The 505507-nt window shown below is 41.3% G+C and overlaps 10 protein-coding genes and 3 long non-coding RNA genes across 37 annotated transcripts; 9 read left to right on the plus strand and 4 right to left on the minus strand.

Moving 5' to 3' along the window:
• Positions 1-4466: 4466 nt before the first annotated feature.
• vstm2lb (V-set and transmembrane domain containing 2 like b) lies at positions 4467-98260 on the plus strand. Its single transcript, XM_078947737.1, has 5 exons — positions 4467-4720; positions 95014-95177; positions 97042-97086; positions 97286-97512; positions 97607-98260. Exons 1-5 carry the CDS (start codon positions 4606-4608, stop codon positions 97677-97679), a joined length of 624 nt encoding a protein of 207 aa, XP_078803863.1. The 5' UTR covers positions 4467-4605; the 3' UTR covers positions 97680-98260.
• On the minus strand, positions 14207-15674 carry LOC144992221 (uncharacterized). The gene is made up of 3 exons (XR_013656100.1): positions 15469-15674; positions 14465-14581; positions 14207-14346 (listed from the first exon to the last, which is right to left on the minus strand). It is a non-coding gene; the product is annotated as an uncharacterized LOC144992221 (long non-coding RNA).
• A 2972-nt stretch (positions 98261-101232) lies between the features above and the next one.
• Positions 101233-117866, minus strand: tgm2b (transglutaminase 2b). 2 transcript variants are annotated; one of them, XM_023955253.2, is made up of 13 exons: positions 117706-117866; positions 115739-115918; positions 112994-113209; positions 112647-112765; positions 112200-112328; positions 111926-112103; positions 110925-111057; positions 110379-110482; positions 110053-110292; positions 107356-107631; positions 107106-107266; positions 104871-105007; positions 101233-103619 (listed from the first exon to the last, which is right to left on the minus strand). In XM_023955253.2, exons 1-13 carry the CDS (start codon positions 117713-117715, stop codon positions 103469-103471), a joined length of 2034 nt encoding a protein of 677 aa, XP_023811021.1. In that variant the 5' UTR covers positions 117716-117866; the 3' UTR covers positions 101233-103468. The 2 variants fall into 2 exon arrangements, with proteins under 2 accessions (XP_023811021.1, XP_078803862.1); XM_078947736.1 differs by lacking the exon at positions 117706-117866 and adding an exon at positions 116642-116687.
• A 3186-nt stretch (positions 117867-121052) lies between these two features.
• quob (quattro b) lies at positions 121053-154735 on the minus strand. 2 transcript variants are annotated; one of them, XM_023955258.2, is made up of 24 exons: positions 154392-154735; positions 138931-139128; positions 135839-137345; positions 133756-133902; positions 133438-133561; positions 132311-132404; positions 131984-132070; positions 131789-131905; positions 130422-130520; positions 130201-130349; positions 129486-129624; positions 129295-129411; positions 128977-129174; positions 126979-127907; positions 126561-126807; positions 125870-125959; positions 124767-124991; positions 124304-124474; positions 123826-124003; positions 123567-123683; positions 123257-123496; positions 122760-123019; positions 121739-121803; positions 121053-121652 (listed from the first exon to the last, which is right to left on the minus strand). In XM_023955258.2, exons 1-23 carry the CDS (start codon positions 154392-154394, stop codon positions 121765-121767), a joined length of 5475 nt encoding a protein of 1824 aa, XP_023811026.1. In that variant the 5' UTR covers positions 154395-154735; the 3' UTR covers positions 121053-121652; positions 121739-121764. The 2 variants fall into 2 exon arrangements, with proteins under 2 accessions (XP_023811026.1, XP_023811025.1); XM_023955257.2 differs by having other exon boundaries at positions 126561-126810.
• Positions 154736-168096: 13361 nt separating this feature from the next.
• Positions 168097-178032, plus strand: LOC144992223 (uncharacterized). Its single transcript, XR_013656104.1, has 3 exons — positions 168097-168270; positions 176572-176681; positions 176765-178032. It is a non-coding gene; the product is annotated as an uncharacterized LOC144992223 (long non-coding RNA).
• A 4145-nt stretch (positions 178033-182177) lies between these two features.
• LOC144992222 (uncharacterized) lies at positions 182178-184843 on the plus strand. 7 transcript variants are annotated; one of them, XR_013656101.1, is made up of 5 exons: positions 182178-182467; positions 183268-183336; positions 183856-183930; positions 184240-184293; positions 184371-184843. XR_013656101.1 is itself a non-coding variant. In XM_078947738.1 (5 exons), exons 2-5 carry the CDS (start codon positions 183321-183323, stop codon positions 184593-184595), a joined length of 438 nt encoding a protein of 145 aa, XP_078803864.1. In that variant the 5' UTR covers positions 182211-182467; positions 183268-183320; the 3' UTR covers positions 184596-184843. The 7 variants fall into 7 exon arrangements, 4 of the variants coding, with proteins under 4 accessions (XP_078803864.1, XP_078803867.1, XP_078803866.1 ...); XM_078947738.1 differs by having other exon boundaries at positions 182211-182467; positions 183856-183998; XM_078947741.1 differs by lacking the exon at positions 182178-182467 and adding an exon at positions 182517-182648 and having other exon boundaries at positions 183856-183998.
• Positions 184844-205770: 20927 nt separating this feature from the next.
• dlgap4b (discs, large (Drosophila) homolog-associated protein 4b) lies at positions 205771-357562 on the plus strand. 7 transcript variants are annotated; one of them, XM_020703568.3, is made up of 16 exons: positions 205771-206272; positions 240337-240401; positions 289097-289143; positions 295002-295189; positions 317070-318322; positions 318952-319166; positions 320250-320351; positions 320924-321071; positions 322738-322993; positions 323296-323448; positions 327525-327964; positions 329584-329672; positions 330912-331399; positions 332331-332422; positions 353924-354094; positions 354746-357562. In XM_020703568.3, exons 5-16 carry the CDS (start codon positions 317135-317137, stop codon positions 354983-354985), a joined length of 3582 nt encoding a protein of 1193 aa, XP_020559227.2. In that variant the 5' UTR covers positions 205771-206272; positions 240337-240401; positions 289097-289143; positions 295002-295189; positions 317070-317134; the 3' UTR covers positions 354986-357562. The 7 variants fall into 7 exon arrangements, with proteins under 7 accessions (XP_020559227.2, XP_020559231.2, XP_020559230.1 ...); XM_020703572.3 differs by having other exon boundaries at positions 353924-354131; positions 354746-355701; XM_020703571.3 differs by lacking the exon at positions 323296-323448.
• Positions 357563-359395: 1833 nt separating this feature from the next.
• tgif2 (TGFB-induced factor homeobox 2) lies at positions 359396-364587 on the plus strand. The gene is made up of 3 exons (XM_004069289.5): positions 359396-359741; positions 361035-361276; positions 361754-364587. Exons 1-3 carry the CDS (start codon positions 359723-359725, stop codon positions 363089-363091), a joined length of 1599 nt encoding a protein of 532 aa, XP_004069337.1. The 5' UTR covers positions 359396-359722; the 3' UTR covers positions 363092-364587.
• A 1105-nt stretch (positions 364588-365692) lies between these two features.
• Positions 365693-372142, minus strand: myl9b (myosin, light chain 9b, regulatory). Its single transcript, XM_004069181.4, has 4 exons — positions 371759-372142; positions 368700-368903; positions 366651-366812; positions 365693-366569 (listed from the first exon to the last, which is right to left on the minus strand). The coding sequence occupies exons 2-4, from the start codon at positions 368881-368883 to the stop codon at positions 366394-366396; spliced, it is 522 nt and encodes a 173-aa protein (XP_004069229.1). The 5' UTR covers positions 368884-368903; positions 371759-372142; the 3' UTR covers positions 365693-366393.
• A 1188-nt stretch (positions 372143-373330) lies between these two features.
• On the plus strand, positions 373331-389536 carry zgc:123305. Its single transcript, XM_011475592.4, has 20 exons — positions 373331-373465; positions 377001-377201; positions 377275-377370; positions 377446-377681; positions 379332-379433; positions 379520-379625; positions 380319-381039; positions 381125-381218; positions 381291-381478; positions 381560-381653; positions 381736-381805; positions 382076-382168; positions 382318-382376; positions 384909-385059; positions 385136-385284; positions 385364-385450; positions 385527-385679; positions 387103-387217; positions 387334-387437; positions 388764-389536. The coding sequence occupies exons 2-20, from the start codon at positions 377010-377012 to the stop codon at positions 388912-388914; spliced, it is 2961 nt and encodes a 986-aa protein (XP_011473894.1). The 5' UTR covers positions 373331-373465; positions 377001-377009; the 3' UTR covers positions 388915-389536.
• A 1999-nt stretch (positions 389537-391535) lies between these two features.
• Positions 391536-408711, plus strand: LOC101167448 (transmembrane protein, adipocyte asscociated 1). Of its 6 annotated transcripts, XM_011475596.3 has the most exons (12): positions 391536-391768; positions 399209-399344; positions 400939-401113; positions 401930-402062; positions 402372-402458; positions 403310-403382; positions 403532-403611; positions 404187-404297; positions 404380-404440; positions 404598-404700; positions 405706-405786; positions 407260-408711. In XM_011475596.3, the coding sequence occupies exons 2-12, from the start codon at positions 399287-399289 to the stop codon at positions 407531-407533; spliced, it is 1236 nt and encodes a 411-aa protein (XP_011473898.2). In that variant the 5' UTR covers positions 391536-391768; positions 399209-399286; the 3' UTR covers positions 407534-408711. The 6 variants fall into 6 exon arrangements, with proteins under 6 accessions (XP_011473898.2, XP_011473895.2, XP_011473896.1 ...); XM_078947744.1 differs by lacking the exon at positions 399209-399344 and having other exon boundaries at positions 391705-391768; XM_011475597.4 differs by lacking the exons at positions 391536-391768; positions 399209-399344 and adding an exon at positions 400409-400549 and having other exon boundaries at positions 400938-401113.
• Positions 408712-411028: 2317 nt separating this feature from the next.
• On the plus strand, positions 411029-467410 carry LOC101174907 (MICOS complex subunit mic25a). Of its 6 annotated transcripts, none has more exons than XM_011475600.4 (9): positions 411029-411282; positions 412789-412879; positions 413270-413324; positions 413845-414001; positions 427467-427487; positions 432292-432375; positions 444626-444696; positions 458604-458736; positions 467160-467410. In XM_011475600.4, the coding sequence occupies exons 1-9, from the start codon at positions 411199-411201 to the stop codon at positions 467181-467183; spliced, it is 720 nt and encodes a 239-aa protein (XP_011473902.2). In that variant the 5' UTR covers positions 411029-411198; the 3' UTR covers positions 467184-467410. The 6 variants fall into 6 exon arrangements, with proteins under 6 accessions (XP_011473902.2, XP_011473903.2, XP_011473904.2 ...); XM_011475601.4 differs by having other exon boundaries at positions 413845-413995; XM_011475602.4 differs by lacking the exon at positions 427467-427487.
• Positions 450912-455165, plus strand: LOC144992225 (uncharacterized). The gene is made up of 2 exons (XR_013656106.1): positions 450912-453573; positions 453813-455165. It is a non-coding gene; the product is annotated as an uncharacterized LOC144992225 (long non-coding RNA).
• Positions 467411-505507: the final 38097 nt, after the last annotated feature.

The raw sequence follows: 505507 nt of genomic DNA on the forward strand, positions 1-505507 counted from the left end.
TTGTATTTCTGAGTATTTCTTTATTCAAATCATTGTAAATCTTGAGTAGATGGAAAAAACTATTAGGAAAAGATCCTATTTGTGATGTAGAAAACACATTTTCCTTGGCAGAGTTAGTATTTGGATCAGAACTGTACCGCGAGATAGCTTTAATATTGCTCGCCATTTTTGTTTTGGGTGTGAGGAGCTTTAAGCTAACGGGAGAGCTTGTAAACAAAGAGCTCTCAGCAGCGGGGAGGGAAGAAGGGTGGGGGGCCCGCACCAACAGTCCCCCCCACAACTCGGGGGCAAATTTCTACTGAACTCCTGTTGAAACTATGTCATCAAAAATGATACAGGTTTTTAAAACTTTGGCTAAAAACGGCATAATCATCATTAAAAGACCATTGGGCACGTTTTGAAAATGGATCAAAAAATGATCGCGGTGGGACTTTAATCCACCGTCATTTCTTGCCAGCGTCAAGGTCGATCTCTCGATCAGAGTGAACAGTTTCTTCAGAGTTCTGTGATAAAGTTTCCAACCCCCCTGCTGCCTTGCCTTATGCTTGACGTGGTGCAGCGAGGTTCACCCCAGTCAGATTTACAAACATAGGAACAGAGTAGTTTGTTCGCCATTTGATAGGCAACAGTTAAAGAGTGTTGTCTCAAACTAAATTTCAACATTTTTCTTCCAGTTATAACTTGTAGCATTTAAAAAAAAAACACACAAAAATTGTTATTATTGACTTACTTTTACAATAAATGAAGTCCATGTGCAACTCCTGAAGAATCACATGGATAACCTGTTTGTAGAAGTGTTCCTTTTCTGCACTTTGACTTGCAACCACTAATTCTATTGTTCTTTAGCCGCGGTATCACATACTATGGGATCACCAGTGCCCTCTGCCTTGAGGCACGGGTACTGCAGGCCTCAGCTAGTGTATTTCTAATGCACATTTTTAGCCGATAAAAAAAAAGACTAAATGGATCACAAACTGCCACCAATGTAATCAGACAGTTGGCGGGAAACAGAAAAATCCGGTTTTACTCTGTTTTAGTCTGCTCCAGTCAAACACATCACGCCATTCTCACAATCAATAAGATTACTCATCAGCTTCTACTGCTCGTTCTGATACTCAGCAGTCTTTCCTCCTCTGATCATCACAGTCTATGGTTTAGAAAGCTGGTTTGTGGTGAATCCACAAAACATCTTCATATTTGTCCATAAAAAGTAAAATGCTTGTGTGTGCATGTTTAAATAAACATTCATATACTCAGAAGTCCTTTACACACAGCTAAAGCTTGTTGGAAAAAAACAAAGTTGTGTTAATTTTGCACAGCACATCAAAGCCACTTGACTGTCCCTTGTAAAATGTAAAGGAAATTACTTTTAGCCTGCTTTGGTTATTAAAGTATGAGATACTCTTACATCTGGGGTTCTGATTATCCTCAGGAAGAAGAGTCAAGTCAGGCTTTGGTGAAATAGAGACAGGATTTGAAAATGATTGAAAAGAAACTGAGCTTAATTGAGAAACTGAGCTTAATTTTGACCTTTAGAACATTTTAGCGTTGATAAGTAACAAAAAGGAAAGAAATATTGCATGACAGGTGTCCTTGAAATGTTACTTATATAAAAAGTTCACAACAATGGTTGATCTAAACTACTGTTTATTTTGCTAACCAGTAAAGATCTTTCTGATAAAAACAAAAAGCGGTGGACTACGATTACTTTGCACAGTGCACCTTGCCATATCGCCAACGGCTGCTAAGAATAAGAGCGCAGACAACTCCATCACTGCCTGCATGAAGAGCCAGCTCTAATGAACAAACACAGCACACTTTAATTGCCAGAATTGATTCAGCTTTCACAGCTCAACAAAGACTGGGAGGCATTGTGTCCACAGAAGCAGCAGTGATTGAAAAGCTTCATAAACATCTGTGAGGAGGAGTTATTAAAAATAAAAATGTGTTTCATTTAAAATCTAATCATAAAAATGTTTATTTTTTCCCAATCCCCACTTATGTCAATTCTCTAAGGCAGGCGTGTCCAAACCTTTTGCAAAGATTTGGTGATTTGTTGACGGCAAACCATTTGGCCTGCATTCTTTGAATCCTCAAAACATTAAATGAACTATGTAATGATTTTTGATACTGACTTCTCCCAATCTTTATAGTTTGACATATTTAGGGAATGGCAGGACAAAATAAGCACCTTTTCACAACATTTCTATTTCTTATCACCAGCAAATTTTGTTTTTTTTCTCAGTTTATTTCATGCATCTTTAAAAATCAACAATGGATAAATTGAGAATATTAATTGAAAACCATATTCGTTCAGTCATTTTCAGTCTTGGAAATAAAAGGAATTAAAAAATCTCCATTTGATGGAATTTAAGAAAAGTTTTTGTCCACCTTCAGTTTTTTCCAAATAAAGTAGCCGTGGAAATTCTAATCACCACTAAATGAACAGAATCATGTCTATTTTCCTCTAATTGTTTATTTTTTCAATCACTCGCTGTTTGAATTGACTTCCTCTTTTACTGCAAATACCGCATTCAATTTTCCTTACCTCAAACATCCGACTTCAGCTGTGCTCGCATTTCTTATCGAAGCAGCAGAAAACAGAAGTTGAAAGTTCATTATGAATTCTTAAAGCACATTTCGATTTCTTCAGCTTTTGAGTGACATTAAGTACAAGTCACAAATCAGAAGCATGCAAATGAAACCAGCAGGCACCAGAAAAGAACCCTCAGGAGAAACAGCTGGCAGGGTTCCTTGCAGTGAACGCTGCCTGCAGCATGTGAGGGTAATCACACCAAAAAGTGATAGGGAGGTAGAAAACTTGTTATTCTTCAAAGGTGTTGCACTCAATTCTGTGCAGTACTTCAAAGAAGTAGACGCTTAAATGGAAAATGTTCAAAAATATTCCTTAGAAAAAAACATCTATGGTGTGATATTGTTTTTACAGCATAGATATGATCAGAAAAAAACTGTTCTCTGCTTTCACAACAATAAAAGAGGCGTCTGAATGCGTCAAAGAGTACTCAATAAATAATAGATGTCTCAAAGCTCTGTGGAGCCTGTCAGCTTTGAAATCCACTGTCTAGTTGAGGTTCACTTCCAATTCATTCCCTTAAATATTTAACTCTCCCTATAGGCTGTATAAATGTATAAAAAATGCACTTGCAATATAAACCAGCTATAATTTAGCTCTGAAAGGCTTTGAACTGCAGGGAGACCAGTCCTACCATCCGTGTGTTGCGTCTATCTAAAGATGTGTAAAGATCTTTGCATGCCCGTTGTCTTCAATTCAGGTTACGCTTGCAAGCCTGACTGCTGAAATCAATCTGATTGAGTAGGTCATCTGATGACAACAGGCACAAATAGAGTTGTTATGATTCCAACTGTACATGTGAATAACTATAATGTCTATAGAATCACAATACTGCTGAATGAATGGAGAATAGAAACCTGCGAACACACAAGCAAATGCATTATTCTGTAAAATATTATCTCTGAGTTCAAATGAGGTTTATATCTATTCGGTCATCTCCTGCTTAAATTAACCATATTCTTTAAACAAACTGCATATAAATTGAAAATAGCTTATGCGAGTTTGAAAAATGTCATCTGAAAGCAGCCTGCAGATGCTTCTCAGCTTCACAGCATGCCTCCCTACAAAAGGGCACTCCTGAAAACATCAAGTGCACTTAAAGTTCCAAGTTAACACTTTCATAAACCTAACATGCCTTGCAAATAAAAAATATCTTTGAGGGCAACACACATAATAGGAACAAATAAAAAAAAATACTCACATTTAGATCCGAACCCAAAATTAAAAAAATCCTGATGTTTGATTCCTTTACACTAAATGTTGCAGTTCCCTAAAAGACCACTAGAGGTTGGTGGCAGAAGGTAGTATATTTCCATTGACTCCTATGTTGAAGTCAGACGTTCTTTGCTTCCTTTTTATTTATGACAATTGTATGGTGGTAAAAGATTTTAATGAGACATTTTGATTATATTAAACTTAAATATGGCATTTATGGAATGGGTGTCTTTTTGATTGGCGGTTCATTTACACATTGCAAAGGTGGGCGGAGCAAATACTCCTATTCGCCCCTCCCACTGATATTGTAATCATCATTAACCATCAGCCTGGAATTTATATGTCTGTGGTTTAGACATATAGATGATGAAATTATTCTAAAATAGCCTATGTTTAATGCATCATTAGAACAAAACCATATACATATATATATATATATATATATATATATATATATATATATATATATATATATATATATATATATATATATATATATATATATATATATATATATATATATATATATATATATATATATATATATATATATATATATATATATATATATATATACACGTTATCAAAATTCCCTTAAATCCATCCGCCTCCTGACTCGTATGTCGCACCTGTTTCCTCCGCCTCTGACCGCATCACCGCCTGCCCAGCAGGCGAGAGAGACCGCGTCGGCAGTAGTCCGGGTCCGCCTGCGTTCCCGCCGTGGCTGCTCTGCGCTGCTCATGCTCTTCGTCTGAGGAGACTGTTCCACGGCGCCGCATCAAACACGGACTGAGGCAATGGGCGCTTCGGGGCTGATAGTGGGGATTTTAAAATATGCGGGACTTTACCTTCAACTTCATGCGGCTCTGAGCCACGGATACTCTGAGGTGGACAACCGTTTATCAGCAAACGGTGAGTTGATGTGTCCAATCAAGATCCTCAAATTCAGTTTCATTATGTACTGTTTTTGATTATTCATAAATTAATGCACATTTTTGCATTTTGTGGTTGGCCAAATAATTAGTCCTGCAGAATAACAGTACAAAAACTTTTATATATATATATATATATATATATATATATATATATATATATATATATATATATATATATAGTGCCGTTTATTTTAAATACATAAATAATTCTACCTGGTTGTCACGAACTGGTGGTGGAGGACCCAAGCTTGGTGACAGGAACTAAAACATTTAATAGACAAACTGAAACATGACAAAACTATGAGGAGAAACAAAACTGTGACACAACAGAGCAGATGACCTGACAAGGAAGAACAGAAACCAAGACACTTAAATAGGCTGAGGGTAATTAACTGAACTGAAGACAGCTGTGGATCATGAACCTGAAGGTGGAGTGACTGACAAAGAAAACCAAAAACACGACCAAGAACAAAACCACTGAATCCTTACACTGGTTTGGAGAGTTTTTTTTAATTCTACTTAAAACAAATGCTTTTATTTTTACTGTTTCACACAGAGAACCACATTTCCTGTTAATTTAAATGTTTTGTTCTGTCCTCCTAGTTTGACATGAAATTATGAAATGTGAACAAAAATAAGCAGTGGAGAGTTTGTGAGTTTTAGTTCTCGAGACAAATTACAGCTGCTGGGAACACCAGAGGCAGGGAGGTGGTCTTTGCTTTTTATGGAGGTGGGATCCAGCAGGTTTGATTGCCTTGTTACTATTCTGAAACAACCTTTTTTTTTTAAATATTAATTACTAGAATTCTCTTATCACTGTGATCCTTCAGAATGAATCATGGACTAAATCCTAACAGAATCTCTTCAACTACTGATTTCTAGAATCCTTTTTTTTTATTTTTATTTTTTATTTTTATTTTATAAAACCTTGCTAATCTTTCGGCAAATACCTTCAGGGGTCGCCACAGCAAATCAGCGTTCACCGATTCGCACAGGGGCTTTGGCAGAGATTTTGTTGCCGGATGCCCTTCCTGACACAACCCTATATTTTTTCCGGGCTGGGGACCGGCACAGGGGTACCCAGATTTGGGTCTACATAGGCTCTGTCCAAATTCGAGGGGTGAATGTGTTGTCGCCTAGCAACCGTGAGTCCCAAACAGAGAGGAGTAGTGACCCGGCCAGGCATGTAGCTCAAAAAATTCTTTGCTTATTTGATCCCATTTTTAATCTTAGAGGTGTAATTATAAAAAGGTGTAAATATCTTGAACTCCGCATCCCATCACAGTCCTCCATTGTTGTCAGAAAATCTCCGGGTTCGGCCGCAATGCATGTTGGGATATGGACAGCATAGAAGGATATCTGTTGGCCGCATTTGAAGGAGTCGTTGAATTTGGACAGCGCTGGTCGCAGCGCTGTGACGTGAGCGGCCTACAAATGCAGCCCAGGAAGAACGCAACCTCGGATTCAGACACAGCTTTAGTTAGGCAGTAGCAAGAAGGGTCTTACCTGGATGAAGCTCATTGCACCCCCTTAGACATGATATGGTAATAAAATCTAGCTGTTTCAAATGAAAGAAAAAGTCCTCCTTTAAAATTGACACTTTTATTAGATCTTTAAATAAAACTAGGATAAAATAAGAGGCATTGTGTTAGAAAACAGGAACATTCAATGATTTGTTTGCTTGTAGAACTACTTTAGACAGAAAAAAAAACATTATTTTAATCACAGAAGTTTGTGAGTTGTTTTTAAGGTTTAAGCACTCTTAGGATATTTTTTTTTTTCCGAGCTACTGTGGGCTTTACTCTCCTCTGGTCCTTAAACAAAGATGTTTGATTGTCAGCCTTGAATTGACCGCAGGAGTGCAGAACGGTTGATTTCTGTGTGACCATGTGACCAGTGCAGTGCTGAGTCTTTGGTGCTACGTTTTATTCCCACAGATTCAAAAGAAAAGCAACATTTAAAAACTGCGTATTCAGTATTCATTATCCATGTTGTTGTGACCAGAACATAATTACAGCCTTGCAATTAAAACATTTTTATTACTGCAGTTATGTCACAGATTCAATGAATCATTTGGAGCTAATAAAGATGCAGAATCCATAAAAGATCCAGGTTATAAACTTTACCTTACACATCTGGATCGCATATCCTTGCAGAACACTTAAACAATAGATGAGCTGGGATTTGGGACTTTAAGATGTGTCTTATTCATGTTGAGACATTTTAAATTGTCGACCAGATGATCAGTTTTACTTTAGACTGTAAAAAATTCAAGGTGCTGCAGAAAAAAACCCCCATAATTTATTAAACAGAACAGCAGCAGCTCAGTAAACTGATTTGTGTTTTTTCTTTTAAAGAATACCTTTATTTTGGTTCCCTTTTTGGAAAGCCCCCTGATGCATTTTCTTGGAAAACAAAGAGCTGAACCTTCATGCAGAGCAGGGAAGCTGTTTGCTTCTGGAGGCTGCTCGTTAGACGCCGCACTGACTCATTTGTTTCAGATATGTACGTCTGGCCTCTGCACCTCTCATTCCACCTGAGCTGAAGTGCAGATCGAATCACTTGCAACTAAAAATTCATTGTTGCGAGTGAAGATTGATGGGCCTGTTAGATGGATTAGCAGCTGCGGCTCTTTTTTTTGTTTTTTTTTGCCAGACCTGTCAGATTATGACTCTAACCTTCATGCACATGTAGCATCCATGAAGGTTACGTCTCAGCTGGGAGATCTTTGTTCTCCTATATGTTTGTGGTCCTTGAGGAAAGGCAAAGTGAAGCCATAAAAGGTGATGATAATTCAGCATGTATATGTGCTGAAGTAAGCTCTCTGATAGGATTCACCTTTCTATCCATTGACACTGTTCCTTTTCCACAGTGTAGGAGCGTGCACCAATTCATTAGGCTTCCACAGTGTCGGGGATCCTCTGCCAGTCTTCCACTTGTTGTCCTCTAAATGAGGACGGCCAGCCCCGTCGCTTTTCATCGACTTTCCCTTTAATTGAGCTCTGACAGTGCAAGTTAGAGGGGCAACAGATTGAACAGCCGTGCTGTCACACAGGAGGTGGCTGGAGGAGACCTGCTGTGAAGGAGATGGACGGTGAAGGGTGCCTGAAACCAAACACACCTTTGGAATACACGGAAGGCAGGATTCATTTTAAGTTGCAGTGACTCCAAGGACAAGGGCTGCACCATATGAGGAAAACTTGTGATATGCGATATTAGTGATCAATATTGCGATGACGCTATAATTTTCGGTATATAAACAAATAGCAAAACAACCAAAAACATAATTTTCATTTCATTGCAATAGTTCAAAAATTATTCTCCAAATGACCCTCGTCTACAGAGGAGGCAAACATCTAACATAAAAGAGCTCTATTGGATTATTAAACAATGTAAGGCGTCCATCTGATTGGTCAAAAGCATATATGGATTTATCTCATTCGTTGTATACTTCAAGCAGCAATAAGATCGTTTTGGCACGTTTAAGGTACCTTTTATTGCAATTTTCGTCGACTTTTGCGATAATTGTATTGCACTGTTACTGATTCACAGTGATTTCAATAAAGGAATACTAAAACACAATTTTAAGCCTAATTTTCTTTCCATATGTCCTCCATCATGAGAAAAATGCCACAAAAATGTGTTAAAAACATCAAAAACATGATTTTTATCAGAGACTACTATAGGCTGGTTCACGCCTGGGTCCCCTGTGCCAGCCCAGATGTAACAGCGTTATGTCATGAAGGGCATCTGAGTTTTAAAAATCTATGCCAAACCACCTGTGTGAATTTCTATAAGCTGATTCGCTGTGATGACCCCTGAAAGAAAAGGTAAACAACTACTACAGACTGGTTAAACGGAAAGTTCCCCAAAAGAGAAAGAGAAAAAAAGAAAGATCTCTGAAAGAAAAAAAAAACGGAGGTTCTTTGCTTTATTTTGTATTTATTACTACAACCTTTTCAATTTTCATATTTTTATTTCATTGACTATTTATTTTAAGCTATTGTTTGTGTATTATTAGTTTTTTTGTTTATTTAATTCAATTCAATTCAATTTTATTTGTATAGCCCAAAATCACAACAACAGTCGTCTCGATGGGCTTCGAAGTAAAACATGAAATCAAAAGGATCACGAATACAAAGAGTTCAATAGAAAAATACTAAAATGAACTAACAAACTGACTAAGCTATACTGGCATCCCTGCCCTTAGACCCCCCTTCGCGGTAAGGAAAAACTCCCAAAAAAACCGGATTCCGGAAAAAACGAAGAAACCTCAGGGGTGTCCACATGAAGGAGGGATCCTCCCCCAGGACGGACAGGCGATTTACCAGAAATCTTAGAGAAGAATTAACTTATCTAAATCTACAACTACATATATAAAAGTCCAGCAGACGAGCTTCATCCAGCCGTGGTTATCGGGACAGTCAAAGGCGCGAGTCGAGCCGGAGACAGGAACCACAGCCAGGTGTAGGAGCAGGAGCAGAGACGAGGTACTCGGTCAGGTACAGAGCAGAGACGAGCCAGAGATGAGCCAGAGGCAGGATCCACAGCCAGAATGCAGTCCTGCATTTTGCGAGCGAAGTGTTCTGATTGGTTGGTAAGGGACTATGAGGTCCTTAATATAGGACGGGGCCATTCCATGTAAGGCCTTATAGGTTAACAGGAGGATCTTGAACTTAATTCTAGAATCAACTGGGAGCCAATGGAGCGAAACTAACACAGGAGTGATGTGATCTCTTCTGCTGGTTCCAGCTAACAATCTAGCAGCTGCGTTCTGAACAAGCTGGAGACTTCTTAAGGAACTCTTAGGACACGCTGCTAACAAGGAGTTACAGTAATCCAGCCTCGACGTAACAAATGCATGGATGAGTTTTTCAGCATCACTCTTAGAAAGTATATTTCTGATCTTAGCAATATTCCGCAGGTGAAAAAAGGCAGTTCTACATGCCTGAGATATGTGAGCCTTAAATGATAAATCCTGGTCAAGTAAAACCCCAAGGTTTCTAACTGTGGAATTGGGGGCTATACTTATACCATCCAGGGAGACTATCTGAGCAGACAGAGCATCTCTGAGGTTTTTAGGACCAAGTATAATGACCTCAGTTTTTTCTGGGTTCAAGAGGAGGTAATTAATTGTCATCCAGGTCTTGATGTCACTGATGCAGGCGTTCAGTTTCTCTATCTGGTCATTCTGGTCAGGCTTCATGGATAAATACAACTGCGTATCGTCGGCATAACAATGAAAATTAATGCTGTGTTTCCTGATTATGCTTCCTAGGGGTAACATATAAAGCGTAAACAGGATCGGTCCCAAGACTGAGCCCTGTGGGACTCCATAGTTGACTCGAGTGCACTGAGAGGAATGGCCATTTACATTAACGAACTGATACCTATCAGACAGATAGGATTTAAACCACTGGAGAGCAGATCCTCTGATCCCTATGTCCTGCTCTAATCTATGGAGTAAAATACCGTGGTCGATAGTGTCAAAGGCAGCACTGAGGTCCAACAGGACCAGAATAGAAAGTAGTCCCTTTTCTGAGGCCAATAACAAGTCATTAGAGACTCTAACTAGTGCAGTTTCCGTACTGTGGTGAGGTCTAAACCCCGACTGAAAGTCTTCAAAGTGGCTGTTGTCCTGTAGGTGGCAGTAAAGCTGCTTAACTACAACTCTTTCTAGGATTTTAGAAATAAAGGGCAGGTTTGATATCGGTCTATAGTTGGCCAAGATGCTAGGATCCAAACTGGGCTTTTTCAGAAGAGGTTTAACAACTGCATATTTAAAAGACTGTGGCACGTAACCCGTTTCCAGAGAGGCATTTATCATTGTTAATATTTATTATTATTATTATTTGTAGTTTTAGCTCAAGCAGCCATTTTTGGAACATTGTTGATCAAGGTGTAGAAAATTCCACTTTAGGCTTTGTTTATATATTTATAGAGTAGCCTGCTAATTCAGTAAACCCACTGTGGAAAAAAGGACAGGAATGATAGTTTATATCAGTTTAATATTGGACTTTTGAGTCCTGTGTTCTACATGGCATCAGTGACAACAAAACAAGTTTGAACTGTGCAAAATTTGCCATTTTGTGCCAATCTCACAGCAAAAGTAGTGTAACTAACTTATATTTCACAGTAGAAACTCTTATAGATTCAAACCCTTATGTGACGGTGTAGAACCGTCAGCTGCCGCTGCAGGCGCACACGCATGCACACACGCTCGCACACATACACACGTGCACATAGACGCGCACGCTCGGACCCGGTAACACGTCATTTACATCAGCTTACCCTTTTCATTCCGTCCCTATCCCTCTGCAGGTAGCCCTGGGTGCACACTAGGTTGCCGACTCACCATCCCCATGCATACATTAACACGAAGCACACACGACGCCAACATTAACGTTGGTTTGTTTACCCGGAAGTAACCCGGTAACCCGGAAGTGGTCATGGACACCCTGGGTCATGTGACGCATCGGTCACTGTTTGTATTTATTTTTATTGATGATTATTGTTATTTTTCTGTACACGACACAGAATGTTTAGTTGAATGAAACTGTTTATTTCTGTATGTTTATTTATGTTGTTGAACAATGCAAACACTTCTCCCTGTTTTCTCTTTGGACTGATGGAGAGCAACGCCCAGGAGGAGGGGCTTACCACTTAAAAGAGAACCAGATACAGCTGTCAGTGTGGGAGTCTGAGTGGAGAAGTTGGAGAGTCTGAGAGGAGAATTTGGAGTGTTGGATTGGAGAAGTCTATGTTGGTTAACCTTTGTGGAGCAATTGGTGTGCTCTATTCTTGCATTAAAGTCAAGAATACTTTCACCTTGGCGCCTCTGCCCAATCATTCCCTGGTGGGACCCACGACAGTTGGTGTCAGAAGTGGGATAAGCAGATGGCTGGCCGCAAAAAGGTGAGACACAGAGGTCTGCGTTCCCAGAAGGAGGAGATGGAACCAACATCGGATGCAGTCCCTCTGTTGTCCAATTCATCCTCTGAGGAGGAGGTGGTAGATCCTGTAGATCCTGGTGCCTCTGGTGGTTCTCCAGGCCTGACCAAAGGCCCAGAAGGTGACTTGGCGGCTATGATGGGAGACTTCCTCCGTGGACAGCAGCAGCGGGAGGACAGATTCATCGCTGCCCTCCAAGGTTTGGAAGCCTCTTTTTCCAGGGCAGAGCACCATTCTGGTCGGCGGCGTAACATCAGTCCCAAAGCCGCTGGACCAAGCTCAGCCGCAGTGAGTAGCCCAAGGTTGGATCTGCCAACACCAGCTGCAACGTCCCGTCGACGGCATCCAGTGGCACAGGAGGACTCCAGCTGGTCAGATCAACCACAGAGCAGAGTCAGTTTACAGCCACCTGATTGGAGACCTTACATGGAGCCAAAGGTCCCTCCATATCAGACAGGTGAGGACATTGAAAATTACCTGCTACGTTTTGAACGGATTGCCAGGACGTGGAGATGGCCAGAGACTGAGTGGGCATGTCGCCTGGTGCCACTGCTGTCCGGAAAGGCGTTGGAGGCCTACACAGCAATGGACGAGCAGCAAGCCCACATCTACAAGGACCTGAAAGACGTACTCCTGGTAAAATTTGACATCTCGCCAGAGACTTACCGTCAGCAGTTCCGGTCTACTGTGGTGCCATCTGGGGAGAATCCGACTGAGACATACCACCGCCTGAAGGGCCTCTACCGTCGCTGGATCCGCCCAGAGCAACACAGCAAGGAGCAGATCGGGGAGATCGTCATCCTGGAGCAGCTGCTGCGTGTGCTTCCAGCTGACGTGAGGACGTGGGTGAAGGAGCACGACCCGGAGGATGGCCTCACCGCTGCCCGGCTTGCGCTGCAGTATCTCAACGCTCGACGAGGAGCGTCTGCACGGCCGTCGGGTGGGGATCAGCGTCTTCCCATTCAAACCGCTCCACTGAGACCTGCACGGAGAGACTTCCATCAGGCAACGCAAGGTACCAACCCAGCACCTAACCAGCGAGCGGCGGGTAAGGACCTTGTGTGTTTCTATTGCCAGCAGATTGGTCACAAAGCCTCCGTATGTCCAATCCGCAAGACTAAATTCACAGGTGCTTGCTACGCACCCAGGCCAGAGACTGTCACAGGAGCAGGGCCTGTGCACATGGACAAAGACACTTTCCAGCCACTTAAACAGGTGACTGTGAACGGACAGCAGGTTACTGCTATGTTGGACACGGGCAGTTTTTTTTCTCTGGTCAAACAGAGTTTAATCCCTTTTGGTGGACTTGATTATAGCAGGCAAACAAGTGTTGTGTGTGTTCATGGCGACCAACATTTGTACCCAAAAGCGGATGTAACAGTGACCATAAATGAACAATCCTATCTTTTGACTGTCGGGGTGGTAGAGAACCTACCTGTTGATTTAATTTTGGGGTATGATTTACCTATGTTGGGGGACTTATTAAATGAGGCTACTGAAACAGCTAAAGCTAATGATGAGCTAGCTGTTACTGTCTCAGCACCTGTGCTAACTAGAGCTCAGGCTAAAGCGGGAATGCAAGGTCTTCCACGTTTGGATGACGATTTCTTTGATGGAGGCAAAGAAATGCCCAGAAAATCCCGTCGTCAAAGACGGTTTGAGAAAAAACTTAAGTTGCTGGATCCTGAGATCACAACAACAGCAGAAACATTTGACATACCAGCTGACATTTCGGCGTTGCAGAAAGAAGACCAAACTTTAAAACCATTGTTTGCCAAGGTGACAACAGAGAGTGACAAATGTTTGGGGAATGTGCGGTTTATTGTTGCTGATGATGTTCTGTATGCAGCTGAAGGTGAACACCTACGGTTAGTTCTTCCAACCACCTGCAGGCCACTCGTCATCCAATTAGCGCACACACTCCCATGGGCGGGTCACCTGGGTCGTCACAAAACCTATCTGCGGGTTAGTTCACGTTTTTTCTGGCCATCAATGTACACTGACATTCAGACGTACTGTGCAACATGTCCTACCTGCCAGAAAACTGCAATAACACACAAGTCTGACAGAGCATTACTACACCCACTTCCTATAATTTCTACTCCATTCAGGAGAATAGCCATGGACATTGTTGGACCTTTACCTAAGAGCAGTAGCGGTCACGAATACATCCTGGTGGTCTGTGATTATGCTACACGGTTCCCAGAAGCTTTTCCCCTGCGCACCATTACAGCTCCTGCAGTCATGAGAGCGTTAATTCAGTTTTTCTCCAGAGTAGGAATACCGGATGAAATTCTGACAGACCAAGGAACCAACTTCACCTCTCGGTTGATGAAACTGTTCCAACAGCAGCTTGGCATCACTGCCATCAAGGCGACACCGTACCACCCACAGACCAATGGCTTGGTGGAACGTTTCAACCAGACCCTGAAGAGGATGCTGCAGAAGTTCGTGAGTGACACAGGGAAGGACTGGGATCGTTGGCTACCATTCCTGTTGTTTGCTTATAGGGAAGTCCCACAAGCTTCAACAGGCTTCTCACCATTCGAACTCCTCTATGGCTGGGATGTCCAAGGCCCACTGGATCTCCTCAAGAAGAGCTGGGAGGCCAAATCCACAAAGACCTCAGAAAGGGGTGTGATCCAGTTTGTCCTGGAGATGAGAGAACGGTTGGCAAAGTACAGGGAAGAGGCAGAAGTCAACCAACGAGAGGCCCAAAGGAGTCGGAAGACGTGGTACGACCAGCAGGCCCGTCACCGTGAACTCCTACCAGGTCAGAAGGTTCTGCTACTTCTTCCCTCTTGTACCAGCAAACTACTGGCAAAGTGGCAAGGGCCATACACCATTCTCCGCAGGATGGGACCTGTCACCTATGAGGTGCACCATCCTGACAAAAAGCAAGAAAAGCAGACATACCACGTGAATCTACTTAAAGAGTGGAAGGAAGGTGCTAACCATCCAACAGAGAAGTCTTTGCTAGTCAGAGCTGTGAAGACTGAGGAAGACTTGGACTCTGATCTGGGAGCACTGACTCACTCAACCCCTCCGTCTCTGTCACATTTACCTCCGGAACAGACTACACAGATAATGGACTTATTTCGTGAAACGCCATCTCTTTTTTCTGCACAGCCAGGAAGAACTACACTCATTAGCCATTCCATACGGCTCAAAGATGGACGACCAATCCGGCAACGGCCTTATCGGGTACCACAGAAGTTGGGGGGAAGGCTGAACGATGAGGTGAGGAAGATGCTGGAGCTAGGTGTCATCGAGCCGTCCAACTCAGAGTGGAGCAGTCCGGTGGTGATCGTTCCCAAAAAAGACGACTCACTGCGGATATGCATCGACTTCAGGAAACTGAACGCCGTTTCGGAGTTCGACGCATATCCAATGCCGAGGATTGACGACCTGCTGGAGAAGATCGGGGCTGCTAATTTCATCACCACTCTTGACCTATGCAAGGGTTACTGGCAAGTACCTCTCAGCAACACCTGTCGACCATACACGGCGTTCAAAACACCTGCTGGACTGTTTCAGTTTACAGTTATGCCTTTTGGTCTGCATGGAGCACCAGCCACGTTCCAACGGCTGATGGACAGGGTGCTGCAGGGATGTAACCACTGTAGTGCAGCCTATTTGGATGACGTGGTGATCTACAGTCACAGCTGGGAGCAACACCTAGATCACCTGCGTCTGGTCCTGAGGAAACTACAAAATGCAGGCCTGACCTTAAACGTGAGCAAGTGTGAGTGGGCCCGGAAGGAAACTCGTTACCTGGGGTACCTGCTGGGAGGTGGTGAGGTGCGTCCGCAGGTGGATAAAGTTGAAGTTATCCGCAATTGCCCTCGACCACGCACCAAGAAAGAGGTACGCTCCTTCCTGGGGTTAGCTGGATGGTACCGGCGGTTTGTCCATCAGTTCGCCACCATGGCACCTCCTCTCACTGCCCTTACTGAGAAGAGGCAGAAAAACCCCGTGACCTGGACAGATGAGTGTGAACAGGCTTTCCAAGCATTGAAAAATAAATTGTGTTCCTGTCCTGTTCTCAAGAGTCCTAACTTTGATCAAAGGTTCCTCGTCCAAGTGGATGCCTCAGCAGTCGGACTTGGTGCTGTCCTGGCTCAGGGAGACCCAGGTGAAGAGCGACCAGTCCTGTACCTCAGTCGGAAACTGCAGCCGAGAGAGACAAGGTACTCCACTGTGGAGAAGGAAGGACTTGCCATTAAGTGGGCGTTGGATAGCTTGAGGTACTACTTACTTGGCAGAGAATTCGACCTTGAGACAGACCACAGGGCCCTGACATGGATAAATACCATGAAGGACCACCACAGCCGGCTTACGCGCTGGTATCTGGCGCTTCAGCCGTACAAATTTAACGTACGTCACCGTCCCGGAAAACAAAACATAGTGGCAGATTTCCTGTCCAGATTGCCGCACATCGCCAATCTCCCAGAGGAGGGGGATGATGTGACGGTGTAGAACCGTCAGCTGCCGCTGCAGGCGCACACGCATGCACACACGCTCGCACACATACACACGTGCGCATAGACGCGCACGCTCGGACCCGGTAACACGTCATTTACATCAGCTTACCCTTTTCATTCCGTCCCTATCCCTCTGCAGGTAGCCCTGGGTGCACACTAGGTTGCCGACTCACCATCCCCATGCATACATTAACACGAAGCACACACGACGCCAACATTAACGTTGGTTTGTTTACCCGGAAGTAACCCGGTAACCCGGAAGTGGTCATGGACACCCTGGGTCATGTGACGCATCGGTCACTGTTTGTATTTATTTTTATTGATGATTATTGTTATTTTTCTGTACACGACACAGAATGTTTAGTTGAATGAAACTGTTTATTTCTGTATGTTTATTTATGTTGTTGAACAATGCAAACACTTCTCCCTGTTTTCTCTTTGGACTGATGGAGAGCAACGCCCAGGAGGAGGGGCTTACCACTTAAAAGAGAACCAGATACAGCTGTCAGTGTGGGAGTCTGAGTGGAGAAGTTGGAGAGTCTGAGAGGAGAATTTGGAGTGTTGGATTGGAGAAGTCTATGTTGGTTAACCTTTGTGGAGCAATTGGTGTGCTCTATTCTTGCATTAAAGTCAAGAATACTTTCACCTTGGCGCCTCTGCCCAATCATTCCCTGGTGGGACCCACGACACCTTAACAGAAACATAAGTTGGTGTCTTCATGGAGGTTATCCCCAGCAGGCTAAGCAAAGGAAGGGTAACCATTTTCCAATTATTCAAACTTTTTTATAAAATATTCAAGAAGTTATAAAAAAATAAAACAATACATTCTGTTTTAAATAAAACATTAACATATTTATGTAGTATGAGTGTTTAAAACCTTCAGCTAAAGGAGAACTTAATTGGCATCCCCCATCTGCTCAGTTTAGGTCTCCTGCAAGCAGCCATCATGGAAAAGTCCTCATGGGCTTCATACTTGGACTGTCATTTTTCATCACTGGTTAGTCCAGGTGGAGTACAGCATTCAGTGAAAAGGCCTCCAAGCGCTGTTATGTGTTATACACAGCATGCGATAAATCAGGATGTCACAGACTGGGAGGAAACACAGGATCCACCTCCCAAGGGCTATGACAAATTCAGCCCACATGGCTGATGTTGTGGCGGCAACAGGCTGTAATGCGCTTGCTTGATCACCTTCATATGTATGATGACATTATTTTTACCTACCACCTAGAACACAGGCTGAAGGTCTTGTAGAAAACCGTTATTTCCCCAAAGAGACGGCTGTCTCTCCATTGCCAGTTCTGAAGCAAATACTGCAATATTGACTTTCTGCAAAATTCCCTGACAGATTACTTGTGTTTATCAATTCTGTTTTCCTCACAAACCATCAATTATTCAGTGGTTGTGTGTCTTACGACACAGTAATTCAAGGTGACACAAGTATTGTTGAATCTGGACTCGTCTCTTCACCCGACAGCTTGATTAAAGGCGCTGTCCGGACGATCCTTGGAGCATCATAAAAATGTATTGATGACTGCTGAATTTGAGCGGGTATAAACCAATAAAGAAATCCTTCTTGCAATGGATGTGGCAAAGAGACTGTTCTTAATTGAGGGGTGTATTGTGGGAATTATGTGGCTTCAGCTGAGGACTATCCTTCCTGCGTCCTGTCATCCTTTTTTTTATTTAACATAGATGATATAACTTTTAAAGTACATATGCCATATTACCATTCTCTAAGTATGAATACTATTAAAAGCATGTTTTCAATATTGCATATGGATTTATACAAGAGGTAAGAATTTTAAAGATGGTGAGATGTACTTTTGGCTCACTATAGTTAAAAATTCCTGTAATTTGAATTCTAACCTTGAGACACTTTGGGTATTTTCAGACTGGACACATTTGGTCCGCTTGAAGTAAACCAGAATTTGTTCCAATAATAATGTAAGAATGCACACCAAAACAAGAAGTTCTGGTCACATTCTGTATCACTAGGCTGGCTTCTTTAAAAGAAACTATAGCTTCATCATCTGGGCAAAAACAAGCGGCAAGAGGTGAAAAGAAAAAACAGACTAAAAGTAACAAAAACGGATCAAACGTTTATTAATATCTAAAACAAGCGTTGGACGGTCCAGGCTTCTATGCCGTGCGTTAAGTAAGGGTTAATGGCCGACAAAGTGTGCATTATCACGCACGCTGTCGCGTCGGACTTTTCAGGCTTCCGCTTATACCATGATCACTTACAAAATAAATAAATATTAACCAGTTTTGAGACCTTTATCCTTGATTTTTTTTTTCCAATTTTGATCGTTTTTTCACGAAAAGTGGACTATTTGTTACATAGTGCGGCGCCTTGTCATGGTAACATGAAAAAGCGATATATATTTATGCTGATCATCCTGATGGGTTAAATAAAGCATCAGTTCAGATAGAAAGTTCACCTCCTACCGGTTGTTTTTGTCCAGATGATAAAGCTAAAGGTTGTCTGAAAGAGGCCGGCGCAGTGATATAGAAGATTTAAGAGAAGTAACCGGAACTTCTTTTTGGGGCTTGTGGTTATTACCGAGTGTTATCACTTTTTAATGCACACCCTGCAGCCAATCAGAGTCGAGTATTCACCTGGACTATGGTATAATTTTTGATAATGCACACTTCGTATGCCATTAACCCCTAACTGGTTTATCCCTGTCGGGGGGGGGTTGTCACTCTTTGTGTCTTGTGTTTTTCTACCAATTTCTATTTACTATCAGGAATTTAGGAGTGGAAAAGGACCAATTTAAAAGTCAAATTTGCACCACTTTTCAATGCACAAGTTCCAAGATGAAGCTTCTTCTACCATTGCTTCCAATTACTGTTGTATTTTGCAAGTTTACTAACCCAGGAGCTCTCATTAGTTTGTCGTGTCCAGTGATAAAGCTGTTCAGAGTCAAGATAAACGTCAGCAGCAAACCTCCTTTTGCTGCAACTTCCTGTTGTTTTATCCAGCAGTCCCTCTGGACCCCCCTGATTATTAAACCCATTCATCAATTTAGAGAAATAAAAAAACCTTCACACAAAGTCATTTTCTTCACAGGCTATTTCCAGTCACCTTGGTTATGATTTAAAGTGCCGTTTTTATGTCCTGATATTTTCGTTTCGTCGTGAATCCTTCCTTCTCTACTCTGTCCTATGGAAGTGACTTCAAGGAAAGCTTTCAGTAAATGAACTTTTTCTTTTACCGCCCGTCGCCTTTGGAAAAGATCTTTTCAGGTGAATAATGTTTGCACTTAACAAGAACAGAGTTCTGAATATATTTTTCCTCCCTGGATGATCATTTTAGAGGCAGCAATATGAAACAGAGCCTGAGATATAAAGCAGCACAGGGGTTTCCCTCCGAGCAGCCGCTGCTGTCTTTGTTTCCATGCTCAGAGAGAGAAACGGCAGATCTGAGGAATAAATCTTTTTTACATATAAAAAAGGATATAACTAACCACTTTGTGATGGAGAATTCGTTTTGGAACAATGTGGGAATGTGCTATTAGATTTTTCTCCTCTTTTTTATTTAGATTAATACTTTAGAATAATAAGAAGACTTCATGCTCAATTTCTGACTTTATAACCTCTCACTCTTTTGTTACTAAAAGCAGTGGAACAGTATCAAGTCAAACTGAACTTTACTGCAGTTTGACTGACAGTCGACCGAATCGTAGAAAAGCGCATTTATTGTATTGTTGACTTTTAAAAGCAGAGCCAATAAAATGCTGACATGACATGTGCGAGTGCATTAAAGATAAAAAAAAATGCTGTGCTGTCTGCACAAAGTGGGACACCTGGGCAGGGCTCCAGACTGCGACCATTTGGTCGCATTTTGCGACCAAAATTTGAGAGTGTGCGACTGAATTTTACATCCAGTCGCACATGTGCTACCAGTAAATTTGCCTGACCCACCCTCCGTATTTTTATACATTAAACGTGGAAGGGGCACGTCAATGAGCAATGAAATAATCAATGAGACGCGAGCGCACACGCACGCAGGCAGACACACACACACTCGCGCACATACTCATGAAACGCGAGCACACACTCGCGTGATGCCCGTCTGTGAGTCGCCCACTGCTTGTGAGAAGAAAGAGAAAGCCACTGTAAGTGGCTAAAATGCGTGGAGGGGGAGGGGCCTATAGATAATCGAGCGCGCGTAAACATCTGTGGGAAGGAAACGGAGACAAATATCATCACAACCTGATATGTGCGTCTGAGCTATGAATAAGCGAACTATTGACTCGTTCTTCCGACCTGCGGCTGGTGTACCAGTGCCAGAGTCTACAGCGGGGGTCTCAAACTCGCGGCCCGCGGGCTATTTGCGGTCTCCAAGATGATATTTTGCGGCCCCCGCCTTAATATGAAAGTTTAATGTTACTGCAGGCCGCCAGTTTTAATGAATGACACTTTTTCATTGTCGTGCACGGAGATGACTAACCAATCAAAGTGGGGTAAATTACTCTTGGGGGTTCCTTACTTTCCTTTTTATCTATTCACTCGTAATTTTCTAAATACATGTAGTCCGTGCTGAACTTTTCTCTGGGTCACACAGAACCGGAGGAAGGTTTAGATTTTGGTTACGGTTACGGCGGCGCATCAAACGGGTTACGGCAGCACACCGCTCCCGTCACGCGGGAGTCGGGTCAGCTGAGGAGAATAAATGTCCCCCACCTACAAGCGTGACAGCTAACGGGGCTTGAACTTTAAACATGCTCGAGCAAAAACAACATTAGTTTTAGACACACTGAAAATACGTGGGGAAAATGCAACGATAGATGTGTTTGAGATGAACCGGCACCTCGCCTGGATCGTTGGGGAGACCGGGGGGGGCAGCAAGACTAAAAGAGAACAGGAAGTTGGAGTTGTCCTTAACATTCAATTTAGTTTTAATATTCCTCTCCTCCTTTGTGTGATCTGTGTTATTATATATTTTATGATTATTTTAAGGTTTTGTGATGGATGTAGCCTTTTTTAATGAATTGGTATTTTAAATTATTTTAATTAATCACTCAACTACAAAAAACATAAGGACACATGTCCCATAATGCATTGTTTTGTAGTCTGTAGGGCAGCTTTCAGTCAGTTCAGTTTTCAGCTGTGTCCGGGTAGGTTTGCCCCTTGCTCCCACCCCTTTCTCTGATATTTTTGTGATGATTGACAGTTGATGTTGGAGCAAAAACAAAAATATATGTCACACACCAGGTGATCTGCGCAGCGTTGAGTTCACCTGGGTGATCTCAAACATGCTTATTGTGCATCCTGGCTGCACCTATTTGGTGTCACCAACATACATTTCCATCCGTTTTCTTTACTAGTTGTACTGTCATGACAGCGATGCTGCTGTCAGTTTACCTTCTTGGTGCATCTTCAAAATTGCAGAATAAAATGTGACACTGAATTTGAAACATCACATTGTAATTTCTGCATCTATTATTAAAGTATTTATTAGTAATACAGTGGAAATTAGTAGATTTGGTTAGCATGTTGATTTACGGCATGCGCCCCTAAATTTTCTGGTTGTGCCCCTAAAATTTTCAGTTAGGGGCCACTGTGCTCCTAGTGAAAAAAGTTAGTCTGGAGCCCTGCTGGGCTTTGCTCTCCATGGTATGACATTTCCCCCAGGCAAGAAACCCCCATTTTTGGCCTGTACATCTCCATAATTCACTCCTTTAAATGCTGCAATATCTTAAAACAGAGGTGGGACTGCAAGAAAATGAAAACAATGGACTCAATTTGTCACATGACTTTCAGGAAGCTATGTGTTCAGCAGCTGAACAGGGATTGTCCGAAAGCATCAAGTCTTGGCCTTTTTCCATCTGGAACATTTACCTGTATAAAAATAATATTACCAATAAATATAATTATGATTAATATAAATAGTATTTGTTTTGCATACATAAAACAAACAGAAATAAAATAGTGTCAGTTAAAGACAAAGAAGCAGTAAAATATACAGTTGAAAATCTTAACATATAAAACGTACAAAAGGGATTCTATGCAAGTAAGAAAATAATAAATATGCTTCAGATAAAGCATACACAGATGTTTTTCAAGCGGCTCAAGTCTGATGAAGTGACTAACAAGTAAAAAAGGATACAGCTCTTCAGAAGTTGAAATTAACTTAAAATAAAATAGATAAATAAAAACACTTAACTTTGTAGCTATTATTCTTTAAAAAACAATTTCTCTTTTTTTACACCATAACACAACTGCCTGAAAGTCAGAATGTTTTTCTTGTTCACTTTTTTAGTTTAGTTATGGATGTGTTTTTGCACTTAAGCATTTTTCACACAAATATGTTTTTTGTTATTGTGCTTTATGGTCAACTTTAATCATTTCTTTCTTTCTTTCTTTATTTTGGCAGTTATTACCCTTTAAGTTTCATTTTCATTCAGCAATAGCATTCTGCCCTGTATTTTCTTCTTGAAATGGAGCTCCTTCTAGTTTAATTCTTAATTTATTCATCTCTATTGTACTGTTTTAATCGGCTGAAGTTACCATATAATTATCAAAAAAGGAATTTGTTCTCATTAATTTAAAGTGCGCCACACTGTTGGTTTAGTTTCAGACACATTCTCTTGTTTTGATTTGAAATGGTTTTTTTCAAGCAATCAAAAAAGAATAATACATTAAAACAATACAATCATCGGTTACACATTCATACAAGGACGTATCAAACTGAGGATAATTAGACATATTAATAAATATGGCTTGAAATCGAGTGGAAGGAAGCAAATTTATATAATCCCACCCCGTTATACCGTAACCATTTTATTACATGATTTATCAATATCCGGTTCATAACTTTTATTAGACAGAATTAAGAATCCTGAAGTATCAATAAAGCACATGACAAAGATGAATTACTTGATTATTATGTAAAAATAACTATTTTAGTAATCAACATGGTAAATGCAGATCAGTTATTCAAAATATATGCAGATTATGTTACTTATAAAAGTCATTTATATGATTAAAAAATAATACTATATCGGTAAAATAGATGTAACGCTGTTTCAAAAATCTTCATAGCAATAAAGACTCAAGTATCAAAGTTAAAATATGTGCAAAATTACATTAGGAAAAATGATGAATCAATTTTTCAATTTTTGTCGTGCTGTAACCCTGAACCGGAAAAAAACAAACATTGATTGATCAGTTTTGTGAATTAACAAATGAAGACCTACAACATGCTTTACTCAAGCGTTTCAGAGTAAACTATATGCATTTATATGATAATATATGGCCCACTAGAACAAAGTTTTTATATAATATGAGTTTTTGTTGAAACTCATTTTCTGATCTGAAAGTAAGACCACTCTATCTCTGAGGCTCCGCCTTTCGCTCCTTCATGACCTCAACCTTGCGCCTGCCTTGGCAGCTCGTCTGTATTTTGTGCACAAAACAAAAAAACATCCAAACTATTGCAAAGATGGATGTGCATAGTGTGCATACAAAATAAAACAACTAGCTTCACTAGCTCCACAGAGAAATTGGGCGTGTGTGTTAGCCTGGGGGCGGAGCTGGGAGCGCAGACTCTTCCTGGAAGGGGCTGTTCCTCATAATGTGACATCACAATGTGAGTCAAGATCAAGATACCACTTTGGGATTGTTTTTGTGAGGAAAAAACATAATAATACACTTAAAAGCTCAAAAAAGTTGATTTTGCATGATATAGGCCCTCTAAAGTTTTAGAAATTCAGGATGTGGTGCTGTCAAAGTGACTTGTAAGCGATGACTTACTGAGATAATAGGAAAAAAATATTTTTTTTGAGAAAAAGTTGACCTTTTTATTTATTCATAATATGAAACAAGAAAAGTGGAGCCTTTTCAGGGTTAAACAACTCCCATCTAATCCTGTAGATGATGACAGGAACAGGTGTCACATTCACTCTTCATCCCGTTAAACCCTCTGGAACTTAGCCATTGTAAAGCAGCTCCAGCTTTCTCCACAGAAAATAGGACAACAGCAAATAAGAGCAGCGATGCACAGACTGCCTCCTCATTCTGCTTAGGGCCTAAACTACTACATTATTTATCATTACTCAAAAAGAAATATCTCTTTTGGACTGGAGACATTTGTTCTAATGTGGTTATTTATTTATGTCCTCCACCACATTCGTCATTCTTCATTTTTAATGGTAAAGTAAACAGTCAATTTGGTGTTCTCATGGACTTGACTCTAACTTTAGAAGAAAAATATTAGGTAGAAGCTTCTTAATCTGAATGGACATATAAATACAATAGTCCGCAACAGCGCCGCCATTATGAAGGCCGTTATGGAGACAGGGCAGGGCCCTACTAACCTTCGTGTTCCCCTGTTTCTTATTACTTGAAATGCAGTGTGCTCGATATTTGTTTGGAAATCAATGTTCTCTGCTCTCCGAGCTGTGAGAATTTTCCAGTGGACTCAGCTTTTGTGCTGATTTTGCAGTCGACCAAGGTTATAAGATTGATTTCTGGAGATTAAAGTCGGGGGAACAGTTGGACGTCCGCTGACCAGGCTCGCTGCACGTCAAGCCTGACAGCACACACCAGCAGACAGCCTGTTTGTCAACAAGTCATGTTGCACTGGCAGGTTGAAGAGCATAGAAACCTGAAAGGAAATCTCACATTGTTTTGTAGAAACGTTGTTAAAGTATTCCAGCAGAATTTTATACACAATGGAACAGATTTGCATACTTTATGCACAGTTGATGCTTAATCCGCACCTCTAAAGCCGCGATTCGTATAATGGAATTTCCCATAGGACGGCTAATGCTAACAGATTGATGTCAGAACTCTGTCTCCCCCTTTGGTCACTGGCCGGAACAGTCTCCAGAGTCCTAAAAGCACTTCATCTTCCAGCACACCCAGTATGCACTTCCTGCTTGCCTCACACCTGACTCTCAATCAGCCACAGCATACTTAAACTCTGAAATTCTTTTTTAAGTACAACAATTTGTGGTCAAAAGCAAAGTTTTTTTTGCTTAAATCTTCTGGAATAAAGTGTAACGCTATTGCGCGAGCTACACCAAGTGACCAAACTAAAACGTCCTCCAGGAGAGGCAGAACATTTATTTTTGTTTTATGAGCCAGATTAGAGATTTACAATGTTGATGATCTGCACATTTTTGTTGGAGTTTCTCCGTTTGAGAAACCATTTAACACTGTATGGTGTTAACAATCTATTTGATTTATTATTTCGCTAATACATTTCAAAGTATGTTAACTGTATCAGATTAATATGAATATCTTCAAAACATATATAGATTATTAATGTATTTCCATACAAATATGTCTCAATGTGTTAACCTTGCACATTTGAAATTGAAAATATTCGAGTTAGCTGGAATAGTTAGGTGTTAGGTTAAAATCTTTAGGGGTACACTAACAATAAATGCTCAAACAGTTTTATTTAGTTTCATATTTGATCCTGACAAACTCACAGATTCACTAAAGGGAAATTGTGAGAGTGAAGGAGATAATTCTGCTCTCTTCTCTCTGCTGTCACTTTTAATGCAGTGGTTTAATGGGATGTTCAAAATTGCAGATGATTAATGCATAAATTGCTTGGCTCTATATCAGGATGTGAAGCCAGTGACAAATTTTCTATAAGTCATCATGTAACTGATTTACCCAGGAGCACAGGCAGATGTAGGAGGTTTTACCTGGGGGGGGGGGGTAAAGAGGAGGAAGGAGGAGCCGCTGGGCAGCACAGAGGATGGACCTTAAGGCCATGTCACACAGCCACTATATATGTACATTTTTCGCATTTGTGTCAATTAAGAATTACGCAGTTTATGCGTATTTTATGTAGTTTATTTACAATTATTACGTAAATTTTATGCAATTGTGTGTGATTTTTGTGAGATGCATACGTAACTTTGTGGCTTTCCACGAGTGTTACATGTATGTCTAACAGACCTTTTACTTATGTATCCAGATGTAGAACTTTTACATCGCGTACACGGCGCAAATATCACGTTTGAATTATTTGAGACACAAGTTACTGATGAAAAAACATTGCAATAATCACGCACAGTTCATGTTCTTCATTGATTGATGTTTTCTTTGCATTGTTTATTCAGACTTCTGTGGTTCTAACTTGGTTCATTCATGATACATTTGTAAAGATTTCACGTTAATACCACAATTTTTCTCACTTTTTCCATCTATATTCCCGTATGACCCATTTTAATTTTGCAAAATGTACTTGGTAGCTGTGTTACATGGCCTTTGTGCAATAGATTATTGCAATAACAAACTTCTGAACATTTTAATCTTAAATTATGCATTTAACTAAACATTTTAGAAGCTATAGAGTTAACATATCACAGAGTTTATATTATATTATTCTGGTTGGCCAGAAGTTAGCAGAAGTTTTAGCCTATCATCTTTAGCAAGTAGTAGAGGTAGAGTGGTAGCCCTAGATCTAAAGGTCCCAGGTTTGGTTTGCATGTGAACGTAAAAGCCCGTTGGAAGTCCAAACAAACCACCCTCTGATTGTCCGATTTCCTCATTTCTAATAGTCCGGCTGCACTCAGGGAGTGCAAACAAAAATAGGAAAGTCCGTACAGCATGGCTGCATCTCACCTGCTTCAACCTTATTTGCATTTTGTATAAATGTTTGCCACAACCTGTTGCTGGCAGTTGCTAATAGAAAAACAATCTTGGCTCCATGAGCTCACCGAGCGGCCGACGTCAATGAGATGTTCAGTTTACCTAATCATGCTGCATTTGTCGTGATGAAGCTCGTCTGCTGGACTTTAAATATGTAGTTTTAGAGTTAGATAAATTAATTCTTCTCTAAGAGTTCTGGTAAATCACCTGTACGTCCTGGGGGAGGATCCCTCCTTCATGTGGATACCGCTGAGGTTTCTTAGCTTCTTTTAGGAGTTTTTGCTTACTGCAAAGGAGGGTCTAAGGGCAGGGATGTCCAGTTTAGTTTAGTCTGTTTGTTAGTTCAATTTAGTATTTTCCTATTGAATTCTATGTATTCATGATCCTTTTGATTTTATGTTTTACTTTTTCAATTACTGATACGAAGCCCATCGAGACAACTGTTGATGTGAATTTGGGCTAAACAAATAAAATTGAATTGAAATCAATTGAATTTGTGTTCAAGGGGAAGTTTGGTTTCTGCTTTTTAGGTAAAATTTCTTTCATTTGGCAGTTCTTGTGTTATAACAGATTATTACCAGAATTAGAAGTCCAAAATGATTGAATGATTCTCAATAACACAAACTATCAGTTTGTAAAAAGTCGTTTTAAAGCCTAAAGGCACAATTAAGTTCAGTTTCTAATGTCTTCCGTCCCTTATATGTGCAGAAAGAGACTCTTATGATAAGAAGAATTGACCTCCCCAGTATTGTTCTTAAAAGATGCTTGGTTCTCCTTGTTGTTATTTTTTCCTTCTTATCCTGTATGCTATCAGTGTGCCATATGAAACCATCTTTTTGTAATAGTTTCTCAGACCTACAACAGAAACTCACACGTCTTCACCTGCAGCTGCCTGTAGAGTGTGGTCAGCTGTCAAAGCAGCACAATCACTGCTTGTGAGATATGGACTCAAGCAGACCTTCTCATTCCTGGAGGATGGGAAGTGGGAGATAAAGGGTTGTGCTATTCTATTCTGTACTGAAGAAGAGAAAATGAGATACAGTCTCTGCAGTGAAATCTCAGTTTATTAAAAAAAAGATACCAAGTACCCCACGTCATCATCTCTACCTCAATTAACCTGACTTTATAGTAGTCTGGACCAACAAAAAAAGGTGTCATTTTAAATCCAAAAATTGTGTTGTTGTTTTTTTACATAACATGTTTAGAAAAAGTCCAAATTCACCCCAGTCTTAGATTACTCCACACACAAAGTCTAGTGTGGATGCTGAAACTCTGCTGGAGCCAACGGGCAAGGCTCCAGAAGCTGTAGTTAGTTTCCACACAAGCATGGATGAAGCCAGACTGCTTATGAGGGGGTTCAGCAAAAGGGGGGAAGTTAAAAACAAAAAGGAAGCAAAAGTATGAAGAAGGAATAGGTAAAAAGTCTCTTTATTATAGATGAAGGTTATAGATGGACAGATAGGATGTGTTTGGCATACATTTGTGATGTTAGAAAGCTGGATGAAGAGACCGAAGAGAGAAGCAGCTAAGGGAAGATTTACAGAAGTGGGAAATTGAGAAAATCTGGCCTCTGCAGAATCAGGGTTTTAGTGGCTGACAGGGGAAATGGAAAAAGTGCAGGAATTACCTTGCAGTGATAAGCCTGTCCAGCTGAAGCTGTTGATTGGGAGGGCTCCCCACGCTGCTCTCTCCTTCACTCGACTTTGACTTCACTTGCTGTGGTTTAAAATAACCGGGGATTTATTTAGCAGCAGTAATTTTCCTTCAGTACTGCAGTTGGATTGCTCTGTACGCTTTTAGAAAATGTCTGTTTGTGTTTACTGCTTTAGACTGAAGGAAAGAGCTTTTCCTCAATACAACTGATGCCGGATGAAAATAATATTAATCAAGGACACGTTCCTTAAATCCACCTATTCAGTTTTCATCACCCATGGGGTTCGGACAACAGCTGTTGCTGTGTCCTTGGGCTAGACGTCATTTCCGGGTGAGCTATTCCCAGTGCTAGCTGTGTGACTGCTGTCCTCTTGTTTGGCATCAGCCTTACTACTATTGCTTACTCTAAGGGTTATCTGGGTTAATATTCACATCTAGTACCTTTTATTAGCGAATTCACCACTGTTAAACCGCTTGCTGTTCACTTTTCTCATTTTGCTAAATAAACCACTTCTCTTTACTTAAACACCGCTAGCCTTAGCTTAGAACCTAGTATGGCCACCACCACTCCTTCCGCCTCTCCTCCTCTCTCCTGCCCCATGTGCCATATGTTTAGTGCTGATCCTGCCTCCTTTAGTGAAGATAGGGGTAGGTGTGTTAAGTGTAGTCTTGTGTTAGACTTGGAGGCCAGGCTGGAGCAGTTAGAAGCGCGGCTCCGCACAGTGGAAGCTAAGCCGGCTAGCCAGGTCGTTACTCGTAGCGCGGGCCGCGCTACCAGGGCTAACTTAGCTAGCACCCCAGCGCCCTCCCAACAGCCGGGAGACAGTCAGGGGTTTGTACCGGTTGGGAGGAAACATAGTGCTAAACGCAAAAACTTAGAGCACCCGAGACTCCACGTTAGTAATAGGTTCTCCCCCCTCAGCGACACACCCGCTGAACACTCAACTCTGGTTATAGGCTCTTCTGAAGTTAGAAACGTGGAGCTCCCAGCGGCTACTGTCAGGTGTTATCCGGGGGCCAGAGTTGGTGACATCGAGGGGAACCTTAGGATGTTAGCTCAGAGTAAGTCCAGGTTCCGTCGAGTCGTGATTCACGCAGGCGGTAATGATGCCCGACGGAGACAGTCAGAGGTGGTTAAGTTAAACGTAACTTCGGTGTGTAAACTGGCTAAGACGATGTCCGACACTGTAATTTTCTCTGGTCCCCTGCCGAACTTAGTCAATGATGAAATGTACAGCCGCTTTTCATCATTTAACCGCTGGCTTTCTAGATGGTGCCCAGAAAACGGCGTTGGTTTTGTGGATAACTGGAGCGCGTTTTGGGGGAAGCCCGGTCTCATGCGGAGAGACGGCGTCCATCCCACCCGGGACGGTGCCGCTCTTCTTTCTAGAAACATTTCTGCTAGCCTTAGTCTGTTAACCTGACAATCCAGAGACGAGACCCGGGCGCAGAGCAGCAGTGTAAAACGCTCCTCTGAGCCTCCCTTAGGGTTAGTGCCGGTGCAAAACCCATGCAGGGAAAGTCAAGCAGGTCCTAGCTTTAGCTTATGTGCTGAAAGACAAATGAAAGGAGCGCGTCATAGAAACCTTAAAGTGACAGACAGCAGTTCTCACAAGCAGAATTATGATGTCATTAAATGCGGTTTATTAAACATTCGATCCATTTCCTCCAAGTCCCTCTTAGTTAACGAGTTAATTACTGATAAAAACCTTGGTCTTTTAGCCTTAACAGAAACTTGGCTCAATCAGGATGACTATGTTAGATTGAATGAAGCAACCCCCCCCACTTATGCTAACTATCAGAAATCCAGGATTTCAGGGAAAGGAGGTGGTTTGGCAGTAATATCCCAGTCTAGCTTACTTCTCAGCCCTAAAGTTAAAAATGCTTATAATTCATTTGAAAGCATCATATTGTCTTTAAGTCACCCAAACAGGAAAACTCGAAAACCTGTTTTACTCATAATTATTTATCGCCCCCCCGGCCCATATTCAGAATTTTTAACTGAGTTTTCCGACTTCCTATCGACTATTGTCTTAGATTCTGATCAAATTATAATATTAGGGGATTTTAATATCCATGTTGATGACCCCAGTGACTGCCTAGGAAAGGCTTTTGCAGCTTTATTAGATGATGTTGGTTTCACCCAAAGTGTGAATGAACCCACTCACTGTCATAAGCACACCCTGGACCTTGTTCTAACCCATGGGATAGAGATCAGCCAGCTGAGTGTCCTTCCTCTTAACCTCATCATTTCTGATCACTTTATGATTACCTTCCAGCTTACACTGGAACATCCTTCTGCCCCAGGGAATAAGAAACAGCTTAGAAGAACCTTAACTGACCGTTCTGTGTCTGAGTTTAAACACACAGTTCAGCCAGTACTTAGTGATATTCTGAGAAAATACTCTGAGACCAGCTCCCATAGTATCAGTCCTAGTATAAATGACCACTTTGTTAATGATGCCTTACAAGCCCTCAGGAGTACACTCGATGTTGTTGCCCCCTTGAAACCTAAGTTCGTCAGACAAAACCGAGTAGCACCGTGGTTTAACGCTGAAACTCGTTCTCTTAAACGAGAAACCCGTAAGTTGGAAAGAGAATGGCGCCGCTCCGGTTCAGAGCAGTCTCTGGATATCTGGAAACATAGCCTTTTAAATTATAAAAAAGCCCTGCGTAGAGCTAGAAGCCAGTACTATTCAACCTTAATATCAGAGAATGGAAACAATCCAAGATTTCTTTTTAGCACTATAGCTAAATTAACTCGCAGTCAGAGCTCAGTAGAACCACATGTTCCTGTTTCTCTCAGCTCTGATGATTTTCTTACATTTTTCGATAGTAAAATCTCAAATATTAGACATAAGTTAAATCAAGTTATTCCTACTATCAGCCCAGAACAGGCTGAAGCGGTAGAAATGGAGGCATCCATAGAAACCTCTGTAACATTAGACTGCTTCACTGCTGTGGATCAAGAGGAAATAACATCAATTATTACGTCCTCCAAATCCTCAACGTGTCTGTTAGACCCAATTCCCACTAGACTTTTTAAAGAAACTTTTCCCCTAATTAATGATCCCATATTAACAATGATAAATGCCTCTCTGGAAACGGGTTACGTGCCACAGTCTTTTAAATATGCAGTTGTTAAACCTCTTCTGAAAAAGCCCAGTTTGGATCCTAGCATCTTGGCCAACTATAGACCGATATCAAACCTGCCCTTTATTTCTAAAATCCTAGAAAGAGTTGTAGTTAAGCAGCTTTACTGCCACCTACAGGACAACAGCAACTTTGAAGACTTTCAGTCGGGGTTTAGACCTCACCACAGTACGGAAACTGCACTAGTTAGAGTCTCTAATGACTTGTTATTGGCCTCAGAAAAGGGACTACTTTCTATTCTGGTCCTGTTGGACCTCAGTGCTGCCTTTGACACTATCGACCACGGTATTTTACTCCATAGATTAGAGCAGGACATAGGGATCAGAGGATCTGCTCTCCAGTGGTTTAAATCCTATCTGTCTGATAGGTATCAGTTCGTTAATGTAAATGGCCATTCCTCTCAGTGCACTCGAGTCAACTATGGAGTCCCACAGGGCTCAGTCTTGGGACCGATTCTGTTTACGCTTTATATGTTACCCCTAGGAAACATAATCAGGAAACACAGCATCAATTTTCATTGTTATGCCGACGATACGCAGTTGTATTTATCCATGAAGCCTGACCAGAATGACCAGATAGAGAAACTGAACGCCTGCATCAGTGACATCAAGACCTGGATGACAATTAATTACCTCCTCTTGAACCCAGAACAAACTGAGGTCATTATACTTGGTCCTAAAAACCTCAGAGATGCTCTGTCTGCTCAGATAGTCTCCCTGGATGGTATAAGTATAGCCCCCAATTCCACAGTTAGAAACCTTGGGGTTTTACTTGACCAGGATTTATCATTTAAGGCTCACATATCTCAGGCATGTAGAACTGCCTTTTTTCACCTGCGGAATATTGCTAAGATCAGAAATATACTTTCTAAGAGTGATGCTGAAAAACTCATCCATGCATTTGTTACGTCGAGGCTGGATTACTGTAACTCCTTGTTAGCAGCGTGTCCTAAGAGTTCCTTAAGAAGTCTCCAGCTTGTTCAGAACGCAGCTGCTAGATTGTTAGCTGGAACCAGCAGAAGAGATCACATCACTCCTGTGTTAGTTTCGCTCCATTGGCTCCCAGTTGATTCTAGAATTAAGTTCAAGATCCTCCTGTTAACCTATAAGGCCTTACATGGAATGGCCCCGTCCTATATTAAGGACCTCATAGTCCCTTACCAACCAATCAGAATACTTCGCTCGCAAAATGCAGGACTGCTTGTGGTTCCTAGAATTAGTAAAAGTACGGTTGGAGGTAGAGCGTTTAGCCACCAAGCCCCTGTCTTATGGAATAAACTCCCAGCTCATGTAAGAGAGGCCGACTCAGTTTCTACATTCAAAGTTAGACTGAAAACATTCCTCTTTGGACAGGCTTATTGTCAGACTAGTTAGTATTCAGAGATTATTTAACTTAATGTTAGTTTGTTTAAAATAAACATAATAATAACTATTTCTTTTAAAAGGCTGCTAGAAGTTGAAGCTGGGGTAACTATGGTACACTGGGGTTCTGTCCTCTTTCCTTTTTTACTTCTACCCTTCCTCTCCTCTATTCTTGATCATAATTTATCATTTAGTTCTCCATGCCTCTGTTTGGTGCAGTGCGATACATGTATTGTCCCTCTTTTCCTCTCCCCTCCTGGGGAGTGGGAGTGCTTCCAGACTCCAGTTGGCTCATCCGTGCTCCAGTTCCTGACCGTTTACCTCGCCTTTGCTCCTGCTCCTACACCTGGCTGTGGATCCTGCCTCTGGCTCATCTCTGGCTCGTCTCTGCTCTGTACCTGACCGAGTACCTCGTCTCTGCTCCTGCTCCTACACCTGGCTGTGGTTCCTGTCTCCGGCTCGACTCGCGCCTTTGACTGTCCCGATAACCACGGCTGGATGAAGCTCGTCTGCTGGACTTTTATATATGTAGTTGTAGATTTAGATAAGTTAATTCTTCTCTAAGATTTCTGGTAAATCGCCTGTCCGTCCTGGGGGAGGATCCCTCCTTCATGTGGGCACCCCTGAGGTTTCTTCGTTTTTTCCGGAATCCGGTTTTTTTGGGAGTTTTTCCTTACCGCGAAGGGGGGTCTAAGGGCAGGGATGCCAGTATAGCTTAGTCAGTTTGTTAGTTCATTTTAGTATTTTTCTATTGAACTCTTTGTATTCGTGATCCTTTTGATTTCATGTTTTACTTCGAAGCCCATCGAGACGACTGTTGTTGTGATTTTGGGCTATACAAATAAAATTGAATTGAATTGAATTGAATTGAAACTAAAGTACAGAGATCATTTGTGCCTTTTTTCCTATCTACCCTCATCGGCCACTTTGTAAGGTTCATCTTGCTAGTACAGGGTTGGACCACCTTTTGCTTTCAGAACTGCCTTAATCCTTGGTGGCATGGATTCAACAAGGTTCTGGAAACACTTCTCAGAGAGTTTGGTCCATATTGACATGACAGCATCACACAGTTGCTGCAGATTTGTCGGCTGCACATCCATGATGCTGATCTCTCGTTCCACCACATTCCAAAGGTGATCTTTTGGGTTCAGATCGGATGACTGTGGAGACCATTGGAGTCCAGTGAACGTATTGTCATACTCAAGAAAGCAGTCTGAGATGATTCCAGCTTTATGATAAGACGCCTTATCCTCCAAGAAGTAGCCATCAGAAGATGGTACACTGTGGTCAGAAAAGGATGGACATGGTCAGGAACAAGTCTCAGGTAGACTGTGGCATTACAACCATGATCAGTCGGTATTAAGGGGCTCGAAGTGTACAAAGAAAATATCCCCCATACCATGACACCACCACCAGCAGCAGCAATTGAAATGCATCAACTTTTTTTGTCAGAAACATTTCTTTCTTTTGCAGATTTTTATAATAGTTAGTTTTTGTGATATTGTGTTAGAAAAAAAGCTTTTATCTCTTTATTTTTACTGTTTGGGTTTATTTTAAAGTCCCACTTTGATCAATATTTGATCTATTTTCAAAGCGTTCCCAGTGGTCTTTTAATCATGATTATGCTGTTTTAAGTCCCCCCCAAAATAGTTGTTTTTCTTGGTCATAGTTTCTGCAGAGCGGCAGGAGTTCATTGGAAATTCGCCTCTGACTTGTTGGCCCAAAACACACCCCTTTGCTGAGCGCTTGGAGCAGGGAGCTTGTTGTCCACTCAGTATATTTTTTGCACCACAAATAAACTTCTTCCAAACTGCATTTTTTCCTCTGCCTTCCGATTCACAACAATTTGAATAAATAAATCTAATGACTTTAATTTTCTTTGTATATGTCCTCTATCATCAGAAAACATTAAAAAGACCAAAAACAAAATTTTCTTTCATAGAGGCTCTTTATCAAGTTGATTATTAACTTATGCTAAAGTTAGATTGAAAAATCTAAAGTGTGGTGGAACCTCCAGAGGGCTGTGCACCGTCCCGCTGTGTAAACCCTTCTTTGCCGGTGGGTAGTCGAGTTCCCACTGACGGTTTTGTGCTCCAAAGACAGCATGGATTAGCTGCCCATCAGTTTTTCTCCTGACAGCTTCCTGCTGAAGCCTTAATAATGGCTAAAGTATTTTCACATCACCTCACTTCAAAAGAGCAAAATCGTCTTTGAAGTTTTGGCTGCACCCTACCCACATTTGTCCATGAAACCTCCCCCGTTTGCGCTCCGGCATGACCTAAAGTCTGTCTGACATCAGCTGTTTTACTGCCGCATTTAGTCATGCCCCTTTGTTTTATTAGTTTTGTTCTTTACTTTTCGATGCAGATTTTTCAGGATAGACGCGGGTCACTTTGGCTCTTCAAGCCATAAGCTATATCACAAAAAAACGAGCGGCAGCTGGAATAAAACTGTCCTTAAGCTACGTACACACCGGGCATTTCATGTGCATTCTAAAATGCGTTTAGCCCATGGTGTTCACACTGGACAAACAGGGAGTGGCTTCCACTTTTTCTCTTTCTACTGTTAAGTAGAGCATGTCTCCCACTTCCAGTTGGAAGAGTCTTGGTGTGAAATGTCAAAGCAATTTGGGCACGAAATGGAAAAGGTTCGGTTCATTAGCGTGCAATGGCTGATATGGATTTCCATCATGTCAGGGGGGTGGCCTTGGTTTGTCTTTAACAAACAGACATCGTCAGGCTCGTCGTCGTGACTGGTCACTACATAAACCAGCTATGCTCTGAGTTTGGTGGGTTTCACTGTGTCACTACCAAATTTGTGTCCCTGATTGAGCCTGAATGTGGTTGTAAACATTTGTGTAGTTACGAATGAATGAAGGCGTTTTCAACGCGAAAGCCCATTGTAACCATATGTTCCTGTTTCTCTCAGCTCTGATGATTTTCTTACATTTTTCGATAGTAAAATCTCAAATATTAGAAATAAGTTAAATCAAGTTATTCCTACTATCAGCCCAGAGCAGGCTGAAGGGGTAGAAGTGGAGGCATCCATAGAAACCTCTGTAACATTAGACTGCTTCACTATTGTGGATCAAGAGGAAATAACATCAATTATTACGTCCTCCAAATCCTCAACTTTTCTGTTAGACCCAATTCCCACTAGACTTTTTAAAGAAACTTTTCCCCTAATTAATGATCCCATATTAACAATGATAAATACCTCTCTGGAAACGGGTTACGTGCCACAGTCTTTTAAATATGCAGTTGTTAAACCTCTTTTGAAAAAGCCCAGTTTGGATCCTAGCATGTTGGCCAACTATAGACCGATATCAAACCTCCCCTTTATTTCTAAAATCCTAGAAAGAGTTGTAGTTAAGCAGCTTTACCGCCACCTACAGGACAACAGCCACTTTGAAGACTTTCAGTCGGGGTTTAGACCCCACCACAGTACGGAAACTGCACTAGTTAGAGTCTCTAATGACTTGTTATTGGCCTCAGAAAAGGGACTACTTTCTATTCTGGTCCTGTTAGACCTCAGTGCAGCCTTTGACACTTTCGACCACGGTATTTTACTCCATAGATTAGAGCATGACATAGGGATCAGAGGATCTGCTCTCCAGTGGTTTAAATCCTATCTGTCCGATAGGTATCAGTTCGTTAATGTAAATGGCCATTCCTCTCAGTGCACTCGAGTCAACTATGGAGTCCCACAGGGCTCAGTCTTAGGACCCATCCTGTTTACGCTTTATATGCTACCCCTAGGAAAAATAATCAGGAAACACAGCATTAATTAGGGCCCGAGCACAGAGTGCAAGGACCCTATTGTAATTCGAATGTTTATTAGGGCCCGAGCACGGAGTGCAAGGACCCTATTGTATCTGTTAGGTTTATTAGGGCCCGAGCACGGAGTGCAAGGACCCTATTGTAATTCGAATGTTTATTATTAGGGCCCGAGCACGGAGTGCAAGGACCCTATTGTATCTGTTAGGTTTATTAGGGCCCGAGCACGGAGTGCAAGGACCCTATTGTATCTGTTAGGTTTATTAGGGCCCGAGCACGGAGTGCAAGGACCCTATTGTATCTGTTAGGTTTATTATTAGGGCCCGAGCACGGAGTGCAAGGACCCTATTGTATCTGTTAGGTTTATTATTATTATTATTATTATTATTCTTCCGACTTTTCCGTCGCCTTTTTGAGGCCTTTAACATACCCCAAAACTCACCAAATTTTGTATACACATCAGGAGTCGCGAAAAATTTCATATTTTATAGGAGAACGGCATAGGTAAACAAAAATGGCTCGATAGCGCCACCTGCAAAATTTGTTTTCGCGAGCACCTCCATATGCTTTATAGTACAAACCTGATTTTAACAGGGCATGTTCATCGGATAGAAACCTACAAAAAAGTCTCTTGGGACCAAGCTGTCAGTCGCACAGGAAGTCTGATATTTGATGACAATATGTCATTTTTGCTGTATTTTGGTCATTCGCAGGCCTCGCTCTAGAACGAACTCCTCCTAGAGATTTGAGAGTAATGACTCCAAACTTTGGTTTTGTAAACTAGACACATGTCCGATGTTAAATTGCAAAGCTTTTAAGTTTTTATGGATGTTTGTGACCATGGCGGCGCGTCAAAATTGGAGGTCGTTTCGAAAACACGCCATGAAAAGAAAAATGGCCATTACTCAGCCATGCATAATCCAATCTGATCCAAAATTGATGTGCATGATTGTAGTCTGACTCTGAACACATCTGCAGTGAAAAAATCTGGAAAAAGTGTAGCGCCACCTGCTGGCAAGAGGAAATGACATGTTTTACTTGGAGCATCACTACTCCGAGTAGGATGAGCCGACACACCTGAAAATGACATCCACCTGTTGAAAAGCCATTGAAGTTTACTCTGACAAAAAACCATAACTTTCAATGCGGGGGTGTGGTCGTGACAGAGCGGCAAAGTTGGGCATCTCGCTATGCACACAAAAGTTGCTCTCACGTGCACATTCCTTGTCCAATCTCACTGAAATTCAATGGATATGATGAAGCTTCTATTCTGAACCCATGGATATGACAATCTTGGACGAGCTCTATAGCGCCACCTAGTTATTGCATTGGGCACATTCTGCCCTGTATTTTCTCTTTGCTTTGTCCGATGTGCATGAAATTAAAACTGGAGATACTCAGAAGGGTCCTCTCTCATCATGTAAAGTTTCATGGGTGTACACCTGACGGTGCCTGCGTAACAGGAAGTGGTCGATTATGTGCACCCAAATAATAGAAATTTATTATAAATCAGCCGTTTGTCTCAGGAAGCTGAGATTTCAGAATTAGATGCCTTTAATAACCTCCAGCTTTGATATGTAACACTATAGGGTCTACGAGAAACTTCATCACTTGATTTTTTTAATGAAATTTTGGACTGAACAAAGATTTTTAGCATAAATTCTGTTTAGGTTATCAGCACCAAGAATTCAACTTTCATAGGCATTTATGTGCTACTGCTTCCTAAAAAAATTCAGAATGATTGAAGTTACAGGTGAACTTTTATTCAACATTTCATCCAAAAAGGTCCGAAAACGTCTTTTTAGGCAAAACTACAAACACCTATTTTTTTTCATAACTTAATCATCATATATCAACACCATTTATTTTTTTAAATGTAGGGATCTGTGTTTGCTGCCTTCCATATTTTTTTCAGAAGTCCAGGTGAAACAGATGATTTTAAAAAAATCCTGATTCATCCCAAAACCTGTGCTTTTTCCGTCTGGACTCCAAACAAGTGTGTTTTAAAATTACTTATGCTTCAAATATCCACACCAAGTTTCACACGCATATAGCTGAACATGTCTAAATGCTTCTTGAATATTCTTTACAGATATAAAATGAACTGGTCAACTGTAGGATGTCATTTCCTCTTACATGCTTCAGTCTTTTCCTCATGCTGCAGCTTGTTCCTCAGCCTGCTCTGTTGCTGGAGTCAAATTTCACCCCCCCCCCCCCCCCACACACACACCAGCTGCCTGTTTATATGCTAACTAACCCAGAAGTGAGGTGACAATAGTTTAGACACAAGAGGGAGGGCAGACTGCTTTTTCATTTGTTTTGTATGTCTTTCATAGATTTTTATGAATAATCATTGCTTTTCTAGTCATGTAAAATGCAATTAACTTAATATTTTATCTTTTTTTTTTTACAAACAAAACATATGAATGTGCTCCAAAACAAAACCCAACTCTCAGTACAGTTCTACAGATGTAACATAAGACTTAGACAGTAAATGTCTCTTTTATCCTTTTTTAATCAATGCTGCAACTTCTTTTCCTTAATATAAATCCAATGAAATTAAACTACAAAACCAAAAAACACAACGTATAGCAAATTTCTCTAAATAAATTATGTGTATATACAATATGTAGCACTTTTAAACAAAATAATAACAAATCCTTCCAATACAAGCACAGAAAAATGGAACACAAAATTTAAAACCCAAATTTGAAATGGCAATTTTAAAAAGATAATTTTTTCAGCCTGCTAAAAGTGCACAATTGTAAAAGCTCTTTTATATAGACAACTGTTTGGTTGCTTAGAGCTCTAAATATAAAAACAATGCATTTATGGACGTGGCACGGATGGCACGGATGTTCAGCAGGGTAAACCCCAGGAAAGCGGCGGGACCTGATGGAGTTCCCGGAAAGGTTCTGCGGGCCTGCGCCGATCAACTCTCCCAGGTCTTCACAAAAATCTTCAACCTGTCGCTAGCTCAGGCTTTCATCCCTGCTTGCCTGAAGTCATCCACTATCATCCCGATACCCAAAAAGTCCTCATCCACAGCCTTCCTCACGGACTTCCGCCCAGTTGCACTCACTGCTGTCATCACAAAGTGTCTGGAGCGGCTGCTCCTGGGACACATCAAAGACTCCCTCCCTCCAATCTTCGTCCCCCACCAGTTTGCTTACAAAGCAAACAGATCAACGGATGATGCCATTTCCATCACCCTCCACACTGCGCTGAGCCACCTGGAACACAGAGACACCTACGCCAGGATGCTCTTTGTGGACTATAGCTCAGCCTTTAACACAATCATTCCTGACATTCTGGTCAACAAACTGTCTGAACTAGGACTCCACCCACTCACCTGCTCGTGGATCAAGGACTTCCTGACAAACAGACCACAGACAGTCAAACTTGACCCCCACCTCTCCTCCACCCGGACGCTGAGCACAGGCTCCACACAGGGATGTGTGCTGAGTCCTCTGCTGTACACACTGTACACAGCAGACTGCAGACCAGCCCACACCAGCAACACCGTGGTGAAGTTTGCAGACGACACTACTGTGGTGGGGCTGATCTCTGGGGACGACGAGACGGCCTACAGAGACGAAGTCCTGAAACTCTCAAGGTGGTGTCAGGCTAATAACCTCATCCTGAACACCACCAAGACCAAGGAGATCATCCTGGACTTCAGAAAAAACAGAACAGATCCACCCCCACTCTACATCGATGGAAACTGTGTGGAGAGGGTCCACAGCTTCACCCTCCTGGGCACCACCATCTCTGCTGACCTCACATGGTCTAACAACACCATGACTGTCATCAGGAAGGCCCAGCAACGCCTGCACTTCCTGAGAAAACTTAGGAGGAACGACGTCAGCCAGGAGCTGCTGGTAACGTTCTACCGCTCAACCATTGAGAGCATTCTGTCCTATGGCATCACAGTGTGGTTTTCCCACTGCACTGAAGCAGAACGGCAGAGTCTCCAGAGAGTGGTAAAGACAGCGCAGAGGATCATCGGCTGCCCCCTCCCCTCACTGAAGGACATTTACCAGTCTCGCTGCATCAGCAGAGTGACTAGCATCACCACTAACTCCACCCATTCTGCTTTCCCTCTGTTTGAACTGCTGCCCTCTGGAAGGAGGTACAGGTCCATCAGAACCAGGACAAACAGACTAAGAAACAGCTTTTTTCCATAGGCAATTATCATACGGAATGCACATACGTCCACCAACCACACCTCACTCTAATTTTACTACAATGCGTGCAATATCCTGACTGTCTAACCGGGTCACTGTGCAATAACTTGATATTTATTAAGCTGTGCTCACAGCAACTCATGTAATTCCATTCTATTTTATTCACAAATATTTAATATTTAACAGTTTCTGTCCATATTGTTCATTTTTTGTTAAGAGTTGTAAATACAGTATTTCTTTTTCTATTCTATTTTTATTTTTATTTTATGTAACTCCTTCACTCCAAGGCTGCTGCAATTTCATTGTATCCCCATGTACAATGACAATAAACGATTCTGATTCTGATTTTATCACTTAGACACAGATGGAGAACCATATCAACTGGATTGGTAACAGCAACAACCACCGACCAAGCCGGCAAGCCCTGGCAGAAAAGATCCCCACAAGAAACACTGCAGGCTGTTCCATAAAAAATATAGTTTTACCATTGCCTTGCAGATCACAGTTGAAGTGGTTTAGTTTTCCTAAAAAAATTCAGAATGATTGAAGTTACAGGTGAACTTTTAGACAACATTTGATCCAAAAAGGTCCGAAAACGTCTTTTTAGGCAAAACTGCAAACACCTATTTTTTTGCATAACTTATCTTTCAAATATCAGCACAAAAAAATTAAAAACGGTAGGGATCTGTGTTTGCTGCCTTCCATATTTTTTTCAGACTTAAAAGTGTAACAGATGATTTATAAAAAATCCTTTTTCATCCAAAAACCTGTGTTAAATCTGTCTAGACTCCAAACAAACATTTTTTTATGGTAACTTATGTTTCAACAATCGACACCAAATTTCACAGACCTATAGCTGAACATGTCCCATAGCCCCCTGAATATTTTCATAGATATAAAATGAACTGGTCATTCTAACATCTGGCATTCTAACATCTAACATCTTACATGTCAAAGCCTCTCTCAGCCTGGCTCTGCTGAAGGAGTCGTGTTACAACCCCGCCCCCTCCTGCTGGGACCCCTGCTATGTAAATTAGCAAGCAGTGAACAGAGAGATGAGGAGTAAGAATGGCCATTACTCAGGCATGCATAATCCAAAGACAGCCAGTTAAACACTGAAAGACATATTTTTTCGGTATGTCTTTCATACATCTTTAGTATTAAAAACTCTCCAAGATGAATGTGCCTGACTCCACCTGCAGGTGGATCACAGACTTCCTGACGGACAGACAGCAGTATGTGAGGCTGGGGAAGCTCGTCTCAGATACTCGGACCACAAGCACCGGATCCCCCCAGGGCTGTGTCCTTTCACCCCTGTTACTCTCCCTGTACACAAACAGCTGCACAGCTGGTCACCTGTCTGTCAAACTCCTGAAGTTTGCTGACGACACCACACTCATCGGCCTCATCTCTGACGGAGATGAGTCGGCCTACAGGAGTGAAATAGCCAGGCTGGTGTCATAGTGCAGCGCTAACAACCTGGAGCTTAATGCTCTGAAGACAGTGGAGATGACAGTGGACTTCAGGAAGGCCCCAGCCCCCCTCCCCCCTGTCATCCTCTGTGACTCCCCGGTGACCTCTGTGGAGTCCTTCTGCTTCCTGGGAACCATCATCAGCCAGGACCTCAAGTGGGAGCAGAACATCAGCTCCATCACTAAGAAGGTCCAGCAGAGGATGTACTTCCTGAGGCAGCTGAAGAAGTTTCACCTCCCTGAAAAGATGCTGGTAGACTTTTACACCGCCATCATCGAATCCACCCTCACGTCCTCCATCACAGTCTGGTTCGCTGCGGCCACGGCCAGAGACAAGGCCAAGCTGCAACGCGTCATCCACTCAGCAGAGAAGGTGATCGGCTGCCACCTCCCGTCTCTCCAGGAGCTGCACATCTCCAGGACCTGGAGGCGGGCAGCCAGGATTGTAGCCAACCCCTCTCATCCAGGACATAATCTATTTCAGCCCCTCCCTTCTGGCAAGAGGCTCCGGTCCATCAGGACCAGGACCTCGCGCCACAAGAACAGCTTCTTCCCCACTGCAGCCAGCCTGCTGAACAGAACCCCAACTCCCCCAGGTGACCCCCCCTCCCCCCCCCCGCCCACCAAAGGACTGTCGGTGCCACTTACAGGCCCCACCTTCCCAGCCCATCTGTGCTCCCACTTTAATTCACCTTACTCTACTGTATATAGTGTGTTGTTGTTGTTAACTTAATTTTTAACTTATTCTTAATTGCACTATACACCAAGTCAAATTCCTCGTTTTGTAAAGTGCGCTCTACTGAACCTGGCAATAAAACTTTTTCTGATTTCTGATTCTGATTCTATTAATCATTGTTTTTTATTCATTCAAAATGCAATTAAATCAATATTTTATCTTTTTTCTTTTCCTTTTTCTTTTTTTTTATCTCTTATATCCTTTTTTATAATCAATGTTTGAACTTCTTTTCCTTTCTATTGTCATGGTTTCAGTTTGTTGTCTTTTTTTTCGCTTTAGTTCTTGTTCTGTCTTGTTTGGTTCTGTTTCCTGTTTTATTTTGAAAGGTTTCCTGTCTTGTCATGTTTCTTGAGTTTTACTTCCTTTGGTCCCCATCTGCCCTAATCGTGTTCACCTGTGTCTTATCTGCCCTGTCTGTATATAAGTCTTGTCTCTGCCTTCCTCCTGTGCTGGTCCATTAACTTCTGCTCATGTTGATCACGTCTTCTTGTCTGGCGTCCATGTCCCTTGCCATGCCACAGTAAGTTTTTGTTTTTAGTTTTGTCATCCTGCTCTGCAGCGCTTTTTGTTAGTTAAATAAACCCACTTGCCCTGAACCCGTTTGCCTCCCGTCTCTGCGCCTGGGTCCTACCTGCTCTCGAGCCTCCCCCCACACGACATCTATACATCCAATGAAATTAAACTACAAATCAACAAACACAACTGATAACAAATGTCTCTAAAAAATGATGTGTATATTTGCAGAACCTTAAAAACACCAAACAAATAACAAATGCTTCCCAATTAAAGCACAAAAAATGGAACACAAAATGTAAAACCCAAGTTAGAAATTGCAATTTGAAAAAGATACTTTTTTCAGCAGCTTTTCAAAATCAATCACCAATTCTACTCTTCTGTGGATGAAACAAAGAACTCCAGAACAATGAAGCCATTTCTCTAAGTCTCTCTCACCTTCAGTTTTAAACAAGGTCTGTGAAAATCCACCATACATTGGTCACATGAACTCAGAGACCTGCTAAAAGTGCACAATTGTAAAAGCTCTTTTATATAGACAACTGTTTGTTTGCTTAGAGCTCTAAATATAAAAAAAATGCTTTTCTATCACCTAGACACAGATGGAGAACCATATCAACTGGATTAATAACAGGGTGGCATGTTTAGACAACATGAAGCTGTCCATCACATTTTTGACCTAAACATGTAAACACATCCTTGGCTCTGCGGTTAGGAAATGGTATTTGGGAATCTCTTTATACCAGGAGCCAGCCTGGCCATTGGAACATCGCCACAGTGCCCATCCAGACTGGGACAGCAACGGGGTCCACTTCAGAGCCGTGAGCTGCTGTGTTTAACTCCAGCTGTCCCAGCAAGGTAGACAACTGCAGCAACATCCACTGACCAAGCTGACAAGCCCTGGCAGAAAAGATCCCCACAAGAAAAACACTGGCTCAGGCAGGCTGGTCAAAAAAAAATAGTTTTGCCATTGTCTTGCAGCTCGCAGATCAAGTGGTTTAGTTTTCCAGTAATGTCAGTCAAGAATGCAAGTTCAGATTCACAATGTTCATATTCACCATATTCAACAGACATCTCCTCCAATAGCACCTTAAAAATCCTGTGCTGTTTTGCTTTGCAGCTGAGGTTGTTTACGATTTTCAGAATAAGAGTCATTATATGTCCAGAGCCAATCACTTCTGCACATAAGGCCTGCTGGTGAATGACGCAGCAGTAATGCAGACATTTTGGAAAGTCTGGGTCAGCTTTACAGTGAGTGATGAAACCTGTTTGTCTATTGATCATAGCAGGAGTCCCATCTGCAGTCACTGCTACCAGCTTTTCTAATTGTACCTTTTTCTGCACAAAAACTCCTTCACCGTGTTATACATTTCAACTCCTCTTGTAGTTGTCTGTTAGGGCAGATGTGTCAGGAGTTCTTCTCTTGTGGAAACCAAAAGCTATGCTGTACTGTTGCCGTCCACAGACTCATCACACTGGACGTTAACCACCTGCACTTTGCAAGATCCCGGTCCAGCTAATTGGCCAAGTTATCAGACATAGCTGACACTCATCTAGACATTGTAGTGGAAATTGAATGAGTTCTATTGTTCTCATCCTTAGGGACAGTGATAGCAATTATCATCATTGCTTGAATTTTTTTCATGCTATATGCAAAAGTCTTTGTCCCTTAAAGCAACAGATTACAGCCCCCCCCCCCCCCCCCCCCCCCCCCCCCCAGGCTGCTATCGTATTAACAATAGCTTGGAGCTCCAGAATGGACAAGAAAAAACGACGAGAATGGCTCGAGCAGGGCGTTGCTCACGGGGCGGTCGCTCGTGCCATGTGGTCGCACGTGCTCGGGCCCGCTAAATGCTACTTGTAGCTTTAATTATTATTATTATTATTATTCTACCGGAAGAGTCGCCTTTTTGAGGCCTTTAACATACCCCAAAACTCACCAAATTTGGCACACACATCAGGAGTCGCGAAAAATTTCGTATTTTATAGGAGATTGGCATGGGCGCACAAAAACGGCTCGATAGCGCCACCTACAGTGACTTTTGTCCCGACGCCCCGCATACGCTTTAACGTACAAGCTTGATTTTTAGAGGGCATGTTCTTCAGATGGAGACTTACAAAAAAGTCTGAAAGGACCCACCTGTCACTCGCACAGGAAGTCTGATATATTGAGGTCAATATGTCATTTTTGCTTCATTTTGGACATTTGCAGGCCTCGCTCTAGAACGAACTCCTCCTAGAGATTTTGGAGTAATGACTTCAAACTTTGGTTGTGTAAACTAGACACATGTCCGATGTTAAATTGCGAAGCTTTTAAGTTTTTACGGATGTTTGTGACCGTGGCGGCGCGTCGAAAATGGAGGTCATTTTGAAAACACGCCATGAAAAGAAAAATGGCCATTACTCAGCCATGCAAAATCCAATCTGATCCAAAATTGATAGGCATGATTGTAGTCTGACTTTGACCACATCAGAAGTGGAAAAATCCAGAACAGGTGTAGCGCCACCTGCTGGCAAAAGGAAATGACATGTTTTACTTGGAGCATCACTGCTCCGAGTAGGATGAGCCGACACACCTCAAAATGATGTCCACCTGTTGAAAAGCCATTGAAGTTTACTCTGATAAAAAGCCATAACTTTCAATGCAGGGGTGTGGTCGTGACAGAGCGGCAAAGTTGGGCGTCTCGCCATGCACACAAATGTTGCTCTCACGTGCACATTCCTTGTCCAATCTCACTGAAATTCAATAGAGGTGATGAGGCTTCCATTCTGAACCAATGGATATGACAATCTTGGACGAACTCCATAGCGCCACCTAGATATTGACAAATATATTTTATGTCACATTCTGACCTATCTTTTCTCTGTGCTTTGTCCGACATTCATAAAATTACAGCAGGAGATACTCATAAGGGTCTTCTCTCATCGTCTAAAGTTTCATGGGTGTACACCTGACGGTGCCTGCGCAAGCCACCACCAAACAGGAAGTGGTTGATTGCGTTGCAGTCAGATAATTAAAAATTCATAAAAAATCAGCTGTTTGTATCACGAGGCTGAGATTTCAGAATGAGATGCCTCATAAATATCTCCAACTTAGATATACAGCACTTGCATGGGTGAACAAAAACGGCTTAATACCGCCACCTACCATGTTTGTTTTTGAGAGCCCCGCCATGTTCTTTAACATACAAGCTTGATTTTTACAGGACATGTTCATCAGATGGAGACCTACAAAAAAGTCTCTTGGTACCAAGCTGTCAGTTGCACAGGAAGTCTCCTATATTGATGTCAATATGTCATTTTTGCTGTATTTTGGTCATTTGCAGGCCTCGTTCTAGAACGAACTCCTCCTAGAGATTTTTGAACAATGACTCCAAACTTTGGTTTTGTAAACTAAACACATGTCCAATATTAAATTGCGAAGCTTTTAAGTTTTTACTGTTGTTTGTGACCGTGGCGGCGCGTCAAAATTTGAGGTCGTTTCGAAATCACGCCATGAAAAGAAAAATGGCCATTACTCAGCCATAAATAATCTAATCTGATCCAAATTTGTTGTGCATGATTGTAGTCTGACTTTGAACACATCTGCAGTCGAAAAATCCGAAACAGGTGTAGCGCCACCTGTTGGCAACAGGAAATGACATGTTTTACTTGGAGCATCACTGCTCCCAGTAGGATGAGCCGACACACCTCAAAATGACGTCCACCTGTTGAAAAACCATTGAAGTTTACTCTGATAAAAAACATATCTTTCAACGCAGGGGTGTGGTCTTGACAGAGCGGCAAAGTTGGGCGTCTCGCCATGCACACAAATGTTGCTCTCATGTGCACATTCCTTGTCCAATCTCACTGAATTTCAATGGATATGATGAAGCTTCCATTCTGAACCCATGGATATGACAACTTTGGACGAGCTCTATAGCGCCACCTAGTTATTGCATGGGGCACATTCTGCCCTGTATTTTCTATGTGCTTTTTCCGATGTGCATGAAATTAAAACTGGAGATACTCAGAAGGCTCTTCTCTCATCATCTCAAGTTTCACGGCTCTACATCTGACGGTGCCTGCGTAAGGCACTGCCAAACAGGAAGTGGTCGATTCCGTTGCAGTCATATAATCAAGCTTTATAGGAAATCAGCCGTTTGTCTCAGGAAGCTGAGATTTCAGAATTAGATGCGTCCTACAAAGCTCCACGTTTGAAAAGCAGCACTATACGTAGGAGAAACATTTAACCACCTTAATCACCCTATTGTGCTAAAAGCAAATTTTTGGACATTTTGACTCAAGCAAATATTTTTATCATAACTTCTGTTTAGTTTATCAGCACCAAAATAAAAAATATTTACATTTATAAAATGAACTGGTCAACTCTAGGATTTTATTTATTCAATCTTACATCCTCAAGCTTTTCATCAGTCTCCCCTGCTGCAGTAGGGGAGTTAGCCCCCCCCCCCCCCCCCCCCCCCCCCCCAACCCCCGGCTGTGTGCTCACATGTAAATTAGCCAGGAGTGGCAGACAGAAAGTAGAACAGTTAGAAAGCCTAGTTCAACACTAAAATACAGCAATTTCCTTTGTTTTGTTTGTCTTTTATACATCCTTAGCACTAATCATTGCTTTTTTATTCATCCAAAATACAATTAACTTTATATTTTATCTTTTTTTTTTTTTACAAACAAAACATATGAATGTGCTCCAAAACAAAACCCAGCCTCAGTACACTCCTACAGATGTAACATCAGACAGTAAATGTCTCTTTTATGCTTTTTTTAATCAATGCTGCAACTTCTTTTCATTTCCTTTCAATACATCCAATAAAATTAAACTACAATGACAACAAACACAACATATAGCAAATGTCTCTAAGAAGATTGTGTATATACAATATGTACCACCTTTAAACACCAAATAAATAACAAATCTTTCTAATAAAATCACAAAAAATGGAACACAAAATGTAAAACCCAAATTAGAAATTGCAATTTTAAAAAGATACATTTTTCAGCAGCTTTTCAAAATCAATCACATATTTTACTCTTCTGTGGATGAAACAAAGAAGTCCAGAATAATGTAGCCACTTCTCCAAAGTATCTGTCACCTTCAGTTTTAAACAAAGTCTGTGAAAATCCATTATACATTGGTCACATGTATTCAGAGACCTGCTAAAAGTGCACAATTGTAAAAGCTCTTTTATATAGACAACTGTTTGTTTGCTTGGAGCTCTAAATATAAAAAAATGCTTTTCTATCACCTAGACACAGATGGAGAACCATATCAACTGGATTAATAACAGGGTGGCATGTTTAGGTTTAAACTTACATCAATAGACAACATGAAGCTGTTCATCACATTTTTGACCTAAACATGTAAACACATCCTTGGCTCTGCGGTTAGGAAATGGTAATTGGGAATCTCTTCATACCAGGAGCCAGCCTGAACATTGGAACATCACCACAGTGCCCATCCAGACTGGGAAAGCAACGGGGTCCACTTCACAGCCGTGAGGCTGCTATGTTTAACTCCAGCTGTCCCAGCAAGGGAGACAACTGCAGCAACATCCACTGACCAAGCTGGCAAGCACTGGCAGAAAAGATCCCCACAAGAAAAACACTGGCTCAGGCAGGCTGGTCAATAAAAAAATATAGTTTTGCCAATGTCTTGCAGCTCGCAGATCAAGTGGTTTAGTTTTCCAGTAATGTCAGTCAAGAATACAAGTTCAGATTCACCATATTCATATTCACCATATTCAGCAGATATCTCCACCAATAGCACCTTAAAAATCCTGTTCTGTTTTGATTTGCAGCTGAGGTTTTTTATGATTTTCACAATAGGAGTCATTATGTGTCCAGAGCCAATCACTTCTGCACATAAGGCCTACTGGTGAATGACGCAGCAGTAATGCAGACATTTTGGAAAGTCTGGGTCAGCTTTACAGCTTACAGTGAGTGATTAAACCTGTTTGTCGGTCAATCATAGCAGGAGCCCCGTCTGAAGGTATGGCTACTAGCTTTTCTAATGGTACCTTTTTCTGCACAAAAACTCCTTCACCATGTTATACATTTCAACTCCTCTTGTAGTTGTCTGTTAGGGCAGATGTGTCAGGAGTTCTTCTCTTGTGGAAACCAAAAGCTATGCTGTACTGTTGCCGTCCACAGACTCATCACACTGGACGTTAACCACCTGCACTTTGCAAGATCCCGGTCCAGCTAATTCGCCAAGTTATCAGACATAGCTGACACTCATCTAGACATTGTAGTGGAAATTGAATGAGTTCTATTGTTCTCATCCTTAGGGACAGTGATAGGAATTATCATTGCTTGTTTCTTAATCTGATAAAACCTTCTTCTACTTGATGAGAAAATGAGCAGGTCTAAACGAGGCTTAGATTTAAGAATTTTTTTCATGCTATATGCATAAGTCTTTGTCCTTTAAGGCAACAGATTGCAGTCTACCCCCCCCCCCCCCACACACACACACACAGGCTGCTGTCATATTAACATTAGCTTGGAGCTCCAGAATGGACAAGAAAAAACAATGAGAATGGCTCGAGCAGGGCGTTGCTCACGGGGCGGTCGCTCGTGCCAGGCGGTGGCACGTGCTCGGGCCCGCTAAATGCTACTTGTAGCTTTAATTATTATTATTATTTTTCTTCTGCCGGAAGAATCGCATTTTTGAGGCCTTTAACATACCCCAAAACTCACCAAATTTGGCACACACATCAGGAGTCGCGAAAAATTTCGTATTTTATGGGAAATTGGCATGGGTGCGCAAAAATGGCTTTACAGCGCCACCTACAGTGACTTTTGTCCCAACGCCCCGCATACGCTTTAACGTACAAGCTTGATTTTTACAGGGCATGTTCTTCAGATGGAGACCTACAAAAAAGTCTGAAAGGACCCACCTGTCACTCGCACAGGAAGTCTGATATATTGAGGTCAATATGTCATTTTTGCTCTATTTTGGACATTTGCAGGCCTCCTTCTAGAACGAACTCCTCCTAGAGATTTGTGAATAATAACTCCAAACTTTGGTTTTGTAAACTAAACACATGTCCGATGTTAAATTGCAAAGCTTTTAAGTTTTTACAGAAGTTTGTGGTCGTGGCGGCGCGTAGAAATTTGACGTTGTTTCGAAAACACGCCATGAAAAGAAAAATGGCCATAACTCAGCCATGCATATTCCAATCTGATCCAAAATTGATATGCATGATTGTAGTCTGACTCTGAACACATCTGCAGTGAAAGAATCCGGAAAAAGTGTAGCGCCACCTGCTGGCAAGATGAAATGACATGTTTTACTTGGAGCATCACTGCTCTGAGTAGGATGAGCCGACACACCTGAAAATGACATCCACCTGTTAAAAAGCCATTGAAGTTTACTCTGACAAAAAACCATAACTTTCAATGCGGGGGTGTGGTCGTGACAGAGCGGCAAAGTTGGGCATCTCGCCATGCACACAAAAGTTGCTCTCACGTGCACATTCCTTGTCCAATCTCACTGAAATTCAATGGATATGATGAAGCTTCTATTCTGAACCCATGGATATGACAATCTTGGACGAGCTCTATAGCGCCACCTAGTTATTGCATTGGGCACATTCTGCCCTGTATTTTCTCTTTGCTTTGTCCGATGTGCATGAAATTAAAACTGGAGATACTCAGAAGGGTCCTCTCTCATAATCTGAAGTTTCATGGGTGTACACCTGACGGTGCCTGCGTAACAGGAAGTGGTCGATTATGTGCACCCAAATAATAGAAATTTATTATAAATCAGCCGTTTGTCTCAGGAAGCTGAGATTTCAGAATTAGATGCCTTTAATAACCTCCAGCTTTGATATGTAACACTATAGGGTCTACGAGAAACTTCATCACATGATTTTTTTAATGAAATTTTGGAGTGAACAAAGATTTTTAGCATAAATTCTGTTTAGGTTATCAGCACCAAGAATTCATTTTTCATAGGCATTTATGTGCTACTGCTTCCTAAAAAAATTCAGAATGATTGAAGTTACAGGTGAACTTTTAGACATCATTTCATCCAAAAAGGTCCGAAAACGTCTTTTTAGGCAAAACTGCAAACACCTATTTTTTTGCATAACTTATCTTTCAAATATCAGCACAAAAAAATTAAAAACGGTAGGGATCTGTGTTTGCTGCCTTCCATATTTTTTTCAGACTCAAAAGTGTAACAGATGATTTATAAAAAATCCTTTTTCATCCAAAAACCTGTGTTAAATCTGTCTAGACTCCAAACAAACATTTTTTTATGGTAACTTATGTTTCAACAATCGACACCAATTTTCACAGACCTATAGCTAAACATGTCCCATAGCTACCTGAATATTTTCATAGATATAAAATGAACTGGTCATTCTAACATCTGGCATTCTAACATCTAACATCTTACATGTCAAAGCCTCTCTCAGCCTGGCTCTGCTGAAGGAGTCGTGTTACAACCCCGCCCCCTCCTGCTGGGACCCCTGCAATGTAAATTAGCAAGCAGTGAACAGAGAGATGAGGAGTAAGAATGGCCATTATTCAGGCATGCATAATCCAAAGACAGCCAGTTAAACACTGAAAGACATATTTTTTCGGTATGTCTTTCATACATCTTTAGTATTAAAAACTCTCCAAGATGAATGTGCCTGACTCCACCTGCAGGTGGATCACAGACTTCCTGACGGACAGACAGCAGTATGTGAGGCTGGGGAAGCTCGTCTCAGATACTCGGACCACAAGCACCGGATCCCCCCAGGGCTGTGTCCTTTCACCCCTGTTACTCTCCCTGTACACAAACAGCTGCACAGCTGGTCACCTGTCTGTCAAACTCCTGAAGTTTGCTGACGACACCACACTCATCGGCCTCATCTCTGACGGAGATGAGTCGGCCTACAGGAGTGAAATAGCCAGGCTGGTGTCATAGTGCAGCGCTAACAACCTAGAGCTTAATGCTCTGAAGACAGTGGAGATGACAGTGGACTTCAGGAAGGCCCCAGCCCCCTCCCCCCTGTCATCCTCTGTGACTCCCCGGTGACCTCTGTGGAGTCCTTCTGCTTCCTGGGAACCATCATCAGCCAGGACCTCAAGTGGGAGCAGAACATCAGCTCCATCACTAAGAAGGTCCAGCAGAGGATGTACTTCCTGAGGCAGCTGAAGAAGTTTCACCTCCCTGAAAAGATGCTGGTAGACTTTTACACCGCCATCATCGAATCCACCCTCACGTCCTCCATCACAGTCTGGTTCGCTGCGGCCACGGCCAGAGACAAGGCCCAGCTGCAACGCGTCATCCACTCAGCAGAGAAGGTGATCGGCTGCCACCTCCCGTCTCTCCAGGAGCTGCACATCTCCAGGACCTGGAGGCGGGCAGCCAGGATTGTAGCCAACCCCTCTCATCCAGGACATAATCTCTTTCGGCCCCTCCCTTCTGGCAAGAGGCTCCGGTCCATCAGGACCAGGACCTCGCGCCACAAAAACAGCTTCTTCCCCACTGCAGTCAGCCTGCTGAACAGTACCCCAACTCCCCCAGGTGACCCCCCCTCCCGCCCACCAAAGGACTGTCGGTGCCACTTACAGGCCCCACCATCCCAGCCCATCTGTGCTCCCACTTTAATTCACCTTACTCTACTATATATAGTGTGTTGTTGTTGTTAACTTAATTTTTAACTTATTCTTAATTGCACTATACACCAAGTCAAATTCCTCGTTTTGTAAAGTGCGCTCTACTGAACCTGGCAATAAAACTTTTTCTGATTTCTGATTCTGATTCTATTAATCATTGTTTTTTATTCATTCAAAATGCAATTAAATCAATATTTTATCTTTTTTCTTTTCCTTTTTCTTTTTTTTTATCTCTTATATCCTTTTTTATAATCAATGTTTGAACTTTTTTTCCTTTCTATTGTCATGGTTTCAGTTTGTTGTCTTGTTTTTCGCTTTAGTTCTTGTTCTGCCTTGTTTGGTTCTGTTTCCTGTTTTATTTTGAAAGGTTTCCTGTCTTGTCATGTTTCTTGAGTTTTACTTCCTTTGGTCCCCATCTGCCCTAATCGTGTTCACCTGTGTCTTGTCTGCCCTGTCTGTATATAAGTCTTGTCTCTGCCTTCCTCCTGTGCTGGTCCATTAACTTCTGCTCATGTTGATCACATCTTCTTGTCTGGCGTCCATGTCCCTTGCCATGCCACAGTAAGTTTTTGTTTTTAGTTTTGTCATCCTGCTCTGCAGCGCTTTTTGTTAGTTAAATAAACCCACTTGCCCTGAACCCGTTTGCCTCCCGTCTCTGCGCCTGGGTCCTACCTGCTCTCGAGCCTCCCCCCCACACGACATCTATACATCCAATGAAATTAAACTACAAATCAACAAACACAACTGATAACAAATGTCTCTAAAAAATGATGTGTATATTTGCAGAACCTTAAAAACACCAAACAAATAACAAATACTTCCCAATTAAAGCACAAAAAATGGAACACAAAATGTAAAACCCAAGTTAGAAATTGCAATTTGAAAAAGATACTTTTTTCAGCAGCTTTTCAAAATCAATCACCAATTCTACTCTTCTGTGGATGAAACAAAGAACTCCAGAACAATGAAGCCATTTCTCTAAGTCTCTCTCACCTTCAGTTTTAAACAAGGTCTGTGAAAATCCACCATACATTGGTCACAGGAACTCAGAGACCTGCTAAAAGTGCACAATTGTAAAAGCTCTTTTATATAGACAACTGTTTGTTTGCTTAGAGCTCTAAATATAAAAAAAAATGCTTTTCTATCACCTAGACACAGATGGAGAACCATATCAACTGGATTAATAACAGGGTGGCATGTTTAGACAACATGAAGCTGTCCATCACATTTTTGACCTAAACATGTAAACACATCCTTGGCTCTGCGGTTAGGAAATGGTATTTGGGAATCTCTTTATACCAGGAGCCAGCCTGGCCATTGGAACATCGCCACAGTGCCCATCCAGACTGGGACAGCAACGGGGTCCACTTCAGAGCCGTGAGCTGCTGTGTTTAACTCCAGCTGTCCCAGCAAGGGAGACAACTGCAGCAACATCCACTGACCAAGCTGACAAGCCCTGGCAGAAAAGATCCCCACAAGAAAAACACTGGCTCAGGCAGGCTGGTCAAAAAAAAATAGTTTTGCCATTGTCTTGCAGCTCGCAGATCAAGTGGTTTAGTTTTCCAGTAATGTCAGTCAAGAATGCAAGTTCAGATTCACAATGTTCATATTCACCATATTCAACAGACATCTCCTCCAATAGCACCTTAAAAATCCTGTGCTGTTTTGCTTTGCAGCTGAGGTTGTTTACAATTTTCAGAATAAGAGTCATTATATGTCCAGAGCCAATCACTTCTGCACATAAGGCCTGCTGGTGAATGACGCAGCAGTAATGCAGACATTTTGGAAAGTCTGGGTCAGCTTTACAGTGAGTGATGAAACCTGTTTGTCTATTGATCATAGCAGGAGCCCCATCTGCAGTCACTGCTACCAGCTTTTCTAATTGTACCTTTTTCTGCACAAAAACTCCTTCACCGTGTAATACATTTCAACTCCTCTTGTAGTTGTCTGTTAGGGCAGATGTGTCAGGAGTTCTTCTCTTGTGGAAACCAAAAGCTATGCTGTACTGTTGCCGTTCACAGACTCATCACACTGGACGTTAACCACCTGCACTTTGCAAGATCCCGGTCCAGCTAATTGGCCAAGTTATCAGACATAGCTGACACTCATCTAGACATTGTAGTGGAAATTGAATGAGTTCTATTGTTCTCATCCTTAGGGACAGTGATAGCAATTATCATCATTGCTTGAATTTTTTTCATGCTATATGCAAAAGTCTTTGTCCCTTAAGGCAACAGATTACAGCCCCCCCCCCCCCCCCCCCAGGCCCAGGCTGCTGTCGTATTAACATTAGCTTGGAGCTCCAGAATGGACAAGAAAAAACGACGAGAATGGCTCGAGCAGGGCGTTGCTCACGGGGCGGTCACTCGTGCCAGGCGGTCGTACGTGCTCGGGCCCGCTAAATGCTACTTGTAGCTTTAATTATTATTATTATTATTATTATTCCGACTTTTCCGTCGCCTTTTTGAGGCCTTTAACATACCCCAAAACTCACCAAATTTTGTATACACATCAGGAGTCGCAAAAAATTTCATATTTTATAGGAGAACGGCATAGGTAAACAAAAATGGCTCGATAGCGCCACCTGCAAAATTTGTTTTCGCGAGCACCTCCATATGCTTTATAGTACAAACCTGATTTTAACAGGGCATGTTCATCGGATAGAAACCTACAAAAAAGTCTCTTGGGACCAAGCTGTCAGTCGCACAGGAAGTCTGATATTTTGATGACAATATGTCATTTTTGCTGTATTTTGGTCATTCGCAGGCCTCGCTCTAGAACGAACTCCTCCTAGAGATTTGAGAGTAATGACTCCAAACTTTGGTTTTGTAAACTAGACACATGTCCGATGTTAAATTGCAAAGCTTTTAAGTTTTTATGGATGTTTGTGACCATGGCGGCGCGTCAAAATTGGAGGTTGTTTCGAAAACACGCCATGAAAAGAAAAATGGCCATTACTCAGCCATGCATAATCCAATCTGATCCAAAATTGATGTGCATGATTGTAGTCTGACTCTGAACACATCTGCAGTGAAAAAATCTGGAAAAAGTGTAGCGCCACCTGCTGGCAAGAGGAAATGACATGTTTTACTTGGAGCATCACTACTCCGAGTAGGATGAGCCGACACACCTGAAAATGACGTCCACCTGTTGAAAAGCCATTGAAGTTTACTCTGACAAAAAACCATAACTTTCAATGCGGGGGTGTGGTCGTGACAGAGCGGCAAAGTTGGGCATCTCGCTATGCACACAAAAGTTGCTCTCACGTGCACATTCATTGTCCAATCTCACTGAAATTCAATGGATATGATGAAGCTTCTATTCTGAACCCATGGATATGACAATCTTGGACGAGCTCTATAGCGCCACCTAGTTATTGCATTGGGCACATTCTGCCCTGTATTTTCTCTTTGCTTTGTCCGATGTGCATGAAATTAAAACTGGAGATACTCAGAAGGGTCCTCTCTCATAATCTGAAGTTTCATGGGTGTACACCTGACGGTGCCTGCGTAACAGGAAGTGGTCGATTATGTGCACCCAAATAATAGAAATTTATTATAAATCAGCCGTTTGTCTCAGGAAGCTGAGATTTCAGAATTAGATGCCTTTAATAACCTCCAGCTTTGATATGTAACACTATAGGGTCTACGAGAAACTTCATCACTTGATTTTTTTAATGAAATTTTGGACTGAACAAAGATTTTTAGCATAAATTCTGTTTAGGTTATCAGCACCAAGAATTCAACTTTCATAGGCATTTATGTGCTACTGCTTCCTAAAAAAATTCAGAATGATTGAAGTTACAGGTGAACTTTTAGACAACATTTCATCCAAAAAGGTCCGAAAACGTCTTTTTAGGCAAAACTGCAAACACCTATTTTTTTGCATAACTTATCTTTCAAATATCAGCACAAAAAAATTAAAAACGGTAGGGATCTGTGTTTGCTGCCTTCCATATTTTTTTCAGACTTAAAAGTGTAACAGATGATTTATAAAAAATCCTTTTTCATCCAAAAACCTGTGTTAAATCTGTCTAGACTCCAAACAAACATTTTTTTATGGTAACTTATGTTTCAACAATCGACACCAATTTTCACAGACCTATAGCTGAACATGTCCCATAGCCCCCTGAATATTTTCATAGATATAAAATGAACTGGTCATTCTAACATCTGGCATTCTAACATCTAACATCTTACATGTCAAAGCCTCTCTCAGCCTGGCTCTGCTGAAGGAGTCGTGTTACAACCCCGCCCCCTCCTGCTGGGACCCCTGCTTCTATGTAAATTAGCAAGCAGTGAACAGAGAGATGAGGAGTAAGAATGGCCATTACTCAGGCATGCATAATCCAAAAACAGCCAGTTAAACACTGAAAGACATATTTTTTCGGTATGTCTTTCATACATCTTTAGTATTAAAAACTCTCCAAGATGAATGTGCCTGACTCCACCTGCAGGTGGATCACAGACTTCCTGACGGACAGACAGCAGTATGTGAGGCCGGGGAAGCTTGTCTCAGATACTCGGACCACAAGCACCGGATCCCCCCAGGGCTGTGTCCTTTCACCCCTGTTACTCTCCCTGTACACAAACAGCTGCACAGCTGGTCACCTGTCTGTCAAACTCCTGAAGTTTGCTGACGACACCACACTCATCGGCCTCATCTCTGACGGAGATGAGTCGGCCTACAGGAGTGAAATAGCCAGGCTGGTGTCATAGTGCAGCGCTAACAACCTGGAGCTTAATGCTCTGAAGACAGTGGAGATGACAGTGGACTTCAGGAAGGCCCCAGCCCCCCTCCCCCCTGTCATCCTCTGTGACTCCCCGGTGACCTCTGTGGAGTCCTTCTGCTTCCTGGGAACCATCATCAGCCAGGACCTCAAGTGGGAGCAGAACATCAGCTCCATCACTAAGAAGGTCCAGCATAGGATGTACTTCCTGAGGCAGCTGAAGAAGTTTCACCTCCCTGAAAAGATGCTGGTAGACTTCTACGATGCCATCATCGAATCCACCCTCACGTCCTCCATCACAGTCTGGTTCGCTGCGGCCACGGCCAGAGACAAGGCCAAGCTGCAACGCGTCATCCACTCAGGAGAGAAGGTGATCGGCTGCCACCTCCCGTCCAGGGGTGAAAGTAGAATTTTTCTTTTGCCGGTACTATGACAAATTATTTCCAAATATATATTTTTTAAAGCAGTTAAAGGAAATAAATGCACTTGATATCAAATTTTATACATAAATAACGTGTGTAGACAAGGTGTTTTTGTGAAAACAATCTTTAATTGAACATTGTGAATTTTTCAGAACATGAAAAATGTGAACATCCGAATTGATCAGAACTTGAGTCATCCTTAATTAGCTGAACTAAGTCATAATGTCCCAAAGAGGCTGGTAATATTCCTCATCAGTTTTAGGGGATCTGCGGGCCATGCCACTTGTTGTGTGCGCTGGTCTCCTGCCTTTTCCTAGCCAGGTTTTGACGTATGGCATTGGATCCCACTTCATAAAGGGAGGTCCAAATGAGCTGATGAACAGGAGGTTTGAGACATTTTTTGTCGTCATGGTGCCTCTGAGGTCAGTCATTATGTTATTCATGGTACTAAACCCTCTTTCACAATCTGCATTACTGGCTGAGAGTGTGTCTACTGCCAGAAGTAATTTTTTTAATGGAGGAGGAATGCTTCTCCCTCCACTAGCCTTGAACTCAACGTACCCAAGATGGGCCTCTTGCTCATTGATGTTGAGACGTTCACACAAAGTTCTGACTTCCTCTTCTCCAAATCGAGGATTGTCTTGATCCCAGTTTTCTGGGTGAAGGACTGCCATCTGATTGATAAGGCTGTTGTAAGCCTCCTTGCGGTCAGCTGTCACGCTACTTTGTGCTTTGTTGGCTGTTGTTGTAAACAGTCTTTCCTTCATGCTCTCCACCACTGCAGTTATGAAGAGAGCAGAGTCAATGGTGGGAGACCTGCCCACCTTTAACTGATGTCCATTAAATTCCATCTTCTGCTCGGCCTGCTCTGCTTCAACAGTGTGTTTTCCTGGGTATGTTTTCAGGCTCTCAATGCACTTCAGGTAGTTGGTCATGAGCTCATGGGCCTTTGGAATAGTAGTTTTTCTGTTCTGGAGAATTTCAGACAAGTTTTTTAGTTCAGTGAGAACATCCACCATCAGTGCCAGACTTTTGAGAAAATGAACAGTGCACAACTTAGATAGCAGACCACTGAACTTGGCTCTCTCTCTGCTGTCTCTGCTGTTGTCCTCTGATGCTTTCTGGAAATGTTGTGCCAAGGCTGAATATGACTGCCACACTGCATTGACTGCCCTCCAGGATGAAGCCACCCAGCGAACGCTGAATACTCTACCAATCTTTTTAAGGGTGATGTGCAGATTGTGCGCACACTCACTGAGCTCTCTCGTGTTCTTGGGTGATTGGCTGTAAAGTGAATAAAGGGAGTCAAGGAAGGCCTGGAAATCTTTTGTCCCCCCTGTTTTATCAAGTGCCTGGTCTACAGCAAGCTCCAGTCTGTGATTCAAACAGTGCCAGAGAACAATAGATGGAAAGTCGTCTTTCAGCAACTTTCCAACTCCTGACTTCACCCCTAACGTCACGCTGGCCCCATCACTGCAAAATCCTATCAGTAGTTCTTGCAGCAACTGCATGGTAAAACCATTTTTTAACAGGCAGTTTATGAGTTTTTCTTTGATGTGGGCAGCACATAGGCTGTCCAGGTCCACAAGGTCCAAGGGAAAAGCAATAGGTTCCATAGCTCCATCTACACTTGCTTTCAAAAAAACAATGAGCGTTGATTTGTTACCAACATTAGTTGATTCATCAGCCAATACTGTTATCTTGCTCCTATTTTGTATAATTTTTGTCATAATTTCTTTCTTCATTTGTGAAGCCACGTGATCCACAATATCAACACACACAGTTTTGCTGTGTAAAACTCTCCCCATGTTGATTGAGTTGGTCTCCTGTAGATCAATCAAACTTTCAAAGTCAGTGAATGGTTTATTGTACTTGGCCACGTAATAGGCTGTCCTGAAGACCCTGGCAGTTGTCTCAAAGGCAAAATCTTGACTCTTGGTATTCATGTTTACAAGAGTGTCTTTTTTCGCTGTCTCTAAAATTTTCACAACTTCTTTGTGAGCTGCTGAGTTTTTGTGCTCATGTATTTTTTTTCTCAATGACGACAGCTGAACATCTCTTGTGTGTCCAGATGGGCATATCTTTCCTGCTACCCAGTTAGGTGCAATATTTACCCCCCGAGATGACGCAACACCGAGATCTTTTACAGTGTGGCATTTTTGGCAACCAAGCATTCCGTTTTTGGCAAATATCCATTCATTTTTCTCTTTACACTGTTCATACTGTTCTTTTGTCCAGATTGAAGGATACTCTGGCAATACAAAAGGGTCACCTGAGCTTGATGGCCCTGGTGTCTCAGTGGGTTCTTCAATGCGATTTGCATTTCGACTTTTCACTTTTTCATCCTCTCCTTCAGAAGTGTTCGTCTGCACATCTTCATCCTCACTTTGGAATTTCCTCTTAAATATCTGATTTATTTTTCTCTGCATGCTCTTCTTTTTTTGCTTTTTCTTTTAAATAACGTGCTGCGTTATTTTTCCATATCAAGATTTCCTTTGTCTATCGTGAACTAAATTTATGTTGAATTTAAACTGACCAATCACAGTGACGTGAAGTTTGATTCATTTATTGTTTTTCGCGTCCCGTTGCTCCTCCGTGTGGCATAAACATTAATGCTCAGTTGGCTGATCGAATTGAATGTCCCCCAACAAAAAATCAAACGTACCACGTTTCCACGCATGCGCATTAGGCTTGTTTACAGAAGCGAGAGCGAAAGCTACGAGGCAGACCGGGAAAGGGATCCAGAGCATTTTATCGGTCGATACGCCAAATAAAAAAATGCTTCTGTCATGTGTTATGAAGTGAAAACAGGAACACAGCGGATCTCCTCCCAACTAGAACGGCGTTCCGTCTCGAAATCTTTTAACGGAACGCCGCTCCGGACCGTTCCGGCTTACTTTCACCTCTGCTCCCGTCTCTCCAGGAGCTGGAGGCGGGCAGCCAGGATTGTAGCGGACCCATCTCATCCAGGACATAATCTCTTTCGGCCCCTCCCTTCTGGCAAGAGGCTCCGGTCCATCAGGACCAGGACCTCGCGCCACAAGAACAGCTTCTTCCCCACTGCAGTCAGCCTGCTGAACAGTACCCCAACTCCCCCAGCTGACCCTCCCCCCGCCCACCAAAGGACTGTCTGTGACACTTACAGGCCCCACCATCCCAGCCCACCTGTGCTCCCACTTTACTTCACCTTACTCTACTGTATATAGTGTGTTGTTGTTGTTAACTTAATTTTTAACTTATTCTTAATTGCACTATACACCAAGTCAAAGAGTTGGGCGTCTCGCCATGCATAAATGTTGCTCTCACGTGCACATTCCTTGTCCAATCTCACTGAAATTCAATGGACATGATGAAGCTTCCATTCTGAACCCATGGATATGACAACTTTGGACGAGCTCTATAGCGCCACCTAGTTATTGCATGGGGCACATTATGCCCTGTTTTTTCTCTGTGCTTTGTCCGATGTTCATAAAATTACAACAGGAGATACTCAGAAGGGTCTTCTCTCATCGTTTAGAGTTTCATGGGTATACACCTGACGGTGCCTGCGCAAGCCACCGCCAAACAGGAAGTGGTTGATTGCGTTGTAGTCAGATAATTAAAAATTCATAAAAAATCAGCCGTTTGTATCACGAGGCTGAGATTTCAGAATGAGATGCCTCCTACATATCTCCAACTTAGTGTCCAGAGCCAATCACTTTTACACTTAAGGCCTACTGGTGAATGAAGCAGCAGTAATGCAGACATTTTGGAAAGTCTGGGTCAGCTTTACAGTGAGTGATGAAACCTGTTTGTCTATTGATCATAGCAGGAGCCCCGTCTGCAGTCACTGCTACCAGCTTTTCTAATGGTACCTTTTTCTGCACAAAAACTTCTTTACCGTGTAATACATTTCAACTCCTCCTATATTTGTTTGTAAGGGCAGTTCTGTCAAGAGTTCTTCTCTTGATGTAAAGAAAAACAAAAAAAACAAACAAACACACACCTGCGCTGCACTGCTGCTGTCTAGAGATTCTTCAAACTGGATGCAAAACAACATGCGCTTTGCAAGATCCCGGTCCACCTGATTGGCCAAGTTATCAAACATAGCTGACACATGTCTAGACATTGTAGTGGAAATTAGATCACTTCTATTTTTCACATCTTTAGGTACAGTGTTAATGATTATCATCATTGCTTGATTGACAACTTTTTAATCTGAAAAGGCCTTCTGGATGAGAAAATGAGCAGGACTAAACAAAGCTTTGTTTGAATTTTTTTTTCACAATATATGCAAAAATATCAGTCCTTAAAGGAAATAGATTACAGCCCCCCCACCCCCACCTTTCGCCGACAGGCTGCTGTCATGTTAAATGTGGCTTGCAGGTCCAGAATGCAGAAGGAAGAACGACACAAAACGGCTCGAGCAGGGCGTTGCTCATTCACTCACTCGTTCATGCTATATGCAAAAGTCTTTGTCCCTTAAGGCAACAGATTACAGTACCCCCCCCCCCCCCCCCCACGCCCCACAGGCTGCTTTCCTATTGACATTAGCTTGAAGCTCCAGAATGGACAAGAAAGAACGACGACAATGGCTCGAGCAGGGCGTTGCTCACGGGGCGGTCGCTCGTGCCAGGCGGTCGCATGTGCTCGGGCCCGCTAAATGCTACTTGTAGCTTTAATTATTATTATTATTTTTCTTCTGCCGGAAGAATCGCATTTTTGAGGCCTTTAACATACCCCAAAACTCACCAAATTTGGCACACACATCAGGAGTCGCGAAAAATTTCGTATTTTATGGGAAATTGGCATGGGTGCGCAAAAATGGCTCGACAGCGCCACCTACAGTGACTTTTGTCCCGACGCCCCGCATACGCTTTAACGTACAAGCTTGATTTTTACAGGGCATGTTCTTCAGATGGAGACCTACAAAAAAGTCTGAAAGGACCCACCTGTCACTCGCACAGGAAGTCTGATATATTGAGGTCAATATGTCATTTTTGCTCTATTTTGGACATTTGCAGGCCTCCTTCTAGAACGAACTCCTCCTAGAGATTTGTGAATAATGACTCCAAACTTTGGTTTTGTAAACTATACACATGTCCGATGTTAAATTGCAAAGCTTTTAAGTTTTTACAGAAGTTTGTGGCCGTGGCGGCGCGTAGAAATTTGACGTTGTTTCGAAAACACGCCATGAAAAGAAAAATGGCCATAACTCAGCCATGCATATTCCAATCTGATCCAAAATTGATATGCATGATTGTAGTCTGACTCTGAACACATCTGCAGTGAAAGAATCCGGAAAAAGTGTAGCGCCACCTGCTGGCAAGATGAAATGACATGTTTTACTTGGAGCATCACTGCTCTGAGTAGGATGAGCCGACACACCTGAAAATGACATCCACCTGTTGAAAAGCCATTGAAGTTTACTCTGACAAAAAACCATAACTTTCAATGCGGGGGTGTGGTCGTGACAGAGCGGCAAAGTTGGGCATCTCGCCATGCACACAAAAGTTGCTCTCACGTGCACATTCATTGTCCAATCTCACTGAAATTCAATGGATATGATGAAGCTTCTATTCAGAACCCATGGATATGACAATCTTGGACGAGCTCTATAGCGCCACCTAGTTATTGCATTGGGCACATTCTGCCCTGTATTTTCTCTTTGCTTTGTCCGATGTGCATGAAATTAAAACTGGAGATACTCAGAAGGGTCCTCTCTCATAATCTGAAGTTTCATGGGTGTACACCTGACGGTGCCTGCGTAACAGGAAGTGGTCGATTATGTGCACCCAAATAATAGAAATTTATTATAAATCAGCCGTTTGTCTCAGGAAGCTGAGATTTCAGAATTAGATGCCTTTAATAACCTCCAGCTTTGATATGTAACACAATAGGGTCTATGAGAAACTTCATACCTCTTTTTTTCCTATGCAATTTTGGACTGAACAAAGATTTTTAGCATAAATTCTGTTTAGGTTATCAGCACCAAAGACTACACTTTAATAGGCATTTATGTGCTACTGCTTCCTAATTTTTTTCAGAATGATTGAAGTTACAGGTGACATCTTAGAGAGCATTACATCCAAAAAGGTCCGAAAACGTCTTTTTAGGCAAAACTGCAAACACCTATTTTTTTGCATAACTTATCTTTCAAATATCAGCACAAAAAAATTAAAAACGGTAGGGATCTGTGTTTGCTGCCTTCCATATTTTTTTCAGACTCAAAAGTGTAACAGATGATTTATAAAAAATCCTTTTTCATCCAAAAACCTGTGTTAAATCTGTCTAGACTCCAAACAAACATTTTTTTATGGTAACTTATGTTTCAACAATCGACACCAATTTTCACAGACCTATAGCTAAACATGTCCCATAGCTACCTGAATATTTTCATAGATATAAAATGAACTGGTCATTCTAACATCTGGCATTCTAACATCTAACATCTTACATGTCAAAGCCTCTCTCAGCCTGGCTCTGCTGAAGGAGTCGTGTTACAACCCCGCCCCCTCCTGCTGGGACCCCTGCAATGTAAATTAGCAAGCAGTGAACAGAGAGATGAGGAGTAAGAATGGCCATTATTCAGGCATGCATAATCCAAAGACAGCCAGTTAAACACTGAAAGACATATTTTTTCGGTATGTCTTTCATACATATTTAGTATTAAAAACTCTCCAAGATGAATGTGCCTGACTCCACCTGCAGGTGGATCACAGACTTCCTGACGGACAGACAGCAGTATGTGAGGCTGGGGAAGCTCGTCTCAGATACTCGGACCACAAGCACCGGATCCCCCCAGGGCTGTGTCCTTTCACCCCTGTTACTCTCCCTGTACACAAACAGCTGCACAGCTGGTCACCTGTCTGTCAAACTCCTGAAGTTTGCTGACGACACCACACTCATCGGCCTCATCTCTGACGGAGATGAGTCGGCCTACAGGAGTGAAATAGCCAGGCTGGTGTCATAGTGCAGCGCTAACAACCTAGAGCTTAATGCTCTGAAGACAGTGGAGATGACAGTGGACTTCAGGAAGGCCCCAGCCCCCTCCCCCCTGTCATCCTCTGTGACTCCCCGGTGACCTCTGTGGAGTCCTTCTGCTTCCTGGGAACCATCATCAGCCAGGACCTCAAGTGGGAGCAGAACATCAGCTCCATCACTAAGAAGGTCCAGCAGAGGATGTACTTCCTGAGGCAGCTGAAGAAGTTTCACCTCCCTGAAAAGATGCTGGTAGACTTTTACACCGCCATCATCGAATCCACCCTCACGTCCTCCATCACAGTCTGGTTCGCTGCGGCCACGGCCAGAGACAAGGCCCAGCTGCAACGCGTCATCCACTCAGCAGAGAAGGTGATCGGCTGCCACCTCCCGTCTCTCCAGGAGCTGCACATCTCCAGGACCTGGAGGCGGGCAGCCAGGATTGTAGCCAACCCCTCTCATCCAGGACATAATTTCTTTCGGCCCCTCCCTTCTGGCAAGAGGCTCCGGTCCATCAGGACCAGGACCTCGCGCCACAAGAACAGCTTCTTCCCCACTGCAGTCAGCCTGCTGAACAGTACCCCAACTCCCCCAGGTGACCCCCCCTCCCGCCCACCAAAGGACTGTCGGTGCCACTTACAGGCCCCACCATCCCAGCCCATCTGTGCTCCCACTTTAATTCACCTTACTCTACTATATATAGTGTGTTGTTGTTGTTAACTTAATTTTTAACTTATTCTTAATTGCACTATACACCAAGTCAAATTCCTCGTTTTGTAAAGTGCGCTCTACTGAACCTGGCAATAAAACTTTTTCTGATTTCTGATTCTGATTCTATTAATCATTGTTTTTTATTCATTCAAAATGCAATTAAATCAATATTTTATCTTTTTTCTTTTCCTTTTTCTTTTTTTTTATCTCTTATATCCTTTTTTATAATCAATGTTTGAACTTCTTTTCCTTTCTATTGTCATGGTTTCAGTTTTTTGTCTTGTTTTTCGCTTTAGTTCTTGTTCTGTCTTGTTTGGTTCTGTTTCCTGTTTTATTTTGAAAGGTTTCCTGTCTTGTCATGTTTTTGAGTTTTACTTCCTTTGGTCCCCATCTGCCCTAATCGTGTTCACCTGTGTCTTGTCTGCCCTGTCTGTATATAAGTCTTGTCTCTGCCTTCCTCCTGTGCTGGTCCATTAACTTCTGCTCATGTTGATCACGTCTTCTTGTCTGGCGTCCATGTCCCTTGCCATGCCACAGTAAGTTTTTGTTTTTAGTTTTGTCATCCTGCTCTGCAGCGCTTTTTGTTAGTTAAATAAACCCACTTGCCCTGAACCCGTTTGCCTCCCGTCTCTGCGCCTGGGTCCTACCTGCTCTCGAGCCTCCCCCCCACACGACATCTATACATCCAATGAAATTAAACTACAAATCAACAAACACAACTGATAACAAATGTCTCTAAAAATTGATGTGTATATTTGCAGAACCTTAAAAACACCAAACAAATAACAAATGCTTCCCAAATAAAGCACAAAAAATGGAACACAAAATGTAAAACCCAAGTTAGAAATTGCAATTTGAAAAGATACTTTTTTCAGCAGCTTTTCAAAATCAATCACCAATTCTACTCTTCTGTGGATGAAACAAAGAACTCCAGAACAATGAAGCCATTTCTCTAAGTCTCTCTCACCTTCAGTTTTAAACAAGGTCTGTGAAAATCCACCATACATTGGTCACATGAACTCAGAGACCTGCTAAAAGTGCACAATTGTAAAAGCTCTTTTATATAGACAACTGTTTGTTTGCTTAGAGCTGTAAATATAAAAAAAAAATGCTTTTCTATCACCTAGACACAGATGGAGAACCATATCAACTGGATTAATAACAGGGTGGCATGTTTAGACAACATGAAGCTGTCCATCACATTTTTGACCTAAACATGTAAACACATCCTTGGCTCTGCGGTTAGGAAATGGTAATTGGGAATCTATTCATACCAGGAGCCAGCCTGAACATTGGAACATCACCACAGTGCCCATCCAGACTGGGAAAGCAACGGGGTCCACTTCACAGCCGTGAGGCTGCTGTGTTTAACTCCAGCTGTCCCAGCAAGGGAGACAACTGCAGCAACATCCACTGACCAAGCTGGCAAGCCCTGGCAGAAAAGATCCCCACAAGAAAAACACTGGCTCAGGCAGGCTGGTCAATAAAAAAATATAGTTTTGCCAATGTTTTGCAGCTCGCAGATCAAGTGGTTTAGTTTTCCAGTAATGTCAGTCAAGAATACAAGTTCAGATTCACCATATTCATATTCACCATATTCAGCAGATATCTCCACCAATAGCACCTTAAAAATCCTGTGCTGTTTTGATTTGCAGCTGAGGTTTTTTATGATTTTCACAATAGGAGTCATTATGTGTCCAGAGCCAATCACTTCTGCACATAAGGCCTACTGGTGAATGACGCAGCAGTAATGCAGACATTTTGGAAAGTCTGGGTCAGCTTTACAGTGAGTGATGAAACCTGTTTGTCTATTGATCATAGCAGGAGTCCCATCTGCAGTCACTGCTACCAGCTTTACTAATGGTACCTTTTTCTGCACAAAAACTCCTTCACCATGTTATACATTTCAACTCCTCTTGTAGTTGTCTGTTAGGGCAGATGTGTCAGGAGTTCTTCTCTTCTGGAAACCAAAAGCTATGCTGTACTGTTGCCGTCCACAGACTCATCACACTGGAAGTTAACCACCTGCACTTTGCAAGATCCCGGTCCAGCTAATTCGCCAAGTTATCAGACATAGCTGACACTCATCTAGACATTGTAGTGGAAATTGAATGAGTTCTATTGTTCTCATCCTTAGGGACAGTGATAGGAATTATCATTGCTTGTTTCTTAATCTGATAAAACCTTCTTCTACTTGATGAGAAAATGAGCAGGTCTAAACGAGGCTTAGATTTAAGAATTTTTTTCATGCTATATGCATAAGTCTTTGTCCTTTAAGGCAACAGATTGCAGTCTACCCCCCCCCCCCCCCCCACACACACACACACACACAGGCTGCTGTCATATTAACATTAGCTTGGAGCTCCAGAATGGACAAGAAAAAACAATGAGAATGGCTCGAGCAGGGCGTTGCTCACGGGGCGGTCGCTCGTGCCAGGCGGTGGCAGGTGCTCGGGCCCGCTAAATGCTACTTGTAGCTTTAATTATTAGGGCCCGAGCACGGAGTGCAAGGACCCTATTGTAATTCGAATGTTTATTATTATTATTATTATTATTATTATTATTATTATTATTCTACCGGAAGAGTCGCCTTTTTGAGGCCTTTAACATACCCCAAAACTCACCAAATTTGGCACACACATCAGGAGTCGCGAAAAATTTCGTATTTTATAGGAGATTGGCATGGGCGCACAAAAACGGCTCGATAGCGCCACCTACAGTGACTTTTGTCCCGACGCCCCGCATACGCTTTAACGTACAAGCTTGATTTTTACAGGGCATGTTCTTCAGATGGAGACCTACAAAAAAGTCTGAAAGGACCCACCTGTCACTCGCACAGGAAGTCTGCTATATTGAGGTCAATATGTCATTTTTGCTTCATTTTGGACAATTGCAGGCCTCGCTCTAGAACGAAATCCTCCTAGAGATTTTGGAGTAATGACTCCAAACTTTGGTTTTGTAAACTAAACACATGTCCGATGTTAAATTGCGAAGCTTTTAAGTTTTTACGGATGTTTGTGACCGTGGCGGCGCGTCGAAAATGGAGGTCATTTTGAAAACACGCCATGAAAAGAAAAATGGCCATTACTCAGCCATGCAAAATCCAATCTGATCCAAAATTGATATGCATGATTGTAGTCTGACCCTGACCACATCAGAAGTGGAAAAATCCAGAACAGGTGTAGCGCCACCTGCTGGCAAAAGGAAATGACATGTTTTACTTGGAGCATCACTGCTCCGAGTAGGATGAGCTGACACACCTCAAAATGATGTCCACCTGTTGAAAAGCCATTGAAGTTTACTCTGATAAAAAGCCATAACTTTCAATGCGGGGGTGTGGTCGTGACAGAGCGGTGAAGTTGGGCGTCTCGCCATGCACACAAAAGTTGCTCTCACGTGCACATTCCTTGTCCAATCTCACTGAAATTCAATAGAGGTGATGAGGCTTCCATTCTGAACCAATGGATATGACAATCTTGGACGAACTCCATAGCGCCACCTAGATATTGACAAATACATTTTATGTCACATTCTGACCTATCTTTTCTCTGTGCTTTGTCCGACATTCATAAAATTACAACAGGAGATACTCATAAGGGTGTTCTCTCATCGTCTAAAGTTTCATGGGTGTACACCTGACGGTGCCTGCGCAAGCCACCACCCAACAGGAAGTGGTTGATTGCGTTGCAGTCAGATAATTAAAAATTCATAAAAAATCAGCCGTTTGTATCACGAGGCTGAGATTTCAGAATGAGATGCCTCATAAATATCTCCAACTTAGATATACAGCACTTGCATGGGTGAACAAAAACGGCTCAATAGCGCCACCTACCATGTTTGTTTTTGAGAGCCCCGCCATGTTCTTTAACATACAAGCTTGATTTTTACAGGACATGTTCATCAGATGGAGACCTACAAAAAAGTCTCTTGGTACCAAGCTGTCAGTTGCACAGGAAGTCTGCTATATTGATGTCAATATGTCATTTTTGCTGTATTTTGGTCATTTGCAGGCCTCGTTCTAGAACGAACTCCTCCTAGAGATTTTTGAACAATGACTCCAAACTTTGGTTTTGTAAACTAAACACATGTCCAATATTAAATTGCGAAGCTTTTAAGTTTTTACGGTTGTTTGTGACCGTGGCGGCGCGTCAAAATTTGAGGTCGTTTCGAAATCACGCCATGAAAAGAAAAATGGCCATTACTCAGCCATAAATAATCTAATCTGATCCAAATTTGTTGTGCATGATTGTAGTCTGACTTTGAACACATCTGCAGTCGAAAAATCCGAAACAGGTGTAGCGCCACCTGTTGGCAACTGGAAATGACATGTTTTACTTGGAGCATCACTGCTCCAAGTAGGATGAGCAAACACACCTCAAAATGACGTCCACCTGTTGAAAAACCATTGAAGTTTACTCTGATAAAAAGCCATAACTTTCAATGCGGGGGTGTGGTCTTGACAGAGCGGCAAAGTTGGGCGTCTCGCCATGCAGACAAAAGTTGCTCTCATGTGCACATTCCTTGTCCAATCTCACTGAATTTCAATGGATATGATGAAGCTTCCATTCTGAACCCATGGATATGACAACTTTGGACGAGCTCTATAGCGCCACTTAGTTATTGCATGGGGCACATTCTGCCCTGTATTTTCTATGTGCTTTTCCCGATGTGCATGAAATTAAAACTGGAGATACTCAGAACGCTCTTCTCTCATCATCTCAAGTTTCATGGCTGCACATCTGACGGTGCCTGCGTAAGGCACTGCCAAACAGGAAGTGGTCGATTCCGTTGCAGTCATATAATCAAGCTTTATAGGAAATCAGCCGTTTGTCTCAGGAAGCTGAGATTTCAGAATTAGATGCGTCCTACAAAGCTCCACGTTTGAAAAGCAGCACTATACGTACGAGAAACATTTAACCACCTCAATCACCCTATTGTGCTAAAAGCAAATTTTGGGACATTTTGACTCAAGCAAATATTTTTATCATAACTTCTGTTTAGTTTATCAGCACCAAAATAAAAAATATTTACATTTATAAAATGAACTGGTCAACTCTAGGATTTTATTTATTCAATCTTCATCAGTCTCCCCTGCTGCAGGAGTGGAGTTAGCCCCCCCCCCCCCCCCCCAACCCCCGGCTGTGTGCTCACATGTAAATTAGCCAGGAGTGGCAGACAGAAAGTAGAACAGTTAGAAAGCCTAGTTCAACCCTAAAATACAGCATTTTCCTTTGTTTTGTTTGTCTTTTATACATCCTTAGCACTAATCATTGCTTTTTTATTCATCCAAAATACAATTAACTTTATATTTTATCTTTTTTTTTTTTTTTTTTTACAAACAAAACATATGAATGTGCTCCAAAACAAAACCCAGCCTCAGTACACTCCTACAGATGTAACATCAGACAGTAAATGTCTCTTTTATGCTTTTTTTAATCAATGCTGCAACTTCTTTTCATTTCCTTTCAATACATCCAATAAAATTAAACTACAATGACAACAAACACAACATATAGCAAATGTCTCTAAGAAGATTGTGTATATACAATATGTACCACCTTTAAACACCAAATAAATAACAAATCTTTCTAATAAAATCACAAAAAATGGAACACAAAATGTAAAACCCAAATTAGAAATTGCAATTTTAAAAAGATAATTTTTTTCAGCACCACCAATTTAACTTTTCTGTGAGTGAAACAAAGAAGTCCAGAACAATGTAGCTACTTCTCCAAAGTCTCTGTCACCTTCAGTTTTAAACAAAGTCTGTGAACATCCACCATACATTGGTCACATGTACTCAGAGTCCTGCTAAAAGTGCACAATTGTAAAAATGTCTTTTGTATAGACAACTGTTTGTTTGCTTAGAGCTCTAAATATAAAAAAATGCTTTTCTATCACCTAGACACAGGTGGAGAACCACATCAACTGGATTAGTAACAGGGTGGCATGTTTAGGTTTAAACTTACATCAATAGACAACATGAAGCTGTTCATCACATTTTTGACCTAAACATGTAAACACATCCTTGGCTCTGCGGTTAGGAAATGGTAATTGGGAATCTCTTCATACCAGGAGCCAGCCTGAACATTGGAACATCACCACAGTGCCCATCCAGACTGGGACAGCAACGGGGTCCACTTCACAGCCGTGAGGCTGCTATGTTTAACTCCAGCTGTCCCAGCAAGGGAGACAACTGCAGCAACATCCACTGACCAAGCCGGAAAGCCCTGGCAGAAAAGATCCCCACAAGAAAAACACTGGCTCAGGCAGGCTGGTCAATAAAAAAATATAGTTTTGCCAATGTCTTGCAGCTCGCAGATCAAGTGGTTTAGTTTTCCAGTAATGTCAGTCAAGAATACAAGTTCAGATTCACCATATTCATATTCACCATATTCAGCAGATATCTCCACCAATAGCACCTTAAAAATCCTGTTCTGTTTTGCTTTGCAGCTGAGGTTTTTTTTTATGATTTTCACAATAGGAGTCATTATGTGTCCAGAGCCAATCACTTCTGCACATAAGGCCTACTGGTGAATGACGCAGCAGTAATGCAGACATTTTGGAAAGTCTGGGTCAGCTTTACAGCTTACAGTGAGTGATGAAACCTGTCTGCAGTCACTGCTACTGGCTTTTCTAATGGTACCTTTTTCTGCACAAAAACTCCTTCACCGTGTTATACATTTCAACTCCTCTTGTAGTTGTCTGTTAGGGCAGATGTGTCAGGAGTTCTTCTCTTGTGGAAACCAAAGGCTATGCTGTACTGTTGCCGTCCACAGACTCATCACACTGGACGTAAACCCTCTGCACTTTGCAAGATCCCGGTCCAGCTAATTGGCAAAGTTATCAGACATAGCTGACACTCATCTAGACATTGTAGTGGAAATTGAATGAGTTCTATTGTTCTCATTCTTAGGAACAGTGATAGCAATTATCATCATTGCTTGTTTCTTAATCTGATAAAAACCTTCTTCTACTTGATGAGAAATTGAGCAGGTCTAAACGAGGCTTAGATTTAAAAAATGTTTTTCATGCTATATGCATAAGTCTTTGTCCTTTAAGGGAACAGAATACAGTCCCCCCCCCCCCCCCCACACACACAGGCTGCTGTCATATTAACATTATCTTGGAGCTCCAGAATGGACAAGAAAAAACAACGAGAATGGCTCGAGCAGGGCGTTGCTCACGGGGCGGTCGCTCGTGCCAGGCGGTGGCACGTGCTCGGGCCCGCTAAATGCTACTTGTAGCTTTAATTATTATTATTTTTCTTCTGCCGGAAGAATCGCATTTTTGAGGCCTTTAACATACCCCAAAACTCACCAAATTTGGCACACACATCAGGAGTCGCGAAAAATTTCGTATTTTATGGGAAATTGGCATGGGTGCGCAAAAATGGCTCGACAGCGCCACCTACAGTGACTTTTGTCCCGACGCCCCGCATACGCTTTAACGTACAAGCTTGATTTTTACAGGGCATGTTCTTCAGATGGAGACCTACAAAAAAGTCTGAAAGGACCCACCTGTCACTCGCACAGGAAGTCTGATATATTGAGGTCAATATGTCATTTTTGCTCTATTTTGGACATTTGCAGGCCTCCTTCTAGAACGAACTCCTCCTAGAGATTTGTGAATAATGACTCCAAACTTTGGTTTTGTAAACTATACACATGTCCGATGTTAAATTGAAAAGCTTTTAAGTTTTTACAGAAGTTTGTGGCCGTGGCGGCGCGTAGAAATTTGACGTTGTTTCGAAAACACGCCATGAAAAGAAAAATGGCCATAACTCAGCCATGCATATTCCAATCTGATCCAAAATTGATATGCATGATTGTAGTCTGACTCTGAACACATCTGCAGTGAAAGAATCCGGAAAAAGTGTAGCGCCACCTGCTGGCAAGATGAAATGACATGTTTTACTTGGAGCATCACTGCTCTGAGTAGGATGAGCCGACACACCTGAAAATGACATCCACCTGTTGAAAAGCCATTGAAGTTTACTCTGACAAAAAACCATAACTTTCAATGCGGGGGTGTGGTCGTGACAGAGCGGCAAAGTTGGGCATCTCGCCATGCACACAAAAGTTGCTCTCACGTGCACATTCATTGTCCAATCTCACTGAAATTCAATGGATATGATGAAGCTTCTATTCTGAACCCATGGATATGACAATCTTGGACGAGCTCTATAGCGCCACCTAGTTATTGCATTGGGCACATTCTGCCCTGTATTTTCTCTTTGCTTTGTCCGATGTGCATGAAATTAAAACTGGAGATACTCAGAAGGGTCCTCTCTCATAATCTGAAGTTTCATGGGTGTACACCTGACGGTGCCTGCGTAACAGGAAGTGGTCGATTATGTGCACCCAAATAATAGAAATTTATTATAAATCAGCCGTTTGTCTCAGGAAGCTGAGATTTCAGAATTAGATGCCTTTAATAACTTCCAGCTTTGATATGTAACACAATAGGGTCTATGAGAAACTTCATACCTCTTTTTTTCCTATGCAATTTTGGACTGAACAAAGATTTTTAGCATAAATTCTGTTTAGGTTATCAGCACCAAAGACTACACTTTAATAGGCATTTATGTGCTACTGCTTCCTAATTTTTTTCAGAATGATTGAAGTTACAGGTGACATCTTAGAGAGCATTACATCCAAAAAGGTCCGAAAACGTCTTTTTAGGCAAAACTACAAACACCTATTTTTTTTCATAACTTAATCATCATATATCAACACCATTTATTTTTTTAAATGTAGGGATCTGTGTTTGCTGCCTTCCATATTTTTTTCAGAAGTCCAGGTGAAACAGATGATTTAAAAAAAATCCTGATTCATCCCAAAACCTGTGCTTTTTCCGTCTGGACTCCAAACAAGTGTGTTTTAAAATTACTTATGCTTCAATTATCCACACCAAGTTTCACACGCATATAGCTGAACATGTCTAAATGCTTCTTGAATATTCTTTACAGATATAAAATGAACTGGTCAACTGTAGGATGTCATTTCCTCTTACATGCTTCAGTCTTTTCCTCATGCTGCAGCCTGCTCCTCAATCTGACCTGTTGCTGGAGTCAAATTTCACCCCCCCCCCCCACACACACACACCAGCTGCCTGTTCATATGCTAACTAACCCAGAGGTGAGGTGACAAGAGTTTAGACACAAGAGGGAGGGCAGACTGCTTTTTCATTTGTTTTGTATGTCTTTCATAGATTTTTATGAATAATCATTGCTTTTCTAGTCATGTAAAATGCAATTAACTTAATATTTTATCTTTTTTTTTTTTACAAACAAAACATATGAATGTGCTCCAAAACAAAACCCAACTCTCAGTACAGTTCTACAGATGTAACATAAGACTTAGACAGTAAATGTCTCTTTTATCCTTTTTTAATCAATGCTGCAACTTCTTTTCCTTAATATAAATCCAATGAAATTAAACTACAAAACCAAAAAACACAACGTATAGCAAATTTCTCTAAATAAATTATGTGTATATACAATATGTAGCACTTTTAAACAAAATAATAACAAATCCTTCCAATACAAGCACAGAAAAATGGAACACAAAATTTAAAACCCAAATTTGAAATGGCAATTTTAAAAAGATAATTTTTTCAGCCTGCTAAAAGTGCACAATTGTAAAAGCTCTTTTATATAGACAACTGTTTGGTTGCTTAGAGCTCTAAATATAAAAACAATGCCTTTATGGACGTGGCACGGATGGCACGGATGTTCAGCAGGGTAAACCCCAGGAAAGCGGCGGGACCTGATGGAGTTCCCGGAAAGGTTCTGCGGGCCTGCGCCGATCAACTCTCCCAGGTCTTCACAAAAATCTTCAACCTGTCGCTAGCTCAGGCTTTCATCCCTGCTTGCCTGAAGTCATCCACTATCATCCCGATACCCAAAAAGTCCTCATCCACAGCCTTCCTCACGGACTTCCGCCCAGTTGCACTCACTGCTGTCATCACAAAGTGTCTGGAGCGGCTGCTCCTGGGACACATCAAAGACTCCCTCCCTCCAATCTTCGTCCCCCACCAGTTTGCTTACAAAGCAAACAGATCAACGGATGATGCCATTTCCATCACCCTCCACACTGCGCTGAGCCACCTGGAACACAGAGACACCTACGCCAGGATGCTCTTTGTGGACTATAGCTCAGCCTTTAACACAATCATTCCTGACATTCTGGTCAACAAACTGTCTGAACTAGGACTCCACCCACTCACCTGCTCGTGGATCAAGGACTTCCTGACAAACAGACCACAGACAGTCAAACTTGACCCCCACCTCTCCTCCACCCGGACGCTGAGCACAGGCTCCACACAGGGATGTGTGCTGAGTCCTCTGCTGTACACACTGTACACAGCAGACTGCAGACCAGCCCACACCAGCAACACCGTGGTGAAGTTTGCAGACGACACTACTGTGGTGGGGCTGATCTCTGGGGACGACGAGACGGCCTACAGAGACGAAGTCCTGAAACTCTCAAGGTGGTGTCAGGCTAATAACCTCATCCTGAACACCACCAAGACCAAGGAGATCATCCTGGACTTCAGAAAAAACAGAACAGATCCACCCCCACTCTACATCGATGGAAACTGTGTGGAGAGGGTCCACAGCTTCACCCTCCTGGGCACCACCATCTCTGCTGACCTCACATGGTCTAACAACACCATGACTGTCATCAGGAAGGCCCAGCAACGCCTGCACTTCCTGAGAAAACTTAGGAGGAACGACGTCAGCCAGGAGCTGCTGGTAACGTTCTACCGTTCAACCATTGAGAGCATTCTGTCCTATGGCATCACAGTGTGGTTTTCCCACTGCACTGAAGCAGAACGGCAGAGTCTCCAGAGAGTGGTAAAGACAGCGCAGAGGATCATCGGCTGCCCCCTCCCCTCACTGAAGGACATTTACCAGTCTCGCTGCCTCAGCAGAGTGACTAGCATCACCACTAACTCCACCCATTCTGCTTTCCCTCTGTTTGAACTGCTGCCCTCTGGAAGGAGGTACAGGTCCATCAGAACCAGGACAAACAGACTAAGAAACAGCTTTTTTCCACAGGCAATTATCATACGGAATGCACATACGTCCACCAACCACACCTCACTCTAATTTTACTACAATGCGTGCAATATCCTGACTGTCTAACCGGGTCACTGTGCAATAACTTGATATTTATTAAGCTGTGCTCACAGCAACTCATGTAATTCCATTCTATTTTATTCACAAATATTTAATATTTAACAGTTTCTGTCCATATTGTTCATTTTTTGTTAAGAGTTGTAAATACAGTATTTCTTTTTCTATTCTATTTTTATTTTTATTTTATGTAACTCCTTCACTCCAAGGCTGCTGCAATTTCATTGTATCCCCATGTACAATGACAATAAACGATTCTGATTCTGATTATATCACTTAGACACAGATGGAGAACCATATCAACTGGATTGGTAACAGCAACAACCACCGACCAAGCCGGCAAGCCCTGGCAGAAAAGATCCCCACAAGAAACACTGCAGGCTGTTCCATAAAAAATATAGTTTTACCATTGCCTTGCAGATCACAGTTGAAGTGGTTTAGTTTTCCTAAAAAAATTCAGAATGATTGAAGTTACAGGTGAACTTTTAGACAACATTTCATCCAAAAAGGTCCGAAAACGTCTTTTTAGGCAAAACTGCAAACACCTATTTTTTTTGCATAACTTATCTTTCAAATATCAGCACAAAAAAATTAAAAACGGTAGGGATCTGTGTTTGCTGCCTTCCATATTTTTTTCAGACTTAAAAGTGTAACAGATGATTTATAAAAAATCCTTTTTCATCCAAAAACCTGTGTTAAATCTGTCTAGACTCCAAACAAACATTTTTTTATGGTAACTTGTGTTTCAACAATCGACACCAATTTTCACACACCTATAGCTGAACATGTCCCATAGCTCCCTGAATTTTTTCATAGATATAAAATGAACTGGTCATTCTAACATCTGGCATTCTAACATCTAACATCTTACATGTCAAAGCCTCTCTCAGCCTGGCTCTGCTGAAGGAGTCGTGTTACAACCCCGCCCCCTCCTGCTGGGACCCCTGCTTCTATGTAAATTAGCAAGCAGTGAACAGAGAGATGAGGAATAAGAATGGCCATTACTCAGGCATGCATAATCCAAAGACAGCCAGTTAAACACTGAAAGACATATTTTTTCGGTATGTCTTTCATACATCTTTAGTATTAAAAACTCTCCAAGATGAATGTGCCTGACTCCACCTGCAGGTGGATCACAGACTTCCTGACGGACAGACAGCAGTATGTGAGGCTGGGGAAGCTTGTCTCAGATACTCGGACTACAAGCACCGGATCCCCCCAGGGCTGTGTCCTTTCACCCCTGTTACTCTCCCTGTACACAAACAGCTGCACAGCTGGTCACCTGTCTGTCAAACTCCTGAAGTTTGCTGACGACACCACACTCATCGGCCTCATCTCTGACGGAGATGAGTCGGCCTACAGGAGTGAAATAGCCAGGCTGGTGTCATAGTGCAGCGCTAACAACCTGGAGCTTAATGCTCTGAAGACAGTGGAGATGACAGTGGACTTGAGGAAGGCCCCAGCCCCCCTCCCCCCTGTCATCCTCTGTGACTCCCTGGTGACCTCTGTGGAGTCCTTCTGCTTCCTGGGAACCATCATCAGCCAGGACCTCAAGTGGGAGCAGAACATCAGCTCCATCACTAAGAAGGTCCAGCATAGGATGTACTTCCTGAGGCAGCTGAAGAAGTTTCACCTCCCTGAAAAGATGCTGGTAGACTTCTACGATGCCATCATCGAATCCACCCTCACGTCCTCCATCACAGTCTGGTTCGCTGCGGCCACGGCCAGAGACAAGGCCAAGCTGCAACGCGTCATCCACTCAGGAGAGAAGGTGATCGGCTGCCACCTCCCGTCCAGGGGTGAAAGTAGAATTTTTCTTTTGCCGGTACTATGACAAATTATTTCCAAATATATATTTTTTAAAGCAGTTAAAGGAAATAAATGCACTTGATATCAAATTTTATACATAAATAACGTGTGTAGACAAGGTGTTTTTGTGAAAACAATCTTTAATTGAACATTGTGAATTTTTCAGAACATGAAAAATGTGAACATCCGAATTGATCAGAACTTGAGTCATCCTTAATTAGCTGAACTAAGTCATAATGTCCCAAAGAGGCTGGTAATATTCCTCATCAGTTTTAGGGGATCTGCGGGCCATGCCACTTGTTGTGTGCGCTGGTCTCCTGCCTTTTCCTAGCCAGGTTTTGACGTATGGCATTGGATCCCACTTCATAAAGGGAGGTCCAAATGAGCTGATGAACAGGAGGTTTGAGACATTTTTTGTCGTCATGGTGCCTCTGAGGTCAGTCATTATGTTATTCATGGTACTAAACCCTCTTTCACAATCTGCATTACTGGCTGAGAGTGTGTCTACTGCCAGAAGTAATTTTTTTAATGGAGGAGGAATGCTTCTCCCTCCACTAGCCTTGAACTCAACGTACCCAAGATGGGCCTCTTGCTCATTGATGTTGAGACGTTCACACAAAGTTCTGACTTCCTCTTCTCCAAATCGAGGATTGTCTTGATCCCAGTTTTCTGGGTGAAGGACTGCCATCTGATTGATAAGGCTGTTGTAAGCCTCCTTGCGGTCAGCTGTCACGCTACTTTGTGCTTTGTTGGCTGTTGTTGTAAACAGTCTTTCCTTCATGCTCTCCACCACTGCAGTTATGAAGAGAGCAGAGTCAATGGTGGGAGACCTGCCCACCTTTAACTGATGTCCATTAAATTCCATCTTCTGCTCGGCCTGCTCTGCTTCAACAGTGTGTTTTCCTGGGTATGTTTTCAGGCTCTCAATGCACTTCAGGTAGTTGGTCATGAGCTCATGGGCCTTTGGAATAGTAGTTTTTCTGTTCTGGAGAATTTCAGACAAGTTTTTTAGTTCAGTGAGAACATCCACCATCAGTGCCAGACTTTTGAGAAAATGAACAGTGCACAACTTAGATAGCAGACCACTGAACTTGGCTCTCTCTCTGCTGTCTCTGCTGTTGTCCTCTGATGCTTTCTGGAAATTGTGTGCCAAGGCTGAATATGACTGCCACACTGCATTGACTGCCCTCCAGGATGAAGCCACCCAGCGAACGCTGAATACTCTACCAATCCTTTTAAGGGTGATGTGCAGATTGTGCGCACACTCACTGAGCTCTCTCGTGTTCTTGGGTGATTGGCTGTAAAGTGAATAAAGGGAGTCAAGGAAGGCCTGGAAATCTTTTGTCCCCCCTGTTTTATCAAGTGCCTGGTCTACAGCAAGCTCCAGTCTGTGATTCAAACAGTGCCAGAGAACAATAGATGGAAAGTCGTCTTTCAGCAACTTTCCAACTCCTGACTTCACCCCTAACGTCACGCTGGCCCCATCACTGCAAAATCCTATCAGTAGTTCTTGCAGCAACTGCATGGTAAAACCATTTTTTAACAGGCAGTTTATGAGTTTTTCTTTGATGTGGGCAGCACATAGGCTGTCCAGGTCCACAAGGTCCAAGGGAAAAGCAATAGGTTCCATAGCTCCATCTACACTTGCTTTCAAAAAAACAATGAGCGTTGATTTGTTACCAACATTAGTTGATTCATCAGCCAATACTGTTATCTTGCTCCTATTTTGTATAATTTTTGTCATAATTTCTTTCTTCATTTGTGAAGCCACGTGATCCACAATATCAACACACACAGTTTTGCTGTGTAAAACTCTCCCCATGTTGATTGAGTTGGTCTCCTGTAGATCAATCAAACTTTCAAAGTCAGTGAATGGTTTATTGTACTTGGCCACGTAATAGGCTGTCCTGAAGACCCTGGCAGTTGTCTCAAAGGCAAAATCTTGACTCTTGGTATTCATGTTTACAAGAGTGTCTTTTTTCGCTGTCTCTAAAATTTTCACAACTTCTTTGTGAGCTGCTGAGTTTTTGTGCTCATGTATTTTTTTTCTCAATGACGACAGCTGAACATCTCTTGTGTGTCCAGATGGGCATATCTTTCCTGCTACCCAGTTAGGTGCAATATTTACCCCCCGAGATGACGCAACACCGAGATCTTTTACAGTGTGGCATTTTTGGCAGCCAAGCATTCCGTTTTTGGCAAATATCCATTCATTTTTCTCTTTACACTGTTCATACTGTTCTTTTGTCCAGATTGAAGGATACTCTGGCAATACAAAAGGGTCACCTGAGCTTGATGGCCCTGGTGTCTCAGTGGGTTCTTCAATGCAATTTGCATTTCGACTTTTCACTTTTTCATCCTCTCCTTCAGAAGTGTTCGTCTGCACATCTTCATCCTCACTTTGGAATTTCCTCTTAAATATCTGATTTATTTTTCTCTGCATGCTCTTCTTTTTTTGCTTTTTCTTTTAAATAACGTGCTGCGTTATTTTTCCATATCAAGATTTCCTTTGTCTATCGTGAACTAAATTTATGTTGAATTTAAACTGACCAATCACAGTGACGTGAAGTTTGATTCATTTATTGTTTTTCGCGTCCCGTTGCTCCTCCGTGTGGCATAAACATTAATGCTCAGTTGGCTGATCGAATTGAATGTCCCCCAACAAAAAATCAAACGTACCACGTTTCCACGCATGCGCATTAGGCTTGTTTACGGAAGCGAGAGCGAAAGCTACGAGGCAGACCGGGAAAGGGATCCAGAGCATTTTATCGGTCGATACGCCAAATAAAAAAATGCTTCTGTCATGTGTTATGAAGTGAAAACAGGAACACAGCGGATCTCCTCCCAACTAGAACGGCGTTCCGTCTCGAAATCTTTTAACGGAACGCCGCTCCGGACCGTTCCGGCTTACTTTCACCTCTGCTCCCGTCTCTCCAGGAGCTGGAGGCAGGCAGCCAGGATTGTAGCGGACCCATCTCATCCAGGACATAATCTCTTTCGGCCCCTCCCTTCTGGCAAGAGGCTCCGGTCCATCAGGACCAGGACCTCGCGCCACAAGAACAGCTTCTTCCCCACTGCAGTCAGCCTGCTGAACAGTACCCCAACTCCCCCAGCTGACCCTCCCCCCGCCCACCAAAGGACTGTCTGTGACACTTACAGGCCCCACCATCCCAGCCCACCTGTGCTCCCACTTTACTTCACCTTACTCTACTGTATATAGTGTGTTGTTGTTGTTAACTTAATTTTTAACTTATTCTTAATTGCACTATACACCAAGTCAAAGAGTTGGGCGTCTCGCCATGCATAAATGTTGCTCTCACGTGCACATTCCTTGTCCAATCTCACTGAAATTCAATGGACATGATGAAGCTTCCATTCTGAACCCATGGATATGACAACTTTGGACGAGCTCTATAGCGCCACCTAGTTATTGCATGGGGCACATTATGCCCTGTTTTTTCTCTGTGCTTTGTCCGATGTTCATAAAATTACAACAGGAGATACTCAGAAGGGTCTTCTCTCATCGTTTAGAGTTTCATGGCTATACACCTGACGGTGCCTGCGCAAGCCACCGCCAAACAGGAAGTGGTTGATTGCGTTGTAGTCAGATAATTAAAAATTCATAAAAAATCAGCCGTTTGTATCACGAGGCTGAGATTTCAGAATGAGATGCCTCCTACATATCTCCAACTTAGTGTCCAGAGCCAATCACTTTTACACTTAAGGCCTACTGGTGAATGAAGCAGCAGTAATGCAGACATTTTGGAAAGTCTGGGTCAGCTTTACAGTGAGTGATGAAACCTGTTTGTCTATTGATCATAGCAGGAGCCCCGTCTGCAGTCACTGCTACCAGCTTTTCTAATGGTACCTTTTTCTGCACAAAAACTTCTTTACCGTGTAATACATTTCAACTCCTCCTATATTTGTTTGTAAGGGCAGTTCTGTCAAGAGTTCTTCTCTTGATGTAAAGAAAAACAAAAAAAACAAACAAACACACACCTGCGCTGCACTGCTGCTGTCTAGAGATTCTTCAAACTGGATGCAAAACAACATGCGCTTTGCAAGATCCCGGTCCACCTGATCGGCCAAGTTATCAAACATCGCTGACACATGTCTAGACATTGTAGTGGAAATTAGATCACTTCTATTTTTCACATCTTTAGGTACAGTGTTAATGATTATCATCATTGCTTGATTGACAACTTTTTAATCTGAAAAGGCCTTCTGGATGAGAAAATGAGCAGGACTAAACAAAGCTTTGTTTGAATTTTTTTTTCACAATATATGCAAAAATATCAGTCCTTAAAGGAAATAGATTACAGCCCCCCCACCCCCCCCACCCCCACCTTTCGCCGACAGGCTGCTGTCATGTTAAATGTGGCTTGCAGGTCCAGAATGCAGAAGGAAGAACGACACAAAACGGCTCGAGCAGGGCGTTGCTCATTCACTCACTCGTTCATGCTATATGCAAAAGTCTTTGTCCCTTAAGGCAACAGATTACAGTACCCCCCCCCCCCCCCCCCCACGCCCCACAGGCTGCTTTCCTATTGACATTAGCTTGAAGCTCCAGAATGGACAAGAAAGAACGACGACAATGGCTCGAGCAGGGCGTTGCTCACGGGGCGGTCGCTCGTGCCAGGCGGTCGCATGTGCTCGGGCCCGCTAAATGCTACTTGTAGCTTTAATTATTATTATTATTATTATTCTACCGGAAGAGTCGCCTTTTTGAGGCCTTTAACATACCCCAAAACTCACCAAATTTGGCACACACATCAGGAGTCGCGAAAAATTTCGTATTTTATAGGAGATTGGCATGGGCGCACAAAAACGGCTCGATAGCGCCACCTACAGTGACTTTTGTCCCGACGCCCCGCATACGCTTTAACGTACAAGCTTGATTTTTACAGGGCATGTTCTTCAGATGGAGACTTACAAAAAAGTCTGAAAGGACCCACCTGTCACTCGCACAGGAAGTCTGATATATTGAGGTCAATATGTCATTTTTGCTTCATTTTGGACATTTGCAGGCCTCGCTCTAGAACGAACTCCTAGAGATTTTGGAGTAATGACTCCAAACTTTGGTTGTGTAAACTAAACACATGTCCGATGTTAAATTGCGAAGCTTTTAAGTTTTTACGGATGTTTGTGACCGTGGCGGCGCGTCGAAAATGGAGGTCATTTTGAAAACACGCCATGAAAAGAAAAATGGCCATTACTCAGCCATGCAAAATCCAATCTGATCCAAAATTGATATGCATGATTGTAGTCTGACTTTGACCACATCAGAAGTGGAAAAATCCAGAACAGGTGTAGCGCCACCTGCTGGCAAAAGGAAATGACATGTTTTACTTGGAGCATCACTGCTCCGAGTAGGATGAGCCGACACACCTCAAAATGATGTCCACCTGTTGAAAAGCCATTGAAGTTTACTCTGATAAAAAGCCATAACTTTCAATGCAGGGGTGTGGTCGTGACAGAGCGGCAAAGTTGGGCGTCTCGCCATGCACACAAATGTTGCTCTCACGTGCACATTCCTTGTCCAATCTCACTGAAATTCAATAGAGGTGATGAGGCTTCCATTCGAAACCAATGGATATGACAATCTTGGACGAACTCCATAGCGCCACCTAGATATTGACAAATATATTTTATGTCACATTCTGACCTATCTTTTCTCTGTGCTTTGTCCGACATTCATAAAATTACAGCAGGAGATACTCATAAGGGTCTTCTCTCATCGTCTAAAGTTTCATGGGTGTACACCTGACGGTGCCTGCGCAAGCCACCACCAAACAGGAAGTGGTTGATTGCGTTGCAGTCAGATAATTAAAAATTCATAAAAAATCAGCCGTTTGTATCACGAGGCTGAAATTTCAGAATGAGATGCCTCATAAATATCTCCAACTTAGATATACAGCACTTGCATGGGTGAACAAAAACGGCTCAATAGCGCCACCTACCATGTTTGTTTTTGAGAGCCCTGCCATGTTCTTTAAAATACAAGCTTGATTTTTACAGGACATGTTCATCAGATGGAGACCTACAAAAAAGTCTCTTGGTACCAAGCTGTCAGTTGCACAGGAAGTCTGCTATATTGATGTCAATATGTCATTTTTGCTGTATTTTGGTCATTTGCAGGCCTCGTTCTAGAACGAACTCCTCCTAGAGATTTTTGAACAATGACTCCAAACTTTGGTTTTGTAAACTAAACACATGTCCAATATTAAATTGCGAAGCTTTTAAGTTTTTACGGTTGTTTGTGACCGTGGCGGCGCGTCAAAATTTGAGGTCGTTTCGAAATCACGCCATGAAAAGAAAAATGGCCATTACTCAGCCATAAATAATCTAATCTGATCCAAATTTGTTGTGCATGATTGTAGTCTGACTTTGAACACATCTGCAGTCGAAAAATCCGAAACAGGTGTAGCGCCACCTGTTGGCAACAGGAAATGACATGTTTTACTTGGAGCATCACTGCTCCAAGTAGGATGAGCCGACACACCTCAAAATGACGTCCACCTGTTGAAAAACCATTGAAGTTTACTCTGATAAAAAACATATCTTTCAACGCAGGGGTGTGGTCTTGACAGAGCGGCAAAGTTGGGCGTCTCGCCATGCACACAAATGTTGCTCTCATGTGCACATTCCTTGTCCAATCTCACTGAATTTCAATGGATATGATGAAGCTTCCATTCTGAACCCATGGATATGACAACTTTGGACGAGCTCTATAGCGCCACCTAGTTATTGCATGGGGCACATTCTGCCCTGTATTTTCTATGTGCTTTTTCCGATGTGCATGAAATTAAAACTGGAGATACTCAGAAGGCTCTTCTCTCATCATCTCAAGTTTCATGGCTCTACATCTGACGGTGCCTGCGTAAGGCACTGCCAAACAGGAAGTGGTCGATTCCGTTGCAGTCATATAATCAAGCTTTATAGGAAATCAGCCGTTTGTCTCAGGAAGCTGAGATTTCAGAATTAGATGCGTCCTACAAAGCTCCACGTTTGAAAAGCAGCACTATACGTAGGAGAAACATTTAACCACCTTAATCACCCTATTGTGCTAAAAGCAAATTTTTGGACATTTTGACTCAAGCAAATATTTTTATCATAACTTCTGTTTAGTTTATCAGCACCAAAATAAAAAATATTTACATTTATAAAATGAACTGGTCAACTCTAGGATTTTATTTATTCAATCTTACATCCTCAAGCTTTTCATCAGTCTCCCCTGCTGCAGGAGTGGAGTTAGCCCCCCCTCCCCCACCCCCCGGCTGTGTGCTCACATGTAAATTAGCCAGGAGTGGCAGACAGAAAGTAGAACAGTTAGAAAGCCTAGTTCAACACTAAAATACAGCAATTTCCTTTGTTTTGTTTGTCTTTTATACATCCTTAGCACTAATCATTGCTTTTTTATTCATCCAAAATACAATTAACTTTATATTTTATCTTTTTTTTTTTTTACAAACAAAACATATGAATGTGCTCCAAAACAAAACCCAGCCTCAGTACACTCCTACAGATGTAACATCAGACAGTAAATGTCTCTTTTATGCTTTTTTTCATCAATGCTGCAACTTCTTTTCATTTCCTTTCAATACATCCAATAAAATTAAACTACAATGACAACAAACACAAGATATAGCAAATGTCTCTAAGACGATTGTGTATATACAATATGTACCACCTTTAAACACCAAATAAATAACAAATCTTTCTAATAAAATCACAAAAAATGGAACACAAAATGTAAAACCCAAATTAGAAATTGCAATTTTAAAAAGATACATTTTTCAGCTGCTTTTCAAAATCAATCACATATTTTACTCTTCTGTGGATGAAACAAAGAAGTCCAGAATAATGTAGCCACTTCTCCAAAGTCTCTATCACCTTCAGTTTTAAACAAAGTCTGTGAAAATCCATTATACATTGGTCACATGTATTCAGAGACCTGCTAAAAGTGCACAATTGTAAAAGCTCTTTTATATAGACAACTGTTTGTTTGCTTGGAGCTCTAAATATAAAAAAATGCTTTTCTATCACCTAGACACAGGTGGAGAACCACATCAACTGGATTAGTAACAGGGTGGCATGTTTAGGTTTAAACTTACATCAATAGACAACATGAAGCTGTTCATCACATTTTTGACCTAAACATGTAAACACATCCTTGGCTCTGCGGTTAGGAAATGGTAATTGGGAATCTCTTCATACCAGGAGCCAGCCTGAACATTGGAACATCACCACAGTGCCCATCCAGACTGGGAAAGCAACGGGGTCCACTTCACAGCCGTGAGGCTGCTATGTTTAACTCCAGCTGTCCCAGCAAGGGAGACAACTGCAGCAACATCCACTGACCAAGCTGGCAAGCCCTGGCAGAAAAGATCCCCACAAGAAAAACACTGGCTCAGGCAGGCTGGTCAATAAAAAAATATAGTTTTGCCAATGTCTTGCAGCTCGCAGATCAAGTGGTTTAGTTTTCCAGTAATGTCAGTCAAGAATACAAGTTCAGATTCACCATATTCATATTCACCATATTCAGCAGATATCTCCACCAATAGCACCTTAAAAATCCTGTTCTGTTTTGATTTGCAGCTGAGGTTTTTTATGATTTTCACAATAGGATTCATTATGTGTCCAGAGCCAATCACTTCTGCACATAAGGCCTACTGGTGAATGACGCAGCAGTAATGCAGACATTTTGGAAAGTCTGGGTCAGCTTTACAGTGAGTGATGAAACCTGTTTGTCTATTGATCATAGCAGGAGTCCCATCTGCAGTCACTGCTACCAGCTTTACTAATGGTACCTTTTTCTGCACAAAAACTCCTTCACCATGTTATACATTTCAACTCCTCTTGTAGTTGTCTGTTAGGGCAGATGTGTCAGGAGTTCTTCTCTTCTGGAAACCAAAAGCTATGCTGTACTGTTGCCGTCCACAGACTCATCACACTGGACGTTAACCACCTGCACTTTGCAAGATCCCGGTCCAGCTAATTCGCCAAGTTATCAGACATAGCTGACACTCATCTAGACATTGTAGTGGAAATTGAATGAGTTCTATTGTTCTCATCCTTAGGGACAGTGATAGGAATTATCATTGCTTGTTTCTTAATCTGATAAAACCTTCTTCTACTTGATGAGAAAATGAGCAGGTCTAAACGAGGCTTAGATTTAAGAATTTTTTTCATGCTATATGCATAAGTCTTTGTCCTTTAAGGCAACAGATTGCAGTCTACCCCCCCCCCCCCCCACACACACACAGGCTGCTGTCATATTAACATTAGCTTGGAGCTCCAGAATGGACAAGAAAAAACAATGAGAATGGCTCGAGCAGGGCGTTGCTCACGGGGCGGTCGCTCGTGCCAGGCGGTGGCACGTGCTCGGGCCCGCTAAATGCTACTTGTAGCTTTAATTTTCATTGTTATGCCGATAATACGCAGTTGTATTTATCCATGAAACCTGACCAGAATGACGATATAGAGAAATTGAATGCCTGCATCAGAGACATCAAGACCTGGATGACAATTAAAAAACTGAGGTCATTATACTAGGTCCTAAAAACCTCAGAGATGCTCTGTCTGATCAGATAGTCTCCCTGGATGGCATAAGTATAGCCCCCAATTCCACAGTTAGAAACCTTGGGGTTTTATTTGACCAGGATTTATCATTTAAGGCTCACATATCTCAGGCGTGTAGAACTGCCTTTTTTCACCTGCGGAATATTGCTAAGATCAGAAATATACTTTCTAAGATTGATGCTGAAAAACTCATCCATGCGTTTGTTACGTCTAGGCTGGATTACTGTAACTCCTTGTTAGCAGCGTGTCCTAAGAGTTCCTTAAGTAGTCTCCAGCTTTTTCAGAACGCAGCTGCTAGATTGTTAGCAGGAACTAGCAGAAGAGATCACATCACTCCTGTGTTCCATTGGCTCCCAGTTGATTCTAGAATCAAGTTCAAGATCCTCCTGTTAACCTATAAGGCCTTACATGGAATGGCCCCGTCCTATATTAAGGACCTCATAGTCCCTTACCATCCAATCAGAACACTTCACTCGCAAAACTCAGGACTGCTTGTGGTTCCTAGAATTAGTAAAAGTACAGTTGGAGGTAGAGCGTTTAGCCACCAAGCCCCTGTTTTATGGAATAAATTCCCAGCTCATGTAAGAGAGGCCAACTCAGTTTCTACATTCAAAGTTAGACTGAAAACATTCCTCTTTGCATAAAAATGGTTGATGAATCTACAGGGTGTCTGTAGTAACGTAAGCTGTTCACCTGCCCGAGGAGGAAAAGAGAGAGCAGTGCTGGAAGACAAGGCTCTCATTGAGCGATCAATACTATGCAAGCCCTGGTTCTACTCATGGGGCTTCCATCAAAGAAAAGCTGCAAAATAAACACATCAGAGCTGAAACTCAACCACATTGAGGTGGTTTGGATGTCTGGCAAGAATTCCTCCTTGAATGACAGTCTCAGGAATTTCTACCAGGGAGGACCCCCCACAACAAACTTGAGCTCCCTTGATAGATAGTTTCTTTGTGGCCTGGGAACACCTCCTCATCCTCCTACAGGATATGGAAAATGGCAGGGCAGAGGGAGGGCTAGGTGTCCTCACTGTTGTCCCCATGACTTGAACCCTGGACATGCAATGGACAGCTTCTGGTTAGAATTACTAATGCTGTTCTAGATTAGTGAATTTTTTTATGGATTCTTTTGATTTCCCACATTTACTTTGAAGGTTGTCAGCCTTCTCCCAGTGGAGTTTCTCCCACTTTTCACGTGCACTTTGTCTATGAAAGGCTGCTGCCAAAGGCTTTTGTATGCGTGTGCAGAACCATTGCTGTTCCTCTTTTATTTTCCTTAGTTGCTATCTATCAATCCTCCAGACTTTTCACCTCGACTCACCTTTGCTCTCATCTGTCTTCCTTCTCTTTTCCTCTCCTCCTTCTTTCTCTACCCTCCTTGGCCCCTGAAAGGCTTAAACTGTACATGATGTCACTCTCTGACAAATGGGACTGCAAGAGCAGTGCACCAAGGGCACCATGTGCAGAAGCCAATCTCTTCAATGACTCCAAACTCCAGCTTTTCACCTTTTTATTTCTTTTTAGCATCAGCTGAATCTTGTTGAAAGATGCAAACTGGATATACTTTCCAGAGTTGCTGAGTAACTTTTCTATTTTTAATTAAGATGCAATAGTGTGACATAACAAAGTTCTTAAATACCGATAATTTTAAACGATCCTTGCAACAGCATAACTGATGGTAAAATAAAATGTTTAGAAATAACTAAATGAGATTTTCCTTTGTTTACAGTTTTTCAAATTCACTATAAACACATTTTATTTATTTATTAACTCATTGTTTATGCCAGTTGACAAAAGAAGGACAATGTGCACTAACCCTTTTAGGCTTTTAACAATATGAAAAGAAGAGAAAATGTTCTTATGCAATTTGTACTTTAAAACAGCAGTAACAACAATAATAATAATAGCATTGCCTCTTTCCAAGTGCACTCACCCATCCCTCCCCTCACCCATTTTACTCTATTACTTATTTGAAATTGTCCCTGGTTGCATTTGTCTACATTTAATCTGTACTGCAAACCTTAAGGGTTCTACGCGTTGGCCTACAGACTCAATAAGACTAAAATTGGAAACAATTTGAATACAAACATTTAAGTTTTACAATTTTTTTCCTTTTAAAGAACTTTATATGTCCTATAAAATTAAACTTATTGGGAATTGGTTTTGTCTTGTTCATGTTTTATTATTTTTGTTTGTTTTTTAATGTAAACATTCAGGTTTTGTGATCATCTCTACCCGATTGGTCCCCTGCATGCACAAATTTTACAAGACTTCCTCTTGTCCTATATATACATATATATATAAATAGGTGTTTAGATAGGTGGATCTGTGTTGAGTACATGTTGACACGACTGTACATGAAGATTTTTGGAACCAACAGATATGTTTGTAACACTTGAATATGTGTGGACAGGCCCCGCCCCTTTTGACTAACCAGACAGTAATGATGCTAATCCTCCAGCATCTTGTTGCTTAATAATTGACCCCCCACCACCACCAACACCACCTCTGTAATCATCCTCCAGATCTCCCCCTTTCTTCTTTGTTCTGACCCATTGTCTCCAATATCCCTCCCTTCTTACCTCTTTATCTTTTCCGTCCGGTCCAACAAAATAAAGGATACAACTGAAATCAATATAAATGAAGTTTAACCTAAATTATAAAAGGGATTTATACAGATACATGCCTTTTGTGTCAGAAAAAAACAAACAAAAAAAACAGTAAAATACGTCCAACACAAAAGGCCTTCAGCTCCTATCTGTCTGCTCAGCTGTTGGACAGGACAAGTTAAAAAATAAATAAAAATAAAACACAAGTGGATCTGTTGGAGGTTATCGTCTCAAAAGTAACTTGCGTGCCAAAAAGTGTGGTCACCCCCGGTCTACTCCGTCCTGTAGTCTGCTTCAAAGGCTCCATATATTCCTCAATGTGCCTTATGTCTGTACGTTTTTCTGTTGTTTTACCCGCCTTAGGACAACAGATGTAATTCAATAATTTAACATGTTCGTTTTTTCGAGCTATGCAAAAAATGTAGAAGAATAGGCATTATCTCAATTTTTATTCAAAAATAATGCTTTTGATTATTTTTTAAATAAAAATAACATTTCATTGAAAAAAGAGAGAAAAGAAAGCAAATCTACATTAAAGTTTTGAAGGAAATTTACATTTAGTTACATCTTAATTGCGAAACAATAAACTGCTTTAATGATTTTGCGGGAAAACAAGGAGCACTAAATATAATTGTAATTTTTTTTTACACCAACTGTTGGTAAACATTTAAAATCCGTTCACACGTCAGATATGATTTATTACCAGTAAAGTCATTATAAAGATAATTTACTCATCATAAAATGTATTTAGAAAAATACCAACCTTTGTAAAGCACAAGAATATTGTAGTGACGGTCACACACCCATTGGTCTGCTGTCAGATCTGGTAGCGCAAAGGATTATGGGATGCAATTTCTTCTGCTGGTTTTGGCCTTATCTGAGTGGGTGTGTGGGTTTAATCTATGTGTTTTATTGTCTGACTGTTCTTCCGTTTGGGGTTAGTTATTTTACTCTGATGGTTTATTTTGTCCTGCATCGTAAGTGAGGAGGGGAGCGAGGAGAATGACCCCACTGCATGTCACACTGTTCGAGGAAAAATAATGAAGCCAGTTCTGCAAAGTTCCTATCTCTGCCTCGTTCTTCGTTCTTCACCGCTGGTACTTTGGGAACGCCAAGACCCTGCGTCGTCTCCGGGGGCGTTTTTACTGGCCAGAGATGTGGAGCTGCACGTCCACTGCTGTGATGACTGCACCACACGGAAAGGACCATCCCGGTAGTCCCGAGCACCGCTGCAGCAGTACCTGGTAGGAGCTCCGATGGAACGGGTCGGGGTGGATGTCTTGGGCCCGTTTCCAGTGACTGATGCAAGGAACCGCTATGTCATTGTGGCTGTGGATTATTTAACAAAGTGGCCTGAGGCATATGCTGTGCCGGATCAGAGCGCGGCCACCACCGCTGAAAGACTGGTGGAGGAGATGTTCACCCGCTTCGGGGCACCGGCTGAGCTCCACAGTGACCAGGGCAGGAACTTTGAGTCTCAGCTTTTCAGCGAGGTTTGCCGTCGTTTGGGGATACAAAAGACAAGAACCACCCCACTCCATCCTCAAAGCTACGGGCTGGTGGAACGCTTTAACCGAACCCTGGCCACACAACTGGCGATCTTGACCAGTCGCCACCAGCGGGACTGGGACCGTTTTCTGCCTTTGGCCCTCTGGTCGTATCGCAGTGCAGTTCAGGAGTCAAGCCAGTGCACGCCTGCTGCGATTATGTTTGGGCGGGAGCTCCATTTCCGGAGAAATGGATTACTGTCGCAGACTCAAGGACCACCTGCACGAAATCCACAAATTCACCCGCAGAGCACAAGCTGGTGCTGGAGTGCGGCAGAAGAGGGCCTATGACAGCCGGTGTCGGGGCCAGGAGTTCTCACCTGGGGACAGAGTGTGGGTGTACTGCCCTGAGCGGAAAAAGGGAGTTTCTCCCAAGTTAAGCAGCCATTGGCGGGGACCCGGTGAGGTGCTGCACCGACTGTCAGACGTGGTCTACAGGGTGCGTGTGCCGGACAGGAGACGAACTGTGGTGCTTCATCGGGACCGGCTGGCTCCCTACCAGCCCCTTGTTCCACAGCCTATTGGCAGGTGGATCTACTAGTGTGGACTTGGACGTGCCGGAGCCGAGTACATCCTTAAATGACTGTGCACGACCAGTGCGTTCACGCCGGCGCCCCGCTTATCTAAATGACTTTGTGCTTGATAGGGTCGCCGAGGACGGCTGACCCTTCAGAAGGGGGCTATGTAGTGACGGTCACACACCCATTGGTCTGCTGTCAGATCTGGTAGCGCAAAGGATTATGGGATGCAATTTCTTCTGCTGGTTTTGGCCTGATCTGAGTGGGTGTGTGGGTTTAATTTATGTGTTTTATTGTCTGACTGTTCTTCCGTTTGGGGTTAGTTATTTTACTCTGATGGTTTATTTTGTCCTGCATCGTAAGTGAGGAGGGGAGCGAGGAGAATGACCCCACTGCATGTCACACTGTTCGAGGAAAAATAAAGAAGCCAGTTCTGCAAAGTTCCTATCTCTGCCTCGTTCTTCGTAGCGTTGCTACAATATTTTTGTTTCATTTTATGACAGAACATCAGTCGGTGAATAAATGAAAGACAACAGATATTAATAAACACATAGTTTGTGTCTATTATAATTATCCTAAAATGACGGGTTAGTATGATTTTTGATGTTTAGAAAATTATGTTTGTGTGGTATTAATGTGTGCACACAAGATCCAATACTGTTTTTAAGTCTCACATCATCACCGGGTTTATTAACAAATCTGTACTATTAAGAAGCTGTTTAGAAAACAGGGAGCAGCTGCTGTTTAAAAGAATTCTTATTACCAAGTACATATAATTTACCAAGACAGTGAGGAAATGAGGTAACTCTGGAAAACATAGAGACTGAGCATCATATTTAAGCATATTGTTTTTGGCAAATATATAATCTGTTGTGTAATAGATTGATATATTCAATTGTTGGGAATTAATGTTAAGTGAAATCAGCTAAGATGTTTGGGCTTTAAATGATGAAAAGGTGTTTTTGGTGTTTTGAACGTGCTCTTGTGGCATTTTTCTGATGATGGAGGATTTTTTTATCCCAACCACTGCACCGGCAGACGTTAGCATTCAGATCAGCCCTCTACCCGCAATTTTGGTTTCTGGATATGCTTTTGGAAATCAATGCAAACGACTGAGATGACAGTGGAGAGGACTGGGAAGTGTTAAACTGTACATTCACATGCAGTCGATAAACATATTTTATATGCATTTTGGTTTCATTCTATATTATATACCATAAATAGAATTTCTCTGAAATGCAGTAACATTGTCAGCACAAAGCGACTCAATGAAATTGGGTTTTCTAATTAAAATCTGTGACTGTGTGTCTGTATCTATGTAACATTTAGTTCTTAAACCTTCAGTTTCTCCTTATTTCAAAATATAGCAGAACTGTCTATTTGCTTTTAGTTATTTGAAGACCTTTATTGTATAATTAGATTGATTTAATGTTTTATTTGGGAATCTTCTGACTCCACAGAGCTGGACTTCTGTATCAAATTACACATATTCATGTCTAATTATCCTAAGTTGTATACGCCATGGTATGAATATATAACTGATGATTGTTTTCGTGGATTATTCTCACTTGATTGCTTGAAATAAACCATTTTAAATTAAATCAAATCAAAAAATATTACAGAAAAACGACGGTGTTAACATTTTTTGTTTGTTGAATTTTGAGGTTTAACAGCCTTTCTTTCCACTTAATCCACTTGATCCTTTCCTCTGTTCCAGCGGTCTTCACAGAAGTCCCACAGGACGTCATAACAAACAGCGGTGAGGATGTGGAGATGGCGTGCTCCTTCAGTGGGGCACGTTCTCCCTCCTGCTCTCTGGAGATCCAGTGGTGGTACATCAAGAACCACTGGCAGGACAAGCCTACATATCTGACGAACAATGTAAGCCGCAAGGCCAAACCAGCTTTCTGTTGAATTCATTCAGAGATTCCTACAGTGACCAGAGGAGCTTGTAAGACGTTGAGGCCCTTTGTGGGAAGCTTGGCAGAGGTTGCTTTGTCTAGGACCCCAGACTTTCCAAAAATGAAATGAAAAACAAGGTGGGCAGTTGGTGGAAAACGGACATGAAACCTTCTGAAGCAGAGGTTTCTATGCCAAAAAGTCACATTTGCTTTATTATGATGACAAAAATAAAGTTAAACATTAAGGTTTAAACAAACCTAACTCAAAAACATTTGAAATGTGCTGTAGCTCTGGCAGTGCAGCTTCCCGTTGAACGGATTTGGCTGCGGTTACTTAAGCCTTAGTCAAATGCACCCACCGGTGCTCGAGCTGTACGGGTGCTGCAGGTTTGTGGGTTGTCCGGGTCCTTGAGGCTCGTACGGCCACCTCAAGGGATGTCATGAAAATGGATTGTACCATTGTCGTTCATGTGGAGAGTGCATCGTGAATTATTCGTAAGGGATACAGGAAGTTGCACACACTACACAATCACGCACACATTCACATTCACACCTATGGACAATTTAGAATAACCAAAGCATGTTTTTGGACACTCGGTGTGCAGGTGGAGGATGTCCACACGAACTACACTCTAATTGTCTAATTTGCTCATTTCTAACAGTCAGGCTGCACACAAGGAGCACACACTTATAACGTGAACAGCACTGAAGCATTTGCCGGGGTTGAAATCCGTACGTCACACTTGTGTTTTACCTACTTCACCCATACTCACTGCGGCGTGTTGTGAGTGATCACCACAACCTCTCGCATACAGCAAATCCCTAAACAAAGAAAAGAAAAAAGTGGCTCTATATGGGCTCACACCCTTCATATTTCCTGCATGCCACCTGGGCATGTTCAGGTTTGCCCATTTTTCACCCACAGAAAGCCATATACCCCCATGGGCAGTTGTGAGTAAAGAGTTGTATTTTTAGGCCAGGCTTGAGGAAGAAGGAAATGTGGTCTCTCTTGGGAATCTAATTGAATTTTGTAATGTTTATTGTCACAGAGACGTGCACAGTATATATAAGGTACAAACTTTTCAGGTGTACTAAATAAATCAAGAATATGAAGAAGGTGTATGTTTGGTGAGTGGATCACACCACTTGGTACTTTGAGTGCTGCCATCCACCAAACAGGCTCTGGTCCAGTTCATCATGTTACTCTGAACTGTTCTCATGAACAGAATGGAGCAACCACAATGCTGACATTGTCCCGGTACATCCATTAAACATCAGGCTGTTTCAGTTTTGGAAGCTTTTTTTTAAAAACCAAATATGGGGGAAAAATGAAACCTAAATGTTAGAGAGCAAATCATTTATTTGGGCTCCTGATGGCTGGGGCCGAGCTCACAGTTCACTGTTTAGCAGTCACAATGAAATGCAAAATTTGCTGTGGCAGAAGCCTTCCAGCATGGCAACAAAGTATGCATGCTTATTAGTGATTGGCAGCAGTGGGATAGCGGGGATCACATTCATGGGAGACGCACGCTCCTCTGTCACGTTTGTCAAAGCTATAATTGGCTCTGAGAAAGAAAAAAAAAAGATCTCTGAAATTAAAGTTTACAACATGTACAATCCATAGCTGTCCCCATAAGAATGTCTCTGGTTCTGCATATGTAATCACCCCGTTTAGAGACTTGGTGACACCAAGCAGGTCTGCACTCAGTACATGCCCAAGTAAAGCGTGCCTCAAGGCTTCCAGCAACAGAGAAAAACCGAAGCATCTAAAATCGTTGCATTGGCTTGTTAAAGATGCTCCTATGTGGGATGCTTACTGGGATGCTTTTGTTGTTTCTGTGCAGATAGCGACCATGGAGGAAATACCGGAGGACTCCACCAAGATAAGTGTAAGTTTTAGAAAGCTTTTAGTGACTTCTTCTTTTAATGTCATCATGGTAGTAGGTTTAGGGGCTGTCATCTGGTTTTTAAACATAGAAGACGTGTCACCTCTTATCCAAAAGGCTTTGTCAATTCTGGATTAATGAGAGTCTTCATAGACATCTTTCATGTGATTCATGTCGCTTTTACTGCTTGTGTCTCCACCAGGTGGTGAAAGTCGTCGGCAGCAACATTTCCCATAAACTCCGCCTCTCCAGTGTCAAAGCATCAGACGAAGGGACCTACGAGTGCCGAGTTATTGACAACAGCGGCGCCGTAGCGCAGCATCACCGCGTCCGCGCCTACCTCCAGGTCAACAGTCAGGAGTCACATGAGCTGCAGGAAGCCCAGCAGTGGAGACAGGGGAGTCACAAAACCCCTCATCCAGGAAACAGGCGAGAGGATGAGGAGGAGACAGGCTGGTAGCCTCTGAGATTGTGAGGCAGCTGTTAGTTTCCTAGTTAATCACTTGCTCTTTTGCATGTCCAGGTCTTGTTTCTACGCGGAGGGATCCTCCATCACTGGACGTCTTGATATGTTTCTTGGTTTCTTTGCTGCCTGAATCTTAGAGAATGCCAGGAGAGAAAAGGCTTTACATTTTAAGGCCAAATTCAAGCAGATATGGGACCCTCCCTTTGTTCATTTTCATTCAAAAATGTGCATTTTAAGTGATTTTAACTGATCCAGCTGTAAAAAAAATGTCTTAGACTGCTAACTTTTACTTCCTCGATGACGTTTGTGATTATTGTTTTTAGCCAGTTTTCTAACTTTATCCTGGATTTTGAGCAGATTGTTGTTGAAAATGTTCAGTAAGACAATAGTAAAATAAAGACAGCAGGTCAGACTAACTAGTTAGGTATTTGTATTGCAGTAAGCAAAGACTCTGCTACAAGTGGGTCTTTTTTTGTTGCTTGGTTGTTTGAGACCCCAATGAGACCTGATAACATTTTAATTCTAAGTGCATCTGTGTCAGTGTTGTGTCCTTTGTTATTACTTTGTGTTCATGTAATACGCCTTTAGTAAAACCAATCAGATAAGGTTGGATTTTGTTATTTTCTTGTGGATTCTCTAAATAGCAAAAAAGATCAATATTGTTGACATTCAGTGTTACAAGCACAAAATAAAGGAGTTCACTTTTCACAATTCCTGACGTTTGCGGAGATATCTTCATACATGCTAATTCTATTCTATAACATCTTCATCTTGTAACTGATGGTAACTCGAATGCAGCAGATGGATTTGTGAGGCTCCTTTTTTTTGTTGAATCCACCCCCTGGTTTGGTTTTAGAGACAGAAAACTTTTGTCAGGCTGAGAAGTTTCCCTGCTGATAAACGTTGGGCTGGTAACTGTGAGCCAAGCCTTCAGGTTTGCTGCTGAAGATTTAGACTGCTGGAAAACATGTGGACAAACTGTACCATTACCCTGCAAACTTTCACTTTCGCTTCCTCTACTTACATCCCACCCGACGTTCTCAAATAATTAGAAGTGTCCCCATCATAAAAACACTTTTAATATAATCTGTCAGTCTCTCAAATGCAGTTACTTAAAATATACATTACAGATTACTTCTTGTTTAGAGTACCACTACGATCATTAGTTGATCTATTTTCAAAGCGTTCCCAGTGGTCTTTTAATGGTTTTGCTGTTTTTAGCCAAAATGTTAAAAATCAGTCGTTTTCCTGGACATAGTTCATTAGAAATTCATCTCTGAGTTGTGGGCAGGACTGTTGGCTCGGAGCAATCCCGCCCCCCTTCCCTTACCTGTTGCAGACAGTTGGAATTGCATTCTGAGCTTAATTTTTCGAACAAATGTCTTTCACTGTCAAAAAATGGAAACAAAAACATGTTATAAACACCAAAAACATGATATTTATCAGAGTGGGTTTATATTGGTATTAACCTATCTTACTAAATCAGACCTTATGTGTCTTACAGGACTTATTACTTAGTTACTTTCTTTGGTAAACCTGCAGAAGCATGTCAATTATACAAATTTAGAAAGGACTTTGGGGTTGTGCAGGGGGGATAATGGTGTAAAAATTACTGCTTATAATACTGGATAATTTAAATTAAGTGGAAACCGGAAGACCAGTCCCCAGCTTTAGTCAGTTTAGTCCAAACCAGCAAAATAAGAAAAAAGAAAAGTGCAAAAACAAAGCTACCCAACAGAGACAGCTTCAAATGACTTCACCACACAGACACAACCAGCTAATGACGCTTTGAAGATAAAAGGAGTAAACAGACTTATTAGGAACACAATTAAAGGGAAAGTATTTAGCTCAGAAAATTGGACTCATGAATTTAAAAAGGAATGAAAGAACCTCAAAGTGGCTGACAAATAGCAGTTCATTTGTTAATTCTTCTTTTTCTCACTGCTTTGAACACCAACATTTAGGTTGTTTAGTTAAAATTGAAAGGATTTTGTGCTTTAGTTTGGTTTTTCTGTTGTTTTCTTGGTTTTGGTGGTGTTTTGAGTTGCTCCTCTGTCAGTCCTGGTTCATGTTGATCATCCACAGCTGGTTTCATTTCTGTCAATCACCCTCAGTCTATTTAAGCGCCTGGTTTTCAGTTTCACCTCGTCAGGTCGTCTGCTCTGTTTTTTCCGTCTTTTGTGGGGCCCTGGGGTTTGTCATGCTGAAGTTTCTGCCACCATGCCTGGTCAAAAAAAGGTTGGGGTAGCATAGCGGAGCCAAAGGAGGAAAAAAAAAGTTACTCCCTACATTCCTTACAGAGGATAATATTATATGTTTAAGATATTCTGGCTTATTAGAAGTGTCTGAATTAAATGGCATTTTCTGCTGTGAATAATACTTCAGCTGTTGACTGCATCTCAAAAAAAACCTACATTTTTAATAAACAAGTAAAAGATTAAAAAAAAAAAAAAACCTGAACAAGGAAGAGAAAGAAGGAAATAACTCACACTGACTAACTGAAAGCTGTAAAGACCGGGTGATAATGAACTGACAGAAATGTTGAAAGATTTTGTAACTGAACCTAAAAGAAGACAATCACTTTAACAGAAAGCAGAGAATGATGCATAAAAGGACCTCTGCTTACTGTAACAGTTAATCTGAATATTCACCATTAAAGTCATTTAGGAGTGGCTAATTCTACTCAAATCATGCTTTTAAATTTTAATAAACTATCAATCATTTCACCCTGAACTATAAAGAACTATAAACATTATTTAACTGCTGCATTCTAAGTGCTGTTTTTTGTGCTAATTCAGATAAAATGTTTGTTTTAAGACACTTTTAGTTTGAATCTGACATCATATATAAACAGAGCATACAATAAAATATAATACACAATTTATTCTGTCACATCCCAGTGACAGTAACATGGTTCCCTTTTGTGTTTTGACACAACAGCAACTTTTTCTGAACTTTTTAATATAAACTTTTACATTTTGAGTTGATGGACATCCCCATTCACTGTCGTTTACTTCAGGTTTGCTTCATGCTCTCCTAAATTGACTTCAGGAGAGCATCAGCTCTCCTAAAGTTGAGTTATTTCATCTGGAATTATCTCCTTCTGAACTCACATCATCTCCATTTCAAGACAACTTGGGTTTTTCTTTGTTGTGCATTTATCTTAATCACTAATTTATGATTTTATATGTCATTAAGGAGAACAAACTTGTTGATTCTTTGACGTATAGATGTAGTTTGGACTTTTTAACAGCCCACGACCTCAAAAATAAATCAGCATTTAAAGATGGGGGGGCTGTAGTCAGCAGCACCTGAATAAAGGAAACGTTTTACTCCTCATGATCATTGCAGTGCGTCCTTCTGGCCACCAGGGTGCAGCAAAGTCCTTCACTTTCATCCAACTCTGCATCAAATCAACGTTGAAAACAAGTGAATCAGAAAATAGTTTAGAATGTAATTTAGAGTGGTTTTTAAAAAAAAAAGTGAGGTCGAAACTAATTTGGGTAAAGATGTATCATCCATCATTTTTCTTTAGTTTCCCTCAGTGTATCTCTCATGGTAAAGAATTGTGTTGAAAGTTGCTTAAACGAGCAAAAGGTGTGAATCTCATTTCTGAATGTGGAGAGAGAATGAGGCCAGCTGGTTTACATGTCAGGTATCTGTTGACATGTTTCAATCATCAGTCTGGTAGAAATATGATTTATTTTTTATCAGCCAAAGAAATACAGTTTGACAGATAGCAAGCTAAACAAACACATTTTTAGAAGCATTGTGGGTCATCACATCACAACTTTAGATTGAATTACAGACATGTACCATTTAAACTTTTGAGCAAAAGCTTAGTTTAAAATGAGGATTCTTAGAATTATTTTCTTACCCCATTGGCAGATTTTTTTTTGGCTCATTTAAAACAAATCAGTCAATCGAATAGGAACTTTTGACTTATTTCTGGGGCCTGTGGCATTTTTGAGTCATGATAAAATATTTTTAGACCAGGAGTGTCCTAAGAAATCATGGTTAGTTTAAAAATGTGAGGACTAACCAATTGGCTTGCATTCTTTAAACCCTTATAATAACAATAAGTGAATTATTTAACCCTTTAACATTGAAGACGACACCTGAATAACACACGGTGACATACCATAACGCTCGCATTGGATTTTCTATACCGCTTTTGCAGCACAATGCTCCCTCTGTCCATAACAGAATCAGCTGATTTGTGTTGATTGCGTAATCATTTCACCACTGTTGGGTTTGCATCTCAGGGCTTTTCGCTGCTTCAGAATCCATTGGAATTATGTCAATCGCCTCAACAGTTATAGAGTACAGGTAGCCAAAAGAATGTGAACACTGGAGCCAAAGCTCTGCTGTTGAAGGGCTATAGTGACACTTGGAATGGGATACTTTTCACTTCTTTACATAGAACAGAAATACGTTTTTATTAAAGTTACTGTGGATTTTGTATTGGAAGACTAGAAATAAAATAAAGAAAATGTCTGTCTGGGAAAAAAAAACAAAAACCTTGTTTAGTAACTTGTTACAGAGCCAGAAAGTGTGAAAGAAGGATCCAGCAATTACATTTCACATGTTTACAAGAGTTTGTAACAGAATTTAACAGATCACCACTAAAGGACCTAGTTCATGCTATTCTTGTTATTTCCGACACGGAAGTAGGACGACTCGATCTCTGAGGGGCCGGCTTTGGCTCTGTGTGGGTGCCGCCCATTTCATGACATCAACCAAGTGCCAGCCTCGACAGCGTGTCTGAGTTTCGCCCACGAAAACAAACATCCACATTTTGGGAAAGATGGATGAAAAATGAAAATATGTTACTGCTCACCGCTAGCTCTGTGGAGGAAGTGGGTGTTTGTGTGATAGCCTAGTGGCGGTGCTGGGAGCGCATATTCTTGTGGAAGGGGCTGTTCCTCACTTTGTGAGCCACTTTGTGAGCCACTGGGGCGACAGTGGCTCAGGTGGTTGAGCGGGTCGTCCAATGATCGAAGGGTTGGCGGTTCGATCCCCGCTCCCTCCAGCCAAAATGTCGTTGTGTCCTTGGGCAAGACACCTCACCCTCCTTGCCTCCAGTGTGGCTCCACTGGTGTGTGGATGTGTATGAATGATCCCGGTGATGGTCAGAGGGGCCGTAGGCGCGAAATGGCAGCCACGCCTCTGTCAGTCTGCCCCAGGGCAGCTGTGGCTACAACCATAGCTTACCATCACCAAGTATGAATGAGGAGTGAATGAATAATGGACACAATGTAAGCGCTTTGGGTGTCTTGAAAAGCGCAGATAAATCCAATCCATTATTATTATTATTATTATTTTGTGACATCACATTGGGAGAACCCACTGGTTTTCGTGGATTTGAGGGACTGGTGCTTAGGGAGCAGGTTTTTGTGAGGAATGAATACACATAACGAAGGAGGGTCTAAGGGCAGGGATGTCTAGTTTAGTTTAGTCAGTTTGTTAGTTCAATTTAGTATTTTCCTATTGAATTCTATGTATTCATGATCCTTTTGATTTTATGTTTTACTTTTCAATTACTGATACAAAGCCCATCGAGACGACTGTTGTTGTGAATTTGGGCTTTACAAATAAAATTGAATTGAATCGAACTTTAAGCTCAGAAAGTGCATGATATAGGCCCTGTAAGAAATTGTACACAAAGTTTTAAGAAAGTGATATTACTGATTTATGACAGGGGCCTGCAGGCCAATGGAAATTGGATTGCAGGCCGCATTTGGTCCAGGGGCCGGACTTTGGGCAGCCTGCTTTAGATTTTCAAAAGACGTAACACAGGAACAGAAGAAGAAAACTACAATAACTTTGAGGCGACAAACCTTTGCATGCAGGTTTTACATTGATTATGCATTTGTTTATTGCTATACTGCAAACATTTTAATGACAATTATCGAGGCTTTACTTTCCAATGATGACGTTTCTGTAGCCTTTGACGTGACACAGTTTGTTACTGTCAAAGTCGACCACGAGCTTCCTCAGCCCCGAGTGGCTGGGAGTGAAGTAGATTTTCACTTTGGCGTCTTCACCGGGTCCCACAGTGGAGCTCAGCCTGGAAGGTAAATATTTAAGTTTCACGACTGCGAATGCAGCAGCAGGACTTTATCACAATACTCAAATGGCGTAAACATGTAAAAAGGTCTTTGACCAAAACTTATGACGCCTGTGACTATTTATGTAAGCAAAACACTGCAGACAAGAAAGATCCAAACAAAGATTACATATGTCCTACAATCAGAAAGCCGATGCTGCATTAATGTGCTGCACTTAAAAGAGTGATTGTTGCTTAACACAATGAACTCACACAAATGGCTTTCTGCAAATGTTACTGTTGAGCGTTTTTATTATTTTTTCTCAAACTCAAACTCAAACTCAAACTTTATTTATTTATATAGCGCCTTTCATTTTGGTTAAAAACACAAAGCGCTTAACATAAAAATCTCATCATCTCATCATATTTAGTTTCCTGTAGAAGTCCCTGCAGTGTCTCTATGCAATAAGGGGCTTCCTTCCTGGAGAAGACCATCCATCCCAACACTAAAACATGCCAGAGTTCCATTCATTTTCATGGGGACCAACAAACTAGCATGGATAAAATAATTCACCGATTCTGCAGGAGTTTGACCAAAGGAGGGAATTGAATCACAATCCCCTTTTTTCCTGGCAGGAACTTCCTTTCCAATGGAACTCTGAGCAAATTAGTAAAATCTTTACAACATGCATAAAAATACAATTATAAAATAACCAAAAAAAGTCAGCATCGCTGCTGACTTGGCTTTACTGTTTAGTGGTCAAATTGATGCTTGTAGCAAACTCAAATCCTATTAAAAAAACAAACTACAGCTCCCAGCATCCTCAGCGCACACTTCCTGGAAGCCACATATGTGACTCATTCATTCAGTCAACCACAGCATACGTAAGAACTGCGCTGAGTGAAACTCAGTGCAAAGTGCTACTCTGCCTTCCTTCCCGGGCGTTGTATTTGGACCGGATCTTCTGTCTCCTGACCCTGTTTCGGACTCTGTTTGCCTGCCCCGACCATCGCCTGGATCTTGACTACCCTTGTGTCTCCTCTGATGATGTCATGCCTGCTTTTGACCCCTGCCTGCCTGACCCTGATTTAGCTTTATGGACTATTTCCCGAGCTAACCTGCTGCATTTGGATCCAGCAATCTGCCTGTTCTTGTGACACGATGAAGGGTTACAGATTGTTACAGTACTCCAGTGATTTCAGAAAAACCAAAAGGTTTTTTAAGTTCCAAAATTATTGCTTTCAGTTTAAAAAAAAAAGAGCTCGTTCAACCTTTCAGAAAGGACGTGTCCGCCGGTCAGGTTGGCTCCCTCGATGCTGAAGCAGCAGTTCTCCAGCGGTTCTGGTAGCGGGTTCTGCAAGGTGATCTCCGCAGCAAGCTTCCTGTTCTCCTTTGGCTCTCCCAGGATCTGTGGGGAAACATTCACCTCTTTGTCACCAAATACTTAATAATTTTGCCCAAACAAGGCAACAATATCATACAAAAGGAGGACAATTTTAGATTCTGAGCTTTCTGAACATCTTGAAACCATCATGTTCTCCTGAGCTGCCAGACCTCCAGCAGCTGCTGCCAATTAGGCCATTTTCACGCTGTCTTTCCTCCTCATCAGCCTTAAGACTCTCACCTGTTCTGAGCTGCAGGTATTCCTCTTATTTACTTTGCTTCCCAGCCAGTTTGTTGTAACTTGTGCCCACATCCAAGCATGGTTATTGTATGTACAATACAGTTGCTGACTTTTTTTCTTTTCTGTATTTGGACCTGGCCCTGCCTGTACATTTATCAACTTTTCTGACCTTTGTTTAGTGATTGCTTGCTGGATTAACGCCACCACCAACCTCATAATTCTGCCCAGAGATTGCTAAACATTCACCTGAACCTCTTAACATTTCTGAAATATCTGCCACTTGCTGAGCTTTTTCAAATAGGCTCTGTTCTGCACCTGAGTCTCTGTCTTTCTGGGTGGTCCATCCTAAACCTTTACAGTAACTTTGGAATTAAAAATCCTGCTCCAATGGAAAAAGGTGTGTTTTTAACATGTTCTTGTAGCAGTTTTCTGATGGAAGACCTTTTTAAGGAAAGCATAAGGTTGCATTTCTGGGTATTTCTTTAAATTGTGGATCAGGAGCAGACAAAAAAATACAGTTTGTAAAAGCTTGTATCTTTGACGTGGAAGCTACTGAGGCAGGCCACAAGCTCCCTCCTCCACTCCTTTCTGATTCTTCCACTTGCAGACAAATAGATCCATGTACGTCTTTGTTTTTATCTTCTGAGCTTGGGTCGGGTTCAAAACTGTACGGCTGAATGGCTTCAATATTGCTGCATTGCTAATGTTAGGTTTGGGTTGTGAGGGCCGTAAGCTAGCAGGACAGAGTGCAAACAAAGGGAAGATGGACAGTGGGGGACGGGCTTACTCATACCAACAGTCCTGCCAGCAACTCAGAGGCGAATTTCTAAACTGCTGCCGCTCTGCAGAAGCTAAGTCATAGAAAACAACACAGGTTTTCTTTGGGCTAAAAATGGCATAATCATATTCAAAAGATTTTTGAAAAAAGATCAGAAGGATAATCAGAGTGGGACTTTAAACATCAAGTTAAAAATAACTTTAAAACATTTCCTTTAAAATAACAAGAGAACATCAGCTTCTGATAAAATGCAGAGAAACATGGAAGGAGGATCTATTTAGTTATTTATGACAATGTTTGGTGACTAACTTCAGCTTCAAAACATTGAACTGTTGTATGATTAATGCACATTAAAAGGATGCCTTTAAAGGACTGCTTCTCAAAGTCCAGATCTGATCAACGGTTGTAAAGTACAAAGGACAAAATAAAAAGCTTTTGGCTGTGACTGATGCTTACATTTCTTATGTTCTCTCGCTCCATATTTCCTACATTCCTCCTCCTTTGTCACCCGATACTCACCACTAAGTCTTTGCAGTTTCTCTTCCTGAGCTTTAACCTCCACTCTTGTCAGCATGCTGCAGAAACAGTGGGGTGTTGCACCTTCAGCTCTTCAGCATTAAGAGTTGTCCTTGAGACTTAAATCTAATCACTTGACTTAACCGTGCACTCTCACTCGCCTCAGAGTGGCTGCAACATCTGCTGGCCTCTGCTTACTCCAGTTCTATTAAAGCAATAGGCTAACGTCGAGTCAACCCATATGGCAGCACTTTCCCAGAGCTTCCTCGCTTCAGTATCAACCTCTAATCAAGACTTGGACTAAATCCCTGTTCCTACCCCGGCCTCTCATGTAAATGGAAAACTAAGAAGACTAAGAAATAAAAATAAAAGTGAAGGAAAAGTAAGGCAATAAATATGTAATAAAAGATTAAGAAGAAAAGTGAGAGGCATGGTTTTTTTATGGTGTGACCGTCAGAAGCAAGCGATTCTAATGTTGGCCTACAAAAACATAAGCCGAGACGTTTCTCTTGTGCTTTCTGGATCCTCTTAGACCTCTTTTGTGATTCCCTTTCACATGACCCCATCCTTTCCCCATCCCATACTCACTCTGACTTTGATTTCTGGATTCTCCAGCACAATATGTCTCACTGCCAGTATGGCCTCCTTTGTGGAGTAGTCCACCACCAGAGCTGCCAGACGAATCAGGTTGTCCTCTGTGAGATGGCTGCCGTACTTGGAATAGTTCAGCCTCAGTGGAATTCGTCTTTCTAGAAAAACGCATCCGAAATCAAATGAAGGCCGGCAGGGCTCATTTTGGAATCATTGCAGTGTTATTTCTGAAGATGACTTGGGTTACCTGCACCTGGTGAGAGGCCCACATTGAGCAGGTCCTTAAATCCACAGTTCTCCCCCAGAGTGCCATTATAGGACTCAGCACAGGATCCAAACACCAGGCGACACATCTTCTCACTTTGTGTGTTGTTAGTAACGACAGCAAACACGTCAAAGTCACAGCCCTTCTTCATGTCAGATGTCACTTTGATGGCGAGGTGGAGGCCATCATTCTGAAGCTGCTGGAGCAGCTTGTTCTGGTGGTTGGCCTTCGTAAAAGCTTCCCGTTCCTCATCAGATCCTGGAATTATAGAGGCAGAAGCATCAAGTACAAAATGCTATGTGCTATGCAATATTATATGATTACCCTCCTGGTTTGAAAAGTCTTAGTGACTCAATAGTACAATAAACTGGTGACAAAACATTTCTTCAGTGTTAGGGGATTTGGTATAAACTCAAGGGAAATAAAAGCAAAATACGTTTTGAATGAGCTTGTTGTTGTCTCTGGTTTACAGTTTTTCTCAGTCGCTTTAGTGCAATTCTCAGATCAGAATGAAATTCCCAAAACTATTTGTTCAATCTTCACATCATGATGTCACTTGTGTACATCATATAAGCAGTTTCTCACTTCTTTGAACAAGTTGCAATTGCTTTGGTACATCCATGCAAATGATTATGTACAATTCTCTTTTCTTTGCTACATTGTCAATTATTTATGTCATGTTGATCAAAATGTATTATACAGTTCACTGTGCAATAGTCTTACTCCTCAAAACACCTAGTCATTAGTTCATCGTATAAGTCATTAACTGCAAAATGGTTGACCACGTTGTCATAATGTGACAAACATATTTCGCTGCATTGCAAGAGAGGATATTCGCTGTGATGTGGATGAGAATTTGTGGCCTAACATACAGGAACGACAAGAGGTGTAGGAAGACCACACCAATTCCTATGTACTGCCTGTACTGTAGTACAGAATATTGTCCTATCATTTTTTTCCCCTTTGTGTTACTGTTTGCAGTGGGTTTTTTTCTATGTTGGTATGACATGGTCTGTCAACAAATTATAATGTGAACAATAAAAGTATAAATGTGAATCTTGTCCAGTCTCTTGCAATCAAACAAAAAAGGTATAACTAACATTTTACAATAATTGTCATCAAAACCTTAGCCATAGTTTACATCAGAACCTCCCTCTAAAGTACACAGTTATATTGACAACATGACTAAGTAATTTGACTGTCGTGTTCGTAGACAATGACACAAGAACTTGACATTCTGATGGCACTGACATGTTCAATGACATAAAGACTTAGTTTTGAGAGATGAACCAAAGATTTTGAGCAAGTTACAGGCTTTTGCAAGAAATCCATAGTGTTTTGCTGTTTGCACAAATTGTTTTGAGAAATGCACACGCGTATTTGCAAACTTAAGATAAGATAAGATAAGATATTCCTTTATTAGTCCCACGATGGGGAAATTTCCTTATTGCGGCAGCAGTACAGGAACAGAGAGCAGTATATAAAAGAAAAAGACTATGGAGTAAGTATAAAAACCTATATACACAATATACACACATACATTCCAAAATAACTTCAATTCTGATCTGAGAATTGTACTAAAGCGACTGAGAAAAACTGCGTAATCATAAAAGACAAAAAAATTATTATTGCAAAAAAAGTAGAATTGAAGCTTTTACAAGTCTATTAGCAGCCAGTTAGTAGGACTAAGTGCATTTCTAGTGAAATGCTCCAGAAAACATCCACAAACAAACTTAATCTCAGGAGGTGGACACACTGACATGTAGAATCAATGCTTTAACATGCACCCCTACGGATGCTGTGGGTTTTTAGGTTGTTCTGGCCTGGAGGCACGTTAAGAGGAGCAGATGCATCGTAAGGGGAGCACATATGTGTCTTGTAGGTCCCTTGAGGTCTATTTCATAAGATGTACAGAAAATGATATGTAACATGTGGTAAGTGTATTGTGAAGTTTTTGCAAGACAAATGGAAGTTGCATGCATTTATGATGTACAGGTGATGCTGTCGTACAGTACCCTTACACAGCACTAAGGTACTGGCTTCTTACTGACTCAATTCACATACGCACGGGGTGTGTACATGATACGTAAGTGCTCGTAGGACTCCCTTAGGATGTCCACACAAACTGCAGCCTGATTGTCCAAATTACTCATTTCTGCACGCAAGGAACACGCACTTATCACATGAACTGCCCTAACGGGCCTGCAGCTCACATTCTTTACCCTTGTGTGTCATATAAATGTCTGTAATGACTTGTTGCCTGCAGCATGCCTGGATAACAAATAGTGTGCATGCGAGCCCTTCACAGGTTTGCTTATTTCCTCTTTGCAGACAGCTCGTATCCGCCTGTAGGGGAAGTTGTGACTCGGGCTTAAGCTGTGAGTTTTTGCTTCTTCCACAGCAGAACTCAAAGTCCCACCATGTGGGTTGTAGAAACTTATGTCTGAGTGGCGCCCAGCCAAAAGGATCCATGACTTTTACTAATAAGAAAAATCTGGGTTTTTTTAGGATTTCTTTCTGCAGGAGATTCCTGCTTCTTATGCTACCTTCTTCTACTGCGTCTCCACCATGGCTGGTGGGCCTCCACTTGTTCAGTTCTGAACTTTGTAAACCAAAGTACCAAAAATTAAATAGAAATGAATGACACCCAACCTACAGATGTTAATAAGTGTTCTCTACCTTCAGGGTACTTGTAGAGATGAGTGATGTCTTCTCTGGCATCACTTCCCACTTTCTTTGTGCTGATCTTCTGACCTACCACAGTAGCTGTAGTAACCTTGGAGGTGCTGCCGTCTTTTTTCTTCATGAATGTGACGACATCGGCATTGACCTCAGCAAACACAAAGGGAGCATCATATTTGAAGGTAAGCTCGCCTTCTTTGATGGCCTTCACAGGGATGGGGCCGCAGCAGTACACTCCTGATGGAGGGATCCATCGTTAGAGCTAAAATATTTGTAAAATGGTGAAACAAACGTGAAGTAATTTAAAAGTTTTTACTTGTTACCTTCACTTTTTTCCTGGGGTGTGGGGTCACTGACCTGCCAGCCGTTAAAGTCAGCTTTAAGGTCAGGCCTGGTCATCCAGTTCTCAATCCAGCAGTGAAAATTCCTGCGTTCAGAACAAAACAGATAAGCTAGAAAGTGACTCCTGTTAAAACATACCATTATTTTTATTTTTATTTTTTTCAGTCACATGCACTATAACTGCAGAGGGTTAGAATTCAGTGTGTCAACCCAGTTGGACAGCTAAACATTGCTAAGTGTTGCTGGTCTTTCATGTACTGCCAAACAGCTGCAACAAGCACAAACACAGACTTAATGAGACTCCCAAAGGCACTCTGGGGTGCAGAGTCTGGCATACTTCTAGGACGCTTTAAGAGAGAGTATGTGCACATCAGACTGGTTACTAATCTTTGCAGGCAACCTGTGAGAACTCAGTAATCAGCCTTTAGCAGGCATGGACTTAAACTACAGAAAAAAAAAGGTTAATTACATGCTTTTTTGCAATGTTTTGCAAAAATGGAGAATGTGCAAGTTCAAAGATGTCTGACCAGATCATGTCTCTGGACTGGACTAGCTCCCCATTTTCATCAATGTAGCGCTCAATGGTCAGGTTGCTGTTGGTGTCGTGTGCAGACAGGAAGTTTGTTACGACTCTGCAAGGTATGCCCAGAGCTCTGGAGACTGACAATACCAAAAAAACAGCACAATAAGATCCATGAAGACTTTTTGAAGGAGCAAAATAAAACTTTTTGAATGCATGTATTATTTTTTCAGGGTTATATTCATACTGGAGAAGTCCGTTGGTCCCGACCGAGTCCACTTAATTTGGTCCGGATCAAGTCCTGAACCTTGGTTTGGTTTATACTGACTGCTGTCTACCAAACATTTCTGATTCGAACAAAAGTCTGTCAACAAAACGATATAACGAAGTATTTCCACAGTCACTGGCCAAGAATCCTTGTTGGGAAAGTTAACTGATTCAAACTTTATATGAACATCTCTATCAGCGTCAGATGAAACTCTTTGACTGCTGCTTTGGTATGGCGGAGGCATGCTGCGAGGCGGTGGCTAAGGAGATGTCGGCTAAGAAGGTATTCTGATAAGTATTTATGGCATTTAAATTGTAGGGAAAACGGCTTGAAAGGCAATGAGTATCACGTTTAAAGTCCTTTTAATGAGCCTGACCACATTGCATGAGTTGTTGTGTCTTATCGTTGCTCCATATTTGTCCGCGGCTCTCTGTTTACATCGTAACGCCGCTACCGTGGCCGTTTTGGATCAGTTGTCCACGTTTTGGATCAGTTGTCCACGCTCCTAAACAAAGCGAAGCTCAGTCTGATTGGAAACAAACCAAGACCACCTCTAAAGATGGGTCCGAGAGCAGTTCCTGGTCCCAGACCATGATTCACTTGGATGCATTCAGACTGGAAATTGGTTCTGGATTATCGGGAAAACAAACTCTGGTTCACTTAAAGCAAACCAAATGTGTCCAGCCTGAATACACCCTCATGCAGGTTTGTTCATTTTCTCACTTTCCTTGCCATCATACCTGAACAGGCCACTGCCGCAAAGACCCAGCACTGTCCAAAGCGTACTGGCTGACATGCTTGGGAGTCCCAGTTACGGAGAATTTCCACACTTCCCCGCCAAAGAAAAGGACTCACACCGCCATCGTAGCCACCTGACCATTTCCCAAGCAACACCCCCTTGTCATCATTACAATTCACCTGCAAAGCAATGAAAAAAAGACATTAACACAACCTTTTCATATCGATTTGGGGTACTGGGAAAAAAAAAATCTAAAATGAAGGGGCAGATCTTACCATAGCACTCAGCACACGGGACACATAAATGGGATTTCTCCTTCCTGAACAGTCTTTTCCCGGATTACGCAAGTACTTAGGGTTGGAATCCAGAATCCTCAGACAGATATCCAGGATTCCACTTTCAAACTGCACAACAACAAAACAAACGCTTCACTTTAGAAGTGATAAAGGTAAAACAATGATCAATTATAAAGAGTTCAAGCAAAACTTTTCTGAAAAAGGGAAGTCTGTCATCTTATATAATCACTTCTAAAGCAAAAGTTGCGCTGTTTTAGTCTGCTCTGTGGTTTTCAGTGAAAGATCCTGCATTAGCCGACACACTTAGCTTTTGTTGGAATGAGAATGATCAGACTCATTCATGACCTTATTGAAATGATGGATCACTTGACTGAGATCATAAAGGAAGACAAAAAGGGCTGAGATTTTCACTGTTAGTGTTGGTACCTGGCCAAAATTCCAGGGTGTGGGTTGAGGAAACTGGTGGCTCCCTCGAAAGATGATTCCATCCTGTGACAAGACATACTCTTCCAAACTCTTCTCATCGTCCAGAAACACGTCATCCGCTGTTGTCAAAGGGTCAAAAGAAATGACATGTCAATGCAAGTAGCGACAGGAACATGACTGATGTAACCTGGTGTTCACTTCTTAAGTAAATAGTTTTCCTTTCAACTTGATCTCCAACAATTCCCGTGTGTGATTTGTCCGCAGCTGCTCCTGCCTATAGCTGTGAAACACGATCATCACAGCCTTTCAGCCCCCCTCCTGACAGACAGCTCATCACTTATGTTTACCTGGGCACCAAGGGTTAAAGAGCAGTATAAATTCAATCTTCGACTGTCCCACAGTCAGGGTGTAGCGGCCAATGGGTGCATTGGGGGAGGAGCAGATTTGCAGGGCCACCATGTCTCCAGGAGGACTGGTGACTGCAGCGCTCCAGCGGGAAGTGTCGACGTCTGGAGACAGTCCAAAGGAGGCTCTGGTGCCATACTGCTCAGAGGGTTGAGGACCTGGAGACGACATTGATCAAAAAAATCAAGCAAAGTGAAATAAACAGTTTTACTTTCTCTCAAATATCTGAAAACTCGATCATGCACAGATATCTTTATGGTTTTTTAGAGTCCATAAAGGACAACCCTTCACTTCAATCATCTCCATCCCCTCCAATGCACAGGAAGTCTTTCCCTAAGTCAGGAATTTCCAACTTTAGTCCTTAAGACTGCAAGCTTATTTAGCGACTGACATATTGAAGTCCCACTCCGATCATCTTTTCATCTGTTGTAAGTGTTCCCAGTGGTCTTTTAATTAAGATTATGTCGTGTTTAGCCAAAAATCTAAAAGCCTGTCGTTTTGTTGATGTTGTCTATTAAGAAATTTGTCCATGAGTTGTGGCGTGAGCTGTTGGCGCGGAGTAAGCCCGCCCCCATCATCCATCTGTTTACATGCTTTCCCTCTAGCTTACAACCGCTTTCAGCCAGAATCCAGCTCTGACAAGGCAAATGAAGATGTACATGGATCTATTTGTCTGCCAGTGAATGCATCAGAATGGAGCTTGTGGCTTGTCGTAACAGCTTCTACATCACACTTTCACACTTTTGCCAACAACAATTTCTGTCCGTTCCTGATTCAAAATGATTTATATCAAGAATGTCATGGTTTGAGTTTGTTGTGTCTTATTTTTCGTTTTAGTTCTTGTTCTTTCTTGTTTGGTTCTGTTTCCTGTTTTATTTTGAAAGGTTTCCTGTCTTGTCTTGTTTCTTGAGTTTTACTTCCTTTGGTCCCCATCTGCCCTGATCGTGTTCACCTGTGTCTTGTCTACCCTGTCTGTATTTAAGTCTTGTCTCTGCCTTCCTCCTGTGCTGGTCCATTAGCTCTGTCTTGGTGTTCTTGTTCCATGTTCCTCGCCACAGTAAGTTTTGTTTCCTTTGTCATCCTGCTCTGCAGCACTTTTTGTTTGTTGGCCATTAAACCCCCTTGCCCTTGAACCTTGTGCCTCCGCCTCTGCATCTGGGTCCTACCGGCTCTCGAACCAACCCCTCACCGTGACAAAGAATTATTCAGATATGCAATTTTAAGCTTAATTTTCTTAATATATGTCCTCCGAAAAATGCTACAAGCACCTGTTGAAAACCCCAAAAACACAGTTTTTTTGGAGTGGGTCTTTAAGCCCTCTGGAGATCTTGATGAGGAGGTTAACTATGTGTCCTCGTGGAGATACAGAGATTACTAACAAAGTGCCTTAAGGACCAGGGTCACACTCACAGAGATGCAACAGTTTGCAGCAAAAACTTAAATAAAGCTCCTAACTTTCCACTTTCCCATTTCCAAAAACACTCCAAGCTGAACTAAGAGTTTTAAGAATAGTTTCCATGGGTCTGGAGGTGACAAAATGTGACACATTACTCAGAGGGGTCGGTGAAAAACTGAAGGCTTATTCGAGATAAGAATGAGAACCTAATTGTTAATTTATGAGAGGCTGTTTGTTTAATTCGTCTACAATTTGTGTTATCGCAAGTTGAATCACTGCAATTTTCTTCCAATAATTTTGCCTCCAGTGTCGCACACTGCTGCAGCATGGTCACATCTCTCAGCCATCAATATCCCCTTAAAATCAACTTTCTGTTTGCTTAGAGCCACAACCGACGCCTTCAGAATTGTTTTTGAAGCTTGACAGAGTTATCAGTGATTGTACACCCGCTTCCTTCTCTGACAAGCAACATTTCCCTGCCAGATGTGTTGTAGTTCTTGGCGTGCTGCGCGTCGTCTCACATAAGTGGTTTATCTCAATTCTACAAGGGTAGACAAATGGTTATTGGTGTTAAATTCCAGGAAACATGGTCTTCAGATTCCAACATAAACAGGAAAGTATTTAAGAAGTGGGAAAACATCTGCAGATCATCCTCCAAAAACATTTACAAAAAGCAGAAGAGTCACTTACAGATAGACTTCAATGAAAACTGTGTTTTTGGTGTTTTTAACAGGTTTTTGTGACATCCATTCATTCATCATCTTATAATCCGTTTATCCCCTTTCGGGGTCACGGGGCGGAGCCTATCCCAACCACTTGTGGGCGAAGGCCTGGGGACCGCTGGACAGGTCGCCAGTCTGTTTTTGTGATATTTTTCTGATAATGGAGGACATATTTATAGAGAAAAGTAATTTTAAAATGAAAAAATTCCATTTGAAAACGATTCACCTTGTTTGGCACCAACAGTCACACCTCAGAAGTGAATAAAACTCCTGCCGGTCTGCATAAACTATGTTCTGGAATACAACAGTTTTTTTTTTCTATTTAGCCTTAAAAACGGCATAATCATAATTAAAAGACAGCAGGGAATAGTTTATAAGATGATCGGGTCTTTTGAAAACTAAAGAAGATTATGCCTCTTTCCAACCTCAAAGCTGCAAATTTATCACCTATTTCTACATTTATTCAAAAATGAAGTTCATTGTTCAGAGTTTTATGAAAATGAATACCTAAACACATTACTTTAGCCTTTTCATTCAATATTTAGAGCACAGCATCCATATGAAATCACCTGTTTCTGCTACAAAGCTGAGGGAGCTGACGCCAGGCTGGAAGCTTCCCGAGCGCAGGTACAGGCTGATGGTGAAGGGCTGGCCTCTCCTCACGATGAGCCTGTCCACGCCGTTCAGATCAGTCCGATGGTCGGTGTTGTTAAACTGGCACTCCAGGTCCAAGCGTTCAATGTCCACAGCTGCAGAGACAGGAACCTAAAATTGAGGGGTTTTTCCAGAGGATGCTGCAGTTTCCTCTGGTTTAAATGAGCATTTGCCACACATCTAACTTATTATCTACAAATACATCATTTTTTAAACCTTAACATTCATCGTAAAGCATTGATTCTTAAAAATATTCACCATTATCATTTTTACTACCACAAAGCCCAACAAAAACTCCAGCTGATAAATAACATTTGAACCTTTAAAAAGTTTCCTAAAATGATAAAAAAGACTACTGGGATCTAAAGGTCATTGAAAATAAATGAATTTTCATATCTAGCATTCATCTGCAAAATATTAGGATATTTAAGATGATTTTCACCAGTCAATTTTCATGTACTGATTTAACAGAAGGTTCATTCAGAACCACTGAGAGATCATTCTTTAATGATCGTATGCTTCATTCTTTAAGAAAAGTCCAGGAAAGCAGGTTGAGGGGGGGTGCTGATTTCAGGCCTGGGCTTGATCTAACTAAACAAAGACACAACTGCAAAGCCTTCCTGCTGGGCTTATTACCCAGTCTTTATTATGGTCTGGATGTTTTATGTGCTTGGCATCTTAAGCGAAAACACACTGCATCCAGATCATTACAAGGTATTTGATGTTGAGCGTGTACAATTGCTTAAAATATGGTCTTCCAAAAATACGAGCATGACACCAGAGCGCTGTTTCTATTGAAGAGATAATTGAGAAACCACCTGGAGAGCCGGGATTTACTGTGAAGTCCATGAAACCTGACAGGGAAGGTGGAAAATGCAGTTAATTGGAACCTCATGAAAATCTGTCATTCAAAACCAGATGAACGCTCAAAATAAAGCAGAAGGCAGATGTCCTCATTTCTGTAGTGATGCACAGACATTCTTTGGATTGAGCAATTAGAAAAAAAGGATTTAAAAAAAGGAAAATAACGTTCAGCCCAATGCGCTCATTTTAAGTGAAGCAGCTTCCAAATGTTACACATTTTAAGACATAATGCTGCACTGTAAATGCATGAGATTCCCTCTCATGCTTGACTGTTTCACCAGAAACCACTTTTAGGCCTTAGAGGGAATTTTAAGCTAAACTTGTCATCCCGGAAAAACAAACATGCAAACACTCTGAAGTTGAATGCAGTGAACATGTTGACCTCAACTCTCCTTGACTTCAAATGCACTCTTTGTGCACAGAACAGGAGGTGGCTGTCACTCGTGAGGATGATGCAAAACAAGTTTTTCCTTAAATTTAGTGTTTTCTTGACCTTTAAAATCCAGACAAGAAAGTTAGCACGCAGACTGTAAACAGCAGGAAACCAGCAAAGTGAGTGCATTCATCACCACCTCTCTGTTCTGTACACCATATCTGTAACGCTGCTCAACAAACATGTTTGCAGCAGCTTTCCTCACATTCCTTGTGCATTTCACTTTCTGAATCCACACTCGCGTGAGAACTCCAGTGGATTCTCTGAAAGAAGAGAAGCAGATTTTTTTTTTCTCTCTTTGGGGGCACAAAGTTGACTTGACTGTAGACACGCGGGTGCATAAATATAGACTCTATCAGGGAAAGCTGCAGCTGCTCTCTGCTGCTACACAAGCATCAGATGCTCAAACAGGACTGAAGCCATTTTACGAGGATTAACACTTCATTATTAGGAAAATCTACTTCAGGACTCGCAAAAGTCCAGAGCTTTTAGAAGGAGAGACTTAAAGAAAAGTTAAACAGCAAAAATGAAAAGGTTTTACCATAGTAGCCCAATGCCTACTATAAGTATGAGAAAAGTACTCACATTGAGCCATGACTCCAGTGAAGCAAGATATGAACAAACGTCCAGCCCTGTGAAGCAAACAGTGTCTTCCTGCCGTTAGGTCGGGCTTATTTCTACCCCCTTTGTCAGGCTCAGACGGGTGGTGGGTGTGACGAGACCCTCCTCAAAAACACACGCACACACGCACACACTCCAATTTTAAACTGAAGGCTAACTCTGAACTTGTCCTGCAGACAGAACGCTAAAACACTCACCAAGTGTTGCAACTTTTTCCTCTTCATGATGTTTCAGGCTTCCTTCTGGCGTCTAATGTTGATGTCAATAAATTCATACAGACTCAAATGACTAAGCTGAATTACCCATCAGCCTTTTTTCATTCATGTTTGTGCTTTACTGTAAGTGTGTTTCGTCATAGTCTTGTTGTGGGCTCTGACTGTGTCATCATGTCAACCTGCTTTTGATAGGCAGATTTTTTTAGTTGTAGTTATTCTGAAGCTCACTGTGACTCTTCTCATGACAACACAGGGCGGTTTGCAACTGCCGTCATCACACCTCTTGTGGGTTACTTCGAAGCGTTGCCTTCGCTCTCATTACGCCATGAAAACTTTAATGAAACGTGATAAAACGTTTGAGGATAAATAAAACAATACAAAATAACACAAAAACAAGCACAACAAAAAGCTTGTTTCCGCTTGTCAAGGAAAGAGTCAAAGGTTTTGTTTTTGCAGCTCTTTCTCCCATCTTGAACTCTTAACTGCTGCAACCTCGTGAACAAAAGACGTGCTCACCTGCGGCCAACATTAAAAGTCTCAAATTCTTGTGGGAATAATCATATTCTTCTGAGCATGCTTCAATAAAAATTCACTGTCCATTCCACAAACAACAAGAAAAGTACATACATTTAAGCTGCATTTACTCACGCAGACCTCCAATTCTGTCAATTTTGTTTGCATTTTATCGAAATAGAAAATCTGTTTTTGCACTTTTACGGAAGAAACTTATCCTCTTAACCTGATCTCTCAAATATTGTTAATAAGGTCATTTATTACCATATTGTCACCTTATTTATAAATCAAATTAAACTGCATTTGTATAGCCCTTTCCCAAATAATTTGACTCATAGTGCTTTACATGAAAACGTTTTCCAGTTTTACAAACCAAAAGCGACACAAAAGACCTTTAGGGAAAAAAAAATAATTACTATAAAGCATGAGCAATGCCCAAAGTGCAAATCAGAAATACTTTTTGGTTTGGCTTCTGCAGGTGTCATTAAGAAAGAGACAAGCACTTACTGGAGAAATTAATTATTGATAAAAGATTCATAACACCCCAGGAACTTCAAGACAAACATGGAATAAATAACTTCTTGGAATATCAGCAACTTAAATCTATTTTTACAAAAAAGTTTAAAAACAAAGACAACGATTTAAAGCCACCAGACGTAGTTACCCCTCTGATTAATTTCTCACTGAATAAAACTCTCTCCAAAATATACAAACTCTTATGCAATGTAGATAATAATATTTCACTTCCGATAATTAAATGGGATGCAGATTTGAGCATCAGCACAGATGAAAGCTTCTAGTCAGAACTTTGTCTAAACACCTTTAAGCTGACGAAAAGTCCAAATCTGCAGCTAATCCATTTCAAAACTCTTCACAGGATTCACTACACTGGACAGAGGATGTTCAAGATGGGTCTCAGTAACTCAGACATTTGCGAGCACTGTGATAATAATCTACCCGACAGCTACATGCACGCACTGTGGTTCTGCACACCTGTCCAGGCTCTCTGGCAGCAGGTATGTGCCGATCTATCAGTCTGGCTTAAGGTTTTTTTTCACATTCCATCATCCATTTTAGAAGAACATAAATACTCACTTGAGCACAGGTGTTAGCTCACCTTTGCACAAATAGTTGGCGTGACTGAAGGAAATATTTCACACTAGTTGGTTTAAAGGCATAAGTGTGCGTGTGTGAACGATATTTGTATTTCGTACATGTTGACATGTGAACGTTTTTGGAGCCAACAGGTATGTTTATAACATCGGAGTGTGTGTGTGGACAGGCCCCGCCCTTATAGACTTGTATTCCATCTGAACCTCACTGTACTGAGTATAACCATCCAGAAACTTGTTGCTTTGTGCTGCTTCATGGTTTTACCCCCCCCCCCCTATAATCACCCTCCTACCCCCCCCTCTCTCTAACATCCCTCTCTTTTCTTCCCTCCTTTCCTTTTCCGTCCGTTCCAACACAAAAGATTTTCAAATATGATTAAAATTAATAAAGTTTGGCCTGAATTACAAAAGGGGTTTATGCAGACATACCTCTGGTTTGTCTGAAGAGTCATAACCCCTGTTGTTAAAGTAAAATATGTCCAACACAAGAGGCCCTCAGCTTTCATCTGTTTGCCTAGCTGTTGGACAGGACAAGTTAGAAAGAAAAAATAAATAAATAAGAAAGTGACAAGTAACACTTTACAGTTTTGTTGGAGGGATTTTTTATGGTTAAGAATTACTTTAACTTATCAATAACTAGTCATCTGTAACTGTCAGGAAGTCATTTGCACAGCACTGATGACATTTAAGGTCGAACATTTTTAGCAGTTATTATCTGCGTCAAGAAGTTTATCTTCAATTGAAGGGATTCACACTGGTCCCATCACTACAAATAAATATAAGATTTTCCAGACCTTCAAATCATGTTATCCTTTGTTATCATCTTATCCTTTTAATAAGGTGTTTTGGCACAAATGAATGGAGATTGGAAGATTTTGTAGAGTTTATCTGTTGTCTATGTTTGGTCTATCCTTTGGTCAAATTGGGCACAATGTTTCCTTCAAAAAAAAAAACTATATATGTTTGTTCATAGTATAATAACAAACACTAAAACAGAACGAGCAATATGAAAGTTTTCCTTTAAATTTTTTGGTGTCTCTGTTTGGGGGGTGGGGGAGGTTGGCATTTGGCATTTGTCCTGCGGTTCGGGCGAAGATGGGCATTCCATCACGAATGTGAAAGCGGTGGTTAACAGATTTCAATTCTTCAAAGCACTCACAGGAGCAGACGGCCTGTCTTTCCAAAACAAATGTTGCAACCAATTCAAGTTTTAGTACAGAAGAGGGGAAGGGTGTGAGATGTTGGAGAAGAAGAACCAGAAGGAAATGATGAGAATGTAAAAAACAAAACATCTCAAAATCAACAGTTTTTAGTTTATCTCAACGAGCAACTTTAGGAGAAAATGCTGCTGTCTCCTTTACAGAAGGACATTAATTCAATTATCAAAACTTCTGTGTTTGGAAAAGCATTTAAAAGGCACTTGATAAAATTATTTCATCTATTTTAAATACACCAGGGACTGACAAGGACAAACATTTCAATAACTCTTTATTACAAAAAAATGGAAAATGTAATTACAATTTTGCTACATCAAAGCAAACAGAAAGCAATTGTTTGTTATGAGAAAAATGACATTTCTAACAGAACGGATGTTTAAACTGTTACTTAAAACAAAATACTTAGTGGAACAAATTTCAATTTTAGGGAAAGAATCAAAATGTTTTGTAGTTAGAAGAATTAATTTATGTTTGTCAGGAGAACACAAAATAATATCAAAAACAACACAATTATGTGTAAATTACTGGCTAATATTTTCAAACTGCAATATAACTTAGTGTAAAATTTGATTATGAAGAGTCAAAGCAGACTTTGTAGCAATGCAGTCGTTTTTAATTGTGTTGTTAAACTAATTTACAACAGATCACAGTCTATAACTGTTAAAAAAAACACATTTCTCTGTAATTTCACAATAAAAAGAGCAAATTCTACAAAAATGTCCAACCCAATGTCGGGGTATTTGCGATCATCTTTATTTACAGAATGGTGACAGATCGGAGAAACAGCTGGACTGTTTGGCGAGTGTGTGTAAATACTGCCGTCTCCAAGACTGATGCTGAGACATCTCACATACCTACAGTAAAGAGGATAAATGTTTAGATTACACAAAAGAATGGAATACGATCCATATGCAACCAGGGCCAACTTTTTAATATTTACCTCAAAATGCTTTAAACCTCCACGAGTCAAACCTCAGTAGATTTCCCAGCACCAGAGTCTTGAACCTAAAATATGAATGAAAACTGTTATCAAACTGAACAGAAAAAATGTGTGAAAATTGAACCACTTGTGTTTTCATGAACCCTTGTGTGATCCTAACTTTATGTTTACTCAAAAACTACTTGCCTAACCAGATTCCCCAAATAAAGTGACTTCATTGAATTTTGAATCTATACTTTACTTTCTGAACTGAATTCAATTGACTTTAATTCATTCTTCCTCATATTTTTTGTTACACAACACACGAAGATAATCGCCACTGAACACTTTTTTTTTACACAAACCAAGCGTCATAAGAGTTTTTTTTTACAGGTTTATTATTGTCATCAAATATATATTAACTAAATACTTCTGACTAAACTACATTGAAAGGGAGTAAAAAATCGTTTTCAACAGTTTAAATTGATTTTAGAAAGTGAATTAGAAAAGTATTTTTTCTTATTACACAACAAAACAACAAAACGTTGCTTTGACCTGCTTTAAAAAAATTACAATATCAACTTTTTAGCACATGTGCACAACAGCTTTTGTATTGCTGTCTGTCTTCCAGAGACAGAACTGGAACCTTTTAGTTCAGACTGACCCAGCTGCAGCCTCTGGAGGATCTGGTGTGTGCATGTGTGAAGATGTGTAGCTGTGAAGATCTGCAGGCGTGTAGGTGTGTAGATGTGCAGGTGTGCATGTGTGTAGGCGTGTAGGTCTGTAAGCTTGCAGGTGTCTGTATCTGTGAATTACAGAAAGTTTGTGTGTTGTCTTTGAAAACCAGAAAAAAAATTCAAATGCTTTTAAAATCAATTTAAAATCAATTGAAATCAATCAAATCCACCCAAACAAATAGACCTAAATCTGAATTTCAGCAGATCCGCCTGTAAATCAATGCCAGACAGCTTTGTGCAGAAAACAGTGGTTTTTTTGTGTGATTTTATTTGAAGAAATAAACTTTTAAGACTTCTTCTTGCACCTTGCTGCTGAATGATGGATCCTTGTTCCAGTGCAGTGCTTTGTGTTTGGGCTTGGGTGCAACAGGTGGTTGTGTTTTCACAGCAGGTCCCGCCTTTGAAACGACTGTGGGAGCCTCAGCCGGAGGGCGAGTCTTTTTGGGGGTGGAGGAGGCGCACACCGAGGAGGATTCATCCATCCCTGCTCCCACCGCTGACCGGAAGCTGTGGCCTGAACTGCTGAGGCCACAGACGCTCTCTCCTGAAGAGTCAGAGCTGTCCACTGGAAAGGAAACACAACCCACTTTTAAAGCTTGCTGGAGACACATTCACAAAGAATAAAAACAAAAAGAAACCACAACATAAATCTGTTTAACAGAATGCCGTCAGGGATTCAAACAGGCATTTGACCCCACATTGTTTTGGGTCTTTGACACAGGATATCCACAGACTGGTCAAAACAACCCTTTTCAGGGGTCACACTCAGTCAAGACACGTTAAAATAAAGAGTTTTACTCACACAACAAATTGTGACTGTCGCTCTCCTGGTCCAAGTCATCCTCCTCCAGAGACCCAGGAGGTGACGCATATCCTCCGTCTGAAACCACCCTCCGCTTTGGCAAACGCACATACCCTTCAGGAGACAAGGACCCTCGTCCCGAGGAAGAGGAGGAAGCGGAGCTGCTGCCATAACCGATCGATTTCGGTCTCGCCCCCGAGGGCTGAACTTTACTCCCGCATGGCAGAAGCACCTTGTTTTCTGAGAAAACCCATGTTGTAAGGAAAGTATAACCAGATGTAAAGACTTTTCTACTGAGCAAACCGATTACCTCTTCCCATCAGTGCGTAGTTAATGGCTCTGTCGTGAATAGCTGCCTCACTGGGCTGGATGTCAATGAACGGCTTGTTTCCAATACCCAGGAACACTCTTTCCTGCATGCGAACCTCTGAAAACACCCAAAGCTTCATTAATATCAAGAACTGTTCTTTAAACACACATGAATTCAACACTTTATAATCAAAAACAATCAAATAGTTAATATAGTGATGTGTTTTTCTCATTATATATGTTAATGAGTGACACAGTACCTCTGTTATGTATGGCCTGCTCCCACAGGATCTGTTCCAGCTCTCTGGTCCAGGCCTCCTTCACCTCCCTGCTGGCTGCCTGCAGTGTGTATGTGTCCTCACTCTTCCTCTTTCTGAACCAGATCTCAAAGCACAAACCGCTGTCTCCACTGTTCTGGGTCATGCCTATGTCAGATGTCTAAAAGCAGAAATAAACTTCAGCTTACAAGTTACAAGTCCATCCAAACGCTCTATCAAAGTCTGATCATCTTATGATCTGCTTTCAAAGCGTTCCCAGTGGTCTTTTACTTATGATTAGGCTGTTTTTAACCTGATTAAAAAAAAACGTTTTTTTTTTTGGTTTATTTCTCTATAGAAGTCCATGATATTTTAGGTTCTTGGAGCCACTTCCTGTTTGGGACGCCAAAGGTGAGGGGTGACTCAGTTCTCATACACAGACAATGGTCTGTGTGTGTATCGACTGTATGCGTGTGAGTACCTTAAATGACTGTTTGTAGACATATGTGTCATTTCCCGTATCTGTCTTCCTGGTTTTGCTGAAGAGAATGAGTTCTTGGAAAAGGAAAACGTGACGGAAACATTTCTTTTTTCTGAACGTCACCATGAACTCGTCTTGGCGCAGCAGCTGCCCCTGCTCCTTCAGGTTCACCTGTAGGGCATGAAAGGTAAAGGCCAGACTGTTACTGTACAGTTTCTGCAGAAAGTGAGCCTTCATTCCACAAAACCATCTGCTTTAAATCAAACGTGTCTTTATATCTTAGAAAAATTCCCTGTAAGGAACGACATGTACACCCCTCCCTTACATTCCATCTATGATAAAAGTACATTTCTCATTCTGTTAGATGCCACACTGATCCAGAATGTTAATGTTATTGCCAAAAAAAGTTCAAAAATATAGACGAATACATGGGATGCGGAATGCTCTGTGAGGTTGTGCTTACGTCACAGTGGCGGATGGCGTCCATGGCCAGCAGGTTGTTGCCATGGCGCAGCTGGAAGTTGATGACTTCCATGGCTGCCGTGATTTCAGAGACCTCTCTGGTCTGTTCAGGTGTGCACTCCCTCATCATGTCCTGCAGCAGCAAACTGTACTTACTGATGCGCTGCACGGGCTTCAGCAGGTACGACCACAAGTCCATTTTATCACCCAGCTTCAGCTGCTTCTGCTGGAGAGCCCCAAGAGGACACAGAGGATCAATCGTGAGACAGCCATCAAATATAATGTGATGAACGTGAAAAACAGAAATGAATTCAATCAAAAAAAAACTTTTAGGTAAAAGGGGAATAGTTTGTTCAAAATCAATTAGGTTAAACAGATCATAAGCAACAGTTTCTTGGCTTTTTCTGACATCACCAGTATTTTGATAGATAGATAGATAGATAGATAGATAGATAGATAGATAGATAGATAGATAGATAGATAGATAGATAGATAGATAGATAGATAGATAGATAGATAGATAGATAGATAGATAGATAGATAGATAGATAGATAGATAGATAGATAGATAGATAGATAGATAGATAGATAGATAGATAGATAGATAGATAGAAGGTCAGTGCTACAGGCCGATAGTCTTAGTTTTCCTCAGGATGCTTGACTTTGGGGAGAGGAACAATACATGAGGTCTTCCAGAGAGATGGGACATTCAGGTTTAGGTTGAAAAGATGCTTAAGAGGAGACCCAAGCTCATTTGCACAAGTTTTCAACAATCTGGGACTCATTCGGTCTGGACCTGGTGCCTTCCTGACATTCAGTCTCTGTTCATTCGTGTCACATTGTGAAACTTCTTGTTTATCCCTTGTGCTATCTTAGATGACCCCCCCCCTTCCATTGACATGTTCTCCCTACCATGACAAAGGTGGATAAAGGTGGAAAGATTTCATGTAATCCATGGACACCAGTGAAGATCACAAATCATTGAGGAAAAAAGGTTCAGAGAACTGTCTAGTGGGTCTAGATGACCCCACTCCCAACGTTAAAGTGCCTAGGATAACACAAGGGTTACATGGAAATGAAAAAAAAGGTTCTGAATTATCCCACCTTGAAGAAACTGTGTCCGTGATTGATGAGGAGACTGTCGGACTGCGGCTTGTTCTTGCTGTAGAGGGCATACAAAGCAAAGCTCTCCCTCTACAACAAAAGACATTTGTTGTTTATGTTAGTTATGGTTCTTGCAAAGAAATATTCATTTTCCTAACCCAAATGACAACAAGGAGCTGCTTGTTATATCAGCTTGGACCTCAAATAAGCTAAATATCAGCTGGTGAATGATGTTTAGAAGCTTAAATCACATCTGTCTCCATGTATCGCACATCTGGAGGGACTTTCTCAGCAGATGATCGTGTGTAAGCATGCACAATCACTGAGTCAAGCAGCGAACTTTGGCTCATCGTTCCGTTAAATCTACACGTGCCAAAACAGGCTCATGCACTGAGAAATATGTGAAGAAAAGTGGTTCTTGCTTTAAAAACCCACTTTGATTAAAAATTGTGTTTTTGACATGTTCTTGTGGCTCTTTACTCATGATGGAGAACATATATTATGAAAATTAAGCTTTTTCTGCTTAAAAATCAAAGCTGCATTTTTTTAGTTTTTTTTAATTCAAATTGTGAAAAAATAAAAAAAACATTTATTTTGGAAAAGATTGTATTACTCCGCTCCATTCTCATGCATCCATGTATCTCTTTGGTATTCTGCCATGAAGTCACTTCAAAGAATAAACGTAGCTTACATGTCGCAGAAAACAGCGTCCCACGCGGAGGGGTTCACTCAGGCAGCCTTCCAGCTCCTCCAGGAAGTGATGGTGATGGAAGTCGTGGAGTTTCTCTAAATTACCAAAGACGCTCCCCCTCTGACCCCTGAGGTCTTGCGGGACGTCGGGCCTCTCCAGCTCGGGGAAGTAATGTTCTCGGACGTACCCCAGGGCCTTGACGTACTCCCGCTCTGTGGACAGCAGCTCTTCCAAAATCCTCCGTGCTCTTCTGTGCCGATGGCAGGAAATGAAAAATGCAAAAGACCAATTCATGCGACATTACAGATTCAGAAGACTGCACATTGTGTTGACCTTTTTTCTTGTGGAATTATTGTGAAACCAAATCACACATGGATGTGAACACGCACTGTTACAGATAATGAGGAGGGTCACTTACAGAAGACTGCTGTTGTTGTTCTCTGTTGTTAATGTCTCAGGACTCCTCAAATCTTTACAGGAAACTGTGAGTTCCCCCCGTTTCCCGTCATCACTGTCTCCTCTTGTCTCATTGCCTTTCTGTGGTGGTGAAAGACTGTCCTGATGCAGGGTGTGGATGGTCGGCATGTTTTCATCTAGGGACTGTGTCCTGCTGTGACAGTGTTTGTGTCTGATGACTGCAGGTAGAAAACTTGACGCGCTCGTTGCACGTGAGCCCTCACTGAGGGAGCGGCCCAAGTTGTGGTGAAGCAGCAAACCCTTTGGCCCCTTTGTGGTCCTCAGGTCCGATTCACTGTGGTGATCTCTTGGTCTCCGTTTGCCTTCCGGATGGCAGCCAAAGATTTGTGTAAAAACTTGAGTCTCTGCAGCATTTTTTAGAAGTGGTTCAGGAAGCTGCAGTGATTTGGAGTCTTGGTTTGGAGTTTCTTTAAGCTCAGTTTTAGAATCGTGCTTTGGGTGCAGAACAGCAGTGCTGCCTGTGGTGTAGGCCCCCTCTGTTTGGAAGATTGGCTGCAGGATTGAAGAGCCTTCAGCCTCTTCCAGCTCACTCCTTCTTCCCTTTATCTCATTTTCTTTCCCTGGAGGGTTCACAGCTGCGGTCTGTGGGATCTGGTTCTTATCTTTGCCTCGTTTTTTCCTCTGCACCTCCTCTAGACGCTGCTTGACTTCCTGGCATCGCACCCGGGCTGCATTCCACGTTTTCATCATCCCAGAGGCCCCTGGACCCACAGTGCAGGCTTTAGCTCTCAGAGCCTGGAAGTTGGAGTCAGAGAATTCACCTCCTAATCGCTCCTTATACAGTTGGAGAGTGCTCAGGGTCTGCGTTGTCCAACAGCCCTCCCCTATCTGCTCCACAAACTGGCCACATTCTTTTGCAGCAGCAGCAGCCTAAAAGAAGTCAGTTAAAGAAAAGAAAGTGCATATAAGTAAAGCTGCCGGCGGCAATGTACGGCCTGCAGGGACAACCCACCCCTGCCACCCCTTTCACTATAGCTGAGCGCCTGCTACAAGCCCCTCACTCTCCTCGTCTGCCCCCTGCCAAAAAACACCCACTTTTTTTTATTACAGCTTTTCTGTTGAGTTTATCTCCATAGCAACCATTTTCTTTTTTGGTACCCTGGGGCTGACGAACAGGTCTATGTCATTTTTAGAAGAATCTGCAAAAACAAACGTTTGGATCTCCTTGACAACTGAGGTTTTATTGTTTCATTCAGTTTGAGCCAGGGATTCATCTATCAAATTTTTACAATATTCTAGTTAAGATTAAAGTAATAAACAAGGAAAATACCACTTTTGCGAGATTGCCACACTAACGCCATTTAAAATCTAAAACGTATAACTACATTTTTTATCAAGCAGCTTCCCAATGATGCTCCAGGAGTTACGGAGGGAATGAAATCCCTGGTACGAGTTTACATTTCTACAAGATACTAAAAGGGATTTTGTTTTTTAAAAATTCAAGATTGAGGCCTCTTCCCAAGGTCGAAGGTCAAAGAAACATCGGTTGTGGTTGTAGATTTCGGCTGGCGGCATTTGTGTAAAATTCCATGAAGTTATCTTGATCAAACGTTGTTTTTTCCCGCATTGTGGAAAAATTTGAAAATTGCCGAATTTCATACTTTGCTACAAAATGGCCACCAAGCCATAGCTCCTGTGGCCATCCCATAATAATTTTAAAACACCCTTTGGATAAAATACCTGTGCTTTAGTTTCATTAGTGGATTTTGAAATATCACCCACAAGAGATTTTTTCCTGGTTTCTTCTGCTGTGATGTCATTGTTTATTTGCGGGGGTCAAACACTAAGGCCAAAATTCATTTTCAACGGGTATTTGTGAGGAAAGTTTTGTGGTGGGGGGCAACATTTTCACTTAAAGGCGCAGTAAGAAAGAAGAATTGTGAAAACAATATGCTTTCTTTTTCCTGAAGTTAAAAAAGGAGAAAAAAAAAACACAAACCTGCTCACAAAAAGTGTAAACCTGAACCATTGAGTTCAGTTCTTTCTGCCGCCGTTCTGCCCGTAACATGAAGTCTTCCATGTTGGATTTAAAAGTGCTCACAAGAGTGCGTAAAATGTCTGCAGCAGGACAGGAGTTGCTGGTTCCAGTGATTTCCTCTGCCTCCCTTACATAAGTCAAAGCGTGCTGTTGCTTCTCCTGTAGAAAACATGGAAGACATTTATAACCTTCTGAGTAAAAATCTAAAAATTAAGGAGTTAAAGGTTTCCAGATAAGGAGATGTGTTTTTTTCCTTTGACAACTTTAGTTTTGCGATACCTTTGAAAGAGCAAAGAAGAGGCTGAAATCCTGAAAGGTTTTTTTAACGTCTGTGTCATCTGTTGTGCAGAAGTCCTTCAGGCTCTGTTCACCCTCTGTGCTGAACCACATCCCAGCCTGCAACACGCCACAGCAGTTACGCAATCATCCAGTGGAACTATACAAACACGTCAGATTTGAATAAAACTCACCGTGATGACTTCTGCTTCAGTCTCTCTGATCTTCAGCAGGACCTCCAGGTGTTGCAGTGACTCGTTTGACCTCATCACTAGCGTGTGCAGTTTTTCCTCCACTTGGTTGTACAGACTTGTCGCGGACTCTAAAGCATCCCTGCACAGAAGGAGGAAGAACAAAGAAGAGATGAACTTCAGTGTTTACCCTAAAACGGATCATAAAGTGACATTTTTATGATGGAGATTAGATTTGATTTTGTTGGAAATATTGTGTAAACTAAAATAATCCACAGAAATGTGGATAAATATTTCTGAATCTACGTTCAAAAGCTTTATTGCTTTATTGAAATGTGTTGAAAATGAAGATGAGATGCTACAACAACAACACATACAACTTTTTTTTCTTTTTTTAATTTCTGCTCTGATTTTCAAAATAAAAGTTGTTTATAAAAGTATTTATTAATTTTCTCCGTGAATGATATTATTGTTCAGAAAATGTTTCTTCCCCTCATTTTTACTGACGCTGTTTAAGCCTTGAGGCTCAATGAGTCAAATTATTGTATTTTTTGGCGAGTCGAGGGACGCTCCATCTGCCTGAATGTCAAAGGGTGGTACCAAGTGCAGAATGCACAGCGTTACACAACAGATCATTAAGGCTGATGACATTTTCCTGGATTTGGCCGAACATGCAAGAATGCCAAAGTAATACATTAAAAACAGTTCAGTTTCATACCTGTAATCTTCAGACTGTGGAAATCTAAACTCCTCCCTCTTCATCCTGGCCAGTAAGGCTCCTCCCTCCCTTTGCAAAGTTACGAGTCTCGCATCTTCAAGTACGTTTTTCATCAAAATCTTCTGCTCCTGAATGCTTTGTTGCACTTCCTGGTTTACAAAAAAACACAGCATGTGAGGCAGCAAAATGTGTGAATCCATCTTGATAAAACCTCTTTGTACCTGAGTGGTGTCCATTTGTTTTCTGCTGTCCACATTCCTGATGGCCATTTGCAACAAGCTGTCAGCCTCCTGCAGCTCATCCATGAAGGAAATGAGTTTCTGAAACAGAACACAGGAAACCAGGAGCTGTGACAACAGGCTGAGCAGCTTTCATGTACTAAAAACCACAAATAAATGTGAATGCATTCATGCTAAAGATGTAAATGACTAAAACGTATTTCTAATGTTGAAGTGAGAGCAGTACACGAGAATTGCTGTGCGTTGAACTCTTAAAAATGAATTTAGTGACGTCAAAGTTTTTTTTTTAAGAAATATTTGCTTTATTCTGATTTGTGTGTTCATTATTCTGGTGTGTGCTGAGGAGGAGAAATGACGTAAACCTGCTCTATTTCAGTTATTTAACATTTGATGTTTATGAATCAATTCTATGTAAGAAAAGGACATGAAGTCAGATCATTAAGTACTTCAAAGTCCCACTCCAATCAACTATTTTCAAAGCACTCTCAGCGGTCTGTCCAATATGTTGTTTTTAGCTTAAATCAAAAAACCTGTGTTATTTTATAGGACATAATTTCTGCAGAACGGCAGGAGTTCATTGGAAATTCACATCTGAATTGTGGGTAGAACGGATGGAACCCCGCCCCCTTTCCCCTCAGAGTAGGGATCTTGTGGCCTTGCCAGCATAATTTGACAAACAAGCTCTTTTTCAAACAGCGTCTTTTGGTCTGCTCCTGATTCACAACGATTTTGATGAAGAAATATTCAGAAATGCAATTTAAACTTAATTTTCATTGCAAAAAAATGCCACAAGAACATGTTAAAAACACCAAATAACACTATTTTCCTTGGAGAGGAGTTTTAGAGCAGAAGTAAAGACAACCATGGGTGCACATTTAGCAACATTGTGTTCCATTTGATATTTGCAGCCAAACTTAAGAGGGGTGGGAATGGCACACTAAATGTCTAATGACTTTTTCTTCTCCTTTTTTCAATGTTTCCATTGGGTTATAATTATATTGTAACACATTCTTTACATATTTATTCTATCAATGTGTTTTAATCTGTGTGAATGAGCCAACGGAGCAATAAACTCCCATGTCATTTCCCCAGGGATCAATAAAGTATCTGTCTATCTAAGCTGACCTCTTGAAGCGACAGCGTTTGGGAAAGTTCTTGGACTGAACGCAATATGCAGAAATGTAACACATTTAAAAGTGTTTTGTTTGAAGAGTAAGTAAAACGTAAAAAAAAAAATCAGTGTAGTGGTTTTACTTAGCTGTGAGTCTTTGATGACAGCAGCACTAAACCCAGCAGAAGCTGACTGTTTCTCTACAAAGTCACAGGTAAAGTTGGTGTGCCTTTATTACCCGGTGAAACTGCAGCCAGTCAGTGTGACTGTACGTGAAGGTTCCTCCCAGGTCAGAGGTCACCTGTGACGCCTCTACTGTCTTGTTTAGGGCTCTCAAAGAAGTCACCAAGTCCATCTGCTCAACACAAAAACACATACTACAAAGGACTGAAGGAGACCACTGCTGTGTTTCAGGGTTGTTGTGGTTCCTGACCTGCAGGCCGGGGTGTTTCTCAGGTCGTGGGCAGGTGTCTTTGTCCATCAAAACGATGATGCAGTGGACCGGATGAAGAGCCTGTTCCTGTTCAAGCCAGACCACAAGTTAGTGAGGAGAACCTGACATCATTTCTGAGCATCTTGATAATCTGCATGATTTACATAACCTGTGATGAAATTTTGCACTGGATAAAGTTCCTTTTTAACCTGACAGGAACAGTAAAGTTATTCTTTCCCAGAGCGGTCAGTTCCCCACTGATCCTGGCATTATTTCCCCTCCTGTCAGCCACGTCTGGGCGTGTGCATGCACGTTTGCCATGCTAACCTGAGCCATTAGCAGGGCTTTGTAGAGGTGAAGTGGAGGAGGCTTCTTCCTGGCATTGATGATTAAAGTCATTCCCAGCTGTCGAACGTCTTTCCTGTGAAAACATTGATTCGCGTCAGGGCAAAGTAGAACTTGTTCACATCCCGGCAATACTTTTGTGTTCAGGGATTCGGCTGCTTTAGGTTGTTGTTTCAACTCTGCAATCCTAATTTTTTTCTCTTTTTATGTCACACGTCTATGCAGGCTTTGCATCTCACACACTCCTTCCAATGGATTCTTCTGGGGAGATGTAGCTGTTGTGTGAGCCCACATCAAACGTGTCTGCTAATTCTGGCAGGGGGCTGCATACCAGACAGCTGGCTGGGAGCCTGCCGGCAGCAGGCTCTTATAGTGGGTCCTTTTACCAAGGACATGACAGAGTCAAGTGAGTTCACAGAATAACTTTGAATATTGACAACTAAATCAAAACAGTTACACTCGTGACGTGATTATTTGGGCTCTTTGGGTGGCAGGTGTGCACAGTTTTATGGTAGAGGTTCCAGCAGTATTGAGTTGTTGAGGAAGGCATTTTACAGCAAAACTTTATTCCTGACAACTTAGAAGGAGATATTTTATGTGGACACTAGCATCTCCAAGCTTCTGCTACCACTTAGAATGAACAAAAAAGATGTATGCTGCCCTCTATGAACAAAGAAAAAAGATGTCTGCTGCCCTCTTGTGGTTGTATGTTCACATTACATGATCCCTTCATCCATCTTCTTACGCTTATCTGGGACCAAGTCGCGGGGGCAGCAGTCTAAACAAAGATGTCCAGACTTCCCTTGCCCTGGCAACTTCCTCCAGCTCCTCTGGGGGGACCCTGAGGCGGTCCCAGGCCAACCAAGAGACTTATTCTCTCCAGCACGTCCTGGATCTTCCCCCTGGGCCGAGCAGTAGGACATGTTCGGAACACCTCCCCAGCTTCTCACCCTATCTCCAGTGATGGCAGTTCTCTGATGCTGATTCCTTCTCTTGCATGGATTAAGCTGCACTCCAGGTTTACATACATGTCTTCAATAAACTACTTCTCTGTGGATATATAATCAGGATTCAACATCCTGATTTAAGATAATTCTTGCATGCTGTACCTTGGTATGGCGTGAAGGTAGAGCAGCAGTTCACAAACACTCTGTGCAGACACAAGAGGGGACATCCACTCCTCTCTGTCTCCGTGGACCTCCACCACTGCCCTGCCGTTCCTGTCTCTGCTGCCTGTACAAGCAGGTCAACAAAACAGAAAAAAAGGTTTTTGCAGCTAAAGTGCTGTATTTTAGAAATTGTTTAGTCAGAGTATGCAAATATTGGTATTTAGAGATGAAAATATATAAAGTTGCCATAGGGAGACAAAAAATAAAAGCATATAGAGGACACAACTGAATGACAATGATAATTTATTCATCAATCACCTGGTAAATAAATAATTCCCAGTTCCAGCAGGCCGCTGATCCTGCTGAAAGCAGATTCTGAGGTTTGGAGGTTCTGCTGAGAGCCTGAGTTTGTTGCAGAAAGCTCATTTGTAAAGGATGGAGTTTCACTTCTGCTGGATCGCGACTCTATTGGAGAAAGAACAAAAAAGGTGAGAAAACAGTTTTCACAAGAAATAATTGGTTAAAGTTATTGTTTAGGAATTTTTTCAAATTATTTTTTAGTTTTTTGCTTTTGTTATAGGGAGCAGTTTGGATGTAGATTTTTTATTTTTTATTTCAATCCCTACGAATAAGATCACAGAATGTGTCAACAAAACAATAAATTTCCAACCCCAGTCTGGCTTGATTTTCATGGTATAGTTCTCTGTTAGCAACATAATTTCACAAACAAGTTACGATTGCCATCAATTTTACTTCTTAGTTTTACCTTTACAAACACTTGCAAGAACTCAGAAGGGTTTAAACCTCTTCTTCACACCTACGCCACTAATTTGCAAAATACCAGTTAGTCAGGACTGTTGCAGAAATTCAGCATCAATTTAAAAGGAAAAGAATTTTTTTTTTTTATAATTCTAAATAAATTTAGGGGATAAATGGATTGAGAACAGTTTATTTGGGAAACGTTTACTGATAATATGGTGTTTTGATCTGTTTTAAAAGCATTCCCAGGGGTCCTTTAATTCTGATTAAGCCATTTTTAGGCAAAATGTAAAAACATTTTGTCGTTTTCTAGGACATAGTTTCTGCAGAACGGCAGTTGTTCATTGGAAATTCACCTCTAAACTCAGATGACTGAAACAACGACGTACATGCAAGTGGATGCACCAGAGACTTTGGCCCGCCCATTGCAGGATGGCTTCCACAGTTCGTGTGAAAAGTGCTAGAGAACGAGTAAAGCTCTTGTAAATGGACATTTGACGTGAGCGTTTGTGAAGTGGAACATGGAGAGTCTCAACGCTCCACTTCACTTCTTGTTTCATTTTGAATGCTCAGTATCTCCCAAATAAACAAAGAAAGCAGCTTTGACAGACTTTCATCACTGTCACAGCAGCAGCGTGACCGCTGAGCAGAGGTTTCAGGCCTCCTCGTCAGCCGCCTCGCAACCTTTTGTACCTTCCCTCATCGCCGCTATAATAATCTGTGGCATGCACGCCTTTTACTCAAGATGTCAGCTTGCTCCTCTGGAGGCATGCCTGTGCATGGAAGTTGCATGCATGCCATGCTGTCTCTCTACATTAGAAGCCCAGTTCTGCATTTTCTTTCTCCCCCTTTTTTCACTGTAGGGGCTATTTCCGTTCACTCCCGCTGAGGAGGAGTGAATGTGGCAGAGAGAACTGAGGCAGCGGAGGGAGAATCCCTGCAGGAAGGTCTGGCTCAAGTTTGATCTCTGACTTTTGAACCTCCTTTCTGAAGAGCCTTTATGAAGCATGACACTGGATGCAGGGCGCCGCTGCAAACACGTGAGGTCATGGCTGAGTTTAACAGTCTGTTTGGCTTGGATGTTGGAGGCTCTCCCTTCACTGAGCAGCAGACTGTTATAGATGACTGTGTCTCCATGATAATAACAGCGTGTGTGTGTTGGGGGGGGTTACTTATTCAACCTTTTTCGTCCTAGATATATTAAGAAAAGAAAATCTTACTTTTAACTTTGGCGTGGCAAAAGGCAAGACAAGTTGAGAAACAAACAAACAAAAGGGTTTCAGGAGAGAAAGATTCCTTTTAAAAACTCTCTGAAATAAAAGTGTCCATTCTAGGGTTTTTTGGAAATTCTTCCAGTCCCTGAGTGCTGCAGACTGAAAGGATAAGGAGGAGTTTGATTTAGCGATTCTGTAAACAGAATCAGTTTTCAAGACCGGTCTGGTGAGATGAAGTGTCCAAAAGCTGGCTCAAAAAATGAAGAGAAAGACAAAGTAAAGTTTTGTAAATTAAAACCAACCAGAGGATTTTACGTCAAGGAAATGGGGAAGTCCAATTTAGGGAAGGGTATAGGGCACAGTGGTGGGCTTTGAAGGGAGCTGTTGTTATCAATGGAATGGCAGAATCACATCCATAAACTTTGTACCTTTTTTTGAGCCCTTCTGCCTCCCAGCCTGATGATCCAGCCGTGCGCCTTTTCTGCTGTGGATCAGATCTGAGATGGTCTCCGGACAAACGTCACTGTGGCTTCTGCTGTTGAGCTGATAGAGAACAGGGCTCCCTGCAGGAGTCTCCGACACCGTGGACAATGACCGTCCTTTAACCTTGTGTTTGCTTACTTTTACAGCCTCCCCCATTTGGTGTAGCTTCAGTTCACCATCGCACGTCACCGAGGTCACATCCGGCGCCGGATGCACAGCAGCTGTGCTGCCAAACTGCTGGGGGGCTTGCTGAGTTTGAACACTCAGATTTGACGCGGTTTCATTCAGAGGGACTTCAGGTTCAGGGATGGACAGAGGATGGCAGTCAAGGTTCTCTGAAGTTTGTTCGCAGCAGTTTTTTGGATTACACTGACAGGAGTCACTCCACATTACAGGATTTTCGCAGCCGTTGCAGATGTTTTCTAGGTGTTCTTCAGGAGCTTCTGGCGTTCCTCTGGGCTTTCCGTCCCCCACCTCACACAGGTGCACCTCCTCCAAGGCAGACAGCAGGTCTGCATCCCCCCTCTCAAAAGCTACCGGGTTGCTTAGTGCTTCGAGGTATGATTCTCTGTACCTACACTTCAAATCTGGATGGAAGAGCTCCAGGCCTGGTTGCATTTGGCTGCATGGGTTACAGGGGTCCTCTGCATGCTGAGGGGCGTGTCTGCAGGAGGCTCTCTGTCCAAGTGGAATAGGTGGGGGAGGCCTGACAGGTTGGAGGGAAACTAATTTGTTCTGGATTTCACAGCTGTCTCTCCGTTTCTCCACAGGCTGCTTCCCGTTGGATATGTCCACCAGATCTACATAATCGCCCTCCATGCCCTGACAGCTATGACTCTCCCAAGTGTTAGGAGAAACCCACCCCACAGGTTTGATTAATGGTTTGGTCCCTAATTTTGGGACTCGTCTCCCATGTTCCACTTTGATAAGTCTGGACTGCACGGGTCTTAGAGATGCTGACATCTTGTCCTGTTTTGGAGGAATCACAGCCCCCACTGGGAGGGTGGAAGAGTTAAACTGAGAGGAAGCAGAAACCTCCTTCGCCTCCGTCTGTGTTTTACCACAAACAGACACTTTCTTTGGTTTGTCCAGGAATTCTGGGATGGCAATTTTAGCCCAAGGCAACTTGATTACTCCCTGGTCAGTGCAAAGCAAACAGCGAGAAAGAGCAGCTCCGTGGCGTCCTTCATTGATGTTATTCAGCCAGTCCTCGGTGAAGATGCAAGAGTAAGAAGTCTCTGGGATGGGGGTCTCCTCAACTTCTCTGCAGCCTTCCTCCAGGAGACTTTTCAGGACGATCCGTGCCGCTTGGTCGCCGAACGGTTCCACTTGGAAGTAGAAGTCTCCAGGACGCAACAGTAAGGGGTTTACAGACGCCAACTGGATAACGGTTTTATCGTGGAGACACAATGGCCAGCCTTCACAGCGGAAAACCACATCCGAGTATCCAGCCTGGGAATAAAACACAAAGTAAGAACAGATGAAGCTTTTAAAAAAACATTTTAGTCTACTTTGTTCTGTCCTGCAGCAGTCCTGAGCTGCATGGACCAGATTGTTTTCACATCACTCCTTTCTTTAGTAAAAAATTTGCCCCTGCCAAATACATAAAAACTCTCTAAATTTCCCCACATAGGAGTACCTACTAAAATTGAATTTGGGACATAGTGAACGACCCTCTTCAAAAAAAGATGACATTACATCGGAAAAAACTGTCATAAAATAAATGGACAGCACTACAAAATGGCGGACGCACTATATCACTATTTAATTAGTAGTGAAGGAATTCACACATGTCCTATAATTCAATTCAATTCAATTCCATTTTATTTATATAGCCCAATATTTACAAAAATAGCCATCTGGATTCATCTGGATGAAGCTCATCTGCTGGACTTTAAACATGTAGTTGTAGATTTAGATAAGTTAATTCTTCTCTATGAGTTCTGGTAAATCGCCTGTCCGTCCTGGGGGAGGATCCCTCCTTCATGTGGGCACCCCTGAGGTTTCTTCGTTTTTTCCAGATTCATTTTTTAGGAGTTTTTCCTTACCGCAAAGGGTGGTCTAAGGCAGGGATGCCCAGTGTAGTTTAGTCTGTTTAGTTAAAGTTTAGTATTATCCTATTGAGTTCTATGTATTTATGATCCATTGGATTGTATGTCTACCTTACAATTAACTGTAGGAAGCCCATTGAGATGACTGTTGTGAATTGGACTGTACAAATAAAATTGAATTGAGTTGAATAGTCATCTTAATGGGCTTCATGCCAGTGATTGTATAATAAACAATTACAAAATCAAACAAAAAGAGCCCTAATAATTTCCCAGAAGTCTGCAAAAAAACAGTGTGCATCAATGCTCACTAGATAGACCACAATGCATTGTATTTTAACAATTTTTGTGAAAAAAGTGTATTTAAAAATATTTTTTAAAATAAAATAACGTTTTTATCTTCAGAAGACAGTGGACTTATAAATGATCGCCGCAAAAAGATCATATCAATTAGATGTTAACCTTGTGAAATCTATGACATTAAATTTGCCGTCTAAAAAAAAGGGTTGTGAGCTCTATGTCCGAATTGCTTTTAAAATCTAGAGTACTACATAGTGCCGCACCATATCGTTTTTTAGTAGTTAGGGGTTAGGGTGGGTTAGAACTAACGTTATTTTGTCAGCTTTTGTTGGTGCCTATTCTGTTCTACATTTTTTTAAAGGAAAAATGTATTTTGGACTTTTTTTTTTCCATTAACAAACTCGGTTACATCCTCTGCGAGTATTTATTAGTACTACAGAAGTACCACGCTCATGCAAAAATGTACTATTCTACAGATATTTTCACATGTAAATAATTTTCATGACCAGGTTTTGTACACTGAGAACACAGCACAAAAATCTGACCTTCATTTAAAAGCTTGTATAAGTGTGTTCAAAAAATGTAAGAAGTGTGCTTAAATCTAGGAGTTGTTGCCTGAGAGTTTTTTTCTTTCACTCAGTAGATTTCACTTTTCAGGATGCTGCAGTAAAAACAAGCTTCATACTCACACATGCAGCCTGCTGGACACTCTCCAGCAGATGTTTGGAAGGAATCAGGAAGTCCAGCAGGCACTGCAGGGCATCGCCATGGTAGCGTTCCTCTATGGTCCGAAAGAGCTGGCTGATGACGATGGGTGCAGTGACCTCAAAAGGAGGGAAGAGGGCCGACAGGGCAGTCTGGATGGACAGGTCCAGAGATTCTGGATTCTGGAGACAAGTCAAAGTCAAGGCTGATGATTTCATGCAGACCCTCTCAACATACGTCACCTTCTTGGGTTTAGTAGAGGAAGCTTTGAGCACCTGCTGATCGGAAAGTTGACTTTCAGTTTACGTGTGGATGTGTCTCTTGGGTGGGAAGTTAAAACGGCCATTTGGCACAACAAATGCATGCAGTGGAGCAGCCATAAAAGCAGCCAACCATGAAGCAGAAGGGCTGCAGCAGCAGGAGGCCAAACTTGGACAATCAAACCACCTTTTTGCGGGAAACTGACGCCGCATGTCAGACGAAAAAAGAGCGTTTTTTTAAGAGCCTCATTGTTGCAGTATTTGGTTTGCAGGATGTAAATAACTATTTTAAAAAACTATCATATTAAACATATTTGTCGATAAAAAGTCAAAGTACATTTAATTTAAAATGTTTTCTCATCAGTATGCTACCTGGAGAAGGATATATTAGCTAAAATGTTGATTATTTCCTGAAAAGACTATAGAAAACAACAGTTTAAGTAAATTGTAAATTTAGGCCGGACTTGTTTAGCAGGATTACTTTTCACAATAATAGCATAAGTAAACAAACATTCTGAGACTGGTATTCTACATTTTTCGGTGTTTTTCTGTTGTCGATGTTCAAGTTTTCTACTATTACAGATGTTATTTTTAATTGGGACACAATCAGAAGAAGTGTGTAAACCCAGCAGATACTACTTAAATAAATAAAGTTTTTTTAGATTCCTTTCAAAATAGTGTTTTTGGTCACATTTTAAACCAAAACCAGTGATATATATCTTTAAATGTTCTGCAGAGATCCACCCAACCTCCTTATACAAAGAACAACAACAAAGAAAAGTTACAAAGAACATACATAGTGTACAGTCAAATAAGATGATTCTGAGTTGAAGTGCAAACATTTTCTGCATGTTTATTTTGTCAATACTTAATTTATAGATTATTTGTAGAAGAAAAGTATATGGTCCATGATAAATTCAGGCGAAGACCAAAAACAAAACATCTGTCTATCCATCTTCAGAAACCCTGTAATTTGGGTTGCTGGAGCCTTTCCCAGCTACTGTTGGATGAAAAGCTTGCCAGTGTGTTGCAGGGTCACACACCTCACCTTTACACCTTGGGGCAATTTGGAGACACCAGTGAACCTATGAATCATGATTTTTGCCTGTGGGAGGAAACGGGAAAGCCCGAAAAAAAAAAAACACGCAACCAAAAGGAAGCACGCACACAGAAGGGACGCAGCTGGGATTTGAACCAGCACCTTCTTGCTGTGAGGCAACCACTACCCCGCCGGGCAGCCCTGTAAAGTTTAATGAATTTTATTTAGTTATTTAAAGAATTTATGCTAACATTCAGAAAAACTTGAAGATGTTAAACAAAAGTTTTTTTCTTCTGCGAAATGTTTTCTACATCAAAAAGAAAAAAAAAACAGTAAATCTGACCCGGCAACAAACCATCCTGAGTGACTTTGTTTCACATCTGCTTATTAAAGAGCGTCTGGTGTATTTGCAGCCCAGAAGGGTCAAACTCTCAAGACTCAAAATGGAAAAAAATAGTTATTAAAGAAAATGTCTGTACTCATGAAAGACTTTTGAGTGCAGTGATCCCAGCTGTGATGGTCTTCACTGTACGCACATACTTTGAATGATCCCCCCAATGTCTGCATCGCTCAGGTTTCCAACGCCAGATGTGCTTCGGGACAAGATCAAGTAAACATTTGGAAACGATTCAGATGAAAGGAAAGCATCTTTAAAGCATTCTTGGTAAACCAGCACAGCTTTAAATTAACAATGTTTAGAGGTCTGAGATTACAGTAGATTAGGACAACTGCCAGGCTTCTGAGACGCAGTTCTGAAGAAACTACTAGGATTTATACGGCACTGCAGGATCATTAAGGTAAAAACTGAAGGGCAATTTTTCTACATGAGTTGCCGTTCATGGTGGTCAGCTATTAAGCCAAAAAAAATCAATCAATTTTGTTTGGTTTGTCTGTAATGTTTCTTTTGTTTTAATTTGAGTCTTTCTGGATGTTGTTCTTGTAAAATGTCTTTTGTGTTCAGCAGAGGAGGAATTTAGATTTCAGCCAAGACGTTCATTACTGGAGTTTAGAAATTTCCTAAATAATTGATGCAACTAAATTAAAATTAAAAGACATGACAAAACTAAAACTAGAATGTTGAAGCTGCTTGAAGTGATTTAGGACTCAGAGTATTACATTTCAATGATACAATTGTTCTTATAAGCCAATGAACCATTTAAAGCAGATTAAAAAAAGGCAAAATGAGGCATTTCAACTCACTGAAAGATCAGGAAACACTGAGGTGAGATGGATCATTTGGAACAATGAGGCAAACAGCTGAGCTTCAGTGGAGGATTGTGCACGGAGGCGTAGCCACAAACAGGTACAAGGCACGCTTCAATCCAACACAGAACGCTGTGGGTTTTGTTAGTAAATTAAAACTCTGCTGCGGGGGTACGCAGAGTGTTTTCGCTTAAGTCCTCTCTTTAACCCTTGTGCTATCCTAGGCACTTTAACATTGGGAGTTGGGTCATCTAGACCCACTAGACAGTGCTCTGAACCTTTTTTCTTCAATGATTTGTGAACCTCACTGGTGTCCATGGACTACATTAAATCTTTCCACCTTCGTCATGGTAGGAAGAACACGTCAATGCAATGGTGGGGTCATAGGATAGCACAAGGGTTAAAGTGCCTATGATAGCACAAGGGATAATGTCTTGTCTATTTGGTGTCTGGGGTTGGGACAGGTGTTTTCTCTTGTAGGCCCATGTTCTCAAATACAAAAAAGAAAGACCAATGCTAAATCCAACTAATGAATTTCCTGTTTGCTACAGACAAACTTGCAGTCTGACTCACCAGACGTAATCTTTGGGCAGTGCTGACATACAACAGTTGTTCTTTGTACTTTTGTAATCACAGTTAAGGGTTGAAATGCTTATTTTAAAATGACTAACAGGTTAAGGGAGTTCTCAGAAACGCTGGCTGTAGAATTTTAACAACTTTTACTGACATTGCACTTATTTTTAAATTTCGTCCTTCACCTTAGTTGTCTAAATTTGAAGTAATATAGTATGTAACTTTGTGGATGGTCCAATAAAGGACTATATAAAATCAAATCAATAAGAAACTTATAAAACATCACTTAAAATGTATGCATAATTGAGATTATGATACCATACTGATTGTCTCAATGAAAAGTTTGAAAGAATACTTAACCAAAAAAAAGTAAAGTTAAGGGTTGAAATATAAAAAAAAATATTTTGACATTTCTAAAACATAAATACATTATTTTATTAATGAACTTGAAAGCTATAAGTAAACGTTATAAGATAAACATGATCAGCATAAACGTCAAACACTAATTGATAGGTGGGGTATCATGAAGGATGTTTTTTAATTACAGCTACAAAAACTAGTAAAACATTTTAATTGGGTTATTTGTTGTTTGGAATTATTTTTATTTTACAGAGCTATGGTAACAGACAATTGCACTGTGGTGAGATCAATAAAGTTTTGTTCTAATTTCAACAAACTTTAGTAGTCCTGTTTGCCAAAGTGTTTCACACATTCATGCATGCACTCAAAAATAAAAACTTTTCATGTGCTACATAATCAGGACCAGGATTTGACTTAAATCACTGCACAATAACTTTTTTAAGTTAAATTTGTGGATGATATGCATAAAGGATATTAAAAATATTCTAAGAAAACAAACTACAGATAGAAAAACAAACAAAAGCTGCAGTGGTTAAGACTTGACAGTTGAAATGAAGCATTTGCCAGCTCTGAAGGATCTGGATAGATTGCCGTCACCAAGAACCACAGCAGGCGGGCCTTTCCTGCAGTCAGCTCTCAGCGGCCTGCTGTGCTGAAGTCGTCTCACAGCCTCGCAAAGGTTTCTGCTTTTAGATTCTTTCCCTGTTTAGCCTGATGGCCAGAACAAAAACAAGAGAGCAGCAGCTTCAAAGGCCTCACACTGGATAATACTGGGACTTTTTCCACACCCAGGAGCATTTGTGTGCTTCAAAATATTAATAATAATAAAACACCACGTGCTTTTGTTTTTAATCCAGTGTAGATCTCAAGCGTAAAAGTCTAATTTTTCTATTCACAGGTATTAAAAGTGTTTTTCATTGTTCTGTTTAGCAGGTGCTGGTGGGGTATGACGTTGGATCCAAATCAATATCAATATTTGGGAGTTTGCATTTTTCTATCGTTGCGTGTCTTCAGAGGAGCAGAATTCCTTTCTTGTCTTGATAGTCCACATCTGTCACAATAGATCACGAACTGGAGCGCGGAAAAGCTTTGAGGCGAGCTCTGGAATCGTAATGCATCACAGCTGTGTCAGACTGTCTGCAGTCACTGAACTCTGGGCTCTGCTGTATTTCTGGAAGCCAGCTCTAAACTTGAGGTCATCTCCAATAAAAAAGAAAAAAAAACAGCTCAGAGTTGAATTCAACAGTTCCTTACTGCTGTTTTATTCATTTCAGTGCTGTTTTGGATGTGAACACTTGTTTCATATTTTATCAAATGCCCAATAGTGGTAACCCCCCCTTTTTTTTTACAGTTTGTAAAAAACAAGTATTGTAGCAGCTTCATTTTCTAAAGAACACATAACGTAGGCCTAAGCGTTTACCCTAAAATGGTAACTTAGTTAGGTCAAGTGAAGCCCTTGTTAATTAAAAAAGAAAGATTTTTTTCCTATTTACTTTACAATTATTTCCATTTAGACACTAATTTGAATTTAAAGAAAAAGATTTACCTTAAACAGTTAACATAGGTGTCCCCGATGACAGAAAATATAAAACAAGTTGCATTTAAAACTCACTAATGCTCATAAATGAGACATTCAATTATTTGGAAGATGTTAAAAACAATGCTTTTTGTTTAAACAAATTGATCAATAGGCATTAATTATTTTTGAGACGTACTTCAATCATCTTTTAAAGTATTGTCAAAGCGTTCTCAGTGGTAATGCCATTTGTATGGAGTTCATTCAGTCTCATTAATCAGAAATGCACACAACCTGTTTCACAAATGCACATGCTCTGATTCACAACTTTAATTTTACACAAACGTGCATTATAAATTTGGAAATGCAGTGTTTCACAAACACACACGTTGTGTTTCACAAATGCACAATAAGTGTTCTCGCAAATGTGCACGCTGTGTTTCACAAAAACACAATACATTTTCAGAAAATGACACTACATTTTACAGAAATGCACAACAGATGCTTCACAAACATCATTTTTAGGTACACTTGTAATATGAACTCACAGATCTTGTAAATTTTACAATGTGCATTCACAAGCCCGCTCTCATTGGTGAATCTCCCCCACATTTGTGAAAGATTTCTCTGCGGTGAATATTGAGACTCCCTTCACGCTGCAGGTCAACTAATGTCACCATTGGCTAATGAATTTGTCAATCAAACTCATCAGCAAAGCAGGCGTGCTCGCTTTCAGCAAATCGAATGGCCCCATATACTTTCTCCAGCTTCCACACTGATGTCAGAAGTGAAGGTGCACGGCACACAAGCATGGCGGAAAGGTTTTAAAGTCCAGAAGATGCAAAGCCCACTAGTTAGGAGTAACAAAATCATCCATTATCATCAAAGTCAGTATTGTAACTCTGTTCTAACTTTTGGAGTAATGCAACAGGATAGTTGGAGGCTGACTCCACTCTCAGCCCAGATTTGAAAAATGGATGGGAAAAAGGGGGGGAAGTGTATTGATCTGTGATTGACAGGGAGGTTGGCTTGAGGTAACGTCTTTGTTATAGAGAGTGGTACAAAGTGATGCCAGTTTCTCCACAGAACTTTCTGTGGAAGTTGAAGATTTTTCTCCTCCACCTTGTCATGATCCAGACCGAAGGGAACCGGTGTCTGAGTGCTAAAAGGACGCAGCATCATAGCTAAGGATAAAGTATTAGCAAACTATCCCGAGTGAAACATTCATTTCAAATCTCATCACCAGGACACAGTTCGCTGGATTCAATGCCAACTGCATTCAACCACTGTCGCCTTGCTTTTAAGTCCACTGGAAAGTTGAACAAGCCGGTAATTTTTGACGAGCAAAGGCAATAAACTCACGAGCCATGCTAAAGCTAACACGCTAACGACCAAGGGGTACAGAATCAAAGATGGGCGGGGCTTTTTGCCACCTGTGTGAAAGCTGGAGAAAGTCTAGGGGGGCATTCGATTGGCTGAAAGCGATCACGCCTGCTTTGCTGATGAGATTGATTGACAGATTCTTTAGCCAATGGGAAATAAGTTGACCTGCAGCCGTGAAGGGAGTCTCAATATTCACCGCAGAGAAATCTTTCACAAATGTGAGGGAGATTCACAAATGAGAGGGGGTATGTGAATGCACATTGTAAAATTTGCACGATCTGTGAGTTCATATATATTACAAGGGTACCTAAAAGTGATTTTTGTGAAGCATCTGTTGTGCATTTCTGAAAAATTGATTGTGAATTTCTGAAAAATGTATTGTATTTTTTGTGAAAGACAGCGTGCACATTTGCGAGAAACACTTATTGTGCATGTGTGAAACATTTCGTGTGCATTTGTGAAACACAACATGTGTTTTTGTGAAACAGGTTGTGTGCATTTCTGATTATTGAGACTGAATTAACTCCATACATTTTTAGCTAAAATCAAAAAACCTGTGTCGCTGTCTAGGACATACTTTCTGCAGAGCAGCAGATGTTCTTTAGAAATTTGACTCTGAGTTGTGGGTGGGACTGTTGACGCAGACTTAGCCCGCCCCTTTCCCATCATCCATCTGTTTACATTCACTTCCGCTAGCTTAACCTCAAGCTAACAATAACTGGGCAACAAAAACGGTGAGCACTATTGGAGCTATCCAGCCGTATAGTTTGGATCCAGATTCCGGCTCATACAAGGAAAATAAAGCATTCATGGATCTAGTTATGTGCAATTGGGTGCATCAGAATGGGGTGGAGCAGGGAGCTTGTGGCTTGCTTGTAGTAGCTCCCACGTCACACATAAAAGCTTGTTTCACCGACATATTAACATCTGCTCCTGTTTCACAACAATTTGAATAAAGAAATACTGTCAAATGCCATTTTAAGCTTAATTATTTCCTCCATTATGAGAATAATACCGCAAAAGCATGTTGAAAACATGGTTTTCATCTCTGTTGGTCTTTAAAGGTGATGCACTTTTCTGCTTCACTACCTTCATTGAGCTTTTGCTCTTCGTCCTCAGGCTAAAAACCTACTACCATCTCCCTCATATATCTAACTTCTCACCAGCCGTCATCTGTTCCCTGCCCTCCAGAGTTTGCGGTCTTGTCCCAACTTATCTCCGGTAGAACTGTTGCTGTGCCCTCTTCTTCCCTTGGTCAGACCATGAAAACCGTTTTTTCATGGAAATCTGGCACACATTTCTCAAACTCTGACTTTTAAACTAAACAATGCAAACATTCATTCTCCAGCTTCTCTCCTTGTTGAATAGTTCTGCACATTTCTAATTACATAGCACTGTAATCATTAAATCACAGACAACACTGTTTCACAGTAATAAAATGAAGAGAAAGATGTGTGTGTCAAACTATCTTTTTACAGATTAAGTCTTTTCCGGCTTTCCAAGTTTGCTAATCCTTCAATTTAATCCAACTAAGACCTTGGGAAAATTACTCTTCCACCTTAATTCCAACTTTTTTTCAACCCTGCTGCAGTGAGGCATGAATCGTCTTTGTTTGCTCAGACTGCGACTGAAACATTTCTGTGTGACTGATGTTTTACTTCTGTGCCTTTGGCTCGTAATAATTGAGCAGCTTCAGCATAGCTCAGTCTGAAGCCAGTTCAGATGACCAAGTAAAACAAAAGAACTGATGGAGGGTGACTGTCGGGTCAGTGAAGTCCTCTGTCGACCTCTGCATGTGACACAGTTCTGTGAAAAGCTGAGCCCAAAGTCTTCTGCTGGAAGCCAAGTGTGTGAGCCATCGAATCACAACTATGGGACTGCAGTAATGTTTGCATCAAATAGGTTAGTTCAGTACTTTTGATATCTGGTTTAAATGATTCTGCAGACTTAATACCACAGGTATTAATTGGATAACATATCCAAACACCTTATTTTCCACAATATAGGGCGTACCGGATTACAAAGCTAGTCAATGAATTGTCTCTTTTCAAAATTATGTCCTATGTCCGCTCCAAACTATAACACACATTGAGACAAAAGAGTCAGAGATAAATCCATCAGTCAATCAGACTTTATTAACTACGTTCAACATAAGTCTAGAACAGGGGTGGGCAAACTTTTTGACTCATGGGCGACAAACGGTTCTAACAGTCTGACCAGAAGCAGATGTGTGGAGTGTTTTAATATTCCACCTCACAAGAGAAAACATGGAATAGCATGGAATCTGGACAAAAACATGACTGAAATTAATATTTTAAAACAAGCATCAAGACTGTGACTTTTGATCTCGTTTTAATTGCAATTGCAACGATGGGTTGACATCCCTCAAGGAAAAAGAAAAACTTAGAGAAGTGCTGCGTTTAACCCTTGTGCTATCCTAAGCAATTTAACATTGGGAGTTGGGTCATCTAGACCCACTAGACAGTGCTCTGAACCATTTTACTTCAATGATTTGTGATCTTTACTGGTGTCCATGGATTACATGATATTTATTCACCTTTATCCACCTTTGTCATGGAATAACACGTCAAAGTAAGGGTGGGGTCATTTAAGATAGCACAAGGGTAAATTGGTGTTGGAATGATCAGAACAACAACTGTCCGACTGGGAAAACATACATGAACGTCAGAAAATCTAAAAACTTTCCAAAACCACATGAATGAAGAGTAACTTTCTGCTCCTAAACAAAAGTCAATGTATTTGTGATGTACCATCTGTGGGGAGACACTAGGATTTCAGAGAAAATGAGACATTAGTAGGGATTATTATTATAATTTATTCCAGTTTGGCGGGCCAGACTACATAGTTCAACGCACCGTGTAAGGACCTTCCTCTAGAACTTGTTTGTAACACGCTATACTTTAGCCACGTTAGAAGCGTTTGCTGTGTAATTTCAAACCTTGCTTGCATCCCTAAAAAAATAGAATTTCTTTCGAATAGACGCTATCAGAATTATTCCATTTATAAGGCGCCCTGGATTATAAGGTGCACTGTCATTTTCTGATAAAAATAAGGCCATTAAGTGTGCCTTATTGTGTGGACAATACGGTAATTAAAGTCTGTATCTGTTTTAGTATTTTTACATTCAAATTTCTGGGGTGCAAGCTCACAATAGTATGCTATTGCTAACATGCTAATGCCAATAAGTTTAGATTACATTTTACTACATGCTTCATCCAAACTTTCACTTTCTGTTACCAAATTTAGTAAAGAAAAAGTTGGAGTTTCTCAAAATGACCGCTGGAGGCAGGTTGCAGAAGTCAGCCATTCTCAGTTGTCTCAAAGGTTAAAAGTCCAACTTTACACCTAAAATGTCTGGGAGTTTTTTAATATTTATTGTTTTTTGTTTTTTTTTATTAGTCTTGACAACTCTTGTATCAACCCTTTTGGATTTTTTTGGATAAATCCCAATGTCTTATATTTTTGGGGGACGGTGGATTGGCATGTATGTTGACCAATCGAAAACGATCTTATCTTACCCTTTTACCACTGGGGCAACATTAATAAGTTAAGCCAAGTAAACCTCAGTCAACATGCCCTTCCCACTTCAGGCTTCTTATTCTGTGCAGAGTTAATGGCAAACATCAGAGATTACTGCATATATCTGATGCAAAATTGCCTCTACTTCTTAAAATTCATGAAAGCAAACAGTTTAAATAATAGGAAAAAAATCAATTAAACTTTTGGCAACCCAACAAATCTTCTGTGGCCAAAGAGGAATCATCTTTTAGCAATCTCCGAAACATTAGTGATGGCTACCAACCTACTGACAATAAAAAGAAAAAGCTGATGTCATATCCTGGATTTTCTGATGCTTTTCCTAACAGCACAGTTTGCATGACTTGCACAAGCATGGCAACAAAAGTAGAATTTTAAAGACTTTTAAGTCCAAAATCTATTAAATATTATAGATTCTGTTGACAAATGGAAACAACAAACCCTAACAACACTGTAATTAAGTTAACTGCACAATTCTGAAAACTTCCACCAGACAGCGAGAATTAAAGGAGCATTTCACTCCCACACTGAGCAGCATTCAGTCAAACACAGTCTTTATCTGCAGAGACTGTCCAGCTGAACACATTCCACCCCTGCCTCCTCTTCACCTTCAACAAGGGGATTCCCTCTGCCCTCACTATTGTCCACTGCAGCCTGTGGTTTAACCCGAAGAGCCTCAGAGCCCAACAGAGGTCATTGTTTGACCTGAATGTGCACGCACAAGAGACATTTCTTTAAAGATTCAATCTCTCTTTGTCTTGTCCACCGTTTAGGCCCCCTGGGACTTTTCCTGTTTTGTTTTGTGTTTTTTGCAGAGTTTGCTATTAAGCTAATAAGTGCAGGTTTCACAACTCTGCCTCAGGCGGCGGCTGAAGAAAGTCCTGTCTCAGATTCGAGTCACAGTCTATAAACAAACTGTCAAGCTGTATATCGCAGAGTGTTGGTGTCCCCTGCCCAGATGAGTGAAGTTAAGCACTTGACAATGAGACTGCGTGGCTGGGATGCTAACCTGAACTGAATAGACGCGGCTCTTTATGGGACACACAGACAGCATTAAGATGGTGTCTACGTTCTGATTGGCACTTAAAATTGCTCATAAGAGGTGGACTGGCGTTTTACCTTCAGGCTGAAACCAAAACACAAGCACAGATGACACATAAGTAAAGGGATGCCATTCACTCCTTGAGTGATTTCTGCATGTACAGACTGGGTTAATAAAGGCTGAACAGTTTAGCCATTACAAAGCACAAACAGGCCTGACTCTGCTTGAATCAGTTGTTTTTATAGCCATATTGTTTTATGCCTCTCTAAAAAGTTTTTATCAACCAGCAAACAAATCCACATTAAGAAGTTGGACCTCCGCCCTGCAGACACAGTTTCATCTCCATTTTGAGTGATATCTTTGTCTGTTGTTTGAAAGACACCAAAATGAAACACATTTTAGCCTCTTAAAGTTCTACATTTTATCACCATGTAGGGCACCAGAAAGAGTCTCAAATATGCTAGGCTCATAAAGAAAACATAACACGCTGGAGTGATCATGTATTAACCACTGACTGTATATAAGAACAGGAGTGAGTAAGAGAGTGTGACATCATTCACAGAAATAAGCTTACTTCCAGCTCCAAACAAATGAAGGCAATTCACCATTCTTTAGCATTATAAACGCCGCCATGTTGGAGCCAGAGGTTGTCAGAAAGCAGTTGTTGGTCCAAGTTGGTTTGAGTCAACGTTTCTATGGCAACCACTCTCGCCAGTCAAGAGAGAGCTTGTTGGAAGGCCACACTTCCACCAATTAAAGGTGGACTACACGAAATCTGTCAATTAAATGTTCTGAACATTGGACATGGGACCCAGCAGCAAGCTCCACCTACTTTTATTGAGGCATCTGATTGGCCAGTTTAGAACTTGAATAACTTGCACAACAGAAATGATATCATGAAAAAAGAGGATTATCAAAAGCATGTGTAAAAAAAAGTATCACAGCAAGCACTGGTATTATGACAAACAGAATGATTGAGTATCAGCTGTTTATTTCTCTGCAGAAGGGAGGCATTGGGTTCCATTTCTAGAGTCTGTACATTTGAACCCACAACCTTCCTGGTTCAGGGCAGACTCTGCTTCAAGGCCATGAAGCTAGAGACAGTGATGAGTCTTGGGGGAGTCATTCTAATTATATTTAGGATATAATCAATCATAGCCCCAAATCTATCAGCGTATTGCCAAGATCTCTGGGTTACTCTTTGGAAAAAATGTTTTTTAAAACTTCTCCTTCAACAGAGGCTGATCTTAAAGAAACACAACCCGACAAGGTTATGATTTTGAAAAGAGAAATATGTTGATTGAGCCTGAAAATGTTCACACATAGGAGTTAAAAATCCCCACAACACAATGGGAGCAAAAACTGATAAGACATTTGAGGAAAAACATCAGCCGTCATGAAAATGACTCATCTCTGCAACCCCCACAGCATGCGTTTCCAATGGAACACCTGTATATTCAGATGACTAAAGGTGTGCAAAGGCTCTGCAAAAAATTTTTGGCTTGCTGTCATTGAAATGACAGGATCAGACAGGCAAAAGTGAAATCAGCTGGAGAATGTGAGCAAAGAGAGGTTGCTTTAGACAAGCTTCTCGTGGCAACATAAGAAGTTCTGAGCATTTTAGTACAATTTATGTGATATATTCTGTGTGTACTGCATCTTTTTCCAAGGATATGGTCATTATTGAGTAAATCTGTTGGAAGCTTTTAGATTTGTTGACAAATGTCTTTATAAACTTGATTGACAGGACTTAACTGATTTATTTTAAGCATCAAAAATGTTAGTACTCCAATAAAAAAAATTACAGAAAAACAGATTTATCAAACCCATTTCAGATAGGCCTATCAAGTAATACGTTGAGTAGAAATTCAAGAAAAAAATGATGAAGATGATGCTATCTTCTTGGCAATGTTAATATTACTCATAATCACAAATAGAGTATTTTGCTCTAACGCATACTAATGTCAAATTAGATTAATTAATGATTATCAATTCAAGTCAAATAGAGCTAATTAAAATACACATTGAATCCTTTCAGTGTAGTAATCCATGTGAAAAAAATATTATGCAACAAGCCACCAAGAAGTAAAAAAAATTCAGGAAACAAATCATTAAATAACTGCTTTTAAATAAATAATAAATGCTTTTATTTTGAAGGCACTAGATTAAGAAACTGTGCTTATTGCTCAAGCAGTGCTGTCTGCTTTCGTTAAAAACATCAACATAAAAACTAAAAATGGAGAAGAAAAATTATCGTTATCATTTAAAAAAGATGTTGCTTGTTGAAGGATATTCTGGTTTGATGCACTGATCCACATGACAACGCTTTCACACAGCACAACCTGTAGTGTAAGAGTTTGTATGGTTAGCAGAGACACTCCATATTCTAGTTAAAGTTTCCTGTTACGGTCAACTCTGTGATGTTTGAGACAAACTCTGAAAATAATTTCTTGTGGATGATCATGTGATGCGAAAGCTAGAAACCAAACTAACATCCTAAAACAAAAAGCAACTTTAAATTTCAAAATTAAAGTTATCTTGTGTGGTAAAAACAGTGCTGTGCTGCACCAGGGCTCAAGTGTTGACTAAAGCACAAATCTCATGCTGCTCCAAAGTCCTTGGAAGGAAACGTTTGCCCTTGCCGGTGAGTGATTGTTTTTGCTGTAACACAGTAACTAACTGCAAAAGGCATTGCTGATTTGTTATAATGTCCTTCTGAGACATAAAGTCCCGGTCAGTAATCTGACAGTTTGGGCTCTGCAGGATCATGTGACTGTACGTTAGGGTGGCCACAGAGGAAAACATCACTCATGCTAAAAGTAAAACAAACAGCTACAGCTATAAAAGCTGGCCAAACAAGTGTACTGCAGAGAGCATGTGGGTGAGTGTGCATGTGAGTGTTGGGGAGGGAGACCAAGTGTGCAGTATGCAGTGGGGATCTTAAACATACTTTTACAACTTTAAACACAACTGTAACCTTTCTGACATGCTAGAATGTGAATTATTGGTTGCACGGGTGGAGAAGGTTTGATTAACTACAAGCAGCTTTTGTTTACAAAATTCAATAGCAGCAGCAGCAAGACACAAATGAAGCCTCTCTCTGGTTAGCTAACACATTCCCACCTAGTGGTTCTCTTGTCCCTTTAATTACAATCCTCTGTGACTGGACTCAGACCACTCCTTCCCAGTCATAAAAAAAGACTTAAATGTAAACAAAATAAAGAGAGAATCCATTATGCTCACATGCAAAGGCCTTTTTTTTTCCACAAAAGCACTCAGCTCACTCAAGTATGTGAACCATCTGCATCAATTAAGTCCTCATGAAAGGATTTAGAGATTCAAAACAAAAAGCAATGTGTCGCTCGGTGTCTTTGTCTGTGTGCGGACGCATAGGATGTTCTGAGCTGTGGATGTGAACCAACAACAACAACAAAAAGCTTTGGAGGCTGCAGGGAAATTGGAGAGTGTGATGCAAGAGAATGAGAGGATAAAGTTGGGACATGCTCACTGAGCTGAGTAATGATGAGTATCTTAATCACTGGTGAGTCAAATCTTTAATCTCAGACTTAAAACAGGTTGAAAATTTTAGAACATGTGAAGTTTTTCCTTGTATTACTGAGAAAATCACACCAACTGAGATAATTAAGTTTGTCCAGGTATAATAAGTTGTGACATCCTGACCTGTTAAGACGTGATGACTACTTCAGATTATCTACATTATACTAATATTAAGTTATATTTCTCTGGCAATTGAAAATATGTCTTAAAATAAGTTCCAAAAGAGTAGTTTTGTATGTTTAAAATAGGTTCATTTATTGCATTTTCCCTCAAATTGTCTGCAACACTCCAACTATCCTAAATTCTTGACTATAAAAATCTTAAAGACCACAGTTTTAAGATAAATTTGTCTTTTAAACATCTGTTCTGAAATACATTTGTTTATTGTTTATTAATAAGTTGGGACAGCATACAGATATCTTAATCTTGCAAACTAAAGATGCTTCCACCAGATTTTAGCTAAACAGCTAATTTGATCTGTAAACAATACATTATGGCTAAACTTTATAAACATTTTTACTTAGTTTTAAAAAACTTCTCTTTGTGTTGTTAAGATTACCAGTCATTAACAAATAAAACTTCAACTTCAAAATAGTTTTTTAAAGAAGAAATCAAGTCATTCAAGATTTATTGTCTTGAAACAAGTAGTTTCGTCTCACTGAAAAGTGACTATTCAGTCAGTTCTGTCTTAAATCAAGAGTAACAAGGTATCTAAACTAAAATTCTGCAAAAATACTCTGTGACATATTGTGCTTTTGCAGTGCAGGAGACATCCGGCAATACTTCTTTTCATGCTTTGGTCTTTTGTGGTATTTAAACTTCACTTGGATAGAGTGAAAGGAACCAAGACCTTCATCCAAGCGGAAAGCACGCTCAAAGCCTGGAATCTTGTTGTTTTCCAGCCAAAAGTAAAAGAAAAGCAACACAGCAGACAAACAGAGATGTTACTTTACCATGTTTGCTGGAGTTTCTTCACTCTGAGGCAGAAACTTTTGTCATTTTGGGTCCTTGAATTCTCTCAGGACGGCCCCCTTTGGCTATAGCCGACTTGCCATGTTTAGAACATCAACAATGGAAGCCGGCTGAAATACATCCACATGACAGTGAGCTGCCTCAGTTGAGGAATAAGTGAAGCCAACGCCATTCTCCGTGCACACTGTCTGCGTGCCTCAGAAAGTTCAAAAGCTGCCTGTTGATCCTCCAGCTCCTCTTTCACTTCTCCTTCACTTCCCGGCTTTCTCTGAGCATCGGGGGAGCGAGGCTGGGAAGAGGGAAGGAGAAGCTTGTCTGAGAGGGGGAGGAGAAAAGCATTCCCTTTCAGAGGAAATCCCCCTCGAGGCTTTTCAGCATTTCTTCGCCCTCGCTCATAAACACAGGCTTTATCACACATCCAAGACACACACCACAGAGCTCAAGCTGAAACCCGGCGCAAACACCCTCAGAAAGAATCAAAACATCTCGTCATTTTAGTGCATGTAAACAGAGATTTGCATGAACATGGATGGTGGTCACACAGCTGCATGGATCCAGCCCCTTGTATGTGGCCTCCATGTTTCTTTTTCAACTGCAAACTGCTGCTTCCCGCTCCAAGTTTTCCAATTTCCTTTCTTTTATCTGAAGACTGGCCAGGTCTTAACTCATATCATGGGCAGCAGAGGGATTCCCTGCAGAGGCTGAGCCAAGCAGCAGTCAGGACTGTTGCTGTAATGTCATATTTGGTCAGAGGATCGTAAGACGTTGCCCTGTGGATGCTTAAAGCTGGAAATGAAATGGTGGATCCAGGATGTAGAGAGAATGAATGCCAGGCAGTTTGCGGGGAACCAGACTCAATCATCTCTGGATGAAAGCGATTGACAGGCCGACATTTATTCCTGCAAGCGGGAGGCTAAGGAATTCACGTGACCCTGAAGGTTTACACTGGCAACACCCAGCCAGCCGCTCTGCACCTCTGTTTGTGAGTTTAAAGTCCAGAAATTACTCTCAAGTCCATGAAAAATCTTTGCTGGGAGGAGAGAGAAGAATTGTGGAATTGTGAAAATCTGCCTCTCCTCTGTCTGCGGTTTCCCACTCTGCAGAGCTGCACCCCTCCAGAACATTCCAGATTTGTTGTAATTTCTGAAGGAGAAACCAAAGCTAATAGACCTTTCCTCTTAAACCACAGGAGTAGCAAATGCAGATAATATAGTGGCAGTTCTTTCTACCTTCATGCCCATCGATATTGCTGGAAAAAGGAAGAACCGTCACTGCTTGTCTCCTAAATTGCCAGCTATCAGCAAACATGCAAATTTGCTCAAAGAACTTTATCAGCTGAGGAATCATCCAACTTAAACTTAAAAATATGTTGTAAGATGTTTTAATTATTGTGTGGTTTGCTTTCACGCTTTCTGACATAGACGGTACACAGATGGAGCAGGAACGGAAACGTTTATTTTTTCTTTCATTCCAGATATCTCCAGTCTCCACGACAACAAAGGTTCTCATTATTCTGTCCTGCAGCAGGGCTGGACAGAAGGACCAGATTGTTTTTCTGCAATTCTTCTTTCTTACTGCACCTTTGAGCAAAAATGTCTCCCCTGCCACAAACTCAAAAACTCACCAAAATGTGCCTGTACCTATTATCCGGTGAAAATGGATTTTGGGGCATAGTGAACAACATTCCCCACCACCACCACCAATGTGGTGACATCACAGTGGGAGGAACAGTCAAAATAATAACTGTGGCCAAAATCTATTGTGTGACTAGGAAGGAAAAATTCAAAATCCATTAAAAACCAAAACACAGGTTTTAAAGTTATGGAATGGCAGCAGGATCTACGGATTAGTGACCGTTTTGTGGCAAAGTGTAAAATGTGGTCATGTTCACATTTTCTTACATTATGGGAAAAGAAACCTCCAGCAGTCTCCATGAAGTTTCACACATGCCACCATAAAGTCCACAAGCACAATCACCATTTGGACAAAATGCTCTCTCTGTGACGGCCAGTATATTTTGGAACAATCTCCCTCCCTCTTTTCGGGAGTGTCCAATGCTAGAACCAGGCCAAGTATTCGTGTTCTATATAGTCTCCATTTTGTCTCCCTGACAACTCAAAGTTCCCTATAACCCACCCAAACTCATGAGGTATCACTGGGAAGACCATGATCACCTATTTCAAACCTTGTGCTATCTTAGATGACCCCACCCTTGCATTGAAGTGTTATTCCTACCATGACAAAGGTGGATAAAGGTGAAGAGGATTTCATGTAATCCATGGACACCAGTAAAGATCACAAATCATTGAAGAAAAATGGTTCAGAGCACTGTCTAGTGGGTCTAGATGACCCAACTCCCAATGTTAAAGTGCCTAGAATATCACAAGGGTTACACACATCAGGATTTGGTAGAGTACTCCAAATGAGTCACATGACCTAATCCAATAACACATGTCCCCTACAGAGGGCATAAACTACTAGGTGGGATTTTCAGGTGGCTAAACCACATCCCTGGGCTCCAATAACCCAATAACCCTCACATCATTATTTTTCATAATTTCACAGTTCTTCATAAAAACACAGTTCTTCCCATCTTTTCTACAAGATGTGCATCGTCCGTCTTTGGGCATCTTTTCTGCAATCTTCGAGAAGCAACAATAAAAGCAAACAAGCCATTCTGTGATTCAGAACAATAAAAACGTCATGGGGAGTCGTTTGGCAAAACTGGTCTTTCCGTAGATTCCCAGTCTCTACCCGCCTTGCTGATTTTTTGGGAGGATTTGGATTAATATAACACATTTGCCCCAAATGTCGGCTCATTGTCTGGGTGTACAACAATGCAGACTACCTTTCATGAGCACAAACACTTTACACAGTGGGTCGACAGTCATCCCCCCCCCCCCCCTTCTCCTCACTATATGAAAACCAGATGGGCCATCCATCTAGAACTGTAGGGGGGGAATCTTTAGTCCATGAGTCAGTAAATGTGGGGATTTGAGAGGATATACATAACACATGTCAATAATCTCACTGGGAAGCAGACAAAACTAGACAAAGAAATGTACACAAAGCTCAAGCCTTTCCAGATAACACCTCACAGGAAGTCTGTGCCACACGCCCATTGCACGTTTCCAGAGGCAATGTAAACATGTACGTCTACTCCAGTTTATTAAATCCAGGCATAAACATGAGCCTCCACACACTTTACAGAAACTCAAGGAGACACAAGTCCTGTGAAGTCCATTCTCACTTCCTCTCTAAGTGTCTAATTCCTTTCCAGTGAGGGGGGGAGAACTGCTGGGCAATGAGCAGGACCTCTCCAGGTTTTTTGTTTCAAGTCACCATTTGCACACTTAACCTCCTGGAGAGCTAGATCCAGCAGTGTACAGTCATGACAGTCCATAAAGCATGGCTCACGCTGTGCCAAAACACCAAACATCACCACTAAGGGCTGGGAAAGCAGCGGCTCGCCTTCAGCATCGACCCCCAGCATCCCAGTTCGGATGGGCTGCATTTGTTCCCAAAGTTGCAGCAAATTAATCATCTTTAAGTGTTCCAGCTTGTTTTCATGTGGACAAAGCTTTATCAGCAGTGCAAAACCAAAGAGTGCTTCTACTTTTGGAAGACGTCTGGATGCTCAAACCTGGGTTTCAGTGCGGTTAGGATAAGTGGTCTGTCCAAGTGATGGATGTTCGGGGCAGTTTTTTGACTGTAACTGCTGCTATCTTGATGGGACAAGATGAAAGCATGAAGGAGGGAACACTGGGCTGATCTGTCTCTTCTTTGTTTCACTTTCCCAGGAAAAACAACATTATCAGCGTCTGGAAATCTGCTGCTGCGGCTCTGACATAATTTCCTGCTCGACCCCTGTGTGCCGAGCCCGGCAGACAAAAGCTTGTGATCTGACTTTAGTAAACTTGCAGGAAGCAGAAGAAGCATTAGGTCTGCTCTGTCTTCTATATCTTTCAGCACCCTCAGGCTCTTTTTGGTGTTTCAAAAATGTTTAGAGGCACATTTGAATCAAAATTGTTCTCCATTTTCCTATTTTTAGCCATGACACTGCAAGGATTATTAGCTGTGCATGTAAAGACTGTCTGTAACAAAAGCACCAAAAACTATACTTTTTATATTTAGTATACTTTCTGCTTACTTACTTGCAAAATAAACAGGGTTTTTTTTTAGTAAAAAAAATCAAAAACTTGAAAGTAGTGTTCAGAGAAGTTTCCGGAGTTCATTTTATGATTGTGTTCCACACTGAGTTTAAGCATAAGGATATTGAGCACTTGTGAAGCCAGAGCCCACTTTAGCGTTGTAATCTAACAGGAACTCAGGTCTTTCAAAGCAAAATCCAATAAAAATCTCTGAGGAAATTCGTGGAGTGAAGCAGTCATTATGAAATCCTCAAACACACACACTAAGACTGCCTTCAATGGTAATTTTCATCTCCACTTGCCTGCTAAGCCCCGCTGTTGACTCAGTGGTGTTTTGGGAGAGCGCTGTCTGAAAACACTGCCTGCTGCCGGGCCATGGGAACCGCAGAGAAACACACATGTGGCTGCCACACACAAACGCACACAATGTTGTTTCAGGTGAATGAGAGGACAACAGGTGTGTGAGAAAGGACGTCTCCATGCTCCCTGCCAACACTTGACCAGTGAAACGTAAACACAATAGTTCACAGTTGTTTGCCTTCTGCCAGATGCAGGAGAAGAGGAGTGAAAATCGACCTAAAGGGAGAGCCCGACGTATTTATTCGAAAAATGTTTCTCTTGTTGGTTTGTTTATCTTTGTTTTTTAATTAGCTGGACTTCATAAAAGGCAGTTTCAGCAACTGCAATTTCCACAGCCAGACATGAATGTAAACAGTTTCATTGCATTTTTTTAGGGGGCAGATGAAGACAATTAGTCATGAGACGGCCGAGTCACCACAAGTCTGATGTGTCAGCATTCCTCATCTGTGCCTCTTTCCCAGCCCTTCGGAGTATCTCTTCATCAGCTGTCTCCTCTCCGTCTCCTGGGATCGCTTCTCTCTGGCAGCTTCTCCGTACTCTGCTACCTTCTCAGATCTTTCATCACTTCTCTGCCAGCTGCTTCGTCCTTGTTTTTCTCTGAGCTTCTTGGCTTGTCTTTGATCAGTTTTATCGTGCCTCTTTTCTCTCTTACTGTTTAGTTTTAGCTCCGTTTTGCCCTGTCCTTCTTCTCAACCTCTCCCTATCATCATCACCCACATCACGAAGCTGAAACATAAACTAACGGAAGTGCAAACAACAGTACAAGTAGGTCAGCGTGTGGAAGCAGTTTCTACCCACTTTTATCACACAATGATGAAACCTACAGTGGCCAAAGTTAGTTTTGAAAAATGCACTTGACATTGAATGTTTAATATTTTATGTATCTTCTTTATTTGAGAACCGGCTTTGTCTTGAACTTTGCTCTAACTTGCTTTGTAACATAACAGAAAGGTCTTTCATAGCAAATGCCAAAGAATAACAGGAAGTCATTTCTTAAAAACTGTTTTTATTATAATAAAGTTGCATATTTTTGTCAAAACATTATAAAGGTTGAACTTACAATTCATTGACTTAAGACACATTTTCTATCTAAATCTAAAGACCCACTATGATTAAAATTGTGTTTTTGTTGCTTTTAGACGACAAATAATACAAAAATTAAGCTTAAAATTGCATTTCTGAGTATTTATTCATTCAAATTATTGTGAATCAGTGGCAGATGAAAAAATGCTGTTGGAAAATAGGATGTTTTGGGAGAAAAGGTAAAAGCATGTATATCAATCTACCTTAAAGATATAAAACTCTTAAATAAATAAGATTTTATATACAGTACAGACCAAAAGTTTGGAAACACCTTCCCATTCAAATGAATGGGAAGGTGTGTCCAAACTTTTGTCTGTACTGTATACAAAATAAGACATAATATTTCCAATTATCAGAGCATCATACCCAAATATGAGTGTCTATAGCTAATTTCAGATTAAACTTTTTCTTCAAAGAGCAGGACATCACAGCCTGTAATGTTTACCTTGTTTTAGGAAGATTCTTTTTTCCATTGTGATGATTCTGTGCTCAAGCAAACTCATCTGACCTGAACTGGATAGAAAATCAACGATCTGTTGTCCAGATGAATAAGAGAGATTTCAGAGCCAACAATGCAGAAGACCTGAAAGCAGACACTAAAGCAACGTGAGCTTCTTTCACACCCAGGTTAATCATCCCCATCATGCAGTCATTCATGCAAAAAAAACAACAACCTGAAAATGAGTGCAAGGAAATGAATATAGTTTATTCTGCTTTGACATTCTAGTTTTCAATTAAAATGAAAGGAAAGCAAATATTTCAGTTGATGTTTAATTATTTTGAATAAAATAAAAGTCTTACTCTTTAAATTGACTGGAAAAAAAGACAGAATTTAGACCAAAAAAAGGGAAAAAATGTGCACAAAGAAAACATCTTTGTGCTAAAGCCTCAAAGTTTATGCAAAAATGAGTGGAGATGTGACAGAAAGAACATGTGTTCTAGATGAGAGCATCAGCTGAAAAGAGTAACTAACTGGTAATGTGCAGACTGATTAACTGAAGGTGGGTTTGAGGGGTTAACAACTTGAACACAGGGAGGGCAGACCTGAACCAAAAAGGAAGTCAGATAACTCAACTGGATAACCTAGAAACAAAAAACCAAGACGTTTTTAAACACAGAGAGGCAAATGTACGAATCTGTTCATCAAGTAATGATGTGAAGACACAAAAACCCAGCAAAGACAGAACATGTGTGAAAAAACTGCACTTTGATGAGACCTAAAATGCCAGTCAAACGTTGACAGTGTGCGAAACTGGTCTTTATATGGGGGAGCTAGTTCTCAGTCCTTCCAGGATAAAGAAAAGCTACAAATTCAATATTGGGAAGGCCTTTTTTCAATGCTGAAGAGGAAACATGAAAAAAGTGGAAAAAGGAATCCTCGTCCTGTGGGAACTTCCTTAAACCTTCATTTGATGCCCACTCCTGTGTGCAAAACAGGGAGGGATTATATAAGCCTGCCTCCTCCCACCCCCATTTGAGCAATAAATTAAACTCCTTTCGACAAACTTAATAATTAATAGTCTCATTGTGTCATGCTCTGTGCGCATAAGAGTTCAAATGTCTTCTTATGAGTAACATATGAATTATATGCGAGTGTGTGTGGATGTATGCTAATGTATATGTATTTTGCAATCAACGTCACAACGAATTATCCTAAGTTTGACCTATCTGTGTCTAGATGTAGATTGCTGCAGTTTGTTTCGTTTAGCTTTATTTTGTTTTGATTGCTAGAAACAAACCATTTCTGAATCCAAACAATCTTTCTCCAGGCGTTTCTGTGTAGATCTCTCTGTTCTTCTTTAATTTAGAGGTTTTTTTGTTACTTTTGTTTGCATTAAACTCTTTTGACTATACTTGTGTTCAGTTGAGTCTTTGTGTTTAGACTTTTTTATGTCTTATTTAGTCTATTTAGTGTCACTAATCTACTTGCACTGATAACAGCTGCAGAAGGACCAGGACCTGACAAACATCGTCTGCAGACGTTACAGCGAAGAAAACTTATAAAGTCAGTTAAACCCAGAAGGACAGCTGTCAATCAGGCAGCAGAAGATGGACTACCAACCTTGGACAATGGACAGACAATGGACCCTTTATTCTTTCACAGCATTACCTTAAAATAATAATAATAATAATAATAATAATAATAATAATAATAATAATAATAATAATAATAATAATAATAATAATTATTATTATTATTATTATTATTATTATTATTATTATTATTATTATTATTATAAAATTGCTTAATCAATTATTGAAGATGGTTAAAGTGATTGATCTCTAATTATATCACTCATTTCCCCCAAAAAGTGATTCATGATTTTTTTCTAATGAAAAACAATCTGCACATATTTTTTTTACTTTTGATACTTGATCTGAACATGCTATGATGATTTTGGAAATAGTGTAATTATATTCATATATTATGACTGTTCCAATGAAAAAAAATATATGCACATATTTTTGATACTTGATCTGCATAGACTTTGAAAATTTCTGAAACAATGTTAAGTCTATTCTTCCTGATGTGGTGTATTTTTTAATCATAGTCAGTATTTTTCTAATGAAAATAATCTGCATTTATAGATAACTGACTAACTTAGATAACTGATCTGCATGTGCTATGTTGATTTCTAAAATAGAGTAGTGTCCATTTTTACAGAATAATTAAGTAATTAATCTTTGTCGTGCGATTTATTGATAGTCAAGGATTCTTAATTCTGTCCGATAAAAGTTATGAACCGGATAATGATAAATCATGTAATAAAAATGGCTATGGTAGAACAGGAGTGGGATTATATAAATTCACTTCCTTACTTCCTTTCAAGGAATCTGTGATTTAATGTCTAATCATCCTAAATTTGATACTTTTTATATGAATTTATAGCTATTGATTGTGTTGTTTTGTGCATTTGATTGCTTGAAACAAACCATTTCAAGTTCAAAATCCATATACTTTATTAATCCTCAAGGGGAAATTTTCAAAATAATCTCACACAGATGAACAATTTTATGAAAAGATCAATGAAGCTGTTACAGCCTCAGTCTCTGCATACTGCCTAAATCCTTTGGCTGTTCATAACCAGTAAATATTCTGATAACGGAACACATGAAATGTACGCGCTTTGACTTTGGCTTGCCCTCACGCCTTCTGTTCGGCTGATGCTGAAAACTCCAAGCTGCAATGTCAGATTCATACCACTAGATGTCGTATTTCACCACCGCCCAAACTCAGCAGCTCAATAAAGAATCACGTTGTCCTTCACATCTGTTGACTTCAAAGCGTCTGAAATCGCTTAAAGCAACAAGAGTTTCTGAGCTGAACTGCAGGAACAAGCCTGAACCGAACATGGTTGTTTTATCCAAATCAAAATAAATGAAAAAAAATCCACAGCCCCACAGATCCAGATGGCATCAGCACTCCGCTCCAGCAGCACTAAGGCCGGATTCTCTCCATGTGAGCTGTTACGCCAAATGAAGGGCCGAGTTACACTGTTGGGGTCGTCCTCCTGGTTCTAGAAACCAGAGACAACAGCCCAGCTAACACAGCTTTGTTAGTGGGAGCAGACAAAAGCTCACTGTGACTGACACATGTGACATAAATAAACCAGTCAGAATGATAGATTTGAAACCATGAATTCAGATTTGATTTCAATCTGAAACTTTAAATAACATTGTGCTTTTAAAGAGTTTCATGTTTGTCTCTGGGTTTTGCAGCAGCAGACAGCAGTGAGAGCATTCAGGAAAACAGTTGTTTGTCAGCGTGAACAAACGGGGTAAAAACCCACAACAAAGCCTGCACACTGCAAAAACACAAAAGATCACAATGTTTTTATTTCTAGTTTTGTAGTTTAAATACCTCTTAACACTTGACAACACTTGACAAAACTACCTTAATGGTATTTTCTTAGTGAGATATAAGGGCTTATTTAAAGAAACAAAACCTTAATTTATCTTGTTGAGACAATATATCTTGAAAAGATTTTATTTTATTGATTCAAAATTTACATATACTTTATCCTAATATGTGTAATTATTTTCTTATTTTAACCCTTATTGTGTTCAGGGTCAATTTGAACCATTTCTGTTTTTGTGAAAATTAACTACTGGCTAGTCTTTCTTTTTCTTCATGAAATTTTGTTAGTTTTCCTCGTACGGGGTCCTCAGTTCATGTGTAAAATCTGGAGACATTGATGTACAGCGGAATTTGCATACAAAGATGATGTTGAGGGTAAGTTTGACCCAGACACTTTTATATGGGTAAGTAGTTCCACTAATTCAAAATAAATAAATCATATTTTTACTGCTAGAGACCCAGGTGTGAGTGGAGCAGCATCTTTCATTTTATTTTTCTTTTATTGTCACTTTTCTCACGCCATCTCCTTGACCAACATAACACACAGATTTTTCACAGATTTATAACTCAGATATTGACACAGAGGAAGAACGTTCAGAGTTAGAGGATCTTTCAGAGAATTGACCGAAACTCACCAAATTGGCACACATCTATTTCCTGGTGAAAATGAATTTTTGACATTGTGAACCACCCATCCCCAAAAACTGATGACATCAGAGTAAACATCCCAAAAAACTGAAAGGGCCCAAAATCTTTTATGGGGCTCAAGAAAATGTTTTTAAAATCCACGTACGAAACCAAAACCCACATCTCTGGGATTTCTAAAGGAAGTTTCTAAATTGTTATGTGATGGCCACTGGACCTGCGACTTGGCGGCCATCTTGGAACAGAGTGTCAAATTCCACTTTTTTTCCACAATATGAGAAAAGAAAACTTTTGTTCAAGTGATCTTCACAAAATTCCACACAGATGGCACCAGCTCACATCTACAACCACAAGTTTTGAAGACCTTTGACCTAAAGAAGTGAGCCCCATCTTCAATTAATATAAATAACTTTAGTCATAGCTGCGAAATTTAAATTTTTCCCAGGGATTTTGATGTATCAGCTCCTAACTCCTGAAGCATCACCGGGAAGCTACTTCAGCTACTTACAAGCTCACAAAAGTGGTGTCCCTTTGTTGCTCCCACATGTTTTTAGGAATATAGTGAAAATGGAACACCTGAAACCTTTACTCATGTTGAACGATACAATATGACATGAATATATTAGGAAAGAGGGTGTAGTTAACAAAAAAAACACTGTTGCCAAGGAAATCCAAAAGTTCACTTTTGTCGATTCTTCTAAAAATTATATAGACCTACTCGTCACCTCCAGGCGACCCAAAAAATAAATGGTTGCTATGGAGATAAAAGCACAGAAAAGCTGCCTTTTTTTTCTTTTTATGAATGTGTTATGTGCAGCTCTGACCAGGGTGACAGAGGGAGCGGGCAGGGCAGGTAAAATGGGGATAATGGGGGGCAGCGAGGGCAGGGGCAGGTTGTGCCTGTGGGCCATACAACGCTCCTCAAAGCTTTATTGTTCTATTTGCTGCAGCACACATTTACTGATTAGAAAATATATATATATTTTGTTGCAATAGCCTCAAAACTGGAATAAGTGATTGCTCAGAAATGTAATATCCCGTAAAGATTACTGATTTTCCCCCAAGTGCTCAAATGAAGATCCAAGCAACAATAAGCACAGCTGTTCCTAAAATAGGCCACAGGAAACCAGGAGGTCGTGACACGCTTAGTTCATGACTCAACATATCCTGCAATTCTGCAAAGAAAACAACACACACACACACACACACACACACGCATGGCAACACCCATCCATCAGTGTCTATGACTGAAAGGAAAGATTTCAGACAGGAAGACACATTCTGAGCTGGATGCTCGACAAAACTGCTTCTCTTTGTGTGCCTTGACAGGTCTGCAGAAACCTCACCCAGCGGATCAGGTGAATGAAATTAACCCTCCTGGGAAAGATATCAGGTTTTATCTTACGGAGCTGAATTTAAATGAAACCCACATTAGGTGCTTGTTTTTTTAATGCTAACAATGCTTTATGGTTTTTTAACTGTTTCTTTTTCTTAGAGGACACTTTGGAAGTTGAAATTTCATGACTCCATTTGCCTGCAACTGTGTGAACCTTTAAAACGGATTTCAAAACATAGCGAGCTGAAACTCATGCGTCTTCCATAAACACAGACAAGAAACAAAAAAATGTAACACAAACAATAATTTATGGTCTTCAGCATATATTAGTTAAACTTAAACCTAACGTATTTAGGAATCTTTTCACCAAACAAGCTTTTACTCAAATGTGTTGGATGTCAATCATGTTTTTACTCAGAGTCAAAGCTTTAATGTCCTCTAAGTTCTAGCTGAGTGACATCATTTTGATCACTACTAGACGTTGCTTTAATTAAAGGTCTCTCTCCTAGAAACTTTCCTGATTTAGACTGATATATTTTGACAGTTGTCACACTTCATTTTGGACACATGTTAAAGCCTTAATAGGGACAAATAAACTTGAGAATATATCTCACGTTTGCTTTATTTCCAAGCCCAATTACACCAAGACAGATTTCAGTTAGACCCATAAAATCAAAAAACTCAACTTATTCTGTTTTTATTCAATTACTTAAATATTTGTGCTTTCCTTTTTGGTTATGATCAATAAACGAACTGATAGGAAGCAAAGGCGGTGACATACCTTTATAAGATTCCTGGTGCTGGAGGAGAACTTCAAGTTAGCTCAACTGCAGAGCAGCTGTAGTTTCACTAATACTATACAGGACAGGTGTTTGCCTGGAGCAAGGGTGGAGGAAAAGAATGCATTGAAGGAAATGGGAGAGAAAAAAGGTAGAATTGAGAACAGGTGGATAAAAAAGATTTTCCCCCAGATCTGTTTGTCCATTGTTATTTGTTCTATAGATTGATAATCTAGATTGATAATCTACTTGGTTCCTGAAGAGAACTGTAATCATTTTTATTTGACTGTGCACATATTATTCAGCAAAATGGTTACAATCTCCACAACAAACGGGCTCTGCAGCTGGGAAAAGAAGTTTGTCAAGTTCAGTGTGAGAAGAGCTGTGGACGGGGTGACCCTGTTCTGGGACACCCGTCAAAGAAAATGGAGCTCTGGGTTTGGGTCGAGCAGCCAAAGCCTCCTGTGCAGAGTGGAGCATGAATGAATTTTTTGCAGAACAACATGTGACATTGTTCGGTGCTTTTACACATTTGCTCTGATGTGAGATTGCATCACTGAAGGTTTTCGATAACCCTTTCTGACGCTTTTCTTTGAGTGGACTTCCATCCATTCATATATTTCATATACATTTCTTTTGCAGTTCTTTTTCCATAATGCACCTTTGAGCAGAAATCTGACCCCTGCCACAAACTCAAAAACTCACCAAAATTTGGACACAACTAGTACCCGAAGAAAATGAATTTTGGGCATAGTTAATGACCCGACCCCTAAAAAATGATGACATCACAGCAATGGAAACCATCCCAAAAATGAACAGGACATAAATTCACTCCAAAGGAAGTTTTGCAATTATTATGGGATGGCTACAGGATCAAAGGCTTGACCGCCATAATGTGAAAAAGTCTAAAATTCTGCAATTTTCACATCTTTGCACAACATGGGTAAAGAAAAACGTTTGTTTGAGTGATCTTTACAGAATCTCACACATGCCACCAAGTTAAGTCTACAACCACAACCGAAGTTTTATTTACCTTTGACCTCAGGAATTTAAGAACAGAAGATCACTTTACCTGCAGACTTAAACTCCTCTGACAGATTTCAATCTATTGCCACCCAACTCCTTACTTGGAATAAACGTTGGTTTCAAAGTTTGTGGATTTTGTATACGTAGTGTTTACACGGTGAGAGCACATAAGTGACGCCCCCCTGTTGGTCGCACATTTTTTACCAGAATATTTGGAAAATGTAACACATAAATTGTTGGCTCAAGCTCAGTGAAACAATATGACACCCAATGTGAATACATTAGGAATGTTACAATCTGTCAGTTTCCTTTTGTTTGTTTTTTTTGTGTAGGTGGGCTGTGGCTCCTAGAAGGCCCCGCCTCTCTCCTGTCTTCCTGTAATGTGCACAGCTGGCAGCATTTTAGTTAATTTGTTTGTTCTATTTAAGCTCACCTGTTTCTGGACTCTGTGTCGCAGTGTAGTTTTCTGTTGGTTCAGCTCATCTGCTTGGTTAGATGTGTAACCTGTGGATAAATTTAACCATTCACCTCACTCCTCTTGCCTCTTCATTCCTGCAATTGGGTCATCCAGGTACCCCCGTAACAAGGAATGTGGGCGGGGGTAACACATCTGTTGCTAAGGTAATCTAAAAGTTTACTTTTCAATTTTTTTTTTCAATTCAATTTTATTTGTATAGCCAAAAAAGCACAACAACAGTCGTCTCGATGGGCTTCGAAGTGAAACATGATATCAAAAGGATCGTGAATACAAAGAGTGCAATAGTAAAATACTAAAATGAACTAACAATCTGACTAAGCTATACTGGCATCCCTGCCCTTAGACCCCCCTTCGCGGTAAGGAAAAACTCCCAAAAAACCGGATTCCGGAAAAACGAAGAAACCTCAGGGGTGCCCATATGAAGGAGGGATCCTCCCCCAGGACGGACAGGCGATTTACCAGAAGTCAAAGAGAAGAATTTACTTATCTAAATCTCCAACTACACATTTAAAGTCCAGCAGACGAGCTTCATCCAGCCGTGGTTGGGGGGGACAGTCAAAGGCGCGAGTCGAGCCAGAGGCAGGATCCACAGCCAGGTGTAGGAGCGCGGGCAAAGGCGAGGTAACCGGTCAGGAACTGGAGCACGGATGAACCAACTGGAGTCTGGAAGCACTCCCACTCCCCAGAAGAAAAGAAAAGAAAAGAGGGACACTACATGAATCGCACTGCACCAAACAGAGGCATGGAGAACTAAATGATAAATTATGGTCAAGAATAGAGGAGAGGAAGGGTAGAAGTAGAAGAGAAAAGAGGACAGAACCCCAGTGCACCATAGTTACCCCAGCTTCAACTTCTAGCAGCTTTTTAAAAGAAATGGTTATTAAGTTTAATTTAAACAAATTAACATTAAGTTAAATAATCTCTGAATACTAAGTAGTCTGACAAGAAGCCTGTCCAAAGAGGAATGTTTTCAGTCTAACTTTGAATGTAGAAACTGAGTCGGCCTCTCTTACATGAGCTGGGAGTTTATTCCATAAGACAGGGGCTTGGTGGCTAAACGCTCTACCTCCAACCGTACTTTTACTAATTCTAGGAACCACAAGCAGTCCTGCATTTTGCGAACGAAGTGTTCTTATTGGATGGTAAGGGACTATGAGGTCCTTAATATAGGACGGGGCCATTCCATGTAAGGCCTTATAGGTTAACAGGAGGATCTTGAAGTTGATTCTGGAATCAACTGGGAGCCAATGGAGCGAAACTAACACAGGAGTGATGTGATCTTTGCAGAAGAGAATCCTTTTGATTTTGTTTTTTCATAAATCTGACACGTGCAACTCTGTGAGGGTGGTAGGAGCAGACGGGGACTGCGAGGGACGTTTTGCGTCTTCAGCTTTAATAAATTCTTGAGTCTGTTGATCTATACGTAAATGTGTAACGTATTTCTTTTGTGTTAGACTCATAGAACCATCTCTAGAAGCATTTATGGGTAGAAACAAGCTTTCTCAAATTGTTTTTTTTTTTCATAAAAAGTTCATTCAAATGCTGTGAGACATCATTTCACAAACCAACTTAAAAAAAGCTAGAAGCACACAATCCTTTTCACCTGATGCATGCAGGTTGAAATGATCAGTTGCCACATATTTCCCGCAGTGTGTGCATCTGTGTGGGGGTGGGTTTGAACATCCTACATTCATCTTGTGCGCCAGTTACCTCTCAGGAATTTTAATGTAGACGAGGATGTTTCTTGAAGCACATGTGTGATAAGACTTTATTTTGATATCACATTCCTGCTCGGGAATCACATCATTTTTTAATCAGAAACTGAAATGTGCATCCCACCAGCAGAGTCCTGGGTTCTGCAAGACTCAAGAGGAAATGCAGCAGATCTAAAAATAAACATTTTTGCATTTCCAGGTTAAAAAAATTCAGAACAATTTATTTGAAGCTGGAGTAAATGCATAAGTGGCATGTACCTGTAAAAATATATATATATATATATTTAACCCCGGATAATGTATTTAATTTCCAAATAAATACAAAAAATAAAGTAAAAAATAAAAATGCTCCTGTGTTTTTTTCTGTTTAGGATGATGCTAAATTAAGTCTTGTATTTAATGGTTCTTAGCAAATTACTAACTAGGCACAAAGTAGATACTAACCCTAAAATAAATATCTTTGAGAAAAATCCATAGAAGAAAACTAATTTCTGATGTCTGAAACATTTTTTATTCAACAAGTTTTTGAATTACATCACATTTAAAAGGAGCTTTCAACCAGCATAGTGATTGTTTTTAATTATGGCATTCATTCGGGACATAATGCAATTTGTATGCTCCTGTTGAAATAGTGAAGCACTTTAAACCAAAAACAAGTTTTTGTTCAAGTAAGTCAAAATCTGTTTCTGGTATTTTTTTTAATTGACAATTTAATTTTAATCTTTTGAATGCAGATTAAAATTCCACTCCGATCCATTTTAGAAGCGTTCTCAGTGGTCTTTTAATTATGATTTTGCCATTTATATGCACAATCTAAAAACCTTTGTCTTTACCAAAAAAAAACTTTCTGCAGAGCGGCAGGAGTTCATCAGGAATTCGTCTCTGAGTTGTGGCGGGAATGTTGGCTCCAAGCAACCAGAACAAAATGGAAGAGTTTGGGAACGACAGCAACTCAGCCACCAAGTGGTAGACCAGGTAAACTGATGAAGAGGGGTCAACGGATGCTGAAGCACAAAGTGCAAAGAGGTCGCCGACTTTCTGCACATTTAGAGCTCCAAACTTCATAGGACCTTCAGATTGGCCCAAGTACAGAATGCAGAGAGCTTCCTGGAATGGGTTTCCATGCCCGAGCAGCTGCATCCAAGCCACACATCACCAAGTGCAATGCAAAACATTGGATGCTGTGGTGGAAAGCATGTCGCCACTGGACTTGAGCAGTGAAGACGCCTTCTCTGGTGATGAATCCCGCTATTCCAACTGGTAGTCTGATGGACGAGTCTGGGTTTGAAGGTTGCCAGTAGAACGGTACATTTGGGACTGAATTGTGACGAGTGTGAAATTGGATGGAGGAGGAATTATGGTGTGGGCTTGTTTTTTAGGACTTGGCCACTTAGTTCCAGTGAAAGGAACTCTGAATGCTTCAGGAAACCAAAACATTTTGGACAATTCCATGCTCCCAACCTTGTGGGAACAGTTTGGAGCAGGCACCTTCCTCTTCCAACATGACTGTGCTCCAGTGAACAAAGCAAGGTCCCTAAAGACATGGATGACAGTCTAGCATGGATGAACCTGACTGGCCTGCACAGAGTCCTGAAATGAGCCTGATAGAACACCTTTGGGATGAGTTAGAGCAGAGACTGAGAGCCAGGTCTTCTCCACCAACATCAGTGCGTGACCTCACCAATGACCTTTTGGAAGAATGGTCCAAAAATTCCTATAATCACACTACTAAACCTTGTGGACAGCTCTCCAAGAAGAGCTGAAGCCGTAGCAGCTGCAAGAGGTGGACCAACATCATTTTGAACTCTGTGGGTTATGAATGGGATGGCACTTCAGTTCATATGGAAGATAAGGCAGGTGAGCCAATACTTTTGGTAATACAGTGTATATGTCCTCCATCATCAGGAAAAATGCCACAAGAACATGTTAAAAACACAAAACCCCGAATTTCACCAGAGTGTGTCTTTAAATACAATCATCCATTCTTATAGGACGAACAAATACCAAAGCATTACATAAACATTCAGAAACATTTCTGATTCACTGCTAATGGTTGGAATAAAGTGAAGTAAACAGTTTCTCTATGCATAGTTTATGAATTCAATCTGTGGCCAAGTTGGCTTCAACACAAACTATTTTTTTTGCATTCTCTTTGAGGATTTATGCATAATCATTAAATGTACGTGACTCTGTAAACTTTCTTAGTACATTTATAGATGTAAACAGATGCCGGATTTGGTGCTGAGCTCTGTTGCAGACGTGAAGCAGTGCTGCATCAAAGCGTCTCTCCGCATTAGAAAGTCTCCTTCTATGGAAATGATGTTATCTGTGGTTCCCTCCCGTGTTAGCATGCAGGGATGCAAGCCAGTCTCAGTGTACGCATTAATCCTTCTCTCTTAAAGTCTTTAATTATTGACCGTGGTTCAGAGACGGGGCGCAGACCGGATGTTTTGGTGCACCAGTGCTTGGCTTTCACTTTGATTATTTATCGGGGCACAAAGATCTTTATTAGTTTTCTTGTCATGTTGGGACTACCAAAACCAATTAATCATGACAAAAGCTAAAATTTTAGAATCATTTTACACTAGTGGCAAGAAGTTTTGTTTTGCTGCGTACTTTTGCTCCCAGAGACCCTTTCTGCTGTTAAATAAACATTTGTGTTTTTGAAAATTGCAACCGGGTTCTATTTAGATTTGTGATTTTTGTATTTTTTAATTGTTTTTTGTGTTTTTGCAGGTTGAAACAGTTCTGCCGCAGCGCCATCCAGAGCAGCTTTTTGTTACTACATTTAAACTGACGAGTTCACAGCCAAATTCCAGATTTAGACTAACGTGCTCCAGTCGATTTAGATGAGCGCACGAAAATGAAAGTCCTGAAAAAGCGTGCAGGAAGTCAGTGTGCTGCTTCAAACTGAGCTCGGCATAAACAGCAACACTAATGAGCTGCGCTTTGATCTGCAGGCAGGTCTGAGACTAAAGAGACTGAGAGTTCAAGATTTGTGTTTCTTTTTTTGTTGCTGTTGCCTCTCAGGTCTTCTCATGGAGATCTGCATTTGTTACAAACTTGTCTGAAGGAAAATCTACTGCTCCTCTGGCCATTGCCGACTTCAAAGATGTGTATTTTTGGCCAATATGACTCATTTCTTCTTGTCAAAGCTGGAGCATACATTTAAGCGGGCGGGTCGTTTGAAGCGGAAATACTGTTTTGAGCTGAATCAAAATTGATTCTAAGGTCTAGGGAGGAAAATCAATTAAAGGCTATTGTTTGGCATATTTGAATTTTTCCAGTGTGCATTTTTTTATGACTAAGCAGCAGCTTGATGTCAGAATCTGATTGGAGCCTCTTTTTTTAAATGGTATTTTTCAAAAGATATAACTAGTAATTCTGACGTCAACTCAAATGTTGTTATCTGCAGAAACCAACAGCAGGACGAAATGCAGGATTAGTTAGATCATCAGTTATCAAATGTTTGCAGCTGACATGGTGATTTTTTTATGTATTTTTTTAAAAATCATATAGAGCAGTTTAGTGCCAACAGTCTGTTGTTGAAGGAACTCCTCCCTGTAATGTGGACGTCCATCCATGATCTACTGGGCAGCCTTTTCTTCTTGGCTACTGTCTCAGCAGAGTTTCACTTACCTCTTATATATACGTATAGTTTCACTATACGTCCTCTGACCTCCCTGTTTTTAATTCAAATTCATGATAACAGATAAAAGTCATGCAACTAACCACCATTTGGTAAAACTGTGAGGATTGAGTGCTTTAGTTCCATTTTTCAGTTCTTTTCGTGGTTTTGCTCATGTTCTGTTTGCTGTATTTCTCTCTGTTAAGCTCCATTCACACCTGGGGGGTATCCCAGAAGGCGCGTTTAAACTACCCTGACTTTAACCCTGAACTCTGGCTGAAGTCCGCCTGAACTTGCTTACTCTGGGTATGTCGGCCCCAAAAGACCGGATATGAGTTAACGTAATTACGCTTGACTTGGTAACCCTGGGTTAATGCGCATGCACGGCAAGTACATGAAGAAATTCTCAATGGATCGCCGATTTGTCACCATAGACAAGCGTGGAAAAAGAGAGCGCTACATTCCAGTGAGACGGAGTCTGAGATTTTAATGACGGCGTATGAAGATTACACGTCCATCAAAAAAGGAATACGACTGCATCAGCAAAAAGAATGTCAGCTTGGAGAAAAAGAACGCACAAAGTAAACGCACAACTTTCTATCTCTTTTCATTGTGACGCATAGATAGATAGATAGATAGATAGATAGATAGATAGATAGAGAGATCTCTTAAATGAATTGCTTCAATTGGTAACAAGTAGTTGAGTTAAATTTATTCAACCTAATTTCTTACGTCTATTCAACTCAGTAATTTTTTATAACTCAAATCTACATATTTACAACAGAGTTTTAGGGCGATCCAAAAAAAAAAGAAGTACAATTACGAGATTTTAAGTCGTAGATTTACAAGAAAAAAAACTCGTAATTCTACGAGATTAAAGTGGAAGTGAGCATTCAGTGCAGTAAGTGAATGCAGCACAGCAGCAGAGGCCGACTAAACTCAATTGAACAGGTGAGCTGAATGTTTATTGATAATGTTCCAAATGTTTGGAAGCTCATTTGTTTAATTTACGATTTATTAATGTTTTATTTATTAATGGGAGGTTTGCAGGATCTAATGCTAATATAAGAGACTATTTTCATTCCTTTTTTTTGTTTTTTGTTGAAACGGGATGTTTCATCTGGAGGAGGGGGCGTACCAAATCAGAGTCCCCTGATTGGTCAAAGTTGAGGGTTTTCACGGTTTAGTCAAAAGTTCAATTGGTTGAACTTCCAGGGCGTCAATGAATTTAGTACTTGGAGCCTGAGAACAGACTAAAAAACATACGTAGCGACGCGTAAACGCAAGAATTTTGAACGAGAAAGGCTAAAACGAGGGTCAACATGTGATTGCAAAGACTTTCCATTGGAAGTGGCTGGTGTGAACGTACTTTCAGTCTCACCGGGTTTAGGTTACCAATCCTCCACAGCTGTCCTGGTTAACTTCATCATCCTCAGTGTATTCAAGTGTGTATTTTTCCAGGTCTTCATTGTCACGTCATCTGCTTTGTCCCTTTTTTTGATTCGCTATAGGAGGAGGATGCCAAATGTTTTGTGCTCCCTTCCTGTTTGAGTTTCATTATTTAAATTTAAAAGAATTGCTATCTTGTTTGAATGTTTTATTCTTTTCCTTCACATCTTTGTTTATCCTGTTTTCCACCAACAGCAATTGCAAGTTGGCTTCTTTCTTTGGTTTGGCTGATTTCTGTTTTCCCCTGCGTCGTCCACTTCTAATAGTTTTGTCATGTTTTTTAGTTTATGCCACCGAACCCCATCTCCTGCACTTTAGGAACAAAAAAAACATCTGACAAAAACATCTGCAGCAGCTTTCTGCAGAAGTCTAACCTGCCTTCCATGACTTTTTCTTTTTTTCAACAACATATTTTGCATTTTCATTTTAGATGTTGTTCAAATGCTTAACTGGGTTTTCAAGAAGTGTTGACTTAAAATTTCAGCTGGACATTTAAAGTAAAAAAAAAAATTGCTTTACCTTTTATTAGGTTAATCAATTTTTTCTAAATAAATATCTCACATGAGAAAGAAAATCAGTGAGCTTTGAAAAGCTGAAAGCTATGGTTGACTGTGCAGGTTTAGCAACAGACAGGATGGACTCATCACTAATATCTGCAAACTAGGGTTCCTGCGTGTTTCCTTTAATTCAAAATTAGGACTTTTTAGGACCTTTTGAAGACTTTGAATATGAACAATTAAGACCAATTTCTCTAAGTAATTCACAGCCCTACTGATGAGGAAAAGGGAAATCTCTGAATTTCAGAATTATCATTTCTTAAACAAAACCACAGTATTTCAGAATGCGAAATGCAAATGAACAATGAGTAAAAAATGAGCAAATAAAGGTTCACAAAGTCAAAGTTAGCTCTGCACTCTTTTGACAGTCGACTAGACCTACTTCTGCCAACTTCTCCGAATGACCTCTTCCCAAAATGTCTGGCCTTGGTGTTTTGAGATTGTTTTTTGATTTCTCTAAATTTCTCTCTTTGTGGAAACCAGAGGAGGAAGACCCTTTGGGACACGGCTGAATCGATGATGACTGTAGTCCATCATTTATATCATCATCCAATAAGCGATCCTCCATTGTTCCTGCCTTTTGTGTTGTTTTATTTTTTTTACATTTTATTATATTTTCTGATATTACTTTTGTTTTCTGAATTGTTTTATGTTTTTGTGCGTATTAGTTTCTGGAATATATATATTATTTTTTATATTTGTTTTGCCTTTTTTATTGTCGTGATAGTAAAATGTTTTTGCGTCTTGTAATTTGTTGATGTAATTTGACCTTCAGAGCCACCGTAGATTTGGCATGGAAGTCTAATGCACTAAATCCCATTGTTCCATGTCAAAGCGTCATTTTACACTCGGGGCAAAAGGTTACAAAAACATTGAGCAGCATAAGTTTTACTTAACGCCAGGAAGACGCTTTATCCATCTACGCCAAATTAAATGTACATTATATGAATTAAATAATTGTGGGTGAAAAATCATATTTTTTATGATAAATGTGATACGGAGACGTTTCACATAGCACAATTTTTAAGGGTCAGTAATAGAAATGAAAGACTTTTAAGGCATTATTTCCAAATTCATAATTCAAATGCTTTCAAGACTTTTCAGGTCCCAGTGGGAACTGTGGCAAACCAAACTGATGCCATGATTTGAAACTAGGACATCCAACAGCTTCCTGCTCATCATAAACCCTCTTTTACATGTGGAATGTAAGTATTATTTAGTGTGCTTGGCTCCATCTTTCTTTAATCCTTCATCTGTGTTTACATTTTCCACATGTTGTTCTTTTGAGAATGTTGAAGTCCTGCAGGCCGGACGGAAAAGCGGGTCAAGTCGGACTTCTGCAGAGGTGTCCGACACAACAGCATCCTCTAGTGGGTGAGGAGGTGTGGCTGTGTCTGCAGGGAAGCCTGACAACAAACAACAAGCATCTCACAGTCTGCACTCTGTTGGAGAAGCGGTTAAATATGGAAATGATGATACAAGCAGGAGACAGAAGGAGTAACGGCTCGCCAAAATGAACTAAAGTGAAACATGAACTCCAGCTACTCTCATCAAAAAGAGGAAGTTGTTGCTTCATGGCACGCTATCACAGGAAAAGCTGTTAAATTTCCAAACAGCACGGACGAATCTCTCATGTTGGAGCCAAAGTGGAAATCTTCAGAGCGAGCCATTTTCAGCATGCTAATACGTTCAGATGTATTAAAATACTTCACCACGTGTATGTTTGATCATGGCACCTTTGCAGCAGAGCACGCTGAGTATTGAATGAGCTCATCTAAAATCTGCCAGCTGGGATGCTCTGTGGAGGGATTAATGACTCCCTGAAATTTCACTTCATCAGATGTCAGACTCACTTTTTTTCATCTCCGAGCCTTTTTCCAAAAGGAGAAAGAAGATAAAAAGGAAAATATGGTGTAAGGAGGAAAAAAACTGCGCGGGAAACTGCTTTTTAAAATTAGTACAAAGAGTTCTTTTTTAATATAAAACACAATCTAATGGAGAATAATTATATTTTAGTGAGTGTATGAAACAGTGACCCAAGAAAATTCAAACAAAATAAAGAGTTTATTTCTGCTTTGTGGTAAATTATTTCTCAAATGTGGATTTATCAAAGCAGAAGCAAGGTCTGATGGCACACAAGCTTTATTTTGTTAGGCGGCATGATAAAAGAATAACAGAGAAGAAATAAAATTTTTGTTTTGGACAGATGTGGATCCATCCCATCCTGCCTTTGCTCTGCTATTCACTAGCTGCCTGTCAGCTTCCGAAATTGTTTTTTTAAGATTCTCCTTTTAGTCCTTAATTGTCTTCATGGATGGGGACCTTACAATCTCCTCTGTCCCTACAAACCCTCCAGAGCTCTCAGATCTGTGGAATCACTAAACCGAGGAGGTGAGGGTTTCTGCATTTGTGAAGATTTTTAAATGTAATTCAAATATGCATCTTGCATTTACATAATTCATTTAAGTATCTTGTTTCCTCTGGCTTTTAAGTATTTTATGGCTTTTATGGTGTATCATGTGTACTTTTATCTTTTTTTCTATACAGTGCCATCCCAAACTATTAACCGGTTTTGGACTATTGTTTTTTATGATTTCTTATTGTTTATTTCTTTATGTCTTGCACCTTTGTGCATATAGCATGCCAGAGGAAGATGCTCTACTGATTGATTGATTGACAGCAGAACATGTGACGTTTCAAGTCTACAGACAAGGGAAGTTCCAGCTTGCAGGATCTCTGCAGCCCTTTGATGAAGTTGTTGGTTTCCCCTCAGCTGTCCATATCCAATCCTTTTTTCCGCCACAAAAGACAAGATCTCCTTCAGGTCTGAAGAGGCCCAGTTTTCGGCATTTTTTATCGTCGTTATGCTAATGTAACAGACTATGTTCATTCCTCTTTGTTGTTTTATGTTAAAACGATACGTTTCATCTGGAGGAAGGAATGTATGTAACACTGTTGTCATTAATGGACCAGCACAAGAGGAAGGCAGAGATGGATGGATGGATAGATAGTTAGACATTTATTTGTCAATGTCACACGTACAATAAAATTAAAAGTGCTTCCTTGTCAGTGCAACATTCATACCTTAAAAAAAAACGTACTACTAAAAATAATACATAAAACTACATAAAAAGTGCTTTTATATGTGTTACAATTGTTTAAAAACCAGAGAAATAATAATAATTCATATAAAACAGACATTTACCGTATCAGAATTTACAAGAAGAGGTCCAGGTTTAATGTTTTCTAGCCACATTTAACTTATTTATGGCAGTTGGATAAAAACTGTTCTGGAATGAATGGTTCTCTGCAGTCTGTTGCTATGGCAGATCCAAACCAGATTGTGATCAGGACAGACTTCATCAGCAGCTCTTGAGGCAGGTTGAACAGTATGAACAACAAACTGTTCCTTAGAAAAAAGAAAAATTCTCTCAAAATATTTTACATTTAGATCCAGTCCCGCTGCTGATGTTCACCCGAAAAGGCCGCCAATTGGAAAGAAGACCAATCGGATTTGCCCTTACCTTTTACAGTATAAGTGAAACTCCTTCTGTGACACAACCAAGGCTTTTTGTTTATAATGATTCTATGGATGCGCAGCATTACGGGCAAATATTTTAGGTTAATCTTCAAACACATTCCTGTAACATCAGTGGAGTAGCGAGTGATGATACAGTGGTTTTAAACAAAAATAATAAACGCACAGGAAACTTTAATAATGGGTTTAAAGCGCAGTTACCTTGCGTGTGATTTTATTCGTTGGTTTAAAAAGATCCAGACCAAAAGAAGACCACAGGTTAAAACACGTGGATCTGAGAAGAAAAACCTGAAATCATGGAGTTCATCGGGCGATGAACTTAAAGACAGTTCAGGTGATTAAGTGACAAACCAGATGCAAAGAATCCAAAAAGCGCTAACCGACTGAAAAAAGATTAGGTGAATGCACAATGAAACTGAGTGGAATTAAATAAATCACTGATCATCAAAAATGAGGCAAAACAAAATAAAAGTTGATAATTTGGTGAAAACATCTCGTTCCTACTTTTATGGTTAACATTTCCACACAATTAGATGATGAATTTTCACGCATTAATGAGCCGGCACGTAATTTCTATTTCATCTTGTTTTTAATCTTGCAAGCTGTTTAAAAATGAAGAACTGAGGATAACTTCATAAGGAGAAATACCAGAGAGAATGTCATGAATAATTGAGCCTCTTGGCAGCAGGGGGCTAAATACAGACTAACTCATCAATATCCGGGCTGCTTAATTAGACAAAACAAGACATTATCCAAAGCTAATCGTCTAAAATGATCTTCACAGACAGTGGCACAAGCCCAACTGCAGCTCAGGACACTGACAGAAGCATCGTCTCACCCATTATGCAAATAAATCACCTTCAATTTGATTTTTCTTGTTCCACATTAAAAGTCTGAGCACATACAGCATTGATATATGGTGTGTTGGATCAGACCTCATGAGTCAGTGAGTCAAAATTTTTAAAAAAATCTATTCCAAAGGTAATCTCTGTCAGGTCCATTTTTCAAGTATTTTTTTTCTATTCTAAGCGCACATTGAAAAGTGAAAAAACACCTGGATTGAAATGCGTTTCAATCTCCTATTCAAGTTATTTTGGATGATGGTGTTGCTGGGGAATGAGGAAAAAAGCATTCAGAAGAGGGAAACAGTGGCTCTGCAATCACTTTTGCAGCTCTTACCTGAAGGAACTTTTGTGCACATCTGAAACGGAAGACAAACTCCTCTTGATTCAGCTGCAGAAAATGCGTTCAGCTGCTCTGCCTCAAAGCTGACATGCTGTTAGAAACTGCTTTTTATTCAGCCCAATGCTTTCCCGCCTCTGAAAGAATCACTCTGGGTATTTTTACTGAATTTTATATTATGACAAAGAAAAAATGACTTTTGGATTATTTTAACAATTAAGACCAGTTACAGAAGCCAACAATAAATCATCAAATATTTATGAATCCTTTTCTAAACATTTAACAAATAAGACAGATGGATTATGAGTTGATTGTGAGTTTAATATCTGATTTTACCATTCCTGCACTGTTGTTTCTTTGTAACAGCTGCTTCAGATTCACAGAAGGAGCTCTCAGTGGGTGGTAACAGTTATACTATATCTAATGAATAAAATGTTGACAAAAAACCTTTAGTGAAGCGCACAAGCTGCATTTGGAGAAATTAAAAACCTTAAAAATAAATTTCTTTATCCTCAAAATCGTAAAAAGATAAAGACTCATCATGCATTTATTGCACCACAGCGACTCTAAGACATGCATTTGCATTGACCATTTGTGATTGATGCTGAGAAGAACATGAAGAAGACAGAACATTGTTGTTGCACTACTCACAGAAGAAAAGTAACGCAAAAAGGGGAAAGAAGAAGAAGCTGAGTTGCAAATGCCCAGTGGGGCACAATGGCCTGTTGGCGACCGGTGGCACTTGATATGGACGGCCGTCGTCCGGAGACATTTACACATCGCCCAATCAAAGCTGCTGCCAGGCTGTTGGCCGATTTCTTAATGGCGTCATCCCCGCCTGACTGCTGCCATCTACATCCATGATCACGGCGACAATTTTCAAAAAATTTGGGCAGCGGCAAGAAATCTAGAAGATTCTGCCGATGGCTCCCCATCGCATAGTGGCAGTTGCATTTGTGACGAAAGCATAAGAAGCAGCTCATCCATATATACTCTTTTAACTGTTTCTGGGTGTCAAGACAGAGGCTGAAGGCCTCTCTGGGTGGGAAGCAGAAGTGAAGCCTGACGCTTCATGTATGCATTATAACCCGCAGTCACAACGTTGAGTCATTTTAATGTCCTTGGAAGCTCCAGCGTGAGGGAAAGCGTTGGGCTGGTGGGCAGAAACAGGGATTACCGAGCCCAGCCGAACATCACATTTGTCTGATGTCATTACAAAACACAAGGTCATGCATGACGTCAGCGACGGCAAAACTGACTGATCATGTTGTACAATTAACCGGTAAATTTGCTGCTATTTGATCCTCCAATGGCACACTCATCACATTTAATGCAGGTGTCAAGATTCTGAAGCACTTCTAAAAAATAGCTTTTGATTTTCATGACTGGCTTGTTGTCGTTACTTACATTAAAATGGTTGGTGTCATGGTTTGGGTTTCTTTCTATTGGTTTTTGCTTACGCTCTTGTTTGTAATGTTTGAGTCCTGTTTCCTGTTTTATTTCGAAAGGTTTCCTGTTTTCTCATGCTTTTGAGTTTTACTTCCCTGGTCCCAATCACTTCTGATCATGTTGACCCGTGTCTTGTCATTCCTGTTTGTATTTAAGTCTTGTCTCTGCCTTCCTCTTGTGCTGGTCCATTAATGTCTCTAACGTCTCTTCCCTGGCTGTCATGTCCATGTCTGTCTTCTGCCATGTCTTCAAGTTTTGCCCACAGTGAGTTTTGTTTTGTTACTCTGCTCTGCAGCGCCTTTTGTTAAATAAACCCCTTGCCCTAGAACCGTGTGCCTCCATCTCTGGATTTCGGGTCCTTCACGCTCACCAGCCCTCTGTACCTGACAGTTGGGAGGGAGGCTGTTGATCATGTGAAATACATAATGGAGGAAAAAGCCGTTAAACAAATACATAACTAACTGGTGTCATGCTCACCTCCACCTGCTGCAGCTCCCATGTACATTAATCCATCAGCATCCGGATCACTGAAAAAACGGGAAAAGTGGGGTTGTTCAATTTACAAATACTAAACATGTTTGTTTAATATGAACAAATTATGTTTACCTTCGAAACATAATATAATCTTGAAAATCACACATAATTTCTTGCTGTGTTACTTTTATATATTTAAATCATGTTGACAAAACATGAAATAGTTATGCTTGATCCTTTGCCCCTTAATTTTGGATAAGTAAACCCCATCGGTGAAGAAGCATTCCAGGAGGAGAAACTTTGCAGTCAGCCATTTTAGCACCTGCTGGCCGGAGGAGCTTAAAAAAGGTAAATTAATTTAATCTAACAAATTGATTTAAGGAAATGAACGGCGTTCATTTATCATTACTGTTATTTTTTCACGGGGAAGAGCTTTGTAACCCACTTTTGTCGTAGTTATCAAAGTTAAGGCTCTGCGCGCCACTTTTGTCGCTGGCGGCCGCAGCCCTCTGACGGCAGGTAGGGGGAGGTGAGCGCGGTAAATTCTTTCACGTCGAAGACAGATTCAGCGGTAAACACGGTGATTTCAAACGATGTGCGGGGAAGAGTGGCAAGTAGTTATGCCGTAGGAATTCGCTTTTGACAAAGGGGCAGTGGGCGCTCGCGGGCACGGCGGTTTATTTTTTTCCCACAGGCGAAAACCTTTGCCATGGGGGTTCATCGTCACTAAGTGGATTTCTTTTTGCTAAATTCTGCGTTGAGACCGAAATTGAAGGAAAATGTGAGAAGCTATCATTACTATTGTCATTATTTCGTTTTTCCATACCGTTCCACCATGAGCTAGCTTAAGGACGGCATTATTTGACCAGCAAACAGCACCGCACTTCTGTCTCAGTCAGCTGTCAATCATTCTCCGTGCGCGTCTCGTGCACAGAATGCGTTCGGTTTGTCCAGTTTACATAGATCTTTGGTTTCAATCAGAGCTTTGTTTTCATTCTATGATGCTGAACATATTTTTCTATGGAGATTTTAGCTTTGAGAGTTTAAAATGGAGTGAAAATATTTATGTCCTTTTGGAACAAGTGTATAATGTGTAGTAAAAAGTTTACAGCCTTGGTTATAATAATGTCTGTAATACTACTTCACAGATTCCCCCTATTTGATAAATTAATATGGTGTGACGGGGTCCCGCCGAGAAAGGATGCAGAGGAGCCAAGGTGAGGAGGATCTGTTCTTTATTGCCGACACTGATGCTACACGCAGGGCCACGCAGCATACAGCACACACTGTCACTCCTCTCTTTTCGCCACCTGCAGTGCTCACCTTTAAGTGGGATGCCACGCCCACGGGGCGTTGCTCTCAATCCCAGCCAGGCGGCACCACAGGTGGTAATCATAGCATACAAAATACAAACAATAAAACCCGGTGTGGCCCCCCCCTCGGCATCTGACGGTGCCACACCGTCACATATGGGAATCCTTTATGGGTGGGGGGATTAGCTACTCCCGATCTGCTAGTTTAGTTTTGCAGTTTCCATCTCAAAATTTGCGGGTTCTCATTAAGCGTGGTTTGAATCCTGTGGTGGGAGGGGGGTGTCAAATGTTCTTTCTGGTCTAATTTCTTCAGAATATTTTTGCAGCTATTGATTTCAAACCAATGCATGTTTAGTTAGTAAAATTACACAACAAAGCTGTGGAAGTGTCACTCTCTATATTTATTTCCTGATTTATTTACAGTGCTCCTCACACAACACTTCCAACTGCTCCTCCCTGATCATGCTGGGGTCCATGCTCCAGTCTTCACTGAGTTAGGTGGGTCACCATGCATTTACCATATATTATTGGAATTATTGTCTCCTGGATTGTCATCGAATCCTGAGGTAATCAAGATTGCCAGCCCTACTCTTTACACACAACTTTTATGCAGAAAGATACATACATAATAAATAATGAAATTGATGATTGATCAGTTATCCTACTACCTCTGTTAACATGACACTAAGGATATAATGATTTTGTTAACCCAGTAACTATAACATTTATTGATGAGCCAAGGGTAAGAATTGTATTTTTCTGAAGTTTTCATGTGAATTTAAAATTTGTTGTCTCTTTGTATTTCAGACTGCTGACCTTCTCGCCAATATAAGCAAGTTCAGGGGTTTATTCAAAGTACAGGTGAGTTGTGTAATCTAGACGTTTTAACTAAACTTCAAATGTAAACTGTGCACACAAATATTTTCTGTGTTCTTTAGAATGAAGACCATGCAGCAATCCAGGAGGCAATCGAGGACACCACGGTGGGAATTTCCCTCCTAATGGAAAGTGGCGAGGAAGAGGACATTCTCATGGTCCACATCTCCCAGGCTGTGGTGGTCGACCCACCAAGTGTCAAGAGTGGCAGTTGCCAAGGCTTTTTTGACCTTATTTACAGCACAAATCTGATTACCATCCTCATCTCAGAAACACCTTTGAGGTAATTCAAAGAAAAACTGTAATAGAGTTGTAGGGCAAAGTTGTGTCTAAGGTTTCAGGCTTAAAGAGCCGACTCTTTTAATAAAAATGACCTTTAAAAAGTTTTTCCTAAGAAGGGATTCCAGCTGTCTGCTTTGGCTCTGTTATCTTCTGTTTAATAAAAATAGCAAGCCCAATTTATATTGATTTGTACTTTATGCTACACTGTAAACATATTTTTCAAGTTTAGATAATAAAAAAGTTAAATCTGAAATTTGTGTTCAGTGTCAGATGTTCATTGGACTGTAATAATGCATTTGCTTTAAATAATAATCTGCAATTGCAATTTTATTTTTCAATTTAAATTTTATTAAAATAATTTATAAATTAAAATGAACTATGTAGGTAATTTCAAAATAATAGTTTTGCTAAATTTTTATTGTCTTTTAAATTTTTGAAAAAATTATGGTAAATGACATAATAAAATCTTGTTTGTTTCTGTAAAATTATTAGGTGCAGAAACAAAGAAGCATTCATTACGGTAGAACATAATTTTATTATGTGCAATAATTATATTGGTTCAACATGATCTTTTTGCGCGCAACCGATGTCCATGATTTTTTTATGTCAATCCAACAGATCTTTTTTTTTCAGTGATGCAGCTTCGCTGAAAGACATTTTTAAATGAAAACTAAGTTGATTTGATGTCATGTTAAAGAAATGCAGCTAATGCTCCGTACCTGCATCAATCAATCAACACATCTGCTTTTGTAGGCATCTGCAGTGTCTGTTTTGACCAAAAAGTCCAGATTTTCTTTGATGTTGTTTCCGGATCCTACATCTGTGAAATATCTTGATTACACAAATGTCTGAAAAAATCCTTACTATGCCGTGAATCCATCTAGAAGAACTGTGCTGCAACTTTAAGTTAAAGTGATAGCAGTTTTCACCAATATCTGTTGGTGGCAGGAAGGTTAAGGGAAAAAAAATGCAATTGCATTAAGCAACCATTGATCTATTTTTCGGTAGAGCCATTTCCTGTTTGGACTTGACCTGCACAGAGAGCAAACAGAAGTCATCTCAATTCTGCAACTGGATCATTTGATGTGCCGTTTTCTCTGTGATGCACACCACCGAAACAATTTGTTAATAGCCACTCTGAGAGACGGTATCATCCTCATCCGGTCATGGCCTTCTGTCATCTCTCCTCCAAGCTGAACTCAATCCACAAACCTCATCAGCAAACAATAATGGAAACGCCTAAAGAACAAAAAAAAACATTTTTTATTGTTATCTCAGGGGTCAAAGAAGCATTCAAAGCTTTAACTTTGCACGTCAGCATTCATGTTAATCCCTCTGTCTCTACCTTTCAAAAGCTGCTTCTATTGCCATTTGGCTGATTTCATTATTTCCCCCCAGCCTTTAATGCCCAGGCTAGCATTAAGGAACCATCTGTGGCTGTGTTTCATTGGCTGCTGGCTCAAGGCTCTGACTTTTAAATAGACCAAATGGAAGACTTAGGCACTAATGGAGCACAACCCAGCTTTGGAAAGTCATTGCACGCATGAGAGCAAATGTTTCAGAGTGTTTTTTAGAATTTTTTTTAAAATTCTTTTGCACACAACGAGATACTTTACATGTATAAATGTGCTCTAAGTGTTATATTCTTCATATAGTTGATAATTAATTTATCTCCTTTGCAAAAACAGGCCCACTTTTTAAATCTTACAAAAATGTCTTTAAATAAGCAAGAATAAATCTGCCAATTGGGGTAAGAAAAATTATCTTACCAAGATCAGTGCACCAAATGGGAATAAGAAACTTGTTTCATCAGTCATTTGGATCAAATGCCTTCATCTAATTCCCTCCTCATCACCCTTCTTGCTCACACCAACCAGCATTGCTCGTCCTCCTTTGAATATCTCCGCAATTATCTATCAAAACATCTATCATGATTTGTTCCTCTGATGGTTTCATTCCTGGTCACTCCTAAAGAGAACCTCAACATCTTCATCTCTGCTTCCTGTTTCTGCATCAGCGTCCCCAACATGTCTGCTCTTAACCCCAATCTTCTACACCTTTCCTTTCATCCTTGCTGACACATCGCCTGAAATCTTCCTCCACCTGCTCCAAGCTGCTTGCACACTCCTCTTCACTTTTGTTGACCCTACACACTCAAAGTCCACAACTGTCTTCACTTCTGCTCCTTGTAACCTGTCCGTTTCTCTGGAGTTCCTCTCATTTACACACAGATTCTCTGCTTTTGCTTCCTAATAACATTTTTTCCCGCCAGTTTCATGTCAAATATTTGCCAGATTTGTCATGATTAGGGTTCTTTTTTGCTTTAGTTTTCTCCTGTTTTGTTTCTGTCATGATTAGAGTTCTGCTTCCTGTTTTATTTTGAAGATTTCCTGTTTGTCTTTGTTTTTGAGGTTTACTTCCCTGGTCCAAATCTCCCCTGATCGTTTTCACCTGTGTCTCGTCAGTCCCGTTTGTATATGTCTTGTCTCTGCCTTCCTCTGTGCTGGTCCGTACCATCTTCTTCCCTGTTTGCCTGTGTACTCCAACAGTTGACTTTGTTTGGTTTCCCTGCTCGGCAGCGCTTTTTGTTTAAAAACCCTTTTTTAGCTTGGAGCTACCTGCCTCCTGTCTCTACATTTTGGGTCCTTCACCAACACTCGTACCTGAAAAGATTAAAATGTATTAGATTTAGCTAAATTCAATTGAACTTGTTATACTGTCCACCTCTCCTCTTTACCCGCGACTTCCACTACAACTCCGATGCATTCCACATGCAGAAGTACACTGATGACACAGCAATTGTGGCATGTATCAAAGAGCACGGTGAGGAGGGGGAGTACAGACTTTGTGCACTGGAGCCAACGAAACTGCCTCCACCTGAACACCACCAAGACAAAGGAGATGGTGCTGGACTTCCGTTGGACACGGTTCAACCCATCATCATCAATGGAGCAGAGGTGGAGGTAGTGGAAAACTACAAATACCTTGGAGTCCTACTGGACAAGAATCTGAAATGATCTGCAAACATGGACTCCATAGAAAGGGGCAGAGCAGGTTTTACTTTGTAAAAAGACTCGCCTCTTTTAGTGTCTGCTTAGAACTGCTTTTTATGTTTTATAAGTCTGTTGTTTTAAGTACCCTGTCTTATGCGGTGGTGCGTTGGAGGGGGGGTGCGAACAAAAAGGACATAAAAAAAATGATCTGTCTGATCAGGAGAGCAGGCTGCGAAACCTGGAGACAGTGGAGGTGGTGGCAGACCGGAGGATGCTGTCCAAACTGGACGGCATAATGAAGAACACTGATCATCCCCAACACAGACCAAAGGAGCGCATTCAGCGACCGCCTTCGCTCTCTGCCACGCTCTACAGAAAGACTCAATTTCCTTTGCACCGAGTTCAGTTAGACTGTTTAATGCCGCTGGGAGGGGAGAGAGCATGAGGAGTCACTAAACGGGCATCTACTTTTTACCACCTTTATTACTTTTATTGCTCTTATACTTTCATTTTTTATGTTTTTTATGTTTTTATTACTATATATTACTTTTAAACATTTTTAACATTCTTTTTATGATCCTAATATTAAATGTATTGTACGGTGGCCCAGAAGGGTCACAACACAACACATTAACTTTATACACAAGTTACACTTCTGCACAGGAACGCATTCTGGGAGATCTGAAAAATTTAAAGCTGCAGTTAAATGACATCATTAATAAACAAACACAATTTCAAATACAAAGGCTACGACTTGAAAGATTTGAAAACTCTAATAAATCTGGCAAATTTCTGGCTAATCAGCTTAAAATTAACAGAGAAAAATCATCAATCACCTCTATTATGGACCAAACAGGAAATGTCACCCATGACCCGGTCAAAATTAATAACGCATTTGAAAACTTTTATAAAAACCTGTACACACCGCAGATCAATCCGTCAGAGCAAAGTATTGACTCATTTCTTAATAATGTAAACCTACCCAGGCTAAATGAGGATCAAATCACAAACTTAGATTCTCCGCTCTCGCCGTCTGAACTTCATGAAGCTCTGTTACTTATGCCCAATGGTAAAGCACCAGGGCCTGACGGCTTTCCTGCTGAGTTTTATAAAGAATTCTGGGAACAACTGGCACCAACATTTTATAAAACTGTCACATCTATTAATGAGAGCCACTCAATGCCACCTAACATGAACTCAGCCAACATAATTCTTCTTCTAAAACCAGACAAAGATCCCACTAGCCCTTCAAGCTATCGCCCTATTTCTCTAATCAATGCAGATGTAAAAATTATCTGCAAAGCACTAGCACAGAGAATAGAAAAAATCACTCCTCACATAATTCACTTCGACCAGACTGGATTCATCAAAGGCAGACACTCGGATGATAATGTCCGTAGACTAGTTAATATAATAGACTTTGCCACCATTAAAAACCAGGAAATGACGGTACTATCGCTGGATGCTGAAAAAGCCTTTGACAGAGTTAATTGGAAGCTCCTTATTGCTGCCCTCCATAAGTTTGGTTTTGGAGAAGCATTCATCAATTGGATCAAAATATTATATCACAACCCCAATGCATCAGTTAGAACTAATAAACAGACTTCAAACAGGTTTTTTCTTGGAAGAGGAACCAGACAGGGCTGCCCACTCTCTCCTTCTCTTTTTGCTATATTCATTGAGCCTTTAGCTGCAGCAATAAGACAGAATGAGAGCATTATAGGAATAAAAACCAAACACAGCCATCATAAAATTAGTCTTTATGCGGATGACTTATTACTGTTTTTAAGGAATTTACATTCTGTAAATGAAACAGCAATGATCATAAATGAATTCTCCTCCATATCAGACTATTCCATTAATTGGAATAAGTCTGTTTTATTACCACTCAACAGGAATATGGAACAAAGACTCACAATTCCAGTTAAAACAGGAAATATCAAATATCTGGGTATCTACTTTTCCCCCAAACTATCAGAACTGGTGCAGCTAAACCACACCCCATTACTGAAAAGCATACAGGACGATCTAACACGCTGGACCAACCTGCCTCTGTCCCTTATGGGCAAGGTAGCCACGGTTAAAAGGAAAATCTTACCCAAAGTTAATTATCTCTTCTCAATGATTCCCACACAACCGCCATTAAAATGGTTCAAAACATTAGACTCATCCATATCAAGCTTTCTATGGAACAACAAACCTGCAAGAATTAGTCTAAAAACTTTAAAATCTGCAAAAAGCTGTGGAGGATTAGAACTACCTAATTTCCACAAATACTTTCTTGCAAATAGATTACAATATATCTTAAAATGGTTAAAAAATAATCCAGAAACCAACTCATGGTTAGACTTGGAACAGGTGTTATGTGGAAAGATCAACCTGTCACAGCTACCATTTATTAGCCAAACAGTTAAAAAACAGGATTTTTTCAAAAGCATTAATATAAATGCCACCTTAACAGCCTGGTGGGAATTTCTCAAAATATCAAAATCATCAATTCAACCGTGCAAAATGACACCCATCTGGAACAACCCGGACATCCTTATTAACAAAAAAATGATTCACTTCCCAGCTTGGCAAGCAGGGGGCATAAAACAACTAGAGCACGTAATTATTGATAGAAGATTCATAACCCCCCAGGAACTTCAAGACAAACATGGAATAAATAACTTCTTGGAATATCAGCAACTTAAATCAAGTATTACTAAAAAGTATAAAATTAAAGACGACGATTTAAAGCTACCAGATGTAGTTACCACTCTGATTAATTTTTCAATGAATAGAACTCTCTCCAAAATATACAAACTTTTATGTAATTTAGATAACAATATTGCCCTTCCAACAAAAAAATGGGATGCAGATTTGAGCATCAGCACAGATGAAAGCTTCTGGTCAGAACTCTGTCTAAACACCTTTAAACTGACAAAAAGTCCAAATCTGCAGCTAATCCATCTCAAAACTCTTCACAGAATTTACTACACTGGACAGAGGATGTTCAAGATGGGTCTCAGTAACTCAGACATTTGCGAGCACTGTGATTATAATCTACCCGACAGCTACATGCACGCAATCACTGCCTCACCGTCACTTTGTGTGCTTGGTGACATGAGTGCCATCGATATAGAAGAAGGATTAGCATCTATCATTTTCATAACTCTTTGTATTGCCAAAAAAACTATTTTAATAAATTGGAAAAACAAGAAAAATATAAACATAAGTCAACACAGAAATCTGCTGTTTGATCATATCAGCTTGGAAAAAATGTCAGCCCAAAGCTCAAGTAACTTTGAAAGAATTCAGTCTCTCTGGTCTCCTGTGGTTGACTCCATGACTTAGGGGGTGGAGGGCTTGGTCGTCGCTGCTCCTTGCCCTTCTGCCGTGGTTTGGGGTGGGGGTCGGGGCTTCCGGTGCCTGGCGGGGGCGGTGGGGGGCTCCGTTGGTCGGGGGGTCGGGTCCGGTGCCTGGGTGGGGCGGGCTGGGGCGCTGCGTGGTCCTCTGGGCTTGGGTGCGGGGGTGCGTGGTGGGGGGGTGGGGTGGTGGTCTGGCTTGGCTTGGGGGGGTGGTCCCTTTGCCTGTGCTGGGGGGGGTTGGCGGGGGGCCCTGCTCGGGTGGGGGGGGCCCAGCGGCGCCGGATGGGCTGCCCATCTGCACCTGGGGCTGGGATCGGCCCTTCCCTGGCTCTGGGACGGGACGGGACAACCCTCTCGGGGCCCCCGGTCGCTCTGGGTGTCACCCGCTTCGGCTGCGGGGTCTGGGGTGGGGTGGGGTGGGGGGCTTGTCGGCCCTGTCCTGTGGGGGGGTGTTCTGGGGGGGAGGGGGGGCCCATTATTAGTACGGGTCGGGGGGGCTAGCGGGTCGGGGTCTCCACTGAGGCAATCAGTGGTTGCCTCGGCCGGTTGGCCTCCTCGGTCCCGTCGAGGCCTGACCAGAGCTCTTCTAGGGCCGGCGTCTGGGGGTGGGGGCCTGGGCTTGCTCCGGGGGGGGCGACGCTTTCTGGCTCCTCTCTCTCTGTGTGGGGTGGGTGGTGCCGGGCCTGGGGTGTCGGCGCCTCCGGGGGTGGGCCCCTGGGCTGGGTGGCCCTGGCCCCTTTGCTGGGGGTGGGCTGGGGGACGGCTGTTTGACCACCGGGGGACAGTCTACCAGCTGTCCCCAACTTACCCCCTTCCTTATATAACCTCATATTAGGGTGAGGGGGTGGGGGGTCTAGCTTGCGATGCGCCTTGGGGGGGGGGCTACTTGGGAGTGGCCCCCCTCCTATGGTTGCCGTATGGAGTGGGCCCCCCCTCTTTCGGTTTTATTTGCACCTTAGACATGTAGGGTCCTTGGTAGGGGGGGTGCTTGGACATCACTGCAAGCAAGCAGCAGATGTCCTCCTGGCACCCTACCCGCCAATTTTAACCGCACCTTAGACATTTAGGGCCCCTTGGTGTGGAGGGTGAGGGGACATCACTGTGAGTAATCAGGAGATGTCCCCTTAGTGCCCTACTCGCCAATTTTAACTGCACCCCCCTTAGTACACACACCCCTCCCCCTTCAATATATACATTCAAACATAAACACACACACATGCACAAAACTCCCTCTCAAACACCCATACACGCACACACATTTTACAAGGAAGGTGGGACCTGGGTCCATCTGTCCCCTACCCCTTCCCTGGTGGGGGGTGCGGGCCCCTTGGCGATGGCGGCCGTGTCCCTTGGGTGCCGGCTCCCTGGGCCCGGCGGTGCTCTCTCCGCACAGTGGGGGGGTTCATATTACACCTGAGCCGGGGGTGTTCGTGTCCCTGGGGGGTGGGTCCTGGTCCTTGCCCCAGGGCGCTGGGCCCCGCCAAACTTCCAACATGGCCAAGCCTGGTCGGGCCATATTTATAACATCCCTTGTGGGCCGCCCTTTTTTCCCCGGGGTTCCCCCCTCCTGGGCGGGGGCGGCGGGCCCCTGCCTTGCTCCTACCTGGACCAACCGTGGGCCGGGTGGGTGGCTGCCTGGAGTGCGGAGCGGGTCTCCCTTGGGGGGTCCTGGCTCGTACCTGGGGTCGGGGCGGGGGGATGCCCGGAACTCCTGGGTGGTGGTGGGGTGCTCGTCTGGGGCTGTGGGCGTCCCTCTCCGATGGGGCCCTGCGTTGGGCTCTTCCGGCGCGGCGGGGGGCTGCTTTCCTGGCTGGGCTGGGGCGGCGCTCTCTTTCCCTCTGCGCCTCCCTGCTCTCTGGCTCTGTTGGCCTCGCGGCGGTCCTGCTGGCCCTGTCCTGGGTGGCGGTCTTGGTCGCCCGGGGGGCGGTTGTTCCCTGCCTGTTCCCGTGTGGCGTTGGGGGAATTCCGGCTGCCGCTGCTGCTGCGGCGGGGGTCTGGGTGTGGGGGTGGCTGGGCGCTCCTCCTCCTTCTTTTCACATTCCACCATCCATTTTAGAAGAACATATACACTCACCTGAGCACAGGTGTTAGCCCACCTTTGCACTAATAGTTTGCATGATTGAATGAATGAAAGATTTCACACTAGTTGGTTTAAAGGCATAGGTATGCGTTCGTGAACACTATCTGTTTTGTGTGCATGTTGACATGTGGACATTTTTGCGGCTAGCAGGTGTGTTGATAATATTTCAGTGTGTGTGAACAGGCCCCGCCCTTTTTGTACTACATTTGAACCGTACCGTAACGATAAACAACCAGTAAACCTGTCTGCTCTCTGCTGCTTCATGGTCTTACCCCCCTTCCCCTCCTATTATCACCCTCCTACTCCCCCCTCTCTCTAACGTCCCTCTCTCTTCTTCCCCTCTTTCCTTTTCCGTCCGGTCCAACACCAAAGATTTTCAAACATGATTGAAATTAATAAAGTTTGGCCTCAATTACAAAAGGGGTTTATTCAGACATACCTTTGGTTTGTCTGAAGATGAATAACCCCTCTTGTTAAAATAAAATATGTCCAACACAAGAGGCCCTCAGCTCTCATCTGTTTGCCTAGCTGTTAGAAAGGACAAGTTAAAAAAAAAGAAAAAAAAAAAAAAAAACACATTAACTTTACACACAACACACTAACTTTACACACAACACACTAACTTTACACACAACACATTAACTTTACACACAACACATTAACTTAACACACAACACATTAACTCACAACACAACACAATAGCTCACAACACAACACATTAACTCACAACACAACACATTAACTCACAACACAACACAATAACTCACAACACAACACATTAACTCACAACACAACACAATAACTCACAACACAACACATTAACTCACAACACAACACATTAACTCATGGCCCAGAAGGGTCACAACACAACACATTAACTTACCTCACAACACATTAACTTACAACGGAAGTAAAGCAGCAATTGAAGTGCTTTTATTCTGAAATTTCTACTGGGCTGAGCAGCTAACTACCTAACAGAAAGTAATGTCACAGTGAGCTGTGGAGGGAGCATGTTATTGCTACAAGAGAAGTTAGCAGCAGTGTTGCCAGAAACTTTGTCTTTACTACGGTTCTCCTTCCTCTAAACACACACAATATGAACACACACTCCTCCCTCCGCTCTGACACCCCCCTCTGTCGCTGCACGCGCGCTCCTCTCCTCTCCTTTTTTCCGCTCCGTCCTGTGTGTGCGTGTGTGTTGGGGACTGCACGTGCCTGTGTGAGAGGACGGAGCGGAAAAAAGGAGAGGAGAGGAGCGCGCGTGCAGCTCCCTCCACAGCTCACTGTGACATTACTTTCTGTTAGGTAGTTAGCTGCTCAGCCCAGTGGAAATTTCAGAATAAAAGCACTTCAATTGCTGCTTTACTTCCGTTGTGAGTTAATGTGTTGTGAGGTAAGTTAATGTGTTGTGTTGTGACCCTTCTGGGCCATGAGTTAATGTGTTGTGTTGTGAGTTAATGTGTTGTGTTGTGAGTTATTGTGTTGTGTTGTGAGTTAATGTGTTGTGTTGTGAGTTATTGTGTTGTGTTGTGAGTTATTGTGTTGTGTTGTGAGTTAATGTGTTGTGTGTTAAGTTAATGTGTTGTGTGTAAAGTTAATCTGTTGTGTGTAAAGTTAATCTGTTGTGTGTAAAGTTAGTGTGTTGTGTGTAAAGTTAGTGTGTTGTGTGTAAAGTTAGTGTGTTGTGTGTAAAGTTAATGTGTTGTGTGTAAAGTTAGTGTGTTGTGTATAAAGTTAATGTGTTGTGTTGTGACCCTTCTGGGCCACCGTAGTATTGTGTATTTTGTGGAGCATTGAATGGATATGCAAATTCCATTCGGATTAATAAAGTACTCTCTATTTCTCTAAATTTTCCAGATGATCAATGGGACTATTTTGTGTTTACATTATGTACAATTAAACTAAATAACTGAGATGTCAACCTTAATGAAAATAATTTAAAAATAAGCAATGGTTTATTTTATCTGAAGTTCTCCAGAATAATTTGATTCCACTTTTTCAGATCTTTTTGGAACTAAAACAGTCCAGAAAGACTAAATTCAGCTTTACAGTTTTTCTTTTTAACATTTGTCTAATTCCACAACTATCAGAAGCCCAGAAGTCCCAAATGATGAGTTTAGTTTCACGACACCCAGATATTTTTGGTCTTGTTCATTTTTGTGTTGCATGCCACCTCATGTGAGCGTTAGAGTCCGAGCCTGCTGGAGTCCCACGTCACATGACGCGGCGGAAGCTGACGTGGTTGGTGCGCTGACAGGAATAGAAAGAGAAACACAAGCTTGAGAAGTGCTAGGAGAAATAATCGGGTTTGGTTTGATGAGTGAGAGGCGGCACATTTTACTGACATGTCTTCCGGTGACATTTAAAGTCTGGTGAGGGAAAGAAAAGAGATCACATGGAGAAAGAAATGTAAAAAAGAAAACACTCCAACAATTTGGCTCAACATCTCCTGATGGGCTTTGGTAATTGGTCTTTCTTGGCTTGGAAATAATTGGATTGACCTCTGGGAGTCCAACACAGATCAATTCTGTGTGTTTTTGTGTCAGAATTGTCTTGTTGTGTGCTCTGACAGAAGGAAAGGTCAGAGAAGCAGGTGAATTTTTTACAGTAGTTGCTGTGCTCGACCAGGAGGTCTGGATTAGAGCTCAAAAGATGAATTGTACCGTCACATCACTGTGAAGGCAATTCTTCTAGTCCGTGAGAAAAAAGCAATTCTGTACAGCCTTTGTTTAAAGTGGATGTGCACGAAAATAAAAAGCTCTTTTAGTCAAGTGTTGAGTTTCTTTCTAAACCTAAAGGACGGCCTGTAGTGTCAGATGAGGTGAACACATGTGACACATACATTGCATAAAAATAACCTCTGTCTTAGTGTTCATTTGAGTCTCTACCCTAAAGATAACAAACTTTCATTCATGCTGAATGAATGAAAGTTTTTTTTTCCTGCAGCTGTTTCACCAGCTGCTGATTTGGTGCAAGGCGCATCATGCCTGTGTGTGTTTTAACGTGTTTGCCGTGGTGTTCTGGTATTGATTTTAAGCTCTTACCTTTGGCCAACAGCTGAGCATCATTATACCGCTTGTTTGCTGAATTTATTGTGTCCTTACCTTAAGTTTCCAGGTGTTCTGCACTTGAGGGTTTTCTTCTGTCGTCTTTTATTTAGGCTTTCAGTGCTTCGCTCTTTTTCTGTCAAAAACAAATCCCGCAGTAAATCCTTTGACTCATAAAAGGTACTGTTTTGATCTCCTGAGGTTTCAACATCGAATGAACCGCGACTGTGCTCTTGTGACAACCTTCAGTCTTTATTTCTGGACATTCAAACTAAAGACGGAAATAAGACCTGACTGAGATGACCCCATTCAGATTACATGTAATGCATGATCTTGCCTTAGTTAATATGTTGGTGCTCTAAAAAAAAACTTCTGTAATCTGTAATCATCTGTACTCCAACCATTGGATATGTTTTGGTGGCTCAGCTGACTTACACTTACAGAAAACTTGGAACATGCATTAAATTTAAATAAACAGAGAAAGATGGGCTGGGAATAAATAGAGACATCCTTTATTACAAGGCTCATTTATGAGGGTTTTTTTCAGATAACTAGAATAAGGCATTTATTGTATTAAATTTTAGATTTTTGGGGTTTCCTCATTGAGATTTATTACCTTTGTTGTCCTTTGTGTTTGAACACTTCATTTCTACCAGAGGATGTCAAGCAGAAGCAGCGCATGCTACAAAAAGCGGACCATGTTTAATGGATGCAAGCATTTTTTATATTATTCCAAACCCGCTCATATCCTGAAGAAGACATTTAATGCTAACAAACAGGTCTGACCGACTAACTTGAATACTGTCATAGCGGTTCAGAATGTTCCAGCGTGCTCATTAGAGATGACACTTGGGCAATGGGAGAAGGTAGGCAGCACCAGATTCCTGGGTGTGCACAACATAGAAGACTTTTTCCTGGATCAACAACGCAGTAATGAAGCCTCAAGCCTATTCAGAACCAGTTGTACGAGGGTTGACCCCGTACAGGTACAGGTTTTAGGGCTGTCCAGGCCCATGGGGAGGCTTTTACGGCCCCCTCAAGGGACGTCATGAAAATGGAACGTACCATTGTCATGCGTAATGTTAGCATGTCATGAAGTAATCATAAGGGTGATGGAAGTCAACGCCAAACTCTAGTTGTTAGTAAAAGTGTAATTACTAGCCCCTTACTGACCGCACGCACATGCTGCATCCACGGGATACATATGTGCCCATAGGATGCCAAAAAAAAAACACACTCTGATTGTGTAATTCATTTCTTACTGTCAGGCTGCATGCAATGAAGTTGTTGAGCAGCACCAACGGACTCCTTGTGCAGCATTTTTTTTTCCTTTGTTGAGGGGGGCTGTTGAAAAACAGAAAAATATCCCCTACTTTCTCCCTTACTTACCCTTGGGTGGTGTATAAGTGTTCACTACAACCCTTTGCTGGTAACATGACAGTGGAAACAAGTATTTTCGCTAGTGGCTTACCGAGCGGTTTACAACCTTGATGTTTCTTGCACGCCACCTGCGTGCCCCATACAGAGTTGCCCATTTTGCACCTGCAGACAGCCCGGATCCATCCGTATGGGCAATTGGGACTAAGGGGGTAAAAAAACTAACAAGACCTTCTTTGAACTGAGCAGAGCCAGAGCACAAGCCCCCATCACGTGCAGAAGAACCACAGACAGACAGTCTCCTGACCTTGTATGACGGCAGCGGAGACGCATCACGCAGTGGCTTTTGTTGAGAGAACCCAAAGAAACTTTTGGAAAAAAATGTAATTCTTCCTCACAGAATCTCTCTCCCTTCCCTCCAGGACAAGTACCCTCACCCATAAATCCCTTCGTGCTGAGATTGACCCCACCCACCCACAGCTTCTTCAGTCTGCTGCCCACAGGGATGAGACTGCTTAGCCCACAGACCAGAACCAGAAGGCTCAAAGAGCAGTTTTTCCTCCATCAGGCCATCAGAAAGCTGAACTTTTCCTTCTTCTGACCCCTCTACCCCTTTTGCTCACAGCGTGAACTTTGGCCCCCCATCCCACTAACCACATTTCACAAAACATTTATTCTATTTGCACTAAGCTGTCACTTAGACTGGAAGTAATGTGAGTAATTGTTGTTCACTTGAAACTCTCTTTACTTTACAAAAATTTCAATATAAACATGTTGTTGTTAAATGTTTACAAGAGCCTTGTGCTGCACCAGAACATCAGTTTTTTGTAGTTGTCTAACAGTATAAATTCTTTGGCTTTTGATTATGAAACATCTTTCATCTTTTTCTAAAAATATTTTTTAAGTAGCTGAAGGAAATTTTGAATTTATGGGGATTTTCTCAACCGAATGTGTTTGGAAGCTTCAAGGCTCAACTTGCCAAAATGATCTTTTTTTTTTATTTTAAAAACCAAAAGTGACTGAAATTGACTGTAGGATTTACACTTCAGGGCCACCGTACTTTTTGTCCATATTATACACTATTTAAAAGTAGTAAAAATAAGCTTCAACTTCAACTACCCTAAGCAGAAGAAAGAGATTACCCAGTGTGACCAAATTGTGATTTTTTTTTTATTCTACCTTTATTTTACCAGAAAGTCCCATTGAGATAAGATCTCTTTTTCGAGGAAGACCTGCCCCGAAAGGCACCATCACAAGAATAACATTCAGTTAAAACAATACAATAAAATACAATTAAAACGAACAGTGAAAAATAAATAAAAAGGTTAAAGTTGGACCAAAGATAACAACATGAATATAGGAAGTTTAAAAAAAAAAGGGATTCTGTCGAGATTTTTTCAGTTTTACCAGAATTCCTCAACAAGGGAAAACGTTTGTTATTTTTCCATTTTTTTGTTGTAATAAAAGCAAGAAGAGTTTTGTTGAACTAAATAGATAACTCGTATGCATTAAAAAATGACCAGAAAAATATGTTTTTGTTCGTTTTTTATAAGGAAAACAATCTGGTTGGCATTGAGTTTATTTAGATAAGTGTGAGTAAGTAGACAACTGTTAACACAGATTTCACAATTTTCCATTAGGGCTGCACCTGAGGTGATACTAAACCGAGAGCCTGAGAGGTGTTTGACGGGGTAGAGTGAAGCACTCAGATTGCAGCTGGTTGGAAATAACACATTCAATATATGGTTTGACTTACACACGAAAACATGACTCAAATATTGTGCAACAAAGTCATTAACAGGAACATTCACAGAATTACTGCTCAAATTCTCCACAATAATAAAAACAAATCAAACACTGATTGATTCCCTCCAGCTCTGGCAGCATTGCTGCACGATGATCACGCCGCGGCGTCCTCTTCACAGTGCAGGAAGCATTAAATTTGAAATCCAATTACCAACCCAGCAAAATGCTGCAAGTGACACCAGCTGTCTGTTCAGATGGAAGTGTTAGGTAAAGGTGGACAGGTGCATCAGTGTGTGTGCTTATGTGTGTGTCTGATTTGAAAATTGGCAGTCTTCTCCTTTGGGCGTCACGTATTTAGTCAGTCAGGGATGTGCATCAGAATGAGTGAGAACACAGGTTTACCGTGCAGGGGAAGGATTTTCTAAACTCTTTTCAGACTGAGACACGGGAGCAGGTGTTTCCGAACAGGCGTTCCTCGTGTCCTCTGCATTCTCAACCAAAGCCCGGCTTTTGTGTTTCAATATAGTAATAAGATTACAGTCAAAAACTGACTGTAATTACCTGCAACACTGGACTCAAATGAACTGAGTTTGCCTTATTTGTCGGGTGTGTCCATCAGACCAAGCTGAAAGAATGGCTTCAGCACTCACTAATTTTGCTGATGAATGAAAAATGAAGCGATAATAAAGGCCATTTCTTAATTTAAAAAAAAATATATATATATATATATATCATATATTGTTGTAATTGGTAGTAGTAAATAAACTCTTAAATAAACTCCTTGGGTATTTTAGGGGTAGAGTTATATGACCTCCTATCATGTTTTAAAACTTTTGTTTGTTTTCTTAGAAAAAAAGGATTGGGAGAAACTTGTCCTTTAGACTTCAACGCATTTCTGCATTTACTGATTGTCTGTTTCAGTTTGAGTGTTACCATTTACTAAAATGCAACAGTTTCCAAAGACTCAAAGTCCCACTCTGATCATCTTTTGATCTATTTTCAAATCGTTCCCATCTTTAATTACAATTATGTATTGATTTTAAGTACAAATCAAAAAACCTGTATCATTTTCTAGGTCATAGTTTTAGCAGGAGTTCATTAGAGATTCATCTTTAAGTTGTGGGCGGGACCATCGGCACAGAGCAGCCCCGCCCACCCTTCTCCTCCCCAAAACTGAGAGCTCTCTGTTTACACTCTCTTCCACTGGCTTCCGGCCCCTCACAACCTCAACCTAAAGGCCTGTTCACACAGGGACGAATTTCGCCCGCGATATTCGCCGACGTTTAACGCCTCGTGACTAAACAAAGGGCACCAATGTGAGTGTGCACACCGACGCGAAAAAACGCCATGCGTCAAAGCGTCATTTTTTTAAAAACGCATCGGGTTCGTTTTTTTGGTTTGACGCGCTGCGTCAAAAACTATACAACCAATGAGAATGGCACTTTTGCACACGTGACTGGAGCTTCTGAAGTTACAGTAAAACACAACTTGGTGGCGCTCAAACATCAAACTGCCTTTCTGAGCACATATACCAGCAAAGAACATAGACGCCAAGTAGCGTCTACACCAGTGACGTGCGGTGAGGTTAAAGGCTGGTGAGGCACTGACGTCATCAGTCAGATTTACAAACATATGAACCATACTGAGTAACTTATTCACCATTTAATTGACAACAGTTAACGAGTTTTGTTTAAAATATCATTTCAACGTGTTTTTTTTTCATATACAAACTGCAGCATAGAAAAAAGCACAAACGTTTTTATCATCTTACCTTTACTTGTAAATAAAGTCCATATGCCGCTCCTTCTGAAGAAAATGACTTGCCGCTTGCTATGACTTATTCTATTGTTTTTTAGCGTCATAATCTCAGGGCTCACCGGCGCCCCCTAACATGAGGCACGAGAATGTCTGGCCTCACCCAGCGGCTTTTTTGCCGGCGTTTAGCGCTCAGCACAAGAAACACGTCCCTCACATACAGTTATTTATAAAAACAAACACTGTACATCATATACATCTGCTAAATTATGTAAACTCAGCTCATACAGTACAAGTGATTGAACCGACATACAGAGAGACAGCAGTACCATCTGACTGCATAGGTATTGCGCAATCCAAGGTGAGGCTCAGCGGGCTGGTGCTTCATCGCACGTCACTTTTTAGTATCTGAACGGCAAATGCGGAAAGTCAGCGATTTTGAAAAGAAAAAACACCCAAAAATGGTACATAGAAATGGAAAATGACTGCAAAGCACAAATTACTGATTAAATATAATAATTGAATTTATTTTTTCTCTTTTCTTCCCATAATGACAGGTGAGGCACAGCCTCACCTGCCTCTCCTGACTGCACGTCACTGGTCTACACTGCCGTGAAGAAATAATGACGGACATTCTAAAATATCCCCGAACCAAGTACCAGTTGGAGCTACTGGTGCTTGAAATATTCATGTTTTTTTGTATGATTCTGACAAGCGCGTAAATACTTGCTCTCTTCTTTTGAGTGAAAAGCTACTTTAAGAAGCGTAAAATTGCGCAGCGCCACCTTGTGTACAGGAGTATTTCTGTTTTACATTAAGCGCCATCTAATGTCAGGCAATGAAATTGCATATTAGCTCTGCTCATCGTCAGCGAAAATCGCCTGGGTGTGAACACAAAAAATGTGGCGAAAAACGCTGACGAATAACGCCTGGCGAATATTCGTCCCGGTGTGAACGGGCCTTAAGATTTCTGCTGCAACAAAAATGGCGAGCAATATTGGAGCTATCCAGCCGTACAGTTTTGAGTCAGACGCCAGCTCGGACAGAAAAATGAAGACGTACACAGATCTATTTGTGGCCAACCCAGCATATTTTCTACATCACAAATGGCATTTTTCATCTTAAAGGCAGTTTGGGTGTCATACTGCTGGTTGTATGAAATTACTTCTCCACTTTTGACCCATCCCCTGGGGGAGCAGTGAAACAACTAGCTTGGAAACCCTTTGGTGGATTAAACGCCCAATCAAACCCCTTAATGCTGAGTGTCAAGCAGGGACGCATTGGGTCCCATTTTTAGAGTCTTTGATTCAACCACAGATTTGAACTCACAACTTTACAGTCTCAGGGCGGACACTCTACCTCAAGGCCACTGAGCTGGTCTGCTTCGGATTCACAAAGACATGAACAAAGAAATACTCAAAAATGCAAATTTGAGCCTAATTTCCTTTCCATAAGTCCTCAATTATCAGAAAAAATCCACAAGAGCACATTTAAAACACCAAAAACAGGATTTTCGTTAATAATATTTTCTAAATGCAACTTAGAAACAGCAGCTAGCTGCTCTATGGCCTGTTTCTTCTTTGTACTGAGACGCCAAACATCTTCTTTCAACGTTAATCGATGTTGTCAGGGAGGTTGATGAGCAGGTGCAGACATCATGCACGGACACAGATATTTTCTTAATTAGTCCAGTGCTCGAGGAGTTATAGGTCACCTTCTTTCTGTAAACTTCTGATAACACTGTGTGTGTTTATATCCAACAGTGTTTATGTGTGTGAGAGGAGCAGGACCATGAAATAGTCCCGCATGGCAGTTCCACAATTTCATGATGCATTGTAAATAAACTCACATTTGCCTCAAGCACTAATGGGAAATCTTGGAAGTTAAGCTGAATGAGTCAACATATATGTAAGTTAATTTCTTGTAAATAAAACAAAGTGGTTTGACTGAAACCACAGAGGCTAAATGAAGCCCACTCTCCTGTAGAGCATACAGAACAGTTCTGTGGCAGGACCTAGATAGATTCTCATTAAGATATTTGATTACAGATAATTATGTGCATGACGCACCCTCGTACTCACTCATCAAACTCACCTCCCCAAATTAAGCAGCTATTTCTCACTTCACGTTCCTCTTTGACAATTCACAGATGCTGCAGGAAGATGCGCTTCCGTACAAAAAGTGGGAAGACAGCAGTGGAGGTCTGCTTTGATACACGCTTTTAAAAACAGAGATCTACAGTAGGGATCCGTGTAAAGATGCCTGGCACACCACGCAAGTGCAGATACATGTTTGTGGACATTAGGGGGGAATTCAACTAAATCAATCTGTCTGAGGCAAGTTGTTAATCTAATTGACTAATACCATTATAACATTGTTTCCAAATGAAATAAATTGATTATATCGATATTTGAAAATACCATATTGATTGAGACACAGTAGGTTTGTTTTACTACAATGTAAAAACAACCATCATTCCAGTCTAATGTGTTTCCACACATTAGACTGGAATGATGAATTTGGCAAAGTCATGTGACCATCCAGTGTGCTAGAATGTCCTAATAATGTTTCCTTTGGATTCTTTGGATGTTGAAAAACAACAGTGGGCTGAACTTTAGGAAACTAAAATGTGAATGGATTTGACATTCATTCTAGTTTACTTGTTTGTTTGGAAACATATTTAATTCACACTTGGTTATCTTGCAAGAAATACAAGGAATCTGTAAAACATCACCTGTTCAGTACCAGGTATTTTTCTCTGAGTCACACTATTCATACTGCTCCTACACCTGCCTGTGGATCCTTTTTTAGACTCGCCCCCCCGGCTGTCCCCCCAACTCCGTCTGGATGAAGCTCGTCTGCTGGACTTTAATATGTAGTTGTAGAGTTAGAAAAGTTAATTTTTCTCTATGAGTTCTTGTAAATCCCCTGTCCGTCCTGGGGGAGGATCCCTCCTTCATGTGGGCACCCCTAAGGTTTCTTCGTTTTTTTCCGGAATCCGTTTTTTTAGGAGTTTTTCCTTACCGCGAAGGGGGGTCTAAGGCAGGGATGCCAGTTTAGTTTAGTCAGTTCAGTCAGTTCAATTTAGTATTTTCCTATTGAACTTTATGTATTCATGATCCTTTTGATTTTATGTTTACCTTTTTCAATTACTGATACGAAGCCCATCGAGACGACTGTTGTTGTGAATTTGGGTTATACAAAAAAAATTTAATTCAATTGAATTGAATTGGTTGAAGTTTTGACAACAGTTGTTCTGGATCGGTTTTATGTCAGTGAATTGGATTGTTCCAAACTAACCAATATCAACTTTGAATTGGATCATCAACCACATATTTGAAATTGTTATTAAAACTGATCGTTACTCCTCTAGTGGACATTCTGAGAAGCTTCTTTTAGAGAAGGATTGTGTAAAACATGCAGGCAGTCTAGTTTATACAGTTTTAGGTGTCAGATTAACAGCTGTGGATTTTGTTTTTTTTGTCAGTCCACTCCCCCAGAAAAAGTTTGATGACAGAGAAATCAATGTGGGCAAAAATATCATCCTGTTTTAGAATTCAGATGTACATTTTAATCTGCACAAACACGGGAGCGCTTTGGAAAACTTTATGCACTAAGATCTTCCTCTCAAAATAAACATTTGTGCATCAAATGCCAAAATTTGTGTTGTGTGGATTTGTGTGTGTGTTTTTTGTTTGTTTTCTTACATTTCAGTTCTCAATTATCCACAGCTGTTTCTGTTTCACTTAATTAGTCCTCAGTCTATTCAAGGCAAAGGGTTTACAGTTGGCTGTGGCTTCTTGTCATCAGTTTTGGTTTCCATCATGTAAGTTTATTTTCTTTTTGTCATGTTTAAGATTGTTCATTTAATTAAGTTGTTGATGTAGTCTGTTCGGTCAAGAAGCATGTCATTTTCCTAATTTACGCTTTATATTATATCTCTGATTAACAGGTTCACTGAATTTCAACCAAATGCTGTCTGTTTACACTTTCAATCTAAAACTGCAACCGTCGCAGGCAATAACACTGTTTAATATTTATCTACTGTCATAAACATTTTAGCTAAGTTGCATGTTTAATCACATAATTTTTGGTGAACTGCAAACATGCATGCATAGATCCAGATCTGTGGAGTAATGAAAACAGATTTCTCCATGGCCTTCAGCCCGCAGGGAAAGAGAGGGATCTGATGTGACAGGTGGAAATAGGCCAATGACAAAGCCATGCTTTTGTGCTGCTGCTGCAGCTGCATCACCACAAACAAACTCTTTGTTTTGTTTTTATTCTAAGCCTACCTCTTTGTGTTTCCCTATTCTGATATATCAGATTATTGGTACAAAAGTAGAATATATTTTTTTAAAATATTTATTTCTCAGGTGAATACAGACAGAAAATGTTTGACAAAAGGATCTGCAGCAATGAGTTTGGCCTCATTTTGTGGCGCATTAGGAGCTGTCCATGGTCCTGAATGCATTTTATAAACATCTGAAATACACTTTCTTCCAAAAACTCAGTAATAAAATCATAAAAACCGATGAGATGTGATTTGATGAGAGGTGTACCTCTTCTTTTGTGTTCTTGTATTTTAGATTCTTACTGTGGCAACTATGGGGTTTTTTTCTACTTGAGTGTCAATTTAAAGAGTTTTGAAACAAATCTAAGAGGACACATCTAACTATAATCATAATCGACCTGATTCTGAAAGGTGTTTGAGGCGTAGAGTCTCGTCATGGAACTTTGCGCATGAGCAAAGCAGATCTCAACCTCCATGCTTGCATGCAAACTTCACAACTTCATCTCTAAATCGACGTTTGCGTGGGTGGGGCCGGGGCTGGGGCGGTCGGCGTGGGTGGAGAGGAAGGAAAGCCAGCTGAGTCCAGGTGGATGTCAAACACTGTTGGCGCGTGACTGCGCGCTCCCCGCGCTCCCCTCCGTCTTTCGCTCTCTCTGGAAGTAGAAGTCTGGTTGCAGCAGTGGATCAGTCTATGTCCCGGTTCGGCGGTCAGACAGACGGTCGGAGGCGTCGCTCTGTTGGTTGTAGATGCTCCAGCTGATGCTGAGGTTCACTTATGGAGGCGACAGAGAACCCGGGCTTTTGCTTTCACCCACGAAGGAAACGCGCAAACTGCCCGGACGAATGACGCGTCAGAGGGACGGACGCCGGCTCCCAGCGGCCGAACGCGCTGCTCAGCATCGCTGCCCATTATCCTCCCGCTCTTACTTTCTATGAAGACGTCTTCAGAGACAGATGCCCTGCATGGGAAGTTACGGGGGGAGCAGGGATAATTCCTCAAAGGCGCCTTCTCCATTTTCGTGCCGCGCTCTCCAGCCAAGGTAAATAGAAGCGTCTCCGCAGAGGGAAAACTGTTGAAGAGGCTGCAGCAGCTGCTGCTGTGTTTGTCTGTCTGCATGCATGCTGCCCCCCATTTAAGATGCTTTCATGGTGACTGTGTGTCCCGATGTCCTACTGTGGGTGTGAGATCCTCCAGCAGTTTCTATTTGCATTATCTGCCAACAAATATATTTCTAACCTTTTAATTTAACAGAAGAAAATATCATTTCTGACTTTTTTGTTGACGTTAACACCTTTTTTGACGTTAGCATCCTTTCCCTCTTCATTGCAACGGTTCATTTATAAAATCTGTTTTAGCCCACAAGTTTCTCTTCCATGTCTAGAAGAGATTCCTGCATTCTTGTTTGCATAAGAACAGATTTCGCAAAAACAGCATTGTCTTCAGCTGAGCAGCTGAAGCCTCATTTTAAAGGTTACCACATCCAGAATGCGTCCGCTCCAACTGGATTATATTGATGTGTTTGCCCTGTTTTGCTGAAAAAACACAAAAAATGCATTGGTGAACTTAAGAGGTTAATAAAGTGTACTTGAGTAACTTGTTGAGTAACATTACGTCAAAATGTTACTTAATCAAGAGAAACATGATTTTATTTCTAAACAATTACCCACAAAAGAGCAGAAAAATACAAATTTGATGTAAAAATTACTGAAGTAAGTAACAGCTCGAGTATTTGAAGCCTTAAACTAAGGAAAATCGTTCCTTTTTTGACACGTTTATAGTTTCAGATAAATGTTATTTTACTGCTTTTTTCTCAGCAGTAATATTTAAACAAACCTTCATATGCAGACATGTTCAAGTTTACTATCAAAGCAGAAAAATGCCAGAGATTTATTGCAGTTTTAACACCAACTAGTACACATAAATTACCTTTTTGGTGCAAATATATGCTGATAATTTGCAAATATATATATTTTGCTAATTGGAGCCATTTTGGCACTAAAATGACAGAAGAAATACATGAACTCAAAGCATCAGTGAAGATCACCAAGAAAGGAAAATAATCTGAGGCTTGTGAACGATTAACACATTGTGATTGTGTCTGTGCCAAATCCTTTTTTACCTCTCAATTAGTTTCAGTGTTCCCGTATCAATTTAAAATGTAAAATATTGTATAGATTATGGTATCTTTTTTAATCTATGACGTTAACAGCAGATTTAGGTCTTTTAAAGCACTCTCGACTCTTTTAGCACAGCTTTCTGAGTAACCTGAAAAGCAGCCTAACTGCTGCGTTAGTGGCCTCAATTTGATTGAACTGCACAAAAAAGAAAGAGGGGGGGGGGGTAGTAGGTCATGCTAACTCATAGCCATTTATGTCCATCTTACGTCTCTCTTTATTCTCGCATCCACTTTCACTGACTCCACCCCCCACCCCGCTAGTATGCACTCACTCAAACCACGTCTCATCGCATCTCGTCACTCGCAGCCACACTCTGCCCCCTCTGCTTGTCTCCATCACACACACAGCTATGGAGGCATACCAGCTCACAGCCATGTGGGATGATATTTGCTGGAATCTTTTTCTGTGGGTCTGGTCGCACAATTTCAGTGTTTCCTTTTATTTAGGGGGGGGGGGGTTGCTCTTCAGGACAGCATGTCTGACTTCAAAACAAGGTTAGCGATACGTGCTTAGGTGAGAAAAAGTACACAAAGCAAAGCAGAACTTTGCTGTTTTTTCAAGGACAGTGTCATTTCCTGTCCTCACCCCCTTCTATAGAGATGCTATATTGGAGAGGGACATTCACAATGTAAAGCCCAGTCCTGTATTAAATATCTGCTCAGTCATGGCGGATAGATTACACCACATTGCGTCAGGGACAAAACGGAGGGAGTATATGAAAATTCTTCTGCATCTTTCTCTGCAGACTTGCTGGGAATGTGTGTGTGGGCTCGCTAATAATTAAGTATTAATGTTACCCCCCTATAGGGGGTGGAACACAAAAAGGTGCTGCCACTGCAGATGAAGTTTGTGGATAAAAGAGCAAAAAGAAGCCTGTGATCTCTCAAGCTGGAAACAGAAAAAGCTGGAGTCTAAATATAAACATCTTCACCAGAGAGATGATGTTGCTGTGCCCCCCCCCCCCCCCCAGCTGGAAGACACTTTTGCAGAACAAACCAAATCCTTCAACTCTGGTTTGTTTCTTCCTGTAAAAAAGCTATATAGAACATTTTAGAAATACAAATGATCAAGATATGTATCTTATCAAACAGTAAATCATGAAAAATGAGTCTCCGTAGCAAAAAGAGATGCTTTAGGAGTTTATCCCCATTACTTGTCATTTGGGGACCAAAAGCCACCAAAGTGAAATTACATCAACAAGCAAAATCACAAACACTTTGTCTCTTAGGAAAAAAAATCTTTGTCTTTGTTTCTTTGTTCAAATGATCAAGTGCAGACGGAAAAATGCAGATTAAAAACTGAGCCTATTTGTCATGTAGAAAACACGCTGGGCGGGCCGCAAGCTTCCTGCTCTGCTCCATTCTGATGCATCCTGTCGTGGACAAATAGATCCGTGTCAACTTGGTTTTCCTCGTGCAATCTGGCATCTGGCTGAAAAATGTTAGCTAGATAGCTCCGATATCGCTGCCATTTTTTTGCACTGCTAATAGCTGTAAGCTAGCGGGAGAGAGTGTAAACAGATGGATGATGGTAAATGGGGCGGGCTTACTGTGTGGCAACAGTTCCGCCCACAACTCAGACGTGAATTCCTGATACTGCTGCTTTGCAGAAACTATTTACTAGAAAACAACAGTTTTGCTTGCCTAAAAACGGCAAAATCATTATTAAGACAACTGGGAATGCTTTTTAAATAACTCAAAGGATGGCTGGAGGAGGACTTTAACCAGAAAATTGTGAGGAAACTCGATAATGCAAAGCGAGGGCTCAGAGGAACTGACATAAAGGGTGATGGGAGTGAACAAAAGCAGCATTTCTTTGTCAAATTAAGCAGCAGCACAAAGTATGCCTCTTATCTTATTGCTGAACATAACCCTCATAAATGTTGAAGTGTGTGTAATTTTAGAAAATGGTTGCGAAAAAAATGTTAGCATTTATAGCCACAAACTCTCTTTAAGTCACTGTAAAAGTTCAGGAAACGGGCTGAACACCAGACTTTCTTCAAAGAGTTCCTTTGAAATCTGGATGAACCTGACACGACAAAATAAAACTGTGTCATCAATTAAAACGACTAATTCACCAAAACAGACAAAGTCATTACACCCACCTCACTCCCCAGAGACGGGGGGCCAAGGATGCATGCCAAACCCCTCGTTTTTACCTGCCCTGCCGCTAATAGCAATGCTACACTGCCTGTACTGGTCCTCCGGCCTTGCAACAGCTTAGGCTAACTGCAGGGAGCTTTGCCACACAGGCTGTTGTAATTCTACACACAACATGACGTGCTACTATCACTGGTGGAACAACAGGAAACACTCATTAACACGAAAAAATAAAAGGAATCCTGACAAGAATGCCCATAAAAAAGCTAATTCAAAATGTTGAGAATGTTTCCAGACAAAAAGCTGTTTTTATGGAAAAGGCTTTCTGCATAATCTCTGATGTATAATTGGTTCAATAACCTCAGATATGCATGCCTTTATTTTTCTAAAACATTATCCACAGTGAGAATTCCATCAAAAGTCTTTAAAATCCATCACATCTTAGACTAAATGTGTTCAGTCTGCATCAGACATTTGGTTGGACTTGTCTCGCATAAACAGGGGAAACAGACTGGCTTATCATAACTGAATGAGGACATGGTGCCCTGGATCAGGTTGTCACTAATGGAACTTTTCCATTTGTACTGTTGGGTCACAAATCAAAAAAACATCAATGAATAACTTCACTGCTGACAAAATATCATTTAAAGCTCTTTATGCTTCAAAGGTGCAGCACTGTGTGGTTTTAAAATGATAAAATAAATCCTGTTCCTTTTTTTATTACATAAAACACGCTTCATTTGCTGATTTTGGTGTATTATTTTCTAGCTAAAGAAGCGATATAGTTAATGTGAAAAATTATTAGAGGTGGGATTTTTTTCTTCTTCTTCTCTCTACTGAAGAAAAATGTTTAATTCTTTCTGCTCAAAGTCATTTTCAAGTCCCAGAAGTGTTTGTGCGCTTTTGTCCCGTTAATGACTGCTCTTTACATGCTGTAACAGGAGACAACAATCCTGTCTGGACACTGACATCCAATCCATAGGTCATTTCATTTACAGGGGTATTAAAATGCGTTCTCATTATCTTGAGTGCGCTTATATTGTGATCCAATCTCCAAATTGAAAGCAAAAAAGGTGCTTAGGGAACATAGTCGAAGCGTGACTCATGCTCAGTCTCAAAATCTAGGATGGATGTAGATTCTTTTTTTTCTCTCTCTCTCTCCCATGATCCTTTATGCTTCGTGAGATTTGGTTGCTATGTTGACAAAGATGTAAAACAGGCATGAAGTGATACTTGAAACACACCTTGACTGTGGCTGTAAGTCTTTATTTGCGCAGAGGAATTATTTTGGGTATAGCTGGCTGGCTTGTCAACAGACATTTGGTCTCTGAACGAGGTGGTGGTGGGGTGGGGGTCTGTATTTGCTCTGCTCTTTTTTTTTCTCTCTGCTGCCTTGCTGAGATTACTGTGTTTCCCTGTAGCTTTCGTTGGGCATGCTTGAGTTTGTAAAAAGCTAAATGCGCAGAAGAGCAAAACAAGATTTTTCAGCTGTAATCAGCCTCTGTGAGTAAGAACAATTCATTCTGCCTTTCCTTATTTTGGAACAATCATGAAGGGGTTTTTTCACTCCTGTTTTGGTACAAAGAGGCCTTTTTTTAGAGACTGGAACCTAATGGAGTGTAAGAACAGACATCTGACTCCAATGGAGTGTAAAAAGCCACTAAATGAGACACTTTTGTGTTTTAGTATGAAGCAGATGACATCAAACCTTGGCTTGTGAGTCATGAAGGACCGGATGATTGTCAAGTGTTTTCTCTATTTGAGCAAACTGATTTTCTATTGTCAGTCCAGTGATGAAGAGTCAAACTGAAGAGGTGGAACAATTTTAATCTTTTTATTTATTTTTTATTTCTCGACCCGGACCTGTTTACAGCACTTGAACTACTAAAAAGGGGTTTTATTCATCCTATTTTCCTTTAATCCGCAAACATTCCTGTTTTCTGTTTCTTCTCAGCTTCATTCACATATGCGGTTTTCCTAACGGTCTCCTCACCTCTGCATCTTTCTCCCCCTTTAAGAGTCTAATAACAACGCTGCTTCTCACTGAAGCCTCTATTTAGATGCAGAGCCTTCTCTCATCGGCTCTTTCTCAGCGGCCTTAATCCTTCCCTCCTCTCTGCAATGAATGATAGCCCCAGAAACCGGCCTCCTGTCCGACAGACGACGGCTCATTACTAAACATAACAAGGAGAAAATGGCTGCAGTCAGAGAAGGGCTCTCTGTGAGGCGAGGTCAGGCTGTCAGCGGCTCAGTCATGGCTGTTGAAGGTGAGAGCCGGGAAGTTGGTGGAGAGAAAAGGTCCCTGTCAGGCCCACAGCAGAGAACACTAAAGGTCAGAGGAAACCTGTGTGTGAGGCAAAGGTCCAGACCAGCACAATGACAGGAGGTACAGTCCAGGAGAGCAGAATGAGACTCGCCGGGGTTCATCCCAGTTCACAGAAATCAGGCAGGCATTCATTTAAAAGGAGTGTCTGACATTCCACAGACCAACACAGTGAATTGTAACATTGTTTGCGTTTTTTCCTTCTTTTTTTTGTCGGTTTTTGTAAAGATTTAATGAGTTGTTCTCCTTTTTTCTCACAAGAACCTATGGGGACATCAGTGAAACAGAAAAAAACGTATTCTGTGGTCCACTTGGTCTGTCCTACATAGTTCTCCTTTGAGATAAAATGGGTCTGGGTTCTTATGGGTTACGGCACCACACTGTTTTTGGTTTAATACACAAACTCCCAGTTTCTATAATTATACAGGGGGGGGCAGTTGACATCACAGAACTCCCTGTCCAAACTTTCACAACCGCTAGCAACACATCAACACGCCGTCCACTAAGTTCATTCTTTAAAATTTGAGCTGCAATAATAGTCAATACCTGCGGTGTTTATGGTTGCCAAACCTGGAAAAACCATGAATCAGATTGTGGATATTGTAGATCACCTGCAGTCGTCATGGAGAAACAACCAAAAACGTTTTGACTCATGAGACAAAATTGGAAGGTGGAACCATTCTTCTTTTCTAGAACATAAGGCGTGTGTGCGTTGGCCAAGAATGCGACTTGCACTAAAGAAAATGTGGTAATCTACGAGTTTGCTCATGATCATCAAAGATCAGCTAGAATTTGTAAATTTTACCTGTGTCCAGGTTTATCTGCGAGGTCCTATGCTAGTGTGGCCGATGCAAGCGTGTACATTAAGTGTGTACTGGAGTGTGTAGTTTTGGGATGCATGGTAACCAGCAGTACTCCTTTTTTGTATCTCTTTCTGTGTACAAACCAGTTAGTGTACAGTTAACACGCCCTTGATTTAATAAGAAAAAAAAGTTAAAGTAATGTAAATGTAGAATTGATTACATCTGACAAAAAAATCTGCCTGTAGTTTAAAAAAGGGACTGTTACTGGTGAAGGAGAAGACCAATTTACACATTTCAGATATGCTGTATTTGTGGGTGAATTAGAACCACAGCCCACAGTTAATTATCTAATGTGGACAATAAGTTACTATAATAGAGACCCTTCTTTTTTATTTGTTAGATCTACATTCAGAACCTCCTGCCGCACACACAAACAGCCGTCAGAACTGGGCTAATATGATCTGTCTGGATACTGAGAGCAGCACAATACCATTGATTATGTCTCTGTTGTGCAGGTAGAGTGTCAGTGATCAGCATTGTCAGCTTCTGGGATTTGTTTTCTTTCTGCTGTTTGTCAGAATGGAAAAGAAAAGTGATAAATGCATCACCTGAAGACTAAAATACTGCAAAACCTAAGGTAAAAACTCCCATTTTCAATATTTTTTTACATTTGTAATATGTAATTTGCAATATTGGTTGTATAAAACATTTTTTTATAAACAAGTGAATACATTAATAATAAATAGAGGAAAACATTTTTAAAAATAAATGTAACAATTTCAGAATCTACTTTCAAAAAGTTTTTTTTTTACATTTTTGCCTTAGCACAAATTTAAAACACTGTTCAGTCATTAACTCCGTACAACTTACAGGAGTTACTCTAGTTTTTTGGGGGGTTTTTTGTGAAAAGGAATCTGTCCCTGCAGATTTGTTTATGGAAGTAACAATCCTTTCTATAAAAATCGACTCAAATGTGATTTTCTTGAAAACAAAGTGTTCTGCAAACTGCAGAAAACAGTTAGACTGAAATGCCATTATTATCATTTGTTATTGTGGCTCTGCAATCACACATGAACCCAGAATGGTTGGCTTTTGCTTCTTCCAATTTATTGACTTTCTGTAGTTGCAAATGTTGAAATTTTTGTCATACAGACAAACCACAGTTACAGATAATCACTTGTTCATAGTTTAAACATAAAATTAAAAGAAAAACTACATTAAAAAAACCCTTTTCAGTTGTTTACCACCGTAACTTTCAAAACGTTTTGTCAAAGATAAAATTCTGTGCAATATTTTGCATATTTCCTTTCTTTTCTTTGGTATGTTTGTTTGACTCTCAAATCAACCGTGAAACTTTTTTGATAATTCTTACCAACATTTCAAATATTTTTAAGCCTTGGTTGTTTTAGATCACATGTGTCAAACTCAAGGCCTGTGGGCCAAATGTGGCCCTGCCATGTCATTTTATGTGGCCCGTGAGAGCATAAAAGTTTTTAATTTCTTAAAATTAAATTTGGTGTGTATTTATTCACATCTAGGGGGAATCGGGCTTAAAATAACGGATCGGGCAACTATACATTAGGACTTAAACACTGTCCATATAACCTAACAAACATAATCAAATTTAAAAGGATTTATGCTACAGTAACAAGCAAACATGTTTTTTGTGCACTTTAAAAAGTTATAACAAATAAGTAGTGCGTTTTTTAACATTAAGGAATAGTTACATTTATTTTTCATTCATTTAATTACATGTATAAGTTACATCTGGCCCTTTGAGGACAGCCACTACGCTGATGTGGCCCTCAGTGAAAATGAGTTTGACACTCCTGGTTTAGACAGTCTTATATAGTAAAATACAAGTACTAGTATATTGATGGGGAGCGGGGCACACAAGGAGGCTGGTAAAATAAACCATTAAAAAAAAAATTACATAGTTTAACTAACTAAAAACATTATTATTAAAAGCATCTTAGTGGGTTGTTTACAAGGAAGTTTGAGGTTTGCTCTGAGAGAGAAAAGTGATAAATATTTTATCTTTGATTCCACCAGATGATTATTTTAAAATGATGAATGCTGAATCCAATTCAATTCGATTTTGATAGGATTTGTATTTTACCGTTTGCTGTTTTGACCTGTAAAGAGAATTTTCCCATCCAAACATTCCTTCAAAGTGTTTAATGTCTTGGATAATCTGTTTCTTCTGGCATCTGGAGACAAGACTGAACACATTGGAGGAGCTTTTTTTAGCTTCATCTGGATCTGTGTATTTTAGTAGTGTTTGGGGCAATTTGTGTTTTTTTCTTTTTTTTCTAAATAAGACTAACGTTAAGGATGTTTATTTTGTGTCTTCCAGCTTTATTTTACAGCTAGAAAATAGGATTGTGCCTCTCGTGATCACTTGTAAACAAATGTTGTTTCCACACCTTGAAAGCAAGTAAACGCTTATCGGTAACCAGGTTTCTCGAAATGGAGCAAGCGGCATGCTGCTCCTCTGACTTTAATCCAGCTGCTCCCAAAAGTGGAGTTTCAGCAGTTTTTGTCATGCAAATGCACTCTTGCAGAAACCTGCTTGTGAAATATATGAAAGAGCTCAGGCTGGTCCGTCAGCTCCTGTGAAGTCCTTATGGGAACCTCCCACTGCAGCTCACTCTATCCAACACACAGCACATGTTCCATGCAGGATGAATAATGCTGTTTAATCTCTCTGTTGAGCACTCTTCTGTTTGTGCCACACTTCACGCTTTGTAAGTGGTCAGACAAAAGGAACTTCCTACTGAAGTCTGCCTTCAAATGAACATTTACCAACAAGGTTGGGTTGGAAAAGGCTAATCTGGTAATTTAGGTGGAGGAAGAGAGGAAGAGAGTCTCAGGGCTTTAGCTGTAACGTCAATTCAGGTCTACATATACAAAATGATATTTCTTTGTCACAGATTGTCATGAAACTGCTTCTAAACAGCTTGTAGGTGGACAAAAGCAGGCAGTTAGGGTTTCTACAAAGCACAACTTTTGAAGACAGTTTTTATGTTTAGATCTGACTGTAATGTTTTTAAGCTAAAGAAAAACAAAAAACTTATAAACATTGTGCATAACTTTCAAATCTCAAGTCTAGTCTCAAAGCCATGTCCCACTGCCGCTACGTACAATTTGCGCATTGTCCACAGATGAAAACTGGTCATATGTGAATATACGTGGACAAAAAATGTTGTGGCTCTTTATGTGAAACTTTGACAGATTTATCACAAATGAACAACGGTGAAACCACTAAAGAAGTACGAATAAACCAAACAAAGAACAAGTAACCCCCCCCCCCCACCCCGCTTCATTAAACTTTTTTTTGACATTCAGAGGACTGACCAAAAAGCACTTCATATCAGCACCACGGTCAGCGCCCGCCGCGGGCCCTCGCAATGCTTTGTTAAGGTTTAACAGTCGGATTCCTCCGACCTGCACCAGTTCTAAGTCAAGGACGTACTAAGCCAATAAGTACATTTCGCGCATTTTCCACGTGTTCAATTTTGGTCTGATACATGCGTGAGACACAGAACTCCTAAATGTTTCTTGCGTAAGTCATTCGTCGATGTGTTCAGATGGCCGTCAAGGGTTTTGGCTTACATGTCTTTACGTGAAATCGGTTTTGAGCAATAAAAAACTTTGGTCAGTCGAAAATCACGCATTTGTCATAAACACTTAGCTTCTTAGCCGTCGTTTCTTCAGTATGCCTCTGCAGTCTCAAAGTAAAAAGTGTTGTACCTGATGTTGATACAGTTGATACAGAATAAGTGAAATATCCTACTCAGAACTTTCTCTCCTTGCTTTGCCCCACCTTCGTCATTCCTGGCCAATGACTGAGGAGATCTTTAGTCATGTGGTTTTGCTTACAAGCTTTGGATCAAAACATGAAATGTGGTTGGAATACAAACCAATCGCAAGATTCAGGACTCGGTCCGGACCAACAGACTTTTCCAGTGTGATTACACTGTGAGCCTCCATTTCTGATACACACAACCGCTGAAGACTCTCAGTGAGCTCTAAATGGCATTACTAATTGCGATCACTCCTATTTTTGTCTAGTTTTAATTTGCTGTTCAGCAGATTTGGTTTGTGATAAAAGGTCAGAAAAAAGAGAGCTTGAAACAGATACACTTACATTTTTTTGAATTTGGTTAAACTGAAACTGTTTCTTTTCTAAAACTTGTTCTAGAGAAACCATTTTGGGGAGAAATAGTGACAAGAAAGCATAAATACCTGTGTAGACAAATTCAATGCTTCCTGTCTGTGCTGCATGTGGGAGTTTGTGTGCGAGAGTCCATTGCACACAGTAATATAACCTTGTGTTACATAAAAAAAATCATTTCTAATGAAAAGCAATGGGTGGCTTTTAGTGCCAGGAAAGTGGATTTAAAGCTCTGGAGCCGGGCACTCAGTTGTTCTGCTAGCTGTCACTGCAAAAATGAGCAAATTAATGCAAAATAGTTAAATATAAATATAAAAGCAAAATGTAAAAACGGTAGATTAGCACAAATGGTTGGTGGGCATTTATCCATAGGATGAATTGTTGAAAATAAACCTTTGTAGCTTTGTTAATTAGAGGACTAACGACTCGCAAAAAAAATTGCCAATGGGATAAATTTTTAGAAGCATTTTGATTGTAAGTTTGTTAAACGGAAATAGTAGCGCTATCAAAACCTTTCATGAAAACGAAACCAGAGCCTTTTCAATAACTTTAGAAGCTATCAACCCTCCTTTATGAGCTCAGCCCCTTCATAACCTCAGCCTTCATGGCAGAGTGTTTATCCAATCATGGCAGATTAACAAGGTTATTCAACCCAGCTCAACCAGTGGTGGGACTTAAATGACAGGCCTGATGTGACCTGAGTTTATCTGAGGAGTGTGACACTAATTATATCATCCTTTTTGGCAGCATCACATTAGCTTAGCATTGGAGTGCTAATTCATGCCAACCTCCCATCCATGTCATCTGAAAATAACTTGAGAGGCACTAATGCAATTAAAATATCAATTATCCATGTTTTTTACAATGTGGATGACCATAAGGATAACAATCTTTATTTTCCAATAGATTAGTCATGTTTGCAGTTTGTTTAGAAGGAAAAAACAATTGCTGCCTTCATTCTGACTTTGCTCTCTTTGTGTTTCTCCCTCACGTAAACAGAAATGATTTTATCTAAAAGTAAATTGTTGCAGGGTTGTTTGTGAGCAGCATGTGCAAAGTCACAAAAGCTGCAAACTCTCATTTCGACCTTCACATCACAATAACGGTGCACTTACTATCTTATAGAATCTATGTAACGTAGAAAAACAGGAACCTTCTTAATATCAGTGACATGAGCCAGGCTCATTGGAATTTTTTTACATAAAACTCAGATTTTTTTAAATGTTTTTTTTAAATGAATCCCCACATGCTTGGCCTTCCTTGTGCTAAGTGGGTAAAAAGCTGCAAAGTTGACACAGATTGAGAATGTCATGCCCTTAACTTTGTCGTTTCTGCCCCTCGGATACGCTGAAAGCTTAAAACCCTCAGCACTGTTTGGCTCAGGGGGACACTATTAAACAAGAATAAAAAAATAATAATATAATATCCTTGCATGGTTATCATGTGTTTCAAACAATTAAGCAGAGACTAATAAGAGAAAGCTGCAAAAATATAAAATGTTCTCATTAATAAACACCTGTGGTAAGTGTTGATGTGATTTTTGTAATGAAGCAATAGTAAAATCAAGCAGAAAATGGAAAATATTCAACAACTACAATCTCTATAGAACAATTCAATAAGGAAAGATCTTAAAAGTGTGATTAAAGTGAAGCATAATTAGTCAGATGAGGTAGAGCTTCCTTATCGAAATTGTGGCAAAGCTTCACTAACGATAGGATTCTTCTTCATCTCACCTTTTAAGTTGTTTTAAACAAATTCCACCGTTTGCAAAAGAACCTGCAGGGTTTGACTGTTTGTGTCTATTTATCTTTTTTAAGGCTGTCCAACAAAGTGCTGATAAATGCAGACATTTCTGTCTTTAACCATAAACTGCTTCTTGAAACAGACTGGGTTTTTTTATGTTTTTTTTTACCAAATTCCCAACAAAAACGTCTGTTTTACTTTTACAACTTTTGCATGTTGTTGCTTCTAACATTGTCAGTTAAATTTTCTCTAAACTTTATTGTATGACAGATTAGCTTTAACCTTTTTGAAGGATATACCTCACATTAAAAAACTACTGTGCCAGGGACATAATGCTCTGCAGACCTACTAGATCATTTTCAAGTCCCTTCTTGTCATCATTTAAGTCTCTGTATCATTTACTCTGTAACAGAAAAAAGAAAATACAAAAATCTAACCAAAGTGTTTGAGTCTATGAGGTTTAGGAGTAATTTACCTCAGTAGTTTACAAAATAAAGTCATAGACTCACTCGGATCGTCATTTGATCTTAGAGCTTTTCCAGTTGTCTTTTAGTTATGATTGTAATTTTTAGCCACAAAACAAGCTGTCGTTTTTTAGAACATAGTTTCTGCAGACAGACCTGCACTGGTTCATTAGAACTAGGGTCTATTCAGGGTTGAGTTGTGGGCAAAACAGTTGACTTCCCCTCCCACTCCCCCCTCCCCATTGCTGAAACCTTGTCCAGCATATTTTCAACGTCTCAAATACGGTCTTTTACTTTTTCTTTTTTACATTTCTGCATTTATTCGTCTAACTTTATTCATCTAGTGGTCTTCCATCATCAAAAATATAGTTAAAAATGTCAAAAACAGGATTTTCATCAGAATGGGTCTTCAAATAAACTAACTGCAGTAGGAGATGAAGCATTTTGTGTGCAGCTTTCTCTGAGATGCAAAATGCCTTGTTGTCTCACTGCTTTGAGCCAACAACTGCAAATCTTTTATAACACAGCACTTGCTGAACATTTACTGAGTCAAATATTATTAAAAATGTAATTTTCATCACATATTTATTCCGCAACAAGTAGTGTGCTCCTTTAAAAAATTACTTTTCCATTGCGTTTCTTCCACCATTGGGCAAGTTCAGATTTTAGGTGAAAACTAAATTGCTGAAAACTGTTTAGTAAAATGTCTTCTCAGCCTTTCTAACAGCTACCTCGCCTGCTGTGTTTTTGAACGCCTTTGTGTTTTTTCATGAGAATTTTTATCCGTCTGTCCTCCACAACAAACAACTTTTTATTCTCATTGTGTTTTGAGCGAAAGAGTCTCACGGGGGGAAAAAGGACTCGTGTCATGTGAGGACATCTGATCTGCTCTGCACTTGTCCTGAATATAAATCAGATTGTATCTTTTACACTTTACCAAGTGTTTTATTTTAAATAAAGAGCTCCTTTATCTAAGCTTCCCGTCTCCCGTTGAAAGCAAAAATGCAGACGGACTGATGGTCATCTTTCAAACAGGCTCCACCGATCGTTGTCACACGCAGGACCACGAATGACTTCCTCAGATAAGACGGCTTTTATTCGTCCTCATTGTGACTGCAAGGCATTTCCATTATTACTAATGTCATGACTGAGTGAATCACGTATAACGTCACTGTGAAAAGGGTCTTTTTACAGATGTTTCACATGCCAGCGGCGTCCAAACAACTACTCCGACCAACAGGCAGTTAGATCCATTTCCTTACAACCTTCTTCTCCGTTTTTGCAGTAATTTGGAAAAAAAGACGGTTTGAAATAGCATTTTCTTCATCACATCTTTGCTTTGCAACTACAAAGTTATGCAGCAAACCTTTAGGCCCTTCAACTCATATGTATTTAATTTTAATGTGTTTTCAGTTTTTAGTGTATTTCCTTAAATGACAGGTCTTCAGACCTGTTTTCCAGAGATTAGTACTTTCACATATTAAATTAGAATGTTTTCTCCTTACTACTATTCTACAGTGTTTCTTTAGTTCTTCGTTTTAAAATATTAATAAGGCTTCAAGCTGCGTCAGATGTTCCTCGCTGCATGTGGTCGCTGCATCCTCCCACCGCATCTTTTCCCTCAAAGGCTTTGTGAAGCATCACCAAAACATTACCATCATCTGCAAAAAGCTTACCAAAGTCTGCACAAAACTTCAATATAGTGAACTGATCCTTTGGGTCAAAATGGCCAAAAGTATGAAGGGAAGAAACCCATAGACAGCAATAATAGTTTTGGATGTTTTAAACAAAATAATTATTTTGATTGAGGAATTTTTTAAATTGTTATTCTTCAATGCATTAAAAAAACCTGCTCATCTTATTGTGTCATCCGGCGATGGGCAGAACCAGTTCACAACTTTCTGAATCTTCTTTTTCTGAGTTATTACCAGTTATTACTAGTCAAATGTATGTTTTTTACTGGTTTTATGGGGGTAAAACAACAATAGTGTTTACTAGGGGCAATATAATTTAACAACAATTCAACTCATATCATCATTTGTGGATGATGATATGATTCTTATTCGATATTGGTAAATTCTGAATGATCAGATTCTGTGACCTAAAACTGATCCAGGACATCTAAAGCTGAAACTTCAACCAGTGTGACTCAGAGAGAAATATCTGGTACTAAACAGTAGAGGAGAAGTTTTCCAGATTCATTGTATTTCTTGCACAATCATCAAGTGTAAATTAAATATGCGTTTGATGGATTCAATTAACAACTTGTTTTTAACAGATCAATCTGGTTGGACTATGAAAAAATTAGTCAACTCATCAATTAATCGTTACACCCTAGTCTTGCTGTCTCTTTAACCTCTTAGGACCTGGTGTTCATATGCGTGGACATCACATTTCGAGTCATTCATTTTGCCCAACTTTAGCTCCGTAACGACACGTTTGGGGGGTTAGGTCAAATGGTTGTATGAGATTAAAGACCCACTCTTTGGATCTATTTGAAAGTTTCTTACTAGCCAAAATAAAATAAAAACAGTGTTATATTCATCATAGTTTCTGCAGAGCAGCAGTAGTTCATTGGGAAATCCCCTCTGAGTTGTGGCGGAGTACGTTGGCGTGGAACAATCTTGCCTTGTGGCCCGCTCAGTGTTTTTTTGACGTCACAAATACGATCGTTTTCCAACAACTTTTTTTTTTTCCCGTTTTCTCCTGATTCAAAACAATTATGATAAAAGAAATACCCAGAAATGGCACTTTTGAGCATACGTTTCCTCATAAATGGCCTCCATCATCAGAAAAATGACACACCAAACACACGGTTTTCATCGGAGTGGCTCTTTAAATATTTCCTTGCTATTTTGACCAGGAGGAAAACAGTCCTCGAGTCTGGTGCAAGCATCAAAGAGCAGTCCTTGGGCCGCTCATTAAAACCCTCATTCTGATTCCGTTCCTCTACTTTCTCATCAATGTGACGTCTCACTTTCTGATCCTGGTGAAGCTGTATGTTTCTGATGAGCTTTAGGCTGTTTGGTTCACACTGGACAAGACTTTGTCTCACAGAGGAGTTCAGATATGGTTTTGTAAAAAAAAAAGAAACTGCTGTTTTTTTATTTCTTTTTGAAATCCTTTCCAACGTTTTTTTTTCCCCCTCTAATCATAGAATCATGAGCTGAAACGGTGCTAAAATGTAATTTTCTAGCTGAGGCGTGTACGGTCTAAGATGCAACTCTTTGCTCTGAACTCGTGAAATTAAAAGGATTATAGGATCCTCTTATAAAATGACCAGAAGGAAGGAGTGAGTTTCAGAGTCACTCACTCATCAGGTGGAAAAATATATGTGGAAATCCACAAACTCTGTGTGATTTTTGTAAACAAAGTTTAAATAATAAAAAAAAAATAATAATAAATAGGAGGCAAAGCTTCAGGATAATCTGCTGCCAAAGACCCAAAGAAACACAACTGCAGGGATTTTAACAGGATGGTCACTGCTGCCTTCAGGCTGTTTTTTCCTACTGATAACAGCCTTTGCTCTCCAGTGGGAATGAGTACTTTTTATGAAGTGGGTTCTCCCTGCAGGGGTTTACAAATCTACTGCAGATTCGGCTTCACAAACCGCAAACTCTGGCAACTAAGACAATAAGACAAAAATAAAAGTATTTTTTTCCATTCTATAGAGTTTTACTGCGGTATTTTCAGGTCAAGGAGAAGCTGATTTGCTGTGGTGAACCCTGAAGTGGAAAAGCCAAAAGGAAAAGAAGATTTTCAGGTCAAGAAAATGCATATTTTTTTAAAAAATAGTCATTTTATAAAGAAGTAAACTGAGATTTGGGAACTGGTCAGGCCTCTTGAAATTATCCTTCTTTTGGTTCTTCTGTTGCAAGCGGGAGTATTTGTGAAAATAGATTTTATTTGGTGGATCAAAATAAGCACAAAATCAAATTTCTCAGCAGCAGGAATTTCTTCTTCAAACAGAGATTAGCCAGCATGCAGCAGCTTCCACAACTCGTTCAATGCTTGAAGTGCTGATGTTCGGCACAGTCCAGAACATTAGGTCACCCTGATTTAACGTTAGTGGCCCCTCTGATGATCAGCTCTGCCCCCCCCCCCCCCCCCCCCCCCCCCAGCTGCCACCGCTCCTGCAGTCAATCCACGGACTTATTTAACATCTAAGAAGCCTTGTTTGGATGAAGGTTAAAAGTATAATTCATTCTGTGTGACACTGTAAGCAGGTCAGCTTTGTTTGCTGACAGCTGCTGGGCTTGGTAAAAAAGCCAGAATAGATGTTAACTTTTACATGGTCAAAGCTCTGATTAAGAGAGTGCACCTTCAACACTTTACCAAATGCACCTTCAACTTTAACTTTTATAGCGCAGACGTAATCAAACTCAATAATTTATCATTCCTACAATGTACTGGTCTGAATCTGGAACCTTTTGCACAAATAGCTTTTTAAAACCTAATACTACGTACGCATGAATGCGCTGGACGAGCGCTTGTATCATATGGTGTTCACACTGGACTATCGCTATACCCGACGCTCTGCTACTATTGACATTCATAGTTGGAAGAGGCTTGGTGAAAAATGTGGTGCGAATCTCGTAATTCTTAGAAGATTATAAAACCAAATTGTTATGTGTGTCTCTGACCTCTCTGGTTTCCTCCCGCAGTCCATAAACGTGTTTCATATATTAATTGATCTCTCTAAATTGCACGTGTTCAGGGTGTAGCTCGCCTTCACCCAACAAAAGGTGGATTGGCTCCATGCAGGTCTGTGACACTGAAAGGGATTCAGCAAGATGGATGGACAAAAACAAGCTAATGGGCAAAAAAATGTAAATAGCTTTTAGTTGTGGATTCACTTAATCAGGCATGGAGACAATCAGCTCTTCCAAGTTGTTGGGTAACAGAAGAAGATTATGCACCTTGACTGTGAATCAATGCCATCCTCCTTGCTCTGGTGTTTGTATGTCAGAGATGCTCATATCCATCTGCCTGTAAAGCTCTTGAGCCTCCCTATTTAGCTAAAACTCTCCGATGTGGATTATTTTGGTAAATGAACGATCATTATAAGTAATGATACTGTATTATTCCTCTTTTGTTCTCTTTGGTCTTTTCATAATCCATCTGTCTTTTTTCCAGCTACCCCAACCTTCTTTCTCCCGCCCCTACTGAAACTGCCACTGTCCTTGTTTTTGCCCTACATAATAACCTGGACCGTGTCCTGACAACACAAGGAACCATTAAGCCTTGCTCATCTGTCAGTGTTGGCTTCACTACTCGCAGTCCTTTCTTTTTTTTCTATCTTCAAAAAAGGGGTGCACAGTTTGATTTGAACGAACAGCCCTTTTCATTTCTGCATTCTAAATCCTTACTTATTTGATCTTATTGAAAAAAAATGCTAACATCCTGTTTGCGGATGAGATAAGAGTGTTAATACTGATACAATTTCACATAAACCTGCTTTTCTTATGCAGGATTTCATTCTCTTGATTGCACATTCGAATTGATAAATAATTGCTGGAACACTTTCGGGCTCCCTTTTCTGTTGATATCAGTATGTTCCAGTTAAAAAATGCATCTAGGTGATTCTCTGCAGAGAGAAGGTGTGCGCTAGCGGATGCAGAGTCCACAAAGGGAAGCTCTCGACTTCTCAGTATGACTTCTGCAACAGGATTAGTAAATCGCTGTGACAGTTTGACATTTGAACCCTAGGGCAGAGCAGGCTGGTGGAGTTAGACTGCTGATACTTGGTAATGATTGGGTTCTGACAGTGCCTGCTTGTATTATTATAACTGCCGGTCGTGCAACAACAGTGTCCCTGTGAGAGCTTGTGTCATGGTTTTTAATCATGAGGGCAGATTTAAGGATTGGTGCTTAATCCTTCAGGGGATGCCCATGCTGGGAGATCATAGCTCATTTTACTGACAGAGCTAGATCTGTGCGGGCTTCTGTCTACTGTTGTGCAGCAGAATGTCAGATGTGGAGGTTGCACATATTCAGCTTTATCGCATGTTTTCGAAAGAATAGATTAGAACCAGCGGGTCTGTTAGGCCGTACAGGACAATGTCAAGGGGGCTGTGGGTTCCAGGGGGCGCCACCAGTTAATGTGGATTCAAATTTAAACAAATAGCATTGCCACAAGTTGTTGTCAAAGTGGCCAAAAGTGGACAAAACTAAAACATGTTTAGAAAAGTAAACAAGACAAGGTCTGACACTGGCGAATTAAACAATCTAAAGAACAAAGATAGTTGGTGATTACCACAAACTGAGCCTATCACTGCCAAACAAAGAACAACAATTACAACCAACAGACCAAAACCAAGAAAAGGTGACAAATGTTTACAAAAGACAGTAGTTTTAGACAGAAGCCTATTCTACAAAGTCTTGCACCAAATATGTCTGGCTTGCTGCACCCAATTTGGTTTCTTCATACTGTAGGTGTCCAAATACATTATGTCAGATGTACCCCTTTATAGGGCGAAAGGTGTTCCGGCTGACCACAACCGTGTTTGAGCCCAGAGGTGACTAACAGGCCACGCAGAGCCTCATTTGGTTCATTAGACGGCTGTGCAACGACTGCAGCAAATCTCTGCCGCAGTAAGCCGGTGAGTCAGCTTCATTCAGCTCTTCGTGGACTGACCTCATTTGGGAATGCGTGAGGTTTTGGGTTTTTTTGCGAAGTTCACATGTTTGAGTTTGACTGAAGATTTTTGATGTTAAAGTTGAACCATTTGTGGATTTCATGTGTGAGTTAGACACAAATTGTGTCTTTTGGGAAATTTTTGTCTTGGGTGGGTTTTCTAAGAGACTTAACTTTGAACACCAAACCAACTGCTTTACTTTCAAATTACTGCTACCATCTGCTTTCCACTTGATGTCGTGTTAAAATAAAAATCTATTTGTTTTCATGCTGAAATTCTGAACTAGTTTTTTTTTTCATACATATATATAACTAGGAAGGTATTATTTTTATATTTTGTCATTTTTGTTTATCACAAAGTTTCTGTGTTTAGAAGCTCAGGCCTTATGTAGTTCTCTGCATAAATCTGTTACACCTATGAGTATGGCATGAGCGCCTTAACCCCGGAGCGTTACTATCCCAGGATTTACTTTTTTCAAACATCTACCATTAGCACAGCTAATTCTGTGTAATTATGATTTGCTGCACCCCGGGCCCAGTTTGTGCTTTTTGTGCTAATTGTGTTTGTTCTGTGTTGACACAGTTTACACCTCCTCAACAAACCTGACAGAAAATAATTGCTTCAATTCATTACAGCTCAACCGGGACTGACAGCTTCATTTGGGGTAAAATATTTAAACTCTGATTTTGGGACGCATTTAAAATGTTTAATGAAACACAGCAGTATAGTAGTTAAAAGAAGCACTCTGATGAAAACTGTGTTATTTATGTGGTTTTGTAGCATTTTTCTGATGGACATATATAAGCAAATTGAGTACAAAATTGCATTTATAAAATATTTATAAATCAGGAGAAAATGAAAAAATTCGCTTTCATAAAGATCTTATTTATGGGATAGAAAATCCACTGGACAGGTCACAAGCATCTCATGCATCCACATGTAGACATACGTACAGCTTCGTTTTCCTAATGCAAGCTGACCTGGTCCTGCAGTTTTAATCATTTTGACTATAAAAAGTTGGTTAGTATGCTCTAACTATCCTACTTTGTGGAATGCTCAGTTAGGATTGATGGGGAGTGGGAGTGGGGTTGCTCCGCACCAACGGTCCCGCCCACAACTCGGGGGGGGGGGGTTCGAATTAACTTTTGCCTCTCTGCAGAAACTATGTCCTACAAAAAATATTTTACATTTTTGGCTAAAAACATCATAAACATTAATTAAAATGCCACTAGGTATTCTTTGAAAATAGATTTTTTTTTTTTTTTGTATTTGAATACTTGCACATCTGGGAACACCCCTCACTTTTGCACATTGCTGTCACTTTTCTTTTCTCTGCTCCTTGGAACTGCTGTGACAATTGAATTTCCCCAATGTGGGATCAATAAAGAATATCTATCTATCTATCAGAAGAGGACTTTTAAGTATGACTTTTTAATGTAGAAAATACATGAACATCTCTGGGTTTGTTGTTTATCTTTTCTTTTAAGTCCTCAATCACAAAACTTCACTGGTACCTGTTATTGCTAAAATGTCATTTGATTAACAAAAGCTTAATTAATAGATTTCATAGACTTTATAAGTGATTTGTTGAATGACGTGTCTAGTGGTTTCATAGGAGCAGTTTACCTAAAACGTGTTAGCATTCATCCAGCATCAGCATGTGTCAAATACAAACACTTCCTCCCATACATCTATGTACCGGTAATAGTTTTTGAATTGCACCATTTTTCTCTTGTTTAGTGTTTACACAGGCTGAAGGGGCCCTTCTCCAATTTACGTCAAAACACTCAAATGCACTAAAATAGTGACTTTACTTTAGAGGAGATTGACAAGAATTGCATAAAAAGCTTCCTTGTCATCTTGTCTGTCATTGTGTTGCTGCTAAAAAGTAGCAGCTTTAGGGGGGGGGGGCACTAAAAGTAGTAAGTGGGAGCCATCATCTCAGACTGTGAATGGTAGAAGCCGGAGGTAGAAGAGTCAGAAGTTGCAGCAGGCGTCAGCAAATAGTTAATCAACACAATTTCCTTAACGTTGTGTTTTTTGTTCTAACGTGTGAATTGATGCTGATGTCTTTGTGCATTTGGAATCAAGGCTGATACGGTTAGTGGGTTGCCTACAACTGAGAACATTTGCCTGCAGCCAAGTGGGAAAAATCACACCACCAAAAATGAAATGGTGTCTAAAGTGTCACCCCAGTTCTCTGACGATTCATTTGTTCTCATTTTGTCCTGCACACGAGTGTCCTGAACACAGGATAGCTAAACTGTGAAATCAGAGTTTAGATGTGTGCATTCAAAGACAAAAGAAGAGCAGTGACTCAACAGTGGTAGAACAAGCGGTTGTGGATCATAGCTTAGATTTGTAGAAGGATGGAGCCCCAACTGTGTTGCATCTTTATTTTTAACTTTAACCAAAAGTCTGTTTTTGAATTAAAAATACATATAAAAGAATTTGAACTTTTAGTTTTACGCCCCTTGATCTATTTTAATCGGGTTTGCAACAGCTTTTCTCTGTGTGGAGATAACTGAATGCAAACTGTCAGCTAAGCTGTGTAAAGTAATGCCAAACTGTGTCTATCACAGCCCTGAAGCACTGAATGAAAACCAAAAAGTAGAAGATGAAATAATTTGTTGAAATCAAAAGACAGATCTAAAAAGTTGAACCAGATGAACTGTGAGGAAAACCAGAGTCTGTCTTGATGCAAAGGTAAGATAGAATAAATAGGAAATACAGCATAATTATTGTTTTTTTTTCTCCTTTCAATAAAACCAGGTGAAGGTTGGTGTCCAGGACCTCTCTCTGCATTTAGTTTGTTAGCTGTATGTTTAGGTGACTGACCAGGTGGGTTAGAACAGCTTTTGTTTTGCAGGCATTCAGTTGTACCAAGCCCGCCTTTGCAGGGCAATTCAGATGATTTGGGTTTTCGTTGTCCTAGATTCCTGAAAAGAGTGGATAATTTGCAAATATCAGTTGCTTTGTATGATGAGATTTCTGTACCACAAAACATCATCTAAAGAGACTACAACCAAAATAAAGATCATTACTTTTTAAATGTTTTGCCTAATTTTAAAAAACAAAACTGCCCTAGAAGACGTACTTTACAGAGGGATATTTAATTTGATGATCTCTGCATAGTTGAGCTAAAACAAATAGGACTACTGTGTGTTATAAAACAAAAGAAGCAGCCCATTAGAAGTATCTACCATTTGGAGTTTGAAAGAAAAATTTTATCGACTGATTCCCCAAACTGTTCCTATTTTGCTTGTTGTGATTCCTCCCTCTTTCCTGGAAGCTGTCTCCATTCCAAATCTCAGGGCTCTCTTCCGCAGTCTCTCATTCATTTCAATGAGAGCATTAGCCTGATAAGACAGAGAAATGTGTCTGCCTGCTGCTAATTCTAAAATGAAAAAGGATTGTGACTAACAAGCAGAAAATAAGGAGAAAGTAAGTGAAATGCTGAGGAGTGTGTGTGTGTTTGGGGGGGGGGGGGGGGGCAAACAAAAACAAACAGCTCCTTTAGCAAACCACTGACTTGTGATGAGGTCCACGGTTACAAAACTAAGCGTGACAGAAGCCGTGTTTGTGTTCTCTCTCAGTCCAAGGTTGTTGTTTTTTTGTTATTTAAAGCACACTAATTAACATTTGTTATTTAGTGCAGTAGTTGATTGGTGCAGAGGTAGAGCGGTCAACCTCTGATCGGAATATCACAGGTTCGGTTTCCGCCCTGCCTATCCATGTGTTGAAGTGTTTTTAACATGTTCTTGTGGCATTTTTTCATGGTGGAGGACGTGTAAAAAAAATCAAAATTGCATTGCATGTAAATCAAGAGCAGACAAAAAAAAATGCTGTTTGAAAAAGATCATATTTGTGATGCAGAAAATACGCTGGGCGGGACCACGGACTCCCTGCTCCGCTCCATTCCAATGCATCCACTTGCAGTAAAACAGATCCGTGCACGTCTTTATTTTCCTCGTCTGAGCTGGAATCTGGATCTAAACTGTACGGCTGGATGGCTTTGATATTGCTCGCCACTTTTGTTGCACCACAAATGTTAAGTTGGGGGTGTGAGGGGTTGTATAGGCTAACAGGAGAGCATGTAAACAGAGAGCTAGAAGGGTTTGCCCCAGTCCTGCCAAGAACTTTCTGATGAACTCCTGCTGCTCTGCAGAAACTATGTCCCAGAAAATGACACAGGTTTTTGGATTTTGGCTAAAAATGGCATCATCATAATTAGGGAAGGTTTGAAAATGGATCAAAATGTGATCAGAGTGGGTCTGAAGATCAGCCTGCCTGACTATTGGATGCCGTTCCAACCTGCACCCCCTGCAGAGTGTGCTGGGGGGTCACCTATACTTAGGGACATCAATATTTCAAGGATTCTCAGCCTTGGCGCTGATGAGGTTTCATGGTTGAGACCCCGAGGGAGAGATAGGTCAGCGAGGAGGTGTCCCAGTGAATTATTGTAAAGATGGGAAAACAGGGAGAGAATAATATAGAAGTCTTGGTCTGCATTTCAAACCAACACAAAAATGGGACAGTGTGAGGATGGCAGAAGTGGGTGCCGAAGATAAATGACCTGTTTTGTCCGTGATCCTCTGGTTAGAATTTCTCATTGAGTCTTATCAATGTTTTATGATCAACTGAGCTTTGAAAAAGATGAAACAGAGGGAAACGACACTTCCAATCGGAGTATTTAGGACTAATAATCTGCTCACTTGAGAGGAACATCAAGTAGTTCATTATCTGTGGAGAAGAAGCAGAAACATCAGAAACAGATGGGAGTAAAAGTGGACTGTCGACAGATGAACAAAGAGCAGATGAAAAAAGTGGATGGATGGGTTTTGAGGAGCTTGAGCAGATGCAAATGAAACCCCATCTAACTGTCGATGACAGCCTACTGCCCTCTCTTCCTCCTCGCTCTCATTCTTTTGTCTCAATGTGCTGAGCTCCCCTAACCAACTTGTTGCTAAGACTACAGCTGCTGTCACAATGGTGGTCATTAGGAGTCGTTTCCATTGTAAGTCGGGTTCAGGGGGGCAATCACAGGAGAACTGGTTGATCCACCATCATAGTCGGTGTTGGTCCCGGGTTTTTTGTGGGTGTTACACGAAATCAGTCGTTGTATGTAGGATGAAGGTAAATGTGTGTTCTTGTGTAAATGGGTTAAAGAATAAATCATAAAGTTATTGTACAGGAAATGCAGGTAAAAACAAGCGCTTCTGAATTGTGTCACTGATCATTAATCCACTCTTTCCTTACACAAAATGGGAAACGGCAACAAATGACAGACTTGGTTCGGCCCATGTTACGTGGCACTCAAGCAAACCAGAGTCTGTACTCTGTTATGGAGCGAAACAGCTGTGTTTTTGTGGGCTAAGCTGCTGCTGGACCTTCTCTCTGGGCTTTTCAGACACCATTCCCAGTTTGTTTTTGTCTTTGTAAAGTTTGGCGCCTTCTTCTTGTTCTGTTTCTGTTTGTTAAGTTTTGTTTTCAGGTGTTTCCTCCCAGTCACAGTCTCAACTGGTTTTATTTGAGCTGCTTTTAGTTATTGAGCCCCAAGTCTGCGTACGTTTATTTTTGTTGTTTCTTTGCCGTGATATTTTGGACATTTGGACTTTTATTGGTTTATCTTCAAATGCACAGTGCTTATGTCATTTCCTCCATCTGTATTCACCCTGAAGGGTCAACTTGTAAAAATCAAAATCAGAAAATAGTTTATTTTCAATAAGCAATCAGCAGATTTTACCTTATTTGTTGTCCGAGCACTGGTGACATGGACAGCACAACACAGCAAGCAGATTTGTTATAAACATGTGATTTAAAAAAAAAGAGCAGGACCAACAAATATCTTGGAACAAACATGTTTTCTGTTTTCTGATAAAGTTACAGGCTCATTTTGAGGGTGTGAAAAGTGAAACACTTACGTGTGTTTGTTGGATGTTTGCTTCAGAGTTCATGAGATGGAAAAAAACTGGTCTGGACCAATAGGCCTCAGTGTGAATGAGATTTAACAGGAGAGCAGTCTTACAGGAAATTGTGCGTTGTTGTTGTTTTGTGTTGTTTTTAACAAGATATTTTTGCATTTTTCTGATGATGGAGAACATAAATAACGAAAATTGCATTTCTGAGAATTCCTTTATTAAAATCGTTAATTGGGAGCAGACGCAAAAATACATTTGGAAAAAGATTGTGACGTAACCCACAAGTTACCTGCTCCACTTCTAAACTACAGCTGGACAGCTCTAATGTTGCTCGCTATTTTTGTTGCACCTGCAATGTTAGGTTGAGACTGTGAGGTTCTGTAAGCTAGCGGGAGAACATGTGAACTGAGAGCTCTCCGTTATGGGTGACATACAGGGGGGACGGGGTTGCTCCCGTTGAATTTCATATGCTGCTCTGCAGAAACTTTGTCCTGTTTGATTTTTGCCTCAAAGAATCATAGTTAAAAGTCCAGCGGGAACACTTTTAAAATGGATCAAAAGATGATCGGAGTTGGTCTTTCAGGGGCTGAGTTCTGACTTCTTGCCTCGGATGGTCGGCTTTGTTTCCCTCTGGTGCAGATTCAGATTTTGCGAATGTAACACTGTCTAACAGACACAAATTCAAATTCAAATTAATTTTATTTATAAAGCACCTTTCATGTCAAACAGACACTTCAAAGTGCTTTCCACAAAAAACAAACAAGAATACAATAAAAACAAACCCCACATATGAAATAAAATCATTAAATAAGCCACTCATAATAAAACACACAAAAACAAGTAAAAGAGAAATGACAGAGCTTAAGAAAAGAGAACCCAGAAGGCGCAAAGACACAAAGCCAAGCACAAAATCTAACTGAAGAAATGTAAGAAATAAGAAGTAGTCAGAGAAGTAAACAGAAAAGAACTCTTTGCAATTTAAACCCAGAGACATACAATTCTCAAAAAGTTGGGAGATTTTTTAACTTTATGATATGCGTGTCTGTTTCAACAGCAAGGTGGACTAGTTAAAAAAGTAAAGTATGCCATGGCGAAGCATTTTATTCGGGACAAGAAGTAGAGCAGGAAGTAGATCAAGAAAGTAGCACTCTGAGGGCAAAGCCAAACGAAAACGAGTCTCTTCCAGAGCTCCCCCAGGAAAGAGCTTCAGTTTCATGGCAACAATGATTCTTATCCGGAGATAAGAATAGCATTTATTGACATTTTAATAGAAAAGTGAGGGGAAAACTGAGCAATGCTTGACCTGGAGTTTGTTTGAACATCAAAAAAGCTGTGGTGCTTTAAAATAACTTTCATTGATTTCATTGTAGTAGGTTTAGGGGATGTCATCTGGACTTGGTTTTAAAGTTGGAAGACGTTTCACCTCTTATCCAAGAGGCTTTGTCAATTCTGAAATAGCTGGTCTAAGAGCTGGTATATATGCGCTCATTGGGGGAGGAGTCAGACCTGAAACTGGAGGTGTTGTCCACTTAGCCTATGTGGTTTCGGGTCCATCTACGGTAGTGTTTTGAAACCTAAACAAACCAAACCAGTTCCACCTGAGTCGTTAACCGCTGAAAGAGACGACCATTTTGGAGAGGGAGTCACTGACTCCCCAACCCCCAGCTGAGGACAAAGGACTATTAACGACCCGAAACCACATAGGCTAAGTGGACAACACCTCCAGTTTCAGGTCTGACTCCTCCCCCAATGAGCGCATATATACCAGCTCTTAGACCAGCTATTTTCAGAATTGACAAAGCACAAAGACAAAGACAAAGACATTCCACCATCCATTTTAGAAGAACATAAACACTCACCTGAGCACAGGTGTTAGCTCACCTTTGCACTAATAGTTTGCATGATTGAATGAATGAAAGATTTCACACTAGTTGGTTTAAAGGCATAGGTATGCGTTCGTGAACACTATCTGTTTTGTGTGCATGTTGACATGTGGACATTTTTGCGGCTAGCAGGTGTGTTGATAATATTTGAGTGTGTGTGAACAGGCCCCGCCCTTTTTGTACTACATTTGAACCGTACCGTAACGATAAACAACCAGTAAACCTGTCTTTTCTATGCTGCTTCATGGTCTTACCCCCCTTCCCCTCCTATTATCACCCTCCTACCCCCCCCTCTCTCTAACGTCCCTCTCTCTTCTTCCCCTCTTTCCTTTTCCGTCCGGTCCAACACCAAAGATTTTCAAACATGATTGAAATTAATAAATTTTGGCCTCAATTACAAAAGGGGTTTATTCAGACATACCTTTGGTTTGTCTGAAGATGAATAACCCCTCTTGTTAAAATAAAATATGTCCAACACAAGAGGCCCTCAGCTCTCATCTGTTTGCCTAGCTGTTGGACAGGACAAGTTTAAAAAAAAAAAAAAAAAAAAAAAAAAAAAAAGAATTGACAAAGCCTTTTGGATAAGAGGTGAAACGTCTTCCAACTTTAAAACCAAGTCCAGATGACATCCCCTAAACCTACTACAATGGAACCAACCTGGATGAATGAGAGTCTTCATAGACTTTCATTGATTTCCTAAATAAAAAAAACATTAAAACATTAAAATGAAATGTGTTTTATCGGTATTCTTCCTGTAGCTTTTGCTATGTTTGTTAGGGATGATGTTAAAATATATATGGTGTCATTTGCTGCGAGCTGCCATGACGGCCTGACAGCTGGCCCTCAGTGCAGTCATTCTCTGATGCTTTGCTCCTAAACAGAAAGGACAAAAAACAGAATCAAAGTGGAAGAGAGACATGCCTTTGATGCAAAGCGGGTTTTCTGTACAATGAGAAAAGTGGCACTAAGCTTTTATGTGACAGAAAATGGGTTTTGTGGCAGCCTAGGATTTAGTGGATTCCACTTCATTTTGCATAGGATGATGACAAAGGAAAAAAAGAAATAATCTGGATAAAGAATTGTTCATTGTTGATGCAACAGCAGCTCTAAAAGTAGTCGGAAAAGGCAGGCGAGTCAGACAAATAAAACGAGGATAAAATGTACTTGTGAACAACTAACTAGCAAAACCGTGAAGTAACAGAATCAAAAATGTGCAGTGGCAGACAGCAGGACCGATAGACAGCAGAAAGGCTGTGCGGCTCACAGTGCAAACTTCGAGGCTTAGATCTGGCTCAGAGTGGCTTTCTCAGACAGCTGAAAGTGTGTCACAAGAAAGCTAGGCTAATGCACCACGTTAACGTTGCTTCAGTGAATCCCTGCTGAATTCAGCACTTACTGCTGGCACAAGTCCTGCCCAGAAAACCAGAGCAAAGTGAGCCACAATGAAGAGTTTAGCTTTGTACACGAGCAAACCCTCACAAGGAAAACTGGAGGCTCTGCACTCATCAGTAATCACTTCTTAGTTGATGGAAATGTTGTTGGCTTTTTTTTATTAAATGGAACCCCCCCCCTCCAGTGAGCTCTTAATGCAATAGTGTAATTAGACCAGTCCTAGGCTAACATTAACATATAGACTAATAATAACCATTGAATGTGTGGTAGGCTCTTGCTGAAGCATAATTGTTAATAAAAATGACAGTAAAACTGCCTTTGTTTTTGGTTTACATCCGGTTTACATGTGTCTTTATATAGTTTATATATTCTTTTTCTGCTTGCGGAAATTCCTTTAAGTCAAGGGTCTGCAACCTCTATGCTTAAGGAGCCACTTGGTCCACTCTTTTACTGACCAAAACTCAGCAGCGTTTCAGGGATTCAAGCCTCTTAAATAATTGCAATGATTTAGTCTAGACCGAGTCATATTTTTCTGTATGTAAATATTTTAATTTATCTAAGATTTAGGCTGATTTAAATGAATTAGAAATTCAAGCAAGACAAGCCATTGTTGGCATTTTCTATCACTATGACTTTGGTGCACCTTCATCCTTTTTGTAAAACAGGTCAACATTGATGTGGAATCCAATTTAAATAAAACTCTTTATGTGCTAAATTCCTGTGACCTGCAGTTAGACTATTTAACAGCAGAAGAAAAGAACACGTGCTTTAAGCAAATTCTAATGACCCAACGTAAAACATGATAAGCTAAAATCAGTTATTTACTATTTATTATCAATCAGTTACTCAAATCATTTGCATTGGTTTAGGTGCTGTGGTTTCCACATAGACCTAGATGGAGTGTTTTTTGTTTCTTTCTTTTTTTTAATGTCATTTATTTTTTTCCAATTTAGCCACGATGGGGCCCAAGTCAGGGTCTCATTGTATTTATTCGGGCTTGGGACCGGCATAGAAGGTTGTGTTGGAAAAGGGCAAAATTTTTGACAAACCAAATATGCGAATCAGACCACATTTAATCTACATACCATGAAGTCCATACCGCATCGGTCGAGACCTGGAAGTGAACAACGACCGCTATCGGTCCTGTTCAACGATAGGGTGCTGGAGGAAATTGGACTACAGTTGGTCAAAGAAGCAGAGGAGGAAGGTGAAAATGTTTTAGTGGGATGTAGGAGGAGTAAAGTATGGATGCAGTGAACTAAGACATGAAGGTAGCTGATGTTAGAGTAGAGGATGCAGAAAACAGGGTTGGATGGAGGAAGCTGACAAAAGTAAAAGAAAATGCCAGATTTCTCCAACCAGGTTAACATATTAAAGAAACCTGATTTCTCATACCAGATTTCTTCCAGAAAAATCTGATAACTTATTTTGAAAAAGTTAAGGATCTGTGTATTCTTTCTTAATGCATATAAACATTAAGCTCATTCATGTTACATAGTAAAATCTGTAAATTCTACAAAACATTTTCTATTTTTCTCTTCTATATTTAAAAAAACGCTCCGAACTATGGGGAAAATGCTGGCACTTTGAATTCTTCTTAGAATTACAATTGACAGTTACATCATTTATGGAAATCATGGTTTGATATCTAATCGAATTCAGACTTTCCTGAATTTAGGTCCCTGAAACACAAATAAATGTCTTCCAAAAGAAAACCCTAACGCCAGTCAGGTTTGATGGGAACCTTTTATGGTTTGAATGTTCCTTTTTTACATTTATTTCATTGGGTTAGCTCTCACAGGAGTGATCTGCTGCTTTCTCTGAATCATATGAGCTTTTTATAGAGTTGAAGTGCTTTCAATTCATCAAGAAGATTTGTTTTCAACAAATTGTACACTCATGTTACATGGTGTGATAGTTTAGAAGTTAATCTTATTGTAAAAACTAAATATTGTTGTCACCTGCTGAAAGTAATCCACTTTAAAAAATCCGATTAGGTCAGCAGATAAAGTGGGAAAACTGCACCTTCAGAACATTTTCACATCAAAACTAAAATGAAAGACACTTAAAAGTAGTTGGGTTAGAAAAAAATGAACATGTAATACATAAAAAAACAACAACTAACACAAAAAGACTGAAGCACCAAAACTAACACAAGGATGTGGTTCAATTCTGCTGAGCTTTTCAAACATTGGTGTGTGACATCCAGGCACATGAAAGACTCAACCAAGAGCTTGGGGTACAAAACAAACAGTTTTATTCCCACTAACTTGGAATCGCTAAGAACAAATGTCTGGGGAGGGAAAAAAAGGCTGCTGTGAAACGCATGAGTTGTTCTACATGTGTGGCTGCCAGTCATGGGGGAAGGGAGGGGAGGAGCCAAAAAAGGGCCTTTTTTAAACCCTGCTCAATCGGGTGCTTCTGGGGCAGGCTGGGAAACCCGGAGCTGGAAAAAAAACCGAAAAGATAGGAAAAGGTCACCACATAACAGGTGGATAATACAGATTAACCTGTGGTGGGGTTCAAACAGAAAACAGGTGTGAACAGGATCAGAGAGCAGAGTAACAAAGTGAAACGGAAATGATAAAAAAGTAGAGGCGTGGTGATTAATCAACTAATCAATAATTGAATTACGGTATATTTTCCTACGATATAACCAGATCAGATCAATCTGTCTGAGGCAAATTGGTAATCCAGTCAACCTAATAAAAAAAAAATAGTTTAAAAATGGGATATGTCTGTAATCGATTGGATTGAGGTACAATAGGTTTATTTTACTACAACATAAAAATGACCATCACAGCGGACAACACACATGTAATGCAGCAAAAAATGATCAATCCATCATTCCAGCCCCATGTTGAGAAAAGTCATGTGTTCTAGAATGTTCTAAGAATGTTCCCTTTGGATTATTTGGATGTGGAAAAACAACAGTGGACTGAACTTTAGGAAACTAAAATGTGAATGGATTTGCCATTCATTCTTGTTTACTTTTTTTTTTAAACACATATTTATTTACACTTGATTATCTTGCAAGAAATGCAAGGAATCTGGAAAACTTCACCTGTTCAGTACCAGTTATTTCTTTCTGAGTCACTCTGGTTGAGGTTTTGAGAGATGTCCTGGATCCATTTTAGGTCAATGGATCTGATCGTTCGAAATGAATCAACATCGATTATCGTCAACCCCAAATCATGACATGAATCAAATTATTGTTAGGAAGTGTCGCTACACCCCTACATACATGCTTGCATGAGATAACTCATTGCTCCTCCTAATAAAACATTGTTAAAAAATGTATGTTCAGAGTAAATTAGTTTTTTGTAAAACAATGTTATATTATGTTATATTGTATTATAATTATGCACACTTTCAAGTACTGAATCTTCAACAACAAGTGTTTTATCAGTTCTTGTTCAAACATCTAACTTTACACACCAGAGTATAATTGGATCAAAATAAGCTGGCAACAGCCAAGAGAAGCACTGTGAGAAAGGAATGAGAAAATTTATTTTCGATGGTGTTTGGTCTTAGTGAATCATAGCTGTCTGGCTCAGAAACACAATGCGTCCCACATTTCTCAGTGAGAAAGCTTCACAGGCTTTTGTCACCACAGCGAGTCACAGCAAAGGTAGACATTGAATGACACAGGAAGAAAATCTGGTATTAACTTGTGCTTAGTATTACGGAGTATTAAATTACATGTACTATGGAGTAAAACAGAATAACTAGGACACACTTGTGTGGTTAGATCGTAGGAAAATATAATTACACATGACAGTTTTCTCTTCGTTTTGGTACTTGCCATTTTCAAGCTACAATTTATTTCCATATAATGGGTTTTCTGGGTGTTTTACAGGTTTTTGTTTAGTATATATCACAATTCTTCTTGCTTTTCTGAGCAAAACATTGAACCCCCACCACAAGCTCTGAAACTCACCAAAATGTGGACACACCTAGGAACCCAAGGAAAATGAAACTGGGTTAAAAAAATATTTCCACTAATGTCCACTAATGAAACCTAAACACACCTGTAGGGGATATCCAATAGAATTTTAAAAATTATTATGGGATGGCCACAGGACCTGCGACTTGCCATTCTGCGGCAAAGTGTATAATTTGGCAAGTTTCCCATTTTCGCATAAAGGAAATAACCATAGTAAATGATTACTTCAGACATAATTAAGGCTTTACATATAAATGAACTAATATGCTGTTGATGCAGACTTAGCACTAAGCAATTGCATTGGCAAAATTAATAATGCTTTGTTATGCATTAAGTAGAGTTGCTCAGTAAACTCTAGTTAACTGCTAGGAAATGCATTGTTTTTCACTTAGTATCAGAATCAGAAATACTTTATTGATCCAACACGTGGGAAATTTGTTGGTCACCATAGCAACTGACAGCAGAGGGAAAAAAAGACTAAGAATAATATAAAAAAACAAAAACAAACAAGAACAAAGAAAATGTAGCATAAATGCAAAGCAGTAATGCAAAGCAATGCATACAAGTGTCTGTTAATACGTATTTAATTGGTAAATAATGTTTAATTATGCATTAACCAACGTTAATAAAGGGACCCTTATTGTAAAGTGTTACAGGAAATCTTTTGTGTGAGCAGTCTTCACAGCTTGAGTCTACAACTGAAGTTCTGTTGACCTTTGACCTCAGGAAGAGGCTGCCATCTTGATTTTAAACAATATCATCTTTAATACAAGCTATAAATTGAATCTCAATCTATTGCTTCTTAACTCTTCGAGCATCACTGGGAAGCTACTTGGGGAATAAATGTTAGAATAAGAAGTTGTAGATTTTGCACAACCTTAGTGTGACAAGCTTGCAAAAGTGGTGTGTTGCTCACATAATTTTTAGAGGGAATATTGTAAAAATGTGATACATAAATGCCTATCTCAGGTTGAACAAAACGATATAACGTACAATATAAACATGTTAAGAATGTGGGTGTGGTTAACAAAATAAGAAAAACTCAGTTACCAAGGAAATCAAGAAATTTATTTTTGCCAATTCTTCTAAAAATTACACAGACCTGTTTCTTCAACCCAAGGCGACCGAAACAAAATTGGTTGCTATGAAGAAGGAAAAAAACAATAGAAAAGGCACCATTTAATAAAAAAGGGGCTTGTTTTTTTAATGAATTTGTCACGTGCAGCCCTAACCAGGCTGGCAGGGTGGGTCAGGAGGGTGTGCGAGGGCGGGACCAGGTAGCCACTCCCTGCTTTAATTTTGGGATTCTTTTTCGTAAAGATTTCCCAATTAAGCAACTTTGTTTCTGACTAACAATTTAGAAAGGATTTACTCTGTTCATCATGAGCTCTGTGTTTTACATCAATCTAAAGGGGACAAATTCTAGCTCTGAGTGTCAGCAGGACACAGACAGCTGCTTTAGAAGACAACTTCAATGGACACAAAGATGTTCAGCTTGTCATAATAATAGAAGCTAATGAACCATTTTGTCTTTCAGGGTTTTTATCTTCACTGGGCCTGCTCTTCTGGGACCTTAGCCAGCTCTTCAAGTCCTCCAAGAAGGTAAGCTGGTCCTCTTCAAGCTCAGGACAATGATGTATTTAAGCATCTTCTGATTAAAAACACTGGACCCTGTTACACTGGCGTGCTTGATGCTGGTAACGCATGCATGGAAACAGCTAAGCCATCAGGAGATTTTTGCTCACAGGACACAGAAAGGGCATGAGTTGACCTTGTCTGCATGAAGTAAATGAACCAGAATAAACCCCGAAGGCGGTGAGACTGGGCTTGTCTCTCAGACAGAAAAAAATACGCATATGAAGCAGTAGAAGGCCAAACTTCACATCTAATGTTTGGACTATTAAACCTCATTGTGTTTGCTGAGTCCTACATCTGATCAACAATACAAATGCTAGTGTTCAGCTGGTGATAAACCCTTTCAATGTGAGGAAAGTATGTCCATCTAAGTCATCCAGCTGTAAGGTTGAGAGGCGTGCTTTGTCACACAGTCACCAGGCAGCCTGCGAGCGCCGTGTTGGAGCATAGCTGCAGTGCTCGGCATCGTGGTTGTCCTCTCTCAAAGGGCTTCCCTGAGGAGAAACACTCAGCTCATGATTTTCACACTGAATTAATTTCTGCCAAAGCGCAAATCTAAGTCGGAGATGCTTTCCATAAGAGTGCACAGCTCTGAGATCTTCCCCCTTACAGGGTCTGAGGTTTAAAAAAAGTAAAGAAAGTCTAATTAGATGCAGCTAAAAAAAAAAAGAAAGAAACAAGATCTGTGACTGTGTGACCTGTTTGATTTCTGGTGACTTTGATGGTCCCTGCTGGATTTTCTTACTCAAAGAAACAAATCAATATCCTCCCTGCAGTTGATGCATTAGTGTTTTTTGTCCTTTTTGTCTTTTGCTTCACTGAACTTCGTGGTACATGCACAAAACACTGACGTATTCATTAAGCTATGCTGAAATGGTGAAAGCAGTGGTAATCACTTAAAAGAAAACATTTTTTTGGTCTTGAGACAAAAGTCCTTTTGGACAAAAGTCTAAAAGATACCAACCCTACAGATTGACTGACCTAATGTACAAGGTGAAGCCATGAAGGAAAGGAGGAGCTTGGAAAACCTTAGAGGACCCTCATGTACTTTTAAACCATCCATTTATTTAACTTAATCAAAGGCATTGTGATCATTTTTTTCTATAATTAGTTAAAAGCCAATAAACAACGTCCCTTCACAGGACAAAAACAACATAATCGGTATGTAATGTCTGAGCTTAATCAAATGAACTTCAACGTATTTAACAAATGACATCAGTTCTTAATCGACACAGTAAAGTGTGTTTCTTTAAAACCATCAGTTAATCGGAACAAGTACTTTACTGCAGGGATCTGAGGATGCTCAAAATTTATGTTTATTTCTTCAGAGCCACAAGCAATAACTGCAGCATTTTCTCCAAAGGACCGCTTGATGCCTCAAAGCTGTGTGGCTGCACAGAAATGCACAAACATGCAAGCTGCTTTGACACAACCCAGTCCCATCCCAAAACGTGTAGTAGCTACGTCTGTTCCTGTGGATGAGACCGGGTTGGCTTTGACAATATCTGCAAAGAATTATGGTTAAAGAGGCTGTATTGTGATGTTTTTGGGTTTACCAGGAACAATTGGGACGTCACCCATTGAAAAGGGCTCACTTCCTGCTCAAATGAAATCAATTCATCCGCCACTTTTTGCAATTTCAGACATTTTAAGTGGGGGACAGCAAGAATGGTTATTCTGACCAATAGAATGACTGAGTTATAGTTGTTTTTTTCTCTATTGAAATCTTAGGGATCTTGGCTTCTTGGAACCAGTGGGCACTTCCTGTTTGGCACACCAAGGGGAGGGGGTCACTCAGTCCATTTCTCATATACTGTACAGTAATTAGTTTTAACACCAAAGTAAACTTTAGTATTTGTTCAGGAAGCTGTGATCTGTACAGTAAACAGATCTTGTTTCACCGTTTCTATTCTCCGCTTTTCCAGCACTGAGTGAAGGTCCGCCCATTTTAATATCCGTTCTGTTCTGATTAGTGAAGTTACTTAAATGACCAAAATGACTCTTTTCACAACTTATGTGCTAGCTCTCTTTAAGATGGACATCTGTGTAAAGGCAGGTGCTGTCATTCATATTTCACAAAAACACGAGCAGGGAAGGATTTGTAGACAAAGACTTTCTGCAGCTATGAATGAATCCATTCCATCTTTGTGAGTCCTGTTGGCGTATTTAGTTTTTTGGCCATAAGGTGATTGCATTACAGAGTGCATTAACCTGTTAAGACCTAACGCCCAAACACGTGGACATTATATATTGTGGGCTATGTTACTAGTTAATTGTGCTTAACCGAGGCTCTGTTACTATGAAATAAAAGAGGCATATTAAGAAAAGAGCTTGGGTTATTAGAGATTAGGCAAAACAAAACAGTAATTTAATGGGTTATATTGTATATTTTTAGGGAACCATGTTGTTATTCAAGTGTGCCTCTTTTATCTGACTTTGCAAAAAGGGCAACACAACTGATCAGTCTTTTTTTTATCACTTTTTCCCGGAGCTTGCACTTTGTAGATAGTCCCTTGACAGCTGTCTCTCTGCACAGAGAGAGCAGTTCTCATCAAAAAGAAACAAGAAAACAATATTTTTCCTTTTGAGATGCTTTTGTGGTTCATTGTCTGTGTTAAGACAAATCAATAGAAACACTTGCTGCCAGTCTAAGATGTTTATTAAGAGTTACTGAGCCTGAAAGTCCAAATCTGCGACTATCTTGCAAACTTTACCAAACTGTTTTTGTGCGCTTCCTGCTGATCCTGGTGCCGTAATTTGCTGCGCTTTACAGCAATAAAATGTTGTGATCTGTTCATGATATGCCAACTTCTTGAAGAGTATTTATCTGTAACAACTTTAAAATATATATAGCACTGGTAATAATAAAGAGAATACAATAAATATCCACTCCCTAGTCAGGATACAACATTGGATTTTAAACTTAGACTATGTGATCTGGTCCTATTTCTGATTACGTTATCAGATTAAGACAACACAAAATTAAAAACAATACACAGACTCTTGCAGTTAATTGTAGTTGAAGTTCATCATGTATTGCTCCGCCAGGCTCCTGACTACAGTACCCATAATGCTCCAACAATCCATCAAGCAGTGCGGCTTTATGGTTTCCCAAAGTTGCAGTCTGACAGATTTTCATTTTTATTTTTTTTATTTTATTTTTGGTGCCATGTACCACAGAACATCAGTTTGAGGACAATAAGCACAAGCATAATTCACAAATAAGGCGCACCGGATCATAAAGCACAGTATCGATTTTTGGGAAAATTAAAGGATCTTAAGTGCGTCTTATGATCCAAAAGACATTGTACATAGAACACAGATTAGCTTTATATGAGAAAAGCACTGTAACGGCAGTTTGATCAGACGAGAATCAGATTAACCTGCATAGCATGGCTCTGCATCACTCAATGCTTTACTCAGAAACACATTTAGCTTCAATTTTGATTTTTAGACCAAGTTTAAAGTCAATTAATTGTATGGTGCACTCATCAGAAGGACCAATGATGGCCACTTGGTTTACAAAAATGTCCCTGTCCTTATTCAGCACATTTGTGTGCAGCATTTGAGTATGTCAGGTAAAAAGGCAAAGCAGAAGAGGTGTGTAATTATTAAAGAGAAGCTACCTAATCACATATTTGAGCACATGAAGGTCTGAGGGTTTCCTGAAAGCACATATTTAACGTCCAGGAAAAGTAAAGTTTGCTCAGAGTTTGTTAGAAACCCTCTTCGATGAAATATGAGGGGGTTTTTTTATTATATTTTTTATTTTTTTGACTTGTCCTGTCCAACAACTGAGCAAACAGATAAGAGCTGAAGGCCTTTTTTGATTTTACTATTAAGGGGTTATGCATCTTCTGATTGTCAAGGTGTATAATTGCATAAACCCCTTGTGTTTTTTTATTATATTGTATTTATTTATTACATTTTATGTTTTAAACATATATTTTTCTTTTTTACAGAGGGAAGAGAGAGGGGAAAGGTGTGAAAAGGAAGAGAAAAAGGGAGGGGGGATAGAGACGGGGAGTAAGTAAGGGGATACAAGTGCCAAGCTGCTAATTTGAGTAGTTCATGATTTGTAAGTATCACAACGTTTATGCTAGACCTGCTGTAAAGACAAACATCCAAAAGTGAAAATCTTACTCAAAGATAAGCGGAAATCTGTGGGTTAGGAGGGAGGCATAAAGCAGACAAAATACTGTATGTGTGATTTTTAATTTGTTCTTGTGGCATTTTGCTGTTGATGGGGAAGAAAATTAGGCTTAAAATTGAATTTCTGAATATTTCTTTATTTAAATCATTGTCAGCAGGCAGAAAAATGCCACCGGAAGTTGTGTGACATAAAAGCTACAACGTTAAGGCCAACAGCTCCCTGCTCTGCTCCATTCTGATGCATCCACAAATACATCCGTGGACGTCTTCGTTTTCCTCATCCGAGCTGAAATCTGGCTCAAAACTGTACGGTTGGATTAGCTTAAACATAAAAGTCCACTGGGAACGCTTTGAAAATAGATCAAAAGATGATCAGAGTGGGACTTTAAATTCCCAAAAATTGAGAGAAGTCAGATTAGTTCAAGGGCTGATGGTAGATGAGCCACTCTAAAGCTCAGTAAACTGAAATCAGTTAACATCAACCTAAAAAAGACACACAACTGTCCCTATCATTAAGTTTTATTTTTGTAACAAGATTACTCTGAACAGGAACAATTTGTACCAATCATATTTTAGCAGCAGAGCTTGAGAAGTCTCTGATTTTAGGTCATTTCATTGAAATCACATTTTGAGTCACCAGCACTGCCTGACAGAACCCACCTCCCTTCAAATGGTTTGTTCTGACTCAGACTTCAGTTCTCCAACGCAGAGCCAGAAAGAAAATTGCTCTCTGTGCCACAGACTTTCCCAAGACATTTTCTACCTTAATGCGGACACTGAAGTACCTAAAAATAAAAAAGTACTACAGCAAGACAGCCTCAAAGCAGATTTCCTTCCCTGGTTTGTACAAACGTAGGTCTCTGTTGTCCTCCATTTTTTTGGTTTCTCTGAGAGTAAATATAGCTTGCCTTATTTCCCTGTTGTAAAATCACTCAGTGTAGCATGAGAGGATGGCATCTCAGCTTAAAAAAAAAAAGAATTTGAGATTTAAACTTAAGGTTTCTTCAGACGTCTATTGCGTGGAGTTTTAGAGAAACACAGATTGTGTAATGCCTAAGTTTTTTTTAGCTTTCATAACAAGGAAAACATCAACTGTACTGGAACTCTTTGTTAAGCAGAATTTCTGTCAGAAAATTTCTCTAAGTTCCTTCCATTTATATGGGGGCCAGTTGTATAGTTTTTATTCACAACAATTTGAATGAAGAAATACTCAGAAGAGCTTATTTTTTTACTATACATCCTCCATTGTCAGAAAAAGCCACAAGAACATGTCATCAGAGTGGGTCTTTAAAGATCACAACAATGATTAAAAAAACAGAACAAATAGTAAAAAAAAAAATTATATCTGAGAAATCAAAACAAAAAAAAAAACATTTAAAAAATACAAAACATTTCTAAAAACAAAAGTAATTTCCAGAAGTCAAAATGAAAGGTTAACATGAAACAACATAAAAAGCAGAAAAGGTACAGTTTATGGGACATCACTGATTGGATGGTGTTTGAGTTTTGAAGAAGAGGGAAAGCAGAAAGCAGTTTTACCTGAGCTATGGTAAAGAGTTGACTAAACAATCACCAAACGTTTGTGCTCGCTTTGACTAAAAGTTGACTAAAGAAATATCTGCTTTCAGAATATATTGCCACTCCAAATAACTTCCTGGTAAAAAGGCGAACAAACGTATCATCTAATCAGTGATGTACCATAATTCTGTCAAAATAGACGGCTGGATCCAAATGCAGGAGGTTTTTTGGCTCAGCTAAAAGTGCACAAAGCTAAATCAGGGTCAGGCAGGCAGGAGTCGATAACAGTCACAAGAGCATCAGAGGACAGACAGGGATAGTCAAGAACCAGATGAGAGTCAGCGCAGGCATCAGGCAAACATTCAGATACAGGGTCAGGACACAGAAGATCAGATCAAAATATAACGCTTGGTAAGAAAGGCAGAGTAGCACAAACAATACTTCACACTGAACTTGACTCAGCGCAGTACTTAAGAATGCTGTGGTTGATTGAAGGAATGAGAGTCAAATGTGTGGCATCCAGGAAGTGTCGTGAGAACTCTGGGGACGGCTCCTGCCGGTGTGCCAGAGGAAGTGACGGTGTTCTGACTTCTGAATTTTTTTTATTTTGTTTCATTTTTTTAGCATTTCATTTTCATTTCTGGAAATTACCTTTGAAGCGTTTCCATTTCATTGCGTGTTGTTTTGGGGCAATTGTGTTTAGTTTTTAAGGAATTACATTGAGGTCTCTGGGGTTTTGTCTTGATTTCTAAAATGTCTTTTTTATCGTTGTTGTGATCTTTAACATGTTTTTTGCATTGAGTGATCTGTTGACATTGTTTGTACATCCAAGCAACCGTACCTCTACTTTGCTTTTTTGATTAAAACCGAATGCATCTCCTGAGGTCAGAGCAATAGCTTGTGACTTAATTTTTGAAAGGGAAGAGATGTACTTTTACAAAAAACACACAGGTTAATTCTTTTAGGGAATAGACCTTTAATTTATTCAGAAACTGAAAAGCAGTTTAACCTCATCTTCCTAATTTTTGCCACTTCTGCCAGCAATCTCTGTCTGCCTGTGAGGACAGCAGAGTGGAGAGGTGTGGCGATTAAGGCATGCCTCTGCAATTATAAGATAAAAACAGCAGTTAGCGTTCTATCCTTCTTTATTTTACTTTCCAGAAATGTTAAGTTTTTCTCTGGTAATCGAGAGGAAAAATGGTTTGATCCTCCTCTTTGATCTTTTTTTTTTCCTCCCGCCCTTCATGTGCAGTGTGTCCTCTGAAATGTTGGGCATTTGCATTCCCAAAGCCAAATCCGTTGCTCCTGCTCCTTCAATCAAACAACGCTTCTACTTTTAATTCAATTCAATTTCAATTCAATTTTATTTGTTTAGCCCAAAATCACAGCAACAGTCGTCTCGATGGGCTTTGTGCAGATAAATGTAGGGTAAAACATACAATCAAAAAGGATCATGAAGACACACAATTCAATAGAAAGATTCTAAACTGAACTAACTAAACTAAAACTGGACATCCCTTCCCTTAGACCCTCCTATGTGGTAAGGAAAAACTCTTAAAAAAAAACGATTCCATAAAAAACGAAGAAAGCTCAGGGATGTCCACATGCAGGAGAGATCCTCCCCCAGGACGGACAGGCAATGCCAGAACTCATAGGGATCCACATCCAAGTGTAGGAGCAGTAATAGAGGCGAGCCAGAGACGAGGTACTTGGTCAGGTACAGTTAGCATCTGTTACTCATAACAGATGCTAAAAGTGGTTTCTGCAAAAATGACTTCTGCAGTCTAAAGTTGAAACTTGGATCTACTTTTAAGAGTGTATTCAGACTGGAAGTCTGTTGGTCCACTTAAATTGGTCCAGATCAAGTCCTGAACCTTACATTTGGTCTGTATTCAGACTGCTTTCGACTGGACATTTCTGTTACGAACCAAAGTATTTAAACAAGACTACGTGACCAAAAATCATTTCAGTCATCGGCCAGGAATTATGAGGGCGGAGCAAAGCATTGTGAGAAAGACTAATGGAAGTCCTGTGCTTTGCCATTCCATTCAGTATAGTTCACTTATTGAAACTGTATATTTTGGTGACCAATTTGGAACGTCTGTATCAGCGCCAGGTATAAAACGTTTTACTTTGGTCCGGCGGAGGGATGCTGCAAGGCGGTTACTGAGGACACGATGGCTAAGAAGGTACGCTGATAAGTGTTTACGACGCATGTTTTTTTTAGGAAAATAGTGTGAGAAACCAACGTGTATCACGTTAAAAGTTGTTTTTATTGAACCTGTGACCACATTTCTATGAGTTGCTGTGTCTCATCTTCATGGTTGCTACCTTCCTACTCTGTTTACATCCTCGGAATGCCCATCGACGGTGGTCATTTTGGTTCAGTTGTTCTGTTCCGAGCACAGAGCCTAAGAATGAGTAAACTCGGAGTGAACTGAAGCTTAGTCCGATTGGAACCGAGACCACCTGTAAAGGCGGGTCAGAGAGTGGTTTCTGGTCCCGTACCAGTGCCCACTTGGGTGCATTTAGACCGAAAATTTGTTCTGGATTATCGGGGGAAACAAACTCTGGTTCACTCTAGGCGAACCAAATGTGTCCAATCTGAATACACCCTTACTATAGTTGTAATTTTTTTGACACAATTCGAGAAACTATTTGGGCACACTACATGAAACACTTCCTATAGAGATGTTTGAGTTAACTTATGTGATGTCTTCATTGAAACACTCAAAGACCCTGCTGACCCAAAGGAGTGCTCTTGTTGATCCTGATTTGTGCACAGTTGGTGTGTTTCTTCCCAGCTTGAAAACGTTTCAATTGTAAATGTTAATCAGACACGCTACTCCCAGAGCCATGATCGCCTTCAATAAACCCTCAATCAATATCCCCTCTTTTGGTGAAAGTCGCATTTTTGTCGGTTTTTCTGAACGAGGCTCATGAAGAGACGTCTGTTATTTATAGTCCAGACCAAAAGCTGCAGCATGGGGGATTTGTTTCTCATGGGAGCTTTTTATTCGGATAATTTGCATCCGGGAAAAGAATTTTGGCATATAGAGCGGTTTTACGTCTGTTTTTTTTTTTTTCATTTTTGGTACTCTTTTCTGTTGCTTGAGATCTTAACTGAAAAGCATCTTTGTATTTCCTTAAGAAGAAAAAACAACTTTTGTCCTATAACTACAGTGTGCTGGCCTATTTCTGTTATTTAGCTAATGTCAGCGTTTGTGTGCATAAGTGTGTATATTCTGTGTGGGCATTGCATTAACGTGGTTTAATCCTGAGAGTAGCTTATTGAATACAAATCCCTCCCAAAGCTTTTAAAGCTTCTGACTTTTCGTTTCTGTTTTTTTTTTCTTTTGCTTTATCTACCCATCCATCCAAAAGAGACTAGAGGAAAGTACTACGCTGCATTTCACATCCCTTTTTCTGCCACTCTATCACTATTTTTCATTTTTGTCTTTGTACTTTAGTGGCATGATACATTTACAGCTGTTTCCTACAGTCAAAGTGGATTAAGCTTACAAACAAGCTCGTTATATTTAACATTCTTTAACATTGTTTGTGCATTAAAAAACAGAATACATTTTTTGGTAACACTTTATATTAAGATTCCTTAACAAGCTTTGTTAACACATTAACAAGCATTATAAATGAATTTATAGGGTGTTAGTAAGACATTTATTTGTACAATAAGTCTAATAAGGTTTATTAAATTACTTAGTTAACACATTTACAATCATTATTATTAGGATGTTTTTAAGATGCTTATGATGCATTTACTGATATTATACAGGGGTTGACATAGCCCAGAAATTTGCACTGGCCCACAGGGCCAGTAGTTTTTGAAACTTACTGGCCCTGCCTGAAAGTTACTGGCCCGACACCGCGCACAGCGGGACCCGCCGCTCTGCAGGTGCTTGCAACTTTAGGGGGGTCTGGGGGCATGCCCCCCCGGAAACTTTTAATATGGTACAATTTGGTGCATTCTGGTGACATCACTTATTTCTACACTTTTCAATGACTGAAAATAGACCATATCAAACTTAAATCTGCTTTAGTCTGTTTCAGATGTTTTGAAGAGAGCACTGCAGTGTAGTAGGTAACACTAGTTCAGAAGTTTTCATGGTGCTTCTAACGGCAAATATCGCAATAAATCATAAACCTTAAATGTGTTAAAACAATCTAATGGCAGCTTGAACCATTTAACGAATCAAATAAATCCCTTAATGCATTTGACCAATCGGATGGACGCCTTCACATTGTTGACCAATCAGATGGAGCCCTGTTATGTTAGAGGTTTGTAACCTATGTCAACGTGGGTCATTTGGAGTATAATTTTTAAACTGGGAATGGTTATTTGGTTATTTTGCTGTTTGTTTATATACCGCAAATTATATCGTTATCGCAATTTTAATCTCTGATATCGCATATCGCGAGTTTTCCTCATATTGTGCAGGTCTAACTGAGATCATTCAGCTAACTAGAAATACTTACTGCTTACAGTGTTGTAAAGAAAAACAAAATTAAGTAGTTTAACATTCTACTGCATTTGAGTCTGAAATTCAGGTATTTGGAGTTGCCTTTAATTCTTTGACATTCAGCTTAAAGCTTAGTGGATACAGTTTCATCTTCAATGCATTCATTAAATATCTTGCTGTCCATACTACTAATTATACCCACTACTCCATCCAACATATTCCTATCTATTCCTGCCATGTCTTCCACATCTCTGACATGCTTCAGTCTCTCTTCAGTGTCGGATTTATAATCAAATGTAATAATAACCCACTGGCTTGTGCCTTCGTTGTTGCTGTTTAACATTGTTTTGTATTGAATTGTTACATTCAATAAAGTTTGAAAAAAAAAAGTAGTGAGCGCGTGCCGCGTGGTGCTCGGCAGTGAAAGCCGCGCGCTCGCAGGCGGGAGAGAAGGAGAAGTGATGAAAGGTTTCCCATAGAAACCCTTGAAGTCTGAACACAAGACTAGCAGAAAAACTAAATTATGAAGACGAGGTAAATCTACACGTTTTCGCAAAATTTACTTTATTGAAAAAGGTGAAGAATATATAAACCGTTAGATATTTTAGTGGCCCGAGCGGACAAGTGAAAAGTAAAGTCTTGTGGTCCGCACTGCTCGAAAAACAGGACCGGGCCAGCGGACAAATGGCTATGTCGAGCCCTGTTATAGGTGCCTAACAAATGTGTCAGTGTTAATAAGCTTAATAAGATTTATTAACAACCTTTGTTAACAAATTAAGAAGTATTATTATTGTTTGGGGTTCTAGTAAGATATTTATTAGCATTATAGATGTCTCACACAAGCCTAAGTGTTCATAAGCTTAATACGTTTTATTGACTAACTTAACAAATGAATAGGCTTTATTAATGTGTCAGATGCTAGTAAGATATTTATTAGCATTATGGTAATGGCGTATACTTATATAGCGCCTTTCTTCCTACAAGGACAAAGCGCTTTACAGTCACAGACCCATTCACTCATGCACACACACAGTCACACACTGGTGGTTGCTCCGATGCCAAGCACAGGCGCCCGCCTACCACCAGAGGCAAGGTGGGGTTCAGTGTCTTGCCCAAGGACACTTCGACTCATGGGCGTGCAAGGCGGGAATCGAACCTGCAACCTTACGATCATGGGACGACCGCCCTACCGCTGCACCACGGCCGCCCCCGGCATTATAGATGCCTTGCAAATACCTGAAAGTGTTTTTATATATCTTTTACAGAACGATTTGTGTATGTTTAGTCTGTTTTAATGTCATAAAGTTCTTTTTACAATCTTTATGCTTTGTGGTTGTTTGTGGTAAAATACGTCCACACTTTAGATGAGGTGCTGCAAAACAATTAATAAACTATTAACAAAGTTAATTAATACATTTGTAAAGCTTATAAGCAGTTTAGTAATATGGATTTAGAAGACAATGGTCTGACTTTAGATGTTAATAAATCTTATTAACACTTTCAGGTATTTGCAAGACATCTATAATGCTAATAAATATCTTACTAGCATCTGACACATTAATAAAGCCTATTAATTTGTTAAGTTAGTTAATAAAACTTATTAAGCTTATGAACACTTAGGCTTGTGTCAGGCGTCTATAATGCTAATAAATATCTTACTAGAACCCCAAACAATAATAATACTTCTTAATTTGTTAACAGAGGTTATTAATAAATCTTATTAAGCTTATTAACACTGACACATTTCTTAGGCACCTATAATATCAGTAAATGTATCATTAGCATCTTGAAAACATCCTAATAATAATGCTTGTAAATGTGTTAACTAAGTAATTTAATAAACCTTATTAGACTTATTGTACTAATAAATGTCTTACTAACACCTTATAAATTCATTTATAATGCTTGTTAATGTGTTAACAAAGCTTGTTAAGGAATCTTAATATAAAGTGTTACCCATTTTTTTTAGATGAGGATAAACAGCATCTACTTTATGAAATAAAAAAATTTGGTGCATCAAGCACTTCAGAAAACCTTTCAGTTTTGGCTTTTTTTATTTTTCCATTTAGAATTTGTAGCGGAAATTCCCCATCCAGTATTTTCCTTTTGGTTCATCACAAAGTGAGGAACAGCCCCTTCCAGGAAAAATCCGTGCTCCCAGCACCACCCCAGGGCAAACACACACCCACTTTCTCCACTGAGCTTTTTTTAAATATGAACAATATCCACATCCAACTTGGCAAAAGTTTCAATGTTGTTTGTTTTCGTGGGGGAGACACAGGTTGGTCTCGGACCAACCCTAGGTTGGACCAAGCTAGGTTGGTCCTAGAGATCAATCTCCTCAGAGATCGAGTTGTCTTACTTCCAGGTAGGAAAATGAGCTACGAAAATAGCAAAAATTTTATTTAAAAAATCTTTCTCTAGTGTGCAAAATGTAACATATTATCATATATGGATATAGTTTACTCTGAAAGGCCTAAGACAAGCATGATATAGGCCCTTTAATATATGCAACTTGTCCACCAAAATCTATATTTTCTGCACAAATTTAGCTTGAGAGGCAGTGACATCATGAACAAGCACCAATTTTACAACACCCACACACAAACACACAGACAAGGGATAAGGACAAAAATAGGAATACATTTAACAGTTCAGACAGGCTTTTATCTGCTCTTCCCTGGAACATGACTTAGCATAAGACACAATTAAATTCTTTTCTGTTCCTTTCTCTGCCTCTGTTATTAAAAATATCTCATTTGGAGGGTGTTACTCTGACAAAATGAGCCTATTATTACCAGCGATCCATTTATTTTCTGCATAAGTGTCATCCTGCTTAGCAGGCCAAGCCACCCCCAGCTTCTGCGGGGCAAAGGAAAGGTGCGGTCCATCACAGGACCCCACCATTAACATCTGGGTTCTATAGTAATATATGCCAGCCATTGGTGATTTTCATCATTAGCACAAATTAATCCTAGTAAGTGAAGCAGTTGCTTTTCTCTCACTGGAAACGGGACCTCTAGGTCCACAGAACAGCATCACTGAAGCTCCTGCTGTGTCTAAAACGTTCCTCACTTGCTGCTGCTTCAAAAAAAAAAAGCATCTGCTAAACTCAAGTGATGTAATAACCTAATTAATGTGACATAAATAGTTGCTCCAGCCTCTTGTGCACTATCTCAATCTGGATATTATGCTGGAATCTGTGAAGGGACACGTCGGAGCTAAATAAGCCGGTTCTCTTTAACGCTGCACGGCACGGATAAGGCTGTGCTTGACCTAAGATGACATTAGAATAAACTAAAAATCTTTTTATATTTATTATGAAATTAATAGGAAAAAAATACTTTTTTGAAAGATTGCACTGTTGTATGGCAACAGTGGTACGGATTTCAAATGCTACTGAAATAATTTTAAATTAACGACCCACTCGGATCATCTTTTGATTTATTGGAAAAGCGTTCCAAGTGGTCTTTTGATTATGATTATGCTGTTTTTAGGCAAAATTTTAAAAACGGTCGATTTCTAGGACAGAGTTTCTGCAAAGCAACAGTAGTTCAGTAGAAATTCACCTCTGAGTTGTGGGCGGGACAGTTGGCCACTTTCCCTCCCCATTCCTGAGAGCTCTCTGTTTACAAACTATCCTGCTAAAAGGCAGATTCCTAGAGATTTTTCATTGTTTGTTTGGCTGTTTAATCCAGTTGCCATTGGCTACCTCATCAAGCATATTTACTCTTTTTTTTTTCCTATATAATACTTGACAAACCTTTTTGGTTAAAGTACATTTAAACCTTTGTTGTGGAAACCAGACATTAAGATGTCAAATAAAATACTTCAGTTTGTCAAAGAACAGCTCTGGGTATTTGCTTGAGTTAAAGCAACTTGTGTGTAAGATACAGTTGCAGGGCTTTATGTTCTGATAAGTATTTTACACAATTTTGTTTATTTGGAAGATGTGTTAGACCTGTCCATAGTTTATCCCAACTTTGCCCAACTGTAGCTGGGATAGGGATGAAGTGGATTAGGAAATGGATGAAGGGTGTGTTAATATTCCAAGTTTTAATAATTAATAATAATTAGTAATAATTGATACTTTATTGATCCCACAATGGGGACATTCTTCTCCGCATTTGACCCATCCCCTGGGGGAGCGGTGAGCTGCAGCCGAACTGCGCTCGGGAGGCGGTAGCGTTAAGGGTCTTGCCTAAGGACCCTCACTGATTGATGTTAATTGCTCGCCTTGATGTGGTAAGTGCCCCCAGTACCATTGCTCATTCCCCTCCAGGAATCGAACCCTGGATTCCTGCATGGTAGCCTCTCCAGCTGCAAAGTCATACTCTTAAAAAATTGTGATGTCTGTTACAGTTTTTTGAATTGTGTCATGATACAGGTTGTGTAGATTCTTGCCAATATCAAATATTTAGATTACGAGTTTTCATTAGTCGGTTAACAAAAATGTTAATTCTTTTCACCTGGAAACAAGATTTTTGGGAAAAAACAACCATTTTTTCTTATAGCTTCACATACATAAGCTCGATGTTTCGATGAGCACACGCCCGTTGGATCCATCGCAGTACACTTTGCGTTACTATCTTCCTTTATCCTGTTTTAAGCTCATGCATTTGTCGTCCCCTCCACCTCATTTGAACACATAATGGGCAGCTGTTGTTGTCTTGTTGCCTCACTCACCCTCCGCCTCACCCTTTCAGATGCATTATTCAGCAGGGAGCTGACTTTTTGCTGCATGTATTACCAAGCAGTTGTAAAAGAAAAGCACTACAACTCACCATCTGAAAGAGCGTGGCGGCAGGAGCCACAGCGTGTCATTCCACCCTCTGCCCAAAGTGGGTTTCTTTTCATAACATCTCATTTCCTCCATGTCCCTTTTTAAAGCCTCCCTTTTTTTCTCTTTCTATCACACAGCGCATTGCATATACGCTTCTGTTTCCTACTTTATTTCCAATGACTGCTCTTTGTTTCCGCGTTAAATCTGCAACGCCATCTGGTCATCTGTCCTGAGCCTCGTGTCTGTCTACAGGATCTGTGTTCTCTGAATCCATTTGACAAGATTATTAGAGTGAACTTCAGGCAGATATAAGCTGCTCATTTTGATAGGGATTATTAAGAGGATAGAAGTCTAGTGCTGGCTATGAGCAGATGAACAAGCCAGCCATATATATATATATATATATATTCACTGTATTCACTGTCCCGCTGTATAAAACACAATGAATCACATTCTGAAACCGCTCTGATTGGTTAAACTCATTTTCAGATTTCCAGTCTTGGATTAATAAACTCCTCCCACCACATAATAAACGCTGCACATCTTCTACGGAGTTCTAGAAATTTGTCTTAATCATTTCCCCCTGACAATTTTTTTCCAAAAATCTTGGAAATGATCATAATATTGTTTAGGAAGTGTTATTGTAGCCTCTGTCCTGCGTGCAGGTCACATTCTCCACACATGGCTGACATCACTTTTCCGTTCTATTGTAAGACCTTGTTACTTACAGCCTCTTCTGAGAAAACGCTGAGTTCAAACCAAATATGTAGCTTTTTATTCATGACACAACACAAACCCTTTGGCTTAGCACCCTGCTGTACTGCACGCTTTAATAATTTAATCATTGTTAAAACATAATTGCTTTTCTGTGTTTATTAGGCCAGATTGGCTTTGTTAAAAAAAAAAACATTGTGTTCTTACATCTTTACCAGAACTTCTCCCAATCCCTAACTTGTTTTTTTTCTCTCTCTCTCTTTTAGCGGTAATATTTATTTAACATCTCATTAAAAAGGCTGGCTTCAATAAAGTGGTAAATAGACGTCATGAATGAAAGGAATCGAGGCACATCCGCAAAAACTTTTGCACTGAGATGAGCCAATTTTAGCTTGGATTTGGTCCTAAATGAACGTGGGTTCGTACAAAGACACAGAAATACATCCTTTTTTGACCAGAGAGAACCCATTTGCTGAAAATGAAGAAACATATCTTAAGATATTTGAGTAAATCTTTAGTCATCAGGGTCAAAGTTATCTTAGAAAAGCTTAAATTGACAGTAATTTTGCTTTTTTTTCTTCATTTTCCAAGATAAGACTCACTTCTCCAGTTAAAATGTTCAGAATTGTAAATGTCAACACTAAAATGGCCATGAGCTGCATTATTCATCGTTTTGAAGCATGTGCCATAGGTTTGCAAGCTCGAGATACAATTTTTGCAGCCTTTTGTTTTAAGGAAAAAGGAAGAAAAGAATGTTGTAAATGTTTTTCTACATGTTCCCAGTCCTGTTCTGAGTTCCAGTTCCTAAATGCATTCGATGTAGTTCACTGCAGCATTGCCTCACAGCAACAAACGACCTTGAGGAAGACAACGCGTGGATCAATTAATAGCATTTTTACATTTTCAGTGTTGTTGCAGGACTGTTCAACCAGGGTGTTGGGTCTTTTTGCTCTGAGTGAGCTCTGCAGAAAACAGCTTTCACAGGTTCATCCCCTCAAACCCTTTAAATCGGTTTCAAATGCCTCGAAAGCATAGAGAAAACGACTGTAATGAGTGGTAAGGATGGGTGATATTCAGATGACTTGCTAAAAGGTGGCAACACTTGTGTGATAATAGGAATAAGTCCCTTTAAGTGGTGGGATCAAAAGTTTATGTGGGTATAATCCTGGATAATATGATCAGGATGGCATAATTGAAGGTTGGCTTTCTTTAAAATTGAAAAAACTCCATTTCAAGTTTAGAGTAGGAAGGAAATGTATGAATTTTACCTGAAAATAGGACTTTTTGATCAAATAAATCATGTTTTTACATTGTAAATGAAGGTGCAGACACATCAGGCTCTGCTCAAGTTTTAAGGGTTAACTTATGCTTCATCTGCAAAGTTGCACATTTCAGAAGCTCTGTCCATTCAGCAGGGCTAACTGCACAGGTTTCCCGAAAACCGACATCACAAGTAATCGTACGCAGAAGTGAATTCTCTGTCTTTCTGCGAATGCCTTCCAGTGCGGTTGATCCTGTTTATCCAGATTGATTCAGTTGGGCTGAAGCACCAGTCAAATGGACCTCCCACCGTTGCAGCAGCAGGCTGTGCTCTGGATGCGAGGAAAACACCACAAATCTCCCCAAATATGCATCAGCAGCAAACCAAAGGAGGCAAAAACACGGACACTTCTTGCCTTTAAACTGGTTAATATTATTGACACAATGTCATTTTTATATTTATAAGCCAATTTATATTCTCTCTTTGCCCTGTGTTCTTTGATGTATGGTACATTTAATTAAAACGGATGTGGTTTTGTTTGGTTAGATCGTCATGGTCATTTCAGTCCTTTTTATGTGTGTATTTCCATGTGATTTCAGTTGTCAATCAACTCTTGATTGGCTTTGGAGTTTGTTTTTATTTTGATTTTATTTATTGGTTTATTTCAAGTGTTAAATAATGAACACATGCAAAATAAACAGATCCAGGTTTTCCCATATTTTTATTTTATTAACACTATTTTTATCTTTTAACACCTAAACAGAGCACTTCTGTGAATTAGCTTCGACAATCAAGTAAAACTAGTGCAACTATTAACTAGAAACAGTAGTTACTTGTTAACTAGTTAAAATGGCTTATGATTAGTTAAGTGAGAAAGTTTGATGACTGTGTGACTTTTTATTAAGAGTTCTTGAGCCAAGAAGTCTGTATTTTTGAATATCACGCTAACTTTAGCGAATTGTTTTGTGGTTCCCTGCTCAAGCTAGAGCCACGTTCTGCTGTGCTTTACAGCAGTAAAAAGTCATGATCCGCTCACAATATGCAGACTTTTAGAAGATCGCTGATTATGATGACAATCAGAATCCAGTTAATATCTGATTGGGATGCAACAACTGATTATAATCAATTCTTATTCTAATGGGATGTATTCAAGTGTCAGGGATTAGGACATCCCTGATCCGTACACAGATCCTCCTGCCTTCAGTTTATTATTTTGTCATTTTGCTCAAGTTAATCTGTTAGATCAAATCCCTGTCCACATATTGAAGCTTCTAACAGAAACTTTGCTGAATCGCTCTGTCTAAGCATGTTCATCGATCTGCTCAACATGTGTCGTATGTTTTTATGTCTGCTGACACATCTGTCCAATACTGCATGGGAGACAATCAAATCAAATCAAATTTTGATTTAAATAAATCCCTTTTCATCCTGAAATGACACAAAGTGCTTTACAGAATGAAAAAGATCCCCTGAGGAAAACACTGGACTTAAAACACATTTTAAAAAAGTAAAATGCATCAATGTAAAAGCATATGTTAGGAAACAAATATTAATATAGAAACAAACAATGGACGGGTAAAAATCACCAAAAACTAGATCTAATTAGTCACAAAAAACAACTGACTATAAACTTTACATTAAAATAAAGTATGAGAAGATCAGATATTTCAAACATTTCTAAATTTCAGCTGAAAGCCAAGTTAAAAAGGTAGATTCCTTTGAAAACATGAACAGACTTTGCACCCCTGAGGTTCTCTGGGAGGCACTTCTATTGGCGAGGAACCATAATAACTGATCACAGTAGCACAGATCCATATAAGCATTAATATGTAAATCATATCAATATAAATTCCTTTTTTAAAGGTGTTTTATCCCGACTCTAGCAACTATCAACCTTATTTTTGGCGTGTGTCTTATGAATGGCTAATATATTGGTTGGCTTGGTGAACCTGTTCTTGGCTGGTGGAGCCTCACAAATATCACAAATAAGCGACTATGACAACCATTTTTGACAAAAACGTTGTGTTTTTACTCCAAAAAGCTGTTTTCATTTTACTTAATGCAAAAATAAAAATGTATTCTATTCATAGGTTCCTCATTTCTTGTAGTAATGGTCCTTTCAACATCAAGACAACTGTAAAAAAAAAAAGAAAAAAGAAAAGAAACAGCATTAAGCCAAAATGAGATGACACAAAGTAGTCTAACATGTTACTGCTTTCCTGACCTGTAGAAATCTCTTAAGGTGCTGCGCACTATTCATCTACCAGAGGGAATAATGGGTTTAAATTAAACCCCACAGTTGCCACGCAATGCTAACTTTAGCAGCATCAACATGTCATTTCTGCTGAGTTTTGTAAATAAAGAAGCTCATCAGACAGAGCACAGATAACACATTTCATCACTTTGCGCTAGTTTGAATGGCGTTAACTCTAGATATTGAGAAGCTCTTTGACAAATAGAATCAACTAGCATATTTGCAAAAGGAGACTGCGTGGCCGCGTGCTTCGGCTTCTGTCCGGGGCTCACTTTCTGCAATAACGCTAATGCAATTAAATTGTAAACCGAAGCAGGGAAGGATGGGGGGAGATGGGATTAAGGCAATGCCAACTGCTAAAGCTCTGGCATCATCAACACATCAGTTCAGGATGTCAACGTGTCAAGCCATGTGAAGAGCTTCATTAAAACGCTCTTTGTCTGCAGCACCCCTCTGAAAACTCACCTCTTACTCATCCTTTCACTCGGAGATGCTCAGGAATGCCAGGATGCTGCCAGTTTTCTAGCTCAAATTTGCTGCCTTTTTATTTTCCATTTTACAAGCGAATTTCTTACCATCCACATTTCTGCTGTTTTCTGTTCTATCTATGTCCTATTTTACCTCCTCTGATGTAACTAACCAGTCGGCTAAAGCAGTCGATTTCGTGATCACGGCGCGCTCTCTCCAGATCCGGCCGTGTGACTCTGTAAGGTCCAGGGTTTAACATCACCTGCTGTCGGCTCTAAGTCTGGAACAAAGTGTTGGATGAATGGAAGTGAATGGGAACACAAACCAAGGCTGCGAGGGAGTAAGCATGTCATTTTTTGTTTGTTTGTTCTCTGAGCTACAGTTGACCATGACCTCCAGAGGTCTGTTGCAAAAGAGCAGAAAAGCACATCTGGGGTTTTAGCTGTCTGTGTGTGCGTGTGTGTGCTTGTTAAGGATCCCATCTGGACGGGAAAATATAAATAAATAAATAAAGGCGGCCTAAAGCCTGGAGCAGACGGCAGGAGAAGGCTGTTGCTCATCTCTGCAAAAGGAGACACAAATGTTGAAGAAAACAGATAAAATAGCTGAAAACATCCACAGATGTTTCTTTTAACAGGAGCTCATTAAGTCATGTTGCTCGGAGAAAGGAGTCCAGTTCTGCACGGAAGAGTGGAAACGGCACAAACGCACCGCAGGCAGGAGGCGGGGTTAGCTCCAAAGTCGAGTCACACCTCCTCCTCTCAAAGCGGAGCCCCTCCCCTTAAATGTTTCCGCCACTGATGAAAATCTTTTAAACTTTGATCACACAGGCTGCACTCCAGTACAACATTTCAGTGCATTTGTTCTCTGAAGTTGTAAGGCTTTTTAGGCCACATTAAGAATAAATGTGTGCATGAATGCGGTGAATGAGGTTAAGGTTGAAAAGAGGATAGCAATGATAAACGATGGAGCTTTAAATTCACCTCGCCGTGACTTTTCTCTTTCAATGTTTTTGTATTCTTTTTTAAAAGTATCCAATTTTTTTTACTTTTCTTTTACCCACTCAGTTGCATTTTAACTGTAGATCAGCACAGGCAGTAAGCTGGTCACATTCTCTCTCTATAACAAAATAGTTCTAACCCTAGAAACTGACTTCAGTGATCTCACACTGATGACCTAAGTTGACACTTGAAAACAATTGTCTATATTTTCTATTTGTTTATTTTGAACTGATAAAATAAAAAATAAACATTATAAACAGTGACTCGCCATACTCAAAGCTCAAAAAGGGCTCTGGATAAAATTTAAGTTATTTCTTTTAAATTCAGATGTAAACTTAGATGTATAGAAAAACAGAGTTTTTTAAACAGAATTACAAGAAATAAACACTGAAAAAAGTCTTGTGGTAAAAAAAAATCATGTCAATGAATCTTGTTGAGTCCTTTAGATTCATTTATAATGTCAACCTTTATAACTGTAAGAATTATTTTATGGCTTGACAATTTTTCAAACATTTTATTTCATTTTATTCAGGTTGAAAACACAAAGCGCTTTACATAAAAGCAAATAAAAGAGTGATTGTGAAAATCATTTAAAACCGAAAACACAGGACAATCACACACAGTTGGCACTCCCCTAATGGGAATTTGGGTATCGATACGATCCAAAGTATAGTAATTATAGGACCAGTGTCACAGATATCAATACCGATACTTTTTCTTGATTATAGAACATTATAGTAATACACTTTTTTTATTATTGAGTGTTTAATAAGACACAGGACAAATAAATATGTTCAAAAAAATAAAAATAAAACTCCAAATAAAAATGTTTAATTAAAACAATTTGAAATGAAAGAATAGGTGTATTAGTAATGGCATAATACAATAAAACAAAATTAATACTTTAATAAAGCTAAGTTAAAGTTCTAGTATTTGTTCTCCGCATGTCTTATTCGGTTGTTCGATTCCAAACAAGGCATACTTTAGTATGAAGTTTTATTTAAACGTAATATCAACATGTTCAGATTAAACCAACTCTAAAATTTAGTGAGTTCTTTTTCGGCTGCGTCCAAAAGTTCCTCCTAATGATCTCCACAACAAAAAAGATTCTTTATTATCTGGAACTAAACTCTGGTGATTCAAGGACGGTTTAGTCCAGACAGACCATCCTGGATGCTGACGGGTGTAAGACACGCAAGCAGAAGATTTAGGAAACCAGTGAACATTCAAAGAGGTTGTAAAATACTAATAAATCTTGTTGGAAACTCAAGATCCACGATGAAAAAGTTGTAAAGCTATAATTCTAATATAGAAAATTAAGGCTGCAATTAAGTTATCTTTACTATGTTCAAATAAAGTTTATTATTATTATTACTATTATGAACTTTCTCTCTGAACTGATGCTTTATGAAACCCACCGTGACGATCAGCATATATATCGCTTTCCTTTGCCGCTCCAGTCAAATTCGCCGCCGGCTCAGCCGGCAAGCTAAGTGGCGCATTGTCATGTAATTGTGACAACGCGCAGCACCACATAATAAACAATCCACTTTTTGTGAAAAAAACGATCAAAACCCAAAAAATAACAAGGATAAAGTTCTTAAAACTGATTGAATATTATTTTTTTTGTAAGTGACCATGGTGTAAGCGGGATAATGGCCGTCATTATCAGAAATCCGTCCGACATGAAGGATCCCTTCCAACATTGGTGCTCATATCTCCACTGAGAGTGTTAGATGTTCACTTGTGTTTTATTCTGTAAGAATTTGGACTCTTGGTTTGGTTTCCTTTTGAGTCACAGTTCTCTTTTGGTGCATCACTCCACACTGCACTGAAGTTTACTATTGATCAGCTGTTTCAGTTGCTTGTAACTTTGCCAGGTCCTACCCATAACATGACAATCCAAAATGTATTGTGGCACAGCTTCTATAGTTGTTTCGGTTGTTCGTCTGGATTGTCCCGCTCAAACTACTCCTTATAGGACACTTCATCAGCAGGTCACAGGTTTTGCTTTCGTTCAGGAAAGTTGGTGAAACCGCTTGTTAAGAAGATGAAGCTCTGGCAGAAAAATAGTATAAATTATTAATGCTGCGCTGAATCAGAAATGGGTCAATTGGTTGGAAAGGTTGGCCAATTTCTCAGATATGAAGAACAGGAAGACTGAAATGTTTCAATAAAAATTTGTAAAAGTTTACTTATTTTACACAAATGAAGTTATTTTTTGGAGGCAGAATCATATCCTATGAGGTTTATCTGTCCATTTTGACTATGAAATTTTAAAAAATTGTTGTTTTTTGGGTCATTTTCACTGAGTTTGCATGTTCTCCTCATGCATGTGTGGGATTCCTCTGGGCAGTCCAAAAACATGCTTGTGTATGTTCAGGGAGTAACCCTCCTTCACACAAAAACAGCTGGGTGGCTTCAGCAACCCCATGACCCTGAAGAGGATTCAGCGGATTCTTAGGATGGATCTTTTTTCTTAGGATGGATGGATGGATGGATGGATGGATGGATGGATGGATGGATGGATGGATGGATGGAGAACCCCAGCCATTCAGTTCTTCCAAAGTCCCAAAGAATAGTCTGCTTTTTTTTCATTCAGATGATGGCATTGGACCTTTTAGTATTTACCACCATCAGACACACACTGTGCACTCGTCCCACAAAGTGGTCCCATCACATTCTGAGGACGCCCACACAGTTGTATTAAATGTGAGAGTCTGGAAAACAGGAGTGAGTCATTGGTTTGGAGAACTCTGCAGATGTCAAACTTGAGGAGGAGATTCAGTCGCTGTTGAGTCTATTTAGTCACAAACGGCCGTGTTGCAGCGGTGGGGCGGTCAACCTCTGATTATATATTGTAGGTTCGATTCCCACCTTGCCCGCCAATGTGTCAAAGTGTCCTTGGGCAAGACGCTGAACCCCATCTTGACTCTGGTGGAAGCTTGGCGCGAGTGTTCGGCAGGGGAGCCTCCATCAGTTTGTGTGAATGTGTGAATGGGTCTGTGACTGTAAAGCGCTTTGGGCCTTGAGGAAGGTAGAAAAGCACTGTACATAAGTATACACCATTTACCGTTAAGAAACACAGAAAGAATGGAAAGAGATAACAGACCTGCCAGGGACGCAGCCAAAAAACACATTTGAGACTGATCTGTAATTGATTACAGTGAAATATTTGAATGTGTTAAAGCAGTTTCAACCAAAGTGCAGCGGTACAGTAGTATGCCGTGATTCTGTGAAAGATTGTCAGGTGTGTTTTGGAAATTATTCAATTTCACCTAATTGGTTTAAAAAAAGGATTGCCAAGAGATCATCCAAACAGACCCAGGTTTCACATAGTAGGTAGAAATATCACAAACAATAAAATAATTTTGTCTGGTTTTTTTATTCCTATTCACTTTGATAAAAAGGACTATATTAATAGAATAACAGACTACAGTTTCTTTTTTCTTTTTCGTTTGAATATTTATCTATGGAAAACAACGCATGAAAAAAAAAATTGAAAAACACTGGTTTAAGTAAATATCGCTGTGTATTTTTCATGTGTTGAGGCAGAAAGTGTATTTTGTTTGCTTTAAAGAGAATGCGCATGTTACATGCAGCCAAAAAAAACAGCTAGTGGAGTAGTTGCCTTCTGCTAATTGGATTCAAGTTTTATTAAAGCTTTAATCACACAGCAAAATGTATTAATGTATCCAATCATCCATTCACCCTTAAAACCCGTTAATCCCCATGCTGGAGCCAACCAAGCTAATCCAGCTGGGCAAACGCAGGGTACACCCTGAACAGGTCGCCTCCCTCCTAATTTAGAGAATTTCAAAGGTTAAAATTAGTGATCAATTTAAAACAAAATGAAAAAAGTTATCTTCTTAATTAAACAGATAACAACTTTTTTAGAAGAAACATTGAAAGGTTCAGGGTGTTGGATCCTGTTTAAAAGTCAACTTTATTGAAGTAATTTTTATTCTAGTGCTTAAAGACCCACTGAAAACTGTGTTTTTTGTGTGTTTAACATCTTTTTGTAGCATTTTTCTGATGATGGAGGACATATTTAAAGAAAAGTGAGGACAAAATTACATTTCTGAGTATTACTTTGGTTAAATGGTGGTGAATCAGGTGAAGACAAATAAAATGCATTTCAAAAAAGAGCTTTTTAGTGATGTAGAAACTCCCTAGTCTGAACTCTCAGTGATGGTGAGGGGAAGGGGTGGTGGGATTGCTCCATACAAACAGTACAGCCCTGCAGAAACTATGTTCTAGAAAATAACATGATTATAACCAACAGATTCCCGAAGAAGGCTTTGAAAATCTATCAAAAGATGATGGGAGTGGGACTTGAAAATGTTTACTTTCAACTGAAGCTTGAGCATAATATTTAACTGTTTATTTATTTTATGTGATGGATGTAACCGTGTAATGATAGATTATTGTGGCGTCAATGACAAAAGTTCTAATGGAAATGCACATTTTCACATATACATCTGTTCAAAACCTGTGCAAAAGTTATTCAGGTGTGCTACGATGACAGCGGACTTTCCTCCTCCTGAGGAGGTAATTGGGAAGATGTGAGCTTCCCAATTAGCCTGGGATGGCTTTGAGTGAGTCAGGCTCATGTAATAACGTCAAAGTGGTTAAGCCCCCGGGCGTTTTTAAAGAGCTTTCAGCTGCCACACAGCAGAGAAGGAGGAGGAGGAAGATACGATGAGAGCGGCAGGGAATGACACGTGGAGTGAAGAGAGTTTTTTCGGCACTACTCGGAGGCGGAGAGGGCGGAGGAAAGTTCGTCACATCGGGTTAAAGTGACACACAGTCACAATTAGGGAGGACGGACGGAAGAGGACGACAGTGATCTAACAGCTGTGAGTCAGAGATGACCAAGTTTCTCGTCGAGGCCTTTAACTGTGACTCTTCAAAGGTGTTTCCAAGCACACAAGGTGTTACTGATGGTCAAACTGTCTTAAAATGTTAAGAAGGGCACTTTAAGGTAAAGAATTTCAAGAAGCAACTGGATTTTTCCATTTGCCGATCATGCATACTGTAGTCTGTGAACTATTTAAGCATGGCCCCAAAGCCTCAGGTGGGATTTTTCTCAGGTTTCTTGAGAAAAGCCGAGAGCTTTTCAACCCCCAAACCGGAAATCCTGCTGGTTACATCTGAAGGATTGCAGAAATGAATGCAGCACCGGCTTTGAACCTCCACAAAGCAGCGTCTTATTGTATTAGGCTTTGATCTGACAGTTTGCGCGTGAAAAAATATTTTCAGAGCAGAGATGCATATGTTTGCTGAAAAACATCAGGTTATGACCGGGTTGCCAGTTTCCATAAAATTCAGCTTTTAACGAACATTGAAATGAAATTTGATGAGATTCTGTGGTTCTCTAATAAAATAGTCTGCATAAAAACAAACCCATTCAGTGCTATGCCTATATTAATACCCTCCAAAATAAAAGCCCGAGAACCTTGGTGAGGATCAGTGACATAAAACAGCTTTAAATGCTTGGAAATATAGACAACGCCAACCTCAGTTCAGATCTGAGTAGTTTCATTAACTTGTCTGTCTGCTTACAGTGTTTTTTAGAAAATGTAACATTTCATGATCAGGACAAGGAGAGATTGCGTGCAGACACGTCCTTGGAAACAGTTTACACATTTTCTTAAAAAAGAAAAAAGAAAAACGTGAATTTTTCAAAAATGTTTCTGCTAAAATAAAATAAATCTTTGCTCTTTTTTTTCTGCATTGCTCTAACAAAAAGTTAATGAAACACATTTATTGAAATTTCATGACGTAATGTGCTTTTCAGTAACGTTCTGGATGAGCACAAAGGCACATGTGCAGATTTATGAATCCATGCATATTCAGGGGCCCCTCATTCATAAATCATAAGACACGCAGTCGAAGCTCCACTGAGCATACGCCTAATTTCCATTCTCATCTTGAACCGTGGAGGTGGAAGCTCCCATTCTTGGAAATTGTAGCGTGGAAATGACGGGGACTCTGAAGTGGAGACGTGAAGTGATTTCTGATCTGTAAATTATACAAACATGACAGAGAAATGCTGATCCGGATTCTGCATCATGAGTTTAGCCCGTTTCAGCTGTTCAGCGGCACGCAGAACTCTGCAAGCAGGTGTTCAGATGGAGCACCATTTTCATGAGTATCGTATGACACAAGATGATACTTATCACATCAGAAGGTCACCCAACACCACAGGAGCAGCCAGTGTGCAGAGTTTGTGTCAGCCGTTATCAGATAGGAAGAAAAACGACGTTTCAAACCCGAAAATAAATTCAGTTGGTAAATCTCTCACCATTTTCTCAATTCTGAATCATTTTTAGATTCAGTTTGCTCCTTAATATATGGCGTATACTTAATAGTGCTTTTCTACCTACAAGGCCCAAAGCACTTTGCAGTCACAGACCCATTCACCCAGTCACACACACATTCACACACTGGTGGCGGCTCCGCTGCCGAACACTGGCACCAACCTCCCACCATGAGGCAAGGTGGGGTTCAGTGTCTTGGACGCATCGACTCATGGGTGTGCAAGGCGGGAATCGAACCTGTAATCTTACGATCATCGGTCAACCGCCCTACCCCTGCACCACGGCCGCCCACACTCGATATAATACCCATTTTAACTTTTGTTGTTATATTATTGTCCCTCTGAAACAGAGTTACCCCGTAAAAAGTCTTATATGAGGACTTTCAACTATTTGAAGCAAGTATTACTTACTTATGGGGTTCAGTAAAAACATTTGGAAGTTTGCTAAAGAAACCAAATCACACATGTTGGGGATGGGCAAAAGAAGGTTTAAAAATGATTATGGGATGGCCACAGGCAAAGTATGGGGCTCCAAATAGGGGGAAAACTGTTAGCGCGATCTTCACTAGTTTTAGTCTACAACCGCAACTAAAGGTTTGTTGACCTTTGACTTTGGGAAAAGGCCGCCATCTTGAATTGTCCAATATACCCACCTTTGGTGCCTTCTGAAAATGTGAACTACTTCTAGGGTTTTCATTCTAACGCCTATCTAATCCTAATCCCCTGAGCATCATTGGGAAGCTGTCTGGGTAAAATTGTCGATTTCTTAGTTTGTAGATTTTGAACGGCGTTAGGGTGGCGAGCTCACAAAAGTGACATGTCTCTGTTGGTCGCACATTTTCTATCTGGAATATTGTGTGGGTGGGTCACACAGGCTGAGCTGTGGTGGTGGCGAGGGTTTCACCTGCGAACCACACAACGCCGGTCGCGGCTTTGATCACCAACTACATGTTTTTGTCTTTGTTCTAAATTGCAGTGGTTGGAGTAAGTCGGGTAATTGGTTTATGACACAAAGTGAAACGTTTTTTACTTAGTTCAGTTTAGTACTTTGGTTGTGTTTTGGTCTTAAGACTTAATTGTTTTCCCTGAAGCTGCAACATATTGATATTTTTTTGTAGTAAATTTACTTTGATTACATTTTTTTTATTTATTTCTGTTTCTGCATAAACTTTGCACACAAACTTTTGCCTCTTCCAGATTTCCTCCTTAGAGAAACAACCAAGGCAATCATTTTAAGTCTATTTTCATTTCTGTGTCTCGCCATATTAAAATTAAGTGCTTGTGAATTAACAACCATTAAAGGTGCTTTCAAATGTGTTCATTATTACTTTTTTTAAATTATTTTTACGTTAGCCTCAGGATGCATAACAAATATCAAATAGATTTTTACGCAGTTTAATTAGTGTTTTACAGGTAAAGAAAACATGTAATGAAATATCTGCCTGCTTTTCTTCAAGGATTTAGTAGTTTTTCTTTTAAATTGAAGAAAACCTCTGTTCACTTATCCCAATTCTACTAACAATCTCAGCATTTAGTGATGATGCTTATGAATCAAATCATGGTAACAAGTCTCCATGATTTCAATTGTAATTACATCATGCTTTAAAATTGCATCATTATTTGTGTCATTTAATTAGTCTGCATATTCTCATTGGACGTTTTAAAACCCTTTTTTTAGTTTCCTGCCATGGTGTCACTCCAACCTGCTGTAAAATGTCAGCAATTTTCACTTTCACAGTATTCATTTCATCAGCATTAATTTGTGGAAATGTGGACAAATGAATGCAGCTGTTCACGGAGTTTCTTCCTCTTTTTTTTTTATCATTAACCCAAACCACCTGACATCAATTACTCCATTATGACAATTTCCAGCATGAACAGATGGTGCAGCATTTTAGAAGAAACGCCTGCACGACTGATCTACGGGGAGCATTTGCACACAACTATCCTGAGGACGGCTGAATTGAAACCAATCTGTACTTAGCCTGGATTCCTTTGTGATCCTGTTTTTTTTTTTTTTGCCACATCATGGTTTACTGGAGCTGTTAATTTCCGCAGCATGAAAATGGAATCGGAAATATAATGTCCCTCACTGATTGTCAGATCATAGTGTAGCGTTGTCAAGAAGTAGGATTTTCCAACAACAAAAGAGTATTTTGTAAGCTCCCTTTCTGGGTTGAATCATGCATGAAGTCTTTACTGTAAGTTGGCCGCACTGACATGGCTCCACTGTCATGTCAGTCCGGTGACCTGCGTGAATGCACACAACCTGCAGTGCAGTAAAAGCTGCTATTGGAGGAAGAAAGGAGCAAATATTATTCTGATCTAAAACCTGCAATGTGGCAGAATCGTTCAGAGAAAACCTACAGGGTGTCGTCGTTTGGAGGCTCAGTGGTTGCAGCTCTCTGCCATCAGTGCTCCTTTTTTTATCCTCACACATCCCACAGGCCTTTACAGTAAGACTGGATTTGCCCTACTTTGCAGCCTGCTTGTCCTCCCTCTTTGTGTGTCTGGTAAATGTGACATGCTGGCTGTCTTTTCACCAACCTTGCCGAGCTATCCGACGGCACAACCAGTGGCTGTGAAGCCACAGCTCTCTGCACATCCATCTTGCCTCTGTGAAATTCGATTCCACCCTCCTGTGCGAGCATCCCCGCTGTTACTCAGCTGGTCCGGTGCTGCAAGCGCATCATTTGTTTCATTCCTTTTCCCTCCGAACTCCCAGTTTCTTCTGTGCTTCGTTTGTCCCTTTTTAAGGCTCTGACAGGACACCGGGACCATGTCCAAACAACATCTCAGGTTCCGCTTTATGCCCCCAGCACCTGCTCTGAATGAATAAACAAGAGTCATCGGCACAGCCAGGTCATTGACCGCACAATCAGCTGTTTCCCAGACAGCAGCGATGGCATCACCGGAAAAGCTGTGTATCACCAGGTTGTAATTGAATGCAGCTTATTCAGTTACACAAATGAATCTATGTCTCCCACTGGGGGCTTTGAAACCGTCTCCAGAGGTCGGTCCGGCCATAAAGAAAGCAAAAAGCTTAATAACAGTAATGGCCCTTTGATGGCCGCTACCTGCCGGCTTCATTGAAAACTGAAGCTATCATGTTGCATCTGAATTCTCAGGGAAAGCTCCACGCATTTCTTCTGGTGAGGTTTCTGTGACCCCCCCACCCCCCAACTACTGCTGCAAGGCTGCACATCCACACAGTGGCTGCGTCACTGTTTACCAAAGGCTTGACTCAATCTGTTTGAGTAGTTCTAATCATTGTTCAGTCTCACACAGGTACAATCAAACTCCGATTGAATGAAGGAAAGCCCTAAAGCCAGCCAGTGTCTGCCTCCTGAAGTGTGTAATGAAGATGAATTTGCTGTCAGCCTCAGCCTCTCAGGTCTCTGCTTTGGACCAATTTCAAGTTATTTAAAAACCATTATTCTCCTAAAATTCATTTAAACCAGCCGGAGTTTATGGTAAATGTCTTCATGAGATGAAAAAACATGAAGTTTGTGCATAAAAGAGGTTCCGACTCCTGTAGCTGACTGTAGAAATGTGCATATAGACAGACAGACACACAGACAGAAGTTTTGAAATTATTATGGGATGGCCTGCAGCTTGGCTATTATTTTGTGGCAAAGTGTGAAATTTGCAGATTTTCGCATTTTACCAGACCTTTTCCCCCTAAAAAATTACCTCCTGAACCAGCCACAATTCATTTTTTTTAACTTGTCCTGCCCAACACCTGAGCAACCAGATAGGAGGTGACGGCCTCCTCAAGATATGAGAAGTATACTTGTATAAACCCCTTTTGTATTTGAGGCAAATCTTTATTTTTGATAATCATATTTCTATGCATTCTTTGTTGGAAAGGACAGACAAATGATGAGAGAGAGAGAGTGGGATGCTAGGGGGTTAAGATGGGGGAGATAGGGGGTGTGGGGGAGCAGTCCATATTACAGAGTCATTACAGAAGAGTGGCATAAGTAAATTGCATGACTTAGTTCTCAAATACAAACACTAACAAATGGTCTGCACACATTTATTCGCAGGTTCTAAGTATATTCATACACAGACTTATCTCACAGGGCACAAATGAACATCTGCACACAAACAGGATTTGCATAACCAATATTATTGGAGAGGGGTGTTAAAAACAATACCCATGTCCATATTTGTGCAAAAGTGAATAAGCAGGTGGGTTGAATGAATGTGTGATTCAATCTCACATTGAATGCTCCAGCAAAGGCAGGAGGCCCTGCACCCCACGCCCCAGCTCAAGCTGAACGAAAGGATTTAACAAAAATTGGTATATGGCCGTGGTAAACAAAAAACCTCGGTTGCCAAGGAAATCCCAACATGTGCTTTTACAGATTGTCCTAAAAATTACATAGATCTGTTTGTCAACCCCAAGCAACCCAAGAATAAAATGGTTGTCATGGAGATAAAACCAACAGAAATATCGCTATTTTGAAAAAAAAAAACTTTTTTTTAATCTATTTGTCATGTGCAGCACTGACCAAGGTGGCAGGTACAGAGGGGAGGGTGGTGGCCATGTCGCAGCCACCCTGCCTTTGAGGGCGTGTCAGGAAGGGACAGTAGCACCTGTGGTCCAAACAGCGCCGCTCACACATCATTGTCATACGTGCAACACATTTTTAAAAAGTACCCTTTGCTGAGTGCACCATTCATTAAATTTACGACTGAAGAATACGGTCATTGGAAATTATTACCAAATAGCACGCAGCTAAATAAAAAGTGCATCACTTATCAAAAGAAGGAATTAAAAAGATAACGAGCAAAAATATTGTTTAAACCACAATACATATTAAAAAGAAGCATCCCATGACCACAGAACAGGGAATTCAACCATTGCACAGTTACATCAAATATATTTTGAACATTTTTATTTCAGATGGGTAAAACCTGATCTGGAGTCTTTTGGAGGAGTTTCTGATTCTTGGCAGGGCCGTTGTGTAACTGCACTTCACCTGAACCCTTTCCAATGATCTGACAGACAGACAGACAGACAGTTGTCGCTCTGCCAAAACAAGAAATTTGTAAAAAGTGCTGTTTGTGGTCTAATAACAAAAATCAATACGGTTTGTCCACATTAAGCACTGGCAGCAGTTTGAAGCAATCCCTGATTAAACATTTCTGAAGCAAATAAGTACCCAAAACTGCAAAATGATGTGGGACACGCACAAACCTCTGTGTCTAAATCCTTAAACTGAGATCAGAACAGATGGATCTTCCTCAAATACACCAGAATGCATCAGTGGTTTTTATTTTATTTTGTAAAAAGCAGCCATTATTTCATTTATGTCCCAAACCAACTTAGACTGAGAACACTTTTGGGCCAAGTGCCTGTTTCCGTCCTCGCCCACTGTTCCGTCCGTCCATCTGTTAGCTGAGGCAGAGATGCTGGTCATCTGTGTCTGAGCGCATCCCTGCGATCTTGTCTGTGTATGATTCTGACTCGAAACAGCGTTCTGCTTCTGGTACTCTATTTTCATCTTTTCCCCCTCGAGCGGTGGCTGAGGCCACAGACGGGCAGACAGGCAGAGTGACAGGTGCTGCCTTCCCTGGGTTCCTGGCCCTTTTGCAGTGTGTGCACATACGTGCCCGTGTTGCCTTGCAGGTGCACATCCCTGGATGAATGTGCCAGTGTGAGTTTGTGTATTTTAGCTTGTGCATGTATCAACACAGGCATGTATTTCTTTTTCCCTCCTGAGCCAACTCCTGCAAAGTTCACATGCTGCTTTCACAGTCAGCCTGCGTTTTAGCAGCAGCCTTCATTTATGCCGTCTGCCACCAGACCGTCCACCGCGAGAACATCCGCAGAATCCTCATTTCACCGGCACAACTGAAGGCAACCTAACGCAGCTTTTATCTGTGTTACCACGCTGTCTTTGTAACACCAGTAAACATCTTGAGGTGCTTTCACACTGAAATCACACTGAAATCCTGCAGGCTCCTAGTTCTAATGAGCAGGGAGGCTGAAAATGTCACGCATTCATTGGGTTTTGTTAACAAGAAAACGCCTGGAAACTTAAAGGGCCTATATCATGCTTTTCTTAAGCCTTTCAGAGTAAACTACATTCATGTATATGATAATATATTAGACTTGGCACACTAAAGGATGACTTTTTGATATATCAGTTATTTTTGCAGGAAGTAAGATGACTCGATCCATGAGGCTCCGCCTTTCTCTCCTTGTGGGTGCCGCCCAATTGTATGACCTTAACCTAGAGTCTGCCTCACCAGCGTGTCTGCGTTTCGTCCACAAAAACAAAAAACATCAACACTTTTGCAAAGATGGATGTGTATATTGTGTCAGGGTCCTGGTGCGGACACAAACACAGGACGCAGGAAATTCCAACACAAAATGTCTCTTTTATTCAGCACAAAGAGAAAAAGTGACTGGAAGAAAAAAACCCGGAGGCGAGAGGAGCCGGAAACGGCAGGTAACGACAAAGCCGGAAACATAACTGCCACCCTGGCTCCAAATAAGCTTGTACGTATAAAATAAAAGTGTTTAGCCGATCACCTCCAGGTCCGTGTAGAAAGTGGGCGTGTCTGTTAGCCCGGAGGCGGGGCTGGCAGTGCAGACTCTTCCTGGAAGGGGCTGTTCCTCACTTTGTGACGTCACACTGTGAGGACCCACTCGTTTTTTTGGATTGGGAGGGGCTGGTGTTAAGAGCGCAGAGGAATACTCAAATATGTGTGAATGTATCCAAATCCCGCTTTGGGGTTGATTTAAATCTAATTTAAAAAAATGATTTAGCATTATACTCGCCCTTTAATGTAGTTATAACAGATGATTTTTTTTTTACAAACTTAAACTATCCAAAACAATTGAATGTAAAAATCTTGTAAAAAAAAGAAGAAATCTAACGAAACACAGGACATTGATGTCAGGAAAAAGTAACAGAGTTATATCATTTGTGTAAAAGTTTTTCAGAATTGTAGCACCTTTAGCTAAAACGTTTTAGAATGAACAAATGGTTTAGTGTGCAAGATGATCTTAAAATGGGGCAAATAACTGTAATCCTAATTTTAACATGAGTGTTCAGATTTGTAAAACTGTTGCCGGTTTGTAGAGGAGCTTTAGCTCCAGTGTTTACTTTCCTTCCACTACCGTAACTTTGAAACCTTTAATGCGATCAATGTGAATCTGTTCATTCTGTGGCAGAGAAAAGCTGCTATTCCCCTGGATGCCACACTTCATATTAGTAATGTGTGGCATATTGGTGAAAATTTGCTTTAAAGTGTTGCTTACCGGTACAAAGCTGCTTTTCTCTGCGGATTGACATCAATGGAGCAGGGAGTTAAGATGTGTCAAAGGGTATAGTATATTTTTGACAGAGATGTCTCTGGGGTAAATGTTTTGGAAGTTAATAACTGGAAAAAAAATGTTCGGGTCGCCAGTTAAATTAGACTTTTTTGACCAAAACAAAAGTGTTTTTCGACCAAAATGGGGAGATGGGATTGGGACATAAAGTTCCCATTCCAGCTAATGATGTTGGGGCCCCATCTTGTTTTCTGCAGCCAGGTCCTCTTGAATTTTTCAGCTTATCATGAATGTTATTCATTGAAAAGGTAGTTATCATGCATAGTTCCTGTCATGGCTATGAGTTTATTAAAAGCTGTAAGTCCTGATCAGTACAGTTTTTCAAAAAAAAACAAAAAACACCAAGCCTACAGTTGCATTTCTGATGATAAAGTAACATACACAAAGTTTTCTTTACAGTTATTATATGAAAAAGGAAAGACAAGTTCATGTTTGGCTCTAACGAGACACTCTTCTAAAACAGATCCATTTCTTTCTGATCTTTTAAAGCCAAATGCATCAAAGTTGGAGAATCCACATGACTGGAGAAAGTCTGATCCTGTACTCTCTCTTGTTTTTGCCTTCTGTGTTTCTCCGGCTGTCCTCCTGTGGTTTTGAATTCAGTGGCCATGCTGGAAACAAGAAAACAGAGAAATGTCTGAAGTCTTTGTGCTTTTGCTCTCAACTCTTTATTCATAAAAGCACCAGAGGTCACACTGTACGAGCAATACGGGAAAAGTAAATAGAGTTAGAGAACGCCAAACTAAACTATCATAAAAATGTCTTGGATTGTCCTGTTTTATTTTTTTTTGTTTGTTTTTTTACCACAGATTAATTGTAAATCATTTTACTGCCCGAAAAGCCACGTCTTTTTCTAATTACATTTTTCTGTTACCAATATAAAAATATTCTCTATACTGTTGAATCCAAACAGCAGCTTTGCTTTGACTCTAACAAGAGTTTATTTTTTTATGTTAATCAACAACTGCAGCTCTTTAATGACAAAAAGTTCTGTCTCCTTTAACATTGGAATCCCTAGAAACAGGCTTATTTGTTATTAATCGTCAGAATCCCTTGAATTAGGTCTTTACTGTAAAATGCCTGAATCAATGATGTGAATCTGAATCAAAAATTCAAAAGAACAATATGGCCATAATTAAAGCCCCAAGCGGCAATGTATGGCCTCCTGTCCCCGCCCTCGCCCCTTTTGACCCGCCCTCACTCTCCCCCTCTACCCCGGCCAACCGGATTTGAGCTGCATGCGGCAAATTCTTTTCTGTTGGTTTTATCTCTATAGCAAACATTTTATGTTTTGGTCACCTGAGGTTAACCAACATGTCTAAACACTTCAGCAAAAGTAAATTTTTTTGGGATTTCCTTAACAACAGAGATTTTGTGTTAACCACGTCCACATTTCCAATATGTTAGCAACAAGTCATGTATTACATTTTTTACAATATTCTAGTAAAAAATGTGCAAGTAAAAGGGAAATGCCTCTTTTTGTTGTTTCTACTGTTGGACACACTTCCTTTGATTAAACTCTAAAAACTTTGAAACAAACTTTTTTTCCCAAGAAGCTTTCCACTGTTGCTTGAGGAGTTAGGAGGTGATAGGTTTAAATTTCTGGCCAGTACTAAAGATTTTTTTTTTTTTAGGGGGGGGTTCAAAATGACAGCTTCTTACCGAGGTTAAAGGTCAACAAATCTTCGGTTGTGGTTGTAGATTTAACCTGGTGATGTGTGGGAAAATGTGGCAATCGCCAAATTCCACATATTTTGGATATCTTTACATTAAATCACTTAATGGATAATAATCATTTGGTTCCTTCATCTGTTGATGCCTGAACCCCATGAGACCTGTGATAAACGCCTCTGTATATATTTATTATTGAGTTATTATGATGTGATAATGACATGCTGACATCTTCAGACAGATAATGATCCCGACTAATAAAGAATAAAGCAGAACAAAGAACAACGTTGTGTTTATTTTTTTACTGACATGAATGTTTAACCTTATATGTTGTCCATAACAACATTTTCGCCTATTAAATATAAGTTTCCATGACGATCCAGATCAGCAGTATTTCTTTTTTTTTATTTCTTTGGGTTAAGCGGCTAAAAAAACTGCAGCGGTTTTTAAACTGATCCTGCTCCTCAGCTAAACAGGAGTCACCCAACTTTCTTTATTTCACTACTTATAGCCAAACAGCTTTCAAAGGTCCCTTTTTCAGATGAACAGTAATAGGTTTAAAGTGTTATTCCAGTTTCTTCTGTCTCACTCACACTTTTATTTTGGTCAAAGTCAGATTGAATCCAGCTTCCAGCCCGTGTGTCCTTAGCATAATTATGGCGTCCAGAGATTTGCTGTTTCTCTGCCTCCACTCTGGGCTTCATCTTCAGTCTCAGTGAAGAGGTCCCCCATCGGCTCACGGCCGCCTCACTACAAACTGTAGAAGTAGCAGAAGTTCTGCTTCTCTCTTTGGAGACAAAAGCCTGCGTCCTCTGATGGCGTTTCGCTCTAACCTCCTTCCTCTCCAGCTTGACAAAGCTGCAGTCAGAGCCGCTGTGAGGATCCAAGACCTTAAAGCTGTTCGTCTTTGTTTGTCGGGTCTTTTTAGATAAAATTCTATGTTCAGGTCATGTTTTCTCAACCTCTACACCTGTTTTAGGTTCACTTACCTGCCATCCGTGTTTTTCAGTCTTTTTTTCAGTCGGTCCATGTCAGATTATCTAGTTTAAGCATCTTCCAGAACTGGGTTTTAAAAAGCTACTATTTAAAACAATGTTAAATGTAAAATAGAAACCAAGTTGATATTTACATTTTCCTTTAACCTACTAATACAAATATGCATCAAACCAGTTCGATTCCAAAATTACTTTAATTTAGCATCAAGGAAGCAAAAACATCGTTTGTTTGTTTTTTTCATGGCTAAAAATAAATTCAGGCGTCAAGAGGTTAAAGTAATTCCTTTTTTTGGGTTGTTTTTTATTGTTTTGGTCAAAAAAACAATCTAGTTTATTAATTACCTGTTATTTATCTCAAGAAACAATGAGTTTCTTATAAAAATGTAAAAATAAATGAATAGGTTTTTTGATTTTTTTCAACTTTGTTGTAAATTTGAGAATCAAAGTGAACAGATTCAGACTTTTAAATCAGTGAATCAGTAAAATCTTAGCTGAACTTTACATGATGTCACTCGACGTCAAGCGTCTCTTATGAGTTTTAAAAGCTTCTCTTTGCTCCAGCATTTCATCATTCTGTCACAGCAATTCATGAGAGAACTGCAAAAACTTGTTGAAGGGTTTTTTTTTCCTTAGAAATTTAGCAGAACTGTTGTACAGACAGAGATGAAGGAGAAGCAAAATGCTTTCTTCAACAGACTAAAGAAAGGCTGAGCTCCCTCTGCGAGGTAAAACCTCAATAGATTCTAACAGTGTTTACAGAAAACTCATCATGGTGTTGATGGCATCACAGCAACTCCGAGACCTGCGTTTTTGACGAATTGCTGTTGATGCTGAGAAGAATAGGAAGAAGACAGAACATTGTGTTGCTGCAATAATCATAGAAGCAGAGAAATTCGGACAAGAAGGGTGAAGAAGAAGAGTTTTAAAACGTCAGTTTATTCAAGGATCACAGACAAGAAAAAACACCAATCACTCAAATAAAAAAGGAGCAAAGCATATTTCACCATTTGACACACGACATAGAACATTGTCAAAGCACCAGATCTTTTTAAAACAAGACAAACGATTCGACAGTCTGAAAAAGGAGAACTCCAGCTTCAGCCTGGAACGGACATTGCAGCGCCAGACACTAACAGCATTAGCCTGAGGTTCACCTGCTATTTCGCGCTTCCTGCTTACGTGAATCGCAAGCTTCGCTTCACCAACAATAAAATTAAGCAGTTGCCATTTTTCTTTGTCTTTCTGCTTGTACTCGGACCCATAAATAAAACAACGAACGGAAAACGTCACATTAAAAAGAGCAAATACAGATGTTAAAAGAGTGAAGAGACCTGAAAGCCTCTTACACTCACTAAAAACATGAAAAATTGTTTCTCTCATATCACAAAATGGGCAGCAGTCAGATACAGTGGGGTTAAGAACAGAGATAAAAGAGTTCGAAGCAACAGCACCATGTAAGATCCTCCATTGGAGGTCTCCAGTTCTCTTTCGTATTGGAGCCTTGTAAAGGACTCTCCAATGTGGTACGTCCTCACCTCCACTCAGTTTGCCAGTCCACGCACTGGGAAGGCGGTTCTGCAATTTAGTTTTGTTCAAGACCTTCACACAGTTAACATACAATGTCCTTCTGTCCGCACAGTGAAGAGTCAGGCCTTTGGAATTGCAGGGATGAAGTAGCTGTCCAGTAAGTCCACCAAGATCAGGGCTCAGCCACACCTCCGGAAAGAGTTCATCGTGGACGAGAGCAGTGGTCCCGCTGCAGTAATCAACCAGGAGTTCCCTCACCCCAGCACCCAGCCTGTCCCTCCAGCGGTCCAGGAGACGACGTGCCATCCTGGTGGACCAGAGACCCAGCGAGGAACACAAAGAGGAGACGTCCGATAGATCAGGTCCCGCTGCAGCCACCAGCTGCTCCAGAGTCACAACTCCAGACCTTCGAAGGGCCAACCGAAGTCCAGGGGTGGTGTCATCGCATATGTCCAACCAAGCCCCAAAGATCAGGGGCTCTTTTAAGAGCCAAAAAAGAGAGGGAGAGTTTTTCCGTTTGACAACATTAAAAAGGTGCCAAGACTTAAAAACACCCTGATAAAAAGGAGGCAACCCACGTACATCTAAAAATTTGGTGTTCATTAAAAACAGAGCATCATCCAGCCCCAAACCATTCGCACGCCTCAAGATGCATCTAGCCAGCTCCCTCCACATCAAATCCGTCGGCCCAGTCAAAAACCTTTGTAGGAATTGTAACCTGAAGGTGGCAGTTCTGCTGGCCAGATGTACTAGGCCCTGTCCCCCCTCCTCCCTGGGAAGAAATAACACTCCCTGTGGCACCCAGTGTAGACTGTCCCAGAAGAAATTAACCAGTTTGGACTGAATCTGAGACAGTAACCCGGAAGGGGGGTCCAAACACATCAGCCTGTGCCAAAGCAGGGAAGCAACAAGGTTATTGATAACCAATACTCTCCCCCTAAAAGACATCTGGGGGAGCAGCCATCGCCATTTGTTCATCTTCCCCTCCAGTTTATGGACAACATCTTCCCAGTTCTTTTTTACAGTGACAGGACCACCAAGAAAAACTCCCAGGTACTTCAAACCATCCTTCTTCCATGTCACATTGGATGGGAGGGTTGGGAGAGCGTCCAGCCACTGTCCCACAGCAAGGGCCGCAGTCTTGTGCCAGTTAACCCTAGCAGATGACAATTTAGAAAATGCATGTATTGCATCAACCAACACATTCACGTCTGCCTGATTTTGAACAAAAACAATCACATCATCAGCATAAGCTGATAAAACAATGTTCCTCTGGAACCCAGGCAAACACAAACCCTCAATACTCTTACGGATCTTATGGAGGAGGGGCTCCAGGGAGAGAGCGTATAGCATGCCAGACAGAGCACAGCCCTGCCGTATGCCCCGACCTACCCTAAAAGGAGCACACAGACCGCCGTTCACCTTCAGCACACTCTCAGCCTCGGCGTAAAATACTTTGATTTTGGCAATGAAACCAGCGCAGAACCCAAACTTCTCCATAACTTTCCAAAGGAAGCTGTGTTCAACGCGGTCAAAAGCCTTTTCCTGGTCAAGAGAAATCAGACCTGTTCGTATGCCCAAAAGCTCAGAGACCTCCAAAACATCTCGAATTAAAAAAACGTTATCAACCATGAGTCTACCTCGGACACAGTAGGTCTGGTCCCGGTGGATGATCTGCTCCATAGCATCCCTCAGCCTATTGGAGAAGGTCCTGGATAAAATTTTGTAGTCCACGCACAGCAGAGAAACGGGTCGCCAATTCTTAATTTCTTGGAGGTTCCCTTTCTTTGGCAGAAGAGCAACAACAGCTCTGCGACAGGACGTCGGTAGAGCACCAGAGAGCAAACAGTCATTGAAAACCTCCAAGATGTCAGGAGCAAGGATGTCCCAGAAAGCTTTGTAAAACTCCACAGTGAGGCCATCGATCCCAGGGGCCTTCCGGCCCTTCATGCTCTGAAGGGCAGCAGACAGTTCAGGAAGCTGGAGAGGCCGGTCCAACTGAGAGTTCATCTCCTCGGCGACGTGAGGCAATCCACTGCAGAACTCATCCAACAGGCTGTCATCACCATCACACTCACTGGTGTAGAGTGAGGAATAAAAGTCCACAGCTCTCTGTCTGATCTCGTCAGGTTCAAGCAGCTCCTCTCCGGTATCGGACAGCAAGGAGTGCATCACCTTCATCTGTCCTTGCTTCTTCTCCAGACCAAAAAAGAAGCTAGAGGGAGCATCCATTTCAGAAACATCCTGAAACCGAGACCGAACCAATGCCCCCTGAACTTTAGAATCCAGCAGGCGCTCCAAAGTCAATCTTCTTTCTTTTAGGAGCTCAATATGCCCCCGATTTCCAGTGGACCCACTCAAAGATTCCAAGCCCACAATATCAGCCTCTAAGTCCTTAATGAATCGACAGTAATCACGCGTAACGTTGAGAGTGTACTGCTGGCACAAAAGCTTAATTTCAGTCTTACCACGGTCCCACCATTGCCCAAGAGAGCTAAAATCATGTTTCCTTAGTCGGAACTGAGTCCAAAAGAAACCTAAAACATCCTTAAAACCAGTATCAAATGTTAAAGCTGAATTAAAATGCCAATAAGCACTCTTAGGTGTAAAATCCTTCACATAAAAGACACAAACCACAAGAGAGTGGTCAGTAAAAGCAACAGGAAAAATATTACAGGACTTAAAAACATTAAGATGGTGCTTAAAACAATAAAAACGATCAAGACGTACGAGGGTCAACCTGCTCTCATACATGCGGGACCAAGTGTATTGCCGGCAGTCTGCATGCATCCTTCTCCATACGTCCACCAGGCCATGAGAGCAGACCAGCTGCCTCAAAGCGCGCTGTGAGGCCGGATGAGGCTCTGTGTGGTTTCTGTCCACAAGCTCATTTTCAGTACAATTAAAATCCCCCCCCCCAAGAATAAAAAATCCTCCGAACTGCAGCTATCCAGTTTTACACTGAGTCGTGTAAAAAAAACCTTCCTCTCAGCACCAGCAGTCGGAGCTTAAACATTCACTAAAAGCACTGCATAACGCTCAAACACTGCTCTGACCAGCAAAACCCTTCCTGCAACCAAATGTTCCACCTCCGTAGAAATTGGAGTAAACCTCCTGGAGAACAAAAAACCCACCCCCCCACTAGCTGAGGTGAGATGGCTCAGAAGGACCACACCATCCCACTCTCTGTTCCAGTCCACTTCCAGAGTGGGATCACTGTGGGTCTCCTGAAGAAACAAAACATCCAGGTGTTTGGCCCTCATGGTCTCAAAGAGCAGGGCTCTCTTCAAGGGTTCTCTGGCACCATTAACATTTAAGCTGCCCACTTTAAAGGAATCCATCAAATAAAGGGGGGAAAAAAAACAAGAAATGAAATAAATAAGCAAAGCAACAAACCCATCATGAATTTAAAAACCAAGTTGTTGTCGGACTTTCTGCATCTGTTTCCTCAGTCTGTAAACCTCCTGATCAGTCAGATCAGACTCAGCCCTGTGTTTGATGAGGTGCTTAGCAGACACATAAAAAGCTTTCAAATCAGGGAAATACGAAGGAATGTGCAGCTTCTTAAAACCTTTAGTCTGTTGCAGAAAACGTTTAAACATTTGAGCAGGATACAGCTTCATTTCCTGACTATTGGACAGCAAAGAGCTGCCCTGAGACAGTTCACTGCAGTCAGACCAGCATCCCTCACTGTCGCTGCCGTCAGACACAACCGCCCCCCCCTCAGAGACCACCCGTCTGCTGGCTTTAACGCCCACATCCGCAGACGTGGAGCCCCGCTTTCTCCGTTTCAGAGAAACCCCCACCTTCCCCGATCCACGCGCCTCAGCATCGACGTCATCGATCCCCCCTTCCAGACACGCCTCGCCGTCACCCACCACACACACTCCGGACACACCCGAACCACAACACTCAGAAGGCTCCACCGCTCCCTCATCCACACACACAGCTGAGGAAGCATCCACCCTAGATGCCCCACCAGCGACTTCCAACGCATCCACCACCTCAGTGACATTCATGACACCCTCCACCGAAACCCCTCCCTCTGCAACCTGACTCACCTGATTCTCCACCTGACCGTATCCACTTACACCTTCCCCACTCACCATGGTCCCATCAGGCTCGCCCCCCGGCTCAGGCCCGTCCTCCAAGGGCTCAGGACAGGCCGCCAGTTCCTCCGGAGGACCCTCATCCAAGTGGCGCCCCGCGGCACAGGCTCGGGGCGATCAGCGCGCAACCCACGCTGACCGTCACCCGCTCTACCTGCCGCCGCCACGCCCCCCGAGGCAGAAACGGCGCGGCGTGGACAAGCTTTAACCAAATGCCCCTCATCGCCGCAACCAAAGCATTTGAACGAGGCAGAAGTAGCAAAAAGCACGTAGTCATAATCGTCCACACGCACCTTAAAGACAGAATTCAAGTCCTCCTCCTTCTTGTGGAGGATCATAAACACATGTCTGCGGTGAGACACGACGTGTTTCAGCAGGGGGGACTTACAACCTGACAACACTTTACGCACAGGTGACACCACCTTCCCGTGTTTGGACAGTTCTCGCACCAGAAACTCGTCACTAATGAACGGAGGGACGTTAGACAGCGTGATCTTGGTCGCAGGCTGAGAGAGCGGCGTGACGGTTTCAAACACGCCATTGATGGAAATGCCCTTCTCAACCAGCGTGTTCACCTGCTCCACCCTCTCCACAAACAAAACAACGGCTCCATTCATGCGAGCAGCAGATTTAATCGAAGCGTGCCCGATAACTTCCCCCACGGCCAGAGCCACATCCTCCACGGTGTGCAGGGAGCCGGCACCTGTTTTAACGCCGTGTTTCCTGGTAAGTGAAGTGAGGGCCATGGCGTCCAGAAGAACGCCACCAGCTCCACACCCACCACCGGATAAAACCCACAAAACACCCAAAAAACAAACAAAATAAATGAACTAATAATACACCTAAACCATCAACAACTAAACACCAAAGTGAAAAAGTAAAGAAAAGAAGAACAGAAAAGGCAAATAAATCAATCACTCCTCAGCTCCTTCAATCACCCTCCTCCCACAAGAAGAAGAAGAAGAAGAAGAATCTAAGCTGGGAGTGACCAGAGGGGCAGAATGGCCCTCTTTTTATATCTACCGGGTACTGGATGGATGGGGGCTGGTGGCACTTAATATCGACGGTCGTCATCCGGAGACAATTATGCCTTGTCAAATCCAGCGATTCGGCTGCCCCCACCCTTTGGACGCCCAGCCGTCGCCCGATTTCGTACAGATGTCATCCCGCCTCACGCCCACCTGACGGCCGCTGTCTACATTCATGGCCACGTCAACGATATTCAAAAAATCGGGTGGCGGCATGAAATCCTGAAGATTCTGTTGCTGCCGCCCCCCCACAGTGGAAGTTTTATTTGTGACCGCAGCATAGATAAATACAAATATTTAATATCATTTGGGTCTTTGAAGGAACACCTGCAGTGCAAAAGGCAGCAGTGATCCCTCAGTGAAAGCTTCTAACCATAGAAAGTGGCAGAAAACTTGCAGGAGAGGCACAGTAGCAGCTTCAGAAATCAATAAACCTCAACAGCATGAAGTCAAACCAGAAACAAACTTCCACTAACAATGGGACATCGATTCCTGTGAGCGTTTTTCTGCCACCTGAAAGCCTTTTCTCAATATTCCACTTCTGTGCGTTGACCTATAACAAGAAATACAAGAGAACCTCTGAAGAACTCTGTGATGGAGCTGCATGCTGCACTCTGGTGACGATCAACAGATCTGTGAGACAAACCGCTTAGGAAAAGACCAGTGCTCATTAGATTGTTATTCCATTTTTTGCATCTATTGATCATGTTTACCACTAAATACATCATGTTTGATACATATTTTCATTAAATGGAGTTTCACACACACCCAGAGTTAGTCCGCTGCCTCCTGGAGTTCCTGTTATTGCCTCAATTCAATACAAGGAATGACTTATCAAATACGAAAGCAATTTGATTTACTATTCTTTGTTTTATTTAAACTGGGTTGACTGAATAGATTTATTTTCACTGTTAGACATTTAGTTTGAAGGCATAGGAAAAGCCTTAGATTTAAATCAATAATACATTTTAATGCAAAGATATTTTGGGTCAGAGATGTTGGAGAGAGTGGAACAGCTGATCTGATGCAGATAGAAGCAGCTTCTTTATTCAACAGAATGTTTTAGACATCATTTCTTCAATACTATGAAATGATAAACGTAATTCTACCAGAAATTAAACAAAAAAAAGTTAAAGTTCTGCTCTACGAACTTTAAAAATCTGAACCGACCTTTACTGAACCAGCTTTACATCCATTTTCAGAATCAGTTGGGATTGTGTGTGATGTGGTGCTTTAGATGTTCTGTGTTTTGTGCTTAACCAGTCACACAGCCACAGAAAACATGACACATTCAGAATAAACCAGATGTCCTTTTCAGTGGCTGTGAAGGAACCAAATGCAGCAAAGCCAGAGCTGCATCACCTACAGTTTAAAAATGGGTCAAAGAAGTAGGACTAATAACTAGAAGACAAAATAAAACCTAAGTAAAAAGGAAAGACACAGATGTCAGAATGGAACATCTGACCTCATGAACTCAAGGGACGTCATGAAATGGAACTTACCATTGTCATGCGTGTGGTAGGTGTATTGTCAAGTATTCTTAAGGCTAATGCAGGTTATTGTCATGCGGGGCTCTGACTGGATCAAATGAAGTGGTCCGGATCAACAGACTTTTCCAGTCTGAATGCACCCCAAGGCTAAAGACTGAACCAGAGAGATAAACCTGAACAGATAATGGTTATGCACAGCATGTGTAAAGTGAATAGAAATCAATGTTCAAACAAGAATAGTTTCAGAAACTTTTAAGTGTAGATCTGTGCATGTGTTTGTGTGTGTTTGCCTCAACACCATCAAACTATCAAGAACAAGGACACTGTAATTCTCAACTATCCAGGCACTCAACTGAACCTCAGAATCAGAAATGTTCAGTCTTTTTCTCAATTAAGGCCAATTTTCATCAAAGCCTGCATTGTAAGGATGAATGCAGTCCACCGCACTTTCCTCAGTGACGGAGAGACTTTCTTCCCGGCACTTAGCCAACATCCATAATGCATTCCCTGCATGGAGAGTGCAATCAGCAGATCCCTAAACCCTGATATCTCAATCAGTTTCCTAATCTTAGTTCTAATTTATTATTGCTTTGCCCCAACAAACCCAATGCTGTGAAGTACAGTTTGACTGCAGTTCCTCAAATGTGAGAAGTAAGGAAGTTAGTCCACACTGCTTGACGTGAATACCATTTTGAATTCAGACACGTAAAAATGACTAAGCGCCTTTCATCTGTCTTTAATTCAAGTTTATTTTATCTTTATTTATGAATTTGAAACTGTTTTTATGAAGAGAATTTATCTCCAGTGTAGCTAAAAACAAGAAGAGATCAGCTTTTATCCATTAATATTCATTGTTTGTGGCAGTGGGTGTCTGACTTACTTCATAATCGCTTTGATTCTGTCAAATAAAGTCAGCCTCTGTTGACATGACTAGATTATGTGCTTTTTTTGTTATTTAGATCCCTTTGAACAACACTTTGAAGCCAATGTGAGCTGACATTTAACACTGCGAAGAGGTGTGTGTTTGTGAGCTTGTGTCTTTGCAATTTTTCTTGACATTTTATAATAAAAGGTCACAGCACTTTTAAGATGGGTTTGTTAAGTTGGTCTCAAAGATCACAATGGCGGCCGTGTTTTCCTTCTCTTTATAAATCCTGGGAATAATAAAAAAAAAACTCTGTTTGTTGTTTATTTTGTAATGTTTTGATATGGAAAAAGTTGTGTGGCTCTTAATTTTTTTCCTTGCAAACGTTAAAGCACTCCTACTTATAGGGCTCATTAACGTGTCTCTTGTATGCACAAAATGTGTCCTCCTGTTTTCTGTCAAATTTCCATTGGGGGACAGAATATACTTTTGCACAAATCATTTTTGGTTAAAAAAAAGGGGGCTATTTTTCTTAGTCCTCTTGGCAAAGATCACAAATGGAAGAAAAAAGGGATTCAGAAGGCAGATCTGTGCATTTGGAGGACATGATCAAACCTTTCCTAAGCTACGTACTCACCAGGCATTTGACATGGTTTCAAAAAAACGTGTCAAGAACCTGGTGTGTGTGTTTAGCCCTTGGTGTTCACACTGCAAAAGAAGGGCTCCTCTTTTTCTATCGTCTACTGGTCCACCACTTACTGTTGAAAGGCTTGGTACAAAATGTCAAAGCGGGGCAAATTTTGACTTGGTGTCATAGAATTTCAGTTAGGCTCAAAACCGCAATTATTTATTTCTCCTTCATGATTATTTTTTAAACGGTTATCACTTGGGTAAATTAAAATCCATATGTCACTACCAAATCAAAGTCTCTGATTGGTTCAGCTGGTTTAACTTGCAAAAGGGCAAACATTTTGTATGTGGAGCCCGAAAACAGTCTTAAAAATCTGCTCAGCCATGCATGAATGCGATAGTTTGGAGCACAGCGTGCCAATGCGTGTAACACACGTTACACGCATTGGCATGGACTTTTCATTGAAAACGACCACCTGAACATGTGGTGTCGTTGTGTAAATAGCGGTACAGAAACAACACGGCAGCGGATAAACAGGACGGCTCACTATAGCTGAACTTTTTATGCCCATAAAGTGACTTCAAAAAGCGCACCTATCTGTATCCTAATGCATAAATGTAATCTTGGACACTATTAACCCCTTCATTCCTGAATTGATTTCCAATGATATAAAAAATAAATGCTGTTTAATTCAAAGGGTTTATTATCATATGCACAGTAAAGAAACGGGTTTCCCTGCACAATGAAATTCTTTCTTTGCTGTCTGCTCCAAGTGCCAAAAGTATAGAGGAAACAAAACAATTCACTCACATCATACACACAAAAACACAAGATGTCGAGTGGCAGTTCTAAAAGTGCAAAGTAAAAGTTTAAAGACCCACTCCAATGTTTTTCATTTTTTTAACTTGTTCTTGTAACATTTTTCATAACTGATTATAACTGGCTTTTTGAGTATTTCTTTGTTCAAATCATTGTGAATCAGGAGCAGACAAAAAAAATGCCATAGCAGGAAAAGGCCTGTAGCAGGGAAGTAGGTGTTACAGTCGGCAAGCCACAAGCTCCCTGCTCTGCTCCATTCTGATGCATCCGCTTGCAGACAAATAGATCTATGGATGTACGTCTTGGTTTTTACATCCAACTCAAAACTGTACGGCTGGAAAGCTCCAATATTGTCCGCCATTTTTGTTGCACCGCTAATGTTAGCTTGGGGTTATGGTGGGCTGTAAGCTAGCAGGAAAAAGTGTAAACAAAGGGATGATGGAGAGTGAAGGCCCCAACAGTTTCACCCACAACTCAGAAGCAAATTTCTGATGAACTCTTGCCGCTCTACAGAAACTATGTCCTGGAGAAAGACAGATTTTTCGATTTTGGCTTTAAAAAAACAGTATCCTCATAAAAGGAGGTTCATGGATGTATAGAAGGAGGACATGAGGGAGGTTGATATGAATGAGGAAGATATAGGGGAGAGAGTTAGATGGAGGCAGAGGATTCAATGTGGCGCCCCCCTAAAAATAGCAGCCAAAAGACAAAAGAGAGCTGCTGTCACACTTTTTGAGGATATCAACCTTCTCTCCATATGTGTCCATCTGTCTCTTTGCAGTCGTGTCAGACTTTAATTGAGCAATTGATGCTTAATTGACAGTTTGTGTGTCTTCAAAAGAAACACTCCAGGACGACTGAGACTAAAATCCAAGGTGGTGCCTTCGTTCTTCACTCTAAGTCACTCTAAGGTGTGGGAGGAGGAAAAGAGTATAAGTAGGGCAGGAGAGAATGAGATAGAAAACAAAGCTGAACCTTCACTGGTCAGTGTCTGTGTACAACAGCCTCAGGCTCTGCCTCTCAAACTGATTATTGTTCCCTGATTTTCCATTCTGCAGGGATTCACCTTTATTTTTTTAAGAGTTTGCATGCTTTTTTTGTACATGTGGCTGCATTTTTAACGCTGTGTTTTGCCAGTGACCTTAAAGCCTAATGTTGCTGTTCTGTTGTTCTTTTTACAAGCAAATTTTGACAAACTTTCTTGCTTTTTTTTTTGGTTTTTCAGGAATCTAACTGACTGAGATGAAGACTTCTGAAAAATGAGCTGCCAATGTAAGTGTTCTGACCTCAGCAGTCCAAAGGTCTTCTAAGTCAGGGGTCTGCAGCCTGGGACTATGGAGTCACGCTGCTCTTTAATCCATCCATTGCTGATCAATGTTCCTTTAAACATAAATATTAATTATTTGAATAAATAAAGGATGTGCCGTTTTGGTTCACTTGTTTTAGTTAATACAGTTTAATCTACTGTCACAGTGGTTTATTGTTCGAATATTCAAAAAGCACATATTAAAGATAAAGTCCAAATGGTTTCCCCATTTGACCGATCCCCTTGGGGGGCAGTGAGCTGCAAACACAGCCGCGCTCTAGACCCATTAGGTGGCTTAACCCCCCCCAGTCTACCCCCTGAATGCTAAGTCTCAAGCAGGAAGGCATTGGGTCCCATTTTTAGTTTGACTCAACCATAGACAGACCTTCCAGTCTCAGGGTGGACACTCTACCACACTGAGCTGGTCTTTTCTAATCTTCATTGGCAAGCTGCTGTTCAGAGACAAAGTTCTCAAAGTATGAATTGCATTTACATGTATAGATTTTTTTACACCAGTGTTGCTGTGTTTATACTTTAATAGTGAAACAGGAAAAATGATGAAGGTCCACAATAATAATATAAATGCAATTTTTGACTTTCCAGTATTTTTAATTCAAGTAAGGAGGATCTTGTTTAATAAAGGGTGTGTTTTATTTTGAAAGGAACTTGTAGGCGCTGCCGTCAAAAATGAAAGTAAAATTGTTATAAGTAGAAAAAATGAACACAACTAAACTATGGTAAATATTTAATTGCAACATTTTATAAATGAATGTGCACAGAAATATAAATAAAGTGTATTTTTCTAAGCTGTGAACTTTGCGGTTCTCGTGAGGTTTCGGTCTGTGAGAATCTGGACCAAATGGCTCTTTTAATTCTGACAGTTGCAGATTCTTGTCTCCGTTAATGAAACTGATTAAAAGTTAGAAACACTTGTGAATGTGCCTACCTTCACCTCCCTAACCAGCTCAGCCAAAACTCATTATGAACATTATTTATTAGCAGCTTATTACTATTCTCTGCATGTACAAGCATGTCCCATGAGCAGAGGTTTAGTAACTGCAGGGGATTCCAAATTTAACCTTAAATCTCTCCGTGAATGAATGTGCTGCCTATCTTCCCAGTTGCAAGACAGTTTTAATGTGAGATTTTTTGTTGTTGTTTGTTTTATTGTAGAACCACAGCAAGACTTGTGGTTCTGTTTTGTACGAGTGAGTCCCTACCCACCTATACGTCAGAATCTGCGGCAGCTCCTCACCTCTGCTTATTGCACAGATAAGCAACTGTCGGAGACACTCTGCAGATTTTAAGAAAAGATTATAAAGCATATGAAACATTCTTTCACTCCCTTGTTATTAGATTAACATATGTAGTAACCCCCAGGCAGCGTTGTCAACACAGCCACAACATTTTGTGTTTTTATCTCCTTTTCTGTAATTGAATACAGATGGAATTTCTTAGTTCAGTCAGCTGTAAATGTATAAAACCAGGGAGCTTCCTCTGACCTTAAATTAACATACGACTCTGGGATTATGCAGTATTTTCCATTTGCTCAGTTACATTAAACTTCTGCAGCATCTGAAAAAGCAGCCCACGCCATCTCAGAAATATAGTTAACCAATACATTAATAAATAAACGTTTGGCTTATTTGGGTTCTACATGATTTACTTGGAAGCAAGCTCTCTCATCCCAAAGTGCTGAGGAAAATCCTCTCTGGTTTTCACATGAGGCACCCTGAGGCGTTGGATCCTGAAGCAGCAACATTAGGGCCTGACAACAAGAAACAGGCCAAAGTCACGTGGGCCTCCAACAGGCCTGACCAACAGGGTAATCCACAACATCAGTTGGAGTGCTTCGATTAAAAGAACATGAACAAAGTGTGTGGTGATGTGACCTACTGCTTTGAGGGGCTTAAACAACGGAGACTGATCTAAATGAATCCTCCCAGGAGCCAAAATTGATTCATGACAGACCCACTGCAATCCTCTTTTGATCTATTTTCAAATCATTCACAGGGGTCTCTTACTGTTTTTATGATTATGCATTTTTGATTATGATTATGCATTTTTTAGGCTAAATCCCAAAACACCTGTGTCGTTTTCTTGGTCATAGTCTCTGCAGAGCGGGAGTACTTCATTAGAAATTCACCTCTGAGTTGTGAGCAGAGAAGTTCGATCTAGCTTGGATTAAACAGGTATTTGAAAGGTTCTCATGGAATCCAACAAGTGAATTGATGTTAAGTTGAATTGAATAAATTGCATTTAAACCGTAATCAAGATGTGAATTTAGATTTGAATTCATTTCAGAATCTGTGTGGCTTGACACCAGTTTGGACTGACTTCAAGCCAGTTTTTCAGCTCGGCTGAAATCTCCCTCTCAGCCACTTCATGTCTTCACCAAACCCTACATTAGTAAAAACAAAAGGATGAGCCTAAAAAAGGCTGGAAAGGCACAGAGAAGCTGCAGTCCCACCAAATAATTGACACTTCAATTAGAAACCATTGTGAAGAGTCAGAACAGAACCACCAGCTGGCTGCAGAGCAGGAGATCCATTTTGGAATGAATTTCTCCTGCTGACCGCATCCCAAATTTACCCATGATTGCACTGCCAAGCAGAAAGCACAGTAGGCTTCATATATGGGCTGAATTTGGCATCAAAAAAACTACATGCAGAGGTAAAAAGTGGTTTAAACAGCGCAGAACAATGCTCTACTATGACAATTTACTGTAAATGAGAACTGGACTGAATGACCCCCTCCCTTCTGGGGTTCGAACTGCGAATGCGGTTGTTCAACATTGTACTTCAGCTTGTGATGCTTGTCTTATCTGTCTAGTTCGAATTAAAGTAATAAAACGCAATAGATAGGAAGTAGCTGCTGGTTCCAAGAGACGACAAAATCCCATAGACTTCTAGAGAGAAATAAACAGCTGTTACTCAGTCATTCCACATTCTACATGATATTCTTTCAGTAGTTTAAGTTATTTAAGTTATACAGTGGGGCAAAAAAAGTATTTAGTCAGCCACCAACTGTGCAAGTTTTCCCACTTAAAAGTATGAGAGAGGCCTCTCATTGTCATCATGGGTATACCTCAACTATGAGAGACATAATGAGAAAAAAAATCACATTATCTGTGATTTTTAAATCTTTTATTTGCAAATGGTGGTGGAAAATAAGTATTTGGTCGGTAACAAAGGTCCCACTCAGTGCTTTGTTCTATACCCTTAGTTAGTAATGACAGCAGTCAAACGATATTTGTGAGGTTTTCACAAACTGTTGGCCCATTCCTCCATGCAGATCTCCTCTAAAGCAGTAATTCTTTGGGGCTGTCGTTGGGCAACATGGACTTTCAAAGATTTTCTAAGGGGTTGAGATCTGGAGACTGGCTAGGCCTACTCCAGGACCTTGAAATGCTTCTTATGAAACCACTCCTTCATTACCAGTTTTTGGGATCGTTGTCATGCTGAAAGACCCAGCCACGCTCCATCTTCAATGCCCTTGCTGATGGAAGGAGGTTTTCCCTCTAAATCTGACCATACATGGCCCCATTTATTCTTATCAGTCGTCCTAGTTTCTTTGCTGAAAAACAGCCCCAAATTAAATCGTTTTCTATGAGGGACGTCACATTCACTCGGTCCAGTTCTTAAGTACAGTCAAGGACTGTGACAAAGATGTCAACATTACTACTTACAAATCTAAGGAGATTTTTTTTTTAAGGAACTAGAATTACTATATTTAATCTGTTTTAAACTTTACAGCCCTAAAGCATTTCAGACAAAAAGCCTTTGTCGAATCTGGAAACAGCAAACCCCACTTCCAGCACTGATCAACTGTTCGATTTAGTGCTCAGTGTGGTGCAAATCATCTCAATTATTTTTCCATTTGCTTTGGTTTGTTACTTGATTGGTCAACCACATATAATTCCTATTATGAAAGGGTGAATGGAGTCTCAGCACCAATTAAGCAAAAATCAATTTAAAGTTGGTGTTTGTGAAGTAAACCAATAAAATGATCACAATGTTACAACAGGGAAACTAAATGGTGCATGTGTAGACACAAACTCACAGACACAATCCTGCTTTATAAACCACAGCATTTACAGCGGATCTTCCAGCTCAAACAGACTTTGCTGTTTACGTTGGCATAGAAGTAAAGCTGACGCTCACAGTGCATGAGCACTCTCTGCTACAGACTCACACAGTTGTACAAATATTGCCCCTTTTCTCCAGATTCAGGGAGCTGCCAGCTGCAGAGCTGCAGTGTGGAGATAACAGGAAGCTCCAATCACAGAGTCTTCCTCACTCCGGCCTTCAACACCCCTGATGAGAGTCTTCCTGGAGTGGAGGATGAGAGGGTGTTACAGACATCACACCCACTATAGACCCCGCTGAAGCCCCTGACACCTGGCGTTCTGACAGTTACACTCCAGTTACATCTTTCAAAGATGCTCTTTTTTTTTTATCAATGACAGAGTCACAGAAAGAAGATGGAAGGATGCTCCAGTTGTACTGATGAAATTTCCCAGGAGTGCCTCAGTGGGAAAGAGCATGTTAAAAGGAGACCGAGGCTGTGACCGTCATTGATGCGTCACTACCTGTCTTCACCACCAACGCAAAAAGAATTTTCACGCAACCCTCTAGATCACAGCACAACACTTATTCAGTCTGTTGACACAGAAAAATGAAGACTAAAGACAGAAAATGCTAAGTTCTGGAAGAGCACCCGAAAGAAAACAAAATCAATAAACTAGAATAAAGTCGTAAAATGATTTGAAACATTGCTTTTTTTAAAGAATAAACTCTTGAAATTAGGAGAAAAAAGTTGTAATCTTACGAGGAAAAGCCGTGCTTTTTCAGAAATGAAGTTGGTGGTGTGACGTGTGTTCCCAACGGCTGAGTCGAGTCGCGATTAAGCGGCCACTTTAAAGGAAAAGTCCATGTAAAGGCACATCAACCCAAATTTCGGGGCTTCCGCATCCAGAACGCTAGCGTCAGCACACAAAATTTCCGGCTGTGGACAGATGTGTAGGTCGCGTGCTTTTCAAAACACGGAAGTGCTAACCATTGTAAACATGATCACAAAGGGCAGTTTAATAATTAGTTTTTTTCTGCCCGGCTTGAATTCTATGACATCAAGTCTTTCATTTATCGGAATAGAGCTGTGACAGAAAATGCCTCGAGCAGGATTCATGAGATTTGCACAACTTCAACAATTCCCATCAAGCCTCATCCCACTGTACATGGCGGACAAGCGCTAGTAAGTAGTAAAAAACAAAACAAAAGAAGAAGAAGCCCCTCCCTGTGTGCCAGGTGTGAACAACACCGGCTGAATGCGCATTCATGAGTTTAGTGTGAACGCAGCCAGCCTCCATTTACATTGCAGGCCCACGAAATCCTTATTGGATTTAGTTTATCATTGAATTCAATGTCCCATAATGCTTTTGGTCCTCAGCAACTATACCGCCGACGGTATAGTTGGTTGGTTCATCCGCCGGAAATCTTGTGGCTCAAAAATCTTTTTCTGAAGAGGCCATTGACTGTATATAGAGAAACAAGACTGAGTGATGTCCCCCCCCCCCCCCCCCTCACATTCCAAACAGGAAGTACCTCCAAGAAGCCAAAAAAAAAACATCCATAGACTTCTATGAAGAAATAAACAGCTGTCACTCAGTGATCCTCCTTGTCAGAATAACCATTCTTGCTCTGATACTTTTTTCTTAACATCCTTTTGCTAATCCTATCATCTTCATGATATTTTTTCTTTGTTACAAGTTATTCAAGTTACAAACTAACCAATCAGATGCCTCAATCAAACATTTGATTGACAGATTCTCCCGAGCCCACATTCAGTGGAAGGGGTGTGGACTTCGAACGAGCTTACTCCTGATTGGCGACAGAAGTTGCCATAGAAACGTTGACTCAGGCCGACCCGGACCAATCCCTGTCGTCTGGCTCCAACATGGCGACGTCGTGGAAAAATGGCGACTGAATTGGCTTCATTTTGCCGGAGACGGAGGTAAGGCATTTTCCAGGGGGCCCCAGCGGCTCTGTCCACTTCTCTATACACAGTCAATGTCCTCATACTTGCAGTCAATGTTGACTCCCTAAAAGACTGAGTATTTCCCTTTTTGTGAAACCAATGGGGAAGTAACCGCTGACAATGTTCTCTACGCATCTCAAGCTAAAACACAATATTGCTTCTTTTTTGTTTTTCCTTCTATTTTTCTTAAAAAACAGCCTTTTGCCTTATAATCTTGTAATATCTCAATTTATAACTTACAAAATAAAAACTTTTAATTTATAATTCATTCACACAAAATGTTGACGTTTTTCTCTTAATTTTATTGTAAATTGTTTGATTTATTCTCATTTATTTAGTTTTTTGTTTTGTTTTTATGGAGGCCCTAATACTCCGTCTGCATTATTTCACTCAGATCTTTATGTTAAGATTCCGATGTATTAAAAAGCAGAACTGCTTACTCTCAAATGAGATGTTCTGCTTCCTCTGACATACATCACATGAAAAATGTAAAAAAGAGAAGTCATTTTAGGTCAACAGGAATTCAATCGTGTTAAAAATTAATCGTCACACCGTGTTCCGTTGTCAAGGTCAGCACGCTGTTCAACCGCCAAATCTTATCTGCAGTGATCCACATCTGCTGCTGCATTAGCTAAGCTGCAGGAAGGAGTGTCAGGAGTTCAATCAAATGCCGAAAATAAGCTCACCAGAGATTTAAAAACTAGGAGGTGCATTTATAAATCTAACGCTGGAAGAAAAAGGAACACGCATTTCATTGTTTAGAGATTATTTGCCTTTTGCTGCAAATCAGATCAGTTTGTTTTCTGTTAAAAGTTGAATAAAACAATGTTTGTTTGTTTTTTTGGTGCTTTTCTTTTTCTGAGAAAGCCGAGGCAGAGAATAAATATGATGGAATAAAGAAGAAATTAGATTTTCCCGTGTGAAGATGAGCTGTCCTATTTTCTTCCTTTGTGCCGCATTGAGTCAGAAACATCTGAGCCTTAAGGGACTGTGTCGAACTCAAATTCTACATCTCAGAAAAAATTCTACTTTTCCCTTTAACCCGAGTCTGACAGTTTCAGTTCACAGCAGAGTTTCGGCATGAAAAATGTACAGAAAGAATAGATTTAATAAGTTTTAACAAAGCTGCTGCAAACCGAACACTGAGATGGAAATTTGTCAACCAAATTCTTAACCCTTGTGTTATCTTAGATGACCCCCCCCCCCTTCCATTGACGTGTTCTCCCTACCATGACAAAGGTGGATAAAGGTGGAAAGATTTCATGTAATCCATGGACACCAGTGAAGATCACAAATCATTGAAGAAAAAAGGTTCAACGTACTGTCTAGTGGGTCTAGATGACCCAACTCCCAATGGTAAAGTGCCTAGGATAGCACAAGGCTTATGCAGACAGACTTCAGAGAACCGGCTGAATTCAGGAGCATATGGGTGTGGTGGACCTTAAAGTTCTTTTGGGCCGCAGCAGTTAAGCCGTATGACAAAACATCTATAACAAAAAACGTTGAAAAGTCCACAGCTGACCCACTTAGTTGTGCTTTTGAACGCCCATAGCGCCACCAGTTGCCTGAAAGAGAAGCGGAGAGATCCCCCCCCCCCAGGAGTCAAACCGGTCGACCATTCCTGGAGTTATTTCGAAATGAACACCATATGTTCCAACAGCTGGGATTGATAATGGGAAATGATAATTCAGAAGTCTTTTGTTCTCATGGGAGTTGTTGTCTGCCTTGAATACGGCATAAGCTAATGTAGTCCTTGTCGTGTTAGGACTGGAGCACAAGTGCATTAAATGTCAAAGCGCCACACGATATGAAACCGGACGATGTTCAGCATCTCTGCCCGTCCTGCTGGCTGGTTTCATGAGGCATGGCTTATCCCTGCGCCACTGACTGGTTGATAAGTTGACAGATAGCCATTAGGGAATTACTGTGACGTCCAGTGAGGATTTACAGGCATGAATGCATTTGTGACCCACATGAGCTCCAGTGAGGACCCCTTTGTCATTTCTCCCTCATCCCATGGTGACCCGTCCCTTCCCAACAGGAAGTGACTTTTCACTCTTCTTCCTCACACGGTTGACCCCTTTTTTGGGGGCTGAGGCTACGTCTGCAAACCATGAACTATGGCTACTGTGTTTCAAGCCAAGGGCACTTTAGAGTGGAGGTTTAAAGCTTATCCTGGTGGGATTTATGGCTTGTGTCGGCTGCCGTTCGTTATAAAAAGAGCGTGAGTGACTGCTGCTCAGCACTTGTATGGCTGCCTCGCAGGCTCTTTGGAAAGATTTCATTGAGTAAGATTTAAAGGGTTGCGTCAAAGCTTGACAGTGTGTGAGCTTTTGTGCACTACCCGTGGTCAAATCCAGGATTCAAAAAAATATACGTCAAAATTTTGGCCAAACATCGTATTTAATGCTGAATGATGTCCACAGCTGTTTTAGAACATTTGACTGACTGGATGGATTAAAACAAGGAGAAGGTTTGACGGTTGAGGCCTCGCTATGAAGCATTTGGAGTGGAGGCTCACTGAAGGGTTTTTTTTGTGTGAAATTATGTGTTTGGATGTTGTTTTTGCATCTTAATATATGTACATTCATGAAAAAAGGAAGTGCCGGGGTCTGTGCGAGTGCATGCGCATCTCTGTCGGTTTGCATTAGTCATTTGGATTTGCCCTGAATCTAGAGAAAGAGGCCACAGCTGCGGACCACAACCCTCTCTGTGTGCCTCACTCAGCGAGCTGCCGCCGTCTCTCATTCCCACGTACAAAAATACACTCCAAAGTGAAGGAGGCCGTGTTACGCCTCCATGTCTCCAAGCCTAAAATTGGGATCATGTTTGAATATTTTTCCAGCTTAGACTCAGGTTCTTTTTTTGCAGGAGAGCTCACTTTAAATCAGGGTTTCTTCGAGCTTTTTACCATATTGTAGTTTTAATGATAATTTCCCACGTTGGTTTTTCCTACTGCTTGAAGGTTCTCCCACAGGGATTGTAATAAACAGCCGGGCATCTGTGCTGTTTTGCGTCTGTTGAGCTGAGCAAGTCCGGCCCCCTTCCCATTGATAAGGGCTGTCTGTTTACACACTCTCCCACTAGCTTACAGCCCCTCACACCTCAACCCAACATTACCGGTGCAACAAAAATGTCGAGCGATATCGGAGCTACCCAGCCGTACAGTTTTGAGCCACATTCCAGCTCAGAAGAGGAAAATTAAGACGTTCATGGATCTAGTTGTCCACAAGTGGAGCAGTGCAGGAAGCTTGTGGCCCACCCAGCGTATATTCCGCGTCACAAATACGATCTTTGTCCTTTTTTTATTTTTTATTTTTTAAATTGTCCTGTCCAACAGCTGAGCAGACAGATGAGAGCTGAAAGCCTCTTGTGTTTGACATATTTTACTGGGAGTTACGAAACATTTAATACACTAGGTGTATATTTAAATAAACCCCTTTTGTAATTTAGGCTAAACGTTATTGATCTTACTCATATCTGTAACAGTCTTTAATCAGATTAAAGGGGGGGGGGGGGGTAGAAACGTGAAGCAGCAAAAGGCAACAAGTTGCTGGATTTTTACAATCATTACAGTCAGGTTTATAAGTAATATAAATCCAAAAGGGGGCGGGGCCTGTCCACACACACATCCAAATGCCACAAACATGCCTGTGGGTTCCAAAAAAGCCCACATAAAAACATGTCAACATGTACAACAACATGTTAACTTATGCCTTTCGGACCAACACGTGAAATATTTCATTTAATCACTCAAACTATTTGTGCACAAGTGATATAGCACCTGTGCACAAGGGGGTCTTTATGTTCTTCTAAAGTTGGTGATGGAAAGTAAAAAGAAGGAGGGAGAGTACCCAGCCATCCCCACACCAAGACCCCCGCCGCAGCAGTGGTGGCGGCCAGCCAAGCAACCCCCCAACACTCACACGCCAGCAGATAGAGAACAACCGCCCGCCGGGCAATCACATCCGCCACCCAGGCCAGGGCCAGCAGGACCACCACGGGGGCCTCCATATCTAGAGAGCAGGGAGGCATGGGGGGATAAGCCCCAGCCCAACCAGGAGAGTCGCGCCCCCGCTCAAATACGATCTTTTTCTGACTGCATTTTCTCGTCTGCTCCAGATTCACAATGAAAAATACTCAGAAATGCAATTTTAAGATTAATTTTCCCAATATATGTCCTCCATCATCATAAAAATAAGCACAAGTACACGTTAAAAAAACGCAATTTCCATTGTACTGGGTCTTTAACTGTTGGCTCAGTTAATGGCGACTGTCCCTCACATGTTAGACAAACGGCAAGAAAAGTTGGATATATAACAAACAGAACTACTTAAATTTGAGTAATCAATGGTGGTAATGTGAAGAAGTGTTTTTCCTGTCCTGATTGTCCATTTTTAAGCTGTAGTTTAAGCAAACTACAGTCGTTGATATAATAGAATTAAGATCAGAACTAAGTGCTGTCTTTCAATGGTGTTGTCTTTAAAGCTAGTGCAAAAAACAAACTATTACATTTACAAAAAATACCTTGACTGTGGTTTGTTTCATCTTTTAGAAGCTAAGTTCAGTTTATTTGAGCTAAATACAGACTAAATTCAAGAAATGCCTCAAGCAGGAACAAAGTGTTGTAAAAGCGGATGAGTTTGGTCTTTGAACATTCAAACAGAGGAATTTCACACTTTAGATGAGGTGCTGCAAAACATTCAATAAACTGCTAACAAAGTTAGTTAATACATTTGTTAAGCTTGTAAGCAGTTTAGTAATATGGACTTTGAAGACTTTACATGTTAATAAATCTTATTAACACTTTCAGGGATTTGCAAGACAACTATAATGCTACTAAATATCTTCCTAGCATCTTACATATTAATATTAGCTATTAATTTGTAAAGTTAGTTAGTTAAACCTATTAAGCATATTTACACTTAGGCTTGTGTGAGACATCTATAATGCTAATAAATATCTCACTAGAACCCCAAACAATAATAATACTTCTTAATTTGTTAACAAAGGTTGTTAATAAATGTTATTAAGCTTATTAACACTGACACATTTGTTAGGCATCTATAAATGTATCGTTAGCATCTTAAAAACATCCTAATGATAATGCTTGTAAATGTGTTAACTAATTCATTTAATGAACCTTATTAAATGTCTTACTTACACCCTAAAAATTCTGTTATAATGCTTGTTAATGCATTGACAAAGCTAGTTAAGGAATCTTAATTTAAAGTGTTACCGAATTTCTTAAAGACCCTCTCCCATGAAAATTGAGTTTTGGGTGTTTTTAACATGTTCTTTTTAGTATTTTTCTGATGACGACGGACAAATATAAAGAAAGTTAGCTCCAAATTGTAGTATTTGATTAAGCATTTCTTTATCAACATTTTTGTCAAACAGGAGCAGAGGAAAATAGCAAGGATAGGCTCCAGCATCCCCATGACCCCCAAATGGCGCTGCAGCAGGTTGAGATGATGATGAGTGGATACATGGATGGTGCTTGACCTCCTCTATTTGTTTTCATTCCCTCATAGCATGCAGACAGACACACCTATGACATGTTTCCTTTTGAGAAGAAATTGGACCAAATTCTTGCTCATTTGCCAACGCATGTGAAACATAAGCCAGCAGAAAGCCAAAAAAACGGGAAACCATAAAAGGAACAACTGAAGTAGAGCACTGAGAGAACACAATTGGAACATTGAGATGCAGCTTCAGCTTCCACTTCTAAAGCTGACGAAGGTGCTGCCAATAAAAGCAGAGTAAAAAGGCTGCAGTGGAGTCAGACACACTTTCACAGAAACACAAATCACTTCAACAAGAGCTTGAAGACAGAGTTATGAACTGATAAAGGTTGCTTGTTGTCAGGGCAGCTGAAAAGTGTCTGTAAGGGCTGAAGCGAACAGGTTAACCGTGAAGATCTGAACACTGCTTGTTATAAAATCATCTCAAAGATTCAGACTCAAAATTGGGTTTTTGAGGGAAATGTTACAAAATTTAGGCCTTTTTAGGTTCTTTAAAATCTCTGTGTTAGAAATATCTGAAGACACGAAATCACACGAGAGAGAAATCTGTACCTTTATCTTTTTCTATATGTTTGTGCCCTGCATTAGTCAGTACTAAGTGTGTGACAATTAATTGATTAATCAATTAATGGAATTCTGTTGCTAGGATCAAACCAAATTGATCCTCCTGAGACAGAATCGAATCGATTGATATCATTAAAAATTGGTTCAAAATGAGACAAATCGATAATCGAATCGTAATTGGAAAATACCATTTGGATTGAGACAAGGTAAGCTCATTTTATTATAACTCGGAAAAAAATCACCTAACTTGTAAGTGGATTTGCCATTAATTCTTGTTTACTTGTTTGTTTGGACCCATATTTAATTTACACTTGATTATCTTGAAAGAAATACAAGAAATCTGGAAAACTTCACCTGTACTGTTCAGTACCGGGTATTTATCCCTGAGTCACACTGGTTGAAGTTTTGGCTAAAGATGTCCTGGATCGACTTTCAGGTGAGGGAATCGGATCATTCAAAATGAACCAAAGGTGAATCCAATCGTAACAAATTGAATCGAATCGCTGTCAAAATGAATCCGTACACCCGTAGGTTTTACCTTTCTGTTTTTGTGCTCATCATATTAAAGTCAAGAAAGTTTCAGTCCAACAGAATTTGTTTTGCATAATCAGCTTTTGCAAGATCAGATGATGTAAAAAAATAAAAGCTTTTGTGGATAAAAACAACTTAAAGTTAGATTTTTGACTGAACACTTGTGGGATTTTGTGAACACTCTTTTTAGAAGTTTCCTGCCCTGCAGCCTTTAGCTTTGCGGACAGAAAAGTGTGCATTTTTGACCACATTTTCAAAGACTAGCTGTTCTAGTTAACACGCAAGTATCCCTTTTATTTGTACATGCAAACTATTAACATTAAGTTACTCACACACAATGCATTAAACTAAAAGTGGAACTAAAGCAAGAGAATAACTACTGTGAAACAACTGATTTAGCAACAACAAAAAAGAGGGAGTAGTTGTCAGTTCCATTCGTTTGTACCACAACCTTTTTTTTCTTTTCAAGAAAAGATGGGCCAAAATTTTATAATTAAACCGCAAAGTTTTGACATTTTATTCCATTACCAGAAATAACTATCAAACAACTATTTCAAACATGGAGCAAATTAACGGCGTTAAAACCCAAAGCATGCCTCTTTGATGTGTTGGCTTCAAAGTCAGAAATAGTTTTGAGGACACGGAAAGTTTCCTATAGCTGCCATTACAGGCACTGAAGTGGTGCCACTTTCTTCCACCGTGGTCCTTTCTGACTAACAGTCTTTGGAGATGGGCTAAAACGAGTGGGTCATCTATCACAACAGAGGATAGCGATAAATTTATAGCTGTGAAAATAGGCCAGAGCGCCGCACTGATGGAATAGATCGGGTAATTAGGACAAGGTTAGCCTGCTTTCTACACACACTCTCTCCCACACTCGTGTGGTAAAACCATGTGTTCACTGTGATGTGGAAACGAGACGCAGAAATAATGTAAGAAGCCTTTTCAGCAGTGTTCAAATAAGCTTTCCAACAAGTAAACAGTTGGGGACATTTTGTCCTCTCTGATAACACGACGTGTTACGACGTTGCTTTATGTTTGCCCGCAGCTCACCGCTTCCTTCTCTGTTTACTTCACGTGACCACAGGCTACGGTGGCCAACTGGTTCACTTGTTCCGCTCCGGGAACAGATTGTATTCATACTGAGGAAACTCAGAGCGAAAGAAGCTCAGTCCGATTGGAAAGGAACCGAGACAACCTCAAAAGATTGGGTCTACGAGCGGTTCCTGGTCCCGGATCAGGTTCCGCTTGGGTGTAATCAAACTGAAAATTTGGTCCGGATCATCGGCTAAAACGAACTCTCGTTCACTTTTAAGTGGACCAAATGTGTCCAGTCTGAATACACCCAAAGAAAATGAGCAGCCCACTGAGCATCTTGAGAAGAAGACCCTCACGGAGTGGATGTTAGGCAGGCCCCCTGCCCCGTTCACGCCATCAGCAGACTAGTTGCAGAGGTCCAATTGCATTATGGCACATACTGCAAACCAAAATCTTATGGCATCGCTCATCATATATTGGCTGATGTAGTCAGTATCTGGATGGAGGCTCACACCACCAGCTTTAATTTTGAAAATACATGGCTTTTTCTTCTTAAAATTAAAAATGTTTTTCTTGTAGCCTTAAGACTTTATTCTCATATATTTATTCATTTTTTATTACTTTAATGGTGGCCCTACTGCTCTCTCCTATGAATGTTTAAAAAGAGTCTAGGAAAAAATAATAATAATAAAAAATAATAAAAAAAATAAGAAAACATACAGAATTTAAAGACCCACTTCCATAAATATGGTCCTTTTTTTACTTGTTCTAGTAGCATTTTTCTGATGATGTGACACTAACTACCCAAATTAAGAGTAAAATCACATTTTGCAGTATTTTTATAGTTAAATAATTATGAATCAAAAGCAGATGAAGAAATGCAATTTTAAAAAGAACATTTGCATAAAATAGAGAATTCATTGGTGCTTTAAACAGAGAGCTCTCAGCAGTGGGGATGCCACAACTCAGAAGTGAATTTTGATAAACTCCTGCCGCTCTGCAGAAACAACTATGCCCCTCAAAAACCACACAGGTTTTTTGATTTTGGTAAAAACGAAACTGCATTATCATAATAAAAAGAAAATTAAAAGCAGATCAAAAGATGATCGGAGTTGAAGTTTAACAAATGAAACTAAAAGTTTTTGAACATTGTCTTGGTCCGTAAAATCTCTTTAAGTAAGTAAATTTATGTTCCCGTTTAGTTCAAATGTTACTGCAAATATTTTTATTCGATTTTGTTTCCTTCAGAATTTCTGCTAAATAGATTTCGTGTTAGTTCCTCTTTCCTTAGTTTTGTTATAATACAAATATTTCTGTGAACCTCAGCTGTAAATGTGTTAAGAGTGGAAATGCTTTGAGGGTGCACTTAAAAAAAAAAATCTCATCACGAGAATTTCCACATGCATATTTCTAACATCTTCACACTCATTTACAGTTTCACACCTCTGTGTGGGTTTAACACATAGCTCAGACAGTATAGTGACACAAATCTCCTCTTCCTTACTCCTATCTCTGCGAAAACCATCGATGTAGCCCCTTTTTTTTCCATCCGTCACCCTGCTTTCCTCGTTTGCTGTCTATCTCTACTTTATTGTATTTATTACCTCATCCCAAGTGGACAGTTTACAACACTTTTACTCATCTTTACAACTTCTCCCTCTTTGAGATTTATTTCATTTCCACTGCTGTCAAAGCCCCACACCTTTCTCCCCATAGCTTTTTCTTCACTTCCTGCTTCCTCACGTCTGTTTGGAAGCGTTCATCTATCATGTAACACACCAAAGCCAGCACACACACACACACACTGATGCAGAGCCACCCGCCCGCCTGCCCACCCTCTGCTTTCCAGGGCAGAGCTGTAAGCCTGTGGAGCAGATGGGCTCAGGACTGTCTGAGCTCCACTTTGCTCTGGACATTGTCGCTCAGACGAAAGGTTGACGTCCTTTGCAGAGTTTCTCGTCTAAATCTGGACATTGACAAATGGAAACTGGCAACTGCTCGACAATCTGGCTACTCGCAGATCACAATCAAGACAATACAGAAGCATTTTAATGCAGAGTTTAGGATTTTAAATAACTGCGTTCAGAAAAACTCCTCATGTGGAAAATGCTAAGGACACAAGGACCTTCATTTGGAAAGTTCTAATGCCAAAATATGCTAAATTATTTTTCTTCAAAACGATTTGGAGATTTTTTAAGTTTTCATCTCAGTTTTTATTCTTTGAAGATGAGAGGAACGTGCAAAAGCAGTTCGCATATTGAATGGCCTTAAAAAATGCATTCACAGCGGTCACTGAAAGTATTAATTTGTCTTTGATGTTTTGAATCTTTCATCCTTATGAGGGAAATTCCTGCCCCTCTCTACTTTATGAATTTGCTTCAGTTAATTGAAATGTTTATGAATCTGTCACAGCTCTCTTTTTGTCCCACAGCATTTAAATCATTTGGAGGTCTGAGAGTTGGGCAACTGCAGCCTGTCAGACACTTCAAACTAAACTCTGCGTGTTGTACACATACATTTGGGATTTTGCGGTACTTTGGTAAACAGGAGGAGATGTTTGACTAAAAAACCGAAAAATGCCCAGGTACACTAAACCAATCCAACATGGGGCCAAACATCTCTAATTGCATGTAAAAAAGAAAAGTAAAAAAAAGCTTTTTTTCTTAGCAGGAAAAAGATCATGGATTTGGCACAAGGGTTTTAAGATCCACTCCGATGAAAATGCTGTTTTTAACATGTTCCTGTGGGCATTTTTCCAATGATGGAAGACAAATTAATTCAAAATTAGATTTCTGAGTATTTCTTTATTCAAATCATTGTGAATCAGGAGTAGATGAAAAAAATGCAGTTGAACTTGTGACAGTATAAAACAACACAAGGTGGGCTACAAACTCTGTGCGCCGCTCCATTCCGATGCATCCGCTTGCAGACAAATAGATCCACGTACGTCTTTGTTTTGCTCATCCGAGCTGGAATCTGGCTCCAAACTTTACGACTGGATAGCTCCAAAATTTCTCTCCAATTTTGTTGCACTGGTAATGTTGGGATGGGGTTGTAAGGGGCTGTAAGCTAGCAGGTGAAAGTGTAACGCCGGGGTTCCGCGGCAACTGTCCCACCCACAACCCAGAGGTGAATTTCTAATGAAGTCCTGCCGCTCTGCAGAAAATATGTCTTAAAAAACTACAGAGGCTTTTTGATTTTTTCTAAGAATTGCATAATCATAAGTAAAAGACCACTGGGAACAATTTGAACATAGAAAGAATATATAGTTAGAGAGGGACTTTAATGACTGCAAAGTGGAAGATTATGTTCTCAGGGACTTTCTTTCCCAGAGACAAAAGGTTGACTTTCCAGAATCAGGGGTTGATTGGAAAAGTCACTGCAATCCTTCACTGGTGAATACGCAGCAGCTATTGCCACTTTAAAGCTGCTGTGTCCTCAGCTGAACGCTGCAGACCAGCCGTTTTGCCACTCGTCTGTAAACACTTCATCAAATGCATTTCATCAGCTGCATCAGGCTGCTATTTACCCTCTTAATTCCTGTGGAAACAGTCAAGCTCCACTTTAATGTTCAATCAAGAAACCATCTGATGAGGAAACCCTGAGAAGAAGAAAACAATGAATTACAACTTTTTATTTTATAATCAAATATGGATGGATACATCCAAAAAACATGGCAAGTAAAGAAAAAGAAAAATTTAAAAGTTTATTTTCTATATAGACAATTTAAAACAATGAAAGCCAAATATTTGTTTCTTTCTTTCTTTGTGTTTTTCTTTTTTTTAAATATCTGCAAAGTCGGTTCAGCACCTCTGAAATTCAGTCAGTCTTCACCGAGAAGTTTGCGAGCTTTAGCTATAAATGAGGTTCCTTGTAAATAATTGACTGTTCTTTTTTGGGAACCTCATATAGGGTACAGGCAGCCAATCTACTTTGAGAATGTCGCCATCTTCTGGAAATGGCTGCAAACTGTCTGCAGCTCTGAGCAAAGAGATTCTACTGAAAGAGAAAAAGATCTTCACTGCCTTTACAGAAAAACAAAATTGTTCATGCAGCCAAAAGAAATTTCAGGATTAATCTGATTTAAGTCATCAAAAGTATTTTTTTGACATTCTCGAAGGGAGAATGTCTCATTGCCAGTGTTGCAAATTATTGACTGCAGTTTCAATGATTTTAAATGTAATAATAGGTTTCTAAAAGAAAGCATAAAACAACAAGTAATTAATAATTATGACCAGGCTTCTTTTTTTAGTTGAACAGTCAGTCTACAATAATTAAGGGTTATTCAAAATGTATTTAATGGCCTGTTTTACCAAAGTTAAAGAAAGTCATTTAAGAGCAATAAACAGAGTTTGCTGCTGAATTTCTTAAAAGCAGAATCAAATTTAATGTTAAACCCCACTATTTTTGTTTTTTGATTAATGAGACTTTTTGTTTTTCTCATGTACGTTCTCCAAGATTTTCTGGATAAACATCAGGGCTTAATCTTAGATTTTACATTCTCCCATTTTGCACTTCAAATGTGATCAAATTTAGCTGAATCATTTTTAAATATTATTAATTTTCTATGACGTGGCAAATATCACATTCATTACATTAAATGGAGAGGCAGCAAACCCTCCTTTCCATGTTTTATGCATGACCTCGAAATAAAAACCATGCAAACCTGAAAGAACTGCCAAAATAATCTTTTAACAAATCTCTTTTTGATTTTTGTTTTAGTTTGCTCTTTTTTTATGTGTTCTTCTTTTATCCTGCCTCAGTATTTTCAGGGTTTTTGGTCATCAGTAGATGACTGTGTCTTTTGTGTTCAATGACGGAAAAGAATTAGCAGGAATGTCGGCCCACCCCCCTTTTTTCACATAGCAGAAGCAGATGTCTCCCCAGTTTGCAGAGTAGAGAGGTGTCATCACAATACACTTCAAACAGAGTGCCAAATGCACAAACTGCATTAATGAACGTCGTATGGAGTGCAATCTCAGATCCACTAAACCGAATTTTAAAATTCCGACGTAGCTCCAGTGTTTAATTCATTTATTGAGAAGATTTAAACGGACACATTTTCAGTGCACATTTTATTTTGAATCCCCTTATATGTTATATATCACTTTAGATGCATTTCTTTTTTTAATGTGCGTCATGCCTGCACACTGTTTTCTCATTTGTGTCAGTCTACAATTAACACAAACAAAGTTTGACTGACATTGAGCTCTGCTAATCAGACAAGGTCGCCTCCACCAGAGCTATCACTGTCATTTTGTGCCGTACTGGTTGACACATTGAAGGAGGCACGCCGAGCTTAGCTGAGTGGCGTGTCACGACACGATAGGAGGCAGTTAGTTAATGTTGTGTGAAGGGATTTGCAGGATTTGACCCCATCAGCAGAGACGCCGTTCAGAAAGTTAATGACGAATGAAACCCAGCCACCGGCTTTCTAACAATGGTGGAATAACTGGTGGTTCTTTTTGTCTTTGATGAGATTCTTTGGAATGCAAAAAATGGCACGGACCCTGAAAACTTTCATTATGGTTTTACTGTTGTGGCAGGCAGAGGGCCACTTGATTGAGATCACCTGGCACACCAGCTGCTTCATTAGCAGAGGGCTGATAAAAGCCTGTCAGTAGAGCTTCAGGCAGAGACCTGCTGCTTCCAGGTGGAAGGTGCAGCAGCCTTTGGCTGTGTGTAGGGCCCTAACCATAGCTGGGTAGGTTTGTGCTTTGTTCACCTCCAAGTTGCTGCCGCACCATTCTTATTGTTATCACTGTGTAGATCGCAGGCAGTGTTTGGCCGCTCATGCAACTCCTGTGCAGAGTCCTCTTGAGCTGCGGGAGCAGGTATGTGTGTGTGTGTGTGTGTGTGTGTTATGTTATACTTGGTTATTTGTGTTAATTTACACTTATTTTGTAGGTGCCGCTGTTTTGGTTTCCATTGTTTGTTTCATCCCTGCTCTGCCCAACCTGGTGCACCGTGGTCCAAGAGCGGTGCCACGGCCGGCATTTTTGGGGATCGTGTGTGTGTGCTCCATACAGAGTGTCAGTGACTGCTGTCCATCCACGCACTGGCGAGCGGTGTGACACAGCAGGATTAACAGCTATTGGAGCGAGTCCCCCCTTCTGGCCTTCCATCGCCCCAGGCACAACCAGGCCCAGTGTCCCACCACCTAGGACTGGCGTCGGCTACGGCCACTGGATGCAAGGGGTGTGGCATTGAGCCGGGTGCACTGCAACAGAGCACACAGCTGGGTGCAGCTGACTTGTGGGCTGGTTTAATGACTCTTTTGGGTATCTTTTAGAATAGGAATTTTAACAATTTCAAATAAAGGTTGTCTATTTCTTTAAAAGCACAGTCTCGGTTTCCTGTGTCGGAGAGTCCTGTGCTTTTGGTTTTAGTTTTCTGCTGGCGGCATTCACCGGGGAAACCATAATGCCACAGAAATCTTGGCGCTGTGAGCAGGATCTCCGACTTTAACAGGAGACTGAGACGTGTATTCAGTTTTGTGTGAACTTGTTTTTTTCTCTTTTTCAAAACAGCGGCACCTGTGTTCTTGCAGCCATGGAGGGTGAAATGCAGGAGTTGCGAAAGCTGGTGGCTCAGCTTCGTGCTGACAATGAGGACCTCCGTAAACGGCAGGATCCCGGTCCTAGTTCCGCGACAGCTTCTGGGCAAGGGGGGCCTGGTCCTTTAACGGAGAGGCTTGTTTTGGTCCCACGAGACCGGAAATGCCCTATGTTTAGTGGTGGGTCTGGAATGGTGTTGGAAGAGTGGCTGGAGGAGGTCCAAGCATGCATGAGAGCCCGTCATTTAGCGGTAGCTGACCAGGCTTTCTTTCTGTATGATCACCTGGAGGGCGAGGCGCGAGACGAAGTTAAATATCGGTCGAGCCAAGAGCGTTCCGACCCCTCAAATTATTGCTGTGCTCACAGAATTGTATGGCTGTAACGAGTCATACGTGGTAGCACAGGAAGCCTTTTTTTCCCGGAAGCAGCGTGAGGATGAGTCTCTCCAACAGTTTTCTTTGGCTCTTCTTAGTTTAATGGACAGAGTGCAACAAAGTGCCCCTCCTGGAGTGGTGGATGCTAAAGCGCTTCTCCGAGCTCAGTTTACCGAGCATGTCACTGATGGTGCCTTGAGGCGACATTTAAAACAATTTATTCGCCACAAGCCAGATGCCATCTTACTCGACGTGAGAGCAGAAGCACTTAGGTGGGAGCGTGAAGGTCTGCCTGCAGGGCAACAGCATCAGGCTCTTCCTTCACTGGGGTTTCAATATTCTGTGCGGGGGCATGTTAAAGAGTCCCCAGAGCCTCCCCAGAATTTGGAGATGAAGGAATTGAGGGAGCTCCTGCAGCATCAGCAGGAGCAAATCAACAAGCTTTCGGAAACGATCGCTCAGTTACATCATCAACCACAGACTCAGAGTGGTCCTTCTCCCCAGCCTGTAATTTGTAGACGCTGCCGGCAACCTGGGCATTATGCACGTGAGTGTGATGGAGCCCGCGCACCCCGACCCCTTCCGTGGCAGTCCAAAAAGCCAGGCATGCCGGGAAACTAGCACCCCCTGGACTGCCGAGCCAAAGGCCAGGTGGGGTTGACTCTGGCTCACATTCCGTTTTTGATGAAGCTCCATCTAACCTAATCGCCACTTGTCCTCATGTTGTTGTAGGAATGAGTGGAGTCCAAGTCCCATGTTTGTTGGACACGGGGTCAATGGTGTCAACACTGACGGAAAGCTTTTTTCGTAAGCACTTTGAGCCGTGGGGCCACAAAAGCCTTCAAATGTGCCACTGGTTGCAGCTTAAAGCTGCTAACGGTTTAGCCATTCCATATATCGGCTACCTTGAGTTGAGCGTTGAGCTCTGTGGGAAGGTGATACCCGGTTGTGGGGTACTTGTCATTAAAGACTCCCCTGGTGCAACTAACTTGGCACCAGGGATTGTGGGGATGAACATTCTCCGCAAGTGCCGCGCAGAGCTGTTTGGGGAGCATGGATCGGCCTGGTTCCACGTGGACCCAGTGTCTCAGGCCCCAGCACCCCTTCAGCAGGCACTTCAGTTATGCCATTCTGCCACTGAAACAGCCTCAACTGTGGTGTCAGGGCGTGCCAAGGTCCGTGGATCTCATGCATGTTTTATTCCAGGGGGGCACATGAAACTGGTCGCTGTAACGTGCCCCGACCAGTTTAGTCATAAAACTGTTCTATTTCAGCCTGTCGGCCAGGGACTGCCTGCAGGTTTGATTGCATCATCCGCCTTGGTTCAGGTGAGGCGAAGTACAGCGTATGTACCACTCTTGAATGTTGGCACTGTTGATGTTTGGCTCAACCCCCGTACAATTGTGGGTCTGTTGTGCGATGTTAGTATTGTGAGCCTGCCAGCAGGGATTACTGAGGTGCCCAGGCCAGCGGCTACAGTTAACATCCAGGCTGCCTCTGATGTCATCTTGGAGCAGATCGATGCACTGCCGTTGGAGACGCTACCTGCGGAGGATCGAGGGAAAGCTCAGGCCCTCCTCCAGAAATATGCCAACGTCTTTGCTGCACATGAGGGTGACCTTGGTTGCACCACCCTCATGACTCATGAAATCCCCTTGTTGGATGATGCCCCTGTTAGGCAAAGGCACCGGCGGATCCCACCATCTGAGTACGAGGCGGTTAAAGACCATATCAATCAGCTGCTAGCATCCGGGGTGATCCGGGAGAGCAACAGTCCTTATGCTTCGCCTATTGTCCTGGCCCGCAAAAAGGATGGCAGCTTGAGGATGTGTGTGGATTACCGCCAACTTAACAGTAAGACCCGAAGGGATGCTTTTCCTCTCCCTCGCATTGATGAATCACTGGATGCATTATCTGGGGCTCGGTGGTTCACTACATTAGATCTAGCCAGCGGGTACAATCAGGTCCCGGTGACGGAAGGTGACCGGGCTAAGACGGCCTTCTGTATACCGTTTGGGTTGTTTGAGTGGAACCGGATGCCATTCGGTCTTTGTAATGCCCCAGGCACTTTCCAGCGGTTGATGCAGAGAATTTTCGGAGACCAGCAGTGCCAGTCTGTTTTGCTGTATCTAGATGACATTGTGGTTTTTTCATCAACCATAGATGAACATCTGGAACGGCTGGAGTTGGTGTTGGGCCGGTTGCAGCAGGAGAAGCTCCGGGTGAAGCTTCCAAAGTGTGCCTTTTTCCAGCAGGAAGTCCGGTATTTGGGACATGTCATCTCTGATCAGGGTGTTTCAACTGATCCCCATAAGATTGAGGCTGTTGCTGGTTGGCAACCTCCCAGTACAGTCTCAGAGCTAAGAACATTTCTGGGGTTTGCCAGCTACTACCGCCGGTTCGTAGAGGGGTTTGCCCGGTTGGCAGCGCCATTACATCGGCTTGTGGGCGAACTGGATGGAACCAAATCCAGAAGGCGAAAAGCATCTAGCCTGCAGGGTCATTGGACCACTGAGTGCCAGCAGAATTTTGATGCTCTGAAGCAGAAATTGACATCAGCGCCAGTCTTGGCCTATGCTGACTTCACACTACCCTTTATTTTGGAAGTGGATGCCAGTCATAATGGCCTTGGTGCAGTTTTGTCCCAGGAGCAGGGTGGCAGTGTGCGGCCCATTGCCTATGCCAGTAGGGGACTAAAAGCTACAGAGCGTAACATGCAAAACTACAGCTCTATGAAGCTGGAGTTCTTGGCTCTTAAATGGGCCATGACAGAGAAGTTCCGTGAATACCTATTGGGACATCATTGCGTGGTATTCACCGATAACAACCCGCTGAGTTATTTGTCTACAGCAAAGCTGGGAGCGATGGAGCAGCGTTGGGTGGCACAGTTGGCGGCGTTCGATTATGAGATAAAGTATCGCTCTGGTAGAGTCAACCGGAATGCGGACGCCCTGTCACGACATCCCAATCATAGCTCAGCAGAGGTTGGCAACATGGCACCTGGTTCTTCATTACCTAGAGACCTACAGCAGGTTCAGGTACAGCCAGTACTTGCCCACTGTGAGATGGAACAGTTGATGCCTGTGTTCCCACAGCGAACTACTGCAGAGGTTCAGGACCTGCAGGTTTCCGATCCCGTGTTGGCAAGCGTTCTCCCTTTCTGGCGAGACCAACGGTATCCCAACTACTCAGAGCGTGAGGGTCTGTCTAAGGTGGCCCTTACCCTGCTGCGGCAATGGAAAAATCTTGCAGAGGTTGATGGTTTGGTCTACCGCAGGGTCCTCATGCCAGATAGTGGGCAGGAGGTTTTCCAGTTGTTGCTGCCAGAAATATTGATCCCGGAGGTTTTGGAACAGGTTCACCAGCATCATGGTCACCAGGGCATTGAACGGACATTAGCATTATTAAGAGCTCGGTGCTACTGGCCAGGTATGTCAAAAGATGTAGCTCATTGGTGTCAGGCCTGTGAGAGGTGTCAGTTGGCCAAGGATAACAGCCGTTCACATTCTGCTCCCTTGGGACACCTTATAGCATCTAGGCCGAATGAGTTGGTGGCCATGGATTTTACCATCCTGGAGCCTTCACGGACCGGAGTTGAGAATGTGCTGGTTTTAACTGATGTCTTCAGCAAGTACACGGTTGCCATCCCTACCAGAGACCAGCGAGCAGCCACAGTTGCCAAGGTTCTTGTCGCAGAGTGGTTCTCAAAGTTTGGTGTTCCAGCACGGCTTCATTCTGATCAGGGGCGCAGCTTTGAGAGCCAGCTGATTCAGCAACTCTGTGGGCTCTATGGCATCGAGAAGTCGAGGACCACCCCGTATCACCCTGCCGGTAATGGGCAATGTGAGCGGTTTAACAGAACGTTGCACAATCTCCTTAGAGCCTTGCCGGTAACACGCAAGAGAGATTGGCACTCCTGTCTGCCACAGGTGACATTCTGTTATAATACCACGCCGCATCAAACAACTGGTGAGTCTCCATTCTTTTTGATGTTTGGTCAGCAACCCAGGCTCCCCATTGACTTTATGTTGGGACAGGTTAAGGAACCTGTCAACGGGACCATCCATGAGTGGGTGGAAGAACATCAAGCGCGCCTGCGTGTGGCATTCGATGTGGCCAAAGACCGGTTGGCTGAAGCAGCTGCTCGTAGGAAGCGGAACCATGACAAGCATGTCCAGGAGGCTCCTCTGGACGAGGGTCAGTTAGTTCTCCTACGTGATTACAGTGTACGTGGTCGTAGGAAAATCCAAGATCTTTGGAGCTCCACCATTTACAAGGTCTTGAAAACTCCGGGTGCTGGGCAAGTGGTGTATACTATCGCCCCACAGCATGATCCTTCAAAGATCAAGAGAGTTCACCGTACTCTCTTGAAAGCATTTTTGGGGGCTCAGAGGCAAATTTTTTTGCCTAGGTCTCCACCCCCCCCTCAAGTGCTTGTTGACCCTGATGACTCGGCAGATGAGGACTTGTTTTTGCAGCTTGAGGACCCTGGCAGACCTGTTGGATTTGGCAACGGGCCGTCAGTTAGCCGAGAAGGTGCCACCAAATCACAGGCAGGTCCGTCCCGGGTGGAGGCGGTGTCCCCATGTCCCTCTGGTGCAGATGGTGTTCAGCAGGTGGTACGGAGGACGACTCGGTCTACAGCAGGGTACCACTCTAACATCCACCGTTTGCCAAGAGCTGCAGGTGGGCGGAATGCTGGGGATATGAAGCAAAACGCCAACGTGTCAGCTTTATTTCGGCCTTGGTCGTGATCGTCGGGGCGCCGATACAAAACGGGGGGGCTGGTGTGGCAGGCAGAGGGCCACTTGATTGAGATCACCTGGCACACCAGCTGCTTCATTAGCAGAGGGCTGATAAAAGCCTGTCAGTAGAGCTTCAGGCAGAGACCTGCTGCTTCCAGGTGGAAGGTGCAGCAGCCTTTGGCTGTGTGTAGGGCCCTAACCATAGCTGGGTAGGTTTGTGCTTTGTTCACCTCCAAGTTGCTGCCGCACCATTCTTATTGTTATCACTGTGTAGATCGCAGGCAGTGTTTGGCCGCTCATGCAACTCCTGTGCAGAGTCCTCTTGAGCTGCGGGAGCAGGTATGTGTGTGTGTGTGTGTGTGTTATGTTATACTTGGTTATTTGTGTTAATTTACACTTATTTTGTAGGTGCCGCTGTTTTGGTTTCCATTGTTTGTTTCATCCCTGCTCTGCCCAACCTGGTGCACCGTGGTCCAAGAGCGGTGCCACGGCCGGCATTTTTGGGGATCGTGTGTGTGTGCTCCATACAGAGTGTCAGTGACTGCTGTCCATCCACGCACTGGCGAGCGGTGTGACACAGCAGGATTAACAGCTATTGGAGCGAGTCCCCCCTTCTGGCCTTCCATCGCCCCAGGCACAACCAGGCCCAGTGTCCCACCACCTAGGACTGGCGTCGGCTACGGCCACTGGATGCAAGGGGTGTGGCATTGAGCCGGGTGCACTGCAACAGAGCACACAGCTGGGTGCAGCTGACTTGTGGGCTGGTTTAATGACTCTTTTGGGTATCTTTTAGAATAGGAATTTTAACAATTTCAAATAAAGGTTGTCTATTTCTTTAAAAGCACAGTCTCGGTTTCCTGTGTCGGAGAGTCCTGTGCTTTTGGTTTTAGTTTTCTGCTGGCGGCATTCACCGGGGAAACCATAATGCCAATGTAACATGAACACCAAGTCAACTGTGAATGAAGTGTGTCACAGTCTAGGGGTGGCTCTTGGTCACAGGAGGGACCCAAGACGCTGGGGCAGGTTTCTCAGTACCTTAAACATCAAACCTTCAAAATTCTGTTTTTATAATTGTTCATAAACATTTCTGAGCACCTGCAGGGCAATACTTAAAATTATCCAATGTAGATGACGCCCCAAAGTGATTAGACAATTTAAAACTTCTTTTGGATACCCCCACCACATGCGTTTTTTGAGCCCCCATTAGATGTTTGCTTGGCGGGACTTTACTATTACAGTTTTTAAAGAGGTCCAAGTGGGTTAACAACTAAATTTTCCTATGAAGAGAAATTAATCCAAGTCTTTAAAGACAAAACAATGAGGCTATTGTTGATGAAGAAAAATATTGTTACGACCCAGCCAGTACGTCACTTTAGCGGGAAAGCAAAAGCCAAGCTACTATTGTAGTGGCTTCATTGGGGAGCTATCCGAGCCCCATACACCAGACAACCCCGGACAATCTCAGAGAGAAGAAATAGGCAGAGAAACAGTCTCCTTTTCGGCATCAACGCCCATTTATTCGAACATCTCACAGACAGCCAAACAGCACGGAGGTCACTTCTGCTTCCAGCCCTCCCACTCATGGTTTTCACCCATGAATCCCCACTTCCCATGAGTCTTAGGGGCTGAAGGTGGGGCTAACCCCCAGGTCGCTACAATATTTGTTAAAGAAATGTGTTTTATTGTAGGAAAGAAAAAAGTATCTTTTGTGGACCTTTTAGAGATTGAATAAAACTACTGACCTGATGTCACATGACTTGTTTGATCAAAGCCGTGTTAAAGGTAAAGAACAACCCTCACATCCTGGCCAGACAGGCATTGCGACAGCTTGATCAAAAAGACTAGAGGTTTTACTCGCCAACGTGTGTCGCCCATCACCAACCGCCCCAATTCTCTTCACTCACCATCATTTTTGGATGGTTACTGCTGCCGGGGATATCTCCTGGATTGGAGGAGAAGAGAAGAAGCTATGAAAAAATGGAAGACGAGAAAAACAAATGATGCTGCTTGGAGGCAGTGCCCTTTTAGACCGAAAGACAAGGAAAAAAAAAACATTTTGTATCTTCAATGTTTGTTGGTTCACAGGAAAATGTGAACCAAACCAAATGTTTACAATGATAAATGCCCCCCTGACCTTTTTTTCCTGAATGTGATTAAACATGAATGTGACAAAAAGGAGGGATTTGTTGTCCCGCTGCTGCACTTTGCATAAATACGGAGAAGTGTCTGTTGGCAATTGTTCTCTCACTCATAATGTATTCCCTGGCCCACTAGCTACAGCGTGTCCTTGTTCTACATGCTGCTGTTGTCATTCATTTCCAACATCTTGGTACAGAAGCTTGCTGAACACGGCAGTGGAAATATTTCTTTACAATCCTGTTTGCTTTGCTTCTCCATGGCTATTTTTAAGTTTTACACACATTGGCAGTGGCTTTTGTGCAGTTGATCTAAATCTGTATGTGTTTAAATGGGATTTAGCATCACTATAACCAGATTTGCTTTTTTCTTTTCTTTCTTTTCAGGACTTTCCTTTTGACATCGCTCTTTGGAATGGAGGTCTCCTAGATCGTTGGACCTCCATTGCATCATGAAAGGACTGGGGACCAATCGTAACAGACACCTATCTGACTCCTGTGACCCCTCTTCTGGGCATTCGGAAGCCTTCTACACAGAAAAGACCAGCACACTGCCACGCAGTCCATACCTCCTAAGTCCCACAATGGATCATTATGGCTCCATGGATCCTCACTTTTACCCCTCAACCAACCCTGGATCCCTTCCAGCAGATTGCATGCTGCCCCTCAACAACCAGCTGTCCAACAGCAGCACATTTCCCAGGATTCACTACAATTCCTATGACCAGTCCGATTTCTCTCCCCCTGGTGATAGCATTGGGGGGATAAGTACTGGTACAATGGGGCCATCCATGTCCATGGGCATGACTCCTGGTATGGGCATGGCAGGGCTAGGTGGAAGAATGCCCATGATTACAAGTGGCTCAGCAACAATATCTCATCATATGACCAAGAATCAGATGCCACCTCACCTATTGGAGTTTGAAAAGCAGCTGCCTGGGGGGCATGATGGATTTAGCACTTTGCAGTTTCATCGAACGTCTGCTGCCGCTGCTGCCAAGCAGAGAACGGACAGCCCTGGTCGGATCCGCTACATGCTCCATTCAGTGCAGAAACTTTTTGCAAAGTCTCAGTCAATGGAGACTCACAACATGAAAGGAAATGTCAACGGACGATCTACTGGCAGCGGCGGGGGCTCATCAGGCACTGAGGATGGAGGGAGGCATCAACGCAGGTCAAAAAGTAAAGACCGTGGAAGTGGAACTAAATCGGAGGCAACAGCCAAGCGCCGACCACGATCCAACATGTCAGGTTATTGGAGCTCAGACGATCTGGACAGCAGTGACTTGAGCAGTTACCATAACACCATGGGCATGATGACTCAGGGGCGTCCAACTGGTCACGACACCCAAGTTGGACAAACTAGATACGTGCACAGTGGCTACAACACCATCAGTTCCTCCAAAAGCACCAACGACATGAAGTATCCGGCCCTTCCTGCATCTGGAGGACGAGCTGGAACAGCTGACATGTTGATGAATGATGGTGACTACATGAAAGGAGGATCTTGGTCCACTCTGACTATGGGTCAACCGAGACAGGTGATCCAGAAGGGCTCGGCCACACTGGATAGGTCGATGCTCAAGTCCAAGTCCTGCCAACAAGACCTCACTTGCAACTACCTGCAGGTTGGACGAAGGGTAAGGTTGTCTTGAGATGATTAAAGATTCCAGTCACGATTTCAATGTGTGCCCCATGTGATTTAACTTTGAGCTCCAAGAATTGGTCCCATGTAATTTTGCATGTTCCTACATGGCCCCACTTGTTACTGCTTTCAGAGATGGGCCTTAAAGGCCAGTGTGTCTGCATAATTTCCAGATATCCAAGTGCCCTTCTAATGACTGATTACCTGGTTCAGGTGTGTCCAGCTAATTAGAACATGCCAGAGCAGGCAGGGTATGTTGGAAAACATGCAGGAATGCGGCCCTCGAGCCCTGGAGTTGCTCATCCCTGGTCTAAATAGTGCCTGGGTGGGTGCTTATATCTGTTCAGACCTTTTATGGGTCTTGGTGCTCCTTTTACTAAAGTCACAGTCACATTGTTGTCCATTTTCACCCCATGCTCTCTTCTAACCAAAGCAGTGCACTAAATACCTCTGTGGGGTTTACACACACATATGTTTGTAGCATTTTTAAGTAGCAAAAATCCATTTTAAACATTTAAGGAGGATTATTTATACAAAATGGACCTACCAAAAAGAACACGAAAGAAGCTACACTATACTTTATTTTAGGGAAAATAATTCAACACAATTTAATGATCCTCATAGGGTGATTGGAGCAGCACGTTAGGCCGTAGCGGGGGTCCCAATGAAATCCCATGCCGCCGGATGCGCAGTGGAAGCTACGTGAAGGCGATGGGAGATATGGAGGATAGCGACGACTCTGACGGAAGCCCCAAACCTTCACCAAAGACTGCTGCTCGCCGCCAGAGCTACCTCAGAGCCACCCAGCAGTCTCTAAGCGACCAGCTGCCCCCTCGCAAGTAAGACAACACACTGAGAGGCACAGCTTTAATTACTTTTGTAGAGCAGTGGAAAGATCAACCTAAAGGACCAATACTTGATTGAAAAGATCTAGAAAAGAACTGTCAGTCCCATAGCTAAAACTGCTATTCAGAAATGTATTTGTTCAAATGCAAAGCATGCTTCAAATCTCCTCTAAAAATTAAAAAATTAAATTCCTTTAAACATGATGGATTGTTTTCTTAAATCCTGTATAAGTTACTTCTTACAGGCCTTTTCTGCTAAATTTACTGGAACATTACGTTTGATTTTCAACAGCAATCCACATTTATTAATGATGATTAGTCAGCTGGTCTCTGTATGTACAGGAAGAAACCCTCACGCTTAGTCTGGACATGCAGGAAACCACAGACACAAGCACACGCTGTTCACGCTGGGCTTACTCACGCAAAGAAATGGAGTCAGACACCCTGTTGTTGTCCACATGCCCGACTTGCTGCCCTGCTTCACCTGGGGTGTGCCTTTCTCTTCTTGGCACACAAAGAGACTGCTTAGGCAAGATAAAGAGACAGCAGCTCAGCATCCATGCACACATAGTACTCCCCAAATGCCCCAAACACTCAGTCAGCCCCAATGCTCAGACTGACCGCCTCACTTCTTTTCAATGTTCAACACACAAGAAGATTGAAAACTCAAGTTAAAGCTTTCCATATTTTGACATGTAATTTTCTACTGTATTTTCAGATTTGCAGCTCATAGATTTTTGTTGACTTTTATTAAACATGCAGATTTTGACAGTTTGGCTCACATTAAATTGTTTTAAAGGGTTTAATTATATAACTACCGTAACTAGCCGACAAAACCTATTTCCCCATTTAAAGGCAGTCACACTCATAAACACGTAAACCATTTTTTTACTGTAAAACTCCAATAAAAATATCAACCCAAATGCTTGCCTTCTTGCTATAACAGCGTTTAAATTTGCATTTGTAAATGTAGCTTTAACGTATGCATCCCTATAGCATGCTTGTATGCCAAACTCTAACCCCCCGTGCCAGTCTCTGATGGTCCCACCCTGCTCTCTTCCTGTTTGGCGTAAGCAGCAGAACCCTGGATTACACCTTGTTGCAGGGGGAGCTGGACGCCCTGTGGTCTCCGATCCACAGTGTGTCCTCTCTGCACCAGCTGGGCAGGTCAATGAGCAGGTCAGTTATAGGATGGCTTCTTCTGGGGGTGTAGTGCAAAAATTACTTGTGAGTGAATGCCCGGTTACTTTTGCACTCTCCCCTTTGAAAAGTCGTAAGTTGGAAACTCTAAACTCCAAATTCATGTCCTGCTGCGGAAAAACTGCTTGCTCCCCTAAAGCTTGTACACACCATCTGCCCAGTACTTCAAATAGTAGTTCAGTGTATTAGAAAGGTAAGGGTTCATTTGATTTCTATGAGTCACGGCATGGAGTTTTGAAACAGTTCAAATGTCATTAGCGCCACAAAGGCTGTATAAAACATGTTTAGACGGATTTATGCAATCGTGCAAACATGTTTTGTCTGTTGTCACTGGCTTTGCATGATTCAATGCTCTCATTAAGAGTTTAATTTAGCTGATGGTAGTTTGGATATGGAGGTAAGGTCTGCTAAACTGCAGACACAATCTTTGTTTATCTCTATCTCAACGGCTGGTTTTGCTCATTTTCTCATCCAGTTCATGTTCTTTGATCTTTAAGTTTCAGTTTTTGTCTTCTTTGTCTCATTTGTTCTTTTTTCACTCCCCTCTCCAGCTGTCTTCCATCTCTCAAAGAGATGTCCAGCAATCGCAGCCTGGACAATCTGGACTGCATTGGAGGAGCAGGACCTCTGGTGCCGTGGGAGGATGATGACTTCAGCCAGGCCTGCAGCACTCTGGGCAGACGGAGCTGTCTGGGTCAGGTTAGTCATTTCAAAAGGAAAGAGATCTAAAACAAATTGTAGCTCAGTAAAATAATCTTTCCACAATTATCTACGAAGTAGATGTGAATTTGTTCGCGTCTCGTTTCTGTCTCTTCTTTCTGAGCTGCTTCCCATGGCTTACATTTTCACAGAAATCTCACAAATTGCCGTTGATAGAATGACATCCACGGGAACAAAGAGTCTCCTTTTCTATTGTCCTCTATTAAGGTCACGACGTTTGAAGATAATTGAATGACACTGATAGTTTGGGGTCTAATTTGTTTAATGTCAAAGGCACCATCAGCTTTTAGGAGGAAATGACCACTGAGATGAAAATGGTTTTTCCTTCCTCTAAAAAAAAGGGACACGCAGGTTTTTATCCGAGGATGTACACCCCACCTCTGACAAGGTGCTGCCTCTTGATGATATGCTGAATGAGTTAAAGCTGCTCCTTCAAAACCAAAGTTGAAAATTCTTCAGTTGGTTTGGTGCTGTCCGTCATCATCAGCCAAAAGGTCGTCAAAATGTAATTTTTTGGCTTCCTGTTGTGTTGCTGATACATGTCTGAAAGAGGATGCACAAAATCTTGTTGAATGCACACTTGTTGCTCTTTTGTTTTCTCCAAAGCACAATGTTTTTTTTAAGTGATTCAAGAAGACAGAACTGATTTTAAAGCATCACAGTGGTTAGCGCTCTTGCCTCACAGCAATAAGGTCCCCGGTTCAAGTCCTGGCTATGGGACCTGAAGCAAAACACCACTGGGGGACCTTTCTGCCTTTCTGTGAGGAGTTTTCATGTTCTCACCGTGATTGCGTGGCTTTTCTCCGGCTTCCTCACACCCTCCAGAAACAAATCTAAATTGTGATGTGTGACAGACTGGCGACCTGTCCAGGGCGTCCGCCCACAAGTGGCTGGGATAGGCTCCAGCAGCCCCGTCACCCCGAAAAGGAACAAATGGGTTTAGGGGATGAATGAATAAATTTCTCATCTTAAAGCCCATCAATTTGACTTTTTCACACTCTAAAGATACAGATTGTCTCTGGACAAATACTGTCATGTCATGAGCGCTCGGTTGGGTAGAGCGAAAACGTTCATGTACAGGTGACAGGTTGTGACAAACGCTCGCATATTGCAAGAATATTTAATTTCTTTGACTGCCCAAAATACTGCAAACTGTGCTAACCTATCCCGTGAACAGCTAGCAGAGATGGGTAGCTCCAGGACTCAAAGGCTGCTGTTTCCAGATGATTACCTGGTTCAGGTGTGTCCAGCTGATTAGAACATGTAGTCACATACAGGCCCTCGAGGCCTGGCGTTGTCCATCCCTGAGTGTGGTGTAAGGGCACCATATGACATCATCATTTGTAGATCATCCGTGTGTGAAGCTTCCATTATCCTCACAAATATTTCACAATACACCTACCACACGAACGACAATGGTACATTCCATTTTCATGCCTTGAGTTGGCCACACGAGCCTCAAACTGACACACCTGGACTCCCCATAAGAGGCTGCTGCTCCTGTCTACAACCCTCCAAGGCCTGGACTAACCTCCTGTACGGTTGCATGTGGCCAAAGCTTCAGCTTTGCCCTTTGAGGTCGTTTAAGAGCTGGAGTGGAGCCCTCCTTCTTCTCCGCATCACTGATTTGCTTGTTTTTCTACAGCTGAGGGACCTGGAAAGGAGTCATGCCTACGAGGACCGCAGCTCAGAGTCCACCTTCAGAGATTCCCGTTCCCAATCTCAGGACAACTCAGAGCCTCCAGATCTGCCCATGCCGACATGCTTCCGATCCCGCAGCCACAGCTACCTGAGAGCCATCCAGGCTGGATGCTCCCAAGATGACGACTCTGCGTCGGTAGACTCAGGCTGCTCTCCACCCCCAAGCGATTCCACCGTTCGCACATACAGCACCAGCACTGGTGAGTCTTTACTTTTCCATCTGACAATGATGGACTCCTTGCAATTTGATTTAATTGTAATCTCCAAAGGAATTTTGCAATGAAAACACATCACGTTTCCTTCCAGCCATAATTGTGATATTTAGGCACATTAACCACTTCCCCTTTTCCGCTGTGATGAAACCACACTCTTTGCTACCCCCCGCACCTTCCTTTTAAAGCGTTCCGTATCGTCCCTGTTGCGTGGTGGAAGACTTTGTCCTCGAACTTGCCCACACTGTGGACACGTTTAGCTCAAATGCAGCCTTTTGTGCCCATACTAGATGACCTTTCTGCACAGTGGAAGACATGGAAAGAGCAGTTTGCCTCTTACCTGATAGCCACTGGCTTGGACAAAGCCCCAAAGGAGAAACAGCTCGCAATTTTTCTTCAGCGTTTTGGAAAAGACAGACCACGCATCCTACCCCCACACACAGGTAACAATTTAAACCCAACTCCTCCCCCTTAAACTGTCCCTGATATCCCCAGAGTAAAAAAAAAAAGGTAAACTTTTCTGACCTTTTGCTGACAGATGGGATATGTCTGAGGAAGTCACTACAACGAGTTACCAACCTGAAGCCATGCAGTTTGGACTCACAAAAACATGGAAATTATCCTTATTTGTGACAATAAACTTTAGATCAAATTGTTTTGAATTGATTGTTGATGCCAGGTCATTGTCGGTGGAAAAAAAGCTGAGTTTAATATACTAAACACTGAATTGTTGTCTGATGCTCCTTTCATGAGTGAAACTATGTTCAGACATTCCTCAGTTAAATGAACTGAACACGGTAAATAATGAACTTTAAACTCATTCCAAGAAATGCAAATTTAAATTTCTGAACACATTCAAATGTTATTCTCGTTTGGAAAAATACTCTTGATGTCATTGGTGGTTCACAGTAATCAGAATTAGCTTTAGTATGAATGCACATATAAGGACTGTGGTTTCAGTTATGTAAAAGGACAAGGCAAACAAGGGCAAAGCATAAAATGGTGTAAAAAATGCAAAACAGGAAGAAAAAAAGATAAATACAACATTTGATCCAGTTTAAAAAGTCTCATGTTTGTGTTTTTACACTCGGTGATTGGTCAACAGTTCATCAGAAGTTGTCTTTGTGGTGGGTGGGTTTGACTTACAGAGCTCTGTGGGGTGAAGTAAAGAGATTGTGTCCAGGGGGGTGTGAGGGGTCAGTTGAGATTTTACCAGCCTGCTTCCTGACCCTGGACCAGTACAGGTCTTGGATGGAGGGAAGGTCAGAACCAATAATCCTCTCTTTGGACCTGATGGTTCTCTGCAGTCTATCATTGCCGTGTCTGCATGGATGCAGTCAGGACAGACTGGATGATTGCATCGTAGAAGATGGTCAGCAGCTCCTGAGGCAGGCTGAACTTCTGAAGTTGTCGCAGGAACCTCTGCTGGGCCTTCTTCCAGGTCGAGTCAAATAGATAGGCGTCCTGTAAATCTATGTGGGGCCAACAGGAGACTCCTAACTCCAAACAGACTTGGGATGCAAAAGATAAATATGTACATCGAAAAATCAGCCGTGTTCTGGGAAAATCGGTTAAGGGTGTGAAAACAGATACGTATCGAACAATTGACAGCAATTATCCATTGAAAACCACAACTGTCAACAAGATTATGTTTGTAAAAAGGTATAAAACTGTTTGGAAAGTAAAAAAAAAAAAAATTCTGTCTTACTTTGTCAGTTTTTCTTCCTGTTGTGTCTCTGCTGTTTTTGCCTCTTTATGACCTTGTGATGCAAACAAAAAGACGTCCAATCACAAACTTGCTTTTACCAAGACGGGTCAATTGTAATCAGCTGAAGGCTGTGCACTAAACATATGATGACATTGCCCTTCAAACAATACCTGAATACGTGTACTTTTTAACCAAAAAGAACAAAACAGACTTAAAAAGTAAGAAAAAACTGTGATTCTTTTGTCAAATACAGTTTTATTTAAAGTTTCAAATGCCAAATGAATAGTAAATATCAATTTGTATCCATTTAGGAGGGGGGAAACGCACAATGGACCTCAATAGCAGCCATGTGATGTGTAGTTGTTGATTCCGAGCTGTACCTGAAGGCATCACGTCATTAACCCCGCCTTGAGATTAGAGACTTCCCCAAACCCGGCTTTGCTGCTCAGTCCTCGGGGGAGGCTTGTGCGAGGGGCAATCCTCGGTTCTAATCAAATAGTGTTGACAAAAACGGCTGTGTTTTTGTTGTTTTTTTTGTTTTGTTTTTTATGAGCCTCAGCTAGAGGTAAGTAAGATAGTAGTGTTTTTTTGTGCAGTAACTAAACTATCCGTTATCTCTGATTATTCGGACACACCACTTTTGCCCTATGCAATATGAAATTGTATTTTCTCCGTGTAGCTTCTCGCCTCATATAAATGTTTTTCTTTTATTGTTTCTAACTTTCATATTTTACCGCTGCGAATGTTGGAGCCAGTGAGATGTTCACGTGCAGCCCGTCATCTGAGTTTTTGCACGAATTAACTGTTAAAGGGTTCCAGCGCCGCAGCTTGATTTTGATTTCTGGGATGGAAATGTGGCTTTCAGTTGGTATTATGCTATGGATGTCTCATTGAATTCTTTTTTATCTTCCAACTTGGATTATTCTGATGCCAATTCGGAATCCGCTTCAAACAATGCCACAATATACGGAGCCTTTATTGAACGCATCACACTTGACAGGAAAAATGATCATAGTGACACTTATGGCAGCATCTAAAGATGAATTCTTGAAACAGACTCTAAAAAATTATTTGAATTAAAATCTATAGATTTATATTTTTAAGAAGTTCCTTTATCTTTTTCAGCATTTCTGTTAGGTCCTTTGATCTTTAGTTCACGTCATAAATTCGTTGACAGCTCGTTTTATGATATATAAAGATATATATAAAAATATCTAAATCCATGTTTAATGCAAAGTAAATTGAAGGGATTCTGTGGCTGTGACTGCAGGACGGTGAATGTAAGCATCATGCGGTCATTTGAGTGTTTTCAGTCACTGAAGCTTTTTTTTGTTTTTTTATATAATTGCCTGCTTGGCTTGGAATTTGTGCATGCTCCAGCAATCACAGTGGACAACAGAACCACTGTCCAGACGGCATGAAGGACGGCAGACCCACTCCAGATTCCACTCAGAACATCTATGCACAACCGTTTGTTTGTGCTTCTTCTTGAATTCCAGCCTGAATAGCAATAGTTATAATGTTTTTGTGCAGATTCGGCTCATTTTTAAAGCAAACAAACTCCGGTGGGAGTGTAGGCAAAGCTGGTGTGATCCGTTACACACATTTGTGTCTGTGTTGATGCTTGTTCAGCTGTGTTTGTGTAGCAGAGTTGTGCAAAGGATACAAATCCAGGGAACAATCCTCTGATGAAAGATGCCACGCACCCCGTTTGTCTCTGGTGTGATTTTAAAGGTTCCACCTTTGGTTTGTGTGTTTCAAAAAGAAAAAAAAACACCTAAAAGAGCAATAAATGTGGTTAAAAAATGCCTGCATTTATGCTTAAATTGTTAAAAATACTCTACAAATATCTAAAAAGATATGAAGTCTATGTTTGTTTCCAGTGTGAAGTGGATCATGTGTTCAGGGGGACGACAAATGCTTCTTTTGGTTGACAGAATTTTGTTTTTCTGAGCCAAAACTTTACCGGTAATCAAAGTATTAAAGCGCCTGCATCATGCAAAATCACCTTTTTGAGCTTTTACATCTATTTTAATGTTCATTCCTCACTAAAAACAATCTCAAAGCGGCATTTTTGATCGGTTCACGCATTTCTGCGTATTCCTCTAAAAACCTGCTCTCTGAGCACCAGCCCCTCCCAATCCACAAAAACGGGTGCTTGTGATGTCACAAAGTGAGGAACCGCCCCTTCCAGGAAGAGTCTGCGCCGCCAGAACCGCCCCCAGGCTAACACACACACGCCCACTTCCTCTGTGGAGCTAGCGGCAGATCGTTTTTGTAAATTTCCACCGTCTGCACATCCGCCTTTGCAAAAGTTGGGATGTTGTTTGTTTTCGTGAGCGAAACGGAGACACGCTGCAGAGGACAGCTCTGTTGATGTCACAAAATGGGCGGAGCCTGCTAGAAGCAACAGGCGGAGCCACAGATCGAGTCGTCCTACTTCCGTGTAGGAAAATAGTTCATGAAAATGATTCATATTTCACAAAAAATAGTTCTTTAGTGTGCCAACGGTAATATATTATCATATAGTTTTCTCTGAAAGGCTTAAGTAAAGCCCTTTAAAATAACAAAAATACTTTTTTTGTGCAGCCTTTGAGCGTATTTCGGTCGAGTCATCAGTGAAGATGTAGAGGCGGACTCTCTAGAGAAGAGATATTTGTTCCTCTTTTGATGTTCGCTGTTCTATTGATGTCATTTTGGACGTTCTTGAGTCGTTCTCTGTGGATTTTGTGTCATCAGAACCCAAACAGAACCTTCTCCGTGGTGTCTCTTTTTCATCCTGATTTTTCTTTTCTTTTCTTTTTTTTTTAGTCTCCACCTGCATAACGACCTGTAAAAAGACTGCTCCTCCACCCGTGCCGCCGCGTACGACCTCCAAGCCCTTCATCTCGGTGACCGTGCAGAGCAGCACCGAGTCGGCGCAGGACAACTACTTGGACCAGCAGGACCGCAGGTCCGAAGTCAACAGCCAGTCTAGCCACGCCCACAGCAACTCCTCCGACAGCCTCGATAGCACCCGTGCCAACAGTCTGGCCCGGGGTATTCCTCGACTTCCGCACATCATCGCTACCCCAGTCGCAACCACCAGAGAGCCGGCTGCCTCCAGAACCGCCAACGCTTCCACGGAGACGAGTGACTCGGGAGTCCAGAGCGAGTTCCTGAAGTCCGGCTCCAACAGAGGGAGTCTAGCCGCAGAGGAGGCCTTCGTACCCCCGGTTCCCAGACGCAAACTCTCCTCCATCGGCATCCAGGTAGACCGACAGCTGCTTTACCTTTGCCGCTGAGGTCAGGTTTGTGATGTCGGGAACATGCGAGTAACGCTGCTGCTCTGCAACACAAAAGTCTACAAAGGTAGAACGTTACTACGGATGTTTTAGGGACACAAAAAGAGTCATTAAAACAACAAAATGTGTAATCCCGTCATCATTTACATCTGTCTTATAATAAATGACATTGATAATTAGTTGTTTCCTGTTCTGACTGCTTTGACTCTTGTTTTGAGTTATAAAAGAGTATGCTTGTCTTCAATGTTCATGTTTTTTTTCCACAAAAGATTTGTGGGGGAAAAAAGTTTCATAGAAATACATTTGTCCCCTTTAGATATTTGATTCTGATTATAACTATAAAAAATACCCTTTTATTTTCTAAAAAAGTTGTTTTTCCAGTGCATTTGCTTTTAACTGCTCTGCAAATGTATCCATCAGGGATCAACCGTAGACTGTATACTAGAACTGGACTTAGTGGCCCCTCCCCCCTACGCGTTCCAAACAGGAACTGGTTCCAAGAAGCCGAAATCCTGTAAACCTTTAAGCAGCTATTACTCATTCTATCGGTCAGGATAACCATTCTTGCTCTAAAACCTTTTTTTTATGAAAATTTTTAATATTCGTAATTTTTAACACAATATTTTCAATTTTTTTTTTATCAAATATACTGACCAATCAGATGCCTCAAATATAGTAGGTGGAGCCTGCTGGCCCCCACAACTTACGTTTAAAACATTTGACAGATTTCATGTAGTCCACTCTTTAAGTTTTACGGTGGTCTTCCAACAAACTCACTCCTGATTGGCCAACGTGGTTGCCATAGAAACTTTGACTCAGACCAATTACTGCTTACTGATGACGCCTGGCTCCAACACGGTGACATCCACGTTGCGAAAAACTGGCAACTGAATGTTCTTAATGTGGTTGGAGCCGGATGTCGTCACATTCTCTCGGTCCATTTCTCAGAAACAATCGTGGTCACTTTTCGCTGTCTCGCTGTTTCGTTGATTTATGTACAGCACTTTTGCATGCCTTTCTTTTCTCTTTCTGTGTCTTGGTTCTGCGTTCTGATTGGCTGTTGACCCTGTCAGTCTCTCTCCTCAGTGTCGGTGTTCAGCTTCCCAGAGTTCCATAAATCTTTGATCGCGAGCAGATTTTTGTTTTCATTCTAAAATTCTGGACTTCCTTTTCCACGAAGGTTTAGATTTTGAGGGTTTAAACAAGAAAGGAAGGTGAAAAAATGTTCCCGTCTGTCTGAAATAGACGTATAAAGTGTGCAGTGGGGGGTTTACAGCCTTAAACATGGAACAGTACTCTGCAGATTTCACCCGTCGCGGGTTATTTATGGAGTTTATCCTCTGCAATAAACGAGGAAATATTCATCTTTAGCCAATAAGCTTAAGACAAAAATGAAGTCAAGTTTTCATTTTCTTTTGCTTCTGATCCAAAATGTTTTAAAGATATAGATATAGCCTATAGATGAGGTTAAGGGTCACACACACAAGACTTATTGGAACACAAATTTCCTCATTTTTGTGTTTTGTTTGGTGAATATTTACAATCATGCCTGTTTTTTTTTAAAATAACTCTTTATTCTTTGCAAGGTTGACTGCATTCAGGAAGTTCCCCGAGAGGAAACTCCGCCCCCGGCCAAGTTTCAGTCCATTGGAGTACAGGTGGAGGACGGGTGGCAGTAAGTCCTCTTCCTGTCCTTGTAACAACGTGAGGAATTTATATTATAGAAATATTTGCTCTTCTGACTGTCTCTCCCTCCTCTGTGGACGTGAACTCATCCTGTGTGCCGTTTCTGTGATGTGGATGGAAGCTTTTGTGCTTCAAAGATTCTCTCCAGACTCCCGAAAAAGGAATCTGCCACCTTTCTCTAATGACCAATAAACACATGAGAATAAAGTCGTATCTTTCTGAGAAAAAAAAATAGCAAAATTGTAAATTTATAGTAGTAATAACTAATAATAAAAATAACAGCACATACACAGCCCTCATGTCGTCAGGCCGGCGGTTCCACAGGCGAGGCCCACAGCGCTGAAATGAGGCCTCGCCGTGGGTTTTAGCTCTGACCTTTGGCACCACCAGCAGACCCGACGGCTCTGGGGGGGTCATAAACTAAAAGGAAATCTGATAAAAATGAGAAGCCAGTTCCATTTAAACTTTATTAAATTAATAAAAGAACCTTAAAATACATCCTAAATAAAGTTGTACATTTACTGAAACAGTATATTATAATTTTATGACTTTATTCTCATAAGAATTTGACATTTTTTCCTCAATATTTTATTCACCAAGAAATTTTGACTTTTTTAATATAATTAAATGACTTTATTTTATAAAAGGTTTTCGTTTTGGCTTTTTTCCTGTAATTTTATGAATTTTACTCACGTGTTGACTTTTTTACCATAATTGTATGAATTTAATCTTCTAACATTTTCAATTTGTTTCTCATAGTTTTAATATTTTAGTCTAAAAATTTTGACTCATTCCGTTTAAAAATAAAAAATCTTGTACGACTATATTCTCACATTTAAATAAACTTTTCTTCGTTTATGGTGGCCACATCCCGGGGAGATGGGCGGGTTTTCTTTACCCAGTTATGACGCGGCGGCTGCTCCTTCCTGAACCGAAGTTTGTCTCTTTGTCCTCACTGGTGTGTGTTTGGCTCTCCTCCCATTCTCTTGGTCTTTTTCCGCTGTTGTTTATGTCCTTGTCTGTGGTCAAATGAAGTGCTACAGGAATTGTAGATGATTGGAAGACGCCACGTCCACCTCAGATGGCGTTGACACAAAAACTGGAGCTTGTTTATGTCGGCGTTGTCCTGCAGGAGGGACTCTGCGTTGAAGCTGAGCAGAGACTCTGTGCGTCTGCAGGTTCAGTGTCTCCTAAAAAGGCCTTTTTGTTTCACCTGGTCTCGTTTCAGGCTCAGCCGCTCCAGCAGTATGGCCTCCAAACAGGAAACGGACTCCGACACGCAGGATTTCTTCATCAACTCCCTCATCAATCACGCCAAATCCTCTGACAAGAAGGTCATGGTCAGCAGTGCCAGCCAATCCATGAGCTCCCCTCCCAGAAAAGACTCTCTGGACAACGGAGAGCCCTCGGGAGACGCGTCCCCCCCACCGCCCCCCAGGCAGATCCTCAACCGCTCCACCACGCGGAGCAGCTCCTCCTCCTTTTCGGAGAGCCTGGATCCAGCGCTGGACCCCTCGTCTCTGCCTCCGCCGGACCCCTGGCTGGACAGCGGGACGGACGGTCACAGCGGCCTCCCGCAGGGCGGAGGGGGCGGGACGCTGTGCAGAAGGGACGGTCACTGGTTCCTGAAGCTGCTGCAGGCGGAAACGGGACGCATGGAAGGGTGGTGCCAGCAGATGGAGCAGGAAACCAAAGACAACCAGCTGTCAGAGGAGGGTGAGAGCCGCCGGCCTGGTCTGGAAAGTGATGTTTGACGTGGATGTTGGACGCACAGCGGCCCCCTCATTTATCGCAGCGTTTACTCTTTACAGAAAACCTGCAATAGACAAAATGACATGTTCACAAATGTTTTTGTCACGTTTGCAACTGGAGGACAAAATGTTCCTTCTTATCCAGGCGGTAACAGGAAATGCATCTGCTTCAGTCTGGAATATTTAAAAAACTTTTACTGAGAGTAAATGAACCTGTTTGAGTCTCTAACTGTCACATATTTTTGCAAAATGTTTTAAAGCTTCGATTTTTTTTCTTTTTGATAAAAGAGGAAAGATGAATTGTTGGGTTCCTGTTAACCTGCAGCAGTTGTGCTCCTTGCTGATCACGTGTTGACTTGAAGATTCTTGGTTTTCCGCCCCGGGTTTGTGCTGCGCACAAGCAGACCCGTAATCTCCAGAATTACACAAATCAGTCTGGACCTGATTAAACCTCCAGATTAGTGGCTCAACATCAGGCTGAGACTTGCAGCGGTTAGCTCACATGCACATTAATGCAGGTCCTGCTCAGTTTCTGTCTGCAGAGTTTGACCCGTGTGAGAGAAATTCGGCTTGAATTCCCCACGTGCATCCGATTCCTCTAAGTTTAGTCATCGGATAAGAATTTTATCGTTTCGGCAGATGTTGGAAAGTGACAAACGCGCAGCTGCAGGATCCATAGGAGCTTAGATTTCCATAAAGAGGATCACATTGTTCAGCGCGCCGTAATCGCCTTCATGCCATCCTTTGGAGCGTATTGAGCAATAAAACTGTGAGGTCAGGAGCGGTTTGTCTGGTGATCTAATCCAAAGTCTCCATCCTAAAACACGACACAATCAGGTGAGGCCGAACTGAATCTGTCCTCTTTTTTTTTTCTCTCTCTCTCTCTCTCTCTGCAGTGCTGGGCAAAGTTCGCAGCGCAGTCGGAAGTGCTCAGCTCCTGATGTCTCAGAAATTCCAGCAGTTCCGGGGATTGTGTGAACAGAACCTGGTGCGTATGCCGCCACTCTGCCCGCGCTGTCCCTCGCTTTCCCCACACATGATGACAGCAGACTAATCTGAGGAGATTGGCAGCACTTTTGAGCATCCACATAAAAAAAAATGCCCACAAAGTACAAGAAGCTTATAATAAGCCTTTAAGCCCTTCCTCTCAGGTGACATGTTTTAGGGAAAATGTGATTATCCAGTTTGTAGGCAATTGCTGGCACATGTTTAACTGATAAATGTTGCTGGTGTGTGATTGGAACAAAGATGGGAGCTTAAATTCAGTGATCACTCTAGTCAGCTTTCAGGACGCCAAACTCAGGCTGGCGTCCAGTTTTAGAGGCCAGGCTGCGGTGGCGCACACAGCTGCTCATATAAAAATATATATATATATATATATATATATACATACACGTGTGCAGAAGAGCTTTAAAACTCAGCAGTACAGTCAGTAAAAACGTGTTTCTTTTGGGTCTAAAATCATGCTGTGATACAGCGCCCTCCAGTGTCAAGTGGGAAAATAGCACTGTCTTATCACAGCACTTCTAAACCAATAAAATAACACGTTTATAGAGGACCAATGGTGACAAAATAAATGAATACAACATTAATTAATTAAATAAATGTTTCATTAAATGTATCATTAATGAATTAAACTACAATTTCATTAATTTTTTTTAAAACATGTATTTTATGCTGCTGTAGTGTTTCAGCAAATAATTTAAGCTGTCCGACTCACCTGTCAAAGTCAGTGGGCGGAGCTAACTCAAACCCATTCTTTTCTATTGCTCTAGCCCAGCAGTCTGCAACCTGAATTCCACTACGTACATTTTGCACAAATAGCACAGATAACAGTTGGTCATTCGTGAATAAACGTGGAAAAAGTGAGAAAAGTTGTGGTCTTTACTTGAAATTTTCATAAACGTCTCATGAATGAACCACGTTAAAGCCACGGAAGAAGTACGAATACACCACGCAAAAGAACAGGTCAATGCCAATGTTCATTAGTGATTTGTGCGTCAATTACCTAATTTGAACGTGATATGTGCGCCACATACGCGATATAAAAGTTATACAGTACAGAGCAAAAGTTTGGACACAGCTTCTCATTCAAAGAGTTTTCTTTATTTTCATGACTATGAAAATTGTAGATTCACACTGAAAGAGTTTTCTTTTTTCATGACTATGAAAATTGTAGATTCACACTGAAAAAACTATGAAAACTATGAATGAACACATATGGAATTATATACATAATAAAAAAAAGTGTGAAACAACGGAAAATATGTCATATTGTAGGTTCTTCATAGTAGCCACCTTTTGATTTGATCACTGATTTGCACACTCTTGGCATTCTCTTGATGAGCTTCTAGAGGTAGTCGCCTGAATTGTTTTTCACTTCACAGGTGTGCCCTGTCAGGTTTAATAAGTGTGATTTCTGGCCTTAGAAATGGGGTTGGGATCATCAGTTGTGTTGTGCAGAAGTCAGGTGGATACACAGCTGATAGTCCTACTGAATAGACTGTTAGAATTTGTATTATGGCAATAAAAAAGCAGCTAAGTACAGAAAAACGAGTGGACATCATTACTTTAAGAAATGAAGGTCAGTCAGTCCCAAAAATTGGGAAAACTCTGAAAGTGTCCCCAATGCAGTCACAAAAACCATCAAGCGCTACAAAGAAACTGGCTCACATGTGGACCACCCCAGGAAAGGAAGACCAAGAGTCACCTCTGCTGTGGAGGATAAATTCATCCGAGTCAGCAGCCTCAGAAATGGCAGGTTAACAGCAGCTCAGATTAGAGAGCAGGTCAATGGCACACAGAGTTCCATCAGCAGACACATCTCTACAACAACGGTTCAAAGGAGACTGTGTGAATCAGGCCTTCATGCTAGAATATCTGCTAGGAAACCACTGCTAAAGAAAGGCAACAAGCAGAAGAGACTTGTTTGGGCTAAAGAACACAAGGAATGGACATCAGACCGGTGGACATCTCTGCTTTGGTCTCAAATTGGAGAATTTTGGTTCCAACCACCGTGTCTTTGTGCGGCGCAGAAAAGGTGAACAGATGGACTCTACATGCCTGGTTCCCATCGTGAAGCATGGAGGAGGAGGTGTGATGGTGTGGGGGTGCTTTGCTGGTGACACTGTTGGGGATTTATACCAAAATTGAAGGCATACTGAACCAGCATGGCTACCACAGCATCTTGCAGCGGCATGCTATTCCATCCAGTTTGCGTTTAGTTGGAGCATCATCTATTTTTCAACAGGACAATGACCCCAAACACACCTCCAGGCTGGTCAAGCGCTATTTGACCAAGAAGGAGAGTGATGGGGTACTGCGCCAGATGACCTGGCCTCCACAGTCATCGGACCTGAACCCATTCAAGATAGTTTGGGGTGAGCTGGACCGCAGAGTGAAGGCATAAGGGCCAACAAGTGCTAAGCATTCTGGGAACTCCTTAAAGACTGTTGGAAGACCATTTCAGGTGACTACCTGTTGAAGCTCATCAAAAGAATGACAAGAGTGTGCAAAGCAGTAATCAAAGCAAAAGGTGGCTACTATGAAGAGCCTACAGTATGACATATTTTCAGTTGTTTCACACTTTTTTGTTATGTATATAATTCCACATGTGATAGTTCATAGTTTTAATGCCTTCAGTGTAAATCTACAATTTTCCTAGTCATAAAAAAATAAAGAAAACTCTTTGAATGAGAAGGTGTGTCCAAACTTTTGGTCTGTACTGTGCATCAGTGGTGCATTAGTGAAAATTTGCGTATGCATCTCGCAAAAATCACGCACAATGGAGTCAGATTTACGCAATAATTGCGTATAAACTACATAACATATGTTCAAACTGTGTAATTCTCAGCAGACTAAAAGTTTTGAACGGCTCAGAGCCAAATTCATGTAAAGACTTTTCAGCCGAAACCCTCGACGGACATCTGCGCACATCCAAGAATGCCGAACACAAGAAACACTCAGGAAGTACGAATGTCACGCATGAATCACGAAAGACCGGAATTGCACACGCGGAAAATGTGCAAAATGTACGTAGTAGCTGCGTAACGCGGCCTTGTGTGGCTCTCTGGGTAAAGAAAAAAAACATACAGGTTTTCATTTGAAGTAACCATAAAGTGAACAGTACAAGTATTGAAGTAAAGTAACTCACACTGTATTCTTTAACTTGTTTACAAACGGTTAAAAGACAGTATGTATCATAATTGGAACTGAAGCATTATGCCAGATTTTTGTGGCCTACCACAGAAAACCAGTTGGAGGTCATAAGCACAAACACAGTGAAGGTGCACCAGGTTGTAAAGCAGATTTTCTATATTTCAAACAAATGTAAGGATTTCAAGTGCACCTTATGGTTTGAAAATACATTAGGAGTTACTTAATTACCTTTGATTTAATTTTGGACTGTTAGATTAACACATAAAATATTTTGATAGGAAATCATGTGAACCGAAACTCCAAAGTTATAACTATTTCATATTTTGAAACGATGGTTATTTTCTCTTTGTTTATTATTGTATTTCTTAAAAAAAAGATTTTATTTATATTTATCATAATAGTAACAATAACATCAATACAAATGGGTGTATAATTTTTCCACATGAAGTGAGACGACTCTGACTCGGTTGTGGTCCTGAGAAATCAGCCTGTTGAAGTGTTGAAGGCTGCAGACTCGCGTTCTGGCCTGAAGTCTTTCGTGATCTGAGGGCTACAGGGACGGCGGACCTTCATGAACTTCACAGCGACAATGGTCGGAGACATTTCTGACCTTGCAGACCCACAGCACATAGTGTGTAAGTTAGAGGGATTGGTTGAAGTTACCACATATTAACTCAACTGTGACGGCAGCTTTAGAAGAAATGCTCCGACGGTTCAAACGGCTCAAGACTCGCCAAGATGAGGGCATTTCTCTGGGATTGAGTGGACTTCTCTTGATAGACAGGGTAACCAATTGTCTTTGATGGGGGAGTTTGACAGATAAAACTAATTCATAAAATGTTTTTTGTTTTTTTTACGAGAACTGAACTGAGCGACTCCTCCCCCCCTGGCATTCCAAACAGGAAGTACCTGCTGGTTCCAAGAAGCCGAAATCCCATGAACTTTGATAGAGAAATAAACAGCTGTTACTCATTCTATTGGTCAGAATGACCATTCTTGCTCTGATGCCTGTTTTTAACATCTTCTTGATAATCCTTAATTTGTAAATATTTTTTTTCCGTAGCTCAAGTTATTCGAGTTATAAACTGACCAATCAGATGCCTCCGTAAAAGTAGGTGGTCTCACATCTAACGTTCAAAACGTCTTATTGACAGATTTTGTGTAGCCCTGCTTTGAAGTGCCAGGGGTGTGGTCTTCCAACAAGCTCACTCTTGATTGGATAGAGTGGTCAATTCAATTCAATTCAATTTTATTTGTATAGCCCAAAATCACAACAACAGTCGTCTCGATGGGCTTCGAAGTAAAACATGAACTCAAAAGGATCACGAATACAAAGAGTTCAATAGAAAATTAAAGCTACAAGTAGCATTTAGCGGGCCCGAGCACGTGCGACCGCCTGGCACGAGCGACCGCCCCGTGAGCAACGCCCTGCTCGAGCCATTGTCGTCGTTCTTTCTTGTCCATTCTGGAGCTCCAAGCTAATGTCAATATGAAAGCAGCCTGTGGGGGGGGGGGGGGGACTGTAATCTGTTGCCTTAAGGGACAAAGACTTTTGCATATAGCATGAACGAGTGAGTGAATGAGCAACGCCCTGCTCGAGCCGTTTTGTGTCGTTCTTCCTTCTGCATTCTGGAGCTGCAAGCTACATTTAACATGACAGCAGCATGTCGGCGGGGGGTGGGGGGGGCTGTTATCTGTTTCCTTTAAGGACTGAAATTTTTGCATATATTGTGAAAATAAAATTCAAACGAAGCCTTGATTAGACCTGCTCATTTTCTCATCCAGAAGAAAAACAAAAAACAAACAAACACACAGCTGTGCTGCACTGCTGCTGTCCAGAGAATCTTCAAACTGGATGCAAAACAACATGCGCTTTGCAAGATCCTGGTCCACCTGATCGGCCAAGTTATCAAACATAGCTGACACTTGTCTAGACATTGTAGTGGAAATTAATCACTTCTATTTTTCACATCTTTTGGTACAGTGTTAGTGATTATCATCATTGCTTGATTGACAACTTTTTAACATCATCAAGAAATCAACATCAAGAGAAGAACTATTGACAGAACTGCACTTACAAACAAATATAGGAGGAGTTGAAATGTATAACACGGTGAAGGACTTTTTGTGCAGAAAAAGGTACCATTAGAAAAGCTAGTAGCAGTGACTGCAGACGGGGCTCCTGCTATGATCAATAGACAAACAGGTTTCATCACTCACTGTAAAGCTGACCCAGACTTCCCAAAATGTCTGCATTACTGCTGCTTCATTCACCAGCAGGCCTTATGTGGAGAAGTGATTGGCTCTGGACACATAAAGACTCCTATTGTGAAAATCATAAAAAAAAACCTCAGCTGCAAAGCAAAACAGCACAGGATTTTCAAGGTGCTATTGGAGGAAATGTCTGCTGAATATGGTGAATATGAATATGGTAAATATGAAATTGCATTTTTGACTAATTTTACTGGAAATCTAAACCACTTCAACTGTGATCTGCAAGGCAATGGTAAAACTATATTTTTTATGGAACAGCCTGCAGTGTTTCTTGTGGGGATCTTTTCTGCCAGGGCTTGCCGGCTTGGTCGGTGGTTGTTGCTGCAGTTGTCTTCCTTACTGGGGCAGCTGGAGTCAAACACAGCAGCCTCACAGCTGTGAAGTGGACCCCGTTGATGTTCCAGTCTGGGTGGGTGTTGTGGCGATGTTCCTATGGCCAGGCTGGCTCCTGGTATGAAGAGATTCCCAAATACCGTTTCTTAACCGCAGAGCCAAGCATGTGTTTACATGTTTAGGTCAAAAATGTGATGAATAGCTTCATGTTGTCTAGTGATGTAAGTTTTTAACCTAGTTAAACCTACACATGCCACCCTGTTACTAATCCAGTTGATATGGTTCTCCATCTGTGTCTAAGTGATATAGTCAGAATCAGAATCGTTTATTGTCATTGTACATGGGGATACAATGAAATTGCAGCAGCCTTGGAGTGAAGGAGTTACATAAAATAAAAATAAAAATAGAATAGAAAAAGAAATACTGTATTTACAACTCTTAACAAAAAATAAACAATATGGACAGAAACTGTTAAATATTAAATATTTGTGAATAAAATAGAATGGAATTACATGAGTTGCTGTGAGCACAGCTTAATAAATATCAAGTTATTGCACAGTGACCCGGTTAGACAGTCAGGATATTGCACGCATTGTAGTAAAATTAGAGTGAGGTGTGGTTGGTGGACGTATGTGCATTCCGTATGATAATTGCCTATGGAAAAAAGCTGTTTCTTAGTCTGTTTGTCCTGGTTCTGATGGACCTGTACCTCCTTCCAGAGGGCAGCAGTTCAAACAGAGGGAAAGCAGAATGGGTGGAGTTAGTGGTGATGCTAGTCACTCTGCTGAGGCAGCGAGACTGGTAAATGTCCTTCAGTGAGGGGAGGGGGCAGCCGATGATCCTCTGCGCTGTCTTTACCACTCTCTGGAGACTCTGCCGTTCTGCTTCAGTGCGGTGGGAAAACCACACTGTGATGCCATAGGAAAGAATGCTCTCAATGGTTGAGCGGTAGAACGTTACCAGCAGCTCCTGGCTGACGTCGTTCCTCCTAAGTTTTCTCAGGAAGTGCAGGCGTTGCTGGGCCTTCCTGATGAGAGTCATGGTGTTGTTAGACCATGTGAGGTCAGCAGAGATGGTGGTGCCCAGGAGGGTGAAGCTGTGGACCCTCTCCACACAGTTTCCATCGATGTAGAGTGGGGGTGGATCTGTTCTGTTTTTTCTGAAGTCCAGGATGATCTCCTTGGTCTTGGTGGTGTTCAGGATGAGGTTATTAGCCTGACACCACCTTGAGAGTTTCAGGACTTCGTCTCTGTAGGCCGTCTCGTCGTCCCCAGAGATCAGCCCCACCACAGTAGTGTCGTCTGCAAACTTCACCACGGTGTTGCTGGTGTGGGCTGGTCTGCAGTCTGCTGTGTACAGTGTGTACAGCAGAGGACTCAGCACACATCCCTGTGTGGAGCCTGTGCTCAGCGTCCGGGTGGAAGAGAGGTGGGGGTCAAGTTTGACTGTCTGTGGTCTGTTTGTCAGGAAGTCCTTGATCCACGAGCAAGTGAGTGGGTGGAGTCCTAGTTCAGACAGTTTGTTGACCAGAATGTCAGGAATGATTGTGTTAAAGGCTGAGCTATAGTCCACAAAGAGCATCCTGGCGTAGGTGTCTCTGTGTTCCAGGTGGCTCAGCGCAGTGTGGAGGGTGATGGAAATGGCATCATCCGTTGATCTGTTTGCTTTGTAAGCAAACTGGTGGGGGACGAAGATTGGAGGGAGGGAGTCTTTGATGTGTTCCAGGAGCAGCCGCTCCAGACACTTTGTGATGACAGCAGTGAGTGCAACTGGGCGGAAGTCCGTGAGGAAGGCTGTGGATGAGGACTTTTTGGGTATCGGGATGATAGTGGATGACTTCAGGCAAGCAGGGATGAAAGCCTGAGCTAGCGACAGGTTGAAGATTTTTGTGAAGACCTGGGAGAGTTGATCGGCGCAGGCCCGCAGAACCTTTCCGGGAACTCCATCAGGTCCCGCCGCTTTCCTGGGGTTTACCCTGCTGAACATCCGTGCCATCCGTGCCACGTCCATAAAGGCATTGTTTTTATATTTAGAGCTCTAAGCAACCAAACAGTTGTCTATATAAAAGAGCTTTTACAATTGTGCACTTTTAGCAGGCTGAAAAAATTATCTTTTTAAAATTGCCATTTCAAATTTGGGTTTTAAATTTTGTGTTCCATTTTTCTGTTCTTGTATTGGAAGGATTTGTTATTATTTTGTTTAAAAGTGCTACATATTGTATATACACATAATTTATTTAGAGAAATTTGCTATAGGTTGTGTTTTTTGGTTTTGTAGTTTAATTTCATTGGATTTATATTAAGGAAAAGAAGTTGCAGCATTGATTAAAAAAGGATAAAAGAGACATTTACTGTCTAAGTCTTATGTTACATCTGTAGAACTGTACTGAGAGTTGGGTTTTGTTTTGGAGCACATTCATATGTTTTGTTTGTAAAAAAAAAAGATAAAATATTAAGTTAATTGCATTTTACATGACTAGAAAAGCAATGATTATTCATAAAACTCTATGAAAGACATACAAAACAAATGAAAAAGCAGTCTGCCCTCCCTCTTGTGTCTAAACTATTGTCACCTCACTTCTGGGTTAGTTAGCATATGAACAGGCAGCTGGTGTGTGTGTGTGTGGGGGGGGGGGGGGGGGTGAAATTTGACTCCAGCAACAGGGCAGATTGAGGAGCAGGATGCAGCATGAGGAAAAGACTGAAGCATGTAAGAGGAAATGACATCCTACAGTTGACCAGTTCACTTTATATCTGTAAAGAATATTCAAGAAGCATTTAGACATGTTCAGCTATATGCGTGTGAAACTTGGTGTGGATATTTGAAGCATAAGTAATTTTAAAACACACTTGTTTGGAGTCCAGACGGAAAAAGCACAGGTTTTGGGATGAATCAGGATTTTTTAAAAATCATCTGTTTCACCTGGACTTCTGAAAAAAATATGGAAGGCAGCAAACACAGATCCCTACATTTAAAAAAATAAATGGTGTTGATATATGATGATTAAGTTATGAAAAATGATAGGTGTTTGTAGTTTTGCCTAAAAAGACGTTTTCGGACCTTTTTGGATGAAATGTTGTCTAAAAGTTCACCTGTAACTTCAATCATTCTGAATTTTTTTAGGAAGCAGTAGCACATAAATGCCTATTAAAGTGTAGTCTTTGGTGCTGATAACCTAAACAGAATTTATGCTAAAAATCTTTGTTCAGTCCAAAATTGCATAGGAAAAAAAGAGGTATGAAGTTTCTCATAGACCCTATTGTGTTACATATCAAAGCTGGAGGTTATTAAAGGCATCTAATTCTGAAATCTCAGCTTCCTGAGACAAACGGCTGATTTATAATAAATTTCTATTATTTGGGTGCACATAATCGACCACTTCCTGTTACGCAGGCACCGTCAGGTGTACACCCATGAAACTTCAGATTATGAGAGAGGACCCTTCTGCGTATCTCCAGTTTTAATTTCATGCACATCGGACAAAGCAAAGAGAAAATACAGGGCAGAATGTGCCCAATGCAATAACTAGGTGGCGCTATAGAGCTCGTCCAAGATTGTCATATCCATGGGTTCAGAATAGAAGCTTCATCATATCCATTGAATTTCAGTGAGATTGGACAAGGAATGTGCACGTGAGAGCAACTTTTGTGTGCATGGCGAGATGCCCAACTTTGCCGCTCTGTCACGACCACACCCCCGCATTGAAAGTTATGGTTTTTTGTCAGAGTAAACTTCAATGGCTTTTCAACAGGTGGATGTCATTTTCAGGTGTGTCGGCTCATCCTACTCAGAGCAGTGATGCTCCAAGTAAAACATGTCATTTCATCTTGCCAGCAGGTGGCGCTACACTTTTTCCGGATTCTTTCACTGCAGATGTGTTCAGAGTCAGACTAAAATCATGCATATCAATTTTGGATCAGATTGGAATATGCATGGCTGAGTTATGGCCATTTTTCTTTTCATGGCGTGTTTTCGAAATGACCTCCAAGTTCGACGCGCCGCCACGGTCACAAACATCCGTAATACTTTTAAAGCTTCGCAATTTAACATCGGACATGTGTTTAGTTTACAAAACCAAAGTTTGGAGTCATTACTCTCAAATCTCTAGGAGGAGTTCGTTCTAGAGCGAGGCCTGCAAATGACCAAAATACAGCAAAAATGACATATTGACACCAATATAGCAGACTTCCTGTGCGACTGACAGCTTGGTACCAAGAGACTTTTTTGTAGGTTTCCATCTGATGAACATGTCCTGAAAAAATCAAGCTTGTATGTTAAAGCATATGCGGGGGCTCGGGACAAATGTCACTGTAGGTGGCGCTGTCGAGCCGTTTTTGTGCGCCCATGCCAATCTCCTGTAAAATACGAAATTTTTCGCGACTCCTGATGTGTGTGCCAAATTTGGTGAGTTTTGGGGTATGTTAAAGGCCTCAAAAAGGCGACTCTTCCGTCGGAAGAAAAAGAATAATAATAATAATTAAAGCTACAAGTAGCATTTAGCGGGCCCGAGCACGTGCGACCGCATGGCACGAGCGACCGCCCCGTGAGCAACGCCTTGCTCGAGCCATTCTCGTCGTTTTTTCTTGTCCATTCTGGAGCTCCAAGCTATTGTTAATACGACAGCAGCCTGGGGGGGGGGGGGGGGGGCTGTAATCTGTTGCCTTAAGGGACAAAGACTTTTGCATATAGCATGAAAAAAATTCAAGCAATGATGATAATTGCTATCACTGTCCCTAAGGATGAGAACAATAGAACTCATTCAATTTCCACTACAATGTCTAGATGAGTGTCAGCTATGTCTGATAACTTGGCCAATTAGCTGGACCGGGATCTTGCAAAGTGCAGGTGGTTAACGTCCAGTGTGATGAGTCTGTGGACGGCAACAGTACAGCATAGCTTTTGGTTTCCACAAGAGAAGAACTCCTGACACATCTGCCCTAACAGACAACTACAAGAGGAGTTGAAATGTATAACACGGTGAAGGAGTTTTTGTGCAGAAAAAGGTACAATTAGAAAAGCTGGTAGCAGTGACTGCAGATGGGACTCCTGCTATGATCAATAGACAAACAGGTTTCATCACTCACTGTTAAGCTGACCCAGACTTTCCAAAATGTCTGCATTACTGCTGCGTCATTCACCAGCAGGCCTTATGTGCAGAAGTGATTGGCTCTGGACATATAATGACTCTTATTCTGAAAATCGTAAACAACCTCAGCTGCAAAGCAAAATAGCACAGGATTTTTAAGGTGCTATTGGAGGAGATGTCTGTTGAATATGGTGAATATTAACATTGTGAATCTGAACTTGCATTCTTGACTGACATTACTGGAAAACTAAACCACTTGATCTGCGAGCTGCAAGACAATGGCAAAACTATTTTTTTTTGACCAGCCTGCCTGAGCCAGTGTTTTTCTTGTGGGGATCTTTTCTGCCAGGGCTTGTCAGCTTGGTCAGTGGATGTTGCTGCAGTTGTCTCCCTTGCTGGGACAGCTGGAGTTAAACACAGCAGCTCACGGCTCTGAAGTGGACCCCGTTGCTGTCCCAGTCTGGATGGGCACTGTGGCGATGTTCCAATGGCCAGGCTGGCTCCTGGTATAAAGAGATTCCCAAATACCATTTCCTAACCGCAGAGCCAAGGATGTGTTTACATGTTTAGGTCAAAAATGTGATGGACAGCTTCATGTTGTCTAAACATGCCACCCTGTTATTAATCCAGTTGATATGGTTCTCCATCTGTGTCTAGGTGATAGAAAAGCATTTTTTTTTTATATTTAGAGCTCTAAGCAAACAAACAGTTGTCTATATAAAAGAGCTTTTACAATTGTGCACTTTTAGCAGGTCTCTGAGTTCATGTGACCAATGTATGGTGGATTTTCACAGACCTTGTTTAAAACTGAAGGTGAGAGAGACTTAGAGAAATGGCTTCATTGTTCTGGAGTTCTTTGTTTCATCCACAGAAGAGTAGAATTGGTGATTGATTTTGAAAAGCTGCTGAAAAAAGTATCTTTTTCAAATTGCAATTTCTAACTTTGGTTTTACATTTTGTGTTCCATTTTTTGTGCTTTAATTGGGAAGCATTTGTTATTTGTTTGGTGTTTTTAAGGTTCTGCAAATATACACATCATTTTTTAGAGACATTTGTTATCAGTTGTGTTTGTTGATTTGTAGTTTACAATGATGAAAGTCTTCCGGGAATTCCCGGAAATCCGGGTTTTTGAGCAAACCGAAAGTACTTTCCGGGAAATAAAGACCTGATCTCTACTGACAAATCGCTTTCCGGATTAAAAAATGGTCTGAAATCAGCTAATTTTAGCTTTATTTTCTATTATTTCTCCGCAGATCGCTTCCTCTATGGTCGTGGCCATCTCTCGTCTTCCCGGCCTAATTGACCAATGACGGGACGTTTTAGTTGCTTTCGGATGCGTCGACGGGTCTGATTGGCTCTGTCTGCACCACGTGGTCAGCGTGACTCGCTTCCCTAGAGACCAAAACTGGCGGAGCCACGCTAAACTTTCACAAACACATCTGAAGAGTTTGCGATCAAATTTGTGTTAAAATAATGGCAGGCATCGTCATTATTGAGCGTGGTCACGACCTCAGTTGTGAGAAGACGATAAAAAACAAATTGAAGTGGTCTTGGCTGGAAAAAAAAGATTTTTAAGGTAGTGTAGGTCAAATACTTTTTTGTGTAAAATAATCTCAAAACCACATTTTGAAATAATTTCAATTTTAGTTTTGAGTTTCAGTTTTTATTTTGAATACATTTCTCTATCTAATTTATTTGTATTTCCTAATGACCATGATTTAGTTCAGTATAGTTGACATTAATTATAAGTATTTGATGGTTTGGACCCGCACTCCCTTAAAAAATAATGTTTACAATGTTTAGCTTAGTTTGTATGTTTGTTTTGATATTTCCCAGATTACTTAGTATTGGTGTTAAAGAATTGATGTATTATGTTATAGAATTATAGTTTAAAGCAGATCCCATATTTTGATGTAATTATAGTTTGAGAAAACAGTGCAAGTGGATGTTGTACATCAGTCATTTCTAAAGCAGAAATAATGTATAAATAACTGAGGTATTTTCATAGAATATCATAGTTACTGGTGTTCTTTTTGCCATTTGGGGCTTTGATGTTACTATATTTTAGCAATTGTATGTTTTGCAGCTTTAAGGAAAAGCGTAGATTGTAGGATTGTGTTACTTTGAGCAATTTTCCAAATTCTTTTTTAGGACCAGCAAGTCCTTAATGGAGAGTCAAACTAGGGGTTTGACTCTCCATATATCCATGGTTTGAATGACAAATCATGATGCTCTAATTAGTCTTAGTTTCTTGATAAAGAAGTGAATAACTAGCTGCCAGAATGCACCAGAATGCATCTAAGACCACGTATTTTTCCAAAATTTCGCTCTGTGCCCGCCATATCGCTCAAAGAAAAGTTCAGGGATTTTTTCCTTACCTGACTTTCATCACTGAGTTTAATTTCATTGGATGTATAGATGTCGTGTGGGGGGGAGGCTCGAGAGCAGGTAGGACCCAGGCGCAGAGACGGGAGGCAAACGGGTTCAGGGCAAGTGGGTTTATTTAACTAACAAAAAGCGCTGCAGAGCAGGATGACAAAACTAAAAACAAAAACTTACTGTGGCATGGCAAGGGACATGGACGCCAGACAAGAAGACGTGATCAACATGAGCAGAAGTTAATGGACCAGCACAGGAGGAAGGCAGAGACAAGACTTATATACAGACAGGGCAGACAAGACACAGGTGAACACGATTAGGGCAGATGGGGACCAAAGGAAGTAAAACTCAAGAAACATGACAAGACAGGAAACCTTTCAAAATAAAACAGGAAACAGAACCAAACAAGACAGAACAAGAACTAAAGCGAAAAAAAAGACAACAAACTGAAACCATGACAATAGAAAGGAAAAGAAATTCAAACATTGATTATAAAAAAGGATATAAGAGATAAAAAAAAAGAAAAAGGAAAAGAAAAAAAGATAAAATATTGATTTAATTGCATTTTGAATGAATAAAAAACAATGATTAATAGAATCAGAATCAGAAATCAGAAAAAGTTTTATTGCCAGGTTCAGTAGAGCGCACTTTACAAAACGAGGAATTTGACTTGGTGTATAGTGCAATTAAGAATAAGTTAAAAATTAAGTTAACAACAACAACACACTATATACAGTAGAGTAAGGTGAATTAAAGTGGGAGCACAGATGGGCTGGGATGGTGGGGCCTGTAAGTGGCACAGACAGTCCTTTGGTGGGCGGGGGGGGAGGGGGGGTCACCTGGGGGAGTTGGGGTACTGTTCAGCAGGCTGACTGCAGTGGGGAAGAAGCTGTTCTTGTGGCGCGAGGTCCTGGTCCTGATGGACCGGAGCCTCTTGCCAGAAGGGAGGGGCCGAAAGAGATTATGTCCTGAATGAGAGGGGTTGGCTACAATCCTGGCTGCCCGCCTCCAGGTCCTGGAGATGTGCAGCTCCTGGAGAGACGGGAGGTGGCAGCCGATCACCTTCTCTGCTGAGTGGATGACGCGTTGCAGCTTGGCCTTGTCTCTGGCCGTGGCCGCAGCGAACCAGACTGTGATGGAGGACGTGAGGGTGGATTCGATGATGGCGGTGTAAAAGTCTACCAGCATCTTTTCAGGGAGGTGAAACTTCTTCAGCTGCCTCAGGAAGTACATCCTCTGCTGGACCTTCTTAGTGATGGAGCTGATGTTCTGCTCCCACTTGAGGTCCTGGCTGATGATGGTTCCCAGGAAGCAGAAGGACTCCACAGAGGTCACCGGGGAGTCACAGAGGATGACAGGGGGGAGGGGGGCTGGGGCCTTCCTGAAGTCCACTGTCATCTCCACTGTCTTCAGAGCATTAAGCTCCAGGTTGTTAGCGCTGCACTATGACACCAGCCTGGCTATTTCACTCCTGTAGGCCGACTCATCTCCGTCAGAGATGAGGCCGATGAGTGTGGTGTCGTCAGCAAACTTCAGGAGTTTGACAGACAGGTGACCAGCTGTGCAGCTGTTTGTGTACAGGGAGAGTAACAGGGGTGAAAGGACACAGCCCTGGGGGGATCCGGTGCTTGTGGTCCGAGTATCTGAGACGAGCTTCCCCAGCCTCACATACTGCTGTCTGTCCGTCAGGAAGTCTGTGATCCACCTGCAGGTGGAGTCAGGCACATTCATCTTGGAGAGTTTTTAATACTAAAGATGTATGAAAGACATACCGAAAAAATATGTCTTTCAGTGTTTAACTGGCTGTCTTTGGATTATGCATGCCTGAGTAATGACCATTCTTACTCCTCATCTCTCTGTTCACTGCTTGCTAATTTACATAGCAGGGGTCCCAGCAGGAGGGGGCGGGGTTGTAACACGACTCCTTCAGCAGAGCCAGGCTGAGAGAGGCTTTGACATGTAAGATGTTAGATGTTAGAATGCCAGATGTTAGAATGACCAGTTCATTTTATATCTATGAAAATATTCAGGTAGCTATGGGACATGTTCAGCTTTAGGTCTGTGAAAATTGGTGTCGATTGTTGAAACATAAGTTACCATAAAAAAATGTTTGTTTGGAGTCTAGACAGATTTAACACAGGTTTTTGGATGAAAAGGATTTTTTATAAATCATCTGTTACACTTTTAAGTCTGAAAAAAATATGGAAGGCAGCAAACACAGATCCCTACCGTTTTTAATTTTTTTGTGCTGATATTTGAAAGATAAGTTATGCAAAAAAATAGGTGTTTGCAGTTTTGCCTAAAAAGACGTTTTCGGACCTTTTTGGATGAAATGATGTCTAAAAGTTCACCTGTAACTTCAATAATTCTGAATTTTTTTAGGAAGCAGTAGCACATAAATGCCTATGAAAGTTGAATTCTTGGTGCTGATAACTTAAACAGAATTTATGCTAAAAATCTTTGTTCAGTCCAAAATTTCATTAAAAAAATCAAGTGATGAAGTTTCTCGTAGACCCTATAGTGTTACATATCAAAGCTGGAGGTTATTAAAGGCATCTAATTCTGAAATCTCAGCTTCCTGAGACAAACGGCTGATTTATAATAAATTTCTATTATTTGGGTGCACATAATCGACCACTTCCTGTTACGCAGGCACCGTCAGGTGTACACCCATGAAACTTTACATGATGAGAGAGGACCCTTCTGAGTATCTCCAGTTTTAATTTCATGCACATCGGACAAAGCAAAGAGAAAATACAGGGCAGAATGTGCCCAATGCAATAACTAGGTGGCGCTATAGAGCTCGTCCAAGATTGTCATATCCATGGGTTCAGAATAGAAGCTTCATCATATCCATTGAATTTCAGTGAGATTGGACAAGGAATGTGCACGTGAGAGCAACTTTTGTGTGCACGGCGAGACGCCCAACTTCGCCGCTCTGTCACGACCACACCCCTGCGTGGAAAGTTATGGCTTTTTATCAGAGTAAACTTCAATGGCTTTTCAACAGGTGGACATCATTTTCAGGTGTGTCGGCTCATCCTACTTGGAGCAGTGATGCTCCAAGTCAAACATGTCATTTCCTGCTGCCAGCAGGTGGCGCTACACTTGTTCCAGATTCTTCCACTGCAGATGTGTTCAAAGTCAGACTACAATCATGCATATCAACTTTGGATCAGATTGGATTTTGCATGGCTGAGTAATGGCCATTTTTCTTTTCATGGCGTGTTTTCAAAATGACCTCCAAGTTCGACGCGCCGCCACGGTCACAAACATCCGTAATACCTTTAAAGCTTCGCAATTTAACATCGGACATGTGTTTAGTTTACAAAACCAAAGTTTGGAGTCATTATTCATAAATCTCTAGGAGGAGTTCGTTCTAGAAGGAGGCCTACAAATGTCCAAAATAGAGCAAAAATGACATATTGACACCAATATAGCAGACTTCCTGTGCGACTGACAGCTTGGTCCCAAGAGACTTTTTTGTAGGTTTCCATCTGATGAACATGTCCTGAAAAAATCAAGCTTGTATGTCAAAGCATATGCGGGGGCTCGGGACAAATGTCACTGTAGGTGGCGCTGTCGAGCCGTTTTTGTGCGCCCATGCCAATCTCCTGTAAAATACGAAATTTTTCGCGACTCCTGATGTGTGTGCCAAATTTGGTGAGTTTTGGGGTATGTTAAAGGCCTCAAAAAGGCGACTCTTCCGTAGGAAGAAAAAGAATAATAATAATAACTCTTACAGATACAATAGGGTCCTTGCACTCCGTGCTCGGGCCCTAATAATAACTCTAACAGATACAATAGGGTCTTTGCACTCCGTGCTCGGGCCCTAAATACTAAAATGAACTAACAAACTGACTAAGCTATACTTGCATCCCTGCCCTTAGACCCCCATTCGCGGTAAGGAAAAACTCCCAAAAAAAACGGATTCCGGAAAAAACGAAGAAACCTCAGGGGTGCCCACATGAAGGAGGGATCCTCCCCCAGGACGGACAGGCGATTAACCAGAACTCTTAGAGAAGAATTAACTTATCTAAATCTACAACTACAAATATAAAGTCCAGCAGACGAGCTTCATCCAGCTGTGGTTGGGGGGACAGTCAAAGGCGCGAGTCGAGCCGGAGACAGGAACCACAGCCAGGTGTAGGAGCAGGAGGAGAGACGAGGTACTCGGTCAGGTACAGAGCAGAGACGAGCCAGAGACGAGCCAGAGGCAGGATCCACAGCCAGGTGTAGGAGCGGGAGCAAAGGCGAGGTAAACGGTCAGGAACTGGAGCACGGATGAGCCAACTGGAGTCTGGAAGCACTCCCACTCCCCAGGAGGGGAGAGGAAAAGAGGGACAATACATGAATCGCACTGCACCAAACAGAGGCATGGAGAACTAAATGATGAATAATGATCAAGAATGGAGAAGAGAGGAAGGGTAGAAGTAGAAGAGAAAGGAGGACAGAACCCCAGTGCACCATAGTTACCCCAGCTTCAACTTCTAGCAGCCTTTTCAACAAATAGTTACTATTAAGTTTAATTTAAACAAATTAACATTAAATTAAATAATCTCTGAATACTTACTAGTCTGACAATAAGCCTGTCCAAAGAGGAATGTTTTCAGTCTAACTATGAATGTAGAAACTGAATCGGTCGACATTAAAACGCTGACTCAGAGCAACTCGGACCAGTCACTGTTGACTGACGGCGTCTGGCGTCCATGTTGCCAAAAACTGACGATGGCTGAGTTTACTTTATTTGGGTGGAGCCAGGAGTAAACCATTTACAGTGGGTGACGTCACAATTGCTCGGTCCAGTTCTCAGATACAGTCAATGACTGCAACAGAGTACCCTGAAATAATCAAATAGTTAAACATTATAATGTATCTGTTACAGGAAATGAAATGGTATTTTTATTCAATAATGATGCATTTAATGAAATGCCTGTCTGTGTGGAGTTTGCATGTTGTCCCCGTGCATGTGTGGTCTTTCTCCGGGGACTCCGGCTTCCTCCTACCATCCAAAAACATGCTTCATAGGTTCATTGGTTAATCTAAATTGCCCCTGGGTGTGCATGTGAGTGTGCATGTGAGTGAGTGTGCCCTGCGACAGAGTGGCGACCTGTCCAGGATGCCCCCTGCCTTTGCCCACAAGGGATAGGCTCCAGCAGCCCGGTGACCCCAAAAGGGACAAAACAGATTAGGAGATGAATGAATAATTCATGTACATTTGTGTTTGCTCTAACGCTGCAGCAGTTTTTACTTAAAATGATAGAATGGGAGCCGTTTTTCACTCATTTCATGTTCTTTTATTGTATTTTAAAAGCTAATAACACTGCCGTTTCCTCAACTGCTGAGGCTGAACAAACACTGAATGTAAAGGGGAAAGTGGACCGGCCCGTGCTGTTCCATCCAACAATAACAGACTCGACCCATCCAGCGGCCTAATTTCACATCCTGGACACATCTAGGACGAAATATTTTTAGTTTAGCCCACTTTAAACTCACTTTTTTCTGTATTCACGAATTTAGATGTATTTATAAATGCATGTTCCAGATTCTGTTTATGATGTTCTCGCTTTTCGAGACATACACATATAGAAAAGCATGTCGGACACCATCACCTGGATTGTCGTAAACGGGCTCCGGCTAAAGCAGGAGGCTGAATCCGCTGGTGAAACAGCCTGAAACAGGAGATCAGACCAGCCTGCAGCAGATGATCACGTCTGACAGGGCGATGCGTGGAGGGAAAAGGTCAGCCTTTTCCACACGCACAGAAAAGCAGAAGAGTTTGACAGCGGCTCTGCTTTTCTACATCAGTGTTTTCCTACCAGTGTGCCGCGAGAGACGACCAGGTGTGCCGTGAAAATAGTCACGTGGGATTTCATTTCACTTTATTTACTTCACACTGAGTAGTTAAAAAATGAAAGATCAAAAAATCCTTTTTTTTGTGTTTATTTGATTCGTATTCAGGGGGCTGTACTGTCCTTTTGCCACAACTTTGACCAGTTGCTCTCGTTTTGGAAAACGTTTGACCCCTGAAACTGTCTCTGCCAATCATTCTTGAAAGCTTAATCATATACGCCGTCAATCTAACCCATCAGACATGGTTAATATGGTTAACTTTAGATGAACATTTTACAGAAGCGCTCCAGTACGGCTTTTCCATCGCGCTAGCAGAAACACGGCGTTGCATGATTATAAGATTTTGTAATATTCTTATTACCAAATTCATTATATCTTTTCATATTATCAACTATATTTAATACAAAAGGTTTTTTTTTCCTAAATTCTTTTCAGTAAAGTAAAGTAATTTTTTATTTATCTACAAAAAAAAACATTTGGAACTTTTACTTTGAAAATAATAACTTTATTTTGAAGATGTATTTACTTTAGGTGACCGTTCTGTGTTTTTCTTTTAAGTGCTTAAAATTCAACATTATTCTGCATATTTGAGTGAAAGTTCCATTGCCCATAGTGTATTTTTACTATACAGTACTATGTATAAAGATCGCAAATCGACGATATCTGACGTTACAAAAATTTCAGGAGCAGATCACGAACATCAGAGGATTTGGATACTCGGTACAGCTCTAGTTTTTGGTGAAGTTCCATAATATGACGTTTTTTAATACACAACCTTCATTAAAAATCTTTTTTACATTTTCAGTTGCTGCTGTGCCTTGCAAGGAAAAAGTGGACGTTGGTTCGATAAAGGTTAAGCTTCAGATAAATGTTACAGAGACTCAATTCCGCTTCGCTTCAGTGTCGGCGTGAACCTCCTGCTCTCTGGGGCGACCGTGGTGCATCGGTAGGGCAGTCGACCCATGATCGTGAGATTGCAGGTTCGATTCCCGCCTTGCACGCCCATGAGTCGATGTGACCTTGGGCAAGATGCTGAACCCCACCTTGCCTCTGGTGGGAGTAGGGATGGGTATCGTTAAGGTTTTAATTGTACTACTACTCTTATTGATACTGTTTATCGATCCGGTATTTTAACGATACTCTTATTGAAACTTTTTGAGGATGAAAAATAAACAAATAAATAACAAATTAAGAGCAGAAACTGTTTTATTTCCTCATTATGCAACAATGTTTTTTTAACAAAACATTTTACTTTATACATTTTTCCAACTTGAAAAGTAAAATACCTGAAAAAATAAGTTATTCATAGAAAAATAAACAGCAATGTTTTGACATATTGCTATCATGAGGTAAATATAAAACAAATTAAATAAATGTTTGAGGTCATAAGATCGTCCCAGAGCAAGTCTTTGCTTCAACTCCCGCGGTGAAAGCTGCGTCTGAATCTGATGCCCGTGTTTCCATCTCTATGAAGCCAAAGCCCCTCCCCCGCCTCTCTATCTGCTTTTCCCCTCTACCTGTTCACCTGTTCATATCCTCTGCAGGTGAGAGTTGTTTTTTCCCGCGCCCCTCCAGTGTGTTCTACACAGAGAGCCCAAAATGCGGTCATCATAGCAGCAGGTTGACAGGACAGTCGGGGCGCTCTAGCGCAGATTTAATTAATTTTACGTGCTGCGTACTGTCTGAACAACAGCCCCGCCCCCCCATGCACACAAATTAGCGGCTGAGTAGCTCGGTTGGTAAGGTGAGAGGCTACCATGCAGGAATCTAGGGTTCGATTCCCGGAGGAGAAGAAACAATGGTACTGGGGGCAATTACCATATCAATGGCGAGTTGTTAACATCACTCAGTGAGGGTCCTTAGGCAAGACCCCTAAACGCTACCGCCTCGCGAGCCCAGTTCAGTTGCAGCTCACCGCTCCCCCAGGGGATGGGTCAAATGCGGAGAAGAATTTCCCCATTGAGGGATAAATAAAGTATCTGAAAAAATAGCCAGACAGACCTCTCCTCTTCAGCGATAATAGCGAAATTAATATCATCGTTATTTAACGGAAATTTGACTGACTTGGTGGATTGAATATGGCAGATAATGTTTATATCTTGTGGGACACACAAAAAAATGCGACTTCTCCAGTACCATAGAGGTCAGATCTTAACGATACTGAAGTCTTAAATATTGTTGCCCCGGGGCTCGTTCAACACCGGGGCTTGGTACCCATCCCTAGGTGGTAGGTTGCCGCCAGTGTTCGGCAGCGGAGCCGCCACCAGTGTGTGAATGTGTGTGTGACTGGGTGAATGGGCCTTGTAGTTAGAAAAGCGCTATATAAGTATACGCCATTTGCTCTGGTGACACTCACACCCCTGCCGCTCCCCTCGTTTTCATCCCGTCTTCCTCTTTTGTCCTCAGAATGTGAATGCCAACCCGCGGCCCACGGCCCAAGACCTGGCTGGTTTTTGGGACATGCTGCAGCTCTCCATCGAGGACATCAGCCTCAAGTTTGATGAGCTCTACCACCTCAAGTCCAATGACTGGCATCCCGCGCCATCCGCTGCTGCCCGGTCGCCCCCCGAGCGGAAGGTACTTCCCACCCATGCAGCCCAGTGCCCTGGCTGGGGTAGGAAAGCCGCCGAAACCGGCCTCTCTCCTCCCACCACCACCACCATTTCTCCCACTCTTCTTTTACCCCTGCCCCTGCGTGGGATGCACTCTAACAGGGCCTCCCTGTCCAACGCAGAGGGGCTCGAGAGGTCCCTCTAGGCATGCATGGGGAAGTAATCCTCTCAAAGAGGGCAGCTGTGTTTGGAGGAGGAAAGCCCTGCTTTGAGCATGCATGGGTCATTTTTTGGATGGCGGTTTGTTTGCCTGTTGTAATGGAGCATGGCTGAGATGCACTGGCTCTTCGTTTTTTCTTCCAGTAGGTGTGAGAGTTGGCGTGTTTTTCCGTGACGGCGGTGGAGGCGCTGCTTCTGCTTTGTGTTGTGTTTAAATGTGTTGTCCTGTGATCCCAACGTTGTGGTTTCAGTGTCTCAGTCATCAATTCATGTTTCCATTTCACGTCTCTTTGAGTTGTCCTGGATGTTTCCTTCTTTCGTGCGTGCCGTCAGTGTTGGTCATTCGAACCTTCGAGGGGAACGTCTCGTCAGAGCAGGAAGGGAAAAACAGCTGCTTTGATTTACTAAACTCACTCTTCCGCCTGTCTTTTCTCTCTCCCCCCCTCCATCACACCAGGAGGAGAGGACGGCACTCCCGGCGTCAAAAAAGCCTGGTAAGGGACGCCCGACCCTCGGCCGCGAGAAGAGCGCGGACTCTTCGTCCACGCCTTCGTCTGCTTCGGCGGAAAAGCAGAAACAAGAAGCTCGCAAGCGCCTGCTGGCTGCCAAGAAGGCCGCCTCTTTCCGCCAGAACTCAGCCACGGAGAGCGCTGACAGCATCGAAATTTACGTCCCCGAGGCCCAGACTCGCCTTTGAGAGGAGCCCCGAAAGACAAACGGGACTTCAATGAGCTGCACGGAGTCCAACCGAGAGGGCATGACCCCCGATTCAAAGGCTGGTCCTGGTCGAAACGGAGAACCAAACATTTGTGGACTTGAGAGGCTGAAGACCTCAGCTGATGGACGTTTTCTCTTCTTACTATTCTTGATATAAAATTAAAATAAAGAGGCTGTTGGTAACTAAACAACAATAGGTCAAATATTCTATATGAAGACTGTTTTAAAAGTTCCTGTATCTTGGCTATAAGATTTATTAGGTGGTCAGAAGTAAAGCGTTAATGCTTCTGTCTCTCACTGGCTTGCTCTCTTCCCAGATCACTGGCCATCTCGTAGCTTTGCACAGCACCACCTTGTGGCCATCACACACACTGCACACAATCTACACATCGTCTTCCTTGTTTTTTTCATGTTTCATAGTATGAGATTTGTCAAAAATGCTTTTAATTCAGACTTTAATAGATCATGGTGGCATATTAAATTGAAAACTGAAGTTTAGGAATTTGCTTTTTAGACTGTTGTTGGTGCCCAAATATTTTGTGTTTTTGTCACTGCTGACAGGTGAAACCTCAGAATGAATTTGTTTAAAAGCACATCCCAATCTTAGCTATTTATTATAATAGGTTGTATGTGTTGTAACTGCTGTCCCGTTTATTCAGTAAAAATACTTATGGAACTTTGAGTTTGACACCAAAATACATTTCTGTCAGCGTGATTATTCTGGGCCACGATTAGCTTCATTTGGTTTTTAAGACTACTTTTCCCCCCTAATAGATATCAAAATGGAAAAAGGAAAAAGAGTGTATTGAAGGGGAGAGGTGCATCATTCAATTGTGGTCGCTTTTGTTTTTTTGCTGATCGCCATGGAAGCCAAAGATGAGTTCCCTGTCTCAAATTCAGGTGGTGTGTTGAGATGACAGCAGCAGCAGTTGACTGTGAACACACATGCGGTGGCGGGTGTACGACAAACTCCAGAGTGTTTATGCACACGAAGCAGGAAGCTTTCCACCAGATCTGCCACAGCAGCAGTTGCTCCAAACATCAACATCTACGGAGAAACCTGGTTTCCCATTCGTTGCATTGGCTTGAAGGGCCGTCATGTGTTTTAGAACATTTTCCCTCCTATGTGTCGTTTCCAGATGAAATGTTTTTTGCTGAAAGGTGTTTGTCTTCCAGTTGCTTCCGTTTAGTGAAGAAACTCTCGTCTCCCATGTCGACATGCTAACACAGGTGACCTCCTGTCTTTCTCTGAGTTAAAACAGGAGAGCCCGAGAAGCAGCATCCTTCTTCTAGTGAGCTTTCCTTTGTTTGTTCGTTGTGTTTGCCTGCAGGAGAGGAAAAATGCCCCAGAGGTGTCAGTGGGCAGCTGCCTGATTGTTGTCAATTGACCCCACCTCCCTTTCTGTGTCAGCGTCGTTCGCACCCAAAGGCCTTTTGTGAGCCTGATTTGATTACTAACGGCCACTAAAATACTCTGTCCTTTCAAAAAAAAATTTAATAAGAAGCTAATGTGGTTAAAATCCTTAAGAATAATTAAAATGATTTTTTTCTTCTCACCCTTGTGGACGAACCCAAAGTACATCCCAACAGAGAAAAAGCTGCCATGTGAGCCGACCACGTCCAGGTGAAAGTTGACACTTTTCCGATGTGCTGACGGCTGGATGTGTGAACTGCCCGACCCTCGTCTGCGGCTTTACCGAAAGACAAAAGAAAGCTCATCTCATGCATTGGAGCAATATCCACATGCATTTCTGAGGAAGGAGTAATCAGAGCTCCACGGTGGGGGGTGGGCCGTCCCTGCAAAGGCGCTGATTTCAGGATGATAATGCCCCCCCCCCATGCGCAGGCTTTGACGGCTCTCACCTTTTAAAGAATGCTTGAGGTGGAAACTGGTGTGCTTGAGGTTCAAAATCGTTTGTTGTGCAGCATTTTTCATTGATGTTAGAAACACGAATGTCCAAAACGGCAGTCGAAATGCTTTCAGCAAAACTATGCATCCTTTCTTTATAATTTTTTAACTTTTTTGCTGATCTAATAAACTTTATTCATGTTGACTGTTTGCTTCAAAGGAGGGGAGGCCAAAAGGTGTTAAATCATTGCTAAAAAAACATTCAAATATTTGCTTTCCAAACTGTTGACAGGGTCAAGGGGCGGAGTTTGTATCACCTGAAATATGATGTAGCAAAAGTGTTTAAAGAGATAAATGTTGTTGAAGCAAGCACACATTTAAAAGAGTAGACTATGTTTTATTAAATTACTACATCTGTCACACATAGCGTGGGGGGGGGGGGTCCTAAAGGTACAAATCAAGTTGTGTGTGTGTGTGTGTGTGTGTGTGGAGGAGATAAAGATTCCTGCTCACTGTACTTCTTCCTGTATTATTTAAAGTGGGGGGCAATGACGGAGTGAAAGGTTTCTGCAGTCCCCTTTTTTGCTTCACATCCTCTGTAAATATGAACCATATTTTACAAAGCTGTGGATCTATTTATACAACTTGAAGTTTGTTCACGTGTTCAATGCAGAAAAATGATGTTCAATAAAATGCACATGATTCTTCTCAGAACCGTTGAGGCTTTTTGGGAAGGTTTACAGACTCTTATTTTGAAATATTTTACAAATTAAAACGATTAAAATGTGTAGGACCTGGTGGAAAATAATGTAAATCATAAAAAAAAAAAAATAATAAGCATCTAAAGGTTCTTCCATTGAAGAGATAATAAATGCACCCTAAGATTAAACAAAAATGCTTCACTGTGTCTCCACAAAGGAGCTGCAGAGAAGACATTAAAAAATATAAATCCATAAAAAAAATCAAAGCAATTATCAAGGGTAATTATAATAGATAAATATAAGGGAGACAAGATTTGTTTTGCTTTTTTCAACCACAATTGATTATTTTCAGTGCTTATTTCTTCTGGATGAAGCTCGACTGCTGGACTATTTAAACATGTAGTTGTAGAGTTTGATGAGCTAAGCTTGATGAGAGTTCTGGTAGATCGCCTGTCCGTCCTGGGGGAGGATCCCTCCTTCATGTGGACACCCCTGAGGTTTCTTCTTTTTTTCTGGAATCCTTTATTTTAAGGAGTTTTAGTTTACTTTAGCCATTAACTATTGAATTCTATGATTTCATGTTCATTATACAATTACTGGTATAAACCCACTGAGACGACAATTGTTGTATTATTGGGCCATATACCGGTAAATAAAATTGAAGTGATTTAAATTTCTTGTAATTCTCTAAAACAATACAATACTGTTAGTTTACATTTAAGTTTAGTTTGAATTAAAAAAAAAAACTTTTTGAACAAATTATCACTTGTTGTTAAAATTCTGTTTATGATGTTTATTTTTAATTTGATTAGTTTTATACCTGTTTTTCACTATTGTGATTTTTAGGATAAATAAATCCAGATTACTGGGTTTACTGGTAGATGAGTGTCTTCACATGTGTCTGAGTTTAAAGTCCAGTCATCTTCTGATCCATTGTAAAATTGTTTCCAGCGGTCGTTTGATTATGATTATGCCGTTTTAAGCCAAACTCATAAAATCAGTGTCGTTTTCTAGGCCATAGTTTCTGCAGAGCGGCAGTGGTTGATTTGAAATTTACTTCTGAGTTGGAACGGAGTAAGCCTGCCCTCCTTTCCAATCATCCCTTCTTTTTTTTTTACACTCTCTCCCGCTAACTTACAGCCCCTTACAACCCCAACCTAACATTATCGGTGGAACAAAAATGGTGTTTTTGTTCCATCCAGGCATACAGTTTAGGGACAGATCGCTGTCATGGCTAAATGTTTAAGACTTAAACTTTTTTTTCAATTTCCAATATTTATGTAAGTCTCGAAACTTTCTGCCGGGACTGTACAAGCAGGCATCGGAATGGAGCTGATCAGGGAGCAAAAACGTCACAAATACACTCTTTAAGACGCTTTTTTCCCCTGTCTGCTCCTGAATTCACAATGATTTAATCAAAGAAATGCAGCTCTAAGATACATTTTCTTTATATGTGTCATCCATCATCAGAAAAATGATACAAGAACATGTTAAAACACACCAAAATGAATCCTATAAGCCAGAATTCCTGGCTGAATATTCCACAAATGTTTTGGTTTTACTCTCTCACGCGGAAATGTAAATGTTTGTTCAAAGGAATCATTTATTCTAATTATCCCGTATCCTGCAGCAGCCTTCAGGAGGATTAAACGTGGCAAACTTTCTTTTTTTTTTTTTTGTTTTAACTAAAAATAGCATTTCAGTGAGAATCTGCGCTATATTCTGAATGAAAGGGTTTCACCGTCAATCACTGTCCAACCGTTGTTTGGAGGAGCGTCGTGATTGGCTGGCCGCGACGCCGGAGGCTCCATCCTCCAATCTGATTGGCTAAAGGCAGTCCAGGGGGCGGGAGCTTTTCAGCTGCGACTGTCAAGATTGGCAAAGTGCTGGCGCTGCTGCTGCTGCTGCTGCAGGTAAAACAAACGAGCGACAGGAGGAGAAAAAAAAACAACAAAACATTCGGCTCGGCAGCGAGACCGCAGAGTTATGGAAGCGTGGGAGCCGCTTCGGGACGAACACGAGCAGGAAACGGACTCGTAAACGGGCGGAGAAGCGCAACACCTTCGACAGCGTGGAAGAAAGTGTCAACCATCGTCGCGTCCGTCCACGCTTTGTGCTGCAAACAACTTGGACAGCTGCGCGTTTTTCGAGCCATCATCAACAAAGAATGAAGGCACTGAAACGAGGTGAGCCCGCGCGGGACGCGGTTTTTTTTCCGGGATCCTGCGTCCACTCCGCGAGTTTTATTTGTATTTCTTTTTCTTTCTTTTTTTTGTGGAGGGGGGGTTTCGCGTGCTCGCTCGCTCGCTCTCGTGTCTGCTTCGGAGCTAAGCAGCTAGTTATCCGTGGAGGCAGCAGGCTGCAGGCAGGCATGGTGTCCATCTGGCGGAGCGACATGCGGGAGGCTGTGCGCTCCTGACTGTCTGTCTGCCTCCTTTGTGCGCCCCAGATGGCTCCGAACATCTGAATCATGGCTCCGTTTGGGGAACTTTAGTCGACAGTTGTGTTTGTTTTGAAAAAGGATTTAATTTTTTAAACTTCGTCTGGCTGTTATTTTTATTTTATTTTTTATTTTGTAATTTTTTTTCCCCCCTCTAACGGTCAAATTCAAACCTGAAAGCGGGCAGACCATGAATCAAGTTCCAAACTCTTCCAAAGCTCTTTTTTGTCGCTTTTTCTGGAACATTTCACGACATGTGATTTACTCACGTTTTATCCGAACTTGGAAACAAGAAGTTTGACAAACGGGGTCATTCCACAGTTACCTGATGGCAACTGCTTTGATTTTTTTATTAAAAGTAAAAATCTCAGAAAACTGAAACAAAACTAGACAAGAAGTGGTATTTTTATCATAGAAATCAGCAACAAGCTGCAGTGGTGGAGTGTAATGGCAGCCCATCTGCTAAAAAAAAACCAAGGGGAGAAAAAAAAGACTTTTCTGTTCTTTTCTTTTTTAAAAAAAATAAAGACAAGCTTTTATTTTGTAAGTTTGATCCCAACACATGCAGCTTCTCCTGCATCCCAGATTGAAGGAAGCAGCATGGGGCGAAAACAGCCCTCTCTGCATGGTCAATAGATTCCTGGGCCACTGGCCACTGTGATGTTGATATGCACACAATCTCCTTTGTGAGGACAGGCGCTGCCCCCGGGGGTCAGATTTCACCCAGCCCCAGAGAAAGACATTTACTGCAGGCTGCGGCCCACCCCTGGGATCAGGCATTCTCCATTTTTGAGGGGAGATTTCCTTCAGCCACCAACTGTGGGCTGGAAAATTTCAAGCTTTGTGTTTACACATGCTGCTTTTGTCGCTCTATGAGTTGAATTCAAACTATTTGTTGGGTTTTTAAGTGGTACAGAGTTTTTTGAATTACCTGGAATAATCTCTCTGATCACCAAAAAAAAAAAACAACAGTGAATTTTTCCTGTGCGTCAATTTTGTGCTTTTATTATGAAGTTCTGATCTTTGATGTTTCCTTCAGCTTTGGAGGAAGACTACCGCCCGGAGCAGGAGCACTCCTCCGCCGTGTCGGACAGCGATGACGGCTCCCCTCTTGACCTGTCGGGAAGAGGGCTCCTTGGGAAGCGCCGTCGTCGTGGCAACCTGCCAAAGGAGGCCGTGCAGATTCTCAGAAGTTGGCTGTACGAGCACCGCTTCAACGCCTACCCATCGGAGCAGGAGAAACTCAGCCTGTCGGGCCAGACCAGTCTGTCTGTGCTACAGGTGAGGACGGTTATTTTTACCCGCAGCTCTCGCCGTGTAGCGTGCCGCGCGCGGTATGCCTGGTCAGCTGTATTTTTTTCACATCTTCCCAGTCGTCGCCGTTTCACTTTTGTTACGTAAGCGGCAGTCGCTTCCTCTTTCCGTTCTCGCAGACGGCCCACCTGCGCTCTTCTGCGGAGCTGTGGGAGGTGGATGCAGCAGAGCTTCTTGTTATGTAGTCACTTTACTGGAATGCCTCTGTGGCTCAGCATATTTGAGCTCAGACTTTCATTACTCCCAGCTGTCTGAGTGCTCTCATCCATCTGTCTGGTGACCACTAGAGGGAGCCGTCGGACTCTCTCAGACCCAATGAACTGCTAATTGGAGCCAAATGTCTTGAATGATTTTAGATCTTAAATGTGACGCCTGAGTTGTAGGGTGGAGTTTTCTTCGACGCGTCATCTTGGTTCATGTTGGAAACTCCCCTTGTCTTCACAGATCTGTAATTGGTTCATCAACGCTCGGCGCCGCCTGCTCCCCGACCTGCTCCGCAAAGACGGCAAAGACCCGACCAAGTTCACCATTTCTCGCAAGGTCGGCAAAAGCGAGGCGTCGTCTCCCGCAGAAGGGGCCGGCTCCCTGGAGGCGGGCGCTTCGACGAGCGCCGCTCAGCAGCGCCCGTCTGTGATCCGCTCCACCCCCACGTTGGACCTCAGCCTGCTGGGAAACACGGCCACGGCCATCCTGACGGGAGCGGGCTACCCGGGGAAGGGGGGGTCTGTTCAGGCGCTCATGAAGCTGGACACTCAGAGCCTGCTGAAGGAAGCGGAGGAAAGGGGGGCGCAGTTGGCTGCAGGGGCCAGCCCCTCCGGCGGTCTTTTCAACACACCTCCCCCGACTCCCCCTGAGCTGTACCCCACCCAGGACTTCAGCGATCTGAGGCTCCTGGTGGATGCAGCTCTGCAGAGGGCGGCCGAGCAGGAGAAGCTGAAGGAGAACAAACCTCCGGAGGTCCTGAAGGCAGAACTGGTGGACACAAAGATGGCGGCTTACAGGAAGGACATGGGCCCCACTCCACCCCCAGAGGAGCAGGTCATGGACCCCTCCAGGGTGCAGAGTCTGATGGAGAGAGCTATGGCCGTTCCAGATGTCAAGTCTCCTGTAACGTCTGTACCGGCTCCAGTCTTCCTCTCAGCTTCGAGGATGTCTCCTCTTCCTCTGAATAAGGTCATATGGAGCCCCGTGGAGAGATCATCCAGCCCCGACCAGCCGCAGCTCAATCTGCCAGCCTTAGTGCCGATGTCTGCTTTAGTCCTGGAGCTGCCAGATCCCAAAAAACCGGCCTTCCCCTCAGCCCCGCCGGCCTCCTCCTCAAACGCGCCTCCCATCTCGTGTCTGGAAGGCGTATCGGAACCAGCAGCGGAGCCGGTCCTGGCATCTGGCTCCACTTCAGCGTCGGCTAAAAGTCTGGACTCGGCCCAAACTCCGGTCGTCGCCCCTCCGGCGGCCTCCGTCGCCGTCCCACTTCACCTGCCGTTCTTCCCGCCCCTCTCCATCCCGCTGACCGCCTCCTCTGCCTCCCAAGGCCCGGCGCCTGCCTCTGCAGCCCTGTCCACGTCTGCGATGACCCCCCTTCTGGGCCTCACCCCCCACCTCCCTCCTGCTCTGCAGCCCTCCTCCACAAGCAGCAGCGCTTTACAGAGGAATTTGGCCGTGGAGCCCGGCGTTTGGAGCATGGCTCACGCCAACACCCTACAGATGGTAAAGACCCCCGTCACCCCGGTGTGGGGGGGGCCCCAGCACAACCTACACAAAATGAGGGAACCTGTGAATTAGGGTCTTACCTGCATGAGCACCACAGACTTTCTTGGACTTGTGTACATAACTGCGAGAATGTATTTTCCTCCTCTTCCTCCTGACGGCTGCAGAGGGTCTTTCATCCTTTAAAACCCCGTCAGACGGCAGTTTCTGCGTCTCCACATTCCACACGGTAAACGTTTCGTAAAGAGAACAGTTTGGATTTTCCCTGGCTTGTATTGTCGTAGTCGTCAGCGCAGCAGAGTCGTTTTTTTTTTTTTTTTTTTCTGTTGACCTGCTGGACTTGATTGAATGTAGAAGAACCGTTTGTGGCATTGAATTCACCCTTTTTTGACCAGTTTTTGCCTGTTTTTTTGGTTTTATGCCCTCAGTTTTTGTTATACTTACCCCTGGATCACCACCCCCCCCTTTTTTTTATATATATTTTTTTAATATTCTTCAGTCTTTCTGAAATGTCACGACAGTTGCTCTCTTGTGCCAAATCATAACTGTATTCCCGTGTTTGCTTTTTCACATCTCAAAGCTCTGTTCAAACTCTCACAGGTAAAGTTGAGTAGAGAAGTAGTGCAGAATACGACTTTATATGTTTTGGAGGATAGAAACATTAAATTATCCACATTTTGGGGTTTCTGTGTTGCATAAAAAAAGAAAAAAACAACGCTTCAACTAAACTAATGTAGCTGTTTTTGTACAAGATCCTGGTTTTTCTTCCTTTTTTTTTTGTTCAGAGATAGTTTCTAATCATCCATAAGGCTGTAGTTTCTGTGAAACTGTTAGGGTTAACCATGAAGCTGAATGCTACCATGATAGTATCTATTGCCAGTAGCAGTGTGTGGAGTCTGTTCCTGTTGCAGAAAGTGTTAGATGAATCCTCAGTACTGTCAGGCTTAGCGGTGACGCAGAGCTTCAAGCAACCATCTCTACGGTTTTTCAGGTAGAAGCTGTTGAAGTGTGATGTGGGGTCAAGCAAAGACCGCAATGATTTATTTTTTCCTCGTTTTTTAATTATTTTTTTTCTAGCTCCGTTTCCTCATCTGTTGGCGTTCAGCTACATGTCATGTGTTTTCTGCCGCCGATGCTCCGTATGCATTTATACCTCACGTTACCGTCGCGTGCAGAGCACCGTGTTGAGTATGTCTCTAAATGTGGATCCGTCATCCGTCTGATCAAAGGTACTGGCTGGAAAATTAGGTTTTATATGGCAATTATTCCTGGTTTTAGATGCAAACTGACACAAAGCGATGTGGTGATGTAAATAGTTGATGAACTTTTGTCTTTGTGCTGGCATTAGCTCAGTTTCCTTCCCTGAAAGTTCATGTTGTGAATGACTGTTGGCGGTCCGAGCGGCTGCTGTGCCTTAAGCTTACGTCTGAGGGATCTTCCCTCTTAACTTTGTTCCTCTTTTTGTTTTTTTTATATATTATAAACTCAATAGTCTGTGCAATACACGCCTTAAACTTTAAATGTGTTTTTGTATGAACATTTCAAAGAAATAAAGTTGAATTTTTCATAAATTTGTCTCCCAATATTTTTAAAATAATCATTTATTTATTTATTTATACAAAATAGGCGAATCACTAAAATCATAAGATTTTCATATAAAATAGACCAAATAAATAAAATAAAACGGACATTAATTTAAATTTAAACTAAATTTAAATCAATTAGTGTATATTGGCTTAACTTAAAGATCTACTCTGAAAACTGTTTTGGATATTTTTAACATTTTCTTGTTGCCTTTTTCTGACGATGGCAAACATCTTTAAAGAAAATTGGGCTCAAAATTGCATTTCTGAGAATTTTATACTCCAATTCTTGTGAATCGGGAGCAGAAAATATTGTATATTTGTGCAGCATACATTTAGTTTCTCCATGCAAAGTCTAAATTCTTCGCTCTTCTTACCTTCGTTCAGTTCTTCCCTGTGAACCGACTCGTGTGGCAGCAGAACCAGACTGGAAGGAAGATCAAGTCTTCCAGCTTCAAGTTAGGGTGTTTGGTTTAGTGTGAAACATCTCATCGATCAAAATGAATTCTGGGAGTTATACTGAAATCCATGTCTGTGGATCAGCACTGAGGTTTTGGTAAAGTTTAGCATCTGGTGTGGACTGAAGAAACTGGTGGGAAGGAAGAAGCGGCTTCTCTGGTTCACAGCACTGCACACCAACAGCACAATGTACTGATAGAACAAGGGTCTTCAGGTGTGCTGCATCACTGAGCTCCAGGGAGGGGATCGTCCCAACCTGTAACTTCACCAGCCTAAGGACCAACGGGGGCCAACAGTTCAGGTTCACCTCAAAGTTTGGATGTTTAAGAAATGTGGAGCAAAGTTTTACTGGCATCTATGAGTATAAAAGTTTGCACCAATGTGCAAACATGCCGAATTTTGTTTGGACTTTTTCACTTTGAGTCCAACTGAGGAAACATCAGAGCTTTAGGAGACGCTTGCTCCACGCAAATCTGCAAATTAGGCCTAAGATTATTTTTAAATCTAAAGTCACGCGTCATGGTAGCATGAAAATAAACGTTTTCTGCCTAAATGTGGCCACTGAATTTGTTAAAGACCTAAGTGTTCAATATTCACCCATCAAGATTCAAATTACTCATCATTGAAGTATATGTTTGTGTTTAACATGTTTTTATTTAGTTTGTACAATAAGATGAGAGTTTTCTGAAGAAGATTCATACAAATGCCGAGGACAGTTTGAGTAAAGAAACTCAAAAATGATGCTTTAAACCCTTGAATGACACAGAAAACATGGGTTTAGGGATCTGAGACATCTACAGCTTCTTTATTGGCATAAGCAGTTTGAAAACTGAAGTCCTTAAAAACAGTTTCTTGTCTGATCCCTCAACAAGAGCAATCGGGTAGATTTCAGGTTAAACAACCAATTCCTTTAAGTAGAAGAAGAGATCGTGAGCTCTACTGATTGTCAAAGTCAGAATCATTAGCTGCTTGGTTACTTCATGCAAAGAGATTACAGTGCAGGTTCAGGTGTGACTGCTGACTGGCAGGTAGAGGTGAATGTGGCCAACGCTGCGTGTCAAAGCCTCTGCATGCGCAGACAAACGCTGAAATCATCCTAGAACTGTGGATGAAGCTGCTGATCCTGCATGTTCTGAGCAAGCTTTATAACATTTCTTTGGGTTTCAAGCACATTGGCTTGACTCATTTCAACAATTCCCTTTTTACATTATTAGTTTGTTTTTGTTTTTTAACTTTTGGGACACCTGCCAATTCTTTGCTCATTTGAGGCGTTGGAACAGAAATTGGGGATCATCCGTGGTGTGCAAGGAGATGCAGGGGAGTCGTCTTCCTCCTCTACTCGTCATCCTTGTCTTTGGCTCCGTGTTTGAGGATGCGGGTGAACTCGGCGTAATTGAAATTTCCCTTTTTATCGATAGGTGCCTCCCGAAACAGCTCGTCCACCTCTTCATCTGTGAAGCGATCGCCCATCGTGGTCAGCAGCTCTCTCAAGTGGTCCTCGTGGATCACGCCTTGAGAACAAAATAACACGTTAAGGGGTTCGAGTCCCGCTTGGCGCCTGCAGAGTGGGCTTAGACCCCCACCCCCCTTACCTGATCCTTCCTCGTCAAAGCAGGCAAAGGCGTTGCGGATGACGTCCTCTGGGTCTGTCCCGTTCAGCCTCTCCCCGAACATTGTGAGGAACATGGTGAAGTTGATGGGTCCCGGTGCTTCACTCATCATTCCCTCCAGGTATTCATCAGAGGGGTTCTTACCTGAGGACGGAAACAGCTGCCAGTCATTTTCTGTTCAAGAGAACTGGACTTAATGTCCCCCCCCCCCCCCCCCCCGGTGTTCCAAACAGGAAGTACCATTAAGATTTATGGGATTTTGCAAAAAAAATCTGCTAAAACTCAGCATTTCTATTTGTCAGAATAACCATTCTTACTCTGATACATTTTTTAAGAGACATACGCTAATGACACTCATTGACTGTATAACATAACTGGACAAATTGCGTGTGACGTCACCAATAGAAAATGCTTTGTTTCCGGTTCCAACCAAATAAAGTCAATTCAGTCCCCTTTTTTCCGCAATATGTCCTTTGCCATGTTTGAACCAGATGTCTTCTCTAAGCTGTGATTGACATGTCTACAGATGCCACACCACTAAAAGCATTCTTGAGAGAATCTGTCAATCAAACGCTTAGAACGTCCGATGCGAGGCCACCTACTGTTATTGAGGCCTCTGACTTGTCAATTTGTAACTAGAATAACTTGCACTACAGCAAAAAAAATCATTAAAAAAAGGATTAGCAAGAACATGTTAATAAAAGGTAGTAGAGCGAGAATGATTATTCTTACCAATTGAATGACTTTGTAATAACTGTTTATTTCTCAATGGATGTCTATGGGATTTCAGCTTTTTGGGACCAGTGGGTAATTCGTAATTGGAATGTGAGGGGGGAGGGGTTGTCCAGTCCAGTTCTCATTTACTGTCAATGGTGACACCAAAGGTTTGTTGATAAGAGTTAGTTAGGAAGTTTGTAAAAAAAAAAAAAAAAGTTGAGTGACAGTGATTGGCTATTCTACTGACTGTATCGAGAACTGGAATGAGTGTGACGCCACCCATAGAAAATGGATTACTTCCAGCTCCAACCAAATAAAGTTAACTCAGTCACCATTTTTTGGGGATATGGACGTCGCCATGTTGGAGCCCAATGTAGAGATTGGTCTAAGTCAATCTGAGTTATAGTCTCTATGGCAACCACTCACGCCAAACAGGAGTGAGTTTGTCGGAAACGGGCAACAAAAAATATGTCAATGAAACGTTTCAAACATTGGATGTGAGGGCTGGCAGGCACTGCCTACTATTATTAAAGCATCTGATTGGTCAGTTTATTACTTGAAGAACTTGCGCTACAACAAAAATATCCTGAAAAAGTTAGGATTAGCAAGAACATGTTAAAAAATGTATCAGCGCAAGAATATTTATGTTGACAAGTAGAATGACTGGATAACAGTTGTTTATTTCTCTATAAAGTCTTTGGGATTTCTGCTTCTTGGAACCAGCGGGAACTTCCTGTTTGGAACACAAGGGAGGAGGGGCCACTCAGTCCGGCTCTCATTTACAGTCAATGGGTTGGCTATGTAAAATCTATTCACCTCTAACGTAATGGAGAATGATGTCACTGAATTCAGCAAAAATTAGTGAATGGTTGGAACAAACAAGCAGCACTAAAAATCCAAACTTTAAATGTTGATGGAACCAGGCTTGGAGAGTTTCATTATTGTGAAATCATTTAACTTTGGTGTTTATTGGGGAGGTGCAGAAGTCTCCTAGTGGAGAAGCATCTACCACGAGGCCACCTCTCTATATCAGTTCAGCTTCTCGCTTTCAGCTCAAAAAGTTCATTTTGCTGTCATTTCAGTTTCAAAGATCAGACTAAGAAATCTGGTTACCCTGATGACAGCATCTGTTTGTGTTCATTAACAGATCCCTTTACTTTCATCAGCGATCGGTCGATGGTTTTAAGATAAAGATAAGATAAAGATACTTTATTGATCCCAGCTTGGGAAATTCAGTTGTTGCAGCGTCGGCGTTAGGATTTTCAGGGAGAATTGGTCTTGATCTGCCTTGTGACCATAAAAACAGCTTTTTACCCAGAGAGGCCAGCATGTCATGCAGATCCTCCTTATCGATGAAGCCGTCTCTGTTCTGGTCAATCATGTTGAAGGCCTCTTTGAACTCCTGGATCTGGGACTGGTCGAACATGGCAAAGACGTTGGAGGTGGCCCTCTGGGGACGCTTTTTGGTGGTCTTTCCCTTGGCGCGTTTGCTGGACATGGTTGCGTCTGGTTGTAGATCTGTGCAGAGAAAATAAATGTCGATTTTATTTTCATCTCCTTGTAAAGAAGACTTGCAAACATGTGGGTGGATCTTTTTATTTTTTTATTTTACATCCAAAGGAGAGAAAAATCCCACCCTTCATGAATGCCAGGTTTGAACTAAGCCTGTCCCTCTTGCATTTTTCCACCAGGATTCACCATTTTATGTGTTTTGATACACATATGGTGGACACCACTGTGACACCCAGGGGTGACAGACAGACCTGCACAAACCTGCTCTCTTGTTGGTTTAGCAGGGGAGAGAGAGGCTGAACAGACATACAAGCCACCTAGAAATACGTCAAAGGTTCTTTAAATAAGCAGATAAAATATGCCGTGGCCTGACCAAGAACTCTTATTTTCTTGTCCCACTCCAATCATCTTTTGATCTGTTGACCAGTTCAGTGGACTTGTGTTACAGTGTCCGCCCTGCGAATGGGAGGTCGTGAGCTCAAATCCAGACCGGGCCATCGCATTAAAAAGAAAAAAATGGGACCCATACCTCCCTGCTTGACACTCGGCATTAAAGGGGTTAAACCGACAAATGGTTCCCTGCCACAGCTGAGTCTGCTGCCCACTGCTTCTGCCGGGGAGGGGTCAAATGTGGAAAACACATTTCACACAGCTGGGTATGTCACAGCTGACGGGACTTTACTGTAAGAGCATTTCCAGTGGTCTTATAATTATGATTATGCCATTTTTAACAATGTGTTGTTTTCTACGACATCGTTTCTGCAGAGCTTTTTTGATCTGCAGTTTTTCATCTGCTCCTGATTCACCACGATTTGAGTAAAGAAATGCACTTTAAATCTTTATTTTCTCTGTATCATGAGAAAAATGCTACAAGAACATGTTAAAAACAAAGTTTTCATGGGAGTGGATCTTTGAGGAAGAAATTATTTTCACCAAGACATGTTTGATTAAACTCAGAATATTTAGAAAATGAAAAAATAATGTTATTATGAGATTATTTTTCTGTAAAGTAAAAAAAAAAAAGAATTTTTTTGCTACTTTTTTAGGATCTGGTTTTGCAGTGGGACTACAATGATACGAGAGAAGGTTACAAAAATTCACTCAGCGGTTTGAAACACGAGCTTAGACTGCATTAGGACAGTCGAGCTGGTAAACTGAAAGCCTCATCATTGAAGAAAAATCTATATTTTTAAAAGAACTATAACTAATAAGAAGAATGCAATACTTTTTAAATAAAAAATAACAATCAATAATACAAAATGTTTGCAAAAATCAAACAAGAAAGTGTTTTTGTTTTAAAACGTATAGTTTAATTTAGTAATATAATTGAAAAATAAAACAATTTTCCTTGAGCTTTCGTGTGTGTTAAGACATCAATATGAGGATTTTAATGCATTTTATTTGATTAACCAAAGTAAAAATGTAATTCTTCCTAATAAACCATGTGGATTATGTCAATAATGTCTTCTAAAAAACTGGATTTGACTCTTTTGGTACATCTAACGATATATTTGTTTGCTTGTCTGTCTTCTTTTAGTTTGTTTTTGCTTGCTTGAAATAAATCAACTCCAAAAATCAAGTCCAATAAAATTCCAAATGCCCTCATTTCAGTCAGACAGTCAGAGAGTACTTTCTGTTGAAACCCTTGCTGCCCCACTTCATCTCAGACCTGACAGCCTTTGGTTTCAGGCGCCCGGTCGGCGCTGAAGGGGTTTGGTGTCACTGAAGCGTGGCTGCCTCCGTGGTGCACTGATGTGTGATCCAACAAGGCTTTAGAAATAAAATGTAAACCAGCAGGTTCTGCCTTCCATTCTTTATCCTGCACTGAATTTTACAACATGGCCAATATTCAAATGAAAGCATCCCATATGCCACCACTCTTCTGCTGTGCATGCAAATGCAGCACAGCCGCTCAGGTGAATATCTGACCCCGTTTAATCGCAGAGAACGTTCATCCATATTTGGATTTCTCCTTTTCTATCTTATCTGAGACACTCTGACAAACATTTCCTGCAATTAAACGTTTGTTAGGCTGTGTTTTGCTTCTCTGCGTGCTGGATAAATGAAACCTGGAGAAGGTGTGCCCTTTCCATCCTCCGGCTCACAATCCCAAAGGAAGTTAGGAACAAAACGACATCTAGCTGAGGGTCAAAAGTTCCAGGAACAAAGGAATTCCTCAGGCTGAAGAGGCTTTCCTCTCCTGATGTAACAGTGTCACCATTAAAAAGAAATGCTATCAGTTTAAAATCCTAGAAGTTACGGAAACGAACATCAAAGACGTTCCTGATGTTATTTTGTCCTTTGGAGATGCATGTAAGGGTTCCATGAAGATCTGCATGATCTAATGAGAACAGAAAAGAGGCAGTCATCTGCTCAGAGAGCAGAAACCCTTTTGACGTCAGCAGCTGGCTGATGCACGCCGGCTTCACTTGGATCAACAATGGAGTTTGTTCTTCAAGCCCTCTGGGAGCCTTTGTGGATGCTGGTTTTCACCGGAGAGCCACAAAGCTCCTCTGTCCCTTTTGTCCAACAGGAGAACTCGGCGTAGGTTTGATATCATCAGTCAGGCTGACTTTCTCTTTCCTCAAGTCCTGCAGCATCTCAAACCTGTGCATTGATGACGTGCATGCCTCATGGAATCCCTCTGACAAATGAGCCTCTGGTTGAGGTGGGAGTAGCTGTGGACGGTTCTACACTCCCACAAACAGAACCTCCTCTGAAAGGTTTCTGCTCAACAACACAGAGAGAATCTCCATGTTTTCCTCCAGACGTAACCCATCTCTGACAGTAGAAGCCCACATCTTCCAGCATCCGTCCAGCAGGAGCTATTCCCCCAGATATTATGGAGGTCTTGCTCTTACCTTGGTTTCAGGCAGGAGTTTGAGTTAGGGAGTCCTTCTGTCTCCTGTTGTCCGTCAGCTCTGGAAGGGAAGGCAGGCAAGGCTACTGGAAAGTTTGCCTCAAGAATCAGGCTCCCAGCGGGCCCCTCCCCTCCCTGGCCCCGGCCAATGGTGAGGGCGGCCCGTCCCGCACAAACACATCCCCGGCCGGGGCCGTTTGTCCATACAAGGCAAAGGAATGCTCGGGCGGAGGAGCGCCGCCGCCGCCATGAACCCTCGCTGCTCGGGATGTTTGGGGGAAAGGCCTGGAATGACAGGAACTGCGATAAAGCTGCCTTATTTAGAGAAAAGAGCCCAAACAGCGAGAGGCTGAGGATGAAGCAGACATGGACGCGCGCGCGCTGAGAGGATGCAGGCGCGCGGCGTCTGCGCTGAAACACAACAGGCTTCCTTAAAAAGGCAGAGGAGAGTTTCACACTAGGAACCCTAATCACCCAGAAATGCTTTTATTCAAACACGTTCACTCATTTAAACTGTTTATAATAGCATTTATAATTATTATTTTGACTAATTATTGTTGTAGTTTACTTTATAAAAAGTATTTTTTTGCGTTTTTATAACGACAACAATTGTTTTTTGATGCATTTATTGATATTTCAAATGTTTCAGGCTTTCAATGCCAAGAGGTTAGGCTGTATTGTCTTTTAGGAGGTCCACAGTTAAATTCGACCTGCTGTTTATTTGTTTATCATTTTATTTTTGTTTCATAATAAATTATGTTTGAGGGAAATTCTCCGAAACTCAGTTAGAGTGCACTGACGTCCTCTAGTGGGGATAAATATTATTTCCAAAAAAATTTTTCACAGACATAAAAACAGCACTTTAAATTTCAGTAAGCAAAACACGTGCACATGCTTTTTTATTTGTTGTAAAAGTTGCATATTTTAAGTATAAAATTTAATGTGTAAAAACCACAGTAGTCTGTGTAGTAGTCTCACAGTACCTACTGTTTAAAGTCTATACTAAAAGTGAGGCAGTTCACTTGAAAGTTTACTTTTAAAATACTTTCTGTATATTGTAGACTTAGAGAGAAGAAGTATTACTATACGTCCCAAAGGCCCTACATGGACATCGCCTATGGTATACGTGCCATACTTATACTCAAGTGTGCTTGATAAAATAAACTTCAAATGTACTACTTTTTACTATAAGGGTTTGGCTGATTCTTTATTTACCTTCCACTGGGAACATTTGCAGCACTGCAGACACGTCAAAGCTACATGGTTAAAAAAAATTATAAATGATATGACCTATTATGATTTATAAAATATAAAGAAAAAATTATTTTGCCTGTGCAAAGCAATCTTATGGTTATTTACATTTATCTCTCAAGAAATCTCACAGATGTTTTTATGAACATTCAGCCAATAATGGAATTAGCACAAAGTTGCAACAAATATTAAAAGCTACATAAATGCAATAAAATGACTAAAAACACTCATTCACAGATTTAATTTAATTTAACTCATTCGAGAAACACACGAGTTTTTTTTTTTTTACTCATTCTAACATACTTCTGATGTTTGTAAAATAATAGAAACAAATCTTGAGCTTTTAGGGCGGGGCTTTTTTTCCCTCCAGCCTTATGATTGGCTGTTATCCGCGCAGGCGCAGTGCAGAAGGAAGATGGACGCGATGCGAGTCTGAGAAGCAAATCCTGCCCGAAAGGTAAGTTTTATGTTTGGACGGTGTCGACAGTCAAACTCACCAAATACTTGTTTTTCCCTCTTAAGTGGCGGTTAGATGACAATTTGAGGAGATTAAAAAGTGAGACAGGTGACAGTCTGGGGAGATGTTAAAATAGTTAAACTCACTTTGATTCCACTAAGTTTTTGTAGTACGTGAAATTAAAATTCTCAGTCCGTGACGTCGCGTTTTTATCAAACACTAGTAGCGTTTCCACTAGAAAACTGCTGTTTTTATTTATTAAGCTTTTGGGGGGGGAAAAGGAAAAACTTGTAAAATATTTTACAGTTGATTTATTTAGTCGACCAGAATAAGAAACCATCGCGGAAGCTGCTTTGAATAAAAAAAAATACAAATAGTGTTTACTTTTAGAAAATGATGTATTTATTATTTGTGTTTGTTGTCAGAATAATAGTTCCCGTATATATTCAGGTATACTATTTATTTAACTGTGATGGACCAATAATGATGATCAGTCTGATAACTTTCCAGAACAGTTCTTATCTTTTTACAAACAATTCTCAATTCTCCACCTAAAAGTAAATTTATGTTAATAATATCTGTCGGTTCAAATGAAAAATAACTTTTATTTATGTTGTTATGTCAATATATTTAATAATAATTGTGTTTTTGTCATGTAAATAAAAGTTCCATGTTGTTTAATGTCAACACACTCAATGATAGAAACAGAGCAGGAAGGTCAATATTGTGTTTTTTGTTGTGTTTTACTTCCCTCTGTCTCACATTTCTCTGTCTAAACAAACACAAATAACTGCTTATAACACTGAAAAATGCCTACAATGTCATCATAGTTTGGTATTACAGCTTTATATAATGTTTTTTTTAAGTTAAGTTTCTGTTCACGTACGCAGACTGGTGAAAGAAGGAAGCATTTTGTGAAAGTTTTTCTCGTTTAATAAATACACGTTGACGACACACACAAAAAAACAACGGCTGTTGTAATTTTCGTGAGGGAAATGGGACCCCCCCTTTATGTGGTTCATTGAAGCTCCTCTTCCTTATGTTTTCACCTAAAGTTCCACTCCAATGAAAATGTTGCATTTATCTGATGATGAAGGACACAGATAAAAAAAAAAAAGTTTAAAATTGCAATTGCAGTTTGAAAAAGGTTGTAGATGTGACATAGAAGGTGCTATGGCTCCGCCCCCATTCTGATGCATCCACTTCTAGACGACGCGCGTGGCTCCAAACTGTACGGCGGGTTAGCTCCCACATTGTTCACCATTTTTGTTTCGCCGGTAATGTTGGGCTGCAGGTGTGAGGGGCTGTAAGCTAGCGGGCGAGCGTGTGAACAGATGGGTGATGGGGAGGCGAGCGGCTTGTCAACAGTCCCACCCCCACGGCTCAGAGGCGAAATATTACTGCCGATTCAGAAACGGTGTCCTAAAAAAAACGATGAAAACGGCATCATCCTAATTAAAGGACCACTGGGAACGCTTTCAAAATACATCAAAAGATGAATTTGGATTATTGTCAACACACTAAAGTGGAAGCCGGGGGTAAAACATCACTTTTATAAACCTTTAACAAAGAAAGGAGAGAGTCTGGATTGAGATCCTCCTCAGTGTCTCACCGGCTCGTTGGCCAATCACATCGTCTGTGGGGATGACAACATTTAGCCCGAAGGTTTCGAAAGGTTTTCAGCTTTGGTTTCAGACAAACACAACAAGAGTGATGACAAACATTTGTGACAACCCCGTGGAATTAATCCCTGGAAGTTCGCCTGGATTTTTAAACAATTTTTTCCCCTCGTTTGGACCTTGTTTTGGATTTATACACTTTTATTTTGTTTCTAAATGTTATAAAACATAAAAACTGTTTGATCTCAATGTTGGTGTGTATAAAAACAACAATATTTAATTCTCGGAATTGAGTTTTTTGAACATGTCTAGTATAATCAACATATATCAGTAAAAAAAGAAGCTGAGGGTTGTACTTAAATGGTGGATAGTAAACATTATCACAAAAACAGATTAAAGGTAAATAAATAGAGCACATTGTAAAGTAAAAAAATGGGTTTTAAAAGGAGCTTCTAAGGTTGCTCCTTTCAAAAGAAAAGATGGAAACTGGCGAACTGTGCATAGCAAGCACCCTATTATCCTATATTTTACAGCAAGCAGCTTTCAAACAGTATTTTTTTCCTCGTTTTTTTCTATCTTTAGCTGAAAAATGTCCTGAATGGTACGCTCCAGGCTTCCATTTGTTGTGTGGAAACCTGAACAATCCTGACAAAGTGGTTTGCTAGACAGAAACGGGCACATGTGAAAGGAAACACCCAGAAGTCGCTGCTCTTTTGTGGCCTTTATAGGAGGAGCTGCAGGAGGAGAAAAATAAATGGATAGCTTGTTTTTTTACGTATAATTTAGTGTGTTTAGTGTGTTTAACCCGTTGACATTAATGACTTTTTTGTTTTTGCTGACACTTACCGTTGTGTGATGAGTGCAAACGTCCAAACTCTTTGAGCTGATGCTGATTGATCTGATGCTGGCTGTAACCCCGTTAGAAGCTTTCTGCTTCTGTCTTCTCCTGGTCAGAGGAGAAATGTGGCCGTGACCAGAAACCGGGCGCCACATACATCCGAGTTCACGCCAGGCGCGTTTGAACAGCCCCTCAGAAACTGCTGGTGTGGCTGTCGTGTGCAGTGGAAGAGAGGACGCATGAATCCAGTTCAGCGGCGGGGCGTGTGAATATACCAGGACTCTGCCGGATTATCCGCCGGCTCAGAGCTGCCATTCGTGATGAAGACGATGAAGAGGAAGGTTGATTCTAACCAGGCAGATAGAGGGGAGCTGTGTAGATTTGAGTCAGAGGGGCCGAGTGCACAAAACCGAGCCTGATCTCCACAGGCAGATATGGGGCGCAGCAGTCTGCAGACGCAGGCCCGTTTGGGGCTTGAGCTCCTATCTTTGGGCACATCTTCACGTTTGAGGTGATGGCTGAGGGGAGGTCGGGGCAGCAAAACCTGGTCGGGAGGGGGCGTGTCCCATCCCACCCTTCTCTCTGGGTAAGACATGGAGCCTGTCGGGGAACTGCTTTGAATTTTCTTTTTCATAAAACTTGATCTGGTGGGAAAAATGCAGCAATTTAAGGACAATTTTAGAATTTCAGATTCTGTATGATTTCTCCTTCTGGTAGCAGAAGACGTATTTGTTCTTTGCAGCCTCATTTGTTTTTTCTTTTGATGGCTCTTGCAGCAGGTTGAGTCAGCGTCTGCTCCACCTCCTGAACTTTTTCCTACAATCACAGCAATGGGAGCAGAAAATGACGACATGTCGTTTCTTTTGTCTCACGCTGGTGTGGATTCTGACTTAACTCCTGACCTTTATTCCCCTTTAGTCATGATGAAGATCTCCGACCAAAGGTCGGGAGGGTTTTACTACCAAATAAAAGCAAATCCAGCTGCGTAATCCAACTGAATGAGACCTGCTTTGTTTGAAAGAAAAAAGGAAAATGTAGAGATGGGGAGTTCCTCACCAGTCCTCCTTTCTGTTTCCAGTCCCAAACCATGAATATCGTGGGCCAGCTGGCAGAGACCGTGTTCGTGACGGTGAAGGAGCTGTACCGCGGCCTCAACCCGGCCACCCTCACCGGGGGCATCGACGTGATCGTGGTGCGGCAGCCCGACGGCTCCTTCCAGTGCTCCCCCTTCCACGTCCGCTTTGGGAAGCTGGGCGTGCTGCGCTCCAAGGAGAAAATCGTCAGTTTTCCTGCTCCTGATGTCTCAAAGCTGCCCTCCTTGGTCATCTTTGGAACTAATGTTGTCATTTCAGGTGGACATTGAGATAAATGGAGAAGCGGTGGATCTGCACATGAAGCTTGGAGATAATGGAGAAGCTTTTTTTGTCGAGGAAAACCCAAATATGGAGGTGGGAGGAGTAAGGACGGGGGCTCTTGTTTTACTTTTATTTTATCAAATTATTTTGTTTCTTCTTTCGCCGCAGGTCCCAGCCTATTTATGCACCTCCCCGATTCCGCTCGAGCTCCCCGAAGAGGCGGAGGAGGCCGCCGAAGGGACGCCCGCCATCGGGTCTGGTGCTCGCAAAAAGAAACGGCGGCGCAAGCGCGTGCGCTCGGAGAACCACCTGAGAGAGGAGGTCAGCACCTCGTCCGAGGAGAGAGAAGCGGATCCACGGGACAGTCCTGCGTCCGAGGAGATGTCCACGCCGCTGCCGCTCAGGTGACTCCAGGAAAAGGCCTCTTTCTTCTGATCTATTAGTGTTTTCCAACCAGTGGTCAGGTGTGCCGTGGGAACTTACCCATTTTCACTGATCTAAAAATATTTCCCACCTCCAGGATGTCAGCTCTGTGTTCATCCAAACAGGCCCTGATAAAACACTGAGTAGTTAGGAATATGAAAGATCATAAAATACTTTTTTCTTTGTTTTTATCTGATTCTATTAAAGACATTTTGATAAGAATGACGGTACCGCGATTTAGCCGCAGCTCTGTGTCCGGAAAAGTCCCGCCCCTTCAACTGTCTCTGCCAATCATTCTTGGAGGCTTAATCACACGTCATCAGTCTGACCAATCAGAAGTGGTTACAGTCTTCACGTCCTTGTTCCAATTTAGCTCATAAGGTCTCTCAGTTCCAACAAAAATACCAGCTAAAGCTTGTGTTTAGCGGTGTAGCTTTCTGCGGGATCTGGTGTCAGACCGTGGAACAAGTGAACAAAACAATGAAGCTCAGAGTAGAGAGTCTGTCTGCCATCAGCGACAGTTTTCACACTACATCTCCCATGATGCATTGGGTTAAAGTGACAGCATCTCTGCACTACAATGAGTCTTCCCTGTTAAACGTCTTGAAACCACAACAAACACATCAACCAGTTTTTATATCTTCTGGATGAACTCAGAGGTCAACATTTTAGTTCTCCTTTAAGGTTTGAGTTTATCAACAACCAAACATCCCAGAGTTTGGTCCAAGTCATCTTTCTAACTGAAACACTTTTCTAATAACGTCTGGATTATTTTAGATGTTAAATTTAAGAAGAAGTAATAACAACATTTAAGAAACAGGATTAAGGTGAAGTGGACAACAGACACAATTAAACTAAATAAACTTAACAAATAAAACTTAATCTTTGATTAAGGCAAAAGAAAAACTAATAAAACTTCAACATGATCACTTTTTGTGTAGCTACAGAAAACATAAATATAATGTGAGTTTTTTTGTGTTAAATTTGAACAAACATATTGTGATCATATAATTGTTCAGAAATTACAGTTGCCTTTGCACCATCATTGAAATAAAAAAAAATCACTATTTAGAAAGAATATATTTGTTTTTTGTGAGGTAACATAATTTTGATAAACTGAAGGGAAAAACAACTACCAGGGAAAAATGTCAAATAATTTAGCTGAAAATTATTACTGAAAACTAACTTAACTTTTATTACATCTTTTAGAAAGAACAGCTGCAACTTCTAGTGTTTTCTGCCACAATTATCACAAAAATGCCCGTAATATTGCAGAGGGACTGTACATCAATACAGACTATAGAGTTTCTCCTTTTTTAATTTTTGCTTGTGTGCCGCCAGAGTTTTGTCAAGGATAAAGTGTGCCTTGGCTCAAAAAAGGTTAATAAATGCTGATCTATGAGACATGCGAGGACTCTACATGACAGAACTGAAAGCATCATCTGAAGGCTCACAGACCGACTCCCGGTGCTCAGATTAGATTTGTCTCTGAATGATTTTGTAGCTCGGACCTTTAGGTCGTCAACCTTTAGCACTTGATCGAACCTTTAGAGTGATTGTGTGTGTTTGTTTTTATCTTTGTTTGTTTTGTCTGATTCGCTCATGAAAAGATACTTATGTGGATGTTTCAGTAAATCCATTTACTACTCGCTGTCTGAGGAGCCCGGTGAGGAGCTGGGAGCTGCTCAGACCAGAGAGGCGGGCCAACATCCAGAGCTGTCACCTTCAGGCAGGTAAAAAAAAACAACAGTTGTGTTAAATCTTTAAGAAGATACACAAACAGATGTTTCTTTAACGGGCGGTTCTCCTCCCTTCGCAGCGTTTTCTGCAGTCAACCAGCATCTCCGAGGAGCGACTCTGATCGTCTAGAAAGCCAGGATTCATCCGGGCTTCAGATGCAGTGGAACTGGGGAAGCTTCCCCACGGTAAAAACACAAACAAAGCCCCACACTCATGGATGCCTTGCGCTCTGTCCCAGAGCTTTTGGGAGCAGATTCAAAGTCCCACTTTACTTCTCTGCACTTCATGTGAACTTTAAGGTCCCATTCCGGTCTGGTCTTTAATGATGATTGAGCCGTTTTTAGGCAAAATGGAAAAAGTAGTGCATTAGAAATTCGTTTATGAGTTGTTGGTGCGGAGGAACCTGCCCCCAACTTCACAAATAGGATCTTTCTCAAAAGCCATTTTTCAGCTGCTCCTGATTCACAACAATTTGAATAAAAAGAAAAACTCTGAACTGCAAATTTGAGCTCAATTTTCCTAATATATAGATTTTCCATCATCAGAAAAATGCCATAAGGACACACTAAAAACACCAAAAACACTATTTTATTTGGAGTGGGCCTTAAAAAACTGTTTTTTGATCGTTTGTTTCCTCACAGGATTTGAGGATTGATTTTTTTTGGGGGGCTTTTTTTTTTTTTTTTTAGATTTTTGATCCAGAAATGGATTTCTATGAAACCAAAAAGTATATATTTCTTTCAAATGAATTTCAATGTTTTTTTACTTTTAGCTTTTGTTTAATGTTTTTCCTTTTAAAACACCAAATTTTCATCAGTTTGATGATCATCTGACCGGGAAACAGAAATTCTGATCCACACATCTGCTCCTTTTCCCAGCTTTGTCAGCCTGAAAAGACCTCAGCAGAGCTCTCCTGCTCTCATTTCCGCACCATCGAGAGACAAGACTCCTTCGACCTGGACTGTGAGCCTGCGATCTGCCGCGGGACGGCCGCCAGTGTGACCGTGGTTAAACCGCAGCCCAGGATGAGCACCGCCGCTGCAGAAGGCCGCTCCGTGCCAGCTGCAGCCTCGCCCCCTCAGAGGAACCCTCACGTTGGCCACTCTATCTCAAATGAGCTCTTCGTGTCCTGCAGCACGTCAGCCGATACAGATAATATACTTCAAGTCACACAAAACGCGGAGCAACAACAGGAAGACAGGGAGCCAGCCAGCAATATTACTGGTTACTGCAGCACAGGAAGCACTGAGACTGCTGAGTGTGGAAGGGATGTGCACCATGAGACCAACGCAACCGATGCAAAAGACCATCTCACTCAAGAGAGCGGTGGCTGCGTGGTCCAGGAAAGGTCAGACCCTCAGGAGGAGGTTCTCCTGTCCGAGCAGAGCCATGGAGGTGCTGTGGAGCAGGGAGGAGGAATCGATCCCTGTGCTGAAGGAGGAAGGGAAGCCAGTTTACCCAGAGCGTTGGACGAATCGCTTACTGACAGACGTGCCCCCAAAACGGACTCGAAAGACGGCGGGGTCAGCTTTACGCCTGAGAGGAACACCCTCCCCTCTGAAGCGTGCTACAGAGAGGAGCAGCAGGACAGGAGGAAAGGTGGGAATTTTTTCCTCTCTGGCTTTGCTCGTTCAAAATTAGGAAATGTGGCAGTGGGCCACATCTGTGGGTTTTTTGGTTGCAGCTAAGAGGAATCATCATCTGGGACCAACAGACATTTACCTGGACGATCTGACCTCACTTGACCCTGAGGTGGCTGCACGGTATTTCCCCAAAAGGTGAGATGTCCCTGGATTACGATTCCGCTCTCATCTTACCTTTGGTTTTTAACGTCTCTGTTGTTCCCGCAGCGACACAGAGGCGGCGTGTCTACAGGGGGCGGAGCCCAGCTCCTGCTCCGGCAGCCACACGCCGCAGTCGGTGGGCAGTGGAGCGATGGACAGCGGAACCGAGTACCTGTCCGATTCCGCCTGCTACAGCACGGACGTCAGCATGTCTCTCTGCGGACGAGTGGGCGACACCAGCCAGATTACCACAGGTGACTGCCCTGACGATCGCCGGGCCGCGTCAGTCGTGACGGAAGAGGCGGAGTAACGCTTTCTATTTGTCGTTCCTCTAGAGAAGTTCAAGGAACACCTGGTGACGTACCAGGACTTCGCCAGTAATCCAGGCATTATAGAAGATCCCAGTCTAGTTATCTGTGTAAACTCCAAGTAAGAATAAAATGTCCTTCAGTGAGGTGTTCATGGATCACAGCATCTGCTCTGCTCAGGGTCTGACTCCGCCTTTCCACAGTTATTACAACTGGGCCGTGGCGGCACCAATGATCCTCTCCATGACCGCCTTCCAGAAGAACCTGCCAAAGGTACCTTTTTCAAGAGCAAAGTGGACCATCAAAGTCCTAAAATAACATTATTTTTAAAATATGTTAAGAAAAAAACCTGCATATATGCAGAAAAACATCAAGAAGCTAAAAATATTTGTTTAAATTTACAGAAACTGTCCATTTTGTTTAGGTTTTCACCCAAAGGGCTGATTTTTTTTTTTTCCACTAAAGTAGTTGCTGGGCTGTTTTTTTTATTTTTTCAGGAGAAAAAAAACAGATAAACATTTAAAAATGTGCATGTTTCTACAGAGTGCCATTGAGCGGCTGGTGAAGGATAAGATGCCAAAGAAGTCCGGACGTTGGTGGCTGTCGTGGAGGCGCAGAGACATGGCCGACAGTCAGGTATCTGCTCAAAGACTGCCGGGCGGTGCGGTGCGGTGGGAAAACACGCTCGGACACGCTCCGCTCCCGCGAGGGTGCGGCTTTGCACACTTTGCTTTAATGACAGATAATACCAAAAGTGAAGCCTGTTCTCGATGCCGCTTCTTTAGCAGGAACAGTCCAAGGAGGAGCAGGAGGAGCCGTTGGCGGGAGCCGCCTCCCCGGTTAGGTGAGTGACGTTGATGGGGGAGGGATTCTGCCGTTGTGTCAGAACGATCGCACCAATTGACACAAATGCAACCAATTCCCGCCATTGTTCTCAGCAGTGCAACTTCGTTCAATCACCCGCAACTTTGGCCAATGGCTGTCATTTTTTAAGCCAATCTATCTGTGTAACCCAGGGGTCTGCAGGCTGAGGCTCCGGAGCCACATGTGGCTGTTTTATCCTTCCATTGTGGTTCTAAATAAATCATAGCTCTTTTGGTTAAAGATGCACTCCAATGAGAAAAGTGCTCTTTGTGTTTCCAACATTATCTTGTAGCCTTTTTCTCATAATGGAGGACATAAATATTAAAATTGTTTTTCTGAGTATTTCTTTATTCAAATGGAGAGCAGATAAAAAGAAGCAGTTTGACAAGTTTGTTGTTAAACTGCAATCTGTAAATCACCACAAGCTCTCTGCTGTGCTCCGTTCAGACCCGTGAACGTATTTGTTTTCCTCGTCTGAGCTGGAATCTGGATCTAAACTGTATGGATGGATAACTTTGATATTTGTGATGTAAGGTTGGGGGTGTGAGGGGTTATAAGCTAGCGGGACAGCGTGCATACAAGGGGATGTCGGGAAGCAGGGGCGGACTTACTCCCGCGCCAACAATCCCGCCCATAACTCAGAGGTGCAAATCTGACGAACTACTGCCACTCTGCAGAAGTGATTTAGATTTTGGCTAAAAAAGGCATCATCACGACGAAAAGATCACTGGGAACGCATTAACAAAAGATCAAAAGATGATCGACTTTAAGTTTTAAACTGAGGTGATATTAGCGATTTAACTGCTGACATTACACTAAATCAAGAGGCATTGAGATGTAGGGGTGTGACGATAACCGCATCACCGCGGTGATGACCTCATCACCGCATTACCGCACTTACACACACTTGTGCGGTTTCAGAAACACACACATCCTCATTCTACAACAGAAGTTTCTGTCTCGCGAGGAAATACGACAAATTTACTGCGTTTTAATTATTAATCTCCATTGTATTCATTTCCATTACAAGCTGCGTGCGCCGGAGGATTTTGTGTAGAGGGGGGGTTATTACTGTTCTCCTTCACTCTGTAACACCAAACACGAACACGCACTGTTAGATTTCCATGAATATCACTACATGTTTTGTTTGGGAACTATTTTATGCAGCGCAATGTTACGTGTCTGTATAAATAAAGGCGGAGCCTCCTGCCCCGCGTTCTTCATGGGTGTCAGGCTTCATGGCTACCAGAAAGGTGACAAAGTGTCTGCAGTCTGTGTATTACTGGGCAATACATAATATTCTGAGAAAATGTCTGTACAAGAGAGCACAGGCGAAACTCGTGTGCAGCTAGAGAGCAGAAGAATCAACACGCACCCCCAACACACTTGTGTGCGCTCCTTCCTCCTAGTCCTACGCACACACACAGTCATTTTACAACACCTATATGGTTAGTTCTTTAGTTAGATAGGTAGTAGTTAGTTGTTACTGTTACTTATTAATAAAGAATACTGCGTTGTAATTGTATTTATTTCCGATGTGACCGCCGGGAGAGTTTGTGGTGGTTTGTGTGGTTAACCGCGACAACGCCCCTGCTGGTTCTTTACCGCGGTGTTCAAAAATCCCACACCGTCACAGCTCTACTGAAATCTTTCCTCAAAATGCACAGATGTCAGACTAAACTAAACCAAATGATACTAAAAGGTTAGATCTGCTGTCAGAGGTGTTCAAAGACCCTCCAATCATCTTTCCCAGTCCCCAGTGATCTTTTCGTTATGGATATGCCTTTATCCTTTATGGACCGAGGGGTCCACGACCTTGGGGGCGGGTCACCAGCCTGCCCCGTACAGGTTTGCCTATTTTTCACCCGCAAAAAGTCACTAAGGCTTTAGTCCCGTCTCCTGAACAGGACACCTGGTTACAGGCAGCAAGTCCCAGCTGTGGAGCTCTGTGTCTTGTTTTTGTTTTTTTCCAAATGCATTTTTTCACCTTTTTATAAATGTTATATTTTCATTTTCAAATAAGGCAAAATCACAGACAAGCAAAACAAACCGTCCTGGTGCTCTTTGGACCATTACAGAACAGAATAAAAAAAAGAAAAGAAAAGTGAATAAATAATTGCCAGTTACATTATATTCAATATGTATTTACAGGCCATCCAAATAGGGCATAAAGAAAAGAAAGAAAAAAACACAAAGTTTCCTTTTGGACACATTGAACAAAAGACAAACACTTGATTTCCCCATCTTTACTTTTTTTTTTTGAATGAATGGGGAAAAAAAAGAGACAAAAATCCAGTCTCAATACAAAGCTAAATAACTGTAACTTTCTGAAAGTGATTTAAAAATGGTGTCAATAGTTTATTGTGAACATTAACCGTCTGAGGTGGTCCAGTCATGGAGAATTCTTTTCCATTTGGATGAGAGATAACATGTCAGTGAGCCACAAAAGTAGGGAGAAGCTGTAGATTTCTACTTTCACAAGCTCTGTGTGTTTTTTTGGTCGTTCCCTCAGAGCCACGCTGGACGACATTGACAGCGATGAAGCGGCAGGACTCGGCCGGAAGGCCACCCTTCCGTCCAGCCTCTCCTCAGACACCCTCGCCGCCGCGCAGTCGGTCAGCCAAGTGTATCGCAAATCCCTTCGCCTGACCTCCCAGCAGATAGTAAGAAAGCAGCCGCTCACACACCATTCTACAGAGAATGATTGTCGGAGTGAAAACTCTCCTGTCCGACCACCAGGAGCGTCTGAACCTGCGCCAAGGAGCCAATAAAGTGGTGTTCAGCGTGACCACCCAATACCAGGGCACCTGTCGCTGCGAGGCCGCCATCTACCTGTGGAAGTGGGACGATCGCGTCGTTATATCAGACATTGATGGCACCATCACCAAGTAAAACAAAGACTTCTGCAACGCCGCAGCTCTCCAAATGAAACGTTTCTTTATTTCAATGGCATGTCGGTTTTTTCAGGTCCGACGCTTTGGGTCATATTCTACCCCAGTTTGGAAAAGACTGGACCCATAAAGGGATCGCCAAACTCTACCACAAAATACACCAGTACGTAGCGTTCAGCCGTCACGCTAACGTACCGCATGTGCACAAACAGACGCAGGACTTTCTCTCTCTCCTGCAGAAACGGCTACAAGTTCTTGTACTGCTCGGCGAGGGCGATTGGCATGGCGGCCATCACCAAGGACTACCTGCAGTGGGTCAACGACAAAGGAACCGTCCTCCCCAAAGGGCCCGTTCTGCTGGCCCCCAGCAGCCTCTTCTCAGCCCTACACAGGTGAATATTCCCCCACAGAAAAAGATCAGGGGGGGGGGGTTACTGACAAACGTCGAAATTCATTTTTTTTTTTCAAAATTGCGTTTATTTGTTTTTTTACTGAATGGGAAAGTGAACATATAACATCAGACTCAGTTCAGATGTCCTAAGTCTTATATTATCGCTAATGTTTATCAAACAAGGAAACATCAGCAATAACAAAATAAAACGTAGGAGCCCGTGCTTTATTTATTATTAACGTTATAATTCGTACTTATGACCAACAAAGGAAAATAATCCTCTGAGTCACTTTAGATCAATTCATTCTGTCAGTCAAACAAATACCAAAAGATAATCCTCATATGATTTAGTTACAGATCTATAGTTATTTATTTAGCCTCTTTTGTTGTAATTTGATCTTTTACTGAATTTAAATGAAAATATTCAACCAAAATGAGTCTTTTTACAGCAAATATTAGGTTGAAAATGATTGTGATGAAGAACAGATGAATTAATTCCAGCTCTAGCTGTAAGGCTTTAGTTTATTTTAGGAATCTGTGCCACACAAGGTAAATTACGAACCTCTGCAGCTTTTACTGCCGACGGCGGGAACGATTGACCCGCTGGAAATCTGCACCTCTGGGTGGAGAATCTTCCTCAGAGGAGGAGCCCCCGTTTCCTGCAAATACTTTACACTTCCTATAATACAGTGTGGACTCACTAAAGGTTTAGTACTTTCTGAAGTAACTGCACTTTTGTTTTGTACTAAACAGACTTTTGCCTCCTAAGTTTATGACTTTCATCTCGTAGATGTTTAACTCTTAATTATTTAAATAATGGCTTTTTTTCCTCATAATTTTACAATTTTATTCTCATAAAATTTGGACTTTATTCTCAACTTTACTGTGAGGGTGTTTTTGTTTTTGGTATTTTTGTTGTGAGGGTGTTTTTTTGGGGGGGATTCTGTTTGTAGAGTTTCCTCAAAGGCCAAAACACAAAGACGTTTCCGTGCACAGCGCTTGTGAAAAATATTCAAGATACATTTTGGCATTTAGTCTGAACCACTGCGAGAGAGAAACGGATCAGATAAAAACTGCAAACCCTTCCATCAAGGAGCATCCAGAAGTATTGATTAGAAAAAGCATTTAAGTAAAATGAATATTTGTTTTTCCTTTTCATTTGTAGCTTCCATAAAAGGTCTGTTTATTTTGTATTTTAATACATTTATTTTCTGGAAAGAAAATGACCATAGAATCTTTTTGCAAATGTTTTTTTCTTTTTCATTTGGGAAATAATTTCCCCTCAGATCATCTCTCCACCTGCTTTTTTTTCCTACCATGTCTGATCACTTGTCTGCCATTTTTAAAGAAGTAATTCTTATAAGAGACGCATGGAAAAGAGTCCTTGGTTCTCCAACCGTATGTTGGATTTATAATCTGTGCAGGGAGGTGATTGAGAAAAAACCCGAGGTGTTTAAGGTTGCCTGCCTAAACGACATCAGAGACCTTTTCAACCCCGGCAGACGGCCGTTCTATGCGGCCTTTGGCAACAGAACTAACGTGAGTGATGCTGCACTCACACGTGCGCCGATATCTGCGTTTCCGATTCTTTAATGGTCAAAGTTAGGTCGTTGTTTCAGGATGCATGGGATAAATAAAGTATTCTGATTCTGCAGGATGCTTATGCTTACAAGAAGGTAGGAGTGCCTGAAACCCGGATATTTACCGTCAACCCCAAAGGAGAGCTGACCCAGGAGATGACTAAAGGCAACAAGTCCTCGTAAGTTCAAATCATGGACTGTATAGAGAACTGGAGTGAGTGACGGCATCCGTGGAGGACGGCTTACTTCTAAAAATGAAGTCGATGCAGTCGCCATTGTTTTTTTTGGTGACGCACACCTCGCCGTGTTGGAGGCAGACGACATCAGTAAGCAGCGATTAGTCCGAGTGTCATCGTTTCAGTGGCGACCACTCCCACCAAACATTACTGACGTTGGGGGAGGCCAGCAGGCACCACGTACTTTTACTGACGCCGGGTTTACAGCAGTCTGTCAAGAGGAGCCAGTTTAGCTCGTGCTGGTTTGCGGCGCCTTCCGTCCGTGAAACTCGGGTTCGACTCCAGGCTGCTCCCTGTTCCCTTCTCTACCTCTGCCGGTTCCAAGCCCGGTTAGAGAAGGTTGCGTCAGGAAGGGCATCCGGCGTAAAACATTGCCAAATTTACCATGCGACTTGTTCGCTGTGGCGACCCCTGATGGGAGAAGCCGAAAGTGGAAGGGTTTACAGCAGTCTGTCTGCGGCGCGCTGCATGGGGAGTCCGTCTCATGACTGACAGTTTACATAGTCGACTGTGTTTCCCCCTCCCCCCTGGCTCCCAGAGGAGGGGTTTGTCCCATGTGTGGAGTAGTTCTGGTGGAGAAGTAAGGCCTCCCCTTACTTAAGACTTTTGTGTTACAAATGATGTCATGTTTTTGCACTTCCAAAATTAAACCCCGCCCATGGTGAAAATGGACGAACGTGTTATACGCAGTGTCAACATGCGTTACTGCGTGGGCACGTTACCTTAAATCTAACATGACAGTTTTATACATTTTTATTTTGAAGCCCAGACCTGTTGTCCAGTTCTCTGTCATCAGACTGAAAATGGAACTCCAGCATAAAGGTTGCGTTACGTTGTGGCGACACGGACGTCACGACAGAGGCGATGTAAACATTTCCATTGATTATTAATCGCTCTATTGAGGCATCTGATTGGCCAGTTTAAAACTTGAATAACTTAAACTACAGGGAAAAAAAAGATTATCAAGAAAATGTAAAATAAAAAGTTATAGCAGAAATGTTTATTCTGACAAATAGAATAACTGAGTAGCAGCTGCTTATTTCCCTATAGAAGTCTATGGGGGTTTGGCTTCTTGGAGCCACTTCCTGTTTAGAATGCCAGGGGGGAGGAGTCACTCAGTCCACTTCTCATATACAGTCCATGATTTAAATAGTAGTTTAAAACCAGTAAAGGCGGTGATGACATTCTAAGACATTTCCCACAAAAACCTTTTCTTTTGTCTGGAAGGAATGTCAGTCTTCTGAGGTTTGGGTTTTGGTTTCATTGCAGGTACACTCACCTGAGCGAGTTGGTGGAGCATTTCTTCCCCACGCTGTCTGCCTGCAGCAGCACCTCCTCTGTTCTGGACTGTCCCGAGTTCAGCAGCTTCTCCTACTGGAAGGAGCCGCTGCCAGAACTGGAGCTGGACGCGCTGCTCTGAGCTCAGTCAAAACGTTTAAGTTCTCCAATATTTCCCAGCATGCCTTTGGGGCACGGTTCGTGCCCTGGTCACGAGCCACCAAACGAAGCGGAAAACCGAGTGCTGAGTCGCAGAGAAATCCAAAGTCATGAACTTGCTTATGGAAAAGTACAATATTTTAGAAATGTTGCCAGCTTTATGAAAAAGATTTTATGTCTTCTGAGAACCGTTTCAGAACCGAGGAAAACAAAGACGGAGCGAGGCTTTGTAGGGATGTTGCGGTGTCTTATCAAAAAACACCTTTTTCTGCTGACGTAAATGATTTTAAACCGTTTGAGATACTACTTTGATCATTGCTGGTTATGAAAGGTTTGATGGGTGATTGTTGTCAAACTGCGTTTCACTCAGTGAATGAAAATAAGAAGTTACTAAAATAATGTCTTTTTAGCTGGATTTTTATCATTTCAGAGCTTTAGAAAACCTTTTCTGTTTTTCTTAACTAGAAAGGAAATTCCCATTTACTTGACTGAGTGTGTGATCTTACCTCTGAGTTTGTTTATATGGTTCAAATGTTTTTTTATAAATCTATATGTGAGTTTTTCAATCAATCGAAAGCACATAAATATAAATTATTTGTAACATTCTTGTGGCTTTTGCCCTTTTTCTTTTTCAGTAAAAACAAGTCCGTGTTGGTTTAGACCAGGGGTCTGCAACCCTGAGGCTCCGGAGCCACACGTAGCACTTTGAAACCCTCCGATGCGGCTCTTTGGCTTTAAAAACTGTTTGTTTTGGTTAATAACGTTTTAGGATTTATGTTTACATCGTCAGATAACTTTAGACCTCATCTTTTGCTGCACAACAGTTGCCGTTCAGAGGCAAAGTTCTTAAAAAAACAAACAAAAAAAGCTTTTATCTTCTGCTTTTAAAGTCAAGAAGTTAATTGTTGCTTATTGAAAAATAAAGTTTATAAATCAGTTATTGTAAATATTTAACAGCTACATTTAAACAGATGGTTTACTGCTGAGTTCTGTCTGTGAGAAACTGGACCAAATGTCTGTTCTTGTGTGAAAGTTTACTGATCGCCGTTTAGACCTGGGCTGGCAGCCTTTTATGCTGAAAGAGCCATTGCGACCAGTTTTTTATTTACCAGGAAGAGCCACAAAGTCCACCTTTACTGTTTAAAAAATATGCTTTATGTTTGTGTGGCCATTACGACATTCATTTATAAAATGTAGCTTTTATAATATTTACAAAAAACCTAAAATAAAAGTTTAGTTTCTTTCTATATATTAAAATTTGAACTTCTTTTGACAGCAACACACACAAGTTCCTTTCAAAATAAAATACATCCTGTCTCAAATAAGATCTTCCTGCTGTAGCAGATTTATTTTTTAATTAATATCAAAGAAAGACAAACATGAAATATTGGTATTACTATGACTTTGGTTGTGATAAGGTGTAAATCAAATTTTCAAAAAATATCTACCTGTTTACGATGCCAGATGAACCAGATGAACCACTCTGACACTACATTAAACAGTTAAGTGACTTAATCAGTTCATCGATTTAGATAGATAGATAGATAGATGGATGACTTTATTAATCCCGCAATGGGGAAATTTCATTTATCTGTGGCAGCAACACGACATTCAGAAATAATCTATATAATATAACATCAATAAAGGACATCACAAATTACATTTATATTAGACAATTAAAAATATTACTAAAATTATTATGAAAATTATTATCAAAAATGAGATTCTTATTAAATAAAGAAATAAATATTAAATAAATACAGCTGCAAAAGTGTAAAAAACATGCGGTCTGCAAAACATGTAAACAAAACATGTAAACATTTATATTCCTACGATCCAATCAGATCGATCCATTCGAGGCAAGTTGTCAATCGAATCGATCTACACCATCACGTGTTTCAACATGAATTGAATCGATTTTATCAATATTGGAAAACACCATTTTGATTGAGACATGGTAGGTTTATTTTACTACAGTGTAAAAACAACCAATCACTGCAAAAACTGATCATCATCATTCCAGTCCACTTGATGTTCCTTTTGGATGTGGAAAAACAACAGTGGGCTGAACTTCAGGAAACTAAAATGCGAATGTATTTGACATTTATTATTGTTTACTTGTTTGTTTGGACACATTTAATTTACAAGAGAATCCAAAGAATCTGGAAAACTTCAGCTGTACTGTTCAGTACCAGCTTTAAGTTTACCAATTTAAGTTTTGGATAAAGATGTCCTGGATCTATTTGAAGGCAGTGAATCCAGTGGATCCGGGATCTTGTGGCCCCACCTTCCGTATTTTCTACCTCACAAATAAGCTCTTTTTCCCTGCTCCTGATTCACAACAAATAATAAAGAATAAAGAAATACTCTAAAATGCAACGTTAAGTTTAATTTTGCGACGACAACATGTTAAAAACACCAATAATAAACTCAATTTTCATCGGAGTGGGTCTTTCATTTGTCATTTTATTGGTGTTTTGTCAAACTGGAGAATAAAATCTTTAAGAAAAGGACAAATAGATGGAAGCTAGAATAAGTTGCTTTGCTGTCAGTATTGCAACATAATCCCTGTAATCTGACATATCTCCATTTTCATTACAAACTACACACCCTGTATTGCCACATGGATTTCTGCTTCGTGAGTTTATGCTCTGCTAAATCGTGAGGAACACAAAGAAGTTCGCTTTTCGGCCCAGACGCACGTGGAGCTGCTGTGGTTCATCTGTGGCCTGGATGGATGCGTCGGTGTTTTATGACAGGGCAAAGGTTTGTGCGACAGGGCAGGCGGATGTTTGCGCTCATCAGGAGCAGGAAGACCGAACGCCCGCAGCTGGTGGGTAAGTCTGCGCACTTTCCTGCTGCTTTTGGCGTTAAAAAAAGATCACTTTTTGTTACCCAAGACTGTCTAGAAACCGCGCCTTTTCACCAATTAATTACAGGAAAGTAACTATCCGAGAATGTGTGCGCAAACTAGTTCACATCAGGTCGATGTCTGCGCAGTGTACACGCAGATGCTTTCACTCGAAATGGAAACTTAAAAACGGACGCGCAGAGGCAAGAAGAGGTTCGGATTGGCACTGGTTTGGTGGCTTTTGTTTCCAACACGAACTCCAACCGATTCGGTTTCTACTTTTCCTCCAAAACCTCAGCGTGGCCTCTGTGCTCGTCAGAAATGTTGGTTTTCTTTTCTTTGCGCTCAAACAAGCTGACATTTTTTCTACAACAACAAGAAACACAGGTGTTCCAACCATTATTTGTAAAAGAGAAATGGACTGAGCAAAACTATATAATAGAACTGGACTGAGCGAGTGTGACGTCACCCATAGAAAATGCCATACTTCTGGTTCCAACCATCAACTGTATATGAGAACTGGACTGAGCAAGTAGGATGTAACCCATAGAAAATTCATACTTCTGGTTCCAACCATTAACTGTATATGAGAACTGGACTGAGCAACTGTGACGTCACCCATAGAAAATGCCATACTTCTGGTTCCAACCATCAATTGTATATGAGAACTGGACTGAGCAAGTAGGATGTAACCCATAGAAAATTTATACTTCTGGTTCCAACCATTAACTGTATATGAGAACTGGACTGAGCTAGTAGGATGTAACCCATAGAAAATTCATACTTCTGGTTCTAACCATCAACTGTATATGAGAACTGGACTGAGCAAGTGGGATGTCACCCATAGAAAATTTATACTTCTGGTTCTAACCATCAACTGTATATGAGAACTGGACTGAGCAACTGTGACGTCACCCATAGAAAATTCATACTTCTGGTTCCAACCATTAACTGCATAAGAGAACTGGACTGAGCAACTGTAACGTCACCCATAGAAAATCCATACTTCTGGTTCCAACCAATAACTGTATAAGAGAACTGGACTGTGTTATATTTATATTAAGGATCTCTGCCAAATAGCAGAATAGGCACTAAATTAAATTAATATGGATTTACTTCAACCAAAATCCTTAAAAACTAAATCTGTTTTGTGTGTTTTTAAGGATTCCTGCATCTTCCAGCATGTCTTTCAATGAAGATCACTCAGATGATTTGGCTTTGGAGCTAACATGTCCCATATGCTTACTGCTGTTCAACGAGCCTGTTTCTCTACCTTGTGGTCACATCTACTGCCTTGCCTGCCTTCAGGCCATGGGAGAAGGCATTGACCAGCACAGATGCCCTGAGTGTCAGGTTGAGTATCAAGAAACCGAGAGCCTTGGGAGAAACTTCAAGATGTCCAGCATCGTAGAAAGGTACAAAGCCTCGCTAGAGAAAACTGTGCATCCTCCAGACCCTCGTTCTGTGAAAGGTCTATCAGACACTGGGGATGATGGCAGCTTTCCAAAGCCAGGACAAGGTCAAGAAGATAACGGTGAAAAGGAGACACTGGATGGATTTGAAGTGGGATCTGAGCTCTGTTTAGATGAGAATGAAGACACCAAAGCCAACAATGAAATGAAAGCACCCAAGTTTAAACTGGCCTCTCAAGTCACAGAGTTGCACCTCAAGTTGGAGATGGCTGATGGTGTTTTGAAGAAAGAGAAGGAGCGGGAGTTGGAGGTGACCACAGCCAATTCCTACCTGAGGGAAACAGCAGCAAACCTGCTGGGACAAATAAAGGACTTGGTTCAGAGCTATGGGGATCAGGTGACGCAGATGGTTGAGGAAGAGCTGGCTCCAAGTGAGGCTGTGGTACACAGACGAGTCAGTCAAGCGACTGAGGTGACGAAGGAGCTGCGGCAGACTGTGCTCAGAGCAGAGTCCCTGCTGACTGAAGAGGACAAGACTGCCTTTAATGAAGAACTATGTAGTTTACAACCACACATTGTGGAGCTTCTGACAAAACCAGAGCAAGAAGATCAAGACTGTGCCGAGTCAAGAATCAACCCTGGACGGGCTTGTTCCAAGTTGGAGAACATGAACGATGAGCTGAGGAAAAGTCTGGCCAAGGTTCAGCGCTCCCTTCGCAACAGCCTTAACCCGTCAGAGGTGACGTTTGACCCTCAAACCGCCCACCCTAACCTCGTCCTCTCAGACGACTTGAAAACAGTGACTTTCAGTCCCACCAAGCAGCCCTACCCCTCCTGCCCTCAGAGGTTTACCAGCTTCTTCCAGGTTCTCAGCACTCAAAGCTTCTTTGGCGGTGAACACAGCTGGGAGGTGGAGCTTGAGGGCTCTCCATGGATCATCGGCGTGTGCTGCAGTGAGAAGCTGGCGCGCTGTGGTCTACCATCTGCCCTGGAGAGCAGCCGCAGCTCCTGGTGTCTGATGTGGTTCAATAACCTGCTGACGGCCTTTGAGCAAAGCCACAGCGTGCCCCTGAAGAAGACCACAGTGTCATGCCGGCTGGAGATCAAGCTGAGCTTCAAGACTCACCGGCTAAGCTTTTACAACATCAGCCCCACCACAGGAAAAGCACATATCTATACATTCAAAGCTAGACTGACTGAACCCGTGCATGTGGCCTACAGGTTGATGTCAGGGCATCCCAAAGCTCGAGTTACTATTTATTCATAGTCAGAACTGGCTGTACACGAAGAACCTTCAGGAATACTACAGAAATTATTTGCTAAGTAAAGATCCGCTCTTATAAAAATTGTGTTTTTGGTGTTTGTGACATGTTCTTGTAGCATTTTTCTGATGATTGAGGACATATATAAAAAAAATTGGCTTTAAATGGCATTTCAGAGTTTTTCTTTATTCATATTGTTGTGAATCAGGAATCCAATGCACTACTGGGCAGGGATCAGAGGACGGCTCTGCCCCAGTCTATACTAGCGTGTCCAAGACATGAGGCCCACGGTTGCCTGAAATGACTACAGAATTGATCATCAACCTCCTGCCTTGGGTGTCCTGGTGCCACATGTATTGAAAGACACCCTTTTGCTAAAACTTGGTGTTTGTTATGGACAAACTATGATGAGCACAAAAGTCCAAAAACAGAGAGGCCATTCCTCCCAATTATGCCCCTCCAGGTGCCACCGTTGTTGCCCATGTGGGCATTGAAGTCCCCCAGGAGGACAATAGAGTCCTCCATCGAGGCACCAATACCCCTCTGACAGACAACAGGAAGGCTGGGTACTCTGAACAGTGTTGGGCCGAAATCCCAGTCGGGGACAGAACATGACACCTGTCAACTGTGCTGGCGTGTCACAAGTGTCAGCAGCTAGTTTGTGACTGCTTTCAGAGCTTGCTGATGGTGGATGAGGGACACCTGTGTGAGAGGGCGTGGTTACACACAGAGCAGGGAGGTTGTTCTTTTTATGTAGGTAACCAATGTGAGGGGCAGAGAGGACTGTTGAGACCGGTGTGTGGAGTTCCTGATGCTTTGGTGTGGCCTGCGAGGCGGGAGTTTGTCGGGGCCAGAGGAATGGGCTGCACCCCTCCCAAAGTTAAATGTGCCAACTATACCCCATGATTTTATTAACAGCCTGTAGCTCAGTCGCCAGTGGACTTTATTTGGGTTTTAGAGATTTAATTTTATCCTTTTGCATGACTTTTTTGTACTTTTAAATCTATCTGTAGGTTTGGTTTGTTTTTATTGCATACATACCCCTTGTGCTATCCTAGGCACTTTAACATTGGGAGTGGGGTCATCTGGACCCCACAAGACAGTGCACTGAACATTTTTTCTTCAATAAATTGTGATATTCACTGGTGTCCATGGATTACATGAAATCTTCCACCTTTATCCACCTTTCTCATGGTAGGGATGGCACGTCAATGTAAGGGTGGGGTCATCTAGACCCCATAGGATAGCACGAGGGACACTGGTGGCTTGGAGTGCAGGCCTGCTTGTGTGAAGGACTTGAGTCTGCCACAAACGACAAAGTGGCGTCACATGGACAACCATTACCACCGTTCTCCTAAGTACTCCTGATGCGTTGGCGTCAAATGTGTTGTTTTATGTCGTCCTTGCTTTTTTGTTTTTTAATCTTTCCTGGTTTTAAATCTTTTTATTAAAACCTTTTAACTGCATAGGCTTCTTTTGCCTCTGAAGTGACAGGCAAACTCTCCAGCAGATCCCTAAAATGTTGGTAGTTCTGGGGCTTCACCCTCACCCCTCTGACGTAATCCCACACACCATGCTGCAGCCTTTCACCATGAGTAACTCCAAAATGGGAAAGAACTCAGGCTTTGTGTGGAGGGGATTCTGCTGAGGATCGTGTCCAGGCTCTGATGTGGCCCAATCATTCATGCTTTTAGTATTTGTGTATCTTTGAACAAATCTATTTTTGTATTTCAATCTATTTAATCTATCTTTGTGTCTATTTTAATAAAGATTTATGTTTTTAAATTACTTTTCTCATTTGCTGGTGTGGGAGACTCCTGCATTTATTCTTGTTTTTAGTTTTTTAGTGGCTTTACTTGGCATTTTGTGAGAACCATTTTGCAACATAAATCTTGGCGTTGTTGTGTGTCCTTTTTCCAACAAAAGCACTAAGTGACTTTTCAAGGGTGTAAAAACTAAATCCTACTCTTTAACCATCACATTTTAATAAAAACATTAAGCCACTTTTTGAGGCTGTAAAAACTAAGTCCTACTCTCTCACAAGCTGTAAAATGTATTTTACATTAAAAAAAACTATGCTATGCACTTTTCCTACAAATATTTTCATTTTTATATTTTCTGTCTTGTTTAAACTCTCAACATAAAAAACTAAAAAAAAAAACTAAATTGCACTGAAAACTAAAGCAGGCACCCTTGGTTTTTGAAGAAACACATCTGAATCTTAAAACACCTTTAATAACCAAGCAAAAATGAAACATTTACAATCATTCATTGCTTGGTAAAGACTTTTGATGCTGCATACACGACGGAACCAACTGCAAAGAGAGCACCTAAGCCATACATGACTTTAACCAATAAAGGTGTCTTCTCTGAATCACTGGCTGCCTGGGAAGACTCCTCACTGAGAGTTGTCTGTTCTAAATGTGTATCTGCAGCTTCAGGTTCTTGCTCAAGTCTTTCAGCATCCTTCAGTGTTTGGTCGTCTTGAAGTGTTTCAATCTGATTTCTGAGGTCTTTAATTACTGCTTCCAGACTTTTTATTTCTTCAGTGCTTTCCTTATCTTTCAGTTTCAGTTGATGTACTTCTTTTTCAGTAGAACATGGAATTTCTTTCAAATGTTCTTCACTATCCATTTCAAATTCACATTGCCTAGATTTTATAGCTAATTTAGACTGAAGTGACTTGCATTCATATGTTTTACTGTTAAGTTGTGTTTTCAGCTGGCTAATTTCTTCTTCTGCTGACTGAGCAAATTCTTCTAGCATGTCAACATTTGACTGCAGTAGTTTCATCCTATGTTTTAAACGGGCAATTTCTGACTGACAAATTTCTGACTGACAAATTTTGTCATTTGGACTTCCTGAATTGTCTTCAAATACAACTTCTTCCATTTTCTCAGCAAAATTGTTAGTCAGTTAGTTAGTTGGTTGTCTTGTCTGTCCGTCTCGTGTCCCTGACTTTTTGTTCCCTGTGTCGCGTTCTCCGTTTCCATTGTAGTCAGAACATCTATTTATAACCTCTGGTCTTTGGTTATGATGACTTAAAGTGAGGCGTTATGTCATCAAAAGCAGAGGTATGATGTCATAACGCCTCATTAAGTCACCAAAAGCAGGACGTATGATGTCCTCAAAAGCAGAGGTATGATGTCATAACGCCTCATTAAGTCATCAAAAGCAGGACTTATGATGTCATCAAAAGCAGAGGTATGATGTCATACCGCCTCGTATTAGCAGGATGCACTGTAAGTGATGTCATCATCAACAGGATGCATGTGATGTGATTATAAGGCTTTGTTGTGTTTGTTGTCCTTGAGATTAAAAACACCAATCCCTTGTGAAACTCTTCTTTCTGCTGCCTAGATGCATCACAGCAAAATTAGCCAGCAGCACTGCACAAATACCTACAACACTCCAAAATCAGCCACAACACAAAATTTATAGCCACAACAATGGAAATAAAGATATATCGGAAGGGAAGCTGCATGGAAGTGAGCTGTAAACAATGGGCCAGGTCATGGGACGTTTTGGGAAGCAAGCAGTCTTCAGTAATATTTAAATATCAGAAACTATTTGAAAACAATGTCAGATTTAGCCATTCTCATCAGCCTCGGCACCTCCTTTATATTCTGCCTCTTACTTGTCTCTGTTGAATCTTTTGTACTACAGCCCTCACCTCCTGCATGCTATCAGTTTGGAATTTTTTGGCCGTGACCTGAGTAAATTTGTCCATTTGACAGACTGCATTTGAAGGCCTGTTCACACCGGGATGAATTTCGCCCGTGATTTTCATTTTTAAGCCTTTCACCCAGTTGGTTCGCTCCATCTTAAAGCTTTATTGATAAAACTTTATTAAAAAGGGTCCCTTTCTTAATGTTAGTTAATGCATGACTAATTACTTATTAAATAAAGTGTTAACAGCCCATTTTATGCATTACTTTGATTAGAAAAAGATTGAAGCTTGGAAAATTGTTGCCTTGTCTGATGAGTCTCCATTTTTGCTGCAACATTCGGTCAGAATTTGGCATTAACAACATGAACGCATGGATCCATATATGTCAAAGTGTCCAGATTTTACAAAATGGTTGAGGACCCCAAATGAGGAAAAGTCACAAAATATTATGAAGTAAAAGAAAGATTAACCAAACTGTTAAGACATTTAAAACTATGAGAAGTATCTTAAAATCCACCCTGAAGCAGGTGGTGAGCAGGGATCTTAAATTTGTGATTTGCCTCCTGGTCTTGGTGACAATTTGTGCGTCAGAATTCTGGAGAAGCTGATGGTTCTTAATGTTATTTTTTGGAAAACTACCAAGCAGTGTGTCTCAAAAATCAATTCCACTGATGATAAAAGCAGCATCGCTGTTTCTGATGACATTCCTCAGGGCCAGCATGTAAAGTGGCCATAGAACCTTGAGGCAGACATTTAATTTTGTGTACCTCGAAAAGGTGTGTGTCCATGCCTATCATAAAGTTGCTCCTCATGAGACAGCAATTGAATCTCTTGAAACCCATTAGATGACACAAGATAGGTGACCTTCCGCTGAATGATGATTCTCGCACTGTGTGAGAGCGGCCACCCAGGACACTGCCGACTTTGAAACGTTTGATTGACAGATTATCCTGAGACTTCCAACTAGCTCACTCCTGATGGCAAGAGTTAATGAGATATTTGCCTTTGAGTTCTGGGTGGGACGAGGAAATAAGCCTCCCCTCATTAACCATGATCCCTCTGGTCGTATGCTCTCCCCCTAGCTTACAGCCCCTCACAACCCCAACCTAACCTGGTGGAAAAAATGGAGAGCAATACTGGAGTCATCAAGACATATAATTATGAGCCAGATGCCAGCTTGGACGAGGAAAACAAAGACGTCCATGGATCTATTTGTATGTAAGTGGATGCATTGGAATGGAGCAGAGTAGGGAGCTTGTGGCCTGTCGATTGTAATTTTCACGTAACAACTGCAAACTGTATTTTGTTTCATCTACTCATGATTCAATAGGATTTGTATAAAGAAATACTAAGAAACCCAAATTTAATTCTAATTTTCTTTATTTATCCCCTCCATCATGACAAAAAATGTCATGATAGCATGTAAAAACACACACACACACAAAAAAAAACTAATTGTCATTGGAGTGGGTCTTAAATATCTTGAAAAGTTCAAGGATTTGAAATACAAAAGCTGAAAAAGCTGAAGAAGCTGAACATTTTAATAGTTGAATGGTTAAAAATGGTAAAATTGTAGAAGGAGTCGAGCGCCAAAAATAGCGGCAGATACTATAGTACAGACATAAAGAGAAATAGGAAAACAATTGGTTGAATGCCTTATTATTATTTATTATTGGTTGAATGCTTGATAGCATTCAACCAATAATAATAATTGTCTTTACTGTATTTATGTCCTTCATCATTTGAAAAATGCCACAATAGCATGTTAAAAACACACACACAAAAATAACAATGGTGATTGGAGTGGGTCTTTAAATGTCATGTTAAACATTTGTCTTTTTTAAATTTTGTATTACTAGTCAACAAATTAAAAAAAAGAAAAACATTTAGTAAAATACAAGTTCTTGTTTCTAAAGAATGTAATTTTTAATGTTGTCACTGCACATTTTACATGTAACACAAAATACATGGGCCACTTTTCACAGAGATAGATCGCCCCACCAGTGATTTTAAATGTACAAAAACGTAATTCATTGCGTTTCCTTTTTTTCCCAATGTGAAGTTTTTATGCATTTTTTAAAGTGTATTTAAATTTTTTTTAACCCAATAAAAATTTAAGGTAAAAAAAGAATAATATGTCTATTGTAAATTTAAAAAGAAAATAACTATAATGTGAACCGCTAAGGTCTGTGGGTAAACAAGGAGTCGCGTGTCCTCTCGCGAGATTTGTTTAGGCTGGTTTAGAGTCATGTGACTCTAAGGGAAATTCTGTGAAAGTCTCAGACGACACAGCCATGTCTCGGTGTAGTGATCCGTATTTACGTCTAATTAAAATAAAAACACGCGTGTAGCTTGTGGGGAACTTGTATTCCTTACTTCATCGTTATTTTTTAATCGGATATCATTTACGAGCCTCGTGAAGCAGATGTGAATGTTTACCAATCGACAGCGGGTTTTGTCTGTGTCCTCTCGTGCTAACGGGGGTTTTGAAAAACACAAGCATTGCTTCAGTAAAGTAACGTAGTTATGGCACAACCGTGTTTGGAGATGACTGGGTGTAGTTGGATACACGTTAAAGCCCTTAATGTCTGGCCTCCGCCTGTAGGTAGTATCGCTTTCACAGCAGGAACACACAAACACACCTCCTTACGTAACTAGGAGGCTGTTTTGGCCTGATAAGTCTGTCATTTTAGCCCAAAATGTTGACTTATGAACAGTTTACATCTTCTTTAAAGGCTGAAGGAGCATTCAAATGTGGACTTTTATTTTTCCGGAGCTCAAATTCGACCTAACCAAACGTTTAACCCCTCAGGTTTGGACGCCATGCTCGCCACAGTGACTGCTGTGGTCATTAGTCAAGACAATGTCTCAGTTTCCCCGACATCTTTGGAGAACACCTCAACGCATCCCACCTGGCCTCCTGATTCCAACATCAGCAAGCCCCACAGATGCCTGCAGGTTCTGTATGAGGACATCGGAGACTCCAGGTAATGAAGAGGAGCTGCATTTGCAGCAGAAAATGCAGGGTTGCTGAATCAAAGTGAAACTTAAAGTGTAAAAATGGGCAAAAAAAGAAAGAAAGAAATTATTAAAGTTGACCGCATATAAATTGAAAACAACACAATAACAAAAAAAGAAATGTTTGTGATAAATGCACGCACCGGGTATCGAATGGGCCAAGTTTTCCATCACGGACGCCACCATCCAGGTACATTGGAAAGGACACACAATCGGCATAATCCTGGAACATCTTGGAAAGGTTAAGGATTTGAAAGACCAAAAGTCACAACTGCAAAAAGCTGAAAGAGCTGAAACTTTTAATAGTTGAATGGTTAAAATAGCTGAAAGATTGTAGCAGTTAAAATGGCGGAAGATACTATATTAAAGAAATAGAGAAACAGGAAAACAATGGGTATAATAATAATGCAATTTATTTCAAAGCGCCTTTCTAAACACTCAAAAAGACACTGTACAGATTCAAAAGTAAAATACAACAAATTCACTTTAACAATATGTTAAAAACCCAAAACCTAATTGACATCTTCATAAAATCAGAAAACAGATAAAAGTTTGTTATGTTTTGAGTCTGGATTTAAAAATTGAAAAAGGGTTTAATGTTACGGAGGTCATGGGGGTGAGAGAGAGTTTCAGAGTTGGGGGGCTGAGCAGCTGAAGGCGCGCCTCCCCTTGGTGACCATAGGGGGGGGAGGACGTAAAGCTGAAGGGGGGAAAGAGGGCGAGAGGGAAAATGCCACCTTCATGGCTGTAAAAATCAATGACAGTAAACAATTCTTCTTCTTTAGGGTCCGGTTCTGGGACATTTTACTGCTGGTGCCAAACGTGGCTTTCTTTGTGTTCTTGATGTGGAAGCTGCCATCAGCCAGGGCGAAGATCCGACTCACCTCCAGCCCCATTTTTGTCACTTTTTACCTGCTGGTAGGACAAGTTTGTTTTTTCTTTTCCTTCTCCCAACAATAAGGTTTTATTGATGGTTTTGAAATCCTGCTGTTTTCTTTTTTTGACGTTCCCTTGTATCTGGGGTCTGAAATAAAGAAAATCCTCACAATGAAACCATTTTTTTTTTTTTTACATTATTACGTTATTAATAGTGTGTATTCTAGACGGCAAAGCATCTCCTCATATAATGTGTCACAAATACTAAATGAAACAGTTGTTGTGAGCTTAACGTGCCGCTGAAATGCATCACAGGACACTGACGGGTTCCTGCATGTTCTCTGTTTTCAGGTTTTTGTCGTTGCAGCAGTTGGAATCACCCGTGCGATTGTTTCCATGACCGTCAGCGCCTCCAGCGCTGCCACCATCGTAGATAAAGTAAGAGGCTGTGAAGTTTGGATCCATGCACGACCCACAAATTTCTCTCTTTTTATTTTTAAAGGTGGTTCTGAGTTCGGTTTTTGGGGATTCTCTCCACCACATCAGACTCATCCATGACATGAGGTCATGAATCAAAAATCCGTCCGCTACTTTCCTACTTTTCCTCCGATGGAAAATGTTGTTTTTGGTGTTTTTAACATGTTCTTGATACAAAAAAACATTCTGTCTGTGATGTAGGAAATACGCTGTGAGGGTCACAGTGTCTGCGCCGCACCTTATAAGCCGGGCGAGGCTGAAGGCTGCTATACAAGTGTACCAAGGGCGAAAGCACCTGTGGATATTTTAGATCCTTTAGAGGAAGTGGGAGGCCCACTTTAGCCGCCTTATCCGTGAAAAGGCTGTCTGACATTAAAACGGTCTGAAAAAGGTTTTTAAGGATCCAAACAAATGACATTTCTGCAGGTTTATGAATGCAGCAGGTTTGCTCATCACAAACCCTTCCTACTTGATTATAATATTTATTCTTAACAGAAACTGCACTGCATGTGTGTTTAGTTTGGTTTTGGGGTAGGAAGTTGCCGTCTATCCTACCAGAGATTTTTCATGCGATTCCCAGAGAGGCAAATGTTTGCTAAAGCTTTTATGTCTCAGACTTAAGTCCTGGAAATTCCTCTCAGCCCTTTGGGAGTCGATTGGTCTTCTTTTTTTTTAAATTGTCTTAGCTGAGTGTAATGAAAGGGGAAAAAAAAAAAGAAGTCACTTCCTGTGTAAATGGTTGAACAGTGTGGTCTGATTCTGGTTTTTCTCTTGACGAGGGTGAAGTGTCCTGACCTTTGTTGTTTTTCTAGGTGCTTTGGGAAATCACACGCTTCTTTCTGCTGGCCATTGAGCTCAGTGTCATCATCCTGGGACTGGCTTTTGGTAAGGGGGCTGCTTTGTTTCTTTCTGTTTCCATTGTTGTCTCTGTTTGAATATTCAATATATGTCAGGAACTCACTTTTTAAATTTTGTTTTCATTTGAAATGTGTCTCAATTCTCTCTAATATCTGTATTTTTCTGTTGTTGTTCAGGTCACCTGGAGAGCAAGTCCAGCATAAAGCGCGTGTTGGCGATAACCGCCGTGTTGGCTCTGGGATATTCCATTACACAGGTAAAGAGGGCTGTCAGAAATACAAATATTGAGGTTTTTAACCTCTAAAGACCTGGCCTCACATTTTGTCTTATGTTACTTCAGTAGTTAAAAAATCCGTGAAGGTTTCTAGCAGACTTTAGGTTTAGTTTAAAACAAACGTAAGAGTTATGACACAATATTGTGATTGATGTTTAGTGGAGTTTCACCTGTTTTTCTTTTTTTCGACAATTTTCACATGACTTTTTAATTTTTCTTTTCTTTGTTTTTGGATTTATGGATTTTGATTTTGTTTTAACATATTTGATATTTTGTTATAAAACATAAAAACACTTTAATCTCAATTTTTGTGACTTTCTTTTTGTTGTTGTTGCAGTAAATAAATGACAAAATATACGACTTTTTTGGTACAGTTTCAGGTTCATTGTGCAAAATATTGTGTAATAAAATAAGAAATACTTGTAAAAGGGGGAAAAAAAGAAGGTGGGGTTGTACTTAGAATAAATAAATCCAGCATTTCATGAGAAATTGTAAAGCAGTAAAAAAAAAAGCCCCTTTGCTACTATTTAAGACAAATGAGAAATGTCTATTTTCAGGGCACATTAGAGATATTGTACCCAGACAGCCATCTGTCAGCTGAGGACTTCAACATCTATGGTCACGGCGGACGCCACTTCTGGTTGGCCAGCTCCTGCTTCTTCTTTCTGGTGCGTAACCTGTTGCTAGGGAAAAGTGGAAGGAAAGTCTCCATGAAGTCCCTTTAAGTCATGCAACAATCTGTTTTTACAGGTGTACTCCTTTGTTGTGATCCTGCCAAAAACCCCGTTCAGAGAGAGGATATCTCTGCCATGTGAGTTTCAGGTTTCCCAGCAAAAAACACGATCAAGAGTTCATTTGGTGCCACGTTTCTGATGCTTTTACTGTAACTTTACAGAGTTTAAAATGAATTGATGTTGAAGTGCATTAGCATTTTCATTCTCTGTTTCTTTGTTTTTATTTTTTGGCAGCCAAGAAGAGTTTCTATGGTTACGCCGCCATCCTGTCTTTACTGAACTTTGTCCAGGGCTTGGGCAGCGCCCTGCTGTGTGCTGGCGTCATCGAGGGACTCTGGTCAGTGTTTTCGTGGTCCCACTCTTTTGATGTACAGTCATTAAATATAGTATATGTTACATATTAACCCCATCTTGATGCTTTAATACTTTAATTTTTCACTGTAAAAAAAGAATCCTTTCCAGAGCTATGCAGGCTTTTTACCTGCTTCCTTCAACTTTTCACTTCTCTTTAGAAAAAAATGTTCTTTTTTTTTTTTTCAATTATTATTGTTTTTTTGCTTTTAATATTTTTTGTTTGTTTATTTTTTTATGTTTTCAACCTCTCACTTCTCAGCACAGACTGGATACCAGTTTAAAGGCTCAGATTATGAAGGAAAAAAAATTCATCTTTTCTCCATTTGAGAGGATTTATCTGTCAAACTAATTTCCCAAAACTGCCACTTGAATCTCCACGTATTTAGAATCACTGAACATAATTTGGGTTTGTAGATATGGACATTTTTCTCTTTTAGTGTCACTCAAACTGAAGTCCATATCGTGTTTTGTTAGTTTTTTTTTTTTTAAGACAAAAAGATTAAAAGCCTTTCTGTTTTGTTGGAGAAGAAGTAAATAAATATGGAAACACACAAATATGTAAACCAGCGCTAATTTCTGTCATTTTTACATGTACAATAACATGTCAAAAGCGCCTTTTGGTCAGTGTGCATCATTCTTAAAAACCAAAATAAATGACAGCGGGCTACTTTGTAATTAACAAACAATGCTCTCTATTTAATGCTCTATTTTCAATTAATAACATGTGCAGCAGTCATTAAAAATTAATCCTACAATAGTAATAGAAATAAACACAATATAGAATGTGATTCCTGGAGTTTTTTGATGGAAATGTAAACATTTGATGACGGTGCAGCGCTCGTCCTACCAATTTTTAAAGTTCAAATCCCATTTTCCATAAAGCCATGCGTGTGTTTGATGACGGCTTCCAGGCGGAGTCTCACCTGTTCACAGGTGTGTTTCCTTTGAGCTTTAACTCTTCTTTTTTTTTTTGTCTTCTCTGACTCAGCTGTGTAGATGTCACCACCTTCCTGTACTTCTCCGCCTTTGCACCGCTCATTTACGTCACATTCCTCAAGAACTTCTTTGGGTACGTATTCCTAAAAGCCGCCTAAGATCAAACATTTTAAGATCTTTTGAGGCCCTGAGTCTGTTTTTTCTTTTGCCGTACTAAATTTGAGATGGTAACACTATGTTCTGTTTTATAAAGAAGGATCCTTCAGAGTAAACTGAGCCGTAGGTCACTGATGGATGTTGGAAATTAGCAAAGGATGAGCTGTGGTGGTTCAGAGGGGAAACCGCCGGACCATCCTTCTGAGAGGAGAAACGATCCACAAAAAAAAAAAAAAACATCTTAAAACACCAAACTTGGGAACTTGGCAGCACTTGTAAATCTATTTTCATTCAAACATTGACACCAGAATTGATCTTTTTATTTATTTTTTTTACTCTTTCTGATGCTGCAAACTGCAGTTAATGTTGTCCAGAATTAGATGGTTACGTGTTGTCATGCCGCAGCTTTAAAGTCTGACCCTCTTTTGACTTATTTTCAAAGCGTTCCCGGTGGTCTTTTATCGAAGATAATGGTGTTTTAAGCTAACATCCTAAAACCTGTGTCGTTTTCTAGGACATAGTTTCTGCAGGAGTTCATAAGGGAAGCTTAATTTATTAGCCGATAGCGCGTTCTCTTCCTTAACCTCCGATGTCAAACGATTCTATTGAGTCAATTGTGAGGAAGTGGAGGCGGAGCTTAAACTCCAACTTTATTTATTTCATTTCGATTGAAAACACAAACCGCTTTACATAAAAGAGACGAAAATAGCCATAAAGTATAAGTATGAATTAAAGCAGAAAACACAGGAGAATCACACCAAATTGGCCCCCCTCCCTCACCAGATTTCTCCCTCCCCCTCACCTAGTTCCCCCGATATAACCCTGAACAGAAACGAGGAACTGCAGCTCAAGGACAAGGTCTGTAGCATGCTTTGGTAGCAGGGCAGCGCCCTGATAAGTCTGACGGATTTTGATGGCGTTTGAAGTTTGGATGTGAAAAAGTGGCGTGCCTCCCTGCAAAGGAAAATGCAATAGACGCTGGGCGCCGTTTTGAATTTTACCACAAGGCATCGATTATATTTTAAGTTATTTTGAAAAAAATTGAAAGCAAACACTGAACTGAAATGCCTTTTTCAAAATTGCTGAATTGTGAATTTGCAAAATGCATTTTCATGTGAATTTTGGTATCAAACACCCAGATTAATGTAAAATGCATTTGATTTTGATTTTAATATTTTAGTTTTAAAAGCAAAGATTGAATTGTAATATTTATATTGAATTTTAAAATGTCAAATGCATTTTCAAATTGCATATTACTTTAAATTATGGGTGGAAAAAAAAAAGGCAATAGAAAAAGACCATAATCAGATTCATCAGAGTGGGTCTGAAACAGCACTTTCTATAGCCTGTGGGCATGCAGCCAAGAAGAACTGATCTTGTAGAAATTCGTCTATACTCGTCATAAAATAAAAGATTTAATTTCTCTGTCATAACGGTTTGTTTCTTGCAGTTCGGAGCCCAAAATCCTGTTCTCCTACAAGTCCCAGGTGGATGAGCCGGAAGAAAGTGACGTCAACCTCCCCCCCACCGTGGTGGCGGCGGCGCTCGGGCGCAGTCACCAAACGGACCAGGGGCTCTACTACTCCTCCACGCAGATTGATGGCTCTGGTCCCGGCAGCTCCCGCATGGTGGGAGCGTACCTGGATGACGTTGCCTCTGGGCCCTATGGATCCAGCAGCATCAACAGCGTTGACGCTGACCGCTGGAGACCTATCCACGTGTGAGAGGACGGCGAGCGGCTGTACCGCCGGACCGCGTGGTCCGATCAGAGAACCCGATCGAACACAGACAGGTTCTTGGACATCTTGGAGCGGCGTCTCTCTGAAAGGACCGACTTAAGCATCAACATTTGTGACACTGTTGGCAGAGGACACATCTGCTGGGTCTGCTGTGGCCTTGATAGTCCTCATGGTTCTGGGTCCACAGGCTCTTAGACTTGGGCGCTTCCTGGTTCATCCGTAGTTTCTTTTAAATATAATTAGACAAACCGGAATCATTCCCCCTCGTCAGTATTCCAACCCAACGTTTGTTCAAATGAATAAAAACCCTCTGCTGCTGATCTGCATTGACGTGTCCAAATCAGCATCTGCTAGCTTTGAGTTCCTGCTGTTAGCAAACAAGCGATGCAAGTTTCTGGCGTTACGCTGCTTTAAAGAGACACGACGGCTCTGAAAGTCGTGGCTCTACGTCGTCATCATCATCTCACCCATCTGATTGCTAGACCGCCTCTGCTTCCATTTCCATTTTCAGTTCTTTAGTCACAGAGGAAGAAAGACGTTTCGCTTTGATCAGCCGTACATCCGGTTTGAACTTCTCTGAGCAAAGGTTTGATCTTTTCCCTGGAAACACAAAATGTCCATCTGCATATGCAACACTTTTCTAAAAGAATTCCATTTTCTGATTCTTAAGAAAGCTGCACAGAAAGAAACTGGGGGGTATTTAATGAAGGATAAGATGTGAGCAATATTTGTTTCTGGCACTTTGTCTTTACACCCACTTATTAAATAATGTCAAATGTTTCCTCCAAAAAACCCAGTGTTTAGGGATTTGACTTAGCATCCATTCGTGAGCTGTATGCCAAAAAAGGGTTTCTGTTTATTTAAATCTGTTTGAGAAGCGTGTGAAGGTGGAGCGCGAGCTTCTGAAGACCTGCTTGACTTTGTGAATTTTGGAGTGCAGGTTAAGCTGCAAAAACACTTCTGTTTCACGACTTCATAAAGGTGCTTTTTATGATTCCTTTTTCTTACAAATCAGTGTCTTTTTCCTGTAAAATGATCTTGCATATGGTTTCAGAATGACCTTTATTGATTGTGGATTGGTTCTACAGTATTCTGCTTAAGTAGAGGCATTGAAGTATTGATCATTCCTTAACTTTGAGAATAAACTCTGGATTTATGCTCAATCTCTACTACTCTGTTTTTAAATAGAATTTAGAATGAATGAACGATTTGATTTCTGATTAGAAACGGGGAATATTTACATTGTACTGCTTGTATCCTTTACTTCGTTATTTCTTAACCGGGTTTAAATTAGAAGCAGGTTCCACTCAAACTACACCTTGTTTTAAATGTGTTTTCTTCAGGCACTCTGGCTTCATAGGTTTATTGGTGATTTTAAATCGGGGGGTCCAAGCTTTTTGCAAACGGATCCAAATTTGGTGAGACGACAATGTCTGACAGCCAACCAATCAAACTGCATTCTCTGATCTATTTTAATAACACTAAATGGAAAAAACAAACTATTAAACATTTTATACTTCACATTTTTTTAGATAAGAAACAGATGCACCATAATACTTTTTTTTAACCAATCATTCCCTGTTAGCTTGTTGTAGTTGGCATGTTTAGTCTCCGTCTTGACATATATAGTTGTTTCTGATTTCACACAAAAATAGGACAGTTGGCAGTTTTCACTGTCAACTTTTCCTTATTTACTGTTGATATTTTACAAATGTGCTACAAAGCGTGGTGGGAAGGTCGTACAACAATGTTGCTACGGGTTTACAACGGCTTTGAGCAAAGTTTAAAAAAACACAGTCAAGAAAGCCTACACACAGTTTTTAGAAGACATTGGTTTTGATGGGCCACATCTCGCCCATTGGCCGGACTTTGGACATGCCTGCTCTAAAGTGTCCCTTAGTGTGCATGTGAAAGAGATTGTGTGGCCTAGGACAGACTGGCGCCAACTGTAGCCGGGACGGGCTCCGGCAGCCCCGTGACCCCAAAAGGTATTATATATGTGTGCATATATGTTTATATATATACATATGTATATATGTAGGTATATATGTAGGTATATATGTAGGTATATATATATATGTGTGTTTAAATATATGTATGTGTGTATATATATATATATGTATATATATGTGTGTATATATATATATATATATATATATATATATATATATATATATATATATATATATATATATACACATGTATATATATATATATATATATATACACATGTATATATATATATATATATGTATATATATATATATATATATATATATATATATGTATATATATATATATATATATATGTATATATATATATATATATATATATATATGTATATATATATATATATATATATATATATGTATATATATATATATATATGTATATATATGTATATATATATATATATATATATGTATATATGTATATATATATATATATATATGTATATATATATATATGTATATATATATATATATGTATATATGTATATATATGTATATATATATATATATATATATATGTATATATGTATATATATATATATATATATATATATATATGTATATATGTATATATATGTATATATATATATATATATGTATATATATATATATGTATATATGTATATATATATATATATATATGTATATATATATATATATATGTATATATATATATATATATATGTATATATATGTGTGTATATATATATATATATATGTGTGTGTATATATATATATATATGTGTGTGTATATATATATATATATATATATATATATATGTGTGTGTATATATATATATATATATATATATATATATATATGTGTGTATATATATATATATATATATATATATATATATATGTATATATATATATACACATATATATATATATGTATATATATATATATATATATATATGTATATGTATATATGTATATGTATATGTATATATATATATATGTATATGTATATATGTATATATATATATATGTATAAATATGTTTATTTTTACATATATACAGAATTAATTTTTTTCAGAATGTCACGTTGCACAAAAACAGAGAATTGCTCCATGAACTTCATAATATTTATATATTATATTAGATATGTGTTTAGATGTAACATTTTCATGTATTATTTACATAACTTTACATTTGACATTTATTTTTAATATTTATTGTTAACATTTAGATTTATGTGTAGCATCTAAAATCCAGAAGACACAGATAACGCTTTAGTGAAAAATACTGACAAAATGTGACAAATACGGTATATATGAAAAAAATGTCCAAATGTGGTAAAATTGTCACAACCATAACCAGGGAGCGCTGTTTATTTCCCCTTCACCTGCCATTTGTGTTTTACAGTAAATTACTACATTTCCCATCAGCCCTTGCTTTATTTATGCCAAAATACAACGCGTCATCAACGATTGCCTTTAGCCAATGAGCTTCAAGGATACTGCAATGCCAGAATGACCTTTATTGGAGCATTTTGCAGCCACCAGTCGCTGCGGAAACGACTCTAGCTGATCGGTTCACTCATGTCCTCCTGGCGAAGCACGCCAGGGGGCTTTTAGGGGGCTTTTAGTGTTCGTAATACCCCGTGGTGCTCGGGCAGCTGGTGAGAATAATCATGGGGGCAAACGGGAGCTCGGCGAGGAACGTGTCTTTCGGTTTGGATGACGACAAGAAGGTCACGGTTATTGAAGGAGTCCGGGTACGTCACGTCCCTCAGCTGTGCTGGTTACTCTGATTCGGAGGGTTAAAGGTCATTTTGGGTCACAGATGAGCCAGGACTAGTTGGGGGCACGTGAGCTCCGGACCGCTCACGTGCCCCCACTGAACCGAGCCATCACGTGTTTCTCTGGAGGAAGAAACACCTGACGTTTGTGATGGAATCATCATGTAAACTACCCACCTAATGAACAGGATTAAAATAATCTGAAGGACGCTAATCTGTGTTTGATGGATTATTTGATACCTGAACAGCTCCTGACCATAATCTGAATGGTCCTGTTTGTGGAACACGCTTTTGTGGGATCATGAGCGCTGGTTCTGCCTTGTTGTTATGTCGTATATCTCAGGCATGTCCAAAGTCCGGCTCCAGGGTCAAATGTCAGAAGTCGTGCGGCCCCAAACAATGTCATGATTGTGATTGGCTAAATTCCGTTAGTAGCCATTGGAGTCCTGATGCCCTAGAAAGCATAGAAAACCATGCCAGCATCATCACGGCTCATCTTGCTGCATATTTATCTTCTTCTTTGATCTCGTTGATGAGGCTCATACGTTTAATATTAAATGTATGTATTAAAAAAAAGTACGTGCAACAATGACTTCCATCCAGTGTGGACAAGCCACAAGGGAGGCCAAGTCTTGGAACCCCCCTGTGCCGGTCCCTAGCCCGGATCAAATGCAGAATTGTATCAGGAAGGGTATCCGCTGTAAAGGAATTCTTCCAATCCACCTGCACGAATCCCTGACAGCTGATTTGCCGCGGTGACCCCTGAATGTATTTGCCGAAAGGTCACCCTATCCGTCAGAATAACCAGTTTTTAACACGTTCTTCATAATCCTCTTTTTCGTGAGTTTTTCTGAAGTTATTAAATTGACCAATCAGATGCCTCTAAAGAAAGTTGGTGGGGTGTGGCCTTTCAACGAGCTCATTCCTTATTAGAGAGAGTGGTTGCCATAGAAATATTGACAACGTCGTCCGGCTCCAACATGGTGGCATTGTGAAAAATGGCGAGTGCATTGATTTTATGTCATTGGAGTTGGTAATAAACCCTTTTCTGTGGGTGACGTCCCCCTCACTCGCTCCAGTTTAGTCGGTTCAACCAACAGGAAACCTCAGGATCTGTGGAGGAACCAAACACTTCTTTAACTGGCTCCTCCCCCTTATGCTGGTCTGCTCCAACATCCTCTCCAACGAGTCACAAGTCGATCACTTTGCCGCCATCAGCTTCACTCTTCTCTACTCTTAAACTTGGGAAATGGTCTCTGATGGAGGTGGAGGAGCTTCGGCGATGCGGGATTACGATTTGTGGCGTCACGGCGCCGCCAGGCGAGGACGTGAACTTGGGGATGCCCTCTTTGGGCACAAGGGCCAAACTTGGTCAACAGGGATTTACTGTCAGGAAGAGAGAATCAACCAAACGGGAATAAATCTGTGATACAAACAAGCTGTTTCTCCGTTGAGTCGCTCAGCCTTCACCTCTCTGTCCAGCTTTCAGGAGATGTCTGCCGCAGGATGAGGGAAGCCCAGGCGTCTGGGAAGCCCAAGCCGCCATCAGTTCCACCCGAAGGTCAAAAACCAGGTATGTAGAGGGGGGGGCTGCACAAGAACATTTTACAACAGTCCAACTATGCTTATTTACTGAGTATAATTATCTTAAAGTTTGACTAAAATAGTACATTTGTCTTAGAAATGATATGTAAATGTAATGTCAACCTTCGATCCTGCTGTTGTTAAATGTCAAATAAATCAAGCATCTGAATTCTGGATTATCTGCTGTTTTCTTGCAATTACTGGATTTAAAAACATTGAAACCAATTCTGTTTTGTGTCAATTTATGTGTTTGATGATAAAATGTACTGCCTTGTATTTTAAAAATAAAATAAAATATGCTAAGTTATCTTAAATGATGTCAATCCTTAATTAAAAATACATTTTTGTTTATATATATTTATACATTTCTACATTTTAGGAGCTCATCCAGAAGGAGTTTCCACCAAGGAGGCCCAGGAGGAGATGCGCAAAAAGTAGGTGACCTTAAGTTACAAAAGATGTCGTTTTTAGAAATTTTGTTGTTCCACATCTCATGTTTATGATTTCATCTGTTGAATGAAGGCTAATAATGCTTTTTCAGGATTACATAGAAAGAGACGACAATAAAGATGGCTGCGAAAGTTTGGCTCTTTGAGTGGATTGAAAGTGGTTACAGATGTTGGATTTGGCTTCAATTTTGGCAAAAAAAAAGTTTTTAAAAACTGTGGTTAATTCTACGGAGCCCCTAAAGGGACATTGGAGAAACAGTTGAAGTAAAAAAATAAATAAATGGTGCTTTTTTTTTTTTACTTTAATTGTTTTTTTGTTTCTTCAATGTCCTGTTAGGAGCCAAGTAGAATTCCTATGTTTACTGCCACGCCACAAAGTGGAGAGATTAGCGGGCTGCTAATTTCTACATGTGCATTACCCCCCAATCACCACTAGAGGGCACCAACTTTGACAGAATTGACACATTCTGCTGTCTCAAAGGTTAATGGTTTGTATCTTCTTCAGCTTTGAGCATCAGCAGGCTTTGGTGCAGGAGCAGCTGGCCAAACTGGCCCAGAAGGAGAAGGAGGTTTCCGCCGCCACTGGCCTGAAGGACTCCAGCGCCGCTGCCATCATGGAGAGAGGGAGGGCTCATCACGAGCAAGAAAAAGCCAAGGTGCTGGTGAGTGATGCTGTCACGGTCACTTTGATCAAAACCCTGACAGAGAGGAGTTCTAAATGCTCATGAAGTGTTTGAAATCATTTCCTGAATTTGTTTACTCCAGATTGTCCTGTCAGGTATCTTCTTATTGCAGAGCTGGGTCCTAACAGGATCTGTATTGTTGTAAAAACCTGCAGAAATGTCAACAGCTGAGAACCCAAGAGAACACGTTTAGAGGCGTTCCCCAAATCCGAAGAGGCTTTTTCAGCCTTTTTTGAGCCAAGGTTCACTTTGAAGTTCAAAAAATGATTTCAAGTCACGTTTGTTCCTCCAGTTTATCAAAATACATTTTTTAAAAACCTCCCACGTCAAAATAAAAACAACATAAAAACTATAATTCTATTCCTTTTTAAACCATGATTTATTTAATGAATATTTTTTCCAAGTTTGAACAGTTAGAAAATCGCAGCATGAGTGACAAATTTCCAGGCATTGCGTGGTCGGAGGTTCTGTCTAGATTTTCTTCGAGTGTCTGTTGTCAGCTTGAAGTTATTTCTGCGATTTTTCTGGGTTTTTCTGTCATCGCTGGAGCTGCTCCAACAGTTTTGAGGCGATTAGAGGACCGACCTCATCATCAACGTGTGTTCTGACTTTTAGGTTTTCTAAGCAACACTCACATTGCTGAGTCGTTTGTTTGCCAGCGCAGCTGACAGTGAAGCTTGTGGGTTTCCCACAGCTCTTCTCGTGTTTTTGTCCAATTGATTTGGTGTATTTCTTTTGGTGTGTCTGCCGGTTTTAATGAAAACTGAGGACGGATCAGTTTACAGCGATACAGGCTCTGGACGTTTAATAATGTTTGCAGTGCAATGAGAAGCTCAGCACTCCACCTTAAAAGCTTGTTTTCTGCTTTTTCTATCATTTCAAGTCAATATTTGTTGTCAGTGCATTAGGTTTGTTTGTGTACATGGAAGGTGTAAGGTGTCTGAGAGCAAAACGGTTCAGACGTGTCTGTTTTCGGCGTTGGAGTGTTTTTTTTCAAGCCCTCTGGTGCATATGAAAAAAGCTCCTCAGTGTGTTTATGTGCGATGAATGAAATAAATCAGAGATAACAGAATAAGAAGCTTTTACTGCTGTGAAGTTGCAGCCCATGTTTGTACAGAGAATCTGAAGGGGACTCTCTCTGTCGCGATGCTGAAATGGAGAAAAACGGCATCATAGACTCCATTAATACCCCCTTTATTTTGATTGGCTGAGAAGCTCATCCCAGGAAAACCAATTGTAGCATGCTTGCCACCCATACAAGAGCAAGAAACACCAAAGGAAAAGTTCAGTCTTAATTAGTATCCAGCGTTTCCTCTTTTCTGTAGCAACAAAATCTGTTAGGCTTCATTTTTCCAATAACACCATGACTTTAAGGCATTTAAACCCCTCGATGAACACTTCTCTCAGACAAACATGACCATTTTCAGACTATTCTCTCTTGGAGGATTGGAATAAATAATGGGTTTGTAGTTTTTGGTTCACTTGTTTTAGTTAATTGGTCGAATGCTACAACGCATTTAAACCTATTGTTTTCCTCTTTCTTTCTCCATTTTTTTTGCCGCTTAACTCCTTCTACAATTTTCCAGCTATTTTAACCATTAAAATATTCAAATGTTCAGTTCTTTCAGTTTTTTCCAGCTGTGACTTTTGGTCCTTCAAATCCTTGAATTTTCAAGATGTTCCAGGATTTCCAGGATTTTTGCCTCCATTGATATAAATGGGGAATCTTTGGTGCAGAAGCTCGCCGGTTCGATACCCCGCTTGCATTTTTCACAAACGTATTTTTTTGTTATTGTGCTGTTTTCATTTTATTTATGGCCTAATTAGTATTTATTTCCAATTATTACCCTTTAAGTTTCATTTTCATTCAGCAATATAGTATTTTCTTCTGGAAATGCATCTCCTTCTAGTTAGTTTTGTCATTTATGTTTAGATTTGAATATTTCACATTACTGAACAAAAAGATGGTTTTTCTACTGTCAGGTTCAGATGCAAAGTTAGTGAAATATATGAATTTTTTTACATGTAAAGACTCAAAAAAACAGTTTGCTAGTGTTGTCATGTTTACATTTGATCATAGAAAGAGAAAAAGGACGAAGGTGCACAAAAACACACCGATAGATTGGTTTGGCTTTTTATTCAAGTGAATTTGCTGCAGCAGGAATTTCAGTATTTGACACGAGGTGTATTTTATTTTGAAAGGTAAGGAAAATGTATTTTTCTAAACGTTGAAGTGAGCCTCTGTGACGGCTCTTTTAGCATTAAGGGGTTGCAGACCCCTGCTTTCACTGGTCCCTGCCTCAGTAGGACATGGCAGCAGAAATTATGGCTTTATTCTGGAGGGAACTCTGATGTCAGAAAACCGCAACCTGTGATTGGTCAATCGTGCCACAGGGTGTGGGACACCTCTGGAATTTGAGGGGTTTGCATTGAAGTTGAGGAGTAACAACAGGGATTATTCTTGGATTACCCCAAATGCTCACAAACTGATTTTGAGAGTGGAGGATGACAGACTTGTTTCTCATTCTCAGATATTTGTAAGGCAAGCAGTGGATGCAGTTTATTTTATCTGAACTGCTTCCTTCTGCAGGACTTTTTCATGTGCAAAACATAATTACAAATCTGAATTTTCTTTAAAGCTGCTTCCTAAACGAAGGACCTTTTTTAAATTAGTGGTTTTCCTTAAGTTTTCCTCTGCCTGGTTGTCATCTGTACCAATTGGCTCACAGACTCTCTAAACCAACATAATTGTGGTGAAACTGTACAAACTCAGACAGGCCATCAGCTTCACAGTCTCTCTGGTGTGGAGGGGTTCTAGAGATTCAAAGGTTTGAAGTGTTTGTGACCAAACATTGACTCCTTTGGGTCTCTCTCATCCAGCTCTCACCCGTCTGCTCAGGTTTGCAGCACATCTTTTTTTTTTTCTGCTCATCATCTCTCGGCTGGATGGAGAACAGACAATAAAAAGGTACAACCTCATGGAATTTCTTTTGTAGATCAAAAACGGCAGGGTCCCCGTTTTGCTGTGGCTCATCTGCTGAGAGAGCGCGAGTCGGCCCTGGTTCAGAAAGCTCCTTCAGCAACAATTTTCTCTGCCTCGCAGGTGGGCTTCCCCTTTTGCAGCGTTTTCTATCCGTGCTGCGTTCACTGGCAGCAGCACGGCTGGGAGCTGGACGAACACGCGCCTCCTCCCAGGCCTGCTCCATCACATGCGCTCTGGTCTACCCAGCAGGCCGTCTGTGCACGGGTGAGGAAGAGGTGAGGGGGTGTCGAACAGTCGAGCGGCCCTGCCTCCGGCTGCCTGTCACCATCACTCGCATGAGTCATTGGCTCCTTCTGTAGCGCTGATGTCTTCGACAGGGGCTCGCCTGCATGTGAGTTTGCAGCATCCCTGCAAACTCTTTAGAAGTACCGGCTTGAGTTCAGAGTTTTAGTATTGCAGTAACTTTTTATATTTGTTTTTCTTCACTAATATTTTGATCAAGAATCATAACGTGGGATTTTATATGCTAATAAATCCAAATTCATGTCTGCAAATACCAGCATCTAATATTTAAATATTTAATTTTGCATTCATGGAGAATAGAAGATCAATTTAAAACTAGTATAGAACCATAATTTAAATGTTTTAAATGGCATATAATTCTACAGGGTCCCTCGCTATATCGCGGTTCATCTTTTGATTTATGTGCCATTATTCATTCTGAAGGCAACAATTACTGTTTTAAACTTTAAATATTGCACTATATAGTGAGTAGGGAAAGAATTCAGACACAACCTTAATCATTTTGGAAGAATTTCTGACCAACCAGCATCAACCTTCATGTCCATGTCTGTGATTGGCTGGCTTTTGTGGCACAGAAGAGAGAGAATTTCTCTTGAGTAAAATTGTTTTGCTGTTTCTTATACAGCAATATATGTTGTTGTGTGACTGTTCCCTTTATATAGTTTTCGTTACCAAAATAAAAGCACTATGAATATTGCTTGGGTAAAAGCAACTGATATATGAGATACAGTTGCAGGGCTTAACATTGTGATTATTAATTAAACTGAATTTTAAAATTTTATTACAATGGAAGACTTATTGAAATTCAGGTAGAGTTTTTTTTAAGTCATACTTTAAAAAGAAAGAAAAAAGAAAGAAAACGTGTTGCGGTACAATATCTGGATACGTATCTTATCGTCAAACTCTTGCCAATACACACCCCTAGTATTTTCAAGCAAAAATGCTTTGATTTAATTTGATTTGAAATGGTTTATTTCAAGCAATTAAGTAGAAATAATACACAAAAGCAATATAATCATCAGTTATACTTTGATGAGAGCTATAAGTAAAAGATGACCATAGTCACTATAGGACCAATATTATTGGCCATGCCTGTTTTGGATTTTGTTTATAATAATATGGTGTATATGAATCTTTACGACCTCTCAGAACACGTGTATATATTCTATACCGCTAATACTGCTAATACTACAAATCCCACAATGCTTTGCTAGTATGTTGGCGTGAAGTCAAAACCGGCAAGCGCTCCTTTTTTCTGTTGACAGTCATTGACAGCCATGCTCCAGTCACATCGGACAAATTAGTTTCATCCTCCACAAAAATGACCAAACAAAAGATGGACATCAGGAGCTTTCAAGACGGGTGGGGGGCAGATTATCTGTTCACGAATATAAAGGATAGACTTGTTGTCTTGTGTGCGGAGCTGACGTGGCTGTAACGAAAGAATATAACAGAAGAAGACACTATATGAAAAGGTTAAATGGTGCATATCGTTTGACGCCCCAGCCTTAGAAGGTCCAAAGTGCTTTGCAATCACGGTCCCATTCACCCACACACACACACACACACTGATGGCGGCTCCGCTGTTAAACTCTTGCGCCCAACTATAACCACAAGGAACAATGTGGGGTTCAGTGTCTCCCCCAAGGACACTTCAACACATGAACGGGCAAGGTGGGTCTAGGTCGACGGCCTCACCTCTGCACCACGACCGCCCTGTTATTCAAGCAGAAACGACTAAAGCTTCAGTCACATTCCCCTGTAAGTGGGCGTTGACCCGCAGGGGCGCAGCTGGTTTTTGATTTGTCCGGCTCGTGGAGGGTCTTTGCTGTGGTTGCACCGTAAGGGAAGCACAGGTGTGTCTTTAGGATCGTACGGCCATCTTAAGGGGACGTCATGAAAACGGAACGTACCATTGTCGTATGTGTGGTGGCTGTTTCAATAAGTATTTGTAAGGAGGGTAGAAGTTATGCCCTACAGGTGATGTTGTCGTAGTTCACCCTTAAGGCACACTCTAGTGTTTAGTAAGGTGTGAGTACTGGTTCCTGGTTCCTTACTGGCTGCTCGCGAATGGTAAGCGTACGTGGTGTGCAAGTGATATGCAAGAGCCCCATAGGATGCGCGTAGGATGTCCACACCAACTACACCCTGATGGTCTGATGTCCTCATTTCTAACATCACATGAACAGGACTAACAGGGTCCTTGCAGAGGTTGCAGGATTTGGGGTGAAATTTGTGGGACACACGCCTCCTTATCGCCTACTTCACCCTTACTTAACCTTACGTGTTGTATAAGTGTTCTCTACGACCTGTCGCCCGCATCATGCCCGTAGAAAGAAATGTGCACCGAGCGGTTCACGACCTTGATGTTTCGTGACGACCACCTCCGTGCCCTGTACAGGTTTGCCCTTTTCTCACCTGCAGACAACTTGTGTCCACCCGTAAGGACAGTTGTGACTAAGGCCTACGATGGATCGACTACAATGGGAAGAAAGCTCATTAACCAATTTACACTGACATGTTCTCCAGAATGCAAATATACAGAAATAAAAGTCCTACTCTCTCTGCACCTAAATACCCTTTTGAGCTTTGCAGTTTTTCCTGCGTTTACATCAAGTTTATAATTTTATGATCAAATTGGTTTTTGTTTCAGAAATCTTTTCAAAAGAAATCATTTGAATGTAAAGTCTCCGTCCATCGTGTACTTTTCCATCTTTGGCACAATTTCTACTATTCTTGTGTCCGACCTGTCACTCTACCTGGAAAGGTGCGATCGCGCACAGCTTTTTTGCAATATGGTCTTATCTTGTCACAAGACCACATTTAACACTCGAAGGAAGGTGCAGACGAAATGAAATGTCACAGCACTTTAACACCTCTTTCCCTCTCCATTTTCGCACTTCCTGTGTTTGTTTTTCCTCCAGTCTTTTTCTTTTCACCTCCACAAGTGTTGTCCCTGTGAAAAACTACGAAGGCATTAGTATGCAGAGGTATCACACGCTAAGCACATGCGTGCAGGCTGGAACAAAGACCTGCTTGAAGCTAATGGAGCTGTGGAAAGAAAGGTGTTTTCTTTTCTTTTTTTTTCTTTTAAATACATTTTTGCCAATAAAATGCATGTTTATTCAGCTGAATCCAATTATTGACGCTGCATTTCTTTAATTAACCCCACAAATAGGAAAAACACCTAAAGGCAGACATTTATGTCAAATTAAAACCAAGAAATCCAGAATTGTTATGACTAGATGTTTAAAATAATTTTGAATTTAGAGTTAAAAAATTGACCTTTTTTTTTTTAAATGTATTTATTTATTTAAGTGAGACAACAGAACAACAAAACAAAACAACAAACACTTGAAAAAACAGATCTGACAAACACAGCTACCAATAAAAAAAAATAAAAAATTGACCTTTAAAGACCTACTTGTTTAAAAATTGTGTTTTTTATCATTTTTCTGATGATGGAGGACATGTATATAGAAAATTAGGCTTAAAATTTAATTCTTAGTATATCTTTACATTGTAGCAAACAAATAGATGCTGTTTAAAAAAAAGATCTTATTTGTTATGTCGGAAAATGCTATGGGTGGGCCACAAGCTCTCTGCTCCGCCCCCTTCTCATGCAGCAGAAGGAGGCAAATTTCTATTGAACTTTCCAAAAGGAGACGGGTTCAGGTAAACATGAAATTTGGCTTTTTAAGACATTTAGGTTGTGGGATGTTGGTTAAAAACGTCATAATCATAATTAAAACATCCCCGGGGAATGTTTTTATACATGAACATTTTTTTACATAGGGGACTTTAAAGTAAATGTGCAGTTTGAAACTAATAAATCCTTGGACTGGTCACTAGATGGCAGTGTTGAAACATCTTAAGCTCAAAGTAGAAGATGTGGGATGACTTGGTGTTGTGCTGCTGGGCAACATGTTTCCTTCCTCTAGATTTTTTCTTCTTCCGTCTCTTCTTTTTATCTTTCTACACTGTGTGTGTGTGTCTGTGTGTGTGCACACGCGTGCACGTGTGAGGGATGAGTCAGAGGGAAGCTGTTGTCACTGTCCGGCAGAACGATGATGGAAAACCCAGGCCAAAATCCCCACATTCATTAAAGCCGGACCTGAGATGACACGCCGTGAGGCCGCAGCTGTTGAGGCCACACATGCAGCTCGCAGCTGCTGCTGCGCTGAAGACGCCGATAAGAGACCAAAGGCCGCGCTTCAACCCAACATGCAGCACCCTTCAAACACCAGCCCCCTGTCAGAACTTCACACACATCCGTTCTTTTTTTCAGACACTTCCTAACCTGCGCAATCTATCATGCTTCTATTGAATTGGCTAATCTCTGGGATTATGGTGATGGCAATCCAACTAGTAATCAACACATTTGAAATCTAACTGAACATCTGTATTCCTGCAAAAATGCACGGATTCTGATAGATGAGGATGATTGAAGTTTAAGCTAATATGAAGGTTTTGGTGGAAACATGGAGATGGCTTGGTGCTAGATTTTCTTGAGAAGATGAAAACAGCTGAAACAGTTGAAGCTTGAATCAGAATATTGTCTGCAAAAGCTGCTAAAAATCGCTGTTCAGGTGATTGCAAAATGGTAACATTTCTGATTCAATTATTTAAAAAAGACGTACAAATAAAGATTTTGTCTTTTAAAGTTTGCTAAGTTCTTAAAGACGCATTTCCGTGTTTCCGTTCTATGTGAAGAAATGAAAAGTATCCCACTCCAATAGCATTTTCATTCAATTCCCACACCCGTTGTCTTTTGATTTATCTTCAAAGTGTTCCCAGAGGTCCTGTTTTTAGCCAAAATCAAAACATCTGTGTCGTTTTCTAGGACTTAGTTTCTGCAGAGCGGCAGGAGTTCATTAGAAATCCATCTCTGAGTTGTGGGTGGGACCATTAATGTGGATCTCCCCCATTGCTGAGAGGAACAGAGTGGAGCGGGGAAGTGTTGTGTTACAGTATACGTCACAAATGGCTCTTTTTCAAACGGCCTTTTTTTTCTTCGGCGCCTGATTCACAGCAATTAAAATAAAAGAAAAAATTCTCAAAAATTCCATTTTAATCTTCACTTTGTTTATATTTGTCCTTCATCATCAGAAAAATGCCACCAGAACATGTTAGAAACACCGTTTTCATCAGAGTGGGTCTTTATTGAGAACCATGTTTTGGAGAAATTTGACGCTTTAACCATTCATTTTGTCATCGAGAATGAAAAATGTAAAGTTTGAAATAAACATTAAAAGTATAAGCATTCTGATTTCTTTAAAAAATGAAAAGAGCTAAAAACTAAAGCAATAAGCAACTAAATAAAACAAGATAAGCATCTGGTGTAAAGGAGATGAAGCTTTTTCTGAGCATAGCGGTGACTCTTTGACTGTCTCAGTGACGGTTCACGGTGAACACACACACACACACACACACACACACACCCACACCCACACACACATACACACACACACACACACACACATGCGAGCTGCAATGATTTAGACACACATTTACACATTTGTGCCGCTATCAGGCGGTGTTATCACAGACTTGACATCTTTTCTGCATGTTAAGCCCCTTTGTGCGCTCCCCCACAGCCCCCCCGCCGCCCCGAGCAGCGGCAAATGCTGACGAGCAGAGCTCGCCGGGTTGGGAGGTTTGGATGTATGCAGAGCAGACGTACAAAGCTGCACACAAATCCAGCGCCGCACCTGTCCTGTCGCAGATTTAAAAAAATAAATACTTAAAAATGTTAAAATTCCACTGTGAATTAAAGATAAAGTTTTATCTCTAATACTCTCCCTATAAAAACATTTTTTGTGTAGTGTTATTAAGTTAAGAAGCTGTTAACTTTTTTGTAGAGTTTTTTTTTAAATAGTTGCTTTTGTGTCAAAGCAAAATCAACTGAGTTTAATTGAAATAAGAACTATTTTGTTTTATTTTTTCCAGTTGAATACATCCCAGTACTGAAGCCAGTTTCTGTTCTCACCTTGTGTTCCAATCTGTCTCTTTCACTTTCTTCCCGATCTGTGTTGGCAGGTCTGTAAAATCTGGAGTTTTTGTTCTTTTTGCTTCATCAAATCCTAACTGTTGGATTTTAGTTGAATGAAAACGTGGAAGTCTTCCTGTTTGGTTCTATTTTTCCATCTGCGAATCCATTTATTCCACTCAGCTGGTTCTTTAAGTACCATCTCACTTCACATTTTTCAATATTTAACTAAAAATCTCTGTATATTTGGTTTCTTATCAATGTAACACATTTTATTTATCGCAATCTAACTGTCATCAAATCAACATTTGCGTATAAAGCACTTTATATGTAACACAAAGTGCATAACATGCTAAAAACTTTTTTTTTAAACATAAATACCAAAAGCAAAAACCTTCACACTAAAAAATGGTTTATTCTGCTTTGTTATGACCAGAATGCATCATTGTTAGACAAAAACAATGACATCAGTATCTCTTGTAACGTTGTTTTAGTTGATGAGATAATGATTTAGGTAAACTAAACATTAAAGCCCGTTGTCACGGCTAACAGGGCTTTGTGTTTTGGGGGATTTTACTTGTAAACTATTTGAAGTCAACCTCATCCAAACCCGTGCTCATATGGCAGCATGCTGATCGATTACATTGCATGTACAGGGATGTGCTGCAGGAAGCATGTCAGAAAAGCACACAGCACAGCTGGTTTTAGCATTATTTTTTTGCAGTAAAGGGGCGTGTCATAATTGGGAGAGTTTCTCATCTGTAATGAGTGGAGTTCAGCAGCTTTACTCCACACATCCTCATCACTGCGTTTCCAGACCTTCGTTTGGTTTCTGAATTAATGAGCCTCAAAAGCTCCCACTGGCAATGCGGTGTTCCTTTTACAACTGAGTTTGGGGATCAATTCAAAGTAGAGTTTATGGCAAACAGCAGTATTGACCAAACAGGAGCTTTAGGGAAGGAGGGGGGGGGGCACTCAGCGGTTCCAGTTGTGTTTATTACTGTCACACATGATGAATGTTCCCACCTTATCCATTCCTGTCGAGCAGCGACATGAGGAATGCTGTCAGTGAGTCCGATGTTATTTTCTCCTCTCTGTCTGCGTTTGGATCGCTCCCTCTTCCTCCTCACCTCCTTCCTCCTAATTAAAAAACTAAATCAGGACTTTAACTCTACAGAGTGTCTGCCAGTGACATTCACTAGACTAATCCTAATTTTACCCCCCCCCTCTTTTTGCTCTGGAGTCCAAGTATGAAACAACACCGAAAATCTTTTTCTCCCCAAATACACAGATTTATTTAAATGTCCCATTTGCATAATTTTGTATTTACATAATTGATTTCCAAGGAAGCGCTTCTCATCCTCTGAGGTTGTTTCGGAGACTGAAAGGTCTCATCCTGTCAGGCGAGCACAACCGCACACGTGCGCGCTCACATGGTTTTCTTTTTTTCACCCCCCCTCCAAAAAAACAAAAAAGTAATAAAACAAGCCCACCGACAGGCCATGTTGTTGTTGTTGGACGGCGAAGGTTTTAAGTCTAAATCAAGCATGAAGCGTTGCCAAGCTGCTGCATCTGGTGACCCACACGGTAAACACACGAGCTTGAATAATTGAACGGATTGAGATCCATGAAAGAGGAGTTTATACTGAAGGGTGGCTCACGTCTCTGTGCAGATCAGTGTTTGGCCCTGTTCCCCCCTAAAAACATGTATTGTAGGTTCTTCGTTCACCTGACATGCATGAACGATTCTAAACTCTTTTCAAATAATTCCAAAAAGAACATTTATGTGCCTTTTTAAATGGTTTCAAAACGACTTTTTTGTGGAGACTAAATGTAATTTTAAGGGGGCAGAAGGCTAATTGAGATTTAATCACATTTGCATTTGTAGAAGATTCATAAAATGTGCCTCATTTGATCAAATCCTATGTTGAAACTATTCAATTCGAAGAAGAGAAAAAAATCTCTACATGCAATGCATACGACCAATTGGAAAATCTGTTTTCCTTTGGTTATTGGTGAGGTACAAAAATGACTGTAAATCAGATTTATGTATGATTGGCAGGGCCTGTGAGCTGGAGTCCGGTTTCAGTGGTCTGCTTGTGTTTGCCTCAAGTATCGTGCCACTTTGACTGACATTTATGATCAGACACAATGCCGATGTTGGCATCTGACCCTGAACACGTGGAGGACGCTTGGGGAAGAAGTAGGTTTTGGTGGAGGAGGTATGATGGTGTGGGGCAGCACAGTATCCAGATTATCGATGACGAGGTTTCTCACTGTTGAGCGCAGTCTCAAAAACTTATTCGTCCGGTGAAGACCCTCCAGAACCTGAAATCATACAGACAACATCTAGAGGTTGGGAGTGGGGAGGATGGAGTGGTGTGACGGTAGTCCTGAATTAACCCCATTGAACTTTTGTTTAGGTCCATGGACTCACACGGGTAACTCTCACAAGGGTGCGGGTTTATCTTCATGTCTGCAAAAACATGCCCCCCTCATGTCATTTCTAAAGTCTCTTATCTTTGGCAGTAGAGCCTCTTCACTGCTGTGAGCATTTTGTGTGCTGGGGGGGGTCCACATGTTCTCACAAAGTCCCAGTTAGACTTTCATGCCACTGAAGAGCAGGGAGGTTTAACAGATGGTGTTGACTGTATCCATCGCACACATTACCCAAAACCTCACATACTCGGCCTGCATCAGCCGGCTTTGTGAGTTCACCTCATTTAACTTGATGGTGTTTTTTTATGAGGCGTGGCAACATTAGAGCCACCCACTGCTTTGATCTGTCCCCCTCAGCTGTTTGTTCAATACCAGACGGGGAGCAGTAGTTCGGACCAGTCTGCGCGTCTTTCTGAATGTCCTTCCGCTTAATGCTAGCTAGGCATATGTGGCTCTGCGGCGTTGGATGTTTGCGTTCTAGAGTCAGTGTTAAGCACGTCTGTAAATGATGATGTGAGCTTCGATCGAAGATGTTCTTCCTCGCTTCTGGCCCAAAACGCATGGAGTGGTTCTGTCCTACAAGCAATACACTGCAGTGAGTGCTCTTATGTTTTACGATAATGTCAGGAAATAACAGTGTTGAGATTCAGAAAACATGTGGCACTACCTTTTATGAATGCACTAAAGCCTGGATATGGTTGAGAAATATTCTCAGTTTATACGGCTGTGAAAGTGTAAACGTGGAAGAAGAAACAACCGAGTTTTCTATTCCTGTGTTTTTTTTTTTTGTTGAATACAAAGGAAACTTAGAGGCTAATAATTGGCAAAAAAAGAGAAGGAAATGATCAAAGTTGAGCATACATAAAGTGAAAACAGCACAATAACAAAAAAGATATTTTTGTGGAAAATGCCGGGTCTCCAACCAGCGACCTTCTGCACCAAGGATTCCCCATGCATTTCAATGAAGGCAAAAATCCTGGAATATCTTGAAAGTTCAAGGATTCGAAGGACCAAAAGTCATACTGTGGCTGGAAAAAACTACTGAACCGGGTCTTAGCAAGCTCTTATACAACATGAAAGAGTAACTAAGGGGGAACTCGGCCATGTGCAACTCCTCAAATCGTGCGCACTCCTAAAGGACCCTGCTACTGCTGTTCAAGTGATGTTAGAAAGTAGGTATTTAGACAATCAAAGTGCACGGGTGTCCTTCAGGGACTTGCGTATCACGTGCGCGCCCCGTGTAGGGAGCCAGCACTTGCACCTTACTAGTGTGTACTATAAGGGTACATTATGATAATGACATAAGTGCGTAGAACTTCCATAAACCCTTACAAATACTTCCTGATACACCTACCACACGCATGACAATGGTACCTTCCATCTTCATGACATCCCTTGAGGTGAACTTACCTGCCTCAAGGAAACGAGCAAGACACATCTCCTCTCTATGGCCCTCCACGGGTTTAGACTACCCAAAAAAACCGGAACCCCCTTACAGGTTTCCCCTGTACAGGTGCATGTGATTAAGGCTCTAACAAAAGGTTCTGTGATGAAGATCAGCCTGAACATCACACTTGGAGTACTACCTTGTGTTTCTAACAAGTAACATTTGAAGTAGATCAAATAAAGGGTAACTGAGTCACTGATGGTCTGTCAGACCCTGATTCCCTAGCTTTTCCTTCTCTGGACTCTGCCGCAGCTCTAACCTCGGCCCCTTCTTTCTTTCCCAGCCAGCAGATTTGGATGCATGGGTAAGCAGCAATTCTATTACCTTAGTCTGGCTTCTCCCCTTTCTCTCCGTGTCTCCTTTCTATTCAAATGTCATGTTTTCACAGTGCTTTAAAGCAAGGCTGCAAGTGTGCTGCCACTGCCATTCCACACAACAACACTTTCAGAGGTATTCAGCTAGAAAATTACACATCATCCGGGCCTCTAGCAAAGGTGATTTTACATGCAAACACACATCCTCAAAGCATCAGAAAGCCGCTGTTCAAAGAAAAGTGCAGCCAGTGCAGGCTAGGAGTTTGCAGATGTGCTTTTGGGGTTTGTGTGCATCTGCTAAGTGAGGCTAAGATTACACTGGATTAAAATAAATGCAATGTCAATCAGTTAAAGTGTGTGCTTGCACTACCGAATCTGTCACATGAGTAAAATGCACAGATAATCAGTGGATCAGTCACGGAAAATGTTTTTCTAACTGATCTAGATCACTCTCTGATGTACAGTAATCAGTTATCATTACACCGTGACACACTGTGTGCACGTGTTTCATTTCAGCGCTACATAAATTCAGGTCCCATTGCCTCCTCCTGCTGCCACTTTCATAGACCCCCCCATGTCATGATCATAGTGCTGTAGCTGTGCCGGATTCACACTTAACTCATTCTGCTTTGAGTTGTATGTGTTTATGAGTTCCGTCCATTCATCAATGAGCTCCATCATCATCACCTTCATCCCTCTTTGCCTCTAAAGGGCCTTTATCATGCTATTCTTAAGCCTTTCAGAGTGATGACATGTTACTTTTGGCACACTAACGAAGATTTTTTTGAATGAAATATGAGTTATTTTCGCAGCTCATTTTGTACCCAGAAGTTAGATCACTCTATCAATGAGGCTCCGCCTTTTGCTCCTTGTGGGTTTCCCGCCAATTTCATGACGCCAACAGAGCCGGCATTGGCAGCGTGTCTGCGTTTCACCCAGGAAAACCAACAACAAGCAAACTTTTGCATAGATGGATGTGCAAATTGTGCACAAAAAAGGAAAGCGTTAAGCCGATCTCCATTAGCACCGCGGAGAAAGTGGGCGTGTTTGTTTGCCTGGGGGCGGAGCTGGCAGCGAAGACTCTTCCTGGAAGGGGCGGTTCCTCACTTTGTCAGCACGGCTGGGTATGTGCGTGACAGAATGGAACTTAAACTCCAACTATCAGCTGATTTCAGAAAATCAAGTTTTGCCATCATCACCAAACACAGCTCTTCATAAATAAACAGACGTTCTTGCTGTTATTCTTACATATCTTCTGTTTCACCTTTGTACTTTTTCTTTTCATTCTTAGTTCCATCTTTGTCATTTTTGTCTTCTCAATGAGGTCAAACAAAAAAGATCACTTTCATGTTAAAGTGAGAGATGATCCTGTGAAGATAAAAAGCCATGCCATGACTTGACGGCTTTTGACTTGACACACTTTTTCTCTATTTTCTTACTTCCTCCTTTTATGTGTTTTACTTTTTTTCCATTTCTTTTTAAAGAAACACACAGAAAATCTATTATTCAATCGTTTCTAATGTGACATCACAGACTTGTCATGACCAATGACAGGACTCTGATTCCGTTTTAAACCAAACTTCGGCCTTCTGTTCCCCAATTTAACCCAGAATTACCAAATGTTGCAGTTCCTCAAATGACCACTGGGGGCTGATTTAGAAAGGGAACAAGTTTCCTCTGACTCCGTGTTAAAAAAAGGAACCTAAAAACCTACTCTGATCATCTTTTGATTTAAAGGGTTCCCAGTGGTCTTTTATTTATGTTTATGCTGTTTTGATCCAAAATTAAAAAACCTATGTAGTTTTCCAGTACATAGTTTCTGCAGAGCGGGTGGAGTTCATTAGAAATTTGCCTTCATTTACCATCATCCCTTTGTTTATGCTCTTTCCAGCTAGCTTACAGCCCCTCACAACCCCCAACCTAACATTAGCGGTGCAACAAAAATGGTGAGCAATACTGGAGCTATTCAGCCGTACAGCTTAGATCCAGATCCCAGATGCATTGTGGCCCACCAAGCGTATTTTCTACGTCACAAATACAATTTTTTTCAAGGGCATTTTTTCATCTGCTCCTGATTCACAATGATTTGAATAAAGAAATACTCCGAAATGCCGTTTTAATGTTAATTTTGCTCTATACATGTCCATCATCAGAAAAATGCAGCAAGATGATGTTAAAAACATCTTTTTCATTAGAGTGGGTCTTTAAATTTAGCTTTTTACAATTAAGTCTGTTTGGAAAAAAAGTCTTCTTCACGTCTGTGGTTACATTTAAGATCTACAAATCTGTGCTGCGGTTATTTTATGTATGTATTTTATGTATCCAAACTCCACTGAAAGTTTTTTTGAGCTGATTTTTAACTATCAAATCCTAACATCTAGAGGAATGTTACTGGCTCTTTCCTGGCCTATTTCCTCATTTTTTTCAGCCAAGATGCCTACAGTTCTGTACAATCTGGCATTAAATTGGTCAAAAACAAACTAGAGGTTGACAAAACGTCACACTTTGACCGTTGTTGCCTGTAAACTTGACATCATTTCTAGGGTAAACCATTTCGAAACTGGGTGGCTCCAAGCCGGTGGCAGCCGGATCGGTCAGCAGCAGCTCTGATTGGACAATGTGTAAATGTCTCTGGACGGGGGGCCCATCCACATTAAATACAACCAGCCACCGTCCAGAGACATTTATATACCCGATAGCCCGGGGGTATGTAAACTGTCTGTATAGTCACTGCACCAACCACGGCCTCACCCAACAACATCTTCTTCCCCCTTCTTGTGCGAGTTTCTCTTCTTCTATGATCATTGCAGCAGCACAATGTTCTGTCTTCTTCAAATTCTTCTCAGCATCAACCGCAATTTGTCAAGACGCAGATCTCAGAGTTGTTGTGGTGCCATCAACACCATGATGAGTTTGTGCAGCGTCAGTGCCGGCTCTCCATTTGGAACCACGGTGGCTGGGACTGCCAGATTGGCATCTGGTCATAATCGGGCCCCCGGTCCATCTCAACAGTCCTTCTAGTGCCATCAAATCATCGAATTGTAACTTTTTCTTCAAACCTCTGCTTGCTGTGTAAAAATGCGATTGCCACCTCTCGATCACAAATGCCGCTTTGCGGGAACCTGCCAAATTTGCATTTAAGTCATCATGTGGTGGTGGCATTTTATGAAATATGTGACCATAGACCTAACATTCATACTTTTAAAGCAGTCTTTTCTCTGTAGTCACATTTCATCTCTGTCCAGACTTTGCAAAGAATTGATTCTTGAGTGTGAAGCGGCTGGGATGAGGGTCAGCACCGCTAAATCTGAGGCCATGGTTCTCGACCGGAGAAAGGTAGTTTGCCATCTCTCGGTGGGTGGAGTGTCCCTGCCCCAGGTGGAGGAGTTTAAATACCTTGGCGTCTTGTTCACGAGTGAGGGAAGACCGGAGCGTGAGATTGACAGGTGGATCGGAGCGGCGTCCGTAGTTATGCGGTCGCTGTATTGGTCCGTTGTGGTGAAGAGAGAGCTGAGCCAAAAAGCAAAGCTCTCAATTTACCGGTCGATCTTCGTTCCAATACTCACCTAAGGTCATGAGCTCTGGGTCATGACCCAAAGAACGAGGTCACGAATACAAGCGGCTCAAAATGAGCTTCCTCCGCAGGGTGGCTGGGCGCTCCCTTAGAGATAGGGTGAGAAGCTCGGTCACCCGCGGAGAGCTCGGAGTAGAACTGCTTCTCCTCCACATCGAAAGGAGCCAGTTGAGGTGGCTGGGGCATCTAGTCCGGATGCCTCCTGGACGCCTCCCTGGAGAGGTGTGCCGGGCATGTCCCACTGGGCGGAGGCCCTGGGGAAGACCCAGGACACGCTGGAGAGACTATGTCTCTTGGCTGGCCTGGGAACGCTCCGGGGTCCCCCCAGAGGAGCTGGAGGAAGTGGCTGGGGCGAGGGAAGCATGGGCATCTCTGCTTAGACTGCTGCCCCCGTGACCCGGTCCCGGAAAAGCGGAGGAAGATGGATGGATGGATGGATGGATGATTCTTTTGTTTTACCTCTTTTTCCCAGTGCATGGCAATGTCTGTTCTCCAGCTCAACTGCCTGCTTTATTTTTCCCTGTGCCTCTTTTTGACATCTGCCTTCTGTTTTCCTCTGCTTGCATGCTGCTTTGCCCAAACTCTGGGTCTTCCTGCGGCCAATTTGCCACCTTGCTTCCTGTCAAAGCTTGGCTCAGAGGGCTTATTAAAAGCTATCACCTCATCCTAACGCCAACGGCGCCATTTCGACCCCTGCCACAGCTGTGCAGGGTCATGACCCCACAGTAGTCTTGTAAGTTTCGTTGCATGTTCACATCCAACCAAATATTCCAAGATTGTTGTATGTTTAAGCCATCATCTTGTACTTTTTTTGTTTCATCACTTTCTTCCATTTACGTCCATATTTAGACAATAGGAAGACACACATTTAGTCTGCATCTAAATTTTATTTTAACTGAACTTGATTTTCAGCAGGAGTCTGAAAAACAAACAGACCCAGAAACATCCTCTGATAATCTTCATCTGTAGTGGTCATTTTAATGTGCTTAAGCTATTTTAGATGTTTGTTTTAACTATCTGCAGTTTAATTTGATCATTTGGTAGAGTTTGGTCCTTTGAATGTTTGTTCATCTGTGCAGACAACAGATTTGTTAATTCAGAAAAGGACCTTCAGTCTTATTAAAATGTAAAATAAACATTTTTGGGAAATTTGAAGGATTTTTTTCACCCCTTATATTTTAAATCTTTTTTTTCTGACCTTTTTTTCCTCTATTTTTTAGGCCAAACAGTTGGAGAGGAAGGAGGCGGAGCTCGCCACGTTGTCCGCCTTTTATAAGGAGCAATTAGAAATACTAGAAAAAAAGGTAAGGACTCTCTCGTTACAGTTCCTGACATAACCTTGTCTCCCAATGAAGTGGAGCTTAAACAATCAAAGTAAAGGAGTGAATGTCTCCTGGAAACGTAAAGAACAGACTGAAGGTAACTGCAGAGCTGCTTTCTTAGCGTTTGGTTGAAAAGCTTGGTGTTATAAAAGACTTTGGCCGGAGTTTCAGCCTCCAAATTTAAGTCATCTCCTTCAAGTAATGAGACTTATGATCTCATGTCAGGACTATATTTAGAGAAGCTGACTGGTGCTTTCTTCTGCTGTACCAATCCTCTGCTAAAAACCCGGTTAGAAAACTACAGCTCATTCAGAACGCGGCTGTTCGAGGTCGAACCAGAACCACGACAGCCGCTCAGGTTTCTCTATTCTTTAGTCCCCAGTGAGTCCATCAGTCAGTGAGTTAGTTCATAAATACCAAAGACCTTCGTTTTATTGGTGGTTCACAAACCCAGCAGAGCTCGGAGATGGTAGAACCAGGTCAGAACCAAACAGGGTGAAGCTGCTCTGTTGCCTTGATGAATTTCTCTTAACTCCAACTCATGTCTTTAAAATGCTCCACTCTTCAGATGCCTCAGACATTTTTGAATCGCCTCTGTGCGTCTCAATGAAGATTCCTGCTTTTCTCTGCTTTAATTCTTTAGAAAGTTACATGAAAGGTTAACAGTATGGAGGGCTCAGGCAGAAATTTAACTTTAATATTCCAGCTCTTCTTTCTTTCAAATTCAATAAAAAATAGGGACATTTGATGAATTTGTACACACAAATAAAAGTACAGAACACTATTTTTTTCTGACAGTTACTCTGTAATCTACTGATATGCCATTACTATGGTTTATTTATGCTAGGATGGATGACAAATGAAAGTTTTAATATTTTGGCCACTGGTGACAAATATTGAAAATTAAAATTTCTAATTTGTGTAGAAGGTCACATTTTCCAAAAAGAGATCAGCCACAAATAGGAAAAAAACTCTGGTCTTAGGATGTAAATTACTTTAAAAAAATAAAATGATCTGTCCATGTAGCAAGTTAAATTGAATAAAAATAGAATAGAAAATAGAATAGAAAAATCTAGAAACAAAGAGTTCCACACAAACATTCAAAACGGGTCAAATAAGCAAAAAAGCTAATTGTGTAACATTCAGACTGAATGTTATACAGCATAATAATACAATTTTTTTAGTTTTAAACAAAGTTTTTGTATTTTTTGTGCATTTATGTAGTTCATTTATATTACAGTGACAAAAACTATAAGTGGGAAGGACAAAAATAATCTTAATAAATACTAAATAATAAAATCTAAAACTAGCACTTATTCTTTGAGCATAAATTACATTTTTTGTTTCTAAAATATTGACAATGAATGCAAGTCTAACTTCACTAAACTTTAAAAAAAACTTGGACACAAAAATTACAGTAAAATTTGTGGTTTTTGAATCTTTAATCAATTTTATTTTTTACTGTCAAGACTTTGGAGCAAAATGGATTTGGACTCATTTAATTAAAAAACTCCTTAATTTTAGATCTTAGCTCTTAATGAGACAAAGAAATTCTCCATTGTACTGATTTAGAGAAAAGTTTGGAAGATGTTGAGCACAAAGAAGTTAAAGTCATGGGTTTAAGAATCCATTAGTTTTCAGTGAACAAGATTTAAACGGCACAATTTATTTTAGTAAAACGAATCAAATAAAAAGATTTCTTCATTTTTGAAGATACTTTAGTAATAAAAAGAAAAGAAAACCTAAAGATTTATCAGTGCTTCTGCAGGGAATCTGAAACCCACCGTGTTCTTTCCTGGATTGGAAATGTCAAAACCACTGACTGTTTTCCAAATGTAGAAGAAATAAAAGAGCACAGGTGGAGGAGCGTGTGGAGTTGATGGAGCAGCACTCAAGGAAAGGCTGAGCTGTCTAATGACGTGTGCTGTGGTTTTTTTATCATCTTCATGTCCTTTAGCGAGCATCGCTCTGGTCTTTCAGCACCAGACACAGATAAAAGCAGCTTGTTGGATGCTTTTAATAAATTATCCTCCACTTTCCATCAACCTGAGCGCTAATGCCGGAGAGGAGCGCTGAGTAAAAACCACAGAAACAGAGATGTCACCAAACCACTTCAGGTTTCATTGAGAACAGAGGAGGACTTTGAGGTCTGACCTTCAGTTTGAGGATGTGCAGATACTCCAGGGAACCACATTTGAGTCAAATGACTAACGGTAAACCATCAATGGTAAAATGCACTTTTTAAGGATTTACTTTAAGTAAGCGGAATATGCCTTAAGGGTCGAGTAAGTAACCACTCGTGTTGCTCCACCCCTTCCTCCTCTCAGTGTCTGCCTCCACCCACAGCTCTCCCCTCAGGTAATGAGGAGATACTCCTCGCGTTCGCCTCCTCCTCCCCACTGCTCCTGCAGAAGGGCCCGTCGGGCAGACGGCAGAACCTTATCTAGTCCCCGGCACTCACCTCCTTACGGCCTCTGAGAAAACCTTTTACATAGGCGGGTTAAATGGAAAGGCCTCTGCCTGCGTCTGACGGAAGCGCCTGATTGGCAGAAGAGGGCAGGACGCTCTATCTGTCTCCGCATGCTGCAGCTGTCCCTTTTTCCTTTTTTATTTTTTTTATCCTTCAGCGTCTCGCGGCTGACCTGCATGTGGATGAGGGAGAAAGAAAGAAGCCGAATGAGTGGGTGAGATAAAGAGGCCGTATGGGCTGTGCATTAAACAGACAGTTTATCCTGAGCTGGCGTCCATCTCCCCCTTTCTCCCCCTTCATTTCTCAGTCTAACACATCATTTCATCCTCTCATTCCTTCAATGCCCGCTCTCCCATTTCACTGCCTTTATTCTCTTATCTGCTGTGGAGTTTGGCTGTGGAAAAGCCACACAGATCAACTGAACTAAAGTGTTAAGCTTCATTATCCAATGAAAATGTGTTTAGAACAAAAACATAAACTTCTTTAATTTTACACCAGCCCTTTTGTGTTGTGTAGGAGTAATATTTTGTGTAAACAAAACCTTTTTTCTCCTCCCACAAAAATCAGGTTAAAAAGATTCCTGTTGACTGTATATGGGAACTGGACTGTGTGACCACTCCCCATGCACCAACGTCAGGACTATCAATCAGTTTCTATATTTGTCAAAACATCTATTCTCATTTTTTCCTTCGTTTTTCCTAATTTTTTAAAGATATTTTTTTCTGTAGTTCAAGTTATGAAGTGGCCAATAAGATCCCTCAATAAAAGTAGGTGGAGCATGCCCCCCTCCCAATGTTCGAAACCTTGGACAGATTTCACGTGGCCATGCTTTTAAGTGATTGGGGTGTGGCCTTCCAACAAGCTCACTCCTGATTGGCCAAACGGTTGCAATAGAAACGCAGACTCAGACTGACTCGGACCAATCACTGCTTACTGATGACGTCTGCCTCCAACATGGCGGCGTCCATAAAAATGGCGTCGGATTATTCAGTCAGAGATGGTATTAAGGCTCCGTTCTATGGGTGACATCACACTGACTGCGATGCCCCATCTGTTGTCGGGTCTAATTGGTCAACATCTCTGAGCGCCACATGCTGGCTGTTTTGGGTTTCTGTAGGGGCGGGGCCAACGTTTGTCTTGATGCACAGAAGCACCAATTAGGATTGACAGATTTGCAAATGTTTAAGTAACATCTTCGGCAATTACAGGTGTTCCTGGTTTATCGCGGAAGTTACGTTCTAAAAATAATCTACAATAAAGGAAAAATAATAATCAACTATATTTTTTATAAAAATTTGAGATGCAAAAGCGCTCACCACACTTATCCACTTTTCTCAGACAGAAATGAACTTTTTCACACTTTTCTCTCTTGTTTAAACTCTTTAAACTTCAAACCTTGGCAGGAAAATAAGAAACAAGAAAGTTCTGCTCATGATCTGAGATTTATGTGAATATGTCAAGCTCTACACATTCTGTGCTGAAGACACGACACGGAGGGGATTGATTGACAGTGGTCAACAGCCAATCAGGATGCAGAACACAACACGCCGTAAAAAAAAAGAAAAAGCCCGTTTTTAAAAAGATCTGCAAAAGGTGAAGCGTGTTATAGTGAAGGAACAGCTGAAAGTTAAAAGTAACAGAACAGTCAGATTCTTAGCTTTAAAAAACCTTCATTGTATATAAAAATAACTGTCATGGTTCTGATGATTCAAAGTAAATTTATATTTAAAGATGGCTTCTATTTGAACACACAATGCCATCATTGATGATGAAATGATGGCGCTTTTGTTAATTACATTTTTCCCCCTAATTCTCTGTTTTTGATCCCTTTCCTTTATTCTTGGTGGATAATCCCCGCATTGTAAAAGCGGAGTTTACCTGTTTGCCATTTGGAAGTAAACCTTACGTCTGTGTAAACAAACCCCACGTTAAAATTCACCTCTTTTAATCCGCCGTGGCTCCCCGTTTTGTCAGCGTCTGCTGCAGAAAGGGAAATTAATCCGCCTTGGTCCGTGCACGGAGCGTGAACCCCCCCCCCCCCCTAAATCCCAACATCAGTCCATCTCAGCCCTCAGTTCCAGGAGGGTTCAGACACGTGTGCACGAGAGGATCATCAAAACACGCAAACACAGATTTAGTCACACCTGCATGTATGTGAGATTATACACAGCCTCCATGCAGGCTCACTACTCACTAATCCCCCCCCCATGAGCCTTTCCAACAGCCACAGAGCCCCACTTTCCACCTTGGAGCCTTTTTCCTGCCCCTCTCCACGCTGGGATTCTGTTCCTGTGTATGCAAATGAGCGACAGGAGCCCAGAGCGTGCACGCCAGTGATAGTGGCCCCTCTTCTGGTGTCATGAGAGCTGAAGTGAGGCTGTTGCCCCGGATCACTTCTGCGCACGAGTCTCCAAATGATGTGTGACGGCACAGAGCCGCACAGAGGAGCTGCACCTGCTGCTCCAGAAGAAAAGACAGCGCATTTGTTTTTAGGTTTTTGCTGCTTTTTACTTGTTATTTATGCAGGATTCATAACTTTCCATTAGCTGTTAGCATACCTTCATGTTTGAGGCACGTTTCTTTTGTAATTTCATGCGAGAAACCCTTAAAAGATGTCTGCAGAACTTTGCTTTAAAGGAAATTCCAGTTCCAATTTAACGATTGGCACAGCTTTTATGTTGAAGATGATATCAAGCGTCAGGTGGGAGCCTCTCCATCCTTCACACCGTCCATATTCTGCTCTCCTCTTCCTGTCTTCCAGAATCACAAGCTCCCACGTGTTACACGTCTCTGTGGAAGTTTCTTTATTTTTTTCTTACATTTTGTCCCACTGAGCATCCGGAGACTCTTAAGTGTCAGAAAGCTTTTCCTCTGTTCCTCAGAGGTTTTGACCTGAGGCCAGAGGCAGTGTGACTCTCAAATGACTTCCGTCTCCCAAAGAGCCTGCCCGAGTGTTGGCCTGCTCTATTTCACCAAGAACGAAAGCTGGTTTTTACTTTTTGTCTATAAATCCAGGGTCAAACATGTAAAAAAAAACCTCATAAATGAAGGTTAGAAAGAGTTGAAGAGATGCTCTGGAGGCCCTGGCGGCTCCTCTCCTCCTCTTCAATTTATTTTATTTTCGTTTTTGCTTATCTTATTTTTTTTATATTTCTTATTCCTTTTTGGTTCTATTTATGATGCTTTTTGATGCTACAACGAAACACAAGTACAGTCGACAGAGACTGCTTGAAATTAGAAACAGCAAAATATGCGACGTTTTGGACACTAAACCAGAGATGATGGTAGAGCTGGGATTACTACGCCAGCCAGAAACCACTACACGGAACTCACTAGACGCGCCCGCCCCAGGAAGGTCGCACCGAAAACGGTGCGCAAGGACAAGGAAGAGGGGACATCGTGGAGGTATCAAAGCCCGACTGGCAGCTAACCCAACTCGTCCAGCCATACCATCTATAATTCTGGCTAACGTGAGGTCCCTGGACAGCAAGATGGATGATGTTCGCCTACTCCGATCAGCGAACCGGACAACGAGCAACTGCTGTGTGTTCATCTTCACGGAAACATGGCTAAACAACAACATTCCCGACTCTGCCATACAACTGGAACAACTAACGTGCTATCGGGCGGACAGAGACATCGTAGACGGAGGAAAAACACGCGGCGGCGGGGTCTGTGTTTACATTCGTGACGCGTGGTGCCGGGACGCTCAGCCGGTGAGCAAACACTGTTCCCCGCGGGCGGAGTTCATGATCCTGAAGTGCCGTCCTTTCTACCTGCCGAGGGAGTTTACTGCGATTTTATTAGTGGCAGTATACATCCCCCCGACAACCAACAACAGTGACAGGAATGCAGCGCTAAATGAACTATTCCAGGCCATTGGTGAACAACAAACAGCACATCCAGATGGCTTCATCATTCTTGCCGGAGACTTCAACCACGCTGATCTCAAAACAGTCCTTCCAAAATTTCATCAGCATGTGCACTTTCCAACAAGAGGAAACAACATACTGGACCTTGTTTACACTCCTCACAAAAAAGCTTACAGAGCAACCCCCCTCCCCCACATCGGAACATCAGACCACCTCAGTGTTATGCTAACGCCTGCATACAGACAAAGGGTGAAACTTGCAAAACCAGTCTTGAAGAAAATAAGAGTGTGGCCAGAGGGAGCATCCTCTGCCCTTCAGGACTGCTTTGCAACAACAGACTGGGACATGTTTAAACAAACTGCCACCTACAACAACCTGACAGACATTGAGGAGTACACAGACACAGTAACCTCCTACATCACAAAGTGCATCGATGATGTGACACACACAAAAAGCATCATCATTCGAGCCAACCAGAAGCCCTGGCTGACAGGGGAAGTCAAAGGGCTACTGAGAGCCAGAGACAATGCCTTCAGAGCAGGGGATGAAGCTGGCCTAAGAACAGCAAGAGTCAACCTGTCCCGGGGCATCAGGAAAGCAAAAAAGGACTATATGCAAAAAGTCTCTTCCAACTTCAACGACTGCAGAGATGCACGGAGCCTGTGGCAGGGCATCCAGGCCATCACAGACTACAAGCCTGCACCGCAGAGCTGTGAGAACAACACCCCCCTTCTCAACAACCTGAACAGCTTCTTTTCACGCTTTGAAGGACTAAACAGCACACACCCACAGAAAACGCCCCCCTCCCTCCAGGATCAAACTCTGCACCTGACAACTACCAGCGTGAAGAGGACACTCTCCACCATCAACCCACGGAAAGCAGCGGGTCCAGACAATATCCCAGGCCGTGTGCTGAAGGAATGCGCAGAAGAGCTTAAGGATGTCTTCACAGACATCTTTAACATCTCCTTGGAGCAAGCCATCGTCCCATCATGCTTCAAGGCTACAACTATCATCCCTGTGCCAAAGAAACCATCACCATCCTGCTTCAATGACTACCGCCCCATAGCACTAACGCCCATCATCATGAAGTGCTTTGAAAGGCTAGTCATGTCACACATCAAGTCCACTCTTCCCCCCACCCTGGACCCCTTTCAGATTGCATACCGACCCAAACGATCGACAGAGGACGCCATTTGTTCTGCTCTCCATCCAGCTCTCACCCACTTAGACAAAAAGGACGCATATGTGAGAATGCTGTTCATAGACTTCAGCTCCGCATTTAACACAATAATACCACAGCAACTCATTTGCAAACTGGACAAGCTGGGTGTTAACACCCCCATCTGCAACTGGCTACTGGACTTCCTCAGCCAAAGACCACAAACAGTACGGGCCGGCAACAACACCTCAAATACAATCATTCTCAACACCGGGGCACCCCAAGGCTGTGTGCTTAGTCCGCTGCTCTTCACCCTGCTGACACATGACTGCACAACAACCCACAGCTCAAACCACCTTGTGAAATTTGCAGACGACACAACCCTGGTGGGTCTCATCACCAAGGGCGATGAGACCAACTACAGGGAAGAGGTGGATCTGCTGACAAAATGGTGCAGAGACAATAACCTCCTGCTAAATGTCGGCAAGACAAAGGAGATTGTTGTCAACTTTCAGAGGGGCCACACTCAACACCTGCCACTGATCATTGATGGTACTGCTGTGGAGAGAGTGAGCAGCACAAAATTCCTGGGGGTTCACATCAGTGAGGACCTCTCCTGGACCGCCCACACCACATCATTGGCAAAGAAAGGACAACAACGTCTCTACTTCCTGCGGAAACTAAAAAGATCAGGTGCTTCACCAGCCATCATGACCACATTCTACAGAGGAACCATCGAGAGCATCCTCTCCAGCTGCATCACTGTGTGGGGGGGCAGCTGTACACACAGCAACAGGAAAGCCCTGCAGCGCATAGTCAACACAGCCAGGAGAATCATTGGAACACCACTCCTCTCCCTGCAGGACTTATACATCACCCGCCTCACCCGAAAAACACTAACAATAATCAAGGATGCACACCACCCTGCACACAACCTGTTCAGCCTTCTGCCCTCAGGGAGGAGGTACAGGAGCCTCTGCTCCCGGACCACCAGACTCAGAAACAGTTTCACACACCAGGCCATCAGGATGCTAAACACCCTCTCCCCTCTCCACCTACCCACCACCCATATCCCCCCATGAACAGTGCTCAAACGAACCCCCCCCCCCCCCCCCCCCCCCCCCCCCGCTGCCTTGAGACACTGCCTTAAGTGCACTCGCACTTTTATGGCAAATTGCCTATGTTGTATATTGTAAATTGTATCTTTTTCTTTCTTTTTACTTATTTATTTTATTTTAAACGTATACTTTGTTTTTATTTTTCTTCTACTGAACAGACACGAGAGAGTAAGAAACGGATTTTCGATTCATGCACATGTGAAGAATTGACAATAAAGTTGACTTTGACTTTGACTTTGAAGGATGGTGGATGAGTCAAACCTGCGTTTAAAATTCTTTCATCCCCTTAGCTTGTCACATTTGCGCTCATTCCATGCATTTCTGGATGATTCAGAAGCTTTGAAACAACATACGAATTTAATATCTGCACCGTGGAGATGAAGGCAAGGAAGGCCAAAGAATTTAAAGACCCACTCCATTGAAAATTGTTGGTGTTTTTAGTGTTCTTGTGGCATTTTTGTGATAATGCAAGACATTTATAAAAAAAAAAAAATAAGCTTAAAGTTGCATTGCTGAGTATTTCTTTGTTGAAATTGTTGTGAATCAGGAGCAGACGAAAACAAGCTGTTTGAAAAAGAACTTATTTGTCACAGTTGGTGAGATTCAAGCTCCCTGCTCCGCTCTATTCTGATGCATCCACCTGCAGACAAACAGATCCATGAACGTCTTTGTTTTCCTCGTCTGGGCTGGAATCTGGACCTAAACTGTTCGGCTGGATAGCTGATGTTAGGTTGGTGGTGCGACGGGGTGTAAACGCATTGATGATGGGAAACGAGGGCAGACTTATGCCGCATCAACAGTCCCACCCAAACTCAGAGGTGAACTGCTGCTCTGTAGAAACTATGTCCTAGAACACGACAGAAAATCTTAGCTAAAAACGGCATAATTGTAATTAAAAGAAATAACTGAGAACTCTTTGAAAATTGATCAAAACACGATCCGAGCGAAACTTTAAAGGTTTAGCAAATGTTGTCCCGGTTAAATCAGCTTGTTCTCATCTCAGACGAGTTTTTAAGTCATGTGGTTTGTTTCGGTGCAGGGGTTACACCAGTTTAGATCAGGTTACCACTTCTTTTCAGGAAGAATTAAGATCATCCGGTAAACTCTATGGATATCGGCGGATGCCTGCCAAGTGCGTTCAACACGGGCTGCACGTAAGGAAAAAACATGACCTTCTCATTCTACAGTGTGTTGAACTCCGAAGAGCGAACTGACGAACTGAAGCATTTGGTATTTGTATTAATGACTGCATTGACAGATATTCACAGAAAATAATATGGATGAGCGCATTTACGACTAGCAGGGACCCAAAAATTCATCGGAGGCTAGTTTCTTCTTTTTATTTATTTACTTCCTTTTTTTTCTCTGTAATTCCATAGCAAGTCCTTTGGTTACATCTTATCCAGAACTTTTGTTTTTAAGGTAAATTCTAATCATATATCACTTTTATTTAGCTGCTTTCTATCTAAAGCCTCTCCTCCTCACTCCTTTATATGAGAGAAATGACGTCTTGTTGACTTTTTGTCCTTTCATAAACAGAACAACATGCCTGCTGTGACATGAAGCAGCCATTCCAGTCTGGGCTGATGTTTGCGGATCAGCTGAAAATAATGAGATATGAAAATGACAAGTGAGCTCTGGAGGAGAGGTGGGCAGGGAGGTTTGATCCCATCATTCCTCTGCAGTCATTTCAATTATCCTCCTCTCCCATCACCTCATCTATCGGGAATATGAGAAATAATGAAGTAAAAGGCTTGAGCGCTGGAATGATTGGTTTAAAGCTCCAATTGCTGCATGGTTAACATCTTAGGGCGGATGAGAGATTTGTGTTTTGACGGCGCTTCCAGCAAACTTCTTTTTACCTATTTTAGGTGCAAAAATCAACTTATAGAGGACACATTTGAATAGAAGAGTTTGGAGAAGTCACTATTACATGGCTTTAGGGTTTACAGATGTTGAGTTTTCAAATACATGTGCTTTAAAATAAACTCACTTCAAGGCTTTATTATAATAATATATAATAAATCTGTCCAATAGAAGTTTATTTAGTTAAAGAACACATCTTTAAAATTAAAATAAATATTTAAAAATATTTGTGACATTATTGACCCCTAAAAGATTAGGAAAAATAGAACAATTCAGAAGTACTTATAACTTTTAGAATATATAAAATAACATTTTTGTGAAGCTGACAGATTATTCCTCCTGAATTTATCTTTTATTATCATTTCTTTAATGAGGTTTTGGGTTAATGTGCGACTATTTCCCTAAACTACCAGCTGCAAACTGGTATTTTTACATGTTAGTTAGCGTCTCGTCTCTCCGCAGAGCCGTCGAGTTGAGTCTGGGTTTTGCGGTAAACGTGCTGCGCGTGACCCCGCTGACGGAGCGCACGCTGCAGCTGGGCTGTAATTGCTATTTAAATGCCAAGGTTTCTTGCTTGAAATAAAACATAATGGAGTACCAGCCGGCTGTCAATACTCAGATTTGTAAGCAGGCTGTAAAACTCAAAGGTCACTAATTTATGGAAAGTGGCATTTCCACTGATGCTTCGTGCATTTCGCTCGTCACTGTGGGCTTCTCAAAGCGTCGTTTACACCTTAAGAAAATACGTGCAACTGTAATAATTTATGCATAAATGCACACTCTAAATTTCTTCTTATTCTGGTGGGATGTAAAAACGTTTCCTCATTTTTCATCACACCTTCCTAAACTCATGTGACATATAACAGTAGCCTTGGAAAAGACCTCTTGGTCCAGAAACCTCTCTGACCCGTCTTTGGAGGTGGTCTCGGTTAGTTTCCAATTGGACTGAGCTTCAGTCTGCTCTTAGATTCCTCAGTCTGAATAAAATCCATTTCCGGAGCCAAGACGGCCAACGTAAACAGATTAGGAATGAGGCAACAGATGAATCCAGGACAAATGTGAAGCAACAATTGCCGTGTCAAGGAGGAAAAATGGCTCCAACTGTCTATTTGTTTGAAAGTTTATCTTAACACAGCTGAAAACGCGTTTTACACGCTTTTCTGTCTCGTCAGGCGCTGCGGTGTCGTCATCCTTAAACCTACTTTGCAGTTCCGTAACAGAATTCTCTTAAAACAAAACCATAACAGCACAACAATGAAACACAGCAACTCCTTGAAATGTGGAAGGATTAATTCAGGTTAACCAAAACAACTTTTAACGTGGCACACATTGCTTCTTACTGTATTCCTGACATCTATATGTCATAAACACTCATCAACGTACTTTGATACCCGACTTCTCCTCATCACTACAGTTGCTAGCATCCTCTGAGTTAAAGTTCACACGCCACGTCTCCTCGCCAGTAATTGCCTTGCAGCAGGCCTCCGCTGTACCAAAGGGACAAGTACTAAGTGTTTTTCCCGAAGTTCAAAGCTGGTAATCGACATTAAGTTAACTGTACCGATAAGTATTGTAAAGCAGCACGTCCATCTTTCTCTTGTTTCTTTGCCCCGCCCTCGTTGTTCCTAGCCAATGACTGAAGAGGTCCTTAGTCACGTGGTTTTGTTTCCAAGCTTTGGTCCGTAACAGAATGGGAGTTTTTCAGCCTAAAAACCCCCTAAATGTTTTCAATTTGTTTCCACAGAACTTGGATGAGTACAAGCAGGCGGCTGAAGAGTACAACCAGGCAGCGAGCAGAGCTGAAGCCCACTTACGGTAAATATTCTGCATTGTTCTTTCTGTGCTGCACGCCTAAATGTCAGAAACCATGTGTCATGTTTGAGAAGAAAAAAGAACTAAGCAGGAAGCATCCCAGATGGAGGTGTTTCTGTTCAGACAGAATATGTAGTTATTTCTTTGCTGATCGGATGCAAAATGTCCTCACTCCTTTCTATGTTGATGTTTCTTCCTGTTACTTGAGAGAAGGTGATGGATAAATCAACTCTGCTAGCAGAGAGATACACGACTAAAGTTCTCCTCATATCACTTTTCTCTCAAAATCCCATCCTATGCTGAAAAAAATTCATGTTGAAGGGACAAGAACCGGTCAGGGATAGAATAAAGCAGGTGGAGGACAAAAAACATGAATAGCTTTTTTTTATTTGTAGGTTTTATAGATACCTGCTACTCCACAAAAAAAGAAACACTTTTGGTTTTAAAAAGAACAATTTTCTATATTGTTCCGATTCAGTGAAGTCACTTAGATTGTTGTTCCCAAAGTACAGGAAGACTGACGGCGGGATCATTCTACCCCAAAGTCGTGGTCACAGAGGAAATTTCCAAGGAAATTTCAATGTTTATTGTATTGTGAGCTCCACAGCTCATGCTGCTGCCAATTCAAATATTTTAGCGCGTGCAGATGTGGCGATGAGCGATAATCTTTCCTATTATCACCCTTCAGGTGTCGTTTTAGTGTATTTTGACACAGTTTTTGAAAGAGTGTGAACCAGAGCCACGTCTCCCCTGAAGTTGTTGGAAGATGATTTTCCCAAAGAATAACTGTAGTTTTTTTTTTACTGTGTTTTATGGGTTATGAAGGTTCTTAATTTAATCCCAGTCATCTATTTGAATTTGGATAGAAAAAAAAATGTTTCCCACTGTGTGGCATGTAAAATTCATCAGTATCTGGTTAAATTTACTGAACATTCATTTTTTAAGTTTCTATTAAATACTAATTTTGTTTTGTTACAAAACCAGTTTTTACATAACTAGTGATATAAACGGAAAAAACCTGAAGTTTTATACGTAAAATTAGACCATTTATGTTATAAATGAAGTGAAACTATTTTTTTTCCCATTTTTTTTATTTCAGCCTCTTCTTCAATTTCATTCAACATTTAAATGATTTAAATTGTTTTTTATGCTTTTTTTTAAATGTGTATAAAATGATCTGCATGTTTTTTATTCAGACATTAATCAGAATTGGGACTAAAATGTCAAAAATGTTTACGAAATTTTCTAACTTTTCCCCCTTGTTTGTTATTACAAAGCAGATTGTTTGACAGTCTAAAAGCTTTTTACTTGGATCAGAACTTAGTTCATCTATTTTGATAAATATAGGGTGTTATGAAATATTTAAGAGACTGTATATTTAGATATGGTAAAATATTTTGAACCCAGAGGAAAAAGAAACTGTGACATAGGTTTATATTTTTTCGGTCAGAGAGTTTTTTACTTTTGGCTAAAGTTCATTTTTGCTAATGTAACCCTTGTGCTATCCTAGGCACTTTGACATTAGGAGTGGGGTCATCTAGACCCACTAGACAGTGCTCTGAACCTTTTTTCTTCAATGATTTGTGATCTTCACTGGTGTCCATGGATTACATGAAATCTGTCCACCTTTATCCACCTTTGTCATGGTAGGAAGAACACGTCAATGTAAGGGGGGGGGGGGGGGGTCATTGGGTATCACAAGGGTTAAATCAGAATTCTGTTTGCAGAGCAATTTCCCACTGACTCAATAATTTTACACCAAAACTGCTGACTTTCTGAATGTTTTTAACGTACATTGTTTTAAAATTCATTACAGTTTTCAATCAGTTGTTTTGATTTCATGAGAGCTCAAATTATTTGGTGTGTTACTTGATTGGCATGTGGGTGAATGCATGGAAGGGCTTTTTCTGTAGGTTTCTGTGTTGTTTCCGTCTCACTCAACGCCTGATTTTTTGTTATTTAGAGTCTCATGGACGATGTCAGACATGTTGTCTATTGTTGCCTGAATTCATTTCTATAGTTTACAAATCTAAAACCTGCATTTGTTTAGATTCAAATGTTGCTGTAGCTTTTTATTTTTTATGCTTGTTTATGTTCCAAACTACTTTCTGCTTCTAGGAAACTTCTAACGCCTCAGAAATGTTAGTTTTTTCAAAAAGAAATTCTAAAGTTTCAGAAGCGGATTTCACATCTTTACAGGGAGTGACATTATTAATTAGTTATAACCTACATTCCTCTGTCATTTCTAATAAGATTTTCGTCACATGCTGTCATTTATTTAGTTTTTTATTGATGCATTTGTAAATGTTCTGAACTTCGTATGTTATTTAAGCAGCAGAGCATCTTCAGCCTCACCTGGAGGAGAAACGGTTCTGTGTTCTAGCTCTGCTGTGTGACGAGGACTGACCTCCTCCATGTTCTGACATCTCTTTCCTCCTGGTCCATTAAATTCACAAGCACACAATTGAAGGCTTTGCCCGTTATTTGGACCGTGTTTCATTGTGCAGTGGTCACGCAGTCATTTCACACAACACTGACCGCCCAGTAATTATTCTATTTATTCACCACCTTAGGAAGGGGCAGCCGCTCCGTCTAGCCTGTTGTGTAGCTAAAATATATCTTTATGTTTGTGTCTAAAGGCACTAAGTTGTTGTCTGATTTGAACGTTTTTAAATGTTCTGTTCCCTCTTATTTCTATTATTTTGATCCTTCCAGCCTTGGAGCTCCGTTTTCATTTCTATTCTAGTTTTTTTTTTGTGTCATAAGGATGCTAGCACCTGTTTGCTTGGTTCTGTTTGTGCTGCAGTTTGTTTTTATCCAAATCCAATTCAGGTTTTTCTGAAATAGACTTTAGGAAGCTGTGAGACTAAATGAAAGCTACACAAAAATTCAAATGAAAAGCCGCAAACTAGCAGCGAGCCGAGTGACTTCATCCATTTGAATCAAAGGTGGACAGTTTTTCTTCCTGACTCTAATAATGTTTTTTCCCATTTTAATTTTATTTTTGTTTTATTAAATATGTATTATTCCTAGCTCTTTTGCTTGGTGTGACCGGGTCTTCCTAGTCTGTCTGGGTTTCATAATTAAATCTTATTGGTCTGTAGTTTGTTCACCACTCAGAGACCCAGAAGACCTTCACGATTTTAAAAAGTCACGCCGGCTTTTTGCACATTAAGCTTTAAACTCTGCTTTTATTTCTAAGAGCAGCACCAGGGAACAAATGTCTCCTAATATAACCCAAAATCTTTCCGAATCATCCCGGCTTGTCTGTTTACCCAGAGTATTTTCAGAGTTATGAGTCATAAACCTTTTGGCTTAAACGAATTAGAAACTATAGGCAGCTAATAAGATAAGAGAAAATTAGAACCAGGGGTAGTTTTCAGAGATCAAGGTAAAAAGAGGAAACCCTCCTGGGAAATGGCTTTTCCAAAAACATTTTCATGTGCAGACGTTCCCAGTGATTTACTTTCCATGAGCATTTAGAGGAGTTTATCTGTTTGTTTTGCCTTGGGGCATGTTACTGCTCATATCCCCCAAAATGCCCCTCACTGAGGAGAACCACTATATTGCAGCAGAGCTTACCTTAAGATCTAAAAATCCATTAATCCTCTTATATATAGAGGGAGAAAAATGTGCTCCTCTCGAGGTGTTGGCAAAAAAAAACCCCAGAACCTCCAGGTTGATGTTTGCATGAAGTGCCTGCAGTTTAAAGCCGTCTTCCTCAACTTTCTGGCCTTTGTTTAGCTCTTCTGGTGTCTATCTGGTCTCCAATTAGTAAAGCAGACAGACGGCTTTCCGTAAAGATCCGTTTGGCCTCCAGAGTAGGATCCCTGCTAGTCATTACCACAGACTGGGCCTGTCTGAACTGCAGGATAACAAAGATTTACCGGGAAGACGGAGGCCGACTGAGAGTTACACACCCCGCCTGTCTGACCGCCTCTGGGGAGCGTCTGTAGAAACCCGCCGTTCTCTCGGAGGCCAGATTCACCCAGACATTCATTTAGACCAGAGAGGCTTCAGACAAATCTGGACAGATTCTACGGCGTTTAATCCAAAGGGGTTTGGCAGGAACCAACCGCCACGCAGAGTTTCAGCATCAACATTGATGGTCCAGCTCTGTTCGGTCTCAATTCATATTCACCTTTATTTATAGAGCACTTTTCCTGTTGCAGAACACCTCAAACCCTTTTAGATTAAATAATTAAACAAAAATATTATTAACGTTAATAATACTATATAATCAGCAGCATTGTATGGCCCGCATTTTGTACGGGAGAGACGGCATGAAGGGGAACATTAAGACGGCAAAAGGTGAACCTCATTATAAAAAATAACAATACACACATTTATAAATATGAAGTGAATATGTAATAAAGGTGTTCATTAAAGGGTCTTTTCTTAAGCCTTCAGAGTAAGCTATATCCATACATATGATGATATGTTACCTTTGGCACACTAAAGAAGGATTTTTTTAGAAATATGAGTTATTTTTGCAGCTCATTTTCCGACCTGGAAGTAAGACGACTCGCTCTCCGAAGCCCCGCCTTTTTGCTCCTTGTAGGTGCCGCCCTTTTCATCCTAGAGCCTAGGCCTCTGCAGCGTGTCTGCGTCCCGCCCACAAAAGCAAACATCCACATTTTTGCATAGAGTGCATGGAAAAGGAAAGCGTTCAGCCGATCACAGCTAGCTACACAGAGAAAGTGGGCGTGTGTGTTAGCCTGGCAGCGCGGACTCTTCCTGGAAGGGGCGGTTCTCACTTATCGATGTCTGCGTTTATGAAATTGGGTTTGTAATGAAAACGAGACAATTTTGAAAAAAACTCAGATTTGTTGGAAAAAAACTTGTTGTGCTTGGATGAGGTGGTTTTTGAGGCGTATAGAAATTCAGATATTTCTCAAAACTGCAACGGAAACACATTTTTCTTTTTAAACGAGTCACGTGACCAACAACTGGAGGACAATGCTCTTCTTGGTAGGAAGTGGCTGGCTTGGTGGCTGCGCAGCGGGCGCCACCAGAGGTCCCACAGCATCACACATCATCAATAGTTGAGTGTGTCATGAGGAGTCGTTGGATCCACAGCTCCTCTGTCAAATCCCCAACCACCATTTTCCAAAATGGCCCCACCTGTAAGGAGCTCGCCGCTCTATGGCCTGAAGAAGACGCCGACGTCTCCTTCGATGGATGATGATGAGCGCCAGTGCTGTGGCAGAAATGTGAATGGATCTGCTGTCAATCAAAGTATCGTTCACATCCGTCGCCGTGTTTTTTAATGACGTATCGCGTTAGTTGGTTTGTGTTTATTCGCATTTAATGGAAACAGTATAATGGTGACATTTCGAGAATTTCAATAAAGTTTTGAACATATTTGTAGTGGAAATGCAGCTAGTGTAAGGACCTACTTGTTTTCGTGCATTGGGAGATGCCTGAATGGAATTAAATACCACTTTAGGGTCTCTTTTTGTGAGGAACGAACATTATGAAACACTTAAAAGGTCTAAAAAGCTAATTTTGCACGATCTAGAATCTTTATTATTGCAGCTAGTTCACGGATGTAGACTTTTTACTAATGTACTGTAATGAGTGGTGCAGTTCATTGTGATATATTGGAGCCAACTGTCTTGTAGGTTTTTAGTTGATATTGTTTTGAGTTTTTTCATTCCCCACAGTCACGGTCAGGTTAGAAGAATCAACATGGCATCATGAAGCTTTAGCACATGCATTCCTACAGAAACACGTTAGCATCATGATGTCCCAAACGTGAGTTAATATGGCCAAAATTCCTAGATTTGGGTTTTTACAATCTAAATCTTTAGTTTGATCTTGTTATTGGAAATGATGTGCTTTTAACATGTTGCCTCCTATAGCTATAGCAGTTTGACAGAAACCTCAGAAAGCCTCCAACCATACAGCGTGCGTGCTCTGACAGCGCTTTGATCTCACTGCAGCAATGCTTTCTTTGATCCGCTCTTCCTCTCCACTCTGAGTGATATTAAAAACCAAAAATTACAATGCCATAACCTCCACTTTAAAGCGTTCCAAATCCTTGTCATCATACATTAATAAGCATTCACACACAAACACAAACAACGGCTTCCTGGAGTTGGATAATAACCCGATGGTATGCACTTTCAAGCTTTTCTCTTCCTCCTTATTGCTTTATTCCCCCATGTCATGCATTGCAGCAACGAGGAGCTCAAGCTCTCTTCATAAAAGCCACACGCCACCAAGGTGAGACAAAGAATAATGAGAAATTCTAACCATTTGAGCCTAATCTCTCTGCCTCAACTTTGCACGCATCTAAGCAAAACGTCGGTGGGGGAAAGCAATTTGAGGATTGTTGTGCTTCTTTTCCCTGAAAAAGTTAGCCATCAAACTAGCTGGGTCGACTAATGTTTTTCTAATAAGAGCTCACCTTTAATTTCAGTCAAACAAGGCAGTTGGTGCAGATTAGCAGAGGCAATTTTCTGCTTCAGATTCCATTATTAAAACAGCCCTGCTATCAGAAAGTTTCTGGTGTTGAATGAAAAAAAAGAATTATTTTTCTTTTCTTGAGTTTGGATTAATACCTTTAGGCTATTGTTGCTGTCATTCTGTGGGCAGATCACAGCACTGTTGTCGACTTACGGAAGTTCAACATCGGTGAACTTCAAGATCAATTCACCCACAAAAGGTTGGAAAAGTGATAAAAACATCATTAAAAATGAACATTATACCTTTTTTTTGCACTTTGATCAGAGGCAACATGGTCTGAAAGTGTTTTCCTTAATCCCAAACCTCACGGTAGTAAAACATTTGTCATGGTGTGAATGTTTCAAATTTTCTTCAAATACAGGAGCTGTGAATGAGAAACGAGCCCTTTTTAAAAAAAAAAAAAAAAAAAAAAAAAAAAAGCCCCTTGCATGTTTAGTCCATGCAAAATGTCTCCATGGCAACAGCAACCACATCAAAGCCACGCAAATCTCGAAATAATTGGTCCATTTTTTTCAAAACATGAATAAGTCTTTTATTGTTGACAGAATTCATCTCTTCGTTTGAGGCAGGAATCTCTCTGCCCAAGAACTTTTGAGCAACTCCCTTTGATGGATCTCGGCCAGCGATCTCTCAGAAACGGATCCAAACTGTCACATGGAGTCAACATGGCAGTCATGAGTTGAACAAAGATGATTTGAAAAACCCTCACGTGCACCAAGCGTTACAGAAATTGCTGTGTGCAAAGGTCAATCCACATGAGCCATGGCTATGTTTTGCATAATGTCACCATGGCAACCATCAAAACTTCTTTACAAGTCTTTTACTCACCTGAATGTTTGACTGTGTGATGTTTAACTCAAAGGAACCCGCAGCTTCGAGTTTACATTAGAGAAAAAGGAACATTTTGAAAGAAAAGATTCTCTCTGTTGGACTATTGCCCCTCTGAATTCCATCCAAAAATATTTATGATCTAGAAATCTTATGATGTCTAAGAGTTACAAACACATATATTGATAGTTTCCTGTGTCCCCAGAAATGGCTGAAACCATGTTGGTCATTATCAGACGATGAATTCCCTCTGCGCTCTCTCTCAATGCCTTATGGGAAAATATTCCCAGATGTTTTTCACCTGCCCAACAGTTGACTACTTGTCATGCACCAAGTGGCACAGCACTTCATGCTGAAGCAAAGGTAAAGCGCCGGGTGTGATAGTTGCTACGGGTTACTGTTTGTCCGTTCTAGCTGCTGGGGTTATGGGTCATTTAATACATCACTGTCACATTCCCCTGGCGTCCTCTCTCTGTAAGGCTGCATTCATTCCTCCTTCATGAATATTCTCTTCGTCTGTGATTTGTTTAATCCTGTCACTTTACCCTCCACTGCACATGCCAGCGTGCGTGGCCACGTGCACCAAGTCTGGACTCTAGACATACTGGTGCATGAAAATGCGTCCCATCCCGTCCTGTTTGTGTGCGCTGCTTATCTCATGCATGCACGCACACGACATTTTTGCTTTTTCCAGTAAAGAAGAAGGCTATCCAGCTCATTGGTTCCTGCTGTAATTGTTTTCTGCAGTGTCACGATGACACTCGAGTGTCATCAGATTTACCTGTGCATGACTGTGTGCACGTCGTTGGTCAGCCTTATATATTCATTTAACACGATGGAGCATGTCCCCGTCTGACAGTTTGTGCTCAGCCTGGATCTGCTGACGTCATCCGGCCTTTATGCTGAGCTGTACGTTGAGCTGGGAGTCCCTGTGGAACCACAGTTCACACTCTGCTTCAACCACTGAACTGTTAAAGAAAGGTTTTTCACAACAAGAAAAAACTATTTTTTGTAGTCATTGTTTTTGACCAAACAAAGGTTGAACTTTTCACATTAAAATGTTAAAATTAGCTTAAAACTTCCCAGAGAACCAGGGTTTTCCCCCTAAAAAAACACTGTTAAAAATGTTGTTTTAAACGGAAAGTGTTTCTGCAGGTGTAGCTGAAAGTCCCACTCAAATCCTCTTTTGATCTATTTTCAAAGCGTAATTATTTCTAAAAGTTAGTTTTTTTCACAGTTCTTGAATTCTTGCTCCTGGTTTCTAGATTTTCATATCCTATTAAAGTTCTACTTCTGATGTATTTTCAAAGTGTTCCCAATAGGCTTTTTAAATCTGACTTTGCCGTTTCTAGTAGGGTTATGTGTTGACAAGAGTCTCACGATACGATAAGTATCGCAATACTGTAACAGATCAATTTTTCTCTATTCTTTTATAGAGGATGGCTTAGAAAAATCGTCTACCTGAATATAAATACGCCTTTCATTGTAATAAAATGGTGACATTCATTTTATTGAATGATCACAACGTTAAGCACCGTCTGTGTCTCGTATACAAGTTGCTTTTACCCAATCGAGTTCAAGGTGCTTTTCTATCTTCTTCCACTTTCGGCTTCTCCCATCAGGGGTCGCCACAGCGAACGAGTCGCATGGTAAATTTGGCAATGTTTTACGCCGGATGCCCTTCCTGACGCAACCTTCTCAAACCGGGCTTGGAACCGGCAGAGGTAGAGAGGGGAACAGGGAGCAGCCCGGAGTCGAACCCGGGTTTCACGGACGGAAGGCGCCGCAAACCAGCACGAGCTAAACTGGCTCCCCTCAAGGTGCTTTTCTATAGGTTAAATTAATATCTATTTGTTCTTAAAGGGAACAGTCAACATTTTCTGATTTACCCAACAAAATATTTTTTTAGTATAAGAAAAATACATAGGATAAATGTGCCTTAACCAATAAGGTTGAATATTTCTATGTATTTGCAACATTGCTAAATGTAGCTTCTCCAGAACTTTTAAACGGTTCAGGAGACTGGAATAAAAGAAAAAACAACACTAATTATTTTCAGAATCATAAAGTGTGATGAGGCAGAATGACGGGGTGAAAGACAGCACTTTAATGTGGCTAAGATGCTTTATTTACATAAAGTGAGCCTACTTTCATTTCCCATCATCCCCTTGTTTACGCTCTCCCGCTAGCTTACAGCCCCTCACACCCCCAAACCTAACATTATTGCTGCAACAAATATGGCGAGCAATATCAGAGCTATCACGGCATACAGTTTGGATCCAGATTCCAGCTCAGATGGGGAAAACAAAGATGTTCATGGATCTGTTTGTCTGCAAGTGGATGCATCGGAATGGAGCGGAGCAGGGAGCTTGTGGCCCCGCCCAGCCTATTTTCTACGTCATGAATGACTGCATTTTTTCTTCTGCTCCTCATTCACAACGATTTGAATGAAGAAATACTCAGAAATGCCATTTTGAGCTTAATTTTCTTTATTTATGTCCTGCATCTTAAGAAGAAATGTTAGAAACCCCATTTCCAGTGCGTCTTTCAGAAAATATCTGCCACTGGTTGGTTCAAATCCTGGACCTGACCTTAGTTGTTGACTTTCTTTTTTTGGGGGTTTTGTTCATGGTGTCTTTTTTTGATTGTTTATTTGCGTTTCCCTCTTTGTGGATGAATCATCTCAGCTGTTTATGTTGGGAAACAAACTGTCAGGGCTGCAGCTAATGAGTCAGGCCGGAGAATCAGCTGATCTCATTGGTGGATCAGCCACACCTGGACTTATCGAAGAGTCAGTGAACAGCTTTCAAAGTGACCTAAGAAGAGAAATGGGCAAAAATGACGAGGCAACTACAAAGTTTTGTTTAACTATGCAAGATCATTTGGAAAGTTTGGCATAAGGATGTTTGGTAATTTGCCTTTGAGACTCGATTGATCATATATCAGCATTCACTTTCAAGATGTTGTTGGGAAAAACTTAAAACTGATTCAGATGTAAATCATTTCAAGGAATAATACATTTAGCTAAAAACTGCTTAAATGTTTAATGTTTTGTGTAAGGTGAAAACATAAAAGCTACATTGTGCTCTAAGACTATGTTTATGTTTCTCATTCCTTACTAGCTGACCGCCATGGGGTTGTCACAGTTCAAATCGGAAGTAATAAATGAAAAATGAAAATGAAGTAATAAATGAAAAACAGCTAAACTAAAGTGTTGTGTAGTCCTTCAAGTGCATGAAAACTGTGAACCGTGAGAAACGCCTGCAACAAACCTCTTCCTGCTCAGAGAGAACAAACTTTAATGAATGTATCTTATTGTAGATTCAAAATCTGGTTATAAAAGTTCAGTCCACCATTGTAGTTTATGAGGAATGTGTCAGACGGGAGTGCAGCCTGTTTGTGCACGTGAGTGTTTGTGTTGTTGTGCATATGAGTGTTTGTGTTTGTGCATGTGAGTGTTTGTGCTCTTGTGCATGTGAGTGTTTGTGCTCTTGTGCATGTGAGTGTTTGTGTTGTTGTGCATGTGTGTTTGTGTTGTTGTGCATGTGAATGTTTGTGTTGTTGTGCATGTGTGTTTGTGTTGTTGTGCATATGAGTGTTTGTGTTGTTGTGCATGTGAGTGTTTGTGTTCTTGTGCATGTGTCTGTTTGCACTTGTGTTCTTGTGCATGTGTATTGGTGTTCTTGTGTGTTTGTGCGTGTGTTCCTGTGCATGTGAGTGTTTGTGTTCTTGTGCATGGGTGTGTTTGTGTTCTTGTGCATGGGTGTGTTTGCGCTTGTGCTCTTGTTCATGTGTGTTTGTGTTCTTGTGCATGGGTGTGTTTGTGTTCTTGTGCATATGTGTGTTTGCGCTTGTGCTCTTGTGCATGTGTGTTTGTGTTCTTGTGCATGTGTGTGTTTGCGCTTGTGTTCTTGTGCAAGTGTATTGGTGTTCTTGTGCATGTGTGAGTTTGTGCGTGTGTTTTTGAGCATGTGTATGTTTGTGTTCTTGTGTGTGTTTGTGTCATCGTTCATGGGTGTGATGGTGTTCTTGTGCATGTGTGTTTGTGTTCTTGTGCATGGGTGTGTTTGTGTTCTTGTGCATGTGTGAGTTTGTGCGTGTGTTTTTGAGCAAGTGTATGTTTGTGTTCTTGTGTGTGTTTTCGCTCTTGTTCATGTGTGTTTGTGTTCTTGTGCATGGGTGTGTTTGTGCTCTTGTGCATGTGTGTGTTTGTGCTTGTGCTCTTGTGCATGTGTGTTTGTGTCCTTGTGCATGGGTGTGCTTGTGCTTTTGTGCATGTGTGTTTGTGTTCTTGTGCATGGGTGTGTTTGTGTTCTTGTGCATGTGTGAGTTTGTGCGTGTGTTTTTGAGCATGTGTATGTTTGTGTTCTTGTGTGTGTTTGTGTTCTCGTTCATGGGTGTGTTTGTGTTCTTGTGCATGTGTGTGTTTGCGCTTGTGCTCTTGTGCATGTGTGCTTGTGTTCTTGTGCATGGGTGTGTTTGTGTTCTTGTGCATGTGTGTGTTTGCGCTTGTGTTCTTGTGCATGTGTATTGGTGTTCTTGTGCTTATGTGAGTTTGTGCGTGTGTTTTTGAGCATGTGTATGTTTGTGTTCTTGTGTGTGTTTGTGTTTTTGTGCATGTGTGTGTTTGTGCGTGTGTTTTTGAGCATATGTATGTTTGTGTTCTTGTGTGTGTTTGTGTTTTTGAGCATGTGTATGTTTGTGTTCTTGTGTGTGTTTGTGTTCTCGTTCATGGGTGTGTTTGTGTTCTTGTGCATGTGTGTGTTTGCGCTTGTGCTCTTGTGCATGTGTGCTTGTGTTCTTGTGCATGGGTGTGTTTGTGTTCTTGTGCATGTGTGTGTTTGCGCTTGTGTTCTTGTGCATGTGTATTGGTGTTCTTGTGCTTGTGTGAGTTTGTGCGTGTGTTTTTGAGCATGTGTATGTTTGTGTTCTTGTGTGTGTTTGTGTTTTTGTGCATGTGTGTGTTTGTGCGTGTGTTTTTGAGCATATGTATGTTTGTGTTCTTGTGTGTGTTTGTGTTTTTGAGCATGTGTGTGTTTGTGCGTGTGTTTTTGAGCATATGTATGTTTGTGTTCTTGTGTGTGTTTGTGTTTTTGAGCATGTGTATGTTTGTGTTCTTGTGTGTGTTTGTGTTTTTGTGCATGTGTGTGTTTGTGCGTGTGTTTTTGAGCATATGTATGTTTGTGTTCTTGTGTGTGTTTGTGTTTTTGTACATGGGTGTGATGGTGTTTTTGTGCATGTGTGTGTTTGTGTTTTTGAGCGTGTGTATGTTTGTGTTCTTGTGTGTGTTTGTGTTTTTGTACATGTCCTAGTTCTGGCAGTTTTGAAGTCTGTCACAACAGCAGGTAAATTACTGCAAGCAGCAGAGCACTCAAGGATTACCCTCCTGCAGGATTAGCATCCAGTACCTGCTTTTTGTGCTGCTGCTGTTTTGTGTCTGTGATTGTGTGTTTCTGTCAGCACATGTGTACTGTTATGTGTTAGCCAGATAACAGACGGGGGGATATTTTACTCACTAGTTTTATATTTCCTTTCTACAGATGGAATTTACAGAAGGTTCTCAATATGTTGAACTGCAGCTCAAAAGCATATAAATATTTTATGTGTGCAAGTTGTATATTTTTGCCAAAACAATCTTGCTTCTGTCGGTCACTGAAATCACCAACATTATCATAACAAAGTATTTATGCAAAATCCACGTACAAAGACAATTCAAAGTGCTTTACATGAAACATTAAAATCTTTACAAGATGATTATTAGAGGCGTTTGAAAGGAACCTTAAAAGAGTTACAAACATAGAATTTCAAACAAAATACATCAAAATTAGGCTACAAATAACAGCGAACATATAAACTTTTAAAACTGCAACTGTGGCGGGGAACAGGCGTGTCTTTAAAGTCAGTTTTCTTTTGCCGCTTTTAGCCAAAATAAAATAAGAAAACGTCATTTTCTAGGGCATCGTTTCTGCACAGCGGCAGTAGTCCATTGGAAATTTGCCTTGGAGTTGTGGGCGGGGACTGTTGGCACAACGCAACCCTTCTCCCTCCTCATTGCTGAGAGCTCTCTGTTGACACCATAAAAACACAATTTTCATCTTTAACTTGGATTCAGATAAACTGTTTCAGCTGATCTAAGACTTTCTGGACGTCTGAACGATATAGACCGTCCTCTGGCAGACTGGGAGCCCCAGTAAAGACCTCAGAACCGGACTGATGTGGTCCACTTTTTTATATAGTCAAAATCTCATTTTTTTATTAGATCCTGAAAAACAGGTCGACTAAAGATGAATGCGATAACTAGTTTTTCCAGGTCTGATCTTTAATCCTGGAGGTGTTTAGTGTTAGCATGATTACTATTTGTTGATTATTTTTTGTTTTATTATTCATCTCTAAAATAGATTCTTTTAGATATTTAGCAAATATCTATTTGTTTTCAGCCTTTTCAAATGTGACTCGGGGAGAAGTCACTGCAGACTTCATCCTATGGGTTCTCCAATCAGCTTTCGCAGCTTGACAGTTTTTATTATTATTTTTTTTCCCATCTGGATCCTAACCTGAGCCAGGCTGCTGTTGCTCCGTCGGTGATCTTTTTCTCAAATCTCTGCCTGTAGACCCCGGAGGACCGAAGCTTTCTGCACTGACCTGCAGGCCAAGGTGCTCCAGTGCTACAGAGAAAACCCCCAGCAGACCCTGCTGTGCTCCAGCCTGGCCAAACAATACATGAGCTGCGTTCACCAAGCAAAGGTAAGAGGGCACAGTGGTGTGCAAACCACCACAAAGTCCACTTTTAGGGAGGAGTACAGAAAACACAAATGGCTTTGAAACATGAAAGTGTCACAATCAAGAGTTTGTAGACTTTTATACTAAAAATGAGGCACAAAAAATGCAGAATTGTAGCATAATTGAGGACTGATGCAACTCAGTGGACTCGTGCTTTTATTTGGAAACTGTGCTGGAAAGATTACGCCTTCAGAAATGAACCAAAATCTGCTTCTGCATTCAACATTTTTAAATGAATTCTTTAAAAAAAAAAGTGTGCTTATCTTCAAAAGACTTTTACTCCCACTTTGGCCAAGAAACGGCAAGAATAAGAAAAAAAAAGAAATCTGTGGGGCAGTTTTCACATTATTATCATGACAACATGGATTAATGAGACTCCTAAGTAGATAAAAGGCAGAAAACAACAGAAACTGCAGAAGCGTCGGTGGCTGATAAAATGAAAGGCTAACAGAAAAAGAGCTTGTTGTTTTATGAAGGGGCTGAAAAGGCTGATTTGCCAGTAGGGAGGCACTTTGTGCAGAAATGTCTCTTTTTCGGTCCATGTTTGAGAGTTTTTTTTCTCTTTAATTTCAATAAAACCAAAAGGACTTGATTATAAACGGGAACAGGAAGTCTGTCTGTTTGTGGAAAATCCTTTAGAAATGAGACTTTTTCTGGTTGACATGTTCTCCGTCTAACCTTTCTTTACAGGGATAATCTATTGGAGATGAAATCTGGTGAGACTTTCATTTTAAAGAGTAGCCGGCGTCACAGTTTGGAAGATTGTGCGGTTTCAGGCTGACCTTTGGCACTTCTGAAGTTTTCCCTTCCAATCTTAATCATGAAAGAGCTTTAAAACGCTTCTAGATTTAAGATAGAAACCTGCACACCTAAAGGACTCAAGATTAAAGTTTGACATTTAGCTGCCTCCAACCGGCGCTTTATCCTATATGACGACAAACACCTATGAAGGAATTATTTAAGGAAACTGTAGTACGACTGAGATTTAGAGCCAGTTTTCAAAAAATGTACTTTTTAATTACAACTTTTAAGTTCTATATTTACTAGAAAAAAAGATCACAAGTGTTAAACTATAAATCAATATTACAGTTCTGACAGTATTATTGAAAGCTAAAGGATTACATTTGAGCAACAATAAAAAGTAATCTGTAATGATTTACAGTTTAGAAGTATTTTCCTTCAATATTTGTCCTTTTCTCTGCCCCCTGCTCAACGTTTCAACCCATTTAACCTGGACTTCTGTTTTTTCTAGTATTTTCCTTTGTGTTTGGTGTTTACCAGACATCAATGTGAAAGTCGGCAGCCTCACTTCTGTCATTCTTATCCAGCGAAGGTCTGATGGCTCTGCCAGAAATATCTGCTCCTCTCTGTCTGCCGGCGAAAGCAGCAACAAAGCTATCTGGTCTCTTTCTTTTTTTCAGGCCATGGTCCGGTTTGACTTAAACATCGCTTCAGCAGATCTCTCATGTGTTTCTGCTTATTGAAGTCCACCCAGCTCATTATCTGCTGTGGTGCAGCGTTCCGTCACTGCTAAAAAAACCCAGAAAACAGCCTCTGGCAGGTCTCACTTGTCTGTTCATTGGAGGGAAGGGAACTGAAATCGATGTGTTGCTCACTGATAGTTCTGTAAAACCACCTCAAATAAGCATTAACAAATTAATTTATTCACAGGAAATATTCTAAAACTTCCCTCCAGAATAAAAGCCCGAGTTTTATTCCAAACAGTAGTGGACAGTGCTGTTGGAGTGACTGGATAATTTTCTCTTAAGCCTTGAAGATGTGGATTGTATTGATTATTGTTTTCCTGTTTCTCTTTCTTTATTAAAGGATCTTCCGCCATCTTTTCTCGCTTAACTCCTCCTGCAAATTTTCAGCTATTCTGACCATTCAACTATTCAAATGTTTAGCTCTTTTATCTTTTTCCAGCTATGTCTTTTGGTCCTTCAAATCCTTGAACTTTTCAAGATATTCCAGGATTAGCACATAAACGTCACTAACATTCCTCTTGTTACATACTTGTTTTCATTTTCATGTGAAATATTTTTTGTCCTTTCTGCAGCTTGGTTCACTAATAGATAAAATGTTTTTAAAGGCACTGTGGTCCTGCGCGATGCGACACCTTGTTCCTCTGTATGTCCTCACACTTAGCAAAAACCCAACTCAACCCAAAGAAGCTGTTCATGAGTGGAGCTGAACTTTAGAACAACACTCTAAAAAGATAAAAGTTGATGCAACTTAAATTAATCGCTTCAATTAGTAAAACGTAATTGAATTAAGTTTATCCAACTCAATTTAGCACATTTATCTAACATCATACATTTGTCCTATAGTACAATGTATTTCTGGCATCGCCTTTAACTTATTTATGTTATTCACTGTGATTTTACATACGTTAAAGTTTAAGCCGACAGGCCTCCTAATTTCCATATCAAAAACATGAATGACCCAGAAATGTTTTGCACTACAGGGCAGGAGCTCAAATGTTGTGAGCAACTCACTTAAACCCCAATCAATGGGATCCCACAATTCCTTTTTATTTCATTTTTATTTTTTTAACTTGTCCTGATCAACAGCTAAGCAAGATGAGAGCTGAAAGCCTTTTTTGTTGGACATATTTTACTTTTACAACAGGGGTTATGAATCTTATGATACACCAGATAGATGTGTATTTAAATAAACCCCTTTTTTAATTTCAGCTAAACTTCATTCATGTTAATACACCAACTAAATTGAATTAGGTTGATTGAAAGTAAAATAACTGTCAGACAACTATGTGTTATTTTTAAGTTGAATGAACTCAAAAAGTGATTTATTTTCACCAATCTAAATAATTAAGTTAGATCAATGTAAAAAAGTTCATCTTTCCAACTGCAGCCCAAATACTCTTTTTAGAGTGTATGACTATCTCCGTTTTGAAAATCTTTAATGCAAACATTAATGATGGAGCTAAAGAGGCGTTTACTGCCTGAACAGAATGGCTGCTTTTTTAGTCCCTAGACTAAAAAATCAAAAAGGCATAATCACAGGTTATGTTCCTGATTGTGAAACACGTAATGCATTTCATCAAAAGGCATTGTGAGCTCTAACTAACCAGAGATTTGGCTTCAAAGACGAGGAAAGACAAGAGTGCAATAAATGAGTGTTGGTGTTACATGTGTGCGTGGGCTCCTGATTGGATCCTGCTGTGTTGCAGACTGCAAAGACTTTCCCTCATTCTCACCTCCATTAGTTGTGCCACGCTTAGTGTTTGTGTTTTAGTGTCTGCATGCCTTGTGTATCTGTGCAGCACCCCTCTCCAAACAGTTGACATTTTCTGCAGCGGCCACGTTTAACCACAAATGAACTTTTTCCATCAAGAATGTAGCGCCAGCCGCATCTTAAGCACACCACTTAGCCCAAACTCAGGGTCCCGCTCCACATTTTGTATCTTAAAACACTTTTCAGGAGATTCGTTTTCCATTTTAGCATCATGTCAAATAAAAAAAAAAAGACACAAATGAATTGGCACATCCTAAGAGTTAGTGCTTTAATCGAAAGTGGACTAAATAGATTCCAAAATGAGTTTTTGCCAATTGAGAGATGGATAAAATGGATGCAAAAAGACTTTGTACTAAGATGCGTTTATTAGAGGACTGTAAGAGAGAGATAGTGAAGGAATGAGTGGATGATAGATCGAAAGGATGACAAAAGAGGGGAGGTCTTGTCAGTGAGAGTACGGCAGGAAGAATTAAGGAGGATAAGGAGTGAATGGGTGGGAGGGTCGTCAGTCAAAATGAGACTAAAACAATAGAAATTCTTTCTGGAGGTGAAATGAAAAGCAGATAGGTTTAAAGTCGCTGTGTTTTGTGTGTATGGCTATCACCAGCAGCAGGTGGGGAGCCTGCACCTGCCTGCTAACAGTAATCTGATAAAACTGCCACTCTGCTCTGAAGCAGCCTTTCCAACACACACACATGCACAATAACACACACACACACTTATTCATATTTTGCTCAAACACCAGCACTCCCCCTTACCCTGATGGATTGCGGCAAAACCATTTGCACACCGGTGTCTTAGGCCTAAAGACAAAGGCGTGTTTACATTTTTCACTTTTGGATTGTTTTGCTTTCCATTTTCTCTTTTTTTACATTCATCATCTCCGCAGACCTGAAAATGACGCCGGGCTTGTCTCTGCCCTCCACCCTTCCAACCATCATGCTGTCATTCAGCAACATTTCTCATCAACGGAGTGTTAGGATGAGACGTTGAGGTACAAGCCACCAAAACGAGACTCTGGTGTTTTTTCCAATCAAGCGAGCTTAAAGTTGTGGACCAGTAAAAGCTCAGTTGAGAATGGCGTGCAGGTTTTTTTTGTGACAGTAGCTGGATATCTGTGGGTGGTTTGATGCCTCGGATCGTTCACTTCCTTTGAGTGTGAAAGCTGGAACAAGCAACAAGCGAACTGCCTGCAGCATTGACTGAATATGAGAACTGGACTGAGTGGCCCCTCCCCCCTGGCAATTCAAACAAAAAGTACCTGCAGGATCCAAGAAGCCAAATTCCCATAGTCTTCTGTAGAGAAGTGGTTAGGGGTGTGGCCTTCCAACTAGCTCCCTTCTTATTGCAGAGAGTGGTTGCCCTCGAAACACTGACTAAGACCAATTCGGACCGATCCCTGCTTACTGACGACGTCTGGCTCCAACATGTACCGCAAAAAATGGTGACTAAATTTACGTCAATTCATTGGAGTAAAAGCCGTGTCACACAGCCACTACCTACATTTAGCGAATTTTACAATTTCGGTCTTGCGTGATACATGCGTGATATACGTAATTCATAAGTGTTCGTCATTCGTCGATGTCCGTCTAGGGTTTCGGCTGACGGGTTTTTACGTGAATTTAGTTTTGAGCTGTTCAAAATTGTTGGCCGGTTGAGAATTACGCATTTTACATGCTTTATACGCAATTATCATGTAAATCTTACGCAATTGTGTGTGATTTTAATGAGATGCATGAACAAACTTGTGGCTTTCATTGACTGTTCCACGTATGTCTAATGAATTTTCCGATGTATAACTTTTATATCACATATACGGCGCCCATATCACTTTGTCCAAATTACGTAACTGATGCACAAATCGCTAATGAATCGCACATAAACAGCGCCATAATCGCGCACGGTTCATGTTCCACGTTGGTTTACGTGTTCTTTGGTGGTTTATTTGTACTTCTTCCGTGGTTTTAACGTGGTTCATTTGTGATACATCTGTGGAAATTTCACGTAAAGACCACAACTTTTTCCACATATTTTCATGTATGACCAATTTTCATGTGTGCAAATGCAAAAAATGTACGAAGTGGCTGTTTGACATGGCCATAAACCTTTTTCTATGGGGGACGTCACACCTACTCTCTCTAGTTATCATATACAGTCAATGGTTGGCATATGTAAAGTTGTGTCTGGCGTAAGTAGGGGTCAAGAAACCAATAAGATTAAACTGGCATGGATACCATTCAATTATAATGAGCAGAAAAGAGCCCCGATCAGTGCAAGTCCAGGAGTCTTGTAGCAGACAGGAAGTGGAATGGAGATCCAGGGAGTGTTCCAGTGCTTTTTCTTTTGTTCTGTGATCAAAGTCTTGCCTGAACGAGACCTAATTAAAACCAAGTTTCCGTATCAACTGGAGTTCAAACTTTGTATTTTTACTCTTTTCATTGGTCGCGTGGATGTCATCAACCAGCTGAAGACGTGACCAAGACGCTTCTTGAAGGGGCTAATTGACCGTCTGACTGTCGTACTGTCTGTGTAATCGGTAAATGACTGTGTTTATAAAGCAGCCTCAGCCACGGCCGCTCTGAGGGTCTGATTGACAGCGTTGCCTGGTAACTGCCTCCTTCCCCCCCTGAGACGAGGAGAGAGTTGAGGGCTGTTAGCACTGAGCAGAGAAGACAGATATTGATTTTATACTTGTCTATTATTTTTATTTTTCTTAAAGAGACACGTGTTCAATGCCGCTTTTTGTGCGTGTGTGTTAGTTTGTGTGAGGACAAGATCCTCCCCATATTTCATGTGCGTATGTTGCCCATTATTATCTACACGTGTGTGTACGTTTCGGCACCCTCTGTTCGCATGCTGCCATGCCGTCAGCTTTTAAATAAGTAAAAGGCAAACACAATTTATCACTCAGACAACAACTTTACTCTCTTCACACTGTTGGCTAATTGGACAGAGACTGGCAGGAGAAAGAAGCCGGTTGTTTGTGTGTGGATTGTGTGTGTTTAATCTCTAAAGATTTCTGAAGTGAGATTGTTGTCAGCTGTGAACTTCTATGAACTACGGAGCGTAACTATAAGAGAGGATTCTTAGAAAGAAGAAAAGATCAAAAGGGAACAACAAATCGTGACTGACTGACCGGTAAAGTTCTTCTGTTGTAGAGCGTTCTGCAGTCCCATGACCTCTGAGAGTGTAGGACCTTCCCGCTGTTTCTAAATGGACCTAATAAACCGTCAGGTTAAATTTAGCTCAGACCTTGAGGTTGAATCTTTGGCTGCCCCCACTGTCCGAGGTGTCGCCCGTAAAAAGCTTACCTCTCTTTGAATTATCCCTGTTTGGATGGCTATAATCCAAATTTGGACCCCCGGGGCCCCAAGCTGAACTGCTCACTCTGTGGTTGGTGCCACGGGTCAGTTTAAAATTCAGGAACTCCTTCATACACTATGCATCAGGCACACAGCGTACTGTGGTTGCAAAATAAGCAGAACTGTGTGGCCTCGAACCGCTCCGTGTGCACACACAGACGTCTGCACACAAACGCGTTCGTGCGCACGTGCAGACACACACTGTCGCCTTTTATATTGGGGGACGTGAGTGGAACAGTAAAGCTAAATCCCCTTGTCACATTTGCCTCTCATCTCCAATTCAAAGGCACAGGCTGCGATGCCCTCGGATGCACTTGGCAAGTGAACAGCTAACCTGGCCGCCGGCAGATCTGCCTGCCAGCCGAGCACGGAGCCAGTTAGCATGGCAGCTAGCCCACCCAGCAGCCACCAGCCAACGCCATGGTAACCCACAGTTCCACTGCGTTGCTTCTCGAGGCAGCTTAGTTGCACCCTGTTGCATAGTGACCAGGCTTTCTTTGAAACCATATTAGATGAACTCTATAAGATTTATGTTCTAATTATTGAAGACTGAAATCAGAAAGTTGTGTCAACTCGACATCATTCAGGTGGAATAATTGTCATTTTTGGGGCTTTTTTTTTTCATTTGTTTTAATGAATTGCATCCCCAGGTTTTTTGTTTTGATGCGATTTTCAGAAATTTGACCCAAATGTACAGAAATTCAACACGTATTTGTTTTATTTTATTAAAGACAGTCCATGAATATGTGCACTAGAAGTGTTTTTTGTGTAAATGGAATCCCATCATAGACTGCTTTTGCAGAATAGAAAACGTCTTCAGTGCAGATAAGAGAAGTCCCAACCGTCCTGCTTCCACTGACGAGCTTTCCTGCAGCTGCCTGGATTTCTTTTATTGTTTTTGTATTGTGAGGAAACTGTTAGAGCACGTGCTTTGCGCTCTAAAAAAATGTAAAAAATGTGCTTTTATGTTTTCATTTTACTACTTTCTTCTTGTTGAAATGTTGGATCATTTAGTGCACGTCCTTTCGATGTTTGCATTTATAAAAGCTTAGATATTAAAGGATTATGGCTATGTCCCAATTCCCACCATAACCCCTAACCACTAAAACTATGTAGTGCCCTGGACTTTAAAAGCAATTCGGACACCATGCTCACTACTTTTTTTATTTTTTATTGTAAATATGACGTCATCGATTTCACAAAGTTAAAACTGAATGTATTTGAGCGTTTTTTGCGACGATCATTTATGAGTCCACTGTCTTCTAAAGATTAAAAATGTTGATGATTTGTTAAAAAAATACATTTAAATAAATTTTTTTTAGCAAAAATTGTTCTGACACAATGCATTGTGGTCTATATTTGCCAATCTAGTGAGCATCGATGCACACTGGGTTTTCGGAAAATTATCACGCCACTTGATTTTGGAAATGTAGATTCGGACAACACTAGAAAATGGCGAATGTGCTATGTAGTGCACTATTTAGTGAGTAGGGAAGGAATTCGGACACAACGTAAGACCTTTGAGCCTGGCTGTTCCTGAACAGCGATCCACGTCTTCACGCCGCAGAGGCGGAGCTTCAGCCATGAGCCGCTGACAGTCAGACGCTCATGATCGTCTCTCGGTGTTCTCTTCATGTGCAGCCGTGAGAGACTGGATTTCTCTTGATGCCTCCTGATTCCTGTGACTTTCCCCCCAGCACCCTGTGATGTAAATTCGTAACTGAACTATTTCTCTTCCTGTCCCCCCCCCCCCTTTTCTTTTCCCAGAGCTCCTTGACGAATCACGGCTGAAGAACGTTGCGTTGAAGGAGTGAAGAAGACCAGAAAGGAGAGCTTTGCTCCTTTTTTGTTGCTCTCTTTTGCCTCTGCATCCGTCCATCCATTTATCAGCCCCCGTCTCTGACTGACCCCCCCTCGACCTGACTCCTCCCTGTAAAGTGCACGATGTGTTGATTTATTGTCAAGTTGAGGCAGCGCTCCCCTGCTGCCTTTGAAAATAAATTCCAATGATTCAGTGATGAGGCTGCAGGTTGTGTGTCTTTCTGTGTGTGTGTGTTTGTGGTGCGGCGGATGTCTCTTGTCAAGCTAATAATGCTTCCTCCTCTGAAAATGGGGTCGCGTGCACCCTTCTGACAAAGCCGTGCAGGCCCAGGGGCTTGATTTTCTGCCGTGCTCATGGTTTCATTAAGCAGAAGAGGATGGCGGATGGAGGGAATGAGGAACTAATGAAGTGGAGGACAGATGAAGACTGAATCCTGTGTCATCTAAGCCTTTTTTTTACTAGGTGTGCTGCTGACATAAGTAAGGAACTCATCACATACAGGTGCTCAAACATGAGCATCCCACTGGACCCGGCGAGTATTGTTCCCTCTTTTTTTTTTTTTTTTTGCTGGGTTTCCATGGTTACACCAGGGCTTTATGCCAGCGGCAAGGTGTGGAGAAACCTTCCAGATAACCCAGAAGGTCAGAAAACAGAGCTTCAGCTCACAGCAGCACTCCGTACCTTCAGACTGGCTGGAAATGCGCTTTCTCTCATATGCATGAACTTGGTTGGCCACCTTTGGAAAAGGCCGGTTGCCGGGCAGAAGTTGCTGAAAGTTGACGCTCCCTGAATATTGATGCTTGAGTGTTTGTTCTAAGCAGGCAAGTGGAACTCGATGAGAATGTTTGGCAGTGATGGCGTCCATCCATCGATTGGCGTTAGACTCCCTCCTGCCACGATGCCGTGGATCACTCCACGGGTCGGTCCACGCTGCACACGCTCCGGCCGGTGCCGAGGAGGTTCTGGCGTGTTCCGTCAGTCCGAGCTCCACCTGCAGCTCCAACACACACACACACATCATCATTATTAAAGCCTGCTTCATATTGGAGGCTTCAGCCGGTGACTCCGACATCCACCCCCCCCCCTCAGCCTGACATTTCTTTACAAATACCAGCCTCTATTCACTCTGTTATTGCCTTCTGCCTTTCAACAACTCTCTGATTAAACAAGCTCAGCCGCTGCTATCTGCCATTTGGCTTTTATTAGAAAGCCACCCCCCTCTAATTAAATTGCTTGAATTACAGAAATATCAGGGATATTTTGAAAATATATTGAATAAGAGAGCACAATGGCGGGAAAAAAACAGACTTTATGAGATGTGCTGAATGGGGTGTTGTCTCCGAAGTGAGACGAACACAATCTTGATCTTGTTTGCAAGATCCATGTTTTGTTTTTCCAGAAGCAGAGTTTGTTCAGTCTGATTAAGTCTGGACGCCACAGCCGCAGCTCTCGCCCTCCTTCTCCTCCTCCAGCTCCGTCTCAGTCCTGCTGCACCTTCGCTGTAATGCCTTTCTTTTCCTGCCTTATTAATGGGGAAGATGTGGGATTGAGGTTGCCGTGGAAACCAGGCCGGCTTTAACCGGGGGAGACAGCCTGCGCGGTGCAAGGTTAGGCGACGGCTGTTCATGCCTCACGGTGCGGCGCCATTGATTTCCAGACAATTACTGGGTCCAGTTGAGTCCAAAAAGTCCCCCCCCTTCTTCTTTTTACTCACATGCAGCTGACGTACAAGTTTTTCTTTTCTCGGAGCACATGGTTTGTCCTCCATTAGAGCTGCTGCTGCTGCTGCTGATGAGTTTGACAGTCAGACACGGAGCCAAATGTTGCTGCTCTGCACCGTCTCCTTTGTTCAGCCCTGCATGCTGTTTGCCGGCTGTTGTTTGTCATCCACCTGATGTAGGTGTCAGGCTTTTTTTTTTCTTTTTCTCTGAAGACTCAAGAAGGACCAATTTAGGCGACGCGAACACTAGAAGCTCACGTGGGCAGGTTCGGATCAAAGCGGCACACATCTGCTGGCACGCGCCTCGCCCGGCTCGTTTGCGACAAATTACAAGTGAGCTTAATTGTTTCTCCATCAATTTCTGTTGGGTTTTTTTGCGCTGTGGCGTGGAGCTCTCCGGCTAATTGAATAGTCTTTTATTAAACTGCGTTAATGTGAGCTGGAACAGGGTTGCAGCTGAATTAAATCAGACCCCCCCCCCCCCCCCACACACACACACACACAAACACAAGAAAAAACATGCAGCGCAGTGGGGAGGTAGGAGGAAAACCAGCAAGAAGCAGAGGAGAAAACGGCAGCAAAGGGGAAGAGGCTGTTGGGTTGGTGGTTGTTTGGAGGTTAGATGTCAAAGATGAAACGTCAGAAAGTTGCCTTCCAATCCTCTCAGAGCTGCAGCTCCATCATGTCTTGATTGTTGGTTAGTATTCTCCCCCCCCCCCAACTTGTCCTGTCCTGAGTGCCTCTGGTATCGGACAGATTTTATTGTTACAATTGGGGTTTATGGATCTACAGACAGACTGAGAGTATATTTGTATAAACCCCTTTTGTATTTGAGACTAAGCTTTATTTATGAAAATTATATTTGCATGCATTCCTTGTTGGGTTGGTCAGTATTCTAGTAAATGCAGATTTGCTGAGATTTTCTTTTTTTTTTTTGAGGGGGGGTTCAGTGCCTGAAGAAGAGGCTGAAAACAGGAATCCACTGCAGCTTAAACTCACAGCAACTCATCATCACTTTTTTCTTTTCCGAATCCTTTTTCATGCCTGAACAAGCTTCTGCAATGTGATTGGTTGATTGGGTGTTTTTATTGACCCATAGCTGAACATACTTTTAATGAATTCATGCTTTCCGAACCAAAGTCTTTGGGATCGAATCTGTAATGCTGCAAAAACTCCTTTAATAATCCAGAAATGTACTGGATATCCTTGATTGCGAAAAGAAAAAGCCTTAAAAAGTAGGAAAAGGATGACGATGTTAAGACAATCACTAGAAAGTAGTCAAATCGGGTGTCCATGCAGCAACTCACCATTTAAAGATGACGTTTTTGTGTTTTTAACATGCTCTTCTGGCATTTTTCTGATGATGGAGGACGTTTCTAAAAAAACTAAGCAAAAATTTGCATTTCTGAGTATGTCTTTCTTTAAATTGTTGTGAGTCAGGAGCAGATAAGAATAGTGTTGTTTGAGAAAGCTTGTTACACACAAACTACAGTCGTCGGGTCACAAGCTCCATGCTCCGCCCCTTTCTGAAGCTTGCAGAAAAATGGATCCATTTATGTCTTTAATATGTTGTGCGAGCAGGAATGTGCCTCAAAACGCCATGGCTGGATAATATTAGGGTGGAGTTGTGAGTGGCTGGAAGAAGCAAAGCGATGCTGGGAAATGAGGGCATGCTTACTCCTGCCGCACTGCAGAAACTGTGTCGACACAGGTTTTCTGATTATTACTATAATAAAAAAAAAATGATCAGAAGATGATCAGAGTGGGACTTTAAAAAGATGTGAAAATCTAGAAACAAAGACTTTCAGACAAGCATTTAAAAAGAGAAAAATAGGCTAAAAAAGTTAACTTTTAGAAAGGATTTTTTCAAATTAAAGATATACAGCCTAATAATTTGTTTATTTGCAAGTTTGAAACTAATAGAAAGTAGAAATGACTCAAACGAAAAACAGTTAAGTTGTTCCTTCTGTATAAATCCTCATGGATTTTAAATTAGCACAAAACTAGCCTGGCTAACTAATCAACATTTATTGAACTTTCAAAAAAAATCCTTACAGTGGAACCAAAAACTACAGTAAAATTTTAGTTTTTTTGAGTCTCAAATCAAATTTTTCCTTTCGCTGGACTGACTCTGCCCAGTTTCTGATTGACAGAACACACCGGAACCAGGTGAGCAGCAATTACCGAAGCAGGGTTTGCTGCAAAACGAGCAGGGCGGAAGCCCACGAGGAACGGGGAGTGGTGACCCCAGGACTTATTTGAATAATAATTTCCTTGTTTTTTAAATGCTAGCTCTTAATGAAACACAAAATGATTGACTGTGCAGATTCTGAGAAAAGCTTCAAAAGGTGCAGACGAAAGAGAAATTAAAACATTGTCAAACCTGGTCAAATATCTTGAATGTCTAAAAACAACATGGTTTGATAGCTTTGCACCACCATAGCCAACTTTTTAGTTTTGTATATGTATCAGAGGAACTAATTTTGGGGCAGGGTTCAAGGTTAAGACGAAGAGAATAATGATCCAGGGAGCTAAATGATGAGAAGTGGGCATGATTGTCCACTGAAAAAGGGGTTCATTCTCATCACTCTGGTGGATAAAAACAGTTTCAAGTCATTACAGGCTGACTCCGAGGGCAGCGAGGCTCCTTAACCCCGCTCGGCACGCGCCTGGATGCATGTTTGTGTTCGTCTCAGAGGACGCCTGAACGAAAGAGCCGGCACATTCCCAAAAGACAGATCAAGCTTGCGTGCATCACCAAAACAGCATTTCTTAATCCTTTCCAAGTAACTGGGATAAGCCAGCAGCCTTATCGTTCCCTCTCGCTGCTTTCCTCACTTTCCTTCCTTCTGAGGCTTTTGTGCCTTTTCCCATTACAGCCTCTGCTCTCCCGCTCCCTTGTTCGATGTTCTTATTACCAGCGTTTACGGCTGCAGACTTTAATGCTTCATTCTTCTGTATTTAAGGCCTGGAAGCTGTTCTCACTCGGCCACACCGGCCCAACGTTCTGTATTTCTGCACGGCAGAGTTCTGCTCAGGACGTTTGAGCGGCTTTTGGGTGGAAGACGGATTTTTGCTGCCATTGACAATCGTCCCACCAGCTCTTGGCAAAGCAGCTCTGTGGTGTCATGCCAGGAAGGGTGTTGTTCCATCAGAGCAGAGCAACTGATCTACCAGCTTTTGAGGGTTTTCGCTGATGCTTTAAAGTTTGATTTAATCTTGAATCCCCTTACCGAACTGTTTTAATTTAAAAAAACAAATTTATCAAGAATTTATTTGAAAAAAGTAGCGTAATTTGTCATTAAATTTGATCTTTTAATCCATGTATGTATCCAAAGGTGTCACTGTTCTTGTCTGTTTAGAAAAAACTCAGAAAATCACCTTTTTTTTTTGTTTGTTTTCAGCTGTCAGTAGTGACTTTGACTGAGGCTGGAGTGCGTTCACAGATGAGCTGCAGCTTTGTTGCTCTATTTCAAGGATTTGTTGAGGGTGTGAAAAACAGCTCCATCCCTTCAAGGTCGTCTTTGAGGCCGTCTTCAAAAAGTGCAGACAAATGCCCTCGCTCATCAAGAAACGGCGTCCCTTCAAAATTAAAAAGCAAAAGTTGCTCAAGTGTTCTTCAACAAAGTTTGGAAGGTCAGAGGAGAGAAATGTTTTGTTGATTTCACTGGTGCTAAGTTAATAAATGTGTACGTTCACGATATATTCAATTGTCTCTAGTTGCACCTTTTAGTCAACATTGGAAAACATTTGGGATCTTAAACACAGATGCAGACTTAAGTGGAGAATCTTAGTTGATAAAACCGCTCTGCCTCTGAACCATGGCCGCCCAATTCATGGTCACCTATGAAGGAAGTAAATCTGTTCCAAGTTTCTGTTGTTCCGGTTACCAGCTGGCGTCTAGTCCAGCACAATAATACATTCAGGCGATGTGACTGGATCTTTTTTTTCCCCAAGTGTCCATTGCTGGACACCCTGCAGCCAAACAGAATCGAGTATTCACCTGAATCATGGTGTAATAAATTATATTTTTAGGGGTAAAAACATTATAAAAGTTCTGATCTTAGAGCCTCAGCATTATTTAGGTTCTGGTTCACTTTGGTGTCTAGCTTCAAAGAAATGCCTTAAAACTTCAAGTTTCATTTGCTTCTCTTACTTTTTGCACCAAAGCGTCTGTAAAAAGTTGCCGCTGATGCACATCTGTCTGGGTAAGCTTGTACCTCCTAAGATGCTCGCTCTCACTTCTCGGGTTTGACTCTGCGTGTCATCTGTGCACAAACACACTGTCAATAAAGGCTGGATGCTGTTTGTGCAGTGATCCTATCTTCCCAGATAGACGAAGAGCTATCTACATTGTCTGTCACACAAAGAGGGGAGATGCATGTGGCTCTCTCACACACACACACACACACACACACACACACACACACACACACGGAGCGAAGCCTCTTCTGTGGGCCCTCCAATAGACTTCCTGTGTCAACAGAAGCTTTGATTAACTGGCAACAGGCGCGAGTCTTTGTATCAGTAGAACGTAAACAGGCTTTTGGCTGAGGAAGACTCGCCACAGATGCAGCGGTGAAATGATGTTTGCAGACCGGCGCAGTTGGAAAGTTTCAAAAAAGCAGATTTAATTATGTCAAATATGGCTGCTTTGTTTTCCTCTGCTCGTCTTCCGTTTGCACTTAAAAGAAATATTCAAATAGATCTGGTGTTCCTGTGCAGCTTCCTCAGATCGGCACCGTCTCCCACATTGGAACCGTGGAGTAATTATTCGTGTTGAAGGAGTTTGAGGATGTATGCGGAAGCGTTTGCGTGTCAGAAATATGACGGGGTGAGGAACCTCTCACTGAAGCCTTCTGCCTTTTTACCTGCCGGCGGGGAGTCTGCCAGGAAAGAAGCTGGCCGGCGGCGAAAGGGCGCCGGGATGCCAATCAGCAGCAACCTGGGGGTCACATGTGGACACGTTTTGATGAGGGAGGGGCTCATGAGCCGCAGCACTGGACAATATTTTAATGAGCAAACTTTAATAGACTTTCACAGCAGATCAGGATGTGGTGACTTTTATTTAAGAAATGGTCAATAACATGGAGAGGAGAAAAAAATGGATTTATCTTAATGGTAGTCCTTTGGGGCTGTTTGTGTTGTAGCTGTAATAATGTTTTTTTGTGCTTTTTTTGTGTTGCTTTTACTGCAATATTATTTGTTATATTGAAAAAATATATATATTTTTCCTTTTTTTAACGTTTTTATTTCGGTAAAATAGGAGCAAATGTTGGGAAGAAAAGCCAGAAATGATGTGCAAGTGCATCCATCCCCAGCTAAACCAGTCTGGCGGAAGGATTGATTGTGGAAGTGAAATGGTTTGTGTGTTTTCTTTCACTTCACTGGCTGCCTGTGAGTTCCTTTCAGGATTCTTTTATTTGTTTCTAAATCTTTAAAACGCAGCACCGTACCTCTCTGAGCCTCTGCTTCCTGACAGCCCGACCTGATGCCTCGGGTCAGCGGATCAGATTCTCCTGAAGGTACCAACGGTGCTCAGAGAGGAGCGAGGATTCTCAATCTGTGCACCGGAGGCATGGAACGCTTCCCGCTGAGCATTCAGCAGGCATCCTCACTGTCCATTAAAAAAAAACAAAAAACATTTCAAAACCCATATTTATACTCAGGCTTGTGACACAACAGGAGACTCTGCTCTGCTTAGTGTGTTTTACTGTTTTTATCTTGTGTTCTTATAATATTATGATGCCTTTTTGTTGTTGTTTTTATTGTTTTGAGCTCTAAAGTACGGCGCCTTGTTTGCCTGTGGTCATTTTAAGGCGCTATATACATAAATAAACTTGAGTTGAGTCTTTGGCGCTGGCTGTGTAGGTCTGTGGTTTTGGCATATGTTTGTCACTTTTCTTCCTTAAAAAAAGGCAACTTCATTTATGTAAATAATGAGAACCTGAACTACCTGCAATAGTACAGTAAAATCAAGATGAAAAGTAAAATACATTTGTGTTGGCCCCCACTGTCAACTAAAAGAAAGCTCACAGAGGAGCTGCAATTCCCACCTCTGCCTGTGGGGGCACTCATTTGCTGCAATGCTTAAAAGTTTTTATAACACAGAAGAGCTGCTGCAAGATTACTGCAAGATATTTATATAAGAAAAGGATTATAATTTGAGTGTTTTTACAAGATAAATTAGAAAATATTTAGTATAAAACAGCCACACTATACTTATATTTAAAATAACTTAAACATTCGTTTTTTTTCTAAAACATATTTCCTTTTTTTTCTGCCACTGGCTGAGCTCAATTTCACTTATTAAAACACATGAAGCCACATCTAAGAGCATCTTTTTTTTTAGACTTTATTGACAAACAACATAATACAACAACAATGTGAATGTCTCAGAGGGGAACTGAAATGTGCCCATATTGCAGAAAAATAGAGAAAATAAATACATTTTAAAAGTCAAAGAGTATCTTTTTGGGCGTTAGTGACGGACGGCAGCAATGCATGTGGTGCCTGCAGGGGAATATAACCTATAGATGGCAGCATCACACTCTGTCACTATAGGACACGCCGTTTCCATCCGGCTCATGATCATCTTCACTCCCAGAATCCTTGTTCTCCTTTAGGACATCAATGGAGAAATTGACCTTCTGAAAAATGTGATTACATATACAGCTAGCTTGTAATAAAAATAGTTAGAATAGTCACCTGACAGGAGCCGACCATCCCTCCCCACACCTGTGGAGATGACAGAGATGCTCTTCCGGCTTGAGTATTCCTGCAAAGACCCCACAGAGGTGGGAACCCCCCCTCCTCTCAGTGTCATCACCACCACCTACCAGGAGGTTTTCGCTTCAATAAGAGGCACTCATAGAGAAGAGTGACCCCCCCCCCCCTTCAGAGTAGTGCTGATTGTGTCCAGCTCTGTCACTGAGATGAATAGAGCATGCTGGGAAATTGAAACGAGCGTCCAGGATCAGGCGGCTGCAGTCTGTGGATGTGAGCCTCATCCTGGATGCCCTCAGCGGTCCACAGGTGTGGCACAGAAAAACCCAACGAGCTCAGTTTTTTTCCACGCGCTTTGTTCATTTCCTTTTCATTTGATCAGCGATCTCATTTAGCAGCAGAGAAATTGCCCCCCGGGCGAAGACTTTTCTTCAGTCAATTAGCCAACTTAGATTATTGTTCGAAACAGTCCTTTGAGGTCCACGCCGTCCCTGCAGGAGCCCGAAAAGCAGCGGACATTGATTGGAAGCTGGTGTCCAAATGACGGCGTTGCACAGACTCCTCTCCATCCATGAGCCATGAAATTGATTCTTTTTCTCTGCATGTTTTGGGAGCGTGGCACAGGTCGCTGCCCCTCTTTTCCTCTCTGCGTACAGTACCTGATATGTCTGCGTGATGTGTGAGAGTCTCATTTCATGCTTCATTTGTCACCTCACAAGCTCCTTTAATAAACAACTCCGTTTGTTGTTCGGCGTGTGCGTCCTCGGCTCCTGTGGAGGCTTGGCTGAGGTGCCTCGCTTTACTTTTTTCAAAATGACTTTGAAGCGATTATGAACTTTGTTTTTGGCCGTTTAGGGATTACAGCTCCTTAGAGTGATGGGTAGCTTTCTGGATTGGAGAAAAGCGACGTTTGAATGAATGTGATCGGGGAAAACAGCAGGAGACACATATTTCCTGCTTGTTATCTGTCTGTCCATGGATCTGCAGAGGAGCCAGAGTTCATCTCCTGCCTGTCTGTGATGCTCCAGTGATGGAAGACGGCAACAAAGAAACGTCTTCTTTACAGACTCTCCTCTCCTGCATTTCACATCTTTCTAGCTGCTCTGTTTTTCAGAAACCCTTCAGGAGTGAGAGTACAAATAGGATTGCATGAATCTTTTTAGTAAACTACATAAAAGCGTGTGGGAATAATAACGGTATCTCATCTTATTTTTGCTTTCTGCCTCATCCCTCCATTACAAAGCACTCCCTCTGAAACCCAACATCGAATTCTGACTTTATTTTTCCCACTCAGACAGCATGAAGGAGTGTTATATGTTGTGTTATTAAAAGGGAGGGAGCTCAGACAGTGACTAATCTATTTCCTTTCACACGCTGCAGCCAGTAATCACTGTTCTACGGAGCTGCTCACTCATCCATTCATAATGTTATCAAGGCGCATTATCTGAGCGTATGTGCTGGCTTGTGTGTCAGCCTGCTTTTGTGGTGTTTTTAGGAGCTTTGAAAGCAGGTGTTAAAAGTGTTTGTGGCGGCGTGCGTCTTTTGTCCGTGTGGCTGCAAATACAACGCCTTCCTTCATGCCTCACTCCGGCTGTCAACCAGCACAGGTCACATATTAATGCACGAACTCTGCTCCCCGTGAAGCACAAAAATAACAGGTTGTACAGCTGGGTTTTTGTTTTTTTTTGCGCATCTGCACAATCTGACTCACTCAAAGCCCCTGTTACCCACAAGCCTTTAGGAAGCCATAAACAGATGTGCAATGTATGCAAAAGCTTATCCATCTCTGCTCTCTTGGGGTCACTGGGGTTGCTGGAGCCTATCCTAGCCCCTGTTGGGTGAAGGTGGGGTACACCCTGGACAGGCCGTCGCCACAACCACTCTCAGATACACACCTTAAACTTTATAAATAACCTCTAAAGCATGTTTTTGGACTGTAGGAGGAACCTGGAGAAAACCCAGCATGCATGGGGAGAACATGCAAACTCAACACAAAAGGGTCCCAGACAGGATTTGAACCAGGGACTTCATGCTGTGAGGCAAGAGCGCTCGCCACTGTGCAAGCCCCATCTGCAGTGGTCTACTTCATTCCAGAAAGAACCAAAAGAGGTTTGGTTGTTTGCTGGAAGTTTAACCGATAGGCAGAGCTTGGTCCTGCAGATCCCTCCTGTCTGGAATTGGGGGTTCTTCTCTAAATGCTGTTCTGAGAACTGGACTCTGGAGGCTGAGATGCTTCAAACCTTTATTTCAAAAACAGCTGGAAATGTTTTCAATGATGCATGAAAGAAAGATGGAAGAATTGCGCAGCCTCATGTCTTGCTGATTTGTGCTGGGCTCTGTGGATGACTTTGGGCCCCAAGTGAACTACAGTGATATTATAAATCTTTTTTTTTTTTTAATCTGTACCTAGGGTACAGCAAAAATCAAAATGTTTTGATAAAAATTAAGAGAAATTACATTTACATTTTAAAGACTTTTTGTTCTTGTGGCACTTTCTGATATTGTAGGACATGTTTAAAAATAATTCAGCTCAATATTGCTTTTCTGAGTGTCTTTTTTTCCCAAATTGTTGTGAATCAGGAGCAGATGAAAAACTGCCTTTTGAACAATCTTGTAGGTGTGACGCCGAAAACACCACAGCAAGCCACAAGTTCCCATCTGCTCCATTCTGATCCATGCACCTGCAGACGACTAGATCCATGAACGTCTGAGATGGAATCTGGATGTAAACTGTACGGCTGGATTGCTCCAATGTTGATGCCATGTCTGACATTCATACTTTCACATACAAATCAGTTCAGCTGCTGAAAGGAGCGAGTCTCTCTGGGAGCATCTCTGCATCCGATCATGTTACCGACCTGCTGCCTCTTAACTGAACTACATCGGTTTTTGCCGCTGATTGTTGCTGCTGGGCTTTTAGTTTTCAGAAAATAACCAAACCTCTGAGTTTCAGCAGCGATGCCTCCAGGCAGTTTTCAGCTGATATTTATTTACCAGCATTTTTTTTTTTACCGCTGGAGAGACTGAAATGGTTTGATCCATCATGAAATGGCGTCTCCAAAGTGAAAGCTTGTGATTTAAATGCATTGAAAATGCTTCAGAATTGGTGATGAAGATGAACGCCTGCAGGAGTCGGAAGCTGCTGCTTTGGGTGCAGCCAGCTCTGTGCTTCTGCACTTTTCCTGAAATACTCCTCCCTCCCACCTGTCATCAGTCATCAGGTGCTATGGCTCACGGCGCCGCGGGATGTATTCCTGTTCGGTTTTTGACCTTTCTTTCACCACTACAAACACATGATGTGTACAGCAGTTGTTCCTTTTGAATTTCCTCCGTTGCTGATAAGCACCTGTACGCTTTGGCAGCAGCTGCCAGTTGGAGGCACATTTCCTCTGGTTGTATTGTAGGTTACAGTAAAGGCAGAACACGTGAGTGTGCGGTCGAAAGAAAACGTGAACATTTTTCCAAAGCTCATCAAACAGCTTGCATGAAGCACAGGTTACATGTTTGATTGAAATATGTTGATTTATCTGTTGATTTCAGTGATGATGATGAGAAAAATGAAGTTTGTAACAGAGTCTGACCTTTACTACTTAACCTTAAAGTGCATATTTCACTAAATCACAGACGTAGCTTTAATTCATGAAATGTAAATAATCAGTGAAACTTTGATTTGTTGCTTTTGGGAGTTGCAGAAGAATTGGTTGGATATATTCAGGGAAATACACAAGATTCTGGGAGTAAACTTGGATTTATATCCACTATTTCTCCCTTTAGAAGAAAACATGTTAGGACCATTTGACTGTGTATAAGAACTGGCTCCAAGAAGCCAAAATCCCACAGACTTCTATGGAGCGTATTAATTCATTCTATTGGTCAGAATAAACAGTCTTGCTCTGATACCTTTTTTTTTTTACATCTTGATGAACTTTATTTTTTAATTATATTTTTTTCTGTGGTTATTCTAGTTGGAAATTCACCAATCAGATGCCTCAGTAAAAGTAGGTGGAGTCCAAATGTTTGCATGCCAGATGTTGTGTCGCTCTCCTTCAAGTGGGGGATGTGGCCTTCCCACAAGCTCACTCCAGATTGGTGAGAGTGGTTGCCATAGAAACCGACTTGGACCAATCGCTGCTTGCTAATGAGGTCTGGCAGAGTCCGAATTGCAAAAAAGTAGCGACTGAAATGAATTCATTTGGTTGGAGCCGGAGGTAAACAGGACATCACACTCACTCCAGTTCTTAGATGCAGTCAATGTTCATGTCTGATAGATACAAAGATTGCAGTTTGCTCTGACTTTTGCAGCAAGAACATAAAAAAACTCCTTTCTGCAGTGGGTCAGTGGAAAAGAGCAGACAGTTAAAGGTTGGCAGACGATTTTGCTGGAGTCTGTTCCACTGGAATACTCAACATGTTTTGGTTTTTTATCTGTAATACCTCAAATTTCAGTTATTCTGTTTAAGGGATTCTCCTGATTTATCCTTATTTTTTGATTGATCCTTATTTTTTAGTTGGTGTTGAAAATTTGAATACAAAAACAAAACAGAAAAACATTTATTCATCTACTAGTTTATGATCATTTTAATCTGGGATTTCAGAAGCAGTGGGTAAAAAAAGGCAAAGCAAATGACAGTTTTTCTCATTTAAAGTTATACTTTTATGCCTTTTTTATAGATTTTCTAGTTTATTTGTACAGATTCTTTAAAAATGAATTCCTGGAAAGATGGTTGGTTTTAGCACCAGTTCCTGTTACAGTCAGTATTTCAAAAACGGTAAAGGTCAAGTTTTGATTAACTTTTTTGACTTTTTGAAGGTGAGTCCCAGTTTTGAGGGGAGGGGCTACACAAAAGAGCAATAAAGCATGTCTGATCACAGACAACAGAGGAAGAAAAGTACATTTTTCAAACAATGAACTAGAAATCTCAGCAGAATTTAATCAGGTGTGCAGCTTTGTTAAATATTATATGATTTATTTTTGCTAAAATATTTTAGCTAAATTTGTTTGTTTGATCGTTCCTAAACAATTCAATTGGAGTGTGCAACACTTACAGCTTTGAAAACCAAGAATTAAGTGACATTTTAGGGATTGTTGTATAAATTATTTTGTATAAATGATATACATAACTACTTTTTCCTCAGTTTGGTTTCCTGAACACACTTTGACCTCATGTTTATGGAATCATAGAGTGAAGCTGTAGATTTTCTACTGAAGGTAAATCTCCTCTAGTTTAAGCATTCGTTTTGGCACCCAGACCCCCCTGCAGCCTGACCTCTCAGCCTTTGAAGGGTAAGGGGTAACAGCGGTGAGGTTGAGGGTTAAATTAGTATTCATCCTAAGTCAATCATCTGAAAAAATATGGATTTTTAATCCCTCAGACAAAAACAAAAATTAGTCTATTCTTTTGTTTTATGATCCAAGCCAACAAGCACCTAGAAATTCTTTATTAAATCGGGATTTCATTTTAATTTTCAATATTTGAGACACTAAAAAGGTCTGAATGTTATATTTGTTTTAGGATTTAACTGTTCTCTCCACATTTTAAATGTACTTTTTGTTTGTGTCAACCCTGGACTGTTAGTTGTTTTCATTTTAAGTCTTTTTAAATTACATTTGTGCTTTACGTGGTTTTAAATAATTCCTTTGCTATTGATATCCACTTCTTTTATATTTGTATATTTAAATTTATTTAAATCAAGGTAAAGTGATTTCTGAATAAACTGGAGCTCTTTTGAATGACAACAAATGATTAATTCTGCAGTGGTCTTCAGGCTCAAACATGAACTCTGTGCTACATGGATTCATTTACACTGGGATGTTTTATACGGCTTCAAGTGTGAGAAAGATGATGAAGGATATTTCAAATAGAGGGTCAGGACAGCAGACATCTCAGATAAAGACGTGTTTGTGACTGCTGAGTCACCTATCTCTGCATCTTCCTGCAGCCTCCCCCTGCGCCTTGACTCATTCCCCGTTTCCACGGGGGTTCCTTCCTGTCTGACTGCAGAGAAACGGACCTGCAAGTGAAAGTCAACATTTTTTGGAATATTTTTTTTTTTCCATGGGGGGGGGACAGAAGGTTCACACGAGCCCCGCTCTCTCGCTAAAGGAACTTCACGCAGACTGGTGAAGCGAGGATGCCCTTTGCCCTGCAGCCACTCGGGTTTTCCCTGCCCGTCTCCATGTTTGCTCTTAACTCCCACTCCCACTCTGTGACTCAGTGTGCAGCCCTCTCTGGGTAAAATATGTAACTCTCACTTTCCTCACTCACCCACTGACATTTACAAGGAAGGAAGGGAAACTGTTTCTAAGCTCAAATCAAAGAATCCAGAAAAAAGTCCAATAGGCGCCAATCCCACTTTTGTGAAAGGATCCGAGAAAGCTGCTGTTTTTGCTGTCTAATGTAAACAGAGACGTCAGAGACCTAAAAGAGAAGAACATCCCAGGGGAACGTCTGTCAGATCGTATACATGATCCGAGAAATCCAAGTGTGGCTCCGTTCTGTTTAGTGCAAAGCCGATGGAGGGAAAAGCAACATGTTAGCAAAAGAGGGCAAAACGCGCGTTAAATGAAGGATGTAATGAGCTTTGGAGCTTAAGAGCAGACAGATGCTACGTCTTCCATCATGGTCCCTGGATTCCTCCTCATCTGATGTTTCTGAGCAATCAAGCAAATGCTGGAATTCTCTGAGTTTTGGCTTAAACTGAGGGCGGGGCAACAGCTGGATGACAACAAAATTCACTTGTCCAGATGAAGGGGGCTCCTTTTGTCGCGCACAGGTCTTCACTCACGCTGGCTTTCAAAGGGGAAATTTTATTTCAAACCATTACCTAAAAAACTGTGGGGAAAAGCTGAAGAAAGCTGAAGCTCCCCAGGGGGAACCTGTATGCATAGAACCTTCATTTACAGAAAGAACCTGCATGCACCTGGAAAACCTAAATTCACAGAGAGAACCAGCTTGTACATGGAGAGCCTGCATTTACAAACAGAACAGGCATTCACAGAGAAAACCCATCTGAACAGAGAACCAAGATGCCCCTGGAGAACCTGCATGCACATTGAAAACCTGCATTCACAGACACAACCTGCATGCGCATAGAGAACCTGCATTCACAGACAGAACCTGCATGCGCATAGAGAACCTGCATTCACAAAGCAGCAAAGGCAGTCATGAGAGGGAAAATCATTTCTTATTCAACGCACAAAAAACGCAAAGAGAAAGCAGATTTATTAGAATTAGAAAATAAAATCAAAACCCTGGAGACTGCTTATGCTGCTTCTGCACAGGAACACATTCTGGGAGATCTGAAAAATTTAAAGCTGCAGTTAAATGACATCATTAATAAACAAACACAATTTCAAATACAAAGGCTACGACTTGAAAGATTTGAAAACTCTAATAAATCTGGCAAATTTCTGGCTAATCAGCTTAAAATTAACAGAGAAAAATCATCAATCCCCTCTATTATGGACCAAACAGGAAATGTCACCCATGACCCGGTCAAAATTAATAACGCATTTGAAAACTTTTATAAAAACCTGTACACACCGCAGATCAATCCGTCAGAGCAAAGTATTGACTCATTTCTTAATAATGTAAACCTACCCAGGCTAAATGAGGATCAAATCACAAACTTAGATTCTCCGCTCTCGCCGTCTGAACTTCATGAAGCTCTGTTACTTATGCCCAATGGTAAAGCACCAGGGCCTGACGGCTTTCCTGCTGAGTTTTATAAAGAATTCTGGGAACAACTGGCACCAACATTTTATAAAACTGTCACATCTATTAATGAGAGCCACTCAATGCCACCTAACATGAACTCAGCCAACATAATTCTTCTTCTAAAACCAGACAAAGATCCCACTAGTCCTTCAAGCTATCGCCCTATTTCTCTAATCAATGCAGATGTAAAAATTATCTGCAAAGCACTAGCACAGAGAATAGAAAAAATCACTCCTCACATAATTCACTTCGACCAGACTGGATTCATCAAAGGCAGACACTCGGATGATAATGTCCGTAGACTAGTTAATATAATAGACTTTGCCACCATTAAAAACCAGGAAATGACGGTACTATCGCTGGATGCTGAAAAAGCCTTTGACAGAGTTAATTGGAAGTTCCTTATTGCTGCCCTCCATAAGTTTGGTTTTGGAGAAGCATTCATCAATTGGATCAAAATATTATATCACAACCCCAATGCATCAGTTAGAACTAATAAACAGACTTCAAACAGGTTTTTTCTTGGAAGAGGAACCAGACAGGGCTGCCCACTCTCTCCTTCTCTTTTTGCTATATTCATGGAGCCTTTAGCTGCAGCAATAAGACAGAATGAGAGCATTATAGGAATAAAAACTAAACACAGCCATCATAAAATTAGTCTTTATGCGGATGACATATTACTGTTTTTAAGGAATTTACATTCTGTAAATGAAACAGCAATGATCATAAATGAATTCTCCTCCATATCAGACTATTCCATTAATTGGAATAAGTCTGTTTTATTACCACTCAACAGGAATATGGAACAAAGACTCACAATTCCAGTTAAAACAGGAAATATCAAATATCTGGGTATCTACTTTTCCCCCAAACTATCAGAACTGGTGCAGCTAAACCACACCCCATTACTGAAAAGCATACAGGACGATCTAACACGCTGGACCAACCTGCCTCTGTCCCTTATGGGCAAGGTAGCCACGGTTAAAATGAAAATCTTACCCAAAGTTAATTATCTCTTCTCAATGATTCCCACACAACCGCCATTAAAATGGTTCAAAACATTAGACTCATCCATATCAAGCTTTCTATGGAACAACAAACCTGCAAGAATTAGTCTAAAAACTTTAAAATCTGCAAAAAGCTGTGGAGGATTAGAACTACCTAATTTCCACAAATACTTTCTTGCAAATAGATTACAATATATCTTAAAATGGTTAAAAAATAATCCAGAAACCAACTCATGGTTAGACTTGGAACAGGTGTTATGTGGAAAGATCAACCTGTCACAGCTACCATTTATTAGCCAAACAGTTAAAAAACAGGATTGTTTCAAAAGCATTAATATAAATGCCACCTTAACAGCCTGGTGGGAATTTCTCAAAATATCAAAATCATCAATTCAACCGTGCAAAATGACACCCATCTGGAACAACCCGGACATCCTTATTAACAAAAAAATGATTCACTTCCCAGCTTGGCAAGCAGGGGGCATAAAACAACTAGAGCACGTAATTATTGATAGAAGATTCATAACCCCCCAGGAACTTCAAGACAAACATGGAATAAATAACTTCTTGGAATATCAGCAACTTAAATCAAGTATTACTAAAAAGTATAAAATTAAAGACGACGATTTAAAGCTACCAGATGTAGTTACCACTCTGATTAATTTTTCAATGAATAGAACTCTCTCCAAAATATACAAACTTTTATGTAATTTAGATAACAATATTTCACTTCCGACAACAAAATGGGATGCGGATTTAAGCATCAGCACAGATGAAAGCTTCTGGTCAGAACTTTGTCTAAACACCTTTAAACTGACAAAAAGTCCAAATCTGCAGCTAATCCATCTCAAAACTCTTCACAGAATTTACTACACTGGACAGAGGATGTTCAAGATGGGTCTCAGTAACTCAGACATTTGCGAGCACTGTGATAATAATCTACCCGACAGCTACATGCACGCACTGTGGTTCTGCACGCCTGTCCAGGCTCTCTGGCAGCAGGTATGTGCCGATTTATCAGTCTGGCTTAAGGTTTCAATCACTGCCTCACCGTGACTTTGTGTGCTTGGTGACATGAGTGCCATCGATATAGAAGAAGGATTAGCATCTATCATTTTCATAACTCTTTGTATTGCCAAAAAAACTATTTTAATAAATTGGAAAAACAAGAAAAATATAAACATAAGTCAACACAGAAATCTGCTGTTTGATCATATCAGCTTGGAAAAAATGTCAGCCCAAAGCTCAAGTAACTTTGAAAGAATTCAGTCTCTCTGGTCTCCTGTGGTTGACTCCATGACTTAGGGGGTGGGGGGCTTGGTCGTCGCTGCTCCTTGCCCTTCTGCCGTGGTTTGGGGTGGGGGTCGGGGCTTCCGGTGCCTGGCGGGGGCGGTGGGGGGCTCCGTTGGTCGGGGGGTCGGGTCCGGTGCCTGGGTGGGGCGGGCTGGGGCGCTGCGTGGTCCTCTGGGCTTGGGTGTGGGGGTGCGTGGTGGGGGGGTGGGGTGGTGGTCTGGCTTGGCTTGGGGGGGTGGTCCCTTTGCCTGTGCTGGGGGGGGTTGGCGGGGGGCCCTGCTCGGGTGGGGGGGGCCCAGCGGCGCCGGATGGGCTGCCCATCTGCACCTGGGGCTGGGATCTGCCCTTCCCTGGGACGGGACGGGACAACCCTCTCGGGGCCCCCGGTCGCTCTGGGTGTCACCCGCTTCGGCTGCGGGGTCTGGGGTGGGGTGGGGTGGGGGGCTTGTCGGCCCTGTCCTGTGGGGGGGCGTTCTGGGGGGGAGGGGGGGCCCATTATTAGTACGGGTCGGGGGGGCTAGCGGGTCGGGGTCTCCGCTGAGGCAATCGGTGGTTGCCTCGGCCGGTTGGCCTCCTCGGTCCCGTCGAGGCCTGACCAGAGCTCTTCTAGGGCCGGCGTCTGGGGGTGGGGGCCTGGGCTTGCTCCGGGGGGGGGGCTACGCTTTCTGGCTCCTCTCTCTCTGTGTGGGGTGGGTGGTGCCGGGCCTGGGGTGTCGGCGCCTCCGGGGGTGGGCCCCTGGGCTGGGTGGCCCTGGCCCCTTTGCTGGGGGTGGGCTGGGGGACGGCTGTTTGACCACCGGGGGACAGTCTACCAGCTGTCCCCAACTTACCCCCTTCCTTATATAACCTCATATTAGGGTGAGGGGGTGGGGGGTCTAGCCTGCGATGCGCCTTGGGGGGGGGCTACTTGGGAGTGGCCCCCCTCCTATGGTTGCCGTATGGAGTGGGCCCCCCCTCTTTCGGTTTTATTTGCACCTTAGACATGTAGGGTCCTTGGTAGGGGGGGTGCTTGGACATCACTGCAAGCAAGCAGCAGATGTCCTCCTGGCACCCTACCCGCCAATTTTAACCGCACCTTAGACATTTAGGGCCCCTTGGTGTGGAGGGTGAGGGGACATCACTGTGAGTAATCAGGAGATGTCCCCTTAGTGCCCTACTCGCCAATTTTAACTGCACCCCCCTTAGTACACACACCCCTCCCCCTTCAATATATACATTCAAACATAAACACACACACATGCACACAAACACCCTCTCAAACACCCATACACGCACACACATTTTACAAGGAAGGTGGGACCTGGGTCCATCTGTCCCCTACCCCTTCCCTGGTGGGGGGTGCGGGCCCCTTGGCGATGGCGGCCGTGTCCCTTGGGTGCCGGCTCCCTGGGCCCGGCGGTGCTCTCTCCGCACGGTGGGGGGGTTCATATTACACCTGAGCCGGGGGTGTTCGTGTCCCTGGGGGGTGGGTCCTGGTCCTTGCCCCTGGGCGCTGGGCCCCGCCAAACTTCCAACATGGCCGAGCCTGGTCGGGCCATATTTATAACATCCCTTGTGGGCCGCCCTTTTTTCCCCGGGGTTCCCCCCTCCTGGGCGGGGGCGGCGGGCCCCTGCCTTGCTCCTACCTGGACCAACCGTGGGCCGGGTGGGTGGCTGCCTGGAGTGCGGAGCGGGTCTCCCTTGGGGGGTCCTGGCTCGTACCTGGGGTCGGGGCGGGGGGATGCCCGGAACTCCTGGGTGGTGGTGGGGTGCTCGTCTGGGGCTGTGGGCGTCCCTCTCCGGTGGGGCCCTGCGTTGGGCTCTTCCGGCGCGGCGGGGGGCTGCTTTCCTGGCTGGGCTGGGGCGGCGCTCTCTTTCCCTCTCTGGGGGCCTCGCGGCGGTCCTGCTGGCCCTGGCCTGGGTGGCGGTCTTGGTCGCCCGGGGGGCGGTTGTTCCCTGCCTGTTCCCGTGTGGCGTTGGGGGAATTCCGGCTGCCGCTGCTGCTGCGACGGGGGTATGGGTGTGGGGGTGGCTGGGCGCTCCTCCTCCTTCTTTTCACATTCCACCATCCATTTTAGAAGAACATAAACACTCACCTGAGCACAGGTGTTAGCTCACCTTTGCACTAATAGTTTGCATGATTGAATGAATGAAAGATTTCACACTAGTTGGTTTAAAGGCATAGGTATGCGTTCGTGAACACTATCTGTTTTGTGTGCATGTTGACATGTGGACATTTTTGCGGCTAGCAGGTGTGTTGATAATATTTGAGTGTGTGTGAACAGGCCCCGCCCTTTTTGTACTACATTTGAACCGTACCGTAACGATAAACAACCAGTAAACCTGTCTGCTCTATGCTGCTTCATGGTCTTACCCCCCTTCCCCTCCTATTATCACCCTCCTACCCCCCCCTCTCTCTAACGTCCCTCTCTCTTCTTCCCCTCTTTCCTTTTCCGTCCGGTCCAACACCAAAGATTTTCAAACATGATTGAAATTAATAAAGTTTGGCCTCAATTACAAAAGGGGTTTATTCAGACATACATTTGGTTTGTCTGAAGATGAATAACCCCTCTTGTTAAAATAAAATATGTCCAACACAAGAGGCCCTCAGCTCTCATCTGTTTGCCTAGCTGTTGGACAGGACAAGTTAAAAAAAAAAAAAAGAGAACCTGCATTCACAGACAGAACCTGCATGCGCAGACAGAACCTGCATTCACAGACAGTGCCTGCATGTGCAGACAGAACCGGCATGCGCATAGAGAACCTGCATGCCCATAGAGAACCTGCATGCACAGACAGACCCTTTATGCACAGACAGAACCTGCATGCGCATAGAGAGCCTGCATTTACAGACAGAACCTGCATTCACAGACAGAACCTGCATGCACAGACAGAACCTGCATTCACAGACAGAACCTGCATGTGCAGACAGAACGGGCATGCGCAGACAGAACCTGCATGCACATAGAGAACCTGCATTTACAAAACAGAACCTGCATGCACATAGAGAACCTGCATTTACAGACAGAACCTGCATTCACAGACAGAACCTGCATGTGCAGACAGAACGGGCATGCGCAGACAGAACCTGCATGCACATAGAGAACCTGCATTTACAGACAGAACCTGCATGCACATAGAGAACCTGCATTTACAGACAGAACCTGCATGCACATAGAGAACCTGCATTTACAGACAGAACCTGCATGCACATAGAGAACCTGCATTTACAGACAGAACCTGCATGCACATAGAGAACCTGCATTTACAGACAGAACCTGCATGTGCATAGAGAACCAGCATGCGCATAGAGAACCTGCATACGCATAGAAAACCTCCATGCCCAGACCCTTCATGCACAGACAGAACCTGCATCCGCATGGAGAACCTGCATTCACAGACAGAATATGCACGTGCATAGAGAACCTGCATGCGCATTGAAAACCTGCATGCGCATAAAGAACCTGCATGCGCATTGAGAACCTGCATGCGCATAGAGAACCTGCATGCGCAGACAGAACCTACATTCACAGACGAACATTCAATCACCTGAAGCATGTTTGAGGAAATAGGCAGAACACTAAGAAACCAGGACTGTGGATATCAGACAGCTCTTATGCTGCCCTTGATCTGGAAAGCATGTTTGGCATCAATGTTTTCTGTTTTAGATTGATGCAAAAGCATATCCACAAACAAACAAAAACCACTTTCTATCAAAAACAAAATATCTAAAATATCTGCCATAATTTCAGACCTAATCTGAATAATCTGAATGTCCTTCAGGCAGAAAAACGTCAGTGTGCTGCTCACATTCAGCAGTGTCACACTTTTGAAACAATATTTCAGGAGAAACATCTTCGCTTAAATGACAAGCATTGTGGTGGTGGAATCATAATAAGGGCTTGTTTTATAGCTTTAGCACTTTAATGTCCCTGAGTGGAAGATAAAAGTCTCTGAACACCTGAGTTTTGTGAAGGTTTTTCCAACAAACCAAATCCTGATTAGACTTGTGGAAATGATCTGATGGACGGAGAAATTTGATCTGGTTGAATGTGAAAATCTAAGCGTTAAAACAGAAGCCCTCTGTTGGGCTGTGATCCTGAGTAATGTGAAAAAAAATGAAGGGGCTTTTCTTTGGGTGCATCATCCAGCCTGAACAAGCAAAGGCTGCGTGAACTGGAGAACACTTTGACGTTCTTTGAGATAAATCCAAGCGCGCTTCACCCAGGCCAGCGGCCCCGCTGATCTGATGCTCTGCGACATGACCTTCACGTCCATGGAAAACTCCTCGGGGGCTCTCTCCTCGTCTCTCACCTCCTCCCCCACCATGCTGCCTGTTTGGGGCACCTCCCCTCTCCAGTCTGGTACCTATACTGTCACTTAATATTCACAGGCAGTGCAGCTCCTGCGCAGGTGCAGCCAAGCATGGTTTAGAGGCACAGAAAGTCATAGACCGCAGTACAAACCGAAGCTCGCAGGTTCACAGCGAGAGTCCAAAAAAACGCTGTGGAAGCTCCAGAAACTGAAAACAGAGTAGTTTGTGGAATTGAATTGTTTCTCTGATCCTGTTGGATCATTTTTATTTTCTGATCATCAAACCTCACCTTTATGTGATGCAAATCAGCCTTACCTGATGAGCTGGAGGAGGCCTGATTACAACACTGCCTGTCTGCGGTTTACATGAGCATATACACACACGCACACACACACACACATACAGACACACACATGCACAGAAAAATCACATACATGCATGTACACACCCACAAAGGTTCATAGACACGCACAAATAAAATATATATACAAACACACGTGCGTGTACACACACAGATATTTTGGTGCCCAAATGTGCACATAAACACATGCACTCATGGGCATACACATGTACATATGCACGCATGTGCAAATACACAGACACAAGCATATGCACACGTGCATATACACACAACTGCACACACAGACACGCATACGTGCATATGCTCACAAATGGATACCAGGAGACATACGCACACCTATGTGCACACACACACAGCTGCACACTAGCACAGATGCACACACACTTGCTTGCACGTATGTGCAAACAGACACATTAACATACAAACAGACAGATACGCACGTACATGTACACACCTACACACTGTGTGTCTGCTGGTCTGAAATGGAGCTGCGACAGGTCCAGCCTGACAGCAAACGTTATAATTCATGAGGCGGATGCTGCTCTCTGGATTCTTGCTTCTCCGAGCCACAAAGACGTCTTTGGAGTTTTGCTGCTTCGCTGTTGCAGATGTTTTTTCTCGTCAGGAGAGCACCGTCATCAGCTGATTTGCTCAACTGTTGATTTATAAAGGCTGCAGCGGAACAAAGATTTTGACCAACTTAATTATAGAGTTTTTCTGCGTCCTTGTTGCTTAATGAAAACTAGGAGATACATAAGTACATTTTCAGAAGGAGAAGGTTCTCAGGTAAAGTGCTTATTTTCTGGAAGACTTTTCTTAAAGTCAGACCATGTCAGCTTGTAAAAGTTAGCAACATTATTGAGCTCTTTGTTTTTCTTTGGTCGTAAAAGCTGGTATATGTGTTAAGTTTGGATTTTGTTCAATATTTATCTTTGAGATTTATTTTTCTTTTGATTTTCTTACACCTTTTTTCAAAAATCTTTTCAGCATTTTAATTTATTTTTGTTAGTTTCTGTGTGACCTACTACCACACTACTTTAACTAAAAGTCTGTTCTACTTTTTCTGCTTGTTAGTCCAGGGGACTGCAGCTGAAAAATACCCATTAAGGGCAAATTAACAAATAAATAAATATACTGTCACCAAATTTCTGACAAAGCTGCATTTAAACTTAAATTAACAACATTAATTATAACATTTACTGTTGAGTAAAGTATCAAACAAACCCAGTTAAGTTCCGAGCTGCTGGGTTTTGTTTGTTTTCCGGTTCAGTTCCACCGTTTCAAATTCAAATTCAACTTTATTTATATAGCTCTTTTCATTCTGCAGAGCGTCTCAAAGTGCTTCCCAGAGAAAGAATAAAAAATGAAAATAAGATAAAAAAAATATAGTAGTTAAAAAAATATAGTAGTTAAAATAATAAACATAGTAAAAATAATACAAATAATAATAAAAATAAATAAAAATAAATGAATTAATAAAACACACAAAAACCCAACACATACACATCCCACCATTAAAATAAAAACAAATAAAATTAGTTGTCACAATTTTATAAAATCAAATAAAAACATGTGGACAAGTACAAACTATGTAAAAGCTTTGCTAAAAAGATGTGTCTTAAGTTTTTTCTTAAAAACCTCCACAGTGGCTGAAGCCCTCACGTCCTCAGGCAGGCTGTTCCACAGACGAGGCCCACGGTGCCGAAAGGAGGCCTCGCCGTGGGTTTTAGTTCTGACCTTTGGGACCACCAGCAGACCTGCACCTGTGGACCTGAAGTAAATCTGATAAAAATGATGTAAACATGTAAACTTTTATAAGCTAATAAAAGAACCTTAAAACCAATCCTGAAGCTGACTGGGAGCCAGTGCCAAGACTTCAAAATTGGAGTCATGTCCTCCTTCTCTCTGGCTCAAGCTAAAAGGCGTGCAGCTGAATTTTGAACAAGCTGCAGCCGGTTTACAGTATTTCTCTTAGCACCAGAAAGAAGAGCATTACAATAGTCTATCCTTGATGTTGTAAAAACATTGATTAATATTTCAGCACTGGCTTGTGAGAGAAAGGGTCTCACTCGGGCAATATCTTAAGGTGATAAAATGCAGTCTTTGTAACTTGGTTTGCGTGTGCTTCAAAGTTAAGATCTGCATCTAAAATCACACAGGTTTTTTACTTTATTGCACACATTCAGATTAAAAGATGATAAAAAGGACTGGACCCTTTCTCTTTCATCTTCAGGACCAACAATTAAAATGTCAGTTTTAGTCTTGATTGAGCTTTAAGAGGTTCTTTCGCATCCATGTTTCAATATCTAAAACACAACTTTAAAGGTCTTCAATGGGTCCCATGTCATCAGGAGACACAGCCACATGTAACTGGGTGTCGACAGCATAACTATGAAATTGTATGCCATGTCTCCTCATGACATCACCTAGCGGTAGCATGTAAAAGGTTAAAAAGTGTGGGGCCAAGGACTGAGCCTTGTGGCACACCACATGTCCCACCACCTCCCAGATGATGCATCATTTACAGTGACAATAAAATCTCTTCCTGTGAGGTAGGATTCAAACCAGCTGTACACAGTTCCAGTGATTCCAACCATGTAGTGGTCAACTGTGTCGAAGGCTGCACTCAGGTCCAGCAATACTAAAAAAGATGCTTTCTTTGCATCAAAATTGGACCTGAGATCATTTATAACCTTGACCAGCGTCGTCTCTGTGGAGTGATGTGATCTAAAACCAGACTGAAAATTTTCTAAAATATCATTTTTATTAATAAAATCATTTAGTTGGATAAAAACTAGTTTTTTCAGTTAGCACTGGTCGGTAATAATCTAGATTCAGAGCATCTAAACCGCTCTTCTTCAGAGTGGGTCTCACTATAGCAGTTTGTGACCCTCTGGATCATTTCTGGAGGTTTGGGTCATGGGGTCTGTATGGTTTGAAGTCAGTGGTTGCAGCGGCGTCACCTGGACTGGGTTTAACTGATCCGGCTTTTGTGCAACCGAGGTACGGATGAAGTCAGCCAGGATATCTGGAAGATCCCGACTTAATCCCTCTCCTTGGTTTCATGCAATACTCCTTTGGTTTCAGTTGTAATTTGCACAGTTGCTGCTTATTGTTTCCTTAATCTTGAGAAAACAGAACCTTTGTTTTTGGTTTGATTGGTCTTTTTCTAACTGGTGAGTATTTTATGGGTTAGGGTCTGTTTTTCCAGAACAAGTTTGTTTTTTGTTGCATTTTTGGGCACTCATTTTTAGTTTTAGACATACAGTAAAATGCACGAGGAATGTGACATCTTTAGAATGATGCTTCCGTGCAGTTGTGTTGTGGTTTTGGTGCCGACACGTGAGTGACTTTTAATTATGTGTTTGTTTTTACAGGTTTGGTGCACATAATGAGGAGTTTGCAGCTTCAGTGGAAATACTTTTTTCTTTGTTTGCTGGGAAACAAAGAAAAATAATCTATTTTCCAAGGAAAAAGTATCTATTTTATTATTATTATAGGAGATAATTAAGATGTGTTAACCAAAAACCTTAAAATTAATAAGTCAGTTGGACAAAATGCAAAAATCGATTCTTAAGAACCAAAAAGACTCGTTTCAATAAAGTTTTTTAATAACAAAATAGTCTTAGTTTGAAAAACAAAGATTATCTCAACATGTTTTCAAATATTTTCTCCCCCTATCGGCAGTTTCTTTTGTCTATTTAACTAAAATCTGCCGATGGGGTCAGAATGTTGGACTTATTTCTGAAGAGCCTGTTTTTGCCGTGTAAACATTAATCCAAGTTTTTCTCCAGATTGACAAGAATGTGTCTCAACGTTTTACAAAAGTTTTTCCCTCCTTTCAGAGATTTTTCTTTAACTCAACACAAACTCAAAGCTCAAGTTTCTTTAACTTTTGTGCAAACCCAGTCTATATTTGACTTTTCCTGACAGAAAGAAGTAAACAGCGTGTTGTTCTCGTTTGCTGCGACAGCATCAGCCTTGTACCAATCAGGGGTAAAAATAATCGGCATGTTTTGTTTTTGTCTAAATGCAGCATCTGAAGCAGAACCCCACTTTGTTGTGTGAGACCCAGAAAGACAAACCGTCAAGAAAAGCCCAAACCTCTCACAAGGTTTGAGTCCTGCACCTCCTGCTCTGTTTACTGGGACTCTGGAAAATTCGAACGCAGGTTTTTCAAAGATGTTTTCAGGGGGTGTTGTTGACTTTCTGGGTGTGTTTGGTTTCAAAGTCTACACCACATTCAAACAGGCACACAGTTAGGGTTTTTTTTTAGGGTTACAAAAATCCTGTCACTTGTTTCTCTCGATTTAAGAATCTCCAAAGCGTTAGTTTGTGAAATCGCACGTTTAACATCCTCCCCACTGGGTGTGTTTTTCCTCAACAGACATAAAGCTAGCTCAGTGTTCAGAGATTCTTCTGGTCTGAGCCGCAGCGGATGACTTACTTTAATAACTGTTTAACAAATACACCAAGAATAGCCACCTCCATCCAACTTGACCTCAAAGCCGGCGCTTTGTGTTCGCATGTTCGCACAGTCGCGTTCGGGCATCATGGTCCAGTTATTCTGGACTCAAAAGTGCCAGACATTGCCCACAGGCTCAAGAAAATGACTGTGTGTGTCGATGTGTCAATGCACCAGGGTGTGTGCGTGGGCGTCTTTGTGGGAGTTAGGAAATCTCTCTGAGCAAGTATCACAGCAGAAGGAGGAGAACTTCCCTTTTCCTGAGCTCGTTTAACAGGCTGTAGATTTGGAGAAAAGAATTTCACTCAAACAAGAAAGTATATGATCCTTGTTTGAAGCCTTTATTTTGAAAATCGGGAAAGGTTGATTGTTCTGTGTGGAAAAACGCAATGCAACTAAAAATGAAGCATAGACTTTAAATCCTTTTATTAGCTTAAAATATATATTATATATCTGCAGGTTGAAAAAAACGTACATTATCACCACGATGGTGCATGGTGGCACAGTGGTTAGCACTCTTGCCTCACAGCAAGGAGGTTCAAGTCCCGGCTGGGGGACCTTTCTGTGTGGAGTTTGCATGTTCTTCCAGTGCATGCGTGGGTTTTCTCAGCGGACTCCGCCTTCCTCCCACCATCCAGAAACATGCTTCATAGGTTAATTGGTTACTCTAAAGCAGGCGTACCCAAATCTAGGCCGGGAGGGCCGGTGTCCTACATGTTTTCCAACCAACCTGCCATTGAAGCTTCTTGTTGGCTAAACACACCTGATCCAGGTAATCTGCAGCAAATAAGGCAGGGTTTCTGGAAACCAGCGGGACATCGGCCCTCAAGGCCTGGATTTGCAGACCCCTGGTCTTAATAAATAGGTGTGAATGTGAGTGCGCATGGGTGTGTGATTGTGGCCCTAGGACAGACTGGCGACCGGGGGTAGACTCCAACAGCCGTGTGACCCTGAAAGGTAACAAACAGTCTGTTAATCAGACACTAAAACAAAATCACCAAATCTCAGCTATTGTGCACCTTCAGAGATAAATTGATAATCGATTCCACTTGGATTGACAGTAGGTTTATTTGACCATAAATTCTTAGAATCCATACAACCCTTAGACAATAATGAATATGGTGTTTCTGCATCTTGTCCAGGCCTTTGACACCATCAACCACAAGATTTTGCTTTCTAAACTGCTGAAATAGGGATTGAGAGATAATGTTTTCATCCGGTTGTCCAATTATTTGTCCAAAGGAACGCAATATGTCTCTCTAAACAATGTGAAATAACCACTCAACACTGTCTCTATACAGTATGGTGCTCCTCAAGGGTCAATTTTGGGACCATTACTTTTCAGTGTAAACGAAATCACTTACATTTTCACCACCAGTATTCCACCACTATTTGCTGATGACACAAATCTTTTTTATTTCAGATAGAAATGTTACTCATGTAATAGATAACTCAATCTATGATCTTCAGATTTATTCTGAAAGGTTCAAAGCTACTCTGTTTGATGTATGGAAGCTGTACCTTTAATTCACAGAAGTGCCAACTGTTTGAAAATTGATCATTGGAGAAGTTAATAACTTCGGTTTGTGCCCGTCTGGAATTCTATGACACCAAGTCTTGCATGTATCGGAATAGAGATGAAAAAGAAAAAGCCTGAAGCAAGTTTCACCAGATTTGCACCGCTTTGACATTTGGCACCAACCCTCTTCTATCTGTAGGTAGATGCGCTAGTAGAGGGTAGCGGGTTATGCACGTTCAAGAACATGCATTACATGCCCGGTATGGACGCAGCATTATGTGCAAGAAAAAATTAAAGAAGAAAAACAGTTGTTTTTTTATTCTTTAGTTTCAATTTGTTCTTTTTGACTGCACGATGCCTTCCATCTTTGCCTCCTCATCTTCATGCCCTCAAACTTCTTCTTTGGTATTTCTCTGGGCCTCTTTCTTCCAACCTCAGCATCTCAGAAGAACCTTTAGCATGAAGTGTTCCTCTGATGGATTCATTCCTGATTCTATCCATCATCACTTCTAAAGAGAAGCTGTAACATCTTCAGCTCCGCCTCTACTGTGTGTGAACCCCTCAGAATCTGCTAATGTGTCTTCTTTCCTCTCCTACCTGCTGAAACTCTTTTGTCACATACCTGTCACACCTGTTCCAACTTGCTCGCATGCGCCTCTTTACCTTGTTTCCGCACACTTTTTGTTGCTTTATATAGAAGTACTTGAAAGTCTGCGTACTTTAAATCCTCAACCTTCATCACTTTTTGCCGTTCTTCTTTGGTTCCTCTCATTCACGAAGGTCTGCTGCCTTTCTGCACCAAACTCTCCTCTCTGTCCTCTCCAGAGCAAACACATCTGCCTGCTCTCACTGCAGATGACAACGCCATCTGCAAACATCATAACCTGAAAGATAATTGCATATTTTTTCACATGATTGTCCCATCACCAACCTCGGCTAAATTGCTTTGTTTTGAGGAAGATTCACCGTTTCATTTCTGCAAACCTTTTTCTGGAAGATCCTTTTTCTTAGTTTGCACACGAAGAGGCTGCATCTCTGGGATGTCAATTTCAGAAGAAGAAACCAAACAGTTTCCTCTTCAGCTGAGTTTTCATTTTGCTCCGAGCCCTTCAACATAACTTTGAATATTTACACTAAAATTTAAGACACAGAGTGTGGAGGAACTTCATGTCCACTCAGGATCTGGCTGTGACGGGTGGCCACAAAGCCAGGGATGCTCAGCTCAGGCAGAAAAAAAAAACAAATCAGCGAGTGAAAGTAACAGTAAAGGAGTGAATGATGGATGTTGGACTGCAGTGACTCAGCTCTGTTGAGGGCCAGCTTTTCCATGACAGGCGAGCCGCCTGCATGACGAAGACAAACGGCCCGGCAATGAAGGAAAATGAGGATTTTATCACCCATTTTCCTCCCGCACTGTTTCAGGCCTCTGCTCCCTAAATTGCTTGTGTGTGTGTGTGTGTGTGTGTGTGTGTGTGTCTGTGTGTGCCATTCTGGATGGAGAGTTAACCAAATGTGCACCTTCATGTCAGGTTGACTTGTGTTTGGAGCCGGGCCCAAGGGTACAGTTTAAAGAATCGCTCACACCGTCGGAGAGTTGCGGAAAAATGCCCATGGTCTAGAACGACTGTCACCTGGGGGGTCTGTGTGTGTGAGTCTGTGTGTGCGAGTGTGTGTGTGTGTGTGAGTCTGTGTGTGAAGAGTTTTCACAAGGACATTCATCTCATCCTCAGATATAATTACGCTGCCCCAGGTGGTGTAAGGTAGAGCCGCCCCACTCCCTCTTCCCCAAATCTCGCCTCGTCTTCTTCTCATCCAGGCTAAAAAAGCCGATCCGACTTTTTCCATCCTTGGAAGTCATTATGGGATTAACTCATTCCTGGAGTAGGAATCTGGTCCTCCATGACGGATGCTCTCCCGTCCTGTACTGGATAATCAGGCAGCAGCTCTGAAGCGGGACCTCAGGGGGAAATTATTTCTCCAGTCTTCACATTTGATCCAAAATGTACCAAAAAATCGACTTGAAAACGTAGAAATAGAAATAAAAAAATATTTAGGGGTTTGCACTGGAAGGAAGGTCATGGAAAAGGGCTCATTCTAATCTGTAACGTGATAGCTTCCACACGAAGGAACGCTTTCGTAACGACGACACCGCCGTTCCTGACAGGCATCCTCAGCCTGGGGGGGGACGGGTGTAATATCATCACTTCCTGTTTGTGAAGCCGTCACCGATAGATGCTGGCGGATAATGGCACCTGCCAACAAACAGGCGACTCTCACTCACTCTCAGGGCGAGATTACCTGTAACTAAAAACCAGCTGGAGAAGTAAGTTAAAGAGAATCCACAGGAAAAGTCCTCGACTCCCATATATCACCCAGAAAATGGACTCCCCATGACAAGAGCGTGTCCTCCATCCAGTCCACCGCCATGGATGTTGCAAAGACTTTCCCCCCTGATTGGTCTGGTCGAAGAGGAGGGGAAGAAGGCAGTCATTTGTTGTGTCACATAATGTGTCTGTTGATAGAGAAGTGTTGGGATTTCATGAAGCTCAGTTTATGTGGGATCTGGAAAAATGACCCAGAATGCTCTTCTCCTTACAACTGTGCAGCTGTCTTCGGTTATGCTTGAGGGCATTTTAACTACACACACACACACACACACCCACACACACACACACACACACACCCACACACACACACACACACACACACGCACACACAAAGTTCTATCTTCAGGATCTGGGATTCTTTTCCTCAGAAATTGGGGGCATGTGGCAGCTCTTTGTTATAAATAGGCAACACATATTTAGTTGTGCATTAATCTGGCATAATGTGATTGTGCTGATATGCCTTCACAGCGTGTGAGGGGCGGTCAGGGTGGGCCACATGGTCTGGGGTCAGCTGCCCCCCTGGGGCTCTGCTTATTCTCACAGCGGTGCTGGTTGTTGTTCAGACGCCGTTCATCAGGGGATTCACGGTGATCCGAAGTGACAACCGCTCGTTAATAAGCCGTTCCTCTTCATTTGGTTGTGTAACGTCTCAGTGTGACTTCATGTTCCAGAGGAAATTTAAAAAAAAAACCCTGCCAGCTTTAAGGCTTGTGTAATCTGTCATTGAACATGTCCAGAAGAAGTGATGCTTTTGTGAGAGTGGATGGAACATGCGAGGTCAAGGCTGCAGCGGTTGTTTGGGCCTCCAAAGTTCTCTCTGCTTTCCTGTTATGGGGAATGTTGGTTCAAACTGATTGTAGGTTTCACTAACTATTCTGTAAGAAAGGCATGATATACAGAAGAGATTTTTAAAAAAAACTGATGACAAAAACGAGGATTTTTTATTCTGAGTGTGAGAAAGTCACAGCTCATATTTTACAAGCAACAATACTACAAAACAAGTTCATTTAGACACTGACGCTTGCAGTATTTTGAATTTTCAACAAGTTGTGAGATTTTACAGTTGTTTAGTCCCACTCCGATCATCTTTGGATCTGTTTTCCAAGCGTTCCCAGTGGTCTTTTAATTCTAATTATGCTTTTCTTTAGCCAAAATGGAAGAAAAAAAACCTTGCCATCACCCATAGTTGAGCTAACTGTTCACGTGCTCTCCCACTAGCTTACAACCCATTAAAACTCTAACCCAACATTAGCGGTCCGACAAAAATACCGAGCAGTATTGAAGCTGTATAGAGTTTCTGCCAGATCTCAGCTTAGACAAGAAAAACGATGACATGCACGGAATTGTTTGTTCGTGACAAATTTGCCTGCCACATTAACACCATTTTCACTGGACTTGGGCGACAGGTCATGGTGAACACTTATACAACACGCATGGCTGAGTAAGGGTAAAGTAAGTCAACGGATCAATCCCCTGTACGGGTGAATGTGACTCAGGCTCAAGGCATTAGAGCAGCATCCCACTGGGAAAACAATACAAACAATAATGTTAAGGAAGAGTCTAAAATGTGTGATATTCAATGCATATTATACCATTAGCTTCTCTCTTTTGTGCTACGCAAGTTTTAAAAATGCTCAAAACAGTTGCAAAAGAATTGTTTACACAAGACGGGCAGTTGTGGTGCAGTGGTAGAGCGGTCAACCTCTGATTGAAACATTAGAGGTGTGGTTCCTGCCTTGCCTGAAGCCCACATTGTTCCTGGTGGTTACAGGTTGGTGCTGTTGTTCAGAAGCGGAGTGTGAAAGTGTGTGTCCATGGGTGAATGGGACGGTGACTGTACAGCACTTTGGGGCCTTCAAGGAAGGTAAGAGACGGCCATATAAGTAATTTAGTAGACCACCAAGATTTGTGTTTTCCTGCTCTAATAAATGTTTTTTTTCCTTTTAGTACTTTTGGGTGATGGCGATCAACAGTTTAGCATTCACAAAGCACAACAGTCAGTTCAAAAAGTTCATTCTACGTCTTGTGAGCACAAACAATACAAATTTTTTTGGATTCCATGCAAGAAACCCCTAAGATTCTGTTTTAAAACTGCAAAAGGTAAAGCTACACACGTTTATTTGTGTGCGTTTGGTGAAAAATAACCAGTCTTAACATCACCAAGCAACGCTGATGTTGCTGAAATATTTCAATCTTTCCACTTTTCCATGAACTCCTGAAGGGAAACATCTGTGTCTCCAGTTTCCATATGTTTTCATCAGCCCAGTCGTTAACTTTGTTGGTTTTTGGTGTTAATGCTGCAAAAAAAAAAAAGCCTTTAGACTGTGCGCAGCTGCCTTCAGGAACTTTGGTAATACCAAAGACGCAACGCAAACTGCTGAGCCGAAGGAACGGGTGAAGATGATTGACCTTCATCACAAAACACTGCTTACATCTGCTCTCATTTGATCAGATTGAAAATGGGTTGAATCTCAGCAGCAAGAAGCAAAATAATTGACTTTCATCGAGGCAGAATTTAATGTCGTTTAAGGCCTCCTGCTGAGCCCCACCAGGAGCTCGCCGCTTCCTCAGGGCTTCATTCACTTTATTCATTATGAACCCTCATTAATTTTTTCCACTTCCATCCATAAGTAACACTTTACCTTTACTTGTCATTGCGGTCACCGTCTGGAAGAAGTTTTTTTCTCCTCTTCCTCCTGCCGTCTCTGAAAGTGTAACGGCTCATTCCAGCCCGAGTGTTACGACTCTTTCAACCACAAGCGACTCTTGAGTGACAGCTTAAGAGCAGATAAAACAGCAGTCAGATCGCTGTGTGAGATTGGGCGCGCAGAGGAAGCAGACGGCCTTTTAAAATATTCTGCTCAGATTCAGTGAAGCGACACTTAAAGTTACTTTTAGCTCAAAGACGAGAAGGGCTATTGATTCAACTGGAAATGGAAAATAAAACCACGAAATTTATAAAGTTGACGCTAATCTTAAAGGTGAAATCTGATATCTAATATATCTTCCTCTTGATGATCTCTTCCTCCTGTCACCATGGTGGGTGCTGCACTTGACAAGGCCCCACATCCAGCTCGCTGCTGCATAAATAATACATGCTTGTTCTGTCTGCACCTGGAGAAAAGGAGGACGAGACAAAGAGATGCCGTGTGTGTTTGCTGAGCTGTCACACAACTGCGTGTCCAGCCTGAATAAAGCCGGGACACCGGGAACTGTCAGCAGTCAGCACTCTCAACAAACTTGTTTTTGGAGGCAGAGCTTTTCGGCTAAAAGAGAGGCCTCCTCTGTCGTGAGGAAAATGACAGATTTCATTCTGATCTTTTGTTTTTGCGACGCTTTGTGCGGTGGTGATCCTCAACGTTTGTTTTGAGTCTCACAGGCTCCTTTTAACCCCAACCGAACAAGGGCTGTCCTACATTTTATCAGCTCCTCTCATTAAAGCAGCAGATCCGACTCCATCAGTCCAGACTTCGGCTTTTTGTCGTACAGATCCAAAGAAAAGGGGAAAAGTTTATGAAGGTACAAGCAAATGCGAGCAGCTGTGAGAAGTTGTCAATAATTGCATTTTTCTGGAAGTCCTGCGGACTCGCTGACGTGTTTGACAAAGAAAAACAGAAACAACAAATGAAAATTTTCTTCTCTGCTTTTCGTGTTCTCCTTTATCCAAAACTTAAGACATTTCAGTTTTGGGCATTTTCCTGATCTCAAAGGACACCCGCAGAGTCAAATTATTTTCCCTTTTTTTCAGAAACAGCTTCCCTTTTATCAAGAAAGGGAGAACAAATGAATGGGAGCAGCGGGGGGTCCGGGGCTAAGTAAACTTTGGAGAAACCAGGGCGGGGGCCGGGCTTGGAGGGGATGGAGCACGGCTGCTTCAAACATTACAGAAGAAGAAGAAAGGTTTGGTTTACTCTGGCTGATGCCCCCCCCCCCCCCCCCCACACACACACATTTCATTTTTCAGATTCAGATTGTTTAGTTGTCGTTCGTGCAGAGCATCAGAGGAATTGACGCTGCTGACATTTAACATTTAAGTTAAAGAAGGAGCACATAGGCAGGTCAAAGGTCAGTATAGGCCAGATGCGACTCAAATAAAAATACGAAATACAAATTAGCGAGACATATTGTGCAAAATGTGCAAGGTAGAAAGAAAATAGAAAAACAGAGGTGGACATCGGTGGATGAATGTGGATTTTTTAGAGTTCAGGAGCCTGATGGCGGTAGAAGCGACCACGGAGACCGCCTCACTGGTATGCATCCCCTTCCTGAAGGAAGGAGGGAGAAGTGTGTGAGACGGGTGAGTGGGGTCCCCACTGATCCATGTGGCCCTCGCCAGCCAGCGCAGTTCTGCCAGGTCCCGATGGTTGGTGGTGTGATCCAATGATCTTTCCCTGCTGACCTCGGCACTCTCTCTCTCTCTCTCAGGGGCCTTTTCCTCTGAGGCATTGCTGCTGGTTAGCACCCCCTCAAAGGGGCCTCAGCAGAAGGCGGTGGGGGTCGATGGGCACATCCTCTGCGTCCAAGAAGACCTGGCTGCAGACATCAACGGCCAGAACCTCCACCGGAACCGGATGTCCCCCCATTTTGCTCGAAAAAAGCTGTATCTAACAGTTACAGTTTTTCCACTTTTAAGCTTTAATTAAAGTTTCTTTTAACAGTTCTGAACACGTTTAGGTTAGGGTTACGGTTAGGGTAAGTTGGATCACGCCTTATCTGCAGGAGGTGTCCTGCATCCACGTGAGGTTGTCGGCTGCGTGGACCCCCAGGAGCCTGGTGCCGGATGGAGGGACAGGAATCTAATAAGCTCACAAACGGTCAGACTGTTTCTCTGCGGATCAGCGCAGTAGTCCTTCTACAGGATGTAACCTTGACACACAAAGCTGTTTGACAACTTTCTCCCAGCCTCACCACCCCTCCCACACACACACACTTACACACCCCACCCCCCCTTCCTGATGGGATTCTCTTTGACTCTGTCACTCGAGCGAGAAGTTCCAGTTCAGTCCTGCATATTTCAGACGCCTGCCTTTAATAATTAGCCTTCCTTGCTGCTGTCGTGACTTTATGGTGGACTTCTATGTTCTTTTTTGGCATTTGACCAACACCACATGATCAAGATTTTGCAACTTTTCAATGAGAAATAATGAGTTTAAAGTTTTGAACCTTTGAACTTCCTATTCTTCTGAGTTTGGGTAAACTTTGATTCGGATTCAGCTACCACAGGTTCTTGATGACTTTGTACTTTACACAATTCTTTTTACACCAAATAAACTCTCTCTCTCTCTCTCTCTCTCTCTCTCTCTCTCTCTCTCTCTCTCTCTCTCTCTCTCTCTCTCTCTCTATATATATATATATATATATGCAAGTTCAATGAGAAAAAAGTCTTATAAAGAATTTCTATTTTAAGAAAAGTTTGACAAGTTTTCTTGAAGACACCCAAAAATAGTGTTTTGGGTGTTTTTAAGAAGTCTCATGTCTTAACTCTCTTGATGGAGGACATGCAGTATATACAAAAATAAAAAAGATATAAATGAATATGAAGATTAAAGAATAAATATAAAATATTAAAGCTGCATTTCTGAGAAGTTCTGAATTTAAATCAAGATGAAAAACTGCTATTTGAAAAAGCTGTCATTCGTGATGCACAACTGAAATGTTGGAGCCAAAGTCTCTGTGCTCTGCTCTGTTCTGATGCATCCACGTCCAGACAAACACATCCATGTACATCTTTATAGTTTTCGTCTGAGCTGGAATCTGGATCAAAACTGTACAGCTGGATAGCTTCAAAATCGCTCTCCGTTTTTGTTGCACCGCTAATGTTAGATTGGGGTTATGAGGGACTTTGAACTACCGGGAGAGAGTGTAAGCAGAAGGATAATGGAAAGATAGGGCAGCCTCACTCTGGCCAATCGTCCCGCCCAAAACTCAGATGTGAATTTCTGATGAACTTCCCAGAAAACCACACAGGTTTTTTAGATTTTGGCTAAAAACAACGTAATCCTAATTTAAAAAACACTTTGAAATAGATAAAAAATAGATCATTGGAGTGGGCCTTTAAGACTATTTCGCTATTAAAAATCTTTCTTGAGAAGTAATTTTTTCTCTTCTTTAAGATTTTTGCAGTCAATCAAACGTTTTGCAGTCCATGTGTTCAGATTATCTGGTCATGAATAAATGTGAAGACTTCATTTTCAAAATGTGGTGAACATTTTAAGAATTTTATACCTTTTTATGGAACATAATGAATGGTTTGTGCTTTAGTTTGCTTGTGTCACATTGGAAAGCCTCCCCTGTCAAACAGAGTCTGGTTCAGGGAAGTGATTTCACAGAAACCCCTTTGTGTTTGCAGGCTGACAGCAGTCAGAGTGGGCAGGAGTGTGAAAATTGACAAGTTTGGCCAGCCAACCAAGGTCACAAAAAAATATAAGGCTTTATTTGTATTACTGGACAAACATTGTTTCCATAGCAACGGCACTGGTAGATCAGAGATGCTCTGCCTGTGTGGAGCCTGCCGTGTTTCTGCTCGGTATAGGCTCCATTAAAGGTGCATTCCCTTCACGTTTGAAGCATGTCTTTATTTATTAATCCCCTGCTGTGAAACTAAAACAGTTCATCTTGATTAATCTTTGGAGAGTCACACCCAAAGTTACGACACAACAGTGAACGTCTGCAGCTCAGTCTCATCTGGAGTCATGCGTCCTTGTAACAACTTATGTGCATTAATGAGCGTCCTCTGCATTCTGATCTCAAGTCCACGCTCTCATTTCAGCCTCATTCTCTCACAATAACCCGCTCCCTGTAAT

Source organism: Oryzias latipes, chromosome 5 (assembly GCF_053564925.1).
Source record: "Oryzias latipes strain Hd-rR chromosome 5, Olatipes_Hd-rR_3.1".
Classification (NCBI taxonomy): domain Eukaryota; kingdom Metazoa; phylum Chordata; class Actinopteri; order Beloniformes; family Adrianichthyidae; genus Oryzias; species Oryzias latipes.

What these genes read in the sequence shown, in the direction of transcription:
- LOC101174907 (XM_011475600.4), top strand. Translation starts at nt 411,199, where the DNA reads ATGGGGGCAAACGGGAGCTCGGCGAGGAACGTGTCTTTCGGTTTGGAT. An exon ending in CGGTTATTGAAGGAGTCCGG is followed by an intron (nt 411,283 to 412,788) that starts GTACGTCACGTC and finishes CTCTCTGTCCAG; the next exon opens with CTTTCAGGAGATGTCTGCCG. An exon ending in CAGCAGATTTGGATGCATGG is followed by an intron (nt 427,488 to 432,291) that starts GTAAGCAGCAAT and finishes TCTATTTTTTAG; the next exon opens with GCCAAACAGTTGGAGAGGAA.
- quob (XM_023955257.2), bottom strand. An exon ending in GCAGAAGGGCTCAAAAAAAG is followed by an intron (nt 133,903 to 135,838) that starts GTACAAAGTTTA and finishes TTTCTCCAATAG; the next exon opens with AGTCGCGATCCAGCAGAAGT. An exon ending in CTGAAGCAGAAGTCATCACG is followed by an intron (nt 129,412 to 129,485) that starts GTGAGTTTTATT and finishes GGCGTGTTGCAG; the next exon opens with GCTGGGATGTGGTTCAGCAC.
- myl9b (XM_004069181.4), bottom strand. Translation starts at nt 368,883, where the DNA reads ATGTCCAGCAAACGCGCCAAGGGAAAGACCACCAAAAAGCGTCCCCAG. An exon ending in TGACATGCTGGCCTCTCTGG is followed by an intron (nt 366,813 to 368,699) that starts GTAAAAAGCTGT and finishes TTCCGTCCTCAG; the next exon opens with GTAAGAACCCCTCTGATGAA. An exon ending in CTTTGACGAGGAAGGATCAG is followed by an intron (nt 366,570 to 366,650) that starts GTAAGGGGGGTG and finishes TTTGTTCTCAAG; the next exon opens with GCGTGATCCACGAGGACCAC.
- LOC101167448 (XM_011475593.4), top strand. Translation starts at nt 391,665, where the DNA reads ATGGATGCGTCGGTGTTTTATGACAGGGCAAAGGTTTGTGCGACAGGG. An exon ending in CGAACGCCCGCAGCTGGTGG is followed by an intron (nt 391,769 to 392,945) that starts GTAAGTCTGCGC and finishes TGTGTTTTTAAG; the next exon opens with GATTCCTGCATCTTCCAGCA.
- vstm2lb (XM_078947737.1), top strand. Translation starts at nt 4,606, where the DNA reads ATGGGCGCTTCGGGGCTGATAGTGGGGATTTTAAAATATGCGGGACTT. An exon ending in CTACATATCTGACGAACAAT is followed by an intron (nt 95,178 to 97,041) that starts GTAAGCCGCAAG and finishes GTTTCTGTGCAG; the next exon opens with ATAGCGACCATGGAGGAAAT. An exon ending in AGGACTCCACCAAGATAAGT is followed by an intron (nt 97,087 to 97,285) that starts GTAAGTTTTAGA and finishes TGTCTCCACCAG; the next exon opens with GTGGTGAAAGTCGTCGGCAG.
- dlgap4b (XM_020703568.3), top strand. Translation starts at nt 317,135, where the DNA reads ATGAAAGGACTGGGGACCAATCGTAACAGACACCTATCTGACTCCTGT. An exon ending in CACATACAGCACCAGCACTG is followed by an intron (nt 322,994 to 323,295) that starts GTGAGTCTTTAC and finishes TGCCCATACTAG; the next exon opens with ATGACCTTTCTGCACAGTGG. An exon ending in TCTCCTCCATCGGCATCCAG is followed by an intron (nt 327,965 to 329,583) that starts GTAGACCGACAG and finishes ATTCTTTGCAAG; the next exon opens with GTTGACTGCATTCAGGAAGT.
- LOC144992222 (XM_078947738.1), top strand. An exon ending in GATTGTCATCGAATCCTGAG is followed by an intron (nt 183,999 to 184,239) that starts GTAATCAAGATT and finishes TTTGTATTTCAG; the next exon opens with ACTGCTGACCTTCTCGCCAA. An exon ending in GGGGTTTATTCAAAGTACAG is followed by an intron (nt 184,294 to 184,370) that starts GTGAGTTGTGTA and finishes TGTGTTCTTTAG; the next exon opens with AATGAAGACCATGCAGCAAT.
- tgif2 (XM_004069289.5), top strand. An exon ending in CCAGTCTGTCTGTGCTACAG is followed by an intron (nt 361,277 to 361,753) that starts GTGAGGACGGTT and finishes TTGTCTTCACAG; the next exon opens with ATCTGTAATTGGTTCATCAA.
- tgm2b (XM_078947736.1), bottom strand. Translation starts at nt 116,672, where the DNA reads ATGGACTTCACAGTAAATCCCGGCTCTCCAG. An exon ending in GGGCCTCTCACCAGGTGCAG is followed by an intron (nt 107,267 to 107,355) that starts GTAACCCAAGTC and finishes GCGTTTTTCTAG; the next exon opens with AAAGACGAATTCCACTGAGG. An exon ending in ATCCAGAAATCAAAGTCAGA is followed by an intron (nt 105,008 to 107,105) that starts GTGAGTATGGGA and finishes GTTTCCCCACAG; the next exon opens with ATCCTGGGAGAGCCAAAGGA.
- zgc:123305 (XM_011475592.4), top strand. Translation starts at nt 377,010, where the DNA reads ATGAATATCGTGGGCCAGCTGGCAGAGACCGTGTTCGTGACGGTGAAG. An exon ending in GGAGCCGCCTCCCCGGTTAG is followed by an intron (nt 382,377 to 384,908) that starts GTGAGTGACGTT and finishes TCGTTCCCTCAG; the next exon opens with AGCCACGCTGGACGACATTG. An exon ending in ATTGATGGCACCATCACCAA is followed by an intron (nt 385,285 to 385,363) that starts GTAAAACAAAGA and finishes CGGTTTTTTCAG; the next exon opens with GTCCGACGCTTTGGGTCATA.